The 454,665-nt window shown below is 55.7% G+C and overlaps 5 protein-coding genes, 3 non-coding genes and 1 pseudogene across 34 annotated transcripts; 3 read left to right on the top strand and 6 right to left on the bottom strand.

Annotated features, from left to right (window-relative positions):
- Positions 1–23,337: 23,337 nt before the first annotated feature.
- MACF1 (microtubule actin crosslinking factor 1) lies at positions 23,338–322,521 on the top strand. 25 transcript variants are annotated; one of them, XM_075908714.2, is made up of 101 exons: positions 23,338–23,572; positions 115,355–115,416; positions 118,281–118,370; positions 121,554–121,655; positions 125,374–125,451; positions 128,053–128,145; positions 140,357–140,523; positions 141,024–141,136; positions 141,223–141,329; positions 142,305–142,424; positions 142,510–142,605; positions 144,358–144,485; positions 144,618–144,711; positions 145,765–145,919; positions 146,126–146,402; positions 147,160–147,288; positions 148,209–148,286; positions 150,218–150,379; positions 152,556–152,660; positions 153,564–153,659; positions 154,070–154,195; positions 156,836–156,988; positions 157,629–157,783; positions 159,924–160,050; positions 160,739–160,922; positions 161,202–161,371; positions 162,027–162,205; positions 164,899–165,037; positions 166,312–166,505; positions 167,873–168,035; positions 171,336–171,419; positions 171,613–171,720; positions 172,352–172,450; positions 174,524–174,676; positions 175,140–175,228; positions 175,979–176,114; positions 179,606–184,888; positions 185,705–185,854; positions 187,477–187,692; positions 187,793–187,942; positions 190,947–191,174; positions 192,519–192,668; positions 193,544–193,777; positions 194,864–195,091; positions 195,865–196,386; positions 197,752–197,928; positions 199,067–199,190; positions 200,681–200,889; positions 201,841–202,158; positions 203,765–203,931; positions 208,130–208,286; positions 210,872–210,989; positions 213,395–213,457; positions 216,222–216,463; positions 218,100–218,229; positions 218,753–218,952; positions 220,836–221,331; positions 222,123–223,594; positions 251,893–252,054; positions 252,596–252,766; positions 253,891–254,057; positions 257,660–257,819; positions 258,146–258,472; positions 259,558–259,642; positions 260,657–260,898; positions 263,252–263,458; positions 266,430–266,549; positions 269,916–270,023; positions 270,662–270,880; positions 271,974–272,177; positions 275,628–275,859; positions 276,351–276,577; positions 277,254–277,376; positions 277,482–277,583; positions 278,256–278,357; positions 278,449–278,622; positions 278,727–278,882; positions 279,315–279,512; positions 281,236–281,364; positions 282,386–282,559; positions 283,976–284,131; positions 285,050–285,256; positions 285,377–285,496; positions 285,793–285,962; positions 288,569–288,728; positions 290,489–290,683; positions 291,971–292,099; positions 294,653–294,796; positions 295,227–295,415; positions 296,502–296,619; positions 297,435–297,598; positions 299,534–299,696; positions 300,443–300,597; positions 300,872–300,946; positions 302,486–302,503; positions 305,721–305,838; positions 307,721–307,789; positions 313,607–313,818; positions 314,454–314,564; positions 320,122–320,245; positions 321,049–322,521. In XM_075908714.2, the coding sequence occupies exons 1-101, from the start codon at positions 23,353–23,355 to the stop codon at positions 321,303–321,305; spliced, it is 22,608 nt and encodes a 7,535-aa protein (XP_075764829.2). In that variant the 5' UTR covers positions 23,338–23,352; the 3' UTR covers positions 321,306–322,521. The 25 variants fall into 25 exon arrangements, with proteins under 25 accessions (XP_075764829.2, XP_075764830.2, XP_089629602.1 ...); XM_075908718.2 differs by lacking the exon at positions 23,338–23,572 and adding an exon at positions 38,705–38,906; XM_075908720.2 differs by lacking the exon at positions 23,338–23,572 and adding an exon at positions 66,901–67,120.
- Positions 168,146–171,329, top strand: LOC142819907 (tRNA selenocysteine 1-associated protein 1 pseudogene; annotated as a pseudogene).
- A 3,900-nt stretch (positions 322,522–326,421) lies between the features above and the next one.
- On the top strand, positions 326,422–371,373 carry LOC102461383 (bone morphogenetic protein 8B). The gene is made up of 7 exons (XM_075908734.2): positions 326,422–328,045; positions 360,337–360,529; positions 361,830–361,978; positions 362,971–363,165; positions 364,318–364,397; positions 364,868–364,978; positions 368,066–371,373. The coding sequence occupies exons 1-7, from the start codon at positions 327,649–327,651 to the stop codon at positions 368,213–368,215; spliced, it is 1,275 nt and encodes a 424-aa protein (XP_075764849.2). The 5' UTR covers positions 326,422–327,648; the 3' UTR covers positions 368,216–371,373.
- A 3,182-nt stretch (positions 371,374–374,555) lies between these two features.
- On the bottom strand, positions 374,556–383,646 carry PPIE (peptidylprolyl isomerase E). Of its 2 annotated transcripts, none has more exons than XM_006139135.5 (10): positions 382,708–383,460; positions 382,496–382,594; positions 381,292–381,335; positions 380,747–380,773; positions 378,871–378,952; positions 377,262–377,362; positions 376,292–376,415; positions 376,009–376,194; positions 375,098–375,240; positions 374,556–375,001 (listed from the first exon to the last, which is right to left on the bottom strand). In XM_006139135.5, exons 1-10 carry the CDS (start codon positions 382,841–382,843, stop codon positions 374,933–374,935), a joined length of 1,011 nt encoding a protein of 336 aa, XP_006139197.3. In that variant the 5' UTR covers positions 382,844–383,460; the 3' UTR covers positions 374,556–374,932. The 2 variants fall into 2 exon arrangements, with proteins under 2 accessions (XP_006139197.3, XP_075765165.2); XM_075909050.2 differs by lacking the exon at positions 382,708–383,460 and adding an exon at positions 383,493–383,646 and having other exon boundaries at positions 374,562–375,001.
- A 3,627-nt stretch (positions 383,647–387,273) lies between these two features.
- PABPC4 (poly(A) binding protein cytoplasmic 4) lies at positions 387,274–412,745 on the bottom strand. Its single transcript, XM_006139134.5, has 15 exons — positions 411,685–412,745; positions 400,107–400,300; positions 398,750–398,865; positions 398,160–398,299; positions 397,190–397,284; positions 395,527–395,664; positions 394,782–394,877; positions 393,785–394,057; positions 393,393–393,480; positions 392,441–392,560; positions 391,372–391,499; positions 389,913–390,006; positions 389,214–389,344; positions 389,024–389,123; positions 387,274–387,635 (listed from the first exon to the last, which is right to left on the bottom strand). Exons 1-14 carry the CDS (start codon positions 411,875–411,877, stop codon positions 389,037–389,039), a joined length of 1,893 nt encoding a protein of 630 aa, XP_006139196.1. The 5' UTR covers positions 411,878–412,745; the 3' UTR covers positions 387,274–387,635; positions 389,024–389,036.
- Positions 392,142–392,275, bottom strand: LOC112544041 (small nucleolar RNA SNORA55). Its single transcript, XR_003087358.1, has one exon. It is a non-coding gene; the product is annotated as a small nucleolar RNA SNORA55 (small nucleolar RNA).
- Positions 394,338–394,473, bottom strand: LOC112544043 (small nucleolar RNA SNORA55). Its single transcript, XR_003087360.3, has one exon. It is a non-coding gene; the product is annotated as a small nucleolar RNA SNORA55 (small nucleolar RNA).
- On the bottom strand, positions 395,055–395,188 carry LOC112544042 (small nucleolar RNA SNORA55). The gene has a single exon (XR_003087359.1). It is a non-coding gene; the product is annotated as a small nucleolar RNA SNORA55 (small nucleolar RNA).
- A 10,330-nt stretch (positions 412,746–423,075) lies between the features above and the next one.
- HEYL (hes related family bHLH transcription factor with YRPW motif like) lies at positions 423,076–437,128 on the bottom strand. Of its 2 annotated transcripts, XM_075908571.2 has the most exons (6): positions 436,500–437,128; positions 436,157–436,237; positions 432,775–432,841; positions 431,438–431,521; positions 428,981–429,062; positions 423,076–425,458 (listed from the first exon to the last, which is right to left on the bottom strand). In XM_075908571.2, the coding sequence occupies exons 2-6, from the start codon at positions 436,234–436,236 to the stop codon at positions 424,782–424,784; spliced, it is 990 nt and encodes a 329-aa protein (XP_075764686.1). In that variant the 5' UTR covers position 436,237; positions 436,500–437,128; the 3' UTR covers positions 423,076–424,781. The 2 variants fall into 2 exon arrangements, with proteins under 2 accessions (XP_075764686.1, XP_075764685.1); XM_075908570.2 differs by having other exon boundaries at positions 436,157–437,128.
- Positions 437,129–454,665: the final 17,537 nt, after the last annotated feature.

Here is a 454,665-nt window from a genome sequence, read left to right as displayed (position 1 = left end):
AGCCCTGGTCACTAAGTGGGTACACATAAATGCCCTGGCAGGTGCCATGGCACCCGCGAGCACTGCTTTGGGGACCACTGCCCTAGTTCTTATATTGTGGGAATAAGTAAATAACTTTTCCTTATTCACTTTTTCCACACTAGTCATGATTTTATAAACCTCTATCCTATCCCCCCTTAGTCTCCTCTTTTCTAAGATGAAAAATCCTAATCTTTTAAATCTCTCTTCATATGGGACCTGTTCCAAACCCCTGATCATTTTTGCTGCCCTTTTGTGAACCTTTTCTAATGCCAGGATACCATTTTGAGATGAGGTGACCACATCTGTACGCAATATTCAAGATGTGGACATACCATGGTTTTATATAGAGACAATAAGATGTTCTATCGTATTCTCAATCCCTTTTTTTAATGATTCCTAACATTGTTTGCTTTTTTGACTGCCGCTGCATACCGAGTGAGTGTTTTCAGAGAACTATCTACAATGACTCCAAGATCCCTCTCTTGGGTAGTTGTAGGTAAATTAGACCCCATCATCTTGTGTCCTCAAAAAGCTGGAATGCGAAGCCAAACTTCCAAGCCAAGCTTCTGTAAGTCAGGGGTGGGTGGATGGATGTGTGTACACACACTGAAGTATCCAAAATATGTAATGGGGCAACAGTTCACTCACAGCCTGCTCAGTCACTTCATGTGCTAGGGGATCAGTATATATGATGGACATCTCCGGGAACCTAGAACATTCAAACTGGGTGATAGACCTTCATGGTAAAATACAACATGCAGGAAGTGTTTGGTTACAGTGAAGAGGCAGCATGGGTGAGGTGATCTGTTTTACCAGTGTAGATTTCCTCCTGGCTTATCACCTTCAATGATCTGATTTTTTTTTTTTTTTTCTCAGTAGCAATAAACTTTGCTTTTAAAACTTCGCTTGTATGGCAGTCTGGTCAACCTGAAGAAGAGTTCCATGGTGCTTGAAAGCTTGTCTCTTTCACCATCAGCAGTTGGTTCAATAAAAGGTATTACCTCTTCTCCCCCACCCCCACTCCCGCCCACTCTTGTCTCCTATCCTGGGACCGATACAACTGTAAGTCCAATCAATTGTGAGCTTTCACTTTGTGTTCTGGCTCGGACTGCCTCGGTGTTTGTGTCAATTCTGCTTTCTATGGGTACGTCTAGACTACATGCCTCTGTGGCCAGAGGCATGTAGATTAGGCTACCAGGCATAGGAAAATGAAGCGGCGATTTAAATAATCGCCGCTTCATTTAAATTTACATGGCTGCCGCGCTGAGCCGATCAGCTGTTTGTCGGCTCAGCGCGGTAGTCTGGACGCGCGGGTGTCGACATCAAAGGCATTTGTCGACCACCCAGGTAAACCTCATCCCAGGAGGCATACCTGGATGGTCGACAAATGCCTTTGATGTCGACACCCACACGTCCAGACTATCGCACTGAGCCAACAAACAGCTGATCGGCTCAGCGCGGCAGCCATGTAAATTTAAATGAAGCGGCGATTATTTAAATCGCCGCTTTATTTTCCTATGTCTGGTAGCCTAATCTACATGCCTCTGGCCACAGAGGCATGTAGTCTAGACGTACCCTATGATTCTACATACGATTCTTGACCTCTCAAGGTTCCTTCCAGTTCTAGTATTCTAGGGGGACAGCTCCTCCTTCAACACTTAGGAACCAAGGCATGGTACTCTGGTTTCTTCTCTCTTCTCTCTGTGAGAGAGCTTTATTTTTGTTCTTCATTTGAACACCAAGCAGGATTTGGAAAGTGGTTGAAGCAAATGTGTACCTGAGAGCACAGAGGGGAAATATCTATGCTTTAATCTAGAGCTTTTAATACTCAGTGATTGGGATTTTAATGTGTAAGCTTTGATGCATGGCATCTATGCATTTCTTGATCCTCTCAGAAACCAACAGCTGAGTTGATGCATGAAGATATAAACACTATAAAGTATTGCGGACAGATTAAAACATTGTTCAGGAGGTAATAAAAGCATCTCGTTATTTTTGATTGAGGATTTAGTGTTCTTTAATTCTCTCTCTGCTGATCCCTGTATTTGTCCATTGTTAGCAGAGTTTTGAGCCTCATGCATTGGCATTGGGATACAGACAGGCTCCTTGATCTTGAAGAAGCAGGTGAAAGATGGGTGGTGAACTGTAGCTTCCAGACATGTCTTAAATAATCTCTACATCTCATCTGGTTAAAGGAGCTGGCATTAATCCCTTGGGAGGGTCAGAGCAAGAGAGCTAACTCTACAATATTTGAGAGCACGTGTGTGTCTGTTAGTCTAAGAACTCCTTAATGGTATGAGCTAGGACCACCCATGGGTATACGTCGTGGCAGAGCTACAGTCATACCTCCTGGGTCCCACGCTACCTGGCAGATTTTTAGTATGCCTCAGAGGCTTGTGGTCCCCGCTTAATTGTTTTCATCATAGGCAAGTCACTAGCTTTGGGAAAACCCTTCCATGGTCCTAGACTCCCCTTTTTCCCCAGTGGCAACCCTCCGGGCAAGGGGAGGATTGGGGGGAACCCAGTCCCACCCATTTACTCCGGCTTCCAGCCCAGGGCCCTAGGTAGTGGCCACTAGCAGCCCTTATCCCCACAGAATAATAGCCTCTCTCTGGGCTGCTTCCCCAACCCCTCCCACAGCATCATCTGGCACCTCAGTGAGAACTTCTGCTTGAAACCTTCAGCTCTCCTCCTCTCTGTGCTTCCTTCTCCCGTCTGGGAGGGGGAGCCCTTTATCGCTGTGGAAGCAGGACTAAGGGGGCGGGGATTTGGGTGGCCATTTCAGGGTTTGTCAGTAGCAGAGCAAGAGTCTGGTTCACTCTGACTCCTGCTAACACGAGAGCTAGAAGAGATGCTGCATTCGCCCCTTGTGACGGTGCGTTGGGGGTCCCCCGTCTCCTGCACCCCGAAATGGCACAAACAGACTGCACCAGCCGGTGGAATTGAGGGTGGTTTATTGCTCCTCCAGGATACAGCATAGCACAGATGTAATCTGGTTACAGGAACTGGGGCTAAGAGGCCTCAGTGCCCCCCTTGAGATAGGGGAGTCCCAGCCCCCCTCCCCAGCTCCTTCTCCCCTGCTTTCCAGACAGGAACTCACTCCCCCTCTTCCAGCCCTGCCCCCAGCCAGGGCAGCATCCACCTTCCTTTGTTCCTCTCCATGGGGGGTGTCTGGTTCAACAAGTTTGGCACTACCTTTGCATAGTGAGGTTTTCCCTGCTGGGTCTTGCTCCAGACAGCAGGGGTCACCACAGCCCAGCAAGTACCCCCACTACGTCACACCCCTCTGCCTCGCTCTCCAAGGTAAAAGTGGAATGCTGACCTCAGTGAGAACCTGGAGATAAGACAGTGTCCGATGGGAACTGAGTGGGCAGGGAAGTAGTTGTTTAATGTTATATGTAACGGAAAGGCAGATATATTGGTTTATAATTGGTTTGTATTTGAAGATCCGCTTATGCTGTCTTCCCTTGCAATATTGCTCGAATAAACTGCCTCTGGCAACTTGTTGCTTAAACACAACGCAGAGTGAAGGCTCGTTATCTTCCACATGGCGGACCAGTCGGCCTTAACTGGGTGCAGGTGTCCGATGAGCCTGCGGCTGCCGGTTGGCTCTGAATGAGTCCCAGGTGCCAACTGTCTTGGCTGAGCAGGGACCCACTCATCCAACTCCCCATGTATCCTGTCCTGTACCAGACTCCTGCAGTCCGCTGCCTTTGGTCTGCCACAACATCTTCCTCTTATCAAAACTGAAAGCAGGGTAGGAGTTTGATTGTGCCAGGAAAATGGGCTGTACCTGGAATGGGATTGAGGCTTCTCATCAAGCCACATGGAGAAGAGACACAATCACCAGGCAGCTGAAAACGACTGGCTGCGGGGGGGGGGGGGGGGGGAGGATGCTCTTCCCCCTCTGGGACTGCCCCAGCCCTGAGCCTCCCACCTCCCAGGCACCCTTTAGGAGGAACAAGGAGGTCTGGAGCTCATGGGCCGTGACCACCTCTTGCCCCACAGGGGCGGCCCGTCCATATAGGTGGTTGCGTAGGGAGCCAAGTTAAATGGGGCACCAAATGGTGGTGCAATATCATTGCGGGGTTTGGAGGTGCGGGTGCCGATTGCACGGTTCGCCTCGGGCGCCAGTTGCTGGCAGCTAGTCTAGGGCCGCCCTTGCTGCCCCCGATTCATATGGGAACATCGCTGGCTGTTCCCCTTTATTTGCTGCACTCCTCGCTCTGTCAGGGAAGCTCAGGGGAAAGACAAACGTGGACCTTCCCCCGCTGGGGGGACGTGCCCCCTCCCCTGACTGTGCCAGCTGGTGCTGCAGTGGCCATGGAGAGGCACGTCTCACCTGGCCCCACGTTGCTGCAGTGAGAGGGGGCTGGGGTCGTCCTCTCTCCCCAGGGCAGCCTGAATACTGAACCCCTCCCCACCAGCGCCACCCTGAGCATGATTTCAGCAAAGCCTGGACATTTTCATTGTATCTTCTACAAAACAAAAATGGAGTTAAGGACCCGAGCAACGCCCAGTAACTCTTCTAGTAAAGATAGGAGGATGCGTCTTCTAAGCCAGCTGTGTGGTGTGTAAATAGCTCTGTGAGGGAAGAGGCTGATTCCTGCTCTCCCACCGACAACGATCAATCAAGCTTCCTACTGCACACTGCAAAGTCAGCAAGAAATGTTAAGGTGCCGGGATGTGTCGATCTCCCCTCTGCCTGCAGAGAAAGTCCACAGCTCATTAGGATGGTCTTTGGAACACCTGCACCTTGCTTGGGGCCGGGTGGGTAGTGTTCCTGGAGGAGCAATTAGTGAGTACAGCCTGCATTGTCTCCTCATTGGCACAGGACCCATCGGTGAATCAGTCATGGGATACAGAGCCAGCCTGGAGCCCGAGAGGAAAGACTCGGGGCGGGAAGTTGTGCACTGAAGTCTGTTGGATGGTTGGTGTAAAAGGAATTGGAGGTCTTGGACCAGATCATACGCCCTCATCGCAAAGCAAGAGCTGAGCAAGAGAGGTCAAGAGCTGCTTGGGTGGGGGAGATAAAGCTTAACCTGCAAGGTGGTGCACAGGGACCAAAACCAGCCCTGGCTTAAGCAGGTGCAACTGGGCTAGTTTTGGGGGCTCTGAGCATCCCAGATTTATGAGAAAGGAGAGACTAGGCCCTTTCTGTAAGGCCTCCCAGTTCTGGGGTAGCACAGATACATTTCATAGAGCAACTGAGGCAACTTGCACATGATCAAACTCTGCTGGGAATAGACTTGCTTTGGGCTGGGTCTAATAGCTCAGTGAGGAGGGATTTTCCTTCCCAAATCTTGACACAAACACATAAGCGGTACTCTCCATTTGTGAACCACGATTAAAAACTTGTTTGTAAGAATGAATCTTGCTTGTAAGAGTGAGGTGTCAACCCTGCAGTACGTGACTATCAGCTGAGTCAGCAGGGGGGTATTTGTGGGGAGCAAGAGTGACCCACACACCTTCCAAGTGTGGTGTGCTGTCCCCTGGAGTGGCACTTAAGCCACTGACAGAGGGAGAGAATGAGTTTGCTTTACTGCCTTAGTTGAGAGCCAGCTGGCCTTTTGCTCAAGCTGTAGAGCAGGGGTGGGGAACCAAAAGCCTGTGGGGCCGGATGCAGCCCCCGGCTTGCCTGAGCCAGGCCTCCGGGCTCCCCCCAGCATTGAGGAGCCTGTGCTGGTGTTCCAGCCCTCCTACCTCCCCCACAGAGCCGGCACACACACAATCTATGAACCTGCCCTCTGGTGTGCAAGGGGAATATATGGGGAGTGTCTTTCTCCTTCTCAGGGGTCACAGTGAGGGGTTGTCTTTGGTTGTTTTTTCCTTTCTTTCCCCACTCCTGCTGTAGAGGCTCACGCCAGAGGTCCCGGGTTTGGTTCTGCGTGTTGGAGTTACACAAGGATCTTATTGGTTTCCTGATCACAGTTCTTTGGCTGGCGTCCCCAAATCAGGTCTTTCCATTTAGTTTCCTTCTGGAGGAGTTTGTGGGTATTCAATCCCCCTACTGGCCCCGGATGGATTGGTGACTATAACCCGGATGGATTTCTGTAGCTATCTGATTCATTTCTGCCCTAATCCACATGGTGCGGGATGGGGGAGGGGAGGGGGCATGTGTGATTTCCACTCCATGCATCTGAAGAAGTGGGTTTTTGCCCAGCCTATGCCCAAACAGGTCTGTTAATTTGAGGTGCCACAGGACTCCTCGTTTTGCATCATGGTGGAAACGTAGAGCACCCCTTCTGGGTGTTCAGTGTGGATTGTGAGCACTGAGAAGCAATAAATAGGGGTATTTAGAAAGGAAAAACAGGAGCCTGTATTTTAAACCCATTGAAATGCATTGGAGTGGGAAACAGAAACAGAGGAGGGTAATGATCGCTGCTGTGCTATAAACAGCCCCCATTCAAGAGAGGCACAGCTGGCCGATTATATCTATTATGCCAATGGCTTGGAGCCCCAGTCAAGGATCAGGGAGTATCCTTGAGCTGGGTGCTACACAAACCGGTGAGAGAGTCCCCGGGCTTACCGCCTCGATGTTCATCAGGTGTCTTGGAATCGGCCTCCAAGATGGTGAAATCCCGTAAGGTGGAGAAACCATCCAGGCCTGGGACACGCGATGTTTCATGCAAATAATTTATATGACGAACTGGCACCAAAAGGAAAGAATGGGCCGGGGGCAGAGGACCAAACAATAGCTTTGCAGTGACCCACTGGCATTCTGTCTAGCCGGGCTCTACAGATGGGGGCAGCAGGGGGCGTGTCTGATACCCAAGGATTCTCTTTACAGGGCTATCTCATTTGGAGCCGTCACAGTCTCCTCGTTGGTGATGGTTTATTATGTAGTGACCCCCCAGCTACATACAGGTGAGCTGTGCTTTGCAAAATACGAAGACAAGATCCTTGTCCAGAGATGCTTAATGTTGGACACAGACAGAGACTCCATATAGAATCATAGAACTGGAAGGGACTTTGAGAGGTCATCAAGTCCAGTCCCCTGCCCTCATGGCAGGACCAAGCACCATCTAGACCATCCCTGTCCAACCTGCTCTGACACATCTCCAGTGATGGGGATTCCACAACCTCCCTGGGCAATTTATTCCAGTGTGTCACCACCTTGACAGGAAGTTTTTCCTAATGTCCAACCTAAACCTCCCTTGCTGCAGTTTAAGCCCCTTGCTTCTTGTCCTGTCCTCAGAGGCCAAGGAGAACAATTTTTCTCCCTCCTCCTTGTGACACTCTTTAAGATACTTGAAAGCTGCTCTCATGTCCCGTCTCGGTCTTCTCTTTTCCAAACTAAACAAGCCCAATTCTTTCAGCCTTCCCTCCTAGCTCATGTTTTCTAGCCCTTTCATAAGAACATAAGAACGGCCGTACTGGGTCAGACCAAAGGTCCATCCAGCCCAGCATCCTGTCTACCGACAGTGGCCACACCAGATACCCCAGAGAGGGTTGACCGAAGACAATGATCAAGTGATTTGTCTCCTGCCATCCCTCTCCAGCCTCTGACAAACAGAGGCCAAGGACACCATTTTATCCCCTGGCTAATAGCCTTTTATGGACCTAACCTCCATGAATTTATCCAGCTTCTCTTTAAACTCTATTATAGTCCTAGCCTTCACCGCCTCCTCTGGCAAGGAGTTCCACAGGTTGACTACACGCTGTGTGAAGAAGAACTTCCTTTTATTAGTTTTAAACCTGCTACCCATTAATTTCATTTGGTGTCCTCTAGTTCTTCTATTATGGGAACTAATAAATAACTTTTCTTTATCAGCCCTCTCCACACCACTCATGATTTTATAGACCTCTATCGTATCCCCCCTCAGTCTCCTCTTTTCTAAACTGAAAAGTCCCAGTCGCTTTAACCTCTCCTCATATGGGACCCGTTCCAAACCCCTAATCATTTTAGTTGCCCTTTTCTGAACCCTTTCCAAGGCCAAAATATCTTTTTTGAGGTGAGGAGACCACATCTGTACACAGTATTCAAGATGTGGGCGTACCATAGTTTTATACAGGGGCAGTAAGATGTTCTGGGTCTTATTTTCTCACCCTTTCCTAATAATTCCTAGCATCCTATTTGCCTTTTTGACCGCCGCTGTACACTGTGGAAGTTTTCAGAGAACTGTCCACGATAACTCCAAGATCTCTTTCCTGATTTGTCGTAGCCAAATTAGCCCCCATCATACTGTACGGATAGTTGGGGTTATTTTTCCCGATGTGCATTACTTTACACTTATCCACATTACATTTCATTTGCCATTTTGTTGCCCAATCACTCAGTTTGGTGAGATCTTCTTGGAGTCCCTCACAGTCTGCATTTCATCATTGTTGTGGCTCTTCTCTAGACCTTCTCTAGTTTCTCCACATCTTTCCTAAAAGGGGCTGCCAGGGCCGGCCCACAGCATTTTGGCACCTGAGGCGGGGAGTTCAAATGATGCCCCCATGCTTCCTTTTCTCCTGTCTGCCTGTTATGTCTCTTGTGCCCTCCTTCCTCCAGCACAGCACTCCCCCATGTCTGTGCATCTAGAGCAGAGAGAATACACATGCACCAGCAGCAGACACAATTTTCTACACTCTGGCTACATCTAGACTGCAAGGGTATGTCTACACTACAAAGTTAGTTCGAACTAACTTTAATAGGTGCTACACTAGCGCTCCGCTAGTTCGAATTTGAATCGAACTAGCGGAGCGCTTAGTTCGAACTAGGTAAACCTCATTTTACGAGGACTAACGCCTAGTTCGAACTAGCTAGTTCGAACTAAGGGCTGTGTAGCCCTTTAGTTCGAACTAGTGGGAGGCTAGCCCTCCCCAGGTTTCCCTGGTGGCCACTCTGGCCAACACCAGGGAAACTCTATGCCCCCCTCCCGGCCCCGGACCCTTTAAAGGGGCACGGGCTGGCTACGGTGCCCGTGTCAGGTGCAAGCCTGCCAGCACCCAGCTAGCAGACCCTGCACCTGGCACGGCACAGAGCCACCCACCCGATGCCCCCCAGCCCACCCCCTCTTGCCGGGACCAGGCTGGCGGCTCCCGGGAGCTTGCCCTGGACCGCAAGAGGCGGGCATCTTCCTGGGCTAGTGCGGACATCGTGGACCTCGTCCACGATCTCCGCACTAGGCACAGGAAAGTGGCCGGCTAGGGCAGGAGAGCTGCCAGCCTGGCCACCCAGGAGCAGGTGTGCATGAAAATCAAGGGGGTCCACTGAGACCCCCGACACTGAGCCCTGAGCTTACAATGGCCATCCTGGGTCAGACCAAAGGTCCATCTAGCCCAGTAGCCTGTCTGCCGACAGCGGCCAACCCTAGGGACCCTGGAGGGGATGGACCGAAGATAGTGACCAAGCCATTCGTCTTGTGCCATCCCTCTCCAGCCTTCCACAAACTTTGGGCAGGGACACCACTCCTACCCCCTGGCTAAGACCACTCCATGGACCCAACCTCCATGACTTTATCTCACTTCCCTTTAAACTCTGTTCTAGTTCTAGCCTTCACAGCCTCCTGCAGCAAGGAGTTCCGCAGGTTAACTATTTGCTTTCTGAAGAACAACTTTCTGTTACTAGTTTGAAGCCTGCTACCCATTCCTTTCCTTTGGTGTCCTCTAGTCCTTCTTTATGGGAACTCAGGAAGAACTTTTCTGAATGCACCCTCTCCACCCAACCCCTGCTTTTAGAGACCTCTATCCTGTCCCCCCTCCGTCTCCTCTTTTCTAAGCTGAATAGTCCCAGTCTCTGTAGCCTTTCTTCATCTGGGACCTGTTCCCAACCCCTGATCATGTTAGTTGCCCTCCCTTCTCCCAGCCTTTCTCTTCCCCTCTCCCACCTCCTTTTCCCAGTCTCCCCCAGTTTTTTTCAATAAAGACAGAGTCAATGTTGGAAGAAACGTTATCTTTATTTTGTACATCAATAAGAAGGGGGGCTAGGGAAGGGTAAGTGGAAGGAGGTGAGGGAGGAATGGGGTACGAGCCCCCGATGGGGAGGACTGGGCTGGCTCTGCGGGCTTCTGGGGGTGGAAGCTCTCCTGCAGCCCCCCAATTACCCCCTCTCCCCAGATGGCAGCCTACGGCAAGTGCAACCGGGCTGATGGCCGAGTGGTGTGATGTGCCCAGTGTGGGTACTCCGGGCACTCCAAGCCAGAACTTCTTTGCAAGCGGGGCACCCCTTAGAACTGTCTGTCCGGGGTGGGGGTCGGGACCCTTTAAGCACAGCCCTTGGCTAGCCTGAGACAGCAGCTCCACGCTCTAAGTCCTCCTCTTATGCCCTGCCGGCACTGCTTCCGGCCATCCTTAAGCCCTGTTCAGAGTCCACTCAATGTGGACTTGCTAGTTCGAATTAGTAAAACGCTAATTCGAACTAGTTTTTAGTTCTAGACGCGTTAGTTCGAATTAGCTTAGTTCGAATTAACTAATGCGAACTAAGTTAGTTCGAACTAGCGCTGTAGTGTAGACGTACCCCAAGCTTCTTTCCAAAAAGAGCATCTAGATTCCAACCAGTACTTTTGAAAAAGCAAGCCACTTTTTCAAAAGAGAGCACCCAGGCAGTCTGGATGCTCTCTCTTGAAAAAGCCCTGTTTGCATTACATAGCTCCTTTTTTCAAAAGAGCACTTTTGAAAAAAAGGCATTATTCCTCATAAAACAAGGTTTACCGTGGTTGAAAAAACGGCCGCGTTCTTTTGGTTTACTTTCGAAAGAACATGACAGCAGTCTAGACACATAATGGCAACTGCAACTGACTTGTAACTAGAGTGGTGGTCGAATAGACTGGCACTACTGTGATAATTGCTACTTTGTGAAATAAACGTCCCGACAGACTCTGAAAGAGAAGAGATGTGTCTAAAAGGGGAGGGGAGGGGAATTGGCAAAGAAAAATGCACCATGGTCTTGCAGGGTTAGAAGTGGCAATCAAGGCTAGTCCAGCTGTCAAAGAAATATTTCAATATATCTAAATACTTCTGCCTCCTAACTGGCTCTTTAGATCAATCCAAAATCTAATTGCTCTGTCAACAACTGTTAATGCTGCAGTTAGTGGTAAGATAGCAAGAAGGGCTGAATCATTCATGTTTGTGACAGCTGCATTTGAAATTTCAGTCCATGAGCTGAATAAATGAAACCTAGCGATGGGAAAAAAATCCAGCTGAGAGAGAGTGAAGGATACACCTTCAAAACCCAAGCTGTTCCTGGAAAGATGGAGGAAGTACGTTTGTCTTCTGCTGGCGGAGTGGCAAAACTGTGAAAATGTGTTTTGAAACACTAATACTAGGTATGAAAATCAGCCATCATTCAAGTACTTTTCCTTCATTGCCAGGGGAATTTGGCCCTGAAACTCCCTGGCAGGATGCCAACAGGCAAGTGAAAACCTTAAGTCCCCTGACTTTTTGTGCAACTCACGTGGAAAAACCCCAGTTTTTGCTTCATTATGGTTTTACTAGCCTGAACCTAAAGTCCAAAATGCTAGACGCCATCTAGAGATTAAGAAGGAAGCACAGAGACAGGACAGTGCAAAGACCTCTGCTTAGAAGTCTATCAGAAAGCCTTCGAGATTTTTCTTTTAAAGCTGTTAATCCACCATAAGCATTTCCTGAGAATGAGCAATATAACAAGCTCAGAATTTTATGGTGGAGTTTTTTCAAGTCCTTAGCCACATGGAATTGGCTCATGTACTAGAAACCCTGGGACAACATCTATGTTGTCTCAGGCCTTGCCTGTGATAGAGGGATTGCTGATAACGATACAGTAGCATCTGTCTATCTTACAGGGAAACCCTTCTAGAGGACATAAGAACAGCCACACTGGGTCAGACCAAAGGTCCATCTAGCCCAGTGGCCAATGCCAGATGCCCCAGAGGGAATGAACAGAACAGAGAATCATCAAGTGACCTTCCGCTGTCACCCATTTCCAGCCACTGACAAACACAGGCTGTGGACACAATTCCTACCCATCCTGGCTAATGGCCATGGAGGGACCTATCCTCCATTAATTTATCTAGTTCTTTTTTGAACCCTGTTCAGGTCCTGGTCTTCACAACATCTTCTGGCGAGGAGTTCCACAGGTTGGCTGCGCGTTGCATGAAGAAAAACTTCCTTTGGTTTGTTTTCAATCTGCTACATATTCATTTAATTTGGTGACTCCTAGTCCTTCTATTACTAGGACATAACTTAACTTTTCCTTATTCACTTCCTCCACACCTATCATGATTTTAAAGACCTTTATCGTATCTCCCTTAGTCTTCTTTTTTCTAAGCTGAAATGTCCCAGTCTTTTTAATCTCGCTTCATATGGCAGCAGTTCCAAACCCCTCATCAGTTTTGTTGCCCTTTTCTGAGATGAGAGGAGATAAATTAAGCCCCTTTTTGTTGTCACTTCCCTCGTTCGGGTCAGTGATTTGTGTAGCCTCCATCCAAAACATATGATTGTATGCTTGGCTTTCCTGCCAATTCATCTCTCTGACATCCTCTGATATCTGCTTTGGTCATTTTTCATCCACAATCATCACAAGGGCTATCCTAGTCTTAAGTCTCCACTGGGCATGTTCATACCCATATAGCGTCGCCTGCCTCAACTTGTCTTGAACCGGGCAACCTACATTGGGCCTCTCCCGCTCTCATTTTGTTTCCTAACATTTGACCATCTCAATACCGTCGTTTGCAGAGCGGAAAGCATACGGGTTACAGGCGTAGACACTTGGCTTTTCATTTTCTTGATATCTTTTCATCACAGGGAAACTGGGCTTGGCTCCAGCCATTTGACTAAGCAGCTTTGGTACAACAGACAAAGCTATTCTGGGAAAAGGAAGGGTTTTGCCAGTATAAGTGCCTCTACACGGAGGTGTTTGCTGCTATAGCTGTGGCCAGTAGGTTGTGATGTTTTCACTCTCCTAACTGACACAGGCGCTGCTAGCAAAAACAATGTGCATTTGACCCACTCCCATCGCTTCTCTCTTATCCCAAATCCTCCGGGAATGGATCCCCGTCTCCAGTGGTGCAGGAACAATTTTTTGGGGTGGGGGTGCTGAATTGCAGCCCCCTTAGCTCTTTCTGTGCTGCTCACGGCCCCTGAGAGCTGGGGCTACTAGCTGGGACCCCGCACATGGGGGTGATGGGCAGGACCCTGCATGTGAGGCCTGATGGCAGGGCAAACAGCTGAGCAGGACCCAGGGCCAGCCACCGAGACCCTTCATGTGGGGATGGCAGCTGAGTGGGACCTGAGGCTGGCGGTTGAGCCCCAGTGCAGGGGGACAACAGGCAAGTACGCCCTGGAGCCAAAAGCAGAGCACCAGGACTGGAAGTGGAGCTCCCCCTTCCCCCGGAAAACAGCGGGGCCAGTGGCCAGGACCCCGAGCAGGGAACCTGGGCAGCAGGGCCATGTGGCTAGGATGGCCAAAACCTGGGGGGTGCTGCAGTACCCCCCTCCCACAGCCCTACTTCCCGTGTCTATGCCCACATCACACAATTACCGGGGATATGATAGAGGTCTATAAAATCATGACTGGCGTGGAGAAAGTGAATGGGGAATTGTCATTCACCCTTTCAACATAATACACGAACCAGGATCGCTCAATGATCAGGCAGCAGATTTACAACCACAATAAGAAGTATTTCTTCCCACAATGCCACTCAACCTGTGGAACTCATCGCCAGAGGATGTTGTGAAAGTCAAAAGTCTAACCAGGTTCAAAAAAGAACTAGATAAGCTCATGGAGGGTAGGTCCATCAGTGGCTAATGGGCAGGATGGGCAGGGACACAGCCTCATGTGCTGGGTGTTCCTAAACCTCTGACAGCCGGAATCTGGGACTGGATGACTCGGCATGGATCACTTGATTCTGTTCTGCTCATTGCCTCTGAGGCATCTGAGTCCAGCTACTGTCGGCAGACAGGACACTGGACTAGATGGACCACTGGGCTGACCCAGCCATTCTGCTGTGTTGGGGAAATTTCCCGAACAGGTGCTCCAGCACAGATTTTCTGTGATAGGAGACCACTTAGGACAGGTTTTCTGCAGCTTGACAGCATGCAGAGAAGGAAACGCGTGCCCAGGTGCTACCCAGAGTGGACTTTCTCTGACCTGGCACCAGATGGAAGGCACCTTCTTCAGCTCCCCACTGGAGTTGGTCTGAGCCACTTGGGGGAACTGCAGGTTCCTTTGAACCTCAGGTTCCTGGGACATGGGATTTTGCCATCTGCGCACCCCGTTGTCTCCTGCCTTTGATTGGTAAGGTGCGGTCTGAGCTGGCCATGCCGGATTGATGTCAGGAGGGAGCTATTCTGGCTTCATGCGTACATTCCTCCAGCTGCACCGTGCTGCTAGATGCATCTGGGGCATCCTTGCAGGCGCTTCCATTTGGAGCTGCCTCCGAGGCAGAAAACAGCAACTCGCAGAACGTGAATAATTCATAAAAAATGAAAACCAAAAGAGGCAGCTTTGCTTTGTGGAGTCTAGAGATGCGATTCATCAGAGAGAGCCGCAGCTGCTGTCAGTTGGCATCACTCTGTTGGACTCCCCGGACTAGTCTGATTTGCACCCGCTGAGAATGTGACCCTGGAGTTCTGCACCGAGACACCAAACGTGTCGGGTCGTTACCGCATCCCTTGCAGTCAGCTGCAATATTACTGAGTGATCCTGCCAGCCAAGCCTCTCGAAGGACTCTACAGACACTAAGTCTGACAAGCCCCTCTGATGGGAGGTAAGAATTCTATTCACTTTCTCGGCCCCATTCATGAATTTTTAGATTTTGGTCGTATCCTCCCTTAGTCGTCTCTTTTCCAAGCGGGACAGTCCAGTTCTTTTGTGGAAGCTGTTCCATCCCCCTAATCCTCTCTGTTGCCCTTCTCTGTACTTTGTCCAATGTGCCAGCTCATCCCAAAGCCCTGAGGCCTTGATTGAACACTGGCAAATGCAAGCATACTCTTTTTTTAATTCTAATAGATCGTTTTGAGATGGAGTGATCAGGACTGCGCACAGTATTCAGGGTATGGGAATTGCACAGATTTATAGAGTGACATTTCAATCTTTCTTATCATCTAGCCCACACTGTTTGCTTTTCTGATTGTCGCTGCACATGGAGTGGATGTTTTTAGGGAATTATCCGCAACGACTCCAAGATCTGTCTTCGACCCCATTTTTTGTCGTTCCAGTTGGGATTACGTTTTCCAGTGTGCATTACTTTACATATATCAACACTGAATTTCATCGGCCCGTGTTGCCCAGTCACCACATTTTGTGAGATCTCTTTGTAATTCTGCAGTTAACTTTGGACTCAGGTGTATTGAATACTTTTGTATCATCTGAAAACTTAGCCACCTCGCTGTTTGCCCCCTTTCTCCAGATCACTTGGGAATCTTGGGTCAGGCTGTCTGGAGTGGCTCAGGAGCAAGAGGAGCAGATTGGGAAGAAGCAAGGGCCACTCCCAAAATGGATTGTGAGGTCTAGGTGTAGATTTCACCAACCTAAGAGCCAGTGTGAACTCCTGGCGCTACTCCAGCCTAAACTTGGTGTCACTGACAGTCTCTTTGGGTACTTCAGTCTGCCTTGCCGTTGTGATGCATAGTCAATTTGCAATATTCAGTATACAAGCGACACCATCACAGGACCTAACCACATAAGCTACAACATTGGGGCCCATACAACTGCACATCCTCTGTGTGATATATGCCATTGTGTACCAGCAATGGCCCTCTGCCATAGATATTGGCCAAATTGGACAGTCTCTACGACAAAGGATAAATGGAAGCAATTCAGACATCAGGAATGGTAACACACACAAACCTGTTGGGGAACATTTTAACCTTGCCTGGTCACTCAATTTTGGATTTTAAAGGAGCCGTTCTTCTACAAAGGGATTTCACCAGCCAGTTACAGAGAGAGTGCGGAATTGGTATTCATTTGCAAATTTGACAGTTTCCCTGAGCTTGAACAAAGATGTTACCAGGATGTCTCATTATAAAGCCAGTCTCCCCTGCCTTTAACACCGCACTTTTGCATCAAAAGCTAAGCATGGGACACTTGCATCCCACTTAATTAACCTCATTAGCACTGGTCCTACAACTGACAGGTGTTTTTTTTTCCTTTCTGTTATCAAATACTTGGCTTCCTTATTTCTCTCCAGCTGATTGTCTGAAGAAGTGGGTTTTGCCCATGAATGCTCATGATCCTATATATATTTGTTAGTCTCTCAGGGGCCACTGGTCTGCTTGTTGTTTTTATCATGACGACCCTCTGAGACTTTTTAAACACAATTCAAGTTGCTCCAAGTCCCAAAAGACCTGCCATGCCGCATCAATTGCACATGAGATCCTACCCCAAAGACAACATTTGTAGCCAATCTTGTACTAAATTAATGAAAGAAGTATTAATGAGGAGAAGGACATAGCATTATTTACAGGGTTAAAGCAGGTAAACACGCGCACACAGATCTGATAACAGTGCCCATCCCTGTGATGTCTGTGCACCTCCTTCCCCCCAAAAAGCAAAAATACAATTGGTTACCAGACCTGGAGAGGGCATTACCAAGTATAAAGTGAGTTTGGTGCCTGGTTTGCGTAAATCCCAACACCTGCCTATTGGCATCTTTGAAAATCTGCCCCGGGGAAGTCTGGCTTTCTTCTTTCGCAAGGTGGCCAAGACATGAGCACACCACCTGCTGTACTCTGGCCCGGCCCCCCGCCCCCACCTTCTCTATTTATAGGGGCTGTTGGGTGCTGAGGTAGCACATTCATCATCCCGCTCCGTAAGCCTGAGCACATGACCTCCCCAGAGCCTTTTTATCATGTCTCTGTATTGGCTCGAGTTCTGCAGTGTGCGTGATTGCCGATCCCAGGGCACAGGCAGATTTTTAACACATGCTGTTTGCAGGAGACACAAAGGCAGATGACATGTCTCGCAATAAAGAGGCAGCAGCCCTGCTCTTAAGGCCTATGTCTGGGAACAGCGAGGGGGTCTTCCTGGAGGTGAATGGATCCCAGAGTCAAGGGCTCTTTCCTGAGAATACCCACCGTTGTTATTATTTTGTATTATTATTCGCTTGTAGTAGGGATGTGACCAGGTAACCGGTTACCCGCTAAGCATCACCATTACCTGGTGATGCTTACGGTAGCCGATTAACCGGCACCTGGGAGCAGCCCACAGCCTGCAACTTGCCAGAGGGCTGCTCCAGCCATGTCTGTAGTGGGGCCATGAACAGCAGCCCCATAGGGCCACCAGAGCTGGCAGCCCCATGGGTGGGAGGAGGGTGGGGTTGTTCCAGCCAGGCTGCCCCGCCTGCAAGATCCTACTTAATCGGTTAACTGGATAAATGTAACGTTTAACTAAATAACTGATTCCATGTGTTTTTACGTCCCTGCTCTGCAGTTCCTGACAACTACACTGTGCAAGGCGCTGTGCAAACAAGGCCCTCAACTCCAAGGCGCTCGGTATTGAATACAGAGACAGTTAACCGGAGCACCTGCCGGAGTAGGTTCAACTGCCCCTGTGGCTCGGGGGAAAGCCAGATCCCTAGCAAGTGGACAGTAAGTGCTAAGCCGGGCATGTAATATCGCATGTGTAGCTTCAGCGAGCCCACACACTGTGCTAATATATTTTCCTCTGACTTCCAGTAGCTCTAGTTGGGTCTGATGGGTTTGATTCCTTTCCTCCAGTCTGGCTGCTCCCTCCCTCTTCCCATCAGCCTCCAGTTAAGTCTCTGCAAGAAAGTGTGTCGCTTTTATGGTAAGTTCCTGTCCCCTTAGTCCTATGTTTGCTTTATTTTGGGCAGCACCTCTCGCTGTGTTCCCCAAACAGAGATGAGCAAGTCTGACTATGGCTGTATGTACCCCGAGACCAACACTTGGCTAAACTCTCTTGTGTATATGAGTGAAGGTGTTTGTGCTGCTGGAGGTTGGGCGTGGAAACATCTTTCTTCTGTACTTGGTACATGAGCTGGTGCACAGGAGGGGAAAGGGCTGTTTTGGGATGAGACTGGAAGATAGAGGCAGCAGAGATGTAAGAAGGAGAAGGCTCTGCTGCCAGCAGTAGCGGCTCTGTGTGCTAAGACAGACAGCTGGAAAGGCTAGGGTGGGCTAGAGGGAGGCAGGGCAGGTAGGACATGTATAAACGACATACTAGACCTCTTATTGGCTAAAAGTAGGAGAATTGGGGGTGGGCCATAACACTGCTTAGTCCAGGGATCTGCGCTGGTGGAAAGGGCAGGCCCATGCTGGGGGGGGGGGGGGACGGGACCATGCACTGTCCCTCCTTCCCCCCCCCCCCCCCGCAGCCAGATGAGCTTACCCACCAGATACGATGCAGCTTGTGGGTCTATTGCCTTTCCCACAAAGCCCACGCAAGCATCCTCCCTGAAAGAGGGCCCTAGGGGTAGCGGCAGCCAAGCAGGTTGGTAGCACAGCTCTTGCTGAGCCCCATTGCCAGGGGCCAGGCCCAGAGCTGATGAGAGCACGGATCCGCAGGAGTTGGCCTGGGGGACCTGTGAGGTTTGGGGTCCGGTTCACCGGCTTATTTTACCCTCTTCTGGAAGAGCAATGCTGGGGAATCTCTGCCAAGGGATCCGAGTCGAGTTTTTCCCACCGGTTTCCCTACTGTGCATGCCCCCCCCCCCCCCCCCCGCCAGGTGTGTGATCCAGGCCAAGGGTAGCTGGCGGCAATGTCAGGGTACATTGGTATTGCCCGGAGGAGGCTTTGGGCCGTGTTTTCTCTCTCCCAGAGCTGAAGTCTGCCTCACGTCTAGAGCTGTTGCATTAGCTCTCCAAACCTCACACCCACCACCCACGTTCCAAAGAGGCAGCTGGTTCCATGCCCCTTTTACTGGCAGACCAGAATCAATGGAGACCTGCAGGTAATATAATCGCCCCCTTCCCCCACTGGCTTGATTTAAATGAATATTTCACTTTTGAAATATAAGTGTGCAAAGGGGTGCTGGCCAATGTGCCCTTTCTCCTCCCCCATCCATGTGTGGAATACATTTTGTTCTGTGCACCAAGGCATGTGCAGATGTGCACCACCAGTAGAAACACACACTGCTGGCTGTGAGCACTTTGCTAATCAGCTGGGCAGCATTTGAATCTCTCCTGGATGGCCACCCAAGCACTCAGTTTACAGGGAACCCTGGTGGCTGGCTGGCTAGGGAATTTGATTACAGGGGATGAATGGAAGGGAGGGTTTACATGGCCAGAGAGATCCAGGTGGCGAGGAGAATGCAGTGGGTGAATTAGGGGTGTGGATCAGCAGGGTTGGGTGCATAGAGAAAGGGAGGTGGTTGGAATGGGTGAACAGAGGAAGGAGGGAGGGAAATAACTTGAGGTGGACAATGGAGGGGATGGAGGAATGGTCAGTGAAAATGGATGAGTGGGGTGGGGGGGTTGGTGGATCAAGGTAGGTGACTCATGCTGAGTCAGACCAAAGGTCCATCTAGACTGACAGCGGCCAATGTCAGGTGCCCCAGAGGGAGTGAACAGAACAGGGAATCATTGAGAGATCCCTCCCCTGTCACCCATTCCCAGCTTCTGACAAAGGCTGGGGACACCCTCCTTGCCCATCCTGGCTAATAGCCATTGATGGACCTATCTTCCATGAATTTATTGAGCTCTTTTTTGAACCCTGTTAAAGTCCTGGTCTTCACAGCCTCCTCTGGCGAGGAGTTCCACAGGTTGATGGTGCATTGCATGAAGAAATGCTGCCTTTTGTTTGTATTACTGGCTATTCATTTCATTTGGTGACCCCTAGTTCTTGAGGAGTAAATAATGATTCCTCATTTGCTTTCTCCAGCCCAGTCATGGTTTTATAGACCTCTATCATATCCCCCTTTAGTCTCCTCTTTTCCATGTTGAACAGCCCGTTTTTTTAGCTCTCCTCATACAGAAGCTGTTCCATACCTCTAATCATTTTTGTTGCCCTTCTCTGAACCCTTTCCAATTCCAGTAACTCTTTTTTGAAACAGGGTTACCACAGTATGCAGTATTCAAGTTGTGTGTGTACCCTGGACAGTATATGGGGGGGATGGTGACTAAATGGGGGGATGGAGGTAGATGAATGGAGTAGGACAAGGCTGGTTGAATGGGGGGATGGGGGTGATGAATGAAGGATTGTGTGTGGAGGTGAATGAATGGGGTGAGGGTGACGGTGGATGAATGGAGGGGTGGGGTGGAGGTGGATGAGGGGGATGGTGGTTGAATGGGGGGTTGGCGGGTGATTATAGATGAATGAGGGAGTGGAGGTAGATGAATGGGGGACAGCGAGTGGAGGGGAGTGAACAGAGTGGGGGTAAAGGTGGAGAAGAATGAATGAGGGGAATGGTGGCTGAATGGGGTGATGGTGGGTAGAGGTGGATGAATGGGGTGGGGTGATGATGTATGAATGGGGGTGGAAGAGGATGAATGAAGAGGATGGTGGCTGAATGGGGGATGGGGTGGAGGGTGATGATGGATGAATGAGGGAGTGGAGGGGGATGGATGGGGGATGAGTTGGGGACTGTGGGTGGAGGGGGATGGAGTGGGGGTAACGGTGGAGAAGAACCAATGAGGGGAATGGTGGTTTAATGGGGTGAGGGTGAGCGGAGGTGGATGAATGGGGGGATGGTGGAGGAGGATGAAGGAGGTTGGCTGGATGGGGGGATGAATGGAGGAGGTGGCTGGTACATGCCTGAAGGAAGGGGACAGCAGGAGGCAGCTTGCCCTGGAGGGAGCGCTGGCTCCTGCCGGTAACCCAGAAATCTCGGCCCAGGGGATAGGGGGCGAGACAGCTGCAGGACCCTCAGGGAGGCCGCGTGCGCTATTCCCTGCCCGGTGGGTGCGGACCCTGCCTGCCCCATGGGCACGGGGCGAAGCGGATCGCGTCCTTTTGCACCAGGCTACACTGCGGGGGGGGACCCCGCTTCTCGAGCGCCCTGCAAAGAGCCATTGGAGAGGTGCCGCCCCCCATTTCGGGCTGTGGGGCATCGGCTCCTCGGGGTCCCCAGGACAAGGAAGGAGGCTGCGGGGGGCAGCCCCGGGGGAGTGGAGGGAGCGCTCCGTGCCAGGCTGCCGGGCGCCCCCCGCTCCGTGCATTGGCTCCCGGGCGGGGCGGGCCGTGTAGGGGGAGGCGTCTGCGCTCGCAGCGCGGAGCGGCGCTGGGCTGCACAGCTCGGAGGCTGCTGTTCCGCGGGGGGATTTGCCGTCCCCAGCCTGGCCGTGCAGCGCCCCGCAGCCAGCCCTCGCCGGGCCCGGGGTAAGTCCTGCGCGCCGGGGCGCGGGCGGGGCGCCTGGCGGATGCTCGGCGCAGCTGGGCACCGCGGGCGGCCCCTCCCCGTGGCCGGGCTCTGTCCTTCGCCGCCGGGAAGGGGGGCATCGCTGGCCGGTCCTGGGCACCTGGATTTGGGATTGGGGAGGAGGCCGGGGGGGGGGGGGAAGGGTGGGAACGGGTAGGGGTGGCGTGGGGGGGGGGGACTTTCTGCGGGAGCCGCCTGGCCCGGTCTGCGCCGAGCATGCACCGAAAGCGATGCAATCCCTGCACCTCCCTCCGCGCCTTGCACCTGCTGCACCGCCCCAAGAAATCCCCTTCATTGTGGCGCCCCCGGCCCCTCCCGGGAAAGCAGCCTCGTCCCCCCCGGCCAGGGCGCTCTGCTTCCCGGCCGCCCCAGGTGTGGGTGTTCCCAGGAAAGCGAGCAGAAGGGACATTTTCCCCCGCGCCGCTGAGCCTGGCAGATGCGGGCGGCCGCCTGCTTCGGCGGAGAAACAGCGATTCTTGCGCGGCTTCTCCCGGGGAGGTGAATGACTCAGGGGCCTTATTTATCGCTCCCGACCCCCCCTCTTTGTTTCTGGTTTGCTGCTGACACGCGAGCGCTACGAGGCCGGTTCTCCACGGAGGCAGCTTCTCCTCCATTACAGACTGTGGGAGTCCTGCCCATCCTTGCCCGGGGAGCTGGAGAATAAAACCGGAGCTATTCGCAAGATGCCTCCTTGCCCAGCGCTGCTTTGCTGTCTGAGGCACCCTGGCTCCGGGCTCCGGATCGCCAGCCTCTCCCGGTGGATTTTACCGCTGCTCCCGCTGTGGAGAAGATCAGGGACAACCCCCAGTTCCGGGTGGTTTCGCTTTTGAGACGTTTTATGATCAGATTTTTTTCCTTTTAAATCCGAGTTTTCTTTGTTGAACTGAGCAAGGAGCGTAGGGCCCCAGCGAGACCAGCTTCTGCTCTGGTGGCCAAGACAAGAGGATGCTATTGTGCTTTCCTAGCCACAGCCCTGGCGTGAAGTCATCCTGTGTCAGAAAATGGGAAACTGAGGCAGGGGGTGTGGCAGGCCCTGGTGGGAGAAAGATCACAAAGCTGAGGTTCTAGTTGGCACTGGCAGGCCGCTGTGGGGAGGAAGCTCACAGCTTCTAGGGGGAAGGCCATAGGCCAGGAGTGCTAGGAGGCCTTGGCAGGGCACTGTGGGGAGGAAGCTCACAGCTTCTGGGAGGCAGTTCATAGGCCAGGAATCCTAGCTGGCGCTTACAGGACACTGTTCTGGGTATGTTTAAACTGCAGCAAGGGAGATTTAGGTTGGACATTGTGGAAAAATTCCTCACTGTCAGGGTGGTTAAACACTGGAATAAATTGCCTGGGGGGGTTGTGGACTCCCCATCTCTGGAGAGATTTAAGAGCAGGTTGGACAGACACCTGTCAGGGATGATCTAGACGGTGCTTGGTCCTGCCGGGAGGGCAGGGGACTGGACTCGATGGCCGTTCGGGGTCCCTTCCAGTCCTGGTGTTCAGTGATCATGCTCACCCAGGGATTGGTCTGCGTGGTGCTTCAGGCCCTGCTGCGAGGCAGGTCACACTGTGGCAGGCTGTACTCGGCACTGCTGCGAGGAAGCTCCCGCTGCTGGAATTCTGGCTGTTCTCAACAGGTGTCTGCTTTGAGGGAGTCTGGACATTGTCTGGGCAGCCGTGCCAGCCTCCTAGTGGCTGTGCTCCGGCCTGGCCTGGGGGCGGGGATGGCTCCATGCTCGTACAGCTCTTGGTGCCGTGAGAGCTGAGGAAGGGTGCGGGACTGACAGGCGGAAGGGCCGTTCAGGCCCAGAACAGACACATCACATGCAATAGCAGCATCCGCGTCCACCTGCCTTAAACCTGCCCCAGAATGACACCCCTCGGGGTTCCTCGCCCAGTCCAGCGGCTGGGCTCTGCTGCTAAGCCTGCCACCGCACACGCCACGTCCCTGGGGACCCCGAGAGAGCACCCGCCCGCTCGTTTCGCATAGGCCGCCCATACGGCGGGGTTGGACAGGGAAGGATCCCTGCTGCGATGCGAACTGTCCGGGGGGTTGCTGGGATCATCCCCTGCACCTGAGCTTCATGTGCCATTGTCCCCATCTACAGATCCCTGTCACCCGTGGGCCATGTCTTCCTCCGACGAAGAGACCCTCAGCGAGCGGTCGTGCCGGAGCGAGCGGTCGTGCCGGAGCGAGCGGTCCTACCGGAGCGAGAGGTCGGGGAGCCTGTCTCCTTGCCCCCCGGGGGACACCCTACCCTGGAATTTACCCCTGCACGAGCAGAAGAAGCGGAAGAGCCAGGATTCGGTGCTGGACCCAGCGGAGAGAGCTGTGGTCAGAGTAGCGGGTAAGGAACGTGCTGGGCCCAAGGACTAAGCCGGGGCTCTGCTTTTCCCTTTGGAAGTCTCCCCTGCAGCTCGGCATGAGGCCACCGGCCTTCTCTGCAAGGTCAGCCGGGCTGTCTCTGGAGCTCCTCCGTGCCCCTCCTTGTGTCAGCCCAAAACGGCCGCTTAAGAGCCCCCCCCGAGGACCGATCACGCCTCTGTGTAGGGCTCCAAGTCTCCCGCAAGCCCTGGGCGTGTCGGACCCAGACCCGGGAGTGTGCTGCCCCTGGGGCATGGCCCCGTCGCCTGAACGAAAGGCCGTGAGCCGTGGGAGATGCACGTGGCCCATGCTGGTGATCTCACGTGCAGAGAAGGCCGCGGTCTCTTGAGCCTGTCTGCTCGGGAGGAAATGGGATCTGTAAATCCCACTGTGCGGGGCCAACAGCAATGAGGCCAAGCTGTAGACAGGCCTCTGGCAGCGTTACCGCTGGGGGGGGGGGGGGCAGTGTGGCCTTGTGGTTAGAACACTCGCTTGGGACTCAGGATACTCCAGTTCTATTCCTGTTTGTACCACTGCCCAGTGCTGAGACACAGCGGCCTCTAGAGCGGGGGGCAGAGCAGAGCAGCTGTTCCCTGCGCTGCTGCAGTTGGATGTTGGGAAGGCCAACAGGGCTCAAAAAGAGCTGGATTCATTCCTGGAGCCTGGGTCCATCAATGGCGATTGGGCAGGGAGGGTATCCCCGGCCTGCTTGCTGGGAGCGGGCGACAGGGAGGGATCACTTGATGGTTCCCTGTTCTGTTTGTTCCCTCTGGGGCGCCTGGCATTGGCTGCGGTGGGCAGACAGGAGACCAGCCTAGACGGCCCTTTGGTCGGGCTCCCTCTGGCCGCTCTGCGCTGTCAATCATGGGCTACAAAACCAGCATAGATGATTCAGCAGGAAACGAGCCTGAGTCCTTCCCTTCCCCCCCATTCTGCCCCTGCTGGAACATCTCCCCAGGGAGTCCCGTGTCCCATGGTTTGCCAGTGGAGACGCAGCCTCAGCTCTGTGCTGCGAGAGGGCTCAAGCCGTCTGCCATGGAGATGCTGACGGTCCTGGAATGGAACAGGCCTTGAGCCCGGAGTCTGGTGATGTGATGAAAAGAACAGGACAGGCAGGAAAAAAATGTTTCTTGGGACAAGTGTCGTCCCCCCCTCCCCCCGCATTCCTCATGCTTTGCACAGTCTGCGCCGTCTGCCATGAGCCGGGCTTGCTTGGCCATTCCAAAGCCGCACGTGACGCCAAGTGCCCAGCCTCTGAGATGCAGCATCGTGGCGTCGTGAGAATTGGCCTGCTGAGTGGCGGGGGGCGGGGTGTCCAGGCGGGGGGGGGAAGGGCGGCTTTGGTGTCTTGCTTCCCGGACTGGCGATGTTCCAGGCGGAGCCATTCGCACTGGAGGAATCGAAACCTTGTGGTGGGTCTGGGCGGCACCCTGCCTTGGAGCAGTGGTTGAGTCTCCCCGCCCATCCGTGCGGGCTGGGGCCTAGACGGCTGGCAGTCTGAGGGTGGGGCTGCCGTGGCTTTCCGGCCGGCCGGTTCTCTCTGGGCAGGGCTGGTTGCTGGTTTCTTTGTGGCCTTTTGACTGGATGTTTAACGGGTGGCAGGGAACCTGGAGCATTTCTCTTCCGTTAAATCCTAAGAACGGCTCCTTGCGGGAGGAGCTCCCCAGCCAGCGCCCGGACTCCGGGGAGGGATTTGTGGCTCAGAAGGTTTCCAGTCTGATTCCCTCGTAGCTCTGGCTGTGATCCACTGGCTCCTTTCACATCCCCAGGGCCAGCGTGTTCCCGGGAGCCGCGGTGGGCCACTGCTCACCCAGGCACTGCCTCCGGCAGAGCCTGCTGCTGATCTTGTGTCACCCAGACGCTGTCCAGTGCATTTAAGCCAATGCCTGAATTTCTGGACCTCGTTCCGACCCATGTCCTAGATCTGGGGGGAGACGCTGGTAGGCTCATGAGTCATGTGAAGTGTCAGGGTGAGGGGTGACCCAGTATGGGGGTAAGCTTTACGTTTTCTTTTCAAGGTGTTTGTGGGGGACTCTGCTTCACTCCTGGCTGGAGGATTAAGCCCCTGGCCTGCTGCAGCTGGCATTTGAGAGGGAGCCCCCGGCCCGGGTTTTCTCAGGGCAGCTGCAGGAGGGAGGCAGCCCAGCTGCTGGAGAAGTTAACCCTTCAGCAGCCATGGGGCAGATGGAAGCAGCACTTGCCAGGCCAGGAGGGGAGTGAATAGGGGCAGGACCAAGCTCCCCACCAGAGTTCCCTGTAAGCTGGGTGCTTGGGCGGCCACCCAGGAGAGAGTCAGATGCTGCCCAGCTGGTTGGCAGAGCCCCCACAGCTGGCAGCCTGTGTTCCTATGGGTGGTGCACATCTGTACATGCCTTTGTGCACATAACAAAAATGTCTTCCGCACATGGGTGGAAAATATGAGAGGAAGCATTGTTCCCCGCCCCAAAAGCTAACAATAATGAGGGCTGAATGGACTCCTGCGAAATGCCTGCCCCCATCTTGCATTCCTGCAAAAAGGGAGGCAGAGGGGGGCAGGGATATAGGCCTTTTCCAGATAGCTGCCTGCCCGTGTGTGTGTGTCGGGGTAAAAAAATCGGCTCCGCCCCAAGCTGTGCGGTTGCATTGCCTGCAAAAGAATAAATAAAAAGGTTGCTAGAGCCTTTGGTTTCCCATCCCCTCCCTCCAGCCAGCCCTAGTGGGGTGCGGAGCCTGGGACAGCACCCCCTACCACAAGCCCTGCCCCCGCTTTGTCCCACTGCTCTCCTTATTGACTGAGACAAAATGCCCTGACCGGAAGGAAATGTTGTGTAGGGCACAAATGCGACATTTTCTTGTAAAGGAAAATTTCATCTAGAAATGAAAGTTTGATTTTTTTTTCTCAATGCGATTTCCCAAAAATGAGAGAGAGAGAAAAAAAAAATCACATTGATGGGAAAAGTCACGCCTCTCCGTTCCCTGCCGAGGGAAACCTCCTAATTTTCACCAGTGGCCCCTGGGGCTCCTACAACGCGAATAATAAACCATGACAAGAAACAGCCCCCGCAAGACGGGAAAAATGAGTCCCCTCTGGTCTGGGGAGCAGGATGTAGCTGTCACTCGGGAAATAGCCCACTGCCGCTTGGCAAGCTGTTTATGGAGGAGTTTGTCATTGTGGTTGCAAGTGCTGGGGTAGGGGGTCCTCGGGCAGGAGGACCCAGCGGATTACGACGACAGTTTTTAAAACTGGTCTGCCTGGCAATGGAGCACGGGTTCGGGGAACCGCTGGCCTACAGGCGCTGGGCCGTGGCGGCTGGACTCTGAAAATGGCAGGAGGGGAGGATGCCAAGTGTGGCTCTGATTCTGGGCTGTGCCCCAGCGCCGCTCACGATCGGACTTTCTCCCGCACCACCCTCCTGATCCGCGGTTCCCTACAGTGGGAACTAACACTTGGTCTTGCAGGGCCCCAATCCCCTCCTGCAGCGGGGAGCTAAGGGGTGCACTGATTTGGGTCCTGGCTGATGAGATGGGCCATTGCCCCAGATGAGAGCCAGCTCAGATCTTCCCTTTCATTCTGTCATGCCAGGGGCTGTCGTGACGCTGGGTAGATCCAGCCGGTGATGAAAGGGACGGGATTGTCATAGACTCTGCTTTTGTGCACATTCCACGGTAAAAATAACTTGTGAGTAGCAGCTCAGGCCGCTCTCAGCAGGGAAGAAGGAGGAGGAAGCAGTTGCGTGTCACTGGATTTGAAAATGTGCTGAAATATTGATATGGGCTTTACATTATTCATGGGGATCTTGGCTGGAGGCTGCACTGAAGCATGCGGGGAGGTGACCTCCTTAGCATCCTGGGATGGGTACCAATTTGGAACTGTGCCAGCGCCTGGCTTTCCAATCCGGCCACAGTCGAGAGCATGAGGTGGGGCAGAGTCCAGAGAAAGTTTGGAAAAGGAGGCGCAGTGAGAACAGCTCCGGGGGGAGCTGAGGCCATGATACTGCCGGTCGTGAGAGAATCCTGCCTTTCTTTCACAAGGAGCTCACAGGTGCCAGGGGGCAGCTCTGTCCTTGTCTGCCCCCGTCCATGCCTGGGATCCCTGGAGCGAGGAGGGGGAGGTGACCCAGCTCCCCGAACTGCAGAACTCCCCCTGCTCGGGGGTGGATTCCAGTCCTGCAGTCTGGCTACAGTGGCTTTCCCGCCTCGCCGTCTTACAGCTGTGGTGTGTCATGGGAAGGGAGCAGAGTTGTCCTGGATCAAAAACTGGCGCCTGTGGATTTCGCAGGCGACCTCAGTGGGGAGTGAATGAGTGTCTGGGCCAAATGATTCCTACGTTCTTATGTTATGTCCTGGGTTCAGTGACAACCCCTGTTGCTAGGTGTGTCCTCGTGCCTCCTGCCTCCACCCTCTTTCTCCTCCCCTCGCCCACTGCCTCCCCCACCTTGGTCCTCTCCCTTGTCCCTGTTAGGCCCACTGGGGATTAGGAAGATCCAGCCCTGAGCCTGCCCCACATCTGAGGGGCGGGACTCACTCTCCCAGCCAGCTGCCTCTGGGGTATCACGTCTCCACCAGCAGGAGGAGCCAGGTTCTCTTTGCAGCTGTTCCCCCAGACTTGCCGCCCTTCGGTGCATGGCTGGCTCGGTGCGGTGAACCCAGCTGGAAAAGGGAGACTCAGCTCTTGGGGGGCACCGGGAGGGCGGATTCCTCGCTCGTCACCGAGCCCTGGGACAGCAGACGTGGGAGCTGCACAGAGTATTATTAGCAGGTGCTGGCTCTCGCGCAGGCGAGGGGGTGGACCCCCCCCGGGGGGAGGCTCTGCACTGAGAGTTGATGCCTCTCTAAAAGACGCACCGAATAATCAGTCGGGGGCTGTGCACAAGTGAAAAACCAAATCAGCCCTCACTGAGGCCCCCAGCTGAGGAGAAAGATGCGCCCTGCATTCCCTCCGCCAGAGCCTGGGGGCCAGCCCAGTCGACTCTGTGTGCACCAGCCAGATTTATCTGGCACTGCTCGGGGCCTTCATTTGAATAAGTTTTGTTTTTCTTCAGTGAAACCATTGCTCTGGGGTGGGGCTGAGGAGGAGGGGTTCCGGATGCAGGCTGGCCCGGGGAGGGAGGACAACCCCAGCCCTCTCCTACCTCAGTAGCTTGGGGCCAGGTGAGAAGCGCCTCTCTGTGGCCACTGCAGCTCCAGTGGACACAACTGGACAGACAGACTCTCTCAGATATATAGTAGAGAGCTGTCCCTTTCCCCACCCCTGACTACTACTGGCCCAATGGGTTTATAGCTGTCCTGGTCCCCATCTCTGGCCCCTTGCTGCCCCCCTGTGGTCATTCTAGAGTATAACTGTCCCTTCTACCAGCCACCTCCCTTTCCATGTTATGAGAAACATCCAGTTCCAGACACAGCCCATTGTCCTGGCACGACCCAACCCTGTCCTTGCTGTAAGAGGAGAAGAGGAAGCTGCGTACCAGATGTGGCGGTCCCAGCGCTTATCGTTTAGGAGGAGTTTTTGGACAAACAGGCTTACAGATGGATGGAGAGTCAGACGCGCAAACTGTCCCAAATAGATCGTCAATTTAGACGACGTGGAACAGCTCCCCGAGGAGAGACTGGCACAGACCCATCCTGTTACAGCCAACAACCTGGTGGCTGGGACACGCACCCGAGTCCAAGTCTCTGCTCTACATCAGGCAAAGTCAGGATTTTAATCTGGATCTCCCAGCTCCCAGGTGCTGGCCCCAAACACCTGGGAATGGGATGGGGAGTCTCACCCCATGTTTTTGGCAAGAAAGGGCTGACTCGGCTGAGGCAACTGCCTCCGGAAAGTACGAATTCCAGCTGGTGGAAGGTGCGATCTTTGCCGGTCAGCCAGGATCCTACGTCCCAGGACTGGGAGTGGGGGGGCCTAGCGACCTTTCTGAGTCTGAGTCCCAGTTCTTGTCCCTTGTCTTCTGCTTTTCCTTCCTGGCTAGCTTCAATGGCTCCCCATTCAGCTTGCCAGTTTCTGGGAGCACCTTTGTTAGCTGCCTACCTCTCCCCATGCATTGTATGGGGAATCTGGGGACCTGTACAATGACGGGGCCTGAGCTAGCTGTTAAGAAAAAGATTTTTGGAGCCATCGTGGCTAAGTTCCCTAAAAATATCCGCTCAAGGGGAAGCAGCAGTCAAAAAGCAAACAAAATGTTAGGAACCACTGGAAAGGGGACAGATAAGAAGCCACAAAAGACCATAATGCCCTCATATCCGCCCATGGGATGCCCCATCTCAAAAAGAGCTATTCGAGTTGGAAAAGAGGCAGAAAAGGGCGATAAAAATGACCAGGGAGCTGGAAGAGCTTCCAGACAAGGAGAGATTAAAAAGATCAGGGGTGTTCCTCTTAGAAAAGAGACCCTTAAAGGGGAATACGCAAGGGGTCTATAAAATCGCGAGTGGTTTGGAGAAAGTGAATAAGGAAATGTTATTTACCCCTCCCCATCACATAAGGACTAGTGGTGACCCAATGAAATTAATAGGCAGCAGGTTTAAAACAAACATGAGGCAGTAATTCTTCATACACCGCGCAGTTAACTCATGGAACTCCTTGCTGAGGGATGTTGCGAAGGCCACAGGTATATCAGGTTTCAAAAAAGAATTAGATACGTTAATGGAAGATAGGTCCATCAATGGCTGCTAGCCAAGATGGTCAGGGTTGCAATTTAATGCTCCAGGTGTCCCTAAACCTCCAACAGCCCGAAGCTGGGATTGGATGAGAAGGGAGGGATCACTCGATAAATTGCCCTGGTCTGTTAATTCTCTCTGAAGCACCTGGTGCTGGCCACTGTCTGAGAGATGGACCACAGGTCTGACCCACTAAGGCCATTCTTCTGTTCATGCTCTGGAAGCAGGATTCCATGAGGTGGCAGGGGCACCTAGGAGTTACTGCTGAGCCTGGCACGACCAAAGCACGTTTGTGAATCTAGCCCAGAGAGCAGAATGTAAACCAATAGTGGCGCAAAGGGAGCGGGCCTGGGATGGAGGAAACGAGTCCTAAAGACAAACAAGGGCAGCCGTCGGGCAGGTCCGCGAGAGGCATAGCCGGCATTTTCCAAGGGTCCACGTTTCAGCCGTATTCACTGTTACATTTGGGATCTCTAGTCATGCCAAAGTTCAGTTTTAATCTCTCCGAGCGGCTGGATTGAAGCTGGTCGAATACATTCACCCGCCGAAGCACAAGTAACGGGGTCGTTAACACGCAGTAAAGGAACTGGTTGGAATGCAAGTCTCAGGGTAGTGCCCATGGGCAGAGGGTGCAGTACCAGCTGGGGTAGGCAAGCCCCAGTTCTGCCAATTCCACCTGAGACCCCGCCCCTAGAGCCAAGCCCCGCCCACCCCACCCCACCCCAATCCTTCCTGGCCTCCTGGAGGGCTGGGGTTGCTGTGCTGCAGCCCTCCCCGGTAGCCAGGGTGCAGGGCTACTGCCCCACTGCCCCGGCCCTCTCCAGCAGCCAGGGGAACTGGGCTGCTGCAGCGAGGCATGTAGGCTGTGCCTCCCCTTGCTTGTATTACCAGCCGCCCATGCTCGCGGGTGTCTGAACAAACCTGATTGCTCTGTGCTGGTTGATGAGATGCAAACTCTGCCCAGCATTAGGGAACGGCAGCTTCTGAACAGCTGCAAGATGCCGGAGGTGGAATTAAAAAAAAAAAAAAATGTGGTGAGCCAAGCTGTGTCAGTGCCTTGGGATTGTGGTTTGAATTCCGTTGGTCTATAAACCTCTGTCCACACACACCTCTCACGTCAGTGCTCGCGTTCCGATGGGAACCATGCAGCAGATCTAGCCTGGTATTAAGGGACAGACGGTCCTTCCTGTCCCTGGCAGGGAGTGGCTGGGCAGGGTGAAACGAACCAGCTTTCCAGGGAGAGAATTCGTAGGAGAAGCGCCGATATTTCTTGTCTCTGCAGCCAGAGGCGCAGGATTAAAGGACGATGCGGTGGGGGCGGGGGAGGTGTTACTTTGCTTGTCGTGGACGGTTGTCTTATTTCATTACTCAGTGGGCATACAAGTGGGTCAGGGCATGTCTAGGCTACAGCGTTATTTCGAAATAACTCGCCGTGACGACGCGTCGGGGAGCCCCCCGACCCTGCACCCCGTCTGCAGCAAGAGGAGACTCCGCCAGCCAGTAGCACAGAGGGGATTTATTGCTTCTGCGAGGTATAGCACAGCCCGGGTTTGATGTGAGCATCGAAGGGAGGGGGCAGGCAGCCTCAGACCCCTTGGGGTGGGGTCCACAGGCCCCTGAACCTCCAGTACTTAGCTTAGTCTCTTCTCTGTATGTTTTCCCAGCCAAGACCGCCCTTCTCCCCAAAACCACCCAACACACATCCCCCAAGTAGCCACACCCCTTCCTTTGTTTAGGTGAGAAGCCCTGGCCAGTCCTTGTTGGAGCTCAGCGCGACCCCCCGCTGGGCAGTGCTCACAGACACAGGCCAGTAGGGGTCACTCACAGCCCAAGCCTAGCGACCCGCGAGTGGACAGCACCCACTACATCACACTCACGGTATTTGGAAATTACAAGGCGAGCGTGCGCACAGCAAGCCCGTTACTTCGAAATTATTCCAAAATAACAGGCTTCTTATTCTGGAGTAATAAACGCTCAGTTCACGTGGAACTGGTGAAATAGCGGACGTGTGGACGCTTCACGGCTGCTGTTCCGAAATAGCTCCTCCTCAGGGCCATTCAAAGTAATTACTCCCCTGTGCCTCCTGGGGCTCTGAATCGAGGTAGTGTCCACATTAGGGGAGGCTGCCTCGGACTCGTCTCGAGGGTTTCCTGTAGAGTGGGCGTGCTATTTCCAAATAGTTATCTTGGGAGGTATTATTGGAAATAGCTTATTCCGAAATAAGCGCGTCGTCTAGACAGACCCTCAGGGTGTGTCTTGACTACATGGCTCCGTCGATGGAGCCATGTAGATGAGGCAGGACGACAAAGGGAAATGAAGCAGTGATTTAAATAATCGCCGCTTCATTTAAATCCAAATGGCCGCCGCGCTGTGCCGATCAGCTGTTTGTCAGCACAGCGCGGCAGTCTAGACGGGGATCTGCTGACCCAGAACCTTTTGTTGGTAGATCCTGTAAGCCTACAGGATCTGGCGACAAAAGGTTCTGGGGTTGGCAGATCCCCGTCTAGACTGCCGCGCTGTGCTGACAAACAGCTGATCGGATCGGCACAGCGCGGCGGCCATTTGGATTTAAATGAAGCGGTGATTGTTTAAATTGGCGCTTCATTTCCCTTTGTCGAGTAAGCTAATCTAGTCTAGATGTACCCTCAGAGTCTAGTTGCAAGGTCCAATGCATGAAGAGCTGTCTCATGCCATCATAATGCCCTGAATTTAAAACCTCCTTTCCTGAGGGAGACATGGCTAATACACGTCCCAGTGCGCACTCCCAGAATTGCTGCCCTGCGACCTTAGGCTATGTCTAGACTGCAGGCTTCTTTCGAAAGATCGCGTCTAGACTGCAGGCGGATCTTTCGATAGAGGAAATCCGCTTTTTCGAAAGAGAGCACCCAGCGAGTCTGGATGCTCTCTTTCAAAGACGGCCTCTTTACATTGAAGAACGCCTTCCTTCGAAAGAGGAACTTTCGAAGGAAGGCGTTCTTCCTCGTGAAACAAGGTTTACCGCCATCGAAAGAAAAGCCGCGTTCTTTCGAAATAATTTCGAAAGAACGCGGCTTGAGTCTGGACGCAGGGGAAGTTTTTTTGGGAAAAGGCTACTTTTCCCGAAAAAACCCCTGAGTCTGGACACGGCCTTAGAGCGTAACCCTCACTGTTTGCAGAATTCGGGATTTCCACCCTGAAAGGCCAAGAGGCTGCGCGTTTTGATAAGAAGGCTGCCCTGTCGCCAAGGGGTGTGGGCGCAAATAAATAAATACAGTTCTTAGTATGAATCTTCACGAGAGACGACTCGTGCCTGTCGATTAATATTTTTCAAGGAAAAGGCAGAAACCAGGGGAGTTGCTCGTAACAAAATCCATCCAGCTCGGCTAGAGCAGACACACCCCACTTCCTGTAAGGGATTCTGGGTAGCTTAGTCCCCACAGCCTGTGCTAATCATTGTCACGGGAGCAACCACTAGAGAGCAGATTTACTGCCTGCTGCACTCGAAGAATCTGAACAGGCAGAACGGCACCTTTCCTCTGCTTCTCCTCTCCGCCTTTGTTCTGGGGGAGCAATGGAGGATTTTGTCTCCCTGGCTAATGCAGATTAAGTTTTAGAAACCACTGGGGGGGAGGGACGGGGACTTGGCGATCAGACGGGCACAAACCTGGTCTGATGCACAAACCGAGGGCTGGGATCTCGTGGGTTCTTTTCGCAGCTCTCCCACTGACTTGCAGCGTGTCCGTGGGCGAGTCAGGTCCCTGTGCCGTGCCTCAGTTTCCCCACCTGCGAAGAGGCGTTGGCGGCGCCGATCTATGGGAGAGGGCTGGGCGAAGAGGGTATTTTCCAAAGTCAGACTGTGAAATAGGATTGTTGCTCCGGAGCTGACGAACAAGTGGCTGCTTTGGAGGTTTGGTTGCTGGGCCTAAACCGCTGTGAGCAGGGAGCGTGTTTGGGAACAGGGCAGAGATTACAGGGGACCCAGCTCTGCGAGGGAAGGATTAGGGGACTTGGAGACGCTCCCTATATGGCAAGCCCAGAAAGCAAAAGGAAACTGGCGGCTGCCTGGCTTAAAGAGCCACAGGGATTGGAGTGGAAGGAGGCTTTTCATGTTGCCATGGCAACCCAGATGGCTGAGAAACCATTCTTCTGGTTGCTATGGAGACAGAGCTCTTGCGCTGCAAATGTGGGTTGCCTGCCCCCATCCGGGTCACCCGGCCACAAGGTGTGCCTCTCGCCAACAGGCGGAGGGCCCGCTCTCACAGCCGCCAAAAACATCCACCGGGATTTTTCCAGCTCCCAGCTCTGGAGCAGGGTCTGGGGCCTGGAGAAACCGTCCCCTCCTGTCACCGTCCAGAGGGGCTTGGAAGGGACCGGAGGGATGGCAAATCTGACCAGGAGGAAAAAAGCCAGTCACAAGAAAGGGGGTTCGCTGAGCCAAGCCAGGCCAAGGGATGGAGCCCTGCCTGGTGGAAGGAATATGAGGGGCGGGGCCTCAGGCAGAAGGGGCGTGGCTACAGCTTGCCTCCCCCAGCTGGGCCGTCATCCACCACCCATGAAATCCATGGTGCCCAATGAAGGGACAGGGGAAGCTGTTGGTGCTCCTGCCCCAAAGAGCTTGCAGTGAAAGGATAAGACGACAGGCCACAGATGGAGACAGAAAGACAAAGGAAGGAGCGCAAGGAAACTGTGAAATAAACCAAGCTAGTTGTACAACGGATCTTAAGAAACGCATGCAGCGGATTGTACGGAGGGGTGTCTATGGTAGCATTGCTAGTCCTCTGTCCCTAAGGGGCTCATCTCATTCCATGCCCCGGATACTGCCTTGAACAAGCGATGTCAGTAAATTGCTTCAGACTCCTTGCTTGCAAGGCCAGATTGAACAATCGTGGGGGTCGGCTCTATGGCAATTGGGGCCCCATCTTCCTTGCCCTTGGGATGCGGGGAGGAAGGCCCGGGGCTGCTCCTGTCCCATGGGGTGGGGCTGATCTGGTTCCTTGTTTGGGCCTGTTGGTTCTGGCCACAGCATGGAGGCGTGACCCTCCTCCTGTGCTGCCCTGCCCGCCCCCTGGCCCCGAGTTGTTTTTGTCCTTTTGGGCGGTGGATCTGGGTTCCCCCCACTCCTTCCCCGGCAGCGACCTCCCCTGAGGCGGGGGTTCTGTGCAAGCGGACTCAGTGCACATTGGTTAATCCAGACCCGCTTGCTAGGGGGAAGAGGGATTTGATTGCACATTGGTTTGGCCAGGAGAGGAAGGGGTGTAAAATCCCACCTTTGGCTGTCCCATCAGAGCTGATCTTTCCAGGGGAGTGGCTGGGGGGGGGGGTGGAATCCTGAGTCTAGCTGCCTGGGTCAGTTTCATTTTCTATTGCAAGGAGTAGGAGGAAGGTCCTTTACTTACAGCGCAAAAACTGACGGGCACCAGGAAAGAGGGAATGAGGGCAGGAAGCGCCTCCGCGCTCGCTTTTGCCCTGGTTACCTTTCAGTGACAACCCTTCTGAATTGTCTGGCTGCCTCCCATAATCCCCAGTGACCTCTGAGGCTGGGAACCAGCTGCCTCTTCTCTGCATTCATTGGTCCTTATTCAGAGAGCAGGTGGTGGTGGAGTGAAGCTTAAAGTCTTGGGTGGGCTTCCTTGTATCACCCAATATTCCCCACTAGGTGCCGCTCGAGCTGCGTTTCCTTTTTCTTTCTCCACCTGCGGGGTTAGGCAGAGGGTGTGGGAAGACAGGCTCTGTGACAAGAAAAATCGGAGCCACCAGGAACTGAGAGAGCCTGGGATTTTTTTTTTGGGGGGAGGGGGGGAGGAAGGGTTGCTGCAGCGTGTTGCACTATTCTAATGGTGCTTCAGGGGGTAGCTGAGTTAGTCTGTACAGGATAAATGTAAAAAACAGCCAATGGTCTGGTAGCACTTGATAGACTAACAAAACATGGAGATGGGATTGTGAGCTTTTGTGGGCACAGCCCACTTCTTCAGATGGTAGTGGTGGGACAAAACCTCACTGGTGAATATGCAGGGCTTGCATCCATCATGTACCCTGGATTCACACCCCAGGCTGGTTTTTGATTTTGCAAAATCCAGACTGGACGGAGGAATTATTTCAGAATCTCTCCCAGTCCTGAAGTGGTTTTACAGAACCAGCCCCTCTGGCGCGTTTCCAATTGCTAGTGTGTACGCTCTTTGGTTACACAATAGCTGCCAAGGCTCAATGGTAAAGAATAGTATCAGCAACAAATCTGACCTCTACCCACCCATTTATCTTACCGAGGTGTTAATTTCAAAGTCTCCCTGGACCATTTAGATGCTAATGTTATTGTGACCAGGGCATCTACCAGACAAACACTCAGCTGGACTTAAAGCTCTTTTAAACTTGAAAATCCTTGATTGTATGTGGCTTGCTGTTCCTCCTCTCCTTATTTTCCCATGCTGGCTTCTTAGTCCACCAGCTATTCCAAACAGGACTTACCTGTCGCGCTGCCTATGTAATACAAAACCTCTCATAGTTTAATAGCTCAGGTATGATCCCATCTCCCAGATGTTCTGGGTTGATAAGGCATATAGGGTATGCTTAAAGATCACGTAGGAAACACCTAGAAGGGGGTGATGGGCAGCCTGCAGCTACATTTTCACAGCTGGCCTCTAAATTTCCCATGCCTCCGTTTTGGGCGGTGTAATTTGAGCACTATGGGACTGGTTTGTGAAGAGGGGCCGAGCTCTGATGTCTCCCATTGACTTCAGATGAACCTTTGGGTGCTTGGGACTCTTGAAAATTAGACCCAAATTATCTCTGTTTGGGAATCACCCAAAACTGAGGCCCCCAAACCCGTGGCCTCTTGTTAAAGTGTTATCCATGCCTTGTATCTTCTCTGCAGAGAGGGCCTAAGGCCTAGGGAGTTAAAGCCAGTTTGTTGCATGAAGTTTGCTAATGTTTAGGCATTCATGCCTGCTAATGTGCCATTATTAGCTTAATTTGCATATGCCTGCAAAACCAGCTTCAAGTTCCCTGTCTTGTCAAGGTTGAAATGCCATTTGAATGAGCCAGAGCTTTGGGGTGCAACATAGACCCAGAATCGTCATTTTTCTGTTTACTTCAGGTGGTTCCATCACCCTGAAAGTAAATTTGAAACAAAGAGGAGCAGCATCATTTCATGGAAAACTATTTATTTGGCAAGCACAGAAATTGTGGCCAGCACAGATAGGTCAGCAGGCCCCTACCACGAGGAGTTTGCAGGATGGGATTTGCATACGTGCTCTACTTTATACGTGCCCAGGGAGTAATTCCAGTGAAGTGGGTGGGAATATTGTCAAAATCCTGGCTCCGTTGCGGTTCTTTTGCTGTTCTGCTTAGCGCATGTGCAACGTGCACCAGGGGCACAGGGCCAAGAGTCGCACTGAATTTGGTCCACTGGTTGGCTCAGACCAGGAACAGACAGGGAGTGTGATGTGAATGCTGATCTTTGCTCCCCCCCGCCCCTTTGCCCTTGACTGCAGTGAAGCCAGATCTCACCCCTAGTGTGTAAAGTGAAGCGGCAGCATGTTTGTGTGTTTGTAGAATCTCTGAGCTGCAGGGATGAATTGTGCCCGGGCACAAGGGTTCATCTTGGATCCGACTGCAGGACCAGGCCTGTAAAAGGAGGGGAGGGAAACCGGCTAATCTGAACCCAAGCTCCTCTGAGGATCTTCAGCAGACAGAAACTCTGGTGACTCCAGGATCCTGCTCCTTGTTCTGTTCCAGCCACTGACCCTGAGGTTTCCACCAGGTACTCCTGGGCTCTGACCCTGATCCAGGATCTGCTTTTTTCTCCTTTCCTCTTCTCTCTGCTTCTGCATCCTGTTCTGGTGCATGCCTATGGCATCATTTCTCCTCACTGGGAGTCTGCTCACTCAAAACACTCCTCAATCTAGGCTGTGTTCTGTTCTTGTTTGTATGTGGCTGCAGTTTTTTCTCACCTCTGGTTCTGGGCTTGGTTCCAATCCTTACTTCATGACAGCAGCTGAATTCCGGTCCAGTTCTCTCTCCCTGAAACTCTCCACTAGGTTCAGGTTCTGATCCTTTTCTCTGACTTCACTTTCCTTTTAACAGCCCTTCAGTCTTGGACCGGCAACTTCCAGGCTCTGGTATTTCTCCTCTCCCAGATTCTGATCCGGATCTGGTGCCTCTCTCCTTTTTCTAGATTCCAGTCCGGATCTGGTGCCTCTCCCCTTTCCCTGGATTCCAGTCCGGATCTGGTGCTTCTCTCCTTACTCCGGATTCCGATCCGGATCTGGTGCGTCTCTCATTACTCCGGATTCCGATCCGGATCTGGTGCCTTTATCCGGGCTCTGGCGCAGCCCAGCCCCATTCCCAGTCCCGCCGCCCCCTCCCGCCTCTGGCCCGGCCTTGCCCCCGCAGTTCCCCGGCGTGCCGCGGGGTGTCGCCGCCTTCTGCGGCCGGGCCCAGCGGGGGCGGGCCGGGGGCTGGGGCCGGGCCGCTGCTGACAGCGGGAGGAGCCGCCGGTGCCGGGCGGGCGGAGGCAGGAGACGAGGCGGAAACAGGAGCCGCCGAGACCGGCCCTGGCGGCTGCAGCGCGGAGCCTGCCCCAGCCGCCCGCCCGCAGGCCCGGCAGGGCAGCGCCATGGCCGGCTACGTGCCCGGGCTGCTCCCGGCCAACCGCAGCCAGGAGAAGGAGTTCGTGCAGGCGTACGAGGATGTGCTGGAGCGGTACAAAGGTAGCGGGGGCGATGGAGCCGGGCAGAGGGGGCGCCCGGGGGGCGATGGAGCCGGGGAGGGGGGCGCCCGGGGAGCGATGGAGCCGGGCAGAGGGGGCGCCCGGGGGGCGATGGAGCCGGGGCGCCCGGGGGGCGATGGAGCCGGGGGACCCGGGGGGCGACGGAGCCGGGGGGGCGATGGAGCCGGGGAGGGGGGCGCCCGGGGGGCGATGGAGCCGGGGGGCCCCGGGGGCGATGGAGCCGGGGAGGGGGGCGCCCGGGGGGCGACGGAGCCGGGGCGCCCGGGGGGCGACGGAGCCGGGGGACCCGGGGGGCGACGGAGCCGGGGGGGCGATGGAGCCGGGGGACCCGGGCAGAGGGAGCCCGGGGGCCGAACAGCCGGGGTGGAGGGGCAGAAGGGGGCCCCAGGACAGAGGAGCCCGCCGAGCCCGGGGCCGGGGTGCAGCGGGCCTGGGGGTGCCCTCGGAGGGCCCCTGCGCGGTGCCCGGCTCTCACCCAGCCGCCCGGCCTGCTGCAGCCTTTGCCGGCGGCTCCCGCAGGCTGCCGGGACGCGGATCAATGCGGCTGCTCAGCCTGCCCCTTGCCCCGGGATGGGCCTGCCAGGGCGGGGAGGATCAATGGGGAAAAGGCTGGGGCGCGGGGGAGGGACGAGAGGAGCTGTCGCCCCTGCCTCCCTCAGGGACTCTACAATCCAGGGCTGTCCCCCCCCCCCCCTCACACCCCAGTGACGGGCCTTTAGGGGCAGCTCCCCTGGTTGGGTCCCTGCCTCCTTTTATTATTCAGCCCTGCACACTCGCTTGCATCTTGTGGGGGGGTGGCCGCCGGCCCCCGAGAGCTGCGTTTCTCCTGGCACCCCCTAGGTTGGGCGGGGGGGGGGGGTAGGGATGGCGGAAAGCCAGCGTCAGGCTTGTTGTGTGCCACGCTGGAAAGCCACACGCACTGTATGGGTGACCGTTATAAACAGGGTCTCACTTTGTGTGGCTCCCGCACTTTGTTTATTGGAGATAAGCTCTTGGATACAGCCCAGCAAAGAAGCTTCGCGGGGGGGGGGGGGGGCGGCGGTAACCCTAAATGGTTTCTGCCTTATCCAAAGGGGCTGTTAGGAAGGTAGCTTGGTGGGAAGGTTTCTGAAGAGGGGGGTGGTTCGCCCTCCCCGAGCGGTCGCTGGTCTGCGGAGGCTGATGTGAGGGGCTGTGGATTTCTGAGGCTGCCGTCTGCATCTTTTAGACAGCTGCTGGTGGTGGATGGCACCGTGAGTGTGCACTTTTGATGTAGATTGTTGGCCTCCTTGGCTTGTGTGAGCTTTTATTACCCCCCTTCTCCCTGCAGAGAGAGACTTGTCTGAGGGCCCAGATTTCTGTCCCACAGGGCTTCCAGCGCAGCGGTTTCTCTTTCGTAAGTTTCGCAGCCAATTCTCTTGAAAGGGGACCGTTGAGTCCAGAGGAGCCAGGCACTAACAGCGTACGCTTCCTTTTTCCTCTGCGGAGAGGGGGATTAGAATGGATTCTCCAGGCCTCCGATTCAAGGGGTGCCAATCAAAAATTCCAGAGGCGAGGACAACGCAGCTCCCGTGTCTGCGTTTCGCAGGGCTCGGGGAATACAAGCTTTGTACGGGCGGCGTCTGGGCGTGTCCTCCCAGCAAGGTGTTTAATAAGGGGCTCCCGTTGCGATACACGTGTTCCTTAATGAAGCCCGGCCACGGCAGAGAAGTACATGCCATAGGCTCTTGGGCAGAGAAACAGGCCTAGAGAGCGTGTTGGGTGTTGCAGGGAGCCGATCTGGGAGTAGAACCGCTTTCATGTGAATAAGCCCGGACCAGTTTGTACAGACTGTTGCGTTGCCCAGGAAAAGAGAAAATCCCAAGGCTACCCTTGCCTGCTCCAGTCTGACTCAGACCTACCAGGGAGGGTTGATTATCCAGGGATGGGCAAATGCTCACCCCACCTGGTTAGTTAGCTCACACCATCCAGCTGGAGATGGCTCTGGAGGGGGGGGGGGGTGTTTCCTGAGGACATCTGAGGCTTTCCTGGCAAAGGAGAAAGTCCTGCTGAGGCTCGTGGGATTGGTTCGCTGGCCAGCGAAAGCCCATTGCTACCTTGGCAGGGATTGTCAGGGCTGGAAAGGGATCAAATCCATTTGGGAATGATCCTGTTTACAATGCCTGTCTAAAGAAGGGAAATTCATGTTTACACTGAAAAATGGCCCTTTTCCAGCGTCTGAGGAAGTGGGTTTTCCTGGCGAAAGCTCACGATCCTTTGCCTTTGTTAGTCTCTAAAGTGCCACAGGACTGCGCGGCATTCAGGGGCTGGGGGAAGGAAAAGTTCAGGCTCTTATATTCTAACTGGATAGCCATAGAGCCTGCCCTGTTCTCTCTCTTCTTTCTCTTCACTCCCCTCAAGAACATAAGAGGGGCCAGATGGGGTCAGACCAAAGGTCCATCGAGACCAATGTCCTGTCTGCCGACAGTAGCCAATGCCAGGTGCCTACAGAAGAAATGAACAGAATCATCAAGTGATCCCTCCCTGTCAACCATTCACATCTTCTGACAAACAGAGGCTGGGGGCACCATCCTTGTCATTGATGGACTTATCCTCTACGAATGTATTTAGCTCTTTTTTGAGCCCTGTTAAAGTTCTGGCCTTTGCTACATCCTCTGGCGAGGAGTTCCACAGGTTGATTGTGCCTTGCGAGAAGCAGTACTTTCTTTTTGTTTGTTTTAAATCCGCTACCTGTTCATTTCAATGGGTGACCCCTAGTTCTAGTCCCCCCTTGGGTCACCCCCACACTGCCATAAACAATTCAGTGTCTTCTGTCCAGGACAAGTTTCTCACCAGCCCCTTCCTCCAGTGGAGAATTCTTGATGAAATGTGAATTGCGAGGGGGAATGATGGAAAGTGGCCGATTCCAGAGTGGGTTTGAGGCTGATCTGAGTCCTCTGGCCAGCGAGGTGGAGTGGTCGATGAGATTCTAGTTCCACGGAGACCACAAACAGGCTCTGAGCCCCAGGGGCTCTCGTTTTGTGTGTGTGTGGGGGCAAACGACCCCACGGTTCAGTGGCAGTGAGCCTTCCCCTTGGAGCACACCTGACTTTATTCAAGCAGACAGCCTGTGCCAGAGGGCAAATGCCTGGCCGAATCGCGCTGGGAAATCTTTCATAACAACCATGAGGTACTTTCGAAACCGCTGTTAAAATGAATGGCAAACTGTGGCACCGTCCATTCGAGAAGCGGGACTGGGCAGGTCTGCAGGCAGTGAGCTCTGGAGTACAGAGGGTCCTTGTGTGTGCGCCCTTTCCTTGGGACAGACAGATGCTCCAGGAGCTTTTGTGCCATTTACAAAGCTTGCCTTTATCGGCGTCTATCAGGTTGCAGCTTCTGTGCCGGGTTCACTTACACCCCTTTCATTGCAGACTGAGGAAATGGGCTCACGTGGGCAGATCTCGGCACAGTGCACCCCTTTTGGCTAGGGGTTTGCACCAGGGGTGAAAACCTGAGTTCCCCCAACAAGGCGTTAGCCGGCGAGCCCGGCGGATGGAAGAGGATGTGACTTGCGCTATGTGTTGAGTCAGTCGCTGCTTCGGTGGCCTGTGCCGTGCTCACCTGCTGTGGGCGGTGGTATCCGTACAGTCGCGGGGAAAATGTTTGATGGCGTGGAGGTGTGAACTGAAGGCGGGGTGATGACTAATCTGCAAGGGTGGTTAGCCTACAGTGTGACGGGTGTGTCCGGGGGAGTGGTGGTGACGGTGGTGAAAGCGACAGGCAGACACTAATAGGGCCTGAGTTACACCCGGCTGTGCTGTGTACACTGTCAAGCTGTTGCCATTGCCTTAGTCCTCTTGTGCACTGGCAACCCCCATTTGGCGCTGCAGCTTTGAAGCCAGTTGCCCTGGACTAAAACAGCCCCAAGGGTCCCAGTCAGGTGAGGAATAGCCCAGTGAGGCTGTAATCGAGAACAAAAGCCCCTAGGCTCCGCCCAGTGAAAAATCAGCCCGATAGCGAGTGGTGACTTGTTTCACCCGGAGGTGCCAATACGCTGCCCAACTGAGAGCCACCTGGGTGATTGCTCAGATGCCCCGGGACCACCCCTGACATGCACAGCACGGGGCAGATTTCAGCTGCCCTTGCCTCGTTGCTTGGCTATGCAGATCAAGAGGGAGCAGCACACGCTGGGACGTGTCGCCTCGGCCCGTTGTGCGTCCGTGACAATGACGAAAGCTGCTGGGGGCTGTTTGACGGAGCGCTGCATATCTCACCCCTGAGCCCAGGCCTTGAGAGATGTAGTTAGGTAGCGCTTGGTCCAGGGGCGGCTCCCTTTGGAGGCGGGTGCCATGAATCTGAAGTGGCAGAGAAAGCCAGGGAGGGAGTTGCTCAAGAAAAAGGAAGTTTTGACCCAACTTTCTGCTGATGAATAACAAATGAGTGCGCACCCGTGCAAGGCAGTGTCTGCAGCCAATGTCTGTTTTATGGTCTGTTCCCCACACACTCTGACCAGGGTAAATATACCTGCACCACCTCTACGAGGTGTTTAGCTGTGACCCCCTCGTAAAAGCCATCAGGGACATGGATTCCACAGCCTCCCCAGGTCACCTACCTGTTCCAGTTTTTAACTCTCGGGTAGATGCGTGGAGAAGCGTCGCATTGTGAAGGAAAGTGCTGCAAATGCAAAACCGTTAGTTAGTTCTAAATTAGCCCGGAAAGTCGCCATTCGTGTTATGGCACAGGTGGACCTTGTACCACTCCGCATGAGGCACCGCTAGCAAGTCCGCAGTGCTTGTCATGTTCCAAGCATTTTAAATATTATCTCATTCATCTTCACTAGGTCGCACGTTGGAGGTAATTATCACGAGCCCCGCTTTACAGGTGGGGAAACTGAGGCAGAAAGGGCAAGTAACTTGCCCTTGGCCACCGACTGAATCTGTGTTGGAGTCTCGGTTAGCTCTTGGGGGTTGCTGGCCCTCTAGTGCCTGTTTCTTTCCCACCTTTATTCGCTGCTGTGTGTCTTGCTGGGATTCCCCCTCTTCTGTGGCAGCCGCACCCTGGCTTTTCACTTACACCGGACAGCTCTCCCTCCAGGCCGAGCACGACAGGTTCTCTAGACCCGAGAGTGGCTCTGCCGTCCCCCGGAGGAGCTCGGGAACGCCCTCTGCGGGGAAGGTCAGCAGGGCTGTGATGAGTGGCTGCCTAACCCCGCCCCCCCCCCCGTGATGTGGGGATCCATTCCAGGGGGGCAGACAGACCGTCCAATCAGGGCCCTTCACGCTAGGGGCCGCAGTGCCCGGTACGGTCTCTCTGGCGGAAGGATTGTGTTGGCTGATGCGTCGGGAGCACCACGTAGGTTTTAGGGGTGGGGAGCCTAAGGCCCGGGGGCCGGATGTGGCCCCTGGCTTTCCTGGATCTGGCCCCTGAAGCTTGGGGCTCCCCCCCCAGCATTGGGGAGACCGCGCTGGTGCTCCAGCCTCCCTCCCACGCTGCCCTCGCAGGGCTGGAGCACACACAATCTAGCAGCCTGGGCCCCCCTAGGCTCTGGGGTGCAAGGGAAGTGGGGAGGGGGCGTGTCTTTCTGCTTCTCAGTCGGGGGCCATATCAGTGGGGGGAGGGGTTGTTTTTCCTTTTCACTTGTGTGCGGCCCCCAACTGGTTTTAATGTGGGTCAGTGGCCCCTGACCCAAAAAAGCCCCCCCCTCCGAATGCCTAAGGCCTCTCCCAGGGTGCTCCTGACTCCTTTCCGGTGGGCTGCTGCCCAGCTCTGTCACTGGCCCTCTCTTCCCCTTGGCGCCCCTAGATCAGCCCTACAAGAGAGGGCCCAGGGCTGGGATCTCGCCTCGGCACCGCAGGGCCGTTTGAGTCCCGCTGCTGGGCCACGGGGCTCAGGAGAGGGCAGCCTCGCGGCGTGTGGCCGTCTGCCACTGGCCCGGCTGGCGTCGTTTTGCCAGCCAAGATGAACGCGGTTCCTCTGCGGCCATGGCTCTTCTCTGGGGCCTGCGGCAGTGGGCTGGGGCTGGCCAGGAAGCAGTGGCTCCCCTCCCTGGAATCAGGAGTGGTGGGTTTCCCTGCTCTGCTGCTCGGGGGGAGTGGAGGAAGCGGCTGAGCTGAAATCTCTCCGCCCTCCCCTGCCTCAGTAGGTGTGCTGAGAACATGGGCAGTGGGTGAAGGCAAGCCCCCAGCCCCGCCCCTTCCTCCCAGGCTCCACCCACCCAGCACCACGGGGAGGGAGGAGGGCGCATGGTCCCGGCCTCCCCCGCCCCAGATCCCGGGGAAGGTGGGCACTTGGGGGCAGCACCACTCGGCCCCAGTGCGCTTACAGCAGGCGTTCTGCGGGCGGGGCTAGGCTGATGGTTTGGGAAGGCAATGCCTCCCCCTGCCTAGCGTATCGGCCGTCCCTGGTTGAGAGCCCGTGTCCCTCCTGTTGGAATCGTGGGGGCAGCTGGGCAGCATGTTCCTAGCCAGACGGGGGTCGGGGCAGCTGGGTTTTCCCAACAGTGGATTTTCTGTGGGTCAGACCATTGCTGCTCAGGGCCAGAACCCTGCCCCCAGGAGCAGGCGCTGCCTGATGTTTCAGAGCAAGGCCTGTCTCCTTAGGTAACGCGGCCAATTACGCCATCCTGTACGTGTGCACGAGGGCGCAGGGAGTAAGGGATTCCCCTCTGATCCGTGTGAACCCTGCGCCGTGAGACTCGATGGCCTTGTGTCTGGCCCCTTCCTTTACGTCCGTGTCGGGCTGGCTACCGTCTTGCAGCGCACGATTCCGCCAGTGATGCGGCTCTGTCCACGTGGCGGGAAGGTGGCCGGCTGGATTTTGAGGTCCGGCGTGACCCCAGGGTGGTTGGCTGAGTCAGCGGGTCCCAGCCACGTTGACTTTGAGCCGGGCTGGCCGCGTATTTATTTTGACTCCGGATGGCACCGGAGGCTTTTGCAGAAGTGGCTGCGTGAGGCTTGTGTGTTTTGGCCGAGGAGGAGACTGTTGTGGCCGGTTCCCGTGACAGGGACTCTGCCTTGCCTCCAGGTCCCTGCGGCCCCTCCAGTGTCATCTGCCCCCGTCCTGGGGGCGACCATGTCCTGTGAGGTCTGACCACTCAGACGCAGCTTCTCCTGTTGGGCGTGGGCGTGTTTAGGGCTGGTGAACAGAGCCCGACTGTCAGCCCCGGGCCTGCAGGGGCGGTAGAACTGGCGCGACTTGGGAGTCGGTTACCGTGACGTTGCTGTTCTGCCCTGGGCTTCTGCCGAGGGGCCACCCAGAAGGGCACCGATTGCGGCTCCTCACGGTGGTTTCTGTGTCCTTAGAAGCTGGGCTGAGGCCCACTGCCTTACGGGCTGGGCTGTCTGTGTCTTCGGCCTGCCTCCCAGGTGCCTTCCTGGTGGCCATGGCGAAGCTGGTTGCCTCCTTGTGCTCAGGCGGCAGGTTTAGATTCTGAGGCAGATAGACCCGCGTGACTCACGCTGGGAGTGGAAGGTGCCTTGCCAAGGGGCTGATTCAGAAAATCTTTGATCTCCTTTCAGTGGCAGGTTTAATAGATTGCTGGCAGCTGACGTGTTGCGAGGCAGCTTGTCCTGTGGAGTTGTGTCACTCCGGTTTAGGCGGTGTAGGCTCGCTGGGTGGAGGACTGGGCCTCCGGGCCTTTCCCCTTCGTCCTCCACTTCCGGGTAAGGTGCAAACCTTGGAGGCCCCGAATCTGCTCTCGGAGGGGTAGCCGCGTTGTTGGTCTGTAGCTGCAAAACAGCAAGGAGCCCTCTGGCACCTTGGAGACAAACAGATTTATTCGGGCATCCGGTTCCGTGGGCCAAAACGCACTTCGTCAGCTGCCTCTGCCGCGGGGGATTTTTGCCCAGCTGATGCCGGAATGAATGTGTCAGGGCACGTCTACACTAGACGTAAGATCGGTGCCGCTGCGGTCGATATTCTGGGTTGGGGTTAGCGGGCGGGCAGTATAGACCCGCTAGATCAGGGCCACTCAACTTTGGAAGTGCCGGGGGCCACAATGATACTCACAGCACATGCTGGGGGCCGCAACTTACCATAGTTTAGCGAATATAACCTGCACCCGTGCATAACACGCAACCGTGTATAACCCGCAGTTTTTCTTTTTTCTGTAAAAGAACCCTTAGATGATCCGCGGCTGTGTATAGCCCGCGGGTCCTACATTCATCCATTCTCCGTACTCACGTCCAGGTCCCGCGCAGCCGCAGCCAGGCACAACCCACCCTCTTCCGGGCGGGGGAGCAGAGAGCGCAGCGCAGACGCGCTGGCTGGCCTGCAGGAGGGGAGCCGTGCTCACCCCCAGACCTCGCGCAGCCGCAGCCAGGCACAACCCACCCTCCTCCGGGCGGGGGAGCAGAGAGCGCAGCGCAGACGCGCTGGCTGGCCTGCAGGAGGGGAGCCGCGCTCACCCCCAGACCTCGCGCAGCCACAGCAAGGCACAACCTACCCTCCTCCGGGCAGGGGAATAGAGAGCCCCCAGGCCCCGTGAGTAAAAATAAACGTGTATACCCCGCAGACGTGTATACCCCACGGGGAGGGGCGGGGTTTATAAGAACGTGTATAATGCGTTATGTACGCTAATTTACGGTCAGTGTGGTTTCATGCACGTGCAAATATATGTGCAAATACAGTAGCTTCTTTCACACTGACGGGCATGAATGCAAAGATTGAGGCAGGACTACACAACACGCAGGCCCCATTAAGTCAGTTCAGCTGATATTAATACAATGCAGCGTTTACCCTCTTTCCACCCACGTGGCAGCACTTTGAATGAGCAGTGACAGACCGGGAATTTAGCCACTCCAATGCATCGCAACAGAAGACCGTTCTATTGACTCGCCATTATGGAGCGTGTTCCCGGTGGAGGCCGTGTTCAAAGGATCTCATCTAGTAGCCCTGCGCTAGATTGAACTCAAAGGGCGCCCCTGTCCGCGCTGATACACCTGCTCCTCGTGAGGAGTAAGGGAAGCTAATGGGAGAGTTTGCTCCCGTCGACCTCCCGCTGCGTGGACGGGGATGTAAGATCCATCGGCTCCAGTGGTGTAATTTACGTAGCTGGAGTTGTGTATCTTACTCCAACCTTGCCATGTAGGGTAGCCCAGGCTGTCGTCTTTAAGGTGCCTCAGGCCTCCTCGTTGTTTTTCCAAATCTGCTAGTTTCTGGCCATTCCCCTCACAAGCTGGTCACACTGGGGTTAACTCTCTGGTTAGGCTGCCCCGGAGATACCAAGACGGATGCCAACCCAGTGAGGAAAACATTCCAGCCTCTCTTAGGAGACAAGCGAGAAAAGAATCTCGTTGCTGATTCCCGCGAGTGCTCGATCGCCGCTGTTTGGATACCACGGTGACAGCTGCCGGGTAAATATCGGAACTGCGTAACTCCAGCGTGCGGACGCAGCCGGACACTTTCGTTTCCAGACTCTGCTGTCCGGGGAGCCCACGGAGCAGAACTCTGCAACCTCTCTCCTCTGGGCGGGGTGCAATTAAAAGAGGCTCATCTCATCTCAAATTCCCGTTTAATCAGGGTGGGCAGCTCCAGCCTGGCTGGGCCCACCGTGTTGCACTGTGGGTGGGGATCCGCTCCAGCCCAGGCCACCTGTGAACCGTAGCCCGTCAGGGGGATGCCTTCGGTTGAACCATTCACATCCCTCTTCCCAGGTTGGCGGCGCACGCTGCAAAATCTGACCAGGTGCCTGTGCTAGCCTTAGCGGAGGTCAGCGTGAGAACAGTGGTGCTGAAAGGAAGAGGGACGGGCCCCTGTGAAACCGGTTCCACTGGCTGTGGCTGGTGTAAGCGTTGTTGGGAGGACTCCCCGCCGGTTTGGGGAAGGGGTCTTTGCAAAGAGGCATGGGCGCGGCTGCGTGCCCAGGGCTGGCAACGCGTTGGAGGACTCCCCTGTTCGGAAGAGGCATTTGGAGTCCCCTCGGCGGGGCGATCGGGGGATCTGCTTACGCTGGACAGTGGTGGCATGTGCCCGAGGGGGCGTCTTCTGCTGCCGCGCCGGGTTCCTGTGTGGGGCAGCGTTCCCCTGCCAACGTCAGCGCCTGCCGCGGTGCAGAAGCGCATGGGCCAGGGCCAGGCGCGCAGGGTTAGGGGAGGAGATTGAAGGCTCCGCCGGAAGCAGCGTTCTTGTCGCTGCGGTTAATACCACGCTCCTTGGTAGCCCCAGTAAAATCCCCTCGGTCCGGCACGACTGGCCCCCAAACCTCGTCGGGGCAGTGGGCCGCAGCCGCCTTGACAAACTCTTTCTCCCAGGCCTGTGAGCTCATGGGAGGCGCGTCTCTCAGCGACGCGGGCAGCTGGGCGCCTCTGGATGGGTGAGGAGGCAATCAGACCGGGGTCCACTCCCCGCCTCCGAGGGCGGTCGGAGCGGCGTACCAGAGCACCTGCGCCAGGGCTTGCCTTCCCAGGCCAGGAGTGGTGAAAGATTTACGAACCGGGACAGGTGTGTCTGGCTGGGGCGAGGTCATCGCATTGGGCCGTTCCTGTTGGCTCTGGCAGGCCGCCGTGGAGTCTGTCGGAAGCAGCTCCCTGTGAGAACAGGGGTGGGGGTGGAGGAAGGGTGAAGCGGGTCTGCGGGAAAGCCTGGACGAGCTGGCATTGGAAATTCTGGGGGAGACGGCCGGCGGGGGGCTATCGGAAGCAAGGGAAGATGCTCTAAAGCGGGCGGGGAGCCTGAGGCCCACATGCCTCCCCCAGCTTGCCTGGATCTGGCCCCCGAGACTCAGGGCTCCCCCCCAGCTTTGGTGAATCGCGAGGCTGGAGTACACAAAATCTACCAGCTGGGGCCCCCCCAGACTCTGGTGTGGGAGGGGACTGTGGGGAGCGTTGGTCTCCTCCGTCGGGGGCCACGTCCAGGAGGATTTGGGGAGGTTTTTCTGCTTCTCACTTGTGCAGCTCCCGACTCAGCACCCCCCTATAAAAGGTTCCCCACCCCCGATCTAAAGCAGCCCACTGTCCGTCAGGAAGGGGCCGTGCTCTCGGAACGAGGGAGCCGCTGGAAGCAGCCGTCCGCGTGGCTGGCGAATCACGGTACCCACACTGATTGGAGCCGCTCGGGTGGTGCGAGAGGACTCGAGTCACTTCCTCAAAAGCAGCCCGACTGTCGTTCGCCGCGCACGGCTGTTCCGCCGCCGCGTTTCAGGGCTGCTCCCTTCTCTCCGGCCCTGCGGTTCGGCCCGGCTCGCCTAGACGAGTGAGGCTGAAATGTCTCGGCGCCGTTCTGGATCTGTTCTGAATGCCGGGCCTTTCCGTTTTCAAGTCCCGCCTGTCGACGAGCCGGGCCCAGGGGGAACCCTTCAGAGGGAGGGGGAGGGCGAGCGGGTTCAAGAGACCAAAGCCATAAGAGAATGTGGAAGGAGACTAGCACCTGGGTTGGTGAATGGTTACTGCCCGTCTCGGGCAACTCGCTTCCCCGAGCTTTCGCTTGCAAGGAGCCTGTGGGTTGCTGTGTCCTGCCTGAGGTTAAACCGCCGGCCCTCGCGTGGTGATCAATTACCCGGTGATGCCGACGTGGGGCCGGTTTAACCTGAACGGGGCCGTTTTTCTTGCTGCTGTTTAGGGCCCTGTTAGCAAAGCAGGTGCTGGAACGAGGGCTGCTGGGATGGAAGAGGCTGGATAATCCAGAGCTCTGCTCCAGGAGCAAGATTAATCCCCATGTGGACGTAGTCTGTGAATGCCAGGCTTGGGGTGGGGATTAGTCTGGGTTGGTTTTCCAGCTGGCGCATACAGAGGCCGAATGCCGGGAATTGCTCTTGCCCTGTTGCACGTGCCGAGTCCGGTGCTTTTCCGGACAAAAGCTTAAACTTTCCTTTTCCTTTCTGCTCGTCTCTCTGGCATCCTGGCTCACGCCCCCCAGGAAACGCAGCCCTGGCAGGGGCTTCGTGGCAGGAATGGGACTCTCAAAGCCTTTCGGGCAGCCGGTGCTGCTCTGGGGGCCACGGGGGAGGGGGAGGGCGCGTGGGGGCGAGGGCTGTGTCTGCCTGCTCTGAGCAGCACCTGGCAGGGGCTTCTTGGCTTGCACTGTGACGTGCAAGGTTTGTGCTTTCCCGGCACGTGCTGGATGGGGCCCTGTCTCCTTTAATATCAGCCCAGCCCCGCTGCCCATACCTGTCTCCATCTGTCTGCTCTGCCTCCGAGCACGGCCACCTGCCTCTCCGGCTCCTCCTGGGTTTGCCTCCTTTTGCGTGGGGATCAGCCTCTGCCCCGGGCCAGCTGGTGAGGCAATCGCTGGCTGCCGGTCAGGGCAGGGCGCGCTGGGAAGAGGCGCAGCGCTTGGGGTAATGACAGTGTAGGCTGCACACCTGGGGCGGAGCGGAACAGGGTGGGAGCTGTAATTACCGGGACGGGTTCCAGCGCATTCTGCTGAGCTCGGCGCCTGGGAAGAGCCCCCCGGTCCGGGCCTGGCGCCGTAGAGCTGCCACGCTGCGCGGCCCCGCACGAGGGAGGCGCAGGCTGGCCGGACCCGCCAGCCTCTTTCCTCCCAGCCGCCGGCTCTTAGCGCCTTTCCCACCAGCCTGGGCTGCACCAGCCTGGGCTGCTTTTCTCTGGGCAATTCGTCACCCCTTGCCCCCCGGCTGGTTCCTGGCTTGCTGTGGGGAGATGCAGATGCAGAAGGAAGATCAGCTTCCCAGGGCCTGCCACCTGTACCTCCCGTTGGAGAGCCCCCAGGCCTGTGCATTGGCACTCCGCAATGTAGCCAGGCTACGGGCCTCGGGGGGGGGGGGGCTCTCTCTGAACCCCACTCAGCCGCTTTCTGGCCCGCCAAGGGGGGGGTCACCGGGACAGCTGCTCAAGGCGCCCGTTCCGGGCGGGGAGCCTGTGGCTGTTTTTGTCCACTCCTGTCCCCTGCGGGGCAGCACATCGCGTCGGAGAGGCCGTGGTCCGAGCCAGGCGCTGGCTCAAATTGGAGTTCTCTCGCTGTGGGGCGGGGGTGGGGAACCCTCCTTGGGTATGGGGTGCAGACCCGCCGAAAAATCAGCCACGGGCCGCGCACAAGGGAGAAGCAAAATATAAAAAGGCGCCAGCTGGGAAGCAGAAAGTCACTCGCCATGTTCCCCGGCATGCCAGAGCCTAGGGCAGGGGCGGGCGAGACGGCCTCCTCAGGCCGAATCCAGCCCGCCAAGCCGGTTGCTCCCCTGCCCCGAGGCCGATGGAAACCTGGCAATAGGGGAGCGCTCAGTCTCCTCCCGCCGCCAGGGGTGCGCGACGCCTTGGACCTGCCAGCAGTTCTGTCTAGGCACCATGTACCCCTAGCAGGGTGGGGGAACGGGGCTCAAACTTCATGAGCTCCCCCATCCCCAGGCCAATCAGGGTTGGGGGGAGCATACAAAGTCTCCTGGCCCCACCCCTTCTGCTTGAGGCCCCGCCCCTTCCGGGGAAGCCTGTGACCATGTCTGAAATTTGCGAAGTGGCCCTTCCCCCTTCAAAAATTCTTGCCCGCTCTTGGCCTTGGGGGACCCGGGCTGGTAGATGTTGTGGGTTCCCCTAGGCTCTGGGGGTGGGGTCAGTCATGAGGGGTTCAGTGCATGGGAGGGGATGGCTGGGAAGCGGGTTTGGGGTGTGGGGCCTGGGAGGGTGGTTGGGTGGGGGATGGGGTGCGGGGGCTGGGTGTTAGGGGGCCACAGGGCTGAAGCACCAACTCCCCAATGCTGAGGAGAGGAGCTCTGAGCCTCCGGGGCCGAATCCAGCCCCTGGGCCATAGGTTCCCCACCTCTGCTGCAGGGCCTGGAAGTTATTCAACATCTCTGTGTGGGTTTCCCCATTTGTGGGCCTAAAACTGGGGCGGGAACCTGTGTTGGGGCGGGGGCCGCTGACCCACCGAAAAATCAGCCAGGGGCTGCACGCAAGCGAGAAGCAAAGTAGAAGCCCCGACTGAGGAGGAGGAAGACCCCTCGCCGCATTCCCCTCGCGCCCCAGAGCCTAGGGCCCCAGGCTGGTAGGTTTTGTGTGCCCCAGCCCTGGGGGTGGGTGCCTGGGGGGTCTGGGGCATCAGCGCAGGCTCCCCAGTGCTGAGCCTCGGGGGCCGGATCCAAGCAAGCCGGGGGCCGGATCTCTTCCGCAGGCGCCCGTGGGCCCCGGCTGAGCAAGGCAGATGTTGGTGTGAGTCAGCTGGGAGCTTCCTCGTCCCGTTGCTAGAAGCTGGTTGGTTTCTGTCTGAATTCCTTCCCGCCGCGGGGCCCAAGGCGCCGGCTGCTGCTTCCCACCGGCATAGAAGGCGACTGTGAAGTGAGAACCTGTTCCCAAAGTCTAAGCCCTGCTGGAAACCTTCCGGGGCCGGCTGTGCGCGCGAGGGCGACTAGCCAGCAGTGGGAAGGAGGCGTGTGAAGAGAGGAGCAAGGGGAGAAGGGTTTGAGGGTGGATTGGAGGGCGAGAGGGAGGCGTTGGGCAGAGCGGTGGCTGTTCCAAGCAGAAGGACTGGAAGGTGTGAGCAGGAGAGAGGGCGGAGGGGAGGATGTAAAATCCCATTGGATCGGTTAATGGGTTAAACGGGATGGTTAGCCCATTGAAGGGGCGGGGAGGGGCTGTTCCGTCTGTCCGTGATGTGCCCAGGCTTGCTACGCACAGGGATGCTCTGTGCTGAGCCCCGTGGGGCTGGCGCAGCCCCACAGCCATAGGGGAGCTGCTTCGACCCCCCCCCCCCCGGTTAACTGAAACGGGTAAGCATTACCCGTTAAGGGGGATGCTTGTCGGTTGACTGGTTAACCAGTTGCCCTTTCACATCCCTCAAGGGGACTAGCGCAGCGATGCAGGCGGACAGACCTGTGGGGAGCTTGGAAGGTGGGGCTGGAGAGCCGGGCTCTGTGGTAGGAGCTGTGGGGGGCAGGAGCGAGCCTGCAGGGGGTGTGGGGCGCAGGGGGAGGGCAGGCTGGCTTCTGGTGTTTTCTGTGTCCCAGTGAGCGAGGATTTTCTATGGATTTTATACCCTCCCCAGTTCATATCTGCCCTGTAATTTCCTCTGCTTGTGCGAGATCTTGATCAGTGTGTCACGGAGAGGACGGGACTTTTTCAGTGAATGAAATGTAGCCGGTTTCTCATTTCCTGCTTGATTCTAGTTCCCTTCCATGGGCGCCGAATGCCCTGCTAGAAACCCTCCATGCCTGGCTGTATGCACGAGGGGCTTTCTTCCACGCCTCTGTGCTCCTCCGCTGGCTGTCTGGGGCAGCTGGCACTGGCGAAATACGCCCCCTGGAGCTTTATCCCCATTGGCGCGTCCTCCCTCTGCTGCAAGCGGGGGTCAGGGCGCTGGGCTACTCCCAAGTGCCGCAGTGCTCTGTGGAAAGAGATCTGAATAGCAGGGGACCCCAGGGTTGAGCCAGCTTGTTTCTGCCTCAGTTTCCCCATCTGCCAAATGGGTTGAATTCCTCCTCCCCCCTCCCCCGGCAAGGCTTATGCTTAGTAAAGCAACGCTGAGTCCCTTGGGTGAGGAGGGACAGCTGTCTGCCCTCACTCACGCTCCTGCATTGATCCTGCCTCCTACTGCCTTGGCTTCTCCTCTTGCATCTCTGCCCCTTTCCTCCTGTTTGGCCGGAGGGAAGGGGAGGGGCTGGCTGGTAAGGTTAGCGGTCTAGTGCAGTGTTTCTCAACCTTTTTTTATAAAGTATCCCTTTAAAAAAAAAAAAAACCGAGAAGTCCCCCCAGTACCTACAGGTTTCAGACACACAATTTTTTTTCTACCATCACACCACATTTGTTTCAACAACTTCATTGTAGCCGGGCGGGCGCTGACATTTTGGGGTGTGAAAAGTACAAAACTAATGTACAAAAACGTCAAACAAAAATTCAGTTTTCTCCACATTTCAGTGGCTGTTTCCGTCCCCTCCCCCCCCCCACTTCTCTCGAGTACCCCTGAGGGTCGTACCACTGGTTGAGGAACACTGAACTAGTGAATAACCGGCGAATGAATATCTAAGAAGCTTTTCCCTCCCTGGCTTGCTCCTTTGCTGCCCGTGTGTCCGTGCGCGGAGCGCGGCCGGGGAAGGTGGAATATGGAAATACAAGCCGGGGGCCCGGCTCCCTTTTCTGTGGGCTGGTGATTTGCGGCCTCCTCGGGCGGTGGGACTGTGTGTTGTGGGGCGACTGGGTCGGAGAGCCACAGGGCGCCTGCCGGCAGCCCCGTCTGCTCTGCCCCGGTGGGCCCTGAGTGTGGCTGTGGCCAGCCGGTCCCTTTCCCTAGCTCTTCTCGCGCAGCAAAGTGCAAAGGCCTGGGGGCGGGAGGGCTGGATACGGACGGGGACCGTCGCAGCGTTGGAGCCTGGGAGAGCCTGTCCGTTCTCAGCGGCTTCTCTCTCTCCGGCCCCAGGGCTGGCCCGGCCCTGGTCTCCCTCTCCTCTCCGAGCTTCCCCTGAGCTCTGTCCCAAACAGGCCTCAGGTCCGGCCGAGCCAGGGGCCTGCCCGCAGCCGGCGCTTTCTCCTTCAGCCACAGGCCTCCGAGCGGCTGCCCACAAAGGGTTAGGGTTCCTAGAGGGCACCGCAGCCGCCCAGACGGGGACGTGACAGAGCTGGGGCTGGAATCCAGGGTCCCTGTTCCCCAGCTGCTTCCCCCTCCGCCTCAGAGGCGCAGCTCCTTTTCTTTCACTTCCCCACCTTCTCAGGGCGGTTCTGCTCCTTCCTCCTCCGGCTGCAAGACCTCGGGCCAGGCCGGCTCGGGATCGGGGGCCAGCCGCGACAGGGAACGATTTGATTTTTAAACACGGCGTTGCCACACCCGCAGACGCCCTGATGTGGACACGGTTTGGACCAGCAGACTGGTGCTTTGGCTGCTGCTGCTCATCTCTTTCAGGGCACTGGGAGAAGCAAAGCCAGTAGGAGCGCCTCGTTACCAGTACAGCGCCCCCCCCGAGGGTTTGTCAGTGCAGCGCTATTGGCAGGGCTCTCCGTAGGGCCGGGGGGGGGGCGGGGGCAGGCAGCCCGCTGGCCGCCCCGCAGGCAGACATAGGGATGTTTTAGAGCTGCGATTTTATAATCTGAAGCAGCACGCTCATGAAATCTTTGTAAAGCAAATTTTAAACGAAGACCCTGTTGTAAAAATCATAAAACCAATAGTCCTGAGGCAACGTCGTGACTAACACACATACGGGGTCATGAGCTTTCCTGGGGAAAACCCACTTCCTCAGAAGCAGACTGCCTAGTAGTGCCTATGGCAGCGTTTCTCAACCTTTTTTTAAGAAAGTACCCTTTAAAAAAAATAAGTCCCCCTCTCCCCCAGTACCTACAGTTTTCAGACACGCAAAAATCCATTGCAACACATTTGTTGAAACAGCTTCATCGTAGACGGGCGGGCGTTGAAATTCTTGGGTGTAAAGTACAAAAATAATAAAGTGCTGTAAAACTTAAAACAAAAATTCAGTTTTCTTCAAATTTCCGTTGTCGAGTGCCCCCCAGACTTCTCTCGAGTGCTCGAAAGGGGACTCGTACCACTGGTTGAGAAACACTGGCATGGCTTCATTACCACTTGAATGGCTCTTTTGCTAAGAGGCCTGGCCAGCTTTGTCGCTTTTATATTAACTAGATCAACTGTGAGGAAACAGAGCCACAGACGGGGGCTAGGAAGAGGTAAGTGGGTGGACATTAAGACCCAGCGGTGCCCCAGATTTTCAGGTGCCCTACGCGGCCGCATAGCCTGCCTATGTGTAAGGACAGCCCCGTATATTGATATAGCTTTTCCCCTTCCTCCTGCCCTTTGAGCCTCATAGTTGCTCCTACATGAGACACTGAGGCTATAGACCAGGGTCTGCAACCTATGGGCTCAGTACGGAACCCGATCTGGCTCTTGTGTCATTCCCAAAGTGGTCAGGCACCTTTTTAAATGAAAAAATAATTCCAAAATTTAAAAACGCGTCCTGACTCATGTCGGTTGAGTGCGGCGTGAGCCTGAATTGGACCAGTTCTGATGTAAGCTTCAAAGACGTGCGTGAAAAGATGCAGCAGCCGAAGTCCTGTTTAAATAAAGTCTGTGAGTACAGTGTTCCGTTGAGGCGATGATTAACCATTAAGTCAATTATCAATAATATAAAGTTGTATATTTTCAGGCATGGGCAGTAGATGGCTCTTTGTTGGCCACTTGTTCTGAATTTTGATGGAGTGTGGCTTTTTGGTTGGAGGACGTTGCCCAACCTGGCTATAGAGCTATGGAGGTGTAGCTGGGCCCCCTGATTGTTCCTAGTGTGGTCTACGGCCTGGTTCTGCCATTATGGAACAGCCATAACACAGGTTGGCTGGGGGAGTGATTTATTTTACTGCCGTAACTATGTTGGTAAACACCCTGGTGTAGACGCTGCAATGCCCTTATCGCCGTGCATACACCGGTACGGAACTGATAAGCTGTGCCGCTAGTTTCAGCTGGCCCTTTCAGACCGGCACAGCTGTGCTCAGACCCGAAAGTTTTGCAGTGTTTACTGTGTACCCCTGTGACTCCTCTCCTCGCGGCCCAGGCGTCTCCTGCTGCTCTGGGTTTTGCTTTCCTCGCTGGGTCCGGAGGAAGCCCCTGGCGCTGCGTCCCTCCCCATGGGTGACAGTGTCATTACTGCTAAGCTGGGGAAATGACCAAGCGGTGGAATCCACTTTGGCTGCGTTTCCGTGACCCGTAAGGTTTCTTTGCGGGGGGGGCGGCACTGGAAATAAATAGCACCCATGATGCTTCCAAGTGTCACCTGTCCAGCAAAGGCCAGCGGATGCAAGACGGTCGTGACGACCCTGGGGATTACTGCAAGCGACTCCCTAGGAGCCAGGATCGGGGGCTTGGGATATTTCATCCTCCACGGCTGTTTCGGATGCTTTTGATTCTTGCTGCGGAAGGCAGTTGTCGGGTGGGATTCTGCAGGCTGGCCGACAGCTGGCTGTACAGTAGCTATTCCAGACGGCTGCAGGCTCTTCCCCTTCTCTCTTCCCCTTCCAGCCTCTCAGACGCTCACACGTGGGACGCTGAGCAGGCCTCGGAGTGGACTGGGCCTCGGCTATCCAAAGCCAGCTGGAGCGATCCCTGCCAGCCCTGGAATTTCAGCCGCTCCCTGGCTTGGAGAGGAGAGGGAGTCGGTGCTTATGACAGCTCTGGCCGCGGGCTCCGTTAACCCTTTCTAGGGAAGTTACATTTAGTTTAATCAAGCAATCGATTAGTCGATAAGCAGGAGGGACCCAGCAGGAGAGCAGGAGGGACCCGGTGCGCAGCAGGAGGGACCCAGCGCGAGCCGGGACAGCTGATTCCCAGCTCGCACTGGGTCTCTCCTGCAGTGCTTCAGCCTATTAAAGGGATTAAGAGCCTGTCCACTCTTAAAACATTTAAAAAGCAGAGGGGTGTTGCACCTGGTCCCCGCCACCCTTCTGCCTCCTGCAAAGACAGTGCTGGGGGGAGCCGGCTCTTGGTCTCTTCCCCTCACCCCCCAAGCTCTGGCTCCTGCTCCCCTCCCTTGGCTTCTAGAAATTCAAGACAGATGTGGAAAAATTGGAGAAGAGCAACGAGAATGATGAAAGGTTTGGAGAACATGACTTGTGAGGGAAAGCTGAAGGAATTGGGTTTGTTTAGTTTAGAAAAGAGAAGATTGCCGGGGGACATGAGAGCAGTTTCCAGGTACCTAAAAGGGTGTCATAAGGAGGAGGAAGAAAACTTGTTCATCTTGGCCTCTGAGGATAAAACAAGAAGCAATGGGCTTAAACTGCAGCAAGGGAGGTTGAGGTTGGACATTAGGAAAAAGTTCCTAACTGTCAGGGTGGTGAAACACTGGAATCAATTGTCCAGGGAGGTTGTGGAATCCCCATCTGTGGAGATATTTAAGAGCAGGGTAGATAAATGTCTATCAGGGATGGTCTAGACAGTATTCGGTCCTGCTGTGAGGGCAGGGGACTGGACTCGATGACTCTCGAGGCCCTTCCAGTCATAGTATTCTAGGATTCTCTCCCCCCCCCCCCCCGCCCCGAGGCAGCAAGGGGGCGAAGAGACTACTTAAGGGACTAGTCGACTATCCAAAACATTTTTGCTTACCGGATAGTTGACTAGTCGCTTGCATCCTAACCCTTTCCTGACCAGATGGGAGCAAACCGTCTTTCTCTCCGACTCGGGCACAAACCGGCTGGCAGGCAGTGGTGCGCATGCTCCGGAGGGTCCCAGAGAGCCGGGGTGGCTGGGAAATGGGAGGGCAGAGTGAAGGGGAGGGGAAGAAGCCAGCACTCTCCTCGTGCACCCCCATAAAAGCTTGGGGTGGCAAGGAGTTCAGTTCTCATCCCTCTCCCCACTTCGCCCAGCTGTCCCCTGGACTCCGCCCCTCCCTGTGGCCATGGGGGTCCTGTTCCTGCTCTGCTGCAAGGAGATGTGCTTTGAGAGCCTGCCCTCGGCACAGACCCGCTCAGTCGCCCTGCTGGAGTGTAGCACGGCTGCAGGAGCACGGCGTGGGGAGGTGTGTCTCCCCCTCCCCCTGGTCAGCCCCAGTGGCGGGAGCCGTCGTGTGGAACAGCTGTGGCCACCCCCGTCAGAGCAAGAGAAGGCGTGAGATGGGGAGTTGAGGGGGGTCTCATGGCTGCAGCGCCTCCTACACAGCCCTCCTTCCAAGGGTGCGGAGTTGGATGGGTTAAGGCCAGCACCGTGCCTTCCGCCTGGAAGCATGCGGGTAATGCAGGGTATAACTTGCCGAAGTTGCGTGCACGTCTGGTAAATAGGAAGTGTTGTCGTGTCGGCCCCAGGATGTGTGAGGGGCAAGGCAGGTGAGGGGTGGTGTTCCCTCGAATTTTTTCCACCCATGTGCGGAATACATTTTGTCCTGCGCGCCACGCCATGTGTAGATGTGCACCACCGATAGAAACGCTGCCGGTGGTGAGCGCTCTGCTAATCCGCTGGGCGGCCTTTGAATCCCTCCTGGGTGGCTGCCCAAGTGCACAGCTTAAAGGAAACCCTGGTGAAGCTTGCCCTTCTCACTGACAGAGGTTGGTCCCATAAAAGATATTACTAGAGCCCTGCAAATCTGCAGGTTTCTGCCCGATAGTGGCAGGCCGTATTTTGCAGCTTGGATACGGATACCAATTTTGTAGCGCGCAGTACTCAGGATATTACCCTGCCCGCCTTGTCTGTCTTGTAAATGGCAGTTGCTCCCTCTCAGCTAAATTTTGCCAACTCTGTCTCCTCCAGTGTGGTTTCAGTCCAGGCCAGACTAAGTCCAAACCATCTAGCGCTTGTCTGAGCCTCAGGTTCCTCCGGCCAGCACAGCTTGTGTGTTTGATTGCTGAGGCTGGAGCGAGGGAGGGCATGCTGATCAAGACGGGTAACGACACGGTTGAATTAAGATACGCAACTCCAGGGATGTTAATTACGGAGCTGGAGTCGATGCACCTTCATTCGACCTCCACAGCGGGAGGTCGACGGGAGCAACCGCTCCCATTAGCTTCTCTTACGCCTCACGAAGGATGGGGCCACACTCTGAGTTTGATTTAGCGGGTCTTCACTAGACCCACTAAATTGAACTCTGGAAGCTCGATCGCAGCAGTGTGGTTCTTCCAAGTAGTGAAGACATGGCCTCAGGGTTTGAGCTAGCAGGGTTCCCTCTGGTCTTTGGGAAAACGGGCTTTGGATTCTTCAGGAGCTGAAGATGCTAGAGCCCCAAATCCAAGCACTGGCTGGAAACCTGCCCTCTGGCCTGTCAGCCTCAACTGTTTGGAACTGGGCAGGACTGGGTGCTGCTTGTGCTGGGCTGGTTCCTTGGTTTCGGTCTCCTAGGCAATATTTTGCCTCCCCCTGGCCTGTTGGAGCCGGAGGCCTGGGGCTGCGCTCGAACACGCTCAGCAGTTGTTCTGCAAGTCGCTGACCTATTTTCCTGGCACAATTGAGTGTTTGTGAGCAGGGAAAGGCGGGGAAGGGGAAGCAGGCTGGAGCATTGAGTTACTTTTTATCGGTCTGCGGGGCACGACATTAAAGCGATCAACAGCCCCAGGGGAAAAGGGAGCTGAGGGCACCGGTGCCTGGGGTAGCCGAGACCTGGTTCGGGTCATCGATAAAAGCAAAGAACTCAGCCAAGTTTCGTGCTCCCTTCAGGCCAAGAATTGTTGTTGTCGTTAACTAGCTCTCTGCTTCCTCCCCGTGCTAGTAACACGTCTGGCCGTGTCCTGGCTCAGGAGGCGGGGACAGAATGAAACTGAACCGGGACAGTTCCCCCGTTGGCTCTGCAGAGCCCTGGGTGTGTAACGGATCCAGATCGCAGCTTCTGCGTGTAGGCAGCTGGTTGCATTCGGATAATGGTTTGGACGGTGTCCCGAACCTCCAGGGAGCAGCATTTTTGCGGGGGGGGGGGGGGTTTAGAGCCAATCTGCATATGGAAACGAGGGTCTCTGAGGAGCTCTGGGATCCCCTTCTCCCGCTGCACTGTGGCCTCCCGTCTTTTCTCCTCCCCTCCCCCCCACCCTGCGCCCTTCCACCATCTGTGCTGTCGCGTCTCGGTTTCCTTTTTTATTGTACTGCAAGCAACTTTGCGAGCAAGAAGTAGCTATTCCGAGGAAAATTCCATTGTGCTATTTTTAGAGGTAACTTGGCTTCTTGCAGTCACTTATTTTCCCTCCTTCCCCTGCCTAGAGGCGACAGAGGAATGTTGCTGGAAGCTGAAGGCCTCCCTGGGCGAAAATGGGGGGGGTGTCAGTGAAGGTTGGGGGACAGGGCCGGGGAAGCTGTGTGCGTGGAGTTATGAGTGTGTCCCGGTGTTGAATGCCTCTGGCACCCCTGCTGGCTCTTCCCAGCCTGTCTGGTGTAAATTCACTGTGTCCCGGTGGAAAATGGGGTACATTGGCTGCCTGGAGCTCTGTTCCAAACGGCCGCTCTGCGCACTCATGGCAACGAATTCATTCCGGCCCCGGCTGCTGCAGATGGGTAGCTCAATCCCGACGGGAGGGCTGCAGGTCTTAGAACCTGTGCCGGTGGTTTCTGGGACTGCCGTAGGGTAATGTGGGGGGGGGGGGATGGAGAAGCGGCGGGGATGGGTTGGCTTCTTCCCGGTACCCAGGAGGTGTGGCGGAGGGCGGCAGGGGCATCAGACTTGCAATCCTGGGTCACACCAGCGGCTTGTCTCTGCCCCTCTCCCGCGGTGGCCAGTCCCCGTGCCAGAGGAAGGTGCGTGAAGCCCGCAGCGGGCAACGTTGCACGAACGTGTCCACGAGGGGATAGCAAATGTCGCACGAGTCGCTTGCTAGTCGGGTCACTAGCTAGTCGGGCTGTGGTTCTGAGTAGGAGACAGAAGCCAAGCCGGGGCCCGGGTGTTTCCGGGTGGGAATCGTCGTCCAAATGTGACAGTGTTCTATGTGCACTCCTGCCCGGGTCCTGCGTGTTCTGTGTCCGTACTGCGCCCAGCGCCGTGGAGTTATGTGCCCGTGGTGCTCACGCCTTCAGCGTACTAACCTGTGCTTCGCGGGCGACTCCTTTACCCTTCACGCACCAAACAGGCCTGGGCTGTTATCAAGTGCAGTGTTGAAAACCAGGAGGGAGGCTGCCAGCCAAAAGCGCGTGCTCCGGCCGAAGCCTGGGAGACTGCTGAGACAGGGAGGGCTGGGAAGGAGACCAACGTTAAGCCGGTGGCTGAGCCGTGCTGCCAGGGTTCGAAGTTACAGGTTGGGGTGAGCGGCAGAAAGTCTCCCAAAGAACCAATTGTTGGAGCCCCTGGAAAATCATTTCCTATGCGAGCTGTGAAGATGGGAGATGTTGCCCCCCCACTTCCCAATTCTGCTTCTCCTCCCTCTCCATGTTGCAAACTTGCTGTCCCTTCCGGGACCAGAGGGACAAGGTGTAACCCAACCCCTCCATCTGCTCCCCGGGACATTCCTGCCTGCGTCCCCAGACAATGGAGGGGGGAGGGAGCGCTGTCCTAGAACAAATGGCCAGCGAATGTAGCACCTGCCTTTGTCACTGTGGTTTCTAGAGGTGCTGCTGGAGCCGTTTTGGCTCCTCAAGTTCCTGGACAAACAGCTGTTGGGGGGTGAAAGTGGCAACTGGCTTCCGGGGTTTGTTCCATTTGACACGACACTGATCAAGGGTGTGTGTGCAGCTGGGCGATGGGGTGAGCCGGGCACGCAGGTCCCATCCCTGCTGGGGCTGAGGCTGCCAGGAGGACAGCCGTTGTGAATTCTTCCCGTGTGCTGAGGCTTTGTCCCTGGCTCTCCCTGTGTTGGTCAAACTGGTACCGGGGGGAACTGATTTTCCCCGACCAGAAGCAAGGGGCTTAAATTGCAGAGAGGGAGGTGTAGGTTGGACACTAGGAAAAATTTCTTACCTGCCAGGGTGGTTCAGCACGGGAATAAATTGCCTAGGGGGGTTGTGGAATCTCCATCGCTGGAGATATTTAAGAGCAAGTTGGACAGACGCCTGTCAGGGATGTCCGAGTACCCTTGGGGATACTTGAGAGAAGTTTTGGGGGTATGTCAACACAACTGAAATTTGGAGAAAACTGAATGTGTGTGTTAAGTTTTACAGCGCTTTATTAGTTTTGTACTTTTTACACCCAAAAATGTCATCGCCTGCCCGGCTACGATGAAGTTGTTTAAACAAATGTGTTTCTGTGGTAGAAAAAAATCTTGTGTCTGGAAACTGTAGGTACTGGGGGTACGTCCAATGTTTGCTTTTGAAAAAGGGGTACTTGATAGAAAAGGGTTGAGAAACACTGATCTAGATGGTGCTTGGTCCTGCCGTGAGGGCAGGGGACTGGACTTGATGACCTCTTGAAGTTCCTTCCAGTTCTAGTGTTCTGTGATTCTATGATTCAGCCTGAACAACTCAGTGCATGATGCTCACTGCTCACTGTGAAATATACCACCAGTGCCTGTGAGGGAGAGGAAGCCTCTGGGCTGGCTACGAGACTCGGTGTTTAGATCCCACAAGGCTCGGTCCTGTTGGCTCTGACTAGCCTCCCACCCTGCAGTGCATGCCGTACTGACCTGCCTGGTTTGTAGAGACAAGGGGGAGGGGATGGCTGCCCTGGATTTAAGAGTCATTGGGGCTGATGCTTCTGTGTACCCTGCGTTAATACTAGCTCCCTAGGCCAGTGATCCCTGTAAGCTAAGTACTTGGGCAGCCATCCAGGAGAGAGTCAAATGCTGCCCAGCTGATTAGCAAAGCGCCCGCAGCTGCTCCAAAGTTGGTAGCATGTGTGTCTGTAGGTGGTGCACATCGATTCTTTCATTGGTGCACATAATAAAATTTATTCTGCACACAGATGGACAGAGTTCGAGGGAACACTGCCCTAGACCCTTTTCACCCAAGCCAGCCCTGTGATCATCTTGGTTTTTGTTACAAACTAGGATGGCGCAGTCAGGCGTGGGGGCTTCTGCTCTAGAGTGTGTGGAGTTTCACAATTCTAAGGCTGGGGGGCGCATGGGGATCCGTGACCGCTGGGACGGCACAAGCCAGAGACGGTCCCCAAAACAATTCCCAAAGTAGAGTTTTAGGGAGGCCATCCAGTCGTGCTTCCGAAATTGCGACTCCACCGTGACCCTTGGGAAATGGTCCCAATCGTGAATTGCTCTCCACGAACCACATTTCAGGACAGATGCAGAGAAATTGGAGAAGGTCCAGAGAAGGTCAACAAAAGTGTTTAAAGGTTTAGAGAACATGAGCTAGGAGGGAAGACTGAAAGAACTGGGCTTGGTTAGGTTAGAAAAGAGAAGACTGAGGGGGGACATGAGAGCGGCTTTCAAGTATCTAAAAGGTCTTTACAAGGAGGAGGGAGAAAAATTGTTCTCCTTGACCTCTGAGGATAGGACAAGAAGTAATGGGCTTAAACTGCAGCGAGGGAGGTTTAGGTTGGACATTAGGAAAAACTTCCTGTCAGGGAGGTGAAACACTGGAATAAGTTGCCTAAGGAGGTTGTGGAATCCTCATCTCTGGAGAGATTTAAGAGCAGGTTGGACAGGTTGGTCCTGCTGTGAGGGCAGAGAACTGGACTTGATGACCTCGCGAGGTCCCTTCCATAGTGTCCTATGACTCTACGGTTCAGTGTTAAAACTCTTACGCCTTATTTCCTGGCTGAATTGGTCTAGTTTCCACATCCAGCCATTGGCTCACGCGACGCCTTTCTCTGTTGCTTTCTTCCCCTTGTTGGTTCTTACAGACTGTGATCCAGTCCCCCCGAACCTCCTCTTTGTTAAGCTCCGTAGATCGACCTCCTGAAATGTGTCCACTTCTGCCCATCTCCAGCCTTTAGTCCTGGGTCTACACGCCATGCCCGTTGCTGAAGAAGAGCATCCGCGCCAGACATCTCGGGCTTGCACCCGGCCTGTGGGCAGCAGCCCTGCAGGTTCAGTCTGCTCTCTGGCGAGGGGGCAGACGGGAGTCCCATGCTGCAGCCACGGCATGGATGCGGTGTTCTCTGACCCCCTTACTATCGGGCCTTTTGCTTTGCAGGGCTCGAGGGAGGATGGGAGAGGGGCTGTCTGCTGGGGAGGCAGCTCCAGGGACTCGTCTCCTCTTGCCTCCGCCCCCAAAGGCCATGGTGCACTGTTGTAATCTTAGCCTTGGAGAAAGCTAAATTGCCAGAACCTCCGGCTGGAACGGCCTCCCCTTCCCCCCAGCCGCGCTGGCTGTTATTTAATCTGACACAATCCCTTGGCAAGGAGTTGGGAGGAAATACGAAGCAAGTGGCAAGTCAGGGGCCAGTGCCTTTCGGTGAGGGTGTAAAAATAGCCCGCTACTGTCCAGCAATTCCTCCCCCCGCCCCCCGCTAATGGCTAGCACCAGAGGTTTGGCATGAACAGCGTGAGCTCCGCCATCCAGGCCCTGAAACACTGGTTGGCTTGTGTACGGGTTGAACCTCTCCAGTCCGGCTCCCGCGGGACCTGCCTGGGTCTGAGCCAGAGAGGTCGGTATTGACTAGCAGCATGGCCAGCACCGGGCTGTTCGAAGACACGGAGGGTACGTTCGAGCGGAATAACAGCGCCGAACCCTGAGAGCCAGGACTGGGGGCTGCAGACGTGCTCTGTGGGGAGGCAGGACGTTGGCCACCCCCGTGGAAAGTGGAGATCTGGCGAACTGACATCACGCCGGACCACGGAAGTTTCTGGACGAGAGAGGTTCGGCCTGTCCTGTCAGCGTACTTGGGATGCACAGTGCAGCTCGCAGACAGGAGCCCTGCCCTGCCCGGTTCACAGACCGACTGGCTGACGACATGTTTTGTTAGTCTGTGAAGTGCTACCAGACCTTGTGTTGGTTTTTAAGTTTATGATGCAAAGGGGTCTGGCCGTCTGGAGGAAGGAGAGGCGTTTTGGAGGGAGCAGGTGGTGAGGAGGGGGAGGCCAGGGCTGCGTTCAGGAGGGGGCGCAGCTGGAGTCGAGGGGGAGCTGAGTGAGGTGCGGGGGCGGTTCGGAGGGTGGTAAGATTGATGGTGCGCAGGGCGGGTGTTTTGGTCCCGTCGCCTTCCTTCTGTAAATCTCCTTTTGGCTTTTGTAACTCTTTCGCCTTCCGGGCGTGAGGGCGCATCTCCCTGACGCGTGTGGGGGGCAGTGGGGCCTTCTCGGCTTCCCATCCGTGGGGCAGCAGATAGGAGATAAGCAACCGGCCGGCTTTGAGTGTGCTGCTTTATTACAGTGCTTCACACCTCGGAGAACGTGTGCCATGCTATGCTTCCCCAGCACCTTGTAAACAGCGGCCGTTCGTATTCCCCGTTAGCCGGGGGTCTGTCGCCATTTTACGGAAGCAGTGACTTGTCCCTGGGAAGAGAATCCAGGGGTTCTGGTTTAAAAGTGCATTCCCTCCCTCCTCCGACACTGTGCCTGTGAATTTTGCTTTCTTTGATTTTCCTATGTATGTGCCTAACCGTTTCCCCGGTTCACGTATCAGTCCGCTGCTGTGCGCTGGTGTGAACGGTCCCTGAAATCCAACCCCTGCACGTGGGAGGGGGAGGGAGAGAAAAGGGGATGGGGGGGGGTCGTCAAGCCCCGAGCCAGCCAGCTCCATGCCCGAGGTTGGTCTGTCGTTTCACGGCTAATTTGCACAAAGGGGGAGGGGGCGGCGTAGGCCGGGGCGGGTTTAATGCGCTTCATCAGCTCCGGACACACAAAGGACGGCCGTGCAGGGCGGTTCTGCGGTGACATCACTCCCCAAGGGTGGTCAAAGTGCAAGTGGCGTGCGACCGGCTGTGGGTGCCCGGCAGGGAAGAGGGGGATCTGGGACAGATCGGGGCTTTCTCCGCGCCGGGGCAGGATGGCCACCAGCTGAAACAGGGCAGGCTCGGCAGGGAGATGAACGCCGAGAAGTACAGGAAGTTCCTGGATGGTCTCAGCAACCTGAAAGGTATTTGCAGAGCTCCCTGCTGGGCAGGCAGGAGGGGAGAGGTGGCCGCCTCAGCCCCCACGGAGCGCCTGGCTGCCTTGTCATTTAACTGGCAGGGCTGGGGGCAGGGCGGGGAAGGGTTGCGACTCCTGGTTTGAGGCGGACTAGGCAACAGAATTGTAGGAGGGGGAGCAGACCGAACGGGGTCTGGCTGCCCCCATGTACCCCCTGCGTCCCTGGCCGTGTCGTACCCCCGGCTCCGTCAGGCGTTGGGGAAAGCCGGCCCTCCGAGGACACGAGGAACTTTCTGGCCTCTGTGCCCTCGCGGCCCGTCGGAAGCGAATAAAGGTCGTATCCTGCCCAAGCACCATGGTGGCCCTGACTCGGCTTGCGCCTGTCACGGGCCTTGTTTCCTAGATCACAGTGCGGCAGCGTGGGAACGTGGGCTCTCCGGGGGATGGGGCAAGCGGAGGCTGCATTGGAATAACACAGCCCCCCTTCCCCCCAAAAGTCCCGTTATTGGAACTTTTTGGTGAGTTGGACGAGGAGGGCAGAGCGCAGGGAGCTACCCGGAGAGGTTCCCCGAGTCCCCTTCTATGCTCCAGGTGGTGAATACCGCTTACATGTCATGATCCGGCCCCCCTCCCCCCCGCGGCTGTTATCTTCTGCTGGTTGGGGGGGTGTTAACGAGGCACCACGTCTGACTGTACCTTGGAGTGGCCAGGGGGGTGTCAGGGCAGAGCATGGCTGGCAAAGGGAGGAAATAGGAGCCCTAGATTTGCAATTGGCCCCTGTTCTACCGCTTCCTAGCAGAACAGGTGGGGCCCCCGTTCCCGGAGTGCTGGAGCAGCTCGAGCGCTGTAGTGTGCGTCTCCTGCCGCGCCTGGGGGGAGCCAAGGTACGGCGAGCCCGAGTGACCCGCACCACGTCGCGTTGGCCTCGGGGGTGGAGGAAGGAATCGGCTCTGGGCCCTTCAGATGAGCACTCTAACCACTGGGCCACCCTTCCCCAGAGAAGCCCAGCTGGTGTGACTTTCCCTTCCCAAGCCGTGCAGGGCAAAACGCCCCATGGCCCGAGTGATTTCCTTTCCTTCCGCCGCTGACTGGCTTTCGGCTCTGTCTTCACCCCGGGGAGGCTGGGGAAGGAATCCGCGAGCTGGATATTTGATCGCACTCCGCGGCCTCTGAGAGCAGGTGGCCGGCAGGCCGGGGAGAGATGCGGTTTCCCCGAGAGAGTGATCCAGCTGACAAGCGCAAGGGAAGATGGGGGAGAGGAGGCCGTGTTGGTGGAGGTTTTCCAGACGAGGGTGGCGCTCAGAGGGCGGGGCAGGCAGGGTACCCGGGTGTGTCCGCCTGCGCTCGGATGGAGCTGGTGAGTTTTGGCCAGTTCCTGTAGGAACGGCTGCTTGTCCTTGGTTACTGCCCTCATCGCTCCGGCATGTCGGTCAGGGTACAGCCGGGGGCCTCTCCCTGCTGTGGCAACACTCTGGCCATTTCTGCAGGCTTGCCTCTCCCTCCCCTCCTCCTCTTACTGTCTGGGGGTGGGCCAAGGGACAGCAGGCGGCAGGGTCTTGTCTCGCTGTCTCCTCCCCTGGCTCTTTGGTCCAGCTCCAGGGAGCTGGGTGGGTTATGAAGGCGCTGAGCTTTGGGGCACGAGGCAGCAGCATGGGGAATGGGTGTGGGGGGGGGCACACTGGGATTTAAGCAGAAGGAAGGGAACAATTCCGGAGGGATTCAGCTCCCGATCAGCCAGTGGCGGTTTTATTGGCTCCCCCTTTCCAGCACTTCTCCCTATGTCCGGGCTTTCCCAGCTGATCCTGGGGCCGTGAGTAAGCCGGGTGAGTGAAGTCCAGGTTTAACTTAGCAGGCAGCCAAGGGAGACGTCACGGCAAAGGCTCTCTGTAGCCTCACCTCCCTTCCCTGGCGTGGCTGTCCCGGCTCCAGGCTGATACGGGTTTGATGTTGATCACGTCCGGGGTTAAATCCAACCCCCTTCTTGCTGTGACGGCTGCCTGATTTGTAGTCCATGTTTCCTCGAGTCTTTTCCATCCATGTGCGGAATTTTTCCTTCGGCGCGGAATAAATTATTTTGTATGCACCAAGGCAGGTGTGACTGTGCACCACCGGTAGAAACACCACTGCTAGTCTGCGGGGTGGCGTTTGAATGGCTCCCGAGCAGCCGCACAAGCTCCCAGCTGACCAGGAACACGAGGGGTTGTGTCCAGGCGTAACGTAGCGCACTTTGTTCTGCAGGCGGAGTGCCCGTCATGCAGTTCTCGTGCTCCTCTCGGCAGCTGGCGTCGGAGAGCCATGCCAAGCGAGCCCCGGCCTGCTAGCTGCTGAGCGAGGAGGCACGTTAGTGCTTCAGCAGTCGTAGCACAAATGGGCATGGGGCTGGGCCCGGCTGTCGGCTTCCGCTGGCTGCCGTGAGGTCTTAGGTCGTTCTTTCGGGAGTGGGGGGTGTTTCTCCTCCTTAGCGCTCCCTTCCCCCTGCGCATTGAACATCCCTTCTCCAGCGCCTGGCTGCTTCTGCCGCTGAGCTGCGAAAGAGAGCGGGCAAGGACCCTGTTGAGTTTTGAGGGCGCTCAGAGCCCTGTCAGGTCATTTCTCTCCGAGACCTTGCGGTGGGTTTCCTTGGAGCCGGGTCCTGCCGAATCTCACAGTCCGTTTTTTGAGAGCGGCTTCGGCAGGAATTTTTGGGGGGTTTGGGGGTGCTTGTGTGTTTCCAGCCTTGTTCTAGGGCCCACTGCCAAAGACGCTCTTGGCCCCCGTCTCCCGACTGCAGCTGGGTGAAATGTACATCGGTTTGGCAAACGTAACCCGCTTGCATGCGAACGTCGAGCTTTTCTTTTTAACGAATTCATTGGTTGCTGGGAAGAATTCAGCTCTTTCACAGCCATAATTCAGCCTCTGGCTCGCTCGCAGCACACCCCTCCCCACCCACCCCCGGCAAGACTGCTAGTTTGCGGATTTGCTCTTCAGGCTGCTTGATTGATCACCGAATTCCCACGGTATTTCTGCTCCTGGCTCAGATGACTCCCAACCCTGCAGGAATCTTTCCAGATGGCTGTCCCAATGTTTCCCGCGTGAGCAGCAGTGCGCATTCAAACTCCCCGCGCTCTCCTCTCTCCACGAACCTCGTCTTTGCCAACCGAAATGTGCTCGTATGAGTGGAAATAAAAAAGGGTCAAGAATCCTGCACAGAGCAAGGCTGGAGTTTGTCTTCCGGCTAGGGCCAGCCTGTTCTGTGCGTCGCGGCTGCCCAGCCCTGCTCCCGGGACGGTAACACACGCGCCGTAGTGGCTGTCCTTGTTTTTCCTGTGTCCCCTTCTCCCATCATCCGCTAGAGCAGTGGTCTCCAAGCTTTTGGGGCTGCCGGGGGCGGGGCCGCTCATGCGCCGTGCGCCCGGGGTAGGGGCTGCGCGTGTGCCGTGCGCCCGGGGTAGGGGCTGCGCGTGTGCCGGGCGCCCGGGGTAGGGGCTGCGCGTGTGCCGTGCGCCCGGGGTAGGGGCTGCGCGTGTGCCGGGCGCCCGGGGTAGGGGCTGCGCGTGTGCCGGGCGCCCGGGGTAGGGGCTGCGCGTGTGCCGGGCGCCCGGGGTAGGGGCTGCGCGTGTGCCGGGCGCCCGGGGTAGGGGCTGCGCGCGTGCCAGGCGCCCGGGGTAGGGGCTGCGCGTGTGCCGGGCGCCCGGGGTAGGGGCTGCGCGTGCGCCGGGCGCCCGGGGCACAGGAATGGCGTGGGCCGGCCCTGGTCACTCGGCGGGCGCACGTAAATGCCTCGGCGGGCACTGCGTTGGGGAGGGCACTACTGTGCTAGAGACACTGATGGCAGGATGGGAAGCAAGGAGAGATGAGGAAACCCCAGAGAGGGTGGGCGCGGAGGTGGAGAATAAAGGCTGAATAGAAAGAATCTGCGAGGAAAGGGAACACATTTCCTTTGTGGTTGTGCTCAGGGCTTTCCCGTTGTTCCGAGTTCAGGTACCATGGTGACGGGGCCCTGAGAAGTCCCTGAGGGAGCCAGACACAGACATGTACTCGTCCTGCTGTCGGTTTGTTGCCCGTCCGTCTCCTCCCAGAGAGTGGAACTGTGCCCGTCACCATGGTCTCTAGGTGTTGGCGGTAGGGCGCGGGGGTGCAGCCATTGTGCCGAAACACAGCCCCAGCCCCTTCCTGTGGGGACAAAGCACGGTTTTGATGGCTGGTGAGCGCCACCGTCTCTATTCATCGGCCAGGGAGGTACAAGCAGCAGCGGATATTGGGGCCGGCAGCCTTTCAGATGGAAATGTCCGAGAGTGCAGCTCCCTGACCCCGGGCGAGGTGCCAGCCGCGCGCTAGAGGATGCGGAGTTTGAGCAAAGGGCTGGAACGCTTCCCTTCTCCCCAGAGGCTGCCTGGCCGGGAGAGATCTGGGAGGCAGCGGCTCTGCCAGCTCCCTGACCGGAGAGGGGGGAAGGTGGAAGAGACGAGCTGTGTCGGCCACGTCCCGTTTCCTTCCCTCTTTGGCGCAGGCGGGGGGCAGAGGAAACAGGTTTTCCTAGAATTGCCTTGTTTGCTCTCTGGCTGGACTTTGTTTGGCGGAGGGGCGAGAGCCAGGGAGCCTTCTCCGGCAGGCCCTGTCCCCGCTTTCCCAGCGCTGTGCCGTGGCCCCGAGGGGCTTTGCGGGGAGGCTGATTGCCAGTGTGGCGGGGAGGGTTCATTTTCTCGCCAGCCGGAGTTTCACTTTCTCCGAAGCTCGCTGCTTGCTGGCAGCGCAGTGTAAACAGGCGCCTCCCCGGGTTTTCCCAGCGCGCCTTGGGAGCCGGCAGAGTTAACTTCTTGGCTTCCTCTGGCCTGGTCACTGGCTCAGCACGGCAGCTGGCTTGTCTCCATGACGAGCCATGGCTCGGAAGGAGGGTCGCACCTGAGGGAGTGGGCAGATAGGACGTCCTCTCACACTTGGCCAGCGATGGGGTTGTGCAGGGCCGGATGAAGACCTTCTGAGGCCCTAAGCCGGGGGGGGGATCTTTTTTGGGTCGGGGGCCACTGACCCCCAGAAAAATCATTCGGGGGCTGCACACGCGTGAGAAGCAAAACCAAACCCTTGCGGTGGTCCCAAAGGACCCAGCCCACGTTCCCCTCGCACCCCGAAGCCTGGGGAGCCCCCAGGTTAGTAGATTTGAGGGCCGCTCTGAGGTGGGGTCAGAAATGAGGGGCTCAGTGTGTGGAAGGTGGCTGCTGGGATGTGGGGTGTAAGCGGGAGGGAGAGCAGCAAGAGCAGGCTGGGGGGAGCCCCGAGCCTCAGGGGCCGGATCCAAGCAAGCCAGGGGCCGCATCCGGCCCCCGGGTCTTAGTTTCGGGCAGGGGTAGGGAACCGATGTTGCATGTAAGAGGCTCCATAGCAGGGCTACTCGACGTTAGAAGCCCCCGGGGGCCACAAAGATCCCTCACAGCACAAGCCAAGGGCCGCAACTTCAGTGTAGTTGCATATACATGCAAATATATATGTAAATCTATGCAAATAGCTTTTTTCACACTGAGGGGCATGAATACAGAGATTAAGGCACAACTACAGAACACACAGGCCCCAGTTCAGTTAAGACCCCGCCCCAGTTCTGTGCAAGCACCGAATAGCCAGCGGATGACCCTGACGACTTTGCAGCCACCTAAGTTGGCCTGGGGAGAGGTCCCATCTCCCCTTCCCAGGTCCCCGGGTGCAGCACTTTTTATCCTGTGGGTGGCTGGGGCCTGAGGTCACGGTCCAACTGCATGTTCTGGAGAGCGGGAGCTGCTCTCCCCCCCCCCCCCCCCCGATGGGTGAGTCCCGCGGCAGAAAGGAATTCTTCCCTCACACGTATCCCCGCGTCTCTGCCCCTCTGCCACCGGAGAGGGGTCGGGAAGGTAACGGGAGTTTGTCACTCGCTCCGTTTCGGTGTCGTCGTTAACCCAGAAGAGGAGACCACCCAGTGCTCTGCGTGAGACTAGAGGGGACTGGTAGCTGCCCCCTTCCCCTGCCACCACTGCTCTGAAGTGATGGGAGATGAAACCCCCATCTGTTTTCTGGTGACAGCACCATATGTTCAGCGGCGGCGGGGGGGCGGGGGATGTCTCTTTTACCGCTTAGTTGTCAGGCAAGGCAGCCTCCTGTTTTCCTCCCCATCCAGCTCGGCAGAGAGAGACAGTAAGAATCCCTAGATCGGCAGAGCTCTCAGCACCTGGACAAAGGAGAGCAGTAGCATGGCCCCCGTTTGACAGAAGGGGAAACCGAGGCACAGGGCAACAAAATGACTTGCCCAAGGTCACCCCGCAGGCCAGTGGCAGAGCTGGGAATGGGACCCTGGTTTCCTGAGTCAGCTCAGACTAGACAACTACTTGCGTGGACTTGCTCCTTTTGTATCCGGCAACCCAAAGTTAGCCTTCTCGCAGTGGCCAGCCTTTGCTAAGCCTCAGCTGTGTGTGATGCCAGGTAATGGGGGACAGTAGCCCCGGTTAGCCTTGCCTGTCCGGGCTGCGTGTGTGCCTAGCGAGTGTCTGGGCGGCGATGGGCAAGCCGCAGGGCTGTGGTGTCCGCGGCTGTGCATTGGCACACTAAGGAGTCTTAGGAGTCGCTTGCTTGTTTTGGGAGTGTGCGAAGGGGGGAACTGTCGGCAGGTGTGCCTGAGTCTAACACCCGTCCCAGCAAGAGCGAGCCCCTTGCAGAATAAAGGGAAGTGGCGGAAGCATTCTCCCAATTTGGGATATTGACCAGGAGGCTGGTGGGAGCCCTAGAGAATTGTGGGTAGTATATGAGCAAGAACCTTTTGAGAAATGAATTGGGTCGTCCGTTAGGTTTCTTTTAAGAAAAACTATTTTCTATGTCTTTGCGGAGGGAGCAAAAGGGGAGCATGGAATTGTGTCCAATTTTCCCTCTGATCTTTTCCATCCATGAGTGGATTTTTTTTCCATCTGCGCGAGGAATAAATGTTGTGATGTGCACTGAGGCTTGTGTGAATGTGCACCACCCGGATAAACACAAACCTAGTGGTGGGCGCTCTGCTGATTCGCTGGGTGACACTGGAATCTCTCTGGGCCGCTGACTGGGATCGCTGATCGTGTGTGACCCCCGACACCCAGCGAGCTGTTGCGTTCTGACATGGCACTGAATTCGGTGCTGGAACGCCCTGCACAGGGAGAGGAGATGGTAGCAGAATGGCTGGCAGGTGGGGCGAGGGAGACAGCGCCGGAGGGGGGAGCGGAAACCTGAATTTTACTCAGTGGCTGCAGGTCGGGCCGTCCCCCCTGCGTCAGGCCTGGCATGTAACAGCTTCCTCCACGAGGCACACGGGTCCGGAGGTGAGGCTGAACCGTGCAAGGTGCCTGTGAGCGATAAGAGGTCAGAGCGGGAAATCTCTCCGAGCCAGCACTGGGTGGGGCCTTTTTTTCCCTCTGACACGCGGCACCCAATTCCGGCTCCTAACTGTTCCAGCGTCGTGGCCCAGCCTTGTGTGCTGGAGGGCCCGGGCGCTGCGGAGGGGTGTCTGTCCCGTCTCACCCCTGGATAACTTTTGGATTGGGGCAGGGCAGGAGAGAGAGAAATCCGTGAATTTGCCTGCTTGCTGCGGCTACACGGGGGGTGCCCCTGCTGCGTCCTGTCTCTCCGCCGGCACTTGTCTGTGAGCGGGGACAGCAGACATTGGAACAGCCTTCCATGTCAAAGCAGGAGAAATAGTTAATGCAGGATGAATGCCCCTCACATGACTGCGGGAAGGAGCTGAGTCACTTCCCTGGTCTTCAGCACTTGGGACCGAATGGAACAGATGTTGCCTGGACCACACGGGGTGTTTCCTTTTTAGGGAGCAGGCGATAGAGTGATGGGGTCTGGGATGCAGGAAGGGAAGGGCACCTGTTAAAACAAGGATGAAATCGTAGGAGCTTGTTACCGTTTGCGAGCACTGTGTCCCTTGCGAGGGTTAATTTCCATCCCTCCCAGGCCCTGGATGGTGTGAGCTGCTACCATGACAGCACTGCAGGCTCCTGCGTTCCTGGCAATGCACTCGCTGTGTCTGGGGTCCAGAAAAACCTGACTGATACCCAATGTTCCCTCTAATCTTTCCCGTCCGTGTATGGATTATTTCTGTCCATGTGCGGAATAATGTTTCCATGCGCACTGAAGCCTGTGTGAATGTGCACCACCAGGAGAAAACAAAACCTAGGTGTGGGGCTCTGCTAATCAGCTGGGCGGCATTTGAATCTTTCCTGAGCAGCCGCACAAACGCCCGGTTTACAGGGAACTCCGGTGATACCTAGATACCTGGAAGCTGCCTGGTGTAAATACTCCATGGGTGGAGGATGTGCGCATCCTAGAAGTGTCTACCTGAGCCCTGGAGGAATATGCCCTGAATCGGGACAAAGGGCTGGATCTGCCGGTCCTGCTCTGCTGAACAAGCCGCACTGGTGCTCTGACGGAACAGGCAGGGAAATGTTGGCAACTGGATTATTTCATTTGTTTTTTAATGGGGATTAAGTTCCGCTGTGGGAGAGTGGGTCTCCAGGGACCAGAGGGTTCAGCTCTTTTTATGATTATTTTTTTAATCTCAAATTCCTCGCTGCCATAACACTTGCAGGCCTGGCCAGGCAAGGAGTTGACTTCAGCAGCTGAAGATTAAATGCAGTTGAAAATATGCCGAGGGGTCATGAGTGAAACCCAAGCGGAGCGGCACATGCTCAGACAAAGGGGCATGTTTCTACTCCCGGAGCACAAGTGCAGGAAGAACAGGACTCTCCGGTTCAGTCTGAGATGATGCAAGAGTCTGACCCTTTAACTGGCATCCCTTAGCTGATGCCTGGCATTCAGACAGCCAGGGCACTGCTATATTCCCAGGGCTGGCTTGGGGACGCAGCAGCTGTTGCAGGCCGAAGTAGGACTAGGGATGTAAGCGAGTAGGGATGCGACTAGTCGCTTCCCCCCTTGCTGCCTGTATCAGAGAGAGGCAGCAAGTGAGGGGAGCAGGAGCCGGTGTTGGGGGGAGCTGGCTTAAAAGCAGGTTTTCCCCCCAACACCATATCCACGGGAGGCAGGGGAGGTTGCGGCACAGCGGGAAAACGGCACAAGCGGGGACCGAAGCCGTCTCTGCTCCCGCTGGTTCTGCTGCGATTCTGCTGTCGAAAGGCGGAGGCGCCCTTCTCGACTAATCGAATAGTCGATGGAAATCCCATTGACTATTCGATTATTTAACTTACGATTAGTTAATTAACCTGGCATGTGACGAAGTGGGTCTTTGCCCACGAAAGCTTATGCTCCAATACAAGAGCAACAAGAATGATTAAAGGTTTAGAGAACATGACCTATGAAGCCAGGCTTCATGAACTGGGCTTGTTTAGTTTGGAAAAAAGAAGATTAAGGGGGGACATGATAGCGGTTTTCAAATATCTAAAAGGGTGTCACAACGAGGAAGGAGAAAATTTGTTCCTCTTGGTTACTGAGGACAGGACAAGGAGTAATGGGCTTAAAGTGCAGCAGGGGAGGTTTAGATTGGACATTAGGAAAAAATTCCTAACTGTCAGGGTGGTCAAATATTGGAATAAATTGCCAAGGGAGGTGGTGGAATCTCCCTCTCTGGAGATATTTAAGATAGACATCTGTCAGGGATGGTGTAGACGGAGCTTGGTCCTGCCTTGAGGGCGGGGGGCTGGACTCGATGACCTCTCGAGGTCCCTTCCAGTCCTATTATTCTATGATCTGTTAGTCTATAAGGTGCTACAGGACTCCTTGTCGCTTTTGCAGATCCAGACTGACATGGCGACCCCTCTGATACTTAACCTACATTTAAGATCCCTACCTAGGACGCGACGGGAAGGTCTCCATTGCACGCTAGGCTTGGACTTGTGGGACCTGGCCAGTGGACTTTGTGGTTCCACGCCTGTGACTGAGCGTGCCCGCCGCATTGCAAACCTGGGTCGATGATGCAGGCTGGGCTGGGGCGTACGCACGGCGCTGAGCAGACCTGCTGACTCGGAGTCTGCAGCTTGACGTGTGTCTCCTGATCTTTAGAGTGAGCGTAATTATCTCGCTCTCGTATGAATGTCCAGTTACACCTTTAGCGTTCACAGGCCCTTTGTCCCAGGATCAGGCCTGGTGCTTAAATTAGGAGCCCTGATGTGCACAGTGGCAACACGCACACCATAGCAGCTTTTGTGTAGTTACAAATATGGCTCACTAGACGATTTACCCGGCGCTGCTCAGATCCTTAGCTCAGTTACTTTACACTGGGGTGGCTTGGGGGAGGGAGGAGTTTGTTCTGCAGGCTGCCCTGGGGGGAGAGGACTCTCCCAGACTTCTCTCATTGCAGCAGCTTGGGGCCAGGTGAGAAGGCCTCTCCGTGGTCACTGCAGCCCCAAAGGGCAGCACCAGAAGAGGGGGGCATGTTCCCCATCCTAGTCATGTCCAGGTTTGTCTGCCCCCTGCGCTCCACAGCCAGAGGGAGGAAGGCAGCAAACTGGGCACTTTCCCCTCGCTCCCTGAGAAAGGGGAACACCCAGCAATGTTCCTGTAGGAATGGGGGGGGGGAGCTGCAGCCTCCCCCTTCCTAAAGGGCACCTGGAGAATGGGAGCTCAGGGCTGGGTCAGTCCTGGATTGGGGACGGATCCCCCCCGGCCAGCTCCTTTCCCCTGCCTGGTGGCTCTGTGTCTCTTCTGCATGGCTTGATGAGACGCCTCAGTCCCATTCCAGGCACAGCCCGTTGTGCGGGCGCAACCCAGCCCTGGCCTCGCCGGACGTGAGGAGACGAGGAAGCGGCGTGTCGAATTGGGTGGGCCTGGCTCTTCCTGTTCAGGAGAAGTTGAACCAATGGACGGGCAGCCAGACCCGCTCGCTCGCAGACAGACAGACCCTCAAATATGTAGTAGGTGAATACATTCAGCACAGCCAGGAACACCCCACCCCGGCTTCACACCATAGATGGGGAATGTCCGTCTGTATTTCCTTACACTCAGGAAATACAGGTGTTCGCCATCATCTTCCTCACCTCCCCCCACATCCTCCCCAGAGGCTGTGGCTCCGGCCCCTCCCAAGGACGACATCCCTCCCCCCCATGCCCCTTTTATCCTGCCTTACGCTGGCGTCGTTGTGTCTGTTACCTCTTCAGTAGGGATGTCTCCTTTTCTCCGTATTTGTATTTCTTTCCCTTACCAACGGCCAAGTGTCTCTTCCCTCTAGGTCAGTGTATCCTTGATCTCAACTTACTATCGTATGTGTCAGTTCGTTACCATGGGCCTTTTGTGGGTCTGTATCACATGGCTTGCTTCTGTCCTACCCGGTAATTCAGTCTTGTCTTAACCAGTTATTTCGGGTTTTCCACGTACGGAGGGACCTGCTGAGTGGGAGGGTATTTTTGGCAGTCCCTGCCATCGACGGTTGACTTATCCAGGCGAAAGGTCCCAAATAGCTGCACGTTGGCTTTGCTAGGTGGGGGGAGGGTCTCAGGCGTGTGCGTGCCAGCTTGGCCTTAGTGCTGCGTGCGGGATGTGGCCTGTGCGTCCCTTGCGGCACAGCCAAACTACAAGGGTTGCCAGGTGTCCGGTTTTGAACCAGACAGTCCGGTATTGGAGCTTTCTGTCGGGTATTTTCTAATTCAGTTTTTATTATTCTCAGGAGTATCAGTACGTAGTTGGGTACTGCCTGGCTGGCAGACATGCTCACAATGTGCGAACGTGTCGACCAGCCAGGCAGTAGCACCTACACAGTAGAGAGGAGGGGGGCGGGGCCGGGGCGGGATGGAATTGCCGGGGCCAGACTTGCCCATGCGCCCCGCCGGGACCGTGCGCGGGACGGGCAGCATCCTGGGATCTGTGTGTGCCCGGGCTGGGCCAGCCCCACTCCCCTCCCAGCTAGCCCTGCTTCCCACCAGCTCGTCCCCCCTCCCTTCTCCCTCGGCCAGCCCCACTCCCTCCGACCCCCCCGAGCCGGTCCTCCCCCCCGATCTGAGATCAAGTGTATCCGGTATTTTTTTAAACCATCTGGTAACCCTACAAATTACTTGAATCTAAACCTACTAGCAGACTTACCTGGCGTTGCCCAGGGCCTTGGGGGTGCAGGAGGGTTGGGGTGCAGGAGGCTGGGGGCCAGGAGCTTGTTCTCTTCCCCCTCCCCTCCAGCCCTTCCATCCTGCCCGGGGCCTGTTCTCCCCTCTCCCCCCGCCGCAGCGCTGTAGCCAAAGTCTGGGGGGATGGGGAGAGTTTGAAGCAGGGGCCCCCCCACTTACCTTTTCTGCTGACTGGAAGTTTTTCTAATGTTCCACCTAAGTCTCCCTTACTGCAATTTAAGCCCTGATGGATGTTCCCCGTTCTTTAGTAGAGGGAAATGAGAGCTCTCACGGGAGTGGCCGTGTCTCTTTCGACCTCGGCACTCAGCACATCTTGCGTCACGAGCAGGTTTGATGGATGTTGTGACTTCTCCCACCCGTTGCTCTCCCTTCGCTTGCGGCTCAACCCCCCTGCGCGGCCCCGGCTGTCTGATTCACAGCTGGAGCTGGTGAACGGGCAGTGATGCAGTTAACAATGTTAAACCTGTGATGGAAAACCTGCTCTCTGCTATCGTCGGTTGGTCTCTTAAAACCCCATGAAAGCAGGCATAAGTACACCAGTGTTCCCGGTAAGCTGGGCGCTCCGCAGAGATTCCAGTGCCACCCAGCTGTAGGCGCTCTGCTAATCAGCCATGTGTTGTGTTGCTTTGGGTGGTGTACATCTGCGCACACTGTGGTGCACATAAAATTATTCCGCACATGACCGGAAAAGATGAGAGGGAACATTGACACGCACACACAGTCTCTCTTTGCTTGTTACATTGCTACCAGTGTTCCCAGACAAACTGCAAGTGCTACCTTCTTGCCTTAAAGGCGGGCCAAAGGGGAAGGTTCGGCCCATTTTCCAGACAGGGTCGTCTCCACAAACCGGTGTAGCAGGGCAGCATGCTGTGGCAAAGAGGCCACAGTGATTTCTGACTCGCCGGCGGGCCCCGTGTGCGCTGCCTGTGCGGAGCGCAGTGCAAATATACAAAGGAGCAAACGCCACCCAAAACAAAGTGCGGCCGGTTCCCACAAGCCTAACATTTTCATATTTCTTTGGCTGCCAAGAGGCCTTGGGTCGGCGTTAGAATAACAAGCCTGTTTGTGCAGACACCAAGCCTTTTGTTTGCCAGCAGAAAAGGGGTTTTGATTCAAGCAGGCTCGCTCTTCCGCCTGGCTTTCCTGGGGCCTAAGCTGCTGTGGGAAGGTTGCTGTGGAGAGCCTGGCTCCGGGCAACCCCTGGATGGAGACCCACTGCCCCCACGGCATGGGGAGAGGCCAGGGAAGCGGCCTGACAGTACTTGCCAGCTGGTTGGGGTGCGGGGAGCGTAGAGGAGGAATACGGTGGGAATATCGGTCTTTGAGTTTCCTCCGGCCTGCCTGTTTCTGGCAGCCGGAGTGCGGAGGACCAGGGCCTGGATGGGGCATCTAAATCCTCAAGATTTGGGGCCTATTCTCCCCTAAGACAAGGGGACTCGGGTGCTCATGGACCCTCTAGTGTCCAAGCCCTTGGCCGACCAGAAGGGGGTTCAAGGAGGCCCCGTTTTCTCCGTGGTTTGCCCTGACTGTGCTGCTGTGGACGTGGACAGGCGTTGGACCGCTCCGGTTCCCCATCTTCGCTGAGTCCCGTTCGCAGGGCTGTCGGCTGTGCTGGGTGGGGGCCCATCTGGGCTCTGCTCTCCTGAGGCGTGGGCTGATGCTCCGTGCTAGGGTGGCCAGATGGTCTCAACCGAAATACCGGACACCCTTGAGGTGACATCGCAATCGACATTGCACCTGAGTTAGAAAACACCCGACAGTTCTATTAGCTCTACGTGTGTCCCGCACAGAAAGCTCAAATACTGGACTGTTGGGTTCAGAACCGGACACCTGGTCACCCTTCTTCGCTCCAGCTTGGGGATGGTGCTGGCGGGGGCGCGGTGGGCAGGCCTGCTGTCTGGAGGGGTAGGGACAGTTGCCCTGGGATCCAGACAGGGGCTGGAACTCCCAGCTGCCACTGTGGCCCCGCCCCCTCTGCCTTCGGCCCCGCCCTTTCCGGGGCACAGAGCTACTCCTCCCCGCCCTGCCCCCAGGCCCGGGGGGGCTGGCGGCCCTGAGGGCAGTGGGGATTCGTGGGGTCTGGGCATGGTGTGCTGAAGCCCAGGTGCTGTTTCTCTGCTAAGCCCTGTTCTCCTTCTGAGGGGGTGGGTTGACGTGATGGGAGGCACCCCTGGAAAAGTCCCATTCTCCCATCCTCCGGAGAGAGGCCGAGCCAGCAACGAGCCCCAGGGGGCACCCGGCCCGGTGCCCGCGGCTGTTCTCAGCATCGCCTCCTGCGGGTGCGTTTCTGGCCCGCCAGGGCAGATGCGCTCACAGACCTCCCCAGTGAAAGCGTGATTATCATCCCCTCCCTGAAGGGAGGCGGGGGGAGCCGCGCCCACGCTTTGGAAATAGCCCAAGTGGCTGGTCTCAGACCTTCTGCCTTCCAAGGACCACCCTGCCCCCCCTTCCCCCTCAAAGCTGGCAGCGTCGAAGACTCTGGCGAATGCTGCGCTTGGTTTCTGGAGAGCCGCACAAAGGCTCGGCCTTCGCGGCCTCTTTCTCGCAACGTAATGAATTCCCTGCCCGTCTCCGCGCGCTGGCCCCGGCCTGCCCTCCCTCTGCCGCCTGCATTTTTCTGTGCGCCTCTCTGCATCCCCAGCGCCTTCGCCCTTCTCTTCCCCGGAGCCTGCGTCTCGCCATTTGCCTCCTCAGTGCGCTCGCGGCTCGGCCTCCTCTCTGCGCCGCGCCTCCCCCTTCCTCCACCGGGGCCAGAGCCCCCTCACTTCTCAGCCCCGTCTCTGTGTGCACAGAGCCCCCCCCCGGCCTTTGCTGGGCTGTGAGCCAACTGCCCGGCCCGGTCTCTGTGACGCCAGGGAGCAAAGAGAGACGGGGTGAACAGCCGGGAGCGCCTTGGCGCGGAGTGATGGGCAGCCGCACCGCGTGACTTCCTGCCAGCCCCAGCCTTGTCCGCTGTAGGGCACAAGAGGCAGGCAGGGAGGCCGACCGCCTGCCTCGGCAAAAGTCGACCGGGACTGTAGCCGTGGTTTTCAAAGTGCGGGTGGGGACCCAGTCCTGGGTCGCAGCATGTCAGGCTCCCAGGGACCCTGGTGGCAGCTGAGGCTGGGTCACAGCCGAGCATTGAAACCCCTGGGCCAATCCCTCTTCTGACACCGGGCGGCGCCCCAGAAGTGGCCAGCAGCAGGCCCGGCTCCTAGGCAGCAAGGCGATGGGGGACTCCACAGCCCCCCAACCCAGAGTCTGCTGCACCCCAAATCCCTCGTTCACGGCTCCATCTCTTAGCCTGCTTTACCAGCCCTGACCCCCTCCTACACTGTAAATCCCTCAGCCCCACCCCATAGCTCTCCCCCCTGCACCCCAACCCTCTGCCCCAACCCCAAACCCTCTCTTGCACCCCAGAGTCCTTATCCCCAGCTCTGCTGGGCCTCCAGCATCAACCGTTTTCTTCAGTTGGGTCACCAGAAAAAAAAAAAAAAAGGTTTGAAAACCACTCGTCTATCTGGTCATCTGGGGCGGGGCAGAGCTCGCGGATTCACCACATTTAAGTCCAGAAAGGGGCCATTAGCGCATCTTGCCTGCGCTCCAGTATAGCGCAGACTCTTCCATTTCCAGCTGTGGGCGAGGGCGGAGGCCCGTGGGCGGTGGGTATCACAGGCAAGGGGAGGTCTTGCCTTCCCAAACGCCAGCCTGGCCCTGCCCACACTCTGCCACCAGAACGCCTGCTGCAGGGTGCCCACCCACGCTGTGCTGGAGAAGGGGGCGCGGTGTGCTGCTCCGCCTCCCCGTGATGTGGCGGAGGTGGGGTGGGGAGGCGGCTTGGCTCCTGTGAGGGGTGGGGCCTCGACAGAAGGGGTGGGGTGGGGTTGGGGGGGGGCTGGAGGCTTGCCTCCCCCTGCCTTCACCCACCGCCCGTGTTGAGGCCTGTGCATTTCAGAGGTGACCCAAAGTGAGATGAAAGTCTGGCCCCTCTCCTGGGCAGCCACGGGGACGGTTTGCAAGGCCCACGCGCTGAGGGAGCAGCCGCCCCAAGTCCTGGCCCGGCAGAGATGCAGGTCGCAGGCAGGCCTGCTGGAGGCGCCCTCCGTGCCGTGCGCGAGGCCCTGGGGGCAGCTGCAGTCACACGGGGAGAGGATGGGGGCAGGGACGGGCACGTGTGGAACTCCGTGGGCGGTTGCTGACGGTTCACGTCGTACAGAATGTTTTCCCCCGTGGTCCCCCCCCCAAGTGCCGAAGGGGAAGGGTGGGCAGGGAGCTGCCCGTGGAGGGGTCCTGTCTGGCCTGGCGCCCCTGCCGAGGCTGAGAGCTGAGGGAGCCCCTGGGAAGCCCAAGGAATCTAGGTCGCGGGAGAAGCAAGTTTCGCCGAGAGGAGGTTTGAGGATGCTGGCTCCTCTCCTCCATGCCCCAGTTTACAAGCGGCAGGGCGCTCAGGCTGGGGGTTTTCTCCGCGTGCCTGCCGAAGAGTTGCCTGTGTGTGGCCGCCGCGTTATTTTAACACTTCCGGTGGCTGCGGTGTCGCCGGCGAGGGCTGTGACTCAGGCCAGCGCAGGCGGCGTGGGCAGCGGCGTTGCTGCCGGCCAGGAGAGGCAGGCTGACACCGCGGGAACGGTGCGCTAGGCGCCTTCCGGGGGAAGAGAGGGCAGTATCGCGCCGCGGGCAGCTGCATCCCAGCGGGGAGGTGCCTGGGTAACCGGCTACCTGGCAGTTATCACCCTTACCGGGGGATCTGGCCAGGCAGCAGTTAACCAGTGCCCAGGGGCAGTCTGTGCAGGAGTTGGGAGCAGGCAGCCCCCACACAGGTGGGGGACCTGGCCAGGCAGCAGCAACCCCCGGCTGGGAGCCTGGGTTAATTGATTAAACCCAGCGTTAAACCGGTTAACTAACCAGGATTTTACCTCCCTGATCCCCAGTGGAGACAGCTCTGGGAGCGGATGGGCCGGGCAGCCATTTTCAGCCCTCTCTTCTCGGAGGCAGGACCCTTCTGCTTTGTAAGGTGGATTTCTTGCAGCCCTGAGGCCCCGCGGCCGGCCGTGCTGCTCTGCGCGGAGCTCTGCAGCGGGCACCACCGGGCACTTTCTGGCTGCGTGGCCGGTTCCCGGTGCTGCCGGGTTGCATGTTCTCTGGCTACAATGGGAAATACTCCTCCGGCCAGCCCTTCCCACTTTTCACACGCCCGGCTCCCTGTCCCCGTGAGTTCACAAGTGAAAGAACAGGCGTGCGACAGCCACAGTCTGGATTTCACACCCCCATGAAACCTCTCCACTGGAATTCCTCCCTTCTGTGCTCAGGGATTTCTCCTCCTTTTGGCCCCAGAGAAGCAGAGCCCTTGTCGGTCTTAATTCTCCAGCGGGAGGCCTCAGCTGCCCCACATATTCCCCCCTGCTTGTGGATAGTCCCCGGCTGTCTCCACGCTGCTCCCTACCCGTGCAACAGCCTCCTAGAGTCCGTGCCCCTGGCCTCTCCCGGTAGCTCCTGACCACGTCTGCCAGGGGCCAGTGCCACCGAGAGCTCGCCAAGGGCATCTGTGTGCGCCCCACACCCCGGCCCCAGCACGTGCCCGTCACCCTGGCGCCTCCACGCCGGCTGCCTGCCCCGGCCTTTCTTTTGCGTTCGTCAGGCCCCGGGAGCAAGACTCGGCGGCGCCGCCCCTCCCCAGACCGCCAGCGCGTCCTCCCCTGGCTGCTCTGCAGAGGGCGGGGAGAGCCGGGCGGCCGTCACAAGGGCACAGGCCGTAGGTGTGGGGGGGTCGTGAAGGGTCGCAGGCCCGGCGGCATTTTTGTTCTAAATCAAACCGAGCTGCGGACGCGCTTGAGTCCCTAGCTCAGGGGGCTTCCCGTGACCCAGCTGGGGAAAATCGTTGATGCCGCGACCCAGCAGGACGTGACTGGAGTGCGGGCTCTGGGGCGGGGCTGAGGATGGAGCTCTGGGGTACAGGAGGGGAGGTCTGGCGGGGGGGGGGGGGTCAGGGCTGGGATAGGAGGGGCTTCCCTCAATCACCTCCCGCTCAGTGGGGGGCTAAGGCAGCTTCCTGCCTCTCCTGGCACCGCAGACCCGGCTGCCCCCAGATTCCCGGCCCATGGGATACGGAGCTAGTGCTCAGGGCAGGGGCCGTGTGGGGAGCTCTGTGTGCCCCCCACCTAGGAGCCAGGCCTGTTGTCGGCCACTTCTGGGGTGCAGCACAGTCTGGGGTGCAGGACAGGCAGGGAGCTGCCTTCGTGACCCGCTCACCTGATCCCCTCCAGCAACGAGCCCCAGGGCCCAACGTTCCACCCCCCGCTGCCTGGTCCGAACCCGCCGTTTGCAGCCCCCTGCTCTCGCTCTCCAAAGCTGCCGCTCCAGATGATGAGGCCTCCCCTGGCTCACCGGATGATGAGGCCGGCTTTACCGGGGATTCCCGCGGGGCCAGGCAAAGGTCAGGCATGCCCACTTCCTGGGCCTGAGAGGGGAGAAGTGTGCTTGGGATGAAGTACTGAACAAGCCGCTAGCTGCCTAGGGGAGAAACCCCTCCAGCTCCTGCCACTGTCTCCTCCCCAGCCCCCGGGGGCTCCCCGATCTGCCCTGGCGGCCCAGCCTCCCCCTGCTGCCCTTGCGGCCAGGGAAGGGTTAATGGCGGAGTTGTGCTTTTGGAGAATGATTAAGCCGGGGCCTCGGCTTGGCTGTTTGCTTTGTGGAGTGAAAACCCTGGGGAATAATGTTTGTCTCCAGCTTTAACACAAACCGTCTTATCTCTCCAGCCTGGGCGCCTGCCTTCCCTTGCAGCAAGGTGGGCCCCGCCTCCCCGCTGCTGCATCTCTGGCCTTGCACCCCCCTTTGCTCAGGTTAGCCCTGGCCTGGCTTTCTGTCGCGGGGGTGGGGGCTGGGATGCCGATGGAAGAGTTTAGAGGGCATGGCTGGAACTACCGAAAGGTAGGGCTGGCAGGGACCTTGAGAAGTCACTGAGGCAGGACCAAGCAAACCTGGATCCTTGTGACTGGTGTTTGTCCAACCTGCTCCTGAAAACGGGGATTCCACCGTCTCCCTTAGACGCCTGTTCCCGAGCCGGTTCGGCTGTTTTTCCTAGAGTCTAATTTAATCCCCCAAAATGCAGGTTAAGCCCGTTATTGTTCTGTTCTTCATGGACATGGAGAACAACTAATCCCCACCCACCATCATCCTACCAGCCCCCTTTGAACCCTATTACCCGCTCCCCCTCGGCTTCTTTCCTCACCACTAAATTTGCCCCGTTTCTTTTTTTTCGCCTTTCCCCAGAGGTCAGGCTTGCTGAGCCTTTGATCACTTTTGTTGCCCTCCTCGGGCCGCTCTCCAATTCGTCCACATCCTTCCCAATACGTGGTGCTGGGAATCGGATGCCCTACTCCACGTGAGCCTCGCCAGGGCCAAGCACAGTGGGCCAGGGAACTTGCGCAGCTTGGCCCCTAACCTGGCGGGTGATACCCGCCTGCAGGATCGGAGCCTTTTTGGTAGCTGGGCCACGGTGCTGCCCCATGGTCACTTTGTGACCCGCTAGAATCCCCTGGTCCATTTTAGCAGCCCTGCTGCCTGGCCGGTTATTCCCCGGTGGGCAGGGGACTTTTCTGTGCTTTGAGAAGAACAACAAGAATGCTAAAAGGTCTAGAGAACGTGACCTATGAAGAACGGCTGAAAACTGGGCTTGTTTAGTTTGGAAAAGAGAAGAATGAGGGGGACATGAGAGCGGTTTGCAGGTATCTAAAAGGGTGTCACAAGGAGGAGGGAGAAAACTTGTTCTCCTTGGCCTCTGAGGGTAGAACAAGAAGCAAGGGGCTTAAACTGCAGCAAGGGAGGTTTAGGTTGGATGTTAGGAAAAAGTTCCTACCTGCCGGGGGGTCAAACATTGGAATAAATTGCCCAGGGAGGTTGTGGAATCTCCATCTCCGGAGATATTGAAGAGCAGGTTGGACAGACACCTGTCAGGGATGGTCTAGCCAGTACTGTGCAGGCTCCTTTTCAATCATTGCTCTGGGATGAGGCTGCCCCAAGGAGAGAGGAACACCCCAGGCCTCTCTCACCGCAGCAGCTTGGGGCCAGGGGAGAAGCGCCTCTCCATGGCCACTGCAGCTCCAGCGGGCACAGCTGGGGGAGGGGGGCATGTCCCCCAGCTGGGGCAGGTCCAGGTTTGTCTGCTCCTTGAGCTCCAGCCAGAGGGAGGAAGGCAGGCAGCAAACGGGGCACTTTCCCCTCGCTCCCTGACAAAGGGGAACAGCCCGTAATGTCCGTGTACAAATGGGGGGGGGGAGCAGCTGTAGCCCCCCCCGCCTGGTGAGAGGGTGGGTCAGTCCTGGACAGGGGTGGGGGGTGAGCACCCCCAGCCAGCCCCTTTCCCCTGCCTGGTGATTCTGTCTCTCCTCTGTCTGGCTTGATGAGAAGCCTCAGTCCCGTTCCAGGCACAGCCCGTTGTGCGGGCGCAACGCAGCCCTGGCCTCGCCCGACGTTCTGGGAAGAGGAAGCGGCGTGTCGAATTGGGTGGGCGGGAGATGGAGTTCTTGGACAGACAGACAGACTGTCTCAAACGATTCCCGCGGAGAGGCAGGTGACCGTAGCCGTGGCCTGCCAGGGACGAACACTGGTGAACTGCCGGCATTTTATTACCCACCTCTGGTCCAGAGCCTCAGATGGCATCGTGTGTGGGTCGCCGGCCCTCCCTTTACTTGCACCACCTGCCTTGGCTCTGCTTCTGTGTGTGGTGCACTAGCCCGACGGGAGCTAGCACATTCCTCTCCTTGAACGGGAAGTGTCTGCTCCAGGTTGGCGTGTTCAGCGTCTGGCTTCACCCCAGGCGGGGCTTTGCACCGCTGCAGTTAAACCAGTGCAACCTCCTGCTTGCCATGTGCCCGCAGACAGGCCGGCTTCCAGTGGGGAAGGGAAGCCTCCTAGAAATCTAACCCGTGTGCTGGTGCCCAGCGGCTGTGGGGGAGAGGAATTGAGGCTCAGCAGGCCAGGCCTGATTTCCAGGCACGTCCCTGCCAGAGTTCCTCCGAATGCAGGTTTTTGATGTCACCAGCCTGTCGGAGAGCTGGGGGGTTGGGTTCTGAATGTCCCAGGGCCGAGGCCACGGCTCAGTGACCCGGAGCGTGGGAGGGCAAAGTCCCTGGGAGTTGCTTTTCAGTATTTCCCGCCGTCCGAGGGCGCTTTGCTTTCTGTCTGCTTGGCCTTTGCGGCTGGGACTGCTGCCCCTCGGCTGGCCCGGGGCAGGGCTCCTCGCGGTTAAACATTCACTCCTCCGGCCTCGCAGCGGAGCGGAACGCTCCCTTGAGAAGTGGGGAAGATGTTGGCAAAACACGGCAGGTGCCTCTCGCACCCGTTTTCCCTCTGCTCCTGCCCCAGCGAAACCCCGTCCAACGCTGCCGCAAGCCGGGCCAGGGCAGCTGGGGTTCGGGCGGAGAGACGCGAAGGGGGGCAAGAAGCGGGCAGGTTTCCCAGCCACCTGGCCCGAGAGCCTGCGTTGGGTCACTGCACCGAGGCGCAGGACTCCTCTCCGTGCTGGGAAGAGGGGTTCCCGCGAACGGTCGCTCTGCTCCCTGGGCATCCGCGTTGGGGCTGTCGCGGGGACAGGGCCGGGGGCAGCACACAGGGATGTCGAATCCTGTTTACTCGGTTACCAGGTTAATCGCTGTGTCCACAGATAACTGATTAAAGGGGGGGGTGGCAGGGCCCAGCTCTGTGGGGTGCCCAGGCTCCCGATGCTGGTGGGCAGCTGCTCCTGCCCCCACTGGGTAACCGGAACCGGTAAGCATCACCCAGGCAGGTTAACTTTTCCCATCCCCGGCCAACGTGCTTATTAGGCGTTTATTCCGGCGCGGGCAAGGCTGCCTGGGGACTGCACCCGGGCCCCAAGCCAGGTCCCACCTTGCAGCTCGGTCGGTGCCCGCTGCTCCCGGTCTCGTAGCCGGGGCCCGAGGAGGAGGGCGACGGAATCCGTGCAGGAGCTGGTGATTCACCTGCAGCGAGCGGAAGGCGGGGGCGGAGCGCTGCCAGGCGCGCGGGCCCTCGGGGCAGCCCTTGCCAGGGTCTGCTCATCTCCCGGGCAGCGAGGCAGACGCAGGAAATGTCAGCGCTGTTCACTCCTCTTCCTTCCCTGTGCCTCCTGGCGCGGGCCCCACGGGTGGGGCTGGCTCGTGGCGCCCAGTCCTGTCGCTGCTTGCAGGAGGCTGGGGTGTGTGCGTGTCAGAGGGAGCTATGCCAGATGGGTTGCTGCTGACGGGGTGGGGGGGGGGTGGGGGGGGGGGAAGGTGGGTGCCTGCCTTTCCCAGGGCACTTCGCCTCTTGTTCAGGGAGGGGTCTCACTCGGGCTCCCCTGTGGGTCTCTGTTTCCAGGGTCAATTGCTGCGGTGGTGCCATCAGGGGGCCAATAGAATTGCTGGACGAGGTGGAGAGAGAAGCGGCTTTGCGCTACCGGAAGGGGCGGAGCTTCGGTAGAAGGGGCGGGACTGGGGCCTCCCCCTCCCCCCCCCCGCCAGCCCCTGAGCATTGCCAGGAGCACGCCACCCGGGGCTCCAGCGGCGATTTAAAGGTCCCAGGGCTCCGGGCCCCACCACTGGCAGCACGGGGCCCCGGGTGCAGTGCTTGCATTGACTCCAGGGAGCCACGGCAGTTGACTGAGATGTTTCGAAGGCCACGCCAGGCTCTGCTCGGCTGATGTAGGCCCAGGCTGCTCCCCCAGCGTCTCAGCCTGGGCTCTGGTCCCGGGCCCAAAGGCCAGCCCTGCTGAGTCTGGCACCTCCGTCCTCGCTGTCAGGTGGCCGGGCCTCCTTCCTCGCGCACGGTGCTCGCTGGAGACCCTGGAGGGCGAGGGGGAGCCGGGCTACGGGTCTGCCGGAGGGTGACGTCTACAGGAGCGGAGAGGTGCAGTCATGCGGGGAAGAGATCAGATTGCAGGGCTTTGCGTGCGTGCGTGTTAGGGTTGATTTCAAGTCCTAGCATGGGGCGTGTTGGGGAGCCCACTGCACTATAGTGGTGCACATCCGCCAGGCCTGGGGGCACAGAACAAAATGTATTCTGCACGTGGATGGGAAACAATGGAGGGGAAATTGTTGGTGAATTCTGGGATATGCGGAGGATTGTCCCCCCCCCCCCCCTCCCCGCCGCATCTGGGTAAGGCAGGTGCTTCTGTCCAGGGATGTCTGAATGCTGAAAAACAGCGGCCCCGGCTGCTTTGTTTCCTAGGGCTGGCTTGGCCCTCGCTTGTTTACAGCAGGAAGGCTCCTGGGAAGTAAAGGTGTAGCGCTGTGGGCATGAGCCGGACACTGCTGGTCTCGAGGTCCTTTCCCTCCTGTGTCCCTTTGTGGTTCCAGCCAGCTGCCAGTGGCTAGAGTAGGGGCTGAGGGGCTGGGCTGGAAATGGGGGCTAGTGGTTGGGGGGGGAGAGGCTGGGCTGGGGAGTGTGGAATAGGGGTTAGAGCAGGGGGGCTGGGTAGTGGGGGCTAGTGGTTAGAGCAGAGGAGAGTGGCTGGGCTGGGGAGTGGGGGCTAGTGATTAGGGCGGGGGAGTGGCTGGGCTGGGGAGTGGGGGTTAGTGGTTAGAGCACAGGGCAGTGGTTGGGTCAGGGAGGGGGGCTAGTGGTTAGAGCAGGGGGCAGCGGTTGGGTCAGGGAGGGGGGCTAGTGATTAGAGCAGGGGGCTGGGCTAGAGAGTGGGGGCTAGTGGTTAGAGCAGGGGGGTGACTGGGCTGGGGAGTGGGGGTTAGTGGTTAGAGCGACTCTCAAAATGGCAGCGACCCTCAAAGTGTCCCTCCGGATGAGAAATCTCTGCAGGGCAAGGAAAGAGCTGAGAAGCCTGCGGGTGTCTCCAGGTCTTGTCAGTCTGTCCAGGCAGCCACGGGTTACGTCTCCTGCCAGCACCGCTGCGGAGTCCAGGGAGCCAAGGCCGGGGGTGTGGAAAAGCTGCGGAGGAGAGATGAGTCAGGATGAGCTGGCCTCTGCCCTTGTGCGGGTGGCTCATCCTGCCGTCAGGGACACCGGCTGGCTTCCTGGAAGGGAAGGGAAAGGGGCTTGCAGGCAGAGGATGGGCCCAGGAGCGGGCGGTGCCGGGCGAACCAGGAGCTGGGGATGGGGTGGGAAAGGCAGGTTTTCGCAACACGCGGCTGCCCGGCTCAGCCGATGTCACTCGGCACAGGCGCCGGGCACCCCGGAGACTGGCTGGTGAGCTGAGGATTCCTTGGCCAGCTGGGGATGACTCAGCTGTGTGCGGTCTCCCTCCCCCCCCATCGCTCTGTGTGGTGAAACCTGTCTGCCACATGGACGCAGCAGCATCCCGGCCTCCCCCGGCCACGCTGTCGGAGACGGAGCCTTTCGGCCGCGTCCCGGCTGGCGGTGCCGATCCCCTTGTGTTCCCGGGGTGCGAGCTGGGGTGGGGAGCGTTGGGGTCACCGGAGTGACCCAGCGAGGGGGCTTCCCCTTGATCATCTGCGGTGGGGTTTTCTCGCCACCCCGTCCGTGTCCTAGGCGGCTCCGCGGCCAGCGAGGCACCTGCCTATTGTGCACCTGGGTCAGGGCCGGGAACCAGGCGGAATCTTTCTGCTTCTGTTCTCGCCCGGTTCCACCTCCCGGGCGGCAGCTGCTGGTGTCTTGACTTCCCCTGCCTCTCGGTTTGGGTGTCTCTGCGGTGCCACCTGGCTGCCGCGGGGGGGGAATGCAGCGAGCGTGAGAGCCCGGGGATCCCTGGCAAGCGGGCAGCGTGCTCGCGAGAGGGATGGAGAGCCGGGCTCCCGCTCTGCGCCAGGGTTCCCGGAATGCTTGGGCGGCCGCCCAGGAGAGATTCAGGTGCAACCCGGCTGATCAGCAGGGCGCCTGGGTTTCTGCTAGTGGGGCCCGTCCCCACACGGTCTGTCCACTGGGCCACTCCAGATCCCAGCCCACATCCCTACCTTGAGGGCATCCCCTATGCTGCCTACTAATGCAGGAGGCAGCTCCGTCTCTGGGCCCCCCAACCAGGCTGCGTTTCCAGCCCCGGCTGCCCAGCTCCCTGCTCCCAGGCTGGCTCTGTTGCTAGCCCTGGCACTGGACCCTCCGCTCCTCTCCCAGCTGGGGGTTCTCTGGTTCGGGGGCTCGCCATGGTCCTACCAGATCAGATGTTGCCGGACCAGACAGTCCTGGAGCAGAGAGGCTCAACCTGTATCTAAGACTCCAGCCGGGATGAGCAGAGGGGGAGTTGAGACTAGATGTGCAGAGACGAGATGTGGCATGCATATCCATGGGGAGCGGGGCGGCATCCGGGGGGCAAAGGGGATGTGGGGGTGGGGTAGGAGGGGCCGCGCTGGCTAAGGTTGCCTCTAACACTGGTAGGGTGGCCCACTCCGAGAAGGGACGCGCAGGGTCTGAACTAGGTGCGTGTTGACAGAACCCGGCTGCAGCTCCTGGCTGGGTTTGCAGTCAGAGTTTGCTCTGGGCTTGTTTTAGACAATGCTGGAAGCGCAGAACAGTCCTAAGTGTGGAGTAAACATTTCTCTCCCCCCGGAGTCCTTGTTTAATTCGAAGATGCACCCCCCCCCATTTCCTTTCTGGCAGCGCGTCTGCCAGCTCGGCTGAGACGCTGCTGTGAAGGCACCTAAAATTAGCCGTGTGTTTATGTCTGTGTGGAATGGTTTCCATGGCTGGGTGGTGTCAGAGGGGTCTTGTCTGGCGTGGCTCCTGTCATTGCCACCCTCGGCGTGATACTGCCGGGCTCGGTGCGTCTGGCTGGCGTCCCTGGACCTGACTCCCGGCGCGTGTGGGACAGGCCAGGACAGCCGAGGGGGAGAGAAAAGCTGCCGATGTTTCGGTGACCTCCCCGTATTCCCCGCCTCGTCCAGATGCGTCGCCCGCCGCCGCGGGAGTGACAGCCCATTATCTGTTTCCTGCGGCCGCCAGAAAATGCCGACACTCACTTCTGCTGCACGCCGTCGATATTTGTATTTCATTAAAAGGGCCGAAAAGGAGCAGGTGTGAAATTGAGTGGAATTAAGTGCACGCCCGTTCTTTCACTCAGCCCGACGCCCAGTGCCTAAGCCGGCGTCGTCCCCAGCTCCCAGCTCTGCCCGTCCGTCCTTTGCCTGTGCCGGCTGAGGGGGACTTGCTGCAGGCTCCAAGGGAAGGACACGCAGGGGGAGCAGATTAAATGTTCCCATGGCCTGACGGGTCTGCCCGGCTGGTCCTCCCTCCGAATCCCATTGGCTGCTCAACTGGCCAGTCGCTTTCAAATTGGGCCTGGCTGCTCCCATGGGGCTGTGGCAGGCTGGGGGGTGGGGGCGGCGAATCGCAGGGGGACAAGACGATATGGCTGGAGGATCCCGATTTGAATGGCTGCTGCCTGATTGCCCTCTGGGGCCGTGCCCGCTCAGTGCCATCTCTGCTGCGGGTGGCAGGGCCTGCTGGGGGTGGAACAGACACCGTATCTACTCACTGTTTTGTCTGCATCCCTAGGCGATAGAGCAGTTAATTATACACCCTGGCAGAGAGACCGAACTCTCCCTCCTCGCAGCCGGCAGCCGCCTCCCTCCTCTGCTCCCTGCATCCTTTGCCTTATTGCTGCTGCCATTGTCCTGTTCTCTCTGGTTCCCTCCTCCGTCTCTTCCTGTCTCGCTGCCTGCTCCTCCCCTCCCTTTCTGTCCCTGCCATCAAGGACTTCGGCAGCTCTGTCGTCGGGCCCCGTTTTAGGGCGCGTCTCCCAGTGCTGGGTGTTTCTTGGGGAGCCGTAGCCCCTAGAGATACGAGGGCCCCGGCTTCCTTTTGGTTTTTGAAAAGCAGGTTTCTGGCCCTCGTGGGGGCAGAGGGACGTGAGCAAACTTGGCTGGGACGCGAGACGATGACCCGAAAGAACCCGCCTGGGTTTGGGAGGCCTGGCTCGGGTTGGGGACAGCCTGGGGCTGGCGGTGCTGTTCGTAAAGCGCGCACACCCGGGCCCTCGCTCCCCCGCGGGAAGGCCTCCTAGAAGTCTGCGCAGCTGGCCCCGCATGTGACATGGAGGGAATTCCTGTTCATGCGGGGATCATTCTTCTCCCACGCGGCCGTGCCAGGGGCTCTGGTGCAATCCTCCGGACTTCCCGAGCTCTCCTGGCACCTCCTTGGTTCCCTGCAGTGTGGACGGCGGGTGCAGCCGCTCTCGGGGAGGGGCACTGGGTGGAACGGGCATGTGGGGCGTAGATGGAGTTGCACAAGCACAGAACCTGGGGGCTAGAGCTGCCTTTTCTTTCTCTCACTGCCCCACCTTTCCCTCTCCCGTTTCCGTCCGTCCTCCGAGGCCCTTCCGTTGGGTTTCTCCTCTCCCCCGGGACTCCGCTCTGCTGGGCACAGAGAGCACTGCTAGCCCTGGCCAGGCGATCCTGCCCTGTGACAGAACCTACCTGAAGCCAGACTTTTTGAGCCAGCTGTGTACAAATCAGACTGGGTGGAGGGTGAAGGCACAGGTGGGGAAGACAAACCCGAAGCCCCGCCCCGTCTGCCTGAAGCCCCGCCCCTTCTGCCCAAAGCCCCGCCCCCTCTGCAACCTCCCCGACCCAGATTACTGCCCCCAGTCCCAGCAGGTGGCCAGAGCGTCTTCCCAGATGGCCGGAGTTTTGGGGGCACCCATGCACTGCAGCCCCAGCCCTCCCCGGTGGCCAGGCAGTCGGGCAGTCACACTGCGGCCCCCAGTGGCCAGCGGAGAGCGTACCAGTTTTGGGAAGGCAGTACCTTCCCCTGCTACGCTACCCTCCGCCCACGATCGGCAGGTGGTGAGAGCAGAGAATTTCCATAGTTTGATCTGTTCCGTGTTGTGCTGGGTTGCTGGTGTGCACCTGCACCCATTTTGGGGGTCCAGTGAATTCACGTCTCAGTGCACGTCAGGGTGCAATCTAGGGATGTCGAGTCCCAATTAATCTGTTAACTGGCAGGAGGCTGCTCCCGGGCACCGGTTACCCCGTATCTTGGAAGCATCACCCGGAAAGGGTGTAGCCTGTTAACCAGTTACCCATTCACATCCCTAGTGCAAAGACTTGTGCTCCTGCTTTCTCTGCCCTCTGTGCAAGAGACGGACAGCATCGTGTGGACAGTGCCTTGGTGAGCGCTGAGTTTCCCACCCACATCCAGCAGGGGGCGATAACTGGAGAGGCAAAACCAGCTCCAGGGGTGTCGTTGGGTACCCCAGGAAAGGGAGACGCGGTACCTTGGAAGCAGGAAGTGGGTGCAGGGACACCGAGGAGGGAGTGGGTTTGGAGGGTGGTGGTCGGCTGGAATTAAAGGGACGACGTAGACGGAGGACGAGGAAGACTTCCAGACAGGTTGTCCTCTTACAACACCCAGCACTGGAGGGAAAAAAAGCCATTCACATGCCCTGTGGAATAGCCCGTCTGGGAGCCCTGGGCCTCCAGCTCGTTGACGTCAGACAGACCAGACCTCCAGGAAACTCCCTGTAGCGGGAAGAACCTGCCCCTGGCCCAGCGGTGGGTCCCCGTGTGAAGCAGGTAGCAGGAGGGGAGCCCCCACTTGGATTCAGGCCAGCGCCAAGCGTCGGATGCCTGCCGGGCTCTCTGCCTTTGTGCTGTGGCACCAGGCGCTGCAGAAACGGTTTTGCCGGCTTCAGCAGCACGGGGCGGGTTGAGGTTGAGGTGCTGCGGGGGCGGCGCTGGCTGAGGCTCTTTTGGTTTAACAGTTGCCTGGGGGATTGAATCAAGCCGGAGACCGATTCTGACCACACGGGATGCTCTGAAATCTGCGCTCGGTGAGCAGACGTTCCTGTCTCGGTGAGCTGTAGGGGAGAGCCGTCAGTCGGAGCCGGTGGTTTCGTGCACCGTTTCCTGCTTAGGAGGAACTGGCTTGACGTGCGAATGAGGGGTGTGTGTGTGGGGGGGGAGGATTTCCCCTCGCTACACAGACTCTACAGAGGGATAAACTGCTGTGGTTGTCATGGAGCTGCTGCCTTCAAGTTGCCTCTAAAACCAGAACTGGAGCCTGTTTGTTTATAAGTGGAAAAATCCCCATTGAAAGAAAAAACCCAACAACCAGATGTTTGAAGGGTCCTGGACCGTAGATTTGCACAGGGCGCCTTTCCTGGGGGGAGGCTGGAGCGTTTGGAGAGCTGAGTGTATTATCGTCAACCCTGGGGGGCAGCAAGTAGAGCGATCTCCCAGAATGGGGTCTCTCTAGGCCAGTGTGTCTCAACCAGCGGTGCGAGTCCCCTTAGGGGTACTCGAGAGAAGTCTGGGGGGGCACCGCATTGAAATTTGGAGAAAATGTGAATGTGTGTGTGAAGTTTTACAGCGCTTTATTATTTTTGTACTTTTTTACACCCAAAAATGTAATCGCCTCGCTAGGATTAAGTTGTTTAAACAAATGTGTTGCAATGGTAGAAAAATTTTTGTGTGTCTGAAAAATGTAGCTACGGGGGGTACTTATCATTTTTCTTTTTTTGAAGAAGAGGTACTTTATTAAAAAAAAAAAAAAGTTGAGAGGCCGGCAGTTCTCAAACGACCCAGGACTGGGTGGTGGAATGTCAGGCGCTGGCTCTTGTCGCTGCAGGGGGATCAGGTGACCAGTGGGGGCTAGGGATGTAATAGTCGATTAACCAATTAACCGATAAGCAAAAGCTTATAGGCTAATGCTGTGGACTATATGCATTCCCCCTCCCTCCCCATTTGCCAGTCATTTTTTTATCAGGCTGGGCAGCAACCCGGCTCCGTCCTGGCTTGCGCCAGGTCCAGGACCTACCCCTGCTGTGCCTCTGCATTTACAGGGTATTAGGAGCCAGGCAGGCAGCCCGGCTTAGTTCCGGCTCACTCAGACTCCGGGGACTATCGAATCGTTGAGTAACCAATAAGAATTCATGAGGTTAATCGACTATTCCATTAACCGATATTTAACATCCCTAGTGGGGGCACTAAGGCAGCTCCCTGCCTGTCCCGGCACCGCAGACTTGCTGCACCCCAGAAGTGGCCGGCAACAGGCCCAGCTCCTGGGGGTGTGGGGCAGAGCGCACTGCGCTCCGTGCACTGCCCCTTCCCTGACCACTAGCCCTGCACTCCCTGGGCTAGGAACCTGGTGCTGGCTGCTCCCAGGGGCAGCCTGGTCTGTGGTGCCAGGAGAGGTCAACCCCTGACCCCCCCCTCAAAGCCGGAGCCCCTTCCAACACCCCAAAGCCCTCACCCTCAGCCCCGCCCCGGAGCCCGCCCTCCCGTCACATCCTGTTGGGTCCTGAGAGAAAAGGTTTGAAGGCTGCGGCCCTCGTCTCTGCCCGTTGTTACAGATGAATCCCCTGAGAGAGTTTGGACACTGGGGCGCCAGGACTGGAACTGGGACCCCGACACGCTGCTGCTCCTCGCACCCAGGGAATGTGGGAGTCGCTGCTCCTGCCTGTGTGGGGTGGCTGAAGCCAAAAACGCTCCCCGATGGCAAAGCGAAGGCGCGACGAGCCCGCGAGGAACCACCGCCCCTTGCGCGTGGTAGGACATCTGCCTCGAGCGCTGTGCCGCCATGGGCGTCTTCGGCCTGCCTGTGTGGCCAGTTGGGCCTCAGAGAGACCCGGGTCAGCTGCTGAAACAGCTGGTGGGGAGCACTCGGCCCAAGACAGGAGCTAAAAGGAAACTGTGAGCGCGTTCCCAGAGGGCAGCTGCAGGCCGAGCTGTTCGAAATGGCTCCACAGTGGAACCGTTTGTCCAAACTCTCTTCTCTTTCAGCCGTTCGTGGTCCGGAGAGAACGGAGCCTAGATCCCGACCTAGCCTGACTGCCGGCCGTGACTCCAGACTCTGTTTCGGGGGGGGGGGACCCCAGCTCCTGTCGGAAGCTCTTTCCCGGGACTGAACCCCGATTGGACCCTCGCTTTGTTTGGGCAGCCCTCCCGCCGGGCGATTTTACAAACCCAAACTCCAGTCTCTTTGGCCTATCGCTAAGGATCATGTGCCTCCCAGCTGGTTTCTCTCTTGCCCGTCTGTGCCCTTTTGGGCAGCTTCTCCAACCAATGCGGGGCTGCCCTCTTTTTATTCACCGGTAGGTTTAACCCCAGCGTGGGGCGGTCTGTCTCGTCCTTCCTCCTTGTGCCTTTATGGAAGGTGTCCCACGTGAACACGAGTAAACGGAAAAGGCGGGGCTGTAAATGACTCCTCCAAACAATAAATCCCCCCTAAAAGTTGCAGCCTGGAAGGTTCGCCTGCCTCTCTTGAACACACACAAATGTAACGCCTGGTGTTCGAGTGATCTAATAACTCTTCCCCCCCCCCGCGCTTCCCCCCCCCCCCGCCGTGCCCCTTCTCTTCCTGAGCTTGAGTCTTTGAGCCGGGCGCAGGGAGAGTTTTAGGCAGGCCTGTCTGGGTCACTGAGGCAGGCCCGGGCCCTTGCAGGCTGTGTACCTCGCGCAGACGCTGCTCGTGGCGCTAGCAAAGTCGCTGCCTTCTCCCCGGCTAGGCCCGCGTTCATGGAGAGCGGCATTCCAATGGGGTTAAGCATGGAAATTTAGGAGCATGACGTCTCTCTCTTGAGGGGGGGAGGAGGGAAGTCAGATCACTTCAGCGCCTCGGAGGATGCCAAGGAAAGATGTTGGAGTCTGCCTAACGCTCCCTTTCTGCGCCCCGTGTGGAGAGCGCCTGGCTTTGTCTGCTCCCAGGCGGGTGTCACCTCCGCTGTCACTCGGCCTGCCCGCCCAGGGAGGGGGAGAGGGCGGCCGGCGCTGGAGTTCTCGAGCTGGAGAGCGGCCGGGTGTCAGGAAGTTTCTGCCGTTACCGCGGGCGCCGGCTTGCTGCAAGCCCCGTGCCGGTCTGTCTCCACGTCTCCCGTGCGATGCTCAAGGCATGTCGCTGTGAGCTCTGCAGACGCGCGCGGAGAGCCGGGGCTTGTGGAGTCAGGGCGCAGGCCCCCAGGTTGGGAAGAGGCGCCCATGCCTCTCTTAGAGGGGACCTTCCTGCCCCCCGCCGTCTTTGTTCTGAGCCACGTGCTTGGCGTTGCTGGGATCCTGTACTTGAGGAGACGGAGGAAAGAAGGTATGGCTCCTCCTGCCCTTCGAGCGTCGGGCTCCTATCTGCCGCCTCCCGCCTCTCTCCGCGAGCAGAGGCCGGGAACTGCCCCCGAAGTGCAAAGGGGGTGGTGATCACGTGGCATGTGCCTGTGGGAGGGGGAGAGCGAGGACCCAGGGGGGGATTTGTCCCTTGTCCCGGGAAGCGGCGTGGATTCCTATCGGCGTTTGAGACCCGGGGCTGGGTTCTGCCGCCCTGCATGAGGTCCAGCCTCACGTGGGAGCCACAGCGTGTGGCAAAGCCGCACACGCACCTTCCACACCGGCTGCTGCCTCTGGTCTCTCCCCGCCCTGGATTTCTCACGTGGCTCTCCTCCTGCCACGGGGTAGAGTCTGGGCACAAGGATAACGGAATAATTGTGGCTGAACGTTTGCAGCGTCTCTCCTGGGGTGAGAGGCACAAGGGAGGGGGGTGCTTGGAAGCGCTTTGACGGAGGGTCTCTGTGGAGCAGGGGTGGGGAACCTCAGGTCCGGGGGCCGGATGCGGCCCCCCGCTCACCTGGATCTGGTCCCCGAGGTTCGCCCCCCACAGCACTGGGGCTCTTGCGCTGGCACTCCCGCCCTCCCACCGCCCTGCTGCCCCCCTGCGGAGCTGGAGCACACAAAATATATTAGGTTTGAAACGGGTCCCATATGTGGAGAGATTAAAGAGACTGGGACTTTTCAGCTTGGAAAAGAGGAGACGGGGGGGATAGGAGAGAGGTCTGTAAAAGCATGATCGGTGCGGAGAAAGTGAATAAGGAAAAGTTATTTACTTGTTCCCATAATATAAGAACTAGGGGCCACCAAATGAAACTAATGGGCAGCAGGTTTAAAACAAATAAAAGGAAGTTCTTCTTCAGACAGTGCATAGTCGATCTGTGGAACTCCTTGCCTGAGGAGGTTGTGAAGGCTAGGACTATAACAGTGTTTAAAAGAGAACTAGGTAAATTCACGGAGGTTAAGTCCGTTAATGGCTGTTAGCCAGTATGGGTAAGGAATGGTTTCTCTAGCCTCTGTTTGTCAGAGGGTGGAGATGGATGGCAGGAGAGGGATCGCTTGATGGTTACCTGTTGGATTCACTCCCTTTGGGGCACCTGGCATTGGCCACTGTGGGCAGACAGGGTACCGGGCTGGATGGGCCTTTGGTCTGACCCAGTCTGGCCGCTTTTATGTTCTTATGTTGGGCCCCACTAGGCTCTGATGTGAGGGGAATGTGTGTGTCTCCTTCTCAGTCAGGGGCCACGTCAGGGAGGGGTTTTATTTTTGTTTTTTTGTTTTGTTTTTTGCTTCTCACTTGTGTGCCGCCCCCGACTGATTTTTCTGCGGGTCAGCGGCCGCCGACCCAAAAAGGTTCCCTGCCCCTGCTGTGGCGATTTGGAGTGGGGCTGATGGGTGGGGAGGGAAGGGGGCATGCGCAGAAACGTCACTGCATTCTGTACGGGGCTCGTGTGTCATTTTCTTCTGCAGACCCGCCTCTCCAGACAATCCTCGTTGGTCAGAGCATCCGCCCAGCGGGCAGTCCTGGGGCACACACCCAGCTGTGGTGCTTTTTCGTCTACGTTCTGCCACTGACTCACTCGGCAGCATTGAGGCTGCCTGCCTCAGTGTCCCAAAATAGGGCCTATATGTGCCCGTGTCACATGGCCGTGCGGAGTCGTCAGCTGATGATAAAGCACTTTGAATATGTAGAGCCTTAGACAAGTGCTCAATATTCCCCTATCTCACACGTCCACGCTGTCCTTTTCTCTCCGACCCTGTTTCTTTCCTGTTTCCCATTTTCTCTCCCCTCCAGTCAGTATCTCTGTCTCCCATCCTTCTCCCCCTTCCTCCCACTCCTTCAGATTTTGCTCTTTGCCTATTTACATTTTTTTAACCTCTCCAAGGAAATTGGGCTGCTTCTCTCTTCTGTGTTCTCTGCAGTCAGTATGGCCAGGGGATACCCCCAAAATGCCTCCCCACTCTGAGAGGTAGGAGAAAGCTACCTATTAAAGGGCCCCCTCATCTTTTTCATCCCCATGTAGATTTTTTTTCATCCACATGCAGATTAATTTTTTATGTGCACCGAAGCATGTGCACCACCAGTAGACCCAAAAACCTAGCAGTGGGTGCGCTGCTGATCAGTTGGTATTGGAATCTTTCCTTAGCGGCCGCACAAGCCCACAGCTTGCAAGGCACACGGTGACCTACCCTTCTGTTCCCTCTGTAACGATCCCCACCAGCTGTTGGGTGATCTCTTGGGCACGTCCCCAGGGAGAGCAGTATAGAACAGAACGTGGGAGGAAGTGAGCCGGCCAGAGGGCAGCTCCGTCAAAAGGCCGGGGATGGTGAGCCGCGCTCCTTGCTGCTCTGGCGCAGAGTCTGCAGCCACGCAGCCGAGCCGGCAAACCCACCTAATCCAGCCATTAGCCAGTGCTCGGCGTATGCTGCTGACCAACGGGCACATGGTAAAGACAGGGCTGAGCTCCCGAAGTCTGGAAGGGTTTGGAGCTAGGCTATTGCAGAGACCAGATCCAATTGTTTGGGTCTTGCTCAGTGCCCCTCCAAAGCTTGGCTCGGGGCCACCTCTTCTTCGTAGACTGTGTGGTTAGCTTCTCGGGGCGAGGAGCCCAGGAAGTAGGTGGGAAGGCGACTGGGCCTTTCTTGTGATGGGACCTTCTAGCCTGTGGGTAGGTGAGTAGGAGACATGGGTGTGCTTTTTGCTTTGCGGCACCTAATGCCCCCGGACGTGGAAATGCTCAAATGGCAAACGGCACTAATGCCACGGTGCCCTGCGCACCCCACACCCAGGTTCAGTTTCCCCGTTTATCCCGTTGTTTCTCTCTCCGTTTCCCTCTCGTCCATCCCACGGATTTCGGTGGCGTTTAAGGTGCAGCTCCGTGTTCCTCCTCCGTCACCCCCGCCGAGGGTTGACTCGCAGGCAGGTCTCTCTTTGCTTGGTGCTCCTTGGTTGTCTACCTGAATCGCCGGCTACAACGCTCAGCCACCGTCCGCTAGGTCTGCCTGCCTGCCGGCTCTTCCTGTCTGGCGTCCCTCAAAGCTGCGTGTTGGCCACTGGCCGTGCTCCAGGAGCACCTGGCTGGGGCGGGCAGTTCTGTCTCACCCTGCCGGTTGCAGTACTCCCCCCTTTTGGTACTATCTCCAGAGTATTTTATTGTTTCTAACCATAATGAAGCTGTGAAAGGACCTTTCTCCAACCGACTGTGTGAAGATGCTGTCTCCTAAGACATCAGGGAGGAAACCGCATCTAGAGTGGTTTGGACCCCTTGGGGTCGCTTTGGGGGGGGGGTAAAGATGCTGATTCCCCATATACCCCGCTACACAGCATTCGCTATCGGGTCTCTAGTCAACCTCCTCGCACTTCCCTGCTTAATCCCTTCAATGTCAAAGCTGCCTCAGATTTGCTTGGCAGAATGTTTGTCTCCGTGCCACGTGATGCTGCCTGTTCTCAGGCTCAGTTCCCGGCATAACTCAGCAGCCTCTGTTCTGTGGTGTAACGGAGGAACCTTTCCCTCCTCTTTAGCAACTCTTGCAGGTGAGCGAGGGGGAAACGCACTCCATCTAATCCAGACGTTCCTCTACACTGTACAAGCTTTGTTTTCCGGCATTCATGGGAATGGAGATTGCTGGTTAATCAAACGGGCCGGTTATTTGCGCTTTCCACTGATGGTTCATGAATTTTTCACTGTCCGCTTGCCATAGCTGGGCTAGAAGGGATAATAGAGTTAGATAATAGCTGATAATGGTATTACATGCAGAGGTGTGACATGAACCAACCTCACTGCCACCAGTTTACAAACTTGACTTCTGCAAGCTCTGGAAAATGTCAAAAAATGCCAGATGGGAATTTTGCTGTCTGATTGTTTTGCTGTCTATGACACATGCAGGTTAACTGAGTTTTCCTGACAATGAAGTGCCAGGTAGCGCAGCTTGTACTGTATTAGCAAATCACCTGATGTTTCCTTTTTGGTATAGATCATGTCTTATCCTTCCCCTGGCTCTGTATATTGCAAACTCACTTCCTTTCAAGCACACAGGAAGATCAGGGTGATCTCATATTAGCTTATCTGGTATAAATAAACTCCTCAGATGCATTCACACCCTGCGCCATGCTGTTACTGCACCCCTTTCAAACTCCTGTCTAGATCTCTCTTGGCATCGCTGTATCCCATCGCTGTCTGATTTTCCACCTGGTGGGCTGCCATGCATTTTTCCAGGTTGGATCGCATTATTTTCCCATCTCTGTTTCTAAACTCTCTCTCTCCTCCCCATTTAAGTCTCTGTTTTCAGTGGTGTTCGTGCCACCTGTCAAATCAGTAGTAAACACAGATTGGAATACGCTGTATTCCAGAGCCATTTTGTTTCTCCTGTATTTCAGAACAATTAAAGGGATTAAAGGTGATGTGCAAAAAAGAATGCACGTCCTTTTCAGAGAATTGTATCCTGAAGGGCAGGGTCTGAGTCATTTCCCCGATTATTTCTTCTGCTTGCTGGTTTTTTTTTTACCTTAATAATTCAAATCCTCTGGGCTGAAAAATATGGCGACTGGAGAAGTAGTGAAATGGTGAAACCACATGGCTCCAGCGCGAAAGCCGAGCATTTGGGAGGTGCAAAGATTATTAGTCAGCTGTTTAAAAGGGATTTTACCAACGCCTATTTCACAAACACTTGTGAAAGCAGTTTTCAGGTATCTAAAAGGGTGTCATAAGGAGGAGGGAAAAAACTTGTTCATCTTGGCCTCTGAGGATAGGACAAGAAGCAAGGGGCTTAAACTGCAGCAAGGGAGGTTTAGGTAGGACATTAGGAAACAGTTCCTAACTGTCAGGGTGGTGAAACACTGGAATAAATTGCCCAGGGAGGTTGTTGAATCCCCATCTCTGGAGAGATTTCAGAGTAGATTAGATAAATGTCTATCAGGGATGGTCTAGACAGTATTTGGTCCTGCCATGAGGGCAGGGGACTGGACCCGATGATCTCTCGAGGTCCCTTCCAGTCCTAGTAGTCTATGATTCTATGACTTCCTTTCTCCAAAGTGTGTTCACTCAAGTTAGGGGAGGGCTTAGCAGCCGTTTTCGCAGCCTCTGAAAGACCCTGCGGCAAAGCCAGCGAAGAATAGACTTGATGTCCCTGCATCTTTTTCGGGCCGTCCACAAAGAAGCCCCAAGGACAAACTGAAAAACTCCTGTTCAAGCCCCCTTTAAGTAAAATGGCCCTGCCAGTGTAATGTGGGGGTTGGCACATCCGGGTGCTTAATGGGTTCTCCAGATGGGCCACAGTTTGAAAATGGAGGGATAGTCATTCCGCTCCTCCCCCAGAACCGAACCTCCCCTGTTCAGGGGAAGGGAAGGCGCCTTTTCCCCATGTCCAGCTGCCATCAGTGCTTGAAAGACGCTGGGGAGCCCAGCCAGCATGTGGGCCCTGGGGACATGTAGCAGGCTGGGAAGCATTTCCCCACACAAGTGGGAAGCAGCGGCTTAGAAGAGGCTAGTTATGAATGGCTTCTGGAGGGGAGAATGACGTGAAAAGGAATTCACCCTGTTCACGGCCGTCTTGGTCTTCTGCCTGCGCTGCTCCGTCAACCCCAGCCTGGAAAGGGGTTGAGGGAAGAGGGAAGTTTTGTTTCCATGGGCCTTCCCTGCCCTGGCTTCCCCGGCCAGACTCTGTTGCTAGGGAGTGAGGAGAAACTTTTCCTCTTGCTTTCCCACACTGCACCCGCAGACGCTCCGTTGGAATGCGGCCCGGGCTCGCCTCCACGATGACCGGGTAACTCGGAGCCATCCTTGCCTAACCGTGGCCGGCTCCTCTCCCCACGCCCGTTAGCACTGCTGCCTGGATTTGGAGCTGCCTGCGGCGAAGAGCTGGCGTCGCTGACCTGTCTTTGGCCCTCCTCTTAGCACCTCTGCGGGGGGCCGGAGGGGGGAGATTTGACGTAGCCAAGGCAGCGCGGCCGTGGTGGTGTCGTCAGGAGGACGAGAGCGGACGGCCCCGACCTCCGGAACAAACGGTGAAGCCAGGCCCAGGCGGTCGGTATCTGGGGCAGCCTGAATTTCTTCCCTGGAATTGTGGCTTGGTGCTCGTTTCGCTCAAATGAGACTTGTCCGGAGTAGGGGTGTAAAATCCCGTTTCATTGGTTAACCAGGTAAACACAGTGTTCAACGTTATGTTTAACTAGTTAAGTGATTAAAGGAGGATGGGTGGGGGGCAAGGAGGTTCTGCTGGCCCTGCATGGGTGGGAGCTGGCAGCCCCACATGGGGACCTGGTGAGGCTGTAGCAGCCTTGCCCCTGCGGCGCACCGTGCGAAGGGAGCTGCTTTCTGGTACCGGTTAACCATTACCCAGTAAGCATCACTCATTAAGGGGGATACTTACCGGGTAACCGGTTAACCAGCCACATCCCTAGTCAGGACTTTCTCTTGGCTTCTGTCCACGGTGGGCTCCTAGCTGCGCCAGCCAATTAGACGGGAGCAGGTTACAAACACACAAGCGTCCTCATCCGTGCCAGCGAGGTAGACTCTGATGCAACTGTGCTTAAAGCCAGGCTGGTTCTGACCCTGGCGTGGCAAGACCTTGGAAAGCATCATCTCCACAATACACACCGGCAAGAGTTTTCTGCACTAGTGCAGCTCCGCCGGCGTGAAGCAGAGGCAGGGGACAGATGTTTTCCCCCAGAGTGTCTGACCCTATCTGGCTGTGCTAAGGATCTCTCTCTGACTTGGGTGTTTCTGTGGCCCCTGATGTTTGGAGTCTAAATGCCCCCCGATTCTTTGTGCGTCCAGCCACACCGCGTACCCGCGAGGTAGGGAAATGCTGTTGCCATCTGTTTGACAGAGGTGCAGCTCAGACGCAGAGAGACTAAGTGACGTGACCAGCGTCACACGAGGAGCCTGTGCTGGAGCAAATGCCTGCTTCCCGCCACGTTTGCCAAGTCTGACGCGGGCGCCCTATTCGCTGGCGCCTCTTTCCCCGCTCTGTGGTTTGGACTGCTGGGTGCAATAAGAACAATGAGCAGTCCCATGGCACCTTAGAGACTTACAGAAATGGATCTGATGTCGTGAGCTTTCGTGGGCAAACCCTCCGACAGGCAGAGGCAGCGGGAGGTGGGTTTTGCCCGTGAGAGCGCGTGGTCCTGTAGATCTGCCTCTAAGGTGCCCCTGGACTGCTCGCTGGTTTTAAAGGTACAGACTGACCCGGCGATCCCTCTGAGGCTTGTAAACATCAAATCAGCCCCAGAATCTGTCTCGTTAATTTCCTTGCTCCTGGCCGTTGTCCTGCATGAAATTCCTCTGCTGCTGCTCTTCCTTCTGCCCTCGTCCTTTCCCTGGCCGCCGGCCGGGTCGCTGACAATAGCAGCTTTGCTTTGCCCCGGCCCGCTGTCCTCGTTGGGAGCGCCAGACCCGTTGATTGGATCTTTCCTGCGCGGTGAGGGGACCGGGCTGGGCTGGCCAGAGGGAAGCTGCCAGGCAGCCTGTGTTGGGCAGGAGGGAGAACTGAGCGGAGTGGAGAGGGAGCTGTCAGGTTGCTTATCAGGGTGACTCTGGAAAAGATTAGTTGGGCGCGAGAAGCTTACAATGCTTTAATATTGTTAGCAAGAGGCAGCGGGCGGGGGGGGAGGTGCGATGTAATTAGAAGGAAAGACGCATCGAGAGGGGGTAAAGGAGGGCAGAAGACTCCTCTGTGCGGTCAGGAGAGTGCTCCAGCCGAGAGAGCCAGCTCTGGAGCCAGCTGCCTGCAGAAATCTTCGGGGGAAGGTCCCCGCGCCGCAGGAGAAGACCATCGAGCGCTGTGCCCGCCCTGCCGGCTGCGGGGTTCCCCGCGGTGGCTGGAGCCCACTCTGGGAAGTGTCGGGCAAGTGCACCGGGGCTCAACGCAGCCAAGGGCTGAAGAGGGACTCTGAGGAAGAGGAAGGCAAAGCGGCCCCGGCTCCCCCTCTCGCGGCGGCGCTGCACGACCCCAGCCGGCAGCCAGAGGGTGGACGCCGAGCGCCGGAGCTCGAGGTCGGGGGAATCGTTTGTGAGGCAGCGGCAGGCTGGCCAGCCGGGATGAAAAAACCCTTTATTGTTCCCTCGCGTCATCGTTTGCGAGGCTGGTGCAATTAAGCAAGAAGTGAAAAACAAGTTGGGAAAACACCCCCCTCAGCCCCCGTCCACTGGGCAGTGCTGGACACGGGGGCCACGCTGCCTTCGGGGTGCTGCTCTCCTGCACCCTGGCCCAGGGATCTGGGCCTGGGGGGCTTTCAGGGGCAAAGCAGATCCACAAGAAAGCCTCCTCCCAGGTCCCTGGAGCCAGCGTGACCTGCCCTGGGAGCCACCTTCTCTGCCTTCCTGTGATGCCTGGAGCCAGGCTGCCCTGTGGAACCCCTCGCTCGCGTTTCCAGCAGCCTTGCGGAGCGACTCGTTCCTTGCTCCGTGGAGAAGCAGCGGTGGACTGCGAGGTGCGGGAGCTATGTCTGTAGCGTGCAGGCGCTGAATTTTCCCATTGATTGAACCTCCCTTCTGCAAGGGGGTCTAGGCTGCCTCGGCGTGGGTCATAGAAGACCCTGGGGGCAGCCACTGGTCCACGCAGGACCTGGCCACTGCCGCGATGAAGACAAGCCCATGCCGGCTCAGCGGGACATGACACAAGATCTGTGACGGCTCGGGGGAAGTTTAACAGCGTGGTGCCCCGTGGCTCCGTGCCGTGGCTCTACAGCCCAGCCCCCTTTGCTTCTGGGTTTTGGGGCGTCCCTGCCCATCCACGCTGGGAGCGGCCGGAGGAGTGAGCGTGGCCTGTGGGGGAGCAAGCCTGTTCACACTGGAGCCGTGGCCTGAAAGGGAACTAGCGGCCTCGTGGAGCAGGCGGGAGGAAGTGGTGGGAGGAGCCGCCGCGGAGACCTTGAAGAGACGGTTGCATGGGACCGCCCCGGCTGGCACCCGCAGGACCGGTGTGAAGAGACCGTCCGGTCTCGGGCGGGGAGGATGCCGGTGCCACATCCCCGGGGTGCGGCGGGGACCGGGCGCTGCTCACGCTGAGGCCACGTGGCAGAGATGTGGCACCTCTACAGCGGGGAGAGGGAGCTGAACGCGCACCTGGCCGGCCGGATGTGCTGCTTTGGTTAGTACGTGGCGTCGGCGTCTCCTTTAAGGGCCGGGGAGACTCAGAAACACATTGCTCTGCTCTGACTCATGGGGAGGAATCCGCTGTCACCCGGCACCTTCCCGGCTCTCAGCTGCCTGTTAACAGGGGCTGCACAGCCTGCGATCTGGGACCGGCTGCAGAGGCCGTGGGGCCCAGGGCTCGGCTCTGGGGGGTGACTCGGTTTCATATCCTAAGAGCCGGGACTCTGGTGCCCGGTAGCTGCCCCTTGCTGTCTGTTTCTTCGCTGCGGCGCCTGCTGCTTTGCCAGGAAGCCATGTTAAGCAATAATCTCACCCGGCCAAGGACAGGGCCGCGTCTGTTACAGAAGTTAGTTGGCTGTTTTCAGCTCCTGGAGAGCGGGGGATAGTGCGGAGGGGCAGATAGCCGGGAGGAGTCCGTCTTGCACCCGGCTCTTGTGAGTGTGCTGCAGCGCCTTTCGGTGTTCTCGTGGCCATCCCTGCAAACACCAGCTTACAAAGAAGGCAGGAGGAGGGGGATGCTGAGCAGGTTTTACAAACACAGGGGCATCCTGGGGGTGAATAGGTTTGTCTGGCACAAGGAAAGACGGCAGTTAGTTGGACCATGGGAAAGGAAAGATGAGGATGGTACGGACAGACCTGCCTAGATCCAGCTTTTTCTTTTTTTGGAGGGGGGGGGCTTGAGGTTTCTCTGGCTTGTGGGGCTGCCCCCAGAATCTCACGGCCTTGGCCACGCTGCTGTAACTGTCAGGTGCCAGGGGCACGGAGGAGGCCATGCCGAGGTTACTGTCCGGACGTGGTGCACATCAGCCAGCTGCTGCTGTGGGGAGGGGTGGCAAGCGCGGGAGATGCCGATTTGCTTTTTCTTTGCCTCTCTCCTCTGCAAGCCAGGGCTTGGCTTTTCCTTGTGTGCAGAACCCGTGTCCTGCACATCAGCCGCTCTCTGCCCAGAGCCCTGCAGTGACTAACGGCCCAGCCCCCCCCCCCCCCCCCGCCCCCAATCAGCAATACATTTGAATCAGTGGAAGTTCAGAACTTGCTGCAGGGACCAATGTTCCCACTAATCTTTTCCATGCATGGGCGGAATCAGTGTTTTTATGAGCACCTAGCCAGGTGCGGATGTGCACCACTTGGAGAAACACAAACCTAGCGGGGGGCGGGGGACTCTCTCCTTGAGTGGCCGCGCCCGCAGGGAACACCGGCTGGGATCCATTAAGGAAGGGGCCACTAACTACTGGATGAAACCAGTGCAGAGAAGGGGCAGACGAACCTACGTCTACACGCCGCCTTTCCCCCTACGTTCCTCTGCCCGCAGGGAGGCCTCGGGTCATGTGTATGGTAGAGTCACTGAATAAATATACTCGGGCCCAAGGGTGAAACGTGCATTGTTCACCCGCTTGTGCAGCGCCCCTGGTCAGCGTGTGCGCTTTTGCACGCTTCCACACTGTGCATTTTGCTGCCCACAGAGGATGTAAACTCAGTGTGCATTGCTGTTTGTGTAGATGGGTCCAGACTGAGTGTCCGAAAGTGACGACCGTAGTCTCCCATGCTCTATTCACTGATAAAACAGGCGTAAGTTTTCAGAGCAGGCACTGTTGAGTTACTGAGAACTGGCTTTTCACCAGCATTAGTCTCTGCTGGAGTTAAGGGGGCTCAAATGCGTACTTCCACTTTCTTCCCCTTCTCAGAAACAAGTGCTTCTATTGGTGTTTAGTTTGTGTGTGCGTCCGTCCGTCCGTCCGTCCCACCTCTTGAGAAGTTTTAGCAGGTTTTCTGTCCGTCCTCCCCCTTTGGGGACCTGTATTTTTCTTTAGTATTTATTGTGTTTTTTAAAAATTTTATAAGCCTCCTCAAATATTTTAAATAAGGAAGAGGGGTAAACATAGTTTAGATACATAAATAAATACCAAATACTTGAGCCCTTAGGATCCTGGGGTTATTTGTGCTAATGGTCCTCTGGCACTTTTCAGAAGTGTAGGGATTTGCCACGATATTGGCCAAAATTTAAATTCCTGTCCCCTCCCCCCCCCCACTTCCCGACTGCAATATACCACGCACGTGCCTTTCCGCTGCTGTATGTGGGTGTGTCTAGACTACACCTCTCTGTCGACGGAGAGATGTAGATGAGGCACGTTGAAATTGCTGATGAAGCTGGGATTGAAATAACCTCATTTTTTGAGGAATACAGGATCTGTCGAAAAAGGCTTTATTGTCGACAGATCCGTGTCTAGACTGCCGTTTATTTCGAAAAAGCTCCGTTTCGGAAAACAAGCAGCGGTCATGTTTATGCTAATGAAGCGTGGGATATTTAAATCCCGACTTCATTAGCAATTTCAACGTGCTTGATTTGCATCCCTCTGTCGACAGAGGGATGCAGTCTAGACACGCCTTGTGTGTGTTGTTTGTGCAGCACTTTCAGGAGGAGAAGTGCCTCTGAGTGTGAACATCATCCGTGCAATGCCACGGAGCCCATCTTATCACTAGTGAGCTGCATCCGGGGGATTTGGGCGGGCCAACAGATAGACATGCCGCAATGCCTCAGTGATTCAGCTCTGTCTTCGGGTGGGATTGTCCTGTGCCTATCCCAACGGGCCTGCAGGCCAGGGCCTGCTGCTATTGCAATGCACGTGTTTAATCGTGCCTAAGGAAAGTGGCGGAGGTGCTACGTCATGGGAATGTGAAAACGCCGAGGCAGGGCAAAGCGTTGGGAAATGTACTCCAGGGAGCAGTTGTGAAATGCCCAGGGAGTGTGTGTGTGGCGGCAGAGAGATATTTTGGTCTGCGATGAGTCCGGAAAAGTTGAGAGCGCTGAAGGGTGTTTGTGACAGAAAAGGGCAACAAAAATGACGAGGGGTTTGGAACGGCTGTCATCTGAACAGAGATTAAAGAACTGGGACTTTTCAGCTTAGAAAAGAGGAGATTCGGGGCGCTGTGAGAGAGGTCTCTAAAATCCTGGCTGATGTGGAGAAAGTGAATAAGGAAAGGTCATTTACTCCTTCCCGTAACACAGGAACTAGGGGGTCACCAAATGAAATGGATAGGCAGCAGGTTTAAAACAAATAAAAGGCAGCATTTCTTCACGCAGTGCACAGTCAACCTGTGGAACTCCTTGCCAGAGGATGTTGTGAAGTCCAAGGTTCTAACAGGGCTCAAAAAAGAACTAGATAATTTCACAGAGGATAGGTCCCCCAGGGGCTGTAAGCCAGGATGGTGCCCCTAGCTTCCATTTGCCAGAAGCTGGGAATGGAAGACAGGGGATAGATCACCTGTTCTTTTCACTCCGTCTGGGGCACCAGGCATTGGCCACTGACAGGATCCTGGGCTAGATGGACCTTTGGTCTGACCCAGTCTGGCCATTCATATGTTCTTTGGACATTGGGCAATAGACTCGCAGACACCAGGGTGAGAAGCCAGGAGAAGGGGGCTGGCAATCAATCAATACCTGTCCCATAGAAAGGCAGGAGTCGCTGCACATGCAAAGCTTGCACCAAGAGGGAGCTGGTGCTGAGAACGGAGACGCAGGCAGAGGTGAGGAGTGCGGAAGGCTGTGGAAGCCAGGGGGAGGGATCGGGTAGGGAAGAGACCGGGGCCATAGGAGAGAGCCACCCTTGATTAGGCTTAGATCTGATTGCCAGAAGCATTATAAACCTTATCAGTAGATAAGATTCAACCACCCAGGAAACTAATTGGCTGCCAGAGGTTTCCTCAGTACAATGAAAAATGTAGGAGAGGCAGTGTGGCCTAGTGGAGGGAGACGCGAAAGCCCTTCAGGCTGTTCTTGGCTCTGCCACTGGTGAGTTGGGTGACCATGGGCATGTCACTCCACGTCTCGGTGCCTCAGTTTCCCCATTTGTGAAAAGGGGCTAATACTGCTGACCTTTGTTAAAGCGCCTTGGAGTGGACTAAGGACACACGCTCCGTATCATTACGGCTGCTTGCTCATGGTGATTCGGTGAAGCAGAGCACAAGGACGCTCGCGCTTAGCGGTGTCTCCTGCTGTGCAGGCTGTGAATTAAGTGTCCTTTAGAAGCGGCATGCTGGTGCGGTCTGGAGGCACGATCTTTCTCTCCGGATTAGGCTGTTAACACCGGACTCTGGCAGAGCTGCTGGCGGGATTATCTCGATCCCTTTCTTCTTTACAGGTGAGGCAAAGCCGGGGGAAGGGCTGTTCCCCCTGGTCTTTGAGGCCCTGCGTCGGCTCTCCAGACTTTCCCAAGTAACATCCGTTGCTTCTCCCCCCCCCCCCCCCCCCCCCCCCCCCCCCCCCCCCCCCGATGTCGTGACAGACGCCTCCCGCTGGCCAGGCCTCGCGCTTGTACCCGCACCCCTCTCCGCGGGTTCTCGCCTTTGTGCCGTGCCTCTCGCCACGGAGAACGGGCCGAACAAAACCTGCCAGACGTCTCCCCTCCCCGTGTCCACGGGAAGTTTGATCCAGCCCCGGTTTCCTGGCACCCTCGGGGGAAGGGCATTTCGGATCAGAGAGCTGGCAGAGCCTCAGGCGTCATCGAGTCCAGTTCCTGGCCCAAAGCAGGACCAGCCCCGACTCAACCATCCCAGCCAGGGCTGTGTCAAGCCGGGACTTAAACCTCTAGGGATGGAGATTCCACCACCTCCCTAGGGATCCAGCCCAGGGCTTCCCCACCCTCCTAGAGAAATAGTTTTTCCTGATGTCCAACATAGACCTCTCCCACTGCAACTTGAGCCCATTGCTCCTCGTTCTGCCACCTGCCCCCACTGAGACCAGCCTCTCGCCAGCCTCTTGGGAACCCCCCTTCAGGTAGCTGCAGGCTGCTCCCAAATCCCCCCTCACTCTTCTCTGCTGCAGACTGAGCCCAAATCCCTCAGCCTCTCCTCGTAGGCCACGTGCTCCAGCCCCCTCATCAATGTGCTGCCCTCCGCTGGACCCTCTCCAATGCGTCCTCATCCTTTCAGTAGTGGGGGGCCCAGAACTGGACACAGTCCTCCAGATGTGGCCTCACCAGAGCCGAATCAAGGGGAATCATCACTTCCCTAGACCTGCTGGCAGGCTCCTCCTGATGCCCCCGACCAGCCGTTAGCCACCTTGGCTACGAGGGCGCCCCGTTGACTCGTTTGGCTCCCCTGTTGAGCATCTGGGCCACTAAGCCAGTGAGCCCCTCGGGGGTTTCCGTGCAGAAAGTCTCGGATCTCGTGGTGCTGGGGCCCTTTGGTGGGAGGGGGCCAGTCTGTGCGACTGACTCCTCGGACGTCCGGCTGCGACGGACTGCCTTGAAAAGGGACCAATGTGTGTGAGCGGCTACCTGCTAGGACGGTAAAGCTCCCGGGGACTCAGCCAGGGTGTGCCCAGCTGAGGTCAGCGACTGGAATAAGCTTTAAATCCCGAAAAGCCAATGAACCAAAAATACCGTGAAAGGCTAAGCTGCTAATTGCATCTGTGGGCCGGCCCGTGCGGCGCCCTAGCGCAGACCCGTGTGTTGGGTCGGTTCGAAAGCCGGAAGGGCCCGCGGGCAGGGGCGGCCCTAGACTAGCTGCCAGCAACTGGCGCCCGAAGCGAACCGTGCAATCGGCACCCGCACCTCCAAACCCCGCAATGAGATTGCGCCACCATTTGGTGCCCCATTGAACTTGGCTCCCTTAGCGAGCGCCTACTTCGCCGGTATGGACAGGCGTAACTGGGACCTGATGTCCTGCACCCCACCGGCCCCCGACAACTCTCCCTCCCGGCAGAGCGAGAGAGAGGCAGCTCTCTGCCCCCAAGGGGGCCCCGCGAATCGGGCGTTGGAAGAGCCCTTTCTCCCCTTTTCCCATGAGCCCCAGTACCCCTCACTAACGGGGAGGCCCACGGCCCGCTGGGTAGCATGGGACATGCAGAACAATGAGATTGTTGGGCTTGGTGGTCTCCCAAAGTCTCCTTGCGGCTTCTCTGTGCGGTGCTGGTGCATCGTTCCATGGGCCTGAGCCCAGGTGGGCTCCTCCGTTCTCCTGGAGCCGCCTTTGCCTGTCTGTTGTCACGCGGCTGTCGCTAGTGAGCTGGCTGCCCTGGGCGCCAGGACCCATGCTGACGCTGCCCAGCTGATCAGCAGAGCGCCCGCTGCCGGCAGCCGGCAGCCTTTTTCTGTTAGGGATGTAAAGGGTTAACCAGCAAGTGTCACCCTTATTGTGTAAGGCTTACTGGTTCTGGTTAACCGGTAGGGGCTGGAGCAGCGCCCACCTACCCCGGGCCTGGTTGCTTTAGACACACAGCGATTAGAGCCCGCTTTGTGTCTAACCATGTAACCACTAGGATTGTTAGCAGTTACCCAGTCACCTTTTAAACCGCATTTTTGCATCCCTAGTTCTCTGGGTGGTGCACATCAGCACATGCCTCGGTGCACAAAACAAAATTTATCTCACACGCAATGGAAGAAAGTAGAGGGAGCATTGCTAATGAGCCTTTTTGTTGGATTAAGGAAGTGTCTTATTCCTATAGTTTCTCATCGGCTGCTACCGTCATGTTTGCTTAAGAAACCTCAGTGTAGTAGGAGAGCAGGTAGGTGGATTCCTTAAAGCAATTTCCCAGTTACGGGTCAGAAAATCTGTATAGGCCTTCCGGGAGAGCCTTGCGCCTGTGCTGTCCTGGTAAGAGGCCCAGCCTTAGGGGCAAGAGTTGTACCTAGTGGCTAATCCCATTGCAGGAGCGTGGGCAATGTTGGTTCAAATCAATCTTGGTTTTTGCCCATCGGAAACTTTTTAAATGACCTGGATGTTGAATTTCACGTGGTGTTTTAGGAACATTTTTCTCTGGGCGGCTGTGCAGACGGCTGTGTAAGTGAGCCGGGAAGACGAGAGAGCTGCCTTGGCGCGCGGGCCGGGGGAAGGATGTCTTTGTCGATTCATATCTTGTGCCTCTGTCATCCGTGTCCCTGCGGTTCGACCTCGTGCGCCTTCCGTGCTGCCCTGGCCGTGTCTAGCTGGCGAGGAAACGGCCTCTGCTCCGACGTGGGATAGACGTGCTCCAAGGGCCTCGGGTGTCCTGCGGGTTCCCGGAGTTGACCCAGCCGAAGGCGGAAGGCGGCTGCTTGTAGGGTCGGGGGGACCCGACAGGGCTGCCTCGAGCTGGGAGATTTGGGTGACGTGAGTGGCCAGGCAGTGATATTTCCCTGGAACGACACTAACCGAGACCCCCCCCCCCCGTGTGTTCTCTTCACAGATGAACGGGACCGAGTCCAGAAGAAAACGTTCACCAAGTGGGTCAACAAGCACCTGATGAAGGTGAGAGGCGCGTGCTGTGCTTGGCGCGGTGTCCGGCACCAGGCTGGCGTGGCTTGGACCTCGGCGGTGTCTTCCAAAGGGCTCTAGCGGCGCGGGAAGGCCCGCGGGGTCCGACCGCCAAGGGCAGAGGGGGCTGCTCCCGCGCCCCTTTGGGTCTGCCCGGAAGCACCGAGCAAGTGGCCGCGCCCCATTTCGCGAAGCGCGGAACTGCAAAGCGGCGTGCTCCTCGAAAGGGCGTCTGCAAAGCTTGGCACTAACTCCCTGAAAGAGGCCCCCCCGCCCGCCCGCCCCGGGGGAGCGGCGTTTCGGGAGCGGGCGTGCAGGGCGGGACGGTCGCGCTGCCTTCCCCTCCCAAGCTTCCTCCTCCGCTCCGGCATTCGTAGAGCAGGGTCTGCTGGCCCCTCCGCCCTTCCCAGAAGGAGCCACGTTCACGTTCTCCCCCGGTGGGCAGGCGCCGGCTCCGTGCTGGGGCCCTGGGCCCTGCGGAGCGCCCGGCTGGAAGTCGGTCTCGCTCGAACAAGGAGCCTTTAGAGGCGGCTGCTCCGTGCAAGCTGGCGCTGCCTGTCCGCTCCTCTCGGGACCTGGCCTGGTGGCAAAGCGGCGTGAAAGGGGGAAACCAGCAGAACACACGGGGCCATTGTTAAGGGTGGGAGGCCTGCCAGCTCTCTGCCTTTCTCCCCGCAGCGTCCCCCTCGCTCGCGCTGTCCTGCCTCGGAGCCGAGAAGTGCCGGGAAGCCGCCTCTTGGGCAACGCTCCCTGCCAATGAGATCTTTCCACCCTCCCCCCACCCGCCCTCCGCGGCATCTGCCCCTCCTTTCCTCCATCCTTCTCCTGCTGGGCTCCTGCGTGCCCGTTGCTGGCCCTCAGCTCGCACCCCGTCCTGCGCCTGACCCCCTGGCCCGGAGCCCGCACCTTGTCCTGCGCCTGACCCCCTGGCCCGGAGCCCGCACCCCGTCCTGCGCCTGACCCCCTGGCCCGGAGCCCGCACCCCGTCCTGCGCCTGACCCCCTGGCCCAGGGACTGCACCCCGTCCTGCGCCTGACCCCCTGGCCCTGAGCCCGCACCCAGTCCTGCGCCTGACCCCCTGGCCCTGAGCCCGCACCCCGTCCTGCGCCTGACCCCCTGGCCCACAGCCCGCACCCCTTCCTGCGCCTGACCCCCTGGCCCACAGCCCGCACCCAACCCAGAGCCTGCGCTCCCAGCCAGAGCCCTTGCACCCCAACCCTTTGCCCCAGCACGCCTGCGCCCCACCCCCGCCGCATGCCTTCTCTTTGCCCCTCCGGGAGGTGATGCACACGGGCGAACGTGGATTGCGCTGGAGGGGGAATGTCGGGGGGAGGCTGCTCAGGCCCAGGACATGGGGGGATTCACTCGGCCAGTTCTGCCCAGGTTTGGCCCGGGGTGTCCCGCCTGCGCCGCCTGCCGGGGAGCGTTGTACCTTGAGAGGCGGGGCAGGATGAACAGCGTTTCCAGGGGCCGCCCGGGCGCCTGGGGCCAAGCCAGGGAGCTGGGAATTAGCTTCCCCCAGCAAGTGGGAGTTTGGCCTTGGACTCTCCCGGTGCTGCGGTTGCACTTCTCAGGGCCGCGGCGCGGAGCTGTCGGCCGCCCGCAGAAGGCAGCGTGGGAGTCAAGTCTCTAACGACCTGCAGCCAGGGCCTGATGTGTTAACTAGAGCCCCAGTCGCCCTGTTCCCACGGCCCCACCCCAGGCAAACGCACCGGAAACCGCCGGCCCGTCACGCACGGCAGATGCCGGAGGCCATCTCCATTTCTCCCCCAGCCTCGCTCACTTGCACAGGCTGGGGTGGGGGTTGGGGTGCAGGAGGGGCTCCAGGCTGAGCCCAGGGTGGAGAATTGGGGTCCAGGAAGGGTTTCAGGGTGCAAGCTCTGGGAAGGAGTTTGGGTGCAGGGGGACTCGCATCTGGGGCAGGAGCAGCATGACAGTGGGGGGCGGGGCAACTGAAGGGCCAGCGCTTGAGAGCTTCCCGGTCGAACCAGTCAGGATCCCCTGTCAGACGCTCTGAGATCTACCGGTAGATCCCGATCGACTGGTTGGTGAGCACTGTGCTCTGGTGACAGGAGCCCGTGGGGGCCCGGCTGAGATTGGGGTCCCCTTGTGCCAGGTGGTGGTGTTTGTCCTTCCCTCCGGGAGTTCACCGTGGAAACGGACAAGACGAAGGGAAGGTTCATGATCCCCGTTCTGTAGATGGGAACAGGGGCGGCGGGTGCGCTAGGCAGGGGGAGGCGTTGCCTTCCCAATCTGCCAGCCTGGCCCCGCCCCCAGACTGCGTGCTGTAGGCGTAGTGGGAGGCAGAGTGTTGCTGCTCCCGGGCACCTGCCTGCCCCGTGCTCCGGGGCCAGGAGGCTTGGGCCGTGCACCACCTGCCCTCCCTGTGATGGGGGCGTGGCTTGAGCAGAAGGGGCGGGGCTAGATCTCCCAGCCCTACCTTCACCATGGGAAGTAAAACTCAGACTAACTAGCCCCAAGTCGGGAAGAAAATTGGTGGCAGGACTCGGGGCTTGAACCCAGAGTCTCAGTCCATGAGTAGCAAAGATAAACGTTTATCCGGGATGGGGGCGGTCTCCTGATGCGTGGCCTAGCTTGGAAGAAACTGGGAAAATTGGCTCCTTTTTGCTTCCTTTTTAACAGGCGGCTCCCACAGTCAGCGGCACAAAGCTGCCGTTCCCTCTCCCTACCTGGGAATGTCTGAGCCTTGCTCCAGGCAGGTCTGTCTGGGTAGTGACCCCTTCCAGGCCTGCTCCTGGTAGCTGCGGTGGGAGCCCGGCTCCCACAGGGAGAGCATTGGGGTAACTATTGTCCGTGACCGAAACCCCTGCAGACGTGTCCTCTCCTCTGGCCCGCAGGTGCGCAAGCACATCAACGACCTGTACGAAGACCTGCGAGACGGCCACAACCTGATCTCGCTGCTGGAGGTTCTGTCGGGGGTCAAGCTGGTGAGTTTCCTGCTGTGCGGGGGCTGGGGACCGGATTCCCGGGCCGCCGCCTTCTCCTTGCTGCCTCCTGCCCTGCGGGGGCCGCCCACCTGTCTTGCTGCCTCGCGGCCTGCCTGGGTTTGGTTTTGTATCTTCATCGCGCTGGTTTTCTGGATCACACCTGTGAGAGGTTACAGGTGTCTTAAGATGCAGCTGGATTCACTCTCTGGGAGGCCTCGTATGTATCTGGGGCTGTGTGAATACAGAGGGGCAGGTTTAGCTTCACGCTCCCCTCTCCAGGCAGCTTAGCTTTCCCTCCACGGGCGTTGCCTAGTGCTTTTCACACCCCAACTAGCTGTTTGGCCCTGCTGGAGGCATTGGTTCCCGGTTTCAGAAGTGCCTCAAGGACTTCACAACCTGAGGTTTTCCAAAATGACCGAAGTGCCTAGCAGCCTAAATCACTAGAACCTCGCTCAGTTTATCTGGGCATGGAAATGGACTTGCTTTGTTGTAGCAGCGTAGATGTGCCCGACACACTCACTCAGAAGTTCTCCTTAATCCGACAGGCCTCTCCTGGGGACGGCCAAGCGGGCGTATGTACCGAGGCATTTGCAGCTCTGTAGTTTGGGACCAACTGACTCAGGCTCTTGCTACCGAGCTAAAAATAGCCTGAGCTCCAAGACTCTATCTCCTCGCCGGGTTTCAGAGCCGGCCTGGGCTCTGGCCCCCACCCCAACATCCACACTGCGATCTTGGGCCCGATAGTGCGAACGTAGTGAGCTCAGATCACTTAACCTGGGCTCAGAGACTCGCTCCGGGGGTTGTCGTCACACAAGAGGGTCCTACTAGGCGTTTTTTAGATGGCAGAACATTTAAAAGCTTCCGAGGGGGAGCTGAGTTAGTCTGTAATAGGAAAAACTTAAAAACCAACAAATTGTCTAGTAGCACCTTAGCGACTAAAACATGTCGATGGTGTGACGAGCTTTCCCGGGCACAGCCCACTTCTTCAGATGACTGGAGTATGAGACGTCTAAAAGACGGTCCCTTAATCCAGCAGCTGAGATCTGCGGGAGCTGTGCTTTTTCAGAGATGTCAACATGACCGTTCTGGTGTGCAAGCAGGAGGCAGCTCTAGGCACGTCCAAAGATGGGCCTGAATTTTCAGTCTGACAAGAACTGCCAACGTGTTGAAAATCCGCAGGGTTAGCTACATGGGTGCAGCTGCGCTTAAACGTGTCTCGAGCCATTTAACGGCTGGCTCCTGCGGTGGGTTGGCGGAGGTCCAGTCTCACGTTAGCCACCGAAGTTTGTAGGTTTCTAGTGCCCGCGCTGCCCAGCTGTTTTCTTCAGGCGCACGTTCAGACTTTCCTGTCCGGTGCTCCGGAATCGCGCTGCAGCTGTGGAGGGAGAGGCAAACGTCTTCAGGCTGCAAGCGTCGTCCCTTCTGTCTGGGGCTGAGTAGAATCCCTCGCCCCTTGCTAGGCCAGCAAACCTCATTAGCGCTCGGGAGATGCTTTCTGGTGCAGTCGTGCAGCTCCGAGGGAATCGTTTTAGTAACCCCTAAAACAGGATCCGTGAGAAGACGTGTGAGCTTGCTCAGCTGCCTTCCTGAGAGGCAAGCCACGCTGGGAGGGTGTGGGACATTGGCCGTAGATGCTTCAGAAGGGCCTTACTCCCAGCCCGAGGGAGTCCGGGGGAAATCTCTCTGCATAGGCCAATCTGCGGCCCGAGGGCTGGTGGATGCGTGCGGCCCGTGAGACGTTCTAACCTTGCCCGGGAGCAGGGTCGCCAGATTTTGTAGTTTCCTTTCACATCAGTTTTTCCCTGCCAGTCTTACTAAAGTGTCACAGACGTGAAGCTAGGGCCTGGGGAGGGAGGGGGGTGCGGATTGCACCCCGCACTGGCGGCGAGAGCCGGGTGCTCCAATCCAGCGCCGCTCTGGTGCGATCGGCAAAGCCTGCAAATTCGAGGCGCGCAGGGAGCAAAACCGCCCTGTCCTGGGAGACCGTCCGGGTCCGGGGTCTCCAGCCTTTGTAAGCACGAGATCACTTTTTGAATTTAAGCGTGATCCAGGATCTACCTCAGACCCAAACTCCCTCGCCCCGTCTCCTTCCCGCCCCTTCTCCGAGGCCCTGCCCTTGCTCACTCCATCCTCCCTCCCCATCCTCATTCACTTTTATCAGGCTGGGGGCAGTGGATTCAGGGCAGGGGTTCGGAATGCTGGCTTCAGCTGGGCACTGCCTACCACAGGTGGCTTCAGGGTGGTGGTGCAGGGGGCTAAGGCAGGCTCACCCCTCCCCTGGCCCTGCACCCCTTCCCAAAGCAGCCAAAAAACTCTCTGTCCCTGCCTCCCTCCGCTCTGTGGAGTTAGGGTTCAGGGTGGGGGGAGGGGCACCCTGACAGCAGCAGCCCCCCTTCCTCTTCTCCCAGTGCCCTGCACAGCAAGCAGGAGGCTCCCAGCGGTTGAGGGGCATCTCCCCGGCAGAGGGCAGGAGCAGCATGGCAGCGCAGAGAGGGGCAGATGAAGCGCTGGCCCTCGACCGTTGGGATTGGCCCTGCCTAGAGCAGGGGGCTGGACTTGATCTCCTGAGGTCTCTGCCGGTTCGATGAGTCTACGGCCGCCTCCCGGTCACACCTCTCCGGATCACCAGTCAGAGGCTCCAAGATCTCCCAGTTGCCCCCGGTGGACTGGTTGGGGACCACTGGTCTAGGGGATCGCAGTCTTGGGGCCCACGGAGAGGGAGGGCCACGCCTGCGGCCCACTCCCCAGCCTCGGTTGGCCCCTGCTGGCCTAGACGCCCCGTGCGGAAATCCCGGTTTGCAGGCGGGGGTGGCTGGACGGTGGCCACTGCTGCGATCGCTGAGGCCGTTCTGCCCGAAAAGTTGATGCCGATCTCCCGTGGGCTCGGGGGCCAGAAGGGACCATTAGACCAGAGCCCCTTGTACGATGCAGGCCAGAGCGTTTCACGCCCTTGCCTCTTCTGAGCCCGGGAACGAGCAGTTGGCACAAACGCCTCGTCTCTGAGTGCCCTCCTCTGCCGTCGGACTCCAGCCCCGAGAGCCAGGCCGGCCAGCCAGCCCGCGGCGGGGGAGGGAGGGTGGCGTGCGGCGGGTTTCTTTTTCTTTGCCCACGTGTTGCCTTTTTCGTTCCTTTTCTGTTTTCCTGTCCCTGTCCCCCCGGTGTTGTCTGTGCCGCGTGCGTTAGCAAAAGGAGCCTCCGGGCCCGAAGAGCCTCCGCCTGGCGAAAGCGCCCGCCTGGCGTCGCACGAGCAGCGAAGAGCGGGAGGAGGAGGAGGATGGTGACGCAGTAGGTTGGCTCCCCTCCGGGAGCGATGGCATGCAGACTGACACTGGCGTGCCGTCAGAGCGTCCAGACCTAGCCACGCTTTGCCCGGGGCTCCGCGCCACCGTCCAGCCTGCCACGCCCATGCCGGCTGCCTCCGCCGTTCCGTGGCGGGGACCTTCCGCCCGCTCCGGTTCTGGTCTGAGCCCACATGTCCGTGCAGCCCCCAGTGCGAGCCTGGCCAGGGGTCTAGTTGCTGTGCGGACACCCTCCCCCCAGTGACCCCTGGCCTCAGGTGGGGTGCTGGAAGGTTCGCCTGGGCCCCTTCCCCCAGCCCAGATTGGAACTGAGAGCAATGTGAGCCCCGGGGCAGCGAACACCGAAGGGCAGTGAATCCCGTATTCCGCCTGGACAGTGCTGGCTCCACAGGAACTGGGTGGTCTGAGCGCATGACACCGTTGCTGGTCTGCCGTGGGAGAATGCTGGCGCACCTGCTGGGAGAGCATGAACTGTCTGTTCGCTGGGGGGGGACTGCTCCTAGGTGGCCCCCCCCAGCTCTCACCCGTCCCAGATAGAGCCCCTGGGGTCCCGTGTGCTCTCGGGTGGGACAGGCAGGTCTCTCCACTGGCACGGAGCAAACGGCCGTTAGGACGGGCCCCCGGACGTTTACTAACAGTTCTCACTGCATGGGGCGCGCTGCCTGGTTTGCTGAGCCGTGTGCCCGGAGGCCAGTAGCGTTGCTGTCAGACAGCAAGGGCTAACCGTGCATGGTAACCAGCCTGCTCGCGGGCCGCAGTCTCAGGCTTCCTGGAGCGGAGCAGCCTTCCCCACGGCCGCGGGGGCCGCACCTCCCCGGAGTAAGAAGGAACTGGTAGAAATGGTCACGTTTCTTACCGACCCCCGGAGCTGGGCCACGGCTCCCTTCTCTTCAGCTCTTTTCCGGTAGTGTCATTGCACTGGAAATGACTCGTGGGCGACACTGCTCTGCCAGGGGCCGGATGCGGCCCGCCTCGCCCGTTGAGCTGGCCTGCTGCCGGCATCTGGCCGCTTTCTGTTGGTAGCCTGCTGCCCGGGCCACTGAATTTCCAGGAGGTGGCTCAGGCAGCAGGATCCTATTTAAATGGCTCATGGTTCTGGCAGGGGCCGGAGCCGCGAGTGTTTCAAATAGCTGCAGCATCCCAGGAGGCTGCCAGGCAACACGGTAGCGCGAAACCGGGAGCCCTTTGCTGTGTTTGTTATTCAAAGCCTCTGGCCCCACACAGTTCTGGGGGGAGGCTAGTTCCCAGCTCTGCCTCCACAAGCCCAGCCCCTTTGTCCCAGGCCCCGCCCCTTCTGGGAGTGGCGCTGGCTCGTGACCACATAGCTACATTAATTAAGTGCCCCCCCTGTGAACAGTATTGCCCCCCCGGGCGGGAGCATAGGGCAAAGCCCGGCTTTCTTCCTAAAACGAGGAATGAAACGGGCTTTGTCTTTCCTGCCCCAGAGAGTCTCTTGGTTGTGGCTGATCCCGCGGAGGACGAACACCTCTCACCGCGTTTAGAAGCCGTCGCTTCCTTTGGCCCCTCCCCCTGCCTTTTCCATTCCTGGGTGATGGAGTCCTCACGCAGCTGGCTCTGGGATTCTGCCCCTTCCCCACGCCCTTGTTGGGGAGTTGCTGTTGCAAAGGGGTCAGATTCCACGGAGGCGGTGGACCTGGCTGGGGCTTGGGGCTTGTTTGCTCATGGAGGGGTCACAGATTCTCTCATGCAGCCGGCCCCCGTGCATGAGAGCGCAAGTCGGAGCCGGCACAGCGTACGTGCTGCTGTGTGCCTGGGCCGTGCTGCAGGTTGTAGCAGAGGAGGAGACGCAGCTGGCGGCTGGACGGTGCTTTCTCCTCCGGGGGCCCAGGCTGTGTCTACACGGGGAAGGTTTGGTGAGGGAAGTGCTGTGGACAAAGTGCAAAAGTTGCAGAAACTGGTCAAACAAGTTTTTCTGCCTCCCGTTGTGGACATTTCATGGCCACGTGGCTCATTCCCCTGTGGCAGAGCAAAGCATTGTGGGAAAGCATCCCATAGGGCAGTGCGGTGGGAAGGCAGAGCTGATCCCTGCTCTTCTTGGGATGCCCTCGTAGCTCTGGGAGCTCTCTCTGCCGAGGAATGGCAAAGCAGCACTGCCGTCTCTCCAGCCCTCCCCCTGCAGCAACAGTCTGCTGGGTTCCTAGCCAGGCAGAACAGGAGCATTTCAATGATTTGCTCTTTGTCCCCAAAAGGAGCAGCTCACTCAGCTGTCAGACACTACCCGGAGCTTTGAAAGGGGAGGGGCACCTGCCTGCAGGGCAGCAGAGATCACAGAACACCGAGCAGAGCCAGCAGGGCAGACGTTGTGGGATACTGGCAGAAGCCAGTTCTCTCAACCAAACAAACAACAGAGTCCACCCTGGCTCTTTGTCAACAAGAAAGGGAGGGGAAAAGACAAAAACCTCTCACAGGGCTGGAAGTTTTTTGTTGCCAAAACTGGGTGTTTGTCCTGACACAAGTCGCACGGCCGTGTGAATGCGCTCACTGCTTTGAGGCAGGTTTTGGTGACAAATCACGCCAGTGTAGACACGGCCCTGGCCCCTGCAGGACACGCTCCTGTTCCCAGGGCTGGGAAATCAGTAGGCTGCAGAGTTGCTCTCACCTGGGACTCTCCCACCTGTGTGCAGGTTGGGCCGTAAGGTGGGTTCACTTTATCTCCAGCTGCCCTCTCCCCTGCCAGGCGGTTGTGTATAAGGTGCCGAGTGGGCCGGCCTGACTCCAGGAGCCCTCCGTGGCTGGGCTCAGCTCTCGGCGTGGGCAGCGCTACCGTGAGGCCTGCAGGGAACAAAGTTTGATTCTGAAATGAGGGCGACTTTCGAGGCTGGACGTAGGGTGGCCAAGTCGGTGTCTGTGGTCGGGACCATGGGTCTACGGATGTGCTGGGCGCTGGGGACAAATATTAGAGAGTTTCCGGTCTCCACGCCCTGGCCCAGCAGATCTGTGGGCTGGTGAGGGCCCCTCTGCGTAGAACAGGGCGGTGTTAAGCAGCCAGAAGGAGGCAAGAGGCCACGGCAGCGTCTGAGCAGGAGAGACGGGCGCGTGTGGGTGAAGGGCGTTCGCTGTACCCAGGAGTCTTCGGGAGCCGCGTCTTTCTAGGCTCTGCCTTTGCCTGTGAGGCGACTCTCTGGGAACGAATTGTCCCCTGCTCTGTAGCTCAGCGGTCAGCAGGGGACGGCCCTTGTCGTAGGTGACGCACAGCAGGCCCGACAGCCACTGCAGGCCTGGGGGCAACGTGTGTGGGGGGCCCAGCTCCATGCCCTTGGAAGGGGCGGAGCCTCGGGCAGGGCGGAGCCGAGGGCAGTCAGTCCCTAGCACTCCCGGAGCACGGCGCTGCCCCCCCCCCCCCCCCCCCCGAGCTGCAGGTCTCGTGGCAATTCAAAGGGGCCTGGGGCTCCAGCTGCCCCCACAGCCGCAGTAGCAGGGGCCAGGTCTCCGGGCCCCTTGGAAACGCCAGGCCCCTGTGCAGTTACCCCTTTGACCCCGGCGGCGGCCTGTTACGCTGTGGCCTGTCAGACCCCAGAGGGAACGTGACTAGGGTGGTGCCTGGAGCCAAGCGAGCGGGCGCGGGAGGGTCTCCGTGTTCGGATAATTCCGGCGGGGGGGCGGCACGTGCGCCCGGGGGAAGGGCTGGCGCTGGCGCTGCTGCCGGGGGCGGGCCGGACTGACGCGCTGTCTCTGTGTTGCAGCCCCGCGAGAAGGGCCGGATGCGTTTCCACAGGCTGCAGAACGTGCAGATCGCGCTGGACTTCCTGAAGCAGCGACAGGTAAGAGCCGGGCCCGTGCTCCCCGGTCGCCTTCCGGCTTGGAACTCGTTCTGACGGCCTCCCCGGGCACCCGCGGGTGGGCCCCGATAGCCCTTGTGGCCAGTGCCGTGTGGGTGTATCAGAGCACCACCCGTTCCGGGCTGGGCCCACCACCGGGCATCTGGGGGCCAGTCAGTGCCAGCCCTGCAGAGAACACCTGGGCTGCGAGGGCTCGGGGCCAGGCGCCCGGCCGGGAGATGGGCCATCCAAAGGAGGAGTTAGGACTCTTTCCAGGAAGCACTGGCAAGTGTCTCAGCTGGAACCAGCCCCTTAACCCCCCTCCCCCCTCCCGCGGGCTCCTGTGTCCCAAAAACCTGGCCTGGGCCGGCTCAGGGCGCGGTGTACGCCCCGCCTGCATGAGAGCGCTACGGGTACTCCGGGGCAGGAGCAGGTGGGTAGGAGCTGGCCAGGAGTAGCTTTCTCGCCGTTGCAGGACTCGAACGGCGTCCCAGAGCCTCGGGGAGTTTTATGTCGGGGCTGCCTGAGATACCTGGGGCTGGATCCCATGGCCTAGGATGGGGGGGGAGCCGGGGGCTGCACAAAAGTGAAAAGCAAAAAAACCCCCAAAACCAAAAACTGCACCGACTCCAGAAAACACAAACGGACGCTCCCCACGTTCCCTAGCACTTCACAGCCGGGGGGGGGGGCTCTAGTTGATTTTGTGGCCCCCTACGCACTGGGGTAGGGCCAAAAGGAGGAGTTACATGTGTAGGAAGGGGCTGCTGGAAGCAGGCTTGGGATGGGTGGTCTGGACAGGAAGGAGGGTGCGGGAGTGGGTTGGTGGGTCTGGGGAGGGGTGGGGCGCAGGAGCGGGCTGAGGCTGGGAGGGAGGCTGCAGGAGGACAGGAGGGGGCTGCAGGGCTAGAGCACCAGCATTGGCTCCCTGATGCTGGGGGGAAGCCCCCAGCCTTGGGGGCCAGATTCACACAGGCTGGGGACCAGATGGCCCCCAGGGTGTAGGTTCCCCACCTTGGACCGAGGAGGTGCCTTCCTGTATTATGTGGGTCTCCCCTGCTCAGCAGAAATTGCTGGGCCTTTACGAGGTCCACCTAGTCCTTGTTGGGCATGTCCCCCAGGCAGGTGTCGGGGGGGGGTCCGTGTCCCCCAGGCGGGTGTAAGGGGGGGTCCGTGTCCCCCAGGCGGGTGTCGGGGGGGTCCGTGTCCCCCAGGCGGGTGTAAGGGGGGGTCCGTGTCCCCCAGGCGGGTGTAAGGGGGGGGTCCGTGTCCCCCCAGGCGGGTGTCGGGGGGGGTCCGTGTCCCCAGGCGGGTGTCGGGGGGGGTCCGTGTCCCCCCAGGCGGGTGTCGGGGGGGTCCGTGTCCCCCAGGCGGGTGTAAGGGGGGGGTCCGTGTCCCCCCAGGCGGGTGTCGGGGGGGGTCCGTGTCCCCCCAGGCGGGTGTCGGGGGTCCTCCTTATAACCAGCCAGAACTCAGCCCCTCAGCAGGGGGATTTTTCCAGCGGTTCCTCCTGTCTGCTGGTGAAACATCTGCTGCTCACAGAGCTGGTCTCCAGTCCTGCCTTTTCGGTCAGTCCTCAGGCAGGACACGCTCCTGCCGAATGGTACCGGTTGTGCCACAGCAGAGAGTTACTCCTCTGGCTGGCCGAAGGGACCCGGGGTCCATCTGCCCACGTCCCCTTCCCTAGGGAAGCCGTGCAACTTGAAGGCCCGCGTGGTGGTTGAGATGCTGAGATGGTTCCAGTCGCCACACGCCCGCGCCCCACCGTGCCCCTCGGAAGTGCTGAACTAGGGCGCTACCCTGCAAAGCGCAGCGCAGACGTCTGGGGTCCTCCCGGGACATCTGGCCTTTTGCATGTTTTACCTTGTGTTATACAGAGCTCACGGGGGGAGACCAGCGCTCCTCAACCGTGGGTCCTGGCCCCAGAGGGAGTTGCAGGGGATCACAGGGGTGTCTTAGGCAGTACTGCCACCCTTACCTCTGCGCTGCCTGCAGAGCTGGGCGGCTGGAGAGCAGGGCTGGGAATGGCCCGGAGCTCCGGCCACTGCTGCGGTAGCACTGGGGGTGGCCAGGAGCCCCAGGGGCAATTGTCGCCCCTCTCCGCCCCCATCAGCGGGCCTGGCTGTGCCACAAGCTTCCCGTGTGCCCATGAACAAGGCACTTCCCCTCTGGCTCTCGCGGGGGTGGGGAGCTGAGGCTTCATTCCTGAGCCGGTGCAGGTGGGGTCGACCGTGCTGGGCTCGGTAGCTTTTAAATTCTGCACGAGGGCCTGGGGCGGGGGCGCTTCCTACAGCCGGGACCAGCCGATGCAGGGGAAGCACCTGGCGGCCCCTGGCGGAGGGTGCTAGGGAGCGGACGCACGGCTCCTTACAGCCTCCTTTTGCATAAGAGGCACCGATGGCGTTTGCTGCTCGTCACGCAGCGGCTCGGTGGCAGGGCTGGGAAGAGACAGCTGGAGCCTGGGGGCCCCGGGCCGGGCCGTACTCCGGCCAGGAGCTTGCACCTGCTGGGAGCATCTGACGGGTGCGGAGGGGGGGGGGAGCTTAGAGAGAAGTCTGGTGCAGCATCCGATGGGACGTAGTGACAGCCCCTGGTGCTTCCCTGCAGGTCAAGCTGGTGAACATTCGCAATGACGACATTACAGACGGCAACCCCAAGCTCACCCTGGGCCTCATATGGACCATTATTCTCCACTTCCAGGTAGGGGCGGGGCAGGGTGCAGAGGGCTGGGGTGGAGGGCGTATTGGGTTCCCGGGGCTCTGGCGTCTGCCTGGGGCACGTGCCTGTGTTGAAAGGCAGCGCCGTGGGCTGCAGGAGTCACCGATAGAGCCGTGTCCCGGAGAGCCGGCCGGCCGAGCGTACCAACGCCCCTCTGTGATGGTTTCCGTAATTAAGCCATTAATGGCGGCCCCTGTGCGGGCTGGCCCCGCGACTGGCCGTGGCTGTTTGCTCAGCTGAGCTGGACAGCGGAGCGCTCGGGGCACTGAGCAGGGAGAGGAGAGTCACTTTGGAGATGGGCGCGGGGGCAGGCCCGGCCTTTGGGCAAGGCGAGCGAGGCGGTTGCCTTGGGCCCCGCGCCGCCCAGTTCCCGCCCACCCGGCCGCTCACTTGCCGCCCCGACTGGGGGCCGTGCGACTCAGCCACGCTGCCTCAGGCCCTGCAAACTCTTTGGCCGGGCCTGGGCGGGGGAGCGGGTGATGGCGACGTTCCGGGGTGCAGTCCAGTTGGGTCCCTACCTGCCCTGCACCCTTGGGTGCTGGCAGTGCTTTGCTGCTTTAGTGCCCGGCCCGGCCCCTCACCAGCAGTGTGCGGGGCGTGTCTGGAGGGGCTGTGTCTAGCTGCAGCAAACTCCAGTGGTTGTCACCTGCCGTGACCCCGACACGGTCCCAGTCCCAGGCCCCTCCCCCCCAGTGTGTTTTGCATCGTCCAGCGCCCCCAGACAGATCCGATCTCGCAGGTGCCTCGCCTCTGCAAGGGGTCCGTCAACCCACAAGAGTTTGCTGCTTTAAATGGAGTCTCCCCCCCCCCACCCGTTCCGTTCCAAGGCCACACCCCGTCGGTTTTGATTGAAGGATGACGTGAGCTCATTGGATGACAAGGAGGGAGATTTGAAGTGGGCGCGTGCTCAAGGCATTGTCAGAAACGGTTACAAGGGAGATGAAGAGGCCCCTTGGGGTCGCGGACGTGGCTACTTTCTGCATTTCTGCCTGCGGGTGTAGATGGGGATGTTGGTCCTCTTGTGGCTGGCGTCTTGTTTGGTTGGGTGCTAAGCCTGGGCAGAGCTCCAGGCCCAGCGTGGTGGTGCCGGTTGGGTCCCTGCTGCCGCCATGGGTGGAAGCCAAAGGCTGTCTATTAATGCCACTTTGTACGTTACCCACCTTCCTTGTCCGTGCCAGTGCCTGCCTCTTTCAGTGCATGTGTCTGCTTGTGCCCCTCTCGGGAGACCCCTCGTGCCTGGCTGCAGGGGCGACGTCAGACCCCTGCCCGCTCCGTGCCCATGTGAACAAATTCCTGGGAACTGCTCCGCTCAGCGAACGCGGCCGCGCGACTCCTAGCTAGCGCTCTGGAAGGGGAGGAGTGATTTGGGGGGCTTCAGCGGAGACGTCTTCAAGGGGGCTGGATTGTCAGAGAGCAGGTGCTCGGTGCTTCCTGCACCCCAGGCCCGTTGATGGTTTCTTATGCTGGGGGGTCCGACCTCTCTAAGCCCCTTGGAAGGCGTCGGCCTCGGCTCTTACCCAGCAAGGAGTCGCTAGTTACTAGTGAAAAATCCTGCTCCCATGTTCCGGGTGCAGCCATCCTGGCTGGTGGAGCTGGAGCAGCCGCACACGTTTCTGTTGCCAGCTTTCTGGTCTAGGGCGTAGCAGTGAGTTGATTAACCGACAAGCAAAAGCGTATAGGCTAATGCTGTGGACTCCGCACATTTTCCCCTCCCTCCGCCAGTGCAATTTTTAGCAGGCTGGCCAGCAGCCTGGCTCAGGCCTGGCTCGCCCGGGGTCCAGGACCTACCCCCGCCGAGACTCTGCATTTAAAGTGCATGAGGAGCCTGGCTCAGTCCTGGCTTACTCCGGGTCCAGGAGCTCAGCCCCCCTGGCTCCGTATCAGAGGCAGCAGCACGGGGAGCTGGTTTTTAAACCCCCTCCCCTCACAGGCCAGCTCCCGCTTGGCAGCCCACGCTGCTGCCTCTGATACAGAGGCAGCAGTGTGGGGTGGCCGGGGGCTCCCCAAGAGTGAGGCCGGAGGTCCCTGGATGCCGACCCTCCCTGGGGACTATCGAATAGTCGAGTCACCCGTAAGAATTCCTGAGGTGACTTGACTATTCGATTAATCGATATCGAACATCCCTATTCTGCTCAGCACGCCCCCCCCCCCCCCCCCCCCCCCCCCCCCCCCCCGTTCGCTGGGAAGACGGAGAAGGGCCGCCGGCGGGACTGGTCTTTGCGACGTGTGAGGGGTTCGCACGCCTCCCCAGCTAGACGCCACCGGGGTCCCTGGCCACAGCTGACGGTTTGAACCTCTTCCCCTCCGGCTCATGTTGCTTCACCCGTGGCACTTGAACCCGCACTCGGGGGTGTTCCCCCACCTTTATGGAGGCAGATTTGCACGGCCTGCGTTGGCTGCAGGAGCGTGTCCATACGCTCGGGCCTCGCTCTGTCGGCGAGACTCTCCCGCTGCGAACGCGGCGGGGCTTGCGAGCCCTCAGCGTCGCGCAGGCCCGGAGCAGCCTGGTAGCACTTGCTGGCATGGGAGACGGGGTCGGTGGGGCCACTGTTATTTCTGCCTCCGGCGTGAGGGCCCGGCGTTCATGCTGGCATCGAGAAACAGGAGCGAATTCGTGCCCGAGGTAGAAAGCGAACGAGCTGCCCTTGTCTGGAGGGGGCCACCGCCTCCCCCTGCTTCCTGGACCCCCCAAAGCAAGGGGCCAACTGGGTGCGAGAATAAAAAGCCCCCCCAGAAAAACCTCCCGCTCGGGTCCTGCTTTGCAGGCTTGCTCCGGCCTCTCGGGGCCGCTAGGTGGTGCTGCTGCCCTGCCTGATGGAGGGGCCTGGTTTCCAAGGGAGCGGGCTGCAGGTCGGAGCCAGGCCGATGGGCGTGGGTGCTGCCCGTAGCCCTTCCAGGCTCCCTCACTCCACCGTCAGGGTGTGGGACCCTCCCGACCCCGAAAGCCCCGGGGTTCGGCCGGCTCTATGTGCTCCCTGTGGGCCTGGAATCTGGAGATTCCCTCTGGGGATGGAGCGCCGCAGCGAACCCCTCGGTCAACGTCCCGTGCGCCGGGTGGGGACCCGGGGAGGGTCCCGCGCTGGGAGCTGCTGGGATGGGCTCTGCACTCAGGCCCTGTCTCCCCGTGGGCGGCAGGGCTGGGGCCAGCCCAGCGCAGGAGGTGGGGGCTGGCAGCTCAGGTTTTGCCCGTTGTCTCCGCTGCACAGGGCCCGTGTTGGCGGTGGGGAGGCTTGGCAGGGAGCCAGTGAACCCTCCTTTCAGGGGCACGGTGGGGGCAGCCCTGGGGGCTGGGGTGCCGGGCTTTGGCGGGCTGCAGCTGGCCGCGGAGCCGTGTGCTGCTGTGCCCTGGGGGCTCTTTGGCCAGCAGGCGCGTGGGGTGCGCCTCGCTGTAAGGAAGGGTGGAGCGGTCAGAGCTCCCTGGCCCGGCCCAGCCAAACCCCCGCTCTCAGCAGGGGAGGGGACGGCAGGGGGCTGGCCAAACCCCCGCTCTCGGGGTGGGGGGGTGCTGGGTTTAGTCCCAAAGTGCCCATGGGAGGGGGGCAGAAGCTGAGCTGTGCGGGGCTCGCCGAGGGTGGAAGGGTGCTGGGGTGACCTCGCCGTAGCAGTGCAGGGCAAAGGGCTGGAGTTTGTCTTGGGGTGCAGGAAGAGGGGGCGAGGGGGGTGCTAAGTGCACATGGCGCCAGCAATAGGGATGTAAAATCCCGGTTAATCAGTTAACCTGGGGCGGGCTGGGGGGAGGGCACTGACCCACAGAAAAATCAGTGGGGGGGGCCACATGCAAGTGAGAGAGACGCTCCCCTTGTTCCCCTCACGCACCAGAATTTGGGGAGCCCTGAGCCTCAAGGGTCGGATCCGGCCTCCAGGCCTTAGGTTCCCCACCCCTGAGTTAAACCTTCAGTTTAACCAGTTCACTGATTAAGCGGGACCCCACTCCTGGCCCCCCTGCACTTGGGGCTGGTGGCTGGTGGCCACTCACTGGGACCCAGTAAGGGTGATGCTGACTAGGTAACCGGCTGCCTGTCCATACCCCCCGCCCGGCAGTCACGCTGGGGCGCGTGCCCCTGACCCTGCCTCACAGCCCCTGGAGACGACGCTTCGCTAAAGGCGCCAGAGAGCCTGTTTCCGGGGGGGCGGAGGGCAACAAGGGGCAGTCTGGGGCACCGTAAAGACGAACACGTCGATTTGGGCAGCGGCGTTCGTGGGCCGGAGCCCCCTTCGGCTCGCGGTTCGGCCCACGGAAGCGTCTGGCCAAACGAAATCGCTAAGGCGCAGGACTCCGGGCTGCTCCGGACTCGCCGCCTGGCCCCAGCAGCGATAAGGACAGTTCCCCTTGGGGGAGGCGCCGCCCCGGCCGTGTGCCCCCAGGGGTGCTGGGCCCGGGGGTGCTGGCTGAACGTGGTTTCCGTGACAGTTTATGAACGTGGTTGAGGGGCTCTCGGCACCTCTCCCCCCGGCACAAACTGCTCCAGCCCCCCCTGCATGCTCCTGCACTGGGCTGGGCGGGACCGCCGCCGGCCCTTAGCCAGCGTGGGGCTCTGCCGGCCTGGTTGACGGCAGTCAGGGATAGAGACGTCAGGCAGGAGCAGCCCCTCCGCAGCTCCCTGCCCGGGGCCTGCCGGAATCGGTTTCTGTGAGGGCCGGCGCCGGCCGGGGGCTTTGCCGTTTGTCTGCACGCAGAGCCTCTCGTCTCCTCCCCGCCTTCCGTCTCCTCCCCGCCCTTTTCTTTATGCTACCTTTGCTCAGCCTCCCCTTTTCTGACTTCCCACCCGCCTTTCCCTCCCCCTCCGTCTCCCGGTCTCTGTCTGGCTCTGGCTTTCTGCTTGCGTTACCGAGGGCAGTGCTCCAATTACCTCATATTCGGAGAGAGACAGCGGCAGCCAATCCGGTCTCTGTCTGCTTTTAGGTCAAGTGATTTCTGAACTGCAGTGAGATGCTTTGAGAGTGTCTCGTCGCAGCGCCGGGGCTGTAAGATGGCTGTCTGGAGCGGCAGCGGCTGCGAGGGACTCCGTGTGTGGCTGGGTGCGCGGGCGAGAGAGAGAATATGGGGGATTGCCCGCAGTGCTGCGGGTTTGCAGTCGTGCCGCTAAGCCGATGAAGGGGAAGTCGGGATTTCTCCAGGAGCCTGGCTCCAGCCGAGCTGCGTTATCGCTGGCGTGTTCGGCTCGGAGGAGATGGGGAATTCTTTGGGGTGTGTTAAGGAGCCGAAAGAACCAGCTGCCGGGCCAGGGAGGGCTCCTCTGTCCCCCCCCAAAAGGGTTCGCTTTAAGCGGAAGCGGTGGGGGAAGAAGAGAGCGGAGCCCCAGGCAAATCCCTTGCCTGGCATGGAGATTACTGGAGATGACGAGGCGCTGGAGAAGTTCAGAGTCTCTCCTCAGCAGGAGGGAGGAGAGGAACCGGCCAAGACCCTGCAGCAAGACACTTCGCAGCCCACGGAGCCTCATGCCAGCTCCGGTGCAGAGGCCCCGCCTCCCGGCCTCCTGGTGCAGGTGAAGGAGCGATTCCAAGGGGAAATCCAGAAGGCTCACCTGGTGCTGGAGCCCTGGCCCTCGGGTTCTGGGGGCAGCCGGGATTCCCCGGAGGAAGGTACCACCGTCATCGCCCGCCTGCTGGACAACCCCGCGGAGCAGAACTGCCAGAAGGCGGTGAGCCGGCGGGTGGAGTTTCGAAGCACCGGGGCGGGCAGGCGCCGGGCGGTGCTGTTGCCTCTGCAGAAGGAGACGGCGGGCAAAGACGGCGAGAGACGGGACGGGGGCGGGCTTGTGGCCAGGTGGAATGTGGGCGCTAGAGAGGCGCCACCGGGCAGGCGAGGGCCGGAGGAGTCTGCAGCCCTGGTGGACGCTGGCAGGTCCCCAGAGGCCTGGGATACAGCGGAAGGGAATGAAAGTCTTTCGAGTGCCACGGGGACCGGATCGTGGTGCGTGGAGCCCGGCACCGTCTCCGAGCTGTCCACGCCGTCGCCCATGGTGGACCAGGGGGAAACCCACGGCTTTGAGAAGCCCCAGAGGCCGTCACTGTCACGCGAGAAACCTGCCCTCCGGGCGGGAGAGGGCCCCAGGACTCGGCCTGGGCCCAAGCTGCCTGCCTCTCAGAGCGACTCTTCCTTCAGCGGGCCGACCCCCAGCACGGCCCAGCGCTCCTCGGGATATGGGAGCGACGGGGACGCCGCAGCCGGTCGCATCTCGGGGTCCATCGTGGAAGGTGGCTGCTCGCTCCCTGCAGAGCCGGCCAGCTTGGTTCCGAGGGGCGGGGTGCAGCAGGCTGGGGAGCCTTGCGCAGGAAAGGTCAGTGCTCATGGGCATTTGCCGAGCCATCCCTCAGAGGCGGGGTGGGGGGACGCTGCTGTCTTGAATATCCGGGATCCACACCCACCCTCCGGCACCCCGAGAGAACTCGCTTCCCCATTGCCTCCTGTCCGCGGAGCCCCGGGTCTGGCGCTGAGAGTTGCAGCCACATCCGGGGCCGCGGCAGGTTCAGTCGGAGTCAGGATGCTCCCAAAGAAGCAGCCGTCTGCACCCGGAGGAGCTGCATGCTCCCCCCCCCCCCCCCCCCCCCCCCCCCCCGGTGTCATGTGCGTGGAGGTCTGTCAGCAGCCTTAGAGAAGGCGAGCGGGGAGCACGCAGGCTGTTTGCTCACAGACCGGCCCTGTCTGGGCTTCGCTGCCTCTGCCCGGTGCGCAGGCAGGGAGCGGGCGCAGCCCCCGACGTGCAGCTGCCTGTGGCGGAGGGGTAACGGCCCGCGGCGTCACTCAAGAAGCGCCGGCTCTAGCTGGCGTGTTCACCCTGGCCAAGGGGCTGCTCCCGGCACGTTCCATCCGGTCCGGCACGTGGGGGCCGCGCCTGCTCCCCCCTCTCCGGCCCGCCTTTCCCGGAGCCCTGTAAAATGTGGGCACTAATCCGAAACGGGGGGAAGAGCAGCGTGGGATCCCCCCAACCGACACGTTGCAGCCGGACGGGGCGAGGACGCAGGAGTGAGGTCCTTGCTTTGCGCAGCGCTTGCGAGCATTTACCAGCGTGTCTGTCTGTCTGTCTGTCTGTCTGTCTGTCTCTGTCTGTCTGTCACGGGGGTTGGAAACTGGCCTTGCTGGTGACTTACCGAGTACTTTTGCTGGCTGTCGCTCTGCGGGCTGGGAAGGGCTCCGAGCGTGGCAGAGCCTAGCAAGCAGAGGGGACGGGGGTGAAAGGGCAGGAGACGCCCCCGGGTTCGGCCTCAGACCTGCAGCGTGGCAAGGCAGTGAGCAGTTCCCAGGGAGACTAACGGCCGCATCGTAAGTCAGCGGCGAGCGGGAGGCAGCCGGTGTTACAGGTGTCCTGTCAAACCAGCGTGTTTGCAAAGGGAAAAGCAACCTCCAGTGAACTCCGCTCCTCCCGGATCCCTCTTGGGCGACAGCATCCGGTCCTGGCGCAGCAACGCTGCTGATGGTCCAGGGGAAGGCACACGGAGTTAGCGGAGGGAGTGCTGTGCCTCGGCGGGCCTTGGCGAGCGTTGGATCCTGGGACGCATTTTGGCCTGGGAAGGGCGAACTGAATAGCTGCTTGGTTTTTGGCTTGAGGCCCGGGTGATACCGCGGGGGCTGCTGGAAGAGGCTGGTCGCTGTGTGTTCTGCTTTGGCAACCGGGAAATTGTCCCCCTGTAGTTTGGGTTTGTGGCCGGTGGGGCTGTGGGAGGCCGGTGGGGCTGTGAGTGGCCGGAGGCCGGTGGGTGGCCGAAGGCCGGTGGGGCAGTGGGTGGCCGGGGGCTGTGAGTGGCCGGAGGCCGGTGGGTGGCCGGAGGCTGGTGGGGCTGTGAGTGGCCGGAGGCCGGTGGGTGGCCGGAGGCCGGTGGGTGGCCGGAGGCTGGTGGGGCTGTGAGTGGCCGGGGGCTGTGAGTGGCCGAAGGCCGGTGGGGCTGTGGGTGGCCGGAGGATGCTGCATTAGTTTTGGGAGTTGTTTGGCAGGAGACAACTGTTCTCTGCCGCCTGGGGCGTGGAAGGGCTTCCCCTGCCTCCGGAGGCACCAGGACCTCGCTGCAGATTCCCAGTGCAGTTGGGGCCTGGCCTGGGAGGGAAAGGACCTTGGGGCTGAATAGTTGGGCTCGTTGGGCCAAGGCCGTTCCCTTGATGTGCCGGGAAGGCGGCTCTGTGCTCACACTCCCCCGCTGGCCTGATAAGAGCGGTCAGCCCTTAAAAAAGCACCAGAGGGACTTTGTGAGCTGGGGCGTGTACGCTGCTGCGCTTCAGCGTCTCTCCCGGGTTCCTTTATCCCAGGAGCCGGTTTGCCAGGGAGGAGGAGGTGCCGCCCTCCCTCTCTAGGGCGCCGGCAATGCTTGTGGGGGAAGGAAGGCCGGCCCTTAAGTAACCCCTTTGCTGCCATTTGAAAGGTCTTAAAACAATGTGAATCTGCCGCAGCTGGCTGGGCACAGGGCCTCTCTGGAGGCTAGTACAATGGCAGGGGTCAGAGGTCAGGGTGATGAAAAGGTTGGGGCCAGTTTTTATGTAGGGCCCTCGGCTAATTGGTGTCAGCTCTGGCGTGATGGGTCAGCGGCGTGTCCATCTCATGGAGGGGACATGTGGGGATCCCGCGGCTCTCGCCGCCTCCCCGTCCCTTCGTCCAGCCTGGGGAGTGGGCAGGCAAAAACCGAGTGCCCGGGGCTGAGCCATGGTGGGGCTTGCTCAAGTGGTACCCGAGGGGCGTGGCGCCGTGGCCGTGGGTCACGGAAGCACGTCGACGTGGCAGCCTGGTGCTGTGTGGCCGTCCCTACTCTGGGTCCGGAGGAGGGAAAGCCAAAGCCGGCGGGGTGGGTAGGGCTGGCACAGCGCAGTGCTCGCTGCGCGGTGGGTGTCAGGCTCCGGAGAGGGAGGTGAGCAGTGGCATACCAATGATGTAACTGCTGCCACGCCTGCCTGTCTTCCCAGCGCCGGGGAGGGGAGGGAGGCTCCGTTGCTCCTAGCCCTTGCCGCTCCCTGTCTCTTCCCTGCAAGGGGAATCTTCGCTGGGGCTGATCCCCTCCAGCAGCCTTCCTGAAGGCCGGCAGCGAGCGAGGAGCTGGCCATGGCTCTCAGCCAGGGACCTTGAAAGAGGCAGCTGGACGTTCCAGCTCGGAGCGTGGGAGAGAGGGGAACGGGCAGACCCTCGTGCGGCGGCAGAAAAGGGTTTGATCCTGGCCCCCGTTGGCCGGCAGAGCTGAGCAGGGCTCCGGGGACAGGAGCAAAGCGTCTCATTGAACATGCCACAGGCACCTTCCCTCCCTGTGTTTCCAGATCTCCCCCCCCCTCTCCTCCCCCCCCCCCCCCCCCCGAGAAAATTGCCTTCAGAGCCGGGAGCCAGCGGGCGCTGTCCAAGCTGCTCGGCTGGCCGGATGTGAGCCGGGGGGAGCTCTGTGTTCTCTCCCGCCGGGCTGCATTCAGGGATCGCTTTCTCTGGCGGGTGCAGTCGCCGTCCGGTCATCGAAGGCCGGCTCTGAATGGCATCGTTGTAAAATACGGCTCAAACATCCTCCACCGTTCCTGGGCCAGCTGTACGCCCGAGGGAGAGGGAATTCACAGCCAGTTTCTCTCCTTCAGGGGAGCTTTCTTCTTCCCTGAATCACGTTTCTGAGGGTACGTAGGCACTTGCTCCCTATCTCGAGCTAGGGATGCAAATGTAGGCGACCGAAATTGCTAATCCAGCGGGGATTTAAATATCCCGCGCTTCATTAGCATAATCTCGCCCGCGTGCTGTTTCGGAGCTCAGCTGTTTCGAAGCAGGACGTGCGCTCCGGGTGGCGTTCCTTCCAATCAAACCCCTTGGTTCGAACTAACGTTACGCCTCATTTTAACATTAATTCGAACCAAGGGGTTTGATTTGAACGAACGCGGCCCGGAGCGCATTTCCTGGTTCGAATCAGCTGGCGATCAGAATAGTGCGCGGGCGAGATTATGCTAATGAAGCACGGGATATTTAAATCCCCGCTTCATTAGCAATTTTGGTCGCCTACATTTGCATCCCTAGTTCGAGATAGGGAGCAAGTGTAGACGCACCCTGAGAGAAGAGTGAGACGCCCTCAGATGTACGGTTACTGTTGTTTAAGGTTTACCTGTAAGTAGCACAGTCCTCACTGTTTCCGATAACCGTAGTTGTGTTTCCCCTTTTGTGGTCCCTCGAAGGTGTTTGGCTCCTAGCCATCCCCTCTCCTGGGTAGAGACCCACCTACTCTGGTGTCCCTAAAAAGACCCATAAGAACATCAGAACGGCCAGACTGGGTCAGACCAACAGTCCATCCAGCCCAGTGTCCTGTCTGCTGACAGCGGCCAACACCAGATGCCCCAGAGGGAGGGAACACAACAGGCAATCCCCTCGTGATCCCTTCCCTGTCACCCATTTCCAAACAGAGGCTAGAGACACCATCCCTACCCACCCTGGCTAATAGTCATTGATGGACTTAACCTCCATGAATTTATTTAGCTCTTTTTTGAACCCTGTTAAAGTCCTGGTCTTCTCTGCATCCTCTGGCGAGGAGTTCCACAGGTTGACTGTGCACTAAGTGAAGAAAAACTTCCTTTGGTTTGTTTTAAACCTGCTGCCTATTCATTTCATTTGGTGACCCCTAATTCTTATGTTATGGGAGCAAGTAAATAACTTTTCCTTATTCACTTTTTCCACACCCGTCATGATTTTATAGACCTCTATCCTATCCCCCCTTAGTCTCCTCTTTTCCAAGCTGAAAAGTCCCAGTCTTTTTAATCACTCTTCATATGGGACCTGTTCCAAACCCCTCATCATTTTTTTGCCCTTTTCTGAACTTTTTCCCATGCCAATATATCTTTTTTGAGATGAGGTGATCACACCTGTATGCAATATTCAAGCTGTGGGCGTACCATGGTTTTATACAGAGGCAATAAGATATTCTCTGTCTTATTCTCTATCCATTTTTAATGATTCTTAACATCCTGTTTGCTTTATTAACTGCTGCTGCACACGGAGTGGATGTTTTCAGAGAACTATCTGCAATGACGCCACAATCTCTCTCTTGAGTGGTTGTAGCTAAATGAGTCCCCATCAGTAATGAGTATTGTATGATGCATTACAGAGACGTTCACATAAAAACAGTAAAAGAACCTGCCCTCCTGTGAGAGAGCTTACCAGAGATCAGCCCCAACTCCAGCCAAGGCCTCTGGTCGGTGTCAGTCCTACAAACACCCCTATGAGGTTTTTGCCTGGGGTTCAAAGTTGATATTGGGAACCAGGGCAAAAGCCATGAAGTCAGTGTAAATGTGGGCTGTTTCCTCCCACAGCCAGTGTTCCCTGTAAGCTGTGGGCTTGTGCGGCCTCTCAGGAGAGATTCCAGTGCTGCCCACAGCCGGTGGCATGTGTTGCTACTGGTAGTGCACATCCACACATGCCTTGGTGCGCATCACAAAATTTAGTCTGCAACATGGATGGAAAAAGATTAGAAGGAACATTGCCCACGGTTCTTTCCTTCTGGTTTCTGGAGACTCCCCTGTGAGCCAGAAGATGAGTTTCCCTAGAAAGTGGTCCTTCACTGGAGACTTTACAACCGTAGCGATTTGCCTTAAATACCTCCTGCTGGGTTTAATTCTCCCCCCTTCTCCCATGGGGCGAATACAGTCCCTGGCTCACAGTCAGCCATAAATTGGTCATGCGCTTGCTATAGTAGTCTCCCGAAAGCCTTGCTCAGAGCCATGTAGTCTAGACACACCCTAAGGCGCTGCAGGACTCCTCCAGTTGGTCAACATCCTCCTTGAATTGTGGTCATTAGAACTGGACGGGGGATTTCTGCAGCAGCCACCCAAATAAGCTCTCTATTCCTACTTGAGGTCTCCCCATTTATGCCCCCTGGGATACAATATTAGTCACTTCCAAGGCTCCCAGGTTACGATATCCCTTTAATCAGACTTCCTTTGCTCTGAAAAGCTTTCCGCAGTTGGGTGCTGTTATTCTGATGTGTCCAGCCCCTCCTCCCCCTGTGTTCAGTCTGCACGGACCTTAGCAATTGTGACAGTAAACTTAGAGCGCGCCCACGCACCTGATCCATCTGTCTTGAGACACGGCCCCTGGCTTGGACTTTTCATATGACACTGGTTTCCCGGTACGGCCGTTCACTTAGCTAGCCAGCCCGGGTGCCCCACTTACCATGTGGATGTGTAGAAATCGAAATCTGCACCACTTCTCCCTGCTTCCAAAGTACCACGTAACCGGCGAGACCCGTCTCTTTCCAGATCTCCGATATCTACATCAGTGGAGAGTCCGGGGACATGTCCGCCAAGGAGAAGCTGCTGCTATGGACGCAGAAGGTGACCGCGGGTTACGTGGGAGTGAAATGCACCAACTTCTCGTCGTGCTGGAGCGACGGGAAGATGTTTAATGCGCTCATTCACCGATACAGGTAGGCAGAGGGGCCAGCTGAGCTGTCTGCCCTGGCCACGGGGGGTGTTACGGCTCCTTGTTCTCTCTCCGCATTGAATGGCCTGCACCTTGGAACCCAAGGTCTTCCTGAGGGTGGGCTCTAGGGATGTAAAATCCCAGTTAAGCAGGATCCTGCTTCTACTCCCCCTGCCCTACATGGAAGATGGAAAAGGGGGTAACATTGTGGGGTGAGGAGGTAACAGGTTGTTACCCCCAGCACCGAGCTGAGTGGAGCAGGTTCAGGGACCTACCCAGGAAACTCTCTGCCTTACGTGCCTTGAACATGAAGATCTTCTGGTCCTAATTCTCATGTGCCCTTTGGGTCCTATTGCAAAACTGCAGTTGCATGAACAGGGCTCAGCCCGACACCTGGGGGATCCATGGGGGGACCCTCTCCCTCGGGCTCCACGGACCTACCTATTAGCCGGGTGTGGCTGGGGACACACTGTGTGAAGGTGTCTGTCTCTGTGTGTCTTACAGGCCGGATCTGGTGGACATGGAGCGGGTGCAGATACAGAGTAACCGGGAGAACCTGGAGCAGGCCTTTGAGGTGGCAGAGCAGCTGGGAGTCACCCGGCTGCTGGATGCGGAAGGTGAGAGCGGAGGGTGGTGAGTCCCGCTGGGCGGGCAATTGCCTCTCCCGCTCTTACGCTGCTGACTTGTGTTCCTTTGCCCCCAGATGTGGACGTCCCCTCTCCAGATGAGAAGTCGGTGATCACTTACGTGTCTTCCATCTACGATGCCTTTCCCAAGGTCCCCGAGGGAGGAGAAGGGATCAGCGCGATAGTAAGAGCGGCGGCTTTTCCCACCTTCTGGCCCGGGATGCTGGGGAAGGCTGGTCTGTAACCCCCTGGCGGTGCGACTGGGGGAGGCGTGAGGTCGTTCTCTGCCTTCTCTCCAGCTACCGCGGATGAGATCTCCCAAACCAAACAACCCCCAGCCAGTGCTTTGGGCTGGGTAGTAGCATTGAGGGGTCACCCAGCATGGGGACAGCAATCAGGAGAGAGAACTGTGGGTTGGCACCAGCGTTCCCTCTTTTCCATCCATGTGCAGAATAAATTTTGTTAGGTGCACCGAGACGTGCACCACCAATAGAAACACAGGCTGCCGGCGGTGGGTGCTCTGTTAGTCAGCAGGGCGGCATTGGACTCTCTCCTAGGATGTCCTGGCGCTCAGCTTATGGGAAACAATGGTTGGTGCTCATGTCTACTTGCCTCCCCGGGGCCAGCATTGAGGCAATGTACAGCTTTCTTACCAGGGGCCATAAGAAAGCCAAACCGCCAGCCTGGCCCTGCCCACACTCTGCCCCCAGACCGCCTGCTAGAGGTGGACTGGAGGTGGCATGTTGCTGCCCTCAGTGCCTGCCTGCCCCGTGCCCTGGAGCCAGGCAGGCTAGGGCTGCACACTGCCCCACCTCCTGTGGAGCAGGGCTCGGACAAAAGGGGTGGGGCTGGGGGCGGGGCCTGGACAAAAAGGGCGGGGCTGGGGCTTGTCTCCCCCAGCCCTACCTTCAGCCACCGCCCACGTCCCTTACAGAGGTTGGGCTGCCCTTCGCTCTCCCGTGCACCGTCCACGTCCCCTTGTTCTCCTTGGCACTGAATTCTCAGCCCGGTCCCTCTCTGGAGACAGCTGCTTGTCCTGCTTTCCCCTCTGGGCCTGTGAAACGGCCTCACCGGAGGGGGTGGGTATGGGGGGGGCGAAGCCGTCGCCCTTCTGAGCTGCTTCTGGTCTTAGCGTTTCAAATGGCTCCGTTCTCCCCAGGAGGTGGATTCGAGGTGGCTCGAGTACCAGAGCTGCGTGGACTCCCTGGTCCCCTGGATCAAGCAGCACACGCTCCTGATGGCAGATGCCTCCTTCCCCCAGAACCCCGTCGAGCTGAAGGTAAAGGGCCCGCGGGCGTGTCTGGTGCCCGGCGCGGGCGGCGGGGCCAGAGGCCGGGTGCCCATGGTGCTGTCTCCCCTTGCAGGCGCTGTACAATCAGTACATCCACTTCAAAGAGACGGAGATCCCAGCCAAAGAGCAGGAGAAAGGGAGGATCGAGGAGCTGTACAAACTGCTGGAGGTAAGAGCCAGAGGAGCTGCGGGCTGGGGCGCTTGGTGGCAAGCCTGGCTCTCCGTTCCGCTGGGATTTGTTCCGAATCCGAGACGCAAAACCAGCCCCGAGGGCGAATTGGCAGAAGCAGCGTTGCGGAACCAGCAGGTGTTGGGTTTGCTGCTGCTGCTCTGTCCGCCGCAGTCGCCGAGCACACGGGCCTCGGCTTTCAAAAGTGTTGGGGGAGTGGCTTCAGACCCTGCTCCTGCCCCGCCCCCTGCCCCACCCCCAGCCCCTGCTCCCGCACCTGCTCCCAGTGCCCCACCCACCTGCCACGCTGCTTTGCATTGAATACTGTGTACAGATGTGCTCTCCTCACCTCAAAAAAGATATTTTGGCCTTGGAAAGGGTTCAGAAAAGGGCAACTAAAATGATTAGGGGTTTGGAACAGGTCCCATATGAGGAGAGGTTAAAGCAACTGGGATTTTCAGTTTAGAAAAGAGGAGACTGAGGGGGAATATGATAGAGAGATATAAAATCATGAGTGGTGTGGAGAGGGCGGATAAAGAAAAGTTATTTATTAGTTCCCTAAATAGAAGAACTAGAGGACACCAAATGAAATGAATGAGTAGCAGGTTTAAAACTAATAAAAGAAAGTTCTTCTTCACACAGCGTGTAATCAACCTGTGGAACTCCTCGCCAGAGGAGGCGGTGAAGGCTAGGACTATAACAGAGTTTAAAGAGAGGCTAGATAATTTCATGGAGGTTAGGTCCATAAAAGGCTATTAGCCAGGGGATAAAATGGTGTCCTTGGCTTCTGTTTGTCAGAGGCTGGAGAGGGATGGCAGGAGACAAATCGCTTGATCATTGTCTTCAGTCCACCCTCTCTGGGGCACCTGGTGTTGGCCACTGTCGGCAGACAGGACACTGGGCTAGATGGACCTTTGGTCTGACCCAGTACGGCCATTCCTATGTTCTTATGCTCCGCCATCGCCCACCTCTTCCTGCCCAGTCCCGTCCCCTTCTCCAAACACGCTGCATTCTCGCTGCTCCCCCCACACCCCGAGCCTCCCAAACAGGCCCTACCCCCTGACTGTGGTGGGCAGGAGGCACTGGAGGGAGGAGGCGGCCTGGGGAGCTAATGGGGGGGTTCTCAGCACCCCCAACCGGGCCGGCCCTACCGCTAGGCAAAGGACACCGCAAAATCTGGGGCCCCAAATTCCATGGTGCTCCAGGCAGCTGCAAAAGGGGCAGCACCAGCTCCACAGCCAACCCCATCCCCTGGCTGCCCCACTCCTGCCTTGCCCTCCTTCCACCCCCAAACGACATGGCCCCCGGGGGCCTGGCGCCAGCACCAGGGTCGTCCCCACCCCCACACTCACTGGCGGCGGCAGGAAGCGGAGTGTTCTGGTTCCAGCTGCGTCGCTTTGCTTCCCACTGCCGGTGGGTGTGGGGACGTGGGCTCGCTGCCCCCTTCTGCCTCCCTGCCCTGCTCCTCCCGCCCAGCCCCGAGCGCCACCCCCACGGAGGAGCCACCTCCCCCCATGGGAGATTGCAGACGGCACCAACGTTTCTAGGGACGAGCCTGCTCAGATTTTTCCCTGTGGGGGCCCAGCCCCAGGGCCTGCGCAGTTGGCACCTTGCGGCCGTGGGTCGCTTGCCCCTTCCTGCGGGCTCAGAGAGGGGGTCTGAGGGTAGGGGCAGGCGGAGCTGTTGCCAAGGAAGCGGGGGCGCGGTGCCGAGCGCAGGGTGTGAGAGGCCGGTCTCTTGCTGCCTCTCCAGGTGTGGATTGAATTCGGCCGCCTCAAGCTGCCCCAAGGCTACCACCCCAACGACGTGGAGGAGGAGTGGGGCAAGCTGATCGTGGAGATGCTGGAGCGGGAGAAGTCGCTGCGGCCGGCCGTGGAGAGGTGGGTAGGCGGGCAGGGCGGCCGGGCCCGGCGGCGGGCAGGGTGGCCGGGCCCGGCGGCGGGCAGGGTGGCTGGGCCCGGCGGCGGCCGGGGGAATCCCGGAACGATGCCTGATGGTTTCTCTGCTCACAGGCTGGAATTGCTGCTCCAGATCGCCAACAAAATCCAGAACGGTGCTCTGAGCTGTGAAGAAAAACTCACCCTCGCCAGGAACACGCTGCAGGCCGTGAGTGTCGGCGTTCCCGCCCCATCTGGCCTCCTGGCCTCCCTCCTTCCCTCCCGCGTCACTTCCCCGCTTCACCGGTTAACCGGGCCAGACAGCACTGGCTAGCGAACTCAAGGGGATTTCACATCCCAGCTAGCCCCGGAGCCCGGTCGCCTGGCTGCGCTTCCAGACGGGCGTTGCAAAGTTGCAGAGGCTTCCGCCAAGGCCTGGGAGAGGGGCTCAGTCTGGGAAACCCGCCTGCCGCGTCGGGAGAGTTTTGTATCCAAGAGAAGGCGCCCAAGTAGCTTCCCATAGTCAGGGCTGCAATGTGAGCGGGAGTCTTTCTGCAGAGACTGGAGGCTTTCCCCAGAGACGCTGCCCTGGCTCCGGCAGGAGCGATGGGCTTGATGCACAGGCTAGTGGGCCAGGTTCTTCGGCTTGTGCTCCACCAGGTGCACGTCTAGGTGACTAGATGATCCTAGGACATTCGCACTGGAAGGGCCCTCGAGAGGTCATTGAGTCCAGTCCCCTGCCCCCACGGCAGGACCAAGCCCCACTACATGAGCGTTTCCCAATTTTATTTGGCCACAGAACCCTTTTAAACTTGGCAGAATTTTGAGGAGCCGACAGCTTGTGGGGGGGGGAAGGGGAATTTGTCGAGCAAAAAAAAAAGTGCAGGAAAAGTTGTTGAGGGGAAGCAGAGAAAGTCTCCTCTGTCTCTAAGGGGGAGGGAGTGGGGTCTCGCGGACCCCTTCCTTTCACTTCCCCCGGGTTCCTCAGAGCTCCGTTTGGGACCCACTGGTCCAGACCATCCCTGACCGGCGTCTGTCCAGCCTGCTCTGACGTATCTCCAGGGATGGGGATTCCATCACCTCCCTGGGCAACTTATTCCAGTGTGTCGCCCCCCGACGGGAATGTCCAACCCAACCTCCCTTGCTGCACTGTAAGCCCCTCACCGGCCCTTCTGGCCGCGCTCTCTGGGTCCTTTGGGGGCTGAAGCAGAACGCAGCCCCTTGTCTCGCCCCGTCCAGCGGGGACGCCGCCTCCCCCGGTCACGCTGGCCTCTCGCTGCAGGACGCGGCTCACCTGGAGTCCGGCCAGGCAGTGCGGCACGAATCGGACGTGGCCGCGTACCTGCAGGAGTGCGAGGGGCTCATCCGCCAGCTGCAGGTGGACGTGCAGATCCTGCGGGACGAGAATTACTACCAGCTGGAGGAGCTGGTGTTCAGGTGCGGGGCCGCGCCGTTGCAGGAGAGGGTGGCAGGTCCTGCCGGGGGGGCTTAGCCCCGCTCTTGCTCCCTGGGCGGTGGGCTCCCTTCCCGCGGGCCGTGGGAGAGGACAGACCCAGGGTGGTGGTGGGGGGCGGGCGCCGTTCCAGCCGTCTGCCGGCGCCCAGATGTGCCACGAGGCTCTTCCCTCCCCCGCTCGGCTCCAGGATCGTCCGGCTGCAGGACGAGCTGGTCACGCTGCGCCTGGAATGCACCAACCTCTACCGGAAGGGGCACTTCTCCACCCTGGAGCTGGTGCAGCCGTCCACCCTGCCCCTGCCCCGTGGGAAGGCCGAGCCCTTGAGCAAGGGCACCCACACGTCCTCGGCCGCCTGGTTCCGGAAGCCCATGACCCGGGCCGAGCTGCTGGCCATCTCCTCCTCCGAAGACGAAGGCAACCTCCGCTTCGTGTACGAGCTGCTGTCGTGGGTGGAAGAGATGCAGGTGGGTGCCTGGCCTGGCCTTTGGGCCGCTCTATGGCAGGGGGAGGGGCAGGTTTTTGGGTCGGGAGCCGCTGACCCACAGAAAATCCTCACAGACGTGGGCCCCGACTGAGGAGGAGAAAGACCCGTCCCCGCATTCTCCTCACACAGCAGAGAAGAGGGGGGGCCAGGCTGGTAGATTCTGTGCGCTCCAGCCCCCCGGGCTCCCCAGTACTGGGAGGGGAGCCTTGAGCTTCGGGGGCCGGCTCCAGACAAGCCAGTGGCTGCATTCGGGCCTGAGGGTCCCCACCCCTTCTCTACAGGCTGACGTGTTAGCACTGAAAAAAAATCAGAAAGAATCGGAGCAGCCCCTGCCCGCGGTGGGACCTGCGGGGCTGGAGCAGCCCCCTGGCAGGGAGCCGGAACCGGCAAGCCCTCCCCGTTTAGGGTGATGCTAACCGGCTAACCTCTCGCGTCCCCGGCGTGCTGCCATCGCACCTGGTTCCAGGTGCTCGTTCTGCGGAGACGTCCCTCCTGCCCTGAATGGGGGTTGGTTTCCCCGGCACTTCGCAGGGCACAGTGGAAGGTTGTCTCCAAAGCAGGGCCCAGGCTAGTGCAGCCTGACGACGACTCCTGTTGGCCACGAGCCCAGGGCTCAAGCCGGCTGCCCCCGAACTCCCCGCGAGCTCGGACGTGGGCCCAAGCCCGGGGACGGTCACTTCCCGGAGGCGCATCCAGCGGCAGGGGAGGCTGACGGGGCCTCGCGGCCTCTGTTGCAGATGAAGCTGGAGCGGGCGGAGTGGGGCAGCGACTTGCCGAGTGTGGACTCTCAGCTGGAGACGCAGCGGCAGGTCCACGCCAGCGTCGAGGGCCTGGGAGCCAGCGTGAAGGAGGCCAGGACATACGAGGTGAGGGCACCCGGCGCTGGTCGCGCAGCTGGGGCACTGGAGTCTCCGTGGCTCGGTGGCATCGGCGCAGTCTCTGTGGGCTCTCAGGGGCGGGAGCACCCCCGGACAGAGAAATTGGGGATCCCGAGCACCCCCCGGCCGCCCCACAGATCAGCGCTCCCCCTCCCACCTGCCGGCGGTGGGCAGGAGGTGCTGGGAGGAGGGGGGAGGGGCGGGGACAAGAAGAAGGGAGGGGTGAGGCAGGAGTGGGGGGTTGGGAATGGGTGAAGTGGGACCAGGAAGAGGGGCAGGGGTGAGAGTTTGGTGGAAGGGGGGCCAGGCTGGGGGCAGGAGGATGCGGGGGAGGGGGCAGAGTTTGGGGGGAGGGGAGCCAGGCTGGGGGCAGGGAAAGGGGCAGGGGTGAGAGTTTGGGGGGAAGAGTGGAGGGGGCCAGGCTGAGGGCAGGAGGATGTGGAGGAGGGGTGAGAGTTTGGTGGAGGGGGCCAGGTTGGGGGCAGGAGGATGCGGGGGAGGGGTGAGAGTTTGGTGGAAGGGGCCAGGCTGGCGGCAGGAAGAGGGGCAGGGGTAGGAGTTTGGGGGGAAGGGCGAAGGGGGCCAGGCTGGGGGCAGGAAGAGGGGCAGGGGTAGGAGTTTGGGGGGAAGGGCGAAGGGGGCCAGGCTGGGGGCAGGAAGAGGGGCAGGGGTAGGAGTTTGGGCGGAAGGGCGAAGGGGGCCAGGCTGGGGGCAGGAAGAGGGGCAGGAGTGGTGGTTTGGGGGAAGAGGGGAGTAAGGGGGAGACTTTGGGCGGGGAGACGAGTGGAGGTTTCTGGTTCTTGCTGCTCCTGGAAAGCTCCGGGAAGTGGCGGCTGGAGGGGGGTGGGGTGGGGGTGGCTCTGGAGTGGCAGCCAGACACCCGGCAACGTGACCCTTTCCCTTCGTAGGGCAAAATGTCTCCGAATTTCCGCACCAGCTACACGGAGACGCTGGCCAAGCTGGAGACCCAGTACTGCAAGCTGATGGTGAGCGGGCATTTCCCAGCATGCTCTGCTGCCCACGAGTCCCGCCTCTGCACCCCGCACCCTATTCCCCTGGCACAGGATACAGGGTGCACCTCCCAAAACTGGCACCCTCGGGTCTGGGTGCTCCTGGACCAGAGAGTCTGGGGAGCCTATGGCAGGAGAGCCAGCAGCAGAGGGACCGGGGCCAGAACCCACGGCAGCCTGGGGACAGTGGGGGGCCAGGGCTGGATCCGAGGCGCAGCGAGGCAAGAGTCAGAGGCAGCAGAACCAGCAGCTCGGCAGGTGGGGGGAGCCGGAGGCAGGGCGTCCGACGGAGGCAGTACCGGAGCTGGGAGCACCGGGGGCTAGCGGGCTGGTGGGGAGCCGGAGGCAGGGCGTCTGACGGAGGCAGTACCGGAGCTGGGAGCACTGGGGGCTAGCGGGCTGGTGGGGATCCGGAGGCAGGGCGTCTGACGGAGGCAGTACCGGAGCTGGGAGCACCGGGGGCTGGTGGGGAGCCGGAGGCAGGGCGTCCGACGGCGGCAGTACCGGAGCTGGGAGCACCGAGGCTAGCGGGCTGGTGGGGAGCCGGAGGCAGGGCGTCCGACGGAGGCAGTACCGGAGCTGGGAGCACCGGGGGCTGGTGGGGAGCCGGAGGCAGGGCGTCCGACGGAGGCAGTACCGGAGCTGGGAGCACCGAGGCTAGCGGGCTGGTGGGGAGCCGGAGGCAGGGCGTCCGACGGAGGCAGTACCGGAGCTGGGAGCACCGGGGGCTGGTGGGGAGCCGGAGGCAGGGCGTCCGACGGAGGCAGTACCGGAGCTGGGAGCACCGGGGGCTGGTGGGGAGCCGGAGGCAGGGCGTCCGACGGAGGCAGTACCGGAGATGGGAGCACCGGGGGCTGGTGGGGAGCCGGAGGCAGGGCGTCCGACGGAGGCAGTACCGGAGCTGGGAGCACCGGGGGCTGGTGGGGAGCCGGAGGCAGGGCGTCCGACGGAGGCAGTACCGGAGCTGGGAGCACCGGGGGCTGGTGGGGAGCCGGAGGCAGGGCGTCTGACGGAGGCAGTACCGGAGCTGGGAGCACCGGGGGCTGGTGGGGAGCCGGAGGCAGGGCGTCCGACGGAGGCAGTACCGGAGCTGGGAGCACCGAGGCTAGCGGGCTGGTGGGGAGCCGGTGGCAGGGCGTCTGACGGCGGCAGTACCGGAGCTGGGAGCACCGGGGGCTGGTGGGGAGCTGGAGGCAGGGCGTCTGACGGAGGCAGTACCGGAGCTGGGAGCACCGAGGCTAGCGGGCTGGTGGGGAGCCGGAGGCAGGGCATCCGACGGAGGCAGTACCGGAGCTGGGAGCACCGAGGCTAGCGGGCTGGTGGGGAGCCGGAGGCAGGGCGTCTGAGGGAGGCAGTACCGGAGCTGGGAGCACTGAGGCTAGCGGGCTGGTTGGGAGCCGGAGGCAGGGCGTCCGACGGAGGCAGTACCGGAGCTGGGAGCACCGAGGCTAGCGTGCTGGTGGGGAGCCGGTGGCAGGGGTCCTGCGGGTGCCGGACCAGAAGGTCCAACCTGTAGAGGGTCCGTACTCCGCTGGACCGGCAGTCGAGAGAAGAGCAGACGCGGCGTGTTGCTCAGAGCTCAGAGGAACCCCGTTTTGGGCCCCTTGGGTCCTTTTGGCGAGGTTGGCACGTTTGCGCCGGCGGCCGTGGCTTTCTGAACTTCCTACCCTGCGCTCACTGGCCTTGCTTGGCTCGGATGGCGTGAGAAACGTTTCCCCGTTGGCAGCAACTCGTCACCGCTCCTGCTGTGCCCTACGGGGTGGGGCTGACACCCTTTCCGTCCCTCTTCCCGCGCCGCGCCTGCCGCCTCCCGAGAGAGAGAGAGAGAGAGAGAGAGAGAGAGAGAGCAGTCTGGGAAGCCTCCTTTCACGGCTCACGAGGGGGGCGGGTCCTTTTGCCGTCCACAGGAAACATCGAGCTCCCGATTGCGGCACCTCCAGAGCCTCTACAGCTTCGTGTCGCGGGCCACGGCGGAGATCATCTGGCTGAACGAGAAGGAGGAAGAGGAGCTGGCCTACGACTGGAGCGACAACAACCCCAACATGGCAGCCAAAAGGAATTACTTCTCCGTGAGTCGTGGGCAGGCGCGGGGCGCCCATCGGACCAGGGCTGCCTGGTCACAAGCCCCCCTGTGTAGGCCGGGATGGCTTCCAAAAGGCCGTGACGCCTCCAAGGGGCCGTCCAGCTCGCCGGTTTCGGGCTCCCCAGGATTCGGAGCGCCGGTCGCTCTCTGGATCCTGCTGGCGAAACGCGGTGGGAGCAGGGAGAAAAGCAGAATCCCCTAGGCGGGTCGCCCATTCCCTGAGCTTGCAGGGGGTGTAACGGGGGGCAGGCTGGAGCTGGGGCTGAGAATTCCCGGCCTTCCTGGCACCTCGGCGCTGAGTGCTGGTTCCCCGCACGCCGTTCTGTCTGGATCCTTTCCAAATCACGCACGTGCCAAGGCACAAATCCCCGGGGAAGCTGAGCAGGCGTTCCCCTCGCAGGCCGTGGCAGTGAGATGCTGCCGTTCACACCCAGCAGGCAGGGCTGGCCGTAGGGTTCATTGCAGGCGTTTTCAGACCACGGGTCACAAACCGGGACTGGGGGTGGGGCGCTGGGGCTCGTTGCTGCAGGGGATCAGGTGAGCAGCGGGGGGCTAAGGCAGCTCCTGCCCGTCCTGCACCCCGGACTGCGCTGCACCCCAGAAGCGGCCGGCAACAAGACCGGCGCCTAGGTAGCGGTGGGCGCACACGGCCCCTGCCCAGAGCACTAGCCCCGCACTCCCATGGGCTGGGAACCTGCTTCTGGGCACAGCCTGGGCTGCGGGGCCAGGAGAGGCAGGAAGCTGCCTGAGCCCCCCCCCTGCACTGCTACCTGGGCGCTGCTCGAGGGAAGCCCCTCCTGCCCCCACCCTGGCCCCCCAAAGCCGGAGCCTCCCCCCCCACACCCCAAAGCTCCATCCTCAGCCCCTCCCCGGAGCCCACGCTCCAGTCAAACTATGTTGGGTCGCGGCATCAACGATTTTCTTCAACGGGGGCGTGAGAAAAGAAGTGCCCCCCCGCCCCCCCCCCCGGCTTCTAGCGCCCTACGTGGGGCGGGGAAAACGGAGGAGTGGCTGGTCCACGGGGTGGGAGCCGCCCTCAGGACTCTGGGGGTTGGAGCAGGGAAGGAGGCCTCAGCATGGGACCCCCCACATTCAACATGGGGGCCTAGCTGCCTCCTGGGGTCCTGGCTGCTGCATGGGGCTCCGCCACCTGCCCCGAGCCTCGGCCCCCCACCCTGCTCCTGGCCCCAGCGCGTGGAATGGAGGAGCGACCGGGCGCAGCTCGGAGGCAGGGGCTGGGACTACCCCTCGCCGTCCCGTCCCGCAGCAGCGCCCTGGGCCCACACAGCTGCCCGCGGCCCCCCCAACTGCGGCCCCCCGGCGCCCTGGGCCCACACAGCTGCCCGCGGCCCCCCCAACTGCAGCCCCCTGGCGCCCTGGGCCCACGCAGCTACCCGCGGCCCCCCCCCAACTGCGGCCCCCCGGCGCCCTGGGCCCACGCAGCTACCCACGGCCCCCCCAACTGCGGCCCCCCGGCGCCCTGGGCCCACGCAGCTGCCTGCGGCCCCCCGGCGCCCTGGGCCCACGCAGCTGCCCACGGCCCCTCCAACTGCGGCCCCCTGGCGCCCTGGGCCCACGCAGCTACCCGCGGCCCCCCCCCCCCCAACTGCGGCTCCCCGGCGCCCTGGGCCCACGCAGCTGCCCGCAGCCCCCCCCAACTGCGGCCCCCTGGCGCCCTGGGCCCACGCAGCTGCCCACAGCCCCCCCAACTGCGGCCCCCCGGCGCCCTGGGCCCACGCAGCTGCCCGCGGCCCCCCCCAACTGCGGCCCCCTGGCGCCCTGGGCCCACGCAGCTGCCCACAGCCCCCCCAACTGCGGCCCCCCGGCGCCCTGGGCCCACGCAGCTGCCTGCGGCCCCCCCAACTGCGGCCCCCTGGCGCCCTGGGCCCACGCAGCTGCCCACAGCCCCCCCAACTGTGGCCCCCTGGCGCCCTGGGCCCACGCAGCTGCCCACGGCCCCCCCAACTGCGGCCCCCCAGCGCCCTGGGCCCACGCAGCTACCCGTGGCCCCCCCAACTGCGGCCCCCGGCGCCCTGGGCAGCCGTGTACTCTGCAGACACCTAAGGGCGGCCCTGCCAACATGCTGGGACCTGGGGGAGGGCTGGGCGCCGTTCCCGACCCCGCCTGGCTTTGACCGGAGCCTGTTGCCTGCGCCTGCTCAGGAGCTGACGATGGAACTGGAAGAGAAGCAGGACGCGTTCCGGTCTCTGCAGGATACAGCCGAGCTGCTGTCCTTGGAGAATCACCCGGCCAAGCAGACCGTAGAGGTAACCCATCGCAGGCAGGGCCCGCAGGCTGAGGCCTTTCCCACCCAGCCCTGGGGCGGGGGCCCTCGTTAGCCCCTTGAGGGGCTATCCCGGGAGACGCACCCAACCCCCGCCAAGCCGTCCCGCGCCGCCGGGCTGAGCAGGGGCGATGGTGCTAGGAGGGGGAGGCGTGGGGCCGTTTCTGCACCGTGCCCTTGGCAAGGGAAGGAGGATAAAGGGTTGTGTGCGCAGGGCCCGGGCCCAAGGTCCTGTGGCAAGATAAGAGCCGCTGGCCGTCAGCTCACGTGGGGTGACGCTTGCGGACGAGGCTGCTGGAGCAAAGGGCAGGGTCTGACTGACGGGCGAGCGGCGCCCACCAGTTCCGCGGCGCGGCGGGGCAGACAGCCCGTGGGAGGGGCCGCCTGGGCGTTAATGGTTTCCCGATGCCTCTCGTTACCGTCCGCCCGTCTGTGAGCTAGGGATGTGGGAGCGTCACCGGGTACCAGGCGCCTCGGTTAACCTTCACGGTTACACGCAGGCTCCCAGAACGCATGGGGAGCTGGATTAACAGCCGGCTCCTGGGGAGCAGCCTCCCTCTCTCCCACCCTAAGGTTCCCTGTATGATGAGCACTTGGGCAGCCACCCAGGAGAGATTCAGACGCTACCCAGCAGATTAGCAGAGCGCGTGTGTCTACAGGTGGTGCACATCTGTACATGTCTCTGCGCACAGAGCAAACTTTATTCTGCACGTGGATTGAAAAAAAATTGACCACAATCCCACCGCTGTTGCCTCTGTATCGGAGGCAGCAGCGCAAGGGGACAGGTGGGAGGCTGGCTCCCCGTGTGCACCGGCTCCCAGGGAGCTGACTGTGTCCCCGCCTGGAACTGTGGAACCACCCAGTTACTTGATTGTCTCTGTCCCAGGCATACAGTGCTGCCGTCCAGTCCCAGTGGCAGTGGATCAAACAGCTCTGCTTGTGTGTCGAGCAGCACGTGAAGGAGAACGCTGCTTACTTCCAGGTACGGCGGGAGGGGCAATCTGCCTTTCTGGCCCTGACCCGCGGTCCAGAGATCCAGGCCTGCACCGTGGCCCTGGCGTAGCATCAGCTGTTCGGACGCCACACGGTGCTTTTGCAGGGCAGGGGCGGCTTGGCCCAGAACACGGCTTTACATCAAGGACTTCGGAGGTGGCTTTCTGTTTGTTTGCTTCCCCTTCGCCTGGTTCCGTGGGCTCTTCCGCATTTTCTAGGGTGGCACCTGATTTCTCCTGCGAGCCCTGGCCGTGTGTCCAGCTCCAGCAGCACAAAGAAAAGTGCTGAAGGAACTTGCCTGCGGAGGTGGCTGAGGGCGGGGGGAGGGGAGGATCCTTTCGATGCTGCCTCTGGGGTGTGGTGCCGTACGGCTTCCTGTAATGCCGTGTGCCTTTGCAGTTCTTCAGCGACGCCCGGGAGTCGGAGACCTACCTGCGGAACCTGCAGGACTCCATCCGGTGGAAGTATTCCTGCGACCAGAACACCAGCCTGACCCGCCTGGAGGATCTGCTCCAGGATTCCATGGTGGGTGTTGTGTGGACGCCCATCCCCGTGGCCTCTCGGCGTGCTACACTGGGCAGCAGCGCCGCTCGGGGGCTTTTGCTTTACCAGGGAAAATGGGGGTGGGGCGTGTGTTCCTGCCACCAGCCCAGTGGAGTTGAACGTTCTTCCCGGGTTAAGCCAGTCTTTGCATTTCGAGCGTGTGGGGGGTTTTCATTGTGTCTTTTAAACTGTTGATTTGACACTGTCGACACAGTGTTGGATTTTAATTCCGTAAGGGAATCTCGGTGACGGCCACAACCGATTCTTGCAGGCGCGCTCTGTGCTTGACCCTTGCCTGAAGGGAGGCTGGCTAGAGACCTTTCCTACCACATCAAAATCAAGTCCAGAATTGAGTCTTCACCATGTCCCACGCTGTATTTGTGTGTAGAAACGTGGGGACGGCTGAGTTTTGCTGTCCGAGACGGTTACTCTGATCCGGTCAAATGCAGCTGAAGGCGGCGTCTATTTGGCTATTTCGATGGATGCTGTTTTAAGAGCAGGGCCGGCTGGAGGGAAAGCCCCCTCTTCATCCAGATCCGATCTCTCCCGAGCCTGTCATGCCGGTTCTCCGGGGCGGCGGATGATACAGAGCAGGGAGCGTAGGGGTAACCCCGTATGCCCGTGTTCAGTAGACAAGGCGGTGGCAGAGGGCTGAACGTTGACAGGCTAGGCTTCAGATTGCGTGCCCTGATGCAGCCGGAATAAGAAAGAGCAGCCCAGACAGCTGGAGAACTTTATAACTGCTCTGTGCAAATTGGCTTTTTAAGAAACCAGCTACTGAATTGGCACCTCTAAGGATGAGGGGGGCTTGCCCAGGCATTTCACTCTTAATCCAGTACGAAAGGTTAGTGGCCAGATGCTAATCAAAGCCTTTTAAATCTTAGCGTTTCTACACCTGCTCCGTACTTCAGACTGGACTAAATCAGGATCTGGGGAATCTTTTTTGCGGGGGGCTGGGGGGAGGCGCTGACCCACAGAAAAGCCAGTCGGGGGCTGCACGCAAGTGAGAAGTAAAAAAAACCCCAAACAAACCGACCCTCCCGGCCGTGGCCCCCGACTGAGCAGGGGAAAGACGCTCCCCACGTTCCCCTCCCACGCCAGAGATCTGGGGGCCCCAGGCAAGTAGATTTTGTGTGCTCCAGCCCTGCAGGGACAAACGGGCAGGAGAGGCTGGAGCACCAGTGCCGGCTCCCCAGTGCTGGGGGGAGCCCCAAACCTCGGGGCCTGGATCCAGGCAGGGCCTTTAAACCCCTGGCTTAAATACCAACCAACTCAGATGCAGGCAGTCTGGTTGCCGTGTGCAGTTGCCCCCGTATGGAGTTCTTTGGGTCCCAGAGGTGCTGCAGGGAGAACGTGGGTGCTGGTACTGGGCAGCCAGGCAGGCTAAATCTTCCGGACTCCTTGTCCTGTCTTCTCCAGGGTGCCTGTGGCTCGGTCCCTGCTCCCAGGCTCTGTGGAGCCCAGGTCTGTGCTCTCAAGCCCTCCCCCCACGGAGCCGCTGCAGGTTCTTAGCGCTGTGGCCACAAGCGCTCAGAGGCGGGCACGCTATGACTGTAGTGGCATCGTGGTTCGCTCCGTGTTTTGAAAAGTAGCCCAGGTCTCAGGAGTGGTACGGCCCAGCCATCTCCCTGGCACACGCGGTTATTCTTTGGTAATGAAGGAGTTAAAGTTGTGTTTCTTCCACTCATGCTCCCAGGGACAGGCACAGGTAGTTCATTTAAGCACTTCTTTTTTTTTTTTTAACCCTTCAATAACTGAGACTGGTTCCCCCTTCCTAGTGCCCTAATCGACTCTCGAATGGCTCGGAGCGAAACGCACGAATGCTGAAGTTCTCTGTTGGCAAATTTCCTCAGTCCAAGTGGGCCGAGCCGGAGTGAATTATTCAGGCTGTGATTTATGTATTGAGACCCACACTTCTCCCTCGCAGTGGCTGCAGATTGGTGCGGGGGTGCTCTGCACATGGAAAACCACTGCCGTCTGAGTGTACAGGGCCAGTAGGGACTGACGGAAACCAATTGTGCAATACCGTTTACTCCTGGGATCCAATCTCTATCCAAATACCCAAGAGCTTCGATGGCTTCCCCACCCTCCCGTGGAAGGAAGTCTCTTCGCTGAAGAGAGATTTCTGAGCCGTCTCTCTGGGTGGTTTTATCTCTTTGATTCTGTACACCCACGTCCTGCGCGTTTTTTAAACATGGTGATGTTCTTGGCTTTGTAAGAGCGAGGGCTGGAACAGCGTTCTGCAGCCTTCCCAAAGTGGCAGAAATGAAATCCCCCCCCCCCCCCCAGGGAAGGCACGTCCCGTGGTCACTGTTCTAGGCACATTCTGATTTACGTTGTTTAGACGATTGTTCTTTTCTCGTCTCTAGCAGCAAGAGACATTCCTGCTCTGCAAGCGGCTGGGCGGGTTGTCTGGAATGGCCCAAACATGGAAGGAAAGGGTCTAGCCCCGATTTGGGGTGTGTTCCCCACAGCTGGGGGGAGAGGCACTCGCTTGGCATCTCCAGTCAGCCCTTGCGAGCCCCGCCCTGGAAGACCTGTCGGGGGGCGGGGGAGGGATATTGCAACTTCCGGAGGGTTTCTGGTCCTCCGCTAGCAGCGCGCTGCTCTCGTTCCCGCCAGGACGAAAAGGAGCAGCTCATTCAGTCGAAGAGCGCCGTCGCCAGCTTGGTGGGCCGGTCCAAAACCATCGTTCAGCTAAAGCCAAGAAATCCGGAGCACGTGCTGCAGGGCACCATCTCGGTCAAGGCTGTGTGCGACTATCGGCAGATCGAGGTGAGCTGCCGGCACGGAGCCTGTGGGCTCTGGTGGGAGGGGAGGAGAAGAATCTGAGCTTGTGCAGAGGGCGGCGGGGGGGATGCAGGACCCAGAGGAACTTGGACCAATTCTCCGGTGGCTGATGGGGGGAAACCACGGCGACGTCGGGAGGGGGATGGAGGTTGGGTTCCTCAATGGCTGTTAGCCAGGGTGGGCAGGGATGGCGTCGCTAGATTCTGTTGGCCAGAAGCTGGGAAGGGGCGACCGGGGAGGGATCACTGGATGGTTCCCGGTTCTGTTCCCTCCCTCTGGGGCACCTGGCCTTGGCCGCTGTGGGCAGACAGGACCCTTGGCCTGACCCCGTCTGGTCGCTCTTCTGTTCTTATGGGCGGAGCAATCGCTGCTTCTTAACCAGCCGAGGCAAAGGCTCCGTTCCCAAGGGAGGGGGCTTAATACCTTGTAGCCGAAGACTTGCCGGGGGCTTCGTGGAATTTCTCCTCCTTTCCCCTCCCCGAGGCAATTCGCCATTGACGTCTGGTTTGCTCGGCTTCCGAGTGTGCTGGCTGGACGCCTCCGGCCCAGAAAGGGATCTGGCCGCAGCCGGAGGCGCTGCGAGCTCAGGGGCCGGGATGCAACCTTGTGTGTGTTGCCCACGCAGATCACCATCGGCAGGAACGACGAGTGTGTGCTGGAAGACAATTCCCAGCGGACCAAATGGAAGGTGATCAGCCCGACCGGCAATGAGGCCATGGTGCCATCCGTGTGCTTCCTCATCCCCCCGCCTAACAAGGAGGCGATCGACATTGCCAACAGGTGACTGCGCCCTGCGATTCGCTGCTTGCGGCTCCTGGGGGCTCGGCGACCGAGCGATGCCTCTCGCTGCGTGTTAGGGGCGATCGGTGCTGGGGAAATGTCGAACCTCTGCTCCTTGCTGGGAGTTGGGGCTTCGTGTTGCTGATATTAATGGCAACCGGGGGCTAGCTCGTTACTGCGACGGGGCGCGGTGGCGAATGACGGCGAAGGGTTGGGGATGGTGGGATGGAGTCTTCTGGTCCTGAGCTGAAATCCCGACTCGGTGAGCTGCACATAAGAGTCTCCGAGGGGTAGAGCTGTGTTAGTCTGTAACTTAAAAAAAAAAAAAAACTTAAACAACAATGGTCCTTGAGCACCTTAGGGACTAACCAGAATCTGTAACTAGTATCCTGTGTGTTCGTGGCCATGACCCGCTTCTTCAGATGACAGATATGGAGCGAGAGGCACAGAGGTTGAATGATAAAGCAGAAAAAGAGGGGAGAGGAGGAGGAGGAAGAAAGGAAAAAATATTTAGCCTGGAGACTTTCATTGACAGTTTTTTCTTTTCTTTCTCCTCCCACTTTTCTCTCTCTTTCTGCTTTGTCATTCACCGTCTGTGCCTCTTGCTCCATATTTGTCATCTGAAGAAGTGAGTGGTGCCCACGAACGCTCAGGATACGAGTTATATATTTTGGCTAGTCTATAAAGTGCTACAGGACCGTTGCTCTTTCAGTGTTTCTAGAAGTACTTAGTCAGGTGGCTGTTGGGTTTGTGGCTTCAGTTCCCAGTGAGCCAACATCACAGAAGCTGTTAGTGATCAACCCCCGTGCGACCGTATGTAGTAGGGCTGCACTCGCTCCAAACTTGGAGAGCGTAGTGCCTCCAGGGCGTCTGCTCTCTTTGAGCTCTGCCCTGCACTGACTGCTGCTCTGTTTTGCAGCTCCCTTTGTAGGCCTTCCTGGCCCCTGATTGGCTAGTTCCTCCACTGCCACTCTTGCCTGCATGGAGGACCTCTCTATGGTTTCTCTGGGGCGGGGTATGGCCGGACCATCCCAGTATAAGCAGGGAAACCAAGAGTGCAAGACTGTCCAGCTCGTTGCACTAGTGCAAGATCCTGGTGTCAGACGGGCCTGCACTGCCGTCAGTCATGACTTGTGCTGCTTCTCTGAGCTTCCAATGCTCAGAGTCACGGTGCAGCTTTTCCTCACGAGAGGCGGGCACCAGTGCAAAACGCTCATGTGGACAAGGTCTGAGTGGGTCTGGAAACTGACCTGCCAGCTGGGGCGAGGCCCATGGGCCAGGTGGATCCTCTGTCCTGGGGCTAATGAGGAGGGGATTTGAATGCATCTAGCCCAGGGCTGGGCCAGACGTGGCCCGGTGGCCGGATGGAGCCCGCCTCACACTTGGATCCAGCCTGCCGACTGCATCTGGCCGCTTGCTAGTTTCTAATTCCTGGGCAGTGGCTCAGGCAGCAAGATCCAATTTAAATGGCTCCTGGTTATGGCGTTACCCTGGCGGGCCAGAGCCGTGAGCCTTTCACATTGCTGCAGCCAGCCCAGGCGGCTGCCAGGCAACGCGGGAGCGGCAGGGTCGGGAGCCCTTTGTTCTGTGTTTAATTCAAAGTCTCCGGTCCCAGACAGCTCTGGGGGGAGGCTAGTCCCAGCTCCGCCCCTTCCTCCTCATGCCCCGCCCCTTCTGTGACCACATAGCAAAAATTCATTAAGTGGCCCCCTGCGAAAATTGTTGCCCACCCCGGTCTAAGCCCGTAACGTCACCGAGAGCGAAATGAAAGAGAATGGGGGGAGTCGCCTGGTCTGGCCGCACCAAGGGCCTGCCTGGCGGCAGAGAGGGCTCTGGTGGCGGTCCCTGCGGCTAACGCCCCACGAGCAGCTGGTGTGACCCTTCTGGTCGGCTGGAGGTGCCGGCAGGAGGTGGCAGGACTCCCCAGTGGGGAGCGAACCCGTGTGAATGGGGAAGATGTAAGAATCCCAGTGGAGGCTGCTCAGGGCTTTCCGCACGTCTCCTCGCTGGCTCTCCTCAGTGAGACGTGAGCGGGCGGCTGTGTGAACTCACTGCTGGCGAAAGGCTGAGGTGGGCCAAGCCCTGCTCGGCTCTGGGCGGGAGCCGCGGGTGGTGACGGAGCCGCGCTCTCCTGTCGCAGGGTCGAACAGCTGTACCAGAAGGTGATGGCCCTTTGGCACCAGCTCCATGTGAACACCAAGAGCCTGATCTCCTGGAACTACCTGCGGAAGGACATTGCCCTGGTGCAAGGCTGGACCGTAGAAAAGGTACGGCCCAGGACCCCCCAGCAAATCCACGTGTCCGTATCCCGGCAGCGTAGGCTGGTGTCCTCCAGCAACGCGGCAAACGGACTCGCTTTGGCTGTAAGTGTGGGCCCAGCCGCTGGGCTGGACTTGGCAACGATGCCCAAGGTGCCTCGCCTGGGTAGGGAACACGAGGCGCATGGTAAGAGACGACTGAAGAGGTAGGGAAACTGAGGCACCAGCCTGAGGTGCATGGTGCGAGGCAGTCGGCGCCTTGGGGGTTGCCGGGCAACGAGAGGAAGGTGCAGCCTTCTAGTGAGAAGCATCAGCTCTTTGGTCCAGTGCTGTAATTGGCGAGGGGGGGGGCGGGGTGAGTGCGCCGTGTTAGTGACGAGGAGGAATGAGGAAAGGGAGGGCAGATCAGGGCAGGGTGAACTCCCCAGCATGCCTTTCCTTGAGAGCTCTGCTCAGGCAATATAGCTTGTTGGCAAGTGTGGGGGGAGAGAGAACCCAGGCCTGGCAATGCCGCGAACGGCCCAAAGAACTGCCCTGTCCGAGAAGGGGCGATGCGGCTGCGTCTGGCTCCGGGAGTGGCCTTGGCAGCAGCATCCCCTTGCCGGGCGTCAGGCCAGGAGAGACCCTTCCTGCTGTGGGCGAGAGCCGGGTGGGCCGCGGTCCCTTGTCGTTCGAGCCTCTGGTATTCCGCCCCCAGCTCCGCTCTCTGGCCCAAGGGGAGTGCCAGCAAGCCCTGCGGAGCCTCCAGGCGCACTACGAGGACTTCCTGCAGGACAGCCGGGACTCGGAGCTCTTCTCGGGGGCGGAGCGGCTGCGCCTGGAGGAGGACGTGAAGAGCAGCAAGGAGCACTTCCAGCAGCTGCTGGAGTCCAGGGAGAGCGGTGAGCTGGGGGCAGGGATTTACAGGCGCGCTGCTAGCTCCTTAGTGCGAACTTTGCAAGGGGCTGCTCGGGCGAACCTGTTGGGGAGCAGCCGCGCTGGCGCATGGCGCTGGGGAGGCCTGGCTCACAGCGGCCTTGCTTTGCGGCCAGTGGTTAAACGTTAGGGCCTCGCTGCTCTTGCCTGGCCTGGGACAGGCCTCGGGCAAAGCTGTTTTCCCTCCGCGGTCCTAACAGCAAGTGATCCTCCGTGGCTTTGTTTGCATGTTTGTGGCTTGACAGAGGACAAAGACGAGACGGCTGCCAGGACCTTTCTGTCGGAGCTGAAGAACATCCGTCTGCGCCTGGAGGAGTGCGAGCAGAGACTCGTGGGGCGCATCCCGTCCCCGAGCAGCGCCAGGGCCGACGGGGACGCTATCCAGGAAAACACCGTCCGTACTGCGGAGCAGGAGGTGGGTCCTTCCAGGGGGGCGGGACTTTTTGGGGGAGCCACTGTTGGTTCTCAGGGGTACTCCCTCTCCTACTTGTCTGCTTCACCCGCAATCCGGCATCGCGCCGTGCGATGGGGCGTTTTACTCTGAGGCCGGAAAGACAATGATGGCGTCTCTGTCCTCTTGCCTGCCCTCCCCCTTTTTTATTTGCATTTTCCGCTTCCCCCTGCCATGATTTTTCCTCGCTTCAGAAACCCCCGAGGAAGACGTGTGTTGTCCTACAGCCTCGACCCACCCCTCAGTCCACCGAGCAGCCTGATGAAACATCTGAATGCACACGAAGAAATCGGCCACAACCACTGCCCAAGTCTTCCCTTTTAAAACCTGGATAAATAGTGGCAGGAAATGGCTGCAGAAGCCTTGGATGCAGGTGGCCTTCGCGACCCCTGCGACTAAGAGCATCCCAGTGTGTTGAGGGAAATGAGAGAAGAAAGTGGAGGAATCCGGAGAACTTCCAAGTCCCCATTTAGACTGGAAAGGGTTCTGCTGGTTAGAATTTCCAGCTGGAAATGTTGGACACCGGGCGCTCCTGGCCTCCTGCCCTTTTGCCTGGCTTTTGCTTCCCTCTCCTGGGTGCCTGCGCTGTGTTCTGACATGAATTCTCTGTCTCCCACAGCGCATGCAGGCGGATTTGCAGCAGCTAAAGTCTGACTTGCAGCACCTGGCTGAGAGATGTGAGAGCTTCCTACACCGGTCCCCGACAGGGTCCAGTGCCCCACGTCTTCGGTCAGAGCTCCAGCTGCTGGTAGAGAAGATGGATCACGTGTATGGACTTTCTTCTGTCTACCTGGACAAGTGAGTCAGCATAGGGCCAACTTTCTGGAGTTGAGAGAGAATTCTATATGGGCAGAATTAGTTGTGCTGCACAGCTGCCTCTATAAGGCCATGTTTTCACTCTGCAGTAGATTGATTGCCTCCACGATCTATCTTCCGGAGTTGGATTTAGCAGGTCTAGTACAGACCTGCTAAATCGAACTCAGAGGCTTCTCTCATCAGCACCGGTATTCCTGCCTCTCACGAGGAGTAAGAGAAGCCAGCGGGAGTGTTTGCTTCTGTTGACCTCCCTCTGTGGAGACCATGCAGAAACTCGAACTGAGCTATGTCGACTCCAGCTCTGTCATTAACATCGCTGGAGCTGAGTATCTTCATTTGACCTTCCCCTGTCGCGTAGAGCTGGCCTAAAAGTGGGTGAGGCTGAGAGTTGTTCCAGTGTTTCTTAAGGGCACCCAGGAATGTCTAAGAGATGCTGTATATTCAGGAGCTCCGAATGATGCTCTGGGATAATTTGAGTGTTAGTGTTTAGGTGACACCATGCTCCAGGCAGCTGGGTTTCAAATACACTGTTCAGCTGGAACATGATGCAAGTTGAGCTGGGTTCGTATTATTACAAAGCCATCAGTCGGGCGAAATTCACCCTAATTCAGTCTGGGCTGGGGCGTTGCACGGTGCAGGGGTATGCTGCAGGGTGGGAGAGGGCGGTGGAAGCGGATGCAGGACCGGCATACCCAAGGGTACTGCAGGTCAGGGTTGAGATGGATTGGCAGAGCTGGGTGGGGGAAATGTACGTAACCTCCCTTGCTATTGTCCCCTGCTGGGCTGGGGCCTCTTGTGTCCTGACACTCATCAGCACCCCCAAGAATTGACAAGCAGGCTGCCACCCGGGGTGACCACTGTTACGATTTGCATCGTGGTTCCGCCGAGTCGCCGTCGTCACGGCTGCGCCACGCTGTGCCCGGCTCTGTGCAAACCGAACCGACGTCGGTTACAAAGCGCTGCCGATCTTGGCATAAGAGACAAGGGATGGCTACAGACAGGCAGATGATGGAGTGCGAGGAACCCGGGGAACGGTTTTGGCCAGCGACGAATGGGACGGGGTGGCGGCATTCTCACTGCCGTAGGACTCAGCATGACACAGCCAAGGGAGCATTTCTTGTCCTAAGACATGCAGCGCAAACTGTAACAAGGCACCTCCCGAAAGCAACTTATTCACTGAAGGCTAGAAAATGTGTGGTCCTTAGAGCTGGTATCTAGTATCTGTAGCCACTTGCCTGTAGGATCCGTGCTGTGCTTCAGAGGTAGCCTTGTTGTTGTTTGCAGAATCAGACGAACACGGAGTCCAGTGGCATCTTACAGGCTAACACTTCTATTATGGCATAAACTTTTGTGCGTTGCGACTCACTTCCTCAGACGCAGGAAGGGGCAGAAACAACAGGGTCCAGAGATGGGAGTATTACATCAGAGCTAATTCAATACGTAAAGTGGAAAATGACTTACGGTAATGAGAGAGTTGTTCCCATTCCCTCATTACAATAAGTAATTTTCCACTTTAGGTATCCTCCCCTTTGTATCCACATCCGCCCTGATCGCATGCGCTCTGATGGAACGCTCCCATCTCTGTTCCTTTCGCTTTCCCTTCATGCGTCCGAGGAAGTGAGTTGCAACTCACTGCCCTAATAAAATGGTTAGTCTATAACAGTGGACCCCAACACGGTGCCTGCGGGGGCATTTGTGTGCGCCCGCCAAGTGCTCGGGGCTGGCCCTGCCCCGGGTGCGTGGTGCATGTGCGGTGCCGGAGCTGGCCCCGGGTGCATGGCTCATGGGGAGCGCTGCAAATTGGTCGCCCACGCCCCAGGTGTGCGGCTATGGAGGGGCGCCGGCCCCGGGCGCACGGTGAATTGGCATCCCCACCCCTGGGCATGCAGCTATGGGTAGGGAGGTGCTAGCTTTGGGCATGCGGCTATAGGGGGGTGCTGGCCCTGGCCGCGCAGCTCTGCAGGACGCTGGCCCCAGGCATGCTGCAAATGGCCCCGCCTGTGGCCACCCGGCGCATAGGGTTGCTGGCCCCAGGCACGTGGCTTATGGGGTTGTAGTGTATGTGCAGCCCCGCCCCCAGATGCATGAGTGTCCCCGTCCTCTGGCGCCCGGCAGCTTCAAATGGTTGGGGACCACTGGTCTATAAGGTGCCACCGGATTCCTTGTTCCAGCGGTGTCTGTGCTTCGCAGGCAGTAGCCCCACCTGGTCGCACCACGAGGGAGGTAAGCCGTTAGCACGCCTGCCGTTTACGTAGCACTCCCCCTTTCAGAGAGCTGTGCCAAAGTCACTCTTTGTTCCCGAGGAGACGGGGACCCTTGGGATAAGCGACTCTGTAGCGTTGCTGTTAGAGGCAGGGTCCAGTCCGGTATTCCAGTCTCTCATTCTAGAGCTCAGACCGCTAGCTGCTGCCTCTCCGTGCCGTTCGGTTTTACCCCTTCCGTTTTAACTGACGGTGTTTTAGAATTCCAGGGGCCTATACGGGGGCTCGTGTTCTCTGGCTTCCCCCCCGAGACTCCAGGTTTCATTACGGCCCTTTCTTCCGGCTCCTCGGGTGTGAATGCTGGGTGTGACGCAGAGCGAGCGGTCCCCTTCCTCTCCGCTGCTTGCGACCCCAGTGGCCTCACCGTGCAGAGCGACCTCGGTTCTAGAAGTCACGTTTCCTCCTTGTCTCTAGGTTAAAGACGGTGGGTGCAATCGTGCGGAGCACCCAAGGAGCAGAGTCCCTGGTCAAAGGGTATGAAGTGAAACTGAGCCAAGAGGAGGCGGTACCTGCCGATCTGACAGCCATTCAGTCTCACAGAGCTACGTTACAGGTGGGAAATGTGATGCGTCCACTAGAAACTAGGACAGGTTGGACCTCTCTGGTCCGGCAACCTCGGGACCTGACCGGTTCCGAACCGGAGAATTTTCCAGAGCATGGGAGTGTCTAGCAGCATTACCAACACCCCCACTGCTTCCTGGGCTCAGAGAGGACATTGAGGGGTAAATTAGAGCCAAATAGCACAGAACGCTGAGAGCCAGGATGGGCGGCTGTGAACACACTTTATGGGTGTGATGGCGAGTTGGGGTCCCCCCATCCTGCAGCCCCGTAGCAACAAGAGCAGACTCCACCAGCCAGTAGAACAGAGAGGGGTTTATTGCTTCTCCGGGATACAGCACAGCCTAGACGTGACGTGGCTACAGGAGTCAGGGCCAGGATGCCCCAGGCCCCTTGAGATGGGGTGCCTGGCCCCCCCTCCTTCATCTGTCTCCTCCTCCATTTCAGCCAGAAACTGACCCCTCCCCTAACACTCCCTTCCTTTGTTCCATCCCTTCCCTTAACCAGTAGAACCGGTTTGGTCACTGTCATGGGGGCCCTCATGGCGCCCTCCACTGGGCAGTGCTTAGACAAAGGCCAGTAGGGGTCGCTCTCAGCCCCAGCACAGCAACCAGCAAGGTCCTGACACTACATCACAATGGGACCGTGGGAAACTTGGCCACACCCATGACAAGTGGACGTCCAGCCAACTCAAATCATGCTGGATGCCTGATGTTTCTGGACCAGAGAGTTCTGGCCTAGAGAGGTCCCACCTGTAGCGTCTTGAGCTCTCGCGTTCACGGAATGAGATTTTCCCCGTTCCTTACTGAATTTGCGTTGTGGTCCAGCCCACCTGCTTGCTGGTGAGCGATTGGAGGCTTTCACTGAGTCGACGTGACCCTTGCTGTGTCAGGAATTGGAGGCAGAACGGCTGCCGTGGCAGGCGACGTGGCTCCTGCCTTTGTGCGTGGCTGGTGCTAATTACACTTGGCAGACCCACGTGGGTAGCTCGGTGATGCTGAATGCACCATTGTGACTTGCTCTTGGCTGGGCTACGGATCCCTGCACGTTGCATGTCCTGGTCCTAGATTCAGCCAGATGGCGGAGTTAGTGGGGGCGATAGACCCATCGGTCTGCAGCGCCACAGGGCTAGACATGGATCTGTCTTGTCTTAGCTGTTCTGTACATACGTTGGGCTAGAAAACGCCATGTTGCTCGTGCCCGCCAGCAGCGTGGCTCACCTGTCTGGTTCCAGTAATACGGACGCCGCGGTCTTGTTGTCTGTTACAGCAATGGCTCAGTGAGGTGAAGACCAAGAGCGCTGCCTTCTCTGCGTTGGAAGAGGACGTGGCCAAGGCTAAAGCCATGGGAGAGCAGCTGTGTCGACTGAAGCAAGAGCACAGCTTGGACCTCGAGCGGTACCAGGAGAAGGGAGCGCAGCTGTGGGATCGCTGGCAGCGAGTTGGCGCTCAGATTGACACCCGGTGAGGGTCTCCCGGCTTGTCCTTGCTGCTTTAATCAGACTGGGGCTTTTAGCTGAGAAAAGAGACATCTAAGGGGGGAATATCAGAGGGCTATGAAATCACAACTGCTGTGGGAAAAAGGACTAAAGAAGAGTTATTGACTCCTTTCCAGAACACAGCAACTAGGGGTCAGCAAATGAGATGAACGGGCTGCAGGTTTCAAACAAACCAAAGGAAGTTTTTCTTCACACCACACGGTCAACCTGTGGAACTCCTCGCCGGAGGATGTGGTGAAGACCAAAACTATAACAAGGTTCATAAGAGAACTAGATAAATTAACGGACCTTAGGTCCATCTATTGCTATTAGCCAGGAGGGATAGGAATGGTGTCCCTAGCCTCTGTTTGGCCAGAAGCTGGGAATGGGCAACAGGGGAGGGATCACTTGCATAAAACGGCCAGACTGGGTCAGACCAAAGGTCCATCCGGCCCAGTGTCCCGTCTGCCGACAGTGGCCAATATCAGGCACCCCCGAGGGAGAGAACAAAACAGGGAATCATCACACGATCCCTCTCCTGTCACCCATTTCCAGACAAAAAGAGGCTAGGGACACCATTGCTACCCATTTTATTGAGGTCTTTTTTGAACCCAGTTGAAGTCCTAGTCTTTACAACATCCTCTGGCAAGGAGTTCCCCAGGTTGACTGTGCGCTGCATGAAGAAAATCTTCCTTTTGTTTGTTTGAAACCTGCTGCCTGTTCATTTCACTTGATGACCCCTAGTCCTTGATGATTCCCTGTTCTGTTCATTCCCTCTGGGGCCCCGGGCATTGGCCACTGTTGGAAGACAGGATGCTGGACTAGACGGACCTTTGGTTTAGCCCAGACTGACCGTTCTTATGTTCTTTGCTGGCTGTGCCCGGGATGGAAGCTTGTGCCAGATTTGGAACTGTCAGTGGTATTTTTCCAGTTGTAACTTCTGCTCGCAGCCAGGGTAACACCCGCCCCATTGAATACAAGACTTAATTCTCGAACTCGCTCCTCTAACTCCATCCTTTTAATTCTTGACTCCCCTTCCCTGCTTTAACATCCCTGCCCACCCCGGCAGGCTCCCATAGCGGCTGCTAACTTTGGCCAGGCTGATTCTTTGGCGCTCCTTTCAGACCCATGTGAGGCTGGATCTCTGGCTTTCGACTGGCTGGAGGCGTTGCCACCCTTAACAGGCTGTCGCTTGGCTGTTAAGCTGTTCCCTGTCTCGCAGAGGTTGTACGTGCCACTTCCATAAATCCCCCCGGGGAAGCATCGGCTCTCGAGGTGCCTCGGCTCGGAGCGGGACACGAGCCCTTGTTTCCCCGCGGTGGTTTGAGTTCGGCGATGGGTCTCTCTTTGCAGCTGTTCGGAGCTGGAGGGCATCCAGGAGGTGCTGCGGGATTACCGGGCGTGCCATGGGGAGCTGATCCAGTGGATCGAGGAGACCACCGCCCAGCAAGAACTAATGAAACCCGGACAAGCAGAGGACAGCCGGGTGCTCTCCGAACAGCTGAGCCAGCAGACGGTAAGAGAGGCGCTCTGCGCACTGCAGGGTGGGTGCCGAAAGGAGCCGGACATGGGGGGGTTTAATGAATCTGTTGTCTTGTAAAGCTTCCGATCGTCGCCGTCTTAAGGATGGAAAGACTCGTGGGGTTTGCCAGGACCTGGGTGCATTCACCACTAGCTCAGCAAAGTGGACGCCCCCGAAGGACAGTGCCTGGCCGTTACCGCTGTCGGAGAGCCCATCAGTCTCCTGGGAGCGCCTGCTTGGGCACCAGGGAGCAATGAGACAGCGGCGAGGGGGCTAGTCTGGGTACAAGCCCCTCCTCTAGTCTGCCTTGGGGGCCCTTGGGCGAGTCAGGTAGGCTCAGGTGTTTGAAGGTATTTAAGTCTCAAGAGCCTTTGCCACCATGGAAGAACTTGTTCTGAGTGTAAAAATCATCCGAAATAGATTGACAGGAATTCCGGCAGGCTGTTGCTTTGTAGAATTGGCAGATCTGGCTACTGCAGAGGAGCGTTCACACAAAATCAATGGAAACCCACTTCCTGGTGCCACACCAGCAATGCGATTTAAACTGAACTACGCAACGTATGGAAAACAGCCTGATAACAGTCTAGAATACTCGCTCTTTGTGGGAGATCTCACCCCAGATGTGGATGACGGCATGTTAGATGAGTTTTCTGTTAAATCACGTAGAGGTGGAAAAGTTGTTTTGGACCAGACGGGAGTTTCCAAAGGTTATGGGTTTGTGAAATTCACGGATGAGCTGGAACAGAAAAGAGCCCTGACAGAGCTGTGGGATTGGGCCCTAAACCTGTACGCTTGAGTGTGGCCATGCCCAAAGCTAACCGTATGAAGACAGTGGAATACAATCAGATGTGCAGCTATAATTATACCCAGTATTACCAACAATATCAGAACTACTATGCCCAGTGGGGATACGAGCAGAACTAGTATTCTATGATAAGTCCTTAACTTCCATTGACTTCAGTGATCTTGGGGATGTGTGTGTTTCAATATTTTAAAAGAATCTGGGCCCTTGCCTCTCGGTGCCTCAGTTTTCCATCTGTGCAATGGGGATAGCCGCCTTCCCGGGGGCCTGGTGAGAATAAACACCATAAAGAGTGGGAAGCGCTCATTGTATGCTACCTGAGGAAGAGAGAGATCTAGGTAATCGTCCTCGTCTCCTTAAAATGGCCAGGGAGACCGAGGAAACGTCTCCACTCCTGGAGATGCTGGGTCACTGCGGGAGATGCTCGCTTTGCACGAGCTGGGCCTGTTCTGTCGCCGTGCGTCTCCCCTGGTCTCTCGCCAGCGCCTTCCACGGGCAGTCGATAAATACGCGTCATGGGCTTTCCAGAAAGGAAAATGATTTCCCCCTATCGATTTTGTGCTTCATGTTTGACGGACACTGACGGCTTCCTCTCCGGGCACCGAGAGAGCTGCCCTGAAAACGGCTGTCTCGGGACACACGCAGCCCTCACGCGAAAGAACCGTCAAGCGTCAGAGGGCTTAGACAGATTACAGAGATTCATCACTGGGGAAGTTTGCAGATGACCCAAATATTGGGGGGGGGGGAGGTAAATTGTGACAAGGATGAGTCACCAATTCAGCAGGCTCTGGATCCCTGGCTGCAAACTAGGGATGTAAAATCCCATTTAATTAGTTAAACGTTATGTTTAATTGGCTGACTGATTAAACAGAGGTGGGTGGGGGCTGCACCATCCCGCTGTGGCCCACACGCCGTGCCTGCTCTAGCCCCCACTGGTTAACCGTTAAGGGTGAGACTTACCGGTTAACCATTCCCATCCCTAGTGCAAACACACCACGTATGTTCAGACCGCCAAGTGTAAACGTACCTCCAGGACCAGAGCCTGCAGGCCGTACTTGTGGGACAGGCACTCTCTCCTGGAAAGCAGTGATTTGGAGAGAGATTTGGGGGTGATGGTGCATAGTGAGCTGAACACGAACTCTTGCCGCGATGCTGAGGCCAAAAGTGAATGTGATGCTGGGAGATGTAAACAGGGAATCTGGAGTAGGAGAAGGGAGGGGTTTTACCGCTGGATGTGGCGCTGGTGCGACTGCTTCTGGAATCCTGCGCCCCGTTTTGCCACTATTCAGGAAGGATGTTGATCAATTGCAGATGGTTCAGCAAAGAGCCATAAGAATGCTGCAAGGAAAACCTGCCTTCAAGTAAGAGACTCCAAGAGCTCTGTCTCGTTAGCTGAACAGAGAGACGGTTAAGATGTGGCTGGATTCCAGTTAACTGTCACTATTTACACGGGAAAGAAACATTTAATGATGGGCTTTGTGGGGGCACCGGAGGAAGACCTCCATGATTCAGTGCCTTGAAGTTAAAATTAGACACATGCAGCCTGGATTTTAGCAGTGGGAATAATTAACTATTGAAACAATTGACCATGGCTCACGGTGGATTTTCCATCACGGGCAAGTTGTAGATCAAGACTGGCTGCTTTTCTAAAAGCTCTGCTCTAGGAATTAGGGATGTGAATGGGTCACCAGGTGATCTTATTGGGTGATGCTTATCAGGTTCCAGTTAACTGGTACCCGGGAACAGCCCCTTGCCTGATGCCCGCTGTGGGCAGAGAGCTGCTCCAGCCCCATGGGGAGGGGCCGGGAGCAGCAGCCCTGCACGCGATGGGGGACAGGAAGAGGAGGGGAGGGATAGCTCAGTGGTTTGAGCATTGGCCTGCTAAACCCAGGGGTGTGAGTTCAATCCTTGCAGAAGCCATTTAGGGATTTGGGGCAAAAATGTGTCAGAGATGGTACTTGGTCCTGCTGTGAAGGCAGGGGGCTAGACTCAATGATCTTTCAAGGTCTCTTCCAGTTCTGGGAGATAGGCAATCTCCATTAATTAGAATTAGAGGAGTTGGCCACCCTGCATGCGGTGGGGTGCAGAAGTGGGACCCCACTTCATCAATTAATAGATTAAACTTAAGGGTTAACTGATTAACTGGGAGTTTACATGCCTGCTAGGAATTTTTAGGAAAACTCTCTAACCTCCTGTACAATCCAGGCCAGACGTAGAGGGTCACAGATCTTGCACCGGGTCTGTTTAACGTGTGGGCAGATGGAAAGGCAGGAACATCACCTGCTCTGTCCCGTAGCGTAAGGGCTACAGAGACCTCTGCCATCGGGCCATCGCCTGGCTATTGACAACAAGGTTGGCGGGGCAGTGATGGGCCAGGAGTCGAAGGAGGAGATCAAAGGAAAATGTCCCTGAAAAGCCGGCCTGGCCGTGTAGGCAGTCTCGACCTACGGCAGTTACTCGGGTAACTTTTTCCTTTTGTTTTTTTGCCAAAGGCTTTGGTTGTGGTGATCGACCGAAATCAAGCCAAGCTGGACCAGTGTCAGAAACTCTCCCAGCAGTACTCCGCGGTGGTCAAGGTAAAGGCGCGTTTCTGAAACCTGGGCTTGGCGTCTTCCCTTCTCGGGAGCCGGAGGGGAGTCCAACCGCCTCTAGGGTTGGCTTTGGCAGTTCTGGTTCCGTGTGGCGCGTGGGAATGAGATGCCAAGAGACCTGAAGAGGTCAGCGATAGAATAAACCATTCGACCCACTCCCGCCTTGTTTTCTTTCCAGGACTACGAGCTGCAGCTCATGACCTACCGGGCGTTTGTGGAGTCTCAGCAGAAATCGCCCGTGAAACGCAGACGGATTCTTTCCTCCTCAGATGTCATCACCCAAGAGGTACACTGCCTGCTTGGCCTTGCATGGGAGAGGTTCCTCTGCTTTTAGACGCCGGTGGAGCAGCCTGTCTGTGAAAATAGCTCCTTTCTGCCGAACTCTTCTGTCAAAGTTTCCACCCTCGCTGTTTTGTTTATTAGCCAGAGAGGATGGCTTAGTGCTCTAAGCATCAGGTATGAAATACCTAGACTCCTTGGAACCACAGGTTCAAATCCCAACAGGGTCGACTCAGCCCTTCAGCCTTCCAAGGTAAATGCACAGAGTTCCATGCAGTATCACTGTGTGTGGATCTTTTGGATGAGACCTTTACAAACCACCCAGGCCCTGTCTGCTCCGTGTGGATATCAAGAGCCCATGGTCTTGTTCTAAGAGTTAGAAGGTTTTGCCCCAGTGTTCACCACCAACACTTCCCCTCCCACCCCACTGTTGTGCAGCATGTCTTGCGTCAAGCGGCTGCCACCCTCCCTCTGCCAATTGCTGCATTTCAGTGGTGCTGTAACGTATCTAGTCTGACACGTGCTTGGGGATCTTTCCGTGAGAGGTGCTGTCTCCGTAGCTCACGCTATCCAGCCCCGAGGTCCTGTCCGCCAGAGGTCCGACTGACGCACGGCGGTTTTGTTTTGGCTTCTTTTAGTTCATGGATTTACGGACGCGCTACACCGCCCTCGTCACGTTAACCACGCAGCACGTGAAGTACATCAGCGACGCTCTCCGGCGGCTGGAAGAAGAGGAGGTAAGGAGATTTTATAGCCTGCTCTAGTTCCTTGGGCAGTTTAATGTCAGTGCCTGGAAAGAGAATGGAGTAGAGAAAGAAGCATTTCATTTCCGAACAGCTGGGCTATGTCTAGACTGGCATGATTTTCCACAAATGCTTGTAACGGAAAAGTTTTCCGTTACAAGCATTTGCGGAAAAGAGCGTCTAGATTGGCACGGACGCTTTTCCGCAAAAGCACTTTTTGCGGGAAAGTGTCTGTGCCAATCTAGACGCACTTTTATGCAAAAAAGCCCCGATGGCCATTTTAGCCATCGGGGCATTTTGGCGCAAAACAGTCTTGTGCTGTCTACACTGGCCCTCTTGCGCAAATGATTCGCGCAAGAGGGCTTTTGCCTGAACGGGAGCAGCACAGTATTTCTGCAAGAACACTGACCATCTTACATGAGATTGTCAGTGTTCTTGCGGAAATTCAAGCGGCCACTGTAGACAGCTGGCAAGTTTTTCCGCAAAAGCAGCTGATTTTGCAGAAAAACTGGCCTGTCTAGACACAGCCCTGGACGATAATAATGGGATAAGTAACAGCATGGGTTTGTCGAGAACTAATGGAGTCAAGCCAGCAGAATAGCAGCTAAAGATGCCTGAAAGTGTGACACTTGGAACCCCCCGCTCCAAACCTCCCCCTCCAATCATTCTGGGATGTGTTAGCACAGCGGTTCTCAAACTTTTTGGGCTCCGGAGCCCTTTACGTGCGTAAAAATGTATGCGGAGCCCCAGCGGTCCACTGCTTGTATGTGTTGTACCTGTCGATGTTTCCAGTTTGTCAACCTCGCGGAGCCCCCGAGATGTCTTGCGGAGCTCCGTGGAGCACAGTTTGAGAAACACTGTGTTAGCAGACACGTAGCAAGGCAGACGCGAGAAGTCGTTCTTCCGCTCTCCTCGGCGCGGATTAGGCTTCAGCCGGAGCCTTGTGTCTTGTTCTGGGCGCCACATTTCAGGAAAGGTGGACAAATTGGAGAACGTTCAGAGAAGAGCCACAGAAATGATCAAAGGTCTAGAAAATGACCTGTGAGGGCAGATGGAGAAAATTCGATTTGTCTAGTCTGGCGAAAGAAGCTCGAGAGGGAACATGACAGTTTTCAAACACAGAAAAGGGTGTTACCAGGAGGAGGGAGAAAAGTTGTTCTCCTTAATTTCTGAGGACAGGACAAGAAGCAAGGGGCTTAAACTGCAGCCAGAGAGGTTGAGGTTGGACATTAGGAAAAACTTCCTGTCCTGGTGGTTAAACACTGGAATAAATTGCCCAGGGAGGTTGTGGAATCCCCATCACTGGAGAGATTTAAGAGCAGGTTGGACAGACACCTGTCAGGGATGGTCTAGATCAGGGGAGGGCAATAATTTTCACGGGGGGGCACTTAATGAATTTTAGTACATGATCACAGGCCGGCTCCACCCCTGGCAGGGGCAGGGCCTGGGGCTGAAGGGGCAGGACCGGCCTCCCCCCAGCATTGTGTGGGGCTGGAGGCTTTGCATTAAAATCACAGCAAAGGACCCTACTGCTACCACGTTGGCTGGCAGCTGCCCGGGGTCGCTGAGGCTGTGTAAAGGGTTTGTGGCTCCAGTCCCTGCTGGGGTAGCGCCATCACTAGGAGCCGTGAGCCGTTTATACAGGATCCTGCTGCCTGAGCCACCACCTGGACATTTGGTGGCCCGGGCAGCAGGCTATACATAGAAAGTGGCCAGATGCAGCCCCGTGGGCTGGATCAAAGTGTTAGGTGGGCTGGATCCGGCCTTCGGGCCGCACCTTGCCCTGCCCTGGTCTAGATGGGGCTTGGTCCTTCCATGAGTGCGGGGAACTGGACTGGATCACCCCTCGAGGTCTCTTCTAGCCCTGTCGTTCTGTGATGCTAACTTCACAATTAGCACGGTCAGCGCGCCCAGGCCCAGGCGTCGGCTTCTGCTAGCGACTCTTCCTTTGCTTCAGACCAACCCGTTTCCTTTCGCCGCGCGGTTCGGGGCTGGGCACTGGCTGCAGTCATTTCGGGCCCCTCGGCACGTTAATGTGGGACGTGTTCCTGTCTCCCCCGTGTGCAGAAAGTCGTAGAGGAAGAGAAGCAGGAGCATGTGGACAAAGTGAAAGAGCTGCTGGGCTGGGTCTCTGGCTTGAAAGAGAGCGCGCACGTCGGGACCGGTCCGCCCAAGAGCAAGGGGTTGGGCGACATTGAGAAATCCATCTCGGAGCAGCAGGTAAACCAAGGGGCCTGCGTCCCTCCCTCCCTGTGCATGGCACCTGGACCGCGTCACCTTCACACTGCTAGTGTAGATACTAAAACTACATTGTCCCGCCAGTTTGGCCAGAGCTTCCCAAAACCTTGATGCCTCTTTTTAACACTGAGCATGCACTCAAACTTTGGGGAATTGCTGCCCTTCTTTCCAACCTGAGGCCACGTTTATACTTACGTGCTGGAGATCGATCTTCTGGCATTCGATTTAGTGGATCTAGTAAAGACCCGCTAAATCAAACGCTGAGGACGCCTCCGGTCGTTTGCTCCCGTCAGCCTCCCACTGTGAAGACGGTGCCAAGCTTGACTTAAGGTATGTTGACTCCAGCTACGTTATTTACTTAGCTGGGGTTGCGTATCTTAAGCTGACCTTCCCGGGTGTGGTATAGACCGGGCCTCAAATGGACCTGCTTTCTTGTTCTCAACAGGCTCTCAACGAGGAGTTGTCTGCAAGGAAAGAGCAGGTCTCAGAGGCAATCAAAACGGCACAGATCTTCCTTGCAAAGCATGGCCACAAGTGAGTACAGTGCAAGTAGTGGTGGGAAAGAGACAGAGGGCTGGCCAAGGGCAGGGTACCTCATTGTCAGAAGAGAAGGTGATGGTAAAATAGAAAGGAAAATAATCGCAAGTTGAATGGCCAGATTACGTAACTACACTGATGAGATGCCGCTGGTGCAGGTGCTATTTGGATCCAGGGGACGAGGTGGATGTGAAAATGGCAAGTTTTATCAAAAAATTGGCCCCCATAGAGGTTCCCAAATTGCTGCAGGTGATTTTACAACGGAGAAATGTTTCGCTTTTGGCTACGTGGGCCAGTTTTGCCCGTCGCATGAAAATTCAAACCTTGCGTGTTTAAACGTCTGAATGTCTCTGTTGGGGCAGAATTTTGGGAGGTTGATAATTCAGTGGAGGCGAATGAAAAGAAAGGCCATTTTTGGTGTGGAAAAGGACACGCTTTCCTGTTGTTCCCCCGCGGGAGCCGGTTTTGTGACTGAAATGGACAGTGAAGCTGGTTAAGGTTGGCGGGGGGGGCTGTTCCGCCCCGCCCTGGTAATGAACGACCTCAGCTGTTTTGCTTAGTTCCGCTCCAGATTCGGTCAGTGCGTTCTGCAAACTGCGACTGGCATGACCGTGCCCGTAGCCCTGCTGCTGGGGCGCCGGCAGGGAGGAGAGGGGCGTCCGTTGGGTGCTTGCCATCCTGTGTCTGGAGAAAAATCGCTGCGACTTTCTCAGACTCCAGGAAGAACTTTCCTGTCCCCTCTCGCAGGCTTTCCGACCAGGAGAAGGAGCAAATATCCACCCAACTCGGTGCCCTGAAGGAGATTTACCATCAGCTCTGCGGCGACACCGCGGAACGGCTGCAGCAGCTTCAGAGCCAGCTGGCTCAGGAGACGGAGCACAAGGTACCTTTCCCCTTTGCCTCCGGGCGTGCACGTGGCTTTGCTCGGTTGTGTGTCTCATGACCACCAGCCATTCGCGGCCTGTCGACTTGGTTATTAATCTCACACGATCAGCCACCCTTCCATGCTGTCCCACATGCTGCACTCGGGGGTCCGGGCTGAGTTGGTGACCGGAGGCCACGTAGAAGAGGCTTTCGTATGGTCACAGGGTGTTAGGGGCCGGCTCTCCCCTGCAGCCTTGTTCATCGGGGCTGCTCTTCGTGCCACAGAGCTGACTTAATCTTGTAAAGGGCAGGGGGGGCGGTGGACTCCGTGAATAGGCGGAGTGGCCGGGGGGCGGGGGGTCCTTTCAGGTTTTTAAATGGAGAGAGCACAGGCCTGTAGGACGGGGGCGAGGCCCGCAAGCAGAGCTTGGTTTGGGAGGCAAGGAGAGGGGGCTGGGCTCGAGCAATGGGGTTTTTTTGCATTCATAACGGATGCAGCAAGCTCAGAGTTGCTACCAGAGACTCAGCCCTGGCGCAAATTAAACTCTTCCTGCAAGGGTATTTTGGTGCCTCTCTGGCCAGAAGGCCAGCTGCATACGGGCAGGCACACGGGCGACCTTTCTGCAGCTAGAGCGGGGCTCGTGAGCAAGAGACTTGCCTGGACTAGCAGGGAATTGAGTCCGGAATGCCACCCAGAGACCGTCACTGACTGAGTCGCAGGACCCCCGCCCATCTCCCATTTGCATCCAGTCACGTCCCTGTCCATCACTGTCATGTCACGCTCCTGCGCTCGGCGGGACGGGTTTGAAGGGCCTCCCGATCGCCTCTTCTCTTGGTGTTCGCTGTCTTCAGTCATCCATGGATATTCTTGTATGTGTATGTAAATGTGTATACATGTGTCCGAAGGGTAGGGCTGGGTGTTTGCTTGTGGGCTCCCTCTATTTTGAAGCGCTGGCCAACTCGGGCCTGATTTTGTGATCGCCGAAACGGACACGGGGTTAGCGAGTGAAATCCCAGCCCAGCCGATCAAGAGAAAAGGAGGGCGAGGGCATTGAGTTTAGTGATGGGAAATGGAAATTCCCGCTCGTGCGGTGCTGCGTGCATACAAACAAAAGCAGCGTATTTCGATAGAGACGTGTTTCTATTGTGGTTCAGATCTCTCCGTCCAGTGATTTCTACTTGGGTGGGGGAGGGAGTTTTAGTGCAGCTCATTTGAGCACGCTTTCCAGCAACAGAAGTCTCATGGTGCCAGGACAGCAATGCCTCCAGGCTCAGCGGTAGCGATCTCCCCAGCTAAATTGTCATGTCATTAAGCCGCCTGTCATTGCTGCCAGAAGGGAAGCTAAGAATAGCCCTGTGGGTCCTATGATGCTCCACAGAAAGGGAAAGCTTCATACAAATGTCTTCCCTCTAGTTTGCTGGGGGTTTTTTATACGGTTTGAAAACATTTTTTTTAGGGGGGCTGTCCCCATTTCCTTTTACATATCTGCTTTGCAGAAAGGGGCGTATTTTGCTTCCTGATTAGTCCCACGATTGGAACGGAGAGTAGTAACCAGCCCAAAAGTTGGAGGACGTTAGAACTCGTTATAAGAGGCTGCCCTAGGGCTTCGGGGCCCGTCTGAGGGTCGTAGCGTGGAACAGTCGCTTCACAGTAGAAGGGGGCCCATAACCAACGGTTCCCAGGCGCTTGCTGAGACTCAGTGAAAGGATATGAAATGAAAACAGGCTGAACAAAGGCCAAAGCGCCGGGCGTGCGCCCTTGAGCATGATGTGTCCCTGTACAGTTTGTGTTTCACGTCAAGTGTGGTTACAATTAACTGACATCCTTGCTTCCAAGTTTCACTAACCCTCTGGAATTTTACACGCCAAACCCCGCACAAGGCGGAAAGAGGACGACCTGCCGGGGCGGGGGCGGGGGCGGGGGGCGTTTCTTTTTTGGCAAAAGCAAACCGTCGCATGCTGGACGCTAACCCCAAGCTTTACACTGTGTGTGTGATACGGCTGAGCTGCTCCATAAGGCTCTGTCTCTAACTGCTCCAGGCTCACCCTGCAACTCCGGTAAGTAAACGCCTTTTATGTCCCTCTCTCTCCTGTCTGTCTGTGGCGTGTTCAGTCTGGACCGTGCGTGCTGTGGTCTGAGAGAGGTGTAGCGCCGTCTCTCAGTGCCCCCGTCTAGCCGGTTAAAAAGAGTGAGGGGAAATCCAGACCCACTTCCTGGGAGTTGTGTGTTGGTGGGCGGCAGCGCTGGGCCCTGGGGGGCGATAAGGTGTCACATTTGCAGAGAGAGAAATGGAAGCGTCTTAAAGACAGGAAGTGACTTGCTCGCGTCAGTCACAAAATCCAGGTTCCCGTGTGCCCCTCTGCGTGGGAATCCCCTCGGGGTATCTTCCCGGGTCCCGGTCTCTCGGACCCAAGGGGTGGGAGTGTGGAACCCAGTAGCGCCGCTGCGTCACGCCCATTCCCTTGCCTTTGAGAATCCCCCTCCCTCCTGAGCAGCCCCCTGCTTAGGCTCAGGCCCCCAAGAAAAAGGCTTCCCGGAAATACCCGAGGCCGCTGTTAATTTCTGAGCGTCGGCCCGGATCATGGCGTGTTCCACCCTAATGTGGGCCAATGCCGGCCTGCAGGCTGGTTCCAGTCGGCGAGGGTTGGCCCTTGGCCGGCCCCCACGTGGCAGGTGGGGGGACCACAGCTCCCGCTGGCCGCAGACCCCTGCGATCGCCTGTCCCGGCAGCTGTGGAGGTAAACGCAGCAGCAGCGACCCACCCGGCAGAACCACCGCCATTTTATTGCCCGCCCTGGCCTAGAGCCAAGTTCTTCCCAAGGCCTTGCCTTAGCTCCCAGAGCGATGGTTTGTTTCTACGCTACTCCAGTGAGGGAGCCTGCTTGCATGGGCAAAGGCAGCTTCCCTGCCCTTTGGTGCATGGCTGGCGGCTGTCCCTGGAGCGCCGATCTCTGCCCCGAGGTTCCCTCTTTCTGTTGGTGGCTGGATCTTCAGAGCTGCAGGGCAAGGCGGGGGGGGGGGGGTTCCGATCTATGGAAGGTGCTTTTTCATTGGTTCTTTTGCCTCCCCGGGAGCCCAGACTGGGCTTCGTCTCATCCCTTCCCCTTTGGAAGGAAACGTGGAACGTCTCAGGGCTGTGTCTGTCTCCGTGTCTCTTTCCGCGGGGCGTTGGGGGGCGCTGGGCTTTGCCGCTTGCCGCTTTGCTGCGAGATCACAAGAGAGGGTGCCAGAAATGGCGCCGTGCTGCCGGGCGGGGGCCAGAGGCGCTCGAACAGCCCGTACCCGGCCGAAAGCGCATCGCTGCTCCCACGAGGGAGAGGCCCTCGGGGCTGCACTTCCTACCCATTGGGGGCTGCTCTCTCGTCCTTTTAGTCTCCCCTCTCGCCCCCTTTGTCCTGGAAACTGAGACCTCCCTGGACTTGACGGGCTGTAGTCACTTGAAAGGCAGATTTGCTGTTGGCAGCCTCTGGGGTTCTGATCTGATTGGTATTTTCTCTTTCCGTTTTTAGGGCTGCGACCCGGTGGCGGGAGTGATAGACTTGGGCACGGTGGAAATATTCCCGATCTTTGGGGCCCTGCAGAAAGGTCTCCTAGACCAGGACACGGGCCTGGAGCTGCTGGCGGCTCAGGTTATCACATCTGGCTTAATCGTTCCCGAGACCAGCGAGAGACTCTCTTTGGCGGACGGGCTGGCGAGAAACCTCATTGATCACCGCATGCTCCAGCAGCTGCGGGAGCTACAGGAGACCCTTCTTCTGATCCGCCAAAGGCACGTGGAAGGAAACCGGTGGCTGCCTGTTGTCTCTGCAATAGAAGAGGGACAGATCAGTGAGGACCTCGGCCTGATGATTTTAGAAGTTCACCTGGTGACGGGGGGATTTATGGATCCTTCGCGCCAGGGCCACATCAGCTTGGAAACGGCTGTGGACGAAGGCCTCATCTCGACTCAGCTTCAGGCAAAACTGGCTTCTCGCTTGAGCTCTTGCAGAAATTTGATCGACCCCAACACGGCCAAGAAAATCAGCCTGACCGAGCTAATGCAGCGTTGTATCATTCACCAGGAGACCGGCCTCAGGTTGCTGCCCGTCAAGCAGCTCGCAGGCGGGATGGTGAGCCTGAAATCGGGCCGGAAAGTTAGCATCTTCCGAGCGGTCCAGGAGGGGCTCATAGACCGGCAAGTCACGGTGCGGCTGTTGGAAGCTCAGCTGTTTGCCGGGGGCATTGTAGACCCCCGAACAGGGCACAGACTGACTGTGGACGAGGCCGTGAGGCATAATTTGATTGACCAGGACCTGGCGTGTGCGCTCTTGATCCGACAGCTTCAGACAGGCGGTGTTATCGATCCCGTCACGGGGGAGAGACTGACCATCGATGAAGCCGTCAAGAGAGACTTAGTAGCCTCGAGGATCGCGCTGGTGATCCTGGAATCCCTTCGGTCCTTTGTGGGGCTGCTGTGGCCTGAATCGGGCGAGATCCTCCCTGTGGCAAGCGCCCTCGAGCAGGGTGCCCTGTCCACTGACGTGGCTCATAAGGTTCTTAGGAACCGGCAACACATCAAGGCTCTTTTCATCCCAGAAACTGCCGAGGTCGTGACCTGGAAGAAAGCAGTTGAGCATGGCCTCTTGGAGAGAGACGTTGCCAAGAAGCTCAAATCTGTCGTCGTCCCGGACATGATGCCCGGGATGCAGCTGGCAGGAGCTGGCAAACTGAGCCTGGGCTCTGCAGGGAAGAGCCCCCTGTGCCACGAGGACCAAAATCCCCCTCGGCTACAGAGCGGTGACGATAGACTGATCTTCCACCTGATGACCCGCAGCTATATCAACATCCACAATGGCCACAAGGTGCTCCTGGTAGATGGGGTGTTGAATGAGCTCACCAAAGCCGTTCTACAGGCGCAAGCAAATGGGGCAAGTGCTCACCCGCTGGACGTTACCAGCGAGCGTTACAAAGTTCTTGAGGAGCTTCAAGGTGGGGAGAACACCACGGCTGACAGGGAACCCTGCAATGATTTGGCTTTGAAGCAACGGGAGTTTCAGTATACCCCTATGAAAGACGTGCCACGCAGGACTTCTCTGGACGACCGAACTCCAGCGGCACAGAGTCCATCCAAGTATAAAGACCAAACTGTGGATCTGAAGGAGCAGGAAGAGAGCTCTGTACTACGAGCATCCATGAAGAGTGAAATGGAGGCCAAAGCCGGAGGAGAGCAAAGGCTGAATATCACCCAGCGTGGAAATCACATAGAATTGTCTAGTCAAGGACCCGCGAGTGACCCCATTGGAATGAGCTTGGCGACATGGCCCCGAGAAGCGAAGGAAACGCTGGTGGAGATGGCGAGAGATTCCAAGGCTGCTCAACTTCTACTAGACAAAGTCCAAGGTGGAGTCCCTGAAATGGTCAGAGATGGTGCGAGCCGGCGAGCTGTGGATGTCTCAGAGAGCACGGCGAAGCCACGACACATGCAAGCGAGAACTCGGAGAAGGGTGGAACCGGAAGTAGAGTCGCAAGCGGCTATTGAGCATTTGTTGAATTCGGAAAACGCAAAGAGCAGATCAGTGAAGAGAGAGGAAATCCTGCCTCTTAACGCTGACGGGGAGGAGCAAATGGAAGAAACTGCAGGTGCAAGAGGATGGGAGGTTGAAGAAAGGGATGTGGAAGATTTATCAGTTGATTTCGGAAGCGGTGACAGTTCTGTGCTACCCAAACATTCCCCGGAACTGGGAGAAGAGGGCACTTTAACACAACTGATGGCACAACTCCAAAGCGGGGGTATATACAACGAACAGACAGGCAGGAATCTTCTTCTGAATGAAGCCATAGCTTGTGGGGTAGTGTCCAGCCACACAGCTGTCAAACTGATGGAGAAAATGAAAATGTTCAGTGGATTCTTTGACTCGCACACGTGCGAATCGTTAACCACCGAAGAAGTCATTAGTGAAGGTCTGATGGACGAGGCTCTTCTGCACAAGGTGCTCACATCTGACAAAGCCGTAAGTGGCGTTCTCGACCCATGTAACAACATTGTCTGCTCTGTCAAGGACGCGGCTGACGTTGGCCTGCTGGACGAAGAAACAGCTCTGAGAATTTTAGAAGGGCAGGTAGTTACTGGAGGAATTGTTGATTTGAAACGAGGCAAAAAAATCTCAGTCACGTTGGCTTCGAATCTTGGCTTGGTCAAGCCCGTGAGTCAAGAGGAACTTATAAAGTTAGAGAAAGCTGCAAAAGGAAAAGACACTGATGAGGAAACTAAACAGAAGCTCATTAGATTACAGGCTGAAACCAGTGGGATTTTGGATCCTAAAACTAAAGAACCGTTAACGATTGTCCAGTCAGTTGAAAAAGGGCTACTCGATAAGGGGAAAGCCCTTCAACTCTTGACCAAGCAGATAGCAGATGGAGGAATTATTCACCACGTGTCTGGAATGAGACTTTCCGTAAACAATGCGATGAAACATGGATTGATTGATCAAAGCTTGTATGAAGAACTCACCCAGGTGGAAAGTGTGTGTCTGCGCCAGTACGTTCATCCAGAAACAAAAGAACGCGTATCCTTAGAGCATGCAGTGTCCTTAGGGCTAGTGAACTTGGACTTGCATGATAAAGTGCTGGAAATTCAGGCTTTGAGCGGAAGCATTATGGACCCTGTTTCTGGCCAGAGGCTGGCTTTGTCTAAAGCTGTAAAGGAAGGATTGTTACCGGAGCCGGTTATGGAAAAGGCAGCGTCATCTTCCGAACTGAAACATGGCATCGTAGATCCCGAGAGCTGCATGATCCTTCCCTATTCGGAATGCATAAAGAAATGTAAAATTGACATTGAATCCGGCCAAAGGTATCTGGCACTCGCTCCCTTCCGAGCAATTCAGGACAGGGCGACGGGGGCCGCGCTGACATGCGCTCAGGCCGTGCAGCGGGGGGAGGTGGACCTGTGGCCCTCCTTGAGAGTACTGCAGGCTCAAGCTGCCACGGGGGGCGTTGTGGACGGTGCCACAGGTGAAAGGTTGTCTTTGCTGCCTGCGGTGGAGCGGGGCGTGATGGATGAAGAAATGGGGCGAATCATTGCCTCTCACCAGATGGCGGTCGGGGAGATTGTTGACGCCAAGAGTGGGACAAAGGTGACTTCAAAGGAAGCTGTGGAAAGAGGATTAATCGGCCCAAACTTATTGGCTGCTGTTCAGGAAGGGGTTTGGCCACCCAATGACAAATCTGCTCCCGAAGAGTGGGGGGAAACTAAAGGCCATTCCGGGCCATTCCTACAAAACGGAAGACCCAACGAGAAAAGCTTGGCCGCGTATAGTCCTGCCACGGGTGAAGAACGCAGAGCCAGACGCGACGCTGTGGGCACCAGGGCAGCGGGAGGTGCGGCAGATGCTGCCCGCTCACAGAAGACAATGAGTGTCGGGAAAGAGGAGGAGCTGAAATCACGCCCTTCAGAGGACGGTGTCGTGGGTCAACTTCTAGGAGAGGCCGAGTTGGCCCCTGAGCCGCCCCAAGGATCAGCCACAATGCCTGTAGCTCCAGACGTGGCAATAAAGACCCAGAAAAAAGAAATTGGGAAAACCAGATCCCAGGAACCCTGCAAGGAGGAGTTGGAGTCAGTGGAAGTAGCTCGCACAGAAGAGGAGAGAGAGGGCTGGGGGGCAGAGAATGAGCAGTCGTTTGCTGGAGAAGCCAGCCATCCAAGGGAGGAGGGCAAAGGAGAGCAAGAGGGAGCCTTTGTTAGCAAAGCTAGGGGTCTGGAAAAGACACGTACGGCTTCTGAAGTCGGTGAGCGATGCTTAGATGAGAGAAGGGAGGGGTTGAAAGCAGACGAGGCAGCACCGAAAGAATCCATTTCTGTGGCTCGGCGAGAGGAAGAAATCATCGGCATCAAGGCTAAGGAACGCTTCCAGATCGCAATTCGCGATAAGCATATTGGAGACCCTCCAGTAGATACAATAACGGCGAAACACCCCGAGCCACAGAGACCCGAGGCAAAACTTCCTGCGCTCAGGAGTCCTGGTGTTCCAGAAATATTGAGTGAGGCTAATATAACACCCCTGGGAAAGAAGCAAGCTGGGAAAAAGACTCCAAAGCAGATCAACATCCCAGGAGAAACCACTAAGCCGGAGAAATCGTCCAAGAAAAAACAGACCCTTGCCATTCCAGATTCCAAAGAAACCATGATAAGAAAGGTCAAGGAGGAATTGATGTCAAGTATTCAGGAATCAAAGCGTAAAGCCACCCCCGAGAAAGCAGCGGGGGGGTTGCTGAGCGGTCTGGCTGAACGAAAGCCAACAGAGATTAGTGAGGAACAGGTTCCTGACAGAAAAAAGGAGATTACATTGGGCCCGAAGGAGAATGACACAGATGATCAGAAAGTCATTCTTGCCCCAGAGAGAGATGCATTCCAAGAGGCAATCGGAGAGGAAATCAGAAAGGGTGAAGACACCTCTGTGACAGATGAATCAGAGGGAAGTATACCCGAAGCGCTGACCAAGGAGGAAACCAAATATCTGGTATCCACCTCAGCATGTATAGCAGAGGAAAGAACACCAGAGTTAATCACCAGAGAGGAATCCACAGGTGATCTAGACCCCTCTGTAATCCTTGAACTAGAAAAGCAAACTCTAAAAGAAACGAGCCCGAAATTCACCAAGGATGAAGCAGGGTCCTCTACAGGCTTCACGTCAGAAGGAAAGACACCCCAGGAAATCGTGAGAGAAGACGGCATCAGTGACCAAGAACCGCCGTCGACAATGGCAGAAAGGGAGAGATGGCAAGATCCATCAAAGGAATCTGCAAAACCAACCAAGGTAACTTTTTTTTTTTTTTTAAATTCCTGGATCTTTAGGTGTATTTGGGGTAGGGATGTTAAAGTGTAGACGAGCTGACTACTTGCATTCCCCCCCCTTGCTGTCTCCAGATCAGAGGCAGGAGGGGACGGGGGGAAGCGGGAGCCAGCTTAAAAGCCTGTTCCCCCCAGCAGCATCTCCACAGTGCAGGGATGGGGAGGCAGAGGTGCAGCAGCCCTGTGGCTCTGCCTATTAAATGTAGTAAGAGCTGAGAGATGTGCGGCAGCTGCACGCCTGTCTCCTGCGACGTTTAACCTGCAGAGCTGCAGCGGGGGTAGCGAGAGCCCCTTCCCCCTTGTCGACGAATCGAGTAGCCGATGGACATTCCGTCGACTTCTCGATTCGCTGACGAATCGACATGTACCGTCCCTGCATTGATGCCAGGGAGCAGGACGTTGGACGAGCAAAGTTGACAGCGAGAAGGATGAATGCAGTGAGGGAGGGACCCGCTGGGATCTGCAGCTCCAGAAGCTAGACAGGAATTGACTTGGCAAATGAAACTGATGTACAGGGGGAAGCATGTGGCCCTCCATTATAAACAGCAGCGACGTGAGCCGATTGCATAGCTGCTGGATGAGAACGCTGCGGCTGTGATGCTCTTTTTAATTTTCCTCTGGCAAAGAGGGCACGTTTTACTTCTCCCTAGTTAACCTTGCAGATAAGATTAGCAAGTGAGCCGTCTCTACTGTGGCAAATTGCGGAGAGCGAGGGAGTAGCAGAGTGCTTTGATGGCCTTTTCCCTCGCCCTGAAGCATGTTTTGTCTTTTGACTCCACAGACTGTGGCCAGCAAACAACTGTGTCTGGAACACGACGAGAGGCTGGTGTCTTATCTGTCCATGCTGCGAGACATTGAGATGAAAATCAAACAGGTTCAGCCTTCGGAGCTGAGTTTAGACGCGCTGCGAGACCTGCTGCGTCAGGCGGAGGTGCGGCGGGGAGGGGCACTGTACTCAAATTAATCTGGCTTCAATGCTCTTCTGCTTTCTGGGCAAGTTCTTGTAGGGTTCATGCTCGGGGCTGCAGCTGCGGCTTGCTGTCTCTTGGGAGCACCGCGGGGAACGTTAGTCTGGAGTCTGAAGGATTCAGATGCAAACACGGAGCGTCTGTCTCTCCAGCTTTCGTTCTGGCTCCGGTCTTCATCTGTGCTTAGATAATACATTCTCTTACTTCACGCTTAGCTTTGCTGTCTGGAATGAATTGTAACCTGGCCAGAGGAAACTCGTTGGATGACGTGGTGGATGGTGATGAATCAGCCTCGCAGACATGCATGTTGTTTGCATCCAGTTTCATCCAGGCTTTGAGTTACTGAGGCTACGTCTGCCCTGCAAGAAAAAGCCCCTGGCACGGAGTAGGGATGTAGTCAGTCGACTACCCGATAAAGCGGGAGCTTATCTGGTAGTACTGTTGACTACGCCATCGCCCCCTCCTCCCCCATCCCCGCCGCTCTGCACTCTTAAAGGGAAGGTGTGCAAAGATACTGGTTCATTCTCTGGTCCCCCCGCCCCCCGTCTCAGGACAACCCTTATGCTGCCACTCTGCATTTTTAAAAGGGACACAGCAGAGGCAGCCAGCCCCCCCCCACCCCTCTCATGTGGGCCCCCCCTACCCCTCTCTTGCTGCCCCTCTGCATTTTTAAAGAGGACGCAGCATCAGCAGCCCCCCACAGCCCCGGCAGCCACTACTGTGTCTCTTTAAAAGGGCAGAGCGGCAGTGTGAGGGAAATGGGGGAGGGCAGGGGGGCCCCGACTGCTGCTGCGTCTTGGGCAGCGTGAGGGGGGGGCAGCTGCCACTGCTGCGTCCCTTTTAAAAATGCAGAGGGGCAGTGTGAGGGAAACGGGGGGGGCAAAGGGGCCGGCTGCTGCTGCTGCATCCTGGGCAGCGTGACGGGGATGGGGGGGGGGGGGGACCGGCGTCCCTTTTAAAAATGCAGAGGGGCAGCGTGAGGGTTGTGCTGAGACCCAGGGAGGGACCAGAGGATGAGCCAGCGTCTTTGCACACCGGCTCCTCTCTGTCCCTTTGAGAGAGCAGAGCGGCAGCCGGGAGCTGTCCGGGAGCGTGTAAAGTGCCCTTCCGTAAGGACTAGTCGACTAGTAAATCAATCGATCCTTAACATCCTTAGCACGGAGGCACGACGCCTGAGTCCGTTGCCTCGGGTAGCGTAGACGTTTGGGCTCGGACACCAGTGTTCCCTCTAATCTCTTCCACCCATGGGTGGATTTTTTCCCATCCACGTGTGGAATACATTTGTTGATGTGCACTGAGGCACGTGTGAAAGTGCACCACCCACAGAAAGACAAAACCTAGCTGGGGGCGCTCTGCTCAGCGGCATTTGGGTTTCTCCAGAGCAGCTGCACAAGACACTCCCCCCTTGCACCGCCTTGAGCCCGAACGTCTGTGCTGCTCCTTCATCTTTAGACCCAGCAGTGTGAGCCAGTTGACCCCGGTTCTGAGACGGGAGGGGAGGGGGGCGTTGTGTGTGTGCTGTGTAGCTGTCCCCTGTGAGAGTATGAAATCGCGGCTCGGACTTCATGAGACTGTCTTGCCTCAGGCCCTGGAGGTGGAATTAAAGGATCTGTCCTCTCCGGTGCATCGGGAGCTGGAATCCGTGAAGTCGTTCGTGGCCGGCCGGCCCCGAGACGTCCCTGAGCAGTTGCTGAAAGCCGTGGCGAAAGATGCCAAGAACCTGCAGAAGTCTTTCAGCTCCGTGAGCGACGCCTTGGGCGCCTGGCTGCTCACGCTACGCGCTGCCGCGGGCACGGAAAAGGTACCACTCAGACAGACGCGTCTCCTCCCTCCTCTGGGGGACCTTGGCACGTCTTCCTGGGGGAGCGTCCTGGTTTAATTCGCGTGCTCTTCCTTTGAAGGCTAAAATCTTAACTCAGCATGAAAGGCTTGAGGGGAAGTTGGAGGAGTTGCAGAACTGGGTCTGCCATGCCGCCTTATCTCTGGACAGCAGCGATTCCCACAGGGCAGCCAGCGGGAACAGCTCAACGCGCCGCCTCCAACGCTCTACGGTAACCATAGCAACACCAGCCCTAATCCTGAGGGATAAAATTGCTGCCGCCTCTCTAGGGAAAGGGGAAGGCTTTGAATCCAGCCTTCCTCCCAGATGCTTTGTGGCTCGCCCTTTGTGGATCCTTGGGCAAGGAGAGGCCCACGTGGCAGCCTATTTCGTGGCCCTTGCGCTCTCAGGAGCAGGCGTCGTAAGGGGACAGAGGAGCCGGGGGTTTTATTTTCCTGGTTTGTCTCCCCAACAAGCGAAACATCCTGCTGCTGAGCCCCTCAGCGACCATGGGGAACCGAATAGCAAACTCCTCCAGAGCCGTATCTGGAGCGACGCAGTCTCGGGACCCTCCCTTGTGGGCCTCACACCGGTCTGGGGGGGTGTCCTCATGGCTCGCAGAACTCTGCGTTTGAGACCCAGGCAGTGCGGGGCGGGGGAGGCGCTGGGAGAAGAGGCAGCTCCCGGACCCTCCTGCCGCGCTGTTCTCTGCAGAATGGGGAAGCTGGACGTGAGAACTTCAGAACAGCCGGGCTGGGTCCGACCAAAGGTCCATCCATCCCAGGGCCTGTCGGCCGACCGTGGCCAGTGCCAGGTGCCCCAAAGGGAGTGAACAGAACAGGGAACCATCAAGCAGCCCCTCCCCCGTCGCCCCTTCCCAGCTTCTAACTAGGGATGTAATTGTGAAGTCGATTCACCAATAAGCAAAAGTTTCTCATTTAATGCTGTAGGCTACATGCATTCCCCCTCCTTCCCTGCCAGTAAGGCTACGTCTACACTGGCATGATTTTCTGGAAATGCTTTTAACAGAAAAGTTTTCTGTTAAAAGCATTTTCGGAAAAGCGCGTCTAGATTGGCAGGACGCTTTTCTGCAAAAGCACTTTTTGTGGAAAAGCGTCCGTGCCAATCTAGATGCGCTTTTCTGCAAAAAAGCCCCAATCGCCATTTTCGCCATCGGGGCTTTTTTGCGGAAAACAAATCTGAGCTGTCTACACTGGCCCTTTTGCGCAAAAGTTTTCCGGAAAAAGACTTTTGCCCAAACGGGAGCAGCACAGTATTTCTGCAAAAACACTGACAATCTTACATGAGATCGTCAGTGCTTTTGCGGAAATTCAAGCGGCCAGTGTAAACAGCTGGCAAGTTTTTCCGGAAAAGTGGCTGATTTTCTGGAAAAATTGGCCAGTCTAGACACAGCCTAAATGTTTTAGCCGGCTGGCCAGCAGCCCGGCTCTCGCTGGGTCCAGGACCTACCCCTGCTGCGGCTCTGCATTTAAAGTGTATTAAGAGCCCGTGGGCAGGCAGCCCGGCTCCGTTCCGGCTCTTGCTGGGTCCCGGAGCTCAGACCTGACCTGGACAGGGCTACTGCCACCCTGCGCTGCCTCTGTATCTGTCAGTGCGGGGCGACAGACAGCTAGTCCAAGAGGGGAGCTGGTTTTTAAACTGGCTCCCCTCATGGACCAGCTCCTACTTGGCACCCTGTGATACAGAGGAAGCAGCGCAGAGTGGCAGGGGGCTCCTCGGGATTGGGGCCAGAGTGCACTGGCTGCCAGCCTCACCCCTGGGGACTATAGAATAGTCAAGTATCCGATAAGAATTCACGAGGTTAATCGACGATTCAGTTAACCGATATCTAACATCCCTCTACTGACACACGGGCTGGGGACACCATCCCTGGCTCATCGCCACTGATGGACCCAACCTCCGTGGATTTGTTGAGCTCTTTTTTGAAATCTGTTAAAGTCCTAAGCGGGCAAGAACAGCAGGTCCGTGCAGGGGAGTTTTCCGGCCCGTGCAGGGGAGTTTTCTGGCCCGTGCAGGGGAGTTTTCTGGCCCGTGCAGGGGAGTTTTCCGGCCCGTGCAGGGGAGTTTTCCACCCCAGCTTGTCGCAAACGAAATGGCACGTTTCCGCTTGCGCTACGCGGAAGATCGGCACTGCCGCGGTTGATGTTCCGGGGTTCGATTGGGGGTAGTATAGACGCTCCCATCGGCCTCCCGCGCTGCGGATGGCGCAGAAACGTGATGCACAAACCGTCCATTCCTGCTATGTCACTTACACAGCTGGAGTTGCGTAGCTTACTTGGACCTTCCCGGGTAGTGTAGACGAGGCCTCGGTGTCTGCATGGGCGCAGTGTCTTGCTCTCGTGCTGGAGGTCTGGCTGGAATACCTCTCCTGCTGAGCTGTAGGTGTCTCTGTACCCATGAATCCTGACCCAAGCCAGCGGCACAGGAATGGGGTTGCCAGATGGTTTCAGGAAAAAAAAAAAAACAAACAGCCAAAAAACCCGCCTGGAAAAAGTTTGTTGAGCAAAAAAACCAAAAGGACCCTGAGAGCTGTTAAGCAAAAAAATCAAAACCAACCAAACCAAACACCCCACACCGTGGCCCCTTTAAAAAACATGTGGGGAGGCTTTTTGGCCCTAACAGGCTGCCGGCAGCCACCCACCTCCCTGTACCAGGCCAGACAGCTCCCCCGTAAGCACGAGGGTTGCCAGGCTGCCTCCGTATTGAGCCGGACTGCCCAGGATTTTTGCCTCCTGGCCAGGAAAAAATCAGAAAGTACCAGACATTTTAGGTGTCCGATATTTTCTGAATTTTTTTACTGGACAGGAGAGGAAAATACCGGACTGTCCGGTTCACTCCCGGACTGTCTGGTTCACTCCCGGACTGTCCGGTTCACTCCCGGACACCCGGTGACCCTAGTAGGAAAGTGCGCACAGACAGGAGCAGGCCTGCTGTCAAGGGGAGGCAAAGAAGGCCACTACACCAGGGTCCAGCGATTCGAAAGCGCCCAGAGCACCACATGCGCCAGGCAACACTGAGGTCTGTAGGGAAGGCGCACAATGGTCTGAGCAGGGCGAGGGCTGGCTGCCCTAGGCCCCGCACCTTCCACTGGAGGCCTCGCCCCTTCTGGGAGCATGGAGTCTCTCTCCCTTCCCATCTTGCCCAGGAGCCCAGCGAGGTGTTGGATCCCCTGGACAAGTCGTGTCCTTGACTAGCGTTTTCTCTCTCGTTTTCAGGAGCTGGAACAGCCCCTGGCTCAGGCCAGATCGGAGCTCGATGCCGCTGCTTTCGACATTCAGTTCTTCATCTCGGAGCACGCCCAGGACTTGAGCCCCCACCAGAGCCGGCAGCTGCTGAGGCTGCTCACCGAAGTGCAGAAGTCTTTCCGGGACCTTGCGGAGCGGGTGGCGGCTCAGGGGGAGGCCCAGCAGGTCTGTCTTGGGCCAGAGGAGCAGGCTGAGGAGGTGAAGGCCACGATGCCGGCTGTGCTTGGTTAACTGCCACGTGTTAGGCTGGCCATTCTGAGTGCCGGCTTGGGGGGGGCGCGTGACAGCACACGGCACCTCAGGACTTTCTTCCTTTCTGCCTGTTTGCTGTGCTCTCGGCTGTCCGCTCCAGAACGCCGCCCGAGGCGAGCTCAGGTCCACGTGTGTTGGTTCAGTGGAGCCAAGCTCGTCCCTGTAAGGTTCACGTTAGAAGAACCCTGCACAAACTCGCGCTGCTCGGCCCAAAGGATCCCCAGGGTTGCAAGCATCTCGTTGCCCTGACACGGGAACGGGCTGTGGACACGCGAGAACGGCCCGATGAATAATACGTAAACGTGGCAGCCCACGGCCGTTCCCACACGAGCGCCTGCTTCTCTGCCGTATTCCCCCAGCCCATGTAACTGCACGGACCTCTTCATGCCCGACACTTAATACTGTGATGTTGTATTAACAGTTGCTCTCGGTCACACTCTGCCTGTGCCATCTCTTTGTGTGTGTTAACCTGTTTGCTTTGCTTTTTTCAGATTCAGTGTGTGCCCATCCTAACCCCGGAAGAGCTCGCTTTGCAGCCGAAGAGCTCTTCAGAAGGCTCTTTCGAATGGCTTCTGTGGTTTCTCTTAAAGATTGAAAGAAATGACCGCAGCCTTGTGCACAAGTTTGTATGTTTAGTTGCTGCAGCACCAGGAAGAAACTGCCCCCTTCCCCCGCCCCTGCTGGCAAAGAGAGGGTTTTTGGAAGGACTGTGAGGGTCACACATCATGCTCAATTGCTCATACAGGCGCTTCTGTGTTGTGCACTCGTGGCAATAGCTAGGAATCGGATCAGCTACGGAAACGCTTTTCCTCCCCGCCGCGCTCAGGCCTGCTGTGGTGTCACAAATAAACCTGACCGGTCAGTGCTCCGAAGCTGCAGGGTTGTGTGATGCCAACTTCTGGCGCCTGGCTGGCCGTTCTAGAGGTGGCGTTAGGCGGGGGGCTGGCATATTTTAATTTTCTTGCAGGTAAGAGAGAGGCCAAAGCCAGAGCCACGTTTGGTGGGTCGCGCCGGGGAGGCCGGGCTGCGTGTTGGTGGCAGAACTTGGAACATTGCCTCTGGGAACTGATCAGAAATGTGTCAAATGGTTTCCCGTCAGGTTGAATGGTCTCCCGTCGTGAAGCCTGTGGGCCGGCCTGAGAGCGGCGGGCTTGAAAAGCGTTTCCCGCGCTGCTTCCTGTCCTAGCGGCGCTGAGACTGTAACTCTCCTGCCTTGCTTTTCAGAGACTGGCGGCCGTGGAGGAACAATGGGTTTTAAACTGACTCTTCCCTCCTCTCTCCCTGCCCCAGTCTCTCCAGGAGCAGCAAGCCCTGCGCAGTCACAAGCTGGAGGAGCTGTGTGCCTGGCTGGGTGAGGCAGAGAACACGCTGACAGGTCAGCAGGGAGCAGCCAATGGACGGGACCTGCCTGTGCTGCAGCAGAGGCAAAGCGAGGTGCAGGTCAGTGCTAGAAGAGCTGTGAACGTAACAGCCAGATGGGGTCAGCCCAAAGGCCCATCTCACCGATGCCGGGTGCCCCAGAGGGAGTGAACAGAACAGGGAGTCATCCAGTGATCCCGCCCCTGTTGCCTTTCCCAGACTCTGACAAACAGAGGCTAGGGACACAATCTCTGCCCATCCTGGCTAATGCACCTAACCTCCATGAATCTATCTAGTTCTTTTTTGAACCCTGTTAAGTCCTGGCCTTCCCAACATCCTCTGGCGAGGAGTTCCACAGGTTGACTGTGCACTGAGTGAAGAAAAACTTCCTTTGATTTGTTTTAACTTGCTACCTGTTCATTTCATTGGGTGACCCCTACTTCTTATATTGTGGGAACAAGTAAATAACTTTTTCTTATTTACTTTTCCCACACCTGTTACGATTGTATAGACCTCTCTCCTATCCCCCCTTAGTCTCCTCTTCTGGAAAGTCCCAGGCTTTTTAATCTCTCTTCATATGGGACCTGTTCCCAACCCTAATCGTTTTTGTTGCCCTTCTCTGAACCTTTTCCAATGCCAAGACACCTTTTTTCAGAGGAGGCGACCACGTCTGTACGCAGTGCTCACGATGTGGGCGTGCCGTGGATTTATACAGAGGCAATAAGATATTCTCTGTCTTATTCCTTATCCCTTTTTCAATGATTCCCAACATTGTGTTTGCTGGTTTGACTGCCCCTGCACACGGAGTGGATGTTTTCAGAGAACTCTCCACAATGACTCCAAGGTGTCTCGTGCGTGGTTAGGAGTTGAGTTGTGGGGCAGGAGCGGGAGCCAAGGAGGGGTGAGCTGGCCAGATGGCACAGAAAAGTCGTAAGATTCTCCCATGGTGCTCGTAGGACCTGCAGAGGAGCATCCACGGCCGGGCGGCCTCTTTCGCCGGCGTCTTGAAAGCCACCGAAGAGTTCTTGGAGCAGAACAGGACCAAGCTGAACCCGGGGGAGCTGGCAGCCCTGCAGGAGAAGCTCCGCCTCGCCAAGGAGCAGTTCCAGTCTCTGCAGGAGAGGACTGACGTGGCCCAGAAAGAGCTGGAGAGCGCTGTGACGGCGGCCGTGCAACAGGAGACCGAAAAGGTAACGCACAAAGAACTACCCAGGGGGACCTGGATCGTGGGGAGCCTACTGGCTAGGCCACTGGCCTGGGAGTCAGGAGCCCTGGGTTCTTCTGTTCCTGCCCGCCCCACTGCTTGTGCCTCAGTTTCCCCCTCTGTAAAATGGGCAGCACTGATTCCCCCTTTGAAAGCACTTTCAGAGGAACGGTTGAGAGGTGCCACCTGAGAGTTAGGTGTTGCTAATACCAATACAGTAATGGAAAGGAGCCTTGCTCTGAAGTCCGACATTGGCAATAAACGTCCAGTGTAGCCTTTTGAAGCAGAATGGTGCCTCTGAATATCTAACGCTGTCTCAGCCTCAGCAGAAGAGCCACAGAAAGGTGGAGCCAGCCTTAGAGAACCTCCGAGAACTGGAGCTGAAGGGAACCACTTTCCATACGTGCACACACTAATGGTCCCGCGAATCTTTTCCAGCGCTGTGCAGAATAAAGTTTGTTGCATGCACCAAGACATGTGTGAATGTGCACCACTCATAAAAACACAAACCTAGCGGTGGGCGCTCTGCGAATCGGCTGAGCGGCGCTGGGATCTCTCCTTCCGGGGAGCGCTGGTGCACACTGTACCCTCGTGCGCTCTGTGTCAGGAGACCAGTTTGAGGTGTGCCAGCGACGGAAGGCTATGGGTTGTGCTGGGGTGGGAATCTCACCTCCTCAGCTACCAGGACGTGGCTCTTTCTGGTCTGGTGTGGGTGTCAGTGAAGGAAGTGTACCGTGTAATATTTTGATGTTCTTGGCGTGTCTTGGGAAGCGTTGGGGGGTGCAGTCCGTCCCCGTGCACTGCTCTCAGCAGAGCCGACAGCCTGCTCAGCGCCCCTGGGCAAAGGGGAGGGGGCGGTTTGATGCTCCCGGCTCTGGTCACCGCTGTTGCCATAGTAGCACGGCCAGTGGCCGGGAGCCCTGGGCCCCTGAGAGTCACTGGGGCCCGGGGAAACTGCCCCTTTCCCCCACCCCCCCGACCACGCTGATTCTCCCTCCGGCCCCCAATACAGGGGCTTGTTCACGGACCAACAGCGCAGCCCTCCCCACCGGCATGTTTGCTTCTCCCTCAGGTGAAAGCTGCCCAAGAGCTGGTGGAGAACAGGAGCAAGATCGAGTCGCTCCTAGATTGGGTGACCTCGTTAGAGCCGCCGGCAGGGCTCTCGGCGCACAAGCACCGCCCGCTGGGCCAGGCTGCGGGCGCGCTCGGGGGGAGCAGCCCCCAGGACGTGGCGGACGGCCGCGGGGCGGGAGCGGACGGCGTGGAGGAGAGCCTGGAGCGGCACTACGAGAGGCTGCAGGTGAGAGCGGCGCCGAGCCCGGCCGCGGTCACGCTGGGTCTCAGTGAGGCGGCTCCGCGGTGCTACCAGGATGGAGCGAGCACAGGGAGAAATCAGCAGGTGCTCGGCACCCACCCGTAGCCGAGTCCCCCTTTCCGCCCCTCCCCTGTGCCTCCCACCCCCTGGCAGCCCCCTGGCTCTGGGGGCGGGGCCCGCAGTGGAGGGGAGTCAATGGAAAAGGGGCAGGGTGGAGACTGGGGGGGAAGCAGTGGAATGGGGGTGGGGCCAGGACAGGCGGGGGGGGGGTTGAGCCCCCCCAGCCAGAGGGGAATTAGGTGCCGACGGGATGAGTTTGCCTTGCCGTGCAGTCGTGTCCCGGGGTAACCGTGTGCTGCCGCCGCTCTGGGCTGTAGAAGGGAGACCCTGTTGCACGGGGGAGTCTGCCGGGGCCACGGGCTGCAGGACATAGAGAGGGGAACGTGGCGAGAGGCGTTTTCCCTCCGCTTCAGCTGCGGCGTCTCAGCGGCGGGTCCACGTCGCGCGCCTCCCGTGTGCACAAAGACCCGGCGGGCGCGTCCGGCCTGGAGCCTGAGTCTAGTCACAGAGACATCCCCCGCCGGCCTTGTCCCTCCAGCCTCCCAGGGCTGCAGCCGAGCTGTGCACCGCAAAGCGCACCGAGGCGTTTTCAGGGCGCAGCAGGCAGGCCGCCTGGCGAGCTGGGGGGGGCGGGCGCCCGCCGGCTGCTGAGTCCCTAGAGGCGCTCACGAGGCGGCCGTATGGTGCGTGTGTTCCAGGCCCGCCACCAGGAGCTGCTGTCCCAGCAGCAGGACGTCATCCTGGCCACGCAGGCCGCCCAGGCCTTCCTGGACAAGCAGGGCCCCAGCCTGGCGCCGGAGGAGCGCCAGCGGCTCCAGGGGAGGCTGACTGAGCTGAAGGAGCAATACGCTGCCCGCCTGGCGCAGTCGGAGAAGCAGCTGAAGCAAGTGCAGGTGCAGCGGGACGAGCTGCAGAAATTCCTGCGGGACCACGGGGAGTTCGAGGCCTGGCTGGAGCAGGCGGAGCAGGACTTGGCGCGGATGCACGAGGCAGGCGGCGACCCCGAGTCGCTGCGGCCGATGCTCCTCCGGCAGGGCAGCTTCTCGGAGGACGTGATCTCCCACAAGGGGGATTTGCGGTTCATTACCATGTCCGGACAGAAGGTGCTGGACGCAGAAAGCGCGGCCGGGGAGGACGGGCCGGAGCCGTTAGCGGCGGGAACGTTAGTCAAGAGCAAACTGGATGATGCCTCGAGAAGATACGCGTCCCTCCACGCCAAGGTACGGGCCGCTCTCCCCGGCGCCGGCAGGGGCAGCGTTTCCTCTGGGTGGCTCGGTAAGGGTGGAGGTCGCTGGGAGGCAGGAAACATCCCGTTTAACCGATTAAAGGGATGGGGCTGGGGTCAGGCTGGAGTGGACCCCACAGGCAGGGGCTTCTCCAGCATGGCAGCGCCCGGCCCCCCCATGGCGTCTCCCAGTTCCCCCCCAGTGTGGGATGCCGGGGCTGCCTCTGCCAGCCTCCAGCCTGTGCAGGCTGGGAGCCAGTAGCCCAACGTGGGGGGCCCGGTGGGGCTGGAGCAGCCCTCCACCCGTGGCTGGGCTGGGGGCTGCTCTCGGGTACCAGGAAACTGTTGAACCCAGGGGCGGGGAACCTCAGACCCTGGGGCCGGATGCAGCCCCCAGCTTGCCTGGATCCGCCCCCCGAGGGGGCCCCCCCAGCATTGGGGAGCCGGTGCCGACTGCGGGACTGGAGCACTAGCCTGGCCCCCCATGGCTCTGGTGGGCGAGGGGAACGTGGGGAGCGTCTGTCTCCTCCGTCGGGGCCATGTCAGTTTGTCTTTTTTTTTTTTTTCTCCCCCCTTTTTTTTCTTCTCGCTTGCGTGCAGCCCCCGACTGATTTTCCTGTGGGTCAGCGCCCCCCACACCCCTTTCAAAAGGGTTCCCAGCCCTGGTTTAACTGGTTACCCTTCAGCATCCCCTGTGGCTGGCCCTGCATGTAATTGGGACCCCCCCATCTGCCCTGGTGCGTTCTCTGCGTGTTCTCCACCTTCCTCCTCCCAGGAAGGCTTGTGCTGTGCTCCGGAAGGAGGCGGCCAGCCCTCTTCTAAACGGAAGCTCTTCCTCGGGGCGCGTCTCCACAGCGCGGCGGGCGGGGGGTGACGGTGGCACACGAGCTGCGGGGCGCGGAGAGTTCTGTAGCGCACTTGGCTATAGCCCCTTTCAGAAGTGGAACCTTCGGTGTGGGAACAGTGTCCCTGGGACACGTTCGTGTGCGGCAGGTTAGGGCCCGGTTCATGCTCTGGCTTGGCCCAGGCTGTAAGCCCTCGCCCCTCCCGGGGGATGGGTTCCTGGCACCGCCACGAAGGGGGAAATCTGCGAATGCTGGGGGTGAGAGCGGCGGGGGGGGGGGGGGAGGCCTGACTGCTGCAGCTGTCCATCAACACCCGCTGGAGCATGGGGTGCAATGGGAGGGGTGGGAGAGACCCACGAAGACATGAACTTGTGAACCACAAGGGTCTCCTGTACTAACCTGGGGGGTAGACAAGCCCTTGGTGGACTCTCCTCCCCTTTCTCCAAACAAAGGGGCGTGGCAGAGCACGCTGTGGTTGCTCGTAGCCTCGTCACCTCTCTTGTTTTCCTTCGCAGTGTACCAAGCTTGGGTCCCATCTGACCACCGTGCTGGACCACTACCAGCAATTCCAGGACGTGGCAGGGTCTCTCAGGACGTGGCTGCAGGACAGCGAAGCAGCCGTGGCAAACGTCCTCTCGGAGACGGTTTCCTCGGACCCAGCAGTTCTGCAGGAGCAGCTCACCAACGCCAAGGTGAGGGACCTCCCGACTCTGCCTTTCTCCAGCGGGGAGGTGTCCCCCTCTTGGGCCAGGCAGCTCACCCTCAAATCCCCTCCCGACGCCTGTTAGAATCATAGAACACTAGGACTGGAAGGGCCCTCGAGAGTCATCGAGTCCAGTCCCCTGCCCCCACAGCAGGACCAAGCACCGTGTAGACCGTCCCCAACAGGTGTCTGTCCAGCCTGCTTTGAATATCTCCCATGATGGGGATTCCACAACCTCCCTGGGCAATTTATTCCAGTGCGTAACCACCCGGACAGGCAGGAAGCTTTCCTAATGTCCAGCCTAAACCTCCCTTGCTGCAGTTTTAAGCCCCTTGCTTCTTGACCTATCAGAGGCCAATGTGGAAGAAAACATTGTCCTCACTCTGCGTTTGTAAGCAACAAGTAGCCGGAGGCAGTTTTATTACGAGCTGCAGCAAGGGAAAAACTGGTTTGGACGGGAAAAACTGCCCCCCCCTCCAAGGCAGCTCTTCGAATACAAGCAATTATGTAGCAGTTTCTATACTGTCCATTAGATATAATAACAATAACAATTAGTCTCCTTCCCATTCCAGACACCAATGGCTAACAGTTATTTAGTTCCACCCAGATGCTCCTTATCTCAAGGTCCCTGCCAGAGTCAGCGTTCTAGCCTTATCTCCGGATGGAGGCGAGAGGCAAAGGCAGCGGCTAATTACAGATCTCACGTTGTCAGGCCACAGACTTAGCCTGACTCTTGCTCTCTTGCTAACAAGACCAAGATGGCTGCTCACAAATTCCCTTATTCCCGCCTCCACACCAAGGAGAACAATTTTTCTCCCTCCTCCTTGTAACGCCCTTTTAGATACTTGAAACCCACCATCATGTCCCCTCTCGGTCGTCTCCTTTCCAAACTAAACAAGCCCAGTTCCTTCAGCCTCCCCTCCTAGCTCGTGTTCTCTAGACCTTTCATCATGTTGGTTGCTCTTCTCTGGACCCTCTCCAGTGTGTCCACCTCTCTCCTGAAGGTAGTCCTATGAGCTGCCTGGGGGCTGATAAATTAAGGGTGGTGCTGGCTAGCCCGGCTCACCTGTGTGTCACAGTCTGTACCCTACTGCTGACTTTTGTGGTCTTGTCTTGTGTTGGGGCAGCATCTTCAGGGAGATCTTGCTGAGCACCAGGTGCCGGTGGAGAAGCTGCAGAAAGCCGCACGGTCCCTGCTGGAGATAGAAGGCGAGCCAGCCCCGGATCGCAGCCGCGTTCAGGAAACCACAGGTACTGAGCCGAGAAGCTGCGCCCATTAGCATGTGCGAGTGCGGAGACCGACCCGCTAGGAAGAGACCGCAAGTCCCCAAGTCAGAGGAGCTCAGGAAATCACAGTGTCGAGGTAGAGCATCAACCTGGCAGATGTCAACAGGGCAGGGAACCAGCTTCCAAAACTCCACCACCGCTTCTGGGGAGAACCCAAGGGAGGAGGGACACGCTGAGCACCCGGCAACGTCAGCCTGAAGAAGCCAAAGAGAGAGCGGCTGTTGTCAGAGAAGAAACAGGCGGTCCAGGAGCGGCTGGAGGAAACGGGCCAATACAGCAGGTCCCCCGCTCCTGGGCCGCCTGCTTCTTCTCGACCAGTTGTTTTCAGCGCAGAGGCCATAGAGCGGAGCCCGCTGACAGGGTCGTGTCATCGCCCTAACGCAGCGGCGCTCAGACAGTGGGACGTCACCCCGTTTCCGTGGGGCCGTCAGGGCTGAAAACCCCTTGGACTTCGCCTTGGCCCCTCCCTCCCTTGGGGCTCTGGCAGGCTCAGGCTTTGCCCCCCCCAGAGTGGGGCGGTGACTCATATTGTCAGAAGGGGGCCCAAGTGCCGTGACATGTGAGGAGCCGCCCGAATGCTTCTGTGCTTCAGCGGATGCTGCTCTTGGCCCAGGAGGGCCGACAGCCTCACCGGGCCCCTGGGCATGGGCTGGCTCCGCGCTCTTGGGATGGGTGGGCTTTGGGCAGAAAGGGCTGGGCAGGGGGGCAGCCAGCCCACGGCATTGCCCGGAGCGTGCTGCGCCCCTCCCCTTCTCCCCCAGCCAGCCCCGAGAGCGGCCTGGAGCGCACCCCCACGGCACTCCACTGGCGATGCAACGTGCCTGGGGCAGCTGCCCCTTTTGAGGGCAGCAAAAATGCTGAGGGGGCTGGAGCACATGGCCTACGAGGAGAGGCTGAGGGATTTGGGCTTAGTTAGCCTGCAGAAGAGCAGAGTGAGGGGGGATTTGAGAGCAGCCTTCAACTGCCTGGATGGGGGTTCCAAAGAGGCTGGCGAGAGGCTGGTCTCAGTGGGGGCAGGTGGCAGAGCCAGGAGCAATGGGCTCAAATTGCAGGGGAGGAGGTCTAGGCTGGATATTAGGAAAAACAATTTCCCTAGGCGGGTGGGGAAGCCCTGGGCTGGATCCCTAGGGAGGGGGTGGAATCTCCATCCCTAGAGGTTTAAGTCCCGGCTTGACACAGCCCTGGCTGGGATGGTTGAGTCGGGGCTGGTCCTGCTTTGGGCAGGGGGCTGGACGTGCTGACTCCTGAGGGCTCTGCCTGCCCTGGGGTTCTATGATCCCGCCTGTCAGGCCCTGTGCTGCTGCCTGCTCTTGTGTTTTCCCCTGTTCTCCGTCGCTGATGCTCTGCCAGTCCGGCCCCTCTGGGTGCTTTGGCGAGTTCCTTGTCTTGGGGAGAACCCCACAGGGGACGATCCCTAATGGTCCTGTCTTTGTATCCTGGGGTGCGTTCTCCAGATTCCATCGTGAGCCGTTTCCAGAGCCTTTCCGGTCAGATGGCCGAGCGCTCGGACCTGCTGCAGAAATCCATCGCCCAGTCCCAGAGCGTCCAAGACGGTCTGGAGAATCTTCTGCAGTCGATGGCTGAGATTGAGAAGAGCCTGGAAGGAGAGCAGCTGGCTTCCCTCTCCTCTCTCTCCGTCCAGGAGTCGCTCGCCACGAACACGGTGAGACGCTCTCTGAGCTGCCTGGGTAAAACGCCTTCCTTGGGCAGACGGTTCCTCTGTCTCTCGCCGGCCTCTGAATTGTGCAGACCTCTCAGATCTGGAGCATTGTATCCAGTTCTGGGCCCCCAATTACAGGAGGGATGTGGATGCATTGGAGAGGGTCCAGAGGAGGGCAACCAAAATGATTAGGGGGCTGGAGCATATGACCTATGAGGAGAGGCTGAGGGAGTTGGGTCTGTTTAGTCTGCAGAAGCGAAGAGTGAAGGGGGATTTGAGAGCAGCCTTCAACTTCCTGAAGGGAGGTTCCAGAGAGGCTGGAGAGAGGCTGTTCTCAGTAGTGACAGATGGCAGAACAAGGAGCAATGGGCTCAAGTTGTGGTGGGAGAGGTCCAGGTTGGATATTAGGAAAAACTCTTCCACTAGGAGGGCGGTGAAGCACTGGGATGGGTTCCCTAGGGAAGTAGTGGAGTCTCCATCCCTAGAGGTGTTTAAGTCTCGGCTTGACAAAGCCCTGGCTGGGTTGATTGAGTTGGGATTGGTCCTGTCTTGGGCAGGGGGCTGGACTTGATGACTCCGGAGGTCTCTTCCAGCTCTATGGTTCTATGATCGCGCTGTGCTTGAACCTTGTTGAATGTCCGAGCCGTTTAAAGGCAGGAAGCCCCTTTAAAAAAGGAGCATTCGGTCCCTCCCGGGCCTGAAGTCACTGCACTAGGAAATAGAGCCACTGAAAGGGTTTCCCTGCCTCCTGCGCCGAGGAGCAGCGTTTAGAGCCGTTAGCGTAGCGTCCGGGGCAGCGCGTGAGGATAGACTGACAGCTAAGCAGGAGCAGAGGCAGGGAGAAGCCGGCGTCAGGCACCGGGAGGGGAGGAGAACAAGCCGCGCGCGTTTCTGGTGGTCCAAAGGGCATCCCAGCCAACTCTCGGCCTTTCTCGCGGTGCGCTCCGACCCCAGAAGTTGAAGCAGGACATCGCCCGGCAGCGGAGCAGCCTGGAAGCCACTCGGGAAATGGTGACGCGGTTCCTGGAGACGGCCGACAGCGCCACCGCCTCGGCCCTGCGGGGCAAGCTGGCCGAGGTGACGGAGCATCTCGACAGGCTGTGGGGGCGGCAGCAGGCCAGGGAGAGCGGGCTGAAGGGCCTCCTCCCCAAGGTGGAGCAGTTTGAGCAGCTCTCCGAGAAGCTGCGGCAGTTCACGGAGAGCAGAGCTCGGATGCTGGCGTCCGGGAACCAGCCGGAGCGGGACATCGCTCGCTTCTCCCAGCAGATGCAGGTGAGACGCGGCAGGGGGAGGGAGCCCTTTGCAGGCGGAGCAGTGGGATATGTGCTGAGTTGATAACCCCTGAGCCATTTTGGCGTACCGGGCCCTGGTGCACGTCACATGCACGGGCCCACCCCTGGGCGCAGGCCCACCCCCGGAGCACACGGTACATGCGCTGCCCAGCCTGGCCCGGCCACCACTGCTGGCGCGCAGCCCGTGGCAGGCCGCACCTGGCCGTGCAGGGACCCGCGGCCGTGGGGGGAAGGGCGCTGCTGGCTGGCGCCGTGGGGATGGGGGGGGCGGCGCTGCGGTAGCTGGGTGCGCGGTGCCTGATGGCCGCTATAAGAGACGCCGCGCACCCCTTACAGCTGCCATCAGGCACCCCCCATCGGTTGGCGCCCAGGGCAGCTGCCCGGCTCGCCTGCCCCTAATCCGGCCCTGCCTGGCGTCACCCCAGGCCACTGGGACCTGCGGCTGCAGGAGCCGTTTGCTCAGCCTTGGAGAAAAGGAAGGAAACGGAGGCGTTGCTGTTTCACCGCTCGCTGGGACCCAACTAGCAGCCGGGCTCGATTCGAAAGCGTATTGCCCAGCCCTGCTGGCTGAGAACGGGAGGAGTGAATTCGGACCCGCTGCGTTGGGCCCAGGGCAAATCTAGCGAAAAATGCCATTTGTGCACCCTGGATAATGGCTGAGTCAGGGAGAGGAATTGCTCCCCACGGGCAGCGGTTTTCAACCTTTTCTCCTCCTGACCCTGACGAAGAAAATTATCGAAGCCCGTGATGCAGCGTCATTTGATCTTTTGACTAGCGTGCAGAGGGCGGTCAGAGATAAGGGGGTCGGGGCACGGGGGGGGCTCGGGGTTGGGGTAGGGGATTCAAGCTCCGGGGTCGGGGTGCAGGTTTACCTCGTGTGGCTCTAGTCCGTGGCGCAGCAGGGCTGCAAAGGCTTCCTGCCTCTCCTGGCACCACGGACCACACTCTGCCCCGGAAGTGGCCAGCAGCACGTGGCGCAGAAATAAGACTGCGCCCCAACCCAGACCCCCCTCCTGCACCCCAATCCCCTTATCTCTAACCTCACCTAGGCAGAGGCGGGCTGTCCTCGCTCATTGGCACCGCCCCCCAGATCCTATTGACAGATTCTCTGCCAATGGGAGCGCAGAGCTGGTGGGCGGGGCAGTGGGTGGAGCTCCGTGGCCCCACCTCCTAAGAGCCAGACCTGCAGCTGGCTGCTCCCAGGGCGCAGCACAGTCCATGGCATGAGGACAGGCAGGAAGCTGCCTTAGCGCCCCCGCTGCTCACTGTGTCCTGGGTCGCAGCCCATCGTTGGAAAGCTGGTGTAGGGACAGCACTGGGTCCATGGCACTGGCTGGGACAAAATCACACAGTGCCTGTTTGCTGGGAGCAGGATCTGCACGCGATTCCCCCCCCCCCCCCCACAGCCCTTCTGCGTGGTTCTGATGCGGGGGATGGTCAGGAGTGGGTCGGCTTCGGGGCCGGTTCATCCCGTTTCCCTGTAGAGGGCGCTCCGGGCCCTAACCCGCCTCCAGGGCTGTGTCCATCCCTGTCTCCTGTTGAAACGAGCGCAGGGGCTTCATCCCTGCTCCCCTCTGTCCTGCCAGGAGCTGAACTCGGAGATGAAGCAGCACCAAGAGGACCTGGACACATTAGAGCAGCTGAGCACAGAGCTCAGCTCCTTTGGCTTCCCGGTAGCCTCCTCGCAGCACCAGGAGAAGCTGCAAAGCCTCAGGCAGGACTTTGTGCAGCTGCAAAAGACAGCCCAGGAGAGGTAAGACCTGAGACCCCTGATCCGCTCCTGCAGGAAGAGGCAAAACCTGCAGGCTTGTGTGTCTCACGCTCCTGGTACGTAGCTGTGGGGGGCGAACCTGCTACGGTTTCGTTTTTGCTGGGGGGGGGAGATCCAGACGTTACCGTCTCTTTCGGCTGTCCTCCCACACCGCGAAACTGACTGCCGTCATCGCTGAGTGGCATTTAGAAAAAGCCTGGCCGGAGGCGTTGTGAAAACATGCGTGCCGGTAGAGTGCTCAGCGGGCACGAATCAGACCCGCCCCTGAGCCGATCCGTGCGTGGGGGCAGAGGGTTGTTGGCCAGGGAGGGACGGCTGTTGTTAGCCACAGAAGGAACCGCTTCGCTTTCCCTAGCTCGAGGGCGTTGGGACAGAGCAGGGTCCATCTACGGCAGGGTTTCCCTAAGTGGTCCGCCCCCCCCCCCCACTCCTGGCCACGTGGTATATTTGCCCCCCGGGATTGTCTGCCCTCCACTCATTAGCATGCTACATAAGCAGGGTGACGGCGCAGCGGCAGAAGAGAAATCTGCAGGGACGCATGGGGTGGTTCTCGGGGTGCCCAGGACTGAGCGTTCCCTTGTTCCCCCGGCCTGCTTGCCCCCAGTAACTCCAGGAGCCGCTCCAGCTCTCTCCTCTGGGCATGTCCATCTGTCTTTGCCTGGCCGCTTTGAACCCAGTCCCTTTGAACCATTCCCCGGGGCACCCAGATCCCGACACTGCCTACTTCTAGAAACCCTCTGTCCCCGAGAGAGCCAGGCACCCCCCTCCCACACACACACCCCCTCCCCGATCTGCACAGGGACAGCGCCGGCTGTTCCCCTTTGCCGGGGAGCGAGGGGCAAGTGCCCGGTTTGCTGCCTTCCTCACTGGCTGGGAAGCACTGGGGGCAGATGAACCTGGATCTGCCCCAGCCGGGGGTCATGTCCCCCTCCCCCGGCTGCACCTGCTGGGACTGCAGCAACCATGGAGAGGTGCTTCTCCCCTGGCCCCAAGCTGCTGCGGTGAGAGGGGGCTGGGGTTGTCCTCTCCCCCCAGGGCAGCCTGCTATGAACCCCTCCCCAGCCCCGAGCAATGGGTCAAACGAAGCCTGCACATTTTCGTTTCATTTTCCTAAACACAAAGCGAATGAAGGACCCGAACCAGGCCAGGGAAATCGCCTGGAAGCTTTTAAACCAGGTTTCTCCCCCTACCCCAATTCGCCTGGGGCAGAGCTGGCTGGCATCCAAACGGCCGTGAAAACACCCCGCGCCCCACAATGTCTCCTCAGCCGATGGGTGCAGAGGCCCCTCCCCGCCCCGGGTTCTCCGGGACGTTGGGTGTCCCCTCTCCCTGTCGTAAGGTTCCCCTTTTACCTCCAAGTGTTTGCACCTGTCGTCTTTGGCTTGCCGGTGACTGCTCTGTGATGGAGCAGAGAGAGAACTGAGTCTTGCATTACATCCCCAGCCAGCTAGGGAGAGATGCCCAGAGCCGGCCTTACCCACATGCAGAATAGGCAGCTGCGCAGGGCACCTGAAAATTTGGGGCATCTCTGAGCCCCAAAAGGTAGGAATAAACGGTACATTTTCTGAGTGGAGAGAGGTAACTAGTGGGGTCCCCCAAAGGTCCGTATTGGGAGCAACATTTATAAATGATCTGGAGGAAGCGGTAAATAGTGAGGTGGCAAAATTTGCAGATGATTCTAAACTGCTCAAGATAGTTAAGACCAAAGGAGACTGTGAAGAGCTTCAAAAAGATCTCACAACACTAGATAATTGGGCAACAAAATGGCAATTGAAATTTAACGTTGATAAATGTAAAGTAATGCACATTGGAAAACATAATCCCAACTACACGTACAATATGATGGGGGCTAATTTAGCTACAACTATTCAAGCGAGAGATCTTGGAGTCATTGTGGATAGTTCTCTGAGAACATCCACTCCGTGTGCAGGGCAGTCAGAAAAGCAAACAGGAATCATTAAAAAAGGGATAGAGAATACGGCAGAGAACATCTTATTGCCTCTGTGTAAAACCATGGTACGCCCACATCTTGAATACTGCAAACAGATGTGATCGTGTCATCTCAAAAAGAATATATTGGCATTGGGAAAAGTTCAGAAAAGGGCAACAAAAATGATCAGGGGTTTGGAACGGGTCCCATATGAAGAGAGATTAAAAAGACTGGGACTTTTCAGCTTAAATAGGGCTAAGGGGGGATAGGATAGAGATCTATAAAATCATGACACGTGTGGAAAAAGTGAATAAGGAAAAGTTATTTACTTATTCTCACAATATAAGAACTAGGGGTCACCAAATGAAATCAATAGGCAGCAGGTTTAAAACAAACAAAAGGAAGCTTTTCTTCACGCAGTTCACAGTCAACCTGTGGAACTCCTCGCCAGAGGATGTGGTGAAGACCAAGACCTTAATAGGGTTCAAAAAAGAACTAGAATCATTCATGGAGGTTAGGTCCGTCAGTGGCTATTAGCCAGCATGGGTAGGAATGGTGTCCCTAGCCTCTGTTTGTCAGAGGCTGGAAGTAGATAGCAGGAGAGGGATCGCGTGACGATTCTCTGTTCTGTTCATTCCCTCTGGGGTACCTGGCGTTGGCCGCTGTTGGCTGACAGTACATAGGGCGAGATGGGCCTTTGGTTTGACCCAGTCTGGCCATATGTAAATATCCAGTCAGATGCCTCTTCCTGTCCCCGTTCTGTGGCTCGGCTTTCTCCGGAGAGGATCTAGTTTACTTAAAAGTGACAATGCCAGCCAGGCCTCTTAGCAGACACTGATCCAGGGAAAGAGCTGCTCAAGCAGTAACGCAGCCGCGTCCCAAGCTTTCGCCCATCCCAGGTGTAGACGGTCCGTTTCTCAATTTCCCGGGGAAGTCGGCAGGACCGGAGTATAACGTTTGCTTTCAGATATTTCGTTCGTGAGTTGCTGAAGATTATAAAATCACATATCTAAAAAATCGTCACATCTCATCTCTCCCCCCCTCCCCCGCCGTCTGCCATTGAGCATCTGGGCCCAGTTTAATAGTACTGCGTAGGGCCCCCTAAATACTGACAGCAACTTCCTCCTGCATGACTAAGCTGCCACTAGGTAGTTAGTCTCTGGTGACTCACCGTAACTCTGAGACCCTCCTGGCATACACATCAATACAGTTGCTACCTCTGCACGCATCACCCCGCGATTCTGAGCGCAGATAAATTGCAGGCATTGTATGTTACCCTGTATGACAAGACACCCTGTGAACAATGGCGTGGATGTGCTGAGTTTGTTAGGTCTATGGGGAGGGTTTACAAAGACCCGGGGACCCTGTGCTCAGGTGCCTTGGGGGCTCAAAGAGCGTTTCATTATTTGCAGCGCTTCCAGAGTGTGTCTGTGCTTGTGTCACTCGTAGTCCCCTACAGGGGGGTTGCTAATCGAAGAGAACAGGCAAACTCTTCCTCCTGTTTTTACACTCAGCCAGCTCCTCTTTCCAGAGATGAGCCTGAACTCCTTGTTCAAGCAGCTGAAAGCAAGACAGTAAATCCAGCCCCTCTGTGATCTGCCAGCCAATTATAGGCCCCTGACAAGTGCTGTGTGCAGACAAACTGGTTTCAGAACCACAGGTTGGACCTCCCTGGTCTGGCACCCTTGAGACCTGATGGGTTCTGAATGGGAGAGTTTGCCAAACCAAGAGGAGTCAGTTCCAGCCTCTGGGCCAGGAGCTGCTGGCCTCCTGGCTGGGTTCCTATCACAGCTGCCGACCCGGCCGCCAGCCACCGGGCTTTGCTGCCGGCCGGCCCTGGCCAGGCTCCCTCCCCCTGGGCGGCCGGCTTGGCTCCACTCCCAGGCTGCAAGTTCTGGGCTTCCGATCCCCTGGTTGGACTCCTGGCCACTGGCTCCCGGATTCCCAGCCAGCCCCCGCTCTCAGCTGCTGGGACTGTCCGGTCCAGGGGCTCCCTGGTCGATCAACCTCTGGGGTCTGAGTGGCCGGCCCAGAGAGCCCCAGAGCAGAGAGGTTCAAACGGCACTAACCTGACGTGACCGAGAACGGGAGTCACGCTATCCGCAAGCAGAGCTGCCGGGTAGCTCTAGCCAGGCCTTTGGCTACCGGGGAGCACTATTGCTAAGCACCGAAAACCCCCCGAGAGACAATTGAGTCCTCAGTTCATTGCCAAGCGCAGCTCGAGCTGCTCACTTGCCTTCTCGCTCCCAGGGAAAAGGAGGCCTCCTCTTGCCAGGAGCAGCTGGACGAGTTCCGGAAGCTGGTCGGCGCGCTGAAGCAGTGGCTGAAAGAAAGCGAAGGGAACGTGCCATCGGCGGAGGCCTCCCTGGGCACGCAGGAGCTGGAGCATCGCGTCCAGCAAGTCCAGGTGGGCGGGGAAACCTGAAACGCACTGGGGACTTGGGAGGGGACCAGAGCAGCCTGTGACGGCTTGCAGGGCGCCGTGTCCCGGGAGCTCCTTGATGCCCATGTTAACCCTGTTACGCCTGGGGCTCCGGGGGCAGGGCTGGCTGGCCGGCCGGTGGCTTCTGATCAGCGGGCCCTGACCTGCTCTGAGCCGAGAGCCAGTCCTGTCCGCTGTGGGCGCTCGCACTGTCCAATGTTGCATGCCTGGCGAGCTCCATGTGGAGCCTTGTATTAGAATCATAGAACCTCAGGACAGGAAGCGACCTCCGGAGTCACTGAGTCCAGCCCCCTGCCCAAAGCAGGACCAGCCCCGACTCAATCAACCCAGCCGGGGCTGTGTCAAGATGGGACTTGAAAATTTCTAGGGATGGAGATTCCACCCCCTCCCTAGGGAACCTGTCCCAGCGCTTCCCCACCCGCCTAGGGAAATTGTTTTCCTAATATGCAACCCAGACCTCCCCCACTGCAACTTGAGCCCATCGCGCCTTGTTCTGCCACCTGCCCCCACTGAGAACAGCCTCTCGCCAGCCTCTTTGGAACCCCCTTCAGGAAGCTGAAGGCTGCTCTCCAATCCCCCCCTCACTCTTCTCTGCTGCAGACTAAATAAGCCCAAATCCCTCAGCCTCTCCTCGTAGGCCATGTGCATGTATTGACTTGTGACTGCGATCCAGCTCTGCCTCTGCTTTCCAGAGGAATTTGGGTGTCATCATCCCGCCCCTCGCCCCGGTGCCATTGTATTCTGAATGAACCAAAACTCTGCCGCTCCCGTGACTTGCCCTCTGCTGGGCATCGGAGGTTCCCTCCTGTCACCTGAGCGCTCTCCTTCACTGGGTTAACGGCGAGAGGAGTCACGAGCTGAGAGTCGGGGGCGGGCAGCTTCCTGGTCACTCACTGGTGGCTGTTTTATCTCAGGCCCAAATATAGCAGCTGTCTGAGCTACAGAGCGAGGCAAGGCCTGTGTGGCAAGTGGAGTGTCCTGGGTACCGTGCAGGGCTGGGTAGCCTAGGAAGGAGAGTCCTTAGTGTGATGAGACACCGACTAGTTCATACATCATAGTGTATTGCTTCCGGCTCTGGAACTGCCTGAGGGGGAGCCGTGTTGGTCGGTGACTTCGAAAGCAAAGAGCAGGCCCGTGGCACCGGAGGGCGTGTCTCCACAGCAGCGTTATTTCGCAGTAACGGCCGTGATTCCGAAATAACACAGTGCGCGTCTCCACTGCAAGCCGTTATTTCGAAATAACATTGAGCTGGAGGACTTCTGACTGCGGCTCCTGGAACCCCCGTTCCACGAGGAGGAAGGGAAGCCGGAGGGAGAGTGCTCTTCTGGAGACTGCGCCAAAGGCCGAATGAAGCTGTTTCGCAGTTGACGTCTCTGACGCTGCGTAGCTTTTGCCCTGCTGTGTAGACGGGGCCGGACTAAGGGGTGGGCTAGCCAGGCAGCTGCCTGGGGCACCAACCTACAGGGCACCCAGCTCCGGGCGGGCTGCTTCAGGCGCCTGGGGCGGGGCCGTGTTAATCCCCGCAGCACCGGACAGAAGCGCCCTTCCCCTCTCGGCCGCAGGGCCCTGCATGGCCAGGTGGAGCCCACCCTGGGCAGCCCTGGGCTGTGTGCCATCGGCGGTGGCCAGGCTGACTGGGCAGCTCATGTGCTGTGTGCCCGGAGACAGGGCTGCGCGGCCCTGTGTGTAGACGGGCTCTTCGAGACGAACCAAAATACATCTCTAGTGTGAGCTTGTGTGGGCCCAGCCCACTTCCTCAGATGATCTGGAGTGGAAATTACTGAAATGAGGTGGCTGATAACAGCCAAAAAAAAAAAAAAAAAAACCCTCACGGCAACCTGTCAGCAGTGGGACCGGTGCTCGGGAGGCTAACGAGGTGGGTGGGAAGTCTCTTGTTCTTAGCTTTTGGTAACCACCCTCTGACATAACGTGGAGATGCTCTTTTCCTCTGCTGTCCCCCAACAGCTCAGTGGCGTCTCTGGGCGTCAGGGAGCCCTGGTGCTGGTTGGGCGGCTGAGCGTGCCAACGCAGGATTCTGCGGGTGGTTTTTTAGGACGCATGAATTTGAGCGTGTTTGAGGCTCTGTCCCACCCCAGCCTTGTGGGAGGGACCCTTGGACCTGGGTCCCAAAAGATTATGGGGGGCAGCTCAGGTAAACCAGGCTCGGGGGTGCAGGTCAGAGATTCAAAGCAAGGAACCAGAGGGGGCCGGTGAGCGGAGAACCCCGGACAGCTCCGGGAGGTTGTCTAGGGAGCCAGTGCCCGCTGCCCAGAGGAAATCTGCCTGGATGCTGAGATCAGGGAGGAGCAGAAATAGGCCCCACAGTCACAGAGCACCTGCTTGGTCCAGCCCTCCGCCTCCTGGCGCCATAGGTAGCGGCCTTGGCCCGGGCCGGGAGGAGGTTGACAAGAGGAGAACTCCTAGTGCCTAGACAGTCACCCCCCATGATCACCTGCGGGGTGTGTTGGCATGAGCCGCTGGGACACGCTTTCGCTTGTAACAGGGTGAGACACACGGCGTGTGGGATGCTGACCCGGGTCTTTCAATAGGTTCTCCTGGATGAATGGACGGGAAAGGGAGCCCAGGTGGAGGAGATCAATTGCAAAGGGACAGCGCTGGAGAATTTGATTGTGGACATCACAGCCCCCGATGCCCAGTCCAAGACAGGTGAGTTACAGCTCCGCTGCCCGGCAGGGACCTGGGATGCCTTTGGAGGGGGAGGGGCGCCGATTGCTCTCTTCGTTTGTGCAGTTCTTCAGGATCGTTGTGATTTAAACCACCCTCCAATAGAAACCGGCTGTGACTGTCATACGGCCCGTAGGAGAGAGGGTCGCTCCGTCCGTCTCATTTGGACGGGAGCATAAAGGCCGGGCTGCTGTTTGAGAGCTGACTCTCGTTCGGGATGGGCTGTTCGCATTTCAGCAACAGCCGCCCCCGCAAAAAGTCACGGACCCCGCGCTGGGCCGGGTTGGCCTTTGGATGGGAAACCTCCAAGGGACATCTGGCACAGGGCTGACGCGGGAGTCCTTGTGCTCCAGCAGGTGGCGCTCTACGACTACAGCTGGGCGAGAAGCTAGGGGTGTGATTCCCCTGCTGCGTGTGTGAATGGGAGGAACAGGGAAGCCACAGTAATGCAGGGAGTGATGATGGAGGCATGGCTGAGCCGTTTTGTGTGTGTGTGTGTGTGTGTGTGTGTGTGTGTGTGCGCGCGCGCGCACACGTGCACGCGTGTCTCTCCCCGTTTCAGGTGAGTTTGTGCTCTGCCTGGCTTGGCCCCTTGTCCACTGCCGCTAGCCGTGCTACGCTGCTATTGGACTCTTGTTAGGTTCAATAACCCTGCTCGCTCATAGCGTAGATCTTAGCCCAAGACCACATCTCCACTCACCGGCAGATCCATGCTCTGGTGATCGATCTTCTGGAGTTTGATTTAGCAGCTCTAGTAAAGACCTGCTAAATCAAACCCTGAGGGCGCCCTTGTGGCTGTCACGAGGAGTAAGGGAAGTCGGCAGGAGCATGTCTCCTGTCAGCCTCCCGCTGGGGAGAGGGTGCCAAGCTCGGTTTAGGATCCTTCGACTCCAGCTGTTGTTTACATGTTTGTTCCATAAGCCGACCTTTCCCATGCAGTGTAGACCTGGCCCAAGTCTCGGTACTGGATCAGGTCACCCGCATGGGGCTAGGATAATGCTGGAGGAGGCTCTCTATATTGGCTGTGTTGGCTGATTTTCTGACTATTTAGGATCCCATGGCAAGAGGTAGGGGACTGAACTTTAGCTTCCTGACTCACTGCCCTCCGCCAGCCATGTCATCTGCGGATGGGAAGCAAGGGATAATCTCTCCAAATAGGCTGCACAGTGTTGCTGACACCGAATAGCTGCTGCCTCCCACCTAGGCAGAGAAAGGGCTGCCCAGCAGCAAGTCAGGTGGCACCCAGCTGAGTGGCAGCGTGCCCACAACCAACTGCAGTCGGCAGCATGTGTTTCTATTGGTGGTGCACATCTGCCTATGGCGTGGAGCACAGAACAAAATTCATTCTGCGCATGGATGGTAAATCATAGAGGGAGCATTGGAGAGCAGTCCCTTGTACATAGCCGCTGAGAGAGTTGGAGAGGTTTTCATGTGGCAGTCTGCTGTGTAAATGGACATTGTAATGCTGCTGGCTGCTTCTATTAGGGATGTAAAGGGTTAACCAGTTAACCGGCATGCAGCACCCTTCCCGGGTCAGTAGTTAGCCCGCAGCCTGGCTGGGCGGGAGCAGGGCAGCGGCAGCCCGCTTGGGTGGACTCCCTCCTTACCCCGTTCCCCAGCACCATGTGGTGAGCTGGGCCAGGCAGGAGCAGCGTCCTGTCCACAGTGAGCCCAGCTGGTCTGGTCCAAACAGCCCATGGTGGCATCAGCCCCGTCTGGCTTGGCCCCCTGCACCACAGGCGGGGAGGGGGCTGCTCCATCAGCTGGACCCTCCCCCCCCCCCCCCCCCCCGCCTACAGGATCTTGGTGAGCTGGTTAAACGTAACCTTTAACCTGTTAAACGGGATTTTACATTCCTGGCTTACCTAGTGTGGTCCCCGGGCGGCTGTCTGAGCTGGGGAGCTGGGATCTTGTCCAGGCCTGTTACCGGACTTACCATTGAGGGCCTTGGGGACCGTCACAGCCACCCCGTTGCCAAGCTGTCCCTTTAGGAGTCCTGGGAGGAAATGGAAAAGGGGGGCAGGGAAAAGAAACGGATGAAAAGCAAAGGCAACTGGGAGCCCCGACTGGGCATGGAGACGGGGCGGTGGGCGGGAATGCTGGTGCTAGGCATTGATAGGGTCTGTGGCTTTGTGGAGCTGCCAGGAATAAGCCGCTTCACAATGGCCCGGCTTTCCCTGGGGGCTGACGCGGTTCGTCTTGTGGAGAGCTCTGTCGTCTTGTCTTGTGTTAATTTGCTCACGCTCAGGGTTCGTGTTTTATTTTTGCCATGGTGTCCGTCGTCGGCCCCGGGCAGCCGGCGCTGTGTGCGTGTGTGTGTTGGGGACACGTCTGTACGCCTAACCCGTTTGTCTTGTCCTTTGTCTGCCTCTCTGTCCCTCGCTCAGGTTCTGTGCTGCCCGCTCTAGGAGTGTCAGTAGGCAGCGTAAACGGATACCACACCTGCAAAGGTGAGAGCGCCCGCCCCGCGTCGCACTCGAACGCCGTGTCTGTGTGTTCATTGTGTTTCCATCATGGCGCGGTCTGTATGGCTGTTCCCACGGGAGATAAAAATTGCAGGGCGACACTGTCGGAGTCCCATCACCCAAAACGAACCCGTGTGTCTCCCCAGCTCTGGTAGTAACCAGGACAGTGCGTTGGGGTGATCAGCGGACTGGGATGTAGGACAGAAATGGCAGAAGGGGGAATCCCGTTTCCGAAAGGGTACGGCGAGATTGCAGGGGGGGGAGGAGTTCGGGATACCAGAGGTATCAGGAAAAAACGGCTGCGTCCAGGGAATGTGCTTGCTCTTCCGCTTTTTTTGTGTGGAAGAGCGAGTGTGCTCTTTCGGAAGGCCTTGTATTCCTTGTTCCATGAGGAAGAAGGGGGCTTTCGAAAGAGGGTTTTCCTACACTTGGCCCAGTCTAGATGGGCCAAATTTCGGAAAAGCCTCTTCTGACAAACGTATCGGGAAAAAAGATACAAAATGCAGAGCGCGTTTTGCGTATCTTTTTCCGATAGATCCTCGCAGTCGACGTACCCAAAGGGACAGTAGCTTGACCCCTGATCTGCCGATATCAAGATGCATTTGCACAGCAGGGCTGAACTCGAAATAAGCTACACAAACCAAGCTACGTCAAGTGCGTAGCTTTTTTCGAAATAGGGAGCATCTACACAGCACTGACTTTGAAGTAGGGCCCTCTTCCTCCGACTTCCCTTCCTCCTCGTACACTGAGGGGCACAGGAGTCGGAGTAAGAAGTCTTCCAGCTTGACAGGGTTTCGACATTATTTCGAAATAACCGCCTGCTGCGTAGACGCGGACTGTTATTTGAAATAATGTTGCTGTGCAGACGTCCCCTTAGAGAGCTGACGGTTTCAAGACGTGCTGTGACGGTTGTTGGTTCGGAGGGTTATGACACCATCTTAACCTGGAATTGTAAAGGTGACTGAACTCACTCGATAGCTGCTGGACGTTCATTGGCTCAACAAGAGAACAGATATAAAAAGCTGAGCTCCAAGTAGAAGTAGATTGAGTAATTAGACTGCTAACATGGGGTTACAAGCAGCACGAGACTGATTTAATGTGTTTGGGGCAAACTATCTCCCTGCGTGATACCACAGAGCAAGCCTCTGGCCCGACAGACGGTGCTAATCAGACCCCTTGGGTCATCAGTGGGTGGAAGGACGGTATCCTCACTTAGAACCCTAGAGCTGGAAGAGACCTCAGGAGTCATCAAGTCCAGCCCCCTGCCCAAGACAGGACCAATCCCAACTAAATCAACCCAGCCAGGACTTTGTCAAGCCGGGACTTAAGCACCTTTAGGGATGGAGACTCCACTACTTCCGTAGGGAAGCCAACCCAGGGCTTCACCACTCTCCTAGTGGAAGAGTTTTTCCTAATATCCAACTTGGATCTCTCCCAACACAACTTGAGCCCATTGCTCCTTGTTCTGCCATCCGTCACTACTGAGAACAGCCTCTCTCCAGCCCCTTTGGAACCTCCCTTCAGGGAGTTGAAGGCTGCTCTCAAATCCCCCCTCACTCTTCTCTTTTGCAGACTAAATAGACCCAACTCCCTCAGCCTCTCCTCGTAGGTCATCTGCTCCAGCCCCCTAATCATTTTGGTTGCCCTCCATTGGACCCTCTCCAATGCGTCCACATCCTTTCTGTAATTGGGGGCCCAGAACTGGACACAATACTCCAGATGTGGCCTCACCAGAGCCGAGTAAAGAGGAATACAGGCAGTCCCCGTGTTACGCAGATCCGACTTATGTCGGATCCGTAGTTACGAACGGGGCTTTTCCCACCCCGTAGCACGCGGGTGGCAGGACCGCCCAGACGCGCCATGGTCCTGCCGCCCGCGTCCTCCGGGGCGAGAAAAGCTGCTCCGCGTCTCCCTGGTCTGCTGGGGGAGGGGACCCCAGCAGACCAGGGAGATGTGGAGCAAAGCCGCAGAGGACCCGGGCGGCGGGACCACGGCGCATCTCGGTCCCGCCGCCCGCGTCTCCCTGGTCTGCTGGGGGGAGCAGCGGCTGAATCAGGACGCCTGGGGCAGAGCAGCTCGGGTGCTGCCGGGTTGGTCCAGTAGCGCCAAGGAGCGGCGCTACTGGAGCAACCCAGCAGCACCCGAGCTGCTCTGCCCCAGGCGTCCCCAAGTCAGCCGCTGCTGAAACTGACCAGCGGCTGACTACAGGAAGCCTGAGGCAGAGTTGCTCTGCCCCAGGCTTCCTGGAATCAGCCGCTGGTCAGTTTCAGCAGCAGCTGACTTGGGGTCACCTGGGGTTCTTAAGTTGAAGCTGTATGTAAGTTGGAACTGGCATCCAGATTCAGACGCTGTTGAAACTGATCAGCGGCTGATTCCAGGAAGCCCGGGGCAGAGCAACTTTGCCTTGGGCTTCCTGTAGTCAGCCACTGGTCAGTTTCAGCAGCGGCTGAATCTGGACTCCAGTTCCCACTTGCATACAGATTCAACTTAAGAACAAACCTACAGTCCCTAACTTGTACGTAACCCGGGGACTGCCTGTAATCTCATCTCAGGATCTGCTGGCAATGCTCCTCTTAATGCAGCCTAGTATGCCATTAGCCGCCTTGGCTACAAGGGCCCCCTGTTGACTCATGTCCACTTCTGGTGCCCTGACAGTCAGTGCGAGGGATGCCCCGGATTCTTAGGGCCAGCCCCTTGGGGAGGCGTGGTGTTGCCGTTCTTCTGCTCAGGGTCGTGTCTTTGTGGCTAGATTTGACGGAGATCCAGTGTGACGTGTCTGATGTGAACCAGCAGTACGAGGGGCTAGGCCTGGCCCTGCGGGAGCGGCGAGAGCAGCTGTCAGCCGTGCTGGAGAAGGTGCGGGAAGTCCAAGAGGAGGCACGTTCGGTGTTGACGTGGCTGGAGTCGAAGGAACGCACCTTGTCGGCGCTCGAAGCCTCTTCCTCCCCGGCAAAGCCGGAGTCCGTGCGAGCCCAGGCGGAGCACAACAAGGTAACGCGTCTCTCGGAGCCGGCCGGGGGAGCGCGTTGGCCGGGGGGGCTGGGTCGCTCTCTTTATTTCCCTGAGTTGGAAGCAACCGACGACGGCCTGTTTAGAGAGAGCGTTTCGTCGTGGGCGTGCGAGCGGTTAAACGTGGCACAAATGTGCATGGCCGAGAGAAGACTGAGGCCCATGTGACTCAAATAGCTTCAGATCTGTCCAGGCGTGTTAGGAAGAGAACTGTGCTTGGTGGTTCCCTGCGTCCACCACGGGTAGGACGAGGAGGAAGCAACTAAGGCCTGGTCTGTGCTAGGGATGGGAACAGGCAACAGTTAACCATTACCCAGGAGAAGCCCCATGGGGCTGCTGTCTTCCAACCCATGTGGGGCCAGGAGTGGCAGCCGGGGAGGCTGGGAGTCGGCAGCCCAGCGTAGGGCCGGAAGCAGCTGGAAACGTTAACTGAGTTAAGGTTTAACCGGTTAATTCATTGAACGGGATTAGACATCCCTCGTCGGCTCTAGAAAATTAGGACCATCAATCAGGGCTGTGAAAAATCCACACCGCGAGTCCCCATCCAGACAGCACTAGGTTGATGGAAGAATTCTTCCTTCAGCCTAGCTGCTGCCTCCCGGGGGGTAGGTTACCGACGCCGTCAGTGTGCAGCTCCTGTGGCGCAGCTGTGCCGCTGTAACATTTTAAGTGTAGACGTACCCTTAAGTGCAGCGAGAGAGATTTCGGTTGGATAGTAGGAAAAAGCATTGTAACTCTACAAATAGCTACGCCCTGGAAACAGGTTTCTAGGGATACTGTGGAACATCAGGCATTGGAGAGGTTTAAGAACAGGTTAGAGAAACGCCCCTCAGAGATGGCCTCTGCATGGGAGACATGGACTAGATCAGTGTTTCTCAACCTTTCTTTTTTTTTTTTTTTTTTATAAAATACTCCTTTTTCAAAAAAAATTATAAGTCCCCCCAGTCCCTACAGTTTTCAGACACACACATTTCTTTTCTACCATTGCAACACATTTGTTTAAACAACTTAATCGTAGCTGGGCGGGCGATGACATTTTTGGGTGTAAAAAGTACCAAAATAATGAAGCATTGTGAAACTTAAAACAAAACTTCAGCTTTCTCCAAATCTCAGTAGTGTTGCCGTACCCCCCCCCCCCCAGACTCCTCTCGAGTACCCCTAAGGGTGCTCGTACCACTGGTTGAGAAACGCTGACCTAGATGGCCTCTTGAAGTCACTTCCCAGCCTGCTCTCGGTGATTCTGGGGCTCTGTGGTGAGCGTGACGTTTTCGATATTTGAGGCCTGTCCGGTGCAGGCAGTTATCTCCATGAACAAGGCTTATCGCGGTTGGTGCCAATTCAGAGGCCGGTCCAGTTTCCACGGGAAAGCCCCGCGCAGTTTAACGTGACACTGAGAGCGATGAACCTTTCAGTTCTTCTCTTCTCAAGGCCCAAGGGAGCTCAAGTGCTAGTAACTTGATGAAATGATCCCATAAAAGCCTAAAGATGAAGCCTTACGCAGCTCCGAGTGTAGCTGCTATCTTCCCTCGCGCTGCAGCCCGCCTCAGCACAGCTCTCCCGCTTGCATCACGTCTTGGTTGTGCGCCTCTCTGCATGTCCAAACTTCTTTCCGTCCTAGGCATTCCTGGCTGAGCTGGAACAGAATTCAGAGAAGATCCAGAAAGCAAAGGCAGCCCTTTCCGGCTTGCTGGAGAAGTACCCTAACTCTCCAGAAGCTGCAAACTGGAAGAAGATGCTGGATGACCTTGGTACGTTCCCCATGGACTTCGCCTGATTTTTAGGGGGTCTCTAGCCAGCCCTTAAAGCAGTGGGGGGCAATCTGGGGGGCCCACAGGCTGCACGCGGCCCATCGGGGCTCTGTGTGGGGCCTACCAGACGTTTTGCTTCTTGTTGCCTACGGGCAGGGTTGCCAGAGTCCTGTCGTGTCGGGCTGTGTCCTTTTTTCCCTACCAGTATCGCTACAGCGACCCACAGGGCAGGTGGCGGGAGGTGCACACTGATTGCACACAATGTGCTCCCTCTGCAGCCAGTCCCAGCACAGCGGCGGGTCAGGCGGCACCTCCGGCGCCTTCTCGGCACGCCCACGCCAGGGGCAAAATTGCCCCATCCTGGGAGCCCGTCTTGGTGACTCCTGCAGCCCCCTTGCTGCCCCTTGGTCAAAGCCGGGGAGATCTCCACCAAGGCAGGAAATTAAAGAACCCACCTGCTGCCTCCCGTGTCAGGTTTCCTACTAGCAGTAAAATGACCAGCCATTCCATTTCCTGTCTTCAGACTCCAGGTGGGCAAGGGCCAATCGGGTGACAGCGGAGCGGCAGCAGAAGCTGGAGAAATCCGCGAGCCAACTGGCGAGCTTCCAGGCCGCGGAAGCCCAGCTGCGTCCGTGGCTGACGGAGAAGGAGCTCATGATGAGCGTGCTGGGGCCCCTGTCCATTGACCCCAACATGCTGAATGCGCAAAAGCAGCAGGTCCAGGTGAGAGGCAGCTCCTGGGGAGGTTACACAGTGAAGAGGAGCCGGCAGTTCCAGTCGTGTGGGTCTGTGTGTGTGTGGTGGGGGGGGGGCGGGGAGGTCTCTGGTGTGTGCGTGTGCGTGTGCGTGTGCGTGCTCCTGCTCCTGCTCCTGCTCCTGCTCCTGCTCCTGCTCCTGCTCCGGAGCACGCACCCTTCGAGCTTGTCTGTGCAATCCAGCTGGGTTATAACTCTCCCCTGTGCTCGCGTGCCATGCACGTTGTGTCCGTGTGGCTCTTACTGATGGGCACTGATGGTTCCTTAGCGCCATCAAACTAGGGGTCACTGGGGGTGGGAGGTCGGGCGCTGGGTCTCTTGCTGCAGGGGATCAGGTGAACAGTGGGGGCGCTAAGGCAGCTCCCTGCCCGTCCTGGCCCCGCAGACTGCGCTGCGCCCTAGAAGCAGCCGGCAACAGGCCCGGCTCCTAGGTCGGGGGGGAGCGCGCAGGGCTCCGTGCACTGCCCCTGCCCTGAGCATAGCTCTGCCCTCCCATGGGCTGGGAACCTGCTGCCGGCTGCTTCTGGGGGCAGTGTGGTCTGCAGGGCCAGGAGAAGCAGGAAGCTGCCGTAGGCCCCATCCCCACCCGCTGACTGGGAGCCACTCGAAGGAAGCCCCTTGTGCACCAGTCCTGACCCCCCAGCATGCCAAAGCCCCCTCCCACACTCCAGCGCTCTCAGCCCCGCCCCGGAGCCCACACTCCAGTCACATTCTGTTGGTCGCGGCATCAACAATTTTCTTCACCTGAGTCATGAGGAAAAAAGTTTGAACCCCCCGGCTTGGTGAGCGTCGATCTAGTCCAGTGTCAAAGCTGGGGAAAGCCAAGCGTGCGAAGGTCCACGTCAGCGGAATCCGCACAGGCACTTAAAGCAAGCCCGGCATGCGTGGGATGGATTGATACCCCCGCTTGCTGCAGGCTCCCTCTTCATGTGGACCGACTCTTGGCATCTGAAACCCACTTCTCGTGTAGCAAAAGCGTCCTGCCTACTCCACATTGCACAAACGCAGGGGCCGACCCCTCTTCTCACCGCGACGCTCCATGCAATTGACAGCGGCGTCTCTGTTCTCTGCACAGAGTTTCAGTGTTGACTCCTCAATTAAAAAAAAATAATAATAATTCCACTCTCTACGGCCAGGTCCACGCTGGCGGAAAAAATTGATGCAAGATACACAACTCCAGTTACGTGACTTGTGTAGCTGGAGTCGACGTACCTTCCATTGATTTTCTGGGGCGGTCCCACAGTGGGACAGTGGCAGGAAAAATGCTCCCATCGACTTTCTTTACTCCTCGAGACAGTGACAGGGCACCCTCAGCATTCGATTTAGCGGGTCTTTACTAGACTCGTTTAATCGAACCCCGGAGGATCGATCAACAGAAGGTAGATCCTCTGGTAAGTGGAGACATAACCGAAGAGAGACCTTTGTGAATACTGGGCAGGTCTCTGTTAATACTATCCATCTGTATGAGAACCTGCCTGCCTCCTCGCTGCGTGTCTACCTCTAGTTACAGATTGCTAATACATCTGTAACCAGCCAAGCCACAAAGAAATATACCCAGTTCATATAATTACATCTCCCCGTGTGTCCCTGGTTTACGTTGTGTGCAACAGCAATAGGACAAATAAGGGAGAGAAGAGAGATACTCGAGGGACGGAATCATAGATGCCTCCAAATTTTGTTAAGCTGAAACGTTGTGTTAAACCGATGGCTGCTGTCTGCTTGCAGTTCTGTCCCAGGGGTTTCCAGTGAGCCGATCCAGAGGTTAAAGCCACTGGAGGCCTGTCTGGTTTTGATCTGTGTATTCGGGGCTGTCACTCTTACACAAACACGTTGGTGTTATTTCTGTTCCAGTTTATGCTGAAGGAATTCGAAGCACGCAGACAGCAGCACGAACAGCTGAACCAGGCCGCGCAGGGGATCCTAGCCAGCCCTGGAGACGTTTCTCCATCCTCCAGCCAGGTGCAGGAGGAGCTCCAAGGCGTGAATCAGAAATGGACCCAGTTAACGGAAAGGCTCAACTCCCGTTCCAGCCAGATTGACCAAGCCATCGTCAAGAGCACCCAGTACCAAGAGCTGCTGCGGGGCTTGTCGGAGAAGGTGAAGGCCTTAGGGCAGCGCCTCAGCAGCCAGCCTGCCGTCAGCACGCAGCCAGAGGCCGTGAAGCAGCAGCTGGAGGAAACGAGCGAGCTCCGCTCTGACCTGGGGCAGTTGGACGAGGAGATCACGGAGGCCCAGACGCTGTGCGACGAGCTCTCTGTCCTGATCGGGGAGCAGTACCTCAAGGATGAGCTGAGGAAGCGTCTGGAGACGGTGGCTCTGCCTCTCAGAGGCTTGGAAGACCTCGCAGGTGAGAGGCCAACGATTGTCCGGCTGGGGAGTGCTCCGTCCGAACCAAGGGCTGGGCAGTCCCTGCGTTTCTAAGACTGGCGGGGAAAGGCTTTGCTGCTGTGTTTACAGTTGAAACGTGCTCCGAAAAGGGCCCAGAAAGGCGTGCTTGGTGCAGTGCCCAGCATGGGGTGTGGGGTAGAGTCTCACTGATTGCTACCGAGGGTGGAGGTTGAGCAGAGGGTGACCTTTCATTACAAGGGTAGGACTCAGTTTGCCAACCTATGCGGTCTGATTTTAGGAGTGGTGCTGACCAATGTTCTCTCTAATCTTTTCCATCCGCATGCAGAATAAATTTATTGCATGCACCAATGCCTGTGGGAATGTGCACCACGAGTAGAAAGAAACCTAGCTGTGAGTGCTCAACCAATCCGGGGGTGGCATTTGAATCTTTCCTGAGCAGCCGCCCAAGTGCACAGCTTACTGGTGTTAACTGGGTGTGAGAAGGATCTGTCCCCAATCTCCTGTAATAAAAGGGAAGAAACAGAGTGGGCATCCGTGTGGGATCTTCACTCCCCAAGTGGGTTGTATATAGAGACTTGATAGCCCAAAAAGACCCCTCTCTGTTGTGTTACCGTCTCTGACGACGTTCATGGCCTAACGAGTGAAAGACTCCAGATGCGCAAGGGGCGGAATCCATCCCCGTGAATCCGAATGCCCTTGTGCATCCCGAGACTTTTTTTTTAAAACCGTTCCACCGCGTTGATTAAGTTCCGGCTTCATTGTCACCATCGAATCTTCTCTCTGTTTCAGCCGACCGGATGAATCGGCTGCAGACGGCGCTCGCCAGCTCCCAGCAGTTCCAGCACATGTTTGACGAGCTCCGGACCTGGCTGGACGACAAACGGAGCCAGCAAGCCCAGAGCCGGCCTATTTCGGCTAAACTGGAGAGGCTGCAGGGTCAGCTCCAGGAGCAAGAAGAGTTCCAGAAGAGTCTCAACCAGCACAGCGGCTCCTACGAGATGATTGTGGCGGAGGGGGAGGCTCTGCTTCTCTCGGCTCAGCCGGGGCCGGAGAAGACTGCCCTGCAAAGCCAGCTGGTCAGCCTCAAAACACATTGGGAGGAGCTGAGCAGGGAGGCGGCCGACAGACACGCCCGGCTCAAGGGCTGTTTGCAGAAGGCCCAGAAGTACCAGCGGCACATGGAAGACCTCCTTCCGTGGGTAGAGGACTGCCGGGCAAAGATGTCCGAGTTGGAAGTAACTCTGGATCCGGTTCAGCTCGAGGCCACTCTGCTGAGGTCGAAAGCCCTGCTGGCTGACGTGGAGAAGCGCCGCTCCCTGCTGGAGCAGCTGAACGGGGCTGCCGACGCCTTGATCGAGGCGTGCCAGGCGGACGAGGACGAGGTGCGGGATGAGAAAGCTGGGGTCGATCAGAAGATGGACGTCATGACGGAGGAGCTGCAAGCCAAGACGGGGTCCCTTGAGGAGATGTCCCAGAGGCTCAAGGAGTTCCAGGAAAACTTTAAGACCATTGAGAAGCGCTTGGAAGGAGCAAAGCATCAGCTGGACATCTACGATGCCCTGGGACCCCAAGCCTGCAGCAGTAAGAACTTGGCGAAGTTGCGGGCTCAGCAGGAAACGCTGCAGGCCCTGGAGCCGCAGGTGGATTATCTGAGGAACTTCACGCGAGGCCTGGTGGAGGACGCTCCAGAGGGGTCGGACTGTTCCCAGCTCTTACGGCAAGCGGAGGACTCCCAGGAGGACTTTAAAACAGTGAAACAAAAAGTGACCGAGTGCTGCACCCTGATGGAGACCAAGCTTGAAGGAATCAGCCAGTTTAATAACCACGTCCGGGAGATGTTCTCGCAGCTGGCAGATCTGGACGACGAACTCGATAGCATGGGGTCCGTCGGGCGAGACATCGACACTCTCCACTCGCAAGCCGAGGATGTTCGGACCTTCCTGGGCAGACTTCAGGTGTTGAAGTCGGACATTGAAGCCGCGGAGGCGGAGTGCAGGCAAATGCTGGAGGATGATGGAAGCCCGGACTTGCTGGGGCTGAAACGGGAACTGGAGACTCTCAACAAACAATGCAGCAAGCTGACGGAAAGGGGCAAAAATCGCCAGGAGCAGGTGGAGACGACGCTCTCCCGAGTCGAGGACTTTTACAACAAATTGAAGGAGCTGAATCACATGACGGCGGCGGCGGAGGAGAACGAGGCGCTGCAGTGGATTGCAGGGACGGAGGTGGAAACCATTAACCAGCAGTTGGCCGATTTCAAGGTGAGCGCGCCTGAGGCGGGGGGTTGTAAGTGGCATATGCTGGTTAAACGTTTAGCTGCGGTTTGACCCGGTCCCTTGTGCTGTGCAGCGGCAGTGTGTTCCTTGCCGAATTCTGATCGCTTCCTCGCTAAAATGCTGCCAGACTGTCTGACGCAGCTGGTCGGTGCCATTTAGGAGTTGAGTATCTGGAAGGAAAAGTTTGATCACTCTTGCTGGACTCATGGCCAGATTTGAAAGGCCCTCGTCTTTCCCCACTGCCCGCTCTGCAGAATAGCCAAACATCTCTTGGCTCTTTCGCTTTGGTATTTTTCAAGGAATGCGTGTGTTGATTCCTCAACGTTGTTTCATGATTTCAGTATCTTCTGAGAGATCCATCAATATATCTGTTGTTGGGATGTCTGCCCAGCCCCAGCACTTCAGCTGTTGTTCAGGAACTTTGGACTCTGCTGTCTCTTCTTTTGGGGAGGAGGGGGTCCCAGAGGGGTCGCCGTGTTAGTCTGTAACTTAAAAAAAAAAAAAAAAGAGAGAGAGTAGTCCTGTAGCACCTGAGAGGCTAACCAAATACGTATATATGGAGTACCACAAACTTTCGTGGGCAAAACCCACTTCCTCAGATGGGCTTGGATAAAATTACAGGTAGTGTTGAACTGTTACAGCTGGAGGTATGTGGCGTTCCCTTTGTCTCATCCATTTTTTGCTGTCGGGCTTTCACACTGCCAGCAGAGTAACGCTGGCGACTGTCCAGGTATGTGTGCAAAACTTTTAACTGAGCCCAAAGAGAGAAGGTGTTCAAGGTGTTTAATCTAATGACAGGCCAGGCTGTTACACTACATGAATTACACTCGGGCTGCTTAGAGAATCAGACAGTCTGAAATCTCCATTACTGATGCACCTCACTGCTAGTGACTAGTCTCATTTTCATCTTGCCACTTGGGAATGAGCCATAAAAGGGTGAGCCATTTAGGCCAGATCTACACTATAGGGGAAGGTCGAATCAAGATACGCAACTCCAGCCTCGTTAATTATGTAGCTGGAGTTGACGTATCTTAATTTGAGTTTCCCCACCATCCTCACAGTGGGAGGCTGACAGGAGCAAATGCTCCAGTTGGCTTCGCTTGCTCCTCGCAGGAGCAAGAGTACCGGCTGCCAATAGAGGCTCCCTTGGAGTTTGATTTGGTGAGTCTTAACTAGACCCGCTCAGTTGAACTCTGGAAGATGGATTGCGGCAGTGTGGATCTCCCGCTGAGTGAAGACATGGCTTTACTTTTCATCATACAACTAATTGATCCCATTCAGACAGGCCTCTGTTACAGTATCATGGACGACCCTCTCAAAGCGTTAGGCCTCGTCCACGTGGGAATGTTTTTCGGTATAACCTGAGGCGAGAGCTTAAATCAGTCTGGTGCTGCTGGTATAACCCTTGTGTGGACACTGTTATTCCAGCTCAGAGGGGCTTTTTTGGCTTGTCACTTGAGAAAGGTTTAAGCTCCACCTAAGAGAGCCACTTGTAGCCTGGAATAAGAATGTCCAAAAGGAAGGTTCGACCCTGTAAAACGGTGCATATGGAACTGAGAAAACTTTCCTGTAGAGAAGGAAACCGAGCTCAAATGGAATGTCTTGTGATTCACCTGACAGGCATCGAGAGCCGGAAAGAGTTGGCAGCCGAACTTCATGTGGTTGTAAGAGGATATTTAGTTAGTTAGCGTCGGGCTGCATCTCAGTGACTTTGAAGACAGCCTTCCAAGACATCCAGAACCAAAGGTACTGCAACCGAAGGAGCCAGAGAAGCATCCTTCCAGGGAGTCCTTGCTTATTCCTAGAGTCCCTGGGACTCTCTTGGGCTGGGAGATCTGCTTGCAGAAGTTTCCTAGAGAAACGAACGTGGCAGGAATTATTTTAGTTTTCATCCATGTGCAAATTGAAAGAGAAGAAAGCTGGGGGAAGATAAAGGCTGGTGAAGAAATGATGATTACACAGAGGAAACTCTTCCTAGAAACAGCTGGCCTAAAGAACCAATGTGAGCAGCATCGATGTAACTAGGGATGTAAAATCCTGGTTAATCAGTTAACCGGTGAATTGATAGGGCGACCTAACATTTAACCAGTTAACTGACTAAGCAGGAACGGGCAGGGAGATACCTCTAAGGAAGAAGAGGTGTCCCTCATGTCAGACTCGACACTAAATGATACGAACAGTGACCCTCTTGTGTCAGGCCACTCAGCACGCACCAGAGTGAGCGATGACACATCCTAGCTCGTCCATCCTTTGTGGGAATTGGAAAGAGAGGATCAGATTGTCCAGAGCCGGCTTTTAGGAAAATGGGCCATAAATTGTCTGTTCACATTGCAGCCTGGAGCGTCCTTCCTCCCTGGTGGCTTTTCCAAAACCTGGCTGGGGCTTCACGCCCTGCCCTGCCTGTGCTCCAGCCCGTGTGAACCGAGCAGGGAGAAATGAACCTGGAATCCTGCCCCGCAGCTGATCTCTACAGCAGCACAATCGAGCTGAGGTCACGAACATTCCCCTTTAGTGGGGGTGGGGGGCGTAGCCAAACTAGAAACTTCTCCAGCGCCAGCCGCTCTTTTGAAAGTCCCTGGCGTGCTGATGTTGTTGTGAGTGGGAGCCAGGCTTTGCAGGGTCCAGCTTTTGCTGAGCTCATGGGAAGCTGGAACAATGGAAGGAAAGATTCCGAGTGTGCCAGCCACCTTTGTGCTCTGGAGGGCCAGGGAAGGGCGGTCTCTTCGGGCCTCGTTCTCAAGCCTGAGGAACAATAGCTTGGTTCGTTTCCACGGGCCAGGCGTCTGGGTCCCGCGCTGAACGGCCGCGGGAGGCGCGCGGCAGACTGCTCTGCGCTCCCGCCTGCGGCTTTGCAGTGAGGTCACACGTCACTGCGCATCCCAGCAAGAGGAGAGCAGTGAATGGCTACGGGAGAGTCTCCTGAAGATCGTCACCGGGTGCCCAGGTGGAAGCCAGAAAAGCATGTGCGCCGTTTTGGGAACCTTTTTTTCATACTTAAAAGGGGCTTCAGTCAGGCCTGCCAACTATAGGGACGGAGCCTGGAGCCCTGAGCCCTTTAAATTGCTGCGGGAGTGCCGGGTGGTGCGCTCTGGGTGGCTCTGAGGGTTGCACTAGGTCAGGGGTGGGAGGGGGGTATGGTCTGGGCAATGCTGAGGATTGCTTCCATTGGCCCCGCCCTTTCCACATGAGGTCCCGCCCCTTCTGTCTGAGGCCCCGCCCTTTCCAGGGAACGGAGCCGGCCCTCATGCCCCCACCTTGCCCAGGGGCCCGGTGTGGCTGTCGGTTCCCCTGGCTGCGATCTTTCAGTGGACGGTATCAAAACAGCCCCTCACCTTTTGGACTGGCGATCAGAGAGTTGTGCAGCATGGGAGCCAGAGGCAGCCTTTCGAATAATAAAGTCAGGGCTCCTCCTTGGGTCCCCGTGTGGAGAACACAGCCGATTGCTTGCAGGATCTGATTGCGGGAGCACCTAAGAACCACTTCTAGTGTCTCTCTCCAGAAGGCACAAGTGCAAGCCGACATGACGTCTTCATGCACTGATTTTATGGACGTGTATGTAAACGATATGCCTGTGGGCTCCAGGCAGATTGCCAGAGAGGTCCCAGTAAGGACAAGAGAGAGTGAAATCTGTGACTTTCAGGAGCCGCATAGACGTGATTCAGACAAAGGTTACCCCCAGGCGTTTTTTTTCTCCCACAAATCCCCATCAAACCTGCTCAAAAAGAGAACTAGCTGCAAAAAAGCCCTTTTCGTTGCTGCTTCCGAGCCCCCATGTTCCCGGTCCATTTTGTTCTCTCCCTTACCAGTTTCACACCACAACAATCACAGGCACGGGAGTTAGGAGAGATGGCTCCGAAGGCAACACTTCTGGATTACTTGAGTCCAGTAAAGAAACTGAAATGCACTTGCCATCTCCAGTTCTGCCCCCCATTGCAGAAAGGGACGTGGGCGCATTGGAGAGAGTCCAGGAGAGGGCAGCATAAATGAGTAGGGGGCTGGAGCACATAACGTACGAGGCGAGGCAGAGGGATTGGGGCTTGTTTCGTCTGCAGCAGAGAAGAGTGAGGGGGGATTTGAGAGCAGCCTTCAACTCCCTGAAGGGCGGTTCCAGAGAGGCTGGAGAGAGGCTGTTCTCAGTAGGGACAGATGGCAGAACGAGGAGCAATGGTCTCAAGTTTCGGGGGGGAGGTCTAGGTTGGATATTAGGAAAAATTATTTCCGTAGGAGGGGGGGAAAGCCCTGGGCTGGGTTCCCTAGGGAGGAGGTGGGATCTCCATCCCTAGAGATTTTTATATGATGATTGAGATGGGATGATTGAGTTGGGTTGGTCCTGCTTTGGGCGGGGGGCTGGACTCGATGACCCCTGAGGTCTCTGCCAGCCCTGGGGTTCTATGAAATCTGCCACCAGACTTGCTATTTACAAGAGCCGTGTTTTTGCTGGGCTGAGGGAGGGAGAGTGGAACTTTGAAGGCACCAAAGATCATCTGTGTGAGCGCGTCACAACTTCCGGATTCATGTCACCGGCATGCTTTGATGGCAGACATAGACACAGACAGGCCTTTGTCCTTTTGAAGAAGAAAGTGGAGACCCGGGTATGTCTGCGCTGGGCTGGAGAGGGGATTTCCAGCGTGAAGGAGCGTTAGCTCTGACCAAGCCGACACCCTAACGTTTGACGCGTAGCACGATGGCAGAACGGGCTAGCCACCCGTGCACATAGCTAGTGTTTCAGCTGGGATGGCTCACGGGGCAGCTAGCCGGTCGGGCCACTGCTGCTACGCTCTGGGGTTAGGTCTCTAGCTCACTCAGACACGGCCCAGTTATGGAAAATTGCACCTTCCCCTCAGGGAAGACGCACTCTTAGTTGTGTCTTCAAGTCTGTGGTGTGGAATGAGTCTGTGATCCTGTGGACGCAGTGGATTCGTCTGGAATCTCGTTAGAGCGACAGCACGTCTAAGGCATGTGAGAGCCATGGACGTTTGTGGCCTTGCTGGAAAGGACAGCCCTCAGCCCTGACAGGTTTGAACACGGCACTAGGAACACAGAGGGCGTGAGTCTACCTTAGAGCCAGGCAGACTTGCTTGGCAAAGGTTGTAAAAGCACGAATCACCCACCAGCAGCCCGTCTGTCAAGTCCGCTTTCTTCATTCAGAAGAGACTTTGCTACCTGTTAATATCTTCTCTGCATTCCCGTTCCACCAGAGTGACGAGGAAGGGCAGGACAGTTGACAAAGAAACATTCACCAACGGCAGCTGCTCACAGTTTTTGGCATTTTCTCATCTCTCGCTGCTGTCAGCTCGGTTTCCTCAGGCGAACCTTTCCTCAGTATTAATGCTAATGATTGAACTCAAACGAGCCCCAGTTAAAATATCAATATACAGAATAGCTATGCCAGCTAAGTGGTAACAAGCCATTCCCAGCTTGCTTACTGGAGATGCAGGACACGTCCTCTTCCCACCGAAAAACTAGGAATGAGATGAATGTGCTAAGGATCCAAGAAGCTGAAAGCTGCATTATTTGAAGCAAAAGAGACTAGTCGTTACTGAAAAAATGCAAATGAAGGTACATAAGACCTATGTTGTGCGGTGGTGTCTGCGAGCTCCAGTCTTGGGCCAGAATCCCATTGTGCTAGGCACTGTACAAAAATGGAACAAAAAGATGACCCCAGCCTTCAGAATCCCTCTTTAAAATAGTTTCCTAAAAGAGAAATGAGCCTCTAGTTCTATCTAAGCCAGAAGCTCTGCCTGCTCTATCACATGATGTCTCTTGCTTACATACATTTACGGGCACGCCTACGCAGGAGGGTGAAAGTCGAATTAAGCTACATGACTTCAGCTATGGCAATTGCGCTGTGTACACAGCAGGAAATCGAAGGAAGAACACACTTCCTTTATCTTCCCTTACTCCTCGTGAAATGAGGGTTACAGGAGTCAGAGTAAGAAGTCCTCCAGCTCGACATTATTTCAAAATAATGGCTTGGAGTGTAGACGCGCTCTTTGTTATTTTGGAATAATGTCAGTTGTTCTGAAATAACACTGCTGTGTAGACGTACCCTTTGAGGCTTCCCTAGTAGTTAGAGCTGGGAACTGTATGCGGGGTGACCTGGTTCCTGGGTTTGGTTCTGTCATTTAGCTCATTGTATGATCTTGGTCAAGTCCCATAATCTCTCTTCTCTCTAATTTCCTCTCCTGCGCAACAGAAAAGTACTTGATGACATTTTGTAAAGCACTTTGATGGCTTTGCGCAAAAGGTGCTGCATAAATAAAACGTCTTTTCTCCTTTCTACAAAACGATGTTGTTGTTACTGCTATTTATTTGCGTTCTCCTAACTCGCCCAGTCACCCTTCCCTTGGCCTTTCCTAAACATTTCCGTGTTTTTGCCTAATGAGAGACTTGTATTTCCTTCTCGAGGAAAAGATTAGATGAAAATTTAGGCAGATGAGCTTCTTTTTCAAAGTTGCCCAGAGGAGTCTTAAAAACAATGCCTGGAAGAGTCTGAAGACCTGAATTATTCTGATGGGTAACTGAGAGAAAGCGCCTGAATTGATTAATAGAATAGAAACTAAAGTGATGGCCTTAGTATTCAAGTCAAATGGCTGTTTGTTCAGCTGGCTTCAAGAGAGGCATAGGTGGATACCGAGACTGAAATCCAGCTAATACAACAGACTGAAGCAAGGGAACCACCTGAAAATAAACAAAAAAACCACAGAGTTAACACGTGTTACTGTTGAAACATCTTCCTGTTCTCCGTTCTAAGTGCAGTGAGTATGAGGACCTGCTACTCCCAGTGCATGCTTTTGCCCAACATCTTGGAAAATTCCCGGAAGAATAACGAAGACCCGCTTCCCGGCCAGGTTCTGCTTTGTTCCAAAAGCCAGCCCTTTACTCATGCGCTTTTGTGTGCCCAAGAATTGAAATTCCTGATGGATACTTCACGTGTTGGGAAAAGTCCTGTACTAGTTGCTGCTAATTTTCCCGTCTCACCCACGAGGCCGAAAGTCTCCAGCGCTGGGGTGGGCAACCTGCCACGTGTGGCCCGTCAGGGTTCTATGTGGGGCCCATGCGACATTTTATTGACCATTTCCCATGCACGGGGTTACCAGATTACACTGGTTTCTGTCTGCGTATTTTTTTTCCTGACGGTGTGACCCTCTTGTGAAGCAAGAGCCCGTGAAGGGAGGTGCGGGCGGATTGCACCCAGCACTGGCTGTGAGAGCCGGGTGCTCCCCCTCCCTCCCGTCAAAGCGCTGCTGCGGGGCGGTCGGCACCCCCCGCACATTCTACGTACGCAAGCCCAGTGAGCAAAACTACCCTGTCCTGGGAGACTGTCTTGGTGAGCCGAAGGGCCCCTCATGCGGCCTCCTCACTCGCCTCGCTTGCCCATGGCTGGTCTAGATTGATCCACCGCTGGTTGAATGCGATTGGGCAGCGTGTCAGCAGCCTGAGACAAAGGATTCAGGACAGAGAATTCCTTCGTGGCAAACGATGTCCTTGGAGGCCAAACTGGTTGGGCCCCGGCCTCCAGGAGGACACGTTAAAGATGGGCCTCGCCTCAGGGAGGCAGCAGGTCTCTGTGTCTTCTGAGGAGTTGACGTTGATCCTTCTGCCAGAGAAATCGGCTCGGGGAAGGGGCTGAAATATCTCTGCTACAGGATGATTTAAACTTACTGACCGAATCAGTGACTTCAAGCCAGCAGCGGCCAAGGGCTTTTCACCTCTTCATCCCCCTCCTCTCTTCGTTGCGGAAAAGCTAGAAGATTTTCCCGGTGCTGCTCGGGTCCTTAGCTCAGTTAATTTTTTTTTCTTGGTTTAAATCATTGCTCTGGGGAGGAGGGGGCCAGTCTGCGGGCTGCCCCGGGGAGAGAGGACAGCCCCAGCCCCCTCTCACCGCAGCAACTTGGGGCTAGGCGAGAAGCACCTCTCCATGGCCGCTGCAGCCCCAGCGGGCTCAGCCGGGGGAAGGGGGCATGTCCCCCAGCTGGGGCAGGTCCAAGTTCATCTGCCCCCTGCGCTCCCCTGACAGAGGGAGGAAGGCAGCAAACTGGGCACTTACCCTTCACTCCCTGGCAAAGGGGAACAGCCAGCAAAGTCCCATATAAAAAGACACCTGGGGGGTGTGGCTTTGATACGGGGCTGTCCTGGGTTGGGGGAGGGGGAGTCATCCAGCCTTTTTCAACTGCAATCCTCTATGCACAGGAGGGTGGGGAGAACATAAGAACATAAGAACGGCCGTACTGGGTCAGATCAAAGGTCCATCTAGCCCAGGCTCCCCATGGACAGAGGCTGCTCTGGACGAGAGCAGCTTCTGTCCGCAGCAGACCCCCTGCGGGCCTGGAGCAGCCCCCTGCCCAGAGCAGGCAGGGACCAGACTGGCTAACCAGAAACCAGCAAGCATCATCTAGTTAGTCTGATGCTTACCAATTAACCGGTTAACCTTTCACATCCCTAACAAACAGTGCCCCCCTTCGGCATTAGGGGCAGGATCTGCTCTCAGTTCTTTGTGCTGGTTTTAGCACCCTGGAAAGGAAAATCTACACCCCTTTGTGGATTGCAGGCCTGAACCTGAGAGCAGAACTTAGCTAGATAAGGAGTCATGCTATGTCTGCCATGTGCTGTGCGTGTTGTTCCGAGTTCGCGTGCTACCCGCCATGCTCCGCACATGGATGTGCTGCTTGTGTTTGCAGACTCCGTCTCCAGGTCTCAACCCCAGAGCCTCTTTCGGTGCGAGGAGCTGAGCTGTTCCGGCGCTGGGTCAGGCCGCAGGAGCCCCGGCGTAGCTTTGGAGTCCGGCTGTAGTGTGCCCGGCTGGGCGCTGGCTTTGGGATGTGGGTGGGTGGGGGGAGGTAAACTTCCTGTGTGAACGTCCCATCAGACTGCGGGATCTTTAATGGAACGGGGAGGGGACAGTCTGTCTCCTGTTCTCTCGCAGTCCAGCTGGGGGTATTTTTAACCCTTCTGTGACCCCAAAGGAATGTGGCTCCTTCCAGGCGTGTTTCTCTGAGCAGCTGGGCAGGGATGGGGCGTGGGGGGGGGCATGCTTTCTCCTCGTTGAACGCTTTCCAGACCGACTTAAAGTATTGCTGGCTAGTATTTTGAGCACCAGCAACACAAGCAAAAATGCCTCCTCTTTCACAGCTGTTAAACCCTCTTAAAGGCACAATGTCCCCATTGAGGGGGAGTGATGCTAGATGTGGGGCGGGGGAGGGAAAACTAGGAAGAAAGCCCAGATCGCCTTCCTGCAATGCATGTTGTAGACTTCAGAACGAAAGGTAAGAGCGGATGGTTACACATCTAGGGGGAGGAAGAGCAGCCTTGTTTGAGGCGAGCTGATCGGAGCGCCCCAGCGCTTGTGTCCTGCTGATGTGGTAATCTGAGCGTTTTGGAAACAGATCTGCTTGCAGAGAGATCTGCTGCTCGAACCCGTGGGGTGGTCAGCGCCCTCATGCTCCACCAGAGGAGGAGCAAAGGGGGACTCCGCCCCCTAACGATACCAGGCTTGCGGTGGTTCATCTAAACACAACCGAATCGCGGTGACCTTGGCCTGTCAGGGGGAAAGGCAGGGAAGCGTTTTTTGGCCTCTCTTGTGCAGAGCGTCACATGGACGTGAAAGCTGAGAGTGGAGTAAATTGAACAGGAAGCCGCTGAGAGATGCAGTCGCGTCCTGTGGAGGCGGTTTTGTCGTAATTGGCGTGTGGGTTCAGTAATAAAGCGAGTCCCTTTTGGGAGCCAGCCTGGGTCAGGGTTCCACACCCTCCCACTCACACATGCGCGAGCCAGGACTCAGCTGTCCTGTTCTGGGAACCGCTGCCGCGGGAATGGCTCCATTTCAAAGGAATAGTCCTCCCTTGGTTGTGTTGATATTTGAAATGCTCTGCCTCCATAGTGCGTCCAGGGGATGCTAAAAATACCAGCGTCCCCTCCTCCCAGGAATGCTGGGTTCTCGCAGAAGGGCGAGGTTTGTCTAAAACGGGCAGACTTGAAAAGGAAGGTCGTGGGCCTGGCTCGTCTGGAGGGTTGATTGGATTCTCCCTTGGGCTGGGCAGGTGCGTGGAGAGGTGTGAGATGGAGCGTGTGTGCACGGTCGAGCCATCTGTGCCTCAGTTCTCCCACCAGACTTCTGGGATGAGCGCAAGGTTCAGTGAACAGTAGTAGCTCTTGGGTTGGCAAGGGGCAGGGAACGGCAAGCGCCCATGTGGCAGAGTGGCTGGTGACAGTGGATTCATTCACTTAAAAAGCTTGTCCCACTCTTCGGCCTCGTTAAAAGGAGGCGAATGGCCTTCGTTTCTCCCTTTGTCGGAAAGCGTGCGTCCGACGTGCCGTCCATATTTCTCAAGGTGCTTCGCGCTCTCCAAAGGGTTGTCTAGTTCGGGGACAGCGAAGTGGCCGCTGCTCTGTAAAATGGGACACTTCATTGCTGTCTGGCCAGTTTTCCACCGGCCCCCGCCAGGCCGCTCCTGCGGCGACAATCAATCAGCTGTTTTGCTTGGGCGGCTTCCTGCAGGGCGTGTTTTGGAATGGCATCGGCCCCGTCAGCAGCTGGGAGCCGCGAGTTGTTTATAGTGCAGAGGTCCCCGTGTTGTTTTATCAGACAGACTAAATCTCTGTTCTGCCCTGCATGCTGCGTGTGCACTTTGCAACAAAGGGAGTCCCTGTGAGCAGGGCAGGAGATGCTGGTGGGAACTGGGCGGCAGCTGGCTACAGAAGTGGCACTTGGCAAGGTGGCATTCAAAACAAGCCCCGCCTTGAAGACCCACCAGTCCAGCAGGTGCATTCGACTGGGAACCTGCCATCTTCAATAGGAGGTTTATTCTTATGCCTGTGCCAGGCTGCGTCTTCTACCGCCTGTGGGTGGAAGATTGATAGTGCATTGTGGGAGCGCCGGGGCTCACCGGGCTCACACACAGAAGCACCAGGTTTGGCACCTTAGTCCAGGGGGTTCAATCTTTTTTTCCCGTGATCCTGTTGAAAAAAATCATTGAGGCTGCAACCCAACATAGTTTGACCGGAGTGTGGGCTCCAGGGTGGGAGCTTTGGGGTGCAGGAGGGGGCTCTGGATTGGGGGGGGTCAGGACTGGGGTAAGAGGGGCTGACCTCGAGCGGTTCCCGGTCAGTGGGGGGGCTAAGGCAGCTTCCTGCCACCGCAGACCCTGCTGCCCCCAGAAGCAGCCGGCAGCAGGTTCCCAGCCCACGGGAGTGCAGAGCTAGTGCTCAGGGCAGGGGCAGTGCATGGAGCTCTGTGCATTCCCCCCCCCCCCCAAGAGCCTGTTGCCAGCTGCTTCTGGGGCGCAGCACAGTCTGTGATGCCAGGACTGGCAGGGAGCTGCCTCAGCACCCCCACTGCTCACCCGATCCCCTGCAGCACCGACACCCAGCGCCCGACATCTCACCCCCAGTCCTGGCTCGCGCCCTGTTGTTTAAAAACCACCGCCTTAGACTGTGCACAGCTGGGTTAATCACGGCTACACTGTGGGGGCTGTAGGCTTTATCTTGTTAAACGAAGAATAAATAGTTCTCATGGAACTTGCAGATGCCTGTTGGCAACGCAGAGGCTGCATGCTCGAGGGGATGGACTTTCTAGCAGCGGTGCTTCAGTGGGACCCCGTGTTATCAAGGAAGCCAGCTCTTCTGATCTGAAGACTGGGACTGTTTGCTGGCTGGGGCCCGACATGAGATCAGTGTGAACTCAGCTGTAAGCCAAGTGGCTAAAAGTGCAATCCCTATGACACAGTGGGCCAGGACTGTCCCCCACCGTTCTTTGTCTACCGCGTGCTCCGAGCCTCGGGTTTCACCGCACTGTGCAACCACCCTTGCAACACTGACACCGCCCTTTCCAAGATTTGGGGGAACCAGGGATTCAGGAAGGAGCCTGTGTTCTCGGCTGCGGTTCTGCAGGCGAAGGGCCCGGTTTCTTGCTGCTGGATGAAGCCCATCCATCAGGGGACTGGATCAGACCCGGAAAAAGAAAAATCGTTTCAAAACAACAGTCTCCACGTTTTCCAGGCAGAAGCTTTGGGAAGTGTGCACAAGCCTGGGGGAGACCTGCGTTTGGTCTCCCTGCTTTGTCGTCTGCCCTGTCCTCTCTGACCCTGTATCGCTCCTTCCGGTCCTGGTGGCTTTATTGAGAATGCTGCTCCCCCACCCCATCTCCCATGCAGCCCCATCACTGCAGTGTCTTACCTGTTTTCACAGTCTGTGACATACGTGTCCCCCCACCAGCCCCGAGGGGCAGGGCAGGGCTGTTTTCCCACTTGCCCATGTGGTAAACCGAGGCACGGAGAAGGCAGGTAACATGCATCAGGGGACGTGATCCAAGTTTCCCGAGTGCCAAGCTAGTTCCCTGACTGCGGGGCCATCCCCCGTCCATTGGCTCGTTCCTTTCCCTCAGCTAGTCCGGTCAGCGCCTGACATATGCATGGGGAGCCAGGCAGGGCACCGAGGAACGCTCGCGTACCGGCACAAGGCGTGTGCTCTGGACTGCGCGCCGCTCCCCGCTGCGGCCAGGCAGTGAGTGAATGAAAGGGACCAGCCAGCACAGGAAAGGGCCTGACGAGGGAAAGGGGACAGGAGTAGGGCTGTGAAGGACTCGTCAACTATCTGATGAGCAAATGCTTATTGGATAGTCGACTAGTTGCTTCCTCCCCCACATGCAGCCTCTGAGACGGAGGCAGCAAAGGCGGGGGGGGAGAAGAGGGGGGTACTTCAAAGCAGCAGCGCCGCACAGAGCCCAGGGTCAGCCGGTCTGCTGCTTTGAATGCTGCAGGGAGCCCCGCGTTAGGCTCCTCGCGGCAGCGCCACGTGGAGCCGGGGAGTCCTCAGCTGACCCCGGGTTCCGTGGGGCGCTGCCGCTTTGAAACGCTGCCACTGTGTTCCAAAAAGGCAGCGCCACACGGAGCCCGGGGTCAGCAGGGGAGTCCCCAGCTGACCCCGGGCTTCGGCGCGTTCGCCTTTGAAGGGCTGTTGCTACAGTTCAAAGGCAGAGGTGCCCTATCCACTAATCGAATAGTCGATGCAAAAACGCATCGACTATTCGATGAGTCAGTTACCCGATACTTAACAGTCGTAGACAGGAGGGAACTAGCAGGCAGAGATGGAAGAGGTAACAGGAGTCCGATAAAAGAGCAGAGGAGAAGTTCTCGGATGTACTCCGGGCTCATTGGCTGAGAGGATTCCAAGCCGACAGGTGGCCAGTCGGGGTTAGAGCTAGCCGGTGACACAAGGCACTCTGTGTTTCCAGCTTCTCAATGACAGTAAACGACCGCCCGTAGCTATTCAATGCCTTCCTAACGTTACCTTCTGCAGATGCAATTTCGGTGGTTGCCAGAGGGACGTGATGCGTTTGTAAATAGGGCAGGTGTGACCCCGGCAATGGGGAATGGGCGGGCAGGTGCCCCGAGGCCGTCATGGTCTGGAAATGCAGCCCGGGTTAGAAAGGCGGGAGAACCGCAGACCTGCTGTCCCACATGCAGGTGCTGCCACTTGGGACGTGTCTCTTGGCAACCTCCCCCCTTTTTTTTAAACAGATTTGTCTCGGTAAACTTGAAGCCACTCTCAGAATAATTTTAGCAGAGGCCTTCTGTTAGTAGGAAATGTACATGACTGTAGCCCGGTCGACGTACATGGTGCTTCACCAGGGTGTTGAGAGCGCCCCCCAATGTAATCCTAAAGACGAGACCCAGCGCCGAGCAACGCGGGTCCGGGAAATTGGCGAGAGGACTCAACAGGCAGGAAAAAAGCCGAAATTCAGATACGGGGCTGGCTGCCCGGGTACCTTGACAGCCCCTCGTTCCCCTTGGTGCTCCCCGAAGTCGGCCATGATATAAATAATTAAAACAAGACTGGCCTCGGAGGGAGTGGAGAGGAAACGGGAACGGTTGGTGGGACGGGAGTGTGAGAGATTCATCCAAACCGGGGACAAAAGTAGCAAAGAGGCAACGGGGAGAATTGTCCTGAGCGAAGGAGAGAGGAGAAGATGGGCAGAGATGTCCGTGGCCGCTTTGTTTCCAAGGGTCGTGACGGGAGGGACAGGACATGCCGCGAAGCATTCTGAATAAAGCAAACCTGGAACAAAAAGTCTTTGCTCCTGGGCGCTGGCCTTGCTGTGCATCAGCGCCCCGCCCAGTCCTACCCAGAGCTGGCCTGACTTTGCCTAGGGCTTGGGAATGTCCCATTGGGATTTTTCACGGGGAGCAGCTAAGCTACCCCACTTGGGTCGTCCCTGGAGGACTGGGTTATGGAAGGGAGACTTGGCCTCTCATTCCTCTCTAGGAATTCCCGAGTAGCCTTATTCCTTGTTCACCGGCTGCCTGGAAACTCATTTTGTAATGGGCTAATGAGGCAGGTCAAAGCAGATTTGCTCATTAAACCAATATCCCATTTCAGGGTTCCTCCCCAGGCCATCCCTGTGGCCTGTTCCTTGCAAACCAGGCCGTGGGTCCCTGCGAGCCGTGCAATAAACGCCCCCTTGGGAGCGCTCGGACAGAGCTCGGAAGCTCTATCAGACATTTATTTCAGTAACGGAGATTGCTGCTGGCAGGCCTCCATGCTCCCGAGCCATCGAGAGAAATCCGAAAGGGCAAAAATTCCGACCGAGTCCCGTGGGCTCCGTCTCGTCATGCCGCAGAGCAAATATCAAATTGGGGCAGGGCCGTCTCCGCTAGGAGCTGTTGCAGGGCTCCCCGGGACTCTGACTCCAGGGGCTGCTCCAAGCGGCATGGTGCTCAGCAACCTGTCTAGCCTGCCTTTTTGGAGTCTTTTCCTAGTAAGTGTGATTAGAACTTGAGTGCCGGATGATTTCTGAATCCAACCCTCACCGACAGCCCCGCACCGGGGGTTTGTAGGCAGCCTCCTCCTTTAAAACCCATCTGATTCTTTTTTTTGAAGGGTTTTAGAGATGGGGGATGTGACGGAGGATAATTGACCTGCTCTCCGCACGTGACTTGGTGAGGAAATGGGAAAAGAATTTCTGGCTCTGAAGCTGGTAGCGCCACATCCAGATCATGCTTTATAATGGAACAAAAACCCTCCGCACCCCCAGCCTGGATTCCTGGAATTCCTCCTGCTGAAGGGGCCCGAAAGCATTTCATGGTCCCACTCAGGGTTTGAACAGTGAAGGTGGGGCAGGGACGGGAAAGGAGGTTTATTGACCAAACTTTGTGGTTTCAGCTGCGTTGAATTATTAAAGTAAACCAAGGACCTGCTCTCTGCTGTCAAATCGGGGATTGTGCGTTGAGCCAGAGATAGGTCTTGGAATGTGAGAGAGAGAAATTACTGGCAGGCCGAGCTGGGTTCAAGATGTGAGCCAACCATCTTCGTCCCTGCGGGTCCGTGTCCGAGGGTTGATATTTCTGAGTGAAAGGTGCCGCCTAGGATAGAGTTTGCTACTTTAAAGGTCTCTGGTGATTCATTCAGTTTTCCAGCTACGTTCATTTTAGTAGAGTGTCTGTCTGTATCTGGCTCAGACATGGTTTGGCTGTCCCGTCTCCTTTCCCCTCCTCTCAGAATGATACTTGGACCTATTTTATTCCTGGGAATAACTCTTCTGCCCCCCCCCCCACACCCACACACACACACACACACACACACACACAAAGGTTTCTGTCAGCTCTACCTCACTCAGCTGGACAGTGTAGGAAATATAACATGTTTTTGGTGTTCATCAATATGGAAAACTTACCCTTTGCAAAATAGTAATTTTCTATTACTAATTATCTATTTCTATTACTAATTATCTTACCCATTACAAAGATAGCTTCCCCAATTATCACCCCTAATATCATTATCTCATAGACACTAACCTCCCCCAAACCCCCACTCTGTTCTAAAATCTGATTTGTCAATTTTATGTGTGTTCGCTTTTTTTGATTGTATCCCTTTGGTATATATGGTTGTGCCAATTTTCTTCCACAATTTGATCTGAGGAAGTGGGTCTGGCCCACGAAAGCTCATCACCTAATAAGCCATCTTGTTAGTCTTTAAAGTGCTGCATAGTCCTGTCTTTTGCCTTTGCAAACTGTGTGTGCATTTTTCAGAATGAAAACCAAGGTCTTAAGGGTGGTTTTGTAGGATGGTTTTTGCAGGTGATGTGCGTTGTCATTTCGCTTGTGCACGAAGGATTCTGTATAGGATTTTGCTTGTGAGAGGAGGCAAGTATTAGACACGTGGGTCTGCTGGAAAACGGGGGTGGCACTTGGTCAGTCAATATGGGAAGATGGAGGGAGCCCTGATGGTCACTGGTTGGACACCCGAGTTCCATTTGCAGCTCTGCCGCAGGCTGCCTCTTTGACTTCGGGCCAGGTTGGTTTTCACGGGACACTTGCAGCTCCGTCCGATCGGGGGGAGAAATCGTGGCACTTTTGGCTTCGGTGTCTCATCTGTGAAATGGGGATTGCTCCCCGGGGCCTCGTGAGTACGTGAATGTTTGTGAACATCGGTGTAAGCAGCAGAGATGCTGAGTAGGGATGCGAATGTTTAACGCGTCCGGGCTGGAGAGTGGCAACCTGAGGTGTGACCCCAAGCTGGGGCAGTGAGGGGTGTGAATGCGGGAGGGGAGGGGGGACTCAGCTTAGCATCCTCACCCTAAAAATAATTCCAGCACCACTGTTTGTGCAGACCCGATACCATGGTGATGGGTGTAAGTAAGCAGATGGCAATAGACCTCTATCAAATATAATTTAGTAGCATTGTGCGTCTCCCTCCCCCCTCGTTAGTATTGCCGTGTTCTAATTTCTAGGCCGTTTTGTCAGGCCGTGGCTGGGATGTGGGATGTTGCCTAGAGCTGCGCTGAAGCTTTTTCTGAGCCCTCCTGTTTTCTCTCCGAGCCTGCCATGTCTCCTAGCAGCACCTCAGTGAGTCACAGGCAGCTTGCCTCCCTCTTCCAGCCCCCCCCCCCGGGTGGGGGGGCTTTTAACATGTGCTCCATGGCATTGAAAATGAACCTAAGAACCCAGGAGTGTGTGGCCAAGGGCCAGGTGCAGGTTGTGGAGCAGCGGGTCCGCAGAGCCAGGAGGCTCAAGGAAAGGGGGGGAAGGTACGCCCTGTTACAGGACGATTTGGGTTGGGCTGAAGCAGCCAAGGCACGTTACTGACAAACTTCAGATCTGTTTGAAATGCTGGCGGGTCGCGCCAGGAGGGAGATTTATTTCTTTCTTTTTAAACTGTAGGCCAGTAACCAGAAAGTCGATTCCATGGCGTTGGGCCCAGGTGGCCCTGCAGCCACAGAGGCTAAATCGCAAGGTTCCCCAGTGACGCCTGGCAGTAAACGCTCTGGGCAGTGTGGGGGAGCAGCCAGTGCCCCCCGGCCTCTTCTGCGAAATCCCAGCCAGCCATTAACCCCAGCTTTGGGGAGAGATGGCACTGAGCTGTGGATACAGCCCTTGGGGGGGGGGGGGTGCGAGACAGGGCGCTCGGCCCACGGCGCCCCTCCCCTGGCACTGGAGAGGGTGACACTGCCTAGTGGGTCCCCTCACCTCGGTCCCTGCGGCATCGCCTGCGGTGGCCTCCCTCGCTTGCGGGGTGGGCGGAGACGGCCAGGGACGGTGCAGCCAGGAAGCGCGGTGGGAATGGCTGCCCCGGGGGATGTGCAGGAACCTGCAGCCCCGCATGTACCCCCCGATTCCTGGCTCGGGGCTGGGCTTTCGTGGCAGTCACGACAGGGTAGGAAGAAACCCCCCTCTCCCGGGGCAGGGTCGGGGCAGCCGGCGGGCGCGTTGCGCGCGGAGCTGGGCTGCCAAGGGGCGGGGGGTACCGGAGCCACGCCGCGGGCAGAGACAGGGCGTTGCTTCTCTTTGTCGGGGGATTTGCACTGTGCCCCCTCCCCCCGAGAGGAGGAGCTACCCGAGACAAGGCCGGGGAAGGGAAGAGCCTGGTATTCCCCCCGCCCCCCTCCCCGGCGGGAGCCGGCGCTAAACCCGCCGCGCCGTTTCTGCCCCGTGTTCCCCCCCCCTTCCCGTGCGCCCCGAGGAGCGGAGACTGGCGGCCGCCGCTTCAGCCCCGCGGGAGCTGGGTTTGGCCTCCCGCTAGCGACCGGGCCGCGTTTCTTCCTTCTCCGGGAGGCGCAAGGGCCAGTCCTGCTCTGGGCCCGTGGCGCGCCGGGGGGCCACCTCTCCATGCGCGCTGCGCGCCGCGGCCACCTCTCCATGCGCGCCGCGGCCACCCTCCTCCCCGCCCCGCCTTGTCTCCCGGCCCCTGCCCGTCTCTTCGCCCCTCCCCGCGGCCCCGCCTTCTCTTCCCTTCTCCCGGTCCGTCCTTCCCACCCGCCTGGTCTCCGCCCTCCCCTGCCAGCCACCCCCTCCCCCCGCGCTGGAGTTGGCAGCTCGGCGGTAGCCGCCTCGCTCTTGCAGCCCCGTCTCCAGCACCCCGCGCCGGGGAGCTACAGCTCGGCGCCCGGAGCCGGTTCCGAGCGGGGGGGGGAATGGATCCCCAGGCCCCGTGAATCCGCCAGGCCGGAGGGAGCGCGGGGGCCGCCGGCGAGCCCCGGCCCTTCCAGCGCAGCCTTTTGTTCCCCCGGCCCGAAGTTTGTGCGCCCAGGCCCGTGACAGCGGCAGCCCCAGCGCTGGGCACGGCGGCGGGAGGAGGCGAGCGGCGGCTGCTTGACATGCATCCCACGGAGCGGCGGCTCGGAGCAGCAGCTTGGGCCGGGGACTCGCCGAGGGGGAGGCGGGGCGCTTTCCGCTCGCAGCCCGGCCGCCGCCGCACCAGCCGGAGCTGAGCCACACAAAAGGCGAGAAGGGGCGGAAAGGAAACTAACTTCCTGCAGACTTGTCCGCGGCCACCTGCCGTCGCGGGGGAGAGAGTCGCGCCCGGGACACTGGAGGGATTGTGCGGTTCTTGCAGCATGGCCCAAGCCAGAGGAGCCTCTCCGGCAGCCCAGAGACGGCTGGAAAAGCAGCGGGCGGCTGTCGGCAGGACCTGGGACAGTTAGTCCCCTGGCTTCTCTTCCAGGAGAGGAACCCCCGAATATTCCTCCTTGGCTCTCTGCTACTTGGGAGATCTTAGCTGCTCCCCCAGCCCACCCCCTGCTCCTTGCTGGTGCCTTTTAAAGCCACGGGGTTTTTTTTAAAGCTGCTGCCCATGAAGGAATCTACCGTGTATGTTTCACCGGGAAGCTGGGGGGTGTGGGCCATTCTTCCTTGGCTCAGATAGTTATGGCTTGATGGGCCCTGTGGGGTAGGAGGATCAGCAATGCCAGCATGCTCGGGAGACAGGAAGACCCGGGGTTTGCCCCTGCATGAAGAACTTCCTGTGTTTAAACGGGCAGGAATATCCGCTCGCAAGCTCAGTTCAAATGAAAACACTGGAGTTGTGGAGGGAGAGGCTAATTCAGACCAGCTGGACTTTCCGGGAGGAGAGCTGGGAAGAGGAGGAGAAGGATTTGTAGGAGCTGGGGTGACAATACATGAAACCACTGGAGCTGCTTTGCCTTTGTTGTTAAAGAAGGGCACGCTCGGTATAAATTAGCAGCTTCAAACTCATCTGCAGCTTCTGTTGGAAATAATGACGGGGAGCATTTATTGAATAGAAGCTGTCATCCTCGGCTGGTTTTTGCTGACAGTCGCAAGGAGAAAGGAACCTTACCTTAAAAGCAGCCCTGGAAGGAATTATTTGGCTGGTGATTTTTTTTTTAAAGAGATGCTCCGTGTATCCGCTTGGTTCCACCGGGATTCCTGGAGGGGCTATGGAATGTAACTGAGTTGGAAGCTTTACTACCATGGAAATTCGCTCCGGCATGGATTGCCATTTGACTTCTGTGGAATACAAATTCCGGTGTCCGAGCCGTTTTTAGGATTACAGTCTAAAACCTGAGTGGGGTTGTCGCGGACGCAGAATGCATTTCTTTTTGGGGTGGCTGGCAAGTGAATGAGGTGGTGTCTTCCTGAATTGGGGAAGTATGGGTAAGCCACTAAGCAGGCCAGACTGTTTACGGCAGAATCCCACTTGCTTGGGGAAAGGTGAGGAAGAGGATGGGTATATAGAGGACTGCTATGTCCCCCAGCGGTCCATATATGACACAATGAGAATAAATGAACAAATTGATCAGGGGTCTAAACTTAATCAGCCTTCCAAAAGCACCATAGACAAGATGGAGGCTGGAACCATCTCCAGCAATGGGACTATAGGCGCAGCCAATGTCTTTGAATCAAGGGCACCAGACAGTAAAAAGTTAGACGAACGAGTCATTTTTGACGCGCTGAAACTCAGCAGCGACGTCACGAAGTCAGCACCCGCTCCCCCGCGGAGAAGGCCAAACCCGGAAAGGAAAGAGAATGTGAACAGGAGGTCGTGGAAATCTTTTATGCCACCCAATTTCCCTGAGTTTGCAGAAAGGGTTGAGGCCTCCTTGAGTGAGGTCTCCGAAGCAGGGGCCTCCACTTCCTCTTTACAAGAGAAGCGGGAGTCGAGCGCCGGGTTGGGGGAGAGCTCTGGGCAGGCTCGTGATGGAGAAGTGATGTCAGAAGCGCTCACTTTGGAACACGTCCCCAAGTCGTCTGGCCTTCCAGAAGCCCAAGAGGCAAGGCCGCTCAGCGAGGACGGCTACGACTGTTTCCAGGATGAATGCCAACCCCTTCTGAAACCGGAAGATGCCCCTGCCAGGTCCGTGGTTCTCCCCCGGGACCGGAAACCCTCAAGTGCCACGTGGCCAAGAGCAAGAAGAAACATTATCAAGGGAAGCCTGAGTAGTGGGCATCGCGACGCCTTGGAAGCCGCCCTGGCAGACTGCACTGTGGAAACCGTGCCGCTGTCTCCCTGCCTGAGTGAAGAGCTGTTGGATCCGGGAATGAATATCCTCATCACCCCCAGCCTGCGAGAAAAAACGGAGTCCGAGCTGCGATTCGAAGAGGATGAGAGATGGATAATGATGGAGGCTGAGGAGGAGTGGGAGGCGGAGATGCTGTCAGAGGGAGGAAAGACAGTTCTCTTGACAGATGAGAAAAGGAACTGTTGCTTGGCAGATATTTCTGAAGAAAGGGAACAATTAATTGCTACAGCCGTGCCGACAGAGACAGCAGACTGTTCTGCTGGTGTCCTGGGAACCTCTCACCACCCAGCTCCTCGCCCGGTGCACTGTGATGACTCACAGCTGCATGATAGCAGCTTAGCTTCTGTTCCCCAGGAAACGTACCAGGATCCAAACGGCACTTTTGCAGCTAATGTGTGTGATACCGAAGCTGTGACAGTTCAGTATGAACCTGAGGACTTGGCTCCCAATTCGGTGCGCGGCGACAGCCCTCTTGTCCCCGAGCAGTTCTCTGACACGGATTCTGTGCAGATGTTCCTTGAGCTCGAAAAGCAGTGTCTGCGCGAGGAAGGGGATGGAGCTGCATTGCTGCATCTGGAGGGTCAGGTCTCTGAGGGGTGCTCGGAAGGGCTGGACCCACCAGCAGACTCTGAACAGCTGGCAGCGGCCGCGACGGAAGCGTGCCAGCAGGCAGCTCCTTCGGACGTCAGCGCTGCAGACTCTGCGATTGTGTCAGATCTCGAGGACTTGGATGGGACGTGCGGTTCGCAGGTGGCGAGTACAATCGAACCCACGACAGAGCCGTACTCGGAAAAGGAAACCTCCTCGGTGACCCAGACGGACTCCAAAGAAATAGGGCTTTCCAGTCCAAGGGGAGCGTGGGAGACAATATCACCACAGCTGCGCTGGCCAGCCAGTCAACTAGAGGAGGCCAAAGAATTGGAAAGCGACTTGCTGACGGATCGAGACACAACGGGAGGTTGTGCAGCAGGGGGGACGCTCGGCGGTGAAGCGACCGTGTCTCCTGTAGCAGATACAGTTGAAATGCCCTGCTGGGAAGGCAGGTTTCCCTCTGGAGAGGATACCGGAAGCATGTCCCCGAGCCACATGCTTCACTGTCCGCCGTTCGGCTCTGCCACCACGGAGGCACTGGACTCCCAGCTGGGTTTTTACTGGCCGAAAGACGCGGTCGCTGCGGAAGGGGCTCGTGGTTCCGAGGAGAGCGAACGTGCTCAGCCTGAAAGGGCTGAGTTCTCGAGCTGGGGCGTCGCGGAGCTGGCGTCGGAGGACGAAGTCACGGACTTGGACAAAGAGAGCGACCGATCGGAGGGGCGGATTCATGGGGCCGCACGTTCAGACCCGCATGGTTTTTCTGAAGCAGCTTTTCCAAGCGATTCTGTGTCCGAGCTGGACTCTGAGGCCCAGGTGAAGTCCACAGAGTCCCTGGAGGACCTGAAGTCCGAAGAAGCGGTGCCCCTGGATGAACTGCTGCCCCTAGATGGGATTATGCGCGGGGGAGCGTTCCTGGGGCTCCATGGGCTTCAGGAGGATGTGCCAGGAACGGTGGGCCGGGTAAGGCTGGAGGGTTCCACGGGAGAGGCAGACGTCTGGGGACAAGGAGACTTAGCCCGGCTGTTTGAACATAGCTGGGACGATGGGTCGATACAGTTTGTGCCTGGGGATACTCCCTCTCCCGACTCCCTGGAACATGTGGACGCTGAGGGGTGCGCTTCTGTGGCCACAACCGCTGAGGAGGCGCTTTTGGCCATTGCTGCCCCTTTGAGTATAGAGCAGCCCACCGCCACCGTACTAGCCAGCACGGAAATATTCCTTAATGCATTGCCAGCGGTGGGGGAGCCAGCTGCTGCCGCAGTGCAACCAGACATCGACACGCCACCAGTTGCCGACGCCACGCCACCAGCCACGGAGGAGCCAGCCACCGTGGCTGCGCCACCAGACACTGACGCCACACCTCTAGCCATGGAGGAGTCAGCCGCCGCGCCACCAGATGCCGCCGTGGCTGCGCCACCAGCCTCGGAGGAGCCAGCCGCCGTGGCTGCGCCACCAGCCTCGGAGGAGCCAGCCGCCGTGGCTGCGCCACCAGCCTCGGAGGAGCCAGCCACCATGGCTGCGCCACCAGCCTCGGAGGAGCCTGCCGCCGTGGCCGCGCCACCAAACAACGATGCTGTGCCTCTAGCCACGGAGGAGTCAGCCGCTGCGCCACCAGATGCCGCCGTGGCTGCACCACCAGCCACAGAGGAGCCTGCTGCCGAGGCCGCGTCACCAGACGATGCTGTGCCACCAGCCACGGAGGAGCCAGCTGCCTATGCTGTGCAGTCAGCTGCTGACGCTGTTCCACCAGCCACGGAGGAGCCCGACACCGCACCACCAGTCACAGAGGCACCTGATGCCGCCACGCCAGCCGACGACACCACACCACCAGCGATGGAGGAGCCTGCCACCGATGCCGCATCACCAGTAACCAACGCCGCCCCACCAGCCACAGAAGAGCCTGCTGCCAATGCTCCACCGCCAGCCGCCAACGCCACGCCACCAGCCACGGAGAAACCTGCCTCCCGCACCGCACCACCAGCCATGAAGGAGCCTGTCTCAGCACCGCTAGGACCCGGGCAGCAAGCTCCCATTGCTCCAGCATCCAGCATGGTGGAGCTCCCCAGGGACATGCCGGGCACGGAAGAGTTTCCCGCCCGTACACCATCCAGCCCAGGGGAGTCGAAAGTGGCTGCAGTTCCCAGCACAAAGGCGCAGGCTGGGACAGAAGAGCTGGCCCCAGCTTTGCCCTGCGGCCCGGAGGAGCCTGCTGCTAAGTCACCTGGGCTGGAGGAACCTCTTGCCTCTGGCCAAGCACCCGGAGGATCCCGTGCTCCGGAGCCCAGCACACAGATGCTTCCTGCAGCTGGGCTGGGAATGGAAGAGCCCCCTCCTCTCCCAACCCTCCAAGCAAAGGAATTATCTTCTGCGGCATCTGGGGGGAAGGTGTTGGCTACCACAGTGACTGGCCCGGACGGGCCTGCTATCTCGGCTCTTGCTGCGGAAGGGCCGCCTGCTAGAACAGATGGATTGGTTCCAGATAATGAGGTATTTGTTACTCACTTACTAACCCAGGGTATGTCAGACAGGAAATCCCTTCATTTGGGGGAGGGGGAGGAGAGGAAGTTCTGCCTCCTACCTACTTGAGAGTTTGCTCACACTGCTTGCAAGCTGCACTAATTGTCCCCTCTCCCAGCTGGGTTTTCTGTAATGGTAGCTCTTCTCCCAGGTACAAAGAGGTCACTTTTGTAGGCCAGTGGTTTATTTCTCTTTGGAGGGGGGGTAGGGTTTGTATCTTTGCAAGCCGGAGAGGTAAAATACAATTGCTAGATTAAGAAAATTCTTTCCCTGAACTTTTCAAGTGACTGACGTATTCAAACCCATTACTTAAAAAGCTTCCTCAAATGTCACGCCGAGATTGCTGCAGCACGGCTTTGTCTTGCTGGGGGAGATGCCCCATTTCCAAGACACAATTCTGTTACGAAAGCGAATCCGCAAAGCAAGTTGGTGAAAAGGATGCGTGCACACGACTGGCCGTTCCTTTCGGGCTTTCCTAAATGCACACAGAGAGGCAAAGTTGTTCTGCGATATCACGAGACAAAGGAGTGTCATTCTCTTCAGTATTTTACTAGCAGCTTTTGCATCAAGAAAATGTTAACAGGGCTGGGAAAAGTATGGAGGGGGGTTAACACCCGGGACTTCCATCTCTGAACTCGAATCGACCCGCCATTTAGGTTAAGAAAACAATGATTGGGAAGACATCCCCGATTGCTCGGCACATAAGCCTTATTCAGTGGTAGCTTGAGCTTTGCCACCTCTTTGTAAAAATCCCAAAGACAACTCAGCATCAGAGAACTGCTTTGAAATGGAGGGAAACCCAGGAAGAGATCCGTTGGTTTTTGGTTTAAGTGCAGCCTTCGCTGCCAAACCAAGTTCTAGCCAGTAAATTAGGGAAGAAAAAGAGACCTCAAGGTACTGACTTTATGTGGCTATTATCTGGGATTTACTGCTTTGGTTTCATTGTTGCCTCTCCATGGGGACTGTAGTCTGTATTAAATGGTTCTAGTTATTAACCCTTTGGAGCCATTGGTAGGGTTAGGTTTGCATCAGGAAAATGCCTCGTAACTTGAGTTATGTCTAACGTGTGCCAGGTGCGTGAAGCAAAACCGTACCTCCAGCGTTGCCACGGAGGTTTGTTCCAGTGGCGTGCTGGCACGTCTGCAGACAATTCCCACCTGAGCGCCGTGCTCGTGCACAGCATTCAAAGGGTTAAGAAGTGGCGTGAGATCACAGGATGCAGTCATCCATGATGGGAACAAAGTAGAATGTAGAGAGAGTCTTTGGAAAGGGGTGTCCGCATGAGAGGGACGCCCCTAAAGCCTTGAGTCAAGAACGTTCACCAAATACAGCTCTGAGGAAACCTCCCGCATCACGTTTTTCTTTGCAGAAGATGGATTGCACATTAAATATTAGTTTCACATTTGAGTCCCGGTGCAGGTGAATGAGCTAAAACACTGGAGTCTTGTGTATGCACTTTGGCATCGAAGAGTAAATGCATTAAAAGTATTTGCTCCAGATGCGATTACGCGTGTGATTTACCTTGTAAATGGGTCTTTGGTTTCTGGATTATGCTCTCCCAGGTGATAATTATTTATTGCCGAGTGCCTCAGGCTGTGCATTCGGGTCCGGCAAAAAGGGGTGTCAAGCTTTGAGTTGAAAAAGGGAAGCTTTATATTGGAGGCATAGGTCAGAGTGCCTTGGAAGAGGCTCCGTGCGCCAGTCAATCATCTGCGTGCCTGCCTTATCAGCCTGGCCCTGCCGTGTACTTGCAGCTCCATATAAGAGCAGTAACCAAAGTGTTTGGAGAATTAGTTATTTCATGTCACCATCACTTCTTATAACCACAGAATCATTCTGCACAAGCGTGTAGCTCTGGACAGTGTCTTCCAGCGCTCTTGAGTTAATATTCCTGGCACCGTTCCACCCTGTAGACAAGCGGCTCAACTTACGTGGGGAGGAAAAGATTTTTCTCTGAAAACGGGGCAGAGCCAGGGAAGCCAGGCCATCTTTCCCAGGCAGAAGCTTCAGGGGGTAGCCGAGTTAGTCTGTTACAGGAAAAAAAACAACCGATGGTCTGGTAGCACTTTATAGACTAACAAAACATGTTGATGGGATCATGAACTTTCGTGGGCACAGCCCACTTCTTCAGATGACCGGAGTTATGAATTTAGCATGTTCAGACCCAAAATAAATAGGAGAGGGGAAGGGGAGGGAAGGAAAAAGGAGGGGATGGGAGACAGAGCATCAGTAAGTATCTGAAGATTGGTTAGTTAAACTGGAGCAGATAAGAATCAGTCACTCGCCCCCCCCCCCTTTTTCTTCCCTCCCCTTCCCCTCCTATTTATTTTGGGTGTACACAACGTAAACTCATAACTCCAGTCATCTGAAGAAGTGGGCTGTGCCTGTGAAAGCTCATGATCCCATCAACATGGTTTGTTAGTCTATAAAGTGCTACCAGACCATTAGCTGTTTTTTTTCCCAGGCAACGTGCTGCTGACTTTCCTCCCTTCAGAGGGAAAGCAATTGTCTGACACCAGAGGCCTTTTCCAACCCTTACTCGAGCGCTTGCGTCTGTAGAGTTTTTGGCATGAGTCTGTCTGAACTGAAAAGTTTAGACTCTTGTCAATTTCCATAGACTCAGTTACAGGGGTTTTCAAGCACACTTGAAGAAGAATGAGAGAGGTTGTCTGTGTTTATCTCCGGCTGTATTCCGAAGGAGACGGTTGGGGAGTACAGAGAGAACACTCTAATCTTGTCTGTTTGTCAGACATGGATCTGTGCTCGCTAGCAGCTCTGGTATAAACAATGTCTCCATCCCTATTCTGGGCTGTATTATTTATCACTGTTTTTTTACCTCCCCGATTTTGCTTTTCATGTTCCAGTGTTTCCTGCACAATGTGGCCTTGCTTGACTGCCCTGCCTCGCTGGGGCTGAATGACACTATTGTGGAGGAAGGGAAATGAATTCAGGGTCTGGCTTGTCATCAGCTAATTACAGGAGATTTGAGGCTTTGATAAGAGCACTTCTCTCCTCCTTGGAAAGATGGGATTTTTTCTCCGGCTGTTTTGCCTCCTGACCGCAAGGTTCCTTCCTTCATTTCCAAAACCCCTTTTTTGGTTTGAATGCTTTTCCCACGGGACGTGCAGGGTGAGGCCGTGCCAAATATGTGGGATGATCTCAGATAAACAGTTAACACATTCGTCTTTCATGGCCTTTCTCTTGTTCCCCCGGTCTTTACAAATTCAGGATTTTTCCCAGTGTCTCCAGTGTCAGTTGTTTGACAGAACTCACGTCCGTGTCTAGCAGAGCCCCGTGCAATCCTGCCAGGGTGAGACTTGCTTTGATTTCCATTATTGAGCATCTGACTGGCTCTTGGTGTAAATCACCGTTGACTAGCTAGATGGGGCTTTCCCAGGGTTTTACGGTAGGGATGTAAAATCTCCTTTCATCAGGCAGTCATTTAAACCTTACGTTTAACCAGTTCACTGCTTAAGTGGGGGCGAGAGGAGGACTCTGGCTATTCAGGAGCACCCCTGCCCGCGGCGCATGGGGGGATGCTCCAGCCCTGCCGATTAATCATTCACATCCCTAATTTACAGATTTAAAAGCATCTCTCTCTGATGCATTAACAGGAGTGTGGTGAGCAAGACACGAGAAGTCATTCTTCCGCTCTGCTCTGTGCTGGTTAGGCCTCCGTTGGAGTCTAGTGTCCAGTTCTGGGCACCACATTTCAGGAAGGATGTGGAGCAATTGGAGAGGGTCCAGAGAAGAGCAACAAGAATGATTAAAGGTCTAGAGAACATGAGCTCTGAGGGAAGACTGAAGGAATTGGGCTTGTTTAGTTTGGAAAGGAGAAGACCGAGAGGGGACATGATGGTGGTTTTCAAGTATCTAAAAGTGTGTTACAAGGAGGAGAGAGAAAAATTGTTCTCCTTGGCCTCTGAGGATAGGACAAGAAGCAAGGGGCTTAAACTGCAGCAAGGGAGGTTTAGGTAGGAAGAACTTCCTCACTGTCAGGGTGGTTAAACACCGGAATAAATTGCCAAGGGAGGTTGTGGAATCCCCATCTCTGGAGAGATTTAAGAGCAGGTTAGATAAATGTCTGTCATGGATGGTCTAGACGGTACTGGGTCCTGCCGTGAGGGCAGGGGACTAGACCCGATGACCTCTCCAGGTCCCTTCCAGTTCTAATGTTCTGTGATTCTATGATGCAGCCATATGAACTGTGCCCGAACCAGCAGAAACTTGTAGCGCTAGAGATTCTGGCTGTGGGCCGAGGAGAGGTTTGGCCAACAAATAAAACTCCCTCAGTGACCGACGTGCAGCCAAAGCAGCAGAAGGAAAATGTTCAGCCTGCTCCCTGGTTGGCAACTGTCGTCCAAGGTGTCTCTGTTGGCAGCGGGAGGCTCTAAACCGATCCCCCCCCCCCTTTCTTGTCCAGATGTTCCAGAAGGAGCAGGTGGATCCCATCCAGGTCAAACTGCAGCAGGTCAATGGAGTGGGCCAGGGTCTCATCCAGAGTGCGGGGAAGAACTGCGACGTCCAGGGACTGGAGCACGACATGGAGGCACTCAACACCCGCTGGAACACGCTGAACAAAAAGGTAAGCGCCACTGGCCGGCCTTGCTCGCGTGGCGCAGGAAGGCAGGGTCGTGGTTCCAGGCAACCGGCCGCCGTAAAGGGTACAGCCTTTGTGCTTTAAGCCGGGGCGGGGAACCTTTTTGGGGCTGGGGGCCACTGACCCACAGAAAAATCAGTAGGGGCCGCAGACAAGTGAGACCCAAACAACCCCCCTGAAACCCCAACCCCTCGCTGGCCTCTGACGGAGAAGGAGAAAGACCCTCCTCACGTTCCCTTCACACACCAGAGCCTAAGGGGACCCAGCCTAGTAGATTTGGTGTGTTCCTGCCCCATAGGGGGACGGCAGGGGGCTGGAGGGCCAGTGCAGGCTCCCCAGTGCTGCAGGGGGAGCCCTGAGCCTCGGGGGCCAGATCCAGGCAAGCCAGGGGCCAGATTAGGTTCCCCACCCCTGGTTGAAGCAGAGCCGTTGACTCGGTGTCAAGGGCCGCGAGCCGTTTGTGTTGCCGCCTGGTGTAACTTGAGAGCCCCGTGCCTCTAGTGAGGGGTGTGTCTATACCCCGCAGGTGGCCCAGCGCATCGCCCAGCTCCAGGAGGCCCTGTTGCATTGTGGGAAGTTCCAGGATGCTTTGGAGCCGTTGCTGAGCTGGTTGGCGGACACGGAGGAGCTCATCTCCAATCAGAAGCCTCCCTCTGCTGAATACAAAGTGGTGAAAGCGCAGATCCAGGAGCAGAAGGTGAGCGGGGGGGCGCGAGCGGGCGCCAACAGTCTCCGGAGGGGAAGCCAGCAAGGCCAGAGAGCAGCTGCGTCAGCTAGTAGCTGAACAAGGGTGTCTGCTCCATTTGGATTGTTTGAAAAGTATCAGTGGCACCTGTGACTTCCTGTCATTCTCCTAGCGTATAGCAACCGTTCTGCACCTGCGCCTTATTCTACCACTAGCCTGTGTGGATTCTGGCCTCCTTACCAAGGCCCGCTGTCTTCACTGGCTAATAAGAACGAGCGTTACATAAAAGGCAGCAGATTGGCTCTACATCCCCAGTGGTATTTTGCTATCATGCTGTCTTGAAATTTGCTCCCTTCTTATTTTTCTTTTACAGCACAGTTGGTTTTGCACATGCTGACAGCTAGTTTTTTTTATCAGGATCAGATAGCTTGTGTAGAGTCGGGATGTAAAATCCCAGTTAATCAGTTCACCAGTTAAACTTTAGATTTAACCAGTTAACCCACTTAGACGACTCCCGGTCCCCCTACAATCAGGGTGGCCTGCTCCTGGCCCTGCCGCATGGCTGGAGCAGCCCTCCACCCTCAAGCGGCTTCTCCAAGGTACCAGTTAACCAGTACCTGGTAAGCATCACCTGTTAATGGTTAACCGGTTACCTGTTCACATCCCTAGTGTAGAGCAGGGTTTTAGTTTCGGAATTTGAACCAAAGAAACACACAGAAGAGGTTTGGCCAAACACAAATTGGTCTGTAGGTAAAGCATGCAGGTTGTGAATCCGACTTGTTAATATCTGGAAAGTTAGTGCATGTTAATCATGGCAAAGCAAAGTTTTAAACACCTATGGGAGATTTTTTTAATGCGGTATTTGAGCAAATGTTGAAACATGCCAGTCGGGGGGCGAGTTTCGTGTGTATCCGTTGAATCGAGTGTTTTGGATTTCTTTGGGCCATTTGTATTATCTTTTGAGTTTGGAAGGGGGAAAAAAATCTTCGTGTTGATGTGCTCAGCTGGGCTTGGAGGCAACCCAGTGCTGAATGGCTCAGAGACCCTGGGAGGGGTGGTGTGTTGAGAAGCAAAAGCAGCGCTGCTGGCTCAAGTTGGTCACTTTACGCCTCTTTGTCTCGCTGTTTATGAAAAAGCTGCTGCAGCGGCTCTTGGACGATCGCAAGGCCACGGTGGAGATGATCCAGGCAGAGGGCGGGCGCATAGCGCAGTCGGCCGAGCCAACGGACCGAGAGAAGATCGTTTGCCAGCTGGAGAGTCTGGAAAATAGATGGGCAGGCCTGCTTGGCAAGGCAGCCGCCAGGTAAGGAGCAGACGTGGGCAGAAGCGACTTCGTTGTGCGTCAGCTCTGAAAGGGGAGAAATCCCTCGGTGTCCCGCGGCAGATGCCGTCTTTGCCCCATCGTATCTGGGTTCGAACGTGCTGGATATTGGAGGGTGGAGAGCAAATAGGAGAGCCGCAAGCGTCTGAATTGCTTTTCTGCGCTCGACTAGATGATCCCAGTGGGGGGTGTCAGTCTCAGAACAGGGGTGGGCAATAATTTTCGCGGGGGGGGGCGGCGCGTAATGAATTTTGCTAGGTGGTCACGGGCCAGCTCCACCCCCACAAGGGGCGTGGCCTGGGGGAAGGGGCGGGGTTGGGACTAGCCTCCCCCCAGAATTGTTTGGAGCTGGAGGCTTTGAATGACAAACCTAGCAAAGGGCTCGCGGCTCCCAGCCCCGCTGCTACTGCCTTGCACAGCCTCTGCCTGGGGTTGCTGTGGTTATTTGAAAGACTCGCGGCTCCGACCTCCGCCAGGGTAGCGCTGCAACCGGGAGCCCTGAGCCATTGAAATAGGATCCTGCTGCCTGAGCCACCGCCTGGACCATTGGATAACACAGGCAGCAGGATATACATAGAAAGGGACCAGATGCAGAGGTAGCTGGGCCGGATCCGGCCCCCAGGCCACATCTTGTCCCGCCCTGCCTTAGAATCCATCATTTTGCTCGGAGAGCCTCCTTCAGTGTAAACCTATGTAGTACACCTACACGAGGGATGTAAATGGATAACCAGTTAACTGAGGCTTATTGGTTCTGGTTAACCTGTAGGGGCTGAAGCAGCTTCCCACCCACCCCCAGTAGGGGGCAGGCCCAGCCTAGTCTCCCACTACAGGTTACGTGCTGGCTCCCCAGGAGCAGGGCCAGCTGGGGCTGCCAGCCCTGCTCCCGGGGAGCTGGCTGCAGAGCCTGCAGCGAAGCCTCCCTAGGAATGAGGCCGGGAGCGGGGCAGTTCCTAGCGGTTACACACGTCAATAAGCTTTATACTGCAACACTCGCAGCTCGTGGACCCGCTGGGCTTTTTAGTGGCTGCTCAGTTACATTTCTAAACAACATTATACGTCCCTAGCTGCCTTAGGCTGCTTAGCAGTTTTGCGACGATCCGTTTTCGCCATCTTATTGGCACGTTGGCAAAGTGTGGTAGTCATGTCTCTCATAGGCCTCAGTGGTCAGGATATTGTAGTGGTTTGCAGAACTCACTGTCTCGTGTACTTTAGACAGAGACCAGGTCAGTATTGGTTCAGTTTCCATTACACTGCACACTTAGGGGCGGGTTTCTCAGGCCGTGTCTACGCAGCAGCTACACACAAGCGGTTATTTCGACATAATGTGGGGGACGGCGTACTGCGACTCCTGTAGCCCTTGTTGTACGAAGGGAAGCCGGGGGAAGAGCGCTTGGTCTCGAAATACCTGCTGTGTAGACCGCGCCAAAAGTCGAAATAAGCTATTTCGACAAAAGCCACTCAATTAGCTCGAGTTCTGTCGCTTATTTCGAGTTTAGCCCGGCTGCATCGACGTGCCCTCGCTGACAGAAGCATTTGTGTGTCTGTTTTTAAACTAGTGATAGAAATGTAGCCGTGTTAGTCTGGTGCAGCTGAAACAAAAAAACAGGACTGTGTAGCACTTTAAAGACTAACAAGATGGTTTATTAGATGATGAGCTTTCGTGGGCCAGACCCACGTCCTCAGATCAAATAGTGGAAGAAAATTGTCACAACCATATATACCAAAGGATACAATTAAAAAAATGAACACATATGAAAAGGACAAATCAAATTTCAGAACAGAAAGAGGATGGGGGAGGGGGAAGGTAAATGTCTGTGAGCCAATGATATTAGAGGTGATAATTGGGGAAGCTATCTTTGTAATGGGTAAGATAATTAGCATCTTTATTCAAATTTGCGTGTAAAGTGTTGAATTTAAGCATGAATGGCAGTTCAGAGGATTCTCTTTGAAGTGAAGTCTTAAAAGGTCTTTGGAGCAGGATGCAGGTAATCAAGTCATTGAGACAATGCCCTTTCTGGTTGAAGTGGCAAGAAACTGTTTTTTCTTTGTGATCCTGTCTGATATCTGTTTTGTGGCCATCCCCCTTCTGTTCTGAAATGTGATTTGTCCTTTTCATATGGGTTCATTTTTTTTAATTGTACCCTTTGGTATATATGGTTGTGACAATTTTCTTCCACTATTTGATCTGAGGAAGTGGGTCTGGCCCACGAAAGCTCATCACCTAATAAACCATCTTGTTAGTCTTTAAAGTGCTACATAGTCCTGTTTTTTGTTTTTAAACTGTTTTCCATCCGGTACAGATGTCAAATTGTGATTAACCAGTTAAACCTGCTTGCTGGGTCCTGCTCCTGGGTCCTGCTCCTAGGGTTAGGATGTTTACCAGTTAACCAGTTACCTGTTCGCATCCCTACCATCCAGCCGTCTGATTAACAGACCTAGGACTGGATCTTGCTAGTGCAGCGCTTTGGTTTTGCAGCCGGTGTGAATCCACTAGACACTGGTGTGGGCTGTTCGCAGCCATCGGATAGCAGCCCTTGGGAAGCTGAGTGACATTCCTTTACTGGACTATCCTGGAACCAGAAAACACGCGACACCGAAATCTTGGGAGAGGAAAACCGATGGTGCAGCTTGATGCTGCTGTGGAGATGCTGGGATGAAATGAATTCGCGTCCCAGCGCCCGTGTATTTTTATTCCTCTTGGTTTGACATTTCGCTTCAGTTCCAGAGCACCGTTTGCACCTGGCGGCCGCTCGCCTCTCCTCTGCAGGGTGCGCTAGGCTGCGTGGCCTCGTCTGATAGTGAGGGGAGCCACCCGCCAGGGCCAGCCTCGGTTCTTTGCAAGTCCGGCTGAATAAATGGGCCGCAGCCTCAATCGGGAACCTTTCACCAGCACCGGTCCTAGCCAGCCTGCGATTCAAGGATCTTAGCCGTGCCCCCTTGTCATTTCAGGGGGTGCCTAGGGCAAGGCTGGGGGAGGCAGAAAAATCGAAGTGTAGAACAGAAGCCTTTTTATTGACTTCAGTGGGAGTTGCCTTGGACCCTAGCGCAGCAGCAGTGGGAAGGGCATGTTATTCTGCAGCTTCTAGGGAATGGCTGTGCTTGCATTTCCAGTGTAGCTGACACAGGCATGCTGATGAGGGCAACTATTTCAGCAGCAGCCGGAGCCCCGGGCCTTTAAATCATTGCTGGGCCCCTGTGCAGCATGCTCCAGGCAGCGCTGGGAAGAGGGGGTCCCATGGTCTGGCCAGTGCTGAGGGCTGGCAGCCGAGGCCATGCCCCTTCCACACAGGGCCCCGCCTCTCCACCTTGCCAGGGGCTTGGCAAGTCGGTTGGCTCCCCTGGCCAGAAATAATGTTACATCAGGACTGAGGAGAGGTGTTTGTTTTCCTCCTTTCTATCTCTTAGCTGCCAGGCGTTTGCTTCTGTGGGCTTCTGTGGCCACAGCCGATGCTAAAAGCTCTGTCGTGCCACGCAGGGTTGGTGGCTGACGTGGCGCTCCGACGTTGACATTGCTTAACTTTCCAGATTAAAAAACGAAAAAGACCTAACGCCTAACTAGCCGTTTTGTTGTTATTTTGATGTAGGCAAAAGCAACTGGAAGATATCCTGGTTCTGGCTAAACAATTCCACGAGACCACGGAGCCGATTTCAGACTGGCTTTCCTCGACGGAGAAGAAACTAGCAAATTCTGAGCCCATCGGGACTCAGACAGCTAAAATCCAGCAGCAGATCGCCCGGCACAAGGTAGGAGGCGGCCCCCAGGCCAACACAGAGCTGCCATTACCCAGAGATGTGCAGAAAGCCCCCTGTACGGTGATGGGGAAAGCTGCCACAGGCTTCGGAAATGCCACGAGCCTGGGAAATCGTGGCCCATTGTTCGCTGGCCATAGTGTAACCGTTGTGTCTGTCGCTCCTTGCAGCCAGTTGATTTATCATTTTTTTTTGTCTTTAATTTGTCCGATCATGATTTAAGTTCATTCTTAGTTTCTTTTTGTTTTCCCCCCTCCCCCGTTTTATTCCATTTTCGATCGTTTGTTTCCGTTGTCCGTTTTGTCACCCGGGATCGGCAGGCGCTAGAGGAAGACATAGAGGGTCATGCGAGAGCTGTGACCCAGGCAGTCAGTGTCGGGCAGTCTCTCTCCTCCCTGAGCTGCCTGGCGGAGCAGGGCTTGCTGGCCGAGAAGCTGGACTGGCTGCAGGCCCGGTACTGCGAGATCCAAGACCGGTGCAGCCGGAAGGCAGCCCTGCTTGCTCAGGCCTTGTGCAACGCTCGGCTCTTTGGGGAGAACGAGGTGGAAGTGCTCAACTGGCTGGCCGAGGTTGAGGACAAGCTCAGCTCGGTTTCCGTAAAGGATTACAAGCGGGACGTCCTGCAGAAGCAGCATGCCGACCAGCTGGTATTGCCACTTTCCGTTCTTTCATCTCCCTCCCTCCCTCCCTTTCTTTTGTCGTTTGGATCCATTTTTGGTTTCTTTGACTTTCATTTTCGCCTGCATCCACACGGGTCTCTCTTCTGCGGTGGGGGCGCTCACCTGGTTTCCTTTATTAAAAATAATTCTTTTCCCCGCCTGCCCCCCTCAAAGGTGTCCTGGTGTCCCATAAAGTGTAAACTACCCGCATGCTTTGCATCAAAGGCCTGGCCGAAGCAAGCCCGACCAGCCACGATTTTCCTTGACAGCGTCCAGTGTTGCTCCCTAGAATAAGCGGATTTAAAGCGTCTCAGAGGGGGAGCCGGGTTGGTCTGTAACTTTAAAAGCGACGAGTCGTCCGGGGGCACCGTGGAGGCGAACGTATAGAACACCAGGAGCCCCTCCTCAAGGGGCTCGTCGTGATGCTCTAGATTGTTGGCAGTCGCTGAGGTGCCCCGGGATGATTTGTTGCTTGGGATGTAAAGAGTCGAGCAACATGCTGCTCTTGAGGACTGGCCCCTGCTTCAGAGGGACATGGTCTGTTTCCATTCCCCCCTCGGGCTCTGCAGTGTGGACACAGCCCTCCGGTGGAGGCGTGGCTGATGCCGGCGCAGCTGGTGTCAGAACACCGCCTCCCCGAGTTACGTTACCTGTGCTGGAAGGAGCACATGTCCGTCAGCAGAGCTGCATCAGCACTGGGGGTTTGTCAGGCACAGCTGTGTTGCGGGGGGATGGGCTCATGCTCCTACCCCCAACACACCTGGGCCAGTGCAAGTGTTTAAGCCTAGGCTGGTCAATTTCGTCTTTGGTTCATTTCTAATGCAAGGCTGCGGAGGCCGGGGGTGGTAAAGACCAGTGGGTAGCGCGGAGTTAGGAGACCTACAGCCGTCCAGGGACGAGTAGTGGTGTGGGAGCAGGAGGGCCATGCCACGTGCCTGGTTCCCATCCTTCGGGGTACAGGGAAAGAGAAGGGTTGTGCTTTCCCTGGGGTCGGTCTCCTCGCTCGGCTGTACTTGGCTGTTGAAGGGCCTCCTTTCGGAGATGGTAACGGCTGATGGGTTCTTTCCATTCAGGCCCTGAACGAGGAGATTGTGAACCGAAAGAAGAATGTCGACCAAGCCATTAAAAACGGGCAGGCGCTTCTGAAACAAACCACAGGTACCAGAAGAGCCAAGAGGGGGCAAAGTTGCCCCCGGGGCGTGGCAATTTAAAAGGGCCTAGGGTTGGGAGGGGGAGGCGCGGTACGGTCCAAGCAGCTCTGAGGGCTGGCTGCCCCTGACCCCGCCCCTTCTGGGCCACGCCCCTTCTGGAGCCTCCGAACGATTCCCCCCCCCCCCCCAAGTTGTGACTGACTGTAAAGTGTTCAGCGGAGGCTGTTGATCTTGGATTCCCTGGAGACGCTGCAGCACTGAATGAAGCAGCGCACGTGATCTTTCTGTGCGGAGGACCCTGAGTTCGCGTTGAGCGTCTTTATTACAGTGGTACCTAAGGGTCACCCTGCAGAGCCATGGCCAGGCCCTCCTTGTAAACACGCCGACAGCTGTCGAGCAGCGGTTTTCAGGCACGAGGGCTGCATGGTTTATTTTTTGGTGGTCTGGCTTGCAACCCATCCCGGGCTCGGCTCCTCCTTTCAGCTGCTAAATCACATTAAAAGAGGCTAAAAATACACCCCGCTCTTTCCTAATATTACTTCCCATGTAAGCAACTGCTGCAGTTGCCATGTAGATGTCATCCGTTCGTGAGTGGGAGGAGAGGTGGTGCTGAGGGAGGCTGTGAACCAAGAGGTAGTCTGCACGATGAGCAAATGTTCTAGAAAAGTTGATCTAACCAAAAGAAATCCCCCACCTTCTCGGTTCCCGGCCTGCTCCCAAGTGGCTCCCTCTTTCTCCGAGGGGTCGCACCCTAGTCCAGACCAAAGCGCTGGAGTTTTGCACACAAAAGATGACATTGCAGGGTTCGTTTCTGTTGGGAGGAGGAGGAGGAATTTTCCCTGGCTGCAAGGAAAATATTAGTAACTCCAGGGCTGTGAACATGGCGTCTTGCTTGTACCGAGTAGCCGAAAAGGGATTCTGAAAGGGGCCCTTTAAAACAAGCGGTGGGAAAATGGGCGGATTTTAAACCAAACCTGCCCAACCTCGGATGAGCAGAACTAACTGTGCCTCCCTCCCGCAGGGGAAGAGGTGTTGCTAATCCAGGAAAAACTGGACGGCATCAAGACCCGTTACTCGGACATCACAGCCACGAGCTCCAAGGCGCTCCGGACGCTGGAGCAGGCGCGGCAGCTGGCCACCAAGTTCCAGTCCACGCACGAGGAGCTGACCAGCTGGATGAGTGAGGTGGAGGAGGAGCTGATGTCCAGCGGGGGGCAGTCGCCTGTTGGGGAACAGATCCCCCAGTTCCAGCAGAGGCAGAAGGTCAGAGCTTTCGAGATACGGCGCTCGGTGGCCGAAGCCGGGGTGGATTGTTCCGAGGGGATGCAGCAGAGCCGATGAGCACAGGCGCTTGCGGCGCTCCAGTGAGGGTGCGGGGTGAGACTTGGCTCGCCCACCGCCGTGTCTAGGAGTGGGGGTAACGGAAGGGGAATATCAGTTTGGTCCATGGCTGCGGCAGTACAGCTGACAGTGACGGGATTTCCTCCTGAGAAGGGCTGAGGCACCCTCCTTGGGCTGCAACTCAGCAGCCTCATCGCTCGCTTGGAGATCAGCAATACACCCAAATGTATGTTAACAAAAGCAGGACGTGCCCGCGGCCTGACGTCTCCTCTCTTCTAGCTTCTCGAGGCCCCCCTACCCACCCCACCACGTCCCTGCCCCTCCATGCAGAATGCAGCTCTGGAGTTCAGCTTCCCTGCCCTCACGTGGATCCCCCGTGCTCCCCCCTTGATTGACCCCCCCCCCAAGTTTCCACCCCAGTCTAATTCAGGCGACTAGTCCTAGCCTTCCTTGCCCTTCACAACTGTCCCTCCATGCTCCTCCACTCTTCATAGAATCCTAGGACACTGGACCTGGAAGGGACCTTGAGAGGCGATCGAGTCCAATCCCCTTCCCTCATGGCAGGGCCAAGCACTGTCTAGCCCAACTTTGGAAGCCCCGGGGGCCACAATGATACTCCCAGCACATGGTTGCATATGCATGCAAATATATGCAAATAGCTTCTTTTACACTGACAGGCATGAATGCAAAGGTTAAGGCAAGACTACACGACATGCAGGTCCCATTTAAGTCACATTTCTACCCACACGACAGCACTTTGAATGAGCAGTGACAGGCCAGGAATTGAATTACTCAAACGCATCGCAACGGAAAACCGTTCTATTGACTCCTTTGTTTTGGCTCCCACCCGCGGGCCCCGTGTTGACCCCCACGTAACCCCAAACCGCCCCACGGGGCCATGTGTTGAGTAGCCCTGGTCTAGGCCATCCCTGACAGGCGTGTGTCCAACCTGCTCTGACATATCCCCATGTTGGAGATCCCACAGCCTCCCTCCTTGTCTCTTGTCGTGTCCCTACCAGTCCCCCCCAGCATGTCGGCCTTCAGCTGGCCGTTCGGCCACTTCTTCCCCAGACACCTCTGCGCTTTCTCTCGTACGTGTGGCCTCCCCACCCTGGGCAAATCTGTACTCCCTACCCAAGACCCCCACCTGCTGGGACACCTGCAAGAAATCAAGTCTCGGAGGCGGAGCCGGGTTAGTCGGTTTCAGGAGCCAGCAGTCCTGGGGCCCCTGACAGCTCAACACATTCATTTGGGCCTCCGCTTTGGTGGGCTGGCGCCCCCTTTGCCAGGCACACGCAGCGGAAGCTTCCGTTGGGCAGGCGGGTGCCTGCAGAGCTGGGAGTGTTCCATGGCGGCGCCAGCGCCAAGGAGATCAGTTCAAGCAGGGCAGCGCTGGCCTGGTCCCGGCAGTGGCTGCGAATGGGAGAACCCCAGAAGAAGGAGAATGACTTTTTGGGGTGAACCGGCCATGCCCAATCTCTCCTCCCACCCAGCCCGATGGTGCCAGCTTTGCCTGGGCATCCCAGCTCTGCGGTCTCACGCTGCAGGGTGGTTTTGAAGGGTTTTTTTGTTTGTTTGTTTTGAAGCCTGGCTACTGTCAAGCCTGTTACCGAGTGGGTAAGGAGCGAGACGTGCTCTCCTGCTGGGTTTTGACCATTCTCGAGGTCGGATTTACGGCCATTTATTCTTTTGCGCAGTGGTGGTTTGACGTGGCCACTGTCTGTGGCAGAGGGCAGCGCTGGCACGTCTTGCAGTGGGGGAGGTGCCGGTGAACCAGCCCCTCGTGGCGTGGCCGATGGGGTGTGGTCCAATGAGGCGGTTAGGCCGGGAGCTGACGCCCAAACAAATTGCAAGGTGCCAGAGGACTCCTCGTTGATTTTGTAGGAAACCAGCCAGCTCTGGATGGTCTGCGCGGAGGGCCGGTTTTGGTTGGCTGCAGGGTTCATTTCTAAAAGGGTACAAGAGCCCGTGGCCCCATCCAGATGTGCACCTGCCTATTGCATGGATCTGTGGTTGTACAGATGCTCCCTAGGCTCCTTTCCCCTGTGGCCTCAAACAACCCCTGGCAAGCGGATGTTTCTGCTGAGCGAAGGCGTGGTCCATACGGCTGCCGTTCGGCCGGAGACGCTCCACAGAGGTCTCCTGCCGGTGAAAAGGATGAAGGGCGTGTGGCCGCAGGGCGGTGGCTGATGAGGGCGCGGGAATGCCCTCTGGCCAGCGGTGTGCCCGTGGGAACGGAGACGGGGTGTGAGCTCTCGCTGTGTGTCGTCCTCAGGAGCTCAACAAGGAGGTTATGGAGCACAGGCTCGTCCTGGATACGGTGAACGAGGTCAGCCGTGCCCTCTTGGAGCTGGTGCCCTGGCGCGCCCGCGAGGGGCTGGATAAGCTCGTGTCGGATACCAACGAGCAGTACAAGGCGGTCAGCGACACCGTCAGGCAGCGCGTGGAAGAAATCGATGCGGCTATACAGCGGTCGCAGCAGGTAACCCTGGAGCCTCGCTCAGGGGCGGGGTGGTGGGGGCTTGCACGCCAGTGGATTCGCCACGGCTTCTAAGCAGCCGCACGGTTGGGAAGACTTGCATGTGGGGGAGCAGCAACTCATGCCGAGAAATGAAGGGGCTTGGGAATTTGCGGGATAGAACTGGGCCGAGAGTCTAGCTGGTGCTGCAACAGTCGGACTTTACGCTGGTTTGGGTGCTTAGGTAGTTCGGTGCCTCTTGGAAAAGTTCTGTGTTAACTTCGTGCTACTGGCTTTTGAGCTGCGGCACTGGTGTCTGAAACTGGTGACGGGTGACTCTCAGGTCTAGGAATGTAATACACCCTTCTCGCAGCCCGGGGATTTATTCCAAAATCAGAATCTTCCTGAAATCTCGTTCTTTGGAGACTGAGGAGAGTACAGGTTGAACCTCTCTAGTCTGGCATTCTCTGGTCTGGCACTCTCTGGTCCGGCTACATCTGTGGTCTGGCATGATTTGAGTTGGCTGGATGTCCACTTATCACGGGTGCGGCCAAGTTTCCCACAGTGCCATAAAGTTTGTTTACAGCCCCCAGTCCTGGCTCTCAGGGGGTGTCTAGGCTACTGGGATTTTTCGAAAAAAAAGTGGCCTTTTTTCAAAAAATCTTTACCTGTGTCTAGACTGCTGCTGTGTTCTTTCGAAAGCCAATCGAAAGAACGAAACAGTTTTTTCGACCGCAGAAAAGCTCGTTTTACGAGGAATAACGCCTTTTTTCAAAAGCGCTCTTTCGAAAAAAGATGCTATGTAATGCAAACTGTGCTTTTTCGAAAGAGAGCATCCAGATTGTCTGGGTGCTCTCTTTCGAAAAAGCAGCTTGCTTTTTCCCAAGTACTGGTTGTAGTCTAGACGCTCTTTTTTGAAAGAGGCTTGCAGTCTAGACGTAGCCTCTGTGCTCTGTGCTGTTATTCAGCTCAGATTTACCCCTCTATGAGGGTAAGAGCCCAGGAAGCAGTGGAAGTGATGGTAACACTGCTACACAATATTGACCTCCCGTGGTCCAGCAAATTCTCTGGTTCGGCACCGGTTCAGTTTCGGGGGTGCCAGACTAAAGAGGCTCAACCTGTAGTGAGTAGCAAAACTTTTTACCAATGACTCTGAGCACAAAAAGCACAAACGGACCTGGCCAAAGAAAACCGTTGTGCAAAAGAGAGGTCGCTTTCCTCATGGACAGACAGGGCGCGAAGGGGCTTGTTTCGTTAGACTCTGTAGTGCTAAACTTTCTAGCTGCAGTGCTGCGCTGTGCTTGAAAATCTGCTAAAGCAGCCAGTACCCTCTTCCAGGCAATGAGCATTCATCCTTTCAACTGCCCACGAACACCCAGCGTGTAATGGACTAGGCTGACCCAAATGAAATCTGGTTAGCCAGATGTATAATGTACATTTGAAATCCCACGAGTGTTCCAAGACATGTCTGCTCAGCTCTTCCCACCGTTGGCCTTTTTCAGGGGAGCCCTGTGTCCCAAACCCAGGGCTGGTTTTATGGCTCTTGCAGAAAAGGGTACTGTCTCTTTACAGGTTTGTTAAAAGGGGACAGATGTTGCTTGCGGCTTTGCTTTCAGTGTGTAAACAAGCATGTTCTGTCGGGATCTGCACTGAGTAAAAGGAGAGAGCTGTCGTAAGGGGCGGCCCCCTTTTAAGAGCGTCCTCAGCTGCTCTAAAGACAGGCTTGGAAAGGCTCGATTCGTATTGGTAAATGTCAGGACATTTAATTTCACCCTACGCACAAACTGCCAAAGAATAATTCCATCGATGGTCACCCGCATTTAAGAAAGGAAAGGAAGAAAAAACGGCTTGGAAGTTCATCCGTGTTTGATTTCAGGCGGTTGGCTTTGTCTGCGTTGGCTCTGACGCTTTGTGTTTTACGTTTTAAATCTTTAACTTTATCCATCGCCACGGCTACGGCCAATATAGCCTGAGCCGTTCCGCCTTTGCTTAAAAATACACATCAACATTGTCCCTCCAAGTGCATAAAAGAGGGAAATTTGCTAAGTCTGTTCCGAGGCCCCTCTCTGGAAATGTTACCTCAGGGTCGGGGAACAGCTATTGCCACGTTCCTCAGCGCAGAGCTGCCTTCGTTTTCATGGGAGGGGAGGGAGGGTTCTTTAAAGAAGAACCCTGGTCGTTTCCCTCCGATCGCACGATGGAATTAGACCTGCCAGGGTGTGTTGGCCTGAGGAGTGGGCTGTGTTTCCTTTGTGTGGCGGTGTGTCCAGCTGTGTCTTCCTTGGGTTTGCCCTGCCCTTGGCTAAGCGTGGTGTCAGGCCTGCTGTGCCGACCTCCTTTGCACATGGCCGTGCCTGTCTCTTGTTCTGACTGAGTCCACGTCGCTGTGGGCGGGAGGGAGTAGGTGGCTGTGAGGCCGTTGTCCTCGCTCTATAATGTGCCTGTCTGTCTTAGGGTTGTAAATAGCCATTGGACTAGTTACCCGGTTAAACGGATACAATTCTACCTGTTGGCGGGAAGGAGACGGCAGCCAGGGCCGGGTTCCCGCCCACCCTCCCGGGCTGTGTCAAAGTGGCGGGGGTTCTGTCGGAGGCTCGCCAGCCTGACCCACCGTGCCTGGGGTCCCTCCTGACTGCCTGGGCCTCTCAGGGTCCCACCGGCCCACCCAGTCCACTCCAGTATGGCCAGGACTGGGGCCCTGCCTGGCCACCTGGCTCTCTGTGGCACAGCCGGGGTGTGACCTGCTGCCAGACGCAGGCCTGGCTCTTCCTGCCACTCCCAACCGGCTGGCCCGACTCAGGGCTGCTCCAGCTTGGTGCGGCTGGCTGTCCAGGCGGTTACCCCGTAAAGCCCAATGCTAAGCGGCTGACCTCTGCCCTCCCTGTCTGCGTGTGTCGCTGCTGCCGCCCCCGGTGTGTGCTCCCTCCTCGCTGCTGCCCTTGCTCTGTGTGTGCCGCTAACTTGTTGCGCTCGGTCTCCTCTCCCTGTCCGCTAGTATGAGCAAGCTGCTGACGCAGAGTTAGCCTGGGTGGCTGAGACCAAACGGAAATTGATGGCCCTTGGTCCAATCCGTCTGGAGCAAGACCAGACCACAGCCCAGCTGCAGGTCCAAAAGGTACGTGCCCCACGCATGCCCTGCTTCTGTGGGTCGGGGACAGGACGGGCACGGCCTTGCTCCTTGTCTAGAGCAGGGGGAGCAGAAAATTGCTCCGGGAGCAGAGGTGGTGAGTGAAGCCATCGCTGGGCCGGGCGGGGGGCGTTAGGACGACGCATTGACCCTGTAGGAGAGGCTTGAGCTGGGGGGGGGACTGAGGAAGGTCTGTAACGGGAGAGAGGATGGAGAGTTGATTGGTTCGAGTGAGGCACCGTCTGTCTCTCGGGAGGCGCGTTGCTTGTATCGAGCTGAGCCTGGGTGTATCCAGAGCCTGGCCATTCAGCTCTGGTTTTCCACTGCGGCGGCGAGTTGGAATGATCCCCTCCCCCAGGGAAAGACGAGTGGGAATTTTTGAGGTCCCACAAGAGGGGTGTGTTTAAAATGCAGCTGAGTGACACGAACGACGCTTCATACAAAGGTCTCTAGCCCTGATGGGGCAGGCCAGCTCCACCTCAGGCGAATTTTCAGTTGTTTAGACAGCCACGTTTTTCCATGTCTTAGTACAGGGCGGGGCCAGATGCGGCCCGGGGGCCAAATCCAGCCCACTTAACCCTTTGATCCGGCCCACAGGCTGCTTTCTGTTTATATCCTGCGCCCCGAATTCCCAGGCTGCGGCTCAGGCAGCAAGATCCTATTGAAGTGGCTCAACGCTCCCAGTCACAGTGCGACCCCGGCAGGGGCCAGAGCCGTAAACCTTTCAAGTAGCCACAGCAACCCCCGGCAGCTGCCAGGCACCGCGGTAGCTGTGGGGCTGGGAGCCACGAGCCCTCTGCTGTGTTTTTACTTCAGAGCCTCCGGCCCCAGACAACTCTCGGGGGAGGCTGGTCCTTAGCCCCGCCCCTTCCGACCCAAGCCCCGCCCCTCCTTCGAAGGCCTGGGTTGGAAGATATGACCACGTATCAAATTCATTAAGTGGCCCTCCCTGTCTTAGAAGCTGTGGTATTCCACACACTCTCTTCAGTGCCGCATCAGAGTCCCTTGCCCGGGCTCCATCCGGTTCCTAGCCAGCGCTAGGAAACGGTTTCTCACAGTAGCCTGGAAAAGGTTTTTTCTTTTTCCCTTTTGCGTTAATACCTAGTCGTCGTCTCTAGGGACTGTCCATTTTACAGGGTCACTCTGGAGCCAGCTCGCGCCCTGGCCCGTGTGTTCAGAGTGTTCCCGCATCTTCGGTACCTCTTGGTTTGGGGCGTCGCAAAGCTGGGGGGTCTCTAGGCTTCTGTCCACACACAGTCTAAGTTCCCTGAAAGCAGCCTGGCTGTGCGGCTGCCTGGTTAGTGCCCCGCAGGCGCGCACGGCACCCACACACGGCGAAGAGAAGGGCCACCCCGTCCCCAGTCTAGCCAGGCCTCCAGCCTGCCGTGGTCAGGAGAGGCCTGAACCGGGCGACCCTCCCTCAGTCTGAACGCAGCTGCGGCCCGGGGGCCTGAACCTGGAGCCCCCTGCCACAGCCTGGCCTGAAAGTGCCTTTCTCCCCCCAGCCCTGTGGCGCAGGTTGCCAGCCCCCCCCCCCCCCCCCGATGTCCCAGGTAGGCCAGCCCTAGACCATCCCTCCCTCGCACTGCAGCTGTACAGGTCCAGCCTCAGACCCGGAGCCCCATGCCGTGACCTGAGCACCCCAGAGCCCCCCCACACACCCCACCCTCTTCCCCAGTCCTGCTCCCGAGTCCTCATCACCCCCCAACCCTCTCCCTCTTCCTGAGCCTCTAATGCAGCCCCCCCCCCCCCCGGAGCTCGCACCCCACGCTGGCGTTTCTGAACATTGTGAAGCACCGAATGAAAGCTGCCTGGGAAGAGTGAACTTCGAGTCGTGAGGCTCCCCGTAAATATTTTCGATCTGCATATCACCGACGGTTCCCGTCCATGGAGAACCGTCTCTGGTCCTTGTTTGCCCTCCGGGTAGTCGTCATTGGAGCCAAAACGTGCTGAGTGTGATATGCAGGGCTCGACAAACCGCTGATGCTACTCATCCGTGGCGAGTAGATTTCAGCCGGTCGTTCCGTGCGCCCCATTCACCCGCGCTGGGCGCGTGCGCAGTGCCGGTCTGGCGCATGCGCGGGGCGGGGCTGGCGAGTCGCTCTCGCCGCGGTTTGTCAAGCCCTGGTTAAATGTGTGGTAGGTACTGACCTCCACACCACGACTGAGGCCAACCAGTGACCGCAAAGGAAAAGAGACTTGGTTGGCGAATAAGCTGAGACCCTCCAGTTGAGCGTTCACTAAAGAGCTGTGTGTCCTTTCCCAGACCGGACAGCAATAGGAACCGAACGTCTTATCGGCTTCTGCAAAACCGAAAAAAGAACCACTGTTGTTCTAAAGAGCGGAAGCGAAGCGTCACATATTGAGTTAAATGGAGCTAAGCTTGGCTCTCGGCCTTGGGAGCGTGTTGTTCCTCATACAGCCCCTTGGAATATAGATGAGGTCTGTGTTACGGAGCCTTTTGTCAGCAGGCTTGTCTCAAGGGGCTTTAAAAAGTATAAAATGTGATTCAGCCTCCCAACTCCCCTGGAAAGTGAGTCAGTAGCACTGATTGGACCTCCCTGGTCTGGCACCCTCGGGACCTGGCTGGACCCAGGTGAGGGATCTTTTGCCAGACCAGAAGGCGGCATTTCTGAACCCTCTGTCACCCCACTGGGCTTCTCAGCTACCCCGGGCAGCCCAGCTGGGCCACACACTGGGCTTCCTGGCTCCCGACCCCCCTGCGGCAGCCCTGCTGAGCCACATGTCAAACTACCTTCCCTCACAGTGCGCCAGGCACCCCACCTATCCCCTCCGGGACTCTCTGATCCTGGAACATCTGTGGTCCTGCCGGACCTCAGGTATTGCCGGACCAGAGCATCCCAGTTTATAGAGGTGCAGCCTGGAGCATCTCACTGCAGGAGGGGAAACTGAGGCACAGAGCCAGGGGAAGTGACTTGCCCAAAGTTGCACAGGAAATTAGTGGCAGAACTCAGCATACTTCCCTCACGCTCCTGTAAGGCGCAAAGGGGAGCCTCGTTTCTCCCGCTTCGGTCGCCATCTTGGAGTTTCTGTACAAGTTTGGGGAGCTGCTGGGTTCCTGAGCAGTAGAGATACGCTTGATGTGTGAGCGGCTGAGAGTCAGAACCAGTCCTGATTGAGTTGGCTGGCCCCAGCCCTCTGTACGAGATGTAAATTAATAAGAGGGAAATTCCAGAACACGCCGTCGTCCGTAGGTGAAGTCATCTCACCGGGATGCCGCGGGCGATTTGGTTCGGCGGTTGCGATCTCGGGACAGGAGCCATGGGAAAACAGCACGTTCAGTGGCTTGGAGCGGGTTCGGATTTTTCTCATTCTGAGCATTCCCTCCCCCAGGCTTTCTCCATAGACATCATTCGCCACAAGGACTCCATGGACGAGCTGTTCAGCCAGCGGGGCGAGATCTTCGGGACATGCGGAGAAGAACAGAAAGCGATGCTGCAGGTAAAGGCAGAGCTGGGCTCCCGGGGGGCTTCCAGCGTGGGAGCCGACAGCAGAGCCCCTCCTGGCAAATCATGGATGAAAGGGGCACTTGGTTTGGGTCGGGGGGCCAGTGACCCACAGAAAAATCAGTCGGGGGCCACACGCAAGTGAAAAAAACCCCAAACAAACCCTCAGTGACGTGGCCCCGATTAAGAAGGAGAAAAGCCCTCCTCGTATTCTCCTTGCCCACCAGAGCCTGGGGAGCCCAGGCAAGTAGATTTTGGACGCTGCAGGTGCCCCAATACGGGAGGCTGAACCTCGGGGGCCGGATCCAGGGAAGCCGAGGGTCACATCCGGCCACCAGCCTGAGGTCCCCACCCCTGGATCCAGTATAGGGAGGATGAAGTGCACATTTCCTGTATCTGTCAGTTTCCTTATGTATTTCTCCTTGATTTAAAAGGGTTCCCTCTCTCATACGCACAGGACTCGTTTCCCGTTTGTTAAACTTTGACTTTTGTTGCGGCGTTTAAGGAGAATGTTGTAGGGATCTCGGGCGCCCTGCTCGGTCGCGTGAAACTCCACCGCTTGCGTGCACAGCCTGCCGCCGGCTCCTTTTCTTCCCCGCGGCGTCCGTCAGCCGCTCTTTCCTTTCCCCCTAGGAGAAAACGGACTCGCTGGTGCAGCAGTACGAAGCAGTGAGCCAGCTCCACTCCGAGCGCTACACCTGCTTGGAGCGCGCCCAGGTCTTGGTGAGCCAGTTCTGGGAGACGCACGAGGAGCTCAGCCCGTGGATCGAGGAGACACACGCGCTGATCGCCCAGTTACCCCCGCCAGCAATCGATCACGAGCAGCTCAAACAGCAGCAAGAGGACATGAGGGTAAAGGGGAGAGTTTTCTGTGCGTCACTTATCCCCGGGGGATGGGCCCAGCTCCTTGGATGTAGCGGAGGCTGAAAGGGGCTCAATGAGTAAGGCTAAGATTTTGACGTGGTTATTTTTAGTAAAAGTCCCGGATGGACCCCAGGCAGCAATCAAGTGTCAGGGAAGCCCCCGGGGCTGTTGCTGACTTGTTTAAAAATTGCTGTGACAAAATGGGAAAGGAGGAGGGTCCATCACCCACTGCTGTTGGAGGCCCCACCAGTGGTGGCTGAGAGCTCCATTGCTGCCCTGTTGCTGGCAGCAGCTTGGAGCTGTGGGGTCCACCCATGGCTGCCCTCGGGAGAGGATCCCTTGCCAGCTGCAGCTGGGAGCTCCGGGGGGAAGGCTGACAGCTCCAGCCTCACTGCGCCAGGAAATGGCACGGGGGTCTCTGGAAGTCACGCCGGTGACCGAACTCTTAGCGTCGCTGCCGAGTGTTGTTTGCAGATCAGTAGGTGGCTGGCGGCTCTTTCAGCGCGGTAGGAATCGAATCCAAAGCAGGGATTTCTCACATCATAGAGTCACAGAACCCTAGGGCGGGAGAGACCTCTGGAGTCATCGAATTCAGCCCCCTGCCCAAAGCTCTTACCATGTCAGGATTGGGTGAAGGTGGAGAAATAGCCCTGAGGTCCGTCCTTCCTGTGGTAGGATGGGCGGCCAGTAACGTAGGCCAGGGAAGGCCCAGCCTTCCCAAAACTGCCTAAAAGCCTAAACCACCATCAGCTGGGGCAGCCGCTGAGGAAAGTTGGGGCTGTGCTGGATCCCAGCTTCCCTGGGCTGCAGCATGGTAGCCCCAGCCAAGAAGGATCAGGCTGGGAGTGGGCGGGGCTTGGCTCCAGGGGCGGGGCCTTTAGGCAGAAAGGGCGGGGCTGTGGCTTGCCTTCCACAGCTGGGCATTCACCCGCCGCTGTGAATGCCAAAGCATGACGACTAACTCCAGTGGGGACTGGCACATGACAAGTACCCAGGCTGGCCCAAGAGATGCCCGGGATATGGATGGCATGAAGTAACTATGCTGTGGGTTTGAGTAGAAATCGGTTTTTCCATCCTGTAGCAACTGAGAGAGTCTATAGCGGAGCACAAGCCTCATATCGACAAGCTGCTGAAGATTGGGCCGCAGCTGAAGGAGCTGAACGCTGAGGAAGGGGCGATGGTGGAGGAGAAGTACCTGACGGCAGAGGCCTTGTACGCCAGAATCAAAGAGGAGGTGCGCCGGCGAGCGCTGGGCCTAGACGAAGCTGTTTCCCAGTCCACGCAGGTACGTGCCTCCTGGCAGGCAAGGAAGCTGCAGGGTCGGGTGGGTGTTAACCCAGCTCCCTGGGGGAGGCGGGCTCCGGCGCTGCTTCTTTTGCCCCGTTTCTTACAACTAAAGCCCCGTTACTGGTTGTAGCCGTTCTAGGAAGCCATACGTTGGCAGGCTGGTGCATAGTGGGGGGGATCTGTGAAGTGCTTGCCCGTTCAGGGAGGTAGGGGAGTCTGGGGCCGATGAGTTTGCAAAAGCTGTACAGAAAGAGATTGACTCCTGCTGTAAATAGGATAATACGTTTTTGTAGCACCTGCCCATCACGGGAGGGTCTGACGAGACTTCGAGTGAAGCTTAGAGAGCTGGATCTTGTTCCTCATAAGCCGGGAACTACCGTACATATTAGGGATATTAAAATACATTAACATTTTTAAGCGGTTCCACATTTACATGCAGGGGGCAGGCGGGAGCAGAGGCAGCAGCGTGGGAGGTGGGCAGACAGCTCCACAGGAGCTGGCTTAAAAGTGAGCACCAGCTCCCGCCTGCTTCCCCACTGCTGCCTCTGTGGGGGGTCAGGTGGGAGCTTAAAGCCAGCTCCCCACATGCACTGGCTCCCGCCTTCCCTCTCCTCTCCCCTCCTGCCCCCCCGCGCTCATACAGTAAGCGCAGACTTATCGGTTAACCGTGTTCACAGCTACACATTGACATCCCTGGTACGTAGAATGAACAACTACAAGATCATTTACACGGGAGAGTTAATCCGCTTCCCTTGTATAAAGACTTTGTGGAGGAGTCCTAAAAGGGAAGAATTACGTGGAAGGAAGGGCAGGGAGTACAGGCTGACGTGGAACAAGGCTGACAAGAACTTCAGTTGCATTCAGCGAGGTTGAGCGTGCCTAGCTACGTGGCACTTCAGCTAATACTTACCGTAGCACAGTTTTGTTGTCCTGTCTGGGTTTTTGATTCCTGCACTGTTTAGTCACTTCTCTTGGTTTGCACTTGTATTAACTCCGAGTTTTCCTTCCCCCCCCCCCCCCATCTCCTCGCCCCTTCCGTCTCATCTCTCACTCACGTTGTGGAATGTGTTCTGTGTGTGTGGCTGCCTGGTCCTGTCTCCCCCACATGGTCCCATTTCATTGTTGTGTTGACTGCGCCCCACCATTGCAGATCTCTGAGGTAAGCCTTACCACATTCACCGTTTGTTTACATTCTCATTCTCTGGGCTGGATGATTCTTAATTCATGTGATACCCAAGATTTCTCCTTGTATTCTATCTCTGCATGCAGTTCGATGCCACCTGCCAAGAACAAGCTCAGATCTAATTCCAGGTTCCCTGTAAGCTGTGTGCTCATGCAGTAGTTTTCTGAGCCCTGCTCAGAAGTTCAAAGCTCCCGCATAGGCAGGGAGCTCAGCTGATTGGCTCGGCTCAGCGTCTCACTGAGCAAACGGCTAAATGGAACCAGCTGCCAGCTTGAACTGAGTTGCTCCCAAAGCCTGTAAAAAGGGAGATGAGGAAACAATTAGATTGTGTCTAGACTGGCAAGTTTTCCCGCAAAAGCAGCTGCTTTTGTGGAAAAACTTGCCAGCTGTCTACACTGGCCGCTTGAATTTCCGCAAGAACACTGACGATCTCATGTAAGAAATCAGTGCTTCTTGCGGAAATGCTATGCTGCTCCCGTTCGGGCAAAAGTCCTTTTGCGCAAAAGCTTTGGCGCAAAAGGGCACGTTGAAATGTCTTATGTGCGCCACCAATACTGAGGAAGTGTGTGTGTGTGGATGTGCACCATCAATGCAAACAACACACACGCACAATTTTAAACAGTACATATGTGTGGAAGAAAATATATTAAAACGCGGGCTATTTAACAAGGAGTAATGTATATGATATTTAATATGAAATCAAATAAAGTCCCCAACTCTTGTTTTGTCGCAAAGTGCAGTTTGCAGTTCGACATGGGGCGGGTGAGCCTTCTGCTCCGAATTAATATGTTTGTAAGGTGGGGAAAAAAGTGTGACTACAAAACGGATCTACGTGGAAGCAGGGTGTGTTCTGCTTCAGCGGCAGTGACTGGGTTGGTTCACCCACGTTGTTCATGTTAAGACAGTCTGGTGACGATAGAGTTTGCACCTAGAATCTGGTGCCTCCTCCTTCCTCTCCGTTATTACATGACACTCAGCAGAAACAAGAGGCTTCTCTTGTGTGTTCGTAGTAGGTCCGTTCCATGGGCAGACATCTGCTTTTCCCTTATTTGTTAATTTTGTCTTGTACATACTAGACGATCTGTAATGCTGATGGTAACAGTGCCAAACCACCTCCCGTTGGTGGTAAGATGGGGGCTTTCTGCCGTTTCTCTAGCCCCGGGAGTACCACATTCACCTTTCCTCCTCCCCCCCCCTTTCTCCCCCCCTCTCCCCCGTGCTTCCACCAGTCGGGTTGGGAGTTGAGATGGCTTCTGTGCCGAACACAGGCAGGTGGCAGCTGACATGTTGGCACATGGGTCGGGGTTAGTATGGCGGTGCCCTTTGTGGGGAAGGAGACGTCAGTCAAACTTGAATTTTTTGGGCTTGGAGACAGCAACGCATTGCTGCTGCATTTGGTTTGCAGCTTCCCGAGCCCTCTCTGTAGGCTTATCTAGCGGCCGTCTTGTTTGACTCCTTCGGACGCGGCAGAATACAGTTATTAGTGACTGTATAGACACCGACGAGAAGATGTACCCGGCGCTGCTCGGGTTCTTAGTTTTGTCATGGGGCTGGGGAGGAGGAGTTCAGTGTGCAGCCTGCCCCGGGGAGAGAGGACAGCCCCAGCCTTCTCCTACTGCAGCAGCGTGGGTCCACATGAGAAGCGCCTCTCCACTGCAGCAGGCACAGTTCGGGGAGTGGCGCATGTTCCCCAGCTGGGGGACAGATAGACGCACACGCCCTCTGAAATATATAGTAGATAGCTGTCCCTTTATTCATGCCCCGCGGCCCAGAGGGGTTGTAGCTGGTCTAGTCCCCATCTCTAGCCCCTTGCTGCCCCCCTGTGGTTGTTCTACACTGTATAACTCCCTCCTACCAGACCCCCCTTTTCCATTTTAGGAGAAACAATCCCATTCCAGGCACATCCCAATGTTCCGGCACAACCAACCCCTGACCTTGCTATAAGATATGATACGAGGAAGCTGCAGACCAAATTTGGTGGTCCTGGCTCTTACCATTTAGGAGGAATCCCTGAACAAACAGACTCACTGACAGACGGACAGATACAGACGTTTCTAAAATATAGGGGTTAAAAAGGAAGACGATTTAGACCAAAGCAGTGACAGACATTGAATTGGAGGCTGCGGGTGGAATGGACGCGATAGGAAACGTTGGTTCTCTTGAGCAAAGAGGGCAGTTCACGTGCTCTCACTGTTATTGGGCATGCATTGGAGTCATTCGGTACTGTGCAGTCTTCTCACCTGCTGGGTGGCCTTGCCTCTGCAGTTCCACGACAAGATCGAGCCGATGCTGGAGATGCTGGAGAGCCTCTCCTCCCGCCTGCGCATGCCGCCCTCCATCCCAGCGGAGGTTGATAAAATCAGGGAGTGCATCAGTGAAAACAAAAACTCCACCATGGAGCTGGAAAAGCTGCAGCCGTCCTTCGAGGGGCTGAAACGCCGCGGGGAGGAGCTGATCGGGCGATCGCAGGGGGCCGACAAGGACCCGGCAGCCAAAGGTACCGCCCAGAGGGCATGGGGATGTTGCGCGTTTCCTCCCGGGGCGGTTCGTCAGATGTAGCGTGTCTCATATACAAAGTACCAAACGGCGTCTTGTTTATCGGGGGACTAGTCGGGCCGAGCCATGAGGAGCTCTGCTCAGTGGGAGGTTCCTGTATAGCCCAGTTCACACGCAACTGCAAACTAACCCGGTGCCCGGTCTCCGGCGTCTGCCTGCCATGGATTGGTTTCGATTCCGGCCCTGCTCCCTGCAGCTCCCGTTGGCCGGGAACGGCGACCCATGGACAGCGGGAGCTGCGAGCAGCCCTCCCTGCAGACGCTCAGGGAAATCCAGCGTTGGGGGGCTAGTCTTGGTGAACCGCGTCCGGCTCGCTTGCCTATCCCTGCGTTAGACCTTTCTCGTCATAACGTGTGCGTGGCGTTTGGCAATTGGAGGTTGCTCGTCGGGATTCGAATGAGGAGTCCTGACTTGTCCCCCTCCCCGCTTCAGAAATCCAGGACAAGCTGGATCAGATGGTGTTTTTCTGGGAAGACATCAAGGCTCGGGCAGAGGAACGGGAAACTAAATTCCTTGATGTGCTGGAGCTGGCAGAGAAGTTCTGGCTCGACATGGGGGCCCTCCTGAGCACCGTCAAGGACACGCAGGATATTGTTCACGACCTGGAGAGCCCAGGCATCGACCCTTCCATCATCAAACAGCAGGTGGAGGCGGCAGAGGTAAGGCGTGGGCGTGTCGTGTGCACTGCACCTTCCACTTGGGTCTCAAATGCAGATGTGGCCAAGTGGACCTGCGGAGGACAGATCTGCCGGCGAGGTGGGCGGGGGCAGTTCCATGCTCGTGAAAGGGCCGGAAGGGCGGGGTGGGGGGCAGCCAGCCCTCGGGAGTCAGCAGGAATCCCACTAACTCCAGCTGCAGAGTCCCCAGCAGGAGCTCCTGTGCATTTCTAAGCCATGGAGCTGGGGATCAGCAGATCAGCTGCTCGGCCGGCGGTCCCTTTGAACCACGCATTGGCTCTGAGTCCCCCACTGATCCTGGGCTCCATGGCTTCGAAATCCCTCACTGGGGACTCTGTGCCTTTCGAAGAAGGCACCCGTGTGCAGCCCGGAGTCAGCGGGACTTCCCGCCGGCCCCGGGCTGTACGCAGAGTTCCGCCTTCCCAGCGGGGCTCTTGCGCATTTCGAGAGAGGAATGTGGAAGTGCCTGTCGACTAGTCAGAAAACTACCCGATACAAAATGCTTCTCGGATAGTCGACTCGTCTTTAACACCTTTACGTTCAACCCGAATGCCAAGTGTCGCTAGCTGGAGGAATCGCTGGCCCTAGCACCTCCTGCCTGCATCTCCCAGCGAGTGTCTGAGTAACGAACCCTAACCAAACGTCTCTCTGAATCTAGACGATCAAAGAGGAAACCGATGGCTTGCACGAAGAACTGGAATTTATTCGCGGGCTGGGATTTGACTTAATTATGGCCTGTGGGGAAACAGATAAACCGGAAGTGAAAAAGAGCATTGATGAGGTAGGAGACCCAGCAGCACCTAGCCCGGGTAAGCGTCGCGTGTCGGGCCGTGCTGGGGCAGACGGAGTCACCCACTGATGATGGGGGCCCTGCTGGGTTTTGCAGATGGACAATGCATGGGAAAACCTCAACAAGACTTGGAAGGAGAGGCTGGAGAAACTGGAGGAGGCTATGCAGTCTGCTGTGCAGTATCAGGATACGCTGCAGGTGAGGCAGCTCTGGGTGGCTATTTGTATTGTGTGGACCAGGTGCTCCTTGTGCAAGGTGCTGTACAAACACAGCGCTGACCGTCTTGAGTTAGGGCCCGAGCTAAGTGACCCGCAGAAAGCCGTACGTTCAATCCCCGTCTCTTCTGCTTCTCGGGTGGCAGCTTCCAACAGACCCAGTCTGCAGGTGGCCTCTCAAATAGTTGCACGTTTCTGGGGCGGGGGACAGTGGAGAGAGAGGGGAAATGTACTTGATCCTCCTCTGTTGCTTGTGCTGGGGGTGAGGATGGATGGAAGGAAGTTCAATAAGCAGTTTGCTTGCTGAGCATCAAAACCACCAGTCTTTTTGCCTTGGACTGGTCCTAGGCAGGGATGTTAAAAGTTGGTGAAGAAGGTAACCGTGTAACGGCTGATCATCTCAGAAGTACACGCGCTGCGGGATCTGCAGTATAAAGCTTAAATACTGCATCCGAGGAGGCGACACCAGAGTTTAACCATTAACCGATAACGTTAACCGGCGTATCGGTCAGCTGGTTAATCGGTTACGCTCACGTCCCTAGTCCGAGGAGGCCGGGATCTGCCCCCAGGCTTTGCTGATGGCCTGTGGCAGAGGTGACTTAGGCTCAGTGATCAGGGAGGTTGGGTTTTCCTACGTGCCTGGTCTTCCTCCTAGGCCATGTTCGACTGGCTGGACAACACGGTGATTAAGCTGTGCAGCATGCCTCTTGTCGGCACGGACCTCGACACCGTGAAGGAGCAGCTGGGCGAGATGAAGGTAGGCGAGCTCGACGCGACCTCGCTCCTCTGGGTCAGAGGCCGAGTCTGCAGAGCTTGGTTTTCATTGCCTCCCTTCCGTGTCTGGGCAGGAGTTTAAAATGGAGGTTTACCAGCAGCAGATTGAAATGGAGAAACTTAATCACCAAGGTGAACTGATGCTAAAAAAAGCGACGGATGAGACAGACCGAGACATCATCCGGGAGCCGCTGACGGAGCTGAAGCATCTGTGGGAGAACCTGGGCGAGAAGATCGCCCACCGCCAGGTAGGGCGAAGGAGGGCTCCCACGCCCCGGGGGCTGTCGGTCTCCGGCGCCCTCGTCCTCTGCGCAGTCCCTCCAGTAACGTTTTCTTGGCTCCCTTTGAACAGCACAAGTTAGAAGCTGCTCTGCTGGCGCTGGGCCAGTTCCAGCACGCCTTAGCCGAACTCATGGCCTGGCTGACCCATACAGAAGAGTTATTGGATGCGCAGAAACCGATCAACGAGGACCCGAAGGTCATTGAAGTGGAACTTGCAAAACACCACGTACGTAGCTCCGCAGCCTGCCTTTTTATCTGGCCTTAAAGGGGACAACGGACCCTGGCATGTTATTTACGGGTAGGGCCTCCCTGGTCCGGCATCCTCCGGGCCTGAGCCGTCCCAAACCACAGAGTTTGCCAGACTAGGGGAGGTCAAGACTTCCCTCCCGGCTGTCGGCCCTGTCGCCCCCAGCCCTGTCGGGGCTGTGCTCCCACTGGAGACAGAGCTGTGCTCTCCACCGCGCTGTGGGCACTAGGCCGCACTGCCTGCAGCCCGGGCAGGGCTCTGCTCCCCACCTGGCCACGGATGTCGGTGGGCCAGAGCGTCCCGCATTGGAGAGGTTTAACCTCTCTGTTGCTTTGTTCCCTGGGGACAGTGCTGGAAGTAACAGCACATTTCAGCGGGAGGTGTCTCACGTTCCCCGTCCCCCCCGGGCAGGTGCTGAAGAACGACGTGTTGGCTCACCAAGCCACGGTGGAGACGGTCAACCAAGCTGGCAACGAGCTGCTGGAGTCCAGCGCGGGAGACGACGCCAGCAGCCTGCGCCACCGGCTGGAGAAGCTGAATTCATGCTGGGAGTCCGTCCTGCAGAAAACGGAGGAGCGGGAGCAGCAGCTGCAGTCGACGCTTCAGCAGGTCGGTGGGTTCATTCGGGGGGCAGAGAGCTGCAGCGGGCGTCCATGCTGGCTGTATGTCTCTTTCCATGGCGAAGGGGCAAGGGGGCAGTGAATATGTCAGCGCTTATCTGCGGGACTGCTTGGGCCCGGAGGATGCCGGACCAGGGAGTCCTACCTGTAAATAACGTCCCAGGGTCCATCGTCCCTGGTCCTTCCCACGTGAACCGAGATCAGCCATACCCCAGTCCGGAGATGCAAACAATTCCATGTTTATTGGGGTTTGCTTCCAGCCGGCATGGATCCAGCTTCCTTTTTTCCCATTTTTTCCCCACTCACTTCCTGTTTGTCCCTGATATGCGTAGCAATATTTTCACGTGTACCTTAAATTTCAGTGGAATGATGGTTTATCTAGCCCATCCTAGCCTATTGTAACACGATTAGCTAACTAATTGTACCCTTGGTTTGCACCTAGCAGTATTAATTATACAGGGGACAGAGACAACCAAAGAACCAGACAGATAAATAGTAGAATGGGGTTAGGCCCTTCAGGCAGAAAGCGCTCATCCTAAATGTCTCGGGACGCGTCCCTTATCTGGAGGCCGTAGTCTCCTCTTTTCTAAGCTGAAAAGTCCCGGTCTTTTTAATCGCTCTTCATATGGGACCCGTTCCAAACCCCTCATCATTTTGTTGCCCTTTTCTGAACCTTTTCTGATGCTAATTTATCTTTTTTGAGATGAGGCAACCACATCTGTCTGCAGTATTCATGATGCGGATGTACCATGGTTTTATACAGAGGCAATAAGATGTTCTCTGTCGTATTCTCGATCCCTTTTTTAATGATTCCTAACATCCTGTTTGCTTTTTTGACTGCCCTGCACACGGAGTGGATGTTTTCCCCACATTCCCCTCACGCACCAGAGCCTGGGGGGCCCAAGCTAGTAGATTTTGTGGGCCCCTCTATGCTCCGAGGTGGGGCCAGAAATGAGTGTGTGGGAGGGGGCTGCCAGGAAACAGGTGTGGGAGGGAGGAAGGTTGCAGGAGGGGGTTGGGGCTTGGTTGGGTCTGGGAGGGTGCAGGAGCAGAGTGGAGGTGTGGGGCTGGTGTGGGAGGGGGCAGGAGCAGAGTGGAGGTGTGGGGCTGGTGTGGGAGGGGGCAGGAGCAGAGTGGAGGTGTGGGGCTGGTGTGGGAGGGGGCAGGAGCAGAGTGGAGGTGTGGGGCTGGTGTGGGAGGGGGCAGGAGCAGAGTGGAGGTGTGGGGCTGGTGTGGGAGGGGGCAGGAGCAGAGTGGAGGTGTAGGGCTGGTGTGGGAGGGGGCCGTGGGCCTGGAGCACTAGTGCTAGCTCCCCGACACTGGGGGGAGGGGAGCCCCAAGCCTCGGGGGCAAACCAGGGGCCAGATCAGTGCCCCACCCCACCCTGCCACAGATGGAAGGCACAAGTGGTCTGTAAAAAGCAAGTTACTGCTTTGCACTCCAGGGATGCGTTCGTTCTCAGGGGCAGTCCTGCTCCTTAGGAAGAGCCTTTTCTCTTTGGGAAATCAACTGTGTGAGAGAACTTGCTGACGCGGTGGTGTTGTTTAAAGCCAGTACAACGCGCCCCCTCTGTTGAGTGTCTTTGCAACGCTCTTTTCTGCCTCCCCATCCAGTGTGGCAGGAACGTCTCTCCCCCCTCTCCCCAAACTTGAAAGCCCATCAGTGGCTGCTCCTGTCCCCTGCTTCAGGGCGCATTTTGTGTTCCTTAACAGGCCCAGGGTTTCCATGGGGAGATTGAAGACTTCCTCCTATGGCTGACCAGAATGGAGAGCCAGCTGTCTGCATCCAAACCTACCGGAGGTTTGCCGGAAACTGCCCGTGAACAACTCAGTGCCCATATGGTAAAGATTTAAACTGCCTCTGCTTCAGCAGACTTCTCTAAGAACATAGGAACGGCCGTGCTGGGTCAGACCAAAGGTCCATCTAGCCCCGCAGCCTGTCTGCCCACAGTGGCCAGCACCAGGTGCCCTGGAGGGGGTGGACCGAAGACAATCATTAAGCGATTTGTCTCGTGACATCCATCTCCAGCCTCTGACAGACAGAGGCCAGGGACACCATTCCTATCCCCTGGCTAATAGCCTTTTATGGACCTAACCTCCATGAATTTATCTAGCTTCTCTGTAAACTCTGTTCTAGTTCTAGCCTTCACAGCCTCCTCTGGCAAGGAGTTCCACAGGTTGACTATGCGCTGTGTGAAGAACTCTCGCTTATTAGTTTTAAACCTGCTACCCATTAATTTCATTTGGTGTCCTCTAGTCCTTATATTATAGGAACTAATGAATAACTTTTCTTTATTCACCCTCTCCACACCTCTCTAAAATGTCAGAATAGAAACCTGTCTGTGTCCAGTGGTGTGGTCTAATAGGGAGTGTTCATTTTACACTTATCTTTCCAGGGCTACAGAGAAGTATTAAGTTTGTAGATGAGGGCTATGGATGGAATTTCCCACTATCTTAATGAATTAACTGCTACTCTCTATTGATAGCATTATTTATCTATATCTTACCTATCTATCTATCCACATACACCCCTTCTATCTGTCTGTCTATCTGTGTTTCTGTCTGTGAGTCCGTTTGTTCAGGATCTCCTCCTAAACGGTAAAAGCTAAGGCCACCAAATTCGATAGGCAACTTCATCTTCTCCTAACTTTAGAGCAAGGTCAGAGTTTGGTTGTGCCGGGACAATCGGAAGCCCTGGGAAAAGGGCTATTTTCCATACCACACAAAGGGAGGAAATAAATGTGTGTCTGTTAATTTTCTGTCGCTCCTAACTCTGTTGTCTTCACACACTTGGATTCCAGTGGATGTCAGATCTCTGGTACAGGATCTGTGTCTCTAATTCTGTGCTGGTGGTTTGGTGTAGGAGCTGTATGCCCAACTCAAAGCCAACGAGGAGGTCTACAGTCAGCTGCTGGCCAAGGGGCGATTGATCCTGCTAAGCCGCGATGACTCCGGCTCTGGCTCCAAGACAGAGCAGAGCATTGCGCTGTTGGAACAGAAATGGAGCTTGGTCAGCACCAAGATGGAAGAGAGGAAGGTAAAGCTGTGAGCCAAAGTAGGATCCGTGTTTGCTAAGAAAGACGTTGTCTGAAGATAAAATGCCTTTTGGTCCCTGCTGGGGACTGCTGAATGCAGGACGCAGGTTTCAGTGTGTTTCCGACAGCCACGACCAGTGCTTTTTGATCAGTTCTTTCAGATAATTTCTCCCCCGATGACATATGCTTAGCATGCCTCCAGCGACGTCCGAAATCCAAGTGTTAACTGTCTGGCTAGTTACCAAAACAGGGTAAATCTTATAACCGAGAACAGCAGAACAGCCAGATGGGGTCAAACCAGAGATCCATCTAGCCCAGTGTCCTGTCTGCCCACAGTGGCCAATGCCAGGTGCCCCAGAGGGAATGAACAGTACAGGGACTCATCAAGCGATCCCTCCCGTCTCCCATTCCCAGCCTCTGACAAAGAGAGGCTAGAGACTCCATTCCTACCCATCCTGGCTAAAAGCCATTGATGGACCTAACCTCCATGATTGCATCTAGCTCTTTTTTGAACCCTGTTAAAGTCCTGGCCCTCACCACATCCTCTGGCGAGGAGTTCCACAGGTTGACTGTGCCCTGTGTGAAGAAAACCTTCCTTTTGTTTGCCTTAAACCCACTGCCTATTGATTTCATTTGGTGACCCCTAGTTCTTATATGAACAAGTAAATAACTTTTCCTTATTCAATTTCTCCACAGCAGTCATGATTTTGTAGACCTCTATCATATCCCCCCTTACTCTCCTTTCTTCTAAGCTGAAAAGTCCCAGTCTTATTAATCTCTCTTCATACAGGACCCATTCCAAACCCCTCATGGTTTTTATTGCCCTTTTCTGAACTTTTCCCAGTTCTAATGAAAATAAAATAGAACGTGAGTCCGCATAAGAGAGAGGCCGTTCAACAAGAGATAAAAGAAGCCGTGAAGAGCATTATCCAGCTCTGAAAAGCAGAGACACTGCTGCGTTTGAAGGGACAGCAGGCCACAGTCTCCGCTGATCTAACTCCATTGCGCTGGCACTTGGGCCATTTTATTCTCAAACAAAGTGAGAGAAATTGGCCTTTACCCAAGCCGAATTCCTGGTCCTCCAGCTGTCACTGCTGAAGGGGCGTCTCCCTTCCCCCAGAACAGCCTCTCTCCTGGAGGCCCGAGGGGGACGCAGCCACTGGGGTGTGGAGGATTGAGCTGTCTCCGCTTTCCTGTACAATGTTTGCCCACTTGTTTCAGAGGAAACTAATTTGGAAACAGCCACTTTCACCGGCATCCCCTCTTGGTAAACAAGTCGTGTTCTGTGGGAGCTGCCGCGGGCGAGTTCGTTTCCTTTAGAGTACAATGCAGGTCTGTCTGCTGTGCCTCCGATTGTGAATTTGGTGCTTTCTTTGTGTTTTTTTCTCGCTCCCGCCTTTCCCCTTATTAAAATTCAGTCCAAGCTGGAAGAAGCGCTCAGCCTGGCTACGGAGTTCCAGAATTCCCTACAGGACTTCATTAACTGGCTGACCCTGGCGGAACAGAGTCTGAACATCGCTCCTCCACCCAGCCTTATCCTGACGACAGTGCTGGCTCAGATCGATGAGCACAAGGTAACCTTGGGACGCAGGAGTTCTGTGCAGAACGCTCTGACTTGCTCTGTTTCACAAAGCAAACGTTTGTGGCTCGCTAGTCTCGGTGCTGTCTGTGTGGGGAAGACGCTAGAGATACTCCCAGGCTTTTTACACAAGTCAGACATCAGAAATGGTAACACGCACAAACCTGTAGGATGTGGGGAGGGACCTTTTTGGGGTCAGACTCGTAGGGAAACCAGTCGGGGGCCACAAGTGAGACGCCCCCGACTAAGAAAGAGAAAGACCCTCCTCATATCCCCCTCACACACTAGAGCCTGGGGGGGGCCCAGGCTGGTAGATTTTGTGTGTTCCAGCTCTGCGGGGGGGAGCCATGGAGGCCGGATCCTGCTAAGCTAAAGGCCGCATTCGGCCCCTGGGCCTGAAGTTTCCCACCCCTGCTGTAGGGGAACATTTGAACCTGGTCACTCGATCATGGATTTAAAAGTAGCCATTCTTCTACAAAGGAATTTCGCCACCCAATCACACAGAGAGACTGCGGAACTGGAATTCATCTACAAATTTGACACTGCTACCCTGGCCTTGAATAAAAATATTAACTGGTTAGCGCACGACAAAGCCAATTTCCACTGCCTTTAACAGCCGCATTTTCACATCAATAGCTATGAATGGGACACATCGAGCCCGCTTAATTAGCTTCATTAACAAGGGACCTGCAATTGACAGGTACTTCTTCTGCTGTTGTATATATCTCGGTTTCTGTTATTTCCACTCCAACTCATCTGATGAAGTGCCCCGGGACAGCTCATGAGCCTCGTTATCTATTTTGGTTCGTCTCTAAGGTGCCCCAGGACTACTCGTTGGTTTTAAAGTTACAGGCTAACATGGCTTCCCTCCCCCCGAGATTCTTAACATGAGAGTAAATCTTGGTTACTCCAGGTTTTTGCCAATGAAGTCAATGATCACCGGGACCAGATCATCGAGCTCGATCAAACGGGGAACCAGCTGAAGTTCCTCAGTCAAAAGCAGGACGTGGTTTTGATCAAGAACCTGCTGGTCAGCGTCCAGTCCCGCTGGGAGAAAGTGGTGCAGCGTTCTGTGGACAGAGGCCGCGCGCTCGACGACGCGAGGAAACGGGCCAAACAGGTGAGAGCTGTGAAAATGGACCCGAGGGGCATTCCTGGTCCGAGCCTCAGTCTCCTGAGCCTTCCGAAGGCCTGGAAGACACGAGCGCTACGTTCTGACTTCCCCCCCGTGCAATTTCAGTTCCACGAAGCTTGGAGAAAGCTGGTCGATTGGCTGGAAGACGCAGAGAACCATCTGGACTCCGAGCTGGAGATTTCCAACGATCCAGACAAAATCAAACTGCAGCTCTCCAAGCACAAGGTGGAGGGTTTGTTTGCAGTCCAGCTGTGATCAGGGCCCTCGAGCGGGGGGTAGTTGGAAGGGAAATGAAACCTGCTCTCCCCAAAACCAGTTCAGCTCAGTCACTTGGCTAAAATCAGAGGGGAGGGATGAGCCCGCAAGAGGAACGGCGCATTCCGCGTCTTAGTGTAACGTCGCAGGAGCATAGACACAACCTTGTAGGGGAGGCATTTCTTCCACAGAGCTATTCGCTCACAAGGTTGTATTGCCTGCTAACGGCCTTTCCTTTGTGTTCTTCTCGGTGGGGTCAAACCCAGGAGTTCCAAAAGACCCTCGGTGCCAAACAGCCCGTTTATGACACCACCATTCGGACGGGGAGAGCCCTGAAAGAAAAAGCCCTGTTGCCAGACGATACCCAGAAACTGGACAACCTGTTCGGAGAAGTCCGGGACAAATGGGACACCGTCTGCGGCAAATCTGTGGAAAGGTGAGAGCAGCGTTTGTTACAAAAAACCCCTGTCGGATACAGCCCTGCAAATCCACAGATACCCACTTTATTTCCGCAGGTGTCCACAGCCCCAGATGTGGAGGCAGATATTCACAGCACACTTTTACAGATACATAAGAACATAAGGCTATGTCTACACTGGCAGCTTCTTGCACAAGAACAGCCTTGCCTGCTGTCTACACTGCATGCGCGTTCTTGCGCAAGTAAATTTACAGTACAGCGTTGTAAAACAGGGCTTCTTCCGGAAGAGTTATTCCTCTCCCCACGAGGAATAAGCCCCCTTGCGCAAGAGCTCTTCCACAAGAGGCCAGTGTAGACAGGTAACATGAATTTCTTGCGCAAGAAGCCCCTATGGTTAAAATGGCCATCGGAGCTTTCTTGCGCAAGAGAGCATCCACAGTGCCATGGATGCTCTTGCGCAAAAGCACATGGCAGTGTAGACGCTTTCTAGTGGAAGACTTTTTGCGTAAGAGCTCTTCCGCAAAACAGTTCTTGCGCAAGAAGCTGCTAGTGCAGACGTAGCCTAAGAGTGGCCAGATGGGGTCAGACCAAAGGTCCATCTAGCGCAGCGTCCTGTCTGCCGACGCTGGCTAATTCCAGATGCCCCAGAAGGAATGAACAGAACAAGGAATTAAGTGATTCTTCCACTTCTAGCCTCTGACACACACAGGCTAGGGACACCATGCCTACCCTAATACCAACTGATGGACCTAACCTCCACGAATGTATCTAGTTCTTTTTTGAACCCTGTTACATTCCTGATCTTCACAACCTCCTCTGGCAAGGAGTTCCACAGGTTGACTGTGTGCTATGTGAAGAAAAACTTCCTTTGGTTTGTTTTAAACCGGCTGCCTATTAATTTCATTTGGTGACCCCTTGTTCTAATGTGGGAATATACAAATGTTCTGCAAATTTGCAGATGTCTGCTTTATATCTGCGGGTATCTGCATCCACAGCCATGGGCGCAGATATCCACCCGCAGCTCGTTTTAGCCGATGTGGATACAAAATGCTGTATCGACGCTGGGCTCTTCTGTTGGAACAGTGAAGGACCAGCGAGGGGGGGAGCCGCTGGAGCTTGATTTTATATCACACATTGTAAATGTGCTGTTGAGGGTGTGGATGTAGGTCACAAAGCAGAGAGAATCCTAGAATCCCAGGCCTGGCAGAAACCTCAGGAGTCATCAAGTCCAACCCCCTGCCCAAAGCAGGACCAGCCCCCAACCAAATCTTCCCAGCCAGGGCTTGGTCAAGCTGAGACATAAAAACCTCTAGGGATGGAGATTCCACCCCCTCCCTAGGGAACCCATCCCAGGGCTTCCCCACCCTCCTAGGGAACTAGTTTTTTCAAATATCCGACCTAGACTCCCTACTGCAACTTCAGACCGTTGCTCCTTGTTCTGCCATCTGCACCACCACTGAGAACAGCCTCTTTCCATCCTCTTTGGAACCCCCCCTCCAGGTAGTTAAAGGCTACTGTCACATCCCTGCTCACTTGTCTGAAGACTAAATAAGCCCAAATCCTTCAATCTCTGCTCGTAAGTCAAGTGCTCCAGCCCCCTCATCATTTTTGTTGCTCTCCACTGGATCCTCTCCAATGCCTCCACATCCTTTCTGTAATGGGGAGGGCGGGCCCAGAATGGGACGCAGTCCTCCAGACGTGGCTTCGAATAAAGGGAAATAATCACGTGATGCCCAAGCGTGGCATCAGACATGCCACCCAAATGTCCAGCCAGACCCGTAAGGCCATGGTCACCAACCAGTAGATCGCGAGCTACCAGTAGATCTCAGGGGCTCTAAGAGTAGCTCTTGAGCCCTCTGAACTGCGCGCCTGTGCAGTACATTTACATTAGATTTCCTCATGTAATGTAGGCGGGGCTTCAAGGAAGGGGCGGGGCAGTAGATCTTCGCCTGTTCTGAGACTTAAAAAGTGATCTTGGGTGTAAAAAGGTTGGAGACCACTGCCGTAAGGCAATTGATCCAGGTGACGCTTGATCTCCGAGGAGGCTAAGTCTGTTGAGGGTTTGTCATGAGGATGAGGATGTCACCAGAAAGATGGGCGGATAAAGAACCCCTTCCTGATTCCACTGTGTGATGGCATGTTGGGGTTCCCCCCCCCCCCGATCCTGCAGCCCTGTAGCAGCAAGAACAGGCTCCGCCAGCCAGTAGAACAGAGAGGGCTTATTGCTTCTCCAGGGTACAGCCCAGCACAGACGTGACGTGGCTACAGGAGTCAGAGCCAGGATACCTCAGACCCCTTGAGATGGGGTGCCTGGGCCCCTAGACTCCCAGCCCCCTTCCTTAGCCTGTCTCCTTCATCGTTCCAGCCAAAAACTGACCCTTCCCCCAACACTCACTTCCTTTGATCAGTCCTGTCCCTTAACTGATAGGACCGGTTTGGTCACTGGGGGGGGGGCCTCAAGGCGCTCCCTGCTGGGCCGTGCTTACAGACAGAGGCCAGTAGGGGTCACCCACAGCCCAAGCACAGCAGCCAGCAACGTGCTGATGCTACAGCACACACTGCGAGCGGCGTTGCTGCTCCGGCTGGAAAGTCCATTCAGCGGTTCTCGGATGCTTTCTCTGCAGGCAGCACAAGCTGGAAGAAGCCCTGCTCTTCTCGGGCCAGTTCATGGACGCGCTGCAGGCCTTGGTGGACTGGCTGTACAAGGTGGAGCCGCAGCTGGCCGAAGACCAGCCGGTCCATGGTGATCTGGATCTGGTCATGAACTTGATGGATGCTCATAAGGTGAGAGGGAGGTTTGCCGGCCACTCTTTGGAAAGCAAAAGTAACTTAGATCCCTAGTGAGCGCCAGGCACGGCAGGAGGTGCTGTCTAGCCGCATGTCATGCTGGGCAGCTGTGGTCTCAGGGAGCCTAATTTGGAAGCTTTCAGAATGACAGTGGCCATCCCCAGTTGGGCTCGGTTCCGCCTTGGATTGGCGCACTCTGGTTTTGCGGAGGGGGAGGAGGGGGCTACGTTTCTATCCTGTCAATTCCCCTCTGGAAGGCTACGTCTACCCTCCGGGTTTTTGCACAAGAAGCCTTTTACGGAAGAGTTCTTGCGCAAAAACGTCTTGCGCAAAAGCGAGTCCACACCTCAAAGCGCATCGCTTTTGCGCAAGAGAGCGTCCACGCTGCATGGACGCTCTTGCGCAAGGATGCTTGGCCATCAGAGCACCTGTGCTTTTTCCGGTAGGCTCTTTTTGCGCAAGAAACCCTGCGGAGCATCCACACAAGCCTTTTTCCGTAGGAGCTGTAGCGCAAAAAGGAGTTCTGCTTCGCAGAAGGAGGTTTACCCACACCGCCAAAAGCCCTCTGTTCTGTCGATTGGCTGTAGATTTTCTTGCGCAAAAACGCGCTTGAAGTGTGGACGCTCCTGGGTTTTTGCGCAAAAACCTTGAAGTGTAGACGTAGCCGAAGGGTTCCTCAGGAGGTCTCAGCTAAGAGACTTTTCACTGGCGGGGGGGTTAGGTCAGAGGCTCCACAGAGCTTCTGCACAGGGGGAATGGTGCTGCCTGTTAAACATGCCATCCTTCAGGGAAGAGACTGAGCCTCAATTTCTTCGGCCTGGGCGACGGTTGCTCCGAAAAAGTAAAAGATTCCCACGCTGCTCTGCTAAAGAGTCGAGGGAACTTGGGTATCCGGGCAGTTCTGCGAAGCCTCTCCTCATAAAACAAGCTGAGGGGTCTTCAGTTGTGTGTGCTGTACCGTGGGCAGGCCCACCAGCTGCCCCAGGGCCCGGCAATTCGAAAAGGCCCACGGCCTGGGTGCTGCTGTTAAATCACCGCTGGATGTTGTGCGGCACACTCCAGTCTTGGGGGGGAGAGGTGACATGGCGCTCACTGGGTGGTACGGAGAGTTGGCTGACCCAGCCCCGCTCCTCCGGCCCTACCATGAGGCGAACTGAGGCGGCCGCCTCGGGTGCCAGACTGTGGGGGGTGCCTGTAGGACCCAGAGTATAGAAAACTGTGTCTGCTGGTGGTGCAGATGTAGGCAGCAGAGCAGGGCCATGAGAGGAGTAGAACAGGCAGGAGGCAGAATTGAGACCTTGCCAAGTTTTGGCCCAAGCGAGGGGCCATGGGGGCGTCATTTGAGCTCCCCCCTCAGGTGCCAAAATGTTGTGGGCCGGCCCTGCCCCCTTTGGGAGCACAAACCTGCCACACACACCCCCCGGGGCCTGGCATAGCTGTCTGCTCCCCCCCCCTGCCCAGCTCCAACTGTGAGGAGATCTGTCCCTTACGCTGGCCGGCGGGTCACAGCGGCCTGTGCAATCCATGTGTAGCCAATTCTGTGTGAAGGAAAATAAATTGTCATAGCGGGAAAATGCCAAACTTGAAGCCTTTGAAGAGGGGTTGGGAGGGAGAGATCAACCCGCCGTTCAGCTTCCCATACCCCCCGTTGTCAGACGGGACACACGGCAGCCCGAGGGGGCGCCGTGTCTGCCGACCACCGAACACAATGCTCCGTGTGAAGCGCCATGGCTGACCTGGCTCTGCTCCCTGGGCAGGTTTTCCAGAAGGAGCTGGGGAAGCGCACGGGCACGGTGCAGGTGCTCAAGCGCTCGGGCCGGGAGCTCATCGAGAACAGCCGGGACGACACGACCTGGGTGAAGGTGCAGCTCCAGGAGCTGAGCAATCGCTGGGACACGGTGTGCAAGCTCTCCGTGTCCAAACAGACCCGGCTGGAGCAGGCCCTGAAGCAGGTGAGGCGAAAGAGGCTTCCGGGTTCACGTTCCGCTCCAAGGACTCGGACGCGGCTCTGAGCCTGCGCGAGTTGGAGGGTGAATCTTGACAAGACCTGAATGAACCAGACGTGGGTTCTGGAGGCCTGTCCGAGCATTCACCAGCTTCCAGCGGGGCGGTGGGGGGGAGCGTTATGGGGTACGATCTCTGCCGCGCCGTGGGGTCGCTCCTGGACAAAGACTCAAACGATCTAGGTACAATTCCCGGTTCTGCCACAGTGTGTGACCTGGGGCAGATCATTTAATCTCTCTGTCTCCGTGCCAGTGGGATAATTCATCCCGACCACACAGGGACTGTCGTAAGGGACTAGAGTCAGTGTCATGGGATCACCGCACTGCGAGAGTCTGGGTCATCAGAAGTCTCACGCTCCAGTGTTTTGATCTGTTTTGCAACTGGAGTGGCCCAGCAGCTAACCACCAGCAGGGGATAGCTGCTGAGATGGTCTCGGTTATTCAAAACAAAACAAAAAAGTGTGGAAGAATAAAACCTTTGACTGGAAAAGCAGAGGGCTGCATTAGATCATAAGAGCAGCCAGACTGGGCCAGACAAACGTCTAGCCCAGTGTCCTGTCTGCCTACAACGGCCAATGCCAGGTGCCCCAGAGGGAGTGAACAGAACAGGGAATTATCAAGTGATCCCTCCTCTGTCGCCCATTCCCGGATTCTGACAAACAGGAGCACCTTCCCTTGCCCATCCTGGCAAATGAATGTATCTAGCTCTTTTTTGAACCTATTAAAGTCCAAGTCTTCACAACACCTTCTGGCAAGGAGTTCCACAGATTAACTGGGCCTTGACACGCAGTGTGGGCAAATCTGAAGGGAATTAGAAATTGCTCAGCGCTATATGAACAATAGAAGAAGATACATTTAAACCTGGGAAGGATAAAAAGGGGCCGAGGTGGTATTTTGACAGAGTGTTTAATATACAGAATAAACTACCAAAGGAAACAAAATGAGCTGAGGGCACAAATAGTTTTTGAGAGAGAAGTTAGTTCACTTTTTCAATGCAGCGAATGGAAAGGGAGGGGAACAGACTCCGTGGGCACCTCCAGTTTTATTTTTGTGTGTCACTGCAGCGCTTGCAAGCCCCTGGCGCGCAGCAGGATCTCGCTGCGCTAGGCGCCGTACAAACAGAGCAAAGGCAGTTCTTTTATTTCCCCTGATCCTACCAGGGGCCTGGCTTCCGGAAGGGTGGGCAGGGATTCCCGCCTGACGGGAGGTGTCACTCTTGTCTCGGTGTGGCTGCAGGCAGAGGAATTCCGGGCCGCCGTGCACATGCTGCTGGAGTGGCTCTCGGAGGCGGAACAGACCCTCCGCTTTCGGGGCGCCCTGCCGGACGACGCGGAAGCGCTGCAGTCGCTCATCGACGTACACAAGGTGACCAGTCGCTCGGGGACGGGAGCCCGCGGGGATGCAGCGGGAGGGCCAGGGTTACTCCTGGGGCAATTCTGCGAGCCTGCAAAATGCTCCTCCCCCTCCCCCCGCCTCCTGCAGAATTCCCAAGCCCCACGGGGACCTTTCTGGGAATGGATTGCCCCCCCAAACAGAGGTGAGGTATGGGGGGGGCATATGGGATTAGGTGCCACTGCTGCCCTATCTCCCCCCACCCCATTTCTGCAAGCACAGAGCTGCCCAGCTGAAGGAGGCTGGGTTAGGGCTCCAGAATTCTTCAGCTGGATGCAGCCCCCTGGGTCCTAGTGCCAGTTGGGTTCCCCTTCTGTGCGCTGCCTGGGAGGCTTCCGGCTTTCTGTGCAGTAGTGAGTGGGGCGAGGGGGTGGGGAAATGAGGGAAGGGCACATGAGGGGGTGGAGGAGCAGGCAGTGGGGAAGGACGGGGGTGGAATAGGGCTGGGGGGAGGGGTTTGTGGGAAGGAGGGGAGGAGACGGGGGGGGTCGCAGGGAGGAGCGGGAGCCCAGAATGCAGCATCCCCTCCATCAGCCCCTCCCACTGACACACCCAGCTCCCCTACCCTTGAACCCCTCTGACCAGCCCCCCAGCCGCTGCCACCCCACTGATCCCCCGACTGGCTGCACCCCCCACGCTGAGCCGCCAGCTACCTTCGCCTGGATCCCCGGCAGAGTCCCATTGCCCCTGCACCCGGAACCCCCCAAAGAGCTCCCCGCGCACCCAGACTGCCCCACCGAGAACCCTCTCGCCCCCCAAAGTCCCTCGCCTGGATCCTGTTAGGCTGACACCTGCTGCACCTGTCACTGCCTGGCAGGCCCGGCCCTCGCTGCCGAGTCCCTGACTGCAGGGGTGGGGACTTCAGGGTGATCTCCCTCCTCCGTGCAGCCAGCGGCCTGTGCTCTCCACGGCCAGGCTGGAGCCAGGTTTATTTATTAACCACTGAAACGTGCAGAATTTCGAAATACTGTGCGCAGGGTTGTGAGGCTCAGAGTTGCCTCCGAAATAGGGCCAGTAGGACTGTGCTCAGACCTGCTTTTGTTCACCTGGGGTTTGAGCTTGTGTGTCTGGTAATCCCAGGTTAGCCATTGTTGAACCTGAGTCCTTTTCCGGGACGTTCCGTGAGCCTGAGTCCAACCCCCCATCATCCAGACTTCCTAGCATCCTCCCAACCCGGGGCTCCTCTAGTTCCTTGTGGGAAAACTTGACTCTCCGGAGGACAAAGAAAGTCGGACCATGGGATTGTGGGATACATCTAGGGGTGTGTCTACACTAGCCCCCTAGTTCGAACTAGGGAGGCTAACGTAGGCATTCGAACTTGCAAATGAAGCCCGGGATTTAAATATACCGAGCTTTATTTGCATGTTCCAGTCCGGCCACCATTTTTAAATGCCACTAGTCCGGACTAACTGCCCGCAGCTTCACGTGGCAGTTAAACGGTAATTCGAACTAAGTCCTTAGTTCTAATTACCTGTTACTCCTCCTGGCTAATGCTTACATTAGCCTTCCTAGTTCAAACTAGGGGGATAGGGTAGACATACCCTAGCACACTCCCACGGCATGAGACCAACAGGGCTGCACCCTTGTTGCATAGCAATAGGGTTTGAACCGGCGGGTCCCAGCTTGACTCAGGCTTGGCCTTTCCGCTCCTGCTGGGTCCTGGGTCCACGCTCCGGGTCAGGCTGTTTGTGTGTAGTCAGAATGGGTGTAGGCTTCACTCTGAGTTCAAACCCTAGACTTAAACTGCAGTGTAGACCTCTCCAGAGCAGGCCTTCTTGAGAAACAGTGAAAGGTCTGAAAACATGAGGCAAGGCTGAAGGAATTGGGCTTGTTTAGCTCGGAAAAGAGAAGATTGAGGAGGGACATGAGAGCGGTTTTCAAGTATCTAAAAGGGCGTTACAAGGAGGAGGAGGGAGAAAAATTGTTCTCCTTGGCCTCTGAGGATAGGACAAGAAGCAAAGGGCTTAAATTGCAGCAAGGGAGGTTGAGGTTGGACATTAGGAAAAACTTCCTAACTGTCAGGATGGTTAAGCACTGAAATAAATTGCCCAGGGAGGCTGTAATCTCCCTCACTGGAGATATTTAAGAGCAGGTTGGACAGACGCCTGTCAGGGAGGATCTAGACAGTGCTTGGTCCTGCTGTGAGGGCAGAGGACAGGACCTCGAGGTCCCCTCCAGTTCTAGTGTCCTATGATTCTATGAAAAGATGTGTGCCCGGAACAAGGGCAGGAACTAACTTCTCACCATTAGGTGGCAGCAGTGGGGCACTTGGTCCGAGTTTTTCCAACTTTCGATGTTTGTTAAATAGCTGTAGCTTGAGTTGGACTGGAGTTGTGATGAGAGGCACTGGCAGGTAGGGAACATTCCATGTGCTCTATAAACCTGGACTGAAAATAACTTCAGTCCCAAACGCCCAAGTCCCTTTGTTTTTGAGTAGAAATGGGGGATGCCAAGGGCAGGGTTCAGAAGCCTGGGTTGTCTCTGTGGGCGTGACCGTCGTTGTTTCGCCGGCATCCTGCCGTCTAGGAGTTCATGAAGAAAGTGGAAGAAAAGCGAGCGGATGTGAATGCGGCAGTGGGGATGGGAGAAGTTATCCTGGCTGAGTGTCACCCGGACTGCATCACCACGATCAAACACTGGATCACCATCATCCGAGCCAGGTTTGAGGAGGTGAGTCCTAGGGGACCCTGTCTCCTTGGGTAGAGGGAAGGCTCTTTCTCGTCCCCAACGTGCGGGGGACAATCAGACTCTTCCACAATCAGGCTCTTCTTTTGGCCGTTTCTTGGTGGGGAAGTTCTCCGACCTGCGTTAGTTGGGCGGACAAGATGATCGCAGTGGAACTTCCTGCCCTCGGGACCTAGGAAGCAGCAGGGCATGTATGAGCTAAACTGGATTCCTCTCCTGAGTTCTAGATGCCCTGGTCCTGTCCGCTTGGATCAGTTCTCGCAGAGAATCGTGCGTCAGCCAGTGAGCCAGTAGGAGTGGTGGCTGCCTTGTTTTCCTTCTGGCTGTTGGTTTCCTTTTCTCCCCAGGGGAGCATCCCAGAATAAGTGCCTCTATTTCTCATGCTGACGGCAGCTCTTGTTGGTGTTTCCGTCAGGTTCTGACCTGGGCAAAGCAGCACCAGCAACGGCTCGAGACGGCGCTTTCAGAGCTGGTGGCTAACGCTGAGCTCTTGGAGGAACTCTTATCGTGGATCCAGTGGGCCGAGACCACGCTGATCCAGCGGGATCAAGAACCAATGCCACAATACATCGATCAGGTCAAAGCCCTCATCTCGGAACACCAGGTAATGCCCCAGCTGATACCTACTGACTTCCTCTCTGCCCGGCTCCTGGGGCAGGGAGTCTGGTCTTTTGTAACAGCCACCTTTCTTGGAAAGAGGTTGGATTACTTCATGATCTTATCACAGCCAGACCTGTCCCCAGGGCTGTCTGTAAGATTTACCGGGCCCTATGCAGTACTATTAAACTGCTGCCCCTATGCCTGACAGCAGCAGTGCAGCGGCTGGGAGATTTCTCAGAGATGTTATTTTATAATTTTCAGCACGTGAATGGTAAATTTTAAATGTAGGTCCTGTACACTAACACAGTAAATACAGGAACTGGTCGTGTGTACCTGCTGAATGCCTTTTTTCACAGGTTCAGTGTTCTGCTGTTAGATCTGCTTTTCCCTTTTAAGGGTATGTCTACACAGCAGCGTTAGTTCAGAATAACTGACAGTATTCTGAAATAACACAGTGCACGTCCACACTACAAGCCTTTACTGTATTTCGAAATAATGTCGAGCTGGAGGACGGCTTACGCCGACTCCTGTAACCCGCATTTCACGAGGAGTAAGGGAAGGCGAAGGGAGAGTGCTCTTCCTTTGACTTCCTACTGTGGAGACAATACCAAAAGCCGAATCCAGCTATTTCACCTTAAGCTGCGTGATTGATGTAGCTGAAGTTGCGTGGCTTAATGTGACGTTAGTCCTGCAGTGTGGATGTGCCCTAAGTTAACTAGATCAACTGTGAGGAATCAGAGCCACAGACCTGGGCTAGGGGGAGGCCGGTAGGTGGACATTAAGACCCAGCGGTGCACGGATTTTCAGATGCCCTACGCAGCTGCGTGTTCTGTGTATCGGCCCTGTCCATCACATTTAATGCTAGGAACTGAATTCCACTCAGCACAGGGGGCAAAATATCAGGACTGGAGATCAAACCCGCAGCGATGGAATAAGCTTTCCCACAAAGCCACTCCGCTGCTATTCAGTCTGTGCTCGCGCGTCTGCTCCGGACTTGGACTTTCTCCGCAGGAATCCTGAGCGACAGCAACCTAACGCTGAGCTGCTCAATGTGACCGCTCTCTTCTCTTCTCCCTTTTGCCTTTAACAGTCTTTTATGGAGGAGATGACACGGAAACAGCCCGACGTGGACTGGGTCACTAAGACGTACAAGAGGAAAGCCACCGAACCAGCTCATGGAACGTTCATGGAGAAATCCCGCTCCAACAGTATGTTTGCAGCTTACGGCTATGTGCATCCTCTACAGCAGGGGTTCCCACCCTGGGTACGCGTACCCCCAGGGGGTACGCAAAGCTTGTCAAGGGGGTACGGGGAATATTTGGTAAATAACTAGATTGTCCTAATTGAAACTTTCCAAAAGTAGTCGTGTGAGTGAAAAAAGTTGTGGTTTCTAGAGTCTAGAATTTATTTCCTTTCATATTGAATAGGGGGTACGGGAAGGTTTACTAAAACCAATGGGGTACGGGGAGCAAAAAAGGGGGGAACCCCTGCTCTACAGGAATGAATTCTGAGGTGGGGCGGGAAACACACAGGAATCGCCTTTGCTTGGCTCTCATTCTCCATGAGCAAGACAACCTGCTTTGCCGGCCACTTGGAACTGGCTGGGGATTGCCAGGGGATGCGGAGGGGAAATGAGGCCGCGTTTGCAGCAGCGGCTGCCGTATGCGAAGAGCTTTTCTTCTCTGTCTTTAACTGGTCCAGTTCTGACCCTCGTTGCCCTAGCACGAAGATTTCCTCATGTCTGGTTCTTGCAGTGGAGAGCCCTGGGAGGCCTAGCTCAGGAAGACGACACCAAAGGGAAGCGGGGCGCGGGAGTTGCTGGGCGTGGGATGGCAGAGGAATGTCTGTAGAACTGCAATAGCCCCAGTTCTGTGGTGCTCAGCATTTCTTAACCTCCCCTTTTCTTTTGCCCACGTACTCCTTCCGGGAGAGAGGTTCTGTTGAAACAAACACAGCTGTTGTCTTTTCCTTTTCTGGGCTCCTCCAAGCCTCCACCTCATGCAGCATGTTTCTCTTTCCCTAGGGAAATCTTTGAGTCAGACAGCCCTTCCTGCCATGCCGGTTTTCTCCCAGTCGGAAGCCAAGAACCCCCGAATTAACCAGCTCTCGGCCCGCTGGCAGCAGGTGTGGCTGCGGGCACTGGAACGCCAGCGGAAACTCAATGACACGCTTGATAGGCTGGAGGAGGTAATGACCCCGCTGTGCTGTTACGCGAGGGGTAGTTTACCGTGAGAAAGCGTTTGCTGGACTCTCGAGAGAAGGGCAAAGCCTTACGTTAGCGCCCGCCTCTCAGACTGTGTTGTGCATGTCATGGGTTGTGACTGCCATGGTCCTCCACTACAGTAGTGCGGCTGAAAGCCACATTCCACAGTAACTGCAGGTTAACCTGACTGCTTGTTCTATTAAAGTCACTCTAGGTTGAACCTCTCTGGTCCGGCAACCTCCGTGGTCCGGCATGATGTGAGTTAGCCGGGTGTCCACTTATCACGGGTGTGGCCAAGTTTCCCGTAGTCCTAGAAAGTTTGTTTACAGCCCCCAGCCCTGGCTCTGTGTTCAATGCTGATATTTAGCTCGAATTTACCTCCTCAATGACTTCCAGTGGGCGGTGGAAGTGTTGGTAATGCTGCTAGACAATATTGACCTCCCAAGATCCAGCAAACTCTCTGGTTCGGCACCGGTCAGGTCCCCAGGGAGCCGGATTAGAGAGGTTCAACCTGTACTTCTGTTGCTAATCAAAGTCAGACCCAGCTGGGAGTACTGCTAATAGTCTAAAAAATACCGTGCTACTATGTATATATATTTTTTTTAAAACCTCTAATATAATTTTGTTTTTATTTATGCTTAACAAAGCAGCTATGCCCAGAAGTGAGTGTTTTTGTTTTTTGTTGCTTTTTCTGTAGGTCAGTTCAGTTTATCCGTATTAACGTTTTTCTTTGTTCCTTTTAACTCTGGAGCTTTTTTTTAAAGCACTAAAATGGTGTTGCTTTGAGCCACTCTGAACTCTTAGCTGAAGGGCTCCTGAAAATCAGTCCTAAATGTCCTAACCCTCAGCTTCACTAAGGGTGTGTCCACACAGCACCCTAAAGTAGAAATAAGACACACAATATGCACTGCGCAAATTGCATGTCTTATTTTCATTCTATTGAGAAATAGCTTATTTTGAAATTTGGCTCGTCTACACAGCGCCAGATTTTGAAATAACGCCCTATTTCGAGACATCCCTTAATCCTCATGGAACGAGGGCTACAGGGATGCTGAAATAGCACGCCCGTTATTTCGAAAAATACTTTGAAATAACGGGCAGCTTGTTAAGACACAGGGTAGCTATTTCGGAATACCTCTGGTATCCCAAAATAGCCGAGCAGTGTCGACGTCGCCTAACTGAACCGTGATTTAAACTGGTCTTAGCTGTTGGTGTGCACTGCGGTTCCAGGGAACTGCATTTAGAAGCATCATTTGGGTCTTGCGGCCAGGTCTGCAGAGGTGAGATGTATTTAGAGTCAAGTTGATGAAGGGGGAAAGGCAGGTTGATGTTGCTGGATTACATGTTCATGGAGCAACATTGCAATCCTCCTCAGAGGAGAAACTTCTGTCCTTCCTGGGAAAAGCCGCAGGAGCTCTGTTCTCAGCTGCCTAGGCAAAAAGTGAGGTAGAACAATGCAGATGTTCAATGTGGGAAAGGATTTGAAGTTCCAAAAATAAAGGAAGTGGGCAAGTCGGGGGGGGGGGGAGACCCCTGTTCTTAGAAGTCTGAAAAGATATGACTTGTGTTTGTGTGTGTGCGTCCGTCCGTGTTCTATCTGCATACGTGCATGTTTAAAAATAAGGAGGACGCTTTGCTTTTTTCCTGAGTCTGTGATTGTGTGACACACTGTCCGTATGGCAGCTGTCGGACACGTTGTGGCCCCTGTTCTGTTACGGAAACGCTGTGGCTATGGGTTTCAGAGGAATGGCCTAATTACACATGGTGCATTGAAGAGGTGTGGGATAATCAGAAAGTTGCAGTCAGCCCCCAAATTTGACTTAGTCGCTGAACTCTTAGCTCAGCAAGATCTTCTGGGGGGCAGGAGGGAGTTTTCTGTCTGTCCCTTAGACTCCCATTGACTCGAATTGGCCTTTCAGTTGAAGGAGTTTGCAAACTTTGACTTTGACATCTGGAGGAAGAAATACATGCGCTGGATGAATCACAAGAAATCCCGGGTGATGGACTTCTTCCGGCGGATCGACAAGGACCAGGATGGAAAAATCACCCGGCAGGAGTTCATTGATGGAATCTTAGCATCCAGTAAGTCTTGATCTGTTTCATTCCATCCTTCTGCTACAGATGTCTAAGGTTAACCCGTCGGCATTAGGTTTACTGGTTAACTGGACCTGGTTCAAACCCTGGCGGTGGGCCAACAGGACCCCAACCATGGCTCCCCTGCACCAGCCCACCGGAGTGACCTCGGATAGTGGTTAAATGATACAATTTGAATTGTTAAACCGGTTAACTGGTTTGACCAATGTTTACATCTCTAGCTGCCGCAAAATTCTGTCTGTCAGAGGCTGGGAATGGGCGATGGGTGTGATTCCCTGTTCTATTCACTCCCTCTGGGGCACCTGGCGTTGGCCACTGTCAGCAGACAGGCCCTGGGCACGATGGACCTTTGATCTGACCCCGTCTGGACATTTTAATGTTCTTAAAACCTGATAAATCTGTCTCCGAGAAACTTTGTTCCCACCACTTTGGAGACAAATGCAATTCACATTTCTTGCACCTCTGTCAGGGGAGGTCAGCGGTGAACTAATAGCACGGCAGTCCTGCCCCACACGTGAGCTATTGTTGCACCATGCCAAGAAGCTGGCGTTGCTTGAGGCCTGGGATCTGTATTATCCTTTGAAACTCCAGTAATTATGTAGCCTTGTTTCCTTTCGTGTGGCTATTGTGATGTAGACTCTGGATAAGGAAACGTGAATGTGGGGGGGGGGGGATATTCTCTTTGCACAGCTGGTGAGAGAAGAGGATACAGGGAGGTATATGTTTTATTCCAGAGTTCCCCACCACGAAGCTAGAGATGACGGCCGTGGCTGACATCTTCGACCAGGATGGGGATGGCTATATCGATTACTATGAATTCGTAGCTGCTCTCCATCCAAGCAAAGACGCTTACCGACCGACCACAGATGCGGACAAAATTGAGGATGAGGTAACGGAGTTTCTAAGGAGAGTAGCATTTGAGTGGGTACCCTGGAGGGCTTCATTTTTCCCTATGGGTCCGCTTCTTAAATACATATCCAGAAAATGGTTGCTTGATGAGCACCCGGAGAATCCTAGAGGCACTGATCCACGATCAGTGTTCAAATGGAAAACGTTTTCAAGTGACCAGTTATATTGGACGCCCAGTATCCTGCATCCCATGTGTCCAGTACAAGAGCTGCTAATGATCAACCCCGATCTCTGTCCCTCTCGTTTTGCAACAGGTCACAAGGCAGGTGGCCCAGTGCAAGTGTGCAAAGAGGTTTCAAGTGGAGCAGATTGGAGAGAATAAGTATCGGGTAAGAGGAAGAAATCCACATTGGCCATAATAGCACCAAGTCTCTGAGTTCCATAACTGGGTGGGAGCGTGCCAGGGAGAAGGACCCGATTTAACTTCGATAACAGCAGCCTGACGTTTTCGTACTCTCCAGAGACCTCACTCTTCCAGTGATTGACTCGGGCTTTTTACCTGTGCTAGCCTCTTCCCTTCGGAGATGTTTAGTGCAGATTAGAACAATCACTTGCATTCGGGAATTGGAACCAGGCACTTAGCGTGGGCTCTGCAGTGAGGGAATAACGCGAAGAGTTTACACACTAGTTCCTTATTCCCCAAGCTGGCCGGAGGGTCTCTGGAGGTGAGAGTTTCTGGGGAGGCTGCTTCAATGGGCCATTAACAGAGAGCGCTCATTCCTTGCTAGTAATTAGACCTACGGTGGGGAGGAGAGGGGTTTCTCTATTGGGAGAGCCATAATGGAGGCGATACACAGGGGCACCTGATTATAAACGGGAGGGATATAAAATCACATTTAAAATATTAACTGGTCCAGCTGTATGGTTAACCGGGCCTGGCCGAACTGGAGCAGCTCCATACCTGTGATGCAGAGCGGTGGGCCTGGCCGAACTGGAGCAGCTCCAGCCAGGCCGGGCACCGGTTACCGGTAAGCATAACCCAGTAAGGCTGATGCTCACCAGGTAACCAATTAACCAATTACCTGTTTACATCCCTAATAAATGGTCCGTGATCATCTCCACCTGTGACTTTCTGAGACGAGAACAAGCTGAGAGTCAGCATGTTCTGGTGCATTAAGTCTTGGATCTGCCTTATAACACAAGGAGATGAATGTGGCAGTGTTCTCAGAGGGTTTAGCTCGCTCACCGTCAGGGATGTGGTATCAACAGATATCACAGACTGTAACTGCCTCTGAGTTTTATGTGTGTACGTTACACCTCTGCCTATGTAGCTGGTGTCTAAAAAGGGGGAGCAAAGTATTTGCGCGATGGATCTGCATTCAGGTACTTCCTGTTTTTATTTCCCTGGGATGGACTGGCAGCACACCAGCACGGTTTCCTGCAGGCCTGGGCAGGGAGGAGTTAAGAGCGACACTTGGGCACTGTTGAATTTCAGATTTTGGCACGTCTCTCCGACGGCACTACATCAGTGAGGACGCACTGTGCTGAGGGGCACGCGCTGTCCCGCCGGCATAAATACTCCTGCTCCACAAGCGGCAGGAGCCTTGTTGCTGGGATAGAGTCTCCTGCCAACGTGGTGCCGCTGTGGACTGCCCTTAGGTCGATGTCACATCCCTTGCTCAGATGGGGGCTTTTTCACACAGTAGTGTAGACGGGCCCTTGTGAAGTGCTGAATTCCAGCTTCTGCAGTCGGGGCAGTGAGCAAGTCAAACAACATCGCGTACCCTGATTTGTAACTCCCCGTGGTTTGCGAAAATGTTCATGATGATTGCACTGTGAAAGCCTATAAAATGTTTTCTTGTTTTTCTCCCCGTCTTCCTCTTCTCTCTTCCTGACGTGCTCCCCGTCCCAATTCTTTCTCTCCGTAGTTCTTCCTCGGCAATCAGGTACAGTGTGCCTTGCAATGCTGTGTCTCATTCTTTTTTAACCCACATAGCTTGGTGTGTGTAATCCCTGTCTTGTTGCTGTGGGAAGAAGTGATCTAAGAATGCTGTGTTACAGCTGGCTATAGTGCTCGGCAGAGCTTGGTATACAGAAAACCGTTGTTCCCCTGAAAATGTGACACCGTGTGGTAAAACTGCTCGGAAGAAAGAAGTAAAAAGTTTAATTGCAAAATCAGAAAGCCACAAAGATGGCGAGAGTTAGCCTCCAAATTGCTTCTTTCTCTGATGCCCCTGGGGTGTTAGAGGACATGGCTTTATTCATGGGAAAGAGAACATTTCAGGTACCAGGGGAACCCAGTGCTCAGGGTAGACTTGTCCGAAAAGACCATTCTCTCATGATTCTCTCGCTACTGCTGGAGGAATTCTAACACTCCTTAAAAATATAATCAGGCTAACATTTCCTGAGCAGACTGTATACCAGGATCTGGGCGGGTTTGGCTAAAACATGGTCACACTGGAATGAGAATGCTGCATTCACATGGTTAATCTCATAGGTAACGATAACTAAACCTTCATCCCCGGCTTCACCAACTTGTAACTGGAAGAAGGTTCATGAGAAATTGCATGTACCTACCTCGTGTTCCGATGTGTGTTTAGTGTTCTGGTAACTGAAGGCTGACTAGAACACCCGAACCCTGCTGGTCATGCGACTGGCGGGATGTGTTTCCTCACAAGAACCCAGCCTCCTTTGGGAATCTGTTTATTTTAACTACTCAGGATTTTGAACGTGACGAGGTGGCCTCTAAATGGGGCGCCATGAAAGAAAGAAAGAAATGTGAATTACGTGAGTGAAGGGAAGGAGAGAAACCAGATCCCCGGTTATTCTAGATAGGTGGCTGTAGACAAACCTTTGAAGGGAACTATAAAAGGTATCAAATTATTACAGTAACGTTTTAATGTGACAAGACTGGAGCCAGGACTAGAACGTGTGTTACTAAAATGGAAGGCCGCCACCTACCCTCTGCTGTGTTGATGTGATGGGGCTACAAAGCTCATGTTTCCAGCTAGCTGAGAATTCCCCATGTCATAGAATCCTAGAACTCTAGAACTGGAAGGGACCTCGAGAGGCCATCGAGTCTAGTCCCCTGCCCTCACAGCAAGACCAAGCACCATCTATATCACCCCTGACTGGTGTCTGTCCAACCTGCTCTTCAATATCTCCAGGGATGGAGATTCCACAACCTCCCTCGGCAATTTATTCCCGTGTCTAACCGCCCTGACAATTGGGAAGTTTTTCCTAATGTCCAGCCTCAACCTCCCTTGCTGCAATTTAAGCCCATTGCTTCCTGTCCTGTCCTCAGAGGCCAAGGAGAACAATTTTTCTCCCCCCTCCTTGTGACACCCTTTTAGGTCCTTGAAAGCTGCTGGTGTGGAGGAATAACCCAGCATGTGTAGCACCCGTCCAGCAAAGGGGCATAGCCAGAGAGCCTGTGTCCTCCAGCAAGCAGCAGGCATAAATGGCTTTTTCTGGCTATAGCCAATTGACATGGCATCCGTGCCAGGAGAGGGGTGTTGCCCCATGCCCGGGCATGCCCCGCAGTCGAGAATCTAGCCTAGAAACGTCAAGACCTCAAACCGTAGTTTGTAAAGCCAGAGAGCCTGCCATTTCAGCACTCCAGCCCGTCTGCTTAGCCCTAAAGATCGGCCATTCTGGTGGCTCCCAGAGAGCAGAATTGGTAACCCTCCTGCTCTACAGCTAAATAAACTCCTGTTGCCGTTTGCTGGGGAGGGCTTGGTGGCAGGATATCCCCCCCCCCCCCCATGGCAGGCAGACACTGTGTTCAACCCGGTTTCCCTCCTGGCTTAAGCTCTTAAGACATGGCGATATTTTTGCTGCTCTTTATTATACCCTGTGTGTGGTACATGGAGCCGAACAGTTCACAGTAGTCCAGGCAGAGGTCTTCTACCTGTCCGGCAGTGTTCCCTGCAAAGACTCCAGTGCTGCCCAGCTGATGAGCAGAGTCCTCACAGCCGGCAGCCTGTGTTTCTATTGGTGGTGCACATCCGCACGTGTCCTGGTGCACTTAACAAAATTTATTCTGCACATGGATGGGAAAAAATTACAGGGAATGTTGTAGTCTGGGTGTCACAGTAAATGTTAGGAGAAGGTGACTGAAGAAAAGTGTGTGCATGGAGGTGGCTGGAGACTTTTAATAATGGCTTGGCTTAGGTAAGGTAGCGGGGGAATCTGGAAAGAGATGTATGATTTTCTTGATTTTGGGCATGTTTAATGATGGTTTGAAATTGGTGAGATTTTAAATTACTGGTGAATATTATAATCACTAATCAACATTTTTGGGACACAAACCTTAGATTTGGACATGCTAGATTCACTATAATTGGGTGACTCTCGTGGTAGCACTCTTGCTGGGGGCGTGGAGGTGGAGGCTTAGCAAAATGCTCACATCTCAGGCTGTGTGAAGAGGTTTCTTTCTCACTGCTGATAAGGCCTTGCTCACATTTGCTCTGCCAGCCTTCAGTGATGGATCAAGTGTGTCTCTCCAAAGTGGACTGCATCAGGCATGTCAGAGGGTAGTGTGGGCTAATGGGAAGAGCACTGGAAGCAGGACTCCAGTGGCTGGGTTCTGCCCTTGGCTCTCCCACTGCTCTGCTGCCCCTCCCCGTGCCTCAGTGTCTTCAACTGTAAAATGGGGGTGGTGATGCTATGACACCCTACCCTCTTTAAAAAGTGCTTTGAGATCTGCTAATGAAAGTGTTCTGCAAGAGCTGAGTGGAGTTTATTATTATGCCTGAAATAAAATGCAGTTTAAATTCTCTTTCTTTGGGTGAAACCCTCAAAAGATCACATTTAGAAACTGTAATTTGCTACCTGGCCATTCTTTGGTCAGCGTTTGAATTTCTGAACTCTTTTCTTGAGCAAAGGCCCTTGTTAATAACATTGTCCTGAGTTTCACTCGATGAAGAAATTCTCATTGATTAGCTCCAAAGTGAATTATTCCCGCAGAGCATGTAACTTTGTTATACGTTTGACAAAGCCCTGCACATTAATAAGAGCTTTGAAATGTTTACGCTTACAAGTAACATTTCAAACTCTCTAGTGTGGTGATATTACTAACCCTGATGCAGTCTGCTTTGGAGAGGAGCCGTGATTCCATTTAATATCCCCGTTATTTGACCCGCGTCTCTGTTGGTTCCACAGTTCGGTGATTCCCAGCAGTTGCGGCTGGTCCGTATTTTGCGCAGCACTGTCATGGTTCGAGTTGGTGGAGGATGGATGGCACTGGATGAATTTTTGGTGAAAAACGACCCTTGCAGAGGTAAGCGAAGAACCTGTTTCTTAGAAAATATTTCTAAATAGTTGTCTTTTCTCCTGTTACGTAGCTGTGTAATTATCCGGAGCCTTCCATCGCCACAATAATTGTAAAGTCACCAGATAGCACAAGAAGCTTTATTGGAACAGATCTCCTCAGTCATTTGGTTGTGTAAATAAAGGACGATCTGAAGAATATAGGAACTAAAGAAACCCCAAAACTGAGTGTTATGATCGCAAGACTTTTGGTATTTGGTAGTGTGCTTAAAGCCCCAACTTCTGGAGTCATGTGACATGTCAACTTCTATCATGTCATGTTAGCATTTTAATTTTCCTTTCAAAAGAAACAAACAAGTTGGTAGCTCGCCTGGATCCTGAGAAAAGCTTGAAATGGTCTGAGTGCACCTGAAGTTTCAAAAACTAGAAGGCAAATAAAAGGAATTCTGTGTTGTGTTTGTGTAAAATCGTATGATTTTTGAGCCCTTGGAAATAAGCTGTAAAACAGCATGAACCTTTTGGAAAGGGTCCTCAAGCAAAGCCAAACCTTGAGCATCAAAGAGTTAAAATTCTTTTTACTAGAAATTATTTGAATGGCCATTTTTTTTTCATACAGATTTGTTCCAAATGTTTATTTTCAGCAGAGTGGCAAAGCAAGAAAATATTTTGTTCTTGAGATCTTCACCTGTGTGGTATTATACAGGTTGGACCTCTCTCGTCCAGAAACATCCGTCGTCCAGAATGATTTGAGTTGGCCGGATGTCCTCTTTTCATGAGTGTGGCCAAGTTTCCCGTGGTCCTATAAAGCTTGTTTGCAGCCATAAGTCCTGGCGCTCAGTGTTCTGTGCTGTGATTTAGCTCTAATTGACCTCTAACAGCCCAGTAAGCAGTGGCAGGGTTGGTAAAGCTGCTAGACAATGCGGACCTCCTGTCGTCCAGAAAATTCTCTCGCTTGGAACCGGTCAGGTCCCAAGAGTGCCGGACTAGATGGAGTTCTACCTGTACAACTGTAACGTGCATTGGCAGTGGGGAACGCCCAAGAAAGCTGGACATTTCGTTTTCATTGTTTAAACCCCTCATTTTCATGTGTTGCCTGCACTCTTTGACGAAGGTCAAAAGTGGCTTGCGTGTGTTTTCCTTTGGGTTGCTGGCATGTGCCAGCTTTAGCACAGCTCCAGCCTTTGTGAACTTGTGTGTCTTTTGCAACAGTTGTCTGTGTGGATCCTGCTGTAAATGTGACTGTTACAAATGCAGTGTGCTGGTAGGCGACCGAACTTTTGGAGAAATACGATAAAACCTGTTCCAGCTCCACACAGCCGTAGGTAAAACCAGGTGTAAGAAGCCTCTAGACCATGGCTTCCCAAACTGGGTTGCGTAAAGAAATTCCAGGGGGGCGCGAAGCGACCCTGCCTCCCCCCCTCCTCCCCCATCAAGTTTTGCTGTCCCGCTCAGTTCCTTTATTTTTTTTTTCCAACAAGTTTTGCTGCTTTTTTTTTTTTTTTTTTTGGCAGCAGGGGCGTGAGGGTTTTTTCAAAAATCAAGAAGGGGGGCGTGATGCCAAAAAGTTTGGGAACCACTGCTCTAGACAGGAATACAGTCTCCCTTGCTGGTGAATGTGATTATGGAGAGCATAGCAAGTCGTCAGAAAGAAAACACACTTGCTGTATTTTTAAGGCCAGTGGTGCTGTTTCCAGAAGCTCTGCGTATGCCTAAAAAATTTCCTGCGAGATTCCAGTTACCAATTCTTCCTTTCCTGCCTCTCTCAAAAACCACCTGGCAGCGCCGCATAGGGTGAAGAAGAGCCGTCCTTCAGTTGTGCCTTACTTTCTTGATCAGTCTCTGCTTTCTCCTGCCGTGTCAGTTTCCTTGTATGTGTGTTTTCTTTATTCTAGTTCACCACCCTGGAAGTAAAATAAAGCGCTCTGATTCCAGCTCTTCGATTGCCAGCCAGTCTCCCATAGGTTGGCGTTACTTTTGCTTTACCCCTCTTGGCCACGCCCCCTCTCCCGTCGTCGAGAATGGCTTTGCTTCTTAACCCAGCCTGCCTGCCCCAGAACCGCTGCTGCCGTTGTGAATGCCGCAACACAGGGGGGGACTGCATCGTCTGTCCGTGTCGATTCTATCCAGAATATTCTGTACTTGAGAGATTTTAAAACCGGTTTTAACTCAGTCAACTCTCTGGGAAGTGAGTGGCAGGTCAGAGCCTGAAAAAAACCACACACGTGACGTGAGATGTGGTTTTCAAACTCAGATGCATGGTAGGGATGTTGAGTATCGGTTAATTGAATTAGTTGAGTAACCTCATGAATTCTTATCGGTTACTCGACTAGTGATAGTCCCCGGGGGCGGGGCTGGCAGCCAGTGCGCTCCAGCCTCACTCCGGAGGAGCTCCCTGCCGCTCCACACTGCTGCCTCTGTATCAGAGGTAGCAACATGGGGTGCCAGGCGGGAGCTGGTCTACAAGAGGAGCCAGTTTAAAAACCAGCTCCCCTCGCGAACCAGCTGCCTGTTGCCCTGCACTGCTACCTCTGATAAAGAGGCAGCAGTGCAAGGTGGTAGCAGCTCCTGTGTAGGGGACGTCTGAGCTCCTGGACCCGATACGAGCCGGAACTCAGCTGGGCTACCTGCCTGTGTGGCTCCTAATACACTTCAAATGCAGAACTGCAGCGGGGGTAGGTCCTGGACCCAGCGTGAGCCAGGACTGAGCCAAGCTGCCTGCCTGCTAAAAAAAATTGACTGGCAGTGTGGGAGGGAGAGGAAATGCATATGGTCTATAGCATTAACCTATAAGCTTTTGTTTATCGATTAATCGGTTAATCGACTACACTGTTACATCCCTAATTCATAGGTAGACGCGTTGTCCTTTCCATGTACCTGGCCTCCATATCCATGTTATCTAAACACCTCACAAGCTTAATATATTTACCTGTGAGGTACTGCAGTAGTCGTCCCCATGACAGATGGGAAACTGAGGCATATAGACAAAGGGAATTAACCAAAGTGTCACAGAGCATTTGTGGCTGAACTGACAACTGAACCCAGCTCTTCCAAGCCCAAAGCTAGTGCTCTACCCACTGGACCATCCTTCCTCTCTTCCTCTCTTCAGCTCTCCAAGCTTTTATTTCGGTTTATCCAAAGAGTTGTTGCAGGGTTTTTTTTAATAGAAACATTTGGAAACAAGGGAAATCTGTCCTTTTTTAGGCCTGAAAAACTGAACCATGTAACATACACCGTGGAAAAATTGGAGTCATTGGGTTTTTTTCCTCTGGATTTTGAAATGTTGCATCTGTGAGAATTTCTCCTGAATCAGTATTTTTGGTGGTAGAAAAAGGTCAGAGGTAGGATCAGGGCATCTTGATAAAGAAAAAGTCCATGTGGGCATGATGTGACTTTTGTTTGAAATGATTAAGATTAACCCAGTTCTTCAGTTTACATATTTATTTCTATAGTTAAAATAATCGGAGTTTCCACGCCAAGTCCTGGACACCCACATGCGATCGATCAGCGCCCGTTATTCCTTTTTAGACGATTCTAGATGTAAAAATAGCCTGTGTTGCTGGTACTTGAGGATGGAGTTACAAAAACGGATTCTACGGCGAGTGATGAAAACACTGACTTGTCTTGGGTTTAGTTTTCATGCAGCTGTGCAGAGAGTCAGCCTGGAAGCGAGTCTTGTAGCTCATGCGTAGCTATTCTGTTCAGACATTGAAGCAGCTGTGATGGAGGTGTACAGTGTACTCAGGCCAAATGCTGCCTGTCTTGAACTGAATTGTGCTGAGTGGTTTCTTCAGACCGTTTCAGGACATCTTCCTTTAATATTTTGTACTACAGTAGAGCCTAGACGTCCCTATTGAGATGAGGACCTCAGCATGCTAGGTGCTGTGCAAGACAACAATGATACCATCATGTCCTTAATCTAAATAGACAAGCTGAAGGAGAGGTTGGAAATAGAGACCCAGAGGGAACGTGACTTGCCCAAGGTCACACAGCAAGTCAGTGGCAGAGCTGGGAATAGAACCCAGATCTACAGTGGCGGAGAAAAACTGATGCAAGATGCACAACTCCAGCTACGTGAACTGCGTAGCTGGAGTCGACGGCTCTGGCGTTGATTTTCCGGGGGCAGCCCCACAGTGAGAGGTCGACAGGAGAAATGCTCCCGTCGACTTCCCTTGCTCCTTGCGACAGCAAGGTGCCAAAGGGAACGCCCTCAGCATTCGATTAACGGGTCTATACTAGACCCGCTAAATCGAACCTCAGAGGATTGATCACCAGTGTGTCAGTCCCCCAGTAATTGAAGATGTGCTCTGAGTCTCCCAGTCCTGTTCCACCTTACGTGATGGATTTGTGAAGGAAAATGTTGTGTTAAATCCATCCTCAAGTAGAATCCTAGAAGGGGAAGGTACCTCGAGATCATCTGGGCTATTCCCCGGCCCGCACGGCAGGGCCAAGTATTATCTAAACCCTCCCTGGCGGGCAGTTGTCTAACCTCGTCTTAAAAATCTCCAGTGCTAGAGGTTTCACTACCCCCTGGGAAGGTGGGAAGAATTTTGCAGAGGGTAAAGGATGTTCCCCCAAGATCAGATCTGATTCCCATTTATTGCATAGCTGCACGGCCAGCTCTGTGGAAGGTGAGCTGCTAATAAACCCAGGCCTCTTTGGAGTCAGTGTGCTTTTTGCCTTGGCACGTTACATTACTCTGTTGGGCGTTGTGTGCCGTCAGCTGGAGTGTTCCCTTTGTGTGCTAAAGGGATCTCTGTTGTGCTTCTCGCTTGTTCCTTTCAAATACAGGACCTTTGATAGTCATGGCTGTCCGCCTGGCAGAACAGGAAACCGCATCACACAGGGCAACTGCTGAGATGTATATCACTAAAAAAATATTGTTGTTGTTGTTTTTTTTTAAGAATAGTGCTGCTGCTTTAAGTGAGACTTCCCTTTTCGCCTTCTCTTCTCTTCCGGAGAGGGCAGTGCAGGGGGTGAGAGACCCCAGGGTGAAGGACAGCAGCCACTAACCAGCCTTCAACCGCTGGGATCCTCAGAAAGGGGAATGAGCCAAACCCAGCTGAGCGCATGAAATTTCCCACTGGAGTTCCCACGGATATTTTTTTTCAAACAATGAGGGTGATTAACCATTAGAACAATATACCCAGGCTAGTGGCGGATTCTCAGTTCAGCCACCTTTAGGTCAAGGCTGGGTGTGTCTCTAGGAATGACCTGCTCTCGTTCAAACAGGAATTAATACAGGGAGGTCCGATGGCCTGTGTTGTACCAGAGGTGAGAGTAGACCAGTGATGGGCTAGCGAGGGGCCCTCCTTCATTTCCGTGGCCACAGAACTATCATCACCAAGACGGTCTCCCGGGATGGGGCAGTTTTGCTCGTGGCGCTAGTTTACCTAGAATGTGCAGGAGGTGCCGATTGCCCCGTTGCAGCGCTGGGATTGGCTGCAGGGGGGTGCCCGGCTCTTGCCGTCAGTGCTGGGTGCTATCAGCCTGCACCTCCCTTCGCCGCCCTGGCTTTACGTGCAGGTCCCTGTAGCGAGACCAGTAGGAAAAACCCAACATGGCTGGAAAGCAGCGGAATCTGGCGACCCCGCGCGTGGGCAACAGCGAGCAAAATGTGTCGTGGGCTCCACGCAGAACCCCGACGGGCCACAGCTCTGGAGTTGACAATCACCGGGGTTCCTTCTGGCCTTAGTGATGTATACGTCTAGGGCAGCCAAAAAGAGCTCACGAGGTTCTGGTCCGCGGTACGTTGTATCTGCTAAGAGAGATGCCGTCGTGCCACGATATCCCATGCAGGGGAACGCCCCTCCCACGCCACGTGGCTCTGAGCCTGTCGGTGTTGGAAGGACATCAGCCAGCCAGCCGGAGTTTGTAGGAGAATTCGGGGGTCAGAGGCTGGAAGAATTGACTTGTGAAGAAAGGAATGACCAAAATAGGATCATTTTAACCAAATCTCGGCTCTACTAAGCAGGTACCTTGCTAGGCAGGTCTCTGCACCAAGGAGACAGGGGAGTTGGTTAGCGCGCAATGGAAAGGAGAAATTGTTTGTGAGTGAGTGAAACATTTAACTGTCCTTACTCACTACCGTCCCTTACCTGAAGCAGGGTAGGTCTGGTAGCTGTCGCGCAATGGAAAGGAGAAATCTAAAGGAGACGAGTGTCTGTATGGGGAACAAATTCTCAAGAACAAGGCTTGATAGGGTACATCTACACTTGCACCCTCTTTCGGTAGAGGATGCAAATGAAGACATTCGAAATTGCAAACGAAGCCGGGATTTAAATATCCCACGCTTCATTTCCATATTTGCGTTATGGCGCTATTTTGAAATAACAGATGCTGTTAAGACGCGATTATTTCAAGAGAAAACCCTTCTCTCGAAATAACCCGTATTCCTCATACAATGAGGTTTACTGGTTATTCTGAGAGAGAGGTTTTCTCCTGAAATAACCGTCTTAACAGCGTCTGTTATTTCAAAATAGCACCATAATGCGAATATGCAAATGAAGCGTGGGATATTTAAATCCCGGCATCATTTGCAGTTTGGAATGGCTTCGTTTGCATCTCTCTCTCAAAAGAGGGTGCAAGTGTGGACATACCCACAGAGAAAGAGTGTGTGTGTGTGTGTGTCAGTGTCAGTACGTCCCTTTATCCCAGCACAGTCTGGGGCTTCTGTCTGCCTCGTGCTGAATAGTTTTTGCTTCTGTCCCCCGTGGCTCGTTGCAGAAACCAGCATGACTGGGAAGCGGGGCTGCTGGCTTCCTGTAGGCTCTCCAATTGACTAACACCACTCTGCTTCTCCAGCTGCACGCTGACTGCTTTGCTGCGGGTGCTTTCAGCGCTAGGGGGAGGGCTGTCCCCGTCCCCGGGGATCTCGGAAGAAGGCTTCTGCCTGCCGCTGCCTCCGTGTCTGTGGAGTCTAACTCGTTGAATTGCTCCTCTGTCCTGTCAGGCTTCGTGCATGGCCTTGCTCCTACTGACATACTGAATTTTCTCTCTGTGGAGGTCTGGGGAGTTTCTCAGATAACAGCCTGTGCTGAGCTGCTCTCAAGGTGTAGAACTTGCATCGTTAGCTCATCGCTAGGTGCAGAGACACCCTTCCCTTCCTGGGACTTTCAGATCCAGATGTTCCATCTGTCCTCTGATACGAGGAGTTGTAGCTTGGAAAATTGGTCACACTCCACCAGGGATGTGAAGGGTCACCGGTGACCCCGTAAGCGTCCCCTTTACCGGGTAATGATTAACCGGTGCCCGGGAGCAGCCCGCCATAGGTGGAGGACTGGGGCGGGAGCCCCGCAAGGGGTCGGCAGAAGCCAGGAGCAGCAGCCCCGTGGGCCGGGCTGGATCAGTCCCCTGCCTGGGATCCCGCTTGATCAGTTAAACGTTAGGTGTAACCGCTTAACGGGATTTTACATCGCTGTGTGCTGGGTGGGAGAGCAGGGACGTGACCTTCGAGAGCAGCTCGACTCCGTATTTTCAAACCGTCCTAAGAATGTCGTCAGCCGCCGTGCTAATTTTAACTGGACTGGTATGATGGGCCCATGACATGCCTAATTCTGGCTGGACTCCGGGGTTCTCTCGGCCGTCCTGAGCCTTTACCAACCACTCAGCCGGAGAGCCAGCCGTCCCTGGTCGGTCAGAGCCGGCGCTTCCCAGACCCGGCAAGGACGCACGCTGATGCTGGCTGCCGTGTCTGGCTGGCTTCCCGGGGCTAAGCAGGACTCGGGGGCCATGCCTCGGGGACTTCCTTTTTTCAGCACCTGCTCTGTGTCCTCTTGCAGCACGCGGCAGGACCAACCTGGAGCTCCGAGAGAAGTTTATTTTACCCGAAGGAGCCTCGCAGGGAATGACGCCCTTCAGGTTGCGGGGGCGTCGGTCAAAACCCTCCTCCCGGGCGGCCTCCCCGACCCGATCCAGCTCCAGTGCCAGCCAGAGCAATCACAGCTGTGCGTCCGTGCCGTCCTCCCCAGCGACGCCCGCCAGCGGGGCCAAGGTGAGGCTGAGATCTCTGGCCGGGTTTTGCTTTGCTTTCCTGCTGCTCGCACCTACGCAGAACCCAGTCCGAGGAGAGCAGGGAGCTGAAGAATCGGGGGGAAGGGGTTTGGGGAGGGTTACTCAGAAAATACGCTAACGTGTGCGTCACTGACAGAGCCGGGTTTAAAGTGATACTTGATGCTGGGATAAACCCATTGGAGGCAGTGTCAATATTTGAAAATCATTCGTTCTACCAGTTTCTTCCCCTTTCGCCATGCACGGCGCACCGGCAGGTGAGTGATCGGGTGGGCCAAGAGGTTGTTTTTATGTTCTCATACCATAACTCTTGGGACCATTCCCCATTTCCCTGTCTACCACAAGACAGAATCCCCCCTGCTGTCAGTCCGTGTAATCGCAGACTCGTCTTGGACATCTCTGTTAACACGAGCAGCCTGGCACGAAGAGGACGTGGCTGCCTTTGTGTGTCTCCCTTTCACCACATTGCGCCAACGTACATTTTATTGTGTCGTCCGTTTCTTTTCGCATTTGTGTTTGTGTTTCCCATTTCGGATTCTTTTCTGTTCCATTTTCACTCACTTTCCACCTCTTCCCCCCCTTTCTCCCTCCCTTTCCTTTGGATTTTCCATTTCACAGACTCCACACCACTTCTCTCGCTGTTATGACAAACCCTGGTTGGTAAACAGTAAAGCTGTCACCCCTCACAGGGGCTTGGATAATTCCGACACCCACCTGCCCAGCACCGAGGTAGAGTATGGCTCTGCTAGTCGAAGGCCCTGTTGAAAAGAAGGAATGTGGCTGCTTCCTTTTTCGGTTTTAACGCTTTTCTGTCATTCTAGCAGCGCTTGTTAGCTCAGCTCACGCTAAGACTGTTGGCGTTTTTCAGTGGTTCCTAACTCGGATTAAAAAGACATTCATGCCAGAATGAAACTCCATGTGCAAGATGCCTGCAATCCGTTCCCCCCGTCCCTCTCTTTTGAGCGATTTTAAAATGGTAACTTATCAGATTGCAAAAAAGAATGGGACTTTTCCTGATTTGGGCCATTTTTTTAGCGTTCAAAAAAAGACCATCATGTAAAAGAGGACCTCTTAGTATTTAAAACAGAAATAAAATCACCGAGTTAGCACTTGAAAATCATCGACAGTGTATGCACAGTAACCCATTACTGTAGTTTTCACAGGTACGTACACCTGTCAACCTATTACAGCATATCTGATATGTCCTATAACATCCCACACTGATATGAGATCTCTACAATACTCGGACATAGCAGTGAATTCAGGCTGGGGGCTGTAGTTTCATCCTGAGCTTAGAACTTCCTAACCTCTGGGAATTGGTGCTTGTTAAGAATTTTAAAGTAGAGTTTGGCAATTTCACTTACCGGCAATTTGTGGTTTCTACTCTAAAATAGTTTGTGAAGTTTTGTTATCAGCAAGTCAGGTGTGATTTCTGAAATGTATAAAATGACCACGTGTCCCCATAAAAGAGGTGTTGGGAAGATACGGAACATTGGTTACAAAGTGCAAAAGCTGCAGCAATTCGCGAAGATGTAAAAAGAGGTCCCCTCGGAACCAAAACGTGCCAGAGAGAAATGCTTTTAGATGGAGCTACTCTCAACTTTGTTAAAGCTTCAGTCCTACTCTTTGGTCCTTTTCAAAGGCTTGTTCAGTGCTTTAAAACGCACTGATGAAACTTAACTGCTGTTTATTCACAGAGGCATTCCCCTTCCCTGACTTTTCCTTTGCTTCCTCTCCCTTTGCTGGAGCTTCACGAGACAGAAATTAAAATCTCTGCGGGAGTTTGGGGATCTCTCGCCAGCTGGTTGTTAGAAGATTTATTCCAGTCACCCTCTGACTATTTAAAAAGTCATTTCTTTTTATGGTGACGCGAACTGAAAGTTGCAAAAGGCTTTTCAGCAGTTGTTGGGTCAATCTGCCCATTGCTCTGTGAGAACATAGGAACGGCCAGACGGGGTCAGGCCAGAGGTCCATCTGGCCCAGTGTCCTGTCGGCCGACAGCAGCCAATGCCAGGTGCCCAGAGGGAGGGAACAGAACAGGGAATCTTCGAGCAATCCCTCTGCTGTCATCCATTCCCGGGCTCTGACAGAGGCTAGGGACACCACCCCTGGCTGATAGCCATTGAAGGACCTAACCTCCATGAATCTGTCTAGTTCGTTCTTGAACCCTGTTAAAGTCCTGGCCTTCACCACATCCTCTGGCGAGGAGTTCCATGGGCCAACCATGCTCTGTGTGAAGAAAAACTTCCTTTTGCTTGTTTTAACCCTGCTACCTATTCATTTCATGTGGTGACCCCTAGTTCTTATGTTATGGGAACAGGTAAATAACTTTTCGTGATTCACTTTTCCCACACCTGTCATGATTGTATAGACCTCATAGAACAATAGAGCTGGAAGAGACCTCAGAAGGTCATCAAGTCCAGCCCCCTGCTCTAGGCAGGACCAATCCCAGCTAAATCAACCCTATCCTAAACTAACCTCTATCCTATCCTCCCTCAGTCTCCGCTTTTCCAAGTTGAAAAGTCCCAGTCTTTTTAATCTCTCTTCATATGGGACCCGTTCCAAACCTCATGAGTTTTGTTGCCTTTTTCTGAACCTTTTCCAATGGCAAGATACCTTTTTCGAGATGAAGTGACCACATCTGTACGCAGTATTCGAGATGTGGTCGTGCCATGGTGTTATACAGAGGCAAGAAGATATTTTCTGTCTTATTCTCTATCCCTTTTTTAATGATTCCTAACATCCTATTTGCTTTTTTGACTGCCACTGCACACTGAGGCTACGTCTAGACTGCAAGCCTCTTTCGAAAGTATCTTAACAGTAACAAGTCACCAGTTTATCAGGTTTTTTCGAAAAAGCCTCTTTTGAAAAAGAGCATCTAGACAACAAGAAGATTTTTCAAAAAAGCGGCTCGCTTTTTCGAAAGAGAGTCTAGATACTTTCTTTCAAAAAAGCCCTATTTTCATGCAATAGCGCCTTTTTTTGAAAGATGACTTTAGAAAAAGGCGTTATTCCTCATAGAATGATGTTTACCGCCATTGACAAAACCGCCACGTTCTTTCGATTTACTGTTGACAGAACGGGGTGGTAGTCTAGACACAGGTACAGTTTTTTCGTAAAAGGCCACTTTTTTCTGAAAAAAACCTGTAGTCTAGACACACCCTGAGTGGATGTTTTCAGGGAACTATCCACAATGACGCCAAGATCTTTCTCTTGAGTAGTTGTATTTAAATTAGTCCCCATCATATTGTACGTCTAGTTGAGATTATTTTTTCGAATGTGCATTATTTATCAATGTTACATTTCGTTTGCCTTTTTGTTGTCCTATCACTTTGTTTGGTGAGATCTTTTTGAAGCTCTTCACAGTCTGCTTTGGTCTTAACTGTCTTGAGCAGTTTAGTATCATCTGCACATTTTGCCACCTCCCTGTTTACCCCTTTCTCCAGATCATTTACAAATAGGCTGAGTAGGGTTGGTCCCAGTACAGACCCTTGGGGGACCCTCTCCACTCTGAAAACGTAACGTTTATTCCTACCTCTTGTTTCCTGTCTGTTAACCAGTTACCAGTCCATGAAAGGACCTTCCCTCTTTTCCCATGACAACTTACTTTACTTAAGAGCCCTTGGTGAGGGACCTTGTCAAAGACTTTCTGGAAATCTAAGTACCCTATATCCACTGGATCCCCTTTGTCTGCATGTTTGTTGACCCCCTCAAAGAACTCTAGCAGATTAGTAAGGCATGATTTCCCTTTACAGAAACCATATTGACTTTTCCCCAACAAATTACAGGCAGTCCCCCGGTTACGTACAAGATAGGGACTGTAGGTTTGTTCTTAAGTTGAATTTGTACGTAAGTCGGAACTGGCTCCAGATTCAGCCGCTGCTGCTGAAACTGACCAGGGGCTGACTACAGGAAGCCCGAGGCAGAGTTGCTCTGCCCCCAGGTTCCTGGAATCAGCCACTGATCAGTTTCAACAGCGGCTGAATCTGGAGCCTGGGACAGAACAGCTGGGGCGCTGCCAGGTAGGTCCCCCCAGGACCCCAGCACCCCAGCTGCTCTACCCCAGCCGTCCACAACAAAAGCCTGGTCTGCTGGGGGGGGGAGGCGGGGGCGCACTAGCTGCGGCCCCCCCCAGCAGACCAGGGAGACCCGGAGCAAAGCCGCGGGGGCGGCGGGGTCCCGCGCCTCTGCGGCTTTGCCCGGGTCTCCCTGGTCCGCTGGGGGGGGGGTCCCCAGCAGACCAGGGACACCCGGAGCAAAGCCTTGGAGGCGGCGGGGTTCTGCGCCTCTGCAGCTTTGCTCCGGGTGTCCCTGGTCTGCTCGGGGTGTCCCTGGTCTGCTGGGAGGGGTCCCCAGCAGACCAGGGACACCCCGAGCAAAGCCGCAGAGGCGCGGGACCCTGCCGCCTCCAAGGCTTTGCTGCGGGTGTTGATAAATGTTGATAAATGTTAAGTCGTGCACTTTGGAGAACATAATCCCACCAATACATATAGAATAATCTAAATTAGCTGTTACCACTCAAGAAAGATCATTGTGGATAGTTCTCCAGAAACTTCCACCCCATCTGCAGCGGCAGTCCGAAAAGCAAACAGAATGTTAGGAATCCTTAAGAAAGGGGAAGATAATAAGGCAGAAAATATCACATTGACTCTATATAAACCCATGGGACGGCCACATCTTGAATACTGCACACAGATCTGGCCACCCCATCTCAAAAAAGATACCTTGGCATTGGAAAAGCTTCAGAAAAGGGCAACAAAAATGAGGAGGGGTTTGGAGCAGCTGCCATGTGAGGAGAGATTAATAAGACTGGGACTTTTCAGCTTGGAAAAGAGACCGCTAAGGGCGGTTTATGACCGATATAAAATTGTGACTACTGTTGAGAAGGTAAATAAGGACATGTTTTATTTATTCCTTCCCATAACACAAGTACTAGGGATCACCAAATTAATAGGCAGCAAGTTTCAAACCAACCAAAGGAAGTATTTCTTCACACAACACACAGTCAACCTGTGGAACTCATTGCTGGAGGATGTTGTGAAGGCCAAGACTATAACAGGATTCCAAAAGGAGCTAAACAAGCTCATGGAGGTTAGGTCCAACAGTGGCTATTGGGCCTGAGGGAGTCCCTAGCCTCTGTTTGTCAGAAGCTGGGATTGGGTGACAGGGGAGGGATCAATTAGTGATTCCCTGTTTTGTTCATTTGCTCTGGTGTTGACCGCTATCAGAAGGCAGGATACTGGGCTAGAGAGACCATTGATCTGACCCAGTGTGGCTGTTTTTATGCAAAATGCCACAATCCCAGCACCTGTGGGATTGGATATAACACCGGGTGGCTGTTTTCCTGTAATTATTTTATGTTTTCCTAAAACCAACATTTGGCTTTTTAGAAACTCGGAGCTACTCCTTCCAGTTGCACTCAGGTGTCCTCTCTCCACTGGAGGTGTTATTCTCACTTGCCATTACGCTTTCTTTGCTTTCCTCTTTCTGTGGCAGAAAAGCAACAGTGGGGGAAAAGCTTTGTGTTGTGTTGCTTCCTCTAGTGTGTGTCTGCAACATGGTAAAGGTCACAGAACACGCTGACAGAAAACAGGGCGCGAGCAGCCTACAAAGCTTTCCGTTGTGGTGGAGACTTTCGGCACTGCGTTTCCTGTGTCCAGTCACCACGAACGCGAAACAAACGTCTTGGATTTTTATATATATATATTTAAAATTCTCTTTATTGTTGGTTGTCTGTCCCAATGTATGCACATTAACCTGAAATCCCTTGGCCAGATTAAGTCACTTGGAGCTGAAATTTGGCACTTTCGCCCAGAAGAAAACAAATGTATTTTCAACCAAACATAATTAATCTTTCAAATTTTTCTGGGCTTTTTAAATACTAAAAATTTCCTAGGATTTCATGTGACTTTGTATGTGGCTTTTAGACCCAGAGCAGTACATGGTCCTTAAGACGAACCACATATTTCGAGTATTTTAAAAGGGATCGATCTAGATATAAAATGGATCAAACTAAACAAAATAATGAACCGTGGGTGTAGAGGGATGTGGCTGCCGGAAAAAGCACGACCCCGAATGCATAAAGCCACCTCCGGGATGAATATTTTCAGGAACTAGGGTTTTGTGCCAATAAAACAATGGCTGTGTGTTCGCCTGGACCTTTACGATGGTGGTGGTATTTATATATTGGAATCCTGTTGGCGAGATCAGCCTCTGATATTAACCCCTCACAAAGCAAATTATAGCATCACGTCTAAACACCTCTCCGTACCTTCTGTATTCCAAGGTGACGCCGTCTACAGGCAGCAAGCTGAAGCGACCGACTTTTCACTCAAGCCGCACTTCTCTTGCTGGCGATACCAGCAACAGTTCCTCTCCCGTCTCGACAGGTGCCAAAACCAATCGGGCTGGTAAGTCGACTGTACCCTAAGCGTTCCCTCCTTTCGGCGCTGCCTCTGGGTTCCGGTCGAGAGAGGCTGCGATTCTGACCCTCGGAAATCGATTAGGATGAACTGAAGGGTGTTGGTAGACAGGCTGGGCTGTGGATCTATGGATTTGTAGTCGGATGCTTCAGTGACGGCCAGGACCCTGGGTGGCTGGGGGTGCATTTTAAGAAGGGTTTCCCTTAAACTGTGTTCAGAATAAAAGCCGTTGTCCCAGGACCTGGGGCTTCCAGCTGTTGCCACTGCGGCAGGGGCGGCGGCCGGAGTCCTGAGCTCTTTAAATTGCCGCCGGAGCGCTGCATTGCTCGCTCCAGGCGGCTCTGACAGTTGTCTGGGGGGCACAGTGCGCTCTGGGCAGCACGGAGGACTGGCTGCCCCCAGCCACGCCCCTTCCACTAAAGACTCTGCCCCTTCAAGGGATGCAAAGCTGCCCCCCCCCCAACCTCGTGGGGCTTGCGTTGCTTGGCAAGTCAGTGGACACCCCCCTGTTCATACCACAGACCCTCTGTCTCCCAGAGCCTGGAGTGAGAACAGCCACAAACAAGCTGTGAAATGATCCTGTGAATCGGAGAGTTTGGGGGGAAGTTGCAGCCATGGTTGCCATAGAGCGACCGGCGATCCTGGCTTTATTGCACCCCCTTCTACTAACACTGCTGCTGGCGTTGGCTCTGCAAACGGGGGCAGGCCTGTAGGGAGGTGGGGATCCAGGCGCTAAGGGTTCGAACGGGGAGGTGTTTCAGTGTGTCACAAATACCTGGCTTTAATTTCAGATCCTAAAAAAACAGCCAGTCGTCCCACGAGTCGGGCCGGGAGCCGGGCCGGGAGCCGGGCCAGCAGCCGGCGGGGAAGCGATGCCTCCGATTTTGACCTTCTAGAAACTCAGTCTGCCTGTTCGGACACTTCAGAAAGCAGCACAGCGGGGGGTCAGGGCGGCGCACGACGGGGGTTGGCAAAACCTTCCAAAATCCCAACCATATCCAAGAAAACTACCACTGCCCCCCCCAAAACGCCAGGCCCCAAGAGATAATACTGTACCACACCCCCTCAAGAAACAAAACCAACCTGTGTCCAATTTTTAACCCTGCTGCGTACATTGGATGTATATTTATTCTAAACGGGAAAAAATTATATTGTTAAAAGTGTAAAAGAATAAGTGTGTTATGAAGCTGCCTTATTTGGGATTTTTTTTTTCTTTTTTTTTTCTTTTTTTGTAAGTTACTATTTTCATGTGAATATTTATGTAGATACAATTTGCCTCTGGATCACCCCGTTTCACAGTGGGGCCCAGCAAACTGAAATGTGAGGGAGAGAGAGCAAAATAGGTCAAGATGTGAAAGTGTAAAAAAAGAAAAAAAATAAGAAAAAAATTATAAATAGGATTTCTGCGCGGTGCAGGGTGCGAACCTGCTTTATCTTTTAGGATTGTTTCCTAAATGCATCTTTATAAACTTGACTTGCTGTCTCAGCAAGATAAATTATATGTAAAAAAAACAAACAAAAAAAATCCACCCTGAATCCTACAGTGTTCAAGGAACTCTTTTTTGTAAATCATGGATACCTCAAACAGAGAAACATGAGGTATGGGGATTTGGGGCTTCAGCTTCCGTTTTTTAAAGGTTATGTGATTTTACCTGAAGCAATTGAAGTTTGTTTGAATTAATACAATTTGCACATGCTACGGGCAAGGGGTTCGTTACAAATGGTGTCTTTAAAATACTGTCCCAGCGCTTACGCTTGGAAAGAGCAGATCCGAGCGGCGGTTTGGGGGGAGCGGGCTTTAAAAGCTGTCCAGAATCAGGCCCGGGATTGAAACATCGCAAGGCGCCCTGGAGAAAGGTGGGACCAAAATGTGTTTCCATCACTTCCAGTTCCACAATTCAGAAGATTCTTCGGAATGGCCGCCCGTTTGGTTCGCATCAGAGACTGACTCACTCTGGCGATTACAGAATTGCTACTTCTCTGCGCCTCTTTTCCTATTTATTATTTGACTGGTCATTCCACTTCGAGCCATGCTGAGATGGTCATCACCTCTGCTCCTAGAAAAAACCTGGGACTTATGTGCACAGCGGCTTGTCCTTTCAATGAGTCTCACCAGCACACTTGCTTAACGAGTCCTGTCTCGCTTTTGTACGCGACTTTACTTTGTGATAAAATCAACCGACCAAGTGACCACGAGGGCGGGCGTGGGGTGGGGCCAGCTGGACTTCCTGTATTTATTAAACATTGTTCTTCTTCAGCTCTGACCACGTCGCTGTGTGATTCTCTCAATTGGTTTAATTGAGGCAGAAACAGAAGCTCTACCAATGAACTGTTTCAGACAGTTTCTTTTTGTATTAAAATTGCTTGCAGTAAGAACAGTCTCGCTGCTTCTTTTATTCCACGGGGCTGGCTTTACAAACATGCCCATTGAAGGTTAAACTGGGTCTTGCAAAGGAAAAGCAGAAGTGGCTGGATAAAAAGGTGTTGTGAAGGCAGCCAAAGATGCCTTAGAAAGAGAACATGTCAAAGATCTGCCTCGAGTTGAGGGTTTACCCATCTTTTATTCCGATTCTTGTGCCGTCAAGGCATTTCACAATCACGAGACATCAGAACTCGACTACTGAATCCTCGGGGTGCTATCAAATGACTAGAGATCACTGCAGAGACCTCTGCACGTTATGAATTCACGCCGCCACCCCCCGCACCTCTGCTCTGTGCTGCTAAGAGTTTCTAGGTGAACACCCGGTGAAATGTATTACACTAATAGCCTGGCGCGACCCGTAGTCTGGATACCTCCGGGAAGGCCCATGTGTAAGAGGAATGAGCATCTCGCTGGCCAGGTAGGGAGATGTTTGATGTTTTGGGCTTTTGAATCTTTGCAAAACACAGGATTGAGATGCTTTGGTTTTTTCTCTCCTGCTAGAATGTATTTGTCTATCCAGGGCAGCATGCTAATACAGGTTGAACCTCTGAGCTGGTAGTCTCTGGCCTGGCTGGATTTGAGTTTGCTGGATGTCCATTTGTCCTGGGTGCGGCCACGTTTCCCACAGTTCCATAAAGTTCCCCTAGGCCAGGCTGGAACCCGCCCCGCCACCTTACTCTCAGGGCCTCCTTTATCATGCCTCTATCTTTGCAGCCACCAGTGCTCTGTGCTGTGATGTAGCTTGAATTTACCCCTCGATATCTTCTAAGAGCCCACTAAGCAGAGGCTGGCCACGCTGCTAGACAATATTGACCTCCCGTGGTCCTGCAAATTCTCTGCTTCGGCACCAGTCAGGTCCCCAGGGTTCCACCTGTCCCATCTACTGTCCCATGCAACGGTGGGTTCCTCTCTGGCACAATACGTCAGGGTGAGCAGCTGTTCAAGATTCAGGCTAATGGGAGCTGTAGAAAGGAAAAGCTTGGAGGGAATTGGCCAGCAGCATGGAGCACATCGAATCCTAGGGCTGGAAGAGACCTCAGGAGCCATCGAGTCCAGCCCCTGCCCAAAGCAGGACCAATCCCAACTCAACCATCCAAACCAGGGCTTTGTCAAGCCGGGACTTTAAACCTCTAGGGATGGAGATTCCACCCCCTCCCCAGGTCTGGAATCCCTACGGTTACATACCTGACTCAGCCCAGCCCTGCTCCGGTGTCAGAGCTGCATGTGGGCGTTCGGTGGGCGATCGATGTGTGAGCGTAACACGCCTGCCATTGCCAGAGGTCCACCCGGCCCATACGGCTGCATGTGACCAGCGGAAAGAGTGCAATTTCTATCCTGCTTTAGGATATATTGGATAAATCACTCTACCCCAAGCTGGGCAAAGTCAGTACTAGCCCTAGAGGGACCAGGCAGTAAAAATCTAGATCTGGTTGGCTTGGAAAAACAACCCCTCCCCCCTTCCCATCACATTCCCCCTTCCTGCATCTGCACTGCAGGGAGAAAACATGTAAGAGGCGTGTGAGGCTGCTCCATACCTGGGAATGAACTAACGCCGGGGATCAACGGGGCCCTAGAAACCCAAACTCCACCCCTAACCCCAATTTCCACCTGGCAGGAGCTCGGTGAACACAACTCCAAACTCGTCACGGCTGTTAACCCTGAAGTGACTTCCTGCATCGCCCCTCCAAGCTTTCCACTTCGTGTAATTCCTGCTTTCCCAAGGCTCTGGCTTGTTTCCTGAGCAGGCTGGCATCATTTCAGCTCCAGCTACGCTGTAGCCTTCTTCCGGAAAAGCTTATGCAAATGAAGCCCAGTGTGGCATATCGCCACACTTCATTTGTATAATTAATTAGCAGCTGCTTTTGTGCAAAAAGGAGCCGTGTAGACGGCTGCTTTTTGTGCAAACACCCCTCTTGTGCAAGAGCCGTTCCTCACTTTTTCAGAAAGAACTGCTCTTGCACGAGGGGTTGTTGCACAAAAAGGAGCCGTCTACACAGCTTCTTTTTGCGCAAAAGCGGCTGCTCATTAATCATGCAAATGAAGCGCAGCGATATTCCATGCCGTGCTTCATTTGCCTAAGCTTTTCCAGAAGAAGGCTACAGTGTAGCCGTAGCCGAATTCCTTTCCTCCAAGTCTTCCTTTCCTCCCTCTTCTACCGAATCTCCCACAACAGTCCTGCGGGATTTCCATGGATTTAGAGGGTAAGGAGAAGGGCCGTGCTTCTCAGAACGTCTCTCGGATGCTGCTGTCACAAAAGTGCTCAGGCACCAGGTCCCTTCCCCAACCTTGTCTCCAGCAGTGAATGCTGCCTTTAATGCCTGACAGGCGCATTTGGTTCCTATTGTCCAATCTTATCCCAAGGGCTGTCAGGGCTAGAGAGTTGTTCTAGACCAGTGTGTCTCTACCAGTGGTCCAAGTACCCTTAGGGGTACCTGAGAGAAGTCTGGAGGGTCCGTCAACACAACTGAAATTTGGAGAAAACTGAATTTTTGTTGTAAGTTTTACAGCCCTTTATTATTTTTCTCCTTTTTACACTAAAAAAGTCATCACCTGCTTGGCTACGATTAAGCTGTTGAAACACGTGTTGCAATGGTAGGGAAAAAATGGTGTGTCTGAAAACTGTAGGTACTGGGGGTACTTACCTTTTTCTTTTAATGGGGTACTTTATAAAAAAAAGGTTGAGAAACACTGTTCTAGATGAAGATAGGGTGTAAATGTCACGTGCAGAAGTTAATTCTGCTTTTGGCGCTGTCTCCTCAGCAGGAAGTTGAAGAACGTTCTCCCTTCGACTTTGTGAAATGAGGGTTACAGGAATGGGAGTAAGAAGTTGTCCACCTCGACATTATTTTGAAATAACGGCTTGCTGTGTAGACACACTGTTTGGAATAACACTGCTGTGTAGACAAACCCTTAGGCTCTGTCTACACTAGTGGCTTCTTGCCCGAATAATATGCAAATGAGGCTAAGCGTGGAATATCGCCGAGCCTCATTTGCATACCTAATGAGCCACCATTTTTTTCAGAAGAGGCTCTTGTGCGAGAAGGAGTGTCTACACGGCCCCTTCTCGCGCAAGAAAAACCCTCTTGTGCAATGCCGTTACACCTATTACTTTTCAGGAAGAACGGCATTGCCCAAGAGGGTTTTTCTTGCACGAGAAGGGGGAGTGTAGACGCTCCTTGCGCAAGAGCCTCTTCTGAAAAACATGGTGGCTCATTAGGTATGCAAATGAGGCTCGGCGATATTCCATGCTTAGCCTCATTTGCATATTATTCGGGCAAGAAGCCGCGAGTGTAGACATAGCCCTGGAGCCTAACAAAAATATACAGGATCATGAGCTTTTGTGGACAAGCTGCACTTCATCAGATGAGTTGGAGTGGAAATAACAGACACCAAGATATGACAGCAAAAGAAGTACCGGTCATTTGTAGGACCCCTGTTAATGAAGTGGGCCGGAAATGTCCCATTCATAGCTTTTGATGTGAAAACTTGGATGTCCAAGGTAGGGGAAATTGTCTTTGTAGTGGGTTAACCAGGAATTTTCCCTATGACAACCACCTGGTAGAACTGAAAAGCATTGCTTATAGTTTAATAATCTTATCTACGCCTTCTCTCCCTCTTTTTAGCACTACATTATATATAGATATAGGTAAATCACTTTTCTGTTCTTAGGTTGCTGTCTTGCACTAATAAATAACATATTTTGAGTCAACCCCAAATTCCAAAAGCTTTAAAACTTTCTGCAAACTTGTCTCCCCCCCCCCCCCCCGAATTATTTCCGGGGGGGGGGCGACTTCCTGACATCATAAACTTCAGTGTTTCAAAGTAGTTCTGAGGTTTTAAATAAAACAAGAATATTTTATACCAAAACCCATTTTGAATTAAAAGAAGTTTTTTCGCTTTCGAACGGGCGCAATAAACGATGTGGCAGGTTTTTTGAGGGGGAAGCGACTGGCAGGAAGGTGATCTAAAGCCCCATTGCTGTAAGCACAGAGCGGTGGAAAAGGCCTAAGGCTAGTGACCTGCTAGCCCGCTGGCCGGGTGCCCGTGGCCTGGGTGCAGTAGCCCGTGGCTGTGAGGCGAATACACCGATTCACACGGGTCCGGTGGACAGCGGCTGCCTCTACCCGCAGAGCCAGGAGAGGGCAGCGGCGGTTCCCAACCAGCCCAGCCCAACTTCTCCCCGAGTCCAGGAAAGTCCCCCCGCGCGGGGTCTGCCATCCGGGGAGCGGAGCGGAGAAATCTGGGGCCCAAACGGGCTTTTTCAGTCATTCCCGCGGGGCTGCTGCCTAAGTGGGAGGCGGGGGAAGCCGGGTCCCCGAGCATGGCCCCGACGGCTCGCTGGGAACCCCGCTTTCCGCCTGCTGGGCCCAGCTCAGCCCCGGCTGCGCCCGCAGAACCGCCGGCCTCTGCGCCCCTTCTCCAGCGAGTGGAGCGCGCAAGAGCCGGCACCAGGGAGGGCAGAGCCGGAGCGCAGCCCGGCGGGGGGGCTATGGAGGGGGCGCTGCGAGGCGCTAGTTAGCTGGGTCTTTCCAGTGCCCCGGGCACGCTCCTGCCCAGCGCTTTGGCGAGCTGCGCGGATGCGCAGCGCTTTGCTCCTCTCCCCGAGCGCTCCGCCGCAGGTCGCCCGGCCGGGGCCCCAGCAGCCCACGGGGGCAGGGCGAGGCGGACTTTGCGGGACAGACACGTGCCCCGGGGCCTGGCGAGGGCTAGAGCGCACACCCAGCCGCGGCTCCGCGCTTAAAGCCCAGGGCGGTGGGGGGGTCGGGCCAGCCCCGCGTCCCGAGCCTGGCGCGGAGAGCCCGAGCCCGAGCCCGCAACTGCTCCGGGTTTCCACGTCCCGTACCTGGCGCTCGCCTGCCGAGTTCCCCGCCCCCGTGCCCAGGCGCGCCGGCCGATGGGCGGCTGGTGAGGCGGAGCGCAGCCCGTGCGCCCCCGGGAGCGCAGCGCAGGGGCCCGGCCGGCCGAGGCGATGCGGCTGCTCGGCGGGGCCCTGCTCTGGCTCCTGGGTCTCCTGTCCGAGCTGGGCAGCAGCAGCTTCCTCCGGGGCCATCTCCACGGCTCCAGCTTCCTGCAGCGCCGGCTGAGCGGCCGGGAGAAGCGGGAGATGCAGCGGGAGATCCTGTCCATCCTGGGGCTGCCGGGCAGACCCCGGCCCAAGGCCTCTGCCGGGGGGAAGCTGCCCTCCTCCGCCCCGCTCTTCATGCTGGACCTTTACCACGCCATGGCCCGGGAGGAGGAGGACGATCCGGGCGTGGGCTGGGCCCGGGGGGTCTCCCGGCCCGTGCTGACCAGTCTGAGCGTCCAGACGCCTCCCTTGGGAAGGGTCATCAACGGGGCGGACACGGTGATGAGCTTCGTCAACGTGGGTAAGTGGCGAGAGGAGGCCCCGGTTTGCTCGGGGGACTGTCCCCTCTCCCCTGGGGCCACCAGGAGGGGCCTTGGAGTGGGCCTCTTTCTGGGCCAGGCACCACTCCACAGACCCAGAGGGGCCCGAGCAGCCCATCTCCAGCTGTATCCAAATGCCCCCTGCAGAGCTGGGCACAGCTGCCTCCTTCCCCCAGGCACTGCCCCTTTGACTCTGGGGTCAGGGCATAAAACACTCGGGGGCTGGAGAATCCCCCAGGCTGCTCCCACTACCTTGAAATTAGAGACCTGGCCTGGCCCATGGGCCTTGCTCTCTGCCCTCTTCCCCCAGCGTCTCACTTCCCTGGGTTTCACATGTTCAGTGATTCCCCTCCCCCTGGAATCATTAACAAGTCTTGGGGTCTCTGTGTTGGGCCTGGCTCCAGCCCTGGGTTTTGGGGCTTGGTCCCGGCTGCCGGTGAATTCCGTTCCCGCGAGCTACACTAGACGCACTGGCTGCTTTTTTTCTGCGCTTCAGGTCTGGGGCAGGGATGTTACCCTGCGGGTGTCCAACCAATCGAGCGAGTGGTCGATAGAATTTGAGTCAACAGGCCGCCCAGCTCATGCCGGGAGCGGGACCAAACCCGCTGCGGCTCTGCAGTGTATAAGGTGGTAGGAGCTGGGCAGCCCCCCTGGCTCCTACCGCGTCTGTGAAGCCGCTGGATGTTTGTGAACTCAAAGATGATGTAATATGGAGATGTCAGATCTGTCCTCAGACCGTTGCCTGGGCTGTTGCCTGCTTCCCGTCTTACGTGACTATGCACGAACATATGGCCTAGTGCAAGGGTGGGCAAATACCAGCCCGTGATTTGCCAGGGTTCGCTCCTGGGAGGCCACCACCGCGATAGTTACCTGCACTCCACAGGTACAGGCACTTCCAGCGCCTGTTGGCTACAGCTCGTCATTTCTGGCCACCAGGAGCTGCAAACGCCTGTATCTGCGAAGGTGCAGGTAAATATAATAGCAGTGCACTAGGGCTAACCCTGGGGAACCATCCCCATTTTATTGCTCACCTTGGGCCTAGTGGCTGGAGCACTGGACTGGAAAGATGTGTCTTCCCTGCTCTTCACTGGCCAGCTGGGTGACCTTAGGCAAGTCACTGCCCGACTCTGTGCCTCAGTTTCCCCATCTGTGAAATGGGATCAGTGATTTCCAGGAAACTTGGAAATGGCAGCAGTGCTTAACGACTTCTTTGTTTCAGTGTTTGTGGAATGCCAGTGGGAAGGGGGTAGGGTTAGAAATTAAAATACAAAAGGAAGACAAGTTAAAAATTACTCAGAAAAGTTAGATGTCTGCAAGTCACCAGGGCCTGATGAAATGCATTCTAGACTACACAAGGGGCTGATAGAGGAGGTATCTGCGCCTTTAGCTATCTTTGAAAAGTCATGGAAGTCGGGAGAGATTCCAGAAGGCTGGAAAAGGGCAAACATAATGCCCATCGATAAACAGGGAAATAAGAACAATCCAGGAAACTACAGACCAGTCAGTTTAACTTCTGTGCCATGGAAGATAATGGAGGAAGTAATTAAGGAAATCATCTGCAAACATCTGGAAGAAATTAAGATGACAGGTAACAGCCAGCATAGATTTGTAAAGAACAAATCATGTCAAACTAATCTGCTAGGTTTCTTTGATAGGATAACAAGCCTAGTGGATAAGGGAGACATGGCGGGCAAGGTTTACCTAGACTTTAGTGAAGTATTTGATACAGTCTCGTATGACCTTACTAATAAATTAGGGAAAAAATCTAGATGGGGCTACTGTAAGATTGGTTGTCCAGCCAGTTATGTACCCTTCTCAGAGAGTAGTTATTAATGGTTCACAATCCTGCTGGAAGGGCATAACAAGTGGGGTTCCACAGGGGTCTGTTTTGGGACCGGTTCTGTTCAATGTCTTCATCAATGATTTAGATATTGGCATAGAGAGGACGCTTATAAAGTCTGCAGATGATGCCAAATGATTAGGGGGCTGGAGCATATGACTTATGAGGAGAGGCTGGGGGACTTGGGTCTGTTTAGTCTGCAGAAGAGAAGAGCGAGGGGGGATTTGAGAGCAGCCTTCAACTTCCTGAAGGGAGGTTCCAAAGAGGATGGAGAGAGGCTGTTCTCAGCAGTGACATATGGCAGAACAAGGAGCAATGGTCTCAAGTTGTGGTGGGAGAGGTCCAGGTTGGATATTAGGAAAAACTATTTCACTAGGAGGGTGGTGAAGCACTGGAATGGGTTATCTAGGGAAGTAGCGGAGTCTCCATCCCTAGAGGTGTTTAAGTCTCGGCTTGACAAAGCCCTGGCCAGGTTGATTTAGTTGGAATTGGTCCTGCCTGGAGCAGGGGGCTGGACTTGATAACCTTCTGAGGTCTCTTCCAGTTCTATGATTCTATGCCAAGCTGGAGGGGTTGCAAGTGTTTTGGAAGATAGGGTCAAAATTCAAAATGATCTGGACAAACTGGAGAAATGGTCTGAGGTAAATAGGATGAAGCTTAATAAGGACAAATGCAAAGTACAATCCATGTCTCTCTCACAGAATGGGAAGCGACTGTCTAGGAAGGAGTCCTGTAGAAAGGGATCTAGGGGTTGTAGTGGACCATAAGCTAAATAGGAACCAACAGTGTGACGCTGTTGCAAAAAAAGCCAACGTGATTCTGGGCTGCGTTAACAGGAGTGTTGTGAGCAAGACACGAGAAGTCCTTCTTCCTCTCTACTCTGCGCTGGTTAGGCCTCAGTTGGAGTCTTGTGTCCAGTTCTGGGCACCACATTTCAGGACAGATGTGAAGAACTTGGAGAAGGTCCAGAGAAGAGCAACAAAAAAGATTAAAGGTCTAGAGAACATGAGCTAGGAGGGAAGGCTGAAAGAATTGGGCTTATTTAGTTTAGAAAAGAGAAGACTGAGGGGGGGCATGAGAGCGGCTTTCAAGTACCTAAAAGGTCTTTACAAGGAGGAGGGAGAAAACTTGTTCATCTTGGCCTCTGAGGACAGGACAAGAAGCAAGGGGCTTAAACTGCAGCAAGGGAGGTTTAGGGTGGACATTAGGGAAAACTTCCTAATTGTCAGGGCGGTGAAACACTGGAATAAATTGCCCAGGGAGGTTGTGGAATCTCCATCACTGTCGATATTTAAGAGCAGTTTGGATAGACACCTGCCCATGAGGGCAGGGGACTGGCCTTGCTGATCTCTCGCTGTCCCTTCTAGTTCTAGTGTTCTATGATTCCATGATACTCCTTTTGTAAAGTGCTTTGAGCCCTTGTAATGAAGTGCTATCTAATACCTGACACAAGCTGTTAGACGGTGGAACTCCTTGCCACAGTAAATCAGTGAACTTAACAAAACCAAACTGGACCTTTTATCTGAATAACGGAAAGATCCAGCGTTATTGTAATTAATTGAAACACGTTTTGTGGGAGAGGTATTAACCCTAATGTATCAGGACGTGAGCTCATCCTCTCACAGATCAAATCAGACGTAATGTGTGGGGAATATTGCCCCACATCGGACCACTGCCTTGGACCCTTCTCTGACTCAGTTGGCTTAGATGGATGTTGGGTCTGATCCAATCTGGCAATTCCTGTGGCCCTAAAACTTTATTCTCCGTGCCCCCTGGGAAACAAAACAATAACTTAGTAGATTTACTTGCCATGACACTGGTATGTGACCTACAGCTAATTGAAACTTACTAGAACCCCCGAAGTTACCTCTGGCCAGTTCCGGGACTACTGTGGGTCTGTCCCAGACGTGCAGGAGGTGAACGGTGACTGGGCGGCATCGCCAAAGCCAGCCCCAGGTAACCCGGCTAAACCTGCGAGGTGATGGGGTGATGTTGTTCCGACAGGGTTACCTGTTCGCTGTCCATGACACTGGCAGGGCTGCCACTGTTTGTGTTTAGGGTACGACAGTCATTTGGATCCATACGACTGTGGCTAGCGTGGGATGTTCTACAGGTTGAAGCTCTCTGTTCCTGGACCAGAGAGCCCCGGCATCTAGGAGCAAGCGCCGGCTGGGAATCCAGCAACAGAGGGGCTAGCAGCCTGGAGCCCAGCTGGAGTCAGCTTGAGGGCAGGGAGCCCAGCCAGGGCTGGCAGCGGAGCCTGATGGCTGGGGCTGAAAGTAGGGTCAGCGGCTGTCAGGGGAGCCCAGTTGGGAGGCTGGTGGCTCCCATGGAGGGCCCGGAGGCCGACAGCAGAGGAGCCAAAATTGGCCTCCCCAGGTGTCGCAAACTACCTGGATCGGGGCTGGCCTGGTCATGAGGGTGCCGGACCAGGGAGGGTGCCGGACCAGGGAGATCCAACCTGTGCATCCTTGTGACAACCGTACATTGTGTTACTTATGCACAGGGCCCTGCCAAATTCACAGCCGTGCCAAACGTGTCGTGAACCGTCTACTCTGGCCTTCTGCGGGCTTTTACCCTCGACCGAGTTTAGGGGGAGACCAGCCTTTCTCAACCGGGGGTCCTGGCCCCAGAGGGAGTTGCAGGGGATCACAAGGGTGTCTTAGGCAGTACTGCCACCCTTACCTCTGTGCTGCCTGCAGAGCTGGGCGGCTGGAGAGCAGGGCTGGGAATACTGGCCCGGTGCCCAGCTCTGCCGGCAGCAGTGCAGGAGCAAATGTGGCAACACCATCCCATCCCATCTTACTGCCGCGCTGCTGCTGGCAGTGGCTCTGCCTTCAGAGCCGGGCTCCCAGCCAGCAGCTGCTGCTCTCCAGCCGCCCAGCTCTGAAGGCAAGGCAGAAATAAGGATAGCAGTGCCACACCCCCTACAATAACCTGGCAACCCGCCCACCACCACCACTCTTCTGTGGGTCAGGATCTCTGCAATTGCAACACCATGAAATATCCCAGCGACGTGTCTGAAATCATGACACTTACCCTTTGTAAAATCCTCGGACTGTGGAATTGACCTACATGGACCAGGAATTTGGTAGGGCCCTACTTATGCACGGCCACTATGCATTTAACCTCACATCCTGTGCTGCTCTGTGCACCAGACCTTCACCAGGGACAGAAACCTCCCTACTAAATTTAACTTCAACCTAAACCCCGCAGACCAAACCTCGCTACTAATTGAAACCTCACCCCTTTATTGTGGAGCTGCAAAGCGAGCTGGCTATTTATAGCTATTCTACCGTTAGCTCGCTGGCATCCTATCCACAGCTGTGGCTCTCGCGAAGCCTCTTTTGGAGACCCGGCCTTTCGGAGGTTGGTGGGTGCCTCTCTAGATGCTTACCCCTAGTTACAGAGCTGATTTGTGGTTGAGGGCTTTCGACGGTGGAGACCCTGTTTCAGTGTCCAAAGATACCATCATGGGCCCAGAAACGGAACAGCCTGCTAAGACAAAGTGGGGTGCGGGGAAGGAAGAAGAAGAAAGGAGAACCTTGCCTAGAAAATGCTTGTTTGGCACAAATTCAGGCGTAACCTTGTGCCTGATGGGGAAACTCCATTTACACTGGTTACTTTCTCCTATGGTCTAAAGACCCGGCTATGAAGCTGCAACCCACATGTTTTTTCCACCTTAACACGTGGATGCGAAGGGCTGGAAATCCATCGAAGGTGGCGAATGCCTTCGAAAGCCACTGCCTCGGGAAAATGCCAGGTGTTAATTGTTAAATGGCACGAATTCATGACACAGACTGGCTTCTGTCAGACAGTTCAGCAAGCCCTGATCTGCAAAGTGGACCAGAAAAGGAGATGGAAACGGGGGAGGCGGGCATGTGTGGAGAATGAAAACGGAGTGTGTGCTATGAAGCAGCTGGAGAAAAGTGTAAACGGGGCTGCTCAAAGAATCCTCCTCTCGAAAAGTCCTCCCTAGTCCAGAACTCTCTGGTCCAGAAACATCCACCGTCTGGAATGATTGAAGTTGGCCGGATGTCCACTTTTCATGGGGGTGGCCAAGTTTCCCGCAGTCCCATAAAGTTTGTTTACAGCCCCCAGTTAGGGTTGCCAGATGGTCACCCGTTATTTTTTGGTGAAGCAAAAAAAAAAAAAAAAGGAACGCAGGATAAGCAGCGATCACATCCCCTCTTCCCAACTGGGAGGCAGGGTCGCAAATGCCACTGGGAGCCTGTGATTGCACAGAAGTCTGGAGGGGGCGGGGCTGCCCACGTCAGGCTTCCATCAAGTGCCCAGCTGGAAAAATCAGAGAATACTGGACACTGCACGTGTCCGATATTGTCTTTTTTTTTTTTTTTTACCGGGCAGAGGGCTCAAATACCGGACTGACCGGTAGGATACCAGACACCTGGCAACCCTACCCCCAGTCCTGGCTCCCAGCGTTCTGCACTGTATTTAACTCAAATTTACCCCACGATGTCCTCTAAGAGCTGTAGGGTGCACAGGTCTGCCCCTCGGGGCGCACGGTGCATGTGCGGGCCCGCCCCTGGTGTAGCTGGCACGCAACCCGGGGCCTGCCCCTGGGTCGCACGGAACATGTGCTGCCCAGCCTGGCCTGCCTACCGCTGCTAGCGTGCAGCCCAGGGCAGGCCATGCCTGGCCGTGCAGGGCCCCACGGCCATGGGGGGAAGGGAGCTGCTGGCTGGTGCCACGGGGCTGGGGGGGCTGGCATTGTAGGAACCGGGCGTGCGGCTCCTGATGGCAGCTATAAGGAATGCCGTGCGCCCCTTACAGCTGCCATCAGGAGCCCCCCATCGGTTGGCGCCCCGGGCAGCTGCCTGGCTCGCCCGCCCCTTAGTCCAGCCCTCGTTCCTCATAAAAAAATTATTGTTCCTCGGTCTTAAAAAGTTTACAAAACGCTGGCTTAGACGGTGGGGCTCAAAGTTGCACAGTAACTGTCTGGCCTCGGAGACCTTGCAAAGGGGGAGGGTCCGCTCCAAGCCAGAATGTGACCCTGAAACTTTTAGCCCCTCCAGCCACCCCCAAGTCAGCTGAGCCAGACACTGAGAGTGCGGCGGATTTTTAGCGTAGACCCAGAGAGGAAAAAGTGATGGGACCTAACCACATGGAGGGCATGGAAGGATTGGCCCAGGCTAGGCAAGGATGCCAGAGCCTTTTGTGCCCCGAGCAGAGCTGGGTCACGCAGGATAGATTCGGATTTCTTCCAACACACGACAGCGGCTGTCCCGTGTGGAAATGGACAGTGGCGATAAAACCGCCTAACTTCCAGCAGCAGTTGATCAGTAATTCCCCCTATCCGAACCGACGCCGAAATACAGGGCCAAATCTAGCCCTGCTCTGGCCCCAACTCCAATGTGTCGCCCGCGGGAGCTGCCTCGCGTACAGCGTGGGCACACGTGGGCAGGGAGAGCCACGGAACGGGAACGGGAACGGCTGGCTGGCCGTGGAGCAGAACGTGCCGTTTCAGCTCTTCCAGCAGCAGGGCGGGGACACGCAACGATGTGGGGACGCGCCGTCGGGATTCAAAGGAAGACGCCGGCGTTGGCGCGTTCTTGCTGGGATCCAGTTGGGCTGGCGATGGGGCCTTCTGCCGCTATCCTCGTGAAATGCAGCTCTATGAATGACCTCCAAGGGGATGATGCCCAGCACCTCTCTCCCTGAAGACTAACGCCCCGAGTCCCCCGTGATGAGCCAACGGAGGCTCATGGCAGAGGGTCTGGGTACGGAGATCTCCTGGGCTGTACACAGACAAGACGAGTGAGGTTCTCTCTCCGACTGGCCCAGCTGCAGTTGGGAGACGGGCCGAGCGCTTGCAGCTCCGGAGAAGGCAGCCGGAGTGTCCCAGCTCTGGAGGAGTCAGGGCAGGTTGTTGTGTACAAGGGGTTCACACGAGCTCTAGGATCACAGGGTGATTAAGGGTTCCCAGGCAGCAGGGTAAAGTCCCCAGACTTCTCAGGGTAGCAGCCTCCCAGCCTGGGAGCAGGACCATCAGCCCTGGTGGGCGGTGGGGGGGCATGGTCAGAGAGTAAGGGGGCCGTAGCTGGGGGCAGATCGGGATCCTGGCTGGGAGCAGAGGCTGAGGATGGGGCCTGGCCTGCCCCCCACGTTTCTTTGCACCCCTGGAGGGGCGTGCCCCACCGTTTGGGGACCTCGGCAACGTGGCTCATCATTCCAATAAGCCATACTCCTCGTGTCTCTGCCAAGTCCGGGGGGTTTTAGTGCCCAGCGGGTAAGGAAGCTTCCCAGGCTTGGCGTGGGGGTGTTGCGCAGGCTTCCTTGGCGGACGAGGGCTGAGAGAACACTTAGACCTGCCCTGAGTCCGGGGCGGGATTCGGTGACCTCCGGAGGTCCCGTCCCGTCCTACGGCTCTGTGAGGGGCCGCTCTGGAGGGATCGCTCTGTGGAAGTGCTTGTCCGGGGCTAGCAGGGGGCTTTGTCTGGGGCAGTTCATGCTGGAGCCCTGCGATTGTCTCGATTGACCCGCACAGGGGTGGCATTTGATGCGCCGGACGAGGGGCGCCGCAGGCTGTGGGCTTTGTCATGGAATCTGGGATTTCCCAAGACCTCTGTGACTTGAGCCCACGGCACCTGGAAGCTGCAGGGTGCCCCCAACTGCGGAGCTTGGGGCTACGGATCCTCTGCCATCCTTGGCTCTAAGTCAGGTGAGGTGGGGGGACCCCGCAGCTCCACGCAGGTCCCCTCTGGTGGGCGCCGGGACCCTGCAGTGCCTCGGTTTCTCTCGCACTTTTCTAGTAACCATCATAAGTCACCAGCTTCTGTGACGTTTTCTTTATTGCCCGTGACCGGTCCATGGCTTTTCCTAGAAATACAGACGGCAGAATCTTAGCCATCCGGCGTGTGCCGGCCCCGGGAGTCTGGAAATTGGGGCTGGGGGTCCTGGCTCGGGAGATACGTGTGCAGGTTTCTCGCAGAGGCTGGTGCCGCTTTGAATTGCTCTGCCCGGGTCTGTGGGGAGCTTGTGCTGATGAGACTCTGGGTGAGTGTGGGGGGGGGGTGTCTGAAGGGAGAAGAGGGGATACATGAAAAATTTCTTCCGGGATATGCCCCCCCCTGTAGGTCGTAACGGTCTGAGGGTCCCACAGGAGTTCTAGTGGGGTGGCAGGTGACAGCGAGGGGGGGGTGTGGTGGGTTGGGGAGCAGGTCGTTCGGGGGCGATGGGGTGGCCCGTTCAATGACACAGTCGGCTCTGCGGACGTGTCCTGGCTTCGGGAAGGTGGATTCAGGTGGACTCCTGGGCTGCTTCAGAGCAAATTCTGAGATATCTGGCGCCCGGCTGTTGAGAATTGATTTTGCGATGTCTGGGGTAGCTGCTGGAGGTGGGGGGAGGGGTGTCTGTGGCTTGAGATGGCTGCAACAGGGGCACCGGCAGACTCCCCGGGCAAGCGGGGGGCGGGGATGGCACCGTGTCAGGCAGAAGGGGCGTGGTGCTCCGGCGGTGATTTAAAGGGCTCGGGGTCCGGCGACGGCTGTAATAGCAGCAGCAGGAGCCCTGGGCCCTTATAAATTGCCGGGCCCTACGGCAGGTGCCCCTTTTGTTCCCCTCTACAGCAGGCCTGGCTGGAACCCGGCCTCTTCCTTCGCTAGCGCGCTGCAGAATCCTCTGGCTTTCAAATGAACGTTCTTTGCCTCCATGTGCCTCAAACAAACGGTAAACGCGAGGCCTGCGCCTGTGCTTCCCCGGGCTGGAACAGCACAAGGAGGAAGTGTACAATGGAAAGGGTTCCAGCGAGCCTTAGCAGCACCAATGTCTGCCTGACACAGGCACACCTGCCTGCCTGTCTGCCTCCCTGACACAGGCACACCTGCCTGCCTGCCTGTCTGCCTCCCTGACACAGGCACACCTGCCTGCCTGACACAGGCACACCTGCCTGCCTGACACAGACACACCTGCCTATCTGCCTGTCTGCCTGTCTGCCTCCCTGACACAGGCACACCTGCCTGCCTGCCTGCCTCCCTGACACAGGCACACCTGTCTGCCTGCCTGACACAGGCACACCTGCCTGCCTGACACAGACACACCTGTCTGCCTGTCTGCCTGCCTGCCTGTCTCCCTGACACAGGCACACCTGCCTGCCTGCCTCCCTGACACAGGCACACCTGTCTGCCTGTCTGCCTGCCTGCCTCCCTGACACAGGCACACCTGTCTGCCTGCCTCCCTGACACAGGCACACCTGTCTGCCTGTCTGCCTGCCTGCCTCCCTGACACAGGCACACCTGTCTGCCTCCCTGACACAGGCACACCTGCCTGCCTGCCTCCCTGACACAGGCACGCCTGTCTGCCTGTCTGCCTGCCTGTCTCCCTGACACAGGCACACCTGCCTGCCTGCCTCCCTGACACAGGCACACCTGTCTGCCTGCCTCCCTGACACAGGCACACCTGTCTGCCTGTCTGCCTGCCTGCCTCCCTGACACAGGCACACCTGTCTGCCTCCCTGACACAGGCACACCTGTCTGCCTGCCTGCCTGCCTCCCTGACACAGGCACACCTGCCTGCCTGCCTGCCTGCCTGCCTGACACAGGCACACCTGCCTGCCTGCCTGCCTGCCTGACACACACCTGCCTGCCTGCCTGACACAGACACACCTTCCTTTAGTCCTTCCCCTGCAAGCCCTCCCCACCCTTTACCTGCTGTGCCAACTCCCCTCCAGTTTGCAGGGGAGGTTGGGCGCCCCGTGGGTACACCCAGACCCTTCTAATTTCAGATTCCAATCACCTTCGTTTCCAACGGCAGGGAACAGCTGCCCCGCTCTCCTAGCCGCAGAGCTAGCGAGGGAGGAAGCCAAGCGAAAGTGGCAGGGACCTGGGGCAAGCTTCAGGGAGTCGCTCTCCACTCCGGTTATTTTGGGAAATCCGACACCACCCATTTTAATGATTTACTTATGACCCAGGAATTTGGGAGCTGGGCAGCCCGGTCCCTCCGGAGGCGATTTTTCTTTCTTTGGCATGCCCAGGCCCGGTCAGTAAGAGCCAGCCAGGGGTGGTCGCTCCACTTGAGGACCAACTGGGATTCGTGGTCTCAAGACAGAGCGGCCTGAAATGAGCCGGACGTGCGAACGCTCAAATACTGGACTGTCTGGTTCAAAACCGGCCACCTGGCCACCTTATGTGCTGTGAGCATCATTGTGGCCCCCGGAGCTTCCGAAGTGGAGTAAGTGCCACACTGAACGCACTGGATGAAATAACAACAGGAACCCTAAAGATGGTTTTGTTTTTTCTTCCGGCCATTATAACAGGTGGCCGTTGGGTACAGGGCCAGCCAGCTCACGAGGACTCCCAGCCCGTTAGCTGTTGGCCTGCTCTCATGAATCCGGGTGGAGCAGCTTCCCCGCCATCCCTTGTAGCAAGTCAGCTGTAGTGCAGCCGAAACGGCGGGGGCGAGGGTGTGGCCGGGGCTGGAAATGCTTTTCATGGGTGACCACTTACTGTGGGACAAGCCAAGAGCCGAGCGATGGGAGATCTTAGGGAGACTGAATTAGTCCTCCTCGTTCACCAAAGAGATTGCCGCCTGCATTCCAGGCTGCCACCGCTGCCCTGGGTTTCAGGGGAGCGCTTTTTGGCATGACCAGCAACCTGGCGCGCGCCTGCGTTCTAGAAAACTACGGGAGTGTCTCTCGTGTGCGCTTGACTATCCGGACTGGTTTTGCCGGGAGGCGAGATGCTCTGTACTCCTTACGCACACCCATGTGGGATCTTTAGCTGACAGCTGCGAGAAGTGAGCAGAAAGAATTTCCAGTCAGCCGGGTCGGCTGACGGCTTCCCAGCAGTGTTGCCCTCTTGAACAGGTGACGGCAAAAGCCAAGAGCAAGGTGTGGGCTCACTGTATTGCCACCTGTGGGGTATTTTGTGAGCATGGTGATTTTTACCAGGAGGCAATGTGGCTTCTAATCTTTTCCATTGGTGTGCAAAATAAATTTTGTCACACGCACCAAGGCATGTGTGAATGTGCACCACCAGCAGAAAACCAAACCTCGCTATGGGTACTCTGCTAATCCACTGGGTGGCATTTTAATCTCCCTTAAATGGTAGCCAAAGCACCCTGCTCTTAGGGAACGCTTCTTGGAGGCCAATTCTCAGTCAGGACAAATTACCTTCAATAATAAAGGCCGCTGTTTTCCTACTCCTGCTGTTCCCTTTATTCTCTAAGGGCTCATTCTCCCTCCTCGATGAATTTCATCTACAGCGGCCAAAAGAGGGGTAATTGGTTTGTGGCAAAGCTTCCTCACAAAACTGGATGAAGGGGTGTGTGTGAGAGTACACACACACACAACTACACACACACACACACACACACAACTACACACACACACACACTGCCTTTAAATATGTAGCATTTTCTCAAGAAAATACCATTTTTTTGCCGGAGGAGAGGAGAGTGGAAATATGAGCCCGACTCTACTAAAACACACGGTTTTTGTTTGAAAGCTTCCGAGGGAGAGCTGAGTTAGTCTGTAACTGGAAAAACGTAAACGACAAATAGCACCTTGAAGACTAACCAAACCTGTAGATTGGATCAGGAGCTGTCGTGGGCACAGCAGCAGGGTACGTGTCTTGGATATGCAGGGACCCAAGCAAAATCACATGAAGCTCACATGCAACAGCATGAAAAATGCAGCATGAAAAAAGACAGCAGCAGGCCAGAGGTGGCCTCATTGGTGCGCGCCCCTCCCCTTGCCTTTTTGCTCGTAAAGTTTGCCACAGAACGAGCCAAGACGTTTCGGAAAAGGGTAGCCAGGCACAACTGCGTATCTGCCCCATTTTGCAGGGGCGCGGGCGTCGTTCTAAATCTCCCCCTCCCCTGCCCCGTGGAGGACAGCTTCCGGCGTTTATTTTTGCCCTGGTTTCAGCTGAAGGGGAGCATCCTTCTTGCATCTCACTGAAATGTATTTTAAGACTCAGCACGCTTGATGTGGTTGAAGATGCCGGCCTTTCCTTCTCATTTAGGGTCTGACATGGTCATCTGGACCATTTGGAGGCAGCTGGGACCAGCAATTACAACGGCTGTGTCGTTTATAGAACCGGCGCGCACCCAAAGTTTTACAACTTAAAAAAAGTGCCTAAAAATACTTTGCAAACTGTAGAGGCTTGAAGGCCTGGCTGGCCCTTCGGCGCGGCAGGGATCTCAGGAGGGGCAGAGGGCTTCAAGGGCGGAAAAGAAAGAGACGGGTGTTCTGTGTGCGTGCGAAGAAGGTGGCCTGGGAGACCAGCAGGGTCCCAGCCCCCCCTTGGTGCTAAGAAGGTGCAGAGGGCAGAGAAGGGAAACCCGATTGCACATCTGGTGCGTTGCGTCCCTCTGGGGAGAGGCTCTTTCCGAAGTTGTTTTTTTTTATTAGCTACAAAACCAGAGAGGCAATTTCAACCCTTCCTCTGGCCGGCAGCTGCTTGAGAAACGCGGCAGCCCAACTTTCTCACACTGCACTGCACTTTGTTCCCCTCGGGTCGGTCTGGGTCTGCCCTTCCCCGAATTGAAATCACTGAGCGCATGGCCATGGAACGGCATCTTTGAAAGCTCAGTTAAGCCCGTCAGACGTCTGCCCCCCACCCCCGCTTTTACCTGCTGACTTTTAAAAACCAGCGTGAGCCCGGCCCACAGAAGTGGGGTGCAGAAGATGCAAAGCAGCAGGAGGATCTGGACCCCAAAGGAGGTGGGTGCTGGAAGCAGGTCTGCCAGAGACTGAACGCCTCCGGGCACATGCTGGGCCCTTGCTCAGAAGGGCTCAACAGGTCTGCAAGGGGGGCTGCTCCCAGGTGGGGCTGGAATCACTCGGCGAAGGTCCAGAACAAGAGGCAGCAAAGTGGGGTTTTGCCCACGAAGTTTGTGCCCGGGGCGAGCAGCCTGAGGCCCACGTGTGGCCCCTTGGGGTTCTGCGTGGGGCCCGGAAGGCATTGGGTGATCACTGCTCACGTGGAGGGCACCGGGTTCCTCTGGTTTCCGCCCACGTCCTTGTTTTCCAGCCAGTGTTACTAAAGTGACCCACACGTGGAGCCAGAGCGGTGAAGGGAGGTGCGGGCGGATTGCACCCGACCGTGACAGCGAGAGCCGGGCGCTCCCCCAGCAGCCCATCCCAGGGCTGCGATGGGGCAATCGGCTCCCCTAGGCACGCCCATGTCGCGAGCAAAACGGCCCCAGCCGGGAGCCCGTCTTGGTGACGACAATCTTGCAGCCACTGAGCTGGACGGCCACTCATGCGGCTAGGCTTGCCAGATGCTTTCACCAAAAATCCCAGACATGGCAAGAGAATAACTTGGTTGAGAAAGGGGGGGGGGGGGGGAGGAGACCAAACTTCTTGTTGAGCAAAAAAAACCCACCCCAAGAAAGTCGTTGAGCAAAAAAAAAAGAGTGCGGAGGAGAACAAAAAAAGGTCACTGCGCCTTTAAGAATTTTACATGTCTGGTATTTTCTGGGGTGTTTTACCGGACAGGGGCCAGAAATAATGGACTGTCTGGGTGAAACCCCCTTGCTAGCCTCGCTCACCTATCACTGGTTTATGCCCAAATCTATTCGGTTTTCAGGAGCCCAGGATGCCTCCTCGTTTGGCGGCTGCGAGCTCACCTGGCTCCCCCTCTGAAACAAGAAGAGAGTCCTAATACGCATCTGGTCTATGGTGTGTGGGCTCTTCTGCCATGTTGGCCAGGGTGTTACCTGAGCCCTGGCGGATGGTGCATTAAGCAGTGTGACTAACGCCTGTCGCGTGTGGTTTGGTGTCTCCGTCTCGCTCCACGCCTGCCCAGAATCCCCGCCTCAGGCTACGTCTAGACTGCGGGCTTCTTTCGGAAGAAGCTTCTCTGGAAGAGAGCTTTCCGAAAAGCTTCTGTCGAAAGCAAGTGTCCACACAGCCGAAGCGCAAGAGAAAAACCATCTGCCTTTTCGAAAGAGAGCGTCCGCATTGACTGTGCGCGCTCGCATTTCAGTTGTGATGAGTCTGGATGGCGCGGCCACCAGGGCACCTGTGGTCTTTTCTGGAGGCCTCTTCTCTCGAAAAAACTCCCTCTGGTTTTCCGGAAACACGCTGCAGGTCCCCTCCCCCCCACCCTCCTCTGCGTTGGCTTCCCAGCTCTGTGCTGAGCTAGCTGCCTGAGACCCAGCGTTGGCACGTCCCCAAAAGCTGAACAGTCCCCCCGTTTCAGAGCAGACAGACCCTGAGTCTGCCAAGGGCTCTGAAGAGAGTCAACAGCCGTGAGGGCAGCGTCTCTTTTTGTATTTCCCCCTTTCTTATCCCCGCAAGGTGTGGCCCAGGACAGCCCCGGAGCTCTCCCGGCCGGATCCGTCCTGTTTCCCGAGCGTTTTCTGCGAGGGGGTGTAAAGCGAGTGGCCAAACTGCTTAGGATCCAGAGATACAAAAGTGTCCCTGTGGGGCTTGGACCCTGATTTTGTCCAGCCTCTTCCCTACGGAGGAACCCGAGAAGTGGTTTTACTAAGGGGGTGTATGAAGGAAGCTGCTCTCTGGTTTCACAACAGAGGCCTCTCTGTCATGCTGGGGGCAAGCTCCCAACCCCACCCCCCAGCTCTGCCCCCTTCTCCTGAGGCTCTGCCCCACCACAGGGAGGGTGGGCAACTGGAGCCTGCCCGGCCCTGGAGCACGGGGAGGGAGGAGGGGATTGAGCGTGGGCGGGGCAGGCTGGTGGTTTGGGAAGGCTGTCCCTTCCCCTGCCTAGCGTACTGGCCACCCGTGCTGTCCGTATACTTAACAATGTTCTCTTGTCCATATGTAGGGTGCCTGTCAATCCCAAACCCCACCAGCTGTAGTGATACAAACATAAGCACTGGCCATTGACCTCAAGGGAACCACGCCGGATAGCAAACACCACACCCAGCAGTAAAAGGGCCCGATCCTGTGGCCAATCTTTGCAGCTGTCTCTTTGTCACAGGGAAACATCAACCCATGTGAACCATAATTCAGCAGAGTAAAAGGGGAGGAAATTTTTGACCAAGGACTTGAAGTAAACCCCCTTGTATTATGAAGATGGCCACAGGATCGTTAATGTCCACAACTGAACAAAAAGGACTGCTGACCTGTGGAACTCCCTGCCAGAGGATGTTAGGAAGTCTGAGACTATAACAGGGTTCAAAAAGAGCTCGATAAATTAATGGAGGATAGGTCTGTCAATGGTGATTAGCCAGGATGGGCAGGAATAGCGTCCCTAGCCTCTGTTTGTCAGAAGCTGGGAATGAACAACAGGGACTGGATTGCTTGATGATTCCCTGGTCTGTTCGTCCTCTCTGGGGCACCTGGCATCGACCACTGTCAGAGAACAGGACACTGGTCTAGATGGACCTTTGGGCTGACCCAGCCTGGACATTTGTATGTTCTTATGACCTTAAATGTTTATCCTGTCGTGTAATAAAAACCCCTCAAAACAACCCAGCTATTTTTGCAGTTTATCTCCCACAAGAAATGTTGCCCTGTTAGTCTGGTCAACTCAAAACCATAGTTCCTGGCAGCCTGTGACTTTCCAATCTGGAACTTAGCGACGCAGTCCATTCCGACCCAATCAGTCATGGTAATGATCTGGCCTTATCATTCAAAGCTCCCTCCTTCAAGGATCTTGGTGTATTTTTACAAACGTTATTTAAAGGCTGGGAACACGCCCAGAAGGGGGAGCTATTATTATACACAGTTGCCGGATGAGTCAACGAGGAAAGAGGTTAAGTGACTTGGCAAGGGCTCAGAGAGAGATGCTGTAGCAGACTCCAAATTCCGCCTCTCACACTACTGCCCAGACCATTCCCGGAATGGATGTCCATGTAAACCCACGTTCAAGGTTTCACTTCCCAGATAGGGGTTGATCATTGAACTTTTTTTTTTCGCCTCTCTTGGGTGACCTATTCAAAGGGTTTGCCAGATTTTGGTGACAAAACATGCCAGGGTAGAAAAAGCTCCATGAGCCACGCCCAGCAGGTGCATGGGTTACACCCTCACATCCCTGGCTGTGGCTAAGTTTGCTGGGTGAGAGATTTATGGCGGAGGATATAGGGTGAGCTCCATGATCCTCAGAGAATGTGACGAATCTTGTCTCAGACCCTGCCCAGCATCCACCCACGTTTGATCGACCACGAAGGCAACGGAGCCTCGGGAGCCGGTTTTGTAACAGACGTAGAATTGGCGCGGCAGTGGAATTTCGGTGGCATTTGAGAGCCAGCCCGCTGGGTCCGTGGGGACAGCCACAAACCCTGGCGCATATGGGTGAGGGCTGCAAAATGACTCAGCTTCCCGGAGGTCTTCGTGCCTGGACCGTTGTTGATAAGAATGCGGTGGCTTGGCTGGAGAGCTTTGCTTCTGCCAGACAAATAAACGGTGAAGCCTGAGATTTGTAGCACAAGCCATAAGGAGCCCCCTCTAGTGAATCACCGCCTCTCCCAGCTGCTATAATTAGACGCATCTCCTGCTAGGGATTCCAGGCTCCGATATGCAGCAAACATGCACCCGACACATGTGGGTGATTAACAAGTTGTTTAGTTTTCCATGCACGGCATGAAAGCAGCCTGCAAAGTCAACTTCTTACAGTGTTCCCCCAGGAGGAACCAGGCATGGCGTTATTTTACAGTTTTGCAGCAAATAAACGTAAAAGGTGCCTAGAGATGAGCTACGTTAATTGCGCCCATCTACACGTAAACACATGCTCATCGAGGGCCTGTTCTTGGACACGCGGATGCCCGGTGGAAGCAACATGGGACGGGGGTGGAGGGCAGCCCTAACAAATCTATAGGGTCATGAGCTTCCCAGGGCAAAACCCACTTCCTCAGATGAGCTGGAGTGGAAATAAGAGAAACCCAGACTTTATAACAGAAAAAGGAGGAGGGGAAGTACCCGCCAGTTGTAGGACCCGTGCTAATGAGGCTAATTGAATGGGCTAGAAGTGCCGCATACTTAGCTCTTGATGCAAGTGAGGTGTTAAAGGCATGGGCAGCTGGCTTTATAATGCGACATCCAGTTGATGTCTTTGTTCAAGCCCAGGGAAACAGTGTTGGATTTGCAGATGAATGTCACTTCTGCACTCGCGCGCTGTAATTGGCAGGTAAAATTCCTTCGCAGAGGAATGGCTCCTTTTAAATCCATGACTGAGTGCCCAGACAGGGTGAAAGGTTCCCCGACAGGTTTCTGTGTTGTGCTGTGTCTGATGTCTGCTGTGTGTCCATTTAACCTTTGCCGTTATATACACGGCAGAGGAGGCATTGCTGGCGCTTGGTGGCATAACCCTTCATTAGCTTTCAGTTGGCGGGATCCGACAGGAACCTCTTTTTCCCCCGCCTTGTTCGAAAAATCTCCTAAGAGGAGGGAGGGCTGGAACGCTTGGTTACTATTTATTTGCGTCACTGGAGCACCTGGTGGGGGGGTCCTTTGTGCAAGGTGCGTCAAGACTCAGCCGTTCTGCCCTGTGGCCCGCATAGGACGGGGTGAAGAGGGGCACTTTGGCAGCTGGGGTTAAATGTTGGTGAGTGTGGAACAATTAAGTCCGTGACAGACAAGGGAGCTGACAGCCTCCACGGGCCTCTGAGCAAGGTGGGGGGAGCAGCTCTGCACTCCTGGAAGGGGTGGGGCCTCAAGCGGAAGGGGTGGGGCTGGGAAGTCAACCTTCCCCTCCCCCCACAGTGTGGCGCGGCTCCCCCCCAGGCCTCAGAGCCATATGGAGCGCACGGTGTGGTGCTCTGGTGGCGATTTAAAGGGCCTGGGACACCAGTCATGGCCGCTGCTGCCATAGCAACGCACCAGCCAGGAGTCCCTCGTCCCTTTGAATCGCCATGGCAACTGCCCCCTTACCCTGCCCCTGCCAGCAGGCCTAGTGGCTGGAGCCAAGCAGAATTTTGAACCGCAGAACTTTAAATATTCTGGAAAATGTAGCTTGACATCCATTTAAAAAAACCCGTACGCCCGATTAACCACATCACAGCCTCAGTCCTCGTCTGACCAGCCTGCTTTAAAATGACTAAACCCATCGTTCCTACACAGTGACTTACGTGCACACTGACACGCAGATTAGAACCGAGGGGTTTTTTTAGCGCAGTCTACAAGTTTTGGCTCTCCCGTTCCCAGGGGATTTGAAAATCTCTGGGCAGCTTTGCAAATCTTAGAGCAGGGGTGGCCAACCCATTCTGGGCAAAGAGCCAAGATAGCAGTGGATCCAGCGCGACGAGCCGGGCAAAGTTGTCGAGCAAAAAAAAAAAAAAAAATAAAAGGACTGTCCCTTTAAGAAAACATGTTTAGGGGCTTTTTGGCCACATCAGACTCCTGCCGGCCAGCACCATCTTTAGTTCTCCATCTTTAATACTCATCCTGGTGAGCACAGGGAGCCGCGAAGGGAGGGCTGTTTTCAGGGCTGTGGGGGCTGCTTTATGAGCCACGGGGTGGGGAGGGCTTCATGAACCACACTCTATGGGGGGAAGAGCCGCATGCAGCTCGTGAGCCACGGATTGGCCACGGCTGTCTTCGAGCATTCACATCCAGAGAGAAATGAGGAAGACAGCTACTTGTGTGGACACTTATTCTGACACAAAAAGTCCCAGATGCAATCAATTCCTACAGAAGTAGGATGGTTGTACCTAGAAGACATTTCCAGGTCAGGACGTGCCTCAGTGCTCCCTAGAGCACACTTCATAATGTCCTTCTATGGCTTATGCCCTTGGAGGAACTCAGGCTACATCTAAACGTACCCACAGATCTGCACTCTAGAGATTGAGCTTCTGGAGTTCGATTTAGCTAAATCAAATGCTGAGGCACCCCCCCCCCCCCTGTCAGCAATGGTACACCTGGTACACTCTTGCAAAGAGTTAGGGAAGGTGACAGGAGCATATCTCCTGTTGACCTTCTGTGGGGATGGCGCCAAAATGTGAATTAAGGTACATCGACTCCAGCTACTCAATGAACGTACCTGGAGTTGTGTATGTGTATTGGAACTTCTGGGTAAGTATAGACGTGGCCTCAGGTAGGGACGATGTCTTAAGTGGGACCAGATGTGTGAAGCCTGATTTCCACAGCATGGTGCCCTGCTCTAGCCACGTGAAAAGACGTCCACAGAAGCCGAGAGGACGTCTCCAACGAAACAGTGTTCTGATATTTTTAGGCCACCCAAAGGCTTCTGCTTTAGAACTTGTCTGATCTGTGGCAGGACGCTAAACGAAACCAACTTTGGTGTAATTACTGCATTGCAAAACACCCAGGAGAACTTTCACATTTATTCCAAGTCCTTGTGTGATGTCGCCGCACAGACCTCCTTGATTTTTTGCCACAAGAATTCCAATTGCCCTTCCCTGAATACATGTTTATACATCACATAGATGGCAAATTTCAAGCATTCTGAGAAACCTCTAATTGCAGTTGCTTATAGTTCTCTACGTCGTTAGTATGGATTTTATTAGCAAGTTGCTGGTGCCGTTCTTGTGTCTCTTGTCTGTTATTTCTCCACTCTATTAGGAAAATAACAGTATTTGATAGCACTGTATCCATAAATAACCACTGCTGAAAATAGGAAATGTAGAAATATTGCTGCTGTCCGACATAATTTTCTTGATAGAAATTCAATCAGATGACCAGATCTCTTGTTGATTTCTGTGGACTCTGTATCTGTATATACATGTGTTTCTGTCTCATTATATGTGGTTTCATTCTTGTCTCCACCGAGCTCCTGGCAGATTTGCTGTGTATAGATTTCTTAAGAGTCACGGCATATCAAATCCTCTTCGGGAGAAATTTCAGTATAAACTCAGGCCATGAAAACGACATTGATTTGTGATCAATGCTCTGTTCTTGTTCTCTGCCAAAATAGCATTGCTAAGTGCTGGAGTCAGCGACCTATTTAAAGTCCAGGATCTTGTGAATTTTCAGGTACAGATGGAACTACTTTATTCCAATGGACTACACCATTTATCTGTAAGACTAGGCTGGCCATTATATAGTGGGCATTCTAGTCATATAATTCTGAGTGTCATTTTGCTTCTTTCTTCCCTTACTTTAATCCCGAGGGCTATGTCTAGACTGGCAAGTTTTTCCGCAAAAGCAGCTGCTTTTGCGGAAAAACTTGCCAGCTGTCTACACTGGCCGCTTGAATTTCCGCAAGAACACTGACGATCTCATGTAAGAAATCAGTGCTTCTTGCGGAAATACAATGCTGCTCCCGTTCGGGCAAAAGTCCTTTTGCGCAAAAGCTTTTGCGCAAGAGGGCCAGTGTAGACAGCTCACATTTGTTTTGCGCAAAAAAGCCCCGATTGCGAAAATGGTGATCGGGGCTTTTTTGCACAAAAGCGTGTCTAGATTGGCCACAGATGCTTTTCCGCAAAAAGTGCTTTTGCGGAAAAGCGTCCGTGCCAATCTAGACGCTCTTTTCCGCAAATGCTTTTAACGGAAAACTTTTCCGTTAAAAGCATTTGCGGAAAATCATGCCAGTCTAGACGTAGCCAACATGATTTGAGCAGCTGTCTACCCGAGAACTGGACACTGATGCTGTATGTAACAGGACAACATAATGAAGACCTACCGGACCTTAACGCGCTTTGGCAGGACCAGTGAGAGTGTGTTTAGGGCCATGTTTTCAGCATGGATACTTGGGCAGTGGAAAGAAACGGATCCCTCTAAGCCATCTGGACCAAAATCAAAGACCTTCATTTGTGACATCCTGATGCCCTCTGTGCTGTCGTCCATGGAGAATTCAACCCTACAGGCGGAACCTCTCTAGTCCGGCAACATCCGTGGTCCAGCATGATTTGAGTTAGCCGGGTGTCCACTTATCATGGAAGTGGCAAAGTTTCCCACAGTCTCATAAAGTTTGTTTACAGCCCCCAGTCCTGGCTCTGTGTTCTGTGCTGTTATTTAGCTCTAATTTACCTCTGAACATCTTCTAAGAGCCCAGCGAGCAGTGGCAGTGTTGGTAATGCTGCTAGACAGTATGAACCTCCCGTGATCCAGCAAATTCTCTGGTTCTGCACTGGCCGGGTCCGGAGGATGCCAGACTAGAGATGTCCAACCTGTATAGAGCAGTATGCGTGAGCTGGAGTGGGGGGAATAGATTGAGTGTAAGAACAACTTTAGAAGACCCCGGTGGGCTTTGAGCATTGAATGCAGAACTCCCTGCTTGCTGTGGATATGGATGGGTTTAAAAACAAAGGAGTCGGGTGGCTTTGGAGCAAGTGTGCAGCCGGTCGCAGGGTGGTGAATGTTTGGTTTTGTCTTTTTGACTGGCGAGCTCAGAATGCAGGTTTCTCCTCCCCAGATGCACTCTGTAACATCCTTCCGCAGCACAGCTGTGCGTCCCCGGTGCCAGGCCCACACCACTGGGACGGGAAGTGCTCTCCGCATCCGCCCCAGGCTGGCCGGGCCTGACGCTTTTTATAAAATGTCGCTTGTGGTGAGCCCAGGAGCTGGAGGGAACATTTTTTTAAAGACACAGGGATGGATAATTAAAATCGGAGCGGTTCGTTTTGGAGGGAGTGCATTTTGCTGTTCACGCCCCTTCTGTAAACATTCTTTGGATCGTCTCTGAGCACACTTCCCCTACTGCTTTATATTAAGAACATAGGAAGGGCCAGGCTGGGTCAGAGCAAAGGTCCATCCAACCCAGTACCCTGCCTGATGACAGTGGCCAATGCCAGGTGCTCCAGAGGGAGCAAACAGAACAGGCCAATTAATTAATGATCCTTCGCCTGTCGCCCAGTCCCACCTTTAGTAGTTGAGATGCATGATGAAGCCCTGTTGGTCCCTGGTGTTAGAGGGACAAGGTGGCTGAGGCGATATCTTTTATTGGGCCAACTTCTCTTGGTGAGGGAGACGAGCGTTTGAGTCCGGCCAGGCTCATCTGCAGGTAGTCTGTAGAACAGAAGTTGGCCCAATCAAAGAGATTACCCCACCTCCCCTTCCCCACCCTGCAGGCAGCTGAGCGCTGAGAGAATTTTCCACACGCGTCTTACACTGAAAGTGTTGCTGACTAGCGCGGGAAAGGCCACTCGCCACGCCCAGGTGGCTTCCCATAAGTGGGCTCCTCATGGAATATGAGTTCAAACATTCGTGGCTGTTCCCACGCTTGGAAGCGACTTTGGGCCTCAGTCCTATGCAAAAGCCTTCTATTGAAAAATAAAACCATCGCTTTACACGGGAGTCCTTCTTTCAGGTTCTTTGCCAGGTTCAGCCGGGCCTGCAGAAGGAGATGGGTTATAATTATTCTTTGATTACAGTAGCAGCAAGGCTACGTCTACACTGGCATGATTTTGCGCAAATACTTTTAATGCAAGAGTTTTTGCGTTAAAAGTATTTGCGCAAGAGAGCATCTACACTGGCATGCGCTTTTGTGCAAGAGATGTGCTTTTGCACAAGAGCATCCGTGCCAGTGTAGACGCTCTCTTGCGCAAGAAAGCTCCAATGGCCATTTTAGCCATCAGGCTTTCTTGCGCAAGAAATTCATGTTGCCTGTCTACACTGGCCTCTTGCGCAAGGGGGCTTTTTCCTGAGCGGGAGCTTCATAGTTCTTGCTCAAGAAGCCCTGATTTCTTACATTAGAACGTCAGTGTTCTTGCGCAAGAACTCCCCGCCAGCGTAGACAGGTGGCAAGTTTTTGCGCAAAAGCACTTGCTTTTGCGCAAAATCTTGCCAATGTAGACACAGCCTAAGTGTCTGTTAATGACCAGGCTCTGGTTGACCATATTAATTTATCAATTTAATGATCCAAATAACTTACAGCATATTTTAACATAAAGTAACAAAAAGGTTATTACTTTTGTCAATAACCTTACTGATTCCGGCAAGGCTGTCCTTACCCACATGGGGTATGTCTAGACTACATGCCTCTGCCGGCAGAGGCATGTAAATTAGACTAAGCGACATAGCCGATGAAGCGGGGATTTAAATATCCCCCGCTTCATTAAAATAAAAATGTCCGCCGCGTTGTGCCAGCTCAGCTGATCGTCGGCACAACGCGGCAGTCAAGACGCGGATCGGTCCGCAAGGAAAGCCTTTGCCCACTGATCCTGTAAACCTCGTTTCACGAGGTATAAGGGATCGGTTGGTAAAGGCGTTCCTCATCGACTGATCCATCTTGACTGCTGTGTTGTACCGACAATCAGCTGAGCTGGCACAACGCGGCGGACATTTTTATTTTAATGAAGCGGGGGATATTTAAATCTCTGCTTCATCGACTATGTCAGGTAGTCTAATTTACATGCCTCTGCCGGCAGAGGCATGTACTCTAGACATACCCATGCAGAATACACCATTGCGTGGGGCACCTGAAAATTTGGGGCACTTCAGGGTCTTAATGTCCACCCAGCTGCCTCTTCCTAGCCCTGGTCTGTGGCTCTGCTTCCTCTGGGGAGGATCTAGTGAACGTAAAAGTATCCCAGGTACATTCTGTCCAGTCTCAGTTTACTGGGTGAAGCGACAGGACCGGAGTGTAGCATTTGCTTGAAAAATGTTTCATTCGTGTGTTGCTGAAGATTATACAGTCACACCTCTAAAAAATCATCGCCCCCTGGCTGCCATCGGGCAGAGGGACACCAGTTTAATAGGACTGCCCAGGGCCCCCTAAATCCTAACGACGGCCCCGGATTCCAGGTTGGCCGGGGCAGGTCTGAAGGAAGGTGACAGCTCCCTTCTTGTTTTACAGCGGCGACGGGCACCTGAGGCTAGAGAGTGGGCCGCAGGAGGGGCCCTCCTTCATCTCAGGGGGCCACAAGACGGTCTCCCGGGATAGGGCAGGTTTGCTCGCAGCGCTAGAATTTGAGGGGAGTGTCAATTGACCCGTAGCAGCATTTTGATTGGATGGGAAGCGCCCGGCTCCCGCACTCCATGCTGTGTGCATCTCACTTTATGTGCCTGGGCTTTATACATGTGTCACTTTAGTCATACCAGTGGGGGGAAGGGGATCAATGCAGACAGACACCAGCGGGATCTGGCAGCCCTTTGCATGAGCAATGGGAAACAAATGTCTTGCGGGCCACGCACAGAACCGCACTGGGCCACATGCTGCCTACAGGCCGCAGGTCTCCTGCTGCTGTTTTAGAGCTTCTTGGATTTTGACTGGTATCCCCAATTCAGGAAGGACGTTGATAAATTGGAGAGAAGCCAAAGAAGAGGTTATGAAGAGAGGTTAAAGCGACTGGGACTTTTCAGTTTAGAAAAGAGGAGACTGAGGGGGGATATGATAGAGGTCTATAAAATCATGAGTGGTGTGGAGAGGGCGAATAAAGAAAAGTTATTTATTAGTTCCCATAATAGAAGAACTAGAGGACACCAAATGAAATTAATGGGTAGCAGGTTTAAAACTAATAAAAGAAAATTCTTCTTCACACAGCGTGTAGTCAACCTGTGGAACTCCTTGCCAGAGGAGGCTGTGAAGGCTAGGACTAGAACAGAGTTTAAAGAGAAGCTAGATAATTTCATGGAGGTTAGGTCCATAAAAGGCTATTAGCCAGGGGATAAAATGGTGTCCTTGGCCTCTGTCTGTCAGAGGCTGGAGAGGGATGGCAGGAGACAAATCGCTTGATCATTGTCTTCGGTCCTCCCTCTCTGGGGCACCTGGTGCTGGCCACTGTCGGCAGACAGGATACTGGGCTAGATGGACCTTTGGTCTGACCCAGTACGGCCGTTCCTATGTTCTTAAGAGCTACAAGAACAAGTCAAGGATTGGAAAACCTGCCCGACCACAATAGATTCAAGGAGCTCCCTCGAGTTTGCTTCACAAAGAGACGGTTAAGGGGTGACTTGATCAGCCTAACAGCACCTGCACAGGGAACAAATGTTTTGAGGCTGGGCTCTTCAGCGTGGCCAACAAAGGCATAACACGATCACGGGCAGTGGGTGGAGCTCCTGCTTGGGAAGGCGATGGCCCCAGCCTCAGGCCCTGCCCTTGCTCCTCCTCTCTTCTGCCCAGGCCCCGCCCCTTCCCCCTGTGTCCTCATTTCTTCCCTCTCCCTCCCTGCTCACCCCTTCCAGCCCAATCGCTGAACCCAAATGGAGCAAACGACATTTGAAAAAAAAAAACCTCTTCTAAAATATCTTTCTAAAGAAAATGAAGCGTGTTTTCCACTGCCAGCTAAATTGTGACGACAGGACATGCAGAAAGTACCTAATTAAAAGTGCTAAATTTGGGAATAAAAAAATGTGAGTCACGGGTTTTTTTTTTTATATACCCTGAAGTTTGTCAGAGATTTCTTTGCAAAAACTTTGGAGTAAGGGCAAGTCAGCTGTATAAAACAGCAGATATTGTGGAATACGTGATACAGCCCTGCTTTACATTTTCTTAAACAGTCTTTCTAAGCTGGCTTTATATTTTAAATGTACTCTTACGCCTTCCTAATATACTCATTACCAATTACTGCATCTTTAACCCCCTGAAACAAAAACATTATTTGAACTGGATCAGTCAGAGCAGTCTAGTGTATTCATAATAAAGTGTATTGCTTTTAGGAAAATAGGAACCCTAACATTTTGTGTGATCTTCATAACACTAAACGTGTTTCTAACATTTCATCATATGTTTGTTACAAATAGGATTCCAAAGATTTTAGGCATAACATAGGCTTTTACATGGTAGAAGGGTACTGATTTTGATGGAGGCTGCTCTTAAAACGAGTTCATCAAACAGTCAGAAGTAAAGAAAGGGAAACTTGTTTGTCTCGCTATCCGGAAGAGAAGAAATGCTGTCCCTTTAAGGGCTCTCTTCACTAGTGAAATGAGAGCATGACCGGTATGGAGAACGTGACTAAGGAAAGTTTATTTACTTGTTCCCATGGCACAAGAGCTAGGGGTCACCAAATGGAATTCAAAGGCTGCAGGTTTAAAACAAACTAAAGGAAGTTTTTCTTCATGCAGCGCACAGTCAACCTGTGGAACTCCTTGCCAGAGGATGTTGTGAAGGCCAGGACTATAACAGGGTTCAAAAAAGAGCTACATAAATTCATGGAGGATAATGGCTAGTAGCCAGGATGGTCAGGAAGGATGTCCCTAGCCTCTGTTTGTTAGAATGGGAATGGGTGGCAGGAGAGAGATCACATGAGGATTCCCTGTTCTGTTTACTCCCTCTGGGGCATCTGGCATTGGCCACTGTGGGCAGACAGGACACTGGGCTAGATAGACTTTTGGTCGGACCCAGCCCGGCTGGTCTTATGTTCAGGGATGGACAGAAAGACTTTGGAAGCAATTTTTTGTGCTATAAAATTAAAATGTGTATTTGCAATAAGGATGGTCTTTTGAAGAATATATTTAAAAACCTGTATGTGGGAAGCCCCACACACTTAAGGCTAAAGCTTGTGCATCTAAAAGGACTTTTTTAGAGCTGAGATTTTATAATCTTCAGCAATATGCTAATGAACTAGTGAAAGCAAATTTTAAGCTAAAGTCCTGTCGACATAGCGATGCACAGCTAGGTTTGTCAGCAAATGCAGAAGCCTGTTGGCTTCCTGGTTGGCACGTGCCTGTTAAATGGCTTCATTAGCACGTAATGGCTCTTTCGCCGGGTCGATGTTCCGCTAATCGGTCTGGCTAGCTGGAAGGCTTTTCACTTCAGTTAACAGACCTACTCGAAGAGTCACCAGGCCGTCCCGGCAACAGCCGACCGGCCGTGGGAGCCTCCAGGAATGGTCAGAAGAGGGATACGAAGAGGGGAGAAGTTGAGCACTAAGACCCAGGGGAGGCAATGTCTCCCCTTGCCTCTTACACCCACCTCCCATGAACAAGATCCAACGGCTGGAAGCTGTAGCTAGATACATTCCGATGGGAAATAGAGTGTGAAGGGTGTATTCCAATGGGAAAGCAGGTGTAAGATATATTCCGATGGGAAGTAGGTGTAAGGTGTATTCCAATGGGATATAGGATGTGTATTCTGATGGGACATAGGGTGTGTAGGGTGTATTCCAATGGGCTATAGGATGCGTAGGGTGTATTCCGATGGGATATAGGGTGTGTAGGGTGTATTCCAATGGGCTATAGGGTGCGTACGGTGTATTCCGATGGGATATAGGGTGTGTAGGGTGTATTCTGATGGGAAATAGGGTGAGTAGGGTGTATTGTGATGGGAAATATGTGTGTAGGGTGTAGTCCGATGGGAAATAGGGTGCGTATGGTGTATTCCGATGTCATATAGGGTGTGTAGGGTGTATTCTGATGGGAAATAGGGTGAGTAGGGTGTATTGTGATGGGAAATATGTGTGTAGGGTGTAGTCCGATGGGAAATAGGGTGTGTAGGGTGTATTCTGATGGGAAATAGGGTGCATAGGGTATATTCTGATGGGAAATAGGTGTGTAGGGTGTATTCTGATGGGAAATAGGGTGTGTAGGGTGTAGTCCGATGGGAAATAGGGTATGTACGGTGTATTCTGATGGGAAATAGGGTGTGTAGGGTGTATTCTGATGGGAAATAGGGTGCGTAGGGTATATTCCGATGGGAAATAGGGTGTGTAGGGTGTATTCTGATGGGAAATAGGGCACTATTGGACCGTGACAGCGGTCCTGCCAGGCTGTGGAATGCATTAACCTGTGAGTAATTGTCAGTGGGCTTCCTGGGGTCTTTTTGGCATCTCTGGATCCAGGCGCTGGAGCAAGGTCAGGACTGGCCGCTCTGCTCTGCATTTGGTTGCTTGCCGTCCAGAGGGCTTTGCAGCAGGGACACAGCGGGGTCCACAGTGTGCCTTCGGCGGCCAACAGACTTGCTAGGCCCTGGGCAAAGGAGAGAGGGAGGACCAGGTTCTCTGTCCCAGGAAGGGGTGGAGCCTTGGGAGGAAGGGGCGGGGCTGGAGCGGGGTTGAGGTTGGGGCTACCCTCCCCCACCCAAGGCCATCTGGTGCACGCCATCCGAGGCTCCAGAGGCAATTTAAAGTGCCCAGGGCTCCAACTGCTGCCTTTTAAATTGCTGGTCCCCAGGGCCGTTGCTGCCTTTGCCCCTCCCCCACCATCGGCGGGCCTGTTCTATTCACGTAGGAGAGTGAAGAGAGACAGAAGCATGTGGCCATGTGGCTTTTATGCCTAAATCCCAGAGGCTTGGGTGATCCGTATTTCACTGGCTACAAGCCGAACAGCTGATGTACGCGCCTCGGTCTTGGTTTCAGAATTGCATTCCTACGCTATCCAGTAGATGGTGCACATGGGTAGCAAATAGTTTGTCGACTCAAATTCTGACGGCGGGAGAATGGCTGAAGGTGCTTTAAGACTCCCCCTCCTAGCGATAATCACATCAAATACTTTTTAATGAAGGAGAATTTCTTTGAAATCCCTTAATCGTAAGAGAACTTCTTTAACCAACTGTGGGTGTATTTCCGCCTTTGCAATATTTGACCTTGGAGATACAGCTTGGACTCTCAACAGTTTCTGCCAGGAGAATGTGTGGCCTTTTAAAATAGGCCCATCTTTCAGACGTAACCAGGCAAAATGGCTATGGAGTTAGCGATTGGAAGACGTATCGGTAGCGTAAGGGTAAATAACATTACAGGGATGTGGCGGTTATGCCACAAATACGCATTACAAACCCAGCAAGTCAGAGGTCAAGTTAAAGCTAAAATAAATCAGTTGGTGTTAAGGTTCCCATATAACCTTAACTCTGCCCCATAGTGAAGCCATCCAATAAGTAGACAATTTGACATTTTGAGTGTGTGGGCCTGGAGTAGAATACATGTTTTTCTAATGATTCTCTTTTTTTAAGTGTCTTTTGCTCATGGCCTCAGTAAAGGTGGGGCAAGCTGTGTTTGAAGAGGTCTGTTAGATGAGTAGCAATGTTAGGGTTATGGGGGGGAAATAGAGATTTGGGAGCACAAAGAGAAACAGCATGTGCATGGGACTGGCGTGGGGGGAAAGGGGTGTGTTTCGGGAAGGGCTGTGTGTTACGGAGATTGGTGTGACTTGACGAGAGTGTGGAGAAAGGAACCAACCCCCAATGCCCTGCACTCCAGCCTCAGTTTCCCTGATGGTGTCGCTGATGCCTGAGTTAGCGTGTGGCCCCACAGCAAAGCCGAGCTGCCTATCACGGAGAATTCCTGCCACAAGTCCAGTCTCGCTCACCTGTGCCACTTGTGGCAGCCAACCGAATTGCAGCATGCAAATGAGCTGGAGAGGCAGGGTGCTTGCTTTCCTCCCAGATGACAATGGCCCCATCTGAGTGTCCTTGCCTGCCGGCTGAGAGCAGTAGGTTTTCTGCCAGGTTCTCCGTGCCTTTGTGGTGGGAGCCGGGATCAGCAGAGGGGGGTTGCACAGAGGGTGCCCAGAGGCTAAATAACAGCCTTGGCTGGCGTGGTCCTAACGGGGCACCCAAAGTCAACCCCCCATTCCAGGCTGTCTGTAAAATGCAGCGGGTTTCCAGGCCGCTCCTGGCAGGCAGGGACGCTGTTTTAACAAGAAATGGGGAAGGTCGGGGGAACGGGAGGGGGAGGGGAGTGAGAGATGAGTCGCTTTAGAGATGGGGAGCCCACGAAGATCCACGCCAGTGAAAATGACTCCTCCTAGCTAAGGATCGGAGCTCAAGGCCTTTAGATCTCACGGCACTTTCCCAACGAGGCCGGCATCATTCTCCCCCGTTCTACAGAGGGGGAAACTGAGGCACGGATAAACGACGTGACTTGCCGAAGCTCACCCAGCAGCAGAGCTGGGAATGGAAGTCAGGTCTCCTTTGAGGCTGTCCAGCGCTCTACTCACTAGGCTGCACTGCCTTCCCACTGCTAATCCTGGTATTAAATGTACAGTGCTGACAGCCTTAAATGGTCAAACCCCATGAGTCCCGCCCCCCACAAGCATGAGTTTCTTTTCTTAAGAAGCGGGTGCTTCTTAATTGCCTTCTGATTACTGAGTTGGGGTCGTGTTTGCAAGCTTTCCTCCGCAGGCACAAGGGCTGGAATTCACTGGCAATGCATGAGGGGGGCCCTAGGGGCATTGTGCCCCCCAGTGCCTCAGGTGGGAGGGACAAGGGGCCAGAGCCTGTGTGGCCTGGGAGACTAGTGGGGGGCCCCGGCACCCACAGCAAACTTCAGGCCCCCAGCATGCACTCACTGGCGGGAAGGGCCAGAGGAACAGAGCAAGCTAGGGCCATGTTGCGCCGCATCCTGCCACTGTTGCTGGGGGGGGGCCAAACCCTGCTATGGGCACCAGCCCCGTTTGTTCCCTGGGGCTGCATTGCTGGGGGGGGGGGGCTTGGAGGAAGGGGTGGGGCAGGGTGGGGAGGGAAGAGATGGGGCAGGGGTGGGGCCAGGGGCAAAAGGGGCATTGTCCTGGCCTTCCTCAGGGGGACACGGGGAGGAGACACATGGGGGGGCAGTCACATGGCCTGTGCCCTCCCCCACGGCCGCATCCTTTCTCACCAGCCGCCCCACTGTTGATATTTATCCACCCTGAACCTAGCGCCGATTATTCGTTATCTTAACTGGTACGGCCATAGCCTCTAGGAGCGCTAGTTGTGCGCCAGGTCGCGCTGGGCTACGCGCTGTACGGACACAGAACGAACAAGACGGGGCCCTGCCAGCCCTGATGCATGAAAACCGTCCTGCGACCGTACGTTAAGGACAGGCGCCCTTCATGAGCAATGTCCTACAGACCGCTAAAAGAGCAAGCGACTCGGGAGATCAGGGCTGGCCTTGCCCTCAGGCGAACGGAGGTGGCCCCCTCAGGTACCAGACGGGGGGGGCACTAGGACCCAGAGTGTAGACCGGTGTGTCTGCTGCAGGTGCAGGTGCATTCTTTCCGCTCCAGATGCGCAGAGATGGCGAAGGGCTGTGCTGGAGAAGTAGGGCACAAAGAACAGGCAGGAGGCAGAATTGAGCCCTTTCCAAGTTTTGGCCCAAGGGAGGGGTCATGGGGGCGTCATTTGAGCTCCCCGCCTCAGGTGCCAAAATGTTGTGGGCCGGCCCTGAGGGAGATCTTGATCAATGAATGCAAATTTCATTCGAGAGGAGCCTGTTAAAACCCAGTTGATTCGGGACACACTGGGGCTACGTCTAGACTGGCATGATTTTCCGGAAATGCTTTTAATGGAAAAGTTTTCCGTTAAAAGCATTTTCGGAAAACCGCGTCTAGATTGGCAGGACGCTTTTCCACAAAAGCACTTTTTGCGGAAACGTGTCCGTGGCCAATCTAGACGCGGTTTTCCACAAAAAATCCCCGATTGCCATTTTCGCAATCGGGGCTTTTTTGCGGAAACCAGTCCTGTGCTGTCTACACTGGCCCTTTTGCGCAAAAGTCTTTCGGAAAAAGACTTTTGCCCGAACGGGAGCAGCACAGTATTTCCGCAAAAGCACTGACAATCTTACATGAGATCGACAGTGTTCTTGCGGAAATTCAAGCGGCCAGTGTAGACAGCTGGCAAGTTTTTCTGCAAAATCAGCTGATTTTGCGGAAAAACTTGCCAGTCTAGACACAGCCTGGGATTTAACAATGGCCCGTTAGCAAAAGTGGTAAATGTCCGGTATCATCAAAACCCCTCCCCATCCTTTATTTTCCAGTTGAACACGACAGAGACATCTTCTCCCAGAAGCCGTACTGGAAGGAATTTCGGTTTGACCTGACCCAGATTCCCACAGGAGAGTCAGTAACAGCTGCTGAATTCCGAATTTATAAGCTGCGAAGTTTCATTCGTGATGTCAACAAAACCCTGCACATCGGTATCTATGAGATCATGAAGGAGCATTCCAACAGGTGCGGGGGACCGACCGGTGCTTTTCAGCTGGAAACTGAAAAATGGGTTTTCTGATAGAGACCTAGACCCACATGGAAACCACTTCAAGCCAGGGGGTGCGGCACCCCACACTCCCCGCCCCCCCCCCGCTCCCTCCCCCACACACCCCTCTTGTTCCAGCACCTCTGATCATTCCCATGTATTTCAATAAGTGACGATAATTAATTAAAACATCTCAGAGGGGTTGTTGTGTTAGGCTGTAACTTTAAAAACAACGAGTAGTCCTGTGGCACCAGAGACTAACCAAAATATATAGAGTCATGTGCTTTTGTGGGCAAAACCCACTTCATCAGTAATTAACAAGGTAGTGATATACCTGTCCCGGATGGACCAAAGGCACTCTCAAATCTTTTCACTCTTGGACATTGGGCAGCGTGCTTTTTTCCAGAGTAAATGTCAGAAATGTACTTAGAAAAGAGGAGACTAAGCGGGGATAAGATTGAGGTCTGTACAATCATGACTATTGTGGAATAAGTGAATAAGGAAAAGTTATTTGCTTATTTCCACAATATAAGAACTAGGGGTCACCAAATAAAATGAATAGGCAGCAGGTTTAACACAAACCAAAGGAAGTTTTTCTTCACTCAGTGCCCTGTCAACCTGTGGAACTCCTTGCCAGAGGATGTGGTGAAGACTAGAACTTTAACAGGGTTTGAAAAAGAGCTAGATAGATTCATGGGGGGTAGGTCCATCCATGGCTATCAGCCAGGATGGGTAGGAATGGTGTCCCTAGCCTCCGTTTCTCTGGAAATAGGTGACAGGGGAGGGATCACTGGATGATTCCCTGTTCTGTTCCCTCCCTCTGGGCACCTGGCGTTGGCCACTGTCGACCGACAGGACACTGGGCCGGATAGACCTTTGGTCTGTTCCGGTCTGGCCGTTCTGATGGTCTTAAATTATGCCGCCCATTATTACTCATGATCAGTACTGCAGTAGCAGCTAGAACAGCGGTTTCCAAACTTTTTGGCATCACGCCTCCCTTTTTGATTTTTGAGAAACCCTCACGCCCCTGCTGCCAAAAAAAATAGCAGCAAAACTTGGGGTGGGATTGACCGGGGGGGTCACCTAGCACCCCCCCGGAATTTCTTCATGCTCCCCCAGGGAGGCACGCCCCCTCTCCCCGTTTGGGAACCCATGAGCTAGAACAAGAACGGACAGAGAACAAAAAGACAGTCCCTCCTCCGAAGAGCGGACCATGTCAGCGCCAGGCAGTCTCTAACCTCAGTTCATCTTTGCTTATTTTTTGCCCCATTTCTGCAGGGAATCTGATTTATTCCTCTTAGACCTTCAGGAGCTGCAGGCCGGGGTCGAAGGCTGGTTGGTTTTCGATGTCTCGGCTGCCAGTAACCACTGGCTAGTCAGCCGCAAATCGAACCTGGGGCTGCGCCTGTACGTGGAGACGGACGAGGGTAAGGCTTGAAGGGTTTCAAATTCCTGCTGCTTTTAAAGATCCGGCTGGAGTGTGGTGGGCGGAGGTGGCTGCACCCGGGTTCACGGGGAATATCCAGGAGAGCGCTCACCCCGCCCCTTTTGAAGGCTGTGGTGCGAACGCTGTTCCTAGTGCCCAGGGGGGTAGGTGTCTCTTTAATGTGCAAGTAGAACTTCAGCCCAGTGAAAAGGCCCATTCATTTACTCTGGGCACTTTTGTCTCTGTCTTGATGCTGAAATGTGGATTATGAACAACTCAGGCGGGAACATATGAATGGCCAGACGGGGTCAGACCAAAGGTTCATCTCGCCCAGTGTCCTGTCTGACCACAGTGGCCAATGCCAGATGCCTCAGAACAGGGAATCATCAAGTGATCCCTCCCGTCATCCATGTCCTTCCCCTGCCAAACAGAGGCTAGGGACACCATTCCTACCCATCCTGGCTAATTGTGAACCCAACCTCCATGAATGTATCTAGCTCTTTTTTGAACCCTGTTAAAGTCCTGGTCTTCACAACATCCTCTGGCGAGGAGTTCCACAGGTTGACGGTGCGCTGCATGAAGAAAAACTTCCCTTGGTTTGTTTTAAACCTGCTGCCTGTTCATTTCATTTGGTGACCCCTAGTTCTTATGTTATGGGAACAAGTCAATAACTTTCCTTATTCACTTTTTCCACACCTGTCATGATTTTTCAGACCTCTTTCATATCCCCCCTTAGTCTCCTCTTTTCTAAGATGAAAAGTCCCAGTCCCTCCCAGTGGGAGGAAAGGTGGCTAGCCGAGGTGGAAATAATAGAAGGCAGCAACTGGTGAAGGTGCAAGGCGATGACTCCGGGACTTGATCGGATTTTACTGATTTTTTTTAATCTGTTCATCGGCCTTACTCCCCCCCCCCCCCTTTTGCCTAAAGCGATTAAGTTTTACAGCCTCGCTTGCATATTTGGTGGAAGAAACGTGTGTTTTCGGCCCACTGCAGGACACAGCATCGATCCAGGCTTAGCGGGACTGCTGGGTCGGCGCGGGCCACGCTCCAAGCAGCCTTTCATGGTCACTTTTTTCCGGGCAAGCCAAAATCCGGTCCGGGTTACTCGAGCCGTCAAGCAGCTAAGGAAGAGGCAGCCCAAGAAAACGAACGACTTACCGCATCCAAACAAGCTTCCCGGGATTTTTGGTAAGAGCTTTGGGTTAGAGACCTAGCTAGCTCGAGGGAGCACAAGCGCTGTATTTACAGTAAAGAAAATGATCTTTATCTGAAACACAATTTTCCTTTGCTATGCTAACTGTGGTATATTTTGTCAGTCCCTCCCTCCTTCAGGAATTTCTCTTTTGGTTGAAACACACGGCTCTGATGTGTCCTGGAGCGCGTTCCAGATGAACTAGGCTTGGAGAGAGCTTTTCTTTTTTAGAATAGGAACCTTCTAGAATAGGGCTTATAAAGCCAAGTGGCAGAGAAATTGTATTGTCCCCAGTGTCCCCAGGGAAGGGCTTCATTAGACTTTTTTGGGTGTGGTATATCCGAATAGTGGCCTCCTTTAAGTGTGCTATCAACATTAGCACCAGTGTCAAAACCATCCCGAGAGTGGAGGAGAGGGTGAAAGGCATCCCATGGGTTGGAGATGTTTCTGACGCATGGCCAGGCACAAGTGGAGATGATGGTTAGGATGAATGCCTTACAAAAAATTAAATAGCTGAAAGGGTGTCACAAGGAGGAGGGAGAAAACTTGCTCTCCTTGGCCTCTGAGGACAGGACAAGAAGCAAGGGGCTTAAACTGTACCAAGGGAGGTTGAGGTTGGACATGAGGAAAAACTTCCTGTCAGGGTGGTGAAACACTGGAATAAATTGCCCAGGGAGGTTGTGGAATCCCCATCACTGGAGATATTGACGAGGAGGTTGGACCGACACCTGACAGGGATGGTCTAGACCAGCGGTTCCCAAACTTTTTGGCATCACACCCCCCCCCCTTTTGATTTTTGAAAAACCCTCACATGCCCCTCCCCCCAAAAAAGCAGCAAAACTTGTTGAGCAAAAAAAAAAAAAAAGGAACTGACCGGGGCAGCAAAACTTGATGGGGCGGGGGGGAGGCTGGATTGCCTTGCGCCCCCCCCGGAATTTCTTCACACACCCCCAGTTTGGGAACCCGTGGTCTAGACGGTGCTTGGCCCTGCCGTGGGGGCAGGGGACTGAACCGGATGCCCTCTCGTGGTCCCTTCCAGATCTAGTGTTCTGGGATTCTATAATAATTGTCGGGTTGTTTATCTTTGCGAGCCGAGTGACGGGTATTTTTTCAGTCCTCCCCCCTCTTCTTTTTTCCCCTCCCACCAGATGACATTCATGTCTCTGAAGGCAGACAGGTTTGCAGGAGGCACGAACTCTATGTCAGCTTTCAGGACCTCGGATGGCTGGTAAATCCTCCCCCCTCCCCCACCCTTCTGTCTTCTGCCGTATAAATTCCTACCCAGGCAAATTCAGTGGGGAAACCTGTGGAAGTAGCGCTGTCCGTCTGACTCCCCCGCCTCTACTCCTCCGGGGACAGAAGGCAATTTAGAGCCGGGGACCTCTGCCTCCCTTTGATCTGACCTGGGAGATTTCACCAGGACTGGCTGTAACAACATCGCTGGTTGTGACTAAGCCAGCCATGAACTGACACCGCCCAAAACCCATCAGTGACCCTGCCATAGGGATGCTGGTCCATGCATGTGCCCAATATAGCTTGGACCTCCCTGATCCGGCACCCTTGGGCCCTAGACAAATCAGAATAAACCGTAACAGCTAGCAGCCCCCTGGCCCCGCGCTGAGCAGCTGGGGCGCGGCGGCACTGGGGCGAACGCAATGTGCAGAATAGCCATCGGTGATACCGTCTTTCTCTTGGCAGGACTGGGTGATTGCCCCCCAGGGATATTCCGCCTTTTACTGCGAAGGAGACTGCGCCTTTCCTCTGGATTCCTGCATGAATGCAACCAACCACGCCATCCTGCAGTCCCTGGTCAGTAGCGGATGGAGGCGTCAGGGCTTCCGTGGCTTGCGGCCGCTTGGCGCCGGTTCCTGGCCACGGTGGGCAGCTGCCGGTCGCTTGCTTTTTCAGACATATCCTCTCTCGGGGGGGGGGAACGTCTCCAGTGGGGGTGGAGCGGACCAGGGCCTGTGCTGCGAATGCCTCCCCGCCGCGCAGGTTACTGGCCGGGTAACGTTTGAAAGCACGGACTAGTCTCCGGGAGGCATGTTGCTTTTGCTAGATTGGAAGCCGTTGGGCTAGGAGTCCCTGCCTTGACCGCTGGTCGATGCATGTGCCTGGTACAGGTCGGACCTCCCTGGTCCGGCACCCTCGGGACCTCACCGGTCCTGAACGAAGGGAATTGCTGGACCATGGGAAGTCCAACTGCCCCTCCCTGCTGCCGGCTCCTTTTGCCCCATGCCTGGCCCCACTGACTCAGGATTGCTGTTGGCCCAGACGGGGATCCCTGGGGCTGGGGATCCCTGGGGCTGGAGCTCCCTGGCTGCCAGGTCTGGAGTTCCCCACTGCGCTGCTCACCCCCCTGCCACAGGAATCCCAGCCAAGTCGCCAGCTCTGCCCCCCAGCCCCGCTGCACTCCCGTCCTGCTGCCAGACCTCCCTGTCTCTGGGCTCTGTGGTCCAGGAACAGCCATGGCCCATTGCCAAACCAGAGAGTCCCGGTGTAGGGGACCCCTGGAGGAGATAACCCTCTTGCCCTGGGCACATCTGAGCTCATCTGCGAGTCCATTTGGTCAGGAGCTCCTAGCGCTGGGGCCACCACATTCCGTCGGCAGCTTCCTCTTCTCCTAATGTAAAGCACGGCCGGGGTTTGGTGGTGCCAGGACTACCAGAAGCCCCGGGAATGGGACTGTTTTCCATGATATGCAAAGGGAGGGGCTGCTGTTTGGAGGGATGCGATAGGAGAGTGGCCGCTGGGGGCAGCCGTACCACCAAGGGAGTGGCCAGAAGGGTCGAGGCTCTGAATTTTGCCTGCCTGTAAACCAGGTAAGTGCCCCCCCACTCCAGGCTGGGTCAAGCGGGGAGGGAGGAACCCTCGCTGCCCCCTCCCGGTATAAGCTGGTAGATGGGATGCGCAGTCCCTGCTGCCCTGGGCCACCTCCAGGGAGAAGCCAGCGACCACCCCCACCCTCTCCTCATCCTCTGCCCTGATTCCTGCCCCTTCCCATGCTCCTGTCCGCCTGCCCTGAGACCCACACGTCCCCAGGCCCTGTTCTGACCCCCACACCCCCACACCACCAGCCCCCTGCCCTGAAGGACCCAGGCAATGCCAGGTAAGTCTTCTAGCCCGGAGGGTTCAAACTTTTTTCTCATGACCCAGTTGAAAAAAATATTTGATGCCACAATCCAACAGGAGGTGGCTGGAGTGCAGGCTCCGGGTGGGGCTGAGGATGGAGCTTTGGGGTGCAGGAGGGGCTCCGGCTTTGAAGGTCAGGGCTGCGGCAGGAGGGGCTTCCCTTGAGTGGTTCCCAGGCAGCAGGGGGCTAAGGCAGCTTTCTGCCTCGCCTGGCCCCGCAGACCATGCTGCCCGCAGAAGCAGCCGGCAGCAGGTTCCCAGCCAGTGAGAGGGTGGAGTTAGTGCTCGGGGCAGAGGCCGTGCAGGGAGCCCTGCGCTTCTCCCTCCAAACCTAGGAGCCGGGTCTGCTGACGGCTGTTTCTGGGGTGCAGCGCAGTCTGCGGTGCCAGGGAGCTGCCTTAGCGCCCCCTACTGGTCACACGATCCCCAGGGCCCGACATTCCACCCCCCAGCGCTGGGTCACGACCCGTCCTTTGAAAGCCGCTGGGCTGCTGTACAGAGATACACGTTGTTGTTTGTGGTTAATGTTCGTCTCTGGTAACATCCCGAAGCCCCATGCACCATCAGGCCACACTATAAAGGCTCGAGGCCGCTTTGCCCCGGGGAAGCGGGTGGTAGTTTTGCGGGTGTGTTCAGTGGGGCCAGTTTTCCTCCTGTGGGCTCCAATCCCACAGGGTTTCTCAGGGACCCGCCTGTTTGGACAGGCCTTCCACGTTGCCTTGCCAGGCGAGTCGTCCCAAATCGCCACTGTTCCCATGACAGTCTGTGCCGAGCAAACCCATCCAGTGTGTGCCACGCACCCATTCCACGGCTCTGCCGGGAAGCCACATGCACAAGCATCCGGTGTTGGGAGGGGCACAAGGACATTCAGTTAAAAAAGATCAAAGCCCAGACTCTCAAAAGGACAATGCGGGACAGGAACCCATGACCCTTCCCACCCCAGGTGAGTGCCCTATCCCCTAGGCCACACCAGAACATGCCCTGCAACCTGCTCGGAAGCGCAGCCTTTAGCTCTCCTGCCCTGGTGCTGCCCAGCTTTTGGCTGCCCTGACCCGACCCAGGAGAGGCAGGACGTGAAGCCATGACCCTGCCTTCCCAGTGATTTCAGTGGGCGTTAGGCATCTCGCCCCCTTTGGCTTTTGTGCTGAAGTAGAAAGAGTGAGTGAGTGTGAATGTTACCCAGCGACTGTGCCAAGGCAGCGTCACTTTCAGAGAGGAGACACGGTTGTGTACTTAGTGCTTTTTGCACCACATTAATTTTCAGTTTGGACACCGAACACCCGGTGGGGGGGTGGACTCTCCGTGCTCCTTGCTCCTAGGCGCTGAGCGAAACCAAATATTTCATTCCCGGGTAACAAAAACAAACCGGTTTGCGGCCGCCGCCTCAGCCCTGCGCGGGCTCTGACTGGGGTGCGTATGTTTCGTGACAAGGGCGCAGCACAGAAATCTCAGTTGAACTGATGCGTTGCCCTGCCGGAGCGGAGCCAGGAGAAAGAGTCCAGTGTAAACGGCAGCGCGCGCTGCCAAATGTTGAGAGTCAATATTTTGAGGAAAGCTGGGAAATAATCCGCCCATTCAACCTGCGCCTTTCCCCAGGTACGGGCTGCTCGCTTTGAAGCGCTTGCGTTTCACGAAATCGACAAACCACATGTTTGCCTGGAGAGGGCTCGTTTCTCCCTGCTGCGAGTTCCTGCTCCTGCCCGGAGCCTGCAGCTTGGTCAAAACAGGAAAATGCTCACCTTTGCTCGCTTGCTTCCTGCCCAGGTTCATCTGATGAAGCCCGAGGCGGTTCCCAAGGCCTGTTGTGCGCCCACCAAGCTCAGCGCGACCTCGGTCCTCTATTACGACAGCAACAACAACGTGATCCTCAAAAAGCACCGCAACATGGTCGTGAAATCCTGCGGCTGCCACTGACGGAGGAAATGCGCCCGCTGGTTTTCCGGCGCGGAGAAAGACCTCATTTCACGGGTCTGGAGCCCAGCTAGCTGTTGCCAAAGTCCAGAAGAGTCCAACGCCTAGTGGTAGATAATACAAACCTGTTCCAGGTGCGATCTCCCTGGTCCGGCGCCCTCAGGTCCTGTCCGGTCCTGAATGAGGGAATTTGCCAGATCAGGGGAGGTCCCCTGCCGGCCCCGCCCTGCTGCTAGCTCCGCTTCTGAATCTGGTAGCCCCCTGCCACCAGCCGGCTCTGCTGCCAACCCTGGCAGGGTTGTGGTCCCCCTGCCGCCCGCCAGCTCCCCCGACCCGTGGGCTCTGTGGTCCAGAAACGTCCGTGGTCCTGCTGGACCTCAGATGTTGCCAGAGCAGAGAGGCTCAGTTTAAGGAGGTGCAACCTGCATTCTCCTCCTCTAGTTCACGAGACTAGCGAGAGCAGCCCGGAGACTGCTTAAGTCCAGGGTGGGGTGAGAGAAGGGTTGGCTGGCGGGTGAGGGTTAGTCTGTACCCGGGACCAGGCCGAGGAAGGCAGGACATGAGTGGCTTCGGAATCACTCCCTCGCTCACTACTTACGGCCAAGCACCCTGGAGTGAACAAGCACTTACGATTAAATGAAAACGCGGCCGGCCACTTAAATAGCTGGCTAACTAACCTCCCTCCCCCCACCACAACATTTAAAGTTTTAAAATGGGCCAACTGGAAAAAAAAATTCTGAGCTAGGCCAGACAAAGCCCCGGCTGGGTTGATTTAGTTGGGATTGGTCCTGCCTTGGGCAGGGGGCTGGACTTGACGCCTCCTGAGGTCTCTTCCAGTGCTGTGATTCTATGAAAATAAACCCCTTATCTGGGAAGTAAACACTTCGGCTGTGTCTACGCTGGCCGCTTGAATTTCTGCAAGAACACTGACGATCTCATGTAAGATTGTCAGTGCTTTTGCGGAAATACTGTGCTGCTCCCGTTCGGGCAAAAGTCCTTTTAGTCCAGTGTAGACAGCTCAGATTTGTTTTCCGCAAAAAAGCCCCGATCACGAAAATGGCGATGGGGGCTTTTTTGCGGAAAAGCGCATCTAGATTGGCACGGACGCTTTTCCGCAAAAAAGTGCTTTTGTGGAAAAGCGTCCTGCCAATCTAGACACGTTTTTCCGAAAATGCTTTTAACGGAAAACTTTTCCGTTAAAAGTATTTCCGGAAAATCATGCCAGTCTAGACGTAGCCTTCCTGTTTAGGATTCACAGAGGAGCCCTGTTAGTCTGTTTCAGCAAAAACAGAAAGGAGTCGGGTAGCACTTTAAAGACTGTTTCATGTCATGACCCAGGGGGCTTTACAGTCTGTCTCAGCCAGCGGCCCACAGTCTGCTAAGGCTGCATCGACTGAGTATTTGCTTTGGTCGGGGAATCCCTTTTTGTGTGCCATCTTCCTGTCCAATTGTTCCCTAGGGGCTAGTTCATTTGGGGGTGACGCCTGAAGACGGGGGGGGGGGAGGTGACAAAAAAAGAAAGATGTAAGGAACGGACCCTTTTCATGTTGCTTTCTCCTGTGTGCAGGTCAGGAAACCGCGTTCTAGTTCTTAGCTCTGCTGCTGTGCCTCAGTTTCCCCGTCTGTAAAAAGGGGGATCCTGATCTTCCCCGTTGTTTGTAATGTGCTTTGGGGTCTACAGGTGAAATGTGCCACGTAGGAATTGGGGTCTAGTCTCCTTCCTGGGTGGGAACTGCTGTAGTCGTGTCCTCACTGGGGGGGGAGGGGGCCTTGCTCTGCTTAACCCAGTGGTGTGCGAAATCAGGGAGGGGCACATGATGTTCTCACGGGGGTGGGAGACGTGAAGAAACTGGGCTCCGGCCGGGCCCCCTGCCGCAATCACCAGAGCAGACTAAAGTCTGGGTACGGTGGGGCAGGAGCAGGGCTAAAACACAAAGGCCTCCCACGCTGCCATCCACACGAAGGCCCCGGCCAGCAGCTGCTGCTCTCTGGCCGCTCGGCTCCGTAGGCAGCGCCCGAGTTGGGCTGGGCAATGGGACAAACACTAGGACTGGCCAGGCGCGGGCAGGGGGGGGCGGCGGGGGCATGGCTGGAAAAGCTTGTGCCCCATGGGCTCACGTTGTGCCGGCCTCGCTACCACGTGCGTGACAAGGCCTCAGTAACGCAGAAGCCTTTGTGGTGAGCACACAGGAGGGAGCCAGGGGCCGTGTCGGGCGACCGCCGGTGCCGCGTTCTCGGGTGCCCTGGAGCAAGGCTGAGGAGCCTGGCAAAGCCAAGCCGACCAGCCCTGCACCGACACCGACGACCGGGAGGCACCATTGTTTTTTGGGTTCACTGCCCCGCAAGGGAGGAGGCGCTTTGCCAGTTAAACTAGGGAACGCTACGGAGCATGGGGGGGCGGGGGGGGGGGGCGGTGCTGCTCAAGCCTTCCACGCTGCCAGCGCGGCTTTCTGTGCCAAGCGACTGTGCCAGCCTTCGGGGGGTGTTGGGGCAGGTAGTATCATTTATTGCCCCCCACCCCGGGCTGTTGGTGATGGCCACAGGCGTCCGAGCTACATGGCGCTCTGCCTCGTGCCTGCCCCCCCCCACCCCAGAGACAGGGCGTTGGGCACCCCCTCGCCACTGCCGTCAGAGATGCAGTCTTAAGGGTAGCTGGCCACAGGCCCATCACACATGTACCCACAGCCCCCCCACCCCCACCCCAAGTCACTGCAAAGCCACCTGGCCGGCTTGGCATTGCACGGCTCACAACAGCGCCGCCAGCCGGGGTGGGACGCTCAGGCCTAGGGGGCCGCATGCAGCTCCCGGCTTGCCTAGATGGGGCCCTGGAGACCCGCCCCCCCAGAATTGGGAAGCTTGTGCCGGTACTCCAACCCCCCGCCCACAGGGCTGGAGCACACAGAAATCTACTAGCCTGGGCCCCGCCGGCTCTGGTGTGCGAGGGGAATGTGGGGCGTGCCGGTCTCCTCCGCTGGGGGCCACGGCAGTGAGGGGTTTTGGGTTGGTCTGGCTATAGCGGCAGAGCTGCGTGCTCCCGGCCCACTGCACCGTTCCTCCTGTTTGCCCTTTATTTCGTAGCACACGTTCGCCTGCTCCCAGGCTGGCTCTACGCTAGCGCCGTCTTGTGGCAGAAGTATGCAAATGAGGCTAAGTGGGGACTATTGCTGAGCCTCATTTGCATACCTAATGAACCACTGTTTTTGTAGAAGAGGCTCTTGCACCAGAAGGAGCTGTCTACACTGCCCCTTCTGCCGCAAGAAAACCCCTCTTGGGCAATGCCGTTCGTCCTGAAAAGAATCGGCGTAGTGGCGTTGCGCAAGAGGGCTTTCTTGTGCAAGAGCCGCGTCTGCAAAAACGGTGGTTCATTAGGTATGCAAATGAGGCTTGGCGATATTCCATGCTTAGTCTAATTTGCATACTTCTGATGCAAGAAGCTGTGAGTGTAGACATAGCCTGAGTGGCCTGGAATCAGGTTAGGGAGGGTGCCCAGGGCAGGTGGATCACAGCTGGGGAGACGTTGCCCGGGGGCTGTTTGGGTTTGTGTTTTCCCAGGAGGTGCCCTAGAGAGGTGTTGCCTGGACAGGTGTGCACTGGTCAGGCATTTAGCGCCCTCTGGTGGTTGCCCCTGGATACTGCAGCATTCTAAGGGCCAAATGACACACAACATGACAGGCTGAGGGGGGGGGGGGTTATTTCGCAACCAAATCAGCTCGCAGTCTCTCCCCGGCTCTCTTGGGGAAGGGGAGCGGCGCTTGGGGCTGCCGCACCCCTGCTCAGCCTGACCCCCTGCTGCGTCTACGACTGGAGCAAAGGCCGGTCGGACGATGGGTGGCAGTAACCGGCGATGGTGCGACAGGCAGGTGCTTTCTCCGCCTGCTGCCCCTCAGCACCGCTACGCCAAGCCGTGTTACTGGCTGCTGGGATTGTCTCCCCCCTCCCATGGAGGCTTCGGTGCAACCACGATGCCGGAGGCACGGGTGAGCCAGCAGGAGGCAGCCTCGCTCCTTGGCCCTGCACCTTCCCAGTGGCCCTAAGCCACCGCCCACCTTGCCCTGCTCCGACCTCTGAAAGTTGCTGACTGCTCTGGGTCTCGCTTGGGCAGCAGGGTTTGGCCCAAAGACCAGGAAGGACCTCCCCTGTTTGGGGAAACGGCCTTGCCATAAACAAACTAACCCCCAATCCTATTCAAGCCCTCACGTGCGGGACAAGTGACTCTCCTGTCATCCTAAAATCAGCCAAGGTTTTTCTCTGCAGCACCCAGTGCTGGCCCCGGTCTGCGGCTCTGCGGGGCCTCTGCTCTGAGTCACTCGGGCGACTCCTAGGGGCCTAAAACGCTCTCCTGTCCTAGTCGGAAAGCGCTGTCAATACCTCTGCGCTCAGAACACCCCACTGCCCTAAGCTCCGGGGCTCACCTAGAGGTTAATACTGCGCAACCCCTGATGATGTACAACTGCTTTACAAAAAAAAACGGCCGGCCACGAGTGTACGTGAAGAGCCGCGATGGAAGACATCGTCGGCCTAGGAACATGCTTTTAGTTCTTGCCTCTCTTCATTTGAGGACCCCGGCTGCCGTTTTAGGCCCCTGTGCGGTTTAGCGTTCTCATAGTTGCAGGGTGGGGGAGGGAGAGCACTGTGTTAATATGACACGAAATGCGCTGTGGGCCTGCGTGAGTCTGGAATGAAGAGATTAAAGCACGACTGTTGTAACCCCCTTCCCGTGTCCGGCGACTGACTGGATTCAGAAAGGGGAAGCCGGGGTGGTTACAGAAAACGGTTCTGCGCAGACCTCAGCGTTATGCCGCGCTGCTCTCTGCTCTGAGGCGGCCCGCGGCTATTAGTTCCGCACCGCCGGTGAGACTGAGGTTCCTTTCTTGCCATGCAAATGGCAGCCCCAACTAACGACCTGCAAGGTAAATGAGCAGCTCAGTGCCACGCGAGCCAACGCCATGGGCTGATACAGACCCACGGACCGAGCGCTATGATCGTTCACACGGGCCTGGGAACGTCCCCCCCGTTACGTGCCCTCGCCTGGCACCACGCACAGTGCCCTGCTCTCGGAGGAGGCACGTTTCCACACAGCCCAGGGCATGTGCACTGCCCCATTCCCAAGGGCAGCTCCAGCCCAGGACACGCGCACCGCCCCGTTCCCGAGGGCGGCTCGGAGGCCAACAGGCGGGAACCAGCGACCCCAGGGCAGGGCAGGGCCAGCCCTTTTCAGTCCCTAACAGCCATTCACAGGCAGCTCAAATGCTGAGTGTCCCGCTGCACGGAGCTGCAACCCACCCGCTCCACCTCCGCCCGCCGGGGGCAGGACCGGGGGGGCTCACGCTGGGGTCTGTGGACCACCAATGGTCCGCGAGCGTCTTGCCGGTGGGCTGCAGGCTCGGAGCTCCACCGCCCCGCTGCACTGGGGGACCTGTGCTGGAGCTCCAGCCCCCTTTGCCCCCCCCCGCCCCGTGGGTGGAGCGCCAGCGCCGGCTTCCTGCTGTGTGTGTGTGGGGGGGGGGCCCTGAGCCTTGCAGGCTGGATCTGGCTCATAGGGGCAGGAAGCGGATCCATTCACTCTCTCTCTCTCTCTGCCCATGGCTCGCGGAACGGCAGCACAGGAAACCCCTTGCTTGGAGGCTTCCCCGCTGCTCCCATTGGCTGGAATCCCTGCCAATGGGAGCAGCGGGGGCGGTGCCTGTGAGTAGCAGGGGTTCACATCCAGGTAAGCGCTCGTCTTCCCTCTCATGCCCAGACTCCCCCATCCATGTTCTTGGACCCTCCTGCCCAGCCCCCCCCCCCACCACCACCACCCCAGCCTGCTCCTGCACCCAGTTTGTCATCAGGCAGTTGGCTGGTGGTCTGTGGAAAGATTTGCATTGCACAGGGGTGGGCCGTGGGCCAAAACATTTGAGAACTGCTGCATTAGACAAAACACCGGGAGGGTAAAGGGCAAAGTGCAAAGGGCTGTCCTACGCCATGGCCGGGAATTAGATTGACACTGCCTGGCTCTTTGCATCCCGAGATGTGAAAGCGTTTTACGATGCTTGTTTGTCAGTATCAGGGGTCCCCATTTTACAGGAGGGGAAACCAAGGCGGGGACGTCGGAGGTCGGCTAGAAAGGCCATTCAACACACTCACCCCCTTGCATGCAACAAAGTGCACGAACCCCAAGCAGCTGGCCGAGCCGGGTCTGCAATTAACTCCATAAAACCCAAGGCCGACTGGACCGCTGCTGCTTCCAGCCTTTCCCAGGACAACAATTTCCTTAGACGGGTAGCTCTCCGAGACGGTGACTGTTGTTTGGACTTCGCCGACCTAGACCGTACCGTGGTCTGCATGCTAAAAACACCACCACTGTGAGACTGCCGAGGTAAGAGACGCGTTTCCGGTATTTTATCAAAGCTCCAGTTTATTTTAAACAAGTACAAAGTCTCTGCAGAAGACTGGCAGACTGGCGAGGCCCCGCAGAGGAAGGATCCGCGATCCGCTCCAGCTTCTTAAAGGAATCGTCCTCTGATCCCATGGGTGGAAAAGGATCCACTGACGAGCCTAGTGCGGACCAACCCAAGCCAGCGTGGGCGTTCCTAAAGAAACTCTGCAGCAACGGCGACTTGGAGAGTCCCACGGTGACTTTTCTCCCTGGTCGTCTCCAGTTTTTTCCCTATTCAGAACAACTTCCAGCCTCCGCGGCCTCATCTGGTTACTCCGTCCGGATTCCTGCCAGACAGGGGCTCACACGTACTCCCCGCAGTCTGAGATAATCACTTTCTCCTTGGGTTTCCCATCCTTGCTGCCTTGAGCCTTAAGAAAAATGAAACCGGAAGTAAAGACAAATCGCCAGGTCAGACCAGAGAAACACCGTGGGAAATGCCCCTGGCCTGCTTCCCGCACTCCTACCTCGATCTGCCGCACCACCTCTATCCCTTCTGTCACCTCTCCAAAGACCACATGCTTCCCGTCCAGCCAGTCCGTTTTGTCACAAGTGATGAAGAACTGCGAGCCGTTGGTGTTGGGGCCAGAGTTTGCCATGGATAACAACCCTGGGGGCAAAACGCTGTTATTGTGGTGCACATCCACATATGCCTCAGCGCACCGCACAAAATGTATTCCTGTGACGGTGCGGCGGGGTTCCCCCGACTCCTGCACCCCGGTAGTGGCACGAACAGACTCCACCAGCCAGTAGAACAGAGGGAGTTTATTGCTTCTCCAGGATACAGCCCAGCACAGATGTCATCTGGTTACAGGGCAGGCCTAGGATGCCTCAGCCCCCTTGAGATGGGGGAGACTGAGCCCCTAAATCCCAGCCCCTTGCTTAGGCTGCTTCCTCCATGATACCAGACAGAAACTGCCCAACTTCCAGCCCTGCCCCCCAGCCAGGGGCTGCCCTCCGCCTTCCTCCCTTTGTTCCTCTCCCTGGGAGGTAACCAGTCGAACAGGTAACCTACCTGACCCATCAGCTACTCTGCTGGGCCGTGGTACAGACAGCAGCCAGTGGGGTCACCCACAGCCCAAGCCTAGCAACCAGCAAGGTACCCGCACTACGTCACAATTCCACACACAGATGAAAAAAAAATTGAGCATCTGCACTGCTATTTCTGCCTGTGTGGAGGAGGAGCAGCGAACGTACTTTGCGTGCTGCCCTACCCCAAGGCCGACGTACCTCGGAAGGCGGAGAATCCAGCACCGTTTCCCAGTAGTGAACTCAGTCACCCCCAAACCTTCTACGCTCCAGTCATCTACCCCAGACGAGCTTTGCCCAAGCTGCCCCAGGAAGCCAGCCCGCTCCCGCGCCGAGGGTCCGGCCTTACCTGGCCCCGTGTGCTTCAGAATGAAGTTTTCGTCGTCAAACTTCTTCCCGTAGATCGATTTGCCTCCCGTGCCGTTGTGGTTGGTGAAGTCTCCCGCCTGACACATGAACTGGGGGATGACGCGGTGGAAACTGCTCCCCTTGAAGCCAAAGCCCTTCTCATGGGTGCACAGGCAGCGGAAATTCTCTGCGTGGAGGGGGAGGAAAGAAAGCAAAACCCAAGCTCAGGATGCCAGCAAGGACGCTAGAGGCGACCGCTCGCCCGAAGAGGCGCTGGCTCTCACCCGCCGTCATGGGCACAATGTCCGAGCGCAGGAGAATCTGGAGTCGGCCAGCCGGCTTGTTTCCTATCTTGATGTCCATGTACACCTGAGGGTTGGCCCTGGATTTCTTAGCAGGAGGCTCGCCCTAGGGAAGAAAACCAAAGCCGTGTCCCTTTACGGAGCCCTCCAGCCGGGAGCTCTCAGCCTCCGGCGGCTCGTGGCTCCAGGGGAGCCGACAACTCAGCTGGGACAATTTCACCTGCAGGACGGGCCCGCTCCCCCACGCGCAGGGAACAGCCGCGCTGCAACCAGGAGGGGCAACTGCGGCCGGGGTAGATGCACCTGAATTAGCCTTAATCTAGGCAGGACAGGGGTGGGCAAATACCAGCCCACAGGCCAGACCCGGTCCATCTGGGTTAGCTCCTGGCTGGCCCCCACTGCTATATCTACCCGCACGGCCGCAGGTACCGGCGATGGCAGCCCCCATTGGCTGCCATTCCTGGCCAATGGGAGCGGCGGGAAGCAGCACAGACCGGGATGCTGCTTCCCGCTGCTCCCATTGGCCGGGAGTGATGACTTGCAGCCAATGGGAGCGACACTCGCCAGTGCCTGTGGCCAGGGCAGGTAGATATAGTGGCAGCCTCCCAGGGGCTCGCCGCTGCGTTACGCCCACCCCGAGCGAGAGGGAAGCTGGTTCGAGGAATGTTCCCAGGGCCCTGAGCGGGGGGACCCGGGTGTCTAGCCCATGCCACCGCACACTGCACTTAGGACCCCAGCTGCTTCTGAACGAGCCGCTTTCTATTTTTGTGGCTTCTCAAAGGCATGTCTGGCGCTGCCAGGCCTGTCCGCTGGTCGGACGTGCTGCCGGTCACAGGGCCGCTTAAACCCACGTCCCACCCACGGCCTGACCATTTCCAGCTCATCCTTCCGATGGACGGAAGAGCAACAATTCCCGACTCCTCCCTTCTCCACGCCCCGTCCTGCCGTTTACCTCCTGCGTCTCCGACTGGGAAGGCTCCGCCCCCTCTGCCGCCGCATTCTCCTCCAGGGTCTTCCCCGAAAACTTCTTCAGCCAGTCGTCGTCCGACCAGACTGGGGCAGAGAGAAGAAGGGCTCGGAACAGGGCCTAAAGCCAACAAGCCCCTGGGTGCACGAACAGCCAGACCTGAACATGCCCTGGGCAGCGTTAGGGTATTTAAGAAGGGGCACTTGATCCCCAGCAAGAGAACTCTTAAGGACACAGACCCCGCATCATGGACCCATTACACAGGTCAGCAGCTGCAGCCTAGTAAAACCTCCTGTAGAGAGGTGCCTCCCTAAAATTACTGGCAGGATCAGCCCCGAGTGTCTGCCCTAGTGGCTACTCTGCCCTGGGAACATTTCCCAAACGGCCTAAGCGATGCAGGAGCCTGAATTCTATTTTTAGAAGCGATGGAGACATGAGCCTGGAGACTCCGCTCTGAGCCTCGCGGCTGCGGGGTGTTTTCTCTTTTCTTTGCAGCCTAGACGCACCCCATGGCTCCTAAGGCACCTCGGCACTTTGGAAAACTCCCCCCTCCCAGAGCTAACCTTGCATTTCATAGCACGGCACAACGGGCCCCGCCTGCGAGAACAGACGGACTCTCACAAGCCCTCCTTGCTCCCGTGGGTCGAGCGTGGGACCCCTCGGACAAGGCCCCCAAGCAGGAAATACAAACTTCTTGTGGGGAAGGGCGGCTTTTGACTCCTTTGGTCAGGAAGGTCTCTCCGGGGCAGGATGGAATTTCTAGTGGAAAAGCGTCTGGCCCAGCTGGGGGATTCGCCCGAGCTCTGGGAGAGCCAGGTTCAAGTCCTTGATCTGCCTGATTTGAATCGGTCGCTGGGCGATAGAATTGGTCTCTCTCTGGCCCAGGGACTATTCAGTCATGTAGACAAAGCGCGACGGCTCCAAGGGGAGGCATGGAGAGAGACTCAGCCAGCCATGGCCCCAAGCACCCAGCTGTGGGTTCTCACTGGCAGCTCGGGTGGATTTCTCTCCTCGCTCGCGAGATCTCGGGTTTTGTCCAGATGCGGAACAAGAAAGGGTTTGAAATCGTGAACATTTGCATGGGGGGGGGGGGAGAGCGAGCCATTTCCCACCTGGTTTCAGAGTGTGTTCAGGGGATGGGCAGTTGGGGGGGGGGGATATTTTCAAAATGCAAGTGGTGGGGCCTTGCCTAGCACGTGGGTTTGAGACCAGCAGAAGCATCTCCCATCGGACACGGGGCGGGAACCGCTTCACTCCTGCGCTTGCGTGGCTGGACCGTGTCTGCCCAGTCGCTGCCGTGGAACAACTCCATTCCCACTCCCCTTCGCACCCTGCACGGTCGCTCTCCCCAAGAGCAGATGGTTTGGAAACACGCACCCTGCGCCCTGGGGAAGGCAGGGCCACCTGGGTTTCCTTCACGGGGGGACTAGCCGACAGCCTCTGCCCCTCGGATCCTAGGAGAGGCAGCACAGGGGGAGCTAGGGGCACCGGGCAGGGGCACAGCAAGCGGACGGACCCCACCCCCAGCACGAGGCAGTCGAGCAGAACTGGCTGCGGGACATTCCAGGACTTTCCCTTCCACCCACCGACTCACCCGGCCTGGACGAGCCTTCCTTAATCCGCATGGGCTTGGCCAAGTTGACCCGGATGGTCCTGCCAAAAAGCTCCGACTCGTTCTAAGGGGAATGAAGAAGGTGAGGGGGACGAAGCGCGGATTCTACTCATGCTGTCGGCTTTGCTATGTGCTACGTGATCCCTGCTGTCCTGCAACAACGCCGGGCGTGTGCCTCAGTTTCCCTGGGTGAGGCTCTCACGGAGGGCGGCTGCCCAGCCCAGCACATTCACAATGGCTCAGGAGGTCTTGTATCCTGAGCCCAGGTGGGAGATTCAATCGGGTGACAACTTTTGCCCAGGAAGCTGGAGGAAGGAGGCGGCGGGGTTGCTGAGCGTGTGGGTGAGTCTCGGCTGGATTAGGATGCAGGGAGGGGGCCCAGGGCGCTGGCTCGGGGTCCCCCTCTCCCCAGGTTGGATTGTACTGACTGCTCCTGGTTCCTGTGTTAACGAGTCTGTGCTACGCTGTGCCCATCAACCAATAAACCTTCTGTTCTGCCTGCTGGCTCAGCGTCCCGCCTGGCTGGGGATGGGGTGCAGGGCCGGGGACTCCCCCACACTCCGTGACAGTGAGAAATCCCCCATGTTCTCACCAGGCCCCAAGGGAAACACAGAACATTCCTCCCTCCCTGCCGCCTGTCTGGCAGAATTGACTCTGTTACCGTAGCAACTAAGAACCCCACTCACGGACCAGGAGCGCGTTGGGCCAGGCGACAGTCAGACACAGAACCAAACCACAGCCCCCCATTTTAGCTAAGAACAGAAGAGCGGCCAGACCGGGTCAGACCAAGGGTCCATCCAGCCCAGGGTCCTGTCTGCCCACAGCGGCCCATGCCAGGTGCCCCAGAGGGAGTGAACAGAACAGGGAACCATCAAGTGATCCCTCCCCTATCGTCCATAACTGAGGCTAGGGACACCAGCCCTGCCCATCCTGGCTAATAAGCATTGATGGACCTATCCTCCATGAGCTCTTTTTTGAACTCTGTTAAAGTCCTGGTCTTCACAACATCCAATAGCAAGGAGTTCCACAGGTTGACTCTGCGCTGCATGAAGAAAAACTTATTTTTGTTTGTTTTAAAACTGCTGCCTATTCATTCCACTTGGTGATCCGCCCTAGATCTTGTGTTATGGGAGCAAGTAAATATCTTTTCCTTGTTCACTTTTTCCACACCAGTCATGGTTTTATAGACCTCTGTCATATCCCCCTTTCGTCTCCTCTTTTCTAAGCTGAAAAGTCCCCGTTTTTAATCTCTCTTCCTAGGGCAGCCATTCCAAACCCCTCATCCTTTTTGTTGCCCGTTTCTGAACTGTTTCCAATGCTAAGAGATCTTTTTTGAGATGAGGCCAACACATCTGTACGCAGTATTCATGATGTGAGGTACCATGGATTTATGCAGAGGCAATAAGATAGCCTCTGTCTTATTCCCTATCCCATTTTTAATGATTCCTAACATTCTGTTCACTTGTTTGACTGCCGCTGCCCATTGAGTGAATGTTTTCAGAGGACAATTCACCGTGACTCCACGGTCTCTCTTGAGGGGTAGCAGCTAATTCAGTCCTCATCGATTTGTACGTATAGCTGGGCTCTCTAGGAGCCCCCAGCCAGTACTACGAACTGCTGGGACCCCTTTCTGATTGGAGTCCATGCCCACGGGGGGAGAGTTCAGAACCGAGGGACTAAAACACCCACCCATCCCTACTAGAAAAGGGACAGAGGGGACCAAATCCATCTGCCCCTCCCTTGGCCTAAGAGCTGTGAAGGGGAATATCACATGGGAGCAGCGCAGAGCCAGGTGTGGGACAGAGGAAAAGCCACACTTCCCCAGAAACCAGCGACCGGAGAGGAATGGAACCCCTACCATATTGTCAATCGCCGCTGCAGCATCCTACAGAAACAGCAAAAGAAAACAGGTTATTGCTCATCCAGCCATTACTCCTCCCGTCTTCTTGCCACATCTCCCAGGGACCTTTACACATTTTTTTCAGACGTAGGGTCAGCTGTATGGGTAGGTTTCTCCCCACTGGGCCAATCAGCAAATGACTCCAAACTGCGCACCATTCGGGTGCCGGGGCATGCTGCTTTTTATTTTTTGGAGCCTAGGGTAGGGTCAGCAGGCCACAAACAGGTGACAGCATGTGGTATCCGTGGATTAAAGGAACCACTGGCATCCGGGACCAGGAAGAATCCCCAGGATGGAGGTGCCTCCGCATGATCATCCAAAGAAAGCAGAAAACACGGAGATGGTTGCTTGTGTAGCCCCGTGAAGGAGTCAGTGAGAGGTGAAATTCTATTCCCACTTCAATGAACTGCAAACTACCAGCGACTTCCGCGCCAACAGGACTGGATAAAAAAAATGGTGGCGGATTTCAAACTCTATTCAAATGGGCCAACTCAAATTCTCACCTCTGCCAACTCAAATTCAATGAAAGCAAATCCCCGGTGCTTTTCTGTAGAGAGAGACAATGAACAGTTACAGGCACTGGGAAAACCCAAGAGGTTCGACAACGAGTCACTCGTGTTGCTAAAGGAAATTAACTTCTCTACTGCCACCTCCCCAGCTGAGAAGTCAGACCCTCTTGTGGTTTTAGTGGCTGGAGCAAAGAACTGGTAACATCAGGGGTTAAAAAAAATGGTCCATTTTTCAATCACTTCAAATTCTATAGCAGCATTAAACTGTTCTTTATTGTTCTGGTGTTAATTATACTAAATCTCCATCAAGGTCATTCTCAAGTAATGAATGGAAACCATTTGGTGTACAGAAAGAAGAGCTAAGTTTGCGCCTTCATCCTGAAATAAACTCTAGGGAACCTGGATCCATGCAGAGCCCAACTGAAGCCAGGTCTGTGCACACAGAAATCACTGCAGGATTGGAGCCACATGTAATGATGAGAAAACCCTAAAATTGCTCGTTATGAAATAAATGAAGAAACGGGATTTAAAAGAAAGACATTGCAAAAGACACCATGCTAATCTACTTTAATTTAGTTTTAATTGTTCGTGCAAATATTTCAGGGAGTCCTAGCAAATGCACTGGAGAATATATGGTCTCCATATATTCAGATAATATTCAGATATATGGTCAGATAATACATTTTTTGTAAAAACAGTCAACTGCAATTGCTACTGAATCTATGCTAAGAAGCGGGGAGAGGACACTGGTTTGTAGGTGATTTTTCAGGGTCGGGCTTTTAAATTGTATTTCCATGCCCATGTTATTCAGAGGATGCTAAGAAATTTCTGAAACTGATTAAGTACATGGGAAAACCCAAGTCTCTAAAGTTTTGCCCGTTCCAAAGACAGCCTGTGACCTAACACAGCCAGCAAATTGAGAGGCCATGAACCACAGTTGTCCTAGGTGCACTGGGGAAATACTCTCTCCAGATTTGGATGTTACAGAAGCACAATCCTGTCCAGTTACTATTGTGCATGGTTCTCTCTATCAGGGCGGTCTCACCAGCTGTGGTTTCTTGGGAAGCAGCCAATCCCCCAGAGAGGGCAGCAGAAGAAAGCAAGTTGACACTTGCCTCGAATTCTCGAGCATGATTCCTGACCCAGAAACCCACACAAAGCAAGAAAGACGGACCGACCAAAGCAGGAATTGACTCACCAGTTTCATAGTCCAGAGGTATCTGAATATCAGTGATATCTCCAAATGGAATAAAAGCAGCGTGAAGAACCTTTTCATCCACCTCTTCCGCGAGTCCACCTGCAAGACACATAGCACGGTCCCTACCTGCACAGCCTGCTTGCCCACAAGACTTCCCAGGGCAGAATTTACACTGATGCCAAATGGCCTGGCAATTAAAGGCAGCTTGTCACCTGCAGCTAATGCAGAATGCAGGAGTATTTGTATCCAGCTGGCCTTCCCACCAGTCGCCTCGCAAAGAAGAGCTCTAGAGACCGACCTGGTTTCCAGGCCATGTGCGGATGCTTCATAGATCAAGGAACCCAACATTGTGAAAAGTTGCTTATGGCTTGAATCCTATCTTAGCCCCAGGAAAATTAAGCCTGTGGCTATGTCTTTGGGGCCAGCAGTTTGGGGAAAAAAACGGAACTCTCTCCAGTGGCCTTTACACTGTTTGCAAAACCTACTACGGGCTTCAGAGAAAGACAATCCCTTCTGTAAAAAAAAAAAGAAGGGGCCACCCTCTCCCTCAGCAAATAAGGACCCCAAAGGGGTGGGGGTCCCATTCCAAACTCCTCCCTTCTTAAAAACCCATTTGAAGAAATGAAAAATGCAGGAACCACTTGAATTCACAACCAATTCCGGCTCCTTTCCCGCCGGCTAAACTAAATCTGGCTTGCACCAAATACTCCCCTTCTGCCCTCGCCCAAACTGCTAATCCCTCCCCAGGGTCAGAGTCTTCCGAACCCCGCATGGCAACCGACAGACCCCTGGGTAAGAACAGGCACTCTCGGGGCTGCCGGGTGTAGGGAGGCAGGGAAGGGCAACGTAGCCCCCGGCAAACCCCGCAAGGAACCAGCCGGCCCCGGGAGGGAGGGAAAGGGCAGGGCCCAGCTGTGCTCGCTCCCACGCCGGCGCTCCAGCTGATCGCACGGGGCGCACGTGGGGGGCTTGGCCCCGGTCCCCAGCCGCCACTCACCCACGTACAGCACCCGCTTGGTGGAAGCCATCTTCCCGCCCCAGCGCCTGCCTCCGCCCCTTGCCCCGGAACCTCACCCTGCGCTCCGCCCGGCTGGGCTGCGGGAGCCGGGCGCGAACCCGCGGCCCCCGGCGCGCCAGCTGGTCCCCAGCCCGCGTCCCTGGACGGGCCCCGCGCGCGGGGCGCAGGCTCTGGCTGGGGGAGCAGCGAGCTGGCGCGGGCTGGGGGGGTCACTCACTAGCCCCTCCCCGCGGTCTCTTGCCCCGCCAGCCACAGGCCATGTAAACAGCAGCCGGGACGTTGAGGAGCGAGCGGCACCGGAGCGAGTCGGGGGCCCCCGCAAGACTCAGGCCGCCGGCAGCTAAAGGACTCGCTCCGGTCCTGGCAATGCAGGTGCCCGACAGTGAACCAGGCGTGAGACTCAACCGCCTTGTGAGCCTCTGAGCCAGCGGCTTGCAAACTTTCTTTTCTCCTGCCCCACGCTGGAGAAAATCGTCGGCGTGCTGGGACTGGAGCGCGGGGCTGAGAGCGGTCGGGTGCGGGAGGGGACAGGGCTGACCTCGAGCGGTTCCCTGCCAGCAGATGGGGGGGGGGGGGGTCTAAGGCAGCTTCCTGCCTCTCCTGGCCCCGCAGACCATGCTGCGCCCAGAAGCAGCAGCAGGTTTCTGGCCAGCGGGAGTGCGGAGCTAGTGCTCAGGGCAGGGGCAGTGCTAGGAGCCCTGTGTGCTCTGCCCCACACACCCAGGAGCCAAGCAGGCCACAATCCAGTCTGCGGTACCAGGACAGGCAGGGAGCTGCCGTAGCGCCCGCCCCCATCACCTGATTGCCTTGCAGCAACAAGAGCCATTCCCCCACCCAGTCCTGGCCTGTTTGAAAAGCACTCCTTAAGGTGCCATGGGCCTCCTTGTTGTGGCTGAAACTAACACCTGTGAAAGCTGTTTAGGTTCACACAGGCTCAGAGGTAGCTGGATCAGTTGGGCAGAGGTTATTCCGCACTTAACCTCATTTGCATATTTCTCACGCAAGAAGCCGTGAGTCTAGCTATAACCTAAAAGATCCGTGCTAGGAATTATTTTGGGGGGTCCTTGAACCTGTACTCTACAAGGGAGGAGACTAGATCTCAGGGGTCCATCCTAGCTTTAGATTTGATAAATTAGTAACCCCTAAGAGTGGAATTTTAACCCACAACTTAGTAACTGAGATGGCTCAACTCCCCATTCACACAACAAAGCTTCTTAAACCTCATCCATTAGAACAGGGTTTCCCAGACTTTTTTAGCTGCAGAGCCAGGCCTGACAATTTGACCGAGACCATAAAAGTATGCAAATAAAGACAATGTTTTAGAATTCTATATTTCTTAGTTTTTTTCTTTTCAAGACAAGTATCAGAGAATTAGTAACAAGGTCATTCAACTGTCATTATTTTCTCATGGCGCCCCAGGACTCTTGAGAAGCCCCAGGGCTCCACAAAGCAGGTTTTGGGAAACCCTGCATTAGAACACGACTAGATGATTGAAGCAACTGTTGGCTCTGGGCAGATTTTCACAACCCTCAGATCAGCTAGTTGCTCTTGCAAGCCAGGCTGGTGATAGGGTGGCATCAGCTTAGCATTACAACCAGCACTTCACGTACCCGCGGCTTAGATGTAAGAGTTAATGCAAACAGACAACCAGATCCAGAATGGCAAAGTCAAGGATCACAGGTGTTAAAGGTGCTTGCAAAAGCTGTGTTTGGGTCTGACTCGAGTACCAACTGCCTATTCCTAATGAGTGTGTGTCAGGGCCCTGCCTAACTCCCTGGTGTGCTCGGACACAGCTGCTTTCCCAACTAATCAGGAAGTTACTCCTGATTACCCCAAGACTGCAACATAACCATTCTTCCGCTTTACATTTATGAACTGTGGTGCTGTCACGTAGAAGCGCAAACAGAACTATTAGCGTGGTCAGCTCAGGCAACAGATCTAACATGTAACCTCTCAGAGGTAACCGATTTTTCACAATTTCTGTTATGATATATTGTTCAATTCCCTGTTCAAAGGATTCAGTATCATTAGAATTCCAAATTCTTTGCTTTAAGACCTGCCTCAGGCAATGTAGGGGGGCCTGCATTTCTGCACTTTTGCTCTGCTGGCTTCTATTCTTGGGTTTCGGTGCAGAGTGTTAAATATCAGAATCCAGATTTCTGAGGGGGATTCTTGTATATTTCAATACCTTACCCTGCTCACACAAAACATAGCAGGGTGACAAAGTGGGAAACTGAGAGGGCATTGAAATCTACAAACCGGGAGAGCATTTTATACACCTCCAGCACCTTTCTTCCAAGAATCTCAAATACTTTGCAATGCTGTTTTAAGCCTTTGTTTCCCCATGATGTAAGCAGCACTCTGCAGAGAAACTGAAAAACGCTGGAGAGCATGGAAGGGTTTTTTTTTAGTAGAGATTCTCTTAAATCCTTTGACAGTACTAGCCCTACACCTCGTGGTGCTGTCTCTGCAAGTCATTTCTAGAATAACTTCCATGCCAAAGAATCCCCTCCAACCCCAAACCATCTGCTGCTGAGATCTGCACCTTCGAAGGTGCAGAATAGTTTTACTAGCACGGCACCACCCTAGCGATGTAAGCAACAAGTCACTCCCCCACCCTCCACACACACTGCTACCTCTATCAGAGGCAACAAGGGGGTGGAGCAGAAGCTGGCTTAAAAGCCAGTTCCCCCCAGCACCATCTTCGCAGGGGGGCAGGGCAGGCAGAGGCGCAGCGGGGACTGGGCCCGAGCTGGGATGCAGTTGTCCTGGCTCACACCAGGTCCCAGATGCTACACCTCTGCTTTTTAAATATAGTAAGAGCTGCCAGGTTCCTCGCTGCACCTCTGCCTTTGGAATGTCACAAGAGCCACAGGCAGCTCATTGCATTTCAAAGGCAGAGGCACAGCAGGGATAGCGAGCAGCCCTCTCCTCCCATATAGACTAATCAAGTAGTCGATGGAAATTCTGTCGACTACTCAGATTAGCGGAGTAATCGAAATGTCACATCCTACACCACCCTAGGCAACTGGTGAAAGAAATGCAATCGAATATCCAACTGAACACACAGCAGGAACTGAGGTCCACAGTATGTTCAGCGTGAAGAACTGTCAGATCTTTCCCATTCTTGCAGTGCCTGGGGATTTTTAAATGGAAAGGAATCAGAACCCCTTCTCTGAAAAATATCTCCCCAGATATTTCTCTGTCATCCTCCCCAGATGAGGCTTTGGTTGACCCTGCTCCGCTCTTGCCCTCCATGGATGCTGGGGCCCACCAGGATCTGCTGCATAGATTGGCAGCCATTTTGGGGGTTCAGGCAGAGGTTGTTAACAAGGACACCAATCCCATAGTGGACATTTTATCAGTGAATGCACCCCTGAGACTGGCATTGCCACTGAATTGGAGATATACCTATCTCCTAGAACTGGAAGGGACCTTGAGAGGTCATCGAGTCCAGTCCCCTGCCCTCACGGCAGGACCAAGTACCATCGCTGACAGATTTTGGAGCGCTGTCCCCCACCTAGGAAAACACCACCATTTCCAATACAACTTGGGCTTTCTTTAAGGTCTCCCATTCAAATACCAATTAGACCCAACACTGCATAGTATTTTAGCATGACTGCTTGATAGTTGGGATTGTCATGATGAGAGAGAGAATAGCAACATTAAATCACACTTCAGTTTTTAAATCATGTGACAACTGCTCTTCTGACAAGTAAAATTCAGTGCGGTTTTGTACAACAGGCTGGGGAAAGACCCATTTAATGAAAGGTTTTATGTCTTTATTGATAAACACTTTCCAGACGTTGCAAACTGGACTGTTCAGTTAAAAACCAAACCCACAAAAAAAAACTTTCAATCAGAAATCCTCAAAGTCCTGCTTAGATAAGAGAAAGGTTAGCTCTGTCCTGGCCCAAAGATAAAGCTTGCAAACTTAATACTGGTCTTGGAAACCTAAAGTTTCATGGAATTGACTTTTTAAATAAGATTTTTAAAGATTAATTTACAAACTGCAGTATAGTTCTCTGATACGTTGCATGGCGTTGAGATCTGCAGGACAGCGGAGTATGGACAAACATCTTGAGCTGATGTCTGTGAACGGCTATTTGGCTTCTTTGCATCCTACAGGGTGGGGAAAAAAGGTGAAAAAAATACTAAAGTCTCTACAGGCAACATAGCTCAATCCAGACCAGTGTGCCAATATCCAACATTACCCACCCATTAAAACACACCAATGTACAATCCAATCCGCTTATTACAACATCTGTCCTTTAATAAAACGAACGGCCAGATGGGCTGTTGTCATTTCCAAGTGACGGTGCCTCCCGGAAGACTGTACAGAATCTTGAGGGCCAGAAGTGGTGATATCCCACCAGAGCTGCCTCACAGGAAGTGCCATGTTCCGTTCTGTAGCAAAGTTGGTCCCAAGATACGCCACACACAAGGGAGGTGAGGTGATACAGAACCTCTCTAGTCCAGCTCCCTCACGCCTTGACTGGTACCAACCTGGAGAATGCGCCAGAGCATGGAAGGCCAATATTGGCTAGCAGCATTGCCAACCCCTCCATTGCTCACTGGGCTCTTAGAGGACATTGAGGGGTAAATTAGAGTGAATAACAGCACAGAACACTGAGAGCCAGGATGGGTGGCTGTAAACTAACTTTATGGGACAGCAGGAAACTGGGTCCAGGATAAGTGGCCATCCGGCTAAAAATCATGTTGGACCAGGGAGTGCTGGATTAGAAAGGTTCAACCTGTATCTTTTATTGGACCATAGCAATTCCAGGCTAATCTGAGGGCAAACTTCTACAGAAAAGCATGTGAAAGATCTAATTTTAGACACCCGTCTATACAAGGCTTTTGAGAGAAGTTGAAAACTTTATTTAGCAGCTAACTTGCAAGAATCACTGGTAAAAGCGAATTCAGCACGTTTTTGATGGATTCTATTCTCTGACACAGATTGATAATTTGATGGTCTTCACAAATTTCATTTCTGGATACAGGAGGCCCCCAACTTGCGACCGCCAGAGTTCCAACCCCCCACACTTACAAAAATGGTTGCAAGTGACGAAGGGGCTGGAAACCCCCGGAAACCGCCTGACTTACTTCCTTAGCCCACATTTACAACGGCACATGGCACCTATTGTAAATGAGGGTTCGAGTTATGATGCTCCCGACTTGCAACGCTTCCCCCGGAACCAATCACGTCGCCAAGTCAGGGGGCCTCCTGTATTTTTATCCTTCCCTGACGTGTTAGCTGCTGGAGAGAACTTCAGACGTGTTCCATGAGTGCCTGCCAAGGACATGTGGAAGGATCTCTAAAAGGAAAGTTCTGAAGCGTCTATCCTCAGGAAATGCTGGATGCAAAACTGCACTGACCTGCCAGCAGTGGGCTGGAATTCTGGAGTCCTGAACCCGCATCGAGGCAGGCTGCACCGGCTACACACACTAGTCTAGTTACTCTGCTACCGAGAGCTTCCGATTGCAGAGGAGAGCAGAGATACACTCACCAGTCTTCCTGGCTTAAGAGGTAGCAGCAACCACGCCCACCTTCTGGGCAGCTTCTTTCTTCGCTTGGTGAGCCTGCAGCACGGCAACAGCCTCTTCCACCTGGGGTAGACACACGATCCAAGACAACCCGTTAGCACCCTCCAGCCAACCCTACGAATGCAGCCTGCCATGCAGGGCGGGAAAACGCACCTTTGATCGGAGGGATTCCGGAGACTCCAGCATGTGCAGTAGCTCTGAATTGTCAATCTCTAGCAGCATTCCTGTAATCTTCCCCGCGAGGCTGGGGTGCATAGCTTGGATCAGGGGGAACAAGCGTTCTCCTAGGGAAGCAAAGTTCAAATGGATGGTCTTTGCAGACTGCTCTGAGGGGCTTGGCGGCAGGTTTGACTAAGGGAAGGTAAAACACCAGCATCTGTCTAGCTTTGACCTTTCCATTTCTGAGCCACTTTGTCCCCCACACTTCAGAACGTATGTGCACAGCACCACTGGGAGATGCTGCTAGATGCAGGGTGAAGGGCAGCCACCAGGTAGACAGCAGTGCAGGCAGCAGGAAAAACTGGCCCAGAAGTGCCGTAGGGACTTTACTGTCCATGCAGCGTGGACAAGACACTGGAAAGCTCTCCATGTAAATAAATGGGACAGTTCAGCAAGGCTGAGCCAACACTCCTGGAAGCAGAAGCTGCAGTTCCAATGAAATGAGCATTGCCAAGCCTTCTAGTTACGCCCCCCCCCACCCCCCCCACACACACACTTTAACCATTCTCCATACACAGCTCACAGAAGGGGGTTAGCGGCAGAAACGTGCCCTTGCTTAACAAAAGGGACCAGAGTGTCCCAATTTGCCAAAGACGGATCCTTCTAGCCCGGAGGTGCCTGCCCCTCACTTACCCAGCATCTGTTTCTGCTCCTGGGGAGGGGCAGCAGCTAGCATGGAAGCCGTTAAAGGTTCCTGTCCTTGTACGTGCACCGCAGGCTGAGGGGCCTACAAGAAGCAATAGGAGAATTCAGGAGGGGAGCGTGGCAAAGAAGGGTTGGGGTTTGCTCCTCCCCTGGGCTATGTGGAAGTCCGTGACAGAGCCTGCGCAGCTGGGAAAGCCCATGACAAAACTGGCTCAGTACAGGTTCCACAAGGTGCACTTAATTCAGGCCAGGGCTACACAAACCCGGAGATCGACATGCTGGAGCTCGATCTCCCAGGGCATGATTTAGTGGGTCTAGTAAGGACCCACTAAATCGACCACTGATGGCGCCCCCCTCGACCTGGGTACTCCACGGGGTCATGAGGAGTAAGGAGAGTCCATGGGAGAGTCTCTCCCATCGCCCTCCCGCAGTGGGGACTCTGCAGAAAGTCGCCGTAAGGTACCTCGACCCCAGCTACACTATTCTCGTAGCCAAAGGTGCGCATCTTAAGTCGACTTTCTCCCCCAGTGCAAACCCGGCCTCTAAAAGGAATCCTGGGACTTGGAGACATGCTGCTTGTGCAACACCCTACATAGGGGCAGCTTCTGAGCTGAGAGGGGTGGGACCACTCAATGGGGAAATGCGACACTGGGACAACAGCAGCATCCGGATCTCCTGTTCAGCCATGCAGAGATGTGCCTGCTGACCTCTGGGGACCTAGCTCAGCAGCTCTTAATCTGTGGCATGATTAGCACGCAGTTGTGGCCCGAAGGGGGCTGTGGGCAGGTTTAGGGGGGACCCCTCTGGGAAGTGAAGGGATGGAGTGCGCTGCACTTCTGAGGACGGGTCTGACAGTGGGATCCTGAGCTGCAGCCTCGGGCAGCAGGGTCTGGCTGCAGGCCACCTGGCCCTGCTGCTGGGTTTATGGCCTAGCTGCCTGGCCCCATGTGCACAGTCCACAGCCCAGCTGCCTGCCCAGGGATCTGCTCCTGGTGCTGGTCTGGGTAGGGGCGCTGGGCATGTGGGACTGGGGAGGAAGTTGAGGGGGAGCGCTGCGGCTCTTAGCATGCAGCCCAGGTAACACACCGTGGGTCACACACGCAAGGCCACAATGATAAACAGGTTGAGAATCATTGGCCCAGCTGTATCTGCAAGGATCCCAGGACAAAGGCAAGAGGAGATGCAGATGAGGCCAGAGATTAGGATGGGGGCAAGGACCCAAGAAGACTGTCCCTGTGAGACTGAACAAGAGGACCGGACTGAGCTGCACAGGCAGAGCGAGTAAGGGGAGGAATGCAACTGGCTTCCCAGATTCTGCCATGTGTCCAATCTGACCTTTCTAGAAAAATCCGTGTCACAGTCAAGTTTAGGACCTGCACAAGCTGCTCCTGTAGCTACTACGGTCTAATGTCACCATTACCAGCTGCACCACAGCCCCTCGTGTTACCTGCAAAGGCTGTACTGCTGGGTGAGGGCTGCGGACAGCTGAGGCATATTTATAAGGAGGAACGGCTCTGGGAGCCGGGACAGTAACAGGCGGACGAGGAGCTAAATTCTGGGCTGCAGTGGCCACGCCTGCAAAGGAAGAAGAGGGAACCCGATTACACACCTGCATAGAAGCGTGTGGCACACAAGTCTAAAGCCCCCTGTGCTTCTAGCTGGAAATGAACTGGGTAGAGTTTGTGAACAACTAAGCACCACCGCCTCCCTGCTGCAGAGTTTATTCAATTCAGAGCCAAGTACCGGTGCAGAATCCGTATTTTCCAGTGACTGGAAGGCAGTGGTTCCAAGTTACAGGGCAGTCCTGGATGAAGCGGGAACAAGCCCTGTTTTGCACAATGCATCCTCTTAATACACATGCTGGGAGCTAAAATTGCATAAGACTCTGCCCTAATCCAGGGAAGCCCTTTCTTACCTGTTGTGTCAGACGCAGGAAAAAAAATGATCCTGCTGCATGTGTCTCCCTCTCTGGAGTGGCTAACCCGGGGCTCCAGGCACAGAAGTTAGCTGCTTTTGTACTACAGCAGAAGAGGGCCATCATCTCCGCTTTAGATTTACAGCCATGCAGAGGAAATTCAAACGCTGCCCAGCTGATTAGCAGAGCGCCCACAGCCGGCAGCCTGTGTTTCTACACGTGGTGCACATCTGCACATGCCTCAGCACCCATAAAACGTATTCCGCACATGGATGAAAACACTGAGAGGGCACATTGGCAGTGAGTGTTGCAGAGTTGTAGAGACAAGTCCCAAGTGAAGTGCAAAGCAACTTGTCTGGATTTCCTCTGCTGTATTGTGGCACCAGCTGTCCCCAGGCCTGCACCGCACCGCAAGGAATGGGAAAGATTTTGGTGCTCTCTTTACCCTAACTTCCGCCACTCTAATGGGGGGCTGTTGTGCTACTCTGCGCTCCACACCGCCTCTTGCCACGCACATCCGGTCTTCAGAAACGCAAGAGACTCTGTAGCGCCTGCTTCCCCACGCCAACGCAGAGAAGAAAGCGAGAGCCAGTCTGCTTACCAACTCTCTGGGCAGCAGCAGGGAGGCCACGAGAGGCCTGGGCATTGCCAGCGGGAGCCAGATGGCGCAGTGCTGGGCGGGGGCCGGACTGGCGCATGGCATTCGGCATGCCTTGGAAGCCTGGTGAGAGAGAAGGGCAATGACAGGGGAAAAAAAATCTCTCCGAATACAAAATGATCAGCCAATCCTGGACCCCCCAGCAGGGAGCCGCGCTTGTGCGCTCGTGCCTGGAAGGAGAGAGCCATGGAAGGAGATTCAGTGGGGACGTCTCCATCGTTGTGGTCAAGCTTGCCCACTTTGGAAAGAGGGAGGGGATTCTGGATCTGGAAACCCCTGCAAACCGCTCTAGTATGAACACATAGGAGAGTATAGAGAATACCCCGGTCCTGGCCGTTCTCAGGCAGAGCCCAGACCAACCACAGATGTAGTCAGGTGTGTGGGATATTGCCTACCCAGGGTTTCAGCCCCAGCACGAGGGGCTGCACCTCGCCACACGCCTCCCAGCCATGACCACGAACCACATTCAGTCTGTTCTTTGCACAAGAACAACTGCATGTTTCTTCCTGCGTCCTGGGGCACAAGAAAGCAGACGCAGGCTCAACAGGGAGAGTGGCAGATAATCAGGGAGCAAGCCCTGGTCTACATTTGGCAGGCCATAGATCTAAGTTACACAACTTGAGCTATGTGAACGACACAGCTGAGGCTGACTTCCTTAGATCTACTTACTGGGGCGTGTCAACGAGGGACGCTCTTCTATTTACTCGCCTACGCTTCTAGTTCTGGAGGAGTACATGAGTTGATGGGAGAGCGCTCAACTTAGCATGTCTATAGCGGACATAATAAATCGATGCCCGGGGGACCAAACACTGCTCCTGGATCCGACAGGTTATGTAGACATGCCCGTAGACAAACAGGTGCCTTAAAGCTACAAATCCATTTCCAGCATGCTCACCTTGAGGTCTCCCCCCTTGCTGCCAGCGCGGGTTAGGTCTCATCTGCGTCATCTGATTGGGTGCATAGTAAGTGGGTCTGCTCTGAGCCTGCAAGGAGGACAGGAAAAACAATGAAGGCTGCTGTATCTAAGCCGGTGACACAAAACATTCTTTACGACAGGATTTGACACTCTTCCTGAGTCCAGTGCGCTGAGCCCCAGAGTCACATGACAACAGCACGCAGCCAGGAAGCCACCGAACGGATCCCACGGACCTACAGCTCACATTCGGAGCTGCAGCCTGGTGAAAGGCACAGCAGAAAGACTCCGGAGTCCTGGCAACTGCTGTGCCAGAGATTCAAGCCGGGCGATGTTGGTAGTGAAGCCATACTGACTTACACAGCTGGGCTTACCTGGGGCACAGCGGGCATGAAGTACCCCCCAGCCGCTGGCTGGAACTGGTTAATGATTGTGTTGGCAGGCAGGGCTCTCATTCCAGCGATGCGTTGCATGTACTGATTAGTGAGGTGGGCTTTTCGCTCCTCTTTCCTCTGTGCCAGCGCCACGTACAATGGCTTGGAGCCCACGATCCGCCCGTTCATCTCAGTCACGGCTTTGGTGGCTTCTTCCGGAGAGGAAAAGCAGACGAAGCCAAATCCTTTGCTTCGTCCATCCTCCAGCATCACCTAAAACCAGGGTGGGCAGAAGGGCAGCATTGTGAAGGCAGATGCTTGTGCGTGTGCCGAGGGATTGGCTAGAGGCATAGCAATCGAGTCACAATTCAGGGGACTCGCCCACTCAGTGATCTTTCAGGTGTATCACACGGGAGGGGGCTGCTGCCTTTTGGGAGCAGATCAGCCAGCAAGCATCAATTGCTACTCCTTCCAGAGAAAGCTCTCCTTCCCTGCCAGTGAACGGAAGCTGTATGTGTTACCGGAGGGAATCTCCACAGCCTCACGCCAGGAGGAATGTTGCAGAGTTGTAGAGACAAGCCCTCAAGGAGGGAGGAAAACCACCTGTCTGGATTTACTCTGCTTTGCTGTTCGCACCATGTGTCCCCAGGCCTGCACTGCACTGCAAGGAATGGGAAAGATTCAGGTGCAACTTTTTAAACCGCATGACTCCCCGCTGCATTCCTGGGCATCTCTTAGGTGTTAGGGGTCACTTCAAACACAAGCAAATTTGCCACATCACAGCCCCCACCTCCTTAGCCACGAAGCACGGTTTTCAATACAAGTCTCGATTAAAAATTCCTTCTAGTCCCAACGACATCCACATTTTGGCTGGTCAAGGCATTTTCAGTGCTTAAGAGAAGCACAGATGTAAGAATCACCCCCCAGCCCGGGCCCAGATGGGGTAATGGCCCCTCCCATTCAGGTCTGGAAATCCAAGACTAACCCTTGACAATACCTTGGCACTTGTGATAGACCCAAAAGGTGAAAACTCCTTCCTCAGTTTCTCATCGTCAATAGTGTCGTCGAGGTTCTTAATGTACAGGTTGACACCCTACAGGAGAGAATGCTAATGCGTGAGGCGGATAATAGGAAAGATGACCAGCCCTACCAACAAAGAAACTGCTGAGCTAGGGAATATCAAGCAACTCCATTGATCTATCTGCCAAAGCCAGGAAACTGTGGAAATGCTCCAACCCCAGCGCTCTCTCCCCTAGTAGCTAAGGGTAGAAAATGTTGCAGAGTTGTAGAGACAAGTCCCAGTGCAAATGGAAAGGAGCCCGTCTGGATTTCCTCTGCTTTGCTGTAGCATCGTGTGTCCCCAGTCCTGCACGGCCCTGCAAGGAGCAGGAAAGATTCAGATGCAAACTGTCTCCTGACCTAGCTTAACCATAAGCCACAACCACTGAAGCTGGCCTGGTCTCTGTGGTCCTTAGTCATTCATGGAAGGGGTCAGTGTTCATAAACGCAGGAGACTATGCCATGAGTCCTTAAAGAACACAGACTTCATTCTCACACGCCACTAAAAATTTCATTCTATGACCTTAGCTATGACCCCTGGAGGTCCTGCAGCCAATACTAGCCCATTGCCTTTAAGCGAGAGGTCAGGAGAGCAAGATGAGACTGAAACGAAATGGGGCATGTTCCCTATAAACTCACCAGTATGCTTGTGCCACAAGATGAGTGCACACACATGGTCTTACCTGGTACCGGCTGATTCTCTCTTGTTTCAGCTGCTCAAACTTCCGTTTCAGCTCTGCCTGACGCTCTACCTTCTTCTGTGCCCGCCCTACAAATACCATTTTTCCATTGATATCTTTGCCATTCATTTCTTCCACTGCCTGGACGGGTTCAAAGAGAAAATTCTTGTCAAATGGCGAAACAAAGCAGTGGCCGCTGCACCTATTGCTACCAGCTTGAGTGCCAACATCCGCCCGCTCTCCTGTTACATGCGTGTTGCATTTAAATAAAGGCCTGGTGCAAGGCCAACTGAAGTTCTCAGCAGGCTCTATCTTCACAGCCCACTCCAGTGGACTTAGAACATAACATAAGAACAGCCGTACTGGGTCAGACCAAAGGTCCATATAGCCCAGTAGCCTGTCTGCCAACAGTGGCCAGCGCCAGATGCCCCAGATGGGGTGGACCGAAGACAATGATCAAGCGATTTGTCTCCTGCCATCCTTCTCCAGCCTTTGACAAACAGAGGCCAGGGACACCATTTCTACCCCCTGGCTAATAGCCTTTTATGGACCTAACCTCCATGAATTTATCTAGCTTCTCTTTATAACTGTTATAGTTCTAGCCTTCACAGCCTCCTCTGGCAAGGAGTTCCACCGGTTGACTATGGGCTGTGTGAAGAACTTTCGCTTATTAGTTTTAAATCTGCTACCCATTAATTTCATTTGGTGTCCTCTAGTCCTTATATTATGGGAACTAAAGAAAAGTTATTCATTATTCACCCTCTCCACACCACTCATGATTTTATATCTCTCTATCATATCCCCCCCAGTCTCCTCTTTTCTAAACTGAAAAGTCCCAGTCGCTTTAGCCTCTCCTCATATGGGACCCGTTCCAAACCCCTGATCATTTTAGTTGCCCTTTTCTGAACCCTTTCCAAGGCTAAAGTATCTTTTTTGAGGTGAGGAGATCACATCTGTACACAGTACTCAAAGATGTGGACGTACCATAGTTTTATACAGGGGCAGTAATCTATTCTGTGGTCTTATTTTCTATCCTTTTCTTAATTCCTAACATTCTATTTGCCTTTTTAACCGCCGCAGCACACTGAGTGGATGTTTTCAGAGAACTATCCACGATAACCCCAAGATCTCTTTCCTGATTTGTCGTAGCCAAATTAGCCCCCATCATATTCTATGTATAGTTGGGGTTATTTTTCCCGATGTGCATTACTTTACACTTATCCACATTAAACTTCATTTGCCATTTTGTTGCCCAATCACTCAGCTTGGTGAGATCTTTTTGAAGTTCTCCACAGACTTAGTGGAAATACGTGCACGATTGTTCAGCTCTCGACCACAAATCCTGTCAGACCTACTCTGAGGGAAGAGCATTCTTGAGCATCAAGCCAGTTCCAGAGAACCCTTCCCAACGTCTCCCCAATCTTGCCTCTCTGACCAGACAATTCCTGCGATTCACCCCACACAATACCCCACAGATCTAGTAGTTTGGTGGAACATGGGCTTTAACCATGAATAACCAACTTGGTGAAGCGCAGAAACTATTCGAGCCAACTCTGAACACCCTCAGCTTTCCTGAGGACCCGCGTTCTCATCCCCACGCTAGGCGACGGCTTCCCACGCTTTTTTTCCATATAAACACCTGACTGGCACGAAGGCGATTTCATACCTTGTTGGCATCTTCATGTTTTTCAAAGCTCACGAAGCCAAAACCTTTGGACTTTCCAGTGGGATCGGTCATCACCTTCACACTCAGCGTCTTGCCTGTTGCCAAGGGACAGCGTTAGCAGGGCCTCAGCTACGCAACGTTTCCAGGAGGGCCTCTCAAAAGCAAAACTAAAGCCTCACATAACCCCGGCCCTTCTTTCATTCACTTCGTTTTCCAGCCTCTGCTTCCCATCTGATACAACCACCTATTCTTTCCGGATTATCCTGCTCCTCTGGCCTCAAAAGGACTCAAGAGTAGGGGTGTAAAAATACAAAAAACCATTAACCGCATAACTGATCGAAGTTCTACGGGAGGAGGGGGGACCTTTTTTGGGGTAGGGGGCTGCTGACCCACAGAAAAATCAATTGAGGGCCGCGCACAAGTGAGAAGCAAAAAACAAACAAACCCCAAAGCCCTCAGTGACACGGCCCCTGACTGAGAAGCAGAAAGACACCCCCCCACTTTCCCCCAAGGGGCCCCAAGCTAGTAGATTTTGTGCGCTCCAGCCCTGCGATGGGGCAGCAGGGGGGCTGGAGGGCCAGTGCAGGCTCCACAATGCTGGGGGGAGGGGGAGATGCTGAGCCTTGGGGGCAGGATCCAGGCAAGCCGGGGGCCGCATCTGACCATGAGGTTCCCCACCCCTGGGTTACATGGTTAAATGTTTATGGGGATGTAGTGGTAGGGAGGCAAGGGTCACTGCCCCTCAACACAGGCTCCGCTCCCTCCCGGGTTTGGCAGCCAGTGGGGTCTCGGCAGGTGAGTTTAACCACTTCAGTAACCAATAAGCATCATCTTATGGGTTAAATGGGGAAACTCGAACATCCCTACTCAGGACCAGCCCTACAGCTGGCAGGCCCCTGCTGCTCACCAGCGTCTCCTTTCCGTTACTGTCTGGGTGCAGGGTTTGCAGCTGCCGCAAGACTGTATTTACCGTATTTGCTGAAGAGCTCTTTTAGTCTCTCATCATCCATGTCATCCCCAAAGTTTTTAATGTAAACATTGGTGAACTCCTTTGCCTTGGCTCCCAGCTCAGCCTCCCGCTCCTTCCGGGACTTGAATCTCCCAACAAATCTGGAAAAGGAGCGAGGGTGTCTGTGAGAAAATAACGGCTTTCCAAGGGTGGACGTGTGATCTGCAGTGGGATAAAGATGAGTGTCTGGGAGGAGCCGGAGGAAGACGCAGCAGGCCAGCAACCCAGCAGAAGAATCAACTGTCCTATTGTGGAGAGACGGCAGGCTAAAGATGCCCACCCAGCTTTGCAGTGGAGAGCGTAGGGCACGGATACCCCCCAGCCCATTAGTGGAGAGGTAGCCGATCAAGGCTGGGCCAGGGAGATCCACCAGCCCTGTAATGGAGAAGGAGCAGGCTATGGCTTGGGCAGGGAAACTCACCAGCCCTGTAGTGGAGAGGTAGCAGGCCAAGGCTTGGGCCAGGAGAACCAGTAGCCTTGTGTGTCCCCTGTTAATACCGAGATGCATCATGGTTCATGCGATCGTTGCTGCTGCTGGCTGTGACACTCACACTTTGCGGTCGTTTAGCAGCATGCCGTTCATCTTCTCGATGGCTCTGTCTGCAGCATCCTGGGTCTCAAAGTGCACAAATGCGTAGCCCTTAGAGCCATTCTCATCACACACCACCTGCAAGCAATGGAACAAAACAGATCAGCGCTGCATTAAGACAGACAACCCTGGGCACAGAATAACAGCAGACACATCGTCGGCTTCCCTCGATTGACACAGAAGGTGCGAATAAGGTGACAAGGGGGCTTTGGGTCTTGACTAGGGCTTCTTGGCGCCATTCAAATAAATAAGAACAGAAACGAAACACTGGAGAACAGCATGGTCCTGTTGACAGGAAGTCCTGGGTTCTGGTCCGCAACATGCCACCTACCTGTTATAGGACCTGGAGCAAGGTACTTCACCTGTCCTCCTCAGCTTTCCATTCTGGGAAGGGCGGATGATCCCTACCCTCCCTTGGGAAGCACTCAGATCTATGACTGACGCACTCTACAGGAGTATAAGCTGATGCACTATAAACAGTCCCAGATTTAAAGCACATGCCAGCTACAACCTGAACCTGAACCCACTCCGTCACAGCCTGAAACTTGCGCTCTCGCTAATGTCATCAGCTGCTTTTTCCGTTTGTTGTACTCGCGACCAGTGGTGTGTCAATGAGGAAAAACAAGTCTCGCCAAGGGACAGACCCAGCGAGGGATTTCAAGGAGAGGCTTTCAATACCGTGCACGGCTCTGCGCCTGGATGACCAAGATCCAGTCTAATTCAATGATCCTTCCTCTTCTGCTGTGTCCTTTTCTGTTTGGCTTTTGGAGACTCGCTTGCCCAAGCATAGTGGAGACCCTTGCTTTCACTCCCTGGGTGAGTGTTTAGTTGGGTCACATCATAGAATCAGAGACCTCAGAGGTCATCGAGTCCAACCCCCTTTCTAAAAGCAGGATCAATCCCAACTAAATCATCCCAGCCAGGGCTTTGTAAAGCTGGGACTTAAAAACCTCTAGGGATGGAGACTCCACCCCCTCCCTAGTGAACCCATCCCAGTGCTTCCCCACCTACCTAGGAAAATCGTTTTTCCTCATCTCCAATCTTGACCTCCCCCACCACAACTTGAGCCCATTGCTCCTTGTTCTGTCCTCAGTGGTGGCAGATAACAGCCTCCCTCCATCCTCTTTGGAACCCTCCTTCAGGCAGCTGAAGGCTGCTATCAGATCCCCCCTCACTCTTCTCTGCTGCAGACTAAATAAGCCCAAATTCCTCAGCCTCTCTTCACAAATCATGTGCTCCAGCTCACTACTCATTTTTGTCAGTGCTGTGGAAGGTGGATTCTTACACAAAGTTGGGTTTAGGGAAGGTACCGATCTCACCTTGCAGGACAAAATATTCCCAAATGCTGAGAATGTGTCATAAAGTGCCTTGTTGTCTATGGATTTATCCAGATTCTTGATGAAGACGTTCCCAACCCCTGACTTCCTCAGGGACGGGTCCCGCTGAGACCACATAATGCGGATGGGTTTGCCTTTGATCACATCAAAGTTCATGGTGTCTAGAGCACGCTCAGCTGTGAAGAGAAGAATGTCAGGAAGAACAAGATTCTGCAGCATGAGGTGAAAGGTCACGGCTGCATTAACACTACAGCTGTAAGGATGTTAAGTATCGGGTAATTGACTAATCGAATAGACGACGCATTTTTGCATCGACTATTTGATTAGTCGATAGGGCACCTCCGCTTTTGAAGTGGGGGTGTTGCCCTAGGGCTGTTGCTACACTTCAAAGGCGAAAGTGCCCAAAGCCCAGGGTCATCTGGGGACTTCCCTGCTGACCCCAGGCTCCATGTGGCACTGCGGCAGTCTCAAGGTGGCAACGCCACACAGAGCTTGGGGTCAGCGGGGAAGTCCCCAGCTGATCCTGGGCTCCAAGCAGCGCTGCCGCTTTGAAATGCCGCGAGGAGTCTGACGCTGGGTTCCCCGTGGCATTCAAAGCGGCAGTGCCACGTCGAGCTGCTGCTTTGAAGTACCCCCTTCCTCCCCACTTGCTGCCTCTACGTGATAGATGCAGCAAGGGGAGGGGGGAAGCAACTAGTCGACTAGTCCTTAACATCCCTATACAGCTGTCTTAGAATCGCTTACAGTTTATGTAGTCTCCTAGACACATAAGGGACAATACTTGTCTTAGGTAATACCCTTTGGCCAATAATTCCGTTGGCTAACTGATCTTCATTGTGAGCTTAGATATTTTTAAATTGACATCTTTACAGCAACGTCACTAGACGTGTTTTCACGACTACACTACAACGGGTTTAGTCCAGATTACTTTTCACGAGAGTGAGAGCATGGCTTAGTGACTGGAAGACAGGCCTGGGAAATGAGACGCAGGCTTCGTCTCACCTAGGGAAAAGGTTCTTTTTCAATCAAGTTTGAGCTAACTTGGTTGAAAATAAAGAGAGATTTTTCCTAGGCTAGAGACAGGCCTAAACAGTTCTGCCACCCAGTTCTACAACCAGTTCACTGAATGACTGAGTCTATTGCAAGAGACAAGTATTTACCCATTTTCATGAAGTGATAGCCAGCACAAGGAGGGCTGAGGATGAAGAGAACCAGGACAGCCCTCTTCTTCTATGTGGAGATAGAAGTTCTTTTTCTGGGGAAGAAGGGAGTCATAGTGGTAGGGACCAAGGGAACAGACGGGATGATCCATCTTTAATATTTATACATATTCAGTACACTGCACATAGCCCTCGGGATGCTTTGGAAGACCTAGCTTACCCTAGAAATGATTTGCCAGTACAGGCAGTCCCCGGGTTACATACAAGATAGGGACTATAGGATTGTTCTTAAGTTGAATTTGTATGTAAGTCAGAACTGGCTCCAGATTCAGCCGCTGCTGAAACTGATCAGGGGCTGACTACAGGAAGCCCTAGGCAGAGTTGCTCTGCCCCCGGCTTCCTGGAATCAGCCGCTGATCAGTTTCAACAGCGGCTGAATCTGGACTCCTGGGACAGAACAGCTGGGGCACTGCCAGGTAGGTCCCCGCAGGACCAACCCGGCAGCACCCCAGCTGCTCTACCCCAGGCGTCCCGCAACAAAATCCTGGTCTACTGGGGGGGGGGGGGCACACTAGCTGCGCCCCCTCCCCCGCCAGCAGACCAGGGAGACCCGAGCAAAGCCGCGGAGGCGCAGAGGTCCCGCCGCCTCTGCGGCTTTGCTCCTGTCTCCCTGCTGTGTTGGGGGAGTCCCCCCCAGCACACCAGGGAGACCCGGAGCAGCTTTTCTCGCCCCGGAGGACGCGGTGGCGGGACCGCTGCGCTCTGGCCGGTCCCGCCGCCCGCGAGCTCCGGGGTGAGAAAAGCCCTGTTCGTAAGTGCAGATCCGACATAAGTCAGATCCGCGTAAGTCGGGGACTGTCTGTACAGTTATACCAGTAACCCCTTCTGGTGAAGGCTCAGTTTACACCAACAGGAGAGTGCTTCTGCCACTGTGGCTGACACTAGCGCCACCCGGAGAAATGTGTTATAGATGCACTTTGCCAATGTATTGGCCTATGCTAGGACTTCTGCCAAAATAAAAAGGTTAAAAAAAATCATGCTCCTAACCAACACTGCTATGCCAGTGTAGCTACAGTTGTACTGAAAATAGTCCTTTTGCTAGTATCGCTTACTGCTGCTTTGGAGAACTGGTTTAAGCTTTACCAACAAGAGAATTCCTTTGCTAGTCAAAGCTGTATTTTCACAAGTGAGTTTGCTAGTATATCTATCCTGTTAAGGGTAAATTAAGGGTAAATGAGGCCTAAGAAAAGAGGGATTATTCTCCCTGATGGTGCAGGGACAGGGGGAGAGGTGCATAAACATGTAAGGTGCTGGGAAAGAAATATGAGACCCCCACCTACATGTAGCCTAACAGGCAAATATGGTGATTTAGCAAACCATTCTAAAATTAGCACCACAGTATGACCAGAAAAAAACAGAAAGAAATCTGCTTTATTGTAAACAGAGACGAGTTTCTATCTAAACTTAAAACCTCAGCAATGTAGATTAGCTTTTAACCCACACTATGAGATTTTATTTCTGCTACCCACTGGTATATTAAAAGGACCATTACATATACCCATCAGGATCTTGTTCATAAAAAAGATGCTCAGGACACACACTTCTATGTCAGAAAATACTCCCACAGCATGCAGGGGAAGAGAAAGAGGACACCAATTCTCAGTATGAGGCAGGGAGAAAAAGAGGACGGTCCAGCATTAAATCAAATAATCATGAGATAAAAAACGTACCTTTCCAAGTTTGTTCGGTTTCCTCTCAACCCACCTTTACCTACTAACTAGATTAAAAAACTCTAAACTGGACTTGAGGTTTCATGTTTTTCTGGTGGATGATTTTCCTTATTTAGATTCAGGGCCTCGAAGAAGTGAAAATTATTGGCTAGACTCTAGCAACAGCAAATTCAAGAGAAACGTGATTTTGACTGTCTGCTGTCTACACATCCCACTTACTGATATCTAGCTGCATTTGAAAGAGGATCTAGAGAATCCAACATTTTCTATGCAACAAATTACCTCGTGGATTATCTTCATGTCTGCATGGAACTCAACCACCACCAAATTCATGACAAAAGTCACCGAGACCCCCTTGAAATATTAGTCTGTTTGATCTATTTAATTTCTTAAACGAGACATTTCCATCTATTCTAGGATACGGATGTTAAAATGTGTTTATTTTGGTAAACGTATACCTACTGAAAATATCAGCGGGTACATGTTTACACCGAGGGAGGGGTGGGGAGGTGGGAGCCAGTGCTCGCAGGGAGCCACCTGCCTCTACCTGAGCTGCTGCCGCTGATACAGAGGCAGCAGTGGGGTGTGTGCATGTGCACGTAACCGTGAAGGTTATATCGAGGAGCCCAGACTCATCAGTTAACTGTTTATTTGTTCACGCTGTGACATCCCTATTACAGAAATGGCTTTTCTTTGCCTCACATGGCTGAAACTCCCCTCACACGTGTTTCTGCACTATGCACTTGCAAAGGAAAGGGAACACGTGAAAACTGTGAGAGAAAAAAACCTTTGCCACAGGGGCTCAGCCAACTTTTAGTCAAAAGGATTAAATTCCACACTCAATCTATCCCTCAACTGCTACAGTCTGAATCCTCGGCATTCAGTAATGTGCAGTTTACCAGAGTCCACTTCCAGGAGGCACTTCTAAAGGTAGCACAGTCCAGCTTGTTGAATTTGGCAACATTTATTTATAGCAGGGAGAGGCCCTCCAGAGGCATGCGTTGGCAAGGACGGACACTAACGGTATATACCATTTGCAGCTGAAACAGGGCTCCGGTTGAAAGGCGACAGGCAGTTTGAAGCAAAGGCATACAATCAGAATGAACTCTGAAAGACTACTGCAATTAATGACTAGCTCAGATCCTACTCCCCCAGTCTTTCAGCTCTTCTACTGTTACTAGCTAGGAGCTCAACTTATTGTGCTGCTTTCTCTGTTAACACTTCAGGCCACTGTCTGCGGCTTGAAGTCAGCTTTACGACCCCTTGGGAGCACTACAGCCAACAGTCCAAAATAGATTCTCCTGGCACCTTAGGAAAGTGGACATCTCCGCCTGAAGATATGATGAGACACAATCACGCTATGTCACTGAACGGGCCCGAGGGGCTTGAATCAGCCCTACCGCCAAGTGTTTTTCTGGACCAGGGAAATGACTTCCACATTTGTGTCTACTTAGGCCATTGGTTCTCAAACTGGGGGGGGCATGAAGAAATTCCAGGGGGGGTGCGAGGTGACCCAGCCCCCCCAACAAGTTTTGCTGCCCTGCTCAGTTCTCCCCCGCCCCCTTAACAACGTGTGCTGCCCCGCTCAGTTCCTTTTTTTTTTTTTTTGCTCAACAAGTTGCTGTGGGGTTTTTTTGGGGGGGGGGGCGGGGTGAGGGTTTTTCAAAAATCAGAAAGGGGGGGCATGATGCTGAAAAGTTTGGGAACCACTGGGCCAAAGCTTCACCCATTTCAATCCCTGGATCTCTTTTTCTCCTACTGATTCCTGTCAGCCTTCCAGCAGAGCCATTTTCAGCACTCTGTGCTGCGGCCGCATGTACTGCTCCATCCCCACTCTTCTCCAGTCCATGCCGGCTCCTAGTGACAACTACCGAGACACCCCCCACCACAGACTTCACTTCCTTCTCTCTGACCAAGGGCTGAAACAATGCTGCTGTTAGCCCCGCAGTTAAAGCTCCAAAAGATGGATAACCACACATGAAAAGATTCAGCCATCAGAAAGCCAGTTCTAGAATTTTACTCTGTAAGGACATCTGCCCCAGGGACCTTCCTGTCCCTGTGTATTACCACTGCGCCTTTTCAAAAAGCCAGTGTTTAGCCTCTCTGATTTATCAGTCACTGGTGAGTTTAAGTACAATGGTTTAAGCAAATTCTCTCTGCTCTTCTGTATGTTACTTGACCACAGCTTGAATGTTAAACTGTAGAAAGTCAATGGAATGGTTCTTCAATATCCCTGAAGAAAGTTTTCAAATACTGTGTGGGTCATCTGAATGGGGGAGGCTTGCAAAAGAATTTATTTGCAGACAAAATGTTTTAAGACTTCTTGGCATTATCAGGGGCACTAAAGGAGAAGCAATAATGGGGCATAAATAGCTAATGAGATCAGAAGTCCTTTGCATACAAATTTTCCCAGGATTTCTAAGCCCTGGTCTACTCTACAAACTTATGCTGATATCACTGCGTTGCTCAGGGGTATGGAAACCCAATCCCTGAATGACATAATTAACTGATCGAATTCTCACTAACAGTTTGTCAGGGTGGTAGAGTACCGACATTTTTAAGAGATATAAGATAGGTGAGAATATTTTTATTGCATCAATTTGCAGTAAAATATATTCTCTCACCCACCTTGTCTAATATTCAGGGACCAACATGGCTAAAATGTTACATTCTTATTACAGCCCTGCAGCTAATTAGCACAAAAGCAAGCTCTTTCAGTCTGGTATATTAATATAGCTATGGAAAAGCTTCCCATCAGTAATTGCTGGAAATACGCTAACTGTTTCAGCAAAAAGAACCAAAAGCCAACACAGTGGTCACACTGCATTCAATATGTTTGACTTTTGCTAAGATTCTTTGGGGGAAATGACTTCTCTTCCCATGGACTTCTGTAACAAGTTATCTGCATGCACGAGTCTGTAGGAACGTTTATCTGTTGAATTCTTAGTGTTTTAAAAACAAAACCTGCCCCAGAAAGCTAAACAGAAGCAAATCACACATGAAACATGTGAAATGCTACATTCAAATTTCTCTCCTAATTATGAAGTTGAAAGAATTGTCCTGAGTGTTTTAATCAGGAAAAGAACCAAGTGAAAGACCACGGTGACCAACCTGAACAGCAGCATGAATGCTGGTGCATTCTCTTGGTCAGTCTACCTACCATAGAACAACATGCTCAGGATTTGACAGTCACCCAATTACTATGCCGAAAAGAAGTGCAATCTAAGGCAGTATTACTCTTTCCCCAACAGGCACGCCTGTGATGTTGCCTAGCCAAGACAGTGGCCACCCAGATCACTATTTCAATGCCTGGTACCTTTTAATTAGCTAACAAAAAGTCCGTAAAAAGGCAAAAGGCGCACACTATTTTAGATGCAAGTGTCCTGGGTCTAAGAGGCAAGAGCTAGTGAGTCCAAACCAGACTGTGAGCGAGTTCACTCCTATTCCCTGTTCTGACAAAAGACTTGTCACGTGACCTTGGGCAAGTCAACTTCTGAGCCACAGTTTCTCTATCTGTAAAATGAGAACACTTTCCTCACGGAAAGGTAGGCAGAGGTGTGATTGATCTGTATCTGTAAAGCACCTTGATCCTTGAATGGAAGGTGCTGGGGACTATTATAGATTCTTGGCTCAATTATTTGTTACTATTTCATGTGCATTGAAAAAACCACCACACATCTGCAAGTACTTTGAATATAACTTCTAAACAAGCAGTCTGTTCTTCCTATAATTTGGGTGAATACTTTTACCTTGTGCTAAAATGCTACTTTGACCCATCTTACAATAATACTCGTAACAGGGATCCTTACGGCAACAGTGTGACAAACAACACGGGACATCCTTCCTTCTCTGTGTGGATACCAATAAGCCCTTTCACAGTGTGAGGTGGGTGCCATTTTCAAAAGGGAAGACAAGAATTTTTTGGGAGTTGAAAAAAATTCTATTTTTCCATGGTAAGTCTTGGCGGTGAAGAGTGACAGAGATGCAGCCGTGTTAGTCTGGTCTAGATGAAACAAAAGACAGAACTATGTAGCACTTTAAAGACTAACAGGATGGTTTATTAGGTGATGCGCTTTCATGGGACAGACTTCCTCAGATATGTGGAAGAAAAGTGGCACAACCATATATACCAAAGTGATGCAATCAAAAAAATGAACAAATGTGAAATTGACAAATCAAATTTTCAAACAGAGTGGGGGTGAGGGGGGAAGGTTAGTGTCTGTGAGGTAATGACATAGGGGTGATAATAGGGGAAGTTTCTGTGAGGTAATAACATTAGGGGTGATAATTGGGGAAGCTATCTTTGTAATGGGTGAGATAATTAGTCTTTTTGTTTAAACCCATACATAAAGTGTCAAATTTAAGCATGAATGACAATTCTGAAGCTTCTCATTGAAGTCTGGAGTTAAAGTCTCTTTGAAGTCATTGAGACAAAATACAGGACTATGTAGCACTTTAAAGACTAACAAGATGGTTTATTAGATGATGAGCTTTCGTGGGCCAGACCCACTTCCTCAGATCAAATAGTGGAAGAAAATAGTCACAACCATATATACCAAAGGATACAATTAAAAAAAATGAACACATATGAAAAGGACAAATCACATTTCAGAACATCCCCCTCCTGTTCTGAAATGTGATTTGTCCTTTTCATATGTGTTCATTTTTTTTAATTGTATCCTTTGGTATATATGGTTGTGACTATTTTCTTCCACTATTTGATCTGAGGAAGTGGGTCTGGCCCACAAAAGCTCATCATCTAATAAACCATCTTGTTAGTCTTTAAAGTGCTACATTGTCCTGTATTTTGTTTCAGCTACATCAGACTAACACGGCTACATTTCTATCACTGAAGTCATTGAGGGAATGGTCAGTCTGGCTGAAATGGCAAGCAACAGCTTTCTCTCTGTGAGAGAGTCTTATGTCTGTTTTGTGTGCATTGATTCTTTGGCAAAGTGTCTGAGAAGTTTGTCCAAGGTACATAGCAGATGGACACTTTAGGCACATGATGGCACAAATTTTATTTCTGGATGAACAGGAGTATGTGTTCTTGATCTTGTAACTGGCATGGTTAGGTCCAATAATGGGGTCAGCAGAGTAAATATGTGGACAAAGCTGGCACCGGGATTTGTACCACGAATAGCCTTGTCTTTTCAAAGAGTCCGACAATAATCTGTTCATAGTGGCAGTTGTCTCTTGATCAGCAAAAAAGCTTGTGTAACCAGGCTTGCCACTAAGAGGAGAAATTCAAAGCTCTTCAAAAGAGATCCTTTCATGAAAACAATGGGAATTTGGCAGTTTTTCCTTCCCACACATTTCTGAGCGACTAGGCTGCCCACGTGTAAGTCATTTAGCCTCCTTAGCCTACAAGTAACTAGACACCTGCTGCCGTGCCAAAGTATTACTTCAGCAGAGACTTTCTAGAATGCCTGCTGCCTCACTGGGAGCCAAGTATGAAGCAACCCCGCCCTCAAAGACCTGCCTATTTATTGCAGCGAAAAGTGATCTTGAAGTACATTGGAAATCCACCTGTCTTCTACTTTTTATGCATGACAAGGCATTTTTTAAAATAGATCAAGGAAAGCACATAACTAATCACTCATATTCGCTCTAAAAAGGCAGCGCTTTGCCTCTTCTAGTTTCACATGTATTTGTACAATACTCAAGGGCCCCTTGCCTTCTGCTCTACCACCTTCTCAGCTTTCAGAACGCTACTGTGAAAAAACGTTGACATAGCTACATTTTCCTGCATCTCTTTCTTTGTCCAGATAGATACTACATCCTTGTGTTCATCTAATCTGAGGTCTGATTCTCACTTGACCTTGTTTCCACGGCCAGTTTTTCCCCTACACCTGACCCTTTCTCAGCAGAGAGGAGATAATACCTATTTCCCAGCCTATGAGGATCAGTTCATGTTTACAATGTGTTGTAAACACAGCAGTGTTTTGTAAGTTATATAACACAGGAAGTTTCAGGACTAAGAAAAGAACCACGTGTACAACCTCAGGCTTGTCTTCACTGCAGTTGATTTGTCGTGTCTAGATAAATTGACCTCCGAGTGCTCTCCCATTGACATGAGTACTCCACCAGGAAGAGAAGCACAGTCAGAGTCGACGGGAGAGCAGCCCCCGTTTAATTTACTACATGGAAGACACTGTGGTAAGTATGTCAACTATTTGCTTAGCTGAAGTTGCACATCTTAGATCAACGGGAAAGGGGATTGTGTAAACTAGGTCTTAGTCTCTCTCAAATCCATCCCTGCTTGCTGTTCAGTCTTAAACCGTATCAGATTGCTTGGCCTGTGTAAAGCAACTCCAAAAGCTCCATGTATGAAAAAATTTCACTGGGATATAAGGCAGCTTTTTAGTAATACAGCAGGATCAGAAGAGCCATTCAAAGCAATCCGCACCAACGGAAGAAAGGGGAGCTGCTAACTAGGTTTTATGTATCAGGAGACAGGATGGAAACTAGGGATATTAAAAACCATGTATTGGAGGAACCATGTAACCAGTGAAGCCTTCTGAGAGCAAAGCCAGCAGGCCTTGCCTGTCCGGCTCCCGGGAAGGTGGCTTCACTGAGTGTAACACAGTTAGTCCTTTGCAAGCAACATCCCTAATGGAAACCCAGGGCAGCATAAAATCAAGGCTACACTATTCCAGACAAGAATTCAGCCCAGTAGGTTCTGCTTCTGAATAGGTTTAGAAGAATACATCAATTATGTACAAATTTAAAAAACAGTCTGGCAACACCGTGGAGACGAACAAAACACGTAGACGGTATCATGAGCTTTCGTGGGCACAACCCACTTCTTCATCTGAAGCTCATGATACCATCTACATGTTTTGTTCATCTGTAACTGGAAAAACTTAAACAACGAATCTTCTAGTAACATCTTAAAGACTAACTCAGCTACCCCTCTGAATCAATTTAGTAGTAACTAATATTTACTACAGATTAGAAAACTCAAAATTCAAGGACCACATATTCCTTTGTGTACTGATGAGACTACAATTTGTATTCTTAAACTTGAATCTAAAGTAGATTCTATGAGTAGAGTTCACATGTAGCTGAAGTTTGTGTTGTTGCAAATTATTTCTGGATTAAAGTTAAATAGTCACTCCTTTTTACAGCAAATGTAACCCCTCTAGCAATTTACCTCATGTAAAGATGCTGCTAACTCACAGCACCAGGCAACACTTAGCCCTGTCTAATACAAGACTGTGGGAACTAGGACAGAAAATGCTGACCCAGCTTTTCCTCTGGATAAGGACATACTAAAAATTGATCTCCTCTGCCCCATCCTTCTCAAATATCTCCTGCTGCGGGCCAAGGACACCTACCTGAACAGCATCTAAACCTGAAGAAGTGGGTCTGGCCCACGAAAGCTCATCACCTAATAAACCATCTTGTTAGTCTTTAAAGTGCTACATAGTCCTGTTTTTTGTTTCAGCTAAACCAAGCAAGGCACCATGAATTTTGTATGTCACTCATTAAGGCTTCAAGTGAGATGGGTGTGTATTCCTTTTTTTTAAAAAGGTAGAAAAAGCATCAGTCCATGTGTTTCCACTTCATAACCAACTGCAAACTAGATCAGCCACCTGGCTGTTTCCCCAGCGCAAGTCTACACTGCATTTTAAAATCTGTGAGAAGGCATCTCAGAGCTGGGGTCTACACACAGGGGCTCTCGTGCTACAACAGTAAAACCAGCAGCATAGATGTTTGGACTCCGGCACGGAGGGAAGGAAGGCTTCAGGGCCTGCGCCTAAGTAGCTACAATGTTGTTCATAGCGCTGCAGCGTGAACTCCAGTCTGTGGATCCAGGCTCTGAATCTTGATCCCATGGGTTTTATAACAGTGTAGATACATCTCTGGCCATTACAATCCTCAGCCCATTGCACACACCCTCAAGTCTCCAGGTGAGAGTAGGAAGACTCCTTTACAGTTATTCAGACTCAGATCGGGCCAGATGCTGATTAGGCTTTACCTTCCTTTAGTGACTGACTGGCTAAAGAGCCAGGCATGAAGCTTAAAGTAGGGATGTTAAAATTCAGTTAAACAGGTAACCATGCAACTGTTGAACATCTCAGCGGTTACACACTACAGGAAGTCCTCCCCCACAAGGGGAACCCACAGCAAAGCCTCCCCCCTCCTCTCCACGAGAGCAGAGCTGGCAGCCCCTGCCCACCCACCTCCCAGAGAGGAGGCATCACTGTCCCACCACAGTGACGCCACCTCTCTGGGTGCCTGAATGTAACTGACACCATTAACTGACAGGCATCAGAGTATGGGCTAAACCATTCCTCAGTTACACTCTAACATCCTTACTCTCTAAAGTGCTACAGGACTACTCCTTATTTTTAAAGTTACAAACACAGAGACCCCCTCTGAGTCAGAAAAAGTGAGTCCCAGGAAGCTGATTTTGGCCAAGAGAAATATCACTTCTCTGCTTCATAGAGGTGCTGTGAAGATTATTTAATGTTTGAAAAGGCTTCTGAAGATGTGAAGTAGTTAAAATCATTCTACTTTCATAATGAGGAGCAAATCAGAGCTGTCATGAAGTTCTTACCCCGCCACTGTAATTCACAGCTAGGTGACTGGATGGGGATTTATAAAAAGCAGCAGAACTGTATAGAAAAAAGGAAGAGGCATGGGCATGTGTGTCCAACTTACCATCAGCTGGCTGCTGGAAGTTGACATAGGCATATCCCAGGGAGCGACGGGTGATCATATCCCGGCAGACTCGGATGGAGAGTACAGGCCCAGCAGGGCTGAACTTCTCATATAACATGGCCTCTGTGACATCAGGGTGCAGATCGCCAACATACAATGATGCCATTGGGTAGCTACTAGCAGCTGTATTCATCTTCCACCCAGCACGCACTCCCACCAGAAACTATTTTATTTTTTTTTAAATTTTTTTAAACAAGCAAAAGTTTTAGAAACTAAACAGGTAAATAACAAAAATCACTAATTTAGGACTAGCAGACGTTAAAGTGGGAAAACCAGGTGGGAAGGGGGAAGGGGGGAGGGAGGATCACCCTCAGGGCAGAAAAAACTAAGTCACAGAAGGAAGTCCAGGCCACTGGGAAGTCAGGTGAAAAGTAGGGTACTCTAAGGGGTCTGGAAAGTCAAAGAAGCAGATTGGGAGTTCAGTGCAAGAAAAGCTCGTGAGGATTTGGGAGGGGAGCCAGAATTATTGGAGAATGGGTGTTGGATTATCTGAGGCCCTGGGAGAGGAAGAGGGGAAAGCAGCAGGACGGGAAAGTGCCGGGAAATAGTCAAAAAACGTGAGACTTCCACACGGAAGGTGCCCAAACCCAACAAACAAAAAACAAACCCAAAGCCGCCTCCTCCACGGGCTGGGGCGTTTTTGCCACCTTGCCTCAATTTCCAAAAGCAAAACAGGTCAGTTAAAAAAAGTTATTTTTAAAAAGATTATTATTATTATTATTTCTTCTTCCAAAGCCTCCAGACCCAAGGTCTGAGACCGCGGTGTTATTTCCTTAGGTAAAAACGTTTTTGGGGGGGAGGAGGGGGAGGAATAAGACAAACTTCGCACTAGGGTTAGAGCTGCTTTTTTTAAAGGAAAACGAGACCCGCTGCTGTTTGTATCAGGCAGAGCCCGGCTGCTCGGACGAGGAGAGACCGGGGGGGGGGGGGGGGACACGCCGTGGCGCAGGCAGGCACCGACGGGGGAGACAGAGGCCCACGTGGAGCCTGAGGAGGGCGCAGACAGACGGGGGGGGGGGGGGGGGGGGGGGGGGGGGGGGGGGGGGGAAGCGCCGCGCGGGGCCCCAGGGGCAGCCGGGCCGGGGGCAGAAACGTGGGGCCTGGACAGACCCACGGACCGTGGGGGGGGGGGGGGGGGGAGAAGAGACGGGCGGGCCCAAGGACCGGACGGGGGGGGGGGAGCCGAAGGACAGACCCACGGACTGGGGGGGGGGGTCGGACGGACACACGGACAGCACCGGGCCTGCAGGCGGACAGACAGGCGGGGGGGGGGGGACAGACGGACCGAGGGGGGGGGTCAGACAGACAGACGGACCGAGGGGGGGTCGGACGGACGGACGGACAGACAGACAGACGGACCCGGGGGGGGTCGGACGGACGGACCCGGGGGGGGGGGGGTCGGACAGACGGACGGACGGACCCGGGGGGGGTCGGACAGACGGACGGACCGAGGGGGGGGGTCGGACAGACAGACAGACGGACCCGGGGGGGGCGCTTGGCGGGAGTTTCCGGGGCTTTTGCAATTTTTTTGGGTTTTTGTGGCGGGCGGGGCGGGCCCGACTCACGCGCGGCCCTGGCGGCGAGAGGCGGCCCCCGGCCCGGGGCGCCCCTTTATAGCCTCCCCGGGGTGAAAGGGCCGCCGTGCCGCGGAGAGGACACGGGCCGGCGGGGAGCGACCCGCCGCCGCGCCGCAGGGACCGGCCGCCCGCTGCAGCGACCCCTGGCGGGGAGGAGCCGCCCCGCCCCCCACAGCGCGCACCCCCTGCAGCGATCCGGGGGCAACCTCGCCCCTAAACCCCCACCCCTCTGGGCACCCCCACATCATAACCCCCTCCAGTAATCTGGGGGTAACACACCTAAACCCCCACCCCTCTGGGCACCCCCACATCATAACCCCCTCCAGTAATCTGGGGGTAACACACCTAAACCCCCACCCCTCTGGGCACCCCCACATCATAACCCCCTCCAGTAATCTGGGGGTAACACACCTAAACCCCCACCCCCCTGGGCACCCCCACATCATAACCCCCTCCAGTAATCTGGGGGTAGCACACCTAAACCCCCATACATCTGGGCACCTCCAAAATCATAACCTCCCTTCAGTAATCTGGGGGTAACACACCTAAACCCCCACCCCTCTGGGCACCCCCACATCATAACCCCCTCCAGTAATCTGGGGGTAGCACACCTAAACCCCCACCCCTCTGGGCACCCCCACATCATAACCCCCTCCAAACCCCCCCCCACCCCTCTGGGCACCCCCACATCATAACCCCCTCCAGTAATCTGGGGGTAACACACCTAAACCCCCACCCCTCTGGGCACCCCCACATCATAACCCCCTCCAGTAATCTGGGGGTAACACACCTAAACCCCCACCCCTCTGGGCACCCCCACATCATAACCCCCTCCAGTAATCTGGGGGTAACACACCTAAACCCCCACCCCTCTGGGCACCCCCACATCATAACCCCCCTCCAGTAATCTGGGGGTAACACACCTAAACCCCCACCCCTCTGGGCACCCCCACATCATAACCCCCCTCCAGTAATCTGGGGGTAGCACACCTAAACCCCCATACATCTGGGCACCTCCAAAATCATAACCCCCCTTCAGTAATCTGGGGGTAACACACCTAAACCCCCACCCCTCTGGGCACCCCCACATCATAACCCCCTCCAGTAATCTGGGGGTAGCACACCTAAACCCCCACCCCTCTGGGCACCCCCACATCATAACCCCCTCCAGTAATCTGGGGGTAGCACACCTAAACCCCCATACATCTGGGCACCTCCAAAATCATAACCCCCCTTCAGTAATCTGGGGGTAACACACCTAAACCCCCACCCCTCTGGGCACCCCCACATCATAACCCCCTCCAGTAATCTGGGGGTAGCACACCTAAACCCCCACCCCTCTGGGCACCCCCACATCATAACCCCCTCCAGTAATCTGGGGGTAGCACACCTAAACCCCCACCCCTCTGGGCACCCCCACATCATAACCCCCTCCAATAATCTGGGGGTAGCTTCACCTCTAAACCCCCACACATCTGGGCACCCCCAAATCATAACCCACCCCTCCAGTAATCTGGGGGTAACCTCACACCTAAACCCCCACACATCTGGGCACCCCCCAAATCATAACCCCCCTCCAGTAATCTGGGGGTAACCTCACACCTAAACCCCCACCCCTCTGGGCACCCCCACATCATAACCCCCTCCAGTAATCTGGGGGTAGCTTCACCTCTAAACCCCCACACATCTGGGCACCCCCAAATCATAACCCACCCCTCCAGTAATCTGGGGGTAACCTCACACCTAAACCCCCACACATCTGGGCACCCCCCAAATCATAACCCCCCTCCAGTAATCTGGGGGTAACCTCACACCTAAACCCCCACCCCTCTGGGCACCCCCACATCATAACCCCCTCCAGTAATCTGGGGGTAGCTTCACCTCTAAACCCCCACACATCTGGGCACCCCCAAATCATAACCCACCCCTCCAGTAATCTGGGGGTAACCTCACACCTAAACCCCCACACCTCTGGGCACCCCCCAAATTATAACCCATCCCTCCAATAATCTGAGGGTAACCTCACACCTAAACCCCCACACATCTGGGCACCCCCCAAATTATAACTCCCCTTCAGTAATCTGGGGGTAACCTCACACCTAAACCCCCACACATCTGGGCACCTCCCAAATTATAACCCACCCCTCCAATAATCTGGGGGTAACCTCACACCTAAACCCCAACACATCTGAGCAACCTCCCAGTTCCTGAACCCCTTCCACTAATCCAGGGGTAATCTCACACCCTATAACCCACATCTGGGCAGCCCCCCCCCAAATCAGGACCCTCTCTCTAATAATCCAGGGCAACCCCTTCCACTCAAATTTTACATATATATAGGACTCCCACAAGCAAGGCCTCCTTGCCCATAATCCATTTTGACCCCCCAAACATCACACACACACACATATATATCAGGGTAGCCCCCCAACCCTGACCCTTTCCTCCAATAATCTGAGGTAACTTCATACCCAAACCCATGTCAGCACCACCCTACTCCCCAAATTTTGGATTCTCCCTCCCCAACAATCCTAGGTAACCTATCCGTGCAGCCACCCTGAAACCTAACAAATCTGGCAAACCCTACCTCAAATCCTCTCTCTCTCACTCACTCACCTCCCCCCCCCCCCCCCCCCCAATCCAGGGGCAACACCTACACTCAAATCCTGAGCCTCCCTGAGAATCCAGGGACTAGACCCCACTCAAATTATAAGAACTGCTTGCCAACAACCCCCAAATGCTGACGCCTCCCTTTCCCAGCAGTCCAGGGCCAAATCCCAAATCTTGACACCTCCCCTCCCAGACAACAGAGGTCAATTCCCACTCCTGTCCCCACAAATCCTGCCAATGTACCCTCTTCCAACATCTGATTTCCCCTGCAGTCAGCGGACAACTTCCCACCAAAATCCTGACAATCCCAGAACCACCTCGCCCAAAAAAGCTCCCCCCTACCCATGCCATAAACACATCCTGTCGTTCCCACTTCAAACATCCAAGGGCAAACCCACTTTCATTCATCATCCCCACACCAAACTGGGGCAAATCCCCTGACCAGTTCTGAGACACTTCCCCCTACAAAACACACAATCCATGGGCAAAGGTTCTGGCTTTCACTTTCCCCCTGCAAAACCCCATCCAGATACTGCCAGCTCCTTTTAACTAGGCCATATTTGCCCTTCTTCCAACTGTTTAGGGCAGGCCATCCCCACTCCAAGTCCTGACAGGTCTACTCTGCCTGCCAATTCTGGGGCAAACTCCTACCAGTATCCTTCCCCCATGCCTCCACTAGGCAAAGGACAGCCTGTCCCCCAAGTCTAACATTGTCAGTTGGTTGGCAACAAAATAAACACCCACATACCAATCCTCCCTTCACTCAAGTGATACCAAAAGCCAGCTGCCGCTGCATGAGAAGAGCAGATGTGACTGTTTGTAGTGGCACTGCGATATATTCGTGGCCAGGAGGCGTGGCTGTCTCGTTAGCCCGTGAAGAGAGGGAAATGTTGGCACCAGAAGATTCCGTGGCAGTTGGGAGTGCAGAGAGAGGACATGCATATGGACCGGGCCCGATTAAGACCTTTAGAGGCCCTAAGTACTGAAAAGAGTATGGTGTCCCCCCCCCCCCCCGCAAAATGTAATTCAAAATAAAAATAATACTATACCGTAAAATCTCTCTTTTTTTGTGTGCCCCTGCTTTGCTGGTGCCCTAAGTACGTGCTTAGTCTGCCTATTGGGTAATCCAGCCCTGCATATGGGTTAGTAGGCAGTGATGATTTTTAAGGGCACCGGAGAGAGATTTTTATCCACTCCCTTGCACAGTGCGCGGGAGCACTGGGGTGAAGGTGTCTCTTCAGTCCATGAAGGGGACAGGAATCAAGAAGTTCTGTGTGGTTGTGACAATCAGGGAACAGGGGATTACTAGGCAGTTGGTGAAACACCAGAGAGGATCGGTGACCTGGCATTGAAACAGGTGAAAAAAGGAAAAGGGAGAGAATAAAGGAGGGAACCAACTGAGCCAGGAAGAAAGTGGCAGCAGAGAAAGAAAAGCAGACAGTAAAATGCACCTGAACGCAGGGCGTGTTGTTCTCTCAATGCCCGGAAGGCGCATGGCTCTCAGCTATGGTTTTGGAGATAGCCCCAGCAGTGAGAGCAGGAGATATTGTCGCTGGAGTTGTTTGCTTTGCAGTCTGCCTGCTGGTATTTAGAACATCATTTCCCCTTGCATAAGGGCTACCTCCTGAAGAAAACGCCGGCTCACCTCAGGTGTTGTCCTGCAGTGCTCTTCAACTTCTCCCGTGGAAGCCAGGGGTCATTCTCCATTCACAGAATGAGTACAAGGGTGAGGGGTTGAGCAGCAAGGAATGGAGACAAAAACTGCTGGAACATGTCTCAACTCCAGACTCACTGCTGTCCAGATCCATGATTACCCAGACTCTTTAGTGTAAGAATAAGACATGCTAGGGCAGAATTCAGTTGTTTATTAATGATGCACAAGATAAGAGAACCTAAACCACCCTTCAGGATTGTATTGCAATTAGAATGTGGTTTTACAGTTATAAATTTAATTTTCTTTAATCCTAGATAAAACCAATGGCTCTTTCTATTGATTGGTAGACGATCCTTCCACTATGGGAAATAACTTACAGTGAAAGAACAAGGAGGAACAAGTGGTGTAACACGATATCTTGCTTTACAATTTTTTTTAACATCTCACACAATCATTGGACTCTGAGGACACCTGGGAATGGGTAGCAAAGACTGAAGCAGTGTTGATATTGTTTCTCTTTCTGCTTGCCGCTAAATTCACTCTGAGGCTATGTCTACGTTACAGGCTTCTTGCACAAGAAGCTTTTTGCAGAAGAGATCTTCCACAAAAACTTATTGAACAAGAGAGCGTCCACACTGTAAAGCACATCGAAAAGGCGATACGCTTCTGCGCAAGAGAGCATCCAGACTGCATAGACACTCTCTCGAAAGGAAACTCTGATTGCTATTTACAGAATGGCCACCAAGGCACCTGTGCTTTTTTTGATTGCCTCTTTTTGCACAAAACCCCCGTTCTCCATCCACACACACCTTTTCATGCAAGAACTCTTGCGCAAAGAGGAGTTATAGGAGGACGAATACCTACACCAGAAAACCCCCTCTGTTCTTTCGTTTAACTTGCGTAAAAACGCACTTGAGGTGTGGACGCTCTGCGAGTTTTTGCACAAACAGTTGTTTTGTGCAAAAACTCAGTAGTGTAGACCTAGCCTGAGATTTGTACGCTGCCCGCCTGCCTGTTCTGGATCAAAACACCAACAACCTGCAATTTCTATTGGAAAATTTCAGCCCAGAGAACTTTATGGCTCCATACTAAACTTTCTTGAAAGAATAAAGTTTTAAGTGGTCCAGCTACCCTAAAAGCATTGGTGCCTCAGCAGTGCAGTGGTGTTGGCTTTAGATGTTGGAACATCCAGAACTCTGTGCTTGAGTAGACTAAGTTTATTCTAGACCCATATTCATTAAAACTTTATGCCTTCTTATGAAGTCAGAGTCATATGACTCCTACATGCCTGGTTAGATCACAAAGGGTCTGCGATCCTTATACCTGGTTAGATCACTGCACCCTTAGCTCAAAATAAGCTACGGAATTTGAGCTACGCAAATTGCATAGCTTATTTTGAGTGTATTAGGAAATAGCTTATTTCTATACAGTGCCAAATTTTGAAATAAAACGCTATTCCAAAATGTCCCTTAATCCTCGTGAAACAAGGTTTACAGGGACAGCGGAATGGCACGTCCGGTGCACTGTCAAGTCACGTAATAGCTATTTTAGGATACCAGAAGTATCCCAAAATAGCACCGCAGTGTAGACGTACCCAAAGTGAATTGACACTAGAGAGCACTCTAGATCTATCTTCTGCTTTCTGTGCCCAAAACAGTGAGTCAAATGGATTTTGCTGCTCTGGCTGCTTCCAGATACATCTGTGCTGTAGGGCCTGGATCCCAAAGAGATTTCTTGATCTGCACTCTTCACAGCTGGCTGGAGCAAAGGTTATTGATGATCTTTCAATTGTCATTATTTTCCGAGTATGCGCCTAATGATGGCAGGTCAGGGCAAGACCCTTTCTCCTCTGGTCTTCCAAGGTCACTCATGTGCCATGATTCTGAAAAGTAATTCATGATGGACTAGCATTGCACACTCTGGCAAGAGGGAAGCTATTTTTAAACGTGAATTTTCAGTTGGATAGTGGAGGGTCACATTTCATAAGTGGTGCTCTGTTGCAGGGGTTTTCAAACCACGGGTTGCATGGGGGAATGTCGGGTGCTGGGTCTCATTGCTGCAGGGGGATCAGCTCCCTACCTGTCCTGGCACCGCAGACTGCGCTGTGCCCCAGAAGTGGCCAGAAGCAGGCGTGGCTCCTAGGTGGGGAGGGATTCGGTGGAGCGCATAAGGCTCCATGTACTGCCCCTGCCCTGGGCACTAGCTCCGCACTCCCATTAGCTGGGAACCTGCTGCTGGCTGCTTCTGGGGGCAGCATGGTCTGCGGTGCCAGGAGAGGCAAGAAGCTGCCTTAACCCGCCCCCCCCCCCCCGCTTAAGGTAACCTCCTCCTGCCCCAGTCCTGACACTCCCCCAAGATGGAGCCCTCTTCAAGACCCCAAAGCTCTCACTCTCAGCCCCGCCCCGGAGCCCACACTCCAGTCAAATGATGTTATATTGTGGGCAGCAACAATTTTCTTCAACTGGGTCTTGAGAAAAAAAAAAAAGTTTGAAACCCCCGATCTATTGTATCCCCTGAACCAGTGGTTCTCAACTGGTGGTCCATGGTGACTTTTTCAATGGTCCACAGGAACATTGTCCGAAGTCACACGGCCTGAGCAGGCGCCGCCGTTAGGCTGTTTTACGCCATGTTCACAAGCACGCGACACGTCATCCAGGACGCAACTGCGTCGTGTTGCCAGTAACTTCCATCTGAGCGTCAGTGTAGCTGCCGCCGTCATGCTGAGCGATTGCTTTGTTAATCATGTCTCCAAAAGGAAGCGGTCCACGAAAATTTTTTGATTGGCCTGAGGGTCCGTGGACTGAATCGAGTTGAGAACCACTGCTCTGAACCAAGTTAGGATTTCTCACTAACTTTTTTGGTTTTACCGTTAGGGGGCAGACCCGGATCACACCGAAAGCAAAAGTGCTCCCTACTGCATTTGACTGGAAGAAGGAACAGGAGACGGAGACCATCTCCTCATGGATTTAAAACAACGGGAGAACATAGGTGGGCAAAATTATTCAGATACGGAAACTTGGGTAGATGGGATTTCCAGTCTTCCGGGAAAGTCCTGCAGCCTGCAGGAGTTAAAGATTGTCATGTGATGAAACCTCCATGAAGATCTCAGACCAAAACTACAAATCAGTAACCCCAATCAGAGGATCTGCCCAGTAACAAATGTCTCCTCTTTCCCATGAGGAAAAGCTCTGTGTAGCTCAAAAGCTTGTCTATCAACAACAGAAGTAAAAGATATTACCTCACCTGCCTTGTCTCATCTGGGGTATGTAACCTCTCCTTTAAATAAGCTTCTGCACCAGATGGCAGAATAACAACTAATGTGATGCCAACTTTTTTCAAGGGCTCCAGAGGCAATCCTGGTAATTAAAGCCAGTAGGGTTAACTTCGGTACTGGGCAAATTCATTAAAACTATAGCCAAGAACAGAATTATCAGACACAGATGGACTGGCTTTGTCGAGGAAGAGTCAACAGGGTTTTTTGTTTTTTTTTTATAAAGGGAAATCACGCCCCACCAATCTACTGGAATTCCTTAAGGGGATCGACAAGCATGTAGACAAGGGGCATCCAGCAGATATAGTGAACTTGAATTTTGAGAAAGCCTTTGACAAGGCCCCTCGCCAAAGCTGTCATGGGACAAGAGGGAAGGTCCCCTCATGGATGGTAACCGGGTAAATGACAGGTGGCAACGTGTAGGAATAAAAAGTCTGTTTTCACAATGAGGGGAGGTAAATAGCAGGGTCCCCCAAGAATCTGTACTGGAATCTGTGTTGTTCATCGTATGGATAGATGATCTGGAAAGTGAGGTGGCAAAAGTTGCAGATGATGCCCAATTACTGAGAATTACCTTCTCTCACGTGGCATCTCCAGCAAAAGAGACTGACACAACAGTGAATTTCGCCGCCACGGCATGGGCTTGGAAGACTTTATCTGCCACCTTGTGCGGGATGCCTGACAGCGCGCAATGTTAACAGCAGAGGGCAAAAGTGAGGCGAAACTTCTCCCTAAAAGCGCCAAGGCACAGATTAGCTCCAGGAGCAACCTGCCTCCTGGGAACTTCCCTGAACGGGAATATTTCACCCCCACTGACTTGCCCTCACTCATTTCCTGAGGCGGCCCAAGAACAGGGTGTTTGTGTGTCTGAGGAACACAACAAGTCCGTGTGACCCGGCTCCATCTCACACACGTGCATGTCGGATACGCAGCTGTGGGAATGCTGCCACTGAGCCCCCAGCACATCCACAACTGGCCACTTGCTTGCCCTCGGGGCAGGGAGCGTCTGTTCCATGAGAAAGACACGACTCGCTGTTCCCCCTTTCGTTCCTTTCCGGGCTGAAATTCACCCCTCTTCCCTGGCACAGCACCGCTCACGTTGATTTGGGTAGAGGATGTGCAGCTGGACCAATGCCAGCATCTGCAGACAGCCAAGGAAATAAAAGGGATTTCAGGGGTTTACTGTACACGGTTAACCAATGAGCCTGTGCTCACTGCTTAACCCTCAGGTTATACTCAGCCCCTTCCCCCCGCTGCTGCCTCTGTGTTAGAGGCAGCAGCATGGGGAGGGGGAGCCACTGTGTGCGGGGAGCCAGCTTAAAAGCATCAGCTCCCACGCCTGCCCCCTCCCACACTGCTGCCCCCCACAGAGGCAGCAGCATGGGGCTGCAGGAGGGAGTCGCTACACGAACTGGTTCCTGTCTTCCCCCTTCCCCCCCCCATGCAAACATGTAATGGCTGAAAACGTCAGCAGTTTCACATGTACAAAAATCACGCATTTTAACATCCCTCCTGCCGTCTCGTCTGTATGTGATAGACCCCCCCCACCTCACCTCTTGTGTTGCTATGAGAAATAACAACACTAAGAGAGGTGCACGATGGGCAGTAGGGAGCCTCTGGTCTAGGGTGACCAGATGTCTTGGTGGGGAGGAACAGTTCTTGTCTCTCAACCCCTTCGGAGGTAGCAGGTCCTGGTTTTGATAGGCTCCATGGCCATCTGGTCCCCAGATCACATCAACTGCCCTCCCTGTGCTTCTGTTTTGAGTAAACAGCACTTCCGACACCCCTTCTAGCTGCTTCTGAGCACCCTCTTACTACTGCCATGACTGCAGCATATTTATCTCTTGTATAGAGCTTTTCATCTGTCCTGGTTAGAGAGAGGGAAACTGAGGTAAAGGGAAGTGACTTGCCAAAGGTCATATAGCAGGCCAGTGGCAGAGCTGGCCACTAGCCACCGGGCCACACTGCCTCAAGCCCAGTGCAGCTAAGAAGTGTTAAAACAGGAGCCGAGCCTGAGAATGCCAACGCGCCGTTCCTCACCGCCCTGGAGAAGTAGGGACTGAGGGGAGAGTCAGCAGTACGGGGCCAGCGGAGGACAAAGCAGCCTCCTCCTTGGCAGTTATATAGGAACACAAAGCTTTCAGGAGACAAGCAGACAGGGGCTGATCCAGCCCGTCGAGAGAAAGTGACAATAAAGAGAGCAGAGCCTGGCACGGAAGAACAGTCTAGAAAATTTAATGAAAGGCCTGGGAGTCAACGAAAGCAAAGGAGAAGCTTGGGGTGACTGAGGATTCCTGCCACTCCTCCCTTTCTGGTAAAGGCTTTTCATGTGGGGGAGGGAGGGCTGATGGCTGAAGAGAGGAGGAGAGGCACAACCTCTCCTCCGCAGGTCCCACGCTGGAAACCTGCTTCCTGGCCTGTAATGCCCCACTGGGGGAGCAAGGTCTGGCTCCCTCGCAGACATCTGAATTCTCCGCGTTGGGAACCCCCCACAGCAGCCTGCAAAGCAATTGTGCAGAGTGGAGTCTGATCCTCCCCCCGAAAACATCCTCTAACTGCATCAGTCCAAGCACGGCATCACGCAAACGTTCCCAGGAACCAAGTCCAGCAGCGACACTGGGGAGACCCCGCTTCCGGGGACAGGCCCCAGGGAGGGAAAACGAGGACTGCACGTAGCATTGAGGGCTGACGTGCCGAAGTGCTGGGCTGGGTCACCTCCGTGCAGCAGGAACAGGGTAGCGCAGGATGCCAGGTCAGAGGGAGACCGGGAGCGAGCCACAGAAGGGGGCGGGCCCGTGGCAAGGAACCTCCCCACGTGTCCACAGCAATCCCGAGGGGAGCTGGGTTCGGACAGTTTGTATGGGCACGGCGGGCGGCCTCTGTTGCTCTCTCGCCTGTCTCCCTTTACCTCGGCCACCTCACGCAACCTGTGGGAGTGGGGGAGGGAACAGCTTTCACTGGACCGAGGCCCACCGCATTGTTCTTCTGGGCTGCTGGCCACTGACCGGTAGCTCAGCGCCAGCCGGAAAGTGCGTCTCACTCAGCAGCGCAAGAAAAGAGATTCCCTCCCCCACCTGGTCTCTCCTAGCCTGGGACCTACACCAACGCTGTTGCGGAAGGCCCCCGGCTTTTCCTTGGCATGGTGATCAGGGCACCGCCCCGGCCTTGTTCTTGGGCATCGACAGCTCCCTGGTTGCCCTGGTGGGGAGAAGGGGAGTGGGGAAGGGACCCAGGTCTGCCCCCTACTCCAGGTCCCAACCCTTTAGCGTCTGACTCTCTGTCCCCTTTGGCAGGGTTTTTCTCCGCTGGGGCGGGGTTTCCCTTCCGACAACAGTTCTCCTCCAAACTACCCTCAACTTTGCTTCCCGCCTCCTGTCTGACTGAACCAGGGGGCGGTTCTTAGGTCTCTGGCCAGGCCTTAATTGGCTCCAGGTGCTCTAATTAACCTGTTGGAGCCTCTCCTCAGTCGGCATGGAATAAGGCCTTCGTCAACCTGGGGATTAGTAGGTACCTCCCATCCCTCCCTCTCCTGCTGCCTCACAGTGGTCACAACAGCAGGGCCTGCAAGTGGGGGGAGGTGGCACTGCTCCGGAGCTCGGTCTCAAATCCCCGCCAGAGCTGGTTTGCATTTCCAAACGGCAACGCTCAGCTCCCACCGGAGTGAAAGCGGATCCGGATCTGCCCCTCCCCCCTCGCCGTTGGTGGAGATGCGCCAGGGACACGTACGTTCGGTTCCACATAAAAGTCTGCAAGGCTGAAATGGAACAGGGAGACACGTGATGGGCAGGGAGAGAGGACGATGCGAGGACAGGACGGGGGAGAAGACGAGCGGGGAAGAAGACGCATCCAGAGCAGGAAAGAAGCTGTTCATCTGACCAGGCTTTCTGAGCCGTGGCTGTTGCTGATTTGTGTCTCCAGGAGGGGATCAGAAAGCCCCAATTTCAGTAGTCCAGGAGCGGCAGCGTCGGGGAGTCCCGCTCCTGGCGCCTGGTCCCTGGGGAGAAGCACTCGCAGCGGCAGGCGTGGTGTACGCAGGCGGGAGGGGAACTCCGGCAGAGGTGGAGCTGAGCAGGAACGTGGCCACCTGGCTGCTCTTGGATGCTGCATCTCTCAAGGCCCCGCGTGGCGACGGCAGGCTGGACCTGGCCCCTGGGGCGGCTGATGTCACCGTGGGTCTCGCTTTCCGGGACGAGGAGGCCACCCTGCTGGACAAGACGTTTCGGCGGGCTGGCACGTTGGCACTAGGAATTCGGCGAGTGGGAGCTCTTCTCATGCTGGTGCTTGGATAGGCCAGGGGGGAAGCCGCCAAGACAGCTAGACCAGGGACAGCCTCCCTCCGGGGGATCAGTACTTGAGCGGCGGGTGCCGTGGAAGCGGGGAGGAACGACCAAGGCCACATGTGAAAGGGCAGCAGGGAAGAGGCCAGAGGCGAAGGTTCCATCTCAGCAACGTAATGATTCAGGTGGGAGAGGAGACGTAGCCGGACGGGATCCGCGCCGGTTTGTCCCTCAAGGACGCCGAGGTATCGGACAACTTCAGTGAGGCATTCACGGAAACCGAGACTCCTGTAATCCACAGCCAGGGCCCGGGCATCTAAGAACCCTGTGAGAAAAAGACGCACATGGCATCATGTCCCCCAAGAGCACAGGCCTCTGATTCGACGACACATTTGAACGGAATTGTGTATTTAACCCGAGGAATTTACTGCCCATGAGATTATTGAAGAAGTCACCAAGAAAGCTTTGAAAAAATAAACTGATGTTTACAGGAATAAGAGCAGCATCTGAAATTACTCTGACTAGGATAAAACGATCAGGGTCATCAATGCTCTTGGTTCGGGGCATAAGCTGATCGCTAGCTCGGGTCAGGAAGAAACTTCCTTTGGAATCTGTCACTGGCCACGGCTGGAGCCAATATTCTGGACTAGCTGGGTCTCCTCTGGTGTGGCCATTCCAACACAGGCGTGGAAGATCTCGTGGTCTTATAGGACAGCAGGTTGGGTGGTTTCGACGTCTCACAAGACAGCGTAATGGCCTCTCCCTGGCTGTGTCTAGAGTGGCAAGTTTTTCCGCAAAAGCAAGTGCTTTTGCGGAAAAACTTGCCAGCTGTCTACACTGGCCGCTTGAATTTCCGTAAGAACACTGACGATCTCATGTAAGGAATCAGTGCTTCTTGTGGAAATCCTATGCTGCTCCAGTTCGGGCAAAAGTCCTTTTCCGCAAAAGCTTTTGCGCAAAAGGGCCAGTGTAGACAGCTCAGATTTGTTTTGCGCAAAAAAGCCCCAATTACGAAAATGGTGATCAGGGCTTTTTTGCACAAAAGCGCATCTAGATTGGCCACGGATGCTTTTGCACAAAAGTGCTTTTGTGGAAAAGCGTCTGTGCCAATCTAGACGCTCTTTTCCGCAAATGCTTTTAACAGAAAACTTTTCCGTTAAAAGAAATTGCAGAAAATCATGCCAGTCTAGACGTAGCCCCTGTGTTTAGGGGCAACTCTTTGACTCTGTTATTCATAGTGGATTTAAACAGATATCCAACTGAAGGATAACGAGTAGTCCTGTGGCACCTTAGGGTACATCTATATAGCAACACTATTTTGAAATAACTAGCGTTATTTCGAAATAACCGTCTGCAGGCAGTTATTTTGAAATCCTGTCAAGCCGGAGGACTTCTTACTCCAACTCCTGTAACCCTCAGGCTATGTCTAGACTTCAAGCCTCTTTGAAAAGAGGCTTTTTCAAAAGTATCTTTCGAAAAAGGGCATCTAGACTACAACCAGTACTTTCAAAAAAGCAAGTTGCTTTTTCGAAAGAGAGCACCCAGGCAATCTGGATTCTCTCTTTCAAAAAAGGACAGTTTGCATTACATAGCACCTTTTTTCGAAAGAGCACTTTCGAAAAAAGGCGTTACTCCTCGTAAAACAAGGTTTTCCGCGGTCAAAAAAACTGCTGCGTTCTTTCGATTTACTTTCGAAAGAACGCGGCTGCAGTCTAGACGCAGGTAAAGATTTTTCGAAAAAAGGCCACTTTTTTCAAAAAATCCCGGTAGTCTACACATACCCTTGTTGTACAAGGAGTAAGGGAAGTTGGAAGACGAGTGCTCTATTTCGAAATAAGCCACACCATTGACGTAGCTCAATTTGCATAGCTTATTTTGAGTGAAGCCCTGCTGTGAAGATGCATTCTTAGAGACGAACAAAAATAGCAGTCCTACGAACAAAAAAGATATCGAGTGTCGTGAGCTTTCCTGGGCACAACCCACTTCCTCAGATGAGCTTGAGGTTAGAGTCAGAGTTAGCTCCTCTGAGGAAGTGGGTTGTGCCCATAAAAGCTCACGACACTCGATATCGTTTTTGTTCGTAGGACTGCTGGTCGTTTTTAAAGCTGCAGACAAACACAGCAACGACTGAAGGATCTGAGACAATCTCAATCCAAGACTATTGGCTCTCAGGGGCCCATAGCCTGGGATCGTGGAGACGATCTAGGAGACAAAATAAAACTATTGATTGTTCCTTAGGTCTATTTTCTTCCTGGGCTTCCGGAGAGGGGGGGCAGAGAACTCAAGCAGCTTGGAGAAAGCACCGGACCACTTCACATTTTGGGGACACTGTCAACAACAGGTTGCGGCGCTGTTGCGTTGCCAAGCGGAGTATTTCCACAATGTTCCTTTAGCAAAATGCAACTCTGCTAAACTCCACAGTCTCCTCTGCCCAGTGTGACAGAACCGTGTTTTAACTGAGGCAGAGGGCTACTGTGCTGAATTTGGGATCCCCGCCAGAGCCGCCGGGCTGGGGGAGACTAGGACTTTTGCTGTTGTGGAGAACGTGCAACCCGTCGTGTCTTACAAACGGTTCGTTTGGGGGGGGGGGGGTGCTGTTTCTATGCAGTCACTAACCAGATTCCAGACAGTGCCAGGAAACATATCCCAGTTGGATGCGGAGGAGGCAGACTTGTTTTTGGACGTGTGTGAGCATGACTCAGTGTGTCGCTTGGCCTGGGCCTGTGTGGAGCTGTCTCTGCTCTGGGAGTTGGCAGCTTTTGCTGTGGTTGCCTAGGACAGACCAGATGCCACACTTCCGTCTGCCAAGGCCCAAATGTGAGACCCTCCTCAGGAGCGCAAATAGTAGCACAGGAAGTGGAAAGTCTCCTCGGGAGAGAGCCACTTCCTTCCAGGAGCAAACACAAATATTTTCTGTAAGCTCAGTACGAACGATTTCTGGAGCACACAGCGGATAGGAACAGCGGGACGCTGCTTTCAGAGTCCAGGGTGAATCTTCCTCCCCTCAGAAGAAATCCTGTGCCCCTGGGGATGCTAAATGGCATTTAATCAGCTAATTGACAAGTCGATTAGCTGATGGGGGGGGGGGGACTGCAGAGCTGCAGGGGGGTTAGCTATCTGGAGCTGACCCTGCTGCGGTTCTGCCTTCTAAATGCATTAAGAACCACTAGACTCTTAACACGTTTAAAAGGCTGAAGAGCAGGAGGGGGACCAGACATGAGCCGGGAATCAGCTGATTCCCGACTTGTGCCCGGTCCCCCACTACACCTCTGCCTCCCTACTCCCTTGCGGAGGTGGTCCGGGGGGGGGGGGGGACCAGTTATTAAGATGGCTTCCCCCGGCACCAGCTCCCCTTGCTTGCTGCCTCCCTCTGATAGAGGCAGCAAGGCAAGGAAGTGACTAGTCAACTATCTGATAAGCTTATGTATTCTAGTCACTTACATCCACAGCTGGCAACCAGGCTACCGCCCGAGGACCCCCGTTGTAGGGGGCACCGTGCGGGGCTGCCGGGCTGGGCAGGAGTGGCACTGCGCATGCGCCGGGTGCTCAGGGGCGGGGCCACGCATGCGCCATGCGCTCAGGGGCGGGGCCACGCATGCGCCATGCGCTCAGGGGCGGGGCCACGCATGCGCTGGGCATCTGGGGGTGGGGGGGGCGCTGCATGCTTGGGGGCGGAGCCACATATGTGTCACTCTCTCGGGGGCGGCGCCGCGCTCCCAGGGCGCACGAATGGCTCGGGCAGGCCCTGCTCACATCCCTACCTGGGGGTCAGGGAGAGTTTTTGCCACTGCTTTCGAGACAGCCAGGGTCTCACCCCCAGACACACGTTTACAGAAGCCGGTCTCACCTGTTCCTCCAGTGGCGTGAAGCATTTTTAAATGGTCCACTGTCATTTGCAGGATCTCTGCCTTTTCCAGCTTGGAGGAGCCCTGTGTATTCAAAGCAGGGATGGACAACAGAGAAAGAGAGACGATCAAACCACCATTTAAAAATCCAGGATTCCAGCTCCTGGAGGGAGCCGTCTTCAAGGGGGCTGGAACTTCCCTGAAGGTCAGAAAGGGCCAAATGAACAGATTTGGGGTTTGGATTCGGACTCATCTTGAATCAAGCAGGAAGGAAAACGGATCTCCCCTCAAAAGGTGCTGGGAAGCAAAGTGAAAATCTCTATTTCCCTTCATCCCTGCTGCTGAAAAACGTCTTTTAGGGTACGTCTAGACTACATGCCTCTGTCGCCAGAGGCATGTAGATTAGGCTACCAGGCATAGGAAAATGAAGCGGCAATTTAAATAATCGCCGCTTCATTTAAATTTACATGGCTGCCGCGCTGTGCCAATCAGCTGTTTGCCGGCTCAGCGCGGTAGTCTGGACGCACAGGTGTCGACATCAAAGGCATTTGTCGACCTCCCAGGTAAACCTGATCCCAGGAGGCATACCTGGGAGGTCAACAAATGCCTTTGATGTCAACCCCTGGGCATCCAGACTACTGCGCTGAGCCGAGAAACAGCTGATCGGCTCAGCATGGCAGCCATGTAAATGTAAATGAAGCGGTGATTATTTAAATTGCTGCTTCATTTTCCTATGCCTGGTAGCCTAATCTACATGCCTCTGGTGACAGAAGCACGTAGTCTAGACGTACCCTTAGACTGATTCTACCCGCCATTCGATTTCCTGGAGAATGTATTACTGTCCTATTTTACCATCAGCACATCCTCTACAGTGGTGATCATTTAGACCACTGGTTTTCAAAGGACGGGTCGCGGCCCAGCACTGGGGGGTGGCATGTCGGTCGCTGGGTCTCGTTGCTTCAGAGGGATCAGGTGACCAGTGGGGGGGGGGGGGGCGCTAAGGCAGCGCCCTGCCTGTCCTGCACCACAGACTATGCTGCATCCCAGAAGCGGCCGGCACAGGCCTGGCTCCCAGGTGGGGGGGGGGGGGGGGGGAGCGCGCACAGGGCACTGCACACGGCCCCTGCCCAGAGCACTAGCTCTGCACTCCCATGGGCTGGGAACCTGCTGCCGGCTGCTTCTGAGGGCAGCCTGGTCTGTGGTGCCAGCAGAGGCAGGAAGCTGCCTGAGCCCCCCACTGCACCACTGCACGGGAGCAGTTCGAGGTAAGTCCCCGCTGTCCCAGCCCCCCCCCCCCAAGACCTCAGAGCTCTCACCCTCAGCCCCGCCCCGGGGCACACACTCCGCTCATTCTGTTGGGTCACAGCATCAACAATTTTCTTCAACTGGGTCATGAGAAAAAAAGTTTGAACCCCCCTGTGCTAGGGCATTTATGGGGTTTTCAACCCTGAAGCACCCTAAAAGGCTCGACAGCCGAGTTAGCAATTACCCATCAGTGAAATGCAGTCACCTCTGGGGTGGAACGCAGCAGGCATGCTGCACCACTGCCATTCCAGAACCCCTTTGAGCGGGGCCAGTGAAGACTACTGTCTCCAAACGGAGCTGCAGAGGGAATTCAGGAAAACAGAACGCGTGACCTCCGCTACAATCTGAGCACGGCTCCTGGGTTTAACACTCAGGGGAGTGTTTGGGACCTTTTAATACACAGGTGTTGACACAGGACAAAAGAAAGCAATGATCACATGTACTGGAAGGAGGGGGACTTAGATTTCAGGAAATCTTTTCACAGTGAACGGCAAGGCCTTGTTTTTCAACCTCATTCAAAAAGACAGCACCTGCTCGGGCATTGACCCCCCTGAGAGGAGACCGTCACTAAGTCACCAGCATCTCTTGCTCCAGCACCAGCTGTAGGGGCGCCTCGCGAGCTCCCCTCCACGCTCTGACGGAGCCAAACCCTGCTCAGCTAAGGAGCGCGCATGAAACGAACGCTGTAAAGCGGCTGTCAATGCAAGATGCCGGGCTGCCTGGAGATAAGTCACTCAGCTGATGCCACCCATGTTTAGTCATAAGCACCAGGGGCATGGGTGGTGGGCAAACATTGGGCTAGGGGAGGCGAGTCCACAGCCCCGCCCCTTCTGCCCAAGGCCCCGCCCCTCATGGGAGCCAAGCACACCCCCACCCTACCGCAGTGGCAAGCCTTCCGCCCAGCCTCAGAGCACACGACATCCCCAGCCTCCACCTGGCTGGGGAGCTGTGCTGAAGCAGTATGCTTTCTGGGGTGGTGGAGAATGGGCGGGGCCATGCCTGAACTTCCCCCGCCCACTCTCCGCCCCCCAGAAAGTCCCCCGCCCGCCTGGCCCCTTTCCCTGCCTCCTGTACCCACAGCCCATGACCCGGAGGCCTTGCTGAAAACGAGACGCCCCTGGACAGAAGGGCCACGTCTGCTACTCTGCACCTACCTGCTTCTCCAAGGCCGTGGGGACTAACCGGCGCAGCTCGGACAGGCTGCTGTTAATACGGTCGCGCCGCCGCTTCTCGATGATCTACAAAGGAATTCCATGCGGAGGAGCGTGGCCGGGCCCCGTGTGCCGCCACCACGGTCACACTCCCTCCTCCCGCCGAGCGATCTGACATTCCCCTGCAAGCGCTCATTAATGGAGCCCCCGAGCAGATCGCCTCCCATTGCTAATAGCCCCTTTAACGGCAACACTTTCAGAGAGGCCCCTTTAAGCACATGAAATAAATCGGTGCTACTGACGGGGAAACTGAGGCACGGGGGGGGGGTTCGACTGACTTGCCCAACAGCATTTGGGGTGGGATCCTGACCCCTCTAGGCAGCATAGAAGGGCAAGGGGCAGCGTTGCCAAGCCCCAGTGGCCACCAAGGACCATCCCCCACTGGAGGCAGGGCACAGGACGGCGCTGGGCTGCCTCCAGAGGACCCTGTCCCGAGCCAGTGCTGTGGTCCATGCCCAGGGAGGGTGCTGTGACTCAGGCCACTGAAGCTGTCTAAGCTCTGCCTGGGCCGTCTCCAGCCCTGGAACAGCCCACGGCTGGCGTGACAGAGTTGGAAACAGCAGCCGGGAAACTTGGATCCTCCCATTCAGAGCCATCTCTGGGGGAGGGTAGGGGGGGCGCAGCACCTGGGGCCACCCTCCTGCCGCAAGCCCTGCACTGCCTCTGCCCCGCCCCTTCCCCTAGCCCCGCCCTGCTCTGCTCCTGCTCCGCCCCCTTGTCCCCTCCCCCGAGCAACATGGGCTGGGGTTTGCGGGGGGAGCAGGGCCTGGTGCAGGGCGGCAGCAGGGATCAGCCCCCCTCCTGCACTCCCGGTGGCGGCGGGAGCCTGCTCCGCTCCACCCCGCCACCCTCCCAGCCCGCTGCGCTCCGCCTCACCACGGTGGCGGGAAGCAGAGCGCCCCGGGGCTGGGAGAGAGCGGAGTGGTGGAACAGAGCAGGCTGCCGGGTCGCTCCGGCTCCCGCCGCCGCAGTGAGTGGGGGAGGGTCGACCCGCTGCCACCCTGCACCAGCCCCAGTAATCCCAGGGCACCGCCAATGGGACTGTTGAGGGGCCCCCAAAATGCGGGGCCTGAACCGTCTTACAGCCTCTACTCTTGCACTGCCTGTCTCCTGGGCTAGGGAACATCCTCCCAATGAGCCAGAGGGGCTAGGCGGCACGTTTCTTTGCTTACCCAGGGCCGAATGGTCAAAACCCTACAGCACCCACATGTCCTCACTCGCTGCCTGCCACGGACGGGCGCCACGGGACTGGTAGACTTGGTAGCATACGTGAAACTCACCCCTCGCCGCTTCTTCCTGGCTTGGAGCTGGGACGTGGTGGTGGGAGAAACAGGCCTTGACACGGGGCTGTGCAGGAAATAAAAAGGGGGCGGGGCTAGTTGTTTCACATGCTCTTTGTAACCCCACCCACGTGGCACCCACTCGCCCGTGCCCCTGGGAAGCCGGGCGTTTGTGCAGCCGCTCAGGAGAGATTCCCATGCTGCCCCGCTGATGAGCAGAGTGCCCACGGCTAGGCTTTTGGCTCTACGGGTGGTGCACATTCGCACATGCCTCGGTGCAATGTAAAAAAATGCATTCTGCACAGGGATGGAAGTGCGTCGAGGGAACATTGCTCCCCGCATGGGATGGAATGACGTCTAAACAGTAAGAGCTAGGACCACCACATGTGACAGGCAGCTTCCTCTAAGCCTAACGTGAAGCAAGCTCAGAGTCTGGCTGGGCCACGGAAACAGGAAGTGCCTGGAATTCGATTGTTTTCCAGAACATGGAACAGGAGGGGGCTGAGAGGTGGGACAGTTGTGCTCCGCAATGACCACTAGGGGGCAGCGAGCGCAGGGGGGGCAGTGATACTGCCGCGACCAAAAGGGGGGGCCATGCTAGAGAGTGGCCAGCTGGGCCGAGCTCTCGATATTGCTGGTCACCAGCCCAGGTAAGATGCCCCCTGTCTCCAGGCCCCTCCCCTGGCTCTCGGCCACCAGGCTGCCCGGTCCCTCCCCACCCCCGTGAGGAGCTGCTGGGCAGCCCAGTGCCAGCCTCCTCCCCACAGCAAGGAGCCACTGGGGGGCGGGGAAGCCCAGCCCCAGCCCCTCCCTCCAGCAAGGAGCCATCAGGGAGGCAGCCCTGCCCCAGGCTCCTCTCCCATGTGAGAAGCCACCAGGGCAGCAGAACCCCTGCCCCTCGGGATGAGCTGCTGTCACAGCAGCCGCCCCACTGCCACGGATGACCCCAGTAAGCCCCCCCTCCCCGCCTCCCAGCCCCCATCTTGAGACCCTGCCTTGAATCCTGCATCCCCTCCCCGAGCACCCCCCACACCTCCACCTCAGCCCTCCCACACCCACAGCTCCCTGCCCTGAGCCCCCTGCCCTGACTCCTGCCCCCCGACACCTCCCAGCCCCCTGCCCTGACTCCTGCCCCCCGACACCCCCAGCCCCCTGCCCTGACTCCTGCCCCCCGACACCTCCCAGCCCTCTGCCCTGACTCCTGCACCCCCAACACCCACAGCCCCCTGCCCTGACTCCTGCCCCCCGACACCTCCCAGCCCCACCCTGACTCCTGCACCCCCCACACCCACAGCCCTCTGCCCTGAAGGACCCAAGCAAGGCCAGGAAAATCTTCCAGTTGATTAATGCAATGGCTGTCGGCCAAAGGCGACTGGCCATGGAGGTGATGACCCCCCACTGTGACTAGCAATGTTTCATGACAAACCCTTCCCTAGAGCCATCTCTCATCCCCCATATCTATCGCCTTTCCACGCCTGTTGCATTTGGTTTCTCAGTGTGTGTTTATTGTGTTTGCGTGTGTGCATGGGGTGAGGGTGTACACAAGGGAGTGTGTGCGTGTGCACACAGCAGGGAGTACTTACTATTATTTGTGCTAGTGCATTGTGTGTGCATATATGCTATGGGGTGTGATTTGGGGGGTCGTATGGGTGTGTTGTGACCGGATTGAATAGAACTCACTCACAGTCAGCTTGAATACAATGAAACTCCACTTGTAGGAAAGTAGAAAGCCCCACATTGTTTGAATGAATTGCAGTTGGCAAACTGCAATTCCGGACCCGGGGCTGAGAGATCTGGCGGATTTCAAAAAGGTTCCTTCCGTGTGACTGGTACATAGGAAGAATTTAAGGCCAATTGGTCTCCGTCTCTGGAGAGTTAGGACTGATCATGTTTCTCGTGCTCTGGCTGTGTCATTTGTAGGGTTGTTCTGATGGCCACTTCATAAAGAAAAATAAGCACTTCCACATCATGCCAACTTTCAGCTGAGGATATCCGCCCTTTACAAACATTAATACATTTAGCTTCCCAACACTGGCAGCTAATCCCCAAAGTCACACAGCCAGTCACCAATGGAGCTGGAAAGCAAATCCAGAACTCCTGACTTACTGTCCAGATATACGCCAAGCCCTGAACAGCACTCCCTACTTGGGAGGTGTTTCTCTTTGCTTGTTACATTTCTTACATTAGTAGCTTACTTCTGAGCTTGTAAATTCTTCATGAAGTTCTAGATGGGGTCCCGACACAATGGGGTCCCGACACAGCACCCCAGCATAATAAATCATCACAACAACATTCTGGTTTACATCTGGCTTGGGAAATAAATATTTGTAGTTGCCACTGAGATCTAACCTCTCTCTACAGCTGTTCACGGACATAAACGATTGAGAGGAAGCCCCTACATACTGTTACCTCCATCAGGGTGTTGGGAGATGCCACGCGGGGGTGTGCTGTGTGGCTCTGTGCTGTGTTGTACGAGTGTGTGTGTTGGGAGTGCATTCTATACAGACGGACACTCGCACTAGCCGGGGGGGGGGGGGGGGACAGCTACCTCTTGGGGCACTCGGGGCTGCAGCGAAGGTTGGATGCATTATCCCTTTCCCTTCACTGTGCTGGGAAGGGGGAGCCAGCTGTAAAACCCTTCGTGTGGCATTTCCACCAGGGCTAGCGGTTAATATCCCGGTGCTGGGCGCTGGGGCGAGCGCCTCTCCCTGGCTTTCCAGCTGGGAGGATTCACCCTTGTCACTAGCCCGTCACAGCCCCAGGGCGCTTCCCAGACAGGGACTGATTCAGCCTCCGCCCGGCCTTGCAGAGACCCCAGCGCTACCAGTGGGAGGCAGAGCTGAGACGGGGAGGCTCCCTGCTCTGGAGCTGCTGGAAGGGCCCAGAGGGCCAGGCCCCGAACCCCAGCTCCCGAGTGCTGGAACGAGGCGGGTGGGGAAGGGCAGGAGGGCCTGCTGCACCCCCCGTCTTGAAGCGGTTTCCATCACACGCAGGGTTTACAGCTTGTTCCAAAGGCTCCCGGCACCCCCACTATGTAACCGTGGCCTGGGGAGCAAACCAGAGCTAGAGCCGTTCCTGGAGCCTGTCTCCATCCATGGCAATTAGCCCCCTGGCCTGTTTGGGGGAAGCTGGGAAGGGACCACAGGGAGGGATCACTCAGCTCCCGTGGGGCGCCTGGGGCTGGCCCCGATCCGGATCCTGGGCTGGAGGGACCTTTGCTCTGACCCAGTGTGGCCCTTCTTACGGGAACTTTCTAAACAGCGGGGGTGCTGCAAGGCGGCCTCCTCAGTCCGGGTTAACCTCCCCCGAACTCCGGCACTTGTACAAAGCGTGCCAGCTGCCCCCCCATGCCATGGGCTGCCCAGCCAGGGGGCCCCCCTACCTGTATTCCTCCTCCTGGCCCACGTCGATGGGCCCCTCCGACTCGGAGCCAGACGAGCGCGCCTCACATCGGCTCTTCATCCTGAGGCAGCGGGGGCAAACCGTCTCTCCCGCACCCTCCTGGAGCGTGGGGGGGTTTCTGGGGTGGGGGGCTGCCCCGCGTGTGGGGGGTCTCTGAGATAGTGGGCTGCCTTGCGTGTGGGGAGCTCTCCGAGATGGGGGGCTGCCCCACACGTGAGGGGGGCTTCTGAGGTTGGGAGCTGCCCCGCGCGTGGGGGGCTCTCCGAGATGTGGGGGCTGCCCCGCGCGTGGGAGGACTCGGGGGGAGTTAGGAGCTGTCCTACCCTGGCCAGGCGCGGGGCGCTGAGTCCCGAGTCCCGGCTCCCTGTGCGGCGCTGGGAAGCCAAGAGGCACCCGCCTGCCCCGCGCCGGGCTGGGCTGGGAAGGGGAAATCGCCTCCTCCGCCCTCCGGCCCCGCTCCGGATTCCCACTCCCCGCCCCGCCCCCGTGTGAACCGTCTGGGCGCCCCCTCCCCTCGCCCCCCGGCGCGCCGCGGTGATTGGTCCCCGCCGCGCTGCAAAGGGACCAGTGACCTCACTGGCAACCGGAGCCCGTGGGAAAGCGCCGGGCTGGGAAAGCCGAGCCCCGGCCCCGCACGCCCAGCCCGCGGCTCCCAATGGGAACCGGCCTCGCCCGGGCGCTGGGCTGGGGGAGGCGGGCCCGGCCCGGCTGGAGCTCTCAGCCCGGCTCGGACCCTAAGGCCGGGTCAGACCAAAGGTCCAGCTAGTCCGGTGTCATGGTGCCCCCAGCCAGGTGCCCGGGGGATGAACAGAGCAGCCCCCCCCGGCCCCCGCCGCTCAGGTGTCCCGGAGGCTGAGAAACGCCTGAGCCCCTCCAGCCGCTCTCCTTGTGGCCCTGGGGCCCGGCCGTGCGCCCAGGGCGCTTCTGCGCGGCTCAGGAGAGCTTGGCACGGCGCCCCGCGGGGGCTGTCTGTTTCTGCGGGTGGTGCGCACGTGCGCACAGCGAAATGTGGGCTGCACGTGGGTGGAAGAGATTAGAGGGAAGTTGGCCCAGGCCCTCGGCAGTTCTCGGTTCCTAATTTCCATTGCAATCAGCGGACGTTAAGAGCCCAAGGACACACCCTCCGGAGGAGAAATCACAGAGCCCCGTGATCAATGGCTTGTTTCTTCTCTTCTTGGCCCCCGCACCTGCACTCTGCCCCTGCGTCTGCACGTGGGGGCCTGCTCTAACCTCCGAGCCATTTCCAAGCAGCTGCTTCTACAGTACAGAAACCACATCACTCATTTCTCCCATTTATTCCTGCAAATGGGGCCTTTCCTCTGGAATTACCCCTCCTACCTTCTAGTTCAGGGAGGCGTTCCATGGAGCTGGGGGACGGGGAGAATTATTTTCCCACCTCAGGAAAGTTTTTGATAGTTTGACATTTCTTCTCATCCTGAGTTGGGATGAAAAATCTCAAAAAATGTAGACATCTGAAAATGAAGGGTTTGGTTCAACTGAAATGTTTTACTTCAATAATTTTAAGCGGGTGTATTTTCAGTTTTGACTATTGTGATTTTACTACATTCTAGCTTAAAATCGGAAAGCAATAAGTTGTTCTAAAAATGCCAAAATTAATGAACAACAATTTTAAAACTTTTTTTTCAAACTTTTTTTTTTTAACTAAAACTATACATTGCAACTGACCTGCAAAAAGCTTCATTTTTGATTATTTGGTATTCTCTGATGGGGAAAAAAAATTTTATCAGAAAACTCCCAACTAGGGCTATTCTGTGCTGAACTGAGTTAAGGTTTGGTATCCTATGAACCATTAGAACAAGGAACTAGATTCGTCATCCTAATAGAGACAAACTGAGGTTCCCCACTCTCCTATGTGATATCGTATTTGTTTCCTGCCACGACAGATTGTGAAGTACTGACCTTAAAACATGACATGATTTACAGAAAAGCTTTTACTGGGGTTTCTGATTCTACATTTTCTCTTTCTCTGAGATTGGTGCACTTAAGAGTCATGACAATACTAAAGCACTTGGATTTATATGCAAAAGGCATGAACAGCAGTGCACCTCACTTTTAAAAAACTCTCTAAACAGGCTGTATAGAAAAGGTGCGTCATAAACAGAGGGAAGGAGTTTTGCTGGGGTATTCTTCTTTGGGTCCCTCTGCGTAACTCGCTCATGACTTAGTCACTCGCCAGGAATGATGTAATGCCAAAAGAAAACGTTAGTCACCAGCGGCTGGAACAATGTGCAGCCCACTCACCCCTGGGAGTCGCAGCCCGGGTGGATATTGTGTTACTGTTTGGAACGCTCCTTCCATGACTTGTCTACACGGCGATCCCATGGCTAATGAGGTTAGTCCCAGGATATCGATGGGAATCTCTCTCGCGCCCTGCTGTTTCCATGGGCCACGGAGACAGGTTGGGTTATTTCAGCACCCTTGTTCGTTCAGTCCTGCCTCCATCCCACAACGTGTCCCCCAACCCAGCCTGGACCTCCCCCCACCCCCTGCTTCTGGGTCAGAAGGAAATTCACCCACCCTGCTCATTCATTCCTGGGCCTTCGCCAAGCATCATTATCTGGGTTCACGCGTGGGGTCATGGGCCACGTGTTCTTGTAGGATTAGTCTTCATTATGGCTGGAGCAGAGGCCACGAAACTCACTTCTCCTGTAGTCAGCCCCTTGGTCTAGCCTGTGCTCCCGGAGAGCACTTTATAATCCCTCCCGCTAAATCGGGGGGACTGTACCGTGACCCGGGCCCCCCGGGATTAGCTGCTCTGCAGCACCACAGAAACAGATCCCGTGCTGCTAAGCCCACTTCAATAGCGACTGCAGGGAAAGATTAAGGGGAATTAGCCGTAGGATGGAGGGGGGAGAGGTTAACAACTACCATGCAGGGAGTGTGTGTCAATGCACACACCTGACAGGGAGAAATCTGCCAGGGATCTGAGGGGAAGCGCTCATTCTCCTGCCTGTCCTAGCGCTTTTGGTTGGGCTGGGCTGGGTAAGAGTCCCACCAAGGCCGAGACCAGAAATCTGGCTTCTCCTGCCATGGTTAGGGTTAGAGTTAGGGGGTTATGGCTCTCCTGGCTCAGAAGGTCTTTTAAGTGGCTGGCCTCAGTCACGAAATCCTGCGAAATGTCTCTGACCAGTACTGACTTGCTCTTCTCCATCACTGGCGGGGCCGGCCGTCTCTTCGCCTGGAGCAGGGTGTGTCCCAGGAAGTTCCCGGTTTCTCTACAAGAGAAGTGGATTTGCCAGAGGCTCCTCCCCATGTAGACAAAAGGAGACCAGCCCAGCTCATTAAGAAGCTCACAACTCTGGGCAACAGCAGAATAGATCACTCCGCTCTTCCCTGCTCCTCCCCACAGCCCAGATCTCTAATCAAGCTTTTGAACTTTCAGGGAGGGAAGTAGCTTCCCCTGATGGGTGGAGGAATTTCGCCTTCCTACTGCTCCTCTGCCTCCAGCCGCTCTCCTCTTCACCCCCAGGCACGGGTGTTTCTAAGGTGCCCTTCCCCCAGGATACCTGGCCCTGCCTCGTGCCACTCTTGGCCCCAGATGTGCATGGAGCTGACAGTTTCCCATTTGTAGGGGCTCAGAGACCTCTCTTGGGGGTCACCAGCAGAGCAGCCAGATGGGGTCAGGCCAAAGGTCCATCCAGTCCAGGGTCCTGTCGGCCGACAGTGGCCAATGCCAGGTGCCCCAGAGGGAGAGAACAGAACAGGGAACCATCCAGTGACCCCTCCCCGGTCGCCCCTTCCCAGCCTCTGTCAAACAGGGGCTGGGGACACCATCCCTGCCCATCCTGGCGAATAGCCACTGATGGATCTGCCCCCCCAGGAATGGATCTAAATTGAGCTCAGAAGAGAATCGGGATTGAATGGCCAATGGAGACCCCAAGAGAAGAGACCTCCCAGGCCAAGCGGGACCAGAATTGCTCGGGAAAGCCACCTCTGTAGGGAACAACGTCTCAGGGCCCTGGCAACGGAAGGTGGAGCCGTTCTCCACTGGCTCGGGCGCAAATCCAATCGCTGCCTCCCGGCGATGGCTGCCCAAGGGGAAACCAGCTGTGGGCTGCCCGCTCCATTTCTGGGAGGTGCAGAGGATCTCCCCGTCACGGGCAACGGGCTCTAAACGGCAAGTCCATTTCCAAGGCCAGGACGTCTCCACCGGGATGCGAGTCCTCTCCGTGCCGCAGAAAGTAGCCTCTGGAGGGCGGAACGCTGCCCGGATCAATGATTCCAGTCCCCAGGATTTTTCAAGCGGGTCCTGTCGCGGGCACCACAGTGAAACAAACACACTCGCCCCAGTTCTGGGATTCCTGCCTCTCCTCTCCCCACACCCTCCCCCCCATTCAGCTCTGGGAAGTGTCCCCAGAGAGCCACCAGCTGTGAAAAGCAGCAGCAGCTGGAATGCAGGAGGGAGGGCGGAGCTGCTGGAAATAAAGCCGGGGAAGCAGAGCATCTCTGTTACCTTCTGGTGAACCCACCCCTCTGGGTTAGCCCCGCACATGCCTGGAATGCCCTGTCCACACCTCTTCTGCCAACCTCAGCGCCTCTCGGCCGGGGCTACCTGGGACGGGCAGAGCCAAGAACCGCCAGGAATAGTGGGGACACGCCTGGCATCACGGTGGGGAAGCTTGCTGATTCCCTGCAACAGAGGCCTTTGTGGGAGCTGGGAGGAACAGGCCGGCTCTCCGACGGCTTTTGATTGCAATTTTGCTTCAATGGACAAAATTTAATCTCCATGTTGGGTCAGGACCAGGACGCTGCTGTAGGGAGGCTGCCCCCCGGGGACACAGAGCTGGGGGTGCTCCACAGGTTAAAACGCCCCTGCCCAACACAGGATGGAGGAAGCAGAGGCAGCTGCCGGAGACAGAGGAGGGAGAACAGGACCATCCCCGAGCTCCCCTCTCCCCAGGCGAACGCTCCCCGAGAGCTGGGGCTGCTGGGTGCGCGGCTGGAACAATTGTCGCCCTTTTCCGTTCGGCACGGTCGTCTCATCGCTGCGTGCGCACAACCAGGCTCGGGGGCAACCGTGTCGGTCTGCAGCTGCAGAAACGACGAGGAGCCCGGCGGCTCCTCCCAGCAGCGGCTTTCACGGGTTTTTTCCTCGTGACCCAGTTGAAAAAAATCGTTGGTGCCCGCGACCCAGCGGAGTTTGACTGGAGGGTGGGCTCTGGGGTGGGGCTGAGGATGGAGCTTTGGGGTGCAGGAGGGGGCTCTGGCAGGGGGAGGAGTCAGGGCTGGTGCAAGAGGGGCTTCCCTCTTTGGGGTGCAGTGGTGAGGGGGAGGGGGGGGCTAAGGCAGTTTCCTGCCTCTCCTGGCCCAGCAGACCCTGCTGCCCCCAGAAGCAGCCGGCAGCAGGTTCCCGGCCAATGGGAGTGTGGGGCTAGTGCTCAGGGTGGGGCAGTGCGGGGAGCCCCGTGCGCTCTGCCCCACACACCTAGGAGCTGGGCCTGTGCCGGCCGCTTCTGGGGCGCAGCAAGTCTGTGGTGCAGGACAGGCAGGTCGCTGCGTGAGCTCCCCCTCTGCCCGACATCCCACCCCCCAGCCCTGCGTCATGACCCACCATTTGAAAACAACCTAGAGCAGAACCGATTCATTTGGCACGAGCTTCCGTGGGCAAGCCCCCCCTTGCCAGAGCTCGGCCCAAGAGGCACCTGACAAAGTGGGTTCTGCCCACAAAACCTGCTGCCCAGATAACTTTGTGCACATGCGGCCGCCGGCCTCGTCCCCAGCTGCCTCACCAGGACGGCCATCCGGCCGAGGGTCAATCTGCCGTCTGCCCGCCGGAGCAGGAAGCGTGAAGCTGCTCCTGGCGTGCAGGGCTCTGTTATCGCAGTGCAAGGGAGGGGAATGCTGCTGGATAAGACAGCCCTGACCCCGCACCGCCCGCGCCCAGGGCCTGTCTGGAACTCACGTCAGTGTCTGTCACCAGTGCTGGCCCAAAGTGCCCTGCACTGAGCTGCTGGCAGCTGTCCCTGAGTCACGCAGAGGCGGGGTCAGACAAGACCGAAGAGTGGAATGAGCCCAGAGCGCCGCTGCAGACCGTCTGCACGTGGCTTTTTAGTTCCAGCTCAGCCCCCAGCTTGCCGGGCGACCAGAGGAGAGTCACTTTCCCCTCACTCTGCCTCAGTTTCCCTAGCTGTAAGATTGAGGTAATGGTCCTGAGCGCCTTGGTAAAGTGCTCCAAGAGCCGATGACAACTGCAAGGTGTTATGCTAGGGCAGCGGAACAGGGCGGGACTCACCACCCCAGCACCCCCTGCTGGCCACTTGGGAATTTGCTCTTCAGCTCCAGAGCGCCCCCTGCTGGCCAGCATCTCACCCATCGTTACCTGTTAGCCTCCATCACTTTGGATACATCTAGACTGGCATGATTTTCTGGCAATGCTTTTAGTGGAAAAGTTTTCCGTTAAAAGCATTTGCGGAACAGAGCATCTAGATTGGCACGGACAATTTTCCGCAAAAAAGCCCTGATCGCCATTTTCGCCATCGGGGCTTTTTTGCGGAAAACAAATCTGAGCTGTCTACACTGGCCCTTTTGTGCAAAAGCTTTGCGCAAAAGGGACTTTTGCCCGAACAGGAGCAGCATAGTATTTCCGCAAGAAGCCCTGATTTCTTACAGTAGGAAGTCAGTGCTTTTGCGGAAATTCAAGGGGCCAGTGTAGACAGCTGGCAAGCTTTTCCAGAAAAGCGGCTGATTTTCTGGAAAAACTGGCCAGTCTAGACACAGCCTTTGTGTCAGAATCCGCATCATCCTGCCCATGGGCACCGCCCTGCCACAGGACCCCACACTCTCAGGGAACCCCCACCCCCTATGTCCGCCTTGCCTCAGTGCCCCACGGCCAGTTGCCAGCTAGCCCCTGCCTGACATGGCCACTCAGCATAGGCAAGGGAGTGTGGGCCTGCTGCCATCTGCCTCCCTGCAGCCCTGGTACCTCCAGCTTTGAGAGCAAGGCGTCAGCCTGGGAGTTTGCCTGGCCAGAGCCCCCAAGCCTTCCTGCCTTTCCCCTACCCTGCATCAGATGCCTCCAGCTTCCCTGGCAGCCAGGTCCCTCCTGCTCCTGGGCCAGAGCAAGAGGGAGTTGTCTCCTCTCAGGCACCTATATTAATACAGCCCCAGCTGGGCCCTAATTGGCTGCTACCTGCTGCAGCTGCCGCTCCACAGCCCCAGCCTGGCTCTAACCCTTGTTAGGTGAGAGCGGGGCAGTCGGCCTGTCACCGGCAGCTCCCCGTTATTAGCATGACAGGAGCATCTGAGCCCCCGGGAAGCCACCAAGGCCCTTGGCGAGCTGAACAAGCCGAAGACAAAGGACAGACCCTGCTCTCCAGCAACTCCCTGGGTAGAAGTGGGGCTGCCCCGTCTCACCTGGGCAAGGTGCTGGTAGGAGAGGGGAAAGGGTTTGCCAGGTGAACACGCCCTTTAGAGCAGCCGTTCCCAACCTCTGCCAGATGGGGACCCATTTTGACAATGCAGGAAGACTTGGTGACCCAGGGCAATTCAAAAACTGTGTGAATGGCTCCTTAAGAGCCACCTGGCAACTCTTTTGAAATGTAATGGCGACCCATATTTGGGTCCCAACCCCTGCTCTAGACCAGTGTGTCTCAGCCACCGGTACCACCCTCAGGGGTACTCGAGAGGAGTCTGGGGGACACGTCAACACAACTGAAATTTGGAGAAAACAGAATTTGTATTGACGTTTTCCAGCGCTTTATTATTTTGGTACTTTTTGCAGCCAAAAATTTCATCGCCCACCCAGCTATGATGAAGTTGTTTAAACAAATGTGTTGCAATAGTAGAAAAAAATGTGTGTGTCTGAAAACTTTAGGTACTGGGGGGTACGTATCATTTTTTTACAAAAAAGGGGCACTTTATAAAAAAAGGTTGAGAAACTCTGCTTTAGACGAGCCCCTGGGCGGGCAGGGCGGGCTCAAGTGCCTGGCTCCCGGGAAGCCGAACCGAAGCTCCCGAGAAGGTCCAGGAGGCGGGATGGTGACAACACCAGCCAGGTGTCTGCCGTGACAGTGGGAGCGGAAAGACAAGCGTAGACACGGCCCAGACACCTCTCTGGGGACCGTCGCGAGGGGCTTCCGAGAACACAGCGGCAGAACGCTCGCCTTGGCCCTGGACCTGTCTCCTTTCCGTCCCTCGGCCCCAAACCACCAACCGACCCTCCGCAGGGGTGGATTCCTCCACGCATCCCCGGGGCTCGTACTCCCGCCCAGAGCTCAGCTTGGCAGAGTTTCACCCCGTGGTAAGTTGGCCTCCATAAATCTGGTGAGCAGGCAGACACAAACAACCGAGGACAGCGGCTCTCCCAGCCCAGATGGCATGCATCAGCCCCAGCGCCTTTCTTCTCCGAGCACTTCAAACTTCCCTTTCTTCTGAAGCCACAAAAAGGCCCCACTTTGTGGAGCAAATTAGTAAACATCAGCTTGGCTCCAAGAGAAAACAAAGGGGCCGGGGCTGTTTTTAATGACTAGGTTGGAAAAAGGGCTTTATTTGGATAATTACTTGCAGTTGTCAAATGTTGCTCTGCACCCAGCCCTGCTCCTCGTTGCATTGCTGCAGGCCAGATGGCGTTGGAAAGGCGCCGAGGGCACGTGCATTCACGGGGCAGGCACGTGAGCACCCTTGTGTTGCGCTGACCACACCCTCCCCAAAATGCTAGGGCAGCCCCCGCGCTCCAGAAGGGGCTGGTGGCATGGAGCGTCCAATGAACATAAAATGTGTACACACCCCCGAACCTCTGAGGGCATCTCAGTTTACTTGAGACACCAAGAGCCGTGCTCAGAAAGAGGGGCACTTTTGAACGTCTTGGTCGCCGCCTTAGACTATGAGTCAGTGGTGGGCAGGCTGCGGCCAGAGGGGGTTCCCTGAGCGGCCCGTGAGTCATTGCGTTTCCTGTCACCCCTGCACCGGGTGGCCAGAGTCTGCTAGTTTCTGTCCAAGTCAGTTTTTTCCTGCTGGTGTTATTAAAGTGACCCGCACGTAAACCCAGGGTCAGTGAAGGGGGGTGCAGGCTGGATGCACCCAGCACCGACGGTGAGAGCCGGGCACCCCCAGCGCTGCGACGGTCGATCGCCCCCTCCCACACATTCTAGGGATGCAAGTGCCGTGAGCAAACTGCCCCTCCCCAGGAGACCGTCCTGGTGACGACAGTCTTGTGCCCCACGGAGATGGAGGAGACGCCTCCCGTGGCCCCTCACCAGCCTCGCTTGCCCCTCGCTGCTATAAGTCCTGTGGGTCAGGATCATAAGCAAACCTGACACCGTCACAGACGGGCTCTCGTTACAAGAAGTCATCTTTTCCCGCCGGCCTCCTGCTGCCCCTCCACGTTCGCCTCCCCGCAGAGGCGCCCAGCCCCCAGGTCACCACGACCGCTCGGCGTGGGCCCCGGGGGGAGGGAGTTCAAAAGGCAAACGCGCAGCTGGGCGCTTGGGGGAGGAGCCGGGGGGCAGGGAAGCGCTGGGCGCAGTGTCAGAGAGCCGGGCCTCGGTGCCGGCTCCCTGCGCGAGGTGGCTGCAGTGCCGGCCGGGCTGCCATTGGAACAGGGGGAGGACGGAGGCTGGGCTCTGCCGCCTCGGGGCTTTTCCAAAAGCCCTGCCCTCCAGGGTTTACACCCCAGCACCCTCCTTGGGCTGTAGCCTCCCGCTGGAGTTTAATCATTAAGCCCAGCCGGGAGCCAGAGCCTCAGACAAACCAGCCTTTCCAAAACCCCCAACACAGTCCTTCCCACAGAGGCTTCGGGGGTAGCCGAGTTAGTTTGGTACAGAAACAACAACAACACGACCACAACACAACACCACAACCACAACAACAACACAACACAACCACAACACAACACAACCACAACAACACCACAACCACAACCACAACAACAACACAACCACAACACAACACCACAACCACAACAACAACACAACACAACACAACCACAACACAACACCATAACCACAACAACAACACAACCACAACACAACACCACAACCACAACAACACAACCACAACAACAACACAACCTCAACACAACACAACAACACAATCACAACACCAACACCACAACAACACAACAACAACATTGTTGTTTTTCCTCCCCCAGGGGTCAGGCCTCAGCGTGAGCTCAGGGCACGGCTCACATCCGTCCTCCTTGGGTCCGACACGGGGCAGCTGGCCCAGTTAGAAGCTGCACTCGTGTGAGACGTGTAACACACACGTGGGTGTTTGCCTGTCACAAGTCTCCAACTTTGCTTTTGCCGCGGTCTCTCTTCCGTGCCTTTAAAATCAAAGCGTGGTCCTGGAATCCCACGTTCTCGTCCCACCCCCCGCCCGGCGCTGTCCTGCCCCCAGTCACGCAATGGACAGCGAGCGCAGGCCAGCCTCGCCAATTTCTGGAGGCTCCAGGCAGCCCCCATCCCGGCGGGCCTGCATGTGCCGGCCTGGCTGAGGCAGTGCGAGAGAGGACACTGGCCATGCCAGGGGCAGGCCCCTGGGCGTGTGCCCGGAGAGGGGGCGGGAGACCCTGCGGCGCACACAGAGGAGGCCGTTGTTCCTGCGAGAGGAAATCGTTCGTTTGCCGGGTGAGCGTCGGCAGCGAGTCAAAAACCCGTCGTTCCGAGAGGCCAGAGACAAGACGTCCTCTCCCCAGCCCTCAGGGCAGCCCGACTGCCTCTGTGCCACTCAGCAGGCTGAGACCCGGGCGTCTGTCCACGTACAGTGTCCCACTCAAGGCGGATACAGAGCCCTGGCTTCATCTGGCCGCCAGGCCCTCTGGTTCCCTCCTGGCAACCTAGGGATGTGGTGACACGCCCCGGCCCCACACTGCAAGGAGTTCTTCGCCCGGGCCTCCTTCCAGACAGCCCTCCAGCGAGCCAGCCCTTTGTCAGGCCCTGTGGTAGCCGAGCCGCCAGGCCGCTTCCCTGTTTGTTTTCTCTGCGGCTCCGTCATGGAGCCTGGTGCTGGCCTCCTCCGCGAGCTGGACGTGGCGGGGACTCGAGGCCCAGCACTTTGAATGAAGCCAGATCCCTGGGCGCATTCTTGTGGGTTTCCCTCCCTCCCTCGTTTGGCACAAGCTAAAGGATTCAAAAGGAAACCAGGCCTGGCCGACGGGGGGAGATGAAAGCGGGACTCGCTCCAGCGTTCCCTTCCCGTTCCCACACTCGGCCAGCCGTGGGAAATCTGCTCGTCGTTCCCAGCCACACCTGGAAGAGGCAGCCCCGGCCGACAGGGCAGTGGAGGGAACCGGGGCTATTTATAGCCAGATGGGAAAAGCGCCTGGAGCCGCTGGCGGAGTCGCCCCATCTCCAACGCCCGACGTGCCGGAGCCAGTTGGCGAGACAGACGCCCCATCCCAGTTACAACATGCTCGGCCGCCGGGCCTGCCATCGCCTCCTGCAGGCAGCGCCCTGCCCCTTCGCCACAGCTCCACCTGCCTGAGTCCTTTGCTGAAAGACAAACCCCTCCGCCCCTGAACCCAATGGCACCTTGCTCTGGACGGCCACCCGGGCGCAAATGCAAATGCACCAGGCCAGCCAGCAGCGGCAGATCACAGGAATTTTCCACTGGGACGAGTGGACGCAACATGGAGCTGCAGCCACACTCAGAGCGGCGGCGTTAGAGCTCTGTGCTGGGGCGCTGCCCTTCTCAGTGACGGGGGATTAGAAACCACCAGCGTGAATGAAAGAAACTAGTTTGGGCCTTTCCCACTGTTCTCCCATTGTCCTCTCCTGGCTCCTCCACTGAGTGACAGCAGAAACCCTCCAAGAAAAGAAGAGTTGAGGCCCTGTTGCCACTTACCAGAGGATGGAGGCGCCAGTGATCAATCCTCTAGGATTTGATTTAGTGGGTCTAGTAAAGACCAGCTAAATCGCACGCTGAGGGCCAGGGGCAGATATAGGGCAGGGTGAGTGGGGCAGCCACCCTGGGCCCCATGCTTCAAGAAGCCCCGCGCATGCGCCGTGGTGCCATCGTGCATGCACCGTGTCAAAGAGGGGGCCCCGCAAAATTGTGCTGCCCTGGGCCTCGCAAAATCGTCATCTGCCCCTGCTGAGGGCACCCCCATCCACCAACGTGGGGAAGTGAACGGTAGCGTTTCTCCCATCAGCCTCCTGCTGGGGGGCCGTCCCAGAAAATCGATGCAAGGTATGTTGCTTCTGGCTACACAATTCACTGAACTAGACTTGCATCTTCCATCGATGTTCTCAACCAGGATACCCCTGGCCTCAGAGCTCTGCAAAAACAAGGTGGAGTCCTGTGACGCCTTAGGGACTAACCGATTTATTAGGGCATCCACTTCCGTGGGTAAACCCCACTTCATCAGGTGAATTGGAGTGGCATGTACAGAGGCAGGAGTATATATACATGGATCTTAAAAGGAAGAGGGCACTTGTGTAAATGAGGCTAATGGAGTCAGGGCAGAAGAGGCTCATTCACAGCGGCTGATGTGGGGATGTGGATTCATGCCCCCTGGCGGATGTGTAGTGGCACGTGTCTCTCTTCAGCCACATGCAGAGGAGACACAAATATCCTGGTGGTGGTCACAGCAACAGAGAACAGTGTGATGGGTATTGTTCAGATGGAGGGAAACTCTGTTCAGAGTGAAACTTGTGTTCAGTCCCGTCATCTCAGGCTGCAAATAGTAATTCTGCTTATAATGAACTTCTGCTTAGAGTGGCCGTATGCAAGGGGACAAAACTTCACAGGAACAATACTCAGCTCTTCTCCTTTAACTTTTGAGCGCCCATCTCTAGAAACATCACAAAGGGCCTTCCCTGTATTTGTGTATGTATCGTACACACAAGAGACACATCACGTGCACACATACACAGTTGTTTAAGAAATGAAGCCGCGTTATACTTGCAGAACACTCCATGTACGTTTTCCCTCTTTTATACTTTCCTCCAAACTATGCACCAGATGATTCTGCTGGACGAGTCTTGATGGACAGAATGAGCATGCTCCACGGACGGCTCATGAGCAAGGTTGTAAAGCAGACGTGGCCGGTAAATTTTCTCTGGGAACAAGTCACATGACGTGTTTCCAACCCCTGATTGGAGGGGTATCGGTGAGAATCAGATTTTTTGGAGCTGATACTTACGAGGTCAGAATTCATTTCTCTGGACGTTCGGGAATGGTCAGTCCACGTGACTGCTTCCACGCATGTCCTTGCCAGTAAATTGTTGAGTGGAAGGTGATGGCAAAGCAGGCACAGAGACAAGTTCCAGGTTTACCTGTGTGACTTTTCACGGTACGCACCCAGAGCAGTCCCGAGCAACGAGCCACTAACACCTGGATTTAGAGATGATTGTAGCTAGCACACTTCAGCTCCCAGAACTCCACCAGAACCGGAAAATGGGAATCCAGAGGGGCTGAGTTATGGGACATCGTTGTAGAAAAGGATGGGGAAGGAGAGATTGGTCTTATGGTAGTGTTGTGTCCAGGTCTTGGCAACACATTTCAGGACAGATGTGGAGAAACTGCAGCGGGTCCAGAGAAGAGCAATCAAAATGATGAAAAGTCTACAGAACATGAGCTAGGAGGGAAGACTGAAAGAACTGGGCTTGGTTAATTTAGAAAAGAGAAGACAGAGAGGGGACATGACGGCACTTTTCAAGTACCTAAAAGGGTGTCACAAGGAGGTCAGAGAAAAATTGTTCTCCTTGGCCGCTGCAGATAAGACAAAAAGCAAGGGGCTTAAATTGCAGCAAGGGAGGTTGAGGTTGGACATTAGAAAAAACTTCCTACCTGTCAGGGTGGTGAAACACTGGAATAAATTGCCCAGGGAGGTTGTGGAATCTCCATCGCTGAAGATATTTCATAGCAGGTGGAAGGGCCATCTATCAGAGGTGCTTGGTCCTGCTGTGAGGGCAGGGGACCAGACTCGATGGTCTCTCCAGGTCCATTCCAGCTGGGATTCTAGGATTGTCAGGAGAGAGAAAACAAACAGGAGTGCTTTGGGCACTGGGGGGAGGTGACGCACCATAGTGGGGTCAGGCTGCTCCAAGTGCTTTTCTGATTTTCTTTTGGAATATCACTGTGATGCCCTTCAATCCCAGATCTAAGCGCGGTCGGGCCCTCTTCCCAGCGAGCTGCAGATTCGCTACCGCCCCCTAGTGGACACTGTTGTAATTTCTCAACTTCCAACATCAACTCTGAACGTCTGCGATTTGTATCGGACAAAATGGTTTGGCCCACGAGTGCTGGTGCCTGAATAAATCGATTCATCTTTAAGGTGCCACAGGCCTCCCTGTGGTTTCTAGTGATTTTAAAGGAAGCTGAAAGTCCCCGGCGGACGCCTGGCGGGCGCCAAGTGATAAATCTTGTGCTTGAGTCAGGAATAAAACTCCCAGGAGCAAAACTCCCAGGAATAAAACTCCCAGGAACAAAAACCTCTGACCAGATCCCTCACTGGCTTTCAGTTGAATCCGACAGACAAAGAAACTTCTAAAACGGGGACTCGCTAGTCGCCTGGAGGGGGGGGCAGTAGGTGAGATGATCCGGGCCCGGCCGCGGTCGGGATGTGAGTATCTCTCTGCTTTCTGACCAAAGGCGGCGGATCACCACACCTCCGACCTGAAAGGGTTTTTCCATGTTGTCCTGTTTGTCCCACGCTCTGTCCCATCAGCTGCCCTTGGGAATGGCAGACACCTCAGGCCGACTCTAGGGCAGGGCTGGGTTGAGGCCCACTCTGTTGCTAGGGCATTACAGAGCCATGCTTCAGGCCCCACAGCGCCTTAACCCAGCACAGCGTCAGCGACACTTGGCTTCTGATAGCACCTTGGCCCCCTGCCCGGCTTCCACACCATGCCCTGAGGCAAAGGGGAGAGGACATGGTTGCTTCCAATCCAGCCACTAAAACGTTAGGATCGAACAGTATGGACACCCGGGCAAGCCCTAGAAGGGTGCTGGGGCCAGGACAAACCCCTCCTTCTGCCCCAAGCCCTGCCCCCACTCCAACCCTTCTCCCAGGCTCCTGCCCCCTCCCCACCTCTTCCCACCCCCGCTCCCTCCTCTCCTGAGCGATGCCCGAGCAGAGCGGGGCTGGAAGCTCTGCTGCCTGCCCCCGCGCTCCCCCAGGCCCTACTTGCCCCAGAAGCGGGGGAGATGCAGAAAGGAGCAGGGCCAGTGAGGCTGGTGCCGGCCCCTACAACATCCAGGCCTTGGGTGCCCCTGAAGCGCGGGACCCCCAGAGTGTGTGGGGTCCGGGACCGGCGCCCGGAGCCATCCGTGCACCACGCAGCCCGCTCCACACGCTGGCGAGGTGGTGGCTGGCTGGGTGCCGTGCGAAGTGACTGTTCCCACGGGCCGCCGGCCCGCACATAGGAGCAGGCTGAGCTGGGCGGAAGCATCCTGGCGTGTGTCACCCCCTGGGCTCGGTCCTACGGGCAGGCTCGGCACGACACGACACTGCCACGGGGGGTGGCAAACCCTCCTCCGGCACGGGCGGGAGAAACCCCTGTCCTGCGCCAGGCCCCCAGCCCTGCGCCCCACGAGCTCTGTGGCAGCCCCCTGCCCAGGCCCCCTGGCCCGCCCAGCCGCCCGACAGAGGCACCGGCAAGCGCGGCTATAAATAGCCGTGTCCAAGGAACCAGCTGGCCAGGCTGCCAGGATCCCGGCAGCAGCCCTGCCTGTGACCACCGCTTGAGCCGTCCCTGGGGTCTCCTCCAGCAACGGCCTTGCCCTGCTGTTCCGGTCACTTGCAGGGAGCCAGCTGCCGGGCAGAGACTCACTGCCCCAGATCTATGGCCAGAGGCACCGAGAGTGGGTCTGAGGACAGGCAGAGCGCACCGGGTGTAGCCCACGCTCCCCGCCTGGCTCTCTGCCACCTCCGTGGCCAAACCACACACCGAGGTTTGAGCTGGGCTACCGGCAATGAGCAAACCAAGGTGGACCCTGTTCAGGCCAGGAGAGGGGTGTATGTTTAGGTGTAGCTGCCCTACAGTCGGCTGCTCACCTACAGGCCTGGTGTTACACCAGCAGGCAGCTGCAGGACAGACCTAGAGGTCGCTGGGAATTTGAGAAGCCGGAGGTCCCCTAGGTACATGGGTCGGGGCCAGTGTTCCCTGTAAGATGAGTGCTTGGGCGGCCGCCCATTAGGGAGTCAAATGCCCCCCAGCTGATTGGCAGTGCGCCCCCAGCCTCCCACAGCTGGCAGCATGTGTTTCTAGTGGGGGAGCACGTTGTCGCATGCCTTGGTGCATGTGACAACATTTATTCCGCACACAGACGGAAACCTTGAGAGAGAACATTAGTCGGGGCCTATCTTGTCAGTTGGTGTTTGCATGAGGATGTCCAGGGCCATGACTGGGGCACGAGATGCTAGGTACAAAGAGCAGCCACGTTGCATGTCTCTCTGCCTCGGTCTTATACCACACCTCTCACGGGAGGACTTCAAAGGCTCCGTCCGTGCGACACGTCCCCCCTTCTGAGGCCCCGCTCCCTCCTGGTGTCTTTCCCGGAGGCCTTGCCCATGCGCCACTTCTTCCTGCCTGCCCCCCATGGTGTTCCACCCCCCATGGGGATCCACCCCCAGCTGCCCCTGCTTACTCCTCTCTGCCCCCTTTCTCACTCCGTGAGCCTCCTGCCAGCTCACTGATTGACAGCCAGCCCCGGGAACAGCGGTGGCAGGGGGGCGCTAACCACCCCGTGTGTTTCCTGTTGGTCCTTAAGCCCTGGTCACATCTGTATGCCCAGGCAGGTCAGTATCCCTGTTTATGGAGCCAGGGCCACCCAGAGGATTCAGGGGGCCTGGGGCAAAGCAATTTCGGGGGCCCCTTCCTGGCACTCCCTGTCTCAGACCTCAGACTTCAGACATTCCCATGGGGGCCCCTGCAGGGCCCAGGGCCTGGGGCAAATTGCCCCACTTGCCCCCCCGCCCTCCGGCAGCCCCGTACAGAGTGGCTGACGGAAGGGACGTGAGCTGCCCACAGCAAAACAGCGTCAGGATTAGAACTGGGAGCCCTGGCCGGGTCCTGTTCTCCAACCCACGTTACTTCCTGGGCTGCTGGGAGACGCCTCCAGCCAAAAGGCCTCGTAGGCTGGACTGGGAGGGGGATCGTAACCCCAGCTGCGGGGAGGAGGCTGATGCTGGGAAGAAGCAAGTGTCTGGCCCACAGCATCCCTGGGGCTCAGCAGGGCCTGGGAAGGGGGCCTGGGACCTACGGGGAACAACCTGACCTGCCCTGACACCCAGAGGCACCGCGTGGTGCCCAGCAACTTTTTCTTTTCTCTTTTCAAAGCCGGGTCACTGTCTGACACAGGGGTTTGCTTGGCACAGCGGGTAATTGGCAGTGGGCCAGGGAAGCGTCCAGGCCCCCCCCCCCCGAGTGGGGCCCCCCCAAGCCCTGCCCCAAGTGACCACAGCCAGGTGGGGGGGTCGAGCCCCCAGGAACCCTGGGCCCAGCCTGGGTGGGGGCGGAGGACTCTTCCGCGCAGGGGAGTGGGAGGGGAGCCCTGGAGGGCAGGGAGGCCTCAGGGTAAAGGACGTGGGAGCGGAGACTCGGATCCGTCCCCAGGCATTGCACGGGGGGCGAGGAGGAGACGAAGTTCCCCGCGATAGTGGGACTGTCCCCGGCTCCCGGCAGGGCAGCCTGAGCCCTTCGCGGGGCAGGTTCCCTCGCCGCCGGCTGAGAGACCATGCGTGGCTGGGCCGGACCCTGAAAAGACGCCCCCCGAAACCCACGCCCCCGCAGGGTGCTTTCCGCTAACCGCCCCGGGGCTTGCGGCCCACGCTGCTGGGTTGGGAGCTGCAGGGAGGGGGGTCCTTCCGCTGCGTTTGGCAGTGCCCGCACCCCATGGCGTTCCTGACCCCCCCTCCGGTCCAGTTTCACCAGGGCTGGGGGAGGTGCAGCTGAGGTGAATCTGGTGCTTCTAAAACGAACCCCCCCCCCCCAAGGTTTTTTCTTGCCCCTCCCCCGTTGGGGGCAGTTCCAGGGGCTGCCGGGCCGGAGGCGTCTGCCAAGGGATATTTTTATCCAGGGCTTGAGTCATGAGTCCAAATTACAACAGGAGATGGCTGCAAAGAGAGACAGCCGCCTCGGGTTACACACGGGCTCCGGCCGCCCCCCGGGGAGCCCCAGCGAGTCCCAGGGTTCCTCCGGCCCTGGTGTAACTCGTCCCCCCCGCGGCCGATTGGCCCTCGGAGCTCCAGCCCGGCCTCCTTACTCTAAAACACGGGGGGGGGGGGGGGACCTAAGGCCGCTTGCCTTGACTCGGCCCCCGAGGTTTGGGGAGCAGGTGTTGGCGCTCCAGCCCTGCGCCTCCCCATTCCACCCAGACCTCTGCCCCAAGTGACCACAGCCAGGTGGTGGGTCGAGTCCCACTTTGCTTCTGCACCCACCTTTCTGTGCAGACCCTGCACTCCCATCCCACTCCCTGCACCCTCCCTTCCGCCCAGACCCCACCCTCCAAGCCCCCTCCCAAACATGGAGCCCTTTCTATTTGGCTCCACCCCAGAGCCTAGGGGGGCCCCACAAAAACCACGAG

Source organism: Pelodiscus sinensis, chromosome 26 (assembly GCF_052426305.1).
Source record: "Pelodiscus sinensis isolate ZL-2025 chromosome 26, ASM5242630v1, whole genome shotgun sequence".
NCBI lineage: Eukaryota > Metazoa > Chordata > Testudines > Trionychidae > Pelodiscus > Pelodiscus sinensis.
This window is presented reverse-complemented; position numbering and strand designations above follow the sequence as displayed.

Bases quoted from the DNA above. Each gene is read 5' to 3' on its own strand.
- HEYL (XM_075908570.2), bottom strand. From the start codon at position 436,236: ATGAAGAGCCGATGTGAGGCGCGCTCGTCTGGCTCCGAGTCGGAGGGG. The intron at 432,842-436,156 runs GTAGGGGGGCCC...TTTCCTGCACAG, and splicing joins GGCCAGGAGGAGGAATACAG to CCCCGTGTCAAGGCCTGTTT. The intron at 429,063-431,437 runs GTAGGTGCAGAG...TTGAATACACAG, and splicing joins CCACGGCCTTGGAGAAGCAG to GGCTCCTCCAAGCTGGAAAA.
- PPIE (XM_006139135.5), bottom strand. From the start codon at position 382,843: ATGTTGGGTTCCTTGATCTATGAAGCATCCGCACATGGCCTGGAAACC. The intron at 378,953-380,746 runs GTAGGGGTTCCA...CATTCCCCTTAG, and splicing joins CAGCGGCGATTGACAATATG to AACGAGTCGGAGCTTTTTGG. The intron at 375,002-375,097 runs GTAGGAGTGCGG...ATTTTTCTTAAG, and splicing joins AGGTGGTGCGGCAGATCGAG to GCTCAAGGCAGCAAGGATGG.
- MACF1 (XM_075908703.2), top strand. From the start codon at position 133,335: ATGGGGAATTCTTTGGGGTGTGTTAAGGAGCCGAAAGAACCAGCTGCC. The intron at 260,899-263,251 runs GTCAGAGCTTTC...TGTCGTCCTCAG, and splicing joins AGTTCCAGCAGAGGCAGAAG to GAGCTCAACAAGGAGGTTAT. The intron at 263,459-266,429 runs GTAACCCTGGAG...CCTGTCCGCTAG, and splicing joins CTATACAGCGGTCGCAGCAG to TATGAGCAAGCTGCTGACGC.
- PABPC4 (XM_006139134.5), bottom strand. From the start codon at position 411,877: ATGAATACAGCTGCTAGTAGCTACCCAATGGCATCATTGTATGTTGGC. The intron at 395,665-397,189 runs GTATGAAATCGC...GAACCCGTCCAG, and splicing joins AACATGAAGATGCCAACAAG to GCAGTGGAAGAAATGAATGG. The intron at 389,124-389,213 runs GTGCGTTTTCCC...TGTCTACCCCAG, and splicing joins CGGAATCCCTCCGATCAAAG to GTGGAAGAGGCTGTTGCCGT.
- LOC102461383 (XM_075908734.2), top strand. From the start codon at position 327,649: ATGCGGCTGCTCGGCGGGGCCCTGCTCTGGCTCCTGGGTCTCCTGTCC. The intron at 361,979-362,970 runs GTAAGGCTTGAA...GGCCCACTGCAG, and splicing joins GTACGTGGAGACGGACGAGG to GACACAGCATCGATCCAGGC. The intron at 364,398-364,867 runs GTAAATCCTCCC...TTCTCTTGGCAG, and splicing joins TTCAGGACCTCGGATGGCTG to GACTGGGTGATTGCCCCCCA.